Consider the following 576,716-nt stretch of genomic DNA (forward strand, 5'->3'; position numbering starts at 1 on the left):
TATGAAGGAGCACACATGGATATAAATTTATCTTTATCTGGGGTCTACATTCCTTCTTCCAATATTTACATCAGCTTTTATTTAAGCAGAAAAGGACATGTAGAATAGAGGATGTCAACTTACAACATTTTTTCTAAAATTACATTTAACATAAAACATGATCCTTCAGACTAATGTTACTTTAAAAGTCCTGTCTTAGATCAGTCCAAGTGATCCTAAAGATGACTAACTGTGGTGACACAATGCACAAAAGAGCCCAGACTTTCCCTCGTTTTATAGTCAGAGTTGACCACATCTATGATACTTACTTGGTGCAAACTGAAAGGTGTTTAGGTGTGTCTGTCCATTAAAAAGATAAAAAGGAAAACATAAAAACCCATTGCCAGCATAAAGAGTTTCACAGAAGAATTTACCCTCCAAAGAAGAATCTCAGATTCTCAGTCTTAGTTCATGGAGAGAACAAGAGAGAGCATGGGCCTAACACCAAAAATGCACAAGTTTTGTTTTGTACATACCATGTAGCCTGATTTACTTCTGGAATCCCACTATTATTCATGGCCTGTGGAATTAACTAGGACCTGGGTGGGGATACCACAGAACTGCTTTCAAGGTAAACAGAATAGTTATGAACTGTTTCACTTTTGACTGCATTTTGTGACCAGGAGTCATTCAAAAACACCAGCTCTTTTAGCACTGCTGATGGTTCAGGACAGAGATGCCACATGATCTCCATGTGTGCTTACATAAAACACCTTGGAGAACCTGGCAAGTGTTTAGTGTATATTATGGATGACAAGTCAGACACCACATCTGATTTCTTGGTTTGGAAAGTTTGGTTGGCACAGGGAAAACACACAAATCTCCCTGCAGCCTGCTCAGCCCTGCCAGCTCCTCCTCACATCTGAGATCACTGAGAGCACTCAACACCTCAGATACCACTTGGCTGATAAAGACACTGCTGCACTTAAGTCACTGAGGGAAGTGTTTTTAATCAGCTTGTACAGTCTTCAATAAAGCCTCAGACTGGGCTAACAGATACTGCAATTCATTAAAGCACCATTAAATGAAATTAAAATGCAACGCTAGGAAAGCTGACAATGTCTTACTGCAGCTTCTGTGGTGCAGTGCTCCAAACAGAACAGCTTTGTAAGCAATAAAAACATTTGACAGATTCTATCAGACAGTTGTTTATTACAGAGGTGAATGACCTTGGACTGACACAGAATGGGCAAAGGCACTACAGAAACAACCTCCTGTGAAAGAATATAGACAGAATAATCTTCCTTACCACCTTAAAAGAGTATGAGGAAGGTTATTTTCCTTGTCTTCATTGTATTCCCTGCTTATGTAAGTTTTCCTATATGTGTTTTCAAAAATTTTTTTGCTTTTTTACAGAAACATCAGATGCTATTGACCCAAGTCTTCTTGGAAACCATACCATTTTATAGTCTCTTTAGTCAGAGAACTTCTCCCACTAACAAATGTTTCCATGTGGAAAATTTTTGCCTGTGTTTTATCTTGATATGTATGCTTTTCATTTTGGCATTGATACTTAAAAAGAAAAGGAATTGTGTTTATGTGCAACTATTTGGTAAAAGCATCTAACTCTTTGGAGGAAAAAGCTTTTTTTCCTGAGCTACGTACTTGCTTCCTTTGCTTCTGTTTCAATACTAAGAGACCATTTGAAATTCATTTGCCACATCCAGTGTGGAAAAGTGAGAATATAAGCACACACTACCTATGCATACTAATACATAGTTAAAATGAGAGCAGAAAAATAAAGCAATCGAAATCAGAACCATTAGTGTCTGCATTGTTCCTCACAAACTTCAATATAAACCAGATCAGTGTTACACTTCCATAATGCTGCTGGGTAGAGAAGATTCTGACTATTTAGTTTTGCCTGGTGAGCATTTGTCAGCTGTCTTTCCTCCCAGAAGAAAATGTATAATCCAAACAAGCTATGAGAGAGATTTAAATCCACTTAGGAGCCAACTTAGTAGAGAAGTTAGAAGCACATCATTATTCTCTGTTTATATATATATATATATATATATATATATATATATATAATACCATCCAGTATAGCACAGGCTACCTGTTATGGGACAGGTGAGCACTGAGCTAGCATCTGGTCCAAAAGGAAGTCTGAGTCTGCAAGGTGAAAAATAAGCAACCTTGAATTATTTTATACCAAATCTCAAAACAAAAATGCTGGCAAAACAGGCACAGCCAAATGTGTCTTTGTTTAAATTCACAGTGGACAGCAAATGCAAAGAAACTCACTACAGAGACTGTCAAACTGGAAGATGGATCCCATCCAAAACACTTGTCACCATCCTCAACCACACCCATTAGCTCTTGGACAAGCTTGTTTAACCCTCATAAAAAATATCCCAAATTAAACCAAGTCCACCAGGCACTGCTAACAATATCTTATTTCATTTTTGTGCTGTAAACACATCAAACACCAGGCCAAAGTGATGTAGATACAACCTTGATTTGGCCAAGGCAGTCCCAAAATGTAGATATTGCATTCATAAGAGTCAGGACACAATTTCATCATGCCTTACACCAGAACAGAGATGTTTCTATCCCCAGGTTCAGTGTGTGTCTGACAATTCATACCCAACACGACAGAATGGAAAAAAAACTTATGGAATTCAGCACTTACACCAGGTCACAGCTTAGGGAAGTGTTTTTCCTCCTCCAGCAGGAGTTTCTAGAGGAACACCTTTCTGGCTTTGTCACATATAATGCCAGGGAACAAGCCCTGGTCAGATGACAATCCACAAGAAGCAGGGCCCACACATATCTAGCAAAATGGTCTCTAGTGAATAGACTGCTTCCAAGCCATCAGAAAATTAATCCAGCTGCAGCAGCCCACAGTTCCCATGGGCAATTTATCCTGCTCCCAGGTCATAATTCAAAATATCTGACTCTAGACAGAACAAATTAGCCTATCTTAACCTGGTGCTGTCACACCTAATTGCTTCTGGTCTTGTAGCTCAGGCAGCTCTGTGCTACACCAATCTCAGTTAGAATAGCTCAAATAGCAAAGAATATTTTTGGATTGTACAGACAAGCTAGCATGGGTCAGAGTATCTTCTAAGTTACTCCAGATGACGCTGCCCTTTCACTCTCAAAATGTGACCACCAAGGAATTCCAAGTGCAGGAGCTACAAAATTCATCCCACAAGGCCTGCCTCACCTCAGGGCTGCAGAAAGAGAGGTCATAGCATTTTCTGTCTTGGCTCTCCATCACGAGGAGATCACTCTTTACATGGCTGACCCGATTAGCAGCACTACATGTCACACCACATCATGAGACTAAGCAGAGCTGGGGATTTTTCCCCACCCAATATACCCAGCCAGAGCTCAGTAAAAACTCATCCTGTGATCTTACTTCCAATGAGTTTATGAGCAGGTAAAAAACAAGAAGCTGTTTTACTTCAGCTGGCAGGATTCCCCCCATACCTGGAGGGATTGGAGTGTTGTCACTCATCAGCTAAGCAGACACAACAGTGACAATAAATTTGGTGTTTGGGGAAACAGCTGATAATCTTTAAAGAGACTAATGAAACTCAAATAAGGTTTCAAATGTATCCAAAACCATTATTTTCTTTACAGACAAATTTAGGTGAGGAGATCATATAATATGTAGCTTATTACTCAGCTCTTTATATATAGCTCTGACTTTTCTAGAGATGACTTGAAAACTCTGCCAGCTGTACTTGACCTCCAAATAAAGGATTAATCTTGCTATGCAAAATGTGGCTTGCATAGAAGCAAAAAGAGGAATAACCTCCACCCAAAAAAAAAATCTGAAGCTAAAAAAAAGCAATTAAAAATGCAAATATGGCAAGAAGTGAATTATTAGAAGATTACTAAAAATCCATTACATTGCACCGTGGTTGTAACTAAGTTTAGCATAATTACACCATGTCTGGAACCTGCAGAGATTTATGGATACACTTGACTTAGGAGTCTCCTTGAAGCTTTAGCTCCTTTCTGCACAAAGTCATTCCCTGAGGTAAATCTTCATAGGCACAAATTCCAAGAACACAGGACTCACAAACTGTGTCTTGCCAGGGCATAATGCTAAAACAGTGACATGCAAGTTGTGAATGACATTCCAACAGGAAAGTCAGTGAAAGTGTGACTCCATCCCCAGAACTTTGTCCATAATGCTACTAAGCAACACGAATTTGCAGGCACTTTACTGCTGCAATTACAGTGATCTCTCAGATAAAATTGGTACAGCTTCAGTCTGCAGTCTAGAGTAATTTCTGAACCCTGTAATTAGTTTTATCAGAAGAAAGGCTCAGACTATTTCATTTCACATAGAGTAAATACACAGTTAATTTATAGTGGTTTCCATGTTCTCTACATTTTCTGATATAAAATTAAACACATGATTGCTTTTTCCCCTCTCTTTTTGATATTTTAAGCAGCAGATGCCAGTTCAAGAAGTCTCAATATCCTAAAGAACTGAGCACCATAAAGCCAATCAGCCTGTTTATTTTGGAAACTTCTTACTGATAAGAATTGTACATAGAAGGAATAAAACATTATAGCCATCCAGGGTGGCACTGTGCCATCTGGCAAGTTCATAGTGTACATCTTGCATTAATTAAACACTACAAACATTTTTAATGAGTCTCTAAGGAAACTTCATTACTCTTTAAATCAACGATAATTCACCTCACGTGAAGTACCTCTAATCTACCCTTAGTTTCTAGTGTATACAATTCAAGAAGTTCTTATGAAAATCCATTTTTGGCAAATAATTGAAGGTATTTTCATGCCTTCTCTAAGCAACCTTGTAAAAATTTGAAGATACACAAAACTTCTCATGCACTTGACAGTTCAGAAAAACTCATTATCAACATGATAACACAGAATAGCACATTAAACTATGGCAGGTCTCTCATTGCAGTGTAACATACATGGTTAAGAGGCTGTATTATCAAGTAAGACTTGATCATGCACATCTGAAATCAACAGCAGTTTTGCCTCTGTTCCCTTGGGACTGAACCAAGAGCTAATTACTACAGGCAATGTCTTTAGAACTGTTAAATGCTAATCAGCTCTCAATAACAAAAATAATAAGGAATTGCTACAGACTGAGTTTGAAGCTTTGGTTAAGATTTAACTCTCATGTCCTTTTGAGCACTTGTATCCTCTAAAAATCTGGATGCCTATTGATAGATCTAAATTCAGATAATGGACGTCTTTGAAATTCTATTTCAAGGAGTACAGCAAAATCTATTACAACCTAGTAACATTTCATTCTTAAAGTACAACTTACTTAGGAAATTTAACACCATAGACAGACACATTTAACACCATAGACAGACACAACTGCAAGTCCTTTTAAAGACTTCATTAATTTCCTAAGATTGATAATTGCACCACACCATCCACTGCAGTCTGCTGCTTCTTTAAAAGAATGGCGTATTTAGCATAGTTATTAATAAAAACTCACAGCAAGAAGCATTTAGTTCCTTAAAAGTGTCTAGGTGTTGTAGCTGAAGAACTTGCAGCTAAATCATTTGTTACAAAACTATTACAACAGATTTCAGCCTGTCTCTTTTGATTGTTTGTGTCTTTTGGGAGAATGCAGAAGATTCACTCCCCCTTCTTTCCCTGCAGCTTTAATGAGCCAGGCATGACAGCATTTCATCTTACACAGCATCCTCTCAGATCCATCTATTTCTCTATCACAAATTTTATTACTGTCTGCTTTTGTTACATAATCATTCCTACAGGCATTTTCATAACCTGTTACCTGTTGGATACAAACGGCATGAATTCTCAAAAAAATCCTCAAAACTGCTTCTCTACACTCTACCCTCCATATTCATCCCATAGTTCAGAGTACTAAAGTATACCTCCAGCCCTTCAGAGATCCTGGCATTCTTTTCTGTACAGCTTACAGGTCTAGAGTTCCCAAGCTACTGCAGTTTACTTATGATGTCTCTGAATGGAGGAATAAAGACTGATTTTCCTGACAGAAGTGAGTGCTGCTGAAAGGTTGTCTATTAACTTTCTCTGGCAGTACTGCAAAGAGCCTCTTTCTGGGACACAAGAAGAAAGAATTCACGACACATTTTTAAGAAGATGGCAATTTGTGTAACTGCAAGAAAATATTTTCCCTATTAAAAAGAGAAACCCTTATTTTAAATACATACATATTTTTGCATACATATATATGTGCAAATAGATGACATATTCGAAAAATGCCTCTTTGCAGTATTAATGTCTCTGTAAGGGGATAAACTATTTTAAAGGCAGTGCAAAAAGGAGAATACGATGATGAAATATTTGTTAAAAGTAAGAGGAACAACAAATAGAATACAGCCTTGTCCAGGGGTGATCTCTCGACAAGCCACCAGGGCGAGCTCTCTCCCAGCAAATCCAGCCCCAGCCCTGCAGCTCCGATCCTTCCTTCTGCCCACGCTTTCAGGCAGGGGAGGGAAAAAAACAAACACGCTATTTAAATCTTAATGTCTTCTCTTCGAAACCTTTTATACCTTTAGGCTTCTGTTCTGGAGCAAAACGAGTGCCCAGTGGGCAGAAATGGTATTGGCCACAGAAATGTTTTGCTGCAGGTGCAGATTTCTAGTGATACTGAAACTTACAGAGGTTTCAGTATTTGAAGACTCAGAGTTTTATGATGATCAAAACATGGTTGTTTTATCTGTACTAAGATTTTTCTAGACCAAATTCTTCACCTTTTCCCTTAGTGATATGTTTCTTAAAATCCATTCTCTTCTGTGAATTCCTCTGTTATAAAGATCTAGAGCATTAAACTTCAAGGAACACCTTGCAAATTTAAAAAATATTTGATGAGGGGGACACACCACAGTTACAGACTTTTCAACAGTGCCAGCTGCAGTGCAGTCAGCAGTCTCCAGAGGAATGGGATAAAGACAACTAAAAGCCAAATAATACCTGAACAACAAACACTTCCCTCCAAACTTCAAACAATGGTATTTTAATCCTGCTTGTATGTAGTTACTGTTAAATTTTCTAATATTTGGATAATCAGCTTGAAAAGCTAGCTAATGGCAGCATTTTTTTTTTGTTTGTTTCATACTCACTCTCAGTCCCAGATATTGCAGAACATCTTATGTAAGTGGCTGTGTCTTCAGTTTGTGCTGTACACACAGTATTTAGTCTCTGATGTAGACACTGCAGAGGAAGGGAATACAAACTCTCAATGTATTGTTTTAAAACATATCACTGCAGTTTAAATTATAGAGAATGCAGATAAGTAGTTCTTCACATTTCCAATGCATTGTCATGTAAGAAAGACAGGACTCAATTTGGTGGTACAAAATTCAGACTGAATTAATTATTCCCACATAAAATCACTTACATGTCCTTTTCAAATACAGTATGACAGTAAATAGCTAGTTAGCAACGACACAAATTAAAGCATTTAAATTATCCATGAACAAAAATGTAACTTGCATTAGTTAAAGATTTCAGTGTAACTGTGTATTAAGAGAGGTGATATTCTGCAATTGCAAACTCACTGTTAAGTTTTATGGCTTCCTTATGTTTGCACCTATGCAAATATCTTTGCCATATGTAATTTACACCCCAGGTTCATCTCACCACCATGAAAACCAGGATATCAGCTTCTCTTTGCCATAAACTCCTGCTCTTTACCATGCTCTTGTCTGGTTCAGCCGGGACCTGATATAAGCTGATTTAACCACCAAGTATTTTGCTGGGCCTGAGAGTTAAATCAGCTCAGGAAAGAGTCTGACAGAGCCAAAGCAGGACAGTGAAAGGAGGGCTGACTGTCTCTCTCTCTCTCTCTCTCAGATGGAGCCCAGGAAGATTAACTAGCTAATTTAGCTGGTTAAGTCAAATAGCCACAGCCAGGTCTTATGAACTCCTCTCAGTTTATCTCCACAGCTATTTCTGTCAAGGTTATACTTCTTGCTAGTTGCATGTTTGAGTTGGAATCACGTGGGCTGTTCAGAGAGGTGACTTCCACACGGGCATGTGGATGACCTGATAAAGTTGCATTCAGAGCACTGAGAGGGGCTTGCTCTGTTTGCATGGAAGGAGACACTGCCTGGATTCTACTTCTCTAATCACCACATGCCCTTGAATTTTTAGTTAACAGAACACACAGTGCTAAAACAGACTATTTCAATGGTTATGCACATGATTATCAAAGTATATCTAACTGCTTTATACAACTCTGTAATGCAGCTGAATTGCTGAAGAATTATCACCACTTGACAGTTACACCTTCCCTTTGGTATGAATGCCTGAAAAGTGATACTCACACTTCTTTTGAATGGCAGCAGTAGCTAGTGCAACTAAGAACTTAAATGCTCCCTTAAGTTTTTGAAGCAGAAATTAAGGTGAAGTTTTCTTCAATTTACAATCTCCTCATGAAGAGAATGAATTTTCTTTCTGAGAGTGTTAATACTCAGCTGCCTCATTCTTGCCTATCAGTTTTGTCCTGGGTAATCCAAATGGGCATTCATGAAAGCAAACAGTGTAATCTGCATCAAGCAATCAATGCTGCTAAACTCATTACAGTTCTTACTAGTCTGGGCTTTAAATTCAACAACAGATGAACACAGATTTATCAGGTTTTGTATTTTCTTCAAAAGCAACATTCTATATTGTATAATCATAGGGGCACAGTAACCAATAAAATTTGAATGCCACAAAAAATCTAAATTCTCTGTTGGCTTAGCACAGTCAATAACAGAATTGATTTGCATTCTTACTATTCCAGTTACCAAAGTTCAAAATCATTGCCACAAAGCATTACATTTTCCTGCTGCCAGCAAAAGGACTGCTAAAACAGAAAGGTCAGAAAATTCTTCTAATGCAAGAATTCTACAAGACAGAGATAACTACTCTGTTTATCTCTGTGTCCCTCAAATCCCTATTCACAGTCATAAAGCAACATATCTCACTCTGGGAATCATGCAGGCACAATTATGAAATCAAATCCTGAACTTCTTGTAGGTAAGTCTTAGAAAAATAGATAAACATTCTGTGCTTAGACTCCTGAATAATGAAATTGTATTTGCAAATAAGTAAGACTACTCTTTGGAAAATAATTCTGTGAGTTCACACAAGTTTCCACAAAAACCTGACAGATCTCTTTTTACTTACAACCCTAACCTCTCATACATATTTTTCACCATCATTCTCACACACGTGTTGGAAGAGTAACTTTTATTTCTCCTATAACTTGTGATCCGTAAGGAACAGCAATTAAAACTGCATAACATACAGAAAAGCTTCATGATTCTTTTAAAATAAGTTGCAATTGAATTTTGCCTTTTTGTCCTGGTATTGCCTGGGGTAGAGTTCATTTTCTTCACAGTAGCTGGCACAGGGCTCTGGTTTGAATTCGTGGTGGGAGCAGTGATGATAACTCAGGGATGTTTTCATACTTTCTGAGTAGTGCTTACACAGAGTCAAGGCTTTTTCTGCCTCTCACACCATCCCACCATCAAGGAGGTTGGAGGTGCACAAGAAGCTGGGAGGGGACACAGCCAGGACAGCTGACCCCACTGACCCGAGGGACATTCCACATCATATGGTGTCATGGTCAGAGTATAGAGCTGGGGGAAGAAGGAGGAAGGGGAGGATGTTGGGAGTTTGTCTTCCCAAGTCACTGTTACATGAGCTGCAGCCCTGCTGTCCTGGGGATGGATGAACACCATGGGAAACAGTGAATTAATTCCTTGCTTTGCTTTGCTTGTGTGCATGGATTTTGCTTACCTATTAAACTGTCTTTTTCTCAGCCCACGAGTTTTCTCACTTTTACACTCCTGGTTCTCTGCCGCAGCCCAAGGGGAGCAGTGAGGAAGCAGCTGCACAGGGCTTTGTTGCCAGCTGGGGTTAAACCATGATGTTCCATTAAGAAGAACCCAAAGATAACCATTCTTTACTGCAATACAGATGCTCCTTTCTAGTTCCATAAACATTAATTATCAGTAGGACAAAAAGGTACAACACTCAGTTTTAAAGTAAAAAAAAAATTTTAAAAAATTATCTGGCCCGCTGTATAAATAAAGATTATAAACATATTTTTGCCAAGACCTTCAGCTCCTGATAGACTAAGCTCTGTGTTTGTGAAGTTGCAAACACAGTGAGAGGTTTTATTTTTGGCACTGAACATCGCAGATCAATACCTTTCAAATACATTCCTCTCCAAGTACAAAGTCCATTAAATCACTGCTTGCCAGTTTGTTTTTTTGTATTTGGTGGGTTTTTTCCCCCAGTCTAGCGTCAAAAATGTGTAAGACGAAACAGGTGACGGGCACACGAAAGCCTGGGCAGGCATTTCAGGATGGTGGAGGGGTTATAAGTTATTTCAAGCAGCATATTAACACGAGCTTTGAGCAGCGCGGCACTGCAGAAGTCGCAGAGGCTGCATTTCGTGTCCCAAGCTGCAAGCCCCGCCAGTGTCACGGGCAAAGCACGGCAAGGTGCCATCGCTGTCCCTGTTAGCCCCGCAGCTGCCCTCACGCCGGCCCTGCCCGCCAGGGTGGCACTGCGGGGACAGGGCAGTGTCCCCTCACACCGGAGGAACTGCTGGAGCCGCCGCTGCCCGGGAAAGGGAGGGCTGCGGGTGCATAGGCACAGCCCCGAGGGCAGGCTGGGGATGCTAACGAGCTCCCGGGAGGATGCTCGCCCTGAGGCGCGCTGCAAACCGGAGAACAGGGAGAGCCGCCAGCCACCCGGCTTGATATTTATCCTCCACCAGCACGGAGAGTCCCCAGCGATGCCCGGCTGACGGCAGCCGGTTTCTCTCAGGGCGGTGCGAGGCACTAGACAGGCCGAGAGGCCGGAGAGCCGAGGCCCGGGGCACAAGGACCAGGGCCGTGAGGCCGTGAGGGGCACCCCGCCATGGCGGCCCCGCGCAGCTCCCGCACCGCGCCGGCAGGGGGCGCCACGAGACCGCGCGAACTACAGCTCCCGGCATGCAGCGCGCGGCGAAGGCGCATGCGCCCATGAGCGCTCCGGCCCCACTCGGTGGGGCAGACGGCGGGACTCGCCAGCGCCGCCCTTCCCCTGCCGGCGGCTACGGCGGCCCGGATCTGGCCCTGCTGCCGCCGCTCGGCCTCGTTGGTTATTGCCCTAATCATGACTTTTCGCTCCTCTTGGCACCCGGGGCGACCGGAAGTGCCCGTTGCCATAGCACCCCGTCTCCCCTGGGAGCGTCCCGGGTGTCCCCGGAAGCGGTCGGAGCTGCGGTTCCGCGCGGAGATGGTCCCTGCCACCCCGGCGGCCGCGCCCCACGTGGTGCCGCCGTTGAACGCCGCGGATCATTCATTGCAGCGCCGCGCGGGGCCGCGCTGGCCACACCCCTCCGCGCACACCATTGGCCGAGCGCCGCACCGCGCCGCCAATCGGCGCCGGCCACGCTCCGACCGCAGGAAACCGCACATGGAAAGTCGCGATTGGCGGCGACAGCTGCAGGCCCCGCCTGTCTAGGGTCTCCATTGGCTGCGTGTTTGGCGTGGTGCGCTGCTATTGGCCGGCGTGGCGCAGCGCCCCCCACCCTGGGGTAGATAAGGCGGAGGGGGAGGGCCGCGGCCGCTCCAGCGGGATCAGCGGCGGCGCGGGACGGGCTCGGGTGCACGGGGCGGCGGCGCCGGGGGCTCTTCAATTGTCAGCGCGGCCGCCATGAAGCCGGTGTGGGGGCTCGCTCTAGCGTGTGTGCTGCTCCTGGCCGGTGAGTGCCCGCGGGCTTCTAGAAGGTTCTGGCGGAGGGGTGTTGGGGTCCCGGCCAACAGGCCCCCCCACCCGCCTTCCCCCGCCGTGTGCTGGGCTGAGGGGACGGAGGGGCGGTGGTGTGTCGGCCGGGAGCTCTCCGTGTGCCCCGCGGGGAGGGGAAGCGGCGCTGGGCTCCCCGCCTGCCCTGCCCGGGCCTGGCCTGGCCTCTCCGGGGGGAGGGGGCCGCGCGGCTCATGCGCCGTCAGGGCGGAGGGTGGGAGCTGGGAGGAGGCCTCCCCTTGCCCAGCTCCGGGTCTCCGCTTGGGATCAGCTTGGGATCAGCTCCTCTGGGAGGGGGCGGAGGAGTGGAGGGGCTGAGCTGTGCCTAAAGCCGTGGGGAGGAATAAGCGGAGAAGTTGGGCGGTGTAGGGATGGACTCAGAGCGTTGGTTCTGTTTTGTCAGTGTCGGTCAGAGCCGATGAGGTGGATGTAGACGGGACCGTGGAAGATGACTTGGGCAAAAGCAGAGAAGGGTCTCGAACGGATGATGAAGTTGTCCAGAGGTTGGTACCTCGGGCGCCCTGGCTTTGGGAGGGTCAGTTTGAGAATCAGTGGGTGCCTTAGGCCTTAGAAGTAGAGAAAGAATGCTATTCAAAAGAGAGATCTAGTCAGCAGGGAGAAATAAAATATTTCTGGAAAAGATTGTTTTCTCCTCAATAGAAACAGGCTTGAGAACTTGGATTTGGGAAAGTTGAACTTGTTTTTGTTGATTATCAATAACTGTTAATTGGGATTTACTCGTTAATTGGGGTTTACTCCTAAATGGTGTCAGTGTCTCAGTTTAATGTCCAGGCATGAAATAGCTCTATGCCTGTGCACCACATGCTGAGGATTGCAGTGGCTTTAACATACCTCTATTATTCCCTGATATTTTTATGAACAAAGTCTCACTTGTGGGCATGAATTTTCCCTGAAGTTTTGGATCAAGGTTATTCAGTTGAAGATGGCTGCTCTTGCACTTGACTCATTTGATCATTTAGTTTAGTGCTGCATTGGTGATTAATGTTATTGCCGTTGCTTTGTGATAAAATTAATGATGCTGATTGTGGACAAGACTCCTTGATAGGCTTTTCATTGTCCTAACAGAGAGGAAGAAGCTATCCAACTAGATGGCCTAAATGCATCCCAGATCAAAGAAATCAGAGAAAAATCTGAGAAGTTTGCATTTCAAGCAGAAGTGAACAGAATGATGAAGCTAATTATCAATTCTTTATATAAAAATAAAGAGGTTAGTGCCTTTATTTCCAGATCATGTTAGAAATTTGGGGGGAGCGTGTGTGTGTCTCTTCTGGCATTTCTGACTACTGGTTTCTATTTCAGATTTTCCTGCGGGAACTTATTTCAAATGCTTCAGATGCTTTAGATAAGATACGGTTGATATCATTAACTGATGAAAATGCTCTTGCTGGCAATGAGGAACTTACAGTCAAAATCAAGGTAAGAAGGATTAGATACAAACATTTCTTTCAGAGACGTAGTAGAGGAAGGTAAAACAACATAATTAAATGTTAAGTGCATCATTAAATCTCAATTTTCGGTTTAACAGTAATGCAAATACAAACTAGCACCACATGAGGACCCTTGCAATTGACTTTATCAGCGACTACTCTTCTTGTAATGGTCAAAACACGTTTCTGGTTTTATGAAGAGTAACTGAAGTATTGGAATACTTAAAAACAAGATCTTCCTCATTTCTGTAGTTACTGCAAATTCAATTTATTGTAGCCAGGCATGTTTGAATTTGAATAGCTACTATGTACCACTTTTCTTTGGCATCTGTTAAAATTCAAAATGAAGTCAAACTTTTTTTCTTTTTTTTTTCTTTTTAGTGTGATAAAGAGAAGAACATGCTTCATGTCACAGATACGGGTATTGGCATGACAAAGGAGGAATTAGTTAAAAACCTGGGTACCATTGCAAAGTCTGGTACAAGTGAATTCTTAAACAAGATGACTGAAATGCAGGATGACAGCCAGTCAACATCTGAGTTAATTGGCCAGTTTGGTGTTGGCTTTTATTCTGCTTTCTTAGTAGCAGACAGAGTTATTGTCACATCAAAACACAACAATGATACTCAACACATTTGGGAGTCAGATTCAAATGAATTCTCTGTGATCGATGACCCAAGAGGGAACACCTTAGGACGTGGCACTACCATAACGTGAGTATTAAGTTTCTTCAGTCCTAAAATAGGAAAGGTTGTGTGGGTACACTTTGCTTATTAGAATACATGAGTGCCTTTAGCTTTGTGACTGATACAATTCTTGTAAAACAGTTCTATTCAATTTAATAGAAACATGCGAAATACAAACCACCTCCAAAAAGAAATGTAGTTCACTTCATGTTCTGTTAGACAAGTTAACAAAACCATGAATGTTTTGAAAACTGTCAGCAAGTAATTCCAGACAGTTCAGCTGCCCGCAGGCTCATTCAGTTCCTCAACACAATTCTGGCCTGGCAGAACCTATGCTGGGACTGTAGAGCTTTGTCTTGGAAACTGACTGCTGTTTATGTACCAGTGAGGCTGGTCTGATGTGAATTTCAAACCAGAGGTAGTTTGACAGTCTTATTTTCATTGCCTTCATGAGCAGATAAATGTATTTGGTCTGGGTTTGGAGGATGTGTTTCTGGAGGAGGCAGTTAGTGTTAAAAAAGTTGATCTTGGTGCTCTAGTTTGAAGTAAAGCCTGTGAGGGTGCATCAAGATCCTGATAAGTATAAAAATTTTTTTGTGTTTTCATTTCAACTTTTGAATATTGTGTTCTGCCTCATCCAGTCAAAACAACTGCTTGTTGAGTAAGAATTATATTTTTTAAGATATACTTGGAGCTGAACTAAAAAGAGCTCACTTGCATAAATCAGAATTGCTAGAGCTGCAACAAAAATCAGAGATTGTTCTGTGTTGGGACCCACAAGGATCATCAAGTCCAACTCTTGAATGGCCCATATGTGGATTGACCTCCAGTCTTGGTTATTAGCACCATGCTCTGGTTCAAATGGTCAATCTTAGTGGCATAAGAAATGTATCTTCTGCTATAAAACTGCCAATGTACTTTTCCAGCACTTTAAAGGTTTGCTTCTTTTTAATTTTATTTAGCCTTGTCTTGAAGGAGGAAGCATCTGATTACCTTGAGCTGGACACTGTTAAAAATCTAGTGAAGAAATACTCCCAGTTCATAAACTTCCCCATCTATGTGTGGAGCAGCAAGGTAAGTGCATTTAACTGAGCAGTGCAGAGTATAAGCTTTGCTTATGACAGCTGTCTGGCCAGATCTTTCATGAAGGCTGAGGTCCTGCCATAGAGCTGCTACTTCTCTAAATTCTAAAATTCTTCCATTCCTGACTCTTTAGGCTTTGGTTTTACTAGTCATTTTTTCTCCAAATGCTAGTCTGTTACTAAAATCACAAACTGTAAAGGAACGTGGTTTTACTCTGACTCAAAGTAGTTTATCAAAGGAAAAACCCTGCTAATCACTAAGAGTCTTTGTTCCACTGGCTTTGGTAGAAGGAAGCTTTGTTAAGCTCTCAAGCAGAGCCATCTTTCTGAAAACAGGGCAGTGTAGTAGATTTTAGGCCAGTTCTGATGTTTTCTTGGCAAAGCACCAACTTAAAATCCACCAAGTCTCTGATTAGCATCATGTGTAAAGTACTGAAAAACTTAAATTTGAGTATGGTGATGTCCCAGTGTATTGAAGGAAAGCATGTATTAATCAAAAATGCAACTGGAAAAATACTACCTATAGAGAAGTTTGCAAAAGACAAATAGCAGAAGTCAGGCTAGTGCTGTGAGAAATTAAGCTGTTTGAGAGAATACTAAAACATACCTGATAGGAAGTCAAGGTGCTCAAATCCCCACCATCAGTTGTCTCTTTAGACAGAGACTGTTGAAGAACCCATTGAAGAGGAGGAAGCAAAGGAGAAAGAAGAAGAAACAGATGATGAAGCAGCAGTTGAAGAAGAGGAGGAAGAAAAGAAACCAAAAACTAAGAAGGTAAGCTTTGTTAGACTTGGGGTCCTGTAATTCATGGACTTCAGATGGATAGCAGCTTTCCTAGGTAGTCTTGCAGAGGTGCATTTCGGTACTGTGTGCTTCCAAGAAGGAAATCCTTTTAAAGTAAGATGTCTTATGAGGAAAGAAGATTGTAATTGAAACAGATAAGGTAGAAGTCAGACAGATGATTGGCAGTAGCCTCGTGAGGCTTGTGGTCACAGCTAATTATAAGTACTTGCATGAACTGCTTGCAATGGTAGCGGAATTCTGTAATCTGACACTGTTGACGAGTTTAAATTTCATATAATCTCCTAGGGAGATTTTTCCAGAGTGGCATTAGAACAGAAATACTGATGCTCGGTGAATGTCTTAAATGTATATAGAACACACTACAGTTTAGACTGAAGGTTTGTTCCCATGTGTTGCCCTAATGCGTAAACTTAAAATGAGAATGTCCAGGCCATTGCATAATTTTGTAAATTAGAAAGAGCATATTTGGTATTTTTGCATGCTATTTTGTGTCTTGGCTTCAGTGGCGTGCCTTTAATTGACCTAACCTGAAGTAAAGAATGAGTCTTTCATAGTATGGTGTTTATTTAGGTCGAGAAGACTGTCTGGGATTGGGAGCTCATGAATGACATAAAACCAATCTGGCAGAGACCATCTAAAGAAGTTGAAGAAGATGAATACAAAGCTTTTTACAAAACCTTTTCCAAGGTAAGCTCTGGGACTCAAGAGGATTCCAAAGCAAGAGGTTTGCTACAGTATCTCTTGCTATGTAAATAAAACTGAATGCTTATAGGATGGGCTACTTCTTAATTTCTGTCAATAGATGGAATTGCAGAGAGCCTGGAAGGTACAGCATCTGTCAGGAGTTACTTTTTTCCAGAGAGAAGGTGCTGCCACCCAAGTGTTGACATAGTCTAGGTTCGGGAAGTACCGTGTTCCAACTCATGTGGAGCTTACTGATGTGTTTAAATGGTGACAGGGAAGTTTGTATTTAGTCTGAGGGTTGTGGTGCTTGTTGCACTTGGTGGGAGAGAGAGAGAGAAACAAAGTTTTATAGAAGTGTTGTCTTTGTATCAGTACAGTGTAATGTGTTACTCGAGAGTCTCTTAACTCCATTGGTTGTTGTGCTGTTGGTAACTCTGTAGTGATTGGTGTGTTAAAAACTAGCAAAACTTGGCAGGTCTCCAGGAAGGTTCCTTAAGGTTATTTTTACATTAGTAACTCAGCTCTTTTAACTCAAACTTTTGTCTCCATATTAGAATGTAGCAAAGCATGGCTACATGGATTAGTTGTAAAATAATTGCAGTTATTTGCCAAAGTCATGTTACTATTGTAAATGTATTAACTCACTGATACTTTCCCCATGTCAATTAAAAGCATTTTCTCTTCACAGGAACATGATGACCCCATGGCATACATCCACTTCACTGCTGAAGGAGAAGTAACTTTCAAATCCATCTTGTTTGTTCCTAATTCTGCTCCACGTGGACTGTTTGATGAATATGGATCTAAAAAAAGTGATTTCATTAAGGTAGGACAGGAAAGCATGTGGGTATGGCTTTGTGGAAAAGAAAAAAAAAAAACCCTGAAGTAACTTGGCTCTCCTCTTGCAATTTCAGCTGTACGTTCGAAGAGTGTTCATCACTGATGACTTCCATGACATGATGCCCAAATATCTTAACTTTGTTAAGGGAGTTGTAAGTATTATATATTTACTTATGTTTGTTAGGGTGGTTTTTTATGTTGAAATACTGTCAGATATACTTAAAATTTTCTTCCTCAATTAGGTGGATTCTGATGATCTTCCATTGAATGTATCCCGTGAAACTCTTCAGCAGCATAAATTGTTAAAGGTAAGCTAATTGGTTTTAAATTTCTTCATTGTAAGCACATGACAGCAGCAAGGTTTAGAAGGCTTAATAGCTTGATGAGTTTTTTGTTGCATGACTCTGAAGTTAATGTAAAGGAAACTGAGGTATTGCTGTGTCCCTATTAGCTCTGTCTCCTTCAGATCAGGGACATAAATATGGAATTTCTTTGCAGCAAGGTTGAACTGAGAGCTCTTCCAAATACTTAGTGTTATAACTCAGTACTACTGCTTTTTTTTAGGTGATCAGAAAGAAACTTGTTCGCAAAACTCTGGATATGATCAAGAAAATTGCAGAGGAAAAATACAATGACACATTCTGGAAAGAGTTTGGTACTAATGTGAAGCTTGGTGTTATTGAGGATCACTCCAACCGTACACGACTCGCTAAACTTCTTCGCTTCCAGTCTTCTCATCATGAAAGTAACCTCACAAGCCTTGATCAGTATGTGGAAAGAATGAAAGAGAAGCAAGATAAAATCTACTTCATGGCAGGTTCCAGCAGAAAGGAGGTATGTAAGAGTGAAAGAGAGAAGGGATATACAGTGTACTATAGCTTGTAGTTTCAGTACCATAAACATTGTGAGTTGCATGTTTAGTGTTAATGTGGAGACTTCATGATTATGTTACTGCTGTAATTCAGCTTTTCTTGTACCTGTATTTGTCAGATGGTTTACAGATTTGGGTAGCTGCTGATACCAATGCAATTAAACTGACATCTTAAATGTTTTCATCCTAGGCTGAGTCCTCACCATTTGTTGAGCGTCTGCTGAAAAAGGGCTATGAAGTGATCTATCTGACTGAACCTGTAGATGAATACTGCATTCAGGCTTTGCCAGAGTTTGATGGCAAGAGGTTCCAGAATGTAGCAAAAGAAGGAGTTAAGTTTGACGAAAGTGAGAAGTCTAAAGAGAGTCGGGAAGCCTTGGAGAAGGAATTTGAACCACTCTTAAACTGGATGAAAGACAAAGCTCTAAAAGACAAGGTAAAATACTGTGTTTATTTGTAATTTTTTCTCATTGTATTTGCTACAATATACCTTGCAGATTATTTGAGGGCAGGCTTGATAGTAGCTTCTCTGTCTTCATGGGTAAACCTTTGTGGATAATACCTTTAATCAGGAAGATAATGAATTAGAATGTCATCTTTGACATCTTTCAGAAATTCTTGAATTGGCAGGGAAGTTCAGAGTTATTTACTTTGTTCCCTGTATAAGCTATTAGCTCTGTGAAAAAACATTAAGGTGGTCTTGGTTTTTTTCCCTGCAGATTGAAAAAGCTGTGCTATCTCAACGTTTAACCCAGTCTCCATGTGCTCTTGTGGCTAGTCAGTATGGATGGTCTGGTAACATGGAAAGAATCATGAAGGCTCAAGCTTACCAAACTGGGAAGGATATCTCCACAAAGTAAGCTTCCAGTTCTGTAGCAAGAGACATGAAATGCTGTTGATGGCCTACCTTGCCTGGTGTGCCCATAACAAGCTTCCATCTGGTTCAGATGATCCTGGGTGTTTTTAAGGTCATTTACAACCAAGTTAGTCTCCATTGTAGCCTTGCATTGTCATTTCCAAGCTAAATATATAAAACTGCCTGGTGAGCAAGACTCATCGGTGGGATTTGGTATCTGTCATTTGTTGAAGATGAACTTAGTAACTTGAATGCTTTTTTATAGCTGCAGGAGTATTGCTGGAGGGTGGGGGGCAGATACACTTGTTACTGTGACTGCAACCAGTGTATGTGGATTTAAAGATGTCACTGGATCTTGTACTTTGAAACTTAGTGCTGTTATTTCTCTTCTCAGTTACTATGCCAGCCAAAAGAAAACATTTGAAATCAACCCCAGGCATCCACTGATCAAGGACATGCTGAGGCGAGTCAAGGTAAATTAATAACACTAGTGAAACATTGACTTACTTGGCTGCATACAACCTGCTTTAACAGGTCTGCTTTAATTTTCTTGTGTTCTTCCATGTTAGGAAAATGAAGATGACAAAACTGTTTCAGATCTTGCAGTGGTATTGTTTGAAACTGCAACTCTGAGATCAGGATACATGTTGCCAGACACTAAGGAATATGGAGACAGAATAGAAAGGATGCTTCGTTTGAGTTTAAACATTGACCTGGATGCACAGGTTAGTTTGTCTTCCACTTGGGGCTAATAACTGACTTACTGTTGCTCCATCTTACAAAGTGCAGCTGCTTGATTCACTTGCATAAAATAAAAATGTATCCAGCTTCCTACACTGAAGTGGGCCACCAGAAGTCCAGCCATGAGTCTGTACTTAATACTCATGTTCTCCCTTCTTCACTCTTCTGTGTAGTTGCTTGAGATTCTGCTATTTCATCGTGCTTCTCAAGTATTGTCCTGTCCTTAATTAAGAGTGGTTCTACAGGAATAAATAGTGCACACAGGCCTTTGACCCCTATCTCTCAAACAGAGAAGTTCCTAAGTGGGTATAAATAATACAGGTTCTGATAATGCTGTGAAAGAACTTCTGCTGGCTATTTTGTTGGATTGGATCAGTGCTAGACAGATCTTACTTTCTCCTTGAGGTAGTTTGTGCCAAATGTTAGGAACTGATAGTGAATACTTCCATAGCCTGTGTTTAGCTAGTGCACAACTAGCTAAACTACCTAAACAAGTAAAGTACATTGCTTGTGACCTTTGTGCACAGGTGGAGGAGGAACCTGAAGAGCCTGAAGATGCAGCTGAGGAGGCAGAGCAGGATGAAGAGGAAGTGGATGCTGATGCTGAGGACAGTGAAACACAGAAGGTAGAGTCTCAAGTTTGATGCTTTCTTGCTAAAATTTATGTGCAGTTTTGTCTGTGGGTACTGCCTGGCAATAATTTGTTCACTTTGCCTTTTATGAAACTAGATTTTAGTGTGAGGTGTTCCAGGTTTTTCTTGGAGGGGAAAAAAACTGCAGCACAAATTCATTATTAAAGTATATTGTGAAAAGATGGCACTTAGATATGTTCAAAGCTGGAGCTAAACAACTTTAGAGATTGTAAGAGTGCCCTGTGGCAACAAAATGGCAGTAAATCCTCTAGTGAAGATATTCCCACAGTGTGGTATTTCCACAGCTTGTGGGCAAAAACATGAATAAATCAGCAAGAGCATAGTTTTAAATGCTTACAGTATAGGCTTGGAACAACACTACAGACCTGCAGGATGATATCCTGTGACTAGTGCAAATACAGAACTTACAGCAATGTAATTTCCTACTGTTAAATGTCAGATTAGGTAAGAATAAATTTGAGGAACAGTATTTATTGTACTATACCTACCTATTTTTGATGCCATCACTGTTATATTTGCACAGCAGTATAACCTGCAGTGACAGTAATATAAATCCCTGTTCTTCTGGGACAGTTCTTGTAACCTTTTTTCACTTTCAAAAAGTAATATTTTGATTCTCTTTTTGTCTTCCCAGGAATCCACAGATGTGAAAGATGAACTGTAAACTGCACTCAACTACTGTCCTGAATTGGGGGGTTAAGAGGGAATGTGAATTAGATTGTTTTGTTTTTTTCCACTGTAAAATGTTGAGGGATGGTATGGGGTTTTAAGGGTAAAGGAGGTTTTTTAAGTTCACTTTTCTAAAAACATTCCTCATGAATGTAAATTTGTATTATTTAACTGACTTGGTGTAAAATCTTGTCATGTACAAAATAAAATGTTCCCAAACACCACCAACTCTAAATTTATACATCGCAAGCTCCTCTTGTGGGCTGGCACAAAGAAATTAAGTTATGGTCCTGTGTGTTCAGGTCCTTTGTGCTCACAGGCTGTTTCTTGGCAGTCCTTGGGCCTTTCTGTGCTGGCACAGCCACACCTACTTGTGTAGCATCTGCCTGGGGCTGGGATTTATGTTTACAAACTTGCTGTGCTGCTTAGCCAAAATACACCTGGTGTCTCAGAGCTGTACTGAACTGGCTCATTGAAATAAGGACTCAAGTTAGGTATCTCCTGCAAGCTTAAGATGAGATAGGGTGGTTACAAATGGCATTGGAAGTGAAGCCCTGCCAGCTTGTGCTGGACTCTGTCACTTGGGTCCATAGAAGAGGCAGCAGAAGCTTTACAGATGAGGAAGAAAAAACATTTCCTTTCACTTAATATGTGGCTAACTCCTACCAGAATTGTCTTACTGCCTGTAAGCTTGCACTGTCCTCCATGGCACTTAGAAACCCTACCTTTGACTTGTGTAGCTACATACAGCCATTCTGTTTTCTACAGGTTTTTTTTTAAGGTGGAAGTCCTTTTCACATATTCTTAATGCTGTTACTCCTAAATGTTTTTACTCTTGTTTTAGGTCACTTTAGTATGGCAAAGCACTGTAGATACTTAATGTGACTAAAGCTAAATCTGGTTACGTGTAGACATGTTGAACTTCTATTTGTTATGTTAACTTTATGTAGTGGTTGGATGAAGCACTAAATTTTCTCTCTAGTGCCTCTACTTTAAAATATCTTCACAGACTTGGTAGAAAGTGTTTACAGTAAGGGTTCAGGGGTTTTTTTTTTGCCTTGTTCTTCATCTGTGGAAGAACAACAGCAGTGGTGCTTCTGCACAGTGATTCAACTTCAGAACCAATCTCTTCTGTTTTGTTAACAGAACTTCTGTGAAGTTACAAGTTTCTGCAGTCTGAAGCAAAATAAAGCTTGCTTATTAGGTCAGGGCAGTAAACACTGACCTGAAGAACTTGCTTTCCATTTGCTAGGCTTCTAGATTGCCCCAAATATGCCATGTATCAGTGTGGTTATGGTGTTAGGTTTTAGAGAGATGGTTTTATGGAAGCATGCTGCTTGAGATGTCAAGGAAAGGGAAGCTTAGTTGGGAGGGTTCTGGTTTCTGCTCACTGCAGTGGTATCCTGGAGAAGAGCCTTTTGTTCCTGGCCCAGGCTCAGTGCTCTAGCCCAAGTGTCAGCAGCTGGCACTGGCAGCTTCAGTAGCAGCCTTTGGCAGTAAGTTATTAACAGGCAGGTGCACCATTCCTTGGGGAATCTTCCACTTACTAGAGCAGTGCAACTTTTGTGCTCTGTAGCAATCAACCTCCCAAAGTATCACTTTTAGTGATACACTCAGTGATACACATACTCAGCACTGTATCGTTACTACCCACACCTCTATTTGACCTCTGAGTAGCAAAGGTCCCTCATAGCTCCTGTTTGGTTGTGATTCTGCCTAACAAACCAAAGGGGAATATTGGAAGTGCAGGGTGGCCTCCTCCAGTATTCTTAATCTGTAAATTACCTGTAGATTTAACCAACGTTTGTTCTGTTGTATAGCTGAAGTTTTCATTGCTGTGATTGGTTTGAGGGTTATAAAACTGACTTAATTTCAGAAATAATAAAGAGCACACTTGAGAGTCATGCTTTGTGCTTCTTCATATCAGCTGAGGGTATCATGTGCAACATAGCTGTGGTCCAGCTGCTTTCTTACACCCTGGAGTGACAAATGTTTGCTATTAATAAGCACAAAATGCACTTAAAAGTTTACCAAATTTTTGTCAGCTCTGAAGCAAAATGGTGTCAGTGCTGGAAGTGTCTCCCAGTCAGCAGTGTTTCTTTCAGTGCTGCAGTTATGCTGATTCTGGTGCTGTCACCTCTGCTGTTAAAATGTGGTGTATTGTCAGTTTTGCTCTTCCTAGACAGGCACTAATGAGGACATTTTCCTCAGTGCCAGAAAAGGCTGAGCTCCCTGTTGCTCACTTTCCAGAGGCAGCAGGATACACTTAGAAATCCAGGCTTAATTAGTAGAAACTTCCCTCTGCAGCCTTTATATCTGAAAAACCTTTAGAAAGTGGGGAGAAATACGTCTTTCATGTCAGAAATCAACAACATAAGAGGTTACAGTCTGACAAAGTGTGAGTAACAGTGCAAGGGCTGGTGAATTCTGGCTTGTTAAAGGGATCATCAAAAAACTGCTCTTCCTGCCCCAGACAGAACAGGAACAAAATACTGCTGAACTGTCCTATTTTCTCTTCAATAAACTTTACTTGTGCTGAGGTGGAAGGTTGCCAGTCTCAGCTTTGTTTAGGTGCAGTGAAGGAAAAAGTTTTCACTAGAAATGGACCTATTAAGATGTTCTCATTGATAGATTTCGTTTGGGCTTAACATCTGTGTTTCACTACAGCCTTTCTATCAATGCCTGCTGCCCTTAATAAAAGGTGTGCCTGGGAGAGAGGATGTGATCTTGTTATATTAGTGCACACAAGAGATGGAGAGGAGCTCATCCCACCAACAGCTGTAAAACAACTATAAACCTTTCCTCCTAGGAAAACCACTCCAGCTCATGCAGGCATAAATAAAATAATAGCTTCATAGCTGGAATTGCTGTAAATGTAGCACTTGCAGTGATCATTTCTGGATCTCTCTGTTCTTCCAAGACTTCCAAGTACTTTGGCAGTGGGAATTAGGGAGCTTTTTTGTTTCCTTACTGGGTAATCTGTCAGACTGTGTTTTTTATGAGTTCTCACCAAGTTTAACTAAGTGAGAAGTGAGGATGAAGCCTGCACTTTGTCCTGGCATCCTCAAGGAAAAGCAACCCCCAACCTTCACAAGCTCCATTGTGTACCATTCAAAACTGGGTCGTCGAGCCATCTTTGCAGGATGTTGACTCTGCATCTTTAAGTCCCTGGGGTGAGAGTTTTGTGGTGATTCTGTTTCTAGACTGAAAGGTAAGCCTGCATTTTTTATTTCAGAGTTTTGCATATTTACAGCTATCAAAAGCAGCCATATGCAGATGAAGATGCCCAAATGGAGCACAAACATAGGATTTCAGTATAATCTGTACATATTTGCTCCATTTTAACTCAGATCACCAAGCTGCAAGATTCCAGCCTTACAGAGGGCCAAAGCAGATCTCCTGTCACTGATATATCTTTGTCATGGTTTGACCCCTTGTTCTGAAAGATATTTACAATGTAATAGAGATTTAAGAACTCACAAGCATTTTGGCACAAAACTGATTGAACTTTTACCAACAGCATTCACTGTATGTTTATTTTTAATGCTGCCTGCAACTCTGCCTAAAGGAAAGCCAAAAAGCAAAGGAGCACAGTATTTTACATACATATTTCAGCAACTTAAACAGTTGAATAAATATTTTATCAGTTCTAGTTTTCACAACGAAAATAAACTCTGGTCACTGTTGTGAAGTCTGAACTTCGCTTGATCTTTCTTTTAGACCCAACAGTTCTGTTTTCAGTTCTCCAGGCTTAGGAGGTATTTCAGGTATGCTCTGTTAAAAACAGAGAAGGATGTCAGTGTTGTGGCAGAGGAAAAACTAAGCTCCTGAAACATTAAATGAGCTTACAGAGTAAGAGCATGACAGCTAAACTGTGATTTTACCACCTTCTTTTCCAAGCAGATTATAATTTCTACATGCAAAACACTTTAAGAATTATTACCTTTTTGCAATTTGACTTAAACTAGCAAAATACAATTTGAAAAAAAAAAAGCCAAGATGAAAGGAAGAATGGACAGATTGTTTTAAAGGAGCAAAGCTTCTTTTTGCCATTAAAGTGAGTTTGGTAGAGATATTCTAGCACTGTTGAAGTTTCCACACATACTCTTGGTGGCAGAAGAAAAGGTTTCACTGCCTCTACCTTCCTGATTTAGAAATTAAGCACTGAAATTGGAGATGAAATTTTAAAAAGGTACCAGATAACATGACATTTCAAGAACTGCACCTCCTCAAAATTTGTGTAACTTTAGAGGTATAGATAATTTGATCATTCAGAATAAATATGTCCATTTACCTGTAATGAAGACCACTGTAGAGACTACTAAAATATGTACATTCTAATGTATGTATCCATGGTTTAAGCCTCATTCCTTGAATTTTGATCTGACAGCTCAAGCATGTTAAGTTTTTTAAACTTATTTCCTATTTGAAAATAGCACAGAGAATTAAAAAACCCAAGAAGTGTACACAAGCAGGAGGATGAGAGAAAGCTTCCAAGTCAGGTCTCCAAGAGGCTAAAGCAACCATTATTATCCCTAGTAGATGGTTTCATTTAGAGCTTAGTTCTGTGACTGGAATTTTGACAGCCTTGTCTGTCGTCATATCTAATGTTAACTTTTGGTTGTCTTCATTTCTGTTACTGGAGGAAACAAAGTCCATATAAATCTAGTTCAGCTCCTTCTCGCCGCTTTTGCACACTTTTCAAAACCCAGCTTCCCACAGCAGAGACCCCTTCTGGCCACATGGTACCATGTCGCCAGAGTGGAGGCGATTCCCCAGAGATGACACAGAATCAGATTTTTTTGCGTTGAAAGGGAGCTCTGGAGATCATCCAGTCCAAGCCTCCTGCCAAGCAAAGTCACCTAGAGCAAGTCACACAGGAATGTGTACAGATGGGTTTGAAATGTGTCCAGAGAGGGAGAATCCATGACCTCTCCGGGCAGCTGTTCCAGTGCTCTGCCACCCTCAGTGGGAAGTTCTTCCCCATATTAAGGTGAAACTTCTTATGTTTTAGGCCTTTGCTCTTCATCCTGTCTCTGGGCATCACTGAAAAGAGTAGCACCATGCTCGTGGCACCCACTTTTGAGGTATTTATAAGCATTAATGAGATCCTTTCTCAGTCGCCTCCTCTCAGACACTCCAGACCCTGCATCATCTTTGTGACCTCCCACTGGAGCCGCTCCAGTACCTCCTTGCTTTTCCTGTACTGAGGAGGCCAGAAGCGGATCCAGCGAAGCCCTGGCTGCCCGGGCAGTGCCTCTGCAGAGGCTGATCTCTGTCCAGCGCCAGGCCACACACCTTCCCGAGGCACAGCCCCTCCACCCCGCACCACACGCTACCGGCCACCGGGGCGCTCCGAGCACTTACAAGGTCAGGCCTGTAGTACCTGTGCACCACCTCGGCCCCCGCGAACATGGCCAGCATGCTGGCCGCCAGCGCCCGCAGGTAGGTGGGCCAGGGCACGCCGGCGGGCATGGCTGCGGGGGCGGGCCCTGTGCACGGACCGCGCCGGACGTGCGTCATCCCCGCCGCCGCCGCCGTCAGGACGGGGAAGCGAAGGAGGAAGAGAGTGCCGAGGCCCGCCCTCGGCCGGGAGTATCGCGGCAGGCGGGGTGAGTCGCGACACGGCGCCGGCAGCCCGGCCGGGGCTCGGCCGCCCCTCAGCCCCTCAGCGCCGGCCGCCCCGCCCTCCGCCCCCATTGGCCGGCGCGGTCACGTGAGCGCGGGCCCGGGGGCTGCGGGCTGCCGGGGCGACCAGCGCGGCGACAGCGGCAGCGGCAGGGACAGCCCGGCGGTGCGCCCGGCATGGAGGGCCCGGAGCTGGGCAGGTACCGGCTCGGGCCGGGAGGGGGGATCGCCTGTCGTCCTGCTCCTCCTTCCCCGCGGCGCACGGCCGGCGGAGCCGGGGCCGGGCTGTGGCGGCCGCCTCCCCCGCTTCCCCGGGCACAAAGGGGGACTCGGGCCTGCCGGGCTCTGGGGCTCCCAGGCCCCTGAGGCTCCCAGCCCGGGGTGGGAACACGGCGGCCTTGGGCAGCGAGGGGCGCGATGGTGTCCCTGACAATTATTTAGTGCCTGGTTTTGTTCCGGTGAACAGATCTCTTTCTCTACCTTTTTGTTTTTCTTTCCTTCGTTTTTAGCATGAACCGGAGGGGGGTGGGGAGGAACAAATCGCTAGCTTTTCCTTGTGATACTGAAAATGCTCATTTAAATGTTCTGTAATATATGTACGTCAGCAACAAAAAAAAAAGTGCTTTTCTGAGCCCACGCAAGAGAGTTGACCTAAAATACACAGGAAACCTAGAGGTAGGGGTAAAACTTCACTTTCGTCTCATTAGCAAGTGATTAGAGGACTCGGTTGTGGCATGGTGGAAATTTTTTCTCTGTTTAAAGGGAATTTTATTCCCTTTACTAGAAGGAGACTTTATATACACATCAAATAAGAAGGCCTGTATTGCAGAAAGAACCTGGTCTTAGGTTAGATGCTTTCCCGTTTTTCTGACTCACTCTGTTCTTCTGGTCTGTATGATTAAGCTTTTATTACATTATGGACTGGATTCTGCATGTCTCAGTTTCTCATGAGTTTCTCAATACAAATCTGAAAATCTACTGTTCACCAAGTCTTTTCTATGTATTTGTATGGCAGCAGAATCTGTGGAGAAGAAGGTGTGTGTGTAGGTAGAAGAGAGTGACAGTATGAAGCAGAAATGGGTGTGAGGGCTGTGTATGACTAATAAATGTGTGGAGGGAGAGAGCTGTCTGTGGAAAAATGTCTTCATGCATAGAAGGAGACTGGATCTCTGCATGTGTGAACACTTCTATGTAGAATAAGGGAATATTTGTGTTGGGATCCAGTGTGTGATAACTGGACAACATCTGCCACACACTTTGTTAAAGCTGTTTAATGATAGTAACAAATGCTGTGTGTATTCTTCATGCTTTATAGCCCAGAATGATTCATCCATTCTGTGTCTTACCAGATCAAGCAACTGACACAACATTAAAAAAATCTAAAATTTGGGAAACTTCTAGAAGTCCAGAAAACTTTAACTCAACACAAATTGTTGGTCTGTTTGATAGACAGTTTGCTTTGGAAATGTGTGCTACTTTTTTTGGTAGTGTTTTTCAAAAAAAATTAAAAAAAAAAAGAAAAAAGAGAGAGAGAGAAAAACTCTATTTTCCCTTGCAAATGCTCTGTTAATTCCACATCCCAGCAATCACAAGAGAATTGTTAATGCTGGGGTTAACTGATACCAGCTAAGCAGCCAGACTGCTTTGATGGTGTGGATAATTTACTGCCTTGTTGACAGTCATCAGAGAATATAAGTGCAGTACATGCCAGCCTTGATGAAATTTGGTGTTCACATTCTGTTTAGTACATCAGTAAGTTTCTAAATTGTAGCTAAATTCTGTCTCTTTTTCTCCCTCTCTAAGGTACTACGCATATCTTCAGCAAGCTCAAGCATTTTACTCGTTTCCATTCCATCAGATGATGACTGCAGTGCCCAACATGGAAATGATGACTGAGCAGCCAACTCTAGAGGGCATTCCAGAGCCAAACATTGCTCAGGAGCCTCCAAAAGGTAGCCTGGCTAGGCTGTGCTAGTGAGCTGGAGTGTGAGTGATTGGTTGGGAAAAAGATATTCTCTTAAACTGCTTTCTTAGACCTACTGAATTTCCTTTTCTTGATGCTCTTTGCAGAAATATTGATTAATTGTTTTCTTTTAGAAACTTTTCTTAACAATTAAAAGGACAAGAAGTAAACTTATGTGGATGTATGCACATTGTTCAGTCTCACACAATTATCTTGTTCCAAGAAAAGCAGGATTATGTTTCAATAGGTGAATGCATTGTTTTAGCTGATGTCATGGGTTTTAATATTATATTAGAGAAGGCGGTTTTTTAAATTTCTGACTTCAAAATACTTTTTTTTTTTTTACTTTCTGCAAGAGAAGTGCAGTATAATACTGTTTATTTGAAATATTTTTGTTTAAATAGTTGCTTAGTTTGTTGTTGCAATCACAGGTAGGGAACTGGTTACATATACTAAGAATTGTTTGGTTTAGTTTGGCTTATTTAAACAAATACAAACTGCTGGAAAATGACAGTGTTGTAGGGCTCAACATTATTAATGAACTGAGGGAGAGATAAAGAGGAATCTCTGGGTGGTCATGTCACAGCCAGTGCCTGTGCTGCTTGAATCTCTAAAGTTTTAAGAGCCAGAAGATGGGGAAGCTTCAGGTGTGTTGTCATTAGAAATGTACAAAAAAAATATTTGTTGTGTGTTTCAGAAGTTAAAAAAGGAGGAAGGAAAAGAAAAGCCAAAGCAACTGAGCCAAAGCAACCTAAAAAGCCTGCTGCTAAAAAAGAAAAACCAGCCAAGTCAAAAGGCAAACAAGAAAAGATCACAGATACTTTTAAAGTCAAAAGAAAAGTGGACCGTTTTAATGGTGTATCCGAAGCTGAGCTTCTGACCAAGACTTTGCCTGATATTCTGACCTTTGATCTGGACATTGTAATAGTGAGTAACTGAGAGTTACAAGATTAGGTAGAAAAGTCTTGTATTTACTTGTTATGATTTACATTCTTTCTGCTTACTCATCTATATTGCTTATATGGCAAGATCTTGCAAGATAAAATATATGAACTATTTCCTGTGTGTAAGGCTGTTGCATTTTCTGTTAAAAGCTGTAGTAACTTAGTCCTAATTTCTGAGAAATCTAAGGCTCACATTTAATACATGGCTGTGAGAGACCATAACTCAGTGCTTTATTTCCTGTAAGCTCTGCACACTCTGAGCTGCTCTTTTGACATTGCACACCTAAATGGAGCACTGCTGTAAAAATGTCAGGTTTTTTAATAATGATGGAAGGTGCCACTAACACCTTTTATTTGCATTTTGTTTATTAACAGTAACTTAGAGATAATTGAATTAGCATCCTTACTGTAACTTGATTAAATTCTTGACTAGCAAGCCATGTTGTCATTGTTAAAATGGACTGGTATCTTTGTAGATTGGCATAAACCCTGGCCTGATGGCAGCTTACAAAGGACATCATTACCCTGGACCTGGAAACCATTTTTGTATGTTTTTGTTCTCATTTCTTCTTTTAGCATTTGCAGAACTTTGTTAGAACTTGTGGCATTTTAATTAAACTAGCTTGGTCTTTGTTTTTCTCCTGGATTTTGGTTTGTTGGGTTTTTTTAATTCAGAGTGTCCTTATTTTTTATGTCCTTAATGTGAATGCAAGATGTCAGCAGGTTCTGTTAGAGAGGCTGAGTGCAAGGGGAAGCAATGGCAAGATTGTAAAAGAAAGCTGACACATTGTATTTGCCATGCTCTTTCCTCCAAAATCCATATTGATCACTGCTTAAGTGAATCACAAAATATAAAGCTCTGTACTGAGCTTTTAGAATAAAAGACTTTTCCAGGATCATGATGAGGAATTTCTGTTCACTAGGGTTCTTCTGTCCTCTTTGAGGAGGTAAAGGGATATTGGCTGTTTTAAACTTTTCTGGCTAGGGCAGCAGTCTGTCCAAATTAACTGATACTTTGTTAAAATAGATTCTTCCTTTAGCATTCCAGTACTGCAGTAGTTGAGTGGGTTTTTTTTAGTTCTGTTTTCTTTTCCTTGGAAAAAGGCAAATGCATATCTGTCTTCCAACTTCACAGGGAAGTGTCTGTTCATGTCTGGTCTAAGTAAAGAACAGCTGAACCACATGGATGATCACACCTTGCCACATAAATATGGGATTGGATTTACAAACATGGTTGAAAGGACAACACCTGGAAGCAAAGACCTCACCAGGTAGGGCAACATGGGGGAATATCAGGCTTGTTAATGAATTAATAGCTGTGATTACAATTTTGAGTACTTTGTTTTTTAGCAAAGAGATTCGGGAAGGAGGGCGAATTCTGATGGAGAAGCTACAAAAGTATAAACCTCGTATAGCAGTTTTCAATGGAAAATGTGAGAACTTTTAAATGAATTTTTTTTTCTCTCAGTAGTTTTTTCCCCCCCATCCCCCACTTACCCTATCTTTTCATTTTAGGTATTTATGAAATTTTTAGTAAAGAAGTTTTTGGAATTAAAGTTAAGAACTTGGAATTTGGGCTGCAGCCACACAAAGTGCCAGATACAGAAACTGTGAGTATTCAAACTGAGAAACAAAACCAGGGCACTTCATTTTGATTATTTAAAAACTAGTGAAATCTCAGGACTTGCACACACTTAGGATAATACCAATTTGACCAAAGTACAAGAGGTGTGAAAGGCTTTTACTTAAATAGAGAAAGGGGGATTTTGCAATTTTTAGACACATCTTTCGTGCAGCTTCTTCAGATTTTCAGACTTTATTTGGGAAATGATGAGTTATGGTTAGTAGGTTGGTGCATTCTCTAAGTACTATGTAGATTACAAATAACACATGCATGCTTTTATGATAACTTTCATCTGATCCCCTGTGTCCAATTCCCTGGGTATTTGTATTACTGAATTTTCATACTGACCATGACCATGCAGTGCCACAGTGGGGGAGAGAGAACAGCAAGTCCATCCTTGTGCCACTGCATGTGACCCTTCAGCATTCCTGGATCTGGGCATGCCCAAGCTCTTCCATCAGACTAGATCTCCTTAAGATGATCTGCAGTCTGAACTTAAATTGGATTAAGATAAAACAAACAATTTGATCAACAGTGCATTAGTCACAGACATCTAGTGCTGGAAAATATCTCAAGAGACCAGCTACGTATCATTAGAAATTGGTTTGTTTAACATGTCCTTATAAACAGGTTGAAGCAAAGGCAATTATGCTACTTGCCAAGGTAGCTTATTCTAAAGCTTCATTACCTTGTCAGTTCAAAAGTTTGGATTGTTTTTCTTATTTCTGTCCTCAATTACTAGTGCTGCAACTTCCAGCTGCCTTTCTCTAGAGGGGGAGGTGTTGCCATTAGAGCCTGAAGAACTGTTGGATAAAGTGCTTGCTCCTTGAGTAGCTCTTAAGGACTTCTGCAGTAGATGTATTTGTAAGAAAGAAAGATAAATAATCCCCTTTACGGTTACTTGTTCATAAATACTGCATGGTAAGAAAAGTATTGAGTAGTTTGTTTTTCCTGAACAAACTTGATATCTTTAGTTAGGGCTCTTGGCAGAGATAAAACACTGAAGTTGGCTCCAGCCATGCTAACTACAGTTTCACAGCCTGGTGTACATGATGCAGATGCACTTGGCCAAGCAGCTAATTAGCCAGTGCTGCCTCCCTCACTGCTCTGGGCTCTTTGCATGCTGTCACATACTCCCCTGTGCCCTGGCTCAGGGCTCTGCTTGCTCAGGGAGCTCTGGAGTGTCATCCACTCTCTTGTAACACACATAGGTACTGCTTCTCCTGCAGCACATAAATAACTGGTGAAAGTTGTGCTCGCTTGTAGCAGCTGACAATCAGCACCTCTCTTCAGGGCAAGACAGATGGCTGGCCAAGAAAAATGAAAGACTCCTTTTAGCCTCTTCCACAACCACTTGTGGCATTAGTTGAAGCTTGTACAAATGGTTAAAACAGTGAGCTTAACTGTTAAGTTGTTCCAAATGCAATAAGTATTGACTTATAGCTCAGGGAGCAGTAATGCTGTTTTTCTTGCTCTTTGTCTCAAGCTCTGCTATGTTATGCCATCGTCCAGTGCCAGATGTGCTCAGTTCCCTCGGGCACAAGATAAAGTTCATTATTACATAAAGCTGAAGGACTTAAGGGATCAACTGAAAGGCATTGCACCCAACACGGAGGTGCAGGAGGTGCAGTACACGTTTGACTTGCAACTTGCACAAGGTATTGTGGTTATTTGGTTAACACTTCATTAAAATGTAATGTAGTGTAAAATACAGCTAGTGGTTTCGCTAGCAGAAGGAAATAAAGAATTTAATCAGAGGGAGGGGAGATGTGTGTCATCTTCTTGAAACTGTGTGGTGTAGAATTACAGATTGCACTCTCTTTAGCACCGCCTAAATTACCTTAGGGGAGCAGGGATTATCTTGCAAAATTTGTGGCAGTTTTTCAAGTGTGTTCTGATAAAAGTGCTCTTTGATAATTTTTATTCTAAATATTAATGCTTGAGGTCTTCTCTTTCTGCAGAGGATGCTAAAAAGATGGCTGTCAAAGAAGAAAAGTATGACCCAGGCTATGAAGCAGCATATGGAGGAGCTTACTGTGACCGTGCACCATATGACACTGAGCAGTGCAGCTTCTCTTCAAATGGAACTGGTAAAGTGCTTGGGGCATTCAGTCTGCAGCCATTGCTGGGGAGCAAAGACCCCATGGTGTCAACTGCTTTTAAAAATGCTGTGATTTTTGTTTGTCCAGCAGGAAGCAATCCACAGTACTGCGAAGGGTCGTCCTTCGGTGAAGTTCCTAATGGACAATGGATGACACAGTCCTTTGCAGAGCAGATTCCAGAGTTCAGTGCTGCTGTGACACAGGAAGAGGAGGGAAGCAGCGTGTAGGAGCTGTTCCTTCTCAGCTATGCACACATGCTGCAGTTTTAATGCAGTGCTCAAGATTGGTACCTCGGTTCTCCAACTGAAGCATTTGAATAGTATTTTATCTCCCCTAGTTATTTTATTATAGTCCAAAGTAAGTGTGTGGTAGGCTGAAATCAATGAACTAGATAATTTTAAGGAACTGTCCAAACTTTTTAAAAAAAGGTTAGCCCTTTTTTGTATATGAGTTTTATATTTAATGTATACCATTTCTTGCAGTTTTTGACAAATTGCTTTCTCATTTGTGAAGATTTCTTTGGGGCGTTAATTTTATTCCATAAATGGTAACGTGGTAGTAACAGCAGCAGTATACTTTTTACTGATGCCTCAGTACTCAGATATCTCATAATACTTTTATATCCAGAGGGGAAAATGGAAAATGTACCCTTATCTTATGTGAAGCAGTGTTTTTAATCATGCACAGTTAAGGAAATTGTGCTTTTTAAGCCTGCCTTTTACTGTCCTAAAAAGTGTAGGAAGTTGTGTTCTGCAGCTGTGAGTGCTGTCTTCTGGGTGAGATGAGAGCTCTGTCTGTTCAGTGAGTGGACCATGTTCAGGATGAAGGCAGTGAAGACATCAGCTCAAGTCACAACACTGGGGAGGAAAGTTCATGTCACACAGGACAGGGCCTAAATATTCTAGCTGAGCTGTCTTAGGATGAAGTTTCCCTACCACTCCATCTCTTTCCCCCTCAAATTCCAATCTAAGGAACTGGAATTCCTTTAAAAAAAAAAAAAAAGGGCAAAAACAAACAGTGGTTTGTTGGACCCACCAAAAGTGGTAGGTCTTGAATTCTGTGGCATTTAAACTCCATTATTTGCACAGTTAGTCCCTTCACCTGACCTTTAGCAGGAGATAACCCCTTTGAACATGACAGAGAATTGAGAAACTAAATTTTCTTTAAAAATCATGTGCAGCTACATCATTCACATCATGTACAATTAGCAAAGGGTGAAAAATATTTGTAATTTAGTAGTTTTTAACATTAAGTTCTCTTCAATCTGTAGGACTTCAGAGGGTGTTCCCTTTACTCCTCTTAAAAGTGAAATACTTAGCTGAATATAAGGGCACCTGTTCCATGAATAAGAAGTTGTCTGTAGAAACTTTAGGTCTCTTCTGAAGAACTTGCCTAAATGATACACATTTTTGGCTAATATTAATACTGAGAAAGAAATGAGATTCCATGCTGGTGCCTAACTCATCTTCTTTCTCTCTTTTAACATGTGAGGAAAAGATGAAGTAAAAGCAATAAGCTGATCAAAACACTAAAGTTTTGGTGATCTTATGACAACTGGTGCTTCACATACTTGAAAACAGATACAAACAGTATCTCCACACTCCATGCTGGTCAGATATTCCTGTACCAGGGTGCTTTATCCTCTCTTCACAGCCCGTGGCAGTTGTCAGTTGTGTGTAACTGGTTAGAGTAGGTGCTAATCCTGCTGTAACAACTCTTACTGAGATCACACACTGTCACCCTGTTGTGAGGCAGGCATGATGTTTACAGTTTCTTCCCAAATTATGTGGCTTAATTCTGAGCATTTTAAATCAAGAGAGTGGTGCATTATGAATCTGATTGTTATTATTAGCTGCAGCATAAAGCTGTTCCACGTATTCTCAGAAAGGTATAGGACTTGTCTTGTCTGTTATTTAAAGTGTACTGTATCATGTATTGCTGTTTACATGGATGTTTTCCTGCAGGTGCTCAAAGTATCTTGCATCAGGGATTTGTTACAATTCACTTTTATTTTCAGCAAAATTTAAAGCATGAACTTAGCGGTGCTGAGTATGTAGCACAGTAGGATGTAACTCCTGAAAGGCTATCCTGTTTGATTGGAAGGGAAGGGTCTCTTCCTTAATGGAGACACCCACTTGGTTATCTGGGTATAAAATACAGTTAGGTGTACAATGACCATTCCACTAAATACAGCAATTATGTGTGTCCTCCCTCAGAACTGGTGCTCTTTTTGTTACAGTAATACAGAAATTCTCAATCTGTCTTAAATCTATCAATGTTTCACAATAAAACCAGGAATTGTACTGCAGTGTGTTGGAATGTGTTTTTTCATCTTGCTCAGTGCACTACAGAAATGCCGCAAAAGAGTCACCACACAACAGATCTGAGTAACATGTGCCCAAGTTTTCATTTCAGGCTGTTTAATGTGGGCTAGATAACTAAACACTTCTTGCACATAATCCTGCAGCTATCTACTGTGTAGATTTTTCTACCAAAAGACATTGGACTCTTACTTAGACAGACCTTAAATTAAAGCACACTATGTAGCACTGAATTTCTCCTCTCTAAGAGTTTAATGAAAATACTTCATTGTCATGTAAACTTGTTTCCTCACCTTACATTAAAGTCAAGATAATCTGAACTCTGTACTGGTCACACCAGCCTCCCTCTCCTGCCATAAGCACACAAAACTGATGGTCAGTTTTTCATATATTTAACAAATACTTTTTTCTAAAATCAATTAATCATACAACATGGTGCACCTCACACTATTAAATGCATCCCATACACTACGTTTTGCAGCATTTAAGTGATTTCAGTATCAGCTATCAGGACGAGTTAATTTGAACTTCCCTGAAGGGTCAGGAATAAACCAGTTTTCCCAGAGATCAGTGTGGACACTGGGATAGTCCCAAGGTTTGTATCTCCCATTCCAGTGAAGCAATTTAGCTTCTTGTAGAAATTGCTCTGAGTAGCGAGCATCAGGACTCCAACCTGCAGGGGTAGATTAAAAAGAAAGTATTTGAAAAATGCAGTTTTTAATAATGGAAGACACTATAGAGTTAGTTAAATTCAGGTGACTTTTTTCAGAAGTCTGATTAGTATGGTTTCATGTTAATTTACCAGTTATATGACAGAATAGCTTATTTCAACTACTCTGAAAAAAGAGCTCCATGTTGCATCAGCAAAAAATCTCAGCAAGTTTCCTCTCCCAGAGTTTCCTCTTTCAACACTTTAAACATCTTATCACAGCTGGAATTAAAAACAAAATCTATTCATTTTACCACACCACCTAAGCCATTATGTTTTTCCTAGGATAATTCACCACTCCCAGATGAAAGGTGACTACATCCTCCAGAATGTTGGCAACAAACACTGCCAGGCCTCCCACTTTCTCCCACTGCTCCTAGAAAAAGACTGATTTTTTTCAGTCTCTCACTATATGCAGATATTTCATATATCCTTTCCATGTAAGCAACACATGAGGTAAAGTCACATAAGGTCCTGCACTGGAATCTCACAAACTCACTTTAGTTTCAACTTGCAAACAGTGAGAAATTAAACTTACCAAGATGCCTTATGTGCCACATAGGATTAATAGAGGAATGTTTTCCATGGAATACAATCAGCATTGGAGAGGTTGCCACACCTCCCCCAAGGGTGCTGCTGTAGAGGTTTTCCCTGCAAAAGGAAAAATAATATGTTCAAAACCTCAAGGAATCTTCAGTACAAAAAGGCAGAAGATTAAGTATCTGGCAAAATTCAAAAGCATTTTTAATAGATCCAATGGGGAGGAAACTTGTGAATTAGCAAGAGATGCTGAGAGACTACAGAACAATAAAATCATAACCTCCCTCAAAACTGGGTTTCAACTGCTAGGCAATTTTTTCCACTACCTTTTAAAAATCTAGCTAAAAGGAGCATGAATGTGCTATTAAGGCATAAAATCAACTTTATAGATCAAATCTGCAGTAATATTAATGGAGGCTTTACTCTTAAAATCTCCTGAAGAGCACAGCAATAGTTTGTCAGGATGTTACATAAGCAGAGTAAGAGAAAGATATTTGGCTTCTCACTCATTCACACACTTCTCATTCATGTCCCTCCTCTGTTCGTTTCTGAAACTAACAAGTAATGGACACAGCACAATAGCACAAACTACTCCATGACAATTTTATCTTACTAAATTTAAATTTAATCCTTTGCAGAGAACGGAAATAAATGCCAAGTTTTCAAATAGAGGTTAACAGAGAACTAATTAAAAAAATGGTTATTGTTTCACTGTGTCATCACTTATTCATGGTCAACAACAAAAAGATATTGCATGTGACATTTCACTCAACTTGAGGGGAAAAAAGTGTTTTCTATTGGTATTCAAAAAAGGATAGTGTCCAATTACAGCTTGGCTGACGCTGCAACAGGAGAGTCCCCACTCAAATAAAGAAATTCTTCCTTCTTTAGCCAGCCTCAGGAAGGGAAAAATCATTCAGTGGCTTCATCCCAGGGTAAGCTGGTCACCCAAAATGAGAACCACATGTTCTCGGTGTCCCTCAGGATTAAGTGTGGTTTGTGATTAAACATAAGACCAAAATTCCAAGTGGCCATTTCCTGGTACAGAATGGGTCAGATTTAAACAGATGGAAATGCTGGAACATGAGTTACTTCATTTGACAGGATCTCAAAAGACTGCTTGGAGTTTAAAAAAAAAACCAACTGTAAGAGCTTTTAAACAGAAAGTAAAACTGTAAACCTAGTATTAAAGTGCAGAGCTAGATTTCTACACATACTCTACATTTCTTTGCATCCACTTTTCCAACTGCTTTGTAATCCGCTGATGTTTCCATTCAGTCATGTTAGCAACAATCACTCCAGGATTAAAGGAGCAGGTGCTCGGGCTGATGCCAAGATCTCTAATGGCTTGCTTTCTGTAGTCCAGGAATCCCATGTATGTGTTCTAAGAAATACAAAAGGCATGTTCATCTGCTGTGAATCTCTATAAAGATATGTGTAAATGCATCTCACTGTCACTGAGAGGGAGACTAAACATGCTCTCCCAAAGATGAGTTTCTAAATGGTGGTTACCTGTCATGAAGTCCTGTCATGAAGTCCACAGGCTGTTTCCAGATAATAAATTTACTTTTTGCAAAGCATTGTACAATGCAAGTCTGATAAGGCTTTTCCCTCACTACATTTGTCTTTTGATAGCCCAAACTAAATGATGCAGCATCACACTTGTACAGCTGTAATGCTAGAGGGATGCACTGACAATTCCGGAAAATTCAGCTCAGGAATTAGCCTCAGAACTTGTTTTCCTACGTTTGATTCCCAATACAAATATCACACATTCTGTCTTCATTAAATGTTCTATAAATGCTCATGATCTACTGATAGTGAAATACCAAATGTAATTTAATTGAATGCAAAAATCAATAGAGGTTCAAATTATTACAGGAAATTACTCTGCATAGCATTACAGAATTGCTACAAGAAGTTCTTAATTACCTGTACAACTGTTACAAAGATATCAAAATATATATCTATCTATATATATAAATATATATAGATATACAAAACTTTCCCTTTGGGGAAAACATATAAAATCATCTTACACTTATGGGTAAACACATTCATTATTAGAATTCCAGAATGACATCTTACCTGCATCCCTACACTTCTAATCATTTCATGTGTCGAAGGCAGATCACAATCATCTGAAAACGCCGCTGCATGCCCAGGAGCTAACTTAGTGTCATAGAGTTCCTGAATGTCACCTGGTTACAGAAAGGTCACAAGCATAAGACAACACTACTGTACTGCTACAGAGCTGTAGGGTGATGGGGGAGTGGTGGGCTCAGCTTGAGCTGTTTGTGAAACTGGAGTCTAAATGAAAACCTGGAACCTTTCAAAGGGTTAAATATTGTTGTCACCCATTGATAACAGACAGAACAACAAAACCAAAATGCCAAAACCAAAACCAACATTTTTTTCAGGATTTTAATATCTTTAACTACTCCCATTTGATTAGAAACTCTGAAATCTTTGATTGCAATTCTGCAAACTGCTTTGCAGAGCTGAAGGTGCTCAAAACCATATTTTGAGGGTTTGGAATTTTAATCCTCTTATTTGAGTAAATTCCTCTTGCTCCCAAAACAGCAGTTCTGGATAAGGAATTGATAGCATTTGTGGGAATTCAAATACTAGCAGGAAATGCATGTCACACTCTTAATAAATATTGCAGCATCTGAGTGAAATGCATGGTAACTTTCAGCAAGTGACCAGAATCAATTAATATGAAACCCACATACAATTTTTATAACAATTATTCAAAATATACACAGAAAAGTTCTTCCTCAAACTTTCATCTAAACAGACAGAATATTTGTAGTTTCCCTAAGTTCAACACTCCTAGCAGCTGCCTCAGTTTCTACCATATTTCATATTTCCAAATGGTTGTAAAAGCTGCAATAGCTTTGATTTTAATTCAGTTAGAAACTGCTTTTCAGACAACACCTTACCTTGAACAATGACATCATCATCCAAATATATTACTTTTTCATGCTTCTGGATAAGCAAAGGAAGATAAAATCGAACGAAGTTCAGCTATTAAATAGAAAGAAAAAGTAAAGACTAAATGGTAAAGTTGTTTAATGCAGTAGTCTCAGGCTTCTGTCTCCGTTAAGTCAGTTTGAATTTCTCTCTTCACTGAAAACTAATCGGTGATCATTTGCTTCCTCCCCCACAGCTTTCTCATCAGAATCTCAAATCCATTATTATTACTATTGTTGTTGTTATTGTTCATTCTGACCATTTTACCCACTCTTTCTTCAGAGTGGTCCTAACCATGTGCTCAGTGAAAAATAAAAATAGAGAAAGCATCCAGAACAGGTGCTCCAAGTATCCTCCTAGCTTTCAGCTATTTTCAGCTCAAGGGATTTTCTGATCTAGATGTGATCTATCTAAATATGAACTCCAATCCTAACTGAACCCCTGTACATTTTTACATCCACAAGACCTTTCAGCAAGGAATTCTAGAGATGTAATACTCATTGCATTAAAAGTGTGCAACATCTCTTGTTTATGCTCTCACTCTAATTTAATCACATGGCCATTGGTCCTTGCATTGGAAAGGATATATACACACAAATGGAACAGATCATGGAACAAATGGAACACAAATGGAGCATTTTAAAGCCCACAATAAGCATTAAAAAACTCAACAGTTTGTTATGTGGTGTTCATTGACTCACAGGCTGCAGTAGCTCAGGACGTGATGCATCTTGTCTGATTTTTCCTTTTAGTACCATAGGATTGAATTCCACAACCTTAAATTTAATTTCTTTCAGTTTAGAATTTTCAATCCATTTTCTGTGATAAAAAGTAAAGAAGGAATAAAATAACTATCAATTGTGTGGCAAGTACTTCCAGTATCAAATTCTCAGACACTTAGGAGACTAATAAGAGACCTCAAAAGCTCACTTGATCTATTCCATCCCAACACAGAATCCCTTATGTCTATTGCACATAGACCTGTGCTAAACCTGTTCTTAAAACAACATTTTTTAAAATCCCCCACAAAAACCCCAACAAAACAAACACCCCACACCACTACCAAAACCAGAGACTCCATATGTAGCCCAAACAACCCATCTTTCCCCATTACTTCCAGTAAATTAAGTTTTCTTGCAATAGTTAAAGATCACTATTTCTCATCCTATCTACAGTGTTTTTAAAGCTGAGGTCAGTTTTCTCTCTTTCACCGTTTTATGTTCTTCCAGATGACTTCTGCATCATCTCCTAATTATGTTTTCTTTAGAACAATTTTTTTCATATTTTTGTCAGATTTCTTATTGCCACTGTTTATTTTCTCTCCTGACACAAATTGTGGGTACAAAGGCTACAGAAGGGAAGCAGCCAGAGGAGAGAATTGCTAAGAAATATTTTAATTTTCATTCACAACTTGGTCATCTTTAAGACAATGTTTGCAAATTTTAACACCAAAACATAGTGAACCAAAACGTCGTGAAATGACATTAATTGAAATATCACGATATCATTTCCTTTCATGAAATGAAGAATTCTCATTTCATGAAAGGAAATTAAATGAGAAATCAAGGAATGAAGTGAAATGAAAAGGAAGGACGTGAAATTAAATGAGGGAAAAATGAAAGAAAATTATGAAATGAAATAAATTAAAGGGAATGGAGTGAAATGAAGTGCATTGAAATGGGATGAAACTTCAAGAAATTACATTCATTGAAATCTCGAGATTTCAATTCCTTTCATGAAATGAAGAATTTTCATTTCATAAAACTAAGTGAAATGAGAAATCAAGGCATGAAGCAAAATGGAAAGAAAGGAAAGTCATTGCAATACTTTTTAGGATTCTTTTTATAACTTTAATACATCATCTTAGCTGAAGTTAGCTTTAAACAGCAAGTTTTCCTACTCTGAAGCTGAAGACCCAGCACCAGATGAGATGAGAGGTAAGTGCAGTGCCACAGACTGGGATTGTGACAAGCAGGCAGAATATCCTCACCTTACTACAGATTTTTCTGCAGCCTAGCTACAACAAGTTGAGGAGCACAGGTATGTTATGGCATGGCTTGGCTATGTCACACCCCTTTGCAAGAGTCAGTGCCTTGTGGAGGACAAAGTGGTCCTTTTTCCATCACATATAGAATCCTGGGGGTTGCTACCCATAGCACTACATGTCCCTGAAAATCCTCCAAAGTCTTATGCCTGTGCTAGGGGGAACAACATCATGGCTCTAACCACAGCCCAGAGCAGAGCAAGGCTGGTGGGTACCGAATATGAGGGATGGTTGTCTTCAGCCCAACGATGTAGAACACAACATTGGCCTCGGTGTTGCTGTAGATGCTGCTGATTGCTGCTACAGCTGCACCCATTCTGCCTGCAGCAGCACAGATCACCACTGGGATCTCTTCTTCCATCTCCTCAGGGCTCTCCAAATCCACTACGAGAAACAAACCCATTGTACATCAGAGCTGGGTCACAGGAAGGAGTATTTCCATAAGCAGTGGAATCATTTCACCACCACCCCATTTTTTCTTACCACATCCTATATACATCCTGATCTAGCAAGGCACACAGCTTGAACTGTTCCTAATCCAGAACTACTTGCAGGTTGACTGGACTATTGGATGCCTCCAAACAGAATAAATAAGAGAGTTCTTGGCATCTTCTACTCAGCAGCTTCTACTTCAGCCTGTCCTTCACATAGCTGCTTATTCATATGGAATCTGAAGAGGTTTGAATACCTTTGAAACTTCTGCTTCTCAGTTGTATTTAGGATAAATTGAACAATAGGTTCCAAAATTATCAAAGGAAAGAGGTAAGTCAAAGAGACAGGGCAATTGCATGAGCTCCACTTCTTTGGCAAGCTGGCTTGAAAGGAATAGTGCAAAAATTTGTACCAGCAGGAAGTTGCTAATGATATAAGGGAAAAAAACCTAAACTATACTGAATCAGGTCACATTCCTGCTAAAGAAGATTTTTATCCCTGATTAACACTGATTACCTTACAGGACTTAAACAGATATATTTACACTGGTTAAAACATAATAATTACAGTCATAACAATGCCAACGAAAATATACTGAAAATAAATTATTTATATCAAGACAAAATTTGTTTACCTTGGGAACAGTGAACAAGCTATGTGTGTAAACACTTAATACCAGTCCAACCATATTAACCCTAGCAGGTTTATGTCATTATAAAAATTCCAGCAAAAATTTCCGCTGTAAATGTTAAGATTTGATGGTCTATCTGAAATGAATAAGCAGGCCAAGAACATTCCCAAGGAGGAAAGTCGTGATCTGATCAAAGTTTATCACCACTTGACAACTCCACTCTGTTCAGCTCAAGGATATACTCCAGCATCCATCTACATCAGTGAGATCTGGATAAAAACTTAATCAGAATTACAACTCTTAGTCATTACTATCAATCTCCAATAATTTTATTAAAGTAATTCAGAAGCAAAAATGTTGTATCCCAGACCATATGCAACAGTGTGAGTAGCTCCTGTACTGCAGGACAAACAGGATTCAGTAAGGTGAAAAGTGCTGTTCAAGTTAAGACATAAGGAATATAAAACAGGAACACAAATGAAACAGAAGTGCAAGTCACTTACCTGTTTCATTTTTTAATGCCAATGGCACTTGGTGAACTTTGTTATACAGAATAGCACACACGGTTAAGACAAGAAGCAACAGTAAGATCTGGTTAACTGAAACAAGAGGAAGAATGTGTTAACAATCAGTTTAACAGCTAATTCCCAAGTATCTGATTAAAAATAAATCCAATTTGCAACCAGTACAGATGACAGAAGAAGTTGATAACCTGTATTTGTTGTGTTTTTCTCAAGTTATTTGATCAAGCTAAAAATTTTATGTAAACAGTAACTCTCCCTATCAAAGTAATTCCCAACTATCTGATTTTCATTATTAATTTGCTCACTAAATCATAACTCCCAGTATATATGGGTTTTCCCCATATATTCACATGTTTCTGAATTTTACCAGGAGCTTGGAACATTTTTTTCCTGGCTTGTCTGTTTACAGTCACTTAACAAGTTAATTATTTTTACACAGCCCTTCCATTCTGTCATGCTTCTCTGATAAAATTTCAAACACAGGAGGATTTTTAAATCTATTTCAATGTTCAGATCCTCAAGGTGTATTTGAGCAGAACTCTAAAAATTCTAGAAAAACAAACCCAGCATGCTACTGAAACAAGGAATATTTCAAAGTATTTGAAAATATTATTTCGACAGGGTAATTTAAATTAGTAAAATCAAAGCAAGGCAAAGACCTGACTGTGTATTCTGATTATAACTCCTAGAAGACTGTTTTGTACAAGTTGAAGTCATTGAACACAAACCAGGCCTGTGCAGGTGTTGGGACAATTCACCAATACAACAGGGAAAGAATACATTGCCCTCATAAACAGTTGCTTTGATGATGGGTGTTTTTTGTTTCAGACTACTTTGTTACTTTTGCACCACCATATAAGGTATTTAAGGGGTTCAAAAGATCAAAGGGAAAAGAGTTTTGAACTATTTTAATCAAAATGGCCCACTGGCCACAGCTGGGCATGAGACTAGATAGAAATTGGCAAACATATGTCACCAAACCTGCATTAATTTAAACCAGCTAAGGAAAAAGCCCACTGACTTCTGAGAAATTTTGGGCACATAAGTAAAGGCAAAAGTCCATTTTCAGTCATTGATCCTTACAGCTGATGAGAACCCCAAAATTCTTGGGGCCACACCTCAATTTTGAGTGTGAAGAGCATTAATGTGCAGAGCTCTGTAAAATTCAGCTTCAGTGCTCTGGGCACAATTCACATGGAAACAGCAGCTACTTGCAGTATTGGTGGGAAGTTTTGGAATCTCCAGTCTCATGCAGTAAAGCAGTGATTAATTTCAAATTAATGTGAATTACGGATGTACTTATCCGACAGAGTTAACAGGAAAAGACTTATTTGTATACTTAAAGTTAAGTATAATTTAGCAATACCAGAACTATAAATTTGTACACAACTGTGTCAACAGTTGTTTGAGAAAATGGATTTGACATTTCTGTTCTCTTTTAAAAAAATAGATCTTTCAAATGTTTTTAATCTCTCTTACTTTTCTTTAAAAGAGCCATGTGTCCTGTTGGATGAGAACTGTGATCTGTGGTAAAATAAAATAAAAAAATAACGAAAAGAAAAAGAAAAGGAGAGAAATATCATTAGTGCCAGAAGTGAATTCTAGTTAGTTGTATAAAGGACTAGATTTTGAGTTATCAAATTTTACTGCTGAACTGGTAAAAGTAAAATAGCACTTAATCTCTGTCAATACCTTTTTTTAAGCAACTAACTAATATTTTGGGCTAGAAATATTTCATATTTTAATTTAAGCAACTAACAGCTTGTAGAAAACATTTTTGTAAATCCCTATGTCAGTAGGTGACTTTTAGTACGTTTTAAAATCCTGTGGAAAGAAGTACTGAAACACCCACAAATGCAATTTATAAATACATTTAGCTCTGATTTCACCTCAAACATAATATCAAAAATACTAATCTCTTGCTGGAGGATGCATTTCCAAACATATGGAACGCTTACACCAGGGCAGTGTCTTCTAGACTTTTAAAAAAATTCAGAGCAATAGTGAAAATATTGTCTTACAGCCATATCCTTCCAGTGTGCATAATGTGGCTTTTATTTATGCACATTTTTTGTGATGCTGAAGGAAAGGATGTAGAATTCCCTAAAATTGTGCTTCTAGTCCAGGCCAGAGAGCAGCCATGACTTTATGCCTGAGAAGACAGAACATAATCTCTAAAGTACAGGATTATGAGAAATACAACATTCTCTTGAATTCTGGACCCAAAACTAGTGTTTATGAAAGAAAATACAACCACAAAACCAAAACAACAACAACCAACAGTAAAAAACAGCACCAGAATTAGGAGGGGAGAGAAAAATCCAACTGCGTGATCTAATTTTATTCTATGTAGGGATATAGGACAAAAAACAATTTTTCCTGTTTCCACACATACAGATATGGACACATTACAGCTCAGATAAAGATACAAGATGGGTTCTGTATACACATAGAAATGAAGTTTATTCCAGCCCCTTGAGAAGACAGACAAAACAGCAAGAATTCTTGAAACCTGAGTCACCAGCCTGACCACCTCTCATTGGTTAGTGCTCATGTTCAGGCAGCATCCTAAATTAGTTTCTGCTTTCACCAATGAGTTAAATGACAACAAAAAAATATTTTAAAAAAATCTAAGATGTGGTTTGTTTACAAACCACTTATATTCATATGTATTTAAGTCCCAACATAAGACTAAACTGCAGTGAGAAAGGAGTACTTTGGAAGTCCTTTCACATCTGCACTACTTATCTACATTCCAGCAGACCATTCTCTTCATATGGCATTAATTTACACAAAGGAAATCAAGCTTATCTGTTGGAAAAAACCGCAGCTGAGAAAGCCCTTCTCTCACGCATTACACACAAGCCTTGTCTTCTTTTGCATTTAAAAACTTTACTCATTTAGGTAAGCAGAGAGATAACAGAACCTGCTACGCTCTTGGAGTAATTTTCTAACCCCACTTCAGCTAATCATAATCTTCCACTGATTTCCAGAGAGCTGCCTACTGTCTTTGAATTAGCATTTGTAACAATAACCACAAACAGTCCTGGTGATCACTGCAAGATGAAAGCTGCACAGCCACAGCTTATGCTGTCTTCAGAAATTATTAAATCCACATCAACTGAACCATGTTTTAAACTTTAACATCCAAAGAGAGACTCTTACACAAGTCTGAGTTCTAGAACTACAGCATTCCTAAGCCTCTGAAACACCAGTTGATTACCTACTGATTTTTAAGGAAAGAGAGGTATATTTGTTCCCCTGCAAATATTTACTCATTTTTTACTGACTGTAGACATTATTTCCTGGAACCTGGCAGTCCCTAACTCAATTGCCAAACCCTGTAACAAAACGAGGGGCTGCAGAAGGGAAAGCTCAAAAACAGTGACATTACTGCTCAGATATTTCCTGCTTAATTAGTCTTTTTACCTCTTCAAAGCAGCAAATTCGGGACTCCTCTCTCCTGAAGCGCTGTGGAGCTATTTACTTGGATCCTAGATAGCCCACAGCTGTAAGCACTCTTGCCAAAGCGTCCTTGACCACCATCCTCCTTTGAATTCACCCACACAAGGGCTTTACAGGGCACAGTAACAGTTTTACGATTCAATTCCTTTTTCGGACTCTTCAAAGTTTACTTTGGAGTTGTGCTGGTTTTCTTTTCTTTCTCTGCTGCTGAGGAATAGCAAAGAGTCCAGACGCTGCACTGGAGGAATGAGAGCACACAAACCACTTCCAGATGTGCAGAATGATGATGCAGCCCCAGATCTGGCAAACTTGCCTCAGAGCTTCAGCTAGCAGATTGCAAACAAATCCCATAAGACAAAAAGTCTTAAGGGGGTGGGGGAAAGAGAAGGAAACAAACCCTTCCAGAAGCTGCTCCAACAGTCTAGCTGCAAGTTAGGTTTTTAGTCATTATTTATGGTAAATGTGAACAGGTAACTAGTGTGCAAGAGCCAGAATACAACATGCCAAAGTCTAACAGAAGGCCAAAGTTTTTCCAGTGTCTGTTGGCAGAGTTCTTGAGAGTAAAAGCTAAGGGAAACTTGCAAAAGTCTGCTCTGAACATGTATTTTGACTTGAATCATCTCATTTCCTAATCTTTGAGCATTTATTCCACAGGTTTGGTTTAGACTCAAAAGGATCTTAGATCAAGGTAACCAGCACATGGTGATACCTTGCCTTCTAAACTCTCCTGGAATGCTTTTGCAGTTTTCATGAGTACCGAAAGGAACAATAATAATAATCTTCAACACTATTTTTCATATTTTTATCATGAGGCAGTGCAACATTTATGAGCAGCAGCCAGTCAAGGTCTTAAAAATCTTGAGTTTTAAAGGAAGATTGCCTTTCCATTTGCAGGAGCCAAAAATGTGTGTTTTCAGCTGTTTGTCTCAACCATGCCCAAACTGTATTATCTGTGTCTGATTTTGTACAAGAATCCATCCTCTACTTGAACAAAAAAATAGACGAAGACTTATTCATACAGTTATATGCTTCACGCAGATGGCCACAACTATTAGTATTTTTCTGTGCTGTGGTGTTTAAGTTGCATTAAGCTCACATTTATCAGAATCCACCCATGTTTTTTTCTATGAGTGTGAATATTTCTACGTGGATGTGCACAGATCTGAGCAGCACACAGCCATATGAACCTGCAGAACTGGCTCCTACACCTGGCACAACCCCTGGGATTGCTGGCAATGCAGCAACACCTTCACAGAATCACAGAATCACGTTGGAAAAGGACTCGATGATTTCAGAGTCCAACTTATGAGCAAACACCACCCTGTCAACTATACCATGGCAATAAGTGCCACATCCAGGCTTTCCTTAACCACCTCCACCCCACCATTCCAATGTCTAATCACACTTTCTGTGAAGAATTTCCTCCTAATGTTCAACCTCAATTGTGCACCTCAGCATCACAATTTACTGTGCAGAGCTCAGCAATGAGAAGAGGCTTTTAGCACCTCTTTTAGCACCAGATACACCTTCTTTGGATTCCCCTCAGCCTCACGCGTTTATATCCTCTCACAAAACCTCCCTGACACAGGAAAGAGCACACTTTCCCCTCATACTTCTTTATATTCTCTCCCAAAACCTCCCTCAAGCAGGAAAGAGCAGCTTCTCTCCTGCAGAACGAATTCGCTCAGCTCACTCGCCGTTAGGTGTAGAACCGAAACCTCGCTTGCTAATCTCAACCTTCAGTATTTAAACGGCAACTCATTTCTTCCTCGCTGCACACCTCGCAGCCAGTTATAAAAAAAAAAAAGAAAAAAGCGCTACACGTCTGTGAGGCCTCGGAGACAGAGCGGTCCTCAGGCTGAGGAGCACCGCCACATCCGAGCAGCCCTCAGGCGGGGCGCGCTGCAGGCAGAGCTCCTCCAGAGAGCTCCTCCAGAGAGCTCCTCCACAGGGCTCCACCAGAGAGCTCTTCCACAGAGCTCCAGCCGGAGCACGGCCGAGCCCGGGGGCTCCGCAGGCGCGGAGGGGGCCGAGCCCAGCCGGGGCTGCGGCGGAGGCGGCCGCGGGGCGGGACACGGGCGGGACACGGACCCGCCGCCCTCACGTCAGCGCTCCCCCTTCCCCGGCGGGCTGCCCCGGCCGCGCGGTGCGTTGTGGGAGCGGCGCTGAGATGGCGGCGGCCGCCGCCGGGCTGAGCTGGAGGCGGGTGTCCTCCTTCACGGGGCCGGTGCCGCGCTCCCGCCACGGGCACCGCGCGGTCGCCATCCGAGAGCTGCTCATCATCTTCGGCGGCGGCAACGAGGGCATCGCCGACGAGCTGCACGTCTACAACACGGGTGCGCGGGGCGGGGCCGCGCCGCGGGGCGGGCGGGGCGGGGGGTACAGCGGCGGGGCCGTCCCGTCCCGTCCCGGCTGCGGCCGCCGGTGGCTCCGGGCTCCGCACGGCGCCGGGGATCCCTCGGGCCTCCCGCTGTGCCCGGCGCTGCCCGCGGGAGGCTCGGCTGAGGGGGCGGGCGGGCTGTGAGGAGCTGCCCGCAGCCGAAATGGCGGGGCGGGGAACGCGCCTGGGCCGGCGGTGTGCCCTGCGGTAGCGCTGGGGTGCTGCGGGTTCGTGGTCCTTTTTTGGGAAAAAGGGGAGATCTGCTGGTGTGTCTCCCGTCTGAGGTGCTTTCGGTGTGCGGAGGCTCTCTGCCCGGCAGGTCGCGGTGAATGGCGGCGGGCGGGATGAGTCCGGAGTGTCCAGATTCCCTCCTTGCCGCTGTCGGCTGAGCGCGCTGGAACGGGAATGTGTTTGGAAAAGTGGACGTGTTGGCATCGGGAGCCTTCCCAAACAGGAAGCGGCCCGAGACCGATTTTATTTGTGAAAGATTAGACGCATAAATAGTTGCTGTGAGGAATGCTGGATGAGGCTGGAAAACTTGCATGTGATTTCAGGGCTTGGGCCGAGACGGGAGAGTTCAGTGGCTGATCTGTGCTTCTCTGACAGCCAGTGTTGGCTGCCTGAGGTTTTTCCAGGTGGATTTTTCTCTGATAGCTTAGAGATCTTCTATGCTTAAATCACATTTTTGCGGGGAGAAGGAAAAAAAAATCTCTTAACCTTGCTGTTGCAACAAGTAATCCAAAGAAAGCTTAGCACAAGTTACGCTGTCAGAACAGAACTTCTGATGGGTGCCTTTTGAGTGAGTCTTACCATGACTTTGGCTTTTTTTCTGCCCACACTTTCTGCTTATGGTGTTTCCCCTTTGCAGCAGTGACAAAAAGGATCATGACTCAGTTGTTCCACTTTCTGGATGAGTGTTTGGCCCAAACTGACCTTTTTTTTCTCTGGGGTTTAAGCTGCAGGATTGTGACCTGGGCTGGCCCAGTGTGGGATGTCATCCCTGGCCCTTGCAATGCATGTGATGATTTTGGAGGAGCTGGCACACAGTGAGAGCATCTTCACCCCCTGCAGCAACATTCACTGGAAGCTTCTCATTTCATACTTCTCCTCGTCGTGCTCATAAAAACGTGTAGGAAAAAGAAGACATTGTCCCCTGTAATTCTGAAATTCCAGAACAGTTTAAACACTGCTGGATCAGACAGTCTCAGTTGCTTTTTCTTGACTCTGTGCCTCTCCTCTCCCACGTATCAGTGCAGCGCTCTGTGGATATTAAAATGGGTCCCAGAACAGTGTAATTAGTTTTTGAATAGGGCTATTAAGTCCAGGCACATTGCCATGCTGCTGTAGCTCTAATAATTCTGTTTCTAGGGCTAGCTCCTTCTGAGTTAGCATGGTTATCTCTTTTGTGTGGAACTGCACTTGTGTTCCTCATTAGCCTCTATTCTTGGCAAGTCTATTAAATTGCTGGGTGACCCTTCATGACTGACTTAGTTACAGTGACCTCATGGGCTCATTCATACACTGAGTAACATTGGTTTGATAGAGGTGCTTGCTTTTCTTTTTGTTAAAAAAATAATAATTCATTTAAAACGTTGTGTGAAGCAAATAGCCCATTCACAGTTATCTGCAGGTAAATGTTAATTCTTTAGAAAGCAGAGGAGTTTAAAAAAACACATTTTAAAGTTTGAAATTTTTTTTTTTTTCCTACTGTAGTGACAAATCAGTGGTTCCTTCCTGCTGTAAGGGGAGATATTCCTCCAGGCTGTGCAGCACATGGATTTGTTTGTGATGGTACCAGAATACTAGTTTTTGGAGGAATGGTTGAATATGGAAGATATAGCAATGATTTATATGAATTGCAGGTAGGAAATGTATGAATATGTTTTGATTTTTGGGACTACTCTATTTACTTTCTTATGAACAAACACATTTTATTTTACCAACTGCAGAGGAAAGTTAGATGAGTTTTGCTCTTCTTCAGAAAGATTTTCTCTGCCTTCAGAATCTAAAGTTTATTCTAAATAACTTTGAAACAGAGACTTCAATCTAGTCTAAATAAAGTATAAAATATTTTATATTTTATTTAGGTTAGCCCTTACACGTCCCTTTTAATATATGACCTAAGGAAAGCCCAACATTCCCTTAAAAATAATTCAGAACATGTACGAGTGCTAATATTATATTAATTCTATTTGTTATGACTGACTATACATGAAATTATTTCTGAATATATTTTTCTTGTCTTCAAGGCAAGTCGATGGCTCTGGAAAAAAGTGAAACCTCAAGCTCCTTCAAATGGATCACCACCCTGTCCTCGGCTTGGCCACAGCTTTTCTTTATATGGTAACAAGTGCTATTTATTTGGTGGCCTGGCAAATGAAAGTGAAGATTCAAATAATAACGTTCCCAGGTACGCTGATTTGTCTTTGACTTTAATGGCTCTAAAAACAAATGACTAGCTTTGAAAAGAAGCATTCTAGGCAGGCTGTCGTGCATACCAAGTACTCAGAGTTGGATTGTTTGTGCAGTGAAGGGGTTACATGTGAAGAAGCTTAAGTATTCCTTCTGCTAATCCCACAATATGGAACACTGACTGACAGCTCTGACACTTTTGTAGGGAAACCTGAGTGGGCTTTGGTATTTTTCCTAGTATTTTGGGGGATGTATTTAAGAATGGCTTGTTGTTAGAATTACCTCAATCAGTGAAGTCTCATGAGTCATCAGGTGATTCGTGATGGATGTTTCTTCTGTATTGCTGTGACAAACAGTTATGAATTCATCTGGAAATTTTTTACAATAGCAGCTGAAGTTGCCTCTATTGTCAGCAAACTGTGCTGTAATGCCGAAGTTTTATATCCACACTCACCTGCAGTTCAGAGCACTTATATCCACTGAGCCATAAACTGGCAATTTCAAGCTCAGTAAACAAGAGATAGCTGGTGTGAATGCCAAGATTCAAAGACCATTATCTAAAAATAACTTGCTGATAGAATCAGCAACAAATGGCTAATTATCTATTGGTCAGCCTGAAGACACAAGTAAACAAACAGCTTCTTCTCACATTTGTTGCCTTAGAGTTGCAGAAATTAATCTCTAACATCTCTTGTCATCATGTATTTCTCACAACTTTGCAGTTTATTGCAAGTGTCCATATGTAGCAATTTTTGCAAGGAATGTTGTTTAGCAATGTTGAATGTTGCTTTCATGTAATACAGTGTAGCAAATATGAGAGTGTGTTTTCTTAGAGGCAACAAGTTATAACTGTTAATTTTTTTTGTTTTAAATCCGTTTAAATCCAGATTTGGTACTGTCCACAATGCATCAAATGTTTTGAGAGTTTAAAACTCTACACCCTCCCAAGACAGAAGTCTGTAATACTTGGAAGTGGTCAGGGTTTAAAGCGCACTTGTCATCATGCTTATGAGTGAGTTTTTCATACTTTGACAATAATACCCTAGATATTTAAATGATTTCTATGAACTGGAGCTGCAACATGGGTCTGGTGTGGTCGGCTGGAGCATTCCTGTGACCAAAGGAATCTTGCCATCTCCCCGAGAATCTCACACTGCCATTGTGTACTGCAGAAAAGATGTGGGAAGCCCAAAGATGTATATTTTTGGAGGGATGTGTGGCTGTCGGCTTAATGATCTCTGGGAGCTTGACATAGGTGAGTTGGTTTGCTAGCAGAAGTCAGTGCTTGCTGGCTGAGGGGAAAAATTAGTCTGGAATGGTTAATGGCATGCTGTGGTGCACATATTATTGAGACTTACACCATAATGTTAACTTTTTGTAGTATTTGGAATTAAATAGATACAGCATTGTTTGCATATATTATCCTCACTGATTATGGGTACAGTGTGAGATGGTTGTCATAGTCTTTAAAGCACTCTAAAGAAACAAAGCTGAAAAACCATAATGAAACCATAACATGTTTTTGATAAAGAGTTAGTTTGTCAGTATCTCCTATGATTTTGTAGAAGTTATTGCACATTCTTTCTTAAAGTAGCTATCTTAAAAAGTTGAAATTTTATTTTGCTGAATGCTAGAGCTTTCTTCCCTCCTAAAATCCAGGTAGTGAAATATGTAATAACAAGATTTTTTTGAATATTTTATTCTCTTTGTTTTCTTTTTAGAAACCATGACCTGGTCAAGACCAGAAACCAAAGGGACAGTCCCACTGCCTCGCAGTCTCCATACGGCCAATGTAATAGGAAACAAGTATGTCTGTTGTTAAAAGCTCAACTCTAGAAAGGTACACCTAGTAGGAGAATGATGATGCTTATCCACTACTGCTCAGTATGACCATCAGCCCTGTAGTTTTCTGCTGCTATTTCAGTACCACTGTTAACTTTAGGGTATCAAACTGTCAGTGTTTCCATCCAGCAGCACCATCTGCCCAACCCACCAGCAGTTTTCTGGGCTTCTTAGAGCACCTTTGTGCATCCTGAGGCAACCTCAGCTCTGTCAGGAGTGAGTCTGAGTACCTCTGTGTGAGACAGAGATGAGCTGGCTGTGCAAAGAAACCTCTCAAAGAGTAAAACTAGTTCCAGGCAAAACTATTCCCCACTTTTTCTGTAGTCTGTCCCTCATTGCTCTGCTTCTTGCCAATATGGTTTGTTTTGGCATGTGGCATTGGTAAAATGGATTTTTAAACATGGGTTTCGGTCCATTTTGTATCAATTTACAAGCTGGCATGAGGAGAAAGAGGCAAGCGGGTAAAGAAATATGAAAACTTTACTCTGACCCAACAGCTTAGCTTTCTATTATTTACTTAAAATGTTGGTAGTTTGTAGCCTGCATTATATTTTTAAATTTTAATATATTAGTTAGATGTCAGTCATCTTATTTTAGCATGACTTATTGAGGGGTCTGCAGTAAAGGATTGTAGAAATTCTGTTGTACACATATGATGTTTGGAGAGTATTAGCAGTTTGATGGTTTACTAAACATTACAGTATCAACTTCTGTTTCTAGGACGTTGTTTGAGGAGTTTCTGGAATTTTTTGTTGGTTGGTTTTCAATCAGTTAATTTACTCAAAAATTTCAGAAGGTAGATGTCTGCAACAGTACTTCATAAAGAGAGTAGATACAAATAAAATTTGCTGTGAACCAAAACTGTAAAACACTGAGAATTTTCTGTTTTGTCCTGGTTTGAGAGAGCACATGCAGCAGATCTGGATGTTAATTGGCTTTTCTTATCTTTTTCCCTCTTCCCTCTTTTCCTGTATTTCAGAATGTATGTTTTTGGTGGATGGGTTCCACAGTCAGCAGGAGGTGAAATTTCTGCTCCTGATGGTGAATGGAAATGCACTGGTTCATTTTGTTACCTTAATTTGGGTTAGTGTTTCTGCCTCTCTGGGAGTGGGCATTTTGAATTCTTGATGCTTAACAGAGTAACTATTTTGAAGACCCTGAGAAAAGTTTAGGATACATAGTTGTAATCCTGACTGACTAAAGAAGTTGACAGTTTTTTGCACCTCACTTGAAAAGTAATATTTTATTTATTATTTTTCTTTGAAGATTCAGCAGGTTTGCTTCTGCAAATCTTTGTTAATATGACTTTAATACTAAAGTAATGTAAATACTTACTCATTTATAGAAGATCACAAGAGACAGATCGTGAAATAAGGTTTTTCTAAGCATGGTAGTACTATTCCCTGAATCCTCAACTTCTGATCTACTTACCTGAGAAAGATAATCAGAGGTCAGAAAATTTGTCCTGTATTAATTGACTTTATCTTGTACACTAATTGGAAAATTACCTTCTCTTTGTAATATTTCAATTTTAAATGCAGTTGTCTATGAAAACAGAGGTGATTTTTTTTTTCTGAGCAGTTAAGTGTGTTAACAGCTTTATTTCTTGTTTTGGAAAAACATCCAGAAACTAAATGCTTTGAGTTTCATTTACTAGATACCACAGAATGGATAGGTCTGATCTCAGATTGCCAGGAGGACAAAAGTAACTTGTTACCAGGGCCAAGAGCAGGACACTGTGCTGTAGCTGTTGGCACTCGTCTGTATATCTGGAGTGGTAGAGATGGTTACAGAAAAGCTTGGAACAATCAAGTTTGCTGCAAAGATCTTTGGTACCTTGATACTGGTGAGTCAGAAATAAATAAGAGACTTGTGCTATGTTTTGTGTTTCATTAACATATGGAAAGCTTGCATGGTTGATGATCAGAACATTAAAGCTGTAGAAAACTTGAAGTTTATTTACAGTTTAAAGATTGTTTTAAAATCATGCTTCACTGCTGTTGTGTAAAGGATACAGCTATTACTTAAAGGGAAAAAATTAGGAAGGCTTGTTTAAAGCCTCTGAAAGAACTTTGTGGATAAATTCTGCACTGCATGCCATAGTCAGTTGATACAACATGCTAAAGTCTGTTTTGCCTAAACTCAGGATTCCTGGCTTCTGTTTTTAGTGATCTTTTCTGCTACTACTTATTCTTTTTTACCAAACCCCTCCTTCTCTTGGGATCATGACTGCTGCTTCTTCCTCATCTGTTGGACTGCAAAAAGATACTTTTGAATCTGACAAGGGACCAAATTGTTGCTGAGAATGAAGGGAATTCTGGAGCACTAATCACTCATTAATAGCTTTTAGGGAAGTACAAGGATCTTTTATCACTGTTATCTCTGCAATGATATAGCAACAACCCAAGGACCTAGTGGCAGCAGAAGAGGCATTAAAAACAAAACGTCAAAACTGGAGCATTTTTGGGCACTTTAAAAAGACACTTTGTAATTCTCTGACTTGACTTGCCACCTTTGGCAGTGGTTTCTTGTTGAATCTGATACACATTGTACATCAGTGAAAAAGGAGCTACTGATTGTACTTGCAATATGCAGAATTTAATAAACTGGTAAGGGAGGGCAATTTCTAACATGCCATCTGTGTTTTATTGGTTTATGTAGAGAGACCTCTAGCACCATCACAGGTACAGCTGATTAGAGCTACAACCAACTCTTTTCAACTGAAGTGGGATGAGGTACCTACAGTTGAAGGATATCTTCTTCAATTACATGCTGACCCACCAGTGCCACCAGTGGCTGGAGCTCCTGGTACTGGCAGTCCTGAGACATCAGTGCTGAGCTCACAAGGTAGTGAACTGAACAGATCACATCACACTAATGTTTGTGCACAGGCAGGCTAGAGGGTTGCATAAGTAACAAATGAATTTGTTCTTTAAAGAACCATTCTGTGAGAGAGGGACCATGGTTCTTTGGTTATTCCCCAAATGCCTGCATCATAATTATGGAAAACTCCCCTTTCACTTGTTTCTGTTGGTTTTGGCCAGCTGTCTGAATTATAAAGGTATTTGTAGAATGCTGGGCACAATTTGGGAAAGGAAACAGTGAGGAAGGGATTTTATCTGACTGGCGGTACAGTTTAATTTCAGACTTACACCAAAGTTTTCCTTCAGGCAACTTTGGTCTCCCTCTTCCTTACTGAAATGGGTTTCAACCATCCTAATATTAAGTTTTACATAACTGATGGGAATTTGCCTTTTTTTTTTAACCTGCAAGGTGGCTCTTCTCTACATCAAAGTTCACAATCATTGCCTAGTGTCCCTTATCCAGAAATGAAGGTGGATCATCCCAGCCAAACAAATAATCTCATTCCTAATAATGTAAGTGGAAACTCAAAAATTCATAAGTGTCAAAGCAGTGTATGAAGGTAGTGAACTGACAGAACACTTTCTGAATTTTAAAACTCCTTGCATACTTTTTAGGTCTTAGAAAAAAAAAACCCAAATGAAGCAAAATGACACCTGCTGAAGTAGTTGTGTCTGTTTTCTTACACACTTTTTATTTTTATGATTGACAGACATTCTTTCAAGTCCTCTTCTTGTTAATGCACAAAGGAATTGCAACTGTATTTTCTTCCAAAATGCTAGCTGGCAGCCTGACACCATTAGGAATACTATTCACCCTCAAAATGTTGGTGACATTAATGAGGGAAGCAAAAAGAATATGACATATTCCCTCTTTGTTAGTCTAGTTTAGTTTTATGCTACTCTGCTTACTTGTAGGTTCCTACAGCAGGTTAAATCCAATTATTATTTGTCTGGTTGTGCAGCTGTACATGTTCCACTGTTTTGTCAATTTAACAGAAAGAGAGAGGACAAGCTCTGGCTAAAGGATCCCATTTTTAGCACTTTGAACCTTTTCTTAATTGTGTAAAGTCTTAGATCTGTTTGGGATCCATAGTGTCTTCCTGGAGAAAACACATGTAGAAATACTATAAATTTCACTGAGTAGAAATATCTCAAGTACATGTCAGGAAAACAAAGGTTGAAAGCCTCTGTAATTGTGAGTTTCCCCATCCCCTAAAGTCCCCCCAGCAGAATAAATGTGCACAGCAATGACCTTCCATGTAATGATAAAATTTAGTGTGTGTCAGGGACACTTCCAAGTCAACTCAGTGCTTGAGTCTTTGTTTTATAGTGGCTAAGGTTAGGTGGGTTGAGGGGTTGATTTCTTGTTCTAATTTAACGTCCTAGGGGGAATTGTTGGAGGAGTTTAGTTTGTTGTTTATGAACAAACATTGTCATGTCATGTTTGCAACTGAAATCTCTGAACTTTGCAGTTTAATATTAACCAATGTGTTGTTTTGGTTAGGTCCAAGTTTCCCTTTCATCCAGCTCAAAAGTAGAAGGAAAAGAAAAGGTTGCAGCACCTGAAAACAAAGTTACACAAGAGACTTCGAAAAACCATGCAGATGCTGCAGGATTCAAAGAATCAAATGCCCCTTCTCTTTTGCCTGTTTGTACTTCAAGTAAGATGACTATAGAAAAAAATTAACTAAAAAGTGAGAGTTAAAATTCATCTCAAAAACATAAGATTTTCTGTCTTGTAATTTTAAATTATTTTAGAGTCCTTTGTAGTTTAAAAAACCCAACTTGTGTTAGTTAATGCTGAATGTATTTTTAGAAGATACAAGGAAAATTGAAATCTTAAGTTTTTGAGGTGTTGCAAGGCACAGGAAATTCTCAATATAGTCATTATTGTGATGGCAGATGTTACTCTTTAAGCATAAACAGCCATTTTTAGCATCAAATGAAAAGAGATAAATAACATTTTACAACATTATGATGACAGTGCCTCCAAACTCTGACACTGCATCTGTCTGTTAACAGTGAAAAGCTGTTGGCTGCTGTAAAATTTCAGGCAGTGTAGAGAAAAGCATGTTTCTCTCTGTAGAAGAAATAAAAGATGACAAGGCTCTGATTTAGGCATTTCACTGAAGTGCCTGAAGTTCTGTGTAGTGAATCCAGGCTTAATCACCTGATTTGTTTATATTTGGCTTCAGTATATTTTATAGGTAGTCAGATTTTTATTTTCTTCTCAGCGTAATTTAATTAGATGTGGAAATTTTGGTTCTTACTGCTAAGTGAGAAACAGACTTCTACAGGGGTTAATCTTAAATTGATTGTTACAAATCTGTGATACTGATTTGTGGGAGTGCTTTAGTTTAGTGGGTTTTTTTCCCCAAATTAATTTTTTGTGACCAAATACATAAAAACCAGCAAGCTTAAAATAACTGTTTTCATACATCTGTTTATGACTGTGCAGACAGACTTCTGTTAAGTTATATACCTAAAGAAAGCATTAGCAATCCATATAATCAGATCTGTTCTAATTTAATTCTGAGCCAAACTCAGGCTTTGTATAAAACTAAATCCCATTATATCAAGTTGAGATTTGTTGTGTTATCAACATTGAATTCTGGTTAATATTTCTTTTTTTTTTTTTAAGGTGCTCAGACATCAGCAAATGTAGGTGAATTACATGACTTGGACAAACAAAGTGTAAATCCTGATGCTTCTGTATCCAGTACTGTCTCCAGCACACAAACTATGGTAACCCAGCAGGCTGTTAAAACTGAATCATCAAGTACAAATGGGGCAGTTGTTAAAGATGAAACTTCACTAACAGCATTCAATTCAAAATCTGAAGGTTTGAAATGTGTTTCACATACTGTATTTTGAGCCATATATATCTAAGGCCATCAGAGTTCCTCTAGTGTAGTGGGATTCCTGTCTTGAGTGGTACCTGGGATGTGGATAGGGCTTTGGGCATTGAACACTTTGTGCAGCCTGGATGATCTCTGCTAGGATTTATCCATCTTTTAAAATCAGGAGTTCCTTCTATACATTTGTAAATCACTGTGTTTCCTATATGTGCAAAGTCCCTTAAAATCTTCATTTATGCAGAGGTCCATTTTCTAAACATCAATGGTAGCTTGTTTTGGTGCCTATTGCACATTTGCTTTCATTCAATTATTGTCTATTTAGTCAGCAAAAGACTAAAATAGTGACCTTTAATGGTTTTGATTTTGAGCAACTGACCTCTGTAATAAATATGGCCAGTTAATGTGGCCAGCTCACTGCTAGTCAAACATGCTGACCTCTTCATGGTCTGCTGGAAATATCCCAAATAAGCAGCAATGCAGAAAATAAACAAATGGGTAGTTTTTCAAGTTTTGTTTTTGACAAATATCAACAGGCTGTGCTTGTTATGGTTTTGACTGTGAACTAAAGAACTGTATTCTCATATTGATGTTGTGTGTAGTGTGTAATTTTTACCAAAGTATTGTATTTTAGAAACAAAACCCAGAAACACAAGCATAGAACACTAATATTCCCTTGTGTTACTCATGTGCTGAATCTCTTCCTTTTAAGATTTCATTTTAAACTTTATGAATGCTCTGTTCCCATTTGTTAAGATTGTTTACAGATTTACTGCTTATGTTCAGAATTCAGACTCTATTGATGTCAGAAACAATGCAATCAAATTAAGATTTCACACTTAGACTATTCATACAATGTCCCCAGTATGTGCCTCAGTCTGGTATTTAGATTATTTGTTCGCAATTATTTTATATCAATTTCGTAATCCTGTCACTTTTTAGGATTTTCTGAGTCCTGCCTTCTGTTTGTATTATCTGTAGCAGCCTCCAATGCCAGACTCTCAGAATTGTTCTGTGAATATGGCAGAAGCCAAAATTAGTTTGTGTTATAAATAGAACTGCATGCAAAAGGAGTCTGAGATGTTCTTGTGCAACAAATCCTTGTAAATGGCTATTGAGGTCAACTGTCATACTCTGGGTTTTGTGTTAAATTTTTTCTATTGCTTACATTTTTTAAATTTGCCTTTTTGTTTTTAGCTGCTGAAAATGCTCATGTCACACCTTCAACAAGGGTCAATACTGGACAGACAAATGATTCACACTCCTCTGTAAGTCTGAAAAAGTATTATCAAATTGCTCTGCCTGTTGTTCTGTTGATTAGTTCTGAGGGCTCTTCTGTTTTCATATAATTATATTTCTGAAAGAAAAGCAATGTGTATTTTGAGCTTGAAGTGAATAATATAGGGGTAAACATTTCTGTTGTAAAACTAATTGCATTGTGTGGGTTTGATGTGAGTCTGAGTAGCAGTTGTGTAGTTGGGAGGAGATCCAAGTACGTGTTTCAGCTGTTAAATCCTTTTTATCAACTGGCACAGTGGAATGGTCTCTCTGCTGCATGATGTGCAAATGTAAGAAGTTATTCTGTATGCACAACTGAATTTAAAATGAAGTGTGTATTAGATCAGACTAGTGTTAGCTGCTGATTCTATAGATTTGAAACGTAACTTAACTGACATCTTGATGTTTTTCCCTAGAGGAGATGGGGACTGACTATGCAAGCTGTAAATACTGCCTGAAAAAGTAAATGCTTCCTATTTCACCTGCTTACAACTTAAAACACAAACCCAAGGTGCCACTGTTGCCACCAAAAGCGAGGAGCTAAGGATGGGGAGAAGCAGCTGCTGCCAGAGGGTTGGGGTTCTTTTGCCAAGAGCAGCTGCAGCTCCTGCCCATTTCCATGCTAGCAGATCCTGGCCTGTCTGTGCTGGGCACACTGCCTGGGCAAGTGCCCTCCCTGGTGCCTGGAGAGCAGCAAGAAAGCCCCTCTGTGTTTCTGGGTCAGTCAGGAGCAGAGTGCACTCCCTCCATGCCCACTGCCCCACAGCCCAGCAGAGAGCTGTTCTCAGCTGCAGGGAGTCCTGCAGTGCCTGGCAAAGAGCATGTGTGGGGCTGAAGGACAGCTGAACCCCAGGGGTGAAACCCCCTCCTTGGGAAACTTCTTGACCTCTGAGAGCAATTAACTCACAACTACAAGCTGCTACAGACACCTAGTTCTACAGCTTTAAACTTCTTCCCCTCCCTGTTTAGAATATCAGATGTGACATCCCTGCTGTTGCTTTTTAAATGTCTAAGTAAACGTGTAAGAACCAGTTGGTTTTGCACACTATTTTAATAATACATGCATAAGAAAGTAACTCTGGTATAAAAAGGGGTTGTCTTGTACATAATCTAGAGGCTTAACATTTTTTTCCATGGCTTTGGAGTATGGATAATCTACATGATGTGTTCTTCAAATGCTAGAGAGCTCCCCAGAGGCCAGCACCAAAAGCCAGGGATCGCCGCTGGTATGATGTGGGGATTTTTAAGAACAACAGTGCTGTGGTGAGCCAGTTCTACTTGCTGCCAGAGGAAACACTGAACTTCAACAGCAAGGTAGCTGCTGGTTCTTCTCTGACATAACTTGCACATGCCTCTTTCAGAATCTGTTGCTTATATAGTTGGCAACAAAATGTGGAATTTTCTGATACTGTAGCAGAATCTGCTTTTGTAGCAGAATTTGCATTTTATGACCAGTAATTCCTCGTGTATTTTTCTCACCTCTTTTTACTATTTCCTAAACTGAATTAATTTTCTTTTGTTGTTTAGGTATGATAATACAAAATATCTTCTTTTGCTGTTGCTAATTCTTTTGTTGCCTTAGAAAACAATTTTAAACTTACTAAACTTTCAAGCCGTAAAAATTCTTCAAAACTGAAAATCCCACAATTTCTTAACATACTGTTTCGTTCCAGCATTGAAATATTTCAGTTTCTTCTGTGTTCCCAGAATTTTTGCATAAAAATTGTTCAAGATACTATTAAGACGTAGGCTAGGCTGTTTAAAAAGACTAGATCTTGAACTGTAGTTGCTTTTGTTTTAGATCTTTCTAACAATGTTTTATACATGTAAGTTGATACATGAAAGCTATTTCTGTGAAACTTGCAAAAGTGTAACAATTTTGATAGTGGAAGTGTAAATTAGTGATGTCCTAGTGAACTAGAAACAAAAATTGTCTTCTTGAGACAGAAACAAAGTAGCAGAAACTTTTCTTTGAAAGCACTTCATTATAAATATTGTAGGTCTTTAGTTTTAAAGACCACAGTACCTTTTGCAGTGTTTACACTGATTGTGGTTCTTACACATAATGCAGAAGGAAAATAGTTCCATTGTAAATATCAGTGATGCATCAATGCATATTTGAACCATGGAAGTTTGGCAGCACATAATGTGTCAGAAAGCTATTTGTTACTAACTTACAGTGCTTTTCTTTAAAATCCTTTGGATTACCTGCTCATGGAGCTGCAGCTCCTAACTTTAGGAATAACTGATTTTGAAATAAAAGTATTTTTAGGACAGAAGGTTATGTTAACTGAATCATAACTTAGGTAGTTGTAAATGCTACGTTGTTTTTACTTTCCTGAGTAAAAATAACCATGAGGTGTAGCTTAATTTAAATGACTGAAAAAATGGGATACTTTTTGGTCTAGAGATGTAGTCTCAGATTGCATCTTAGATCAGCTGTTTTGAGGTGAGATAGTGCCTCAGGGAATTTCATAAATTCTGATTTAAGTATAGCAGTATTAAATAGATTTTCAGTTTCAGTTAAACTTAATTAATCTCAGTTTATCACTGCCCACCTTATATTTTTTAGGCTAATTGTGTTTAGCATATTTTAAAAATTAACACAAATATTGCTTTATTTTCAGAAGGAAGGTGGAGATGTACCAGACTACAGATTACTTAAGAAACAGGATCTGTTTCCAGGCACAGTGTACAGGTTCAGAGTTGCTGCAATTAATGGCTGTGGTGTTGGGCCTTTCAGTAAAATCAGTGAATTCAAGACATGCATTCCAGGTTTTCCTGGAGCTCCTTCAACAGTCAAAATCACCAAGGTGAGAAATGTAGATAATTCTAGTTCTGATGTATAGAATTCTGGTCACCAGCATGATCTCAGAACTAATGGTAATACCTGGTTTCTTGTTGGGGTTATTTTTAATTTAAAATTGTCATATAAAGTAGTGTCAAATGCTTACTTGGTTAACTCTGCTCAATATAATATTCTTTAAGAAGTTTGCTAAAAAGAATTATTTTTAGACTTAATAATCATGCTACTAGATATACATTTAATCATTTGATAGTTTCACCATGATTTCTCTTCTTATATCCTTAAATCTATAGGGGCTTACCATGTTTCTTGAAAAAAAAAGTCAAAAGACAAATCCTTATCTCTAGTGGTAATAATAGGTTAGAATGTTCAGATAATCTTTGGAATTTGGGTTTTTTTAATTTTTATATTGTTTATATATTTATGGATAGCTACACACTATCATATTCTTCTCTTTTCCTTCAGAGTGTGGACTGTATCCATCTTTCTTGGGAGCCTCCTGCTTCACCCTCTGGGAACATTTTAGAATATTCTGCCTACTTAGCCATCCGTTCCACCCAGCTCCAAGAAAATCCAAGCCAGCTGGTATTTATGAGGATATACTGTGGTCTCAAAACCTCCTGTATAGTGACTGCTGCCCAGCTCTCCAACGCCCACGTGGATTACAGCTCCCGACCTGCCATTGTCTTCAGGATTTCGGCCAAGAACGAGCGAGGCTATGGCCCAGCCACACAGGTCCGGTGGCTGCAAGGTAAAGTCACTGTCACACAGCACTGGGCTGGGGCTGGAGCTGAGCATTGAGGCTCCAGAGCCAGCACAGCACTGCAAGTGGAGTTGTTGAAGTGTTGTTTTGGTCCTTATGGGGGGTTTATGCGATTCTGGTTGGTGGTTCTGATTTCCCTAGGATTCGCTTCAAAAAATTTAATTTTTCAATTTAATAAGAAGTGATCCAATTACATGCATCATGTACATTACATACAGTGTAATCAGGGTTTTTTTCAGTCTTTTCATCCTCCTAAATAGAAAAAAAGGTCCATTAGGTGATGTAAGGTGCATTTTTGTGATGCATATACACTTTAAAGTCCGTATTACAGGCAGAAGAGGTTTTCTCATCTTGTTCCTGGGCTTGAATTTGTACAGGTTCATGATAATTTGGGGATGGGAATGGATCCACTGAAAATAAAGTTTAGTTTTAGCCTGGTCAGTTCTGGCTCACCTTCCAAGTAAGCCAATCCAGGGTCTCAAAACATGAAGTTTTGCCAGCTTCTCATCCCACTCCTTCCCCTTTCTGGCTTAGCTTTGTTGTGAGCTGGCATTGCTCAGCAGGAGGAAGGTTGGGAAGGGTGGAGTGCCAACCCCCTGGGCAGCAGGGGACTCTGGTGTGGGGTTAGCTGACCTCCCTTGCTGGGCTGGGATCCACCTGTTGACTGCACCAGCACTGCTCAGTTTTTAATAAGTGCTTTTCCAAGATGGGGAGTAACAATGAAGCAGTTTTCTTCTATGATGTTCAGTATTCCAGTGCTGTTTGAACCCTTCAACTGGCAAAGGTTTTGACCATGATTATCCCAGAGCTCTGAAACAGCACTGATTTGAAAGTGTCTGACTGTGTACACCATGTGAAATTCTGAAACATTTAACAATGTCTCCTTCTTTTTGCAGATATGAAAACATCAGGCTCCAAGTAGAAACAACATAATAGATCTCAAGTTTCGAATGTAGTGTTTAATGTAACTCTTGTACTATTTGTAAATGCTCCAAATACTTTATTTTTGCATTGTTTTTATCTTAAAAATATATAACCTTTTTTACGTTTGACACATCAGCGTTATACAGCCTTGCTCAGGTATGAGTATCATATAGAAAATATATCAGAGGTGGTGGGGTGGAGGATCACACTCTATCCAGCAGCTCTTTTTGGTAGTGATAGTTCAAATGTAAAGAACACACAGTTTCAAATTGAAAATGAATAAAACAATTGGCACAAGCAGTAGTTTTTGAGGTAGAGTCCCCATGATTGCTTCAGATCTTGCATAGATTTGGTAAATTGGTGAAAACAGCAAATTCTGTTTGGTTTTGGTTCCCTATACCACATTCATCATTGTGGTGCCTGAGTACAAGGCAAAAATTTCCAGTTATTATATAGTAACTTAAAATGTATAAATATTTTAATATATACTTTTTTTGTAAAGAAATGAGTTTTTCTACTATTTGTAACAAATATCTTAATCTTAAAAGATATCCCCTGAAAATTTAAAAGGAAAAAGATAAACTTACCATTGCTCTTATTACAAAAAACGTAAATTCCTTGTAAATGCACTACTATTACTTAGAATTATCCTTTTGTAGTTGTACAAATCTTAAACTTGTAAATACCAATGTTTACAAGAGACCTTTCTGGTCTTCTATTAAAACTTCCATGAGATTCATTCTCTTTTTTTTTTTTTTTTTTTAATCCATATGCTTTGCTTTTAGCATATGCTTGCTTTTTGCACTAATAATAACTTACCTCATTCCTGTGTTAGTAATCACTTGTGTTGCTTCCATAATGTTTCTGTAAAACTTCAATCTGAAAATTTTAACCAAAGTTTAGAATACATGGTAAGCAATTTTGCACATATTATATGGCAACTTTTGACATATTTATTCCAGTTAATCTTCTTAAGTGCTTGTTTGCTTTACCAATATATTCTACCAATCAAGTTCAGTATCTCCCTTTTACTATGCATCATTTTACATTAACTAGCTAGCTGATAAAATCAACAAGCATTACTGCTGGGAATAGGTTGATCCATTCCTATGCTAAAAGAAAAAAAAATTTGTTCACAGTAGTGAAATAAAGGTAAACATTTTAAATGCTATTTATGTATCTATATATAAAACTATGTTTACCAAAGTGTAGAGGAAAATGGCTGAGTTGGACAAGGTCACTAGGTGAATAGATTGAGGCACCTAAATAAGATTTATTTTAAAATAAAATCTAAATTATTTACTGTGCAATGAAGTTTATACTTTGCACTTTAATTTTACCCCAAATGCCAAAAGATTATACATCAAGATAGAATTTCTTGCCTCTTCCAGTTAAATTTGTCTTAAGAGCATTTGTAAATATATAAACTAAAATCAATGATGTGCCTGGTTTGGTGGGAGAAGTATCACTAAAGTAGAGATTTAGCAGCTCAAGTATCCCAGAGCAGATTTAATAGCCAAGTTTGGCTACCCTGAGAATCAGGGTTCTAACAAAGTGCTGATACAGCCTTAATTATCACAATGCATCACCTGCTACAATAGCATCCAGAAAGTGCTGGGGACCAGAAATGGCTATAATAGTGTTCATTGTGGCACAGGAGTAACACACGTGGTTTGACTCCAGAGAGAAATCATGTGTTTGTGACAATGACAGATATCCCAGATTCACTTTAAACAGTGTTTATAGTATGAATGTATAGGACTTTTCCTGAAGTTAACTGGCTTTAAGATATTTGTGTTTTAATGGTCCATTTTGTCAGGTAGGATCTCACTACCAATACTGTCTGATAACTAAAGTACCATAACACATGAACTGTCAACTAGAAGAATAGAACTTGGTTTTTCTTATTAGTACTGTGAAAGAAGCCTTTAGAGAAAACACTTGTGGCTTTGATTTTGTTGGTTGATAGCCGTGATTGTAGAGTTGTTATTTAAGAATAAAACCTGTTGGGTATGTCTGGGTGGAGTTTTTTTGCACTTGGTTTCACATGCTTTGCACAATTTCTTTTTCAGTGGGTATGTCACGACTACCAAAGGGTAAAACTGTGGCGTTTCAATGAAAGTATAATTTCCTTGTTGGTGTGCTTTCTTCAGCTGACTTGACATAAGATGTCACTTTCTCTTTTTTGTCCAAGTTGGGTGACGTTCAATAGTGAATCATATGCAACTCTTCAGTTGCTCACAGTTTTACTTTAAACTGAAATTGTGGTACACACTGTAAAATACATTTTGTGGTCTGTTTTTAGAACTGTATTTATAATGTCTAAATCCCACCTGTTTGCCTATCAACTAGATATCAGGCAAATACTGATTGTTCGATTTTAAAGTTTAGAAGACTGTTGACACCAGCTCTTTGAGAATCTGTGTTATCCATTTATTTCAGATACTGCTAAAGGACATGTAACAGAAGCTGAAATCGATCAGATTACACTTATCCATATTGTAGAAATGTCTAGGTTTACTGAACTCCTTAGGGAGGTTGTGACTGTGTAAGTATAGGACAGTCTGTTCTGGCAGACACTGCTACAGCTTCATCTTCAGAATGTTCTTGTGAAAGTGGAAATGGAGTGAACAATAACCTACACTTTGTGTTTTCAAAGTAATTATAGCAATATCCTTTGAATGTAGTTTGGAGTAGAGCACATGATCATGCCATAAACTCTGAAGATATAATAAGTATTACTGTTGTTATCTGATATTTCAGGATAGCGAATTTGACGTGAACTTAGTCTTACAGCCTGTTACTTAATGACCTCTACAAGGAAACTGACATTTTGTACGATACAAGTTGATTAGTCTTATTTTGAAGCATTGTTTGTTCTTTGTAATAAAGTGGTTGTCCTATCAAACACGTTGTAAACACTGAAGTGTGTCTGTTTTTTCAGAGGTGTACATTTACAAACCTGGAATTTCCATTTTTTCAGAGTTTGTACCTTTACAAACTTGGAACTGCTGATACAAAGAAGAGAGTGAGTAAATTTGTGGAGTTGGGGAAGAGGGTTTAATGAAAAGAATGTAATAACACCATTACTCTCATAAATAATGTCTCCTAAGTTAATTCTTGGTTACCTCGTGAGCTCTTTCCATAGCTGAGGCTCTCCAATATCCCTGCCCCACCTCCTGCAGATGCTGTGCACTCACATTATTCTGCCCCTTTCCATGCCTTTGTGCCTTGCAGGCTGTGACCTCTGAACTGAGATTTGGACATTATTTCTCCTGTCCATCCAGGGGTCATGTCGCTGCTGCTGAGAATGAGTGACAAAGTGTTTGGTGTTGCTTCATTGCAGTTTGCTAAAAAGCTCTGTGAGCACTTAGGTGCTTAGAAGGCTCCTAGAAAGGATTTGAATTGTGTTCATATCCAGTTCTGCTCAAAATGACACCATCCTGGGGCAACTTGCTAAACTTTCATGGCAGCTGAGTGTGGGGAGCTCTTGTGGGGATAAGCAATATGTGTTGGCAGAAACAGAGGAGCAACTGAAAGGTCTACTGGATTTTTTCTAGACCTCCTTAAGAGATTTCACACAAGAAACTGCTAAAAGTTGTGTGCTCCAAATTGGTCCCTTCCTTGTGTTCCTAGATATTGTAATAACTTGTTGTCTTGTTGTTTGTGATGCTTGCATTAGTGGAAAACAAATGGGAAAACCTAAAAAATCAGTGAAGAATCCCCTCATGCTGTTTTGTTTCTGTTAATAAGATTATCAGAGTAGGAGTAGTTATTTTCTCTTGAAGGCAAATTTGAACTTGCTGAATGAATTTATCTTAAAAACAACTCAGACTTATTTATATTTTCTTTATAGCATTAGCTGGTCCCTAGTGTATTTTTATATTTCCAGTTAGCTAAACATGAGGGCTTTTATTCTGTGGCTTCCAGCTCTGACACCAAAGCATTTCCAGATTCCCAGGACAGGGGTGGAGCACTGACTGCTGCACTGTGTGGGCAATGAGTGTGTTCCTCCTCCTGTTAATAGCAGTGAAATCTTCATTTTGGGGTGTTTGCAATTGATCTGCAAGTGGAGATCCCTTTTATTAGAATTTCCAGTAGTTAGCTGAAACTCCATCGTTATGTGCCTCATGCTAGGTGGTGAAAAAATGGCATTGATGAACATGGTAAGTTAAAACTTGCTCTGTTCCCTAAATCTTTCAAAAGCCTGAAGTGCTTAATAGTACTTGTTGGACTTACAGCCCTGAGGGGAACAACAAAAATATCTCCCAAACTGAGGCTGGGCGTAGTTTGCTGTCATTGTCTTTTTGAGGGATTCTTGCCTCTCACAAGCATCTGCTTTTAATATCTGACGTGATTGTTAAGTTGGTACAGCAGCTCCTTAAAATGAAAGCTTAGGCTTGGATGTGGTGTCTTCAAAGAGAAAAAGAGACAAAGCATTTCACTGTGTCCTAGTGTTCGTGGAGTTATTTCTGCATCTGTTGAAATGATAAAATACTGTTATCCACACATGGAAATGATCAATATACAGTTATTTCTAAGTGATTCTTATACGAGGCACACTGGGTATATGCCATTTTAGAAGGTTCAAAACCTTTTAGAAAGTTCTAAACGTTGGTTTTGTTTACATCCTGAGGTTTTTTTTGTTTCCACTCATTTAAATGTTTATTTCCAGGGATTCTTAACTGCCTTTTAGAGTGACCATCACTCTTGCATGCAGTGCCAGAAATTCTCGTTTAACAAAAAGTTATTAGGTACAAGCAGGATCTTGTACCATTGAGCAGTATTAACAAATATCCCAAACTTTTCTTTTTAGTAACAGTTTTCTAATTATTTCTTCATTGTACCTTGCCTGAGTTGGGAAGTAACCTTTATATGTTGACTTTAAATGCTGCCTGCTGCAGAAGAAAAGTGTTTGGAGTCTGGGAGCAACTCTCTGAAATTACTGTGCTGCAAAAGAAGACCTGAAATATCCATCTAACAGTCTGAGGTTTCAGCTACTTACATTACAGCCATCTGAAGCAACATGGGAGTTGTCAAGCCAGACAGCACCAAATGGCCAGTTATTGTCAATATTTCTTTTTCTGGTGTGTACAGAACTTGATCCCACTGCCTCTGCTCCAGAGAGATTTTGGATGAGTTTCAGCTGCTTGGCTTGTAAAACGTGGCTGTTGCTTGTGGTTTTGGATAGAGTGAGACTTGTCCTCTGCTGCAGCACTCCCCAGGCTCCACAGTCTCCATGTTCCCATCCCACAGTGATGGAGCCTGTGCTTCCTTGGAGCACAAATGCTCTCCAGCTGGCTGGAGGTGAGATTTTGAATCCTTTCCCTTCTCCCTCCGTGCTTGGCTTTTCCTGGCAGTTGCTCTAGGCATCTCCCTGTTCACCAGGCTGCTTTTCCCAGGATGTTTCACTACACATGGAGCTCAGCTGTCTATGGGTTTGGATGTCCTGGCTGGGGCCAAGGAGGAGCTGGACACTGCAGAAACAAACTTGCAATTCAGCATCCTTTATCTGTGCCATGCTGCTCTGGACAGCCATGGGACAGGAGCTCTGCTGGGGTCAACTGTGACTTCCCCCAGGGTGCAGAGAGAAGTAAAAGTAATATATTCTGCTCCTAATGTCCTGTTGCAAAGGTTTTAGCTGCAGCTGTATTTGGAGTGGTACAGCACTCACACCTGAACTGAGGTGGATTTATTTGCTGTGCATGGTTTTATTTGCTGTGTGTGCTGCTGCACAGGCTGGGTAAGAAATCAGCCCAAAGGATGCTGCTCTGACCAGCAGATTTAAACCCTCAATAGCTTTCTTTCACTCAAAAGCAAATCAGGTGCCATTGCTCTGATAAATGGATCCTCTGGCCCAGTGTGCTGCAGTAAAATATTCCAGGAAATTTGCCTGGAAGATTTTTTAGGGTAGCTGATTCCCTCTGAGTGCTGTGCGCTGCGTCACCCCTGGCTCTGCCTCCACAGCTATCCCTGGAGAATTGGATTTAATAAACTCAGTGCAGCTGGCACCAATTTGGAGATTATTGTGCATAGCAGCAAACTGCCCTCCCTCCCTAGAGCATGTGGCCTTGGATGTCACTGCAAGCTGAACTGGCAGTTTCCAGGGAGCTTCCCATTAAACTTTTACATGCTGAGGGTCAGAGGTGACATTGCACTCCATTACCATGCCAATTTCACAGATCAATAGGTAAACGGATCAATTTTTGGTTGCTCAAATGTATTTTTCAGCCTTTGAAAGGGCGAAAGTGTGAATTATTTTGCCAGAACAGCATATTTGATTTCCAAAGAGGAGAAAGTGGTTGGTATTTTCAACTAGGTACATGTCCTACAGTGTCCCACAGCCAAAAGGCTTCCTCCCACCACTGCTGTTTAACCATTAGAGTTGACATTATCAATGTTTAACTTCCCCTAGCACTGCTTGAGCCCTATATAAAATAGTTTTTTAATAGCATTACTCATCTTAGAATCTATATACAGGTTTGGGGTTTTTTTTCATCTACAGACACAAGAAAATTCACTTGAAATTTAAGTGAAAAACTTCCTTCTTCTACTTGGTACAAATCAAACCCCCAAAAAGCCAAGCCTGCCCCATTTGATAATACAGTGATTTAAAAACAAGTTGTCTTAGTGCTGTAAATATAACTGAAGCAGCAAGTCTCCATGACTTAAGTGCAACATTAATCACACTCAGAGCTCTGCAAAATCAGGAATATTATAGCTGTAAGCAAGGCTGCTGCCACCTCCTATCATGACAGCAAGGTGCTGAGGAAAACACAAACCCTTGGCTCTCCCCTTGCTGGGCACTGAGCAATCTCTGGGCTGTGCAGTTGCCCAAATGCCTCCTCTCCTGCCACAGGCAAGGGAGAAATCACCTAGCCATGCTTACACTGTGTTCATGAGCATCATCCTCAACCTCTGCAACAGGGATCATCCTACATCCTTCACAGATCCAGAGTGCAGGTCAAGGAAGCTCTTTGAAGAATAGCCCACAGCATTCAGGCTGATTTTTACCTACAGGCACATAAGGGTCAGTGGGTATTTGGGATGTATCATCTCATGGCAGAACTCCATCTGTGTTCTGCCTACACCATCCAGCCATGTATTTTAGCATTCAGCAGAGATCAGAAGAGAGGAATAAATACAATAGTTAACAATGCATGTGTACATCAACAAGACTGGTAAAGGCAGAGCCTCAGCTCCCATTAATGCCTGTAATGCAAATGGGATGTAGAACACCATCTAAATTAGCTTTTCTCAGAACTGCACTTTGACTAGAGATAACAGTTTCCGTGCTTTCAAAGACACCAAAAGCATTCTAAAGAAATATCTGAAGGATCAAGTTACACAGAAATTAATAAAAATAAATTTCTGTGGTAAAACTTGCTTGTGCCATGAAGAGGCACCTAAAAAACAGTCACTGTTCTTGGAAAAAGATCTTTGAACATCACTGCTATTTCCACCAGCCTTTCTGCAAGTCTTAGCATAGGCTGCCACAGCTGGCTGGAGCTCAAGCTGTTTGGGGCAATCTCAGTTCAAACAAAACATTCAGAAGACCAAAGACGGCAGTTCTGTAGAAACAGATGAGATGTAGCAGGAATGGTTATTCTTGGTTTGGGTCTCAGCTACTTGTAAATTTTGAATACATAGAAAGAGCAAAATGAGAACACAGATCAGTTGTTAAACAAAAATAAAGAGTACAGTGGTTGTGCTACTGCTGATATAAATTAGGCAAGTATTTCTTCAGACCATTTGTTTTATTTGATGTACCATGGCTACAGTACCCTGCAAACTTTTGGTAGGAGAATGGGTTCAGAGAGACATGGAACAAAGTTTTGAACTGTTACTTTTACTCTGTAGAATAAGCAAGTTGATTGCAATTTTCTTTTTTTGTCCCTAGCCCTCAGAGGGTGACAGAGGGAAGAAAAAAAAAAGAAAAACAAAGTATCAGCTTCATTGCTCATATGATGGTGTATAAACCACAAACATAAAACACTTCAACACAAACTCACAGGAGAGAGGGCAGACTGAAAAATGTTTCAAGCAAGTGTGTGGAATCACCTCAAGCTCCTTCCTCTACATCAAAATGCCAAATCTCTCCTAGCTTCTCCTTCTGATATCCCAGCTTTTTTCCACTGCAAATCTGGGAACCTCAAGAACAGGCTATGCTGGCCTGAAATAAATGCAATACAAACAGAAGGGGCTCGTGTAGGGATTGTGTTATTCATTTTTGCATTTAATGAAAAACTCCAGTTGTTCAGTCATAGCTGCTGAAGAACGACAGGCTGCCACAAACCCCAGAACATCCCTCCAGACCACCCCAGAACACACTGGATCCCCTCCAGAGGCTCTGCCAGCAGGATGCTGACTGGGAAGAAACACTGCTTAAATCTGCACATACAGATTTAGCTAAAGAACTGCCTAGTTCAGGCTTCTGGGATATCTTGGGTTAAGCTAATTTCCCAATATTGAACTGTTACTTTTTTTTGTTTTGGTAAGAAAAGACAAAAACCAGCAAGAAATTATATGGCAACAGTTTCAAGGTGTGGTTTGCTTAAATTAATAACAGGTACGTGGAAAGATAATTAATATATTACATTTCAGTCCACTGCAAACAGTAAAAATACCAAAGGTCCCAAAATTCAGTCTGAGTAAGACACATGACTAAAATCCCCACCCCTACCCTAACAGTCTAAGACATGGCAACAAAATTCCCCACCCCATTATTAAAGAAACAGCAATGTTACCAAGAACAGCTCACTAAATATACAGAACTACATTACCTAGGTAGAGTTTATTGCAAAACCAGGAAAGAGACAGCAAACCTGAAGTGTGTCTTCCATTTCACATTTGTATCACTTGTTCAGCTTTCAGCCACTCACACATTCACTCACTCACACACACACAGCACTCAGCCTGAACACAGAAAGTCACTACCACTTTTGAGTTCCCACAGGCTCACAAGAAACGTTAAAACATTTCAGTAAAAAGTTAAAATGAGATCTTTTTACCACAAGGACTATAAAATCCACCCCCCCCCTTACCCTTGGATTTCTAAGTTTGGGGTTCTAAAAGCCATACATAAAAAGGAAGAGTTATTTCAACAACAGAAAGACTACCTTAAAAGTATCAAAAGTAAGTCTAAGGAGAGTTAATACAACTGAAAAAAACAAATAAAAGAAAACCTGCATCGCACAGTCAGTGCTTTCATTAACACTGTTGATAAGCTCTAAACCTCTAAATGTAGTAGAGCATTCATTGGTTTTGATTAACCTTTAATTCAGAAGTTACATTAGAAAAAACAGTTGTAGCAATTCTTTTGAGCTGCTAGTTTCATGAGGAAAAAGTCCCTTTCAAAATTTCAATAAATAAGCTGACATGTAAAGTTAGTTGAGGTTGTCATGCAAGACAAGTTACATAACCAAGACTAACTCAATCTTTATAATAAAGGCAACTGGCATTCAAAAATGAACTTTACCCTTACAATTTTATTCAAAGGGTAAACATGAATTAACCCAGCTGTTTACCTGAATTACAAAAGTAACATGATTCAATATGAAAATAAGAAACTGTCTACAAATCTCTGACAGTAATAAATTGCAATATACAATGCATACAGGAGTTATACAGAGCAACAAACTCTTGTACAAAACAAAAATACTTTAATACCTTTAAAATCCAATTATTTCTTTAAAATCATCATGAAAAAGATTTGAGTCAGAACTCACACCTCAATTAGTCAAGCTTCTGGTAGCTACATTACAGCTATTTAATATACAAAGAGATAAATCTCTTCACCAGTCATTAAAACTGCCTCTTCGTTAGAGTTGCACAGGTTTTCCGTCTCACGTTCCCAGATGGAAAGTTTTCTTCAAAATCATGAGAACTGAATTTGTTGAACACCAGAGATCTAGAGAAAGAAAATGCATGCTTACATTCCAGTGCACCTTTTCTGAAACAGCTGAGCAGTCCACAGCAAGCAGCCAGGAACTCTCAGTGTTGGAGTGGCACAACAACCACCATCACAGGATTAAATAAAATGAATTCTCATTTTTCAGAACAGAGCAGCTGAACTAGTGATTGGACTTTAGCAGCAGAAGGGAGAGTAGGGGATTGGAGACAGTACCTGTTGATATGATGTTGTGTAGACCATAACATTCTGCTGTTGGCCATCTGTGGTTATTAAGCCTGCTGGCAACTGGTTAGCTGAAAGAAAGAGCATTTAAAAAAAGTTAGGAATTGCTTGACCCATAAAGCCTTGTTTGATGTGTCTATCACCCTTAAATCAATTTTATTGGGGTTCACTCCAGCACTACAGAGCCATTAATCTGCAGACAGTTACATCCACATGGTATAGACACACTGGTTACCAAGTGTTACAAGTGAACAAGTTTATTCCCATTCAGAAGAAACACTTAAAATCCAACTGCATTTTGCTCTGGGACTAAGACTGCACTTGTTCTTGCCCTGTATGTCTGAAGCAATGCCCACAGCTGTACACAGCCAAATGCAGTGGAGCTCATCAACCTGACCATTGAAAATGCCATCTCCAGTGCTCAATATCCCAAGGAACCTGGAGAATTCAGTTGGCTTTGTTTAAACACAAAGGTAGCACTTGAACACACCCATGGTGGGAGGAACGCAATGAAATCATTGCACTGCTTATAAACTGGGATCCATCAGGAACTCCAGAATATGGAAGCCCCATGGAAAGCAGCAGAGATGAGCAGGAGCAGGCAGTGACAAAAAAAAGGCACTGCCAGAGCCTGACATTGCACTGGTTGGCTTCAGCATGTCCTTCAGGGTACACAAGAGCTCTGATTTCACAGAGAAAAGAGGAGGCCAACAAAAGGAGTAAAAAATACTTCTGAGTTACAGAGAGAAAACACAAGGAGTGATGCTCCAAGGTAAACCTTTACAATAACATGTTCAGCTCTGACATTCAGAGTAGCTGCTTTACAAAGCAAAGTAGCAAAACTCCTCGAGTAAAAGTGCTGATGCCTGAAGGAAGTGCTGTTTTTATAAAAGCTGTAGTAATAACACCATAAATTAAAAGGAATTACTTACTAAATGCTTCTTCTGTGAGCTCCTCACTTAGACCGTCTCCAGTTGTAACTGTTCCCCCAATTCCCTTTTCTCCTTTCATTGCCTAAAAAGAGAGAGCACAAAAAAAGCAAAAATAAAAAAAGGTTAAGATTTTTCCAAAGCCCCAGGAGCTCTACCCAGGTTTGAAACTTGCAGAAGAGTCACAGTGCAACAGCTGGATCTTGAAATCCAAGGCCTGTAAAACTCTATGGGATTTGAGAATGTGCATATTACATGAGTGTTTTTCATCTTAGCCACATTCCTGAAACAAAAACTTGGCAAACTAGGACTGCATGGTTCTAAGAAAGGCTTTTCACCTTCTGCAGAAAGTCAAAAATCTGTGGTAATCCAGAAGGAGTGGGTAAGAGCATTTACAAGAAATCACAGACTCTCAACGACCAAGAATGTGCAACATTTGCTTACCAACCACACACGAGCACCATCCCCATACAGCTAAGAGCTGACATTTAAAACCAAGACATGGAATTTCTTCTCCCACACCAAGGACTGCAGCCAGAAAGGATATCAGCACAGAAAGCCAAAGCCCCTAGTCATCTGCATGCAGTTTACAAGTATGAAGTTTGATGCTCTGTGCTATTGCATAAGAACATCTAGGAAAATAATGAGCATAAAAAAGATTCTCTGCAACTGCTTGCTGCAGACAAAATATTCTGTTACAAAACACAAATATTTCACTCTGAAGACACCCTTTCTGGAATGGAGATTTAAAACTGATGAGTAAAGCTATTCAACCCATCCATGCAATTAAAACCCAATCCAACTACTCTGCTACCACAGCATTTATAATCTGCAAAAATGGTCAATTAAGAACGAAAGTAGCACAGACCCAGACTTATTCAGTAGCACTGGAACCAGTCAGGCAGTACTTGCATTTTTAATAAAAGCCCATGCAGCACTATCACAGCATGTGCAGCTGCTACACAGAACTGGAAAAAGACAGCACACAGCACTATCCAACTTTATATTACACCTCCTCTTAGTCAATTATCAAGCAAATGACCTTCTGGGAAGGGGTAGCTCTAAGTGCTGTCAGCAAACCAAATATCATTAGAGAGTCTGACCTAAAAAAATCTTAGGTTTGCAAAACAAAGAAACTCTGAAGAGCATCCTTATCTACTGCACTGCCAATTTAGGCAGGGGGAGGCAGACCAGAACAAAAAACCCAAGAAGAAGCAACTTCCTATTTGAAAAAGCCTAAATTGCTGAAAGGAAAGAAGTCACTTTCTGCCAGAGAAGGGATAAATTAAACTGTTTGGATACCTAACATGAACTATGTATCAAAAGCCAACTGAGGGACAGGCTAAAGAAATAATTTTAAAAAACCTCATTGAAGCAGATAGTTTTCTATGTGAATCATTATTCCAACATGAGCAGAACATTTTTTCCTTTTGCAGATCTGAAGTCCAGACAAACAGCAGGCATTAGGCCAGTGCCTCAGAGGATGCAGTCAGTACAGTTTTATTGACTGAACCCAAAGATCGAATTAAACATTCTTAATAGGCATCTTTAAAGAACAGAGCAATTTACTACCAGCAATATATTAGGGAATTTATTCCTTTGAAAGCTTTAACTACTCTGAATCAGCAAGTCTAATCAAAATGCTTACTTCCTCCTTTTTCTCTTGACATCCTCTGGAATGCTTTTAAACATTACATTACTCCCTGACCAAGAGCTGTGAGATACTGTGCAGGTTACCCAGGATATGAGCACAGCCAGGTTAAATAAATGAGGAATTACCCATATATACCAACCTCTCTGAATTTTTGGAGATATAACTTCAAAGGTTCAACATAGCTGTCAAACCCCAAGGTAGACATGGCAAAGAGAATATCCTCTCCATTGATGGTCTTTCTTTTCTCTTGGTGACACCTCTCACTTGCTTCTGATGTTATAAAGCTGATGAATTCACTTACACACTCTTGTACACATTCCTTTGCGTCCTTAGCAATCTAGTAAGGAAAAAGAATCATAAAATCACTAATTAAGACACAAGATTTTTAAAAAACTTACCACAAAACCCCAAAGAATACACCAGATAATAAAGGAAACATCCCAAAACCCAGTGATAATGTCCATTTAGGCAACACCTGTACAGGGAACCACTGGATGTCCTCACTGCTCTATGTTAGACCAGCTGCAACATGATTTTACCCATGTTTTACTATTTCAAGCAGCACAGCCAACTGCCAGGATCTCCTGAAATCCTAAATAAATTCTGTACAAGCTTTTAAACACAGATGAATCTCAGTACTTCTTGCTTTGCTTACCTGTGTCTCTTCAAACCTGTTCATTACAATGCCATAGCCACTTCCATCTTCTTTTTAAGAGACCCAGCAGTTCCAATCCCACTGCAGCACATTCCCACAAATTCAGCAATAACAAGTATTTTTATCCTGCCCAGACTCAAGGACTAGAATATATGCCTAGCAGCAAGCCTTTCTAATGCTTCAGTATTCTGGTATAAATTTTCCAAATGAGAATTCAAATGAAGAAACATATGCCCCTGGCAAGAATGAAGGAAGTAAATTTGATTATAGTTTTCAGCTGGACAAAAGTAATTTACCTGACTTAAAATTACAGCAAGCATTACTCATGATTACTTGGGAAGCTGACAGGAGTCAACAAAAGTATTATAATAATTAAGGTTCTTATTCTTCACATGAGGAGAACCAAAAAAAAATGAAGCAGTAACTGTGTGCAGCATCTTCACTAGTTCCTCTGATATTTTCAGACACGTAGGGTGAGATTTTCAGGAGAAGTCATCAGCCAGAAGCTTCCCTTGCAGGTTTTCACAAGAAAAAAAATCCTGACTTTTCAAGAGAGCTCTACATCCCATATGCTAAATTCTTGAGAAAAATCTCATCTTGATCACTAAAAATTTATGACAATATGGACTAGGGTAGAGCTTTTCACAGCAAAGTTATAAATGTAACACCCAGCTCTCCAGAAAGCCATGAACACTATGAAAATACAAGCAGATGCAAGTAAATTATGTCTTGTCTCTATTTAGAGTTATGTCAAAAAAAAAAAAAAAAAAAAAAGAGAGATCAATTTTAGCTGTTTTAGGTAGAGGAAATGTTACTGTGGCTGGAATTGTATTGAAATACAATTAGAGAAACTGCAGGTCACAGGAGCCCTGCAAAGGTTTAAGATAAACAGGTAGAATGATGAAACACTTATACAATCACCAGCTCAGCAGAATGGATTAAAAAGTCTATTCTTAGAAGTAAGAAATAAATAAGGCTTTCAATATCTGGCCTTATCTGCTCCGTGGTATAAAGCAGACTTCTCAGGTCACTTTGGCATCTGGAAATGTGAATATTTAGGAGATGGCAGGTTAACCATTCTCTTTCCTTCAGGATGAGAACTGGATTTCTATTTCAGCCAAAATGATTCACTTATTCCAAATTTTATGCACTCAATGAAAGCAGACTAAATCTCTCAAGAGAATTGAACAGGAAATATTCTTAGTGATACAGGATTGTCATCAAATCTGATCCTTTATGACAGTTTCAGAGAACACATCTTAAAAAAAGGAAGCTCTTGAAACCCCTATGAAGAATAGTTCTGGATGCTCTAATTACAGTGGTTACTAAAAGCTTTCAGAAATCAAAAAAAATGGACTTGGTCTCACAGAAAGCTAAAAAAAATGGACTTGGTCTCAATCACCTCCTGGTCCCCTTTTTTTTTTTTCCCTTTCTTTTATAATGCTTTTCTCCAATAAACCAGCATCATTTTGGAAAAATATGTCAGCTCAAGTTCACTGAGAGGAAGGAATAAAACTCATTAACACACTTTCTTTACCAGTCAAGGGTATTACCTTTCCTGTTTGGGGTATGGCATTTTTCATTATCCTTGCCACATTTGCAATTGGAAGGTATATATCTTGTTCTCTAAAACTCTCTTTTGAGCCATTTGTGTCTTCGTGATCATTCATGCTGTCCTCTGTGTCTAATGAAAGGAAGAAAAGTTAACAGAAATTGTATTTGACAGGCAGCAGGCAATAATTAAGTCAGTTTAAAATCTTACACTGAAGGATGAAGACCTTTTAAAGCACAGTGTGTTAACATCATAGAAATAATTTAAAAAAAAGATGCAACATCAGGGTACCCCTTTAAAGATAGTATCTTTATCACATTATGCACAGAAGTGTACATGGCTGCTGATCACCAAGCATTCTTAATGTCATGTCAAAATACAAACTGTTTCCCAGAATGTCAATTTTTTTGTCATCCCCTCAAGGTCTTGATGCCAACATTGAAAAATCCAACCTCCCCCCTTCAGACTGCAGAAAAAATGCTTTATACAGCGAGGCATTACAAAAACAATTGCAAATTCTTAGCCTGAGAGAAGATAGCAGAGAACTGTACAAGAACTGGAAGAAAAAAATATATACACACACACACAGAGAAATAGCTGTATTTAGTCTCTCATTTCTTACCATCGTGAGGCTGTATCACATAGTGACTGCCACCAATGTAATCTCCAGCAATTCCTAACTGAGAAGCATCTGTTGTGGAGTTATCACCATCCATCTACAACCAGAAGAAGGAAACCTCTCAGATGTGATTGTTACCTCTTCAAGTGAAGCTATTACTGAAACTCAGCACAGTAATCAAACTATGAGATCAATTTATACAAAGCATAAATATTTTGTTATTGGAGAACAGCATTCCCACTGTCACACCTAAGTTTTATTCACAGTCGAAATTGTTCAACTGTTTTGTGAGGCTTCCCAAAAAACTCAGCCAGAGTCACAGGCCATGCAGAGAATCATTTGGTTCATGTACCACATAGATAGCAACCTTGTGTTGTCCCCTTGAGAGTCTGACCAGAACATGCAAGGTGTCTCTGAACAACCCCCAAATCCTACACCAGCCCCCTGCTCACTGATTGCTCTGCCTGTTAATTACTACCCAGAGTGCATCCTTCACTCACCTCTAACTCTATGTTGGTTTGTCAAGCCCACTGACAAACTTCTAGACCTCAGGAGCAGCTCTGCATCCTCATCCTCCCTGAGACACCAGTTACTCCTGTGTGCTTGCTGAGTCGTGTTTTCCTTTCCCTGGTCCCACCCTGCCTCACTCTCTGGCCATCCTGAAATGCCCCTCTCCCTATGTTCTGATGTGGTGGCCAACAAGACTTCTTGAGGCTTTGGAGATGGGGTCACAGTTTAATAGGTAATGTGAATGCCAGGAGAAAAAGAGAAGCCAAAAGAGCCTGTACTTCCCTGCTTCTCACTGACAAGCTCCACACAGCCCCTGGGGAGGCAGAGCCCAGCTGAATTCCCTCACTGACCCCATACCTCCTGTGTGGGGACCTTGGTGTCTTTGAAGGGTGAGACCACGCAGCTCACTTTTTTACACAACCATTAGCCTGAAGAGGGAGGGAAGGAGGGAGAAGCAATGTTGTGCTATTTTTATACTCACACAGAAATATGAGCATTTAACCTCTCACTAATCTGCACTTTGCTTGTGGCCACAGGGCTGAGGTTCACTTTGAAACTTTCAGGCAACATCTGGTGTTACACTCAGCACAGATGCACAGGTAACACAAGCACTGCTCACGTTCAGCAACAGCTGGATGGAGCCTGAGGAGCTGCTCAAGAGAAGAAGACTCTTCCACCTCTTCTTCATTGTACAGAATCTCACACACACACACTTTTATAAACCTCAGGTGCCTTTTGATTGGCTTTTGTAAAACAGCTTCACTTCTTACACAGCAGCTCTGTGTAACATGTTGTAGGCATTACCCTTCCATGTGCCAACTTTCACATGAATTCACTTTGTCTGCATTTTGCAGATTCTTTGTTGGGAGATTTAACTTTGCTTTTCAATCTCCCAAAGGGGTCTGCAGTTTGCTTACTCAGCTTACTGTAATAACAATGTAAGGATATCACAATCCTGCACGTCATGATCACCAAAACTGACATCATACATCTTTAAGAGAATTGTGCCTCTCTCTTCCTTCTGCACTTTGAAACAATTAAAATTGCAGTCTGGTAATTCCCAAAAGCTACCCCCAAAATAAAAGTTACAGTTTTCTGGTAGTTTTGTTCTCAATTCCAGCTCTCTGATCCCTACTAGAATTCAATTCAGGATCTCAACAATCTTTACTCAGCCCTAGTACTATTTTAAATACCTTGATCTTTCTTTCCATCTCTTTTTCAATCTTCTGTGAAACATTTCTTCTAACATATTTCCTTCCTCCAGGGTTGCAATATTCTTCAAATTTCTGCCATGATGTTATAATTCACTTGTTTCTGCTCACTCCTCCTGCAGGCTACTCTATCTGAATCTTTATTGCCAAGACCCAGCAACACTATTTAAGAAATCATCTTGCTTTCATTAGCCCAGCTTGCCTTCAAAAGATAATTCCTGCTTGAATCTCATTCAAACCTCTGCTGCATCTACAGACAGTTTTGGTCTTATTAGACTAATGTCAAGGTAATACTTTTGCTTCTACTCTTTTCTGTGTGCACTGTGTGCACATCTACTCACAGGATGTATTATTTCACCATTAGTGGGAATTTGTGCAGATGTTTATCAACACTGTGAAAGTAACTAAAATAGTGATTAGCAAAACTGACAGGAAAAGGCAACAGAAAAAGGCAGATCTGACTCAGACAAAGAAAACAGACACAGATAGCCTAATATCAACTGAAAGTACTTCTGTTGGTATTACTTGAAGAAAGATTTTTAGCTGCCAGGACAGCCGTGGGACAGGAAATTAGGGACAGCACTAACACCCTTCTGCAAAATGCTTAGCATAACCAGGTCCTGATCCAGGCCCACAGGAAAATTCATGTTGGAAGTGGCTGTGGGAGGTCTCTACTCCAACCCCTGCTAAAAGCAGGGTCAGCTCCTAGCTCAGAGCAGAGCACTCAGGGCTTTCTCCAGCCACATCTTAGAGGCCACCACAGACAGATTCTCCCTCCACAGCTTGGCTGGCCTCATGGTGAGGAACAGAGTGGATCTCAGCACACTACTTCAACCCAAGGAAGTTGATGGAAGAACTTCAGCCAGATTTGTCATTCAATTCAAGTCTAGATCCAGGCATCTGAATATAGCAACTGTAATTAATATGCCATCCAGTCACCCTACTAGTATTTCTTTGAGACTGACAGATGACAAACATGACCTTGCAGGAAAATGTGGCCACTGCTGTGTCATCTCATAAGGAAGTTACACACTCATGCACTACAGTGTTCATTTCAGATGTTCAAAACTCCAGTCAATCACCATATTATCTGATTGCCAAGCTCAGTACAAATTCTGTCATACAACAGTGCTGAGAAAATGAGAAAATGCTGTTCTCAATATACTGTTGCTAATTAATCCCCCTCCTTTAAACAAACTAACAAAAACCCCAAACAACCAATAAAACCCCCCCAAAACCATGACACAAAGTAAATTTTGTGTCCCTGAAGCTGCTCTGGAAAGGCAGCAGTCCAAAGTAGCATACAAACAACACCTTGCCTACACTAACTGCAGTCACTGGGAGACTAAGAAGGACAACATGGTCCTTATGCTGGCACGTTTACTAGGAAGACCTACAACTTTGGATGGAAGTAGATCCTAGAACAGGCAAAACCCTGGGAGATCTAATCCTAAAAGGTTCAGATGGCCAAAACTCTCCTCTCAGATCTTGCTTTAGACCCCTGAGCTGTTACAACTTCCTTTAAAGAGAAATAGCCATGTGCAGAATACAAACCACATCTGCATGGCAGTTTCAGCATGGAAACACTGCAATGCCTTTTCAAACAAGAGCATCTCCTACCTCTGTGTGGCTACCAAACTGCACGAAGGAGAGCTTCCAACCCCTTGGTGCTCCAGCAGCAGGAACTGTGCACAACTGCAAGAAGCAATTACTACTGGTTGTACATTATCCTCAGCCTCCAGTGCTAGGAAGACACTGAAGTTCCTCCATGCAGACACATGGATTGAATCAAGACTGAGAGCAAAGCATATCAGAAGTGACATGTCAGTCTCTAAAATGACCATGCCACTATCTGATTTTATCAGCAAGCAGGGAGAGTCAACAAGTACAGGATACATACATTCAGCACTACACTGCAAAAAACAGTTGAATACAGAGCAGCAGCAAAATGTTTTCTGTTAGTGGTTTTCTGTTTGGTTTTTTCATCTCTAATAAAAAAGAATATTAATAGGGATATACAACTTAATTGAAGCATGGAAATTAACTGAAGAAATATGTTAAAAGAGAAACATTTCAAGGGCATCAAAGAAAGTTCAGGATAAGATGTAAGTAAATTAACATACAGGTTTACACTGACATCTGGTATAAATATTCTGGAGGATACTTTAAAAAATTTGCTCCTGTCAGCTGCCCTCAACTCAGACTGTTCCTATAACATGTCTGTACTAAACTAATAAAACATCAGTATCTCAAAGTAAATCTTGCATCCTGTTTAATCTTATGAGCTCTCTTAAGAGTGCAGTCAGTATCAGTGGCTCAGCTAAGTGATAACCAAAGAAGAATGCAAGCCCAGTCCTGCTAGCACTGAAGAGAAGGGACTAGAGCTTAGGTCAGTATAAAAGGAAAAACAAAGAAAAAAAATCAAAGAAACAAGATTTTTGTCTTCAGAACGGGGAAGTTATCTGGCAATGATTTGTAAAACTGCCCTCTTGAAGGGAAACCAAAGGCCCCTTGTGATCGAAATACTTCATGTGGTATTTACCCACCCTGTCTCCCAAAATTGCTACCCTACAAGAGGGACAGTAGAAAATTACATGCAATGAACTGAAGCACTTGGCACACATTCCATGCAGTTGTCTCTGCCAAAGAAGCAGGACAGAAACACTAACTAAAGCTGGAGGTAGTAACCACATCAGTCATTGTGGATTTGTTTTGCCACACCTTATCATGAGAGATGTAAAGCTGGGAAGAAGTGCATAACAGCAGAGACAAAAAGTTTTATTTGAACTTTCTGCACCCTCTCCTGTTAAAGATTTTTCAGTTGAAAATACAACTTTGATTTCCTTTTAATTTTCAATGACTTGTGAGGATCCTAATTTCCCACTGAATTCTCACCTGCAGCAAGAAATACCAACCGGTGAATGCATTCACAGGACATTGTTCCAGCAGATACACATGAAGCTAAACTCCTCAGCACACAGCTAGAACAAAACCAGATGCTGCACTCTCTCTCCAACTCAGGCTTCTCCAATCCCTAACATTCAGTGTTTTCCCCCCCAGCACAATAACACTGGGAGAAGCAGCCTGATGCTGAGAGGAGCAGACAGTGTCACCAAGGCTCATCAGCATCTGGGCTGTCCCAGGATCCCTCCCCTGGACCACGGGGAGGAAACCTTTCCCTAGAAAACCCAAACAGGGCACTGCCACCTTTCCACTTTCCCCCTCCATGCAACAGCCTATCAACTTTATGTCTCATCACACCAACCCCACTGACCACCACCCCCTGCACATGGATCCAGCTGTGCTAGAGCAGCTGGTGCCTCCTTCCAGACTGGCTAACATCCACAAGCACAGATAGCTCCATATAGATGGATGGACTCACAACCCATGTATTTTCACATCAGGTAGGAGTGGATAAATGACAGAGCAAACAGGAGAAAGCGAGTTTCTATGCATTCTCTTTTTTGGCAGTAGAAGAGAGAAGCTGCAGAGGAAAATAAACAAGATGAACTGAGGGACAGAGGCAGTTTTGTTGCTTTTGCAGAAGCTGGAAGAGGGCAGCAGTGCTGAACACACTGCACCAGCACCTACTTCCTTCAGTAACCTGACTGAAATCCCTGTATTTCCTTTCAAAATCAAGTTTTTTCTAGAATTTTTCATTAAAAACTAAGATTATCTGTTTATTCAAGCAGCAATCCATAAATCTTTTAAAATAAAAGTTTTATAACATTTTAAGTTGGTGATATTTTCCCTTCACTGAATAGTAACTTGAGATAGTAACTCAAGTATGCCAAGCAGCTTTTTCCTGTCAAGCAACAGGACAAGTAAGAGTTTTACAAAGCTAGTTCAGACCTGACCAATATTTTCAGCCAAAACTGTTGAATTTGCTGACACTTGCTTTTATTCTACCAATGTTATTTATGCCAATTGTTTAGTATGCATATATATAGTCACATTTTGCACTTTTTACAAGCATACTGCCACTAAACATCAATTTCTAAATACTGTGCTTCTTTAAAAAACTGTTGCAAAACTCAGTACTAATAGTCAAGTTTCTTTCTAAGCAAAATTTTAAAGGTGGAGCAACATGAGATTTGCATTTTAAGGCACTAAAGGAAGAGCCCTGCAAACCTCTTTTAAATGTTGTCAAAACAAGCTACCATACTTTCAAAGTTTCAATGTTTAAAGTTTCATATCTTGACATTATCTTAAACATTCTTTCTCATTTAATTTCTGAACATTGCCTCCCTTCATGTAATTATTACCACAAATAAGAGTTAAGCTTTGAACTGCTGTAACTATCAAATACTGAAGTCTAAAGAGTAATACCCAGAGTTCCTAACTTCTCTCAGCAGAATGCCATAGCTGTAAATGCCAGCAGCCAAGACCATATTTAATCACCTGCTCAATGCAGAGTGCAAAAGCAACTCACACAGGCCTTGTAATGATTCAGATTGAGCCATCTCGGGTGTCCTAGAGAATTACAGATGGATCCTGCCTTTACATTGTAACTGTCATGCCACAGGCCACATAAGCAAAGAAAAGAAGAAAGCAACCACTAGCTTATTGTTTAGGAACACTATGCTAATGATTATATATAACCACCATTGCTCCATTCCTGCAAGCCAACTAAAGCCTGACTCTGAATACTGCCCAAAGTGGCTCCTGCCACTTTCCTTTTTGCCCTTTTGCCAGAGCTTCTTTTGAGAAAGTGGCAATTTTTTTTTAATTGACAGTAACTGCCATCTATCAAGATGCCAAAGAAAGATTACTACAGAGTCCATGCATGGGCAGAAATTGAGATTTCTGTGTTCCTCTTTGCCCAGAAATGTTCGGATCATTGTTATTAATAATTCTGCCCTCCCAAAAGCAAGCCAAGCACACTAGGTAGCTTTTATACGACAGTTCTTTTCAGAGAAAAATCTTTTTGGTTAAGCCTCAAAGAAATTGGCAAAGCTAGAATTTGATTTTCTACAAATTAGCTGCTGCTGTATTGCAGAACATATATTATAGCTGCAGAAACATTATTAGAACACATAAATCTTTTTGTTTGTTTTCCTCTATGATTGTCTGTGAATAAAACTAGACAGTACTCCTCAGGATCACCAACCACATAATTTCTGGAGGCACAACAGTGGCTAGCACCAACAGGTCTGCCAAAGAACACCTGTCACAGCCAGAAGAGTTGTGTGGACATCGCTAATGGCACGGTCCTGTCCCTCTCCCATCTGCCATGTGTGTCACAGGACAAGTACTGATGCCACCCAGCTGTGTCTGTGCCAAAGCGAGCCGATCGATCCCATTGCCCGATTCCATGCCCTTCAATGATGCAAACACAGCCAGCACAGGGGCACCAGGGGGACCTTCCTATTCACACCAACAGCCTCCAAGCCTTGCTGGCACCCAGCTCACATCGGTCCGAGAGGTAACTCGGCTACCGTGACCCCTTGTTTACAAATGGAACAAGACGACAAGTCCTCAGTTAATCAGCAACTTTATTGTCGGTCACCCTGGCTGTGATTTCCGCGCTGGCCGCACCTGCCCGCGGCCGGCCGGGAGCCCCAGCAGCCCACCGCGGCCTCGCACTGCCGCCCGCACGGCCAGCCGGCCACTGGCACCGCATCCCGCGGCCTCGCCCTACGCTCCTCAGCCCTGCAAAATACCGCCAAACCTTCCAGGAAATTTCAGTCCCGACAACGGCGCGGGGGGGACCGGGAGGAAGGACCGGGAGGGAGGACCGGGAGGGAGGACCGGGCCGCTGTGGCCCCGCTGGCCAGCTCCCGGCCCGGGCAGGGCCCGTGGGCGTGGTGGGGGTCGCGGCCCCTGGCTCCCGCGGCGAGGGGAGGGGGCTCGGCCCGGCGGACACAAAAGAGCGCGGAGCCCCTCGGCCCGGCGCGGCCGCCACAAAGCCGCGGCCCCGGGGCACGGCGAGCGCGGAGATGGCTGGGCAGGGATGGCGGGAGGCCGAGCGCCCCGCCGGTGCCCGCCGCCGCTCAGCGGGCGGTGCGGGGAGCCGGCCGGCCCGGGGCAGCTCCGCCTGCCGCCCCCACCCCCGCCTAGGCCGCAAAATGGAGCCGGAGCGGGGAGGGCCCCGCGGAGAGAGCGGGACACCGGCGGGGGCAGCCGCCCCGCCGCCCCTGCCGACACCCGCCGCCGCTCGCCTCCCTCCCTCCCTGCCCGCCCGCTCCGCTCCCCTTCCCGCCCGCCCACCCCGCTCGGCTCCCCGGCCGCGCGGCCCCCGCGGCTCCGGCCGCACAAAGCGACGCGCGGCCGGTGCGGGGCCCGGGGCGGCAGCCCCGCACTTCCTGGTGCCCGCGGCGGCGGCGCGGCGGCAGCGCCGGGGCCCGGGGAGGGAGACGGACATTTCATTCGAGCCTGCAGTGGAACCGGTTACCAATCATTGGCCGGAGCCAGGCACAAACCTCCAGTGCGGCCCTGGTTGGCTCCCTCCGCAAATCGGCTGTTTGGTTGGACGGAAAATGGCTGCGAAGGAACCAGTCCCAGCGCGGAGCCCCGCTTCCCGCAGCCGGGCTGCCCTCCCTCCGCGCCGCCTCCCCGGCACTCGCGCCGGCTCTTCCCTCAGCGCGCGCCCTCCCGCCGGGCCGGCCCTGCCCGCCTCCTTTATGGAGCGGCCGGGGGGCGCCGAGCCCGCCCTCCCCTCACCGCGCCGGCCGGGCCGGGCACTGCGGCCGCTCAGGGCTGCCTGAGGGCCCCGCCGCCACCCAGGGCTGGCCCGCGGCAGGGATCGGTCCTGCAGGGCTGCTGCTGCTGCTGCTGGGGGCTGTGTAGCGGGGCCTGTGACCTGGCGCGGCTGTCCCTGGGGCCTCGGTGTCGCAGAATCCCAGGATGGGTCATCTGGGCCAGCCTCCCTGCTTGAGCAGGGCCATCCTAGAGCGCATGGAGCAGGGCTGCATCCGGCGGGTCCGGAATATCTCCGGTGAGGGAGACTCCACACGCTCTCTGGGCAGCCTGCTCCAGTGCGTGGTCACTCGCACAGTAAAGCTCTTCCTCGTGTTCAGGTGGAGATTCCTGTGCATCAGTTTCTGCCTGTTGCCTCTTGTCCTGGTGCTTGGGACCACCAAAAAAAGCCTGGCTCCATCCTCTGACACTCTCCCTCCAGATACTGATAGACATTGGTGACATCCCCTCTCAGTCATCGCTTCTCAAGGCTGAACAGGCCCAACTCCTCCAGCCTTTCCTCGTGGATGAGATACTCCAGTCTCCCAGTCATCCTCGTTGCCTTGTGAGGAAACCCTGGGAGATGTGGCTGGGGGAGAGTGCCCAGCTGTGTCCCACTGACCTTGTCCCTGTCCTCACCCCACCCTTGCCTCAGCAGCCTATTGTCAGCAAGGCAGGCACCATTATTATCAAGGTTCCTCAGCTTTATTCTGACCTGTCCTACACCTGGATCAAGATTCACCAGCTGAGAGGAGAACAGGTTACATCCCCCAACAACCTCCTGCATTTTGCAGTCTAAGAAAGAAGAGGCTGATTATTCGCCCCAATCGAGCCCAGAGACACTTCAGAGACCAAGTTAGAGAAGTGGGTATTTGCTTTATTCGATGCACCGGGTGTGTGGGAATTGTTCCCACCAAACACACACACCTCAGTACCCCCAAAGGCACAGTGTTATAGGTAAAATTCATGAATATTCATTACATTCTTCAGGATAGGAGTGGTTATACAAATCATTTCTCGGAAGTCATTAATATCATTAGCATGTGCACCAGGCATTCTCTGTATGTCGTGGTGGTCTTTGGAGGCCCCCAAAGCCCCCTGCAGGGTGAAGGTCCTTCATGGGATGATTCAGCACTTTCTGTGCTGGTTTCAAATGCATGCTTGTACTTCTTAGCTGATAAGCCATCAGGCCAGAGCTGTTAGCTACATTCACTCCACAATTTGAATTTGAATTAGAGTTCAGCCTTCAGCCCTGGACAGGCACCGTGCTGGTGGAAGGGGCAAAAGCTCAAATAGATTTAGGTTTTCTATTTGAACACTCCTTTCTCACTGATGAAGAGGAGGAGTTCAATGAAGGAGGAGGATGGCTCATGGGACCCAGGTCCAACCAACCATTTGGTGGAACTGAATCTTGGGTGAGGGGATCTGTGCATTTGTATTACCCCTTCCCTCTAAAAAAGTGACTTTTCTCTGCAAACTAGAAAGGATCATTTCCCTTGGGGATACAGGGCCTAAGGAGAACATTTTTCTTCCACTTTTAGGCTTTGTTCTGAAGAAATACGGGCTGCTGAGTGGAGAAATTAGTTGGACTGACTTCTCCACTGAGATTTATAAGCTTTTCTTATGAAGAATTTATATGAAACACTTCATAATCCATCAGTCCTTCCATTCACTGGATCAGAAAGAGGAATTCTTTTCTAGGTGAAGGCAGCCAAAGATATTCCACACATCTGCCACCAACACGTGTGTGTGCAATCCCCACAATGGAGGTAATAAGAATATTTTTGTTTTGTGCAATTCTTAATAACCTGTAGTAATTCTTCATTATTCGAGGGTCATAAGTATTTTAACTAAACTAGTATGAAACTCATGTTTCACAATAGCTTCTGCTAGCATCCTCCTCTGGTTAATATCTGATAAATACAGTACACTCCTCTCCTAGCTCTCTTCTGGTATTGGGATTTACACAGAGCAAAATTCAATGAACCTTACACATTTCCATACAGTTTCACATAACAGCATTAGTTTCATGTGTTTCAATATATCATAAAGATTTAGATTCACTCAAAATGTCCATGTATTTGGATTGTTTGGGGTTTAAACTGAAGCATCAAATGAGAAGAATTTTGCATGGTTATAGGTTTTTACTGCAAATGCTACATGCAGCTCAATCCTGCCTCATGGGTACTATGAGCAGTAATTAGTAATTTTTTTTTGAATGCCCAGAAGATGTCAAGTAATGCAAGAATATTCACTAAGTTTGGGACCTTAGGGGATGCATTTTCCCCTTTATCTATTTTATAGCTTGTGTTCATTAAGTACAATACCATGACAATGTATTATTAATCTTGCTGTGACTCCTAAGATCTTTGGGAGAATTCTGTCATGTCAGCCCAGAATTTCACAAGTGAGTAGAAAGATGAGCACTGACCAGTGTGCAGGTTCTTTAGGACACAGAGCAGACAATGCCATTTTTTTAAGCTGCTAGCTGGTGTTTTGAATCTCCTTGAAAACACAGCCCTCAAATCTTTCTACTGCATTTTTTTCAAACTTGAAATGAAAATATTGTCTCTCCCGTGGTGTTTTCGCTGGTATTTATCAATGTTGTGTTGATGGAAAAACTACTTATCCACTTTTAGTCAGCACTTTTCTTTAGGACTGCATAGCGGGAACAAGTGTTCACTGTTACTGGTGACAGAACAGCATCAGTGGTTAAACTTGTCAGCCAGTTGGAGCCAGGGAACCCAAGCCAGCATTTACATACATTTTGTTTTGTGTTCCTCCATTAGTAACAATTTCTGTCACACATTTATCACTCAGTCTTCAATTGGTTTGTTATTTTATTCCTATGCTAAGTATATTCTCTAGCTCCATATTTTGTGAGGCTGTGATCTATTTCCTGAGGTTGTCATTTTGTGTCTGAATTTTTCAGGGAGGAAATAAAAATCTTCAGATATCTTCTGTTCTCTTTACTAAGTGTTAGCTAAGGTGAGCAAGTATGTGTCTTCAGAGCAGAACAGATGTATCAGCTTGTTTCCAGAATGTTCCTTACTTGTGCTGCAGACTCTGCCATTTGGAAAAATATGTGTTTGAAATAAGAAATTACAATTTTTGTAGAAATAGCACTGGATGTAGGGTGGGTGGATTGTTCATCTAACATTCTCCAGAGTTCTCAAAACTGTGAAATTCATAGTCTAACAGACTGAGAATAGGTCTGTCATCAAACTATGAACTCTGTGGTGTTTCAGGAGTTGATACTCATTCAAGTGACAAGTGAAACCATTTCCTGAAGGCTTCTTGAGACCAAGCTGCTGTGTGCAAATCCCCAAGGAGAGCTGAACTCATTTTTGAGCCTTTTCCTCACTACTGCTCAACTGCCTTTCCTCCACAGGATGCACAGAAATGTAGTATGCTGGGACATATTCCACTAAGTAAATTTGATTAAAATTGACCAATGTTTCAAAATTTATTGGAAGAGCTAAGACAGATAGGCTGTACCCAATGCCTAAGTCTCGTTCCTTTAGGGAAAAGGAAAACCAGCTTACTGTTTTCACCAGTGGAATGGGTAGTCAAGCAAATAGATGCAAAGATATAGCTTGAAGTTTAGCTGTGCTAGTTAATCTCAGCCCAGTGGGGTTAAATGTGGCTGGCAGCAATCCCTTTGAAATGTAGCTGGAACAGAACTGACTTGTAATCAGGTAATTTATATGTTGAGACATGTCTAAAACATCAAGTATAGACATTCCACACGAGCAATAGGAACTTCAAAGTACACATGCAAGACAGAACCACTTGAAGGACTAGAAGAGATCTTGGCAGAAGCTTCTAACTTGTTCATGAGTAATACAGCAACAGGTGGAGGTGAAACTATAACAGCATCTCCTCTGCTTTGTTTTCAGGAAAGGAATTGACACAATTTTGGGATGCAATCTGAGAAAATCTCGCTTTGCAACTGTGCTGTTACAACCTCCTGGATAAAACCATTAGCACTGGTTTTTCTAAGCACAGGAGAGGAAAAAATCAATGCTCATTTTAAATAGCAAAGGTTGAAGTCATTTAGCTTTTTTAAACCTTATGACAAGTAATATAAAGTATAAAATGGAAGAGCTAAATAGCTCTGGTAAAACTTTAATTTTTCATAACTAAATTTATCACACGTTTGCAAGGGTCATTCACAAGGGTTTTTTTTGCTATCCTCAGCATTCAGCTGCATTCTATGGTTATGTTTTGGATTTTCTCCCTATTATCAGATACATGTGGGATTGAAATTTCTCAGTAGCACAAGTATGGTGAAAGATGTCTTATTTAATTCTACAGTGCAAGAGGACAAGCAGCTGCTTAATGGCTCTGCAGTGAAATCCTACATCTCCCAGGGGTGGGCAAGCTGGGTTCCATTACAGCTCTGTTTTGGGTACTGCAGAGGGAGCACAGAAGGCAGATCAAATGAAGATGGGAAGTGAGGAAATGTGGACTTTTGCCCAGTCCAGTTCTGATGACAAAGTTTCAGTTATGAAAGCCCTGAGGCTGTCAGCACTCACATAGTGGAATTACAGAGCAGGAGCTCTGGAGAGCTGCAGGACTAAATTTTTCTCTGTAGTGTGCAAATTTACTTTCATAAAGCCCATGTTTTCACATTGTGTCCATGTGGTTGAATTGCACAACTATAATAGGTTTGATCACTTGGTTTTGCTTGGTATGTGCCATGATTTAACCCCAGCTAGCAAGTTCCACACAGTTGTTCTCTCAGTCCCCCTCACCTCAGCCTGAAAGAGAATCCAAACAAAAAAGTAAATGTCATGGATTGAGATAAGAACAATTTAATGATTTAAATATAATACTGTGATACTGCTAGTAGTGGTGGTAAAGAAAAGGAGAGAGAAGAATAAAACTCAAGAGAAACAAGTGATGCACAACACAGTTGCTCACCACCCGCTAACTGATGACCAGCCTGACCCCAAGCAGTCATCATCAGCTCCTGGACAACAATATTGATTATCCCTTTGGCAAGCTCAGATCAGCTCTCCTGGCTATGTGCTTCCCTAGCTTCTTGTGCTCCTGCTCACTGGCACAGCTTGGGAAGACGAAAAGTCCTTGGTTTAAACACAACTTAGCAACAACTAAAACATCAATATATTATCAACATTATTCTCGTGCTAAATCCAAAACAAAGCACTATGCCAGCTACTAGAGAGAAAATAAACTCAATCTCAGCCAAACGCAGCGTGAATGGAATTCCGGACTTTCCTAGAAGTATCAGAGGTTTCCAGAAGTGGTGGCATTTGTCAGTATTTGTAGTTTCCTTCCTGTAGATATGGGACCCTAAGCTGCACTGATCCAAAGGCCTGTGTACATTGCCATTCAGTCAGCAGCATGAGGAAAATAAAACTGTTCTCATAGAATCTGTCACCCAGGGAGGATCTTAGCTGTGCCCCTGAATGTCTCTGATGTACCAACTGATGCTGTTGCTTTTGCAGTGTAGGCAGAGACATTGAGGTCCTCTGTCAATTTAAACATGAGAGCTGAAATGCTTTTCTCTTGAATTTGTCCAGACTAAGGACTAGAGATAGGGTCACTCTTCAGAAGTGCTTTTCTTCAGAAGGATGAGTTAGCACCTGGACATGCCTGTCTTTCTTTGTTGGCTACAAAAGGAGCTTAGATCCAGAGCTTATACAAGAGGCCAAACTTCAAGGTGAGATCTCAAGGTAAGAAAATGAATCTAAGCTTGCAAAAATGACCTGTGGTGTTTCAATTACATTAATATTCTGAAAATGCAAGGAGTGTGTCAGCTTTAATAACAGTAGTATTTAGGTGATTTTGCATTTAGCATGAAGAATTCCATACTTAGGAGAAGGTGGTACTGTGGGCTCTTCATCTATTGAAACAGCCTTCCTCCCAGTTAATATATAGAAGGAATATTTAGAAATTTTCATGGGAACAGAAGTTCTAATATTATTTTAATGATCCTTGTTATAATAGTCAACAGGGAGCTGGAAATCAATTCTCTCAGCAACAGCTGAAGGACTGGTCCCATTAATGCACCATTTAGATAACCATAGTTCTGTCACAGGGTTCTTCAGCAGCAATCCTGCACCAAATACATTTGCTATAAAATACCCAAAACATAGCCCCATACTAGCCACTGTGAGGAAAATTAACTATACCCCAATCAAACCCAGCACATTTTTAATGAGATTTCAAGACAGATTAAAACACCTTACATTTTGTATTTATAAAGAACCTTATCAGTTAATACGTTAATGTAATTACTATTTCTATTAGTCCTTCAAGTATTTTATAGAACTTTTACATATTAATTTAATTTATCACAGCTGATCTCTTAACACCAACACTGGAAGCTTATGCAGTCATCCTGGAGCACATGGCACACATTTGTGTCCAGACAGTTCTGGAATATTTCCAGTGAGGGAGACTCCACAGTTTCTCTGGGCAACCTGATCCAGTGCCTGGTCACTCACATGGTAAAGAAGTTCTTCCTCAAGTTCAGACAGAATTTCCTCTGCATCAGTTTCTGTCTGTAGCCTCTTTTCCTGTTGCTTGGCACTATGTAAAGCAGACCAAACCCATGCTTTGGTACCAAACTGAAATAGGGTTTCAATCTCCTGAAGACTGCTCTCTTACGCATGTCCTTACTACTTGAAAAGGACAGCATGAAGATTGTTTATGAGGATGACAGCAGTAGAAATTGAAAGATCAAATGTTTTCTAAACAGAGAGGAAGATACAGTCTCTCTTTCAAAGAGTCTAAATAGTGAGAGAAGGGCAAAAACTGACAAACTTGTATGTCACATATGGACAAGGCATAAGATCACATTATTAATAACTGGAATATACTGCATTTTTACATCCTCTTCCTTCTGCTTTTCATTCTTCTTGTCATCATATTCTGCTTATATTACAGGGGTTCAACACTGACCTCATGTTTGCATGCAGTTCCATCAAATAAGAATACATTAAAAGATAAATTGATGTACTCAACTTTTCTTCAGCCTCATTAAAAGTGTAATTTCTAGGCAAAATTTTAATAGAAAGAGGGCAGGTGCTTTTTGGATCTGCCCAGAAAAAAGTTTTAACTTTTGGAATACCATGAGAGGAAACAAAAGACCTCTGTGGAGAAGCACATCACAAACAGATAAAACTGGAGGGAGGATGTAAGAGTAAGACTCTTATCTGAAAAGATAATAAGAGTAATTCAGCCAAAAAGGAAGAGTTCAATAGGATCTTGGAGTTGATGGCAACTTGTGATTCAGGAGAGAGCATGAAGCCTGGGGAAAAAAAGTAAAGGAATTATCTTTTAAGAAGCCAAGATCTGAAGTAGTCTTACTAAAATAAGAGTTAAGGAACAGAAATCCTCCAGCTGTTCTTTGAGTGGCCTGAGGGTGGTGTTTGTGAGAAGGTTGTAAGAACTGGTGTAAGAGGTGATGTGGGAACACTGTAGGAAGAAACAACAGATTGGGAGGAGTGGGGTAAAGAAGGTAAAAATGCATGCTAGTCTTTGGGTGCAGCACCAAGATTCAGTGAGACTCCTTGATTGTAAGTGACCCTGAATAATTCTGATTTGTGGATGCACTGGTTTTAAGAAACATCTCAAATATAGAACTTAATTGTTTCCATTACTTCAGTGGATCTTTGCCACAGCAATATAAGACCTCTTTCTTAATGAAAGGAAATGTGATTAGAACATAATTGCAAAAGAATAAGCAAAATGAAACACCATGAGTGAGTAACAGGACTCCAAGGTGGTTTTCTAAATTTGATTTTTCTCAATTTGGCTGAATTGCCAGCTGGTAGTCCTCATTTAATGAAAATATTGAGATGGGGTTCGGTGGAATAGAGTTACTTCCCTAAGCTTGTTCAGCAAATTATTTTAATAACTGTATTTCTGAAGCCATAATAATCCCTGAATGCCTGCAACAATTATTATCCTCATTATTGTAATCATTTTTGCTGTTATAGATATTGAAGACATAATTTCTAAAATCAGAGTGGTCATTCTCATAAGTTCAGAGACTTTTTTCTACTTAACAGTCTTAAGTTTAGGTTGTGTTTTCTGTGTTTGAAAGCCTAGCTGACACCGGAGGTATCTCCGCAGAGTAAAAGAGTAATACAGGAATACAAACAGGCATTGCTGAAATCCTCTGAGAAAAAAGCTGGGAATGGGGAGGCAATGCCTCTTAAACATCAAGACTCAAAGTTATTATCCTGTTTTCTTCCCTTTCTTTTCATCCTTTGTTGTTGCTCATTATTACTTTTGTGGCAGAGTATTGACATAGGTGTGATATTTACATTTTACACTGGGGGACGCTTAGGGATTATGAAGGGCAACAGAGCAACCCAAGGTGATCGAAGGGCTTTGGTGGTGCCTGACATCCAGCCAGGGTCAACCCACGGAGAGAGTGAAGGAAGCTAAAATTGACCGACGGTAACAGCAGACATTCGTGTGCAGGTTTGGCGGTAGTTTAAAGGGTTACGGCTTTCATCTTGCCCTGTCTGGCTTCTCAGCGGACTCCAGCAGTCCTTGGCAGACGTTTCTCTTGCCACATGTTTGTGCGGAAGGCACCGCGATGGGAGCACAGCTGTCAGGTCACGCTGGCAAGTAACGCCGCCAGCCCGGCCGGGAGCGGTGCGCTCAGCCTTACGCAGTCAGTGTCTTTTCTCTATATGTATTTCTCAGCACGAGCCATTAGTCGTGAGGGGAAACCCACCCCCAAAACACCTCCTGAACGTCTCGCAAGCCCCGCACAGCCCGCGAGAGGGAGGGCTGGCTCGGGAGCATGGCCTGGGCCCTGCCGGGCCGGGTCCGCCTGTCGCCATCGCTACCGGGCCGCGCCGGGGCGTCGAGGGAGGCGGGAGGGGCCGCGGCCGCCAGGGGGCGCCGCCGGGGCGGGGGGATGCGCGGCCGCGGAGCTGCGCGGTGAGCCTGGCCCGTCCTGTCCCGTCCTGTCCCCTCAGTCATACCTGTCCCGTCCCAACCCGTCCCGTCCCGTCCCGTCCCGTCCGAGCCGCGCCATGGGCAGCTCCCTGCGGAAGAGCCAGGCGGTGCGGCAGGCGCCCCCGGAGCGGCGGCGGCGCCCGGCAGGTAGGCAGCAGGCACCTGCCTGGCAGCGCTTCGCACCTGGCGGGCTCGGAGCGCGGGAGGGCGGCCTGAGGGAGCCGAGCTGTGCCGGTGAAACACCCGGGAAGGCGGGCTTGGGCTTCCTCCCTTGCTGCCGGCGGGGCACCGCGCTGCGGAGCGGCTTTGCTGTGCCTTCAGCAGGGTGAGCTCGGGCTGCCCGCCGGTGCTGGGTGCCTGTCCCCAAACACGGCCCTGCCGCCGGCTGTCCCCTGAGGGACTCTGTGGGGCAGGCTGTGCACATCACCCGCTCACGGCAGCGCTGGCTGGGGGACCCGGCCCTGGGGCGTGACACAGTGTGGCCTGAGGGGTGTCTGTGCTGGGGAGGGAACACGATTTGGAGTTAGGTGGGTGTTGAATGGCTCTGTGGTCCGTGGAGATGATTTCTGCCTACCAGGATTGAGGCATTTTCCCACAACAGAGTGGGGAGATTTGTGTTTCAGCACTGTACCTCGGCAGAGTCAGACCTTCAGCCCGAGATCTTGGGCACAGCCTTACCTGTGCTCTCACCAGGTCTATAAAACCTGATGAAAGAAGATAAATAATGGACTCAAAGTAATGAACGCCTGAAAATGACCCTATGCTTACCTCTGGCGCTGAGCAGCAGTTCTGCCCAAATGAAAAGGCACTCTCAGGATGTAGTACTTTGAGCATTTACTGCTGTAGGAGTGTTTTCAGCTCTGCCAAATCCTTGGGAGAGGGGACTGTTTTTAAAGATGCTCTTATAAACGCAATAATTTGAAGACATTGACACAAAACCACCTTGGGAGCTTTAGGGTGTTATATAATATTTGAAGTCCTATTATGCAGGATGGAAATCGTCAGAACCTTGGCAAACAAAAAATAAAAATGCCTGTGCAGTAAGAATTTGCATAAGGCACAGCAGGAGCTGGCAAATACAAAGATGAGGTTTATAACAGTTAAAACTTTTGAAATTGGCTTATTGCTATGGTTCCATATTGCTTACTATCTTTTCAATTATACCAATATAAAATCCTCTGGTTTGAGCACTGGAAGCACTGGATGTTCCTTGATCTTAAGAGGAAGGACTGGGGGGGAAAAAAAAGAAAACTCTTAAACCTCTGTCTAGGGAGTCCAGTTGTCCTCTTGCTTTCAGGGACACAGACCTGTCACCTATTCCCTTACCTAATGCTGCCACTACCATGTTGTGATTTAGAAGTAGCTAACTTAGTTTTAAATCAGGTTCTGAGACCTGTGCAGGTGTGGTAGCACAGAACATGGCACAGAGTGAGCTGATTTGGATATATACCCAAACCTGGTTCCTCTGGCCAACAATACATCTGCTGGCATAAACTCAGAAATGAAAGCTGTGTCTTAACGAGCTTTTTCAGCCTTGTGAAGATGACTCATTTAGGCTAAATGACTTAAAAGAACATGTTATTTGGGCTTTGGTTTATATGCTCTACTGTATCTTTGGTTTTTCAATTTAAGAAATTACTACTCCCTGTTGCCTATTCTACAGCTCTGGCAGCATCTTAAAGTAATTCTCCAGGAAGGTTGGTTTAAACTGTGAGACAAAGTTTATATTTCAGCATCAAGGCAGCTTTGCTTCTGGGATAGTTGCATATGAGTAAATTATTATCTGAAATTCAATGTCGATTTCCCAAAGGAACCCATCAAAGTTTTTAGTGTCCATCAAGGACAGGCGGTGCGGGGAGCTGTGGATGCTGTTGAAAAGCTTAAATACAAGATTAAAACAAAATAAATTACAGAAATGTGAATGGAGATACAAATTTACTTTAAAGCAGAAACATTATTCAAATAAGCTAGTTACTCATTGTTTAACTGACTCTAAAACACAAACAATCTAAAATGAACCCCTTTCTGTAGTTGATCATACCAGGTAGTAGAGTTTTAATATCGACATACATCCCTTGGACAAAGTGTATTTAAGCTTATTTGTGGAGTAGGAGAAAGAAATTGGGCTGTTGATAGCTGTAATAATTTTTTTTTTCTGGAATTTTCCCACCCTTCCCTTAATAAAAAATTAAGTTATTAATTCACTGTAAGATCTAAAAACGTTTAAAAAAACCAAACAGTAGCAAGCTGGCAATAAGTAAAACTGGCAAGAAAAATGGTACCTAGCACAGGAAAATGTAAAAATGTTATGATCAGTTTCTTATATGTACTTTGCATTACAAAGCTCTTAAATACGTTCTCTTGTCCTTAGCATGTGCTCTCAAAAATGTTATTCTCAATCTTCAAATAGCATTCAGTTTACTTCAACAACTGCATTTTGCACGTGCAGTGTTTAGACATTTTGGGAGTGTAAAGGTATGAAAATTGGAAGTAGCTCAGAAGAGAGTGCTTTTTGTGATTTTTTTTTCTGTTAATTAATATCCACAGTTTGTTTTCTGTATTATAGACAGGCATTTTACTGCAGAAATTATTAGTAATAAAAGTCAAATCTGTACAATAAGGGACTAAACTTACACATGTCAGAATTAAGATAGCATGGACTGCAGCTTTTGGTTTATAAAACATATTGTTTGTTTCTATGGGACTCTACCATATTATAATATCAAGTACTGTTTTTTTTCATCCCAGACCATCATAGTTGAATATTATGAGTGGCTGTGTTTTAGTTTGGTTTGACTTTGATGTACATTGGAGCTGCTCAGCTTCTTTCAGCACTGGGCACTCAGGACACAGCTCACACTCACCAGTGGGTCTGGAAAGCAGCCTGAGAATGAAATTTGGGTTGAATTCTACAAAGTGAGTTAACAAAGTTTTAACATAATTGTTCCTCATTTTTAGTGCTAATATGAGAACCTCTGAAAGCAGCATAACTGTGCAATAGAATAACAGGGGATCCACTTTGGTGGTCCTAGTGCTGTGCTGGAGTACAAACACCAATGGTGATTAAATTGTGTTGACATTTACATGTGGTGAGTGTCTGAGTAATGAGGCCCCAAATATTTTTACTTTTGCAGTATTTCCTGGAAATGTGTTGACCATATAATTTACATGTTTGCTGCTCAGGTGGCAATAACAGATGTGTCATAGCACTCTGTGCAGAAAAGCAGAGTGGATCAAATCCTGGATGTGGCTTAATGGATGCCCATGTATTTCCTTAACCCTTGGTAATAATTATGCCATCCTTTGGATTTTTGCTCTGAACAGAAATGGTGTTTGGCCCTCAACAGTGTATGGTATTCATCTTCCTTTTCCAGTCCTTTTTTATGGTTTCTCTGTTTTCAAAACTTTGGAGATAAAACTCCACGGTTTTTTCCTGTCTGAAGGTTTTTCCTCGATTAAGCCCATTTCAGTCACCCTTTGGTAGGGTATCTTGTTATTGTTTTAATTGTGCTTGTAGGAAACAAACCAAATACCAGATAAAATTGTGCAGTGTTGTTTTCTTAGTATACTGAATTGGTAACTTATTTCCCCTTTTCTTTACCACTGATATCTCCTGAGAATGTTTTGTCTACCATGCCTCCCCTGTTTTTGAGATCTGCTTTTTTAATACCTGCCTGTTGTAATCCAGCTGCCTTCCAGTTTGTAGCTCAATTCATGTATTTCCTGTAATTTTTTCCCATTGCTTGTTAATTTTTTACCTCATTCATACTTTTAAGTAATTTCCTTTTTTGAATGTGCTGTCACATTGTAGGTCTTCCTTGCAGAGCTATCCCTAACTTGCCCGGTTATATCTGATGCCCTCTCTTTTTCCTTATCTTAGGTTTGGTTTTTACCTTCTGTTTTTCTTCCAAAAAGTTCACAGCTGTTGCTTTCCTTAGCACATTGCCTTTCCTGTAGATACTCTTTGTGCTTTGTAATACTGAGTATGTAATGGGATTCATTTATGGCAAACCCTATGAAATTGTGTGACCCCTCTTAATTTTTGGCTGTTACAACCCTATGTGACCCAGCACTGTCATTTGCATAAAAGAGGTACAAATGCAAAGACAGGAAGTAAATAAAGCATGCAAATACTTTTATTTCCATAGGAAATAACAGTGGCTTAGTCTAGTGCAGTCCTAGCTTTTCTTAAGAATCTACTAATGAACTGGTTTTACCAAGTGAACTGAGATATCATCTCATTTTATCTTCTGTTCTAGCAAAGTTGCCTGTTTTGCCTGTTGAGTCAGATGCTCAGGGAAGAAAATGCTGTTTGACATGGTCACCTCACCTGTGTCCTGGCACTGCATCCCCAGTATGCTGGGAAGGAAGATAACTTCCTTATCTCCCGCGCTGTTTGCACAGCCTGACACAAAGCAAGCACTTCTCGGTAGTTCTGGCTCCCAGGTGTGATGTATTTGTTGTTTTGCACTCATCCTTCCCAACTGTTTCCAGCCAGACCTTTGTCAGGGCGTTGTGCCAGGGCCGTGTGCATGGGGTTGGTTTGTTGGATCCCTTTGATGGCAGGAGAGGTTGGAGAGCAGGGAGTGACCTGTTAGGCTGTGCTGCTTCCCTCACCTCACAGAAATGCTGTGTCATTGTTTGCTGGGCTGCGACAAGCAGGATTAAATTGTTCCGCTCAAGTCCTTTTGTCTTTCAAAGACAAGAAACTTTGATTACTCCCGATTAAAATAAGTGGGTTTTTTCCTCATCTCTTAAAAAAGCCCCACTTGGGGGAAAAAAATCACAGGTTTCTGAGCCAAGTTCCCAAGTACTTTCCTGGGTGTTGTCTTTGCCTTAAACTTCATGCTCTTACTGGGAGATTACCTGCAAAGAGCTTGTTTTCCTACAACCATGTTCAATTTTAATACTGGGTTGTTTGACAAAAGAATCTGATCTTGTGCGAGTTGTTTTCCACCATTTTTTATGTTCTCTATGACTCAAATGCAAGCCTGATTACAAAGAAATGTGTGGGAATGAATAAATGGCTTTAGTTGTGGTGGAAACAATAAAGGCATGGCCCGTGGCAGTAAGGACTAATGAATGGCAGCAGCACCAGGAGATCCTGTTCCATCCCTGCTGAGTGCTGTTTTACCTCTCTGGCCTCAGGTGCCACACTTATTCAAGTGAGGCCAGTGATGCTTCCTCCTTGTGTCTGAGAGTTGTTTATTTACTGACCAGGGGAAGAAAAAGGCAGCATGAGAGTATTAATCACAGTTTCTGGGAAGCACAGGTTTGTGTTGGCCGCAGGAATTTCCAAGAAGAAAAGTCAGGAAGCTTGGCTTTTTCAGGTCACCCCAAATAAAGGGTGAGCTGGTATGGATGGCACTGTGAGCATGATACACTTACAGGTAGTTATACCAGAACTCAGCTTCCTTTCTTTTGATTTGGATTTGACAAAGCAATATACTAATACAGGTGAATCCAAAAGCAACAGTGACTTTTGAAGGAAATAGGCAAAAATCTCTGTTAAATTACTGGTATTGTAAGATGGTATTTTCCATAAAGATTGCATATAAATCGTTATATGAGATATTGTAGCTTTTACCACAGTTCCAGAGGCAAAGAAGTTTTATGTTAAGTTTTTCATAACCTACTTAATTTAGTTCACAATGAAATAAAATGGAAGGTGAAGGTGGTCAAAGATACATAATTTGAGATTGACTGCCTTTTGTTGAGGAAGGGAGAATCTGAAATCTGCTTTTGTTAAATTTGTACAGCTTGTTCTGTTAAAGCCAACAGAGTTTGTATTGTAGATATTCTAGAAATACTTGAGGTCAGCATGTGATGTTACACTCACAGAAAACATCCCCATTAGTGCTAATTAGAGCAACCTCACTGATTCCTGTATGGTTTACTGTAAACAATTACATAAGAAATGAGGAATGCTGGAGACTTTCAAGGGCAAGTACCCTCTGTCTGATACTACTGAGGAGCTTCTGTGGGTGAGAGCATTACTAGGAAAGTGTGTGAGAAAGCCCAAGTCTTGTTGGAGTGGGATTTAAACTTCTATAATTATTATGGCAGAAACATGTCTTATAGGACTTCTTACAGCAAACCAAGGAGTACAATGATGTCCCTGTTGAAATCTGTAAAGTAAAATATTTTTTTCGTAAAGCGGTTGGACTTTGTGGTAGCTGTATGAGTACTTAGAACAGCAAAAGGAAACAAATGCCTGGAAGGAGGAATTACTTCTTTTGCTAGGAACTAGAAGCTGAGACCAGTTTCAGAACCTCTATTTTCAGACTAAGAGGATGAGACAGGTTGTAAGTTTGAGTGGCTGATTGTTAGAGAAGGAGGTGTTTGAGTGTTGAGTTTCTTGCCCTAGGCTCTTCTTGGACACAAAGGTGGTGGTTTGCAGCCCTCCAAACACAGTGCTGACCTATCTTGAGTAGAAAGCAGATTGGAGGATGTTGTTGAGTCAGTCCCCAGATGTAAATTGGAAAATTAAGCTGAAAGAGTGACTTTTGTCACTTAATGCTTTTGTTTGAGTGGGAACTTTTCCACTGTGAATAGAGAGCTTTGATTCAGGCAATCAGATGGATGTCAGTTAAAATTTTGTCTTTCATTTGATCTAACGTTCATCATTCCTCTCTCATTATTTCTTCTTTGGTTTGTCTTGGTTTTGTAATTCCTGTCCTGCTATGCAGAGTTTAGATTAACAGTTCTCAGTAGACTTTTACTGTCCTTTGAGAATACCATGCTAAGGGGCTTTCTGCCAGTTTCTGCCCTTTTCATATAGTAATTGCATTTGTTTGGCTGAGAATGATGTGTGGGTTTTTTTGCCTCTGGCTTAGAGAATGCAACACTTACCTTGGAAAGTTCCCAGAAGAAAGTTTGTATCTATAAGTTTTGGCACTCTTGGAATTTACTTTAAATGCTTTTTATACTCAAATAGTTGTGGTAGAAACAAAGAATTTATATTTTCATGAAAGAAATAGATGTTTTGGAGTAATACTATGTACTACAGTCAGGACTACACTAACAGAAATCTGACAAATTAGAGCCCTTGCTTCAGCTATTTGCAAAGTTCAGTTATTCCACATTATGCCTTGAGGTTGATCCCTTATTTCAAGCGATCCCTTATTTAAATGGAGGTTTTAAGGTCTTAGGTATTAAAAGGGCATTAACAAGAATACAATTAAAATTGAAGGCTTTTGCAACAACACACTGGATAAATATAAGCAGTAACATAGTTTGGAGAACTTCTGATTTCTTAGGAAAATGCACTTTACTCTTCTGTTTGTCAAGTCTTAAAGCTCGGTGGGTTTTGGACTTGAGAGCCCAGCTGGCATCTCAGCCCCACTCACTCCTCCCTGGTGGGATGGGCAGAAAATTGCAAGAGTGAAAGTGAGAGAACTCATGGCTGGGACAAAGACAGCTTAATAGGTAAAGCAAATGATGCCATGCCAGCAAAGCTGCAGCCTTCCAGTTCCTCTCAGTTGTGTCAGTTCAGCAAGGCAGCCTCTCAGTGTGCATGTGTGATATGATCCAGGTGGAGGTGTCTATTTTAAAGGCTTGGGGTTTTTGCCTGGTAATCTGAATGATGTAATGGCTCTGTTGTCGTCACTACCAAGTGTTTGAGTTTGTGCAATAGAAGGAAAACCTGAAAATTTCCCTGCCTAAAAAGCTCACTTGGACAGAAGGTAAACATTCATTGTCATATGAAATAGCCTGTACTTCCCCAATGCCAGAAGAGAGGGCTCTAAAGCAAGTTACATGCTTGCTTAGAAACATTACAAATTTAAAGGTGTCTTCTGAACTCCTGGAGTATAGACAACTATTTTTTAAATTATAGTTTGTCAAAAATGTGAAGTTCCTTCTTGTTGGTAATGTTAATCTGTGTAATACAGAAAATCTACATAAATCAATGGACACTTTTGCCTTGAAGTGCCACTTCTAGACCTTCAAAGTGAGTTGTTGAAGGGCAAGTGTTTTCCATGGGTGCCCATGTCCTGCCTCTGCAGCTGGTGGGATCCCTGGATCTTTTTTGCAGGGTGAGGCAATTCTTATCCTGGAGCAGTTCTGCTTACAAAGCTGGTCTGTGTTCTTGGGTTGGGCTGGTACTGTTCCCACCTGATCAAAGCCTTTTAAAGCCAATTGTGCCTTTTTTCCACCGCAGAAGTTACGCAACCAACAGTCAAAAGTTCAGAGGCCTCGGTGCCAGGGAGGACTTTGGTTTGTGAGGAAGCTCACTCCCAATAAGGAAGGATATGGATTAAAAATACCATAGTTGTTTCACTGTATTATCTCTGCTCAAGAAGCAAGGCTAAAAAGCTGGGGATTTTTTTTGGTTTAACAAGGGCTGAGAAAAACTGGTAGTTTTGTCATTATTAGCAAGAGGTGCTGCTGTGTCCTCTTATTCTCTACTGGTCTGGGAATGCCTTTCTCCCGTGGTACCACCACAGGATGGTTTCCTGAGCTGGCTGAGCTTGTTAGACTGGTAGGAAACTGTCCACAACTTTTCTTCTCCTGGGTTAGTTTTCTCCAAGGCTAATGAGTTGATTTAGCTCATGCACGGGTCTGATGTCTGCCAGAACTGGTTCCAAGTATGCAGACAGCAAGAAAGAAAAAAAACACAGTGTGGCGGAAGAGAATAGATTTGTCCCCATTTTTAGTATTGATTGGTTAGATCAATTCACCCCATGTCAAGGAGCACTCAGCAGGTCCTAGAGAAGGTGCCACTCAACAGCCACCACCTCCTAGACTGGGATTAACAACACCAAAAGATGGTGGCAGTGCAGGGCAAGAGCCTCACTGGGCTTTCCTGCAGTGCTGTGAGTTGCTACAGGCTTGCTGAAGTAATGCAGATCTGTACCAGGCAAAGTCATCCTCATGACCCTGTCTCTGAGGGTTCTCCAGAGCAGATCCATGGCTCAGCTTCTCTTTAGCAGTCTCACTCTGCTGATTCATTCTGGAAAGTATTGATTATTCACCAGGACTGTGGGTTAGTGCAATCGCTGTTAATGGATGGATTTTTATGGAGAGCAAGCTGGTGACACACAGAGCACTTTCTGCTTTGTCATCCTGCTTCTGGCAAGTTGCCCAAACCAGCAAGGGAGAGGCCCCCAGCAGCAGAGCCAGCCAACATCCAAACCCTTTCAAGTCTCTGCCAGGGGCTGTGGTTGCCTTTGGGTTTTGAGGCTATTGCTAAAACTTGGCACCTCTGGCACAGATCTACCTGAAAATAATTAGAGCTATTCATATTAATTCCTGTGTTGTCTAATGACTAGATTTTTACCTCACTGAAGACACAAGTTTAGGTGAACATTCCTGAGATTGTTCAAACTTGCAGGAATAAAATACTCCATCAGTTGCTTCAAGTACACACAGGACTGTAGCTTTAATATAATATAATGAAGCAAAAAATTGTCTTTTGTGAAGGTTGTGAAATGATCCTTTGTGAAGGCTGCTCAAAACCTGTGTTCTTGCTTTTCTTTTTTTACATGGGTATGTTCCCCAACTAGAATAGGAAAAGTATTATCTATCACTAATAGTACTGTTAACTGTTGCATAACAATTCTGAACTTTAAACCCCTTAACCACCATCACCAAAATACTCTTCCCTATACCTTTGTGAGATAAAGGAATTTTAACACCAAGTTTCAGAGAAGAAGTCAAAGATGACAAGATTACAGACCAGTTTTCAATGACTGCCTTTTTTCATTTGTGTGTGTGTGAATGCTTTTCAGGTTTGTGGGCTCAGTGCCCAAGGGTTGTATACATAGCATTCAGCATGGCTGTTTCTCTAAATACAGGCACATGTCAGGGTTTGCTAATTAATGCTGGTTGTGCACTGCAAAGTATGTATGTGATTAAGTACAAACAACTGTGTACTGACCCATTTATTGGAAATTAAGCATAACATAATTTAGAGTTATGTGGAGGAAGGCAGAGATGATAATGGATTCCAATCAACTGCTAAATTTCCCACTTTTTTCTTTTTAGATGTCACATCAAATAAAGTTTCACTGTGTGTAAATATGTTTTGTTTTTTTCTTTTCACTAATATGCTTTAACTTTTATATTGGAGATACATATATACACCCATGTGTATATATGTGTATATATGTGTGTGTGTATATATGTGTGCATACATATATATCCACGTGTGTGTGTGTGTGTGTGTGTATACAAAGATCAGCTATGACCAGTGGGAAAACTAATCTTTTCAAGTGTTTTGAATACATTTATCAATATATGGAACTAAAGAAGTTTCTGCAAAACTAATTGCAGGAGAAAACTAAAAAAATTAATTCAGTTTTAAAAGTATGAGATTTTAAATGTCACTTTCTGGGCAAGAAAGCTAAAAATCATCACTTTCCTTTAAGACTGAAGCTTCAGGCTTATCCAGGGGAAATATTTCCTTACTTTGATCCAAGCATATTGTTAGATCGGCAAAAAGTTCAGAAATCTCGGCCAGCTCTCGCATGGGATTTTATTCAACAGGAAAATATCGCAAGTCATCCTAACGTTGCAAATGAGTCACAAGTCGCCTTAGGAAACACTGCCCTGGGACAGACATGCCACAGATGAGGAAGCGATGAAGCCGCCAGGCCACTCCCCCAGACAGTTTCTCTCGAGGAGCACAGCCTTCATAAAGGATTCCTCTCCCGACACTTGGTGATTTTATCCTTTATTTCACAGGGGGAGCCCCGAAGCTGCGAGAAGGGCAGCGCGAAGCAGCGGCAGAAACTTCCCAGCCAGTTGTTTCTGTACGGGAGAAGCAAATAGGAGATGATGAGAGAACTTTAAAGGTAGGGGGAGATATATTTTAAACTCTGTAATTCAGTTTTGATGTTGAACAATAATCAGAATGTAGACTTTCTTGTAAAATTGTAGCTCATGGGTGAAGAGTGCAGGAGATCTGTTCTCAGGATGGGATCATGATCATGAACAAGTTGCCCAGAAAATGGGATGCAGAGCTTGTCAAGAGCCTGGCTGCTTTGGAAAAGGGTTCTAGGAGGAAGTGATGAAGGTTGTAATCTACTTTGTCTAATCTGAATTTTTCATATGTTTTCATAAACAGTTATTGTGAAGAAAAAATGAAAAACGAACGAAACAGTAGGGAATAAAAACTGGTTTCTTAATCCGTGTGAAAACATAAAGCATTTTTCTTAAAAGGAGGGAAAAAAGTAGCATGATATAAATAGTGATCTAAGCAAATCAGTAGCTGGTGTGGTTTCTCTATATGCATCATGAAGATATGCTTCTTGGTAGCTGGGTCTGATGACTGTGGGGGAGTTAATCTGCCCTTGTGCTTCACACCATCCTCTTGGCACTAAGCAAACAAGGTGTGCTTTGGGAAAGAATGGCACCCTTCCTCTCATTTTACATCTCTAAATACAAATGAAGTGAAGCTGCATATCATAGTACAATATATGCCCCTTTGCTCTGATTGCAGTAGGAAGTTTGATCCTGGCTAATGGTTGTGTTAGAAAAATAGAAAAAAGGGAACCAAGCACAAAGTAGATTCAGTGGCAGGGGTGGATATTGGAGTGGTGGAGGAGGAGGACAAAAAGAAGTAGAATGAGGTATTTTTTGATGTCTCCACAGCAGCCACAGGGCTTTTCTAAGTTTTGTTTCTACTATTAACATGCTGCCTGGGGTTATGAAATACTACTACAATCCAACCTTCTGCAGGCAGATGCACAGCCGGAATTTCTGCTGCCACTGCTGTGTAATCTGTCCATGGGATGGATAGGGGATTTTTGTCAGTGGGATGGCTGCTCTGGCAGCAGTCAGTAGGGTAGACATAGTTATAGAGAGGGACTAATTAGACCTCAGAGGAAGGCGACAGAGGGGGAATAACCTCAGAGGAAGGCAACAGTAGAATAGGTTGAGCACAAAGGGCTGTTTAATGCAAAACAAAATTAAGATGAAAAGACAAGGGAAACTTCTTTGGGCTCTTTTCTTTCCTTTGATTTGCCACAACTATTCCAGTAGTACTGAATCAAGTCCTACCAAGTTAGGCAGACAGAAACACATATTTGTAAAGTGGCAGAGTATGGATTTCTTAATTTATGGGTTTGTTCTTAAAAGCTTTTCATTACTTTAGTTAATGTTCACTGATTTACATCAGCTAAGGAATCTTATTTTTCCTCACTTCAGATCTTGTCCTGCAATTTGAGAGGCATTAAGAATATTGCCACAACTCCAAAAGGTTGAAGGTCTGAAGTCCTCGTAAATTGGAGTTTTACCATTTTAAAAAGTGTATATGAAGACAATACCATGTTCTTTAAGGCCTAAGCTGTCAAAATCCATTTTAGGACTAATGGGTAGTTTTTCTGTGGTAGTAGTTGGGATAAAAAAAAAATCTTTTGTGAAACCATAGTGGTCACACTTGATCCATTTGATGCCAAAGTTACACTAAACCAAAGCAATGATAAACATTGACATATTACAAAAATGCAGTTTTCAGAAATGGTTCTCTTCATTCAGTTCTGTTCAATCTGTTGATAAGGCTAGTAATTATTGTGGATTAGTACAGTGTTGCATAGGCTGGTTGTATTTTCCTATAAATATATGCAGGAGGAGGGGAAAAACACTAATTAGGAAAGTCCAGGGCAGATGAAAAGAATAGAATAAATTAATGGAATGCTTGTGTCAGCAGCATCCTGGAGTACAGTATGAGGAGGCACTGGAGTTGCATTTTTGTGGAGGACAAAGCTCTGCAAGGATGCCCAGTGCTCCAATGAACAGGAAAATCTAGAGTTCAGTATCTGACAGGTATAGAGCTATTCACGGATGGATTAAGAAGATGAAATTTAAAGCTAATTAAAAGCAGAGCTCAGAAAATTCAGATGCAATTATGTTCCCTTATCACAATATTTGCTAATGAAAATATGAATTTTTGAAGACTGTGGGTAATGTTCCAATATTTCCTATTACTTTCTGCTTTCTCTGTTCAGGAACATAAGGAAGAAGACAATCCTGAGAAAACAATGGAAATGAATGGACTTACACCAGTGCCACATTCCTATGACTATGATCTCATTGTCATTGGTGGAGGCTCAGGTGGTCTGGCAGCTGCCAAGGTATGAGGGGGAAAATACAGAATTCTACTTTCCTTTTAATTAGGTGGGTGACATCCTCTGTGTCTTGGATTTGGGTATCTTTAACACTGTAGGGGCACAGAATTTCTGCCTGATCAGTGAAATTTCTTTTGAGGTTAGTGCCAATTGCACAATATTCTTTTCTCTGTATTCTGAAGAAGGAGAACAAGGTATACTCCTTAATATTCCTTAATAGTCCTTACTACCATGAAACTTGGTCCCTGCTAATGAGAAATGATGCTGTTGGAAAACAGCAGGTAGATATCTTAATAGTGTTTATTAGTAGTTGAATTTAAACTCAATTCATAAATGAAAAGATTTTCAAAACTATTCAAAATTAACATCAGGAGGTATCTATTTCTTTGTGAAAGACCTGTCTTTTCAGACATTTCTTGAAAAAGGGGGAGTCAGTGATTTTTGAGCTTATATAGTTGCATAAATGAAGATTTTGCCTATATTTAAGCAGAGTTATGGTCTCACCCTTCATTTCTAGGGTCTGGTATTTCCTGCCTGTAGCCAGATAAATTATGGGGTTTGGTTAGGATAATACTATTAGAAGCATAACTGGAATTAATGAAAAGAGTCCATGGTGGTATAAAATATACCAGCTATTACAGTTGTCGTTATCCCAAATATTTTAAACTTGCCAAAATTTAATATAAGCCAGTAGCTCTCCTTTACCTCAGTAGTCAGGCAAGACTGACAGTTGTGTCTCTTCTGTCTGTGTTAGGATTAACAATTTAGAAGTGAATTGAGTATTCCTATAAATAAAACTACTTTGTTGCTCAAGACCTGGAGGTGGATTATTCCTCCAGTCAGGGGGCATTTCTTTTGTTCTCGAGGAGTAGAGGAGGTCATGGTGGAGTGAAAGAAAATAATGAGAAAATATTTTAGCATAGCACTTGATTCACACTGAACCCTGGTCTCTTAGAAGTACTTCTGTTCTAATGGAAATGTGCAGGGCTGAGTGATGGATTGTAGGTCCAGTGTCTTTTTTTGGTTTTTTACTGCTTTCCTATCAACAGGGGCACTGTTGTCATGGTGTAGGACTGAGGATTGCAGGTAAGATCTACAAAAATTCTGAGAACCACAAAGAGAAGCAAACACTGGTTTTCAGAGGATGGAGATGCTCTGGGACAGGAGAGAGTAACAAGAGGAAAACAGAGTTTGCAGTAATGCAAAGAGTTTGCAGTAACAAGAAGCCAGCTGGTAAATTTTCCATAAGGAGACAAATGGCTTTGTTCTATACAGGTGCTACGTTGTGAAGCTACAGCAGTGATGTTTCTTGCATCATTTTTCAGTTGTAGGACAGAAAAGGTGTGCAATGGAAGGATAAACTGCCTTGTTCCTTCAGCTCAGTGGATAAAGTGTATTGATTCTTAGTGTTCTCAACTGATTGTTGAGTAGAGCAGGAGACTATAGATCAATAAAGTCAACATCACTGTCAGTAAATGTGTGTATTTCAAATCAGTTTCACATGGTTGAAGTGAAGTTGTTTTACACACATCAACCTCTGAATTTTACTCAGTTTGTTCAATGTTTTTTGATGAATCAACTAACAGTGCTTTAAAAAAACCCAAGCCAAAACAGAAGAAACCCCCAGCTACACAGCTCTCATATGAAGTTCTACATATCTATGCTCAGGTTTAGAGCAGCTTAACTAAACTGGTTAAATGTGTGCTCTTCACTTTGACACATGCAGCTTTGTGTACACATCTTGCTCTCTACACTGTGCTCAGAGCTTGCTGCTTTGGAGGTTTATCTCCACAGTGAGAGCTAACCCTGCCAGGCTCTCTTGGTACAGCAGATTCAGCTCAGTGCCAAGCCCCTGCTCTCAGTTCACACAGAGCAGCTCCAGCCCTAAGCAGCCTTGCTGTGCTCCTGCAGCTCTGCACTGAGCCCTGTAAGGTTTGAGAGCCTACAGGGCAGGTTTGTGGCTGTGGGCAAATCCCTCAGCAGGAGTGGTTGTATCTGTGTGTGATCTCTGCTGAGGTGGCAATGCCGTGCTGGGCTGTGTCATGTGAGTGTGTAGCTGAGTGGAGCTTGGGAATCCATGCATTCTACTCAGCTAGCCCTGGTAAAGCTCTTTGGAGCAGTGTTTAAGAGCTGTCATTATAAAGGAGCTTTAATGACATGTCTCAGTTCAGTCCCTAAGTGCCTTTCTGAAGAACTTTCTCAGAGGTGCTGCTGATGGATAGAAATTAGCTTCTTGGTTCAGCCTAGATCTTTATTGGAAGTGGAAATCCAGCACAGGAGTAGTTTCCAAAGGTGTCTATAGCCTGCATTATTTGAAGTATGATTTGCATTTTACATGAAGTAAACCACATTTAAAATTGGAATTCTGATTGTCAGCTATTTGGATTAACAAGTATTACTGGTAGCAGAATGCTAAAGGCTGTCCAGTTCCTCCCACACCAAACCCATGGCCTTAGAGTAATATCATGTGCCTATAGTTGTTATTGCTTACATGTCTAAGAACTCATCATATGATGCCAGCATAGTTCTGGCTACTCCAAGTAGCAAAGTCATTTTACTTCATCTCATGGGAGGAATCTGTCATTGTTGTTTCTCAGCTTCACAGAGCTTCCCTAAGTAATTTTCCATGGTGGCAGTTACCACTGTTGATTTTTGCCTTTTTCTTAAAAAGCATGATGGGAGCAATGAAATCAGTGTATAGTTCTCAGTATCATCATTTACAGGCATTAATTGTAGATTTCCTAATGAAACTTCTTAGGGGAAATATAGAACCATAGAGTCGTTAAGGTTGTCATGCTTGTGACTGCTTATGTCATTGTCTAATGTGGTTTCAAACAAATGTTGGAGAAACCATCTTTGAAGGGAAATCTGGGTTAATTAGGAATTTATTAAGTATGTTAAAAGTAAATGGGCATGTTGGGAAATAGTCTGGACAAACTGACAGGATGGAGGAGTGAAGAGGAGGTTGGACTCAGAGTCTCCTGTGTAGCAGCTGGTGCCATGCTGTTGTGTAGCAGGATGAATGCCTTTTTTTCCTTCCTTTCATCTTCTTTTTCCTACTGAATGCACAGATGATTTCAGAAGATTAATGACTGTCTGTCTGTTCCCTTGCAAATCATTCATTGTTACTTAATTAAAAGTCACAAAGCTTTTCAGCAATGCATGATGTTATCGTCTACTCCAAATTTAACCCCTAATATTTAGATATGTGTCTTATTTAATTTGTTTTGCAGGAGGCTGCCAAATATGGAAAGAAAGTGATGGTGCTGGACTTTGTCACACCTACACCTCAGGGAAGCTCATGGGGTAAATTTCTCTTCACTGCAACCCTGATATAAAGGAGGTTTACTCAGAGACTCATTCTCATGTTTGAAATCTGCCACACTGATCTGAAAACCACATTCTGTTCCTTTCTCTCAGGTCTTGGAGGAACATGTGTAAACGTGGGCTGTATACCTAAAAAATTGATGCACCAGGCAGCTTTACTGGGACAAGCCTTGCAAGATTCACGCAAATTTGGATGGCAGTTTACAGAAGATGGTAAGGAAGGACACTTTTTTCAGTTTTGTCGTTTGCACTGAAAATCCTGAGGTGGTTCTCCTACTCAGTTGCTTGTTGAACTGAAGCATGTGCTGGCTTTAACAATGTGAGGCAACTTCAGGGAGATTATCCTTAAATTGAAGCATTTTTCAAGTCTAAAGCCATGGGTCTTATTGCCTCCATGTCTGATTTCTTAACAGCTTCTGATCATGTTAGTAATTGATGAGACTGTTGTGTGAATAAAAGCAGTAAGATACTCCTCCATTTCTGAATGTTCCACAACATTTAATGGAATATCCCAAAATACTGCCTGACAGAAACTTCTTATTGCTTCAAGCAAGGATTTCTTTTCCCTAAGTGTGTCGCTACCATGTAAAAAGACAGATTTTATTTTTTATGGCATGGTTATAGGATTATGATTTATTTAGGCTGTAATCCTGTAGTGGAGAGCATGCAGAGGCAACTCTCAGAGATTGTCTTCATTTGTTTACCAATGTCACCTGCTCACAGTATCTGTCAATATAAACTTGTCAATAATGCATTAGGTCTTAATTTTCAATGTTTTAAGTCATACCTGTTGACCTCTCATGTTGTCTGTGCTCATGTAATTGTTTGAATTTCAGTAGATTTACCCTGAAATAAAACAAACAAAAGAAGACAAACCAATAAGACCAGGTCATGAAAAGAATCTGTTTTAGAATACAAGTTTCACCATGGAAAAAGAAAACCTCAGAGTAAAAGATGAACCTTTCTCTTTTGTTTCTGACAGTCCAACACAACTGGATGACGATGACAGAATCTGTTCAGAATTACATTGGTTCACTGAACTGGGGCTATCGGGTTACCCTGAGGGACACGAAGGTCACGTATGAGAATGCATATGGAGAATTCGTTGGGCCACACACAATTAAGGTACTCCAGAGCCATTGTTTGCTGTGTCTTCCTGCAGTGCTTTCTGAATGGTTTTCAAATAGAATAATTTTTCCCAGGTAAAACACTCACTTTTCACTAACACTTTGTCTGCAGGCAACAAACAAAAAAGGAGTTGAGAAGCTGTACACGGCTGAGAGATTTATCATTGCCACTGGTGAACGACCACGTTACCTGGGTGTACCTGGAGACAAGGAGCACTGCATTAGCAGGTAAAAGCTGGGAAAAATATAAATTACACACATTCCTCATGTGTGAATGATTCCCCATACTGAGGAGCACAGTCTGCTTGGAAGAAACCTCTGTACTCAGATATCAGGGAAAGTGCGAAGAGCATAGCTGGTGACATTATGAAGTTGGTAGAAATCTGTCTTCATGCATTGGGGCAGTCTTGAAACTCAGCACAATTTTTTTTTCCAGCTACTCAGGGAAGATAACCTTTGAAAAAACTGGTTTCAAGTGTCTGGTTAATTGCTAAGGCCAAGCAGGAATGTTATATGAAGATAAAATGTGGTTTTGTATCACAGTAACTTTTAAGTTACTTGATGTAGAAACAGAGGTTGGAATTACAGGCTGGCAAACATATAGCAATGAAATAAGTAAGTGGCATAATCCCTCTGAAACCAAAACACCATGTGGTATGTTTCCTTTCTAATAAGTAGCAATGAAATTAAAGATAACAGATAATACAGCCTGTGAAGTGGTGATTTAAAGTAACTTCAAGGTGGAGGAGTCAGGAATTCCAGAGTTACATACTATCACATTGAGGCTGTCTGTGTAACCTTCACTGAGTTCCTTGGGATATAGGAGCTATGCTACAGCCTTTAATTGCATTTGATTTCACCACCCTGACAAAAGGACACTTATTTTAGATTTAAACCTTTGGAGAATTGTAGTGCCAAACTCTAAGTGTCTGCTGAGTAAGTGTGGTGCCTCCATGAGTCCTGGCTTTGTAGAAAACCCCTGGTTTTATAGCCTAGGTCCAAAGTGTGGTAGAACTGATGCAGCTTGATGAAGCAGTTGAAAGAAATGAAAAGCAGGCAAAGGAGCATGTTTTCCATAATTTTGTACTTCTATCTTTGCCTGCTGCTGTGTTTTGCATTCATGTGGTTTGTTGTCTGTGTATATCTGACACTGTGTATAATGCTCTAGCAGAAGGATAAGTCTTCAAAGTGATGATGGTGTTTTTCTCTTAAAGCTGAACCCCTTCCTCTTTTCGTTCTCAGGAGCTAAAATTTGCAGCAAAATATTCAAAGCAAGATTCAGAGGGGGAAAAAAAAGTACCTACATTTTTTAACAATTGTCCTAAATATCTGTTAGAAAACCCTCCACATTTTTGTGGCGCGTCAGAGTTTTCATGGTCCTTTTTTTTTTTTTTTTTGGTATGTGTACTCCTAAATATAACTTTTTAATCTGTCAGATATTGATCTTGTATTCTAGATAAGCTTCTAAAAAAATTCAGCAAGTTTTCTTTTAGTGAGCAGGAAAAGGAATAAAGTTCTATTCTTACAGAAAAAAATAGATAAATATAAAGCACAAGGCAATCTTCTGACTGCCTCTAACTTTCTTTTCCTTTTTTCCTCCTTTTTCATTTTTTTTTTTCCAGTGATGATCTTTTCTCTCTGTCTTACTGCCCAGGGAAAACCCTGGTGGTTGGAGCTTCCTATGTTGCCTTGGAATGTGCAGGATTTCTTGCAGGCCTTGGATTAGATGTCACTGTAATGGTGAGATCCATTCTCTTAAGAGGATTTGACCAGGATATGGCAAACAAAATTGGAGAATATATGAAAGAACATGGAGTCAGCTTCATTAGGGAGTTTGTGCCAATCAAGGTAAGCTCAAAGTGACTAAATTTGATTGGGATATACCCATCATAGTGTTTTAAGATGTAAATTATTTTAATGACTACAAAGCTGAACTTGCATTACTGTATCTGCTGTAATATAGAATGGGTTTATTTTTGTTTTAAACTAAGTCCATGAATCTTAATAAATTGAAAGGTATAATTTAATCTTAGTATTAAAATTCTGTGAGATTACAAAATCAATTGTTCTTATCAGAATTAGCTGGGTTATTATATGTTACACTGAAAATGTTACACCTGCTTATCCTGGTTCTGCAAATGTTGAATATACTTAAATTCAGCAGTTGTCCTGAAATCTGTGAAACTTCTTGCAGGCCCATAATTAAGCAGATTCATAATTTCCTCTAAGATCAGGGTTCAGTGCATCACAAGAAGTCACATTTTTCATTGCCAGTTTTCAAATTCTCAGCCAGCAAATACTGGATTTATATGCCAAGGATTAGTGGACTATCCAGAAAAGTAAATGGGCTTTAGAAGTATCCATCTGTATCCTTTACTTGGCAGAGTCCTTAAATATTTGCTCAATTTTTGTTGAATTCAGTAGAAGTGCTTGTGCAGCTAGATACATACATGTATAGGCACGTGGATAGGCACGTTCAGGTTAAATTTAAATCAGATTAGAAGTTCTGCAGCTTTTCTAATATTAAGTTGCCCTATCAAAGACTTCAGAGGGGGCTAACAGTATTTTCCTTTATGGTTTTTTTCCACAATGGTCCTTAATTATTTTGAAATAGCAAATCACATTAAGCAATTTTAATTTGGTGTTAAACCAGCATGTTACCATGTTTAACACTTTGGGGATTAAAACATTAAATTCAGTGAAGACTGTTCATTTCCACTCTTAGCACTGTCAAGAGCAGCTTTAAAAATGTTCTTGCCAGTTCCCACTGTGGGTCTGAGCATGTCCTCCAGAATGAGAGCTGCTGTGAGAAGTCAAAATGGCTTTTTCAAGGAACTTCGTTTTTATGCACGTTTTTGTTGCATAAATCCCATGCTGTATGAAAAGTAGGGATGATTGTCTATCTTCTGTTTCAGACACAGCTTTCTGTAAGCTCTAGTGGGGGATGAGAAAGAAGGAAGCTGTTTTTACAAGCAGATCATTTCAACTAAATGGCAAGCAGGCTCCTCCAGAGCCTCCAGGCTCCTCCTGTGATGAGCAGTCCATTGCCAGAGTCACAAAATGCACTTCTGTGTATTTTACACTGTTCCTTCACTATATGTCTTTGATTTGAATGAGGATAAAATATATGGCCCTTTTTCTAGTTGAGAATATCCTTCAACCTAAGTTGCTGGATAGGCTTTTAGCAGGTTTTCTCATCTCTTTTGTGTTTGAAGTTATGTATGTTGCACTTATTAAAACCCTTGGTTGAGGTGTTTGAAGGAAAAAGAGGAATTATTATAAATAATGCTGCCTTTGAACAGGAGCAGTTTAGCACAGTGATCCTTTAAGGTTGGTAGGAGGGCACAAAAAGTTGGCTTTTTTATATTAAAAAAAAGAGGTCAGGAATAAAAACTTGGTCACAAACTTTACTTTGCTGCCTCTAAATACTGAACATGAAGTAGGAATAATGGTGTTGTTGAAAAGTACCTTTTTCTCTGTAGGATGAGCACTAAAATTTCCCAGAATTATGTGAAGTGTTGACACTTCCATGTCTCATGTATGCACTGCTAAGGGCTCTCAATGGCAGTGGCTTCCCATGAGTGGAAGAAACGATGGCAGCAGTTGGAGAGAATGTCTGATGGTGTTTCCAGGCCTTTTAAGAGTTTCTTTCCCACTCATCTCCTCTGTCCCCAGTGGGTACAACAGGTCGTGTGGTGGGCTTGGGCAGGAACTTAGCCATCAGCCCACTCTTATAAACAGAAATGAGGTTTTGTTGTGTTGGTCATAAGAATAAATGCAGGGACATAAAATACTAAAATATGCAAGTAGAAATGTAAAGAATCTTTAGAATAAATGCTTAATTTTAGGTCATGGTTAAAACACTCTCAATGATATGTGGTGGGAAAAATATGCATTTGTATATTTTTATTTGAAACTAAACTTTTTTTTCTTTTTTACCCCATGCAATCTCCAAAATGGTGTAGATTGAGAAGGTTCAGGAAGGAACTCCTGGAATTCTGAAAGTTACAGCCAAGTCCACAACGGGGAACCAGCTAATTGAAGGGGAATACAATACTGTGAGTCCTGTCTGTATGCATGAAGAATGTGAAATAGCCTTTCACTTAATATTGAGATTTTGGAGGGTATTTTTATCCACACTTCAGATTTTTAAAAATTATTTTAGTCATTACGATATGCTAATCACACACAATAAGCAGATAATTAATCTGGAAAAAAAAAAGTCCCAAGTCATTATACCTTGCCAAATCAGTTTGCATGCTTTTGAAACCTGGTTCTTAGCTTAGGGATGTAGATGAGCTTGGTCATGTGGAATCAATTGCAGGATTTTTTTCCCAGTGGGCTATTTGTAATAAATTATAAGTAATGATTTATAATAGCTTTCATAGTAATTAAGGCATGTTTTGTAGTTAGCACAAAGCAATGGTCTGTTCAGGAGTTAAACAAATGGGTGAGATGTCATCTCAAGACCTGTTGGTGACACATCTTCACAAAAACAACTAATGCCCCATGGCAGGTCTGTCAGGAAACTTCATTACAGACTTAAAACAGTAAAATTGCAGTGTGCAGGTATGGCATTGTATGCTTGATTGACTGTTTCCATCACACCTCACCCCACCCATTTTCATAGGCCTTGATGCTAAAAGGACAAAAAAAAGGCTGTGGATAGAATATTTGGAACTATACAGAATGCATAAAGACAGGTTTTTGCCAGCCTGGGACTTCAGACTGCAAATCCTGTGTGCCACTGACCTCATTTACCTGTACAGTGCATCAGTCATCCCCTAACAAGGACATGTCTCAGTGCATCTGGGAGCCAGCAGTGTGAGACACCTTAACAATGGCAGCAGAGCACAGGATTTTAATACATACACCATAATAATGAAAGCTTTTTAGCAAGGAAGGCAATACCATCCATTCATTAAGGAAACTTCTTATTTTTTGTTGCTACATCTTCCACTGAAATGCTGTCACTCCTCATAGAAACTGTGACCTGTAGGTGCTGCATTTTAAGACCTTCAGCTCTGAAGATTAGGTGTGTTTGGTTATCTGCAAGACTTGAAAGAGATCTCAGGATTCCTTCAGGAGAGTTCTTAGCTGTTATATGAGAAGCATTATATAGTTACCTGGGCAGTTTTCCAATTTGTCCAAATTGTAGCAATTTTCCTTGTAGGAGCAAAAGTTGGAACTTGGTTTGCTAGTTAAGGTAGCAGAGTTGATAGGATGAGTAAGAATTCGGCCTGGTCTGAACAAATGTTCAAACAAATAATATTCAAAAAATAATGTTCTTAGATAGTGAGTTGGCTGAGAGCCTATATAAGTAAATTATATTTCTGATTTTAAAATACTATTTTATGGTATTTTTATTTGCTTAAGAGAGCCCTTTCCTTATGGAGCATTTTGAGGTCACCTGCTCTGGTAAGGGTATGGGATAACACTTTGATATAAAACTGGAATTAAATAAAAAGTTCATTTAGAATGTTTATTAAGAATAAATATTTGTTTAGAACATTCTTGAGGTATTTTTCTAGGGAAAGCTATTTGACTGCTTTTAATCTTAGGTTTAAAACCTGATATTGTTAGTTCATGGTGCAGCTTGTCTTAAACTCTGTGAATGTACAATGGGTAACAAATATTTTCATCTTACTGTGACCAAGCCTTGGATACTGATCTCTAGTATATATTGAAGATAATAGCCAAAGGAAAATACACTTTTGAGGTTTTAAAAATTAGTAATGTGCATTGCTGTTTTGCAGGTGTTGCTAGCAATTGGACGAGATCCATGCACGAGAAAAATTGGTTTGGACAAAGTTGGAGTGAAGATCAATGAAAAGTAAGGACAGATTTCTGAGTGCCACTCACTGCTGAGCTTGTGTCGTGTACTGCTACAATTCTAGTGGAGCAGAGACATAAAAAAAAAAATTTGGATGAAAAATTTTGCAGGAAAAATTTGTCTCCTGATTGTATACACTGAGATGGGACACTATGTAGCAGATAGCAGTGTTTTCTCCCACAGTACTGCCACATTTGCTTTTTTTGTTGCTGAAATGTCAATTTCTAATTCCTGGCAGAAAAAAGTGTTCCACTCATTCCAGGTTCACTGGTCTGTCTTATCTTCTTCCAGTTGCAGGATTTCTAGGATCTGTCAGCTGTTCCTTGTACTCTCTTTGTCTTGTCTCCTTGCTTTTATCACCTCTTGGGGCAGAAATCTGCCTGTTTGTTCATACAGGCTTTTAGAGCAGTGAGTTTTGTTCATGTTTTAATGTAAATGCCACTATATGTTATTTTGAAAGATAAGGTTCAAGTAGCATTCTTTGAACTCACAGGTGAAGTTCTTGATGTGTTTTAGGTTTTGGAGGAATTTATTTCTTGTCTTGAAGCAACCCTTGGAAACAATCTGTGTCTCCTGTAGAAGAGTATTGGATGTTTAATGTAGTGAGGTTGTTGCACCAGGGAGTGGAGCTATCAGTAACATTTTTGATATTGGTAACTGAAGCATCTTCTAGGCAAGTGGGTCCTCAAAGATCTTCCCTTTGAAGAAAAGACAAGGGACCATGAACTTGACCAGTGCAGAGTTTTTATACATGAATGCAGTAATTGATGTTATCAAAGGGAGCAGTTCTGATAATCCAAATAAGTGGAAATTTTGGTCCACGCAAAATGCACAGACCCATGTTGGTTATTAGAAGAGTACACATCTTTCTGATGTCAGGACACATATTACTAGCTAAGTAGAATGAACTATAAAATGATTAACATAAACTGTATAATTGTTAACAAGTGCAAAATTGAGGAAGTTGAATTTTTAATATGGGAATTGCCACAGGTCTCTCTAGTTACTGTGTGACTGTTTCTGTGTCTGTCTGATTAGGTTTCCCTGTTACATGTTTCCTGTGGTGATTACTGCACATTCTCATTTATTGATGAAGTAGGAAATATTAATAATTAAAAACTTCCATTAGCTCAGTGCACTTTCAGCTAAAATGCTTGCTGGCTGTCCCATAGGTAAGGTGTGTAAGAGCCTGACCTGTCTCTGTGTAGGAGCCTGAAGGATAAGTTTCTATAAACAGCTTCAGCCACTGGACTGAAATTTCAGTAGTGGAAAAATTGTTTTGTCCTACAAGTGGAGTGGGAAGATGTCTCTTCCTATCATTCCTGAAAGTTGCCAGGACACAGCTCAGCTGGTGGAGGAGGGTGTTTCAGGAGAGGGTTTATGCCTCACCTCAGTAATTCAGGAGACGGATCACAACTCCTCAGGCTGCTTCCTCATCCAGTGTGTGAATTCCTGTCATTTTGGTCCAATTTGCCCTACTTTATAATCCTGCTCAGGACTGTGAGGTTATGAATATGAATTCTTTCCCTCATACTTCACACACAAGTCTTTCTCTTAAACCTAAGGGGCCTAACTCCTGCAAGCTTATTTACACCTCCAGTCTTCACCAGCAGAACACTTAGATCTTTTTTCTTGTTAATTCCAATTGCAGAACAGGAAAAATCCCTGTCAATGATGAGGAGCAGACAAACGTGCCCTACATCTATGCCATTGGAGATATCCTGCAGGACAAGCTGGAACTCACACCTGTGGCAATCCAAGCAGGAAGGCTGTTAGTTCGGAGGCTTTATGCTGGGGCAACCACAAAGGTAAGGAATCCATTGCCACAAAACACTGGCACTGCTCTGCTTCTAGGTGCACAGTGCAAGTCTGCTTGTTTATGGAAAACTCAGTAGAATTTTAAGGATTAGCTTTGATGATCATTTTAATTCTCCCCTGGCAAAGATATTACTGCAGATGTGTTCTGCTAATTTTGTAGGATGAAATTAATACCTTATGGATTAAGCAGTAGTTTCTTTTTTTTTCCTATTAAGAGGGTTTATTTTTCTCTCAGAGTATAATGATAATGAAATTAACAGAGATCAATCATTTAACTTGTTTTTAATTCTACTGCCTTCCCTAAAAGTCAGTAATCTTTCCCATCCTGTTGAGTGCTTTAATACCAATTCAAAGACAGTTTATGAAACCTACCTTCAGATCCTAAATAGAGTGTAATAGGAGTTTGTGATGCTCTTAATTTTCAATGCTATTTCCACTAATTTTATTCACTTCTCATCTGTATGTTTTCAAGGCAATACACATTCCTAATCATAACTGAATATGGACACAAAGGAAAATCAGATGTACCAATAACTCAGCACATATTTTTACCTGAATAGCTGAATTAATGGATTCAGTGTTTATGTTTCACACTAGTGCAGTTCTGGGCTTCAGCCAGGTTATGGCTGTTCAAATGGGAGTAATATGGGTACTCATTTATACCTTGTGTTTAAACCAGGAGGAGAGTGCCTTTAAAGAGCTGCTGTACTGATGTGGGTGCTTGTCTCACCTTCATAACCATATGGCATGACCATAAAGGCTTTTCTCTTTCAGAGCCTGCTGTATTCATAGCCAGTTCAACTATCAGCCAGATTTAGGGCTTGATTGAGTTGTTTTATTTTACGTTGGCAGGTATTGCAGGAACAGAATCCTGAATCGGTGTGCATAATGCTGAATTAGCCAGGCAAGGTTTAAGAAACTGTAGCAGAAGCCAGATTTTTTTTATTCCTGCAATGCAATGGATATGTCTTAATTTACATTTTATGCCAGATAAGTCTCTCCAGGTACAAAAATCCTTATGCTGCCAAAGGAGGCATCATCTTATTCAGTGAATCCAAGAAATGAGTAACTATTTAATGGGAGTGGCTTACATTGCCTTTGTAACAAATCTGGAAAAGGCGATTGAAATGTAATGAGGCGTCATGGATAGGTGGGGAAGGAATACTAATCAGCGTCTGAGTTGATCCCCAGTCACAAAGGAAATTAATTAGAGTTGAAATAAGCAGAAAATAAAATTGCTAGAAATGAAATAGAGCTGACCAGCATGCTAAGCTGCTATGGCAGAATGACTCATTTGGTGGATATGGGAAGAGCAGTGGATGTTTGTTTATTTTGAGTCTAGTAAAGGTTTTTGGCTCTGTCTCTCATAACATTGTCACAGCCAAATGGATGCATTGCAGGCTGGGTCAGTGGGCAGTGAGGTGGGCTGAAAACCAGGGCTGTGAGCAGCAGGACAAAGACCTGCTGAAGGCTGGACATAGCTCCAGTGCTGTTTAACATCTCAGCTAATGGATCTGGATGGTGAGAACAAGTGCACCCTCAAAAAGTTTGGAAATGATACAAAACTGGGAGAAGTGGCAAGTTTTTGCTGTCCACCCAGTTGGGTGTACTTCATGTCTTTGGTTCTTTGGCATCACCTAGGCCACAGCTGATGAAAAATGAGTTTTGAATGTAGTGGTGCCTTTGCAGCATCCCCAGCTAAAAATAGCATGCTTTGTAGAAGTGGTTGAACAGGCTACTTTTTATCTCCAGTTGGACCTGTGATCTGGTGCATTTTTAAAATGGAGCATTGAATTTCCTTTTCCATTTAATCTGTGCATATTAACGTTAGTGCAGCTTTAAAATGTCTTTTTGTTCTTGTTCTAATTAACACCTCTGGAGTGGACAAACACAAAACTGTACCTTAATTTAAGACAATTTACAAAAGCAAAAGAGCTTTCAGAATTGTGAATAATTGAGCTTTTCTTCGTGTATTTCAGCCTGCTGTGTGCTGGTTTTATTACTGATGTTGTGTGGGTTTTTTGTTTTGTTTTGAATGCCATACAGTGTGACTATGTGAATGTTCCAACTACTGTATTTACTCCTTTGGAGTATGGAGCCTGTGGGTACTCTGAAGAGACCGCAGTGGAGAAGTTTGGGGAGGACAACATTGAGGTAAATGCCTTAATTTCATCTGGGTTTTAGTTTTCCAATTTGTAATTTAAAATAATGTTAAGAATCAAAACAGCATTTTGTGCTCTGATGTAAGGGCAGGAGGTGAGTAGGTACATTTTTTGTCTTCCTTGGCTGTTATAAAAATAATCCTCAATTCCAATAGCTCTAATTGCAGATATGTTCTATTTTTGGCAAACAGGGGCTTAAAGGTGGAATATTTGAAAAAAAGAGAGAGAAAGGGTTTCTTTGTGTCTGCAAATATTTCAGGATAAATTTAACACATTGGGTATGTGCTGGAAGCAATACACTGGTTTTAATGTCAAAGTGGAGCTTTTGTACCTACAGCATGGCAAATTCCTTGCCATAGTGATTTTTACTTTATAAAGCCAAATGTTATGCTCATTCTTCCTGTTTACTTTGAGTGTACAAAGAAGCATGTGCTTAATTTTACTCAAGTGAGTAATTCCTTTTCATTCCCTGCAATTGCTGGTCAGGAGTGAAATTAGACATATATAAACACTTAGTGCCTGAGTCTGTTCTTCCAAAATACTGTACTGACCACACTACTAGAAAGTATCAGTGGAGGAGATCTCACAATAAACTGAACTTTTATGCCCTGCAAATATCACCTGAGGAGCATTATCTGCAGAAAAAACCAGATAAGTGGTAGCTCATTAAGCTGAGAACTTGTCTTCCTCTTAGCTGACATTTTCTTAATTTGACTGTGGAGAAAAATAAGTAAATACAACTCAAAATGGCAGTGTGTAAAATACTGTTAATCTGACCACAGGGCAAAGGCTTAAATGCTTTTCTGCCCACAAAGTTTGTATATACCCAGCCAAAGTTTTGTTATTGAGTGAAATTCTTGATGTTATATGTGAAACACTGACCTCTTTATTGTGTCACCTTACTGGCTGTTTTTGCAAGCCTCAGTAAGATCCTTGAGTCGCTTGGGATTTTGTAATTTAATAAGAGCATGGTGAGCTGCATCCTGGAAGTGTAATATTCTTATGGCTTCTCACTTTTAATTATTGGATGACATTAGTACTTGTTTTGTAGAGACTTCTGTCTTTGGCATTCATCAAGGGAAAAGAGTATCATCATGATTTCAGATATTCTAAATGCTATGTACATAGCTCATTACTTGGGATAATCTGACAGCTTTTGGAACATCATGCTCTCTGCTTGGAAATTATACAACTCTTTTTTAACCTGTGTTTTGTTTCCAGGTGTACCACAGTCATTTCTGGCCACTGGAGTGGACTGTGCCATCCAGAGACAACAACAAATGCTATGCAAAGATAATTTGCAATATTCAAGATAATGTAAGTGCATCTTTCTTTCTGTATGTTTATCATAGGGACTGTTGATGATATAACAGCTATAAATAGGTTATTTTAAAAAAATTAAAATTAATTTAAATTTGCCTACCTTTGGAAATGTAATAAATATTTATAGTGATACAATACTTCAGTGTTTACAAGACCAACTCCCAGTAAAATACAAAATTCTACCATTGCTGTTGGTATATGGTACTTCTTCCGTATACATAAAATAAGAAGCAGAGATCTTTAAGATCGTTGATTAAGTTTGAGAGGTGAGCAAATCAATGCATGTAAAAGTGGTTAGAAGTTATATTGGTTTATTCTCTCCTTCCCAAATGTGGACATTGTTTTCTGGGAGATTCTTCTGTCTGAAATTGAGGTCTCTCAGAAATCATCACAACCTGTAACCTCTCCAAACTCACATGTGTCCATAAAACTCTCGAGCTTGTTCTAACAGGATAATGTATCCTCCCTGCACAAATCTCATTTAGGGTGATAATACCAGGATTATCCTTGGACTAGGATGGAATTTCCTGGCAATGGAAATGTGCAGTACCTGCTGAAGCAAAAGCAAAACTAGTAATTAGTTAAAAGAATTGGTGTGCCCATCTCAGAATGATCATCAACTGTTTAATAAAATTTATTTCATTTTAATAATATAAATTATTATGAAGAGTAATATGCTATTAAAATGTATTCCTGTTAAAGAAGGTGACACAGCTATCTGTCCTAAAAAAACCCCCAAATCTTACTTTACCTACCTTCATTTTTCCTTAGATACAGATTTATCTTCCTGCAGTCTAAGCATCATGTCACCATTCTGTAAAATTTGCAAACCTGTCAGATTTTGCCCATTTCCTCTTTCTGGAGGAGTTTGCAGTAGTGTGGAAGGTATCTTAGAACCCCTGACTATGTTCTAGTCCAAAATTAATTGAGAAAATGCAAAGGTTTAATGGTGATTTGAAGTGTTTCATTAATTTGTTTTCTCTTCTTGTCCTGAAAATTTGAAACACGTTTAAACATCTAGGTGTAGTGTTAAAAGTTACCCTGGAAAAAAAAATTGTTCAGTAACTAAACTCTCATTACCTTGATTTCATTACTATGGTTTTATTTTGACATATGCCCATATTTTTAAAGGAAAATAAAGATAATTCCATTTTAGTTATTATTCAATTATAGCTTTTCTTATTTAAATAAATTTTGTGGCAAATCTCAGTCCTCAGACTTACTGAAAGAATAATAACCTTTCAGTTATACATAGTATCCACTACACCAAATATGTGATATTTAGCAGGAAGAGCAGATAACTCTTGATACTCTACATCTATTCTCACCAAAATCTGATGAATTCCCTGAAGATCACTAAAGCCCACATCAGCTGACACGTGCTAAATTTTCACATTTCTCTCTTTAAGAAAAGCAGATCAGGTCAGTAGAACTTGTTCTGCTGAATGTTTTCTGAGGATGAATGTGCAGTGTGGTATTTTGCAATTGAATAGGAGTAGAGATGGAAGAAGTGTGACTATTACCCTCCTTATTACTGGGTGGGTTTTTGCCAGTCTCTAAGTATATTATCTCCCAGTGAAATCCAACAAGTAGTTGAAAATTTTGCTATAATACACTTCTTGCCACGTCTGGTTGGCCACAACTTCAGCTTGTGGTCCTTTCCTGTGAGCAGCTATCAAACTGAAAATTCTTCAGCAGATACAGACCATGGAGCCACCCACCACAGGCCCTCCTACTGAAAACCTTCTTGCAGGGTGCTCACCTTTACTTAGGCAAGGATTCTGTTGCAATGAGTGGAATAACTTACCTGAATAAAAATTAATTGTGTTTATGATTTGGGCACACATGATGGAGCACAGACCACGGGGTGTGTTAAATTTGTATGCTCTTGATGTCCTCCTGTACAAAACTTTGTAAGGAAGCTGACTCCTGAGTTCCTAGTTGAGTCTTTGGAGAGAGAGAACAAAATTACACCATCTGTTGGTGCTAATGATAGTTCACATTTTAGTGGTTACATTAATTTGTGATATGTTTTGTGAGGTGATTAAAATATATACTCTGAGTAAGAAAACCTTACATGTTGTCTAAAGAGAACTGAATTCACGACTGTGCTTGCATTTGATTATCTTTGGCATTTAGGAGAGAGTCATTGGTTTCCATGTCCTTGGTCCAAATGCTGGAGAAGTCACCCAAGGGTTTGCAGCTGCTATGAAATGTGGGTTGACAAAAGAACAGCTGGATAGCACTGTAGGAATTCATCCTGTCTGTGCAGAGGTTTGTATATGATATCACCTCCCTCACAGCCCAGCTTTCATTGCATTCTGGGGTAAGGTGGTGGAAATCTGAATAACAGAGCTCTATTAAAGAGGTCCAGATTTGTGGGGAATTAGGGGGAGGAAAGGACAGGAAATTATCTGGTTTTAATATTTAGAATTCTAACATTTAGGCTTAGTCTGGGATATTTAATTTTTCTTTTTGTGTGTTCATTTATGAAAAGTTCAACTCTCCAGTTCTCTCTCTGTTGGGGAGTATTTCTCCAACTCAAGATTATGAAGGCTTCAAATACTGTTTCTGCTAAAGTGGTTGTCAAAACTAGATTAGTATAGTCAAAATAAGCTTACAAACTGGTGCTGGGGAAGGGAACCAACTACATGGCAATTTTTCTATTAAACTCTCTCCTCTTAAAGATCTTCTCTTTATTCTATAGGCCTTCAGTTCATGAAGCCACACAAACATTTCTTCTGTTTATCTTGTTGTTCCTCTTTAACAAAGAGCTCAATTTTCCCTAACAGGTGTGGGACAGCTGCTCCCAGATGTAAATCAGAGATTTACATCAGAGATTGATTTCAGTAGCATTAGGACCAGCTTATGTTAGCTGAGGATCCCTGAAAGCTCATTTCTGACCTGTGTAAATCTTTGTTCAGAATCTCTGGTTGTGTAAGATATCAAGTATTCCAAGGGTGCACCAGGATGCTGCTCTGCAGAAATGACATCCACCTCTCCTCTTTCCCATTTTCAAGGTGGTTTAGTAAAAGCCATGTAATAAGAACTGCATTAATGGAATGGACCTCCAGCAATCTGAATCATCTTCAAAGCATCCCCAATATAGATTCTGTTCTTTGTAGCATCATCTAATGGTGTTCTTGGAGGCCCTGGAGAGGGGTAGCAGGTCCTTGTCTCACCAGGGCCATGTGGAGGGGGATCTCTGAGGGAGGCATTAAACCTGGGAACTCAAGTGGGCTATTAGCATATGCAGTGTGAAGAGAGGATGAGAGTCATAATTTATTCTGGACATCTGAGCTGCTAAAATTGAAACTGAATAGAATGATGATTAGACATAATTCAGGGAGGTAATTTCAGATAATCATATTTGTTTGAGTGGGGGAGGAAGAAATTGGCTCAAGAGAAATAAGCTATTTAAAAGCTCCAGGGAACAGCGATCATTTTTAGTGACAGTCTTCAAAAGGGTTTTTTATGCTTTTGCTTAATTTAATCTCTTGAGCAGTAAACAAAAATCAAAGTGCAAGATGGCACTCTTTGATTAGAAAAATGCTTAAAAACTGTTTGGAATTAGTGAGGAAAGAGCATATTGGGTGAATAGAATGATGGATAATATCTGTTATTTTTGCTACATCTCTGTAAAAGTTAAGGAAAATGAAGTGTGATTTGAACAGGAAAGGGGCAGTGTTACAGGGTCAAATACTGACATCTTCACTGGCACTAGGACTAATTAATTGCTAAGTCTCCTGTAAAACATGATATTATTTCACTTGAAAAGACCTTAAAACTGAGGGTCTCATTCTCACTGCTTACAAATGAGAGCCAGATTTCACTTCTCTTCTTGGAGCAGCATTTTATTCTGCAGAAAACGTGAGTTCAGGATGGAATTTTTTGCAAGGTGAAGTCCAAATAACTGCAAGCACAGAACTGGAAGGACATCAGCCCTACAGAGAATTACATCTCAGCCTCTATTTAGCCGTGCTGCCTGAAATTCGGGGGGTACAATTGAGTATCTGGGATGGAGAGAAATTGTCTTCTGAAAGGTGGGGTGATTCTTCCAGGTAGCAAATGATGGCTTTCCAGCCATTGGATCTAAGGTTTTGTCTTAAATAATGAACAAATTCTGACCAAAAATTCATGTTTCCAATAATTATCAAATTACTCCAGCTGGCTTACTGGAGAGCAGTGGTCCCCTCCCACACCTGGAGCTTGCAGTCTGGCCAGGAGGAAAGCAGTTAAATTTTGTGCTTTTTAGTCTTGGTCTTTTGAAGTGAAATAATAAATGAAGACTCCCATCTGTTGTCAGGCTGTGGATCAGAAATAAAGAGTTCAAACCCCTTTCTCAAGACATACACTATATTTTAAATACATCACTGTTCTTCTGGCATATATATTAGGCATGCATTTGTCTTCCTGATTTGTGTATAATGCTTTATGTGCATATAGAAAGTGGAAGAGGTTTATCATTTATTGATGTTGTTCTCTGAAGAGCTGCTAGCAGCCTTAATGCAGCAAAGCTTCTACTTAGAGAAATATAGGTCTTTCTGATCCCCATTATCTTTAGATTTCAGTGTTATTTGCGTAGCTGAAATGTGTATGTACTTTTTTCTATGCTAAGTTCATTCTTCCTGAGAGATGGCTTTGATGATAGCTAATTATTGGAACTTTGAAGCATTTGGATTGCAGAGGTTTTCATTTCCTTTATTCCTTTCTATATTATATGTATGCAAAACTACACAATTATTTGCATAGTAAAGTATTAGTATTAGTATTAAACAAGTTTTTGTAGAATTTTTCTTCCCAAATTTTCATATCTGTTAATTTTACAATAATTATTTTTTGAATATGTTGTTTTCTTTAATGTGACTTGAAAGCAGTAAAGATTGGAATTTTTCAAACTAGTTTTACAAAGTGTTTTTACAACTATTGTCAAGAGGACACAGATCCCAAAAATAATACCTGCATCAGCAATCAGTTCCACATTTCTATAATGTCTAGAAAGGCACAAAGGCAAAATTCTCTCCAAATGCCCAGACCTGAGTTAACATCACTTTCCCAAACAAAGAAGTTTTCTTTGAGCCATAAAGACACTTATTCATTAGGTATACTGGAGGTTATTATTGCTAAGTTTGTTCCCACTGTAAAAATTTAGGAGCATTAGGACAAGAGGTGGTATAAAACCATGTGACTTCCTTAATTCTTTCTTTTCCACTGCAAAAGGAAGTGCATAAGGTAAATGAAAAGAACAAAAGTTATTTGTAGCCATGTGTGCTGTTTAGTGGCAAGGATTTTAAATGTATGATTTTCATTATTATTTTCTCACTTTAAGAAATGGCTGCTATTTTGAGCATCATGACCAAGTTAATCTTCCAGAAAAAAAAGAAAAATTAATTTTAGCCATACTAAGACTCTTCTTTTCTCTTTCTCTCAAGGTGTTCACCACCCTGTCTGTGACTAAGCGTTCTGGTGAGAGCACCACTGTGAGTGGCTGCTGAGGTTAAAGAGCCCCATTCTTGCTACTGCCAGAGACTGACTTTCATCAGTGTCTGACTCCTGCAATTCAGAAGGAAGGTTTTGGGAGAAGTCAGCCCTGGACACCTGCAGAAATGTGTAGAGCTTAACCTGGACTTTCCATCGTCCTGAGGAGAAGAGCTCTGTGGGAGTTGGTCACTTGTGGTGATTGGCTGGCAATTAGCAATGCAATGGGAATCTTGGCTGTCGAGTTAGTGATTAGCAGGGCATGTAAGAAATGCCTTCATGAAGTCATAGCCCAAAGCCTGCATTGTCTGGTGGGCAGTGATGGAAGAACTGCTAGCACAGCTGGACAACAACTGTTCTGATTTGGCTTTATTCCTCTCTAGTTTCTTTCTGGAACATTCCTTGCTAGTTCTTCCCAGAACAAAGAACTTCCCAACTCAGAAAAATCCCAAGTTCAGGTTACTGAATCAGATAAAACAGCTCCTGTGTGCTGGGTTATGACACACCAAGTGCAAGGTCTCCTCATGAGCATGCACTTTACCAGCTCACATGCCTATGGAGGGGAAGTTCTACTTGTTTGTTCATGAGGAAGAAAATAGCCTTGAAAAATATTTAGTACCAGCTAAAATAACTTATTTCTTGCCTTCCAAACTGATTCTGTTGTAAATTTTTATTTAGAGAGCCTTATTTGTGAAAACATTCTTCTCAGTGAGAAAGGAACATAATTTATTAAGGCCTTTTGATACAGAAAGTTGTTGGGTTTCTTCCCTGAAAGGAACAACTGTGCTTTAAACACAGATGTGAATATCTTTCTTGAAGCTTGTGTGATTATAATGAGTCCGGTTTGGAGCTGACAGAATTCCAGTGTTGAATGAATTATACTTCCAAGAACTCTGTGTAATTTTATTAAATTTGAGTAAATTTCTTTCTTTCAAGGGGAGCTGTCATGAGCTGCACTGTTTCAGGTCTAAACTGGCCACTTTGCACACAAAATGTTGAGATTTCCCTGAGATTAGTGAGCTCACAGAATCAAAAAAAAATACTCAACCAAACAACACCCCCCCAAAACAACTAAACAAACAAACCAAACCAGCCAAACTCCAAAAACCAATAGTGAAAAATCTCTTATGCAGATAGGATCCAGAAGTTGTATTTAGTTCCATGTGTGGTATGTTTTATATTTAATTAAGAAAACATACTTTTAAAACAGAGGTTTCCATGGAAAATACCAGATTCTTGAATATTGAATATTCATTGATATTATCCCCTGCATTGGATAAGCTGCATACATACTTGTCAAAAATGGCAAAAATGTCTCTTTGTAATGGAAATGAATATGTTTTTTGTATCTGTTTTTCCATTTCCCTCTGTTTTAGCAGAAAGTTTTGGATTACTTTTATTAAGTGGTTCTTGGGAGTTCAGTAATGTGGAATGAACTAGGGGTGAATTGCCCAGCCCTGTGGGCAGAATGCCTTATGCCTAAATTCCTACCTGGTAACAAATTCTTGTATTTCTACTGAGATTTCTAAAATAGTGTTGTAAGTTATTTTTATAAACCCATACATAACAGAAGGATTTTTAAACGTGTTTTGTATGGTATTTAGAATGGTCTGTGATGTTATTTTTCTGGCCAGTTTAATAAATAAATTGAATATTTGCACAAGCAGATGCTCCTTTTGATGCCTCTTCCAAGCAGACACCAGGTGACAGCAAGGTGACTGTTTTTCCAAGGGCCAGAAGAGGGCACCGTGATAAACCCAGCTCAATTTGCCTTTGTCTCTTGGATTTTGAAGGTAGATATTTCTCTGAAAAACGGTTTCAGGCTGTTTCATGTGCATTTGTTTTGCATGTTAAACATTTGAGAAGGACTTACTTCAAACCCAGGAGTGCAGAATCCTGAGCTGCATGTTTCAGCACATGGATAGCAGCATTTTCAAGCAGGTCTGTAAGAAATTCAGGTCCTGGAAATCAGTGTCCTTTATTTCCTGGAAGGAATAAGACCCGTATGAACTTGGCTTTGCAAAGCTGGACCTTCATGTATCTATTCTTAAGGATCATGTTATCATTAATGATGCATATTTCTACACTGGTTGCTTACAATTCAGTAGTTGTTGAGTTTAATTACTTCTGGTTTTACTTTAAATTTAAAATGGTGGGAATTTTTTTGGTAGGGCTTTTTCTATCACTTCTCCATAAGGAAAACATTCTCAGGTGTGTATTTATGTCATCTGTGGATGATGATAGAGGTATATAGTGTATTATCACATAAGGATTTATTAAATATCAAAGCTAAGTATTCCATGGTTTTAACAAATTAAGCATACTTTGGGTAATGCATGCTTTGGAAGCACATACTAGAAAATTAATTAAGCTCAACAGCATTTATGTTCAGCTCTAATTTATGGCTGAGTCTTTCACACAAGACTTGATAGATACCTTCCAGGTCAGAATAGGGTACAAATGTTTGTGGTAAATGTCCTGTTCTGTTGTGCAGAATTTGACTTTACACATACGATTTCTTTTTCTTTCAATTGTCCTTTTTATCTCTTTTCTAGAAGCTAGAAATCTTCCTAGTTACAGACTTGTCTTAGGGACTTCTCCCACAGCATTTTTACATCTTAAACCCATGAAATAAGCTGGCACCAAGTGGAGTATATATCAGGACAGAGAGGGAAGGCTTTCCTTTCCCCTAGCAAACCTCCACGACTGGCCTTGCTCAGCACCACAGTGACTCCTGACCTGCCCCTCATGCTGGCTGACAATCAGGTACCAACAAGGGATGCTTTTCTGCCAAGGAGGCCATGCTGTGGCCAGAGCCCTGGAGAGAGCTCATTCCCTGCTGCAGCTGGCCATCATGAGCCCAAAGAAATGTCCATCCCCTTCTTTAGACTGTAACAGAACCCTACTTACTGACAAATCTGCAGCTAAACCCCAGATTCTTCTTTCCTCTGTATATCCTTGTCTCAGCAAGCAATTCTTCCCTTGACAACAGGTTTTACCCTAGGTTAGACACAGAGTAAATTGAGCTCTGCCTTTTTGCTTGCTTTCAAAAATAAATGGTAACACATTTAGCCTGAAGATCTGCTTTCCCTTTTAATGTAAATTGACCACCCACAGCCAGGAGTGTGTGTGTGCCACACAGTGTGATGTGAGGTAGGCAAAAGTGGTGACTTGCTTTTGGGTTTGGCCCAGAGCAGCTTTTCCCACTCTGGAGCTCATGCACCATTACATGTATTTATGTCTATATATACATGGACTGTGGGATGGGGCAACTCAAGGTCTCTGCAGGCAAATTTTCCCTTGGGTAACACTTTGGGAAGAAGGAAGGGAGGAAGGGAGGAGGAGAGATGCAGAGGGGGAAACTACATGATAGGCACATGAGGTGCCTGGTGGATCCAACACCACCAGTATATCTGAAAATAAAAGCTCATGACTTGTTTTCATTTCCTCTGGGATGTGAGCCCACAATAGTGCTGTGTGTGGCAGAGGGATGGCAGGTCAGCACCATGGTGGTGGTGCAAGGGGGGATGCAGAAAGACCACACCACCCTTAGTTATGTTTTTCTTGGCTCTGCAAGCACCATTTCTTCCTTAGTTGGACAGCTGCTAAAAATAACCATGCTAAATTAATGGCTTATATTCGCATTAAACTGTTAAGCTTGCATTGGTCACTCCAACGGGGCATGCCAAAAGTGCTGCTTGTTGCACATTTGAAGCTTACATCCTCCAGGTTTCTTTTTGGTAGTTGAAGTTGGATTGCTAATCCTGATTGTGCAAGCATTTGTTTTCTCTTAGTGCAGGGTCAGCTACAATCCAGGAGAGGTAGAAAGGAGTCCATGTCCGAGATGAATAGCCTCCCTGAGGGCTTCAACCGTGGACTTCTGGGTTATTTCTGGAGGACATTTGGTGAGCAGAACCTGTCCCAGGGCTGAGACAGGTGAAGGCAGCATGTCAAGGCTATTTTTACAGACAACCTCCCCTCCTGAGCACTCTGAGCAGCTCTTACTGCACAGCCAGAAGAGGAAGTGAAGCCATGATGCTGCTAACCCCTTTAAAGGTGTTATTTTAATGACTCTGACAGGTGGGTATATCAGCCTGTGTTTATTTCTCTGCTATCTGAGGTCCAATGTTAAAAGAAAACAAAGGAAAATGCATAGGAGCCCCAGCTCTGTGCTCAGACAGCTCCTGGGCTCAGTTTAATGCCTGGTGCCAATTAAAGCTCAGTGGTTAAATACTCGGTGGGGAGTATGTCAGGGTGTGTGCATGTGTGCCTTTCAATTTAGGAAGATAAAAATGAAAAATGTGTGTCAAAGCAAGAGTTAGGCCCTGACTAGGCTGAGGACATGTGCATGAACCATCAGCTGTGTATGCTGTGAAGGATCTTTGAAGGTAAAGTCATGGTGGAAATCAAAGCAGCCTGAAAACAAAAGCGGTGGGGAAGTTGCCATAAAGCACCTTAAAGCAGTGCCTTTGTTTTAGACATGCTGCCTCCTACAAATTAGACAGAAGAGAAGCAATGCACTCTGCAAATGTGAGATGCTACTGATTTTCTTAGAACGAGAGGAATGGTACCAACACCTATTTAAATGTTGCAGAGCTTTAACACTCTGAGTTGATACATTTTTGCTTTTGCTTTAATCTGCTTCTTTCTTCCACCTTTTTTCTTTACTGCTTTTTTGTTGTTTCAGACTTGTCTTGTGGAGCTCTCCTTGCACGTGTTTTTAGCAGTCCTAAAATCATCAGACTTGTGGGAAAGGCAAACAAGGAGCAAGGATTCACCATTTCTCACCATCCAAGAGCTGTGACTGAAGCAGCCAAGGAAAGTTGGGGTTTTCTGCATTACACATGACAAAGTGCAAGTCACTGTCATGGTATGTTATAATCTCAAAATACACTCAGGTTGAAAAAGAGCTGATAGAGTTGTAACACTGCTCCAATATGTGAATCCTCCTGTGTGCATCTGCTGTGGACTCTCCCATGTGTCTGCCCTGCTTGATGACACCAAACCCTGTGGACACAGAAGGATTATAATAATTGTTTCTGGAAGGTGATTTGAACTGGAGACTGCAAGCTCAGTTACCTTCTGAGCTCACTTTCAACATACTTTTATGGAGAAAGGACCTCTCCCCAGCTGGCCCTGCATTTGTCTACTATTCAGTCTGGTAGGTTTTCTTTTCAGACCTTCTCCCCTTCTTTCCTGAAAGAGAATAAACCCCACCAAAACAAACGAAAAAATTAAATCTGTTAAGGAACAGAACATAGAAATCATCAATGAGGAGCTGTGTTCTGCCCTCTTTTCCCCTCCCCAGGGATGATGTCTGAGGTCTGAAATGGCTCACCAAGCAACCAGGTGAGCAGTAGAGGAAGTGATGAAATTAGAGGAGAGTAGGGTCAGCCCTTTTGGTGGCAGAACTCATCTAACACAACAATTAAGCCCATCTCACCTCCAGCAAGGGCAAAATTCACTGCGTAATGCCTGTGAAGTGGAACTTCCTTTTTAAACTTGACTGGTGATTTTCCAGTACATCTCCAGGTAATTTTAGTTTTAAGGAAGATTTACAGAAGATCTGAACTGAAGATCTTTCAGTTCACAGTGGTTTGCAAGCAAGCTATTTGGCTTGCACACTCTTACTTTTTGCAGCTCCAGGATAGTGTGGGTGAACTCTGCAGAGCCAGAATGACTGACCACAGCACAGTGGGCCCGTAGTTGGTTTGTTTGAAAACTCTTCCACACCAGTTCCTTGTCTCCACAAGGCATGAATCTCTAAATCTGTTCTAAAATTAAAACCAAGCAGGAAATCTCTGCTGCTTGCCACTAAGGCCCCATTTGTAATCAGCACATCTATTGTAGAGCAAATGTTCTGTGCTGCAGGACAGGCTGCAGGGCAGACAATCACAGCAGCAACTCAGCCACTGCAGAAACTCTGGGGGCATTGCAGATTTGGGGAGAGTTGTCAGAAATTCCAACAGCTTGTTTACTTGTGACTTCTTCTCATACTCACTGTTGAGCCTAAAATTCCACTGCAGAAAGCAGACTTTTGGTAGCATTTGGCCTTTTCCTTGCAGTGGGTGGAAGTGAGGAGATTTGTGGATTAATGCTCAGGGGGATAGAGGCAGAGTGAGATGTATCTTGCCCTTGAAGATCTTTGTTATTACATTTTAAAGAAAATTTTATCTGAATTTTACATGATGTGGGAGTTTGGCACAGAGATCCAGCTTTATCTACCTGATCCATGCTCATTCCTAATCACCAAACATGATATCAAAAACTCAGTTTCATTTTGTAGGATGTCATACCAAGACTGGGGAATTTTCTACAAAACTGCTTTTTTCTCCAATGTCACCAGTGGTATAAAACTTAGACAGTTGGGAGAGGATTTCTCTCACACTGAGGTGAGTCAGAAATAAAATCCATTTAAATTCCATCCATAATGCACATTTTTGTATTACTTTTGTTACAATTCCAGTGTCAGCCAAGACCCAAGCTGTCTTGGCACACTATAGTACCAGTAGTACAAATTTCTGGGTCATCCTGTTCTTTCTGCACCATTTGGAAACTGCAGATGCAAGTGCCTAGGAGACATGAGATGTTTTCCTGGTGTCTTTCCACAGATTATAGCAGAAGCCATCACTACAACTTAAGGTAAAAATCTATGTTTTAAATGGCTAAAATCATGAAGAAACAAATCCCTTTCTAGGGGATGTGAAGCCTTGACAGAACTGACTGCTCTGGACTGTGATATAATGATCCATATTTCTGTGGAGGAGGTTTCTGTGCCTTGAGTGGAGATGAGCCATCTTCATGGATCAGTTACTTAATCCTATTAATATAAATTGAGAATTTTTGTTGTGATGGCACCAATCTTATTCCAGCTGGCATTAAAAGCTGTCACTCTGGTGGGCAGACAAGTCAAGTTAGGAATAGCTACAGGAATTGATTTACCTCTCATGTAAGGCAAAACTATATGTCACAACAGAGGATCACACAGAAATACTCCTGAATTCCCTCCCTCCCTCTCAGCCTGGGCAGAATGTTCAGCCAGAGTGTCTATTCCATGCTGCCACCCAAGCCTCAGGCTCTAAAGCCAACTCCAGCATCTCCCCCTAGTACTTCCCTGTGCTGAGTTCCTTCAGAGCACAGGCAGGTTGGAAGAAGAAGGCTGCAGATAGGAAATCCTCATCCTCAGTCAGTGATTTCATTCCAGCAGCATCAGATTAAGGATCTGACCCAGTTCTGCCCTACTATCAGTACCCAAGGCTGACACTATACTGATTTCTTCCAGACTTTCTTTCAAAGTTTGTCCTTGCAGGATTTTTAGTCTGTTGTTGCTGGTAAGAAACAATCTTTTTTTAATGGACTGTAAAGACATAAAACAGTCTAAGCTCATATGACTCGTTAATTAAAGTCACAGTCAACAAGCGTAAAATTGGACACAGCCACCCAAAAATGGTGAGTGTGCCAGCCTGTGCAATTCAACTTGCATTCTAAATCTCATCTATTAATAGCCAGCTTGTTTACAAAAAACAGACCAGTAGAGCAGTTTATAACTTTAATAAAAAATTACAGGAACTTTTTTTTTAAACTTTTTCTTACTTTTTTCTTAGCAAGTTACTCTAGGAGCACCTCAAAGCTGACATTATTAGCTTGCCTGAAACCTGCTGAAAACCACCCACAGTACCTGACTCTGGGGTATTTTTTTTAATGGTGTTTCCTGGAAGAAAACACCCATTTAGTCCAAGTCCAGAGCATTGTTGGTTATGAAGTTTGGCATACAGAGGAAGTGTTCCGGGAGTAAATAGACATTGGCTAAGAGTGTCCCATGGGCAGCATCCTCCTTGTCCTCCAGCCACAATGTGGAATTAGAGGTTCCTTGGCTTTTGCATGTGGAATTAAAACTTGGTTGCAAGAGAATTCTCTTTGAGTGTTAACTTTGCATAATGGAATCTTGTTTTCTGGAGGATATATTTGTATCTGCTATAAACAATGCTGCTTTCTGAAAAGACAAAAAATAGCATTACTACTCCAAAGTGGAAAATGACATTATTATTCGCAGTGGAAAATGTCATTGCTGTGCTGATAGCTGTTGACAGGTCCTTGTCGTGGTTGTGTGCTGTGATGTGCTAATTATTCTGAAGTTCAATAAGATGGCATTTTGTGTTTTCATTTCAACTGTAAAACCACAGTATTTGTGACATGTTGACAAGTGCGTGTTTAATTGCTCTGTGGATATCTTCCAAGCTCATGTGTTTCCAGCTTACTTTGGGAAGAAAGGTGTGTAATTAGCTCTCAGGCTGCAGGGTAGGTTGCTCATTACTGTGTTTTCATTTCCTGTGCAGCGATAAATCCAGAATGGTGACAAATGTAAAAACCCACCTTTGATGCTGAATGCTGCCTCAACTGGAATGCAAAGGTGGAGAGCCCTGGCTGATTTTGCAAATAAGGATCATGATCCATGCATGGCAAGAGCTTCTTTTCTTTCTCAACTTCTCTCTGCCTCACTTCCCTTCACAGCTCTAGAACCTAAAGGAAATGATCCAAATGAGTCAGACATTAAAAATGTCACCACATATCTTGGGGACAGGCTTTGGCATTCACATTGCTCCAGATTATACCTGTTATCTTTCTTGCTTTTTCCTTTGGGACTGTGTTGTTTTGTGTCCTCAGTGTCAGGGCCATGAGAAAAAAGCTAAACATTAGAACTGCTCCAGTCCAGCTCAAAGGAAATTAATTGGGCTGTAATTGGGCTCCAAGTAAATGAACTGGGCTTACAGATGTAACTGGAAATAGAGTCGAGTTGTCTCCAAGTGCAAGGTTGCATTTCCCAGAACTCAAGGGGTTCTGGGTCTAAACACCACAGCTGTTGACTCTTCAGGTGCAAAATGCACATCCGTAATTAGATTATAAATTTAGTCCCCTGTAGGTGATCAGGACAGATGTTTTCTCCATGGTAGATGAGCTCCTGGTCTGCAGCCTGGATTCAGTGACTCTGGAACTGCCTTGTGGTCCTGTCTCTTATGGACCTGCCCATGGTCAGGAGGCAATTGACAGAAAACTGAATCAAGATGAAAGTTATTTACAGTTTTCACTGGTGATGAAAGTTGCCATGTCAGATCCCAGCGAGGAGAACTTTGAATAAACCTGTTAACCAGGATGAGATTTAGGAGAAAAAGGCATGAATATTACTAACCTTTCTTCCCTTGCAAGGATGATCTTCAGTTGCTCCTCATACCTGGAAGAAGATGGTGATGGTCTTTGGGTGCACATATGCATTAGGTTTGCATTAATCAGGTTTTACTACAGGCAATTGTACAGAAATTCTGATTGTAGTACTTGGTTTTGTTTTGGTTTGGGTTTTTCTTTTTTTCAAATACATACACAAATATCTTTCCTCAGTTAGAAAATAGTGTAAGTTAAGTTAATTGTTTGTTTGCTGCTTGGTTAGCAGATCCCCTACCCAGATCCAGGAGTATTTGGGCTCAAAGACACATGAGAGCAGCCTGAAAGTTACCACTGTGCAACCTGGTTTGGTTTTGTCCTTTCAGAAACTGTCTAGATTGGAAGCATCTTTGTCTCTTGCAAAGTGATTCATATTGTTGATAACCTACATGACGGGGAGAAATGATGAGCAGGTGGTAAATATTCTTGTGGCATTTCCTACTTGACATGGAAGAACCAAGCAGGTGGTTGGAACTCATGGAACTTCCTTCTGCTCTCCTTCCCTTGCTGTCATCCCCTCCTGGCTTGGCTTGGGGCTCTCTGTGTTCCACCTGCCTGTCCCTCACCTTAGGACATCATTGTGCTCCATCAAAAGCAGAGTTTAAACATATCTCGAAATATTTGAAAGGGAGACTGATTGGCTATGGCTGTGTGAAGGTGGCTGCAGAAACTTGCCTTGTATTTCTTGTGTGGTGCACAGTGATAGAGCACCAACAATTTAATGGTAATTTTAATGTTGAAGTGCAGTCCTGCCTCATTAATTCTTGCTATATTTAGAATTCAGAATAGCCAAATTGTTTGAAGGATCAGTCAATCAAGCTGTTCTCTTCTCCCTGTTCCCCTTTAACCTTATAATTCCATGCCTTCCCTTAGCTAAACCTCTTATGCTCCAAGCAAGCTGGGAAGCAAAGCAGGGGCTCAACTGAAAGGGACAAACTTTGAGCCTAAATTTCAGTGTGCTTTCCCTGTAACTTGAGCTGGGGGAGGAAAGGATCTGCTATTCGAGTTACAAGCTTATGCAACACCTCAATAAGCTTGCCAGGATCCTCCAGCAAAGAATGTGCAGCCATGTTTTAATATTTATAGCCTATATAAAAGTACAGGGGAAATTATTTAATTAGAAACACAGAAGAGGAGAAATAGGACATATTTCTCCTGTTCCTTTCTTTGCTTGGGCAAGGACCAGCCACTGTGGTGTGAGAGAGAGATCCTCATCTGCGCCTTCTGCTTTTCTTTTGAAATGACCATAAAGTTATTCTGCTCTTCTGCCTTCTAATGCCATTTCTTTAAAAATTTATTTTCTCCTCACAACACTAAGTCAAGTGGTTTTGATAGGCAGCCTCTTACTCTGGTACTTGAGGGAAAATGCATCCATTTGTTTTAATACACTGATGTACTGGCAGCGATCACATTATGGATATACAAGCTATTCCCTGCATTGTGACAATTTTTGAGTATAATAGCTAGTGAAATGAGTGTCTTGCAGTAGTATTAAGAAACATGAAAATAATTACCACTGCAACTGCCACAACTCTCATGAGGCACGTTCAGTTTAATGTTTTTAGCTTGTTTGAAACTATTTTACAGACTTACTTCCCTATATTGTTCATTTGCCTGTACTTATTAGGCAAACAAGACAGCAACTCTTGCTCTCTGCACACAAGAATGACATTTCCCTTCTCTCCAGGTTGATGGAAGGGAGCCAGTCCAGGAGCTGTGAACTTTTGCATATCTTAATTTCACATTAATTTCTATACCTATAAGCCTGCAGATATCCAGTGTTGCTCTTCTGAAGCAGCACAGTGCACAGAAACAGACACGAAGAGATGCCCAAATTTCCATGCACACACACAGGCAAATGAGAAGAAAATATTGCTGCTGTGTCAGAGCACTCAGGGGGAGCTGCTGCACTCTGGAGATGGTGGGACAACAGGAATAGATAAATGGAAGTTTGTGTAGCTACAGCTTGTGCTTTACCTGTTCTGCATATGAATGGAAAGCTTGAGTCCCTGCATTTACCATTTTGGCACTCTTCCTGCATTTAAATATTGCTTTGTCGAGCCTTTCAGCTTTCTAAAATACAGCAACTGCTCTTCTCCAAATGGCTGAGGAATCCAGGGCAGAAATGCCTCTCACAACCCGTTTTTGTGTCAGTGTTTGAGGCTGCGCTGGCACAAGCACTGATAAATATTTGCTCTTCCAGGAGCAGACTGAGTGGTTATGGTCATTCCCCTGTCCTGGCTGGAGTGTTTAAGGAGGAGTCAGTGAAGGAGAAGTCAATCTGGCATTTCTGGTTACAGCCTGACTTGGCCACCTTTGTGTTGTGAGGATTCAGCAGCCCAGGGATGCAGTGGATGCTCCCCAGCCCCAAAAACCATCCAATGTGCAAGCCGGCTCTCTCAAAAAACTGAAGGTACACACATTGCCAATATTCTAAATTGATTGTGGGTTTTATTGAAAGGGAAATATAACCTATACAGTTAGTCCTTGGCTTATGTATAGTTCAATGGAGATATTTCTGATGTTCCAAATCTGGCATATTTGCATTATATTCTTCCCCATAAATAATTGTTCTGTAGAAGCTCAGGGTAGTTACAGATGTATCCTCACAAGATTTACAGTGTTTCCCTACAGAGGGTTAGGAGACCTCACATATTTGTAGTAAAAGCTGTAATATTTTCCTTCCTCGTAAATATTTAAATTGTTTGCTTAATGGATGCATCAGCTTACTTTTATCTATATTCTGTTAACTCAGGCTTAACGAGAAAGGTCCTCATTGACTGAGGTCTGGAAAACAACATTTACTATGCAAAGTAATTTGAAGTCCATCCTTGCTTTATCAAGAAGCATGTTCAAACTGCTTAAGGGGTCTGGGAGATAACCCAGCTGTATCACCCCATGCAAATATTGAAGCAGAAAGGTAAACTCAGTAGTGGTTATGGTTTGTAGGCAGCTGTAAAATTGAGAGTTTGCAGCTGGATCCTTCTCTCCTAAGTCCTTGCAATACAGCCTGAAATGCTTTCTTCAGAAAAATTGCCAGTGGCAAAGCCCAGTCATAGCTGCAGTTGAGACTGTGGAATAATGGGAGGTGCCTAGAAAAAGTTATTGAGACCCAGAGTTCTCAGCTGTGAAATCCAAGCATGGTCAGTACTTGGGTGAAAGAAATGCAGTTAAGCATGAGCCTAAACATGGGCTTTGTCTGAGGGTCATCCAGCTGTTGTCAGTGAACCAACACCAGAGAGTTTTTACAGTAGCTGCATTAACTAGGAGCTGGCTGTTGCAATGTCACTTTTTCCAGTCCCATTTTTCAGTAAAAATCTCAGCTGCACTTATACTAGAAAGGCAATGTAACATGTTTGGTAGTGATACGAGGCCTGATTTTAATTTATTTTTTCAGCTTTCATAACTTCTTTAGTCAAAAATGAAACAAAGATGTGATTATTAGGATACAAGATTCTGTTCATAGAAGTAATTTGTTTCTCTACACACAACAAATAGCAGGTATGTGAGGATGAGCCAGCCCAGAGCTCAATCAGGGGATATAGTTACAAAGACACTGGGTTTTGGCTCAGATTTCTGAAAAGGTTCAAACCTTTCTTTCTTTCTGAGGGGGTTCAAACCAAGTGATAATGGTTTTATCAATCAGGTTAAAACATGGGTTATTGTTAATGAAGGTAGCTGGGGTCCTTTCAGCCACACCAGGACCTGATGTACCTAGTCAGAATTACTGACACAAAAACTTGTACTTCAGGTAAGGATTCAAATCCTCTCGCTCAGGCATCTAAAAATGTGCTTCTAATCAAAGTCAGCCATCAAGCTCCCTTCTGCAGTTGATGCAAAGAGAGAAAGGATGATACAGACACCAGCAAAGGACGATTCTTCCCACTTTCCTTAAACAGATATCTTAAAAGGGACTGGTGGATGAGGTGCCTTCCCTTGTTCTGCTGATGCAGCTATAGGCAGCTTGGAATCTGAGCCAAATACAGGCTGAGTTTGATAGAAAGCTCAGCTCTAGCACTGAGCAATCTTTGGGCTGTCTGTCTCAGGCTGAGCACTGCCCAGGCTCTCGAGGCAGATGACACTTGTGCTGATCTTGTACAAAGTCACTGTTGCTCAGTATTGCACACTGAGTGCCTCGAGCATCACCTCAGAAGGAGCTGCCCCATCAGGGAGGGTCAGTGGCACATCCATGTCTGCATATTCAACCTCATCCAGGATGCTCAGAAGTGACAGTGAGGAAGATCATGTACCTGTCCCTGGTGCAGGACCTGGGGAGCTAGCTTGTGTCTTTTGTTTTCTCTTGGTTTTTATTTACTTTATTCTCATCTTCCCACCCTGCACACTTGACTGATGTTGAATACAGCCCATCCCTTGGGGATTGTAACTTCCATTTTCAGCAGGGAAATGGTCCTGCAATCATAAAAAATTGATGGCTGTCTGAAGCAGCAGTTAATCTTGCTTGAGAACTGCATCATTAACCTACAGCACAACGTACACATTACAGACACATTTATAAATGGGAGAGAGTGTCGAATTCAGTTTCTAATTTCCTTCTTGTGGAGGCTCATAAAACTCACAGGGAAAACACAGCCTCTGACATGTTGCCATGGCAGACCTCTACTCTTCTGCAGCTCCTTTCAGAAGAAGGATTGCTCTCCGTGCTCATGTCAGTGGAGTAGGACAGAAGAGAAACCTTTTTGCTGGTTTTTTTTCCAGGTGGGTGACTTTGGTATCTCTGAAGTGATGCCAGACATGGTGAGAAATGTACCATCACCACAGGCAGCAGCCCAGAGCTGGGTGCAGGCAGCCTGTGAGGCTCAGGGCTGTGAAGAGCTGGCAACTGAGGCATGGAATGCCCAGCATGGTGAGCTTGGATCACCAGATATCTTGAGTGGACCTGGACACCCAGGAAAATACTGTTTCTCATCCTCCCAAGTTTCTGAGATGCTAATCAGCTGGAATGTTGAATGTCCTGCCTGACCCTCTCAGGCCTCACAGAAGGCATTTGCCAACTCTACCATCTCAGTGAAATAACTTTGTGAGTTACACCCACGATGTGACCTGAAACACACAGGTCACCTCTTGTCCTGCCCTCTTAATATGTCCACTCACTACAGTAATCCTGCACAGGGATATACAGAAGGACCAGGTGCTCTGTGCAAGTCAGGAAGGTCTGCTCCACGTGGTTTTCCCAGCTCAAGACAGATCTATTTACCCATGATTGTAATTGTCATCCCTGTCTTGATGCCTCACTTCTTCACCTGTGAGAAAAGAGCCACAGTTTTTCTGCTGTTCATCTTTTTGTTCAGGTTAAACAAATGTTATCGTTTTTACTTTATGTAGACCTTATGTTAAGCTGACAAAAAATGAACTTAGACTAATTTGCTGTAGTCAATAATGCAGACCTGCTTTCTGTTATAAACTGGAAAACTTCTGTCAGGAGTTTTGAGTTGGGGCTTTTTATGAGCAACAGATAAACAAGATTTTTTCAGCGTATTTCAAGTGGATTACATCAGCTTTTAGAGAAAATCACTATTTCACACATCCAAGTTCTTAGGTGTGTTCAGTCCATTTCAGTAATTCAGTGGCTGAGACATGGCTAAATATGTTTAGCTATGAATTCTCTCTGAGATGACTCTATATTTTTGAAAGGGACCAGAAGGTCACAGCTAGCAATCTGGTTCTTGGTTACTTCTAAATGAAATGGAGTTAGAGTTGCTCAAGAGGAATCTTGCAACTCAGAGATAAAAGTGGAAAATATTCCAGTCTGTGGAAAAGATGGGTTTTGTTACAGCTGGGTACCTTAAGCAGTACAATTTGTTTTATTCTGCCTGTTTTTCAGAGACAATGCCATTGGCTGGAACTGTGAAGAGTGAAAGGAGTAGCTGAAAGCTTACTGTCAACAAACATCTTGTTAATCTGTGTGCATGCAGCATTTCCATATCACCTCAGAGATGTTTCCTGGCAAGATGCAATCTGCTTGCTGTTCTCCTGATTTGAAAACGATGGCAACAGCACTCCACTTGTGCTGTGGCCTTACATGCTTTTAAAACTCATAGGTGAGTGGACAAAAAAAAAAAAAAATGTTTCCAGGGGCTGTTGAGAGCTTGTAATTGAATGTCTTATTTCTCAAGCATACTTCTAAAATTTCCATCCCTCCTTGTACACTCACTATGGAAATTAATTTGGTACAGAAAGGTTATTCTTGGCAAAACAGAGATTTGTCTTTGGGACATTTCATAGTGCAACCAGTCACTAAAACCAGACTTTGCTGTCCCAGCAGCATATCTGTAAACAACTGGCAGTGAATAGAGATCTTAGAAATATCCCTCTTCCTAGTTTTTATTTTTTGTTTAGAAAACAAACAAACTGGAAAGATTTCTTTGCTCAGGAAAGGAGAGGACTGAAAGTTCTAGTGACTGCTGAGCTTAGCACCAGTGGGCAACTCATGAATTACATTCAGTTCTACTAATGCCCTGTGTACCTGATGTACAGAAGCCTGCTACTCAGCTGGCCACTCCTAAGCTGTAGGATAAATGTATTTTCCTTACATTCCCAGCTTGCCCTCTTTAATCACTGACATGTGTGTCTTAAGGGACTTACATGTTAAAGAATCCTGCAAGGCTGTGCCTGCCAGCAAACAGAAGGGAGGACATTCTGAACCCCAGATTTAGCCACGAGTCCTCACAAGCTCTGAGTGTTGCATTCAGGGTTTGGCTGAATTCAATTTGTTAGTCATGGAGGTCATGGGACATTTCCCCTTTGAAGAAAACTGATTACAGTTCTATATAAGCATCAGAAATGCACTCAGACCCTCACAGGTGAATGTCAGAGCTGTGCTGGGAAGGCACGTGGACCTTCACATGAGCAAAAGGAAAGACCCTGAGTGCTGTGGGTTTTCCCCCATTCATCTCTTCTTTCCAAGCAGCTGAGGACATCTGAAACTGGGCTTAACTCCTGCATTTAACAGGCTTTGTGCTCTACATCTGTGTCAGTTGTTATCAGAGATTGACATCCCAAGGAAACTCAGAGGTTCTTGTCCTCTAGCAGCTTCTGTTGCCCTGAGGTTTACTCTGTCACCAGCACAGCTTATCATCTCCACAGGGATTGGTCTAACGTTTTTGGGCTCACTGTTTCCCTCTGCACCCATTCTCCACATCCTAAATATCACAAGGAGATTAATTCCTCTTTCATGTTGACATAGATCCTGCCATCTTTCAGCAGCAGTACAAAATCTCCACAGTCCAATCTTGCTAGAAGCCCTGTCCTGGTCAGATCTATGATAAATGGCAAGTTAGAGGGTCCTGACTGTCCAGCCTGGATATTCTCCCCAGAGAGTGAATAAATTTGCTCTTGGCAAGAGGGGCTTCTGTGTTGCAGACAAATATCTGCTAGAAACGAAACTGGGGCCAGGCCAAAAATAACTGCTGGAGGTTTAAGAGAGGATGTCAGGATTTTGCCCTATGAACCTTAACAAGAAAAAAAATACTCTTATTTTGCCCTAGATGGAAGCTTATTTTTCCTGTTACAAATTAAATAACAATGACAGAATTCTGACCTTTCCCACTCCAAAATCTAATCCCAAAGAAGCAGAGCTACTGGAAATCTAATTTTGCCTTCAAGGCTGATTAATTATTTGATCATGCAAGTGTTGGCCAGCCAAACAGTTTACCTTCCTTGCATGGCTGCTGTTCCAGTAAAGAATGTCGCCTCAGAGAATAGTCAGTTTAGAGTTTAAACTGAGGAGCTGTAGAGAATTTCACACATTAAAACTGGATTCACTCCCACACCTGTTTATTTAGCAAAAGTAGGCCATCACTACTGGCCACACCACATACATGCATTTATTTCTGTCCCAGGAGCTGTGCTCAGACATCTGGAAATACTTGCCCCTGAATGATAGTGAGGCACTGGGATACACCATCCAGGAAGACGGTATTATCTTCAGTGCTGGAAAAGTCTTTAAGAAACATCTAGAAAGCTGTCAGTCAAGCATGGCATATACCAAGTTCATCCCTGCAAGGATCAGATCCTTTCTGGCTCTCCATTTGTGAATTCTATGTACAAAAAAATCCTAGAGCAGTGTGGGCATGCTGACTGTGGCATGAGCATTTGTGTTGAAGCCTCTCTGCATATAAAAAACTCTCCAACTTTTCAGAATAACCCTCTTTGTAACTTGTCACATCCCTCTCAATGGCATTTCTCCATTTCTGCTGAGACAAGGGCTCATCTGTAGTTCTCAGCAGAAGTAGTCTATGTTATAAATGCCTCCTTTCTCCCTGCCAACAGGTAAAGGTGGGAACAGCAAACTGGTTAAGAAAGGCATTTTGTTCGAAGTGTGTTTCTCAGTGTGACAACGTGGTTTGGAGAATATTCCTTTTATGAAGAGAGCTTTCTCTCAAAGGGGAGTATCTGCCAGAGGGAATAAAATACTCTGGTGTGGACTTCTCCCACACTCCTTTCTGTGTCCAGAAGCTCCTCTTCGTGTGGCTTCCCCTGGGCTGCTGCCCAGCTCCATGCCCTGTTTTGGGGCAATAACTCTGTTCTTTATTTCCATCTCCATGGCCCTGTTTTGGGGCAATAACCTCATTCTTCATCTCCATCTCCGTGCCCTGTTTTGAGGCAATAGCCCCTGTTTTTATGTCCAGCTCCTGGCCCTGTTTTGGGGCAATAACCCCGTTTTTCATCTCCATCTCCGTGCCCTGTTTTGGGGCAGTAATCCCGTTTTTATGTTCATCTCCTTGGCCCTGTTTTGGGGCAATAGCCCCGGTTTTTATGTTCATCTCCTTGGCCCTGTTTTGGGGCAATAGCCCCGGTTTTCATGTCCAGCTCCGTGCCCTGTTTTGGGGCAATAGCCCCGGTTTTTATGTCCAGCTCCGAGCCCTGTTTTGGGGCAATAACCCCATTTTTATGTCCCCGAGGCCATGCTGTGCCCTCCAGCACCGCCAGGTGGCGCCGCGGCCCCAGCGCTCCCGGCTCCGGGAATGATTTGCTTTTTGGGTTTTTTAAAATACTATTGAACTGCCTATGCAAGAAGGTGCTAGGGAAAAAAAATTTTAAAAAGACAGTTAATACCTTTTCTTTATACTGAATTATAGGTTTATTAATTTTATCTAAACACATGTGCTTTCTTTTGGTGCTAGAAAAATCTTAACTTCCATGTAATCTTAGGAACTGTTGCAGTGTTTCACAAAGAGCTATATTTTAACATATACAAAAATAATTATACCTTAATTTTTGGGGAAGGTGGTTAGTTGGCTTTTATTTTCTATCACACTAGCAAGCACAAAGGATGTGTTTCTCCAAATTTTCACTGACATCTTCTTTGTATGCATCACATCAATGCATGTTTGTGACATGTTGTCTTTTTCACCCTTGTTACTGGTGACAAAAAGGACATTGCCATAAACTTAACCACACTATTGAATATTTGTGCAGGCCACGTGTCACTGTCTCTGTGCCCCTCTACACCTCCAAGGACAGGAAATGCTGCTGTCCCCTTTGGGGCTTGGCAGTGGGAGCAACTTGGGATTGACTCACCTCCCACTTCTCAGGGCATCAAAATTCAGTTTTGTCTGTGCCTTGATCTGTTCCTGTTTCGCCATCATAACAAAGAAAGAGGAAATTGTAGTTTAGCAAAAGGCCACCCAGTTAGCTGGAATCCTGGGCCTCCCTACTGGGAGCATGGAGGGGAATTCCAGTCCCAGCAGATGAAGCTCTATGTAGGCTAGAGGGGAAAAAAATAACTTAATTTTCAGGCCTGTGTCCCTATTTTCTATTCCTAAGAGACCTAAGGGACTCTGTTTTTCATTGTGGTTTTCATTATATGTAGGACTGGCCCTGGGATCTCACAAAAATCCCGTGCCTTAAGGCTATAAAAACACCAGCTCTCTATCCTCGGTGGGAATCTCTGCAGTAAGATGGATTTTGCAGCTGAAGTTCATCACTGAGTGGCATTCAGAACTCCCCACACCCAGCTTGTGAATGTCTATCTGCTCGAGGGTAGAAGACAGAAGCTGCTCACTTGGTCATGAAGGGTGAAATAAAGGGGCAACACAGGTCTCCTTACCTTCTCCAGATCTACCACAGCATCCTCCCAGGCTGCAGGAGCATTGCTGCCCTTCAGCTCTCCCTCTCCTCTCTGGTGGGGGAGAAGGGCAATCCCTTCTGTCCCAGGGTGCTTTCATGAGGGAAATGCTGGCTGCAGCAGCTGCTGCTCTGGGAGCTGCTGTGGCTGCTTGCCCTAGGCTGGGCAGGCTGCCTTGGTGTCAGGAATGTGCTGAGATGGTCCCTTGTGAGGAATCCAGGACTAAAGCTGTCTGGAGTGTTGTGTGCATCAATCTGTGGATGGCATTCAGGAGAAAAAAGGGGATTAACCAGTCATACACAGTGTCCAGAAATGCTGGGCTAAGCGCCAGTTTCTTAATCACCATCTTTTACCTAGAACTGTTACCTAATCATCACCTTTTACCTAGAACGGTTACCTAATCATTATCTTTTACCTACAACTGTTACCTAATAATTATCTTTTACCTGGAACTCTGCATCCATTACTGCCCCATGGTCACCTGCACACTGCAAACCCACTGGGACAGGTGCTGCTTTTTCATTCAGGGTGCGTCTGGTACAAGATTCTGGGGTGGCCTTTCTTACTGATTGGAGATCTGTAATGAATCATGGCTAATTAACAATGATGGGCACCAATTACAAAAGCAGAGGGTGCAGAACACCGCCAGATAACATGTTGGAGAGTAAGAGAGACAGACCACAAAGGACTTTTAAGCTGCTACTGGTGGTGGGTGATACTGAAACAGTGCAAGGAGGGAGGTGACTGCTCCTGTAGGAGAAACAGATATGGTTAACACAAGCAAGATCATTGGGATGGAAACATTGAAATTCTGAATTCTGGCTTGCTCTCCCACTTTTAGTCAGACCAGAAGTCTTCCCTCCTTCCTGAAACAATTGCCCTTTGTAGCAATACCCATTTTATCTGTACTTTGGGGGTAAAGCAGCTGAGGCACAGAAGATGAAGCACTGGCCCTACACAGCATCTGAGTAGATGTAGAAGAAGAACAGAAGCCTGCAGGTGACAGTGCTAGAAATACCACTCTACTTTTCTTCTCTGGGGGAGAAAATACAGTACCTGGAGGGCATGATGGTAACACATCACTCTGTGTGAAGAATAGTGCTGGTCCAGGGTTGAAGGTCCTCCCAGTGTGTACTGAACATAAATAATTTGCCTGCGAGTCAAGTAGAGAAACAAAGAACTGCACCAGCTCACCTTTGAAAAATTGCCTTTATTAGACCAGTCTTGCTAAAATTGCTGGGAGTAACAGATTCTAAAATTGAGCTACTGAATTAGTCTCAAATGGAAACTGTGACAGCCAGCCTTAAAGTGGAGAAAATTGGATTTAAGAATTGCACCTTGGGCATAGCAGGATGTCTAGGAAGTTGCTGTGCTGTAGCTGATGAACTCATATGGAGCATGGATTTCATGCTGGTGAATGGCAATGTAGTAAATGTTCTACAGAAACATTACAAACCCAGGCTGGCGAAAATCCCTTTAAAGAGGTGACCCAGGTGGGAAAACGCTTTGTAGACAAGTAATCTGCTGTGAGCAAACTGCAGCCCTGGAGGATTACAGTCACTCTCACAGCCCTGTGTGGTTTGTTCCCAGCTCAGGAGGAAGGAGGAAGGAAATGGCCTTTGAAACAGTGGTGAGAGTGGAATGGGAAGGACTTTTGCATAATTTCAGCTGTGCAGCAGCATTTCCAGGGTCAGGTCTGGGTGATAAGGGCTCTTGAAGGAATGCATCTCTGGTAAATCAGGAATGATTTATGGCAATGATAACAGCTATGCCCTTAGAGTGTGGCAGGTTCTGGCTCCAGGGGGACAGACAAGGAAAAGGTGAAGGTAGGTGGAGACAGTTTTGAAAGGGGCTGAATACTTAAGTTAGGTCTGAAAGGTTTTCTGGAGAAGACAGTAAGGCTTATTAAGGTCCTTCTAATATCAGCTTGCTTCATTCCCTCAAAGGGAAAAAATCCATTACCAGTACCCAACTCACAAATGATGGTTTCCAGTCTTGAAGAACCCACTTCTGTAAGTATTTTACATGGAAGAAGAATCTCTTTGAGAAATACTTGAGAGCACCTTTGCCTGTTGGGATGCAAAGGGGTGTAAGCATTCATAGTATTAGCACCTAAAAGGCATTAAGGCAAAACTCCATAACAAACCAAAACCAAATAAACCCTCCCCATATCCATTCTACAAAACAGGATGTTTTTCCACTGGATTTTCCCACTGATATGCTCTATAAAGAAATGCAGCAGTTTTGTGGTATTAAACTAAAGGTTGTTGCAGGTTTCTCAGAGACCCATACTGCAGCTCTCTATCTGCCTACAAGTTTCTGTATTAATATCAGGATCTCTTCTAGAATGCAGTAGTCATTCTTAGCAGTAGCTATCAGGATATTCCTCAAAATAATCAAATGAGCTCAGCTTGGTGGGTTTTTTTAATTCTGGAATAAAAATTCATCATTTCAGCATTTTGTAGTTACTCTGTGTTAAAGAGTTTACATTCATTGGCAAGTGCTGAGCAGAATCCTGGGTTAGCTGACAGTTTTAGTGAAGATTTTCTCTGCACCTTGGGTGATTTAACTTAATCCATCTCCCTGTCTCAGCTCCTTATCAGCAAGATGGAGGTGATAACACCACCCAGTAGGGGTGACATGGGGATAGAGGTAATCAGGAGATTGTGCAGGCATTAGTGTACTAACAACCACAAAATACCTGAGATTTCTTATCTAAATATGAAGGTTAATTGCACTCTTGAGAGGTAGCTCGCTTGCATTCCTTTTAGCTGACAAAAGGGAGCTTCAGCCAGTTCCAGACCACTCATCAAGGATGCAGTTGTACATTATTGGGCTCCTTTTCAGCTGCAAAACCATTTCCATGGACACAGCACGTGGGGATGGAATGCTCTCCGAATCGCCAAGGGTCAGATTTCCAACAGAGCCACACACTCTAAATGGAGATTTGACATTTTCTAAGGGGTTCATCTCCCATTGAGAACAAGAAGAGACTCTGGGAGCTTAAGCGCTTTTGTAAGAAAAATCTGGCCTCTGTGCAGGAGCTGAGCTTTCTTAAGACTGAGAAAAAATGGATGAAGGGTGTGTGAAATCAAACCATAAATGAGCTCGGAGCAGCAGTGCCCTGTGACCTGGCTGGCAAATGGAATAGCGTGAGTGTAATGTGCACACGGATGGTGAGAGAGAGAATTATCACAGAACTGATGAGGCACCTGGATCAGAGTTTCAAAAGGTTAATACTCTTGTCAGAAGACAGAAGTTGGTCTCTACTGGCAGCAATAGCTCTTCAAAGCTCCTCTGACTATTTGTTTTACCAAAGCTTTATGCATCAGTATTGTGCTTTTTAGCCACACATGTGGCCTTGAAGTCTTAATCCTGTTCTGACTAGGGTCAAATTCAAAGGCTTTTCCCTGCCCCATACCATTAAGCTTCTGATATGACTTTTATTGCGAGGCAGTGAGGCATTGTACTGATTCCTGGGTATAAAAATGCACAGCTACATTCTCCTATTGTGAGAGGCATCCTGCTCTGTTCACACACACTGGACACCCTGCAGAAGTTTTTTACTTTTGGTTGGATTGAAGAGCTTTGAAAGGATCCAAATGATGAGGTTTTTTTCCCCTGCTTTTTTGCTCCTGTTCTGAAGCAGTCTGTCACAGATGTGTTGGACCAGCAGCACACATCCAAGTGCAGATGTATTTCCTTTGTAGCACCCTTGCCTTGGAGCTCTGCATGCTAGAAAAGGACAGATCCAACTCCCTTCTTCTGGATGGCCTTCTGCAGAGGGAGCCAGCCTGGACCAGTTGGAATGAGTGTGGTGTATTATGCCTTCTATCAGACAATGGGTGCCTGGATCTGTTTCTGTAGGAATTCTGTAGGTTTTGCATGGACTTTGCCCTCAGTTTCTCTCAGTTCTGCATGGATCCTCGCTCCAGACGCTGCTGAGTTTTAAGGCTATGTAGTTTTCAGGGGAATGTTTGCCATTCCCTGTGCTGTCAGGCTTCCTTCCAGCTCTGTGTCTTGCCCTGAAATTCTGACATTCTGGGCTGTATGGAGGAGTGTGAACCATGAATCTGTTCCAAGGTTAATGGTAGGTGACCTCCCAAACACCTTCCTTGAGGGGATGAATTTTGTTCAACAGTGCTGATGGCTGTCCCTTTTATGTGGTGAACACCTTAGCATCAGCCACAGAGTCCCTTTTCTCCTCACATCTTACACCTGTGTGCAACTCCACCCTGCACTGTGCTCCTCAGTGTCCATTTCACAGGCAATGCCAGGGATCAGAAACCAAGCTGTGGAGAGAAGCTGCATTCTCTCTGTGCTGCAGGCAATCCAGCAGCATCTGAGGGCACTGGAACTGTGGGTTCACTTCTTGCTCTCTGAGGTCAGCATGGTGGGTTTTCTTAATTCTGGAATACAAATTCATAATTTTGGCATTTTGTAGTTACTCTGTGTTAAAGAGTTTACATCCATTGGCAAGTGCTGAGCAGAATCCTGGGTTAGCTGGCAGTTTTAGTGAAGATCTTCACCAAAATCAGGTACCAGCCAGGTATCAGCTCCAGGTATAACCCTTGCTTGGGGCTGGCAGATCCAGCTCAATGTGCTTTTGGGGATTCTGTCTTCACTTCTCTCCCTTTGTAGCTGACAGGCTTTAAACTGAAATGGGTGACATTAAACTGACACTTATTTGCCTTCTGTCTAGGGTAACTGGTAGATGAATATTTTGGTTGAGAATGTATTTTATGCTAAATACAATATTTTGCAAGACTTGAAAATATAGAAGGGTTTAAATGTTTTGCTTCCCAGGTTTTATGTGCAATAAAATGATGACTGGTATCAAATAGGTGTAATTTAATTTTTATGTGACTGTTTCTCCCTCTCCAATTCTCAAATAAAATGCTCAGCACCTTTTTAAAAGCCCACCTGCACTAAGAGGCTGCTTTTTGTTGGCCTCCTGAGCACCAGTTTTAATTTGCTAACAGGAAAATATCTTTTGAAGGAGGATTATACAAGCTAAGAGATGTTTTTAGAACAGGAGAGAGAAAGCAAAATTGCAGGCAGTGAACTCCTGGAAACAGACTGAAGCATAGGATAAATAAGTGCAGCCTTAATCATGCATCCTCTTCTGCAATGTGTGTCCAAACTGTTTAAATTCTGCCCATTTTGTTGCTGCACAGGGAGGTCCTTCAGCCAGACCATCCTGCTGCTAGGAAGATTCCTCTGTGGAGTTAAAACATTGAATTCCTTGCACAGATTTTCTCCTGAGAAGCTTCTGGCGTTCAGCTGTGGCAGCACTGTGTTACTTGTAAGTCACCTGTTTTTCTAACGTGAAGATTTGCTGAATTGAGTGTATTTCTTTGCTCTTTGAACAGTAAAACCCTGGAAGCCATCTTCTTTATTCTCATAGGATATATACCCACACAACTCTTACCAAAACAAATATGGTTTCAAATAGTTAAGGATTGCTGAACTGAGCTTCTAGTGTACTGCAAATAAAAAAAACAAACAAACCCACAAAAAACCCCCTTCCTTACTTTTTTGTTGCTGTTTAAATGGCTCAAGAATACCATCTGCTTCTGAAACAGCTCATGTATTTCTGCTTCTGGAACAGCTCATGTATTTTTGGATTTGGTTACAAACTGACCACAGCATTGCAAACAGCACTCATCTGTGGAGATATCTGTTTTTATACACAGCAGGAGACTGGCAAGAGAGATGAGTCTAATCAGTGCTTTAGAAGTCAGACAGGAATGGTATGACTCCAACTGGCACAGCCATGTGCTTGTAATTTCACTTCACTACCACTTAATTTGCATAAAATAGGGAAAATTTTAAATGGATGTTACCGCAATGGGAACATCCAGTGAATCCCTTGTTTCTGGCAAAAGAATCTAAGTCCATCTGAGGTGACTTCACTTTAGCCTTCTGTGATTCACATGGGATGTAGAATTACAGCATTTGTTCTTGAGCAGAATTATGGATGAGGCCCAAGACTACCTGACAGCTCAGTTATTTCTTCCTGATGCATTTCATTAATAGCCCCTGCACCTCTCACCTCTATGAAATTGGCAGCTATGAGGTGCCTGTAAGAGGCTAATTGCCTCCAGAGTCAATTGTCCTGGAGCCAATTGTTAATCTCCTGGTGTTAATTGCCAAAAGCAGGGGAAATCGGAGCAGGCAGGGGGCACAGGAGCTGCGTGCATCTTAGAGCCATGCAGCAAAATGCAGGTGTTGAGCTCTGCTCCATGGCACCACGGCAGAACTCAGTGAGTTGGAAACTTAATAAGGCACTGGCTGAGTGGAAATCATGCATTTTTGCTGCATTTTTCATTCACCACCTTCAGATTGCTGCTCTATAAGGGAGCTATAAAGCAGGTGAGGTGGAATCTGGGCCCTGAGGAGGTCAAATAAAAAGTACCAAGGATGTGACTGGGGTGCCTCTGCTACCTGAATTTGAGATAACAGTAGCAGTGATGTGATAGGTTGGGAAAGAAAAAGAATGGAAGTCGTATAGTTTAGTTCTCTGTTTTGCTATGGCTTTTCAATTTGATATTTCCAGGGAGAACAGTGAATTTAATCCTAGAGCTGAATGAATCTCTGAAACTCTTCTAGTAAGTTCAGTTGAGTTGATCCCATCTCCATAAATAAATGTCTATAGTGTGTTTGACTTGTGCTTTTTTATCTGGTTTTCTCACATTAAATAATAGAGCACCTTCCTGAACAAGAGAGAAAACTTACTTTGTGGATAAGCTAGGATGCATAAACAACTATAAAGTTATGCAGACTGCAGTGTGAGTCAAAAATCTAAGCAAGATATGTTTGATAAGATGCCTATTATACACATGATCTGTTGAAAAAAAACCTGCTCAGCTCTTTTTTCAGTCTGTCAGACTGGTGACTTCTGAGCATCCCAGTTTACAGCTTCTGTCTAGACTATGGTTTGACCTTTTGTTCCTGGTGTCAGATGGTGACTTTCAAGAGCTCAAGTCTGCTGCCGTTGGGCAGTGATGGAGTTGTGTATTCTGCTAACCTGAGCAGCTGGAACATCTGTTGGGGGAATAAAACCATCAGTTGTTTGTCTGGATGTTTGAGTGATCAGAGACTTTGGCTGTGGGGCTTTGTCAGATAAATGCTTTATCTCTCAGTTTACAGTATAATTCTTCTAAATAAGTACAGATTAGTTTAGATCCTTTTAGATTTTTTTAATCCTTTTATTTTTTTCACCTGCACCTGGAGGAGAAGAAAGCAGAAATCTTCTGTGGCTACTGTGTATTTTGCAAATTAGTAACAACAATTATTAAGTTAGCTTACAAATTCCAGTCTAGAAACTGCCTGTGTAACTCAAGGGACTGAGAAACATTTGGAAAAAAAAAACCCTGAAGATTTTTTGGATGCTGGTGAGACAAGTGGGAAAATTTAATTAAAAAAAAGAAAAAGAAGGAGGTAATATTACCCCACTGATAGTGTTATGGTTAGAGAGCAGCATAACAGTAACAGATTTGAAGAGCACCTCTGTTTTGAGTTGGTTTTCATGTTGACTGCAAGCTGCACTTTGAACACACCAGGTAGATATGCTGAAGAGCCACCTACAAAGCTCTACCCTTCAGCATAGTTCTTTCTCTGTCATATACTGCACTAAGGTGTATAGGAGCTGTGAAGGGGAGAGGAAATCAGCTTTGTGACCTAGTTTTATACACAAATTAGAAGACCTAATTTGAGGCACAATCATTTCATCAGGTGTGTGTCGCAACTTAAGCTGGCAGGATGATTGGGTCCCTCGAGAGAGAATTTAGTTTTGATTTATTTTTCCCTGCCCTAACTGCAAAGCTACTTGATATTTGCTTAAATACCTGTGGATTTGGCACCTGCAGCTAGCATTGTGACAGAGAGAGGTGGTTACAAAAATTAACATAAATGTATAAATAAAGTAATGAAAAGAACAACTGCAAAGACAAAGCTAAAGGCAGGGATTGCCACTGAAGGAGGACTTCAGGAGCACTCTCTGGCTTTGGTGCTGGAAGAAACCTGACGTTGGCCTTCAAAGGGAGGAGCTCTGCAGGGAAGCAGCCTGAAGAACACCAGAAGCACTGCTGCTGCTGCTGAGAGCTTCTGGAGGAAGGGATGGTGTGGTTCTCCAGCCTCCAGCCTGGGATTTGTGCCAGGGGCACAGAACGCTACTGTTCGGTTCTGTAAAGCCTCAAATCGCATTTCAGTAAAAGTTGTGTTAATGTGTATCCAAGCTGTGCACACACTGCTGAAATCCACTTCTCTAAAGTGCTTTCTGGTCATGGTTTATATTCTCCTTAGAATGAATCACAGATGTTTTGTTGTTTGGGGCTTTTTTCCCCCTAATCCCATCAGTTACATGGTGGGCGAACACGCAGTGGTTTGAACTAGGTCTGTTTAATTTTTTACTTCACAAACTGGTGGTAATACAGGAAAGGGAGGGGAATAAAGGTTTACAGTCCAAACACACAAAGGATGATCATATCTACTTCCTCAGTGTATTGGACTTATGTGTCCAGGTTTTAGTGGGGTGAGGACTGTGAGAAGAGACCAGGGGTTGACCCCATGTCAGATACAGCTGGCTCTAAAATAGACCCAAAGCTGAGCCCCTGCATGAAGCTGGTGCCACCTCGATGGAAATGTGTTTAAGAAAGGGTAAAACATGCTGTGTAGCAGTTGGGAGAGAGAGGAATGAGGGAAAAAAAAAAAAACCTAGCAGAAGAACAGCCCTGCAGGCACGAAGGTCAATGAAAAAGGAGAGGGAGGAGGTGCTCCAAGCACTGGAGCAGAGGTTACCTGCAGCCAGGAGAAGGCTGGGGCGAGGCAGGTTGTCCCTGCAGCTCATGGAGGATCACATCAGGGCAGATATCCACCCTGCAGCCTGTTCCAGACCCATTCTGAAGCGGGAGAACAGTGTGGGGAGAAAGGACAGGCAGGGAGGAACTGTTATATGGACTGACCACTAACCCCGTTCCTCATCCCTCTGTGCTGCTTGGGGGAGAGGGAGGTAGAAGAGTCAGGAGATTGAGCTGGGAGAAATGGGATTTGGGGCAAATGTGAGGTGATTTTTTTTTGTATTTTTGTTGGGGTTTGGGGTTTTTGTTTGTTTGGTTTTGTGGTTTTTTGTTTTGGTTTTTAGCTCTGGCTTTGTTTCTCACCAAGCTAGCCTATTTCTAATAGGCTATAAATGAAATAAACCTTAGTCTTGTTTGCTTCTTATACTAATTGGGAACTGATTTCCACGTTTTCATCTCAGCTCAGGGCCTTTTCCACCTTGCTTTCCTCCCCTGTTCTGCTGAGGAGGGGGAATAACTGCAGCTGGGTGGAGCTCTGGCAGCTGGCAGGTGAACTCACCCTGTGGCCACAAGAAAGCTGATTTCATAAATGACAAACACAAAGGTAATAAAAGTCTCTAGTCTTGGTGAGAATGAACAGTTAGCACCATGCAGAGACACAAACTTTCCTGACAACACAGTGGGCTCTCCATCCTGCACTGGTTGATGTCCTCTGAGAAAATCTCACTGTCCCCAGTAATGCCACAGGCTGGCTCAGTTGTATGGCACCATTTGCAGAAAGGGCATTCTGTCAGAAATAGTAGATCAGTTTGCTTTTCAATAGCTTGAGTTTGAAGTTCTGTGATTCAAATGGCATCTCTACCAGTAGTTGGTATTGATGAAGGGATTTCAAGTTGTTTTTGTGTCATTGGAAAAGGATGGTTTGCAGTCTCATTGACAGAAAACTTCTTTCTTAAGGTTAGCTGTAGGTTTTTAGGGGAAAAAAGTGTGCCTTTTGCGATGCATTTGCAACGTTATTTGATTTTGAGACCAGTGAAAATGGAACTAATGCAGATTTGAAAGTCATGAGTCATAAACTTCTGCAGTCCAAACTATGCATATGCATTCTCTGTTTGTTTTATTTAAATACTGACTACAAGAGAATAATGAGGCACCACAGAGCCTCCAGAAAACAGTTCTGTTTTGTGGTGGGGGCTTTTTTATGATGAATCACATGGAGCAAATGGTCGTTCTTCTTCCTGTGCAGGGCTGGACAGACAGCTTAATGGTATTTGTTCCTCATCAGCCTCTGACAGATGTTATAGAATCAATATGGATATGTTATCCTAGCTCATCTCCAGGAAGAGATAAGCTGTGATAGAATTATGGCTCATGTTTCATAAATCAGATCTGAAACCATACGAGAATGGATCAAGAAAATGTACTGTAGCTGCTGCTGTTGCTCTGGAAGACATTGTTAACTTTCTGTTCTGAAGAAAGGGGACATAAATATCCCTTTTTGCCTTCTAAACTGCAAAAGGAAGACCTATCCAATTACCAGAACTGGGTAACCTTCCTAATTGGGCTAATTCTTCTTAATATAATTAAACTAGTGGTAAGCTCAAACTTTTCCTCTTACTTTCATCAAGACATACTTGATTCATTTCAGCCATGGTTTCCCATAGCCAGCTATCAACAGGGTTTATAGATTCTCTGTTCTCCTCTGCAAACACTTCAAAGCACAGTTAGAATTGTAACTCCAGTGTTACAATAAGTAACATAAGAATAGTTCATAAGAATAAGGAGCCACAGCAGAGGGCAAAGGTAAGGAGTAACTCATTACACAGATGTGATACTCGTGGAGTGATGAATGTGTGAAGTGACTTGGAAAAATCTCTTTGCAGGTTGGATAATGTTATTTCAACAGCTGCTGTGTGATTTATTATCTCTGTTCCCTCTCCTGTAATATCACCTAGACATCCTTTAAATAGAAAGAGTCCCTGAAGTCACACCTTTTAATTGAGAAGGGATGGTGAAAGAAAAAAAAAAAAAAAAGCATTTAATTAGCTCCAGAAAATGCTTTTCTTTTAGCTGTGTTTCTAAACTCCTTCTCATAATCCCATAGTGCTTTTCAGCTAAGCACCTCATAGCACTTCTCAAGCCTAAGGTCACTGTAGTGTAGACTGAGAAAAATCCTACTTGTAACTACGAATTGCTGCCTCTCCTCTGCAGTATGCTGATTTTCAGTGCTGCAGTTGTCCTTTGGGCACAAAACCCACCTTGTTTTCAGCCTTGGATCTCTTTTTAACATCCATAATTCTGCTGGCTTCGGTGGATTTTTTTTCTCCTGGTGCAAATGTCGAAGGAATGAGACACAGGAAAAGCATAACAACATAAGAGGTATGTAACTTTCCACTTAAGGCTGTTGACTTGCTGTTGATTTTGGAAATTTTTCAACATGTGTAAGTCCTAAAGACTTTAAGCACACAATTAAATCAAATATGTTCGTAACTTGAACACGCAGTAGTTACACATGTAAACTATAATGAAAAATTGCATAGAACTCATTTCACTACTGAAAAATAACAAAGAGTTTCTCCAGCATCTGTTGACTTAAAAATGGTATTCTGAACAAGTTCCAGGTATCAAAAGAAGATATGTGTTTTCTTCAGTTTTAGCATAAAAAGAAAAAAAAGAAAAAAAAAGAGAATTTCTAACAATCATCAGGAACTAAAATCTTGTATGAAAGTATGGAATTTTGAGTTAGGGTTAACACTTTTATTGAGAAACATTTTATAAAGAAAAATGTTTATATTTATACATGGATTTTTTTTTCTTTTTGGAGAAAAAAATCTAGGAAAAGAGAGGACATATTATTGACCTAAAACAACCTTTACTGAAATTAAAATGGTTGAGTACAATGAAAAATGAGGATTCCAATTCTGACTGCAAGGTAAGTGAGAAGAAAACAGGACACAAGCTGCACACTATAGCACAGAAAATATGAGATTTGGCAGCACTTCCTTAAAAAAACCAAAATTTAGAAGGCTTGGTTGGAATTTGTTTCACCTAACTGTACAATGTAGGTATGTTTAGCAAAGCTAGACATCCAGGAGATTTTCAGTCAATGGACACTTTCAGGACATGATCAAACTCATTGCACTTTAGATGTTTAAACCAAGGGAATTTAATTGTGCCATATAAATGTGTTTTCTTTTCTGTGGACTAACCATGTATTGACATTGGACCAGTTGGAGACCAGCTGGGTAGATTGTAAAAGTTGGTGTGATGATCTACTCTAGAAGAGACAATGGTTTTGAAAGAAACATTTTACAGAAAATACCAGCAATTTCTTGACACAATCAGAAATAACTAGAGACTGTGTCAGAAAAGCCAAACAATCATGTTAAAGCTCTTCTAAAATCCCAAACACAGGAGATGATTTTGGGTTTTATTAAAAAAACACAATTTTGACAATCTGAGTAACTGGTTTCCTTTTCCTTTTTGCATGGGGTAGATATTTTCCTTGTTCCCCATCCCTCCAATAATTATTTATTCTATGATTCTCTTCACGTCTTCTGCAAAGATATTTTTTCTTCTTTTTAAAAAATCTATATGTTTTCTCTAATTCAGCTGGATTTTGCCCCTCTAAGTAACATGTAAGGCACTCCAACTCTTGGAGACAAATCAGTTTGCTCCTAAAAGTATCTTGCTTGAACTTTAGCTGGGAAAGTGCCACAGGGTGAATGGAGGGAGCATGGCAATGTTTTGTAAAGTCCATGCACTTTGTGCTGCTCTGGTGCTGTGTCTGCTCACCACATCCTGCCTGCCTGGCTACTGGGTTTCATTCTGACACCCTTGTGCCTAATGAGCAGCAGAGCAGGATGCCAGCAATATGTTCTGGGGAGCATGAGTAATCCCTGGTGTCTGAGAATAGAATTGGGATGAGCAACCCTGTGAAAAGCCAGTAATTCCTCTTCTTTCAGCCTCTCTCTGCTCTGACTCACACTTCAGATGATGCCCTAAGGTCAGCTGATGAAGAGATCTGAATTTCAGTGCAACTTAAGGGTGCACTGCCACTACTGGGGGAAGTACTTGTCCATTTAAAAGTCCTTTTAGCTCAGGAAACTAACTCAACGAGGGGATTCTGCTTGTCTTGCAGCTGCTTTGGCCCTCACCATTGTTAAGTTTTACTCAAATATTTCATTTCATAAAATGGTCCTTCACTAGCAATGGGGAAAACTGCACAGGCAGTATACATAGGGTGAAAAACAAAGAGAGCTGAACTTCATTGGAACTTGGCAAATATTTTAGTGTCTGCTTTGCCCAAGAATTTGTGTTGGCTGCTCTGGTTGGAGCTGCAGTGACAGGGTGCCTTGGAATTTTTCCTGGATTTGACTTTCAGGAAGGAGGGTGTTCCCCAAATAAAGCCATTTGCATTGCAGGACAAAAGCCAAGCTCTACCTAATAAATGTCCCAGGCAAACACCAGTCTTTTGGCAGACTTGATCACTGCTACCTGTTGCTGGGCAAACTGGTGTTTCCTCTGAAGCCAGTGATGTCCTGGACAGTGCTGGACTACTGGATTTGATCCACTACAGCTGTTAGTCACAGTGGGCAGAGGTGCAAACATCCATCACCTCTAGAAATTGCATCCTTCAAAGCAAAACTTTAAAAATTGCTTCTCTGCTTATCTCCTCCAAGTCTTTTTACTAAGAATGTCACAATTCATATCATAGCAGTCTTGCATCAACCATAGATTTTGCCTGCAGGTCCTATTTTAATCTTGAAACACATCATATATTGCTTCTCCTGATTGCTTCACAGGTCCATGGGGGTTCTTACTTGGAGGGGAAAAGAAGGGGGAAGGCATCTGCTTAGGTCCAGAAGGGATTGTCTTTCAGTTTTCTATGGAGATGGCTTCCTGTAGGTGGGTGGCCTTTTATTCATGCAGCCAGTGAGTTGCTGACTGAGAAATCTGTGCAGGGAAATGAGCTTTGTCCTAATTCCACTGCAATCAGCTGGGTCAGGGAGATTCTCACATGCTTTTTTAAAATGAGTTCTGAATCAGTATTTTAAAAGATGTTGCCATACATTAACAGAATAACATTGCCCAACACCTTTTGACTGACAGGCAATGCTAGGCTGAGGTAGGGAGGCTGCCTGACCATTAACATGGGTATTTATTTGACTACCTGCCTTCAGACAGCACATTTGAGGGCAGCTTGCCAAATGAAAAGTCCACTGAGTGGCTGGAATCATTAAAGCAATGTGCTTTACCTTGGGGGACAAAGCCCAAGGCCTGGTCCCTTTATGGCATGGCTGCTTTAGCAGAGAAAGTTAAAAACTATCCCCACAGACTGTTACCAGAAGACATGTCCAGAAGATTTGGTCATCCACCTGACTTCACCCTATGGTGGTGAAGAGTTGTGATGGGATTGGAGGTTAAACAAAGTGTGAAATTTGCTGTTTCTCTTTTAGATCTGAAGGCAGCTTTCATGCCTATAGCTTGTGCATATTTCTTCAATAACATTAGACATTCTGTAAAAATTTCACCTTCTGTTTTTAAGAGGATGAAGCTTATCAGTATAAAACAAACCAACTTTTTTTCTGAGTTTCTTTCCTTAGAGAGGAAAAGTTGCACAGACACTGTATGTCTCTCACAGATACCTCTATTTTCTAATGGTTTTCTGTTTAACCTTTCAGCATGCTCTTCAATATTAGCCTGCTTGTCATTTTTTTGATAAATTGCACCCTGAGTTTACTACACGCTGTATTTATGTCTGTGCTATTTTTCAACTGCAGTTTTGCTATTTTTAGAGCTTTATCAATAAATAGTGATGTGGGCGGTTGTGTTTGGTTAGGGGTTTTTTTTGTGTGAGGCTTTTTTATTCTACAAAATAATCCACAAAACACTGTCTGGACTTCTTTTGATGTCACTGGCATCTGGTTCTTAATCTCTGAAGTCTTTCTTTCCAGACTGTCTCTTGGACGATGGGACTATTTTTATTCAGAGATACTGAACGCTGGTTATTATCATGGGAACAGTAGGTGATCACACCCACAGTGCTATCCAGACTCCCTGCTGCTCTGGAGCTGCTGAAATTTTCACTCAGAGAGAGGCAGACTTTAGAAGAAGTGCCTGAACTGCTCATGTACCTATTCTATAATTTGGCACCCACCTGGAGAGACAACTGTGTTTCCTTATGTTGCCTCAGTTATGCTCCTTTCTGTAGGAAAACCAAAAACCTGCTGTCTCAATCTCTCAAAAATAGGCTGCTGCATTGCATTGTCCTGACTCACCAGGAAGGCTGTCATGGTTGGAAATTTGCAGAGATGCTGTAAGCATTTGGGTGGATGTTGAGTTTATAATTGCCAATGTTCATAATGATGCTATTGCTTTATAATGTTCTTTTAAAAGTAAATGGCAACACAGCTGGTGATTTTCTTCTTACTCCCCATCATCCCATTAGAGGACGATGCTCTCCAAAAAAAAAAAAAAAAAAATAAAGCAACTATTGTGAAGCCTCACTGAAAAACTGTCCACCTTCTCTAACAGCATAAAGCATTTCTCTGCTTGTGTCACTTGGCTGAGTATTGAGTTCTAGGCTTTTGCCCTCATCCCTCGATGTCTTATCCAGATTCCTGGAGACAGTCCAGTCCTTTCTGTTAAAATACTGCAGTTGCTGCTGTGCTGCAGCATATGTATTGACAGGGGAGGCCGAAATGCCAGGCTCTGCTTCTCGTTGACTTTTGCTGACTGCCTTAATGATCAGCCACTTTGATGCATTACATATAAATACCTCTCTTTGTCTAGTGCTTTTCATAGAGTACCTTTTTGTTATGTTTGCAGCTTGAATTTAGAAGGGAAAAATAAATTTAAAGCTTCCTTTACATTAGGAAGACTAGAAAATGGTCAATGTAGATTAAAACTGCTGAAGGAAAAAAATGGAGAGAATCTATAGAAAGTAAGCAAAATACTGTGTGAAACCTTCCTTAATGATCAATGGAATTTATTTCTAATAAAAGGAACTTTAGGCCAGACCTAAATAATCTACTCTGATACAAATGACTAACTAATTACTGGTTTATCCTTGAGGTAAAATCTTTGGCTTTTGCAAAGTGGAAATGGAAAACTGATGACTTTCCATGTTTCTGTCACAATTACCCAGGAAGGAACACTCATACCTTCTGGGTTTGTTGGCTGGGTTTTGTTTGCTTGTTTGTTTTGTTTGGAGCTGTTTGTTTGTTTGGGGGTTTTGGCTCTTTTTTTTTGGTGGGGGGAGTTGATGGAAGTGGAGCAGTTTCTTTAGCTTAAAATATGTTTTACTCCACTCGCTTCCCAGCTTTGGATTCAGACTGTTTAAGGCAATTTTTCATTTTCCCCTCCCCCTCAACCCATCAGAAGAACCGACAGAAGCGGGAGGGGAAAAAATTCCTTTTAGACATGAAGACGGTACCAGCATTAGTATAATGATTTTCACTTTGGCAAAAAGAAAACTAACAGCAAAGTGTCATTTGGGTGCATCAGGAGAACAAACACAGCAGTTTCCACCGCGCAGAGACAAACGGTATGTTGTCACGAAGACATTTCCATTCAGCGCTGTACTTTCACCACCTGTGCAGCTCAGAGCAAGAGGACAGTCCCAGGTTGGGAGCTGGGCTGTGTGGTTCGCGTTGGGAAGCCTCGCTCGGCTCTCAGCCCAGCCGCAGCTCCTGCAGCCCCCGCTCCCCAGCCGTCCCAGAGCCGACACACGCTTGGACAGCAGGAGCCTTTTGTTCTGGAGCTCGCAGCTCCTCTGCATTCCTCCCACGTACGGTCTCGTGTCTCACCGCCTGCTGCTGCTCCCCGCTACCCAAAGGTGATCTACCTTCGGCGGGCCGGCCGCGGGGCAAGGAGCTCTTGTTTCCCACCGACAAATGAGTAGGGTTAGTGAATTCAGAGAACTTATAAGCGTGGCGCTTACAGACAAAAGAGCCCCCTTTCACTTGTGTCAGGGCAGCGGCAGGGCTCGCAGCTCCGAGCGCCCGGAGTTGGTGTTCACCGGGATGGAATGAACAGCTCCCGGCCGGGACAGCGCCACACCGCCACAGCACCGGCACGGTCTGGTGTGACCAACCTCCGGAGCGGGGCAAGACTGCAAGGAGGCACTAGTGTTAGCGGAGTGACAGGCAGCACACGAGAGCTGAGAGGAGAATTTCTCTCCCCAACGCGGCACGGGGCAGAGCCAGGCGGGGGCCGATGCTCCTGCCCGCCGGCGGCTGCCGGACCCCGAGGCCCTGCAGAGGGCGAGAGTGACCCAGACGGGTCAAGTTCACGGGCAGAGGGGCCGCTCGGACGGCAGCCGCCGGACGCCCGGGGGTGGCCGGAGCGCCAGGGGCCGGAGCGCGTCCCCGCGGCCCCTCAGGGCCGCCCGGCTCGTCCCCGCCTGCGGCCGGGCGGGACCATCTCTCCCCGTGGCGAGGGGGGGGCGCGCTCCGCCCCGGCTCCCCGCCCGGCCCGCCTCCCCCCCGCGCGCGCAGAGCGCCCCTCCGCCTGGCGCGCGGCGTGGTCACGCCCAGCGCAGGCATTAACGCCCCCCGGCGCGGGGCGCGGGCGGCCGCGCATCTCCGGCGGCTCGGTGCGCTGAGGGGCGGGCGCGGAGCGGCTCCCAGCGCCAGCCCTGCGCTCCGCCGCCCCGCTCTGCGCCGCCGGACAACGCCATGAAGCCGGCGGTGCTGGAAGTAATGAGGATGAACCGGGTGTGCAGGATGGTCCTGGTCACTTCCGTGGGCTCATTCATCCTCGTCATCTTCTATTTCCAAAGTATGTTGCACCCAGGTAGGGCACCGGCACCGCAACCGCACCGGCATCCCCGGCAGCACCGGCCCCGCTGAGGGCAGCGCCCGCCCCGCTCCCCGCCGGCGCAGGTGGCGCCCCGGGAGCCCTGATGGCTCTCGGTTCCCTGCTCCCGGCTCTCGGTTCCCTGCTCCCGGCTCTCGGTTCCCGGCTCTCTCTCGGCTCTCTCTCGGCTCCCGGCGCCGCTGCGGCAGGCTCGGGGCTCGGCGGCGGCGGGCGCAGCAAGGTCGCCTCGTCCCCCGCAGAAAACTTCCCGCGGGAGGGAGGAAAGTTGGTTTATTTAAGAATTTTATGTTCCGCTTTACGTCGTGCGGTTGGTGAAGGGGGACGGGAGGCGAGAGCGGCTGGCGAGCGAGCCGTGGCGGAGCGGCGCCGGGAGCTGCGCGGTCCCCGCGGTCCCTCAGTGCCGGCGGCGGGACCCTCCCGTCCCCTCTGCCAGCCGGGGCCGCGGGCTCTCGTGTGCCCAGCTGCGCGTGTTCCGAGGTGTCAGGGCACCCCGCCCGAGCAAGGGCACCCGCCACCGCCGGCGGCAGCTCCGCGCCGGCTCGCCCGAGCTGTCCGGAGCGGCGGGGCGGCTGCCCGGCACGGCCCTGCTTGTCCCGGTGCTCGGGTGGAGCCGCTGGCTGGGCACGAGTGTCCGCAGGGCTGCCGAGCGCCGGGCAAGGCTGCGGGGATCGCCTCGGATCCCAGGTACCTAATGCGACTTCAGCCTTTCAGTTTCCCTCCTGCTAGGGATGGAGCTGTACCGGGAGCAGCAGTGCTGGCTCCCAGGGAAGTCCCACGTAGATCAGCTGCTGATTCACACACACAAAGGTGGGATTGGGCAGTGGAAACTTCATGCCGTGTCAGCTGTGTGCACAGACCCGTCGCGGATGCTTTGCGCAGCTTGGTGAAATCTGTCCAGCATGGCAAAAACAAATAATTTCGAACTGTCTGTCTCACTTTTTCCCCTTTCTGCCTGAGAAATGACGTGGAAATTGCACTTGCAGTGTGTTTTTGGAAGGATCTGACAGCTGAGCAGAGGAGCGAGGCTGGTAAGAGGAACTGATCCTCTTGGAGGGCCAGCAGCTGTAGCTGCCACACTGGCCACACTCCTGGGCAGCCAAATACTCCCAGCCATACCTGTTATTATCTGCTGCCAGTTCCCAAGTGTCCTGGCTATGGGCATGTAGCTGTAGCTGATAAGGGAATTGCAGTCCAGTAAAAAGAAAAAGGATGTATTCAGATGGACTCTTTCTTTCCCTGCTTGTGGCTCCCATAGTTGCTATATGTGTATGTGGCACTTAGAGACGTAGCTTAGTGGTGGACTTGGCAGTGCTGGCTTAGTGATTGGATTCAGTCTTAGAGGTCTTTTCCAACCTGAATGATTCTACGAGAAATTATTTTTCCTGAAAGTTTTTGGAGAGTTTTTCGTCAAATGGTAGAGGCTTGGTGCACTGATAGAATTAGGAATCTGTAGATTTGCTGTTCTGTGGTGAAGCCGAGTCCTGTTTGGTGTTTTTCTATCAGCTGCCTGCTCCTCCGGAGTTGGTATAATTTGCTTGATGAATGTGTTCTTGTATGGTGCCCATCTGTGTTAATACCTGCCAACTTCTTGGAAAAATTAGCATATTTTTTTCTTTCCTGCTGTGTCTGCCCTATGCTTACTGGTTTCACAAGGAGTGCTCAGTCCTTAGCAGACCTGGAGAAGGCTAAATTTCTTCAAGGCACCATGCAGAACTGTTGGTTCTAACACAGCTTCACCAATTTAGTAGAAGTGTGATATTTTAACTGGTGGAGTTCCACAGATAATATAGTTTGGAGGACATATTCAGAAAATTTGGCCAAGACTTATTATTTCCCCTTGTTTCAGAGGAATTATACTGCTGGAACACAAAGTCAGCATGCAGTAGGTGAGAGAGTAGGCTAAATATTCTTCTGTGAATTTTTGAGTGTAGAAAAAATCGCCTTTTAAGAATTTTCTCTATGCTCTATAGTAACTGTTGGAGATTATGGCTTTATATTCATTGTATTGTGAGGCTATAAATAGGTTGAGATTTTAGTACAGTTCAAAGGATTTAGCATAAACTCTGAGGAGAGAATGCGGTGCTGTGAAATCACCAGGAGGATAATGTGCACCCATTTTCTGTGTGACACATATTTAGGTTGCTAGTGTGAGTGGAGTGGATCTGAAAATAAGTAGATCACAACCTTTAATGTGTATTTTTGATCATGACTGATTCTGCTTTTTTTGGGTTTTTTGCGGGCTGTTTCCATAGTGGAAGCTGCTGGGAAGCTTCAAGCCCTACTTTAGTCCAGCACAGTGCCCTGTTTGGGTCACACATGGTTTGCAAGGCTGGGACAGCTGCTCTCCCAGGTATCTGTTATGCCATTGGATGTGTTGCCATCCTGGCAGTGTGAGTGATCGATGAATGTAGAGTTCTTGAAGGGTCAGGAAAGAGGGAGGTGGTAGAGCTGTCAATGTGATGAACATTGGGTAGCAGCTCATTTTTAGGAGTTAAATCTTTATTGTAAGATATGTTCATAACCCTTCTTGTGTGTCAGAATTCACTGCAGACAGACCCTGGGCAGAGCGTGGGTCAGGACTGGAGGTATTATGAGCTTTCAAAATCTTGGCTAATGCCCTTTTTGTTGTTGGAGGTGTTCTAAATTTGAGCTGGTCCCCACTGAAGCACGTCTTCAAACAGCTGCAGGAGGGAGCTGTCTCTCATCTCTGGCTTGCCAGTCTCACTGTTAGTGGTAGCTTACCATGCTCTTTAGCAGAGGCACTTTGTAATCAGAATTGGATGAAAAATTCCCACCCAAACCTTTTGGAGAGAAAATATGGTTTCCAGATAAGCCCTCAGCAAGAAGTGTCAGCTCCTTGCTGTCGTTTTCTTGACCCTCAGAGTTCTCTTGGTGAATTTCAGGAGGCTACTTCCAAAGCTTTCTCACCAGTTTTAGGTGTGAGAAAGCCAAAGTGGAAGATGCTAGACAGCCACCAAATGATGAGTCCAACCCTCTTGGGGTTAAGATAAATCTTTATCCGTTAGATGAGGATTTTTTAGTTTAGAAGGTTTGAATGTGAAAGTCTTGCTTAGAAATGTGAGAGACAAATTTCTGCTGATAGCTTTTTGTTTTCTTTGGGATAAAAAAAAAAAGAAAACTGCATAGTTAACAGAAGACTTTCTTAAAAACAAACAAGCGAAAAACCCAAACAACATGAACACACCCAATGCCTGAGGCTGGGAAGATGAGCTTAGCCTTATCTTTGGAAAAGAATATGATGTGTGTCCCTTGTGCTGTATCTCAAATACTAACAAATTCATATTGGAAGGAAATCAGGTGCTTTTTACTCTTCTTTTTTTTTTTCATTTTTTGACTGTGTACCCATTCTTTGTCGGGGAGCCAGCTGTAAATGTGCTGTTTGGTTATTGCACCTTTGCATTGTGTGAGTTTTGTCAGAGATTGCCTGTGAGCTTGGGAACAAACCCTCCAAGGCAGGTTCTCCAGCCAGCTGGTGGGGGAAGGTGAATGGTGCTGCTTCTTAGTGCTCAGGACCACTGTAAAGAAAACTTTGGAGATGATCCTGCCTGTTGTGGCTTATCTGGGGCTAAGTTTGTTCCCGAGGGAAGAAATGGTAGTGGGAACTTGGATGTTTTCCTATTGCCTGTCTAGCCTTTTCTGGAAAAAAACCCATGCTGCAGTGTTTGCTCTAGCTGGAGATACAGCAATATTCAGCTGATTTTCCCTGTCTCTTTTGCTCGAAATATTTTTCCCCTTCACTCTCCTGCCATGTGCTATCTAGATAACTGAGTGCAAGCTGATTATTGCTTCATGCTCCTGGAACTTCTGTCTGTGTGAAATAGGTCAGTCTTGGGGTTTTACATGACAGCCCACCATAGTTTTATCTGCTGCATTTCCTGTGAAATCAGTTTGCTCACTAGGCTTTAGCCTGCCTGCACTTTCCCAGATGTGTTTGCTTTGTTCTGGAGGCTTCCCAGCTGCAGTGAGTGGGGACTGAGAGTCAGGGACTGAGTCAGGAGCTGCTCTGCCAGCCTGGGGGTCACACTGCTGGGGTGTTAGCATCCCTCAAGATGTAAAATTCCTCACAGAGGCAGAATGATTTATACTATCTTTGTTACCTCAGACAGGTTTATGAAACTAACTTATTCTAAACCTGATTCCCTTCCCACCCCTCCTTCCCACATCTTTTTGCTCTATTTTTGATCTCCTGTTTTAGACTTGTCCTGCTCTCCTGTGGATGCTAGCAAATGTTGGATCTCAGAGGTCAGACTTGCCTCCTGCCCATGATTATCTCAGTTAAATATGCAGCACTGTATGACTGATAGCTGATGTCTACCTTTGCTCAAATATCAGAACAACTCAGACCACATGAGATTTTTTTCCCTCATGTCTGAAAACAAGCTCACCATTGGTTTTGATGGAAGATTCTGTTTGAAAATCAATGCAGCAGTCTCCCATCTTGCAATTGATCCTCGCTTTCTCCCTTGCTTACAAAGGAGAATGAGATCTGCAGGGCAGTTGGGTGTGTGGCATTCCTTTGATGGACCCTGTATACTGCTTTTAAATTATTCTCTTTGGGATGCAGAGAAGTGGAGTTCATTTGACAGCCTCAAGAAACTGGCCCTCGTTTAATTGCATGCAATGAAGTCCACCCCCCAGAAACCCTGCCGTGTGCTCTATCTGTTTGTTGGTGTCCCAAGAAGCTTTTTGGAGATTTCCGTGGAACTGTCAGCAGTGTGAGCAAACTCACTCTGGTCACTCCTCTCAAAGGTACTGTAGTCTGGAACTGCCTTAAGTTGAGAGTTAAACTGCTCTTTGTATTTTGTAGAAGTCTTCCTGGTTAGTGAATATTAAACTTATTAGAAGAGCAACTTTTTTTATTGCAGTACAAATGAGTGTAGCTTTTTGCAACAACTGCTTGCTGAACTTAAGAAATAAAAATCTGCCTCGGAATGTGTTCAAGCAAAAATTACCTAGGTAATTACAGTCACAGTGATGTCTTATTACATTTTAACTTGTCAGGATATTTATTACTCCACAGTTACATTTTCTAGCCTGTAGGTTTTTATAAGCTTTTATTTTTGTTAATACTGTGTATCAATATTGGGAAAGTATGTGCTAACTTTCAGAGCACTGACACTCTATTCATGGCTGTAAAAGTGTCATGACTTAGCTAAAGTAACTTTTTCAGAGATAAAGTCAGTGTATATGGAAAAGTTGTTTTGAACTTAGCAAAATAATATATAGAGAAAATGCACAGTGCTTTTTATGAATAAATTTGCACAATTGTTTGGGTGCAACTCGTATCTCAATTTTATTTCATATTCAGAAATATGAGCATATTTCTGAATTCTAAAATTGTTTCCATTACTTTTCAGAAGTGACAGGTAGTTTATCTTGTACTGTACCATGCAATTAACTCTAAAAGTGGTTCAGACAATTGGAAGAAATTAGATTCATGTTACTTTTTCCAAAGCCAGCACTAGTGCATTTTGTTTGACTCTGTTGCCAGATGTACTACATCAAATCCTGCCTGACAAAGCTGCTGCAGTTGTCCTTGTGTGAATGTCATTCCAGCACAGTTTTTTTCCTCCCAAGCCTTTTGGGCTGATGCATATGTATTATGTATCTCTGAGTTGATCCTGAGGGAGTTAAGGACTGGGATGGGGGACACAATGATTTGAATCTGATGGTTTTTCTTTCTGATTGTTCTGATTGTGCTGTTCAAAGCCAGCGTTTGAGTTCTGTATGTGACTTGTCTAAGTGTCAACAGACATTAAATGAAGCATTAGATGCATGGGTGAAGGGCCCAGTTGAAATCAGTGAAAAGAGAAGGACTTTTCCCCTTCACATTAAAGGACTGAAATGAAGTTCAGGAATGATGTACTTGTGTTGACCTGGTGTGCCCAGGATAAGGATGATGAGATGTCTGTGGTGTGTTACTTAGATTCAGCAGCCACCTGCTATCTTACAAGGATAACATTTCAAATCACATTCACGTTTTGTTGGATGTTCCTGCTCCCTGTGTAGCCCATTCATGTAGGATCTTTGTGGTATTTGTTCTTACAGTTGCAATTCAAACTGATTTCAGTTAATTCCTCATTATTTGTGTTTCAGTATCCAGGTTATAGATAGTGTCTTGTTATGGGCAGAATGCTTGCATGTGACAAAGTGGTGTTTCTGGCACAAGCCTCATGCTCTTAGCTAGAAGATGAGACCACCAGAGACTACTGCGAACCAGTGAAAGAATTCAGTTCCTAATTATCTCTGCTTAATGCCACCAGACATAGGAATTTTCTTGGATTTCAGTTTTGTGAATGTAATCAGCAGAGGATGCAGTGTGTTCCCCCTTCATAAAATTGTTTGACACGTGAAACTAAAGTTCCATGGATAAATCAAAATTTTTCCTGCCTATACCCTTGGACCCTTGGTTGCTTCTCTTGTGTAATATTCTCATCCCCTACATTTTATTAAATGCTGATCAATGAATGTGGTTTGTTTTCTTGCCCTCTCCACATGCTCCTTCATAAGGAGCTAGCTGTTGGTGAGATTGTCTGGAGTAGATCCATTCCCTTCTGTCAAACTGAAATTGCAGTTTTCCATATGAATGGCCTGTGTTAGATCTCAGCTCCCTCCTCACTGTCCTCTCGGGCTGTCTCACCACATGTAGCATCACCAGGAAGTTCCTACCTTATGCATTTAACATTTAAATACCCAGGGTTTTGAAATTATTTAAAAATAGCAATGCTTTTTTTGGGTTGCTTTTTACACTGTGCCCAGTGTTGGCGATGAAAGCAGATGACAGCTTTCCTTTTGGCCACATTAATTTTACACATTAGAGATGAGGTCCTGAATGAGGCATTAACATTTAGGTTACAAGCATCAGAAGGGAATGCTATTTAAAAGAAATAAAATTAGATGGCTGCCACTGGAACATTTGAAGGAAAATGTTCATTAGAGCACACTGACTGACATTGAGGCTAGATTTGGAAACTTAGTATTTCATGTTTTTTCCCCTGAGAAATTTGAATCAGTGGATTAAAAAAGCTGAGTATGAGCACTTATAAAATGCTGACTGGAAAAAAAAATGGCAATGCACACAAATGTGTGTGAATATGCTCATGCACTCACCCATCTTCCCACCCCTACAGAATCTGTAGTTGGTGGCCCAGGTAATCCAAATGCATTGATTTCTGAAGTGCAAACCCTTTTCTCCTAACAAGGCTGCTCTAAGGAGTATGAAGTTCTTTGCTATTAAAAGAAGCCCCAGAAGTGCCAAGGACTCCTCATAGGTGCCTTTGTTATTTTACCAATTGGAATGAACAGTAAGTGTGGTTTATCATTTCTGTTATTCCTTCTCAACTTACACGTTCGGAAACATCCAGCTTGAGAGATGTAATGGTTTTATGAATTCTTTCTAGGCTGCAGAAAAGCAAGAATTTTTACAGTTTATCAGTGAATCAGTTTGACCAGTAAGAGTAGCCCTTTCAAGGTAGCCTTCATCTCGTTTGTGCCAGGCTGTAGACACTGAGGGATGACTTTGCTCCCTCACTATCAATCACTGCTGCGACAGCTTCACACTCCTATGAAAAAACGTAAAAGAAAGTGCTGGGGGAAATGGAAAATACAAACAATGCAATCGAGCAGAATTTCTCACAGCACTGTGATTCCGGGGGTTTGGGAGATGCTAACTCCATCCAGCAAATGCCATGGAGGTAGGTGGACTGACTGCAGCTCCAGGTGTGAAATGCTCACATGGTGCTCTCCTTAGTCACTCAGGAGCAGAAGATTGTGTCCTTTTATGTTATTTGGCTGAGTGGTGGCAGACGATAGTTTTTAATTGCAGAGTCCACGTATAAAACCTTCAAGGAATAAAAGGCTTTGTTGGGTTTCAATCCACACTTCTCAAACACATTGTACTCTGTAAAAAGAAGAGAACTGTGGTGGTGATGCTTTGTTGTTGTTTGGGGTTTTGTTTGGTTGTTGTTTTTGTTTCTTTTTTTCCCCCTTTTCTTCTGTTTTTCTTTTATTTTTAAGACCTGGACCTTCACGATATATTTTGTAGATGGCAAAAAAGGTGAAAAGGTAGGCTTGAAGACCCTTAGAGTAATGCCTTCTGAATTCATTTAGCAAATGACATTGTAGCTAATAATTTTTATGCTTTTTTGGTTGATAAATGGTTGTATAAAGGAATCAAAAACTTTTAAATGGATAGCTCATAGGGATTTTTGAATTAGGCAAGGTAGACATATAATTAATAAGGTGACTATAATTGGATCTCATGGATGATCTTTACTGTAATACCTTGTCTTAAAACAAAGAGCTTTAGGTAGTTAAAATCCTTTTAAGGACTATTTGCATTATAGTGCTTTAAAGCTGATTGGTATGCAGGCAGAACAGAAATGTCTGTATTATCTGAAGTGACCTGACATGGAATAGCACAATCTGCACCCACACTGGTGGTACCAGGAGCCAAATATGTCCTTCTAGTAATCTGTATTTTTACAGCCTCTGTTGGAAGTGGGAGCAGAGAATTTATAGTAACTGAGGAGGAGGGCATTAGCACTTTTTAAACACTTGGTGATTAATAAAATGTGTCAGTTGGGGTCATAAATACAAAACTGATAAAGCCTGCCTTGATTATGTATTTTGGTCTTGATTAACTTCTAAAATACATTTGAGTTTCCAGATGGTGATAAGCGTTTTATCTTTAGAATTAAGCACATGCATGTGAATTATGAAGTTGATTTCATAATTATGAAGTTACTTCACGTAATTATGAAGTTGCAGTAACTGCTAATCAGGTGGGGCAATACCCCAGAGAATGATGGACTGCAGGGGTGAGTGTGGATTTTTCTTTTTTTTTTTTTTTAAGAGTACACTGAGTGGTTTGAATTTACCTGATGGACTGGAGGAGACTGTGCTCACTTTTCAGTTGATTTTAGTGAGTGCTGGGTCAGGTCTGCTGTGCTAGAGCAGAGGATTTTGGGCACAAAGGGCACACATCCCCCTTGGAGGTGGAAATATAGGATTGCAGGCTTGGCTGGAGCCCTCAGCTGTTTCTCCCCTGTAAATCTGGGTCAGTTCCATTGACTAGGTTAGATCAATTCTGGATCAAAGGTACTGTAATGAGAAGCAGAATTTGTCCTTCTGTGTCTTCCTACAGAGCAATATACAGTAGAATAACTGCTTTGCTTGTCTGTTTTCCCACTTTCTTGTCATTTTTACAGTCAAGTGAATGGAATTTTTCTCCTGTAGAGACACTTGAAGTATTGAGAGAGGTGCTGCCTATCTTCAATAGCTTCAGTAGAAATTACATTGACAGACAAGCTATATGTAACCATTAGCATGCAGATCATCAACAGGATTGAAGTCTTCTTGTCCTGCTGTAGAGCTTCTCTACTCATGCAGAAAAGGCTATTAATATTTCTGGTGCAACAGCAAAAATGTAATTGCATTAAAGAAAAAACTGGGGAAAAGTTGGGGCTTCTGGAGCTATTAACTATTTTGAGATAAAACACTTTCGAGATACTAAATTAGCTGAAATGGATGATATAAGACAGGCGTGGTTTAATTAAAATTGTCTTCATATTTGGCTGTCTTGATCCAGCTTGTGCTTTTTTGGGTGGTTTGGGGTTTTTTTCTTCTTTTTCTCTTTTTCCTCCCCCCAGAACCCATCAGTGTTTCCAGTGAGTCTTTCCCCATTCTCTGCCTGTTTCCTGAACACTTCTTAAAAACTTCCAGAGTGGAGAGAGGAGAATGTTTTGCAGATGATGCCAGGAGAGTTTGCACAACAAAAATATACATGGAGCTATTGTATCTGAATGATTAGCAGTGCGTGAAGTTCATACATCAGTATCATGTCAGTGCCTTACAGCCCCATCCATCTCCAGAACACTGCAGCCAGCATGGTCACACATTGCTGTGAGAACTCTTTGTGCAACCAGAAATGTCTCATTCCCCACAGTGTGCTTGGGCACCAAGGGAAACAGGCCATAATTCTTGGATGTCCAAACTAGCTGGAGTTTTTTCCCACTGCTAGTCTTTACAGAGGCTTTCCCCCCCTTCATTTTAGGGGTTTTTTTTGGTGCTCTTCAGGTCTTTTGCTTGTTCCTGCGTTCACTGGGATGTGACCAAAAGATTTATTTTATGCTCCCTTTCCAGCTGTGAGGGGATCTGTTGTCATCAGGCTGTACCTCAGCCACTCTTACCTTGCCAGAATGGTTTATGCCTGCTGTACTTTTTCAGCATTCTGTGAGCCTGGAAACTACTGACTGTCAAGCCACGAGTGTTGTATATTGTTTAATGGTGAGTCTGTGCTTTCCTGCTGTCTGTTGCAGTTGAAGTCTTTCTCTGGGAACAAGTTAGGAGCAGCATTTCTGGAAATCTTTGAGAATTTGGGTCCAAGTCTACTTCTGGGGCAGAAATACTTAATTTAATCCTGTACAAAGTGTTGCCTCCACGAGACCACGGGCTGTGCCCCAGGGCATCCAAGTCCTGATGCCTAGTTACAGATGTGCTCTGTTTGCTTGTACTGCAGAGCAGAGGCATAAACAGCCCTTGCTTCTAATTTTTCACTGTGTTTTGCCTTTATGTTCAGGTTTCTAAAATTTACATTGTCCCTGCCCTTTGCTCATTCTTCTCTCATTGCAGTTTTAAAGTCCAAGTCAGGAACGTAACATCACCTGTCTCTGTGAGGGGCTCGAGCTGCTGGTTGATACTTTCCCAAATCCTTCCCTTTTAGACCTCCATCCTTTCTGTGGTGCCTGTGGGACAATGCTGATGTTCATTCCTTGAAAAAGAAAACCCTGGTATAGCATTTCATTAATGTGTTTGCCACTGCTCAGAGCAGCCCCAGATTTAAATCTAGCATCTTTTTCAGTTCCTGTGAAAGTCTGGGGCATTGGATGTGATGCTTCATGCAGTGCATAGTGGGGAAATGGGAGCTACTTAACGTGTTTGAAAGGGTATTTTTACCTCAGTCTTGGAAACATAAAAAACTTCCCATCTATCTTGCTGAACATGTGTGACTATTTCCCACAAGTGCACAGGACTAAGAGCTGCAGTGAGGCATTTTTGACTTCTTGTCATCACTGCAAGGCATCCAGAAATGCTTTTCTTCCTCCTTTTCCCTCCCCTGCTGACCTGTAAGTTTCCGTGTCTCCCTCAGAGTCAAACAAGCATAGTAAGAAATATATCTGTGTCTGAAGTTCTGGTGTTTGTTTGCTTCTTGCTCATCTGTCAGATCAATTTTACATTGAATTATGAAAAGTGTTGCTCTGTCACAAGTTGTGGCTGGTAGTGGATTGCTTGCACACTACATCTGTTCAAATGCTCAGGAGAGGGACCACTTTAAAACTTCATTTATAGCCTAAAAATACACGTGGTGTCTTTTTTACCCATTAAATTCCTTGCTGGAAATAGCAGGGTTCTGTCATGTTTGTCACGTTTTCTAGCTGTAGGCAGTTTTAGGCACAACACAGTTATGTAGCAAACTGGAAAAACGTAAACCCATCTTCAAGTGGGAATGGTGCTTTGGCCACATCAAACCCTGCACACATGGAAATTACAGGAGCTGGGTTTTGAGCAGACAACCAGTGTTTACATGCTTAATTTATGTAATAGCCCTTTCAGCTCCCATCTGTTCCCTTGCCCCTTGGCAAATGGGTTTGCAGTTTTCTAACATGTGAAAACGCTGTCAAGTTCGGGGAATAAGACTCGGATTTTATTTAATTGCTTCTTTCTTTGTCTGTTATAAGCTGGTCCTTAGGGAGAAGAGGTTGACCCCAGGAAGGAGGGAAGCTTTGTCTTCCCAGGCTGCCAATATTCTGTGAGTACAACCTTGGCTCTCAGACCTTCCCACTTTTGGATGCTAAATGTGAGGATGCTTTCAGGGCAGAAAGGAAAGCATCACAGAGGAGGAACGATCCCTACTAGGGGAATCTTATTTTATCAGGGATATTTATTCAAAGGAAAACCAGTTCCTTTTTGCTAAATAGATACACAGAGCCTGGCATGTGTTCCCAGAGAGGCAGGACTGGTTCTCCAAGTGTGTGATTCCTAGCAGAGCTGGCTGGTGGTTGCAAGAACGCTGAAGGTCATGGCTTTTGTTGCTTCCTTTTCTCCAGCCTGCTGGCCCTTTTGTCTCGCTCTGGTGGTGCTGGCATGCCAACCACACCATGCTGGGCCATTCCTCACGGGTGATGTTGGTGTTCCTCTCGAGCTGGAACTGGTGGTGAAGCAGGCAAAACCTGATCAAAGCACATGTCTAATTGGATTTCTAGATCTTGTTTTAAAAGTATGGGATTTTCAAACGCTCCCATTAGTGGGCATTAGTACTGAGGAGAAATATGTCACCAGGTAGGGTTTTTTTGAGTCAGAATTTCAGTATAATTAAAAAGAGATTATTGAATTTAATGTCGTTAAAAGAAATGCTTTCAGGAAATAAAGAACACCACTGGAACAGGTGTTCATGTGAGCCATTGCCTGCAGCTTGATGTTAAGGCAAGAGAAGCATTTTTTTGTAAGTATGGAAAAAGGGAGCTGCTGCTCACTGGGGCTTCTTACTCTTTGCTCAGCAGAAGGTTTGCTTGGAGGGAGGGAATTGTACTTCTGCAGGAGTGAGCAGAAGAAACATATGTGGGTTCAGCTCAGAAGTGTCAGCCTATCTAGCAACAGATTCTGCAGTTTGTATTGGAATAATAAACTGATAAGTAAAATTTTAATTATTAATTTGCATTTTGATCCTTTTGCCATGTATCCTGATTAATTTGCGAATGAATATTCCTTTACAGTGCTTTTCATTCTGACAGTCACCACCTTAGGGCTGGGTTATCAGTGCTAACACATACTTCAAATTAACTTGGGAGGTAGCAGTGAGAGCAGTTTATCTTCAGTGGTAAGGACAAGTTCCCCTAATTCTCAGTCATATGTCACTCAATTCCACTCTGACAGGAATATATTAATCTCTTCTTATGAGCAATTTAATATGCCACTTTCTACTGCTAAGGATTGCATTTTTATGATGCATTATTGATTAATATTGTTGGGGTTTGTGTTTTACCACTGGTTATTCTTAGCTGTATTTCTACTTTGTACTTGGCTGCTTTTCCCGTTCCTGAAATATGTTATTCAGGGGTTAATGCCTCTAAAGGAGGAAGATATTTCCACCTGTGATCAGGACTGGGAAGCACAAGTAATTATTTGACAGAGTGGGAAAGAATGCTTAGAAGCCACAGGAGAGTTTCCTAGGACTTTTCTAGTGAGCCTGGCCAGTGGATTTGTTTTGTATTTTTATTTTGATCTTTCCAGCATTGCTGTAGAGCTCCAGTGGCATAAGCAGTCCTGCTGCTTGGCTTTGCCAGGGACTATTCCAGTGCTGGCAGCTATGGAGGTTGCTAGCTCTCCTTGAAGGGAGGCAAGAAGACAAAACAGATACATCACTGATGTGTAAAACAAATGCATCTTGTTTTATCGTCATATATCATCAGCAAGAAAGAAAAAAATCTGATTTATGTTAGTCTGACAGAGACAGATTTCATGGCATCAAAGAGCTCAGTCTTGAGCTTGGGCTTCTAGTGAAGCCAAACTGTAACTGGAGCTTAAATGGAAAGTTTGCCGAGTGATCTGGCTGTAAAAAGTTAGATCTTGGCAAAGAAAATTTAAATTTATGTCAATTTATACAATGTTAATCTCTGCAGAAAAGATCTTAATTGCCAGACTGTCAATTTGGGTCATGTTTGAAATTGATTCAGAGATTGGTCCTTGATAGCTTTGGATCTGTTTCCAAAGCTGACTTGTGAGTTGGGATTGAGGATCAAAGCCTAAATGTCACTATGTTTCAAGTTTGAGTGTCAGACTGAGGCACCTTGTTTTAAAGGGAGGTTTTGTTGCATACTGTAACTTCAAGTGAAAAATCCACCATTGTACTGAAAATCTTCAGTCTTTGAGGCTTAAAAGGCTTATTGAAGATGAAGGTGAAACTGCTTGTGTACTTGTAAGCATTATAAGAGGAGACCTCAGTAAAAATAAAAAAGTGCAGGTGGCATGGAGAATTCTGGCAAAAGAGAATTACTGCTATGGAGTTAGAAAGATGGATGTTTGAAGTTGTAGCATTGGTGAGCAGAGATGTGCAGCCCTCACTCAGGGAGAGAGGCTGGGCAGGATTTGGAAGCTTTCAGAGGACAGCAGCTTTGGTGGGAGATAGTCACTAGCAGCTGCTGCTGCATCCATGTGTAGAATTAAAGTACTTACAGCTAAGAGTGATGAAAAGCCAATCCAGGGAATGTTTTCAGAAACATTTCATAAACAGACATGCCTGTAGCTGTAAGTTACACCTTAAATCACCCTTACAGACTCTGCTTTCAAAAGCAAGTCACTGGCACAGCTGAAGTGGAGGAAAACACTCATCCATAGAATCTTCCTGCCTTTCCTCACCTGTGTAAGGAACTCCAGTGGGACAGCAGGGAGGTGAGGCTGAACAGCACAGGACTGTCAGGTGATCACAGGTGGAGAAATGCTATGAAAAGAGTCAAGGCTAAAACAATGGTGTGTGCATTTCAAGAGGGAGTCTGTTCATTTGCTTGAACCCTTGCTGTGTTTCTCCCATCAGTTAGCTGTATGTCATTGGATGTGTGTCACCTGCACACATTTGTCTCCCTTCTATTTTACTTTCTATTTTCCCTTTCCAGTGAGTCTGGAGTGGACTGTAACAGAGCCAGTTAAAGATCAGTCTAGGGAAGAGGCACGTCTGTTTAGAAATTGCAAAGAATGAAACATTTGGCAATAATGGATGTGTCTTTGGCAGGATCCAAAGCGCTCAGAAAGCGTTTTTGTCTTCATTAGTGATTCAAATTTTATGGTCGCTGTATTTTGGAAGCATTCTGGGCAAGGATGAGATGATGTAATTACATAAATCCAAGATTTCTTACTTTGTTTTATAAAGAACTTACGAAGCTTTGAATGTGGCTTGGGTGCTGAAAATGTTCTGGTTCTAGGTCACCTCTACAACTCCCTTGGGCACAGAGAGCACTGAAAGCCAAGAGGATCTGTGTTGGTCTAAGCTGCTTTAGGGTCTGCTGTCAAGCAGAGGCATCCTGGGAATGCTCTGTGATGTGGACACAGAGGAGATGACAAAGGTTTTCTTCTATTTTTATTTAATTTTTTTATTCCAAGCTCAGTGTAAGCTCTCTGACCTCCAACATGCTCCGAACAACAGTTTTTGGTGGTCCTAGGAGAACTTTATTTTGTTTCAAGCTGTCTCTGGTGGCTTTGAACAAGCCCCAGAGTCTTAATTAAACATTTTTGATCATGCATGACTCTGCAGCAAGTCAAGTCCTTTGCCTTTGGTGTTTTGTTTTATTTAATCACTGGACTATTCCTCTGAATAGAACACTGCAGCACTCCCATATTAGAGCTCCATTGAAAATTATTTTAACTGACCTTTTCCTGTCTTTATTCAGCTTTTCAGTGACCTATTCATTCCTTTCCTTTTCACTTTCTCCTGCTGCAAAATTGCTTGTTTTCAAAGTTTACTTGCTTAAGGAAGTTGAAACTGTGAGTTCTGTCTTCTTTACCCAATTGAGATGAAATTGTGTCCCTCAGATGGCTCCCAGTGAAGCAGAGAAAATAAATTTGTGACTCTCCATTTTTCAGAAGGAGCCCATGGCACTGAGCTGTGGGGATTGGTGTCCCCTGTGCCTTGTGAAGCTGTTCTACTTGGCCAATGGGGTCAGCCAAAGTGACTTTATATCCTGCTGGCTGTGCCATTTCCCTTCAGCACCTTTAATTGCTGTCTTCACTGAACAATTTAATAGTTTCTTGCTTTCATAGCTACTTTGTGTAAGAAAAATTCAGTGAAATGAGAGGAAAAAAATTTAAAAGCTCTTTTTTGTGTGTGTATGAGAAATTGTGATAAACTATTTGAGAACAAGCCAAAAGAAAAGTTTCTCATTATTTTCTCACTGAACTACAACATTCTTTTTCATAGCATGGTTTTGCAGGATCATTATCAGCTGGCTGACCTACAGCATCTGAAATTACCAGTTCTCCATGGGAAAGTTCAAAGTGCCTGGCAGCTCAGTTCTGGGCTCTGCCTTCTGCTTTCCCACTTAGTGCCATGAGTCTGATTTGATAGTACTTTTCAGACCCCACAGCTGAGATGGGACCTCAACCCATCATCTCAGAATACAGAGAATTTAATATGTAAAATATTTACAAAATGCTAATGAGTTCTTAGACTGCTAAAGTGTATTATTTATTTAATACAAAATCTGTCCTTCTGAGGTGCCAACCAGCCTTCCTCTCCAGGGACCCCTATTTACTCATCTAGCTATATATAAATATATATATATATATCTTAAAGATCACCTGCTGAGTCAGCCTGGTCCATGCTGAGCACTTCTCACTTTATTTGCATCCTTTGCTTGTAAGTTGTGCTGCCTGGTAGAGCTGTGGTTATATTAGGATCTCGACACAGTGGGAAATCTGTGAGCAAAGTGAGACCTAATTTGAATCCTGATTTGAATCCTGAATTCAGAAGTCCTCTGTAAGACAACCACTTAAGTGCAAGATGCCTCCTGCATGTTTAGTTGCAGAATGGGAAAGAAGTTGTGCATGAAATAGTAGAGTAGCATTTTCCTGGTGTTGGAACCTTCTCAGCACTGCCTGATGAGAGGCCCAGGAGGGGTAAAAATAGTAGTTTAAACTGCTGAATGCTCCCAGGATTACTGGGTGATGCTGGAAAAGTTTGCCTTCATCAATACTTTTTACACTTCTATGCAGTGCCACCATGTGAATTTGGTTGAGTTTGTTACTAAGGAGCTTGGAACCTTCTAATCTGATGTGAAATAAATGGTACTGAATGATGCTGAGATGAACTAGAATGCAGTCCATGTTAATTTTATCAGTGACTTGTGCATGGGAATTCTATATCTAATTCAAGGGAGCACCACTGAAATAGATTTGGCATGTGCTGTTTGTTGGCTGAGGGGATGCAGGGCTTTAATGTTAATTTGTGACAATGGGGATGAAGTATTGGTTGGCAAATGTGGGTGTTCAGTTCATAAACATGTTTTTTCAACGTGCTGTGCTTTTCCTGCTGCATCTCATGCTTCATGCAATGAAGTTTGGGAGGTTATTTGAACACAGGTTAGTGCTAATGGGCTGCAAGCTTAATTCATGTTGCCCAAATACAACAGGGACATTTCCTCTTCTGTCCTTTCCCTACTTCTACTCCTGGGTATGTGATCACAGTAACAAATTTTCAGTCATCCTTTTTATCCCTTAAGTTTCTATTATATGATTTTTTTTTTTAAATTTTGATGTTATTTGGTAATATCTGAGTTCAGTTGACAAATAGTTAAAACAATGTGGGATCTACAGCCTATAATGTCTCCTATCACAGGGAAAAGCCACGTGGTAAAAAACTGATTCACCACAGAACCTTTGGAGACTTGGGGTGAAAAGCACAACCTTTGGCTGTGTGAGCTCAGCAAATTAAGTGGCTGAGATAAAGTCATGTAGGTGAAGAGCAAGGTGAGTTCAAAGGTTTGTCAATCAGCTATGCACCCTGAAAGCTCTGAATGGTTAAAAAAACCCCAAACCAACCCTCCTCGTGTTAGGCTTTGCAGTCTGTAATAAAGCACATGACAGATTTCATCAGGGTTTGCTGTAGAACACCAGAAGGGCAATGAAACACCAGTAATAATTAACATCTTCAAGGCTGAATTTCAATGTGAAGCACACGCCATTAAAATGAATGAATGCTTGAGGGAATGCCCTGTTTGTCAAGCAAAGGCTCATTCTTTCAGATCTGCTGTATATCTCTTGGTAAATAGATAGCAGATGGCTAGGTGAATCAATGCCCTGATAGCAGCATGTGAAAGAGGTTTAAATTCCGATTTTTAAAGATAATTCATTGACCAGTATTTTAATAAAGACCAAAATGTAGTGAAGCATAACAAACAAGGCTACTTTCCCCCCCTCCCCTTAGGTAATTATTAATGACTTCCCCAACAGTTCCCAACTCATCTATTGCATTGGATGGCAAGAAACAAAGAAGGAATTTGAGTCACATACCTGAGACCTGAGTGGGGTGGGAGGTCACCTGGCTTTGTGTCCAGTTTTCAATTAGTGGCAGGGAATTGTTTGCAGAAGTCAAGTACTCAGCCACGGCTCAAACAAAGGTAGTTCTTCACTTAGTCCAAAACTTGCATGTGTTGTTTGCACTGAGAGAGGAGTGGAGTCCCAAAATACCACACTTCATGTACACCTATATAAAATTTTGGACTTTGCACAGTTTAGAGGGGAGGATTGTTTCCAAAGCTTGGCATCTTGGCTGCAACAAGAACCTTCTGCACCAACCTTCTCAGGTCTAAAGCACGGAGTAAAGCAGCTGTACTGGGACTCCTTTAAGGGTCCCCAAGCTTAGATCATCACAAGAATGACAGCTGACTCCATAATATCCTTGTTTGAAATGCAAAGAGCTCCTTGCTGTAAAGTGCCCAGGTCTTTCCTTCAGTGTTAGCTGCTGGTGCTTCACTCTGGTGAGAGCAGAGTGCTGTTTGCAACTATATTGACAAGAGTGACACAAGGGAGACCTGATTAGTTTTAAAAAGGATGGACTAATACCTGTACTTCATGTATGAATAAATTAGAATGACCAGAAGGGTTTTTGCAAAGAAAGAAAAAAAAAACCCACATGCCAAACCTTTAAATATTTATAAAAACTGTCTTAAAACATGGCTACCTGCAGAAGTAAGAAACAATGGTATACTGAACATGGCTCCCTAGAATAACTAACCTGAGTCATATCTTCAAGGAAAAAGCACTACTCGTTGGTAGATGCTACTTCTGTGGAAGTTTTTTGGAGCAGGAACCACCATCTCTTCCTGCCTTGAGGCCATTTGAGGCAGTGCTTCTCTGCCTCGTGGCTGGGACTTGTACAAGCAGGTAATTACCTTCTGAGTGTGTTTCTCTGTGTTACCTTGACCTTGCAGCTCTCTGATCTATGCAATAGAAAAAAACCTTGTTCTTTAAAGCCGGTGGCAATTCTCACTATCTGTATGTAGCAATAACAGAAGACTCTGCTTAGTGTCACTGTTGTGCCAAAATAAGGCACAACAAGAATGATAGAACTTGGAAAAGGTCAGGCTTGTGAATCCATGGCAAATAGTAGTTAAAGCTTGATGTGGTTTGTCTTCTTTCCATAGTTGCTGTTTCTCGTTCATTTTTTGCTAGAAATTTAGACCAAGTGTGCCTTTAAGCATGGAACTGCAAATTTCTTGTGTTTTGAACAAAGTATTGCTGGTTACTTTTGGTTGTGGGAGCACATGGCTTTGAAACACTTCACCAAAGTGAAATTAATTTGAAAAACTCCAGGTGAAGAGTTGCTCTGTAAAGACAGAGACAGCCTAATTATCTTCCATTATTTTTTGTCAGGCTGTTAGGTTGCAGTGATGGGTGCTACTTGTTTCTCATTAGGAACTAGCAAAGTGTTCCTAACTTAGCATCTCCAAGTATTTCAGCCCTTCCAATGAAAACTCAGATTTCTTCCATCAAGATTTCAAATTCATGATTGCTTTTCACATTTAACTTGACTCCTGCATGATTTCCCTTGTGGGCTCAGGAAGCTGGGAGCTGGTTTGGGTTTCCAGGCTGCAGTGAGAGGTGATGGCAAGGTCTGGCCTCCCTTGCTGACTGCAGAGGGGTTTGTCATTTATCATCACAAGGCTAGAGCAGCTAAGCAGACTGACTCATCCCCTTGCTAGTGACTCACTGTATGCCTTCTCTTTCCTGGCTGGAAAAATAACTCCTTTGTTTCTAACGGGAATGCAAAGTGAGAGTCAGACCAGAGATACCACTTTGTATCGGTGAAAGGCAGACATACATTTAGAAGTATTTTTATTACAGGAGTCTTGGTACCCTAGGAAATGTGTGCTCATGTGGTTTGAGGCAAGGACTGAGTCAAAATGTGTATTGTTTCAGCTGTTGGGATGGGAAGGATGCCCCAGCACAGAAACTAAGCAGCTTGGTCTCGACTGCATTGGGTTCAGTGCAGAGTCAGACAGGGAATACATCTCCCCTGATTCATCTCTGCTCCTGTATGCCATCAGCCATCACTCCTCTGGGGTATTTCCATCAAGTTTGTCATTTCTCCTATGCAGTGTGCCAGCAGAAGTGGATTTTTTCTTCTGATGGTCAGAAGAACCTTCCTGTGTCAGTTCTTTTCTGTTTGCTTAGTTGTTTTAGTTAAAGGACAAGACTTTTTCATAGGATCTCCTATACTAGTCCTCTACTTCATTTATCTAGATCTGCCTCCACTGATTTTTCAGTGTGACATTGCAGCTGCAGCCTCCTCTCCTCTGTGCTCAAATGTTGTATTCTCATGAAATGTGGACCTGATTCACCTGTGTCGTACTGTGCATTGACACAGAGGCCTCCAACAGGCTTCATGAAGTTGAATTTTGTGTCAAAGCAATTAACACTGTCCTATATCTTCACAGAAGTTTTCTCTCCTGATTTGAAATTCAATTTTCCCATGTATTTTTGTCTATTATCTGAAACTTCCAGAACCACACCCCAGCTGTCTCTCTCTGGAAGAGCTGCTGCATTCCTTTTGAATTTTCTCTCTCAGATAAACTCCCTGGCTCCTATATAGCATGTCCATAGCTAGCCCATGGCTGGCTGGGGAGCTGAGAGGGTGGGCTGGGAGCAGGCAGCTGACAGGAGCCACTGCAGTTACACAGACCAATTTTAAAGTAGTTTAGCTTTTGAGCAGAAATAGATGAATAATTTTGTGGGAGGAGGGTGCTAAGAGTTCAGTTCTTTCACAATAAATCTGTTTCTTTCAGATAGCTCTAAAATAAAATCTTCTGCTATTCCTGCTGACTCTGCAGTCAGATCTGCATATATTAGCTCCTCCTACTTCCAGCTTACTAAATTCTTTTTTATTGAATACTGACACTGAGGCAACAGTGAATGGTAGAAACTTACTCCACTGGAATTCCCAGTGTGTGTTAACTTAAATGTGGAAAAAGTGACATTGAGTGGCACCTGGCATGTCAACAGCAGCTTGGCAGGGCTAAGGCTCTGTGAGCATCACTGGGGCTTGTGGGTTGTGTGATGATGGATGTAAACATCATTTCTGAGCCTTCTGCTTGCTGTTGCTGTAATTCGTGTTTGTCCCAGTGACTCTGGGATGGCATTGCTATTGCTAATCTTCATTTTCAACTCATTGATGGTGTTTTATACCAGCATTGCCATGGGTAGGGCTAGCTTGGGGAAGATGCAACCATGTCTGGTATTCCAGCTTTACACTCATGGTGTCCCAGGGAAGGAGGAATGGTGTGGACAGCTCTTTTCTGGGCAGAGTATCCTGTGCTGAGTCTTGTTTTCCATGGCCACTCATGAAGTCATCAGGGCAGTTCTGCATCTGAGCACAAGGAGTGTGAGGGAAACCTTGTCTGGCATCTATCTGGGGAGGCATTTTGGGAGGCAGAACAACATACCCTAAATATTTTACTGAAGAGCAGTGAGTATTTTAAACAGGAATGAATAATACCAGTGCTGCCCATGTTCTCTTCAGCCAGTCAAGACAGCAGATCCAGACTTTTCTGTTTCATCCAAACCACTGTGGTGAAGAATTGTAAGAAGGCTGGATTCGTGTTCTGAAGGATGATGTGTTCTGATCAGGAACTGAAACAAAACTCTGTCTGAACCATAACAACATTTTGTCAAGACACTTTTCCTGGCCTGACATTGCATTGCAGGGCTTTAGTATTGAGACTGAAGTGCCTCAAACTGTGCTTCAGCTCCTCTGTAACCTGAACAGCCCTTCTCCACACATACACGACCTTCAAAAGTCCAAGTGTCTGTGGAATAAAGACAGATGACTCTCAGCTGCAATAGCTTTTTTTGTTTGCTTTGCCTAAATTGAATTGTCTTGCAATCAATAGCTGATTTATTTGAGGTTCACACTGTGTTGTTGACTTATTGACACTTTTCTAAGTGCACAGTTTATTAAACATTAGAGTAGTCCTCACAGAATCTGCTGGTTTAAGTTTTGAATTTTCTTGCATTAAAACTTCCTTTCTTTTCCAAAACTTTTCAGAAAGTTGCTAACAGCCTTCAACCCACAAAATTTATATAAAGAAGTTTTTGTTGACTCTGAATTTGTTAAACCTACATTAGTGTGAGATGTTACTTGCTTCTGAGACAGTTCTTGTAAATTTGGTTTAAAATGTTGTTCAGAAACACGAGACAAGACTCTCTTCAACTTGCAAAAAGATGATTCGAGATACTCATTTCTCTTCTAGTGAATGATTGTCAGAGATTGCTTAGAGTTCATCTAAGGAACCTTTCCCAAGTAGCAAGTATGGAAATGTGACATATGAAGGAAACATTTTTTTTTAAGAAGGGTTTAGGCATTCATTCTTTATTTCAGGATTTCAGCACCAGGATTTGAGGTTCTCTTCTTTTTTGTTTCCTTCCCTTTTCCAAATGTTCGGATTTGATGTTGGTAGCTAAATAGGGACTAGACCATTGAAAAATTCCATTATTCATGGGACCTCATTTCAATGAGGTTTTTTTGTTAATCTGTGTTCCTAAAGCAGCTGCCCCAAATTCTGCTTCTTGACACTTTTCTTCTTCTAAATGGGCCTAGGGGGTTTCAGAAAATGTTAACATATTCTGATCTTGATAAGTAGCATTTACTGTCTTGTTGCGACGAGCTGGGAGAGCTGAAGAATAGCAAAACAAGCATGGTCCTTTCAGATAGCATCAGTGGTAAAAAGTTGAGGATAACTCTTAGATATCCTGGTTCATGGGTGTGTATTGTAACTGTTGAGGAAAAGCATACACTTACCAGGCACTGAAGTAAAAAGTTCATATTATTTTTTTCTAATCACTGCATCTATCTTGCAGACCCCCAGAATATGAAAATGTTGACATATTGGGCAATCCTTTCCAATCAGCCCCATGAGAGACCACATGAACATGTAGGGTAGAAGCAGGAGATAAAATCCTAGTTAATAAAAGCTAGAATTCGCATGTTATCTGGGTTTTCTGCATGTACATTGGGTTTGGTTCTCCAGTTGCTGCTCAGCCCAGAAGGAAGCCAAGTGCCTGAATGCTGTGCTGTGTCCCTTATTCTGCCTCCAGGGCAAGCAATCCTGTGAGGAACTGACAGAGATGCTGCTTTAATTTAATCAATTTTATATTCATTTGTCAGTCTCTGCTTATGGTGTAGATGGAGGAAGGGGGAAAATGATGTTACATCTAAGACCAAACCATGTTGTATCATTTCTTTCTCACAAGCAAGGCTTGCAGCACAGTCCATGGGGTGGGAAGCCTGAGTCACCTTCCAAATTGATGGCTCTGCATGGCTGGCAGATGTGGAGTGAGGAACATCTGGGCTGTGCAGGGGCTGCTGGCACCAGCTCAGCTCACCAGCCCCAGGGTGGTGGCAGCAGGGCTGTCACTGAGAGCAGCTGGCTCAGGGAGGAGGGGAGCTGGAGCTCCAGGCAGGATCCACTCATCTGCCAGTGATGCAGATGCAAGATTTCTCTGCTGCTGCTGCAGTCTGAATCCATCCATGCTGGGAGGAAGGAGGAGGGGGAAAGACTGTGTTTAGTTCACCCAGCCACAGGTATGGAGCAGAGGAGAGAAGACAAATGAAAGGGCAGAATTTCTTCCTAAAATCTAATCTAAACTCACTCTCCTTCAGTTTAAAGCCATTGCCCCTTGTCCCATCACTACATGTCCTTGTGAAAAATCCCTCTCCAGCTCGCTTGCAGGTCCCCTTTAGGTACTGGAAAGTGCTGTAAGTTCTCACTGGAGAACTTTGTCACTCTTCTGGTTTTGTACTGCTAGCTTACAGCACTGAGCTCTCCTGCAAGGCTCACATGGATATCTTAATTTAAAAAAAAAAAAAATCTGCTGTACTGTGTATAAATACATCTAGAAGTAATTTAAGGAACTTGGAAAGCTGCTGATCTCTATGAGGGTATTTGCTGTTTCAAAGAGATCGCTGCTACTTATGGCAAGACATCTGTTATCTGAGCAGCCCTGCACGGCACTGAACAATAGACTTGTTCTTTGGCAAGTCTTTATGGTCACCAGCATCCCAGAATAGCTCATGGAAGGTCTGCACTCAGTGGATGTTGATGTGAGCAGCAGGTGTGTACTTTAATTCTCTGTCATACAGAGTCCAAGACCTTAACTGGTACAGTTTCTAACTCAGGACTAGTCAGATTGTAGTCAAATCCTGGTACACCATTGGAGAATTAACTTTTTTGTCCTTTCTATTCAGATTTATAAAAAAGCCTCCTGGAGCAGCAGAATGCACTCACCCAACACCAGCACCATCATGGGGAAGGTTGCTGATGCAGCTATGGATTTGTGCCTCTTAATATCCTTCTTTCATCTCACCCATCAGCATCCCCTCCATGCAATGCTGAATTTCTGCTTTATAATGAGGGCTAAGACACATGGCAACCTTTTCCTTGTGGGGAACATTGGTAGTCTCTCTCCTCTGCTGCTTATGATCCTGAGACTCCAGGAACTAGAAGACTTGGAGATTCCTGTGTCATGTTTGGTTCAAAGTTGCTCTAAAGTTACCAGGAATTGAAACATGCATAGCTAGGGCTATGTCTGCACAGAAATAATGTCTCATGGTCAGCGCAGAAGAAACTCATAGCTTAGAAGGGTTTCTTTTTCCAGTGCTTATCTCCACAGTTGGTATGAATTGGAAATTTCTGCCCCACAGGAAAAATTGATCTTTGAGAGGAAAAACCTGAGACTGCTTCAATGCAAACTGCAAGTCAGAGGCTTGGAGCACTGAATTGTTTTCCCTGATGCTGCTGATTTCTTTGCAGGTATCCTCTGTGTGTCTGGAGGCTCTAAGGCCTGGGGCTTTGAGTCCAGGCTGGGTGTGCACAGGGAGGAAAGAACCATGTGCTGTTTGAAACCTAGTATCTGTGATTTTCTAATTCCCTCAGAACTGATTTAGTTAGGTTTCTGGAGAAGGAAAAATCATGTGATAACATGCCCAGCACTAAGAGCAATAGAAATACCATACCTGGAGTCTTTTCTAGAGACTGGTGAGGTGCCTGGAAAACACCAGAGCTGAGGATATTCTCGTTTAGGAACAAATCATCTGGGGAGAGAGCCAGAAATAGGGATGAAGCTTCAGTTCATTTGAGCTGATGTCATTTGTGATCAGGCTTTCAATAGCAAATCTGCTGTAGAACAGGCAAGATGCTGTACAGATGGTCTAGGGGAATGGACAAATAGAAGAAGTGAAAACTAACATAAACTGACAACTATTTTCTTGTGCCTGCAGTTTGGAAGAGTATATCCTATTTGAGAGTGGACTTGCTTCTGAGCACATTTTCCCTAGTAAATGGAATATTTTACAGCTCAAATCTGGTCTAGACAGTTTAGCCACAAAATTTTAACATTCTTTTGAGATCATTAAAAAAAAAGTTCCAGCCACATTTGAACAAATGGCTTTTCATTGAGTGCTCACCCTCACTTTAGCCATAGGATTGAAACTAAAAGGTTCTTTTTCTCCCTGGTGATGTGGCTGCCAAGGAGGAAAAGAATTGTCCTGTGGATTAAATGTGGGGGAACAGGAGGAGATATTTTGTTTTTGATAGCTGTGTGTTTTTTAATTCTCAACTCAGCAAGGAGCTGCAGGAGTTCAGGTTATTTCTCCCTTTGCTTAGGGGCAGAATTTGCCCTCCTGAGTTCCTGTATAAATCTCCAGTAGTTCCAGTTGCCTCAGCATTGAAACTGGTTTAGAAGTGCCTGTCCCGGAGCAGGTGTGGGATAAAGACTGCCTGTCTCAATTTCAGTAATTGTATGTCTCAGTCCTTAGTAAAGGTGAGAATGAAAACATGGAAATTGAGTTAAAAAACATCAGCACACCACCAAAGATAACCCCAAGCAAACAAAACCCCCTGCCTGTTAGCCTTATGTACTTTTTAATACCTGTAGTGAGATGCTTGGTGTGACTGAAAATAAGATTCCATTTAAGTGCTTGCAAAATTGGAGCTTAGAAAAGGGTGCAGCCCTTAGAAACCAAGAATATGAAGTTAAATTTGATTCCTTATCTTCCCAGCCTCTGTTCTCTATAGTGGAATTTGCAGCAAGGACTGCAAGACAGGGCCTGTCTTTGCCCTGAACAATAAATCCTGCTTGAACACTCTTCAGTGTCAGGCCTTAAAAGAAGAAAAAAAAAGGGAAAAAAACCCTGTCCCATCCTGTCTGATATACATAGAAGTTCCAAAGATAGTTTTAAGATGAAAGGTTAGTCTGTATAGGGTTTTACAGTATTTTTTTGTTCATTCAGTTTCCATGGACATTATGAAAACCATTCTTAAAAAAGAAAAAAACCACAAAACCAACCACACTGCTATATTTTTACTGTGGGGTTTAAAAAAAAATTTATTCAGAAAGTTGTTCCATATTGTTCAGGTGCAGATCCTGATAAAACCACATTAAGTTAGGCACCTGCTGCAAGCTGGTTCAGTGCATGCTGCTGATAGCACTTCCTTCCCCATCACTGCTGGGGAGTTATTGCTGTCATTATCAAGAGCAGCAGCAGGGACCCACTGGTCTTCAAAATTAGGCTGCTTTTACTTGACAAAGTAAAGAAATAGATGCTGGAAGAGCCAGCTGGTATTGAAGTCCTGTAGTGTGCAGTGGGTATTTGTATGTTTGGCAGTGCAGCGATCTGAGAGTTTTTAAAACATTCTCAGAGTTTTTGCTGTTGTTGCTGTCACTGTGCAAAGCAAAGCTGGAGAGGATTTGTTCCTGCTGCAGTTAGCACTTGGATTTCTCTGGGAGGTTTTAGTGGATCTGTAGCTGAGGCATGGTCTCTAAAGAGTATAATAAATATTCTTCACATAAAGAATCAAAATAAGAAAGATGGGGATAAACTTTTTAGCAAGGCCTGTAGTGGTTGGACAGAGGGCAATGGTTTTAAACTCAAAAAAGCTTGGTTTAGATTAGCTACAAGGAAGAAGTTTTTTGCAGTGTGGGTGATGAAACACCAGCACAGGTTGCTTGGGGAGGTGGTGGATGCTCATTCCTGGCAACATTCAAGTCAGGCTGGACAGAGCTCTGAGGATCCTGATCTGGCTGAAGATGTCACTGGTCATTGCAGGGAAGTTAGATAACCTTTAAAAGGTCCTTTCCAACCCCCAAACCATTTTATGATGTTATGAGTGACACTTGGGACTTGTGCACCTGTGCACTTAGGCCCTTTTTTCTATTTCAGTAGTGATGAAATCCTTCTGTTCCTGTGCAAGCATTTGTTTTGTTTCCAAGTTTTGTGGACACAGTGGTGGGCATCAGCCAGGTTCCTTGGCCAGGGAAACATTTCCCAGCCACTAATCAAAGACTGGGTATGGATATCTCCAAACTCAGCAGAAGGAAACGCAGCAGTTCAATGTGAAGTGACAAGAGAACTTGTGCACAATGAGTGAACAAGAGGGGAAAATCCACTTAGAACATTTGTTGCTCTGGAGATTATGCAGAGAATGTGGTATCCCCTGGTCATACAGAGTTAAGGGATGGGCAGCCTGCCCTGAAAAGATACCAGTGAATATACCAGAATATCCTTTTAAGGAGGCAGGTGGGAAGAAATACACACAACGTGTGAAAATTCCCATCTTTTGTGGGGCTCAAAGGCTTTGCTATCTGACAGAAATTGGGCCCAAATTCATGAACTCAGGGCAGGATCCCTGTGTGGGGCCAGAGCTGTGGGGCAGGCAGGTCAGATGGTCACTGTGCTCCACCTTCCCAGGTTATGCCTTATCTGCAGGAGCTTTCCCAGTGACTGACAGCTCCTCACAGTGCTTCTCACTGCCAGCAGAAAAACCCTGCTGTGTCCCCACCGACTGCTGCAGCACCAGGTGAGGGCTGTGCTGTTTTTATTTTGGGAGCTGCACGTCTCTGGAGGGCAATGGGTTCCCTTGGTGCTTCATACAGGTAATAAATAACTGCTGGTGATGAAAGGATTGCTTTGTTGTAACTGTCATTGTCGGAAAATTGGTCACAAGAAGGTAATGTACTCTTTAATATTTTACTAGTTTGCTAATTAACAAATTAACTTTCATTTTTACTAATTAACAGTGTTACTTTCATCCTGAAACTGTCTTTAAAAAAAATTCTTTCTTGTCTGGAACAAAATTTTCAAAACCAGTGTTGATGCTCAAAGTAGGGGAAAGTGAAGAGCTTATATGAAATGTTCTGACTATATCATTGGCTTTGCTTCACACATCAAAGCAATTCATCTTAAGGAGAAAAAAAAAAGGGAAAAGATAATTAGGAAAGCATGCAAAGTACAAGAGAAGCATTGTTTAATTAAGAACAAGATTCTCAGACCACTCTGTGTGGGGAATTAACTTCAGAGAATTTAGGAAAACATGTTTTTAAAATGAGAACTTAAACTAAACATATTGGCTTCTTCACAAAAAAAGAAAACCTTGGATTGTAGGGTATATAACTGCCTCCACAAGGAGAACATCTCTGTTCCTGGGGGGAACCTCTACTTCCTGTGGTTCCATGTTAGTCACCAAAACTCAGCCAGGAGGGGAAAAAAGGGTATTTTTAACAGTGAAGCAGTGGAACTGATTATCAGTGATGTGATAAATCCTCAGTTGCTTGCAGTGTTTATTTAAACTGGATGGGATTCTATAGGATATGATCCATGTTACATGAAAGTTGTTGAGCAAAGACAGCTGTGGTGAAAGTGGAGGCTTGTTTTACATAGAAGATCAAACCCAATAACCATCAACCCATTTTCCTTTTGCTGGAAACAGAGATCTGTCAAAAACTGGGCAAAGGCTGCAGCCTGTGTTTGTTTCTTGATTGAAGCTTCCAGGGACTATGTAAGACCTCTGTGATTTGGTTCTATTTTTGTTCCATAGCTGAAAGCCAAATGAGATTTTATGGGTTTGCAAAGCTTGTGGGTTCTTGGCTACTTCTGTTCTATTTGACACTAAAGGAGAAAGACTCTGAGTCGTCTGTTTGAAATGTTTTTAGCAATGAGATCACTGTAAAGCTGAGAGCAACCAGGTTATTATTCATTAAAATCACATGGAAAAACTTCCAGCTTCTGTGGAGTGAGCTGTGGTCAGAGTCACAGATGGAGAACACATTTGTACCACATCTTTTTAATTTATTCTCCATTTCCAGGAGTCCCAGTATTAATTAGCAAGTGTCTTGGGAGGTTTGTATCACAAGGCTGGAGGACGAGTGACCTTGTCCCTGTGGCTTCAATGTGAATTTGAGCTGCAGTTCTGTTGTGTTCCCTAATGAGATCTGGATTGCCCAGGTCCTCAAAGTGGAGCAGCTGTTCCTCCTCAAAATCAGTGAGTGGCAACTGCCACTGCCTGGGAAGGGCTGAGCTTTCATCTTTCCCTCCATCAGCTGCTTTCCATGCTGAGAAATGCTTCAGAACCCCTGCAGGACACCCAGGCTGTGCACTGGGCTGCTCTCCCCAGAGCTCCTCATATTCTCCAGCAAACCAGCTCCTGGTTCTGTGCTCGAGCTTCTGGTTGAAGTTACTGCAGGAACAATTACCTGGAAATCAGTCTCCTGCTGTCCCACAACCCATGGAGAATTTCTCTTTGCAAGATTTAACTGTAATGTTGTGCTTCCCATTAAAACAAGGATACTGTCCTTTGATGCCACTTGCATGATTTACACTATCAGTTCTGCAGAACTGCACTAATTCCTTTTATAAACAGGCAAGGTAATAGCTGTGGGAATTTTAGGAATAAACAAGTGTCGTGTGAAGATGAAATTATTTTAACTCCCTGGGGCAGATAAAATAGTTTCATGTGGGACATTAATATTTATTGGGATTGGTAGTGATAGAATTGATTTTGGTGACTAATCCTTGCAGCTTTGTAACCATTACAGGTATAATTTGCTGGCTGTGTAAACACATGATATCAGTGTGTACACAAAATGATAACCCAGTTAGATAAAAACACCCAGCTGTTCCAATGCTTTTGCTGTTTATTCAGTGCACAGTTCTGTCCATTTTGCTGTTGCAGAGCAGTTACCAAAATGCCCCAATCTTACTCCAGTGGAATTATTTAGAAAAAAATGTCTGTGACCTTTAACAGCAGCAAAATCTGTTCCAGTGCTAACACTTTCAAGTAACCTTTCTCAGGATAGTGTACTATGGTTACATTTTGTCTGTCCTGACATTTAGTGGAACTTTCATCTCACCTTTTGAATCTACTATTTATTAAAAAAAAAAGGGGCAGGGCAAAAACTGTGCCTGAAATTTTGAATTTAATTGTTTCAATGGATTTATTTTTTGCATAATGATGCCATGAAGATGGAGGAAGAAATACAAAATTGGAGCCTTTTAATACATTCTTTTCAAGCAAAGGTTCATATTCCTGATCATCCACTTACTCATAAGTTTAGTATGTCTAGTATCTTAGCCTTGTTGATGTGTAGGATCTACAGTTTTTACCAATGAACTTTAAGTTAAGGAAGTTTTACCAGTTTAATTCCATTGTATATTTCTTTCATGTATTTATGTTTCAACTTTTAATTAGTCTAAATTAACCTAATGCAACTGATTTATGGTCTATATTACATCCACGTTATTTAAAATGTTTACCTCAGACACCTCTAATATATCTATTAGCTTTTTCATAAAGGTGGATGTTTAGTGATTTCAGCACATGAGCCCTCTTGCAAAATAATTGGAAATATTCTTCTGAGTCCTCTAGACCTTTTCAAAACTCACCCAAATTATTATAAATTTCATAGACAGACATGGTATATTGGAATAGCTGCCTTGTTCAGGGAGGCTGGAGAGCTGCTCAGGAAAAAAGGTCCCCTGGAGAATATTTATTCTGGTGCAGTAGCCAAATGTTAGGGAGAATAATTTTAAAATCAAGTTCACCCACCAGAGAGTTTTTCTGTGGTTTTAACCAAAAACTGTGTTTTTCATTTACTTACTAATTTCAGCCCAGAAAGACAAGTTTGATTGTTGCTATGTGCAGGAGGCATTGCTGAGCCAAAAACCAGAATATATGTAATGAAATGCACCCTGCTCTTGTGTGTCCTCTGGTTCCTCTGGTGGGTTCACAGCTCAATTTCTGGCAGCAGCAGCTGGAATGGAAAACTTCTCCCTTTTTCTTGTCCCTGTTGCCCTTCAGCTCTTTGGGGCAGTGGGTGTGCAGAATTCAGGCTGAAGGCCATGCACACACGTTACAGAATAAAGGAAATGTGGAATGAATTGGTGACCTAAGAGGTCACTCAATTTTTTTTGTTTACACACTTTTTTCTCCCCTTTGTGCACTGTATAATAAAATAGTGCCTGGAGAACAGGAGGCTTGGAGGGAAATTTGGCTGAGATGAAAACTGGATTGTAACAACAGCGATTTTGTTTTTCTTCAACCTTATCTTGACAGGGTGGTTTCTGAGTATTAAATTTCCAGAGATTGCATATAGAGTTGTACATATGTTCCCCATTAACTGGAAAGGTAAAGCTTTTCCAACCAAGTTCTGTGCAATCTGCCACAGGTTTTGTTGGATTTAGAGGTCCCAGGAAGTAGGTGACAGATTCCTGAGTGCTGCCTGCTGGCACCTTTGTCTGCTGGCTGATGACATGGTGTCTCTCCACGTCAGGGGTTTTCTTTGCAGTTAAAATTGTTTCACTGTTTTTCCTACTATAAATTTTATGTTCTTTGAAAACAAAACCAAGGTACTGCTTTTTAAGGATGCAGATTACATGGGTGTTGAAAGTCTGATACTTCATAATCCTGTTCTCTTTTATTGACTGGATCCCTGCTCAGATGATACCTCTTACAAGTGTTAGATCAGAGGATATGCTGAATTAGAAGGGACTCAGAAGGATCGAGTCCAGCTCCTGACCCTGCACAGGACACCCCAAGAGTCACACCATGTGCCTGAGAGCATTGCAAAAATGCTTCTTGAACTCAGACAGGCTTGGTGATGTGACCACTGCCCTGGGAAGCCTCTACCACCCTCTGGGTGAAAAACCTTTTCCTTTGGGTTTCACCCCCTGCATGGTGAAGCCGTGTGGCCACAAAGCATCTGGGATTTCAAGCCCACCTAGTGAAGCAGGCTCCAACATGCAGACTGTTCAGAAAGGATTATCAGGGAAGTTTTGCTGGTTTTGGAATCCTCTGAGATCCCTTCAACTGGCTTTTACAAAAGCTGACATTTTGTCTCCCTTTTGTCTCGACATGCCATTGGGTGCAGATATAGGTGCATTAAAACTCACAGAATGTTTCTGAACATGAATGTTATTGAAGGCTCTTAGCATGGAATCCCTTCAGTAGCTCTAGGGCTTGTATAACACCACAGCCTAAATTTAAAGAAGTGCCAGGGAGGCATCATCTTTGACAGCCCCTCAAGAGCTTAATGCTGTTTGTTTGCTGCTTGTCTGAGTGAACAACTACAAGCATCACTGGACCCTGTAAATACAAAGATAGGTGCAGTGTTTATTGCTTTTAATCTGCTTTCTCTGGAAATTACAGTTTTTCTTTCAAACATTCTAGTGAGGTGCTGGTGGAACCAAAGGAGTTGTTTGGGGTGTTGTAAAGAGGGAGTGGTCTCAGCAAGCCAGGGAGGATAAACTGGATCAAAGGCATTAAAGATCTCTCTCTGTGTATTTAGTTCATGTTAGTCTAGTGGAGAAAACCACAGTGACTGCCTGATCACTTGTAGGTGACAGTTCAGGGTACCTTTTTATAACCTGTTTACTCACTGTGATCTTGAGAGCAGAATTGCTTGGGGCTCCTTGCTGATGTGAGTTTTCCCTTCCTTATCTCTCATTAATCTCTGAGAAACAACATTTTCCTTCAAACTAGCTGGTTCTCCTTCCTAGTGCTGCCTCATGGTCCTTTTTTCCCTGGTGATCCCTTCAGCAGGACACTGTAAATGCCACGGTGCTCAGGGTGTCACCTTGTACTGGACATTTCTCCTGTGCTACTCTGCCCCTCACCCAGGGTACTACAGGGGCAGTGGCTAAGGAAAGGTATAAATAACCAGGGTGTAAGATTCAAAACAACTCTGAACGGAAATACAGGAGAGAAAAGCATAGAGAAAAGCCAGTCTGGGTGGCTTGATTACACTGATTTTTGATTACACTGCTCCAAGTGTGTCTCAGCCCTCATGGATGTACACAGTCCATTTATTGGCAGAGACTATTCAGTCACAATAAAATGGCTTTGTGCCTTATCTCCTGAGAGCCCCTTATCGACTGAAATCTTCACTGCCATCTCTGTGGCCTTGCTTTGGTGGAGCACATGGGTAGGTGAGTCAGGCTGAGTGTGTTTGTTACCCAGCTGGAGACAATGGGGTCAGAGATGGGCAAAGACATGAGTGGAACAGGATGTATTTATCAGTAATGAAATGGGAAAAGCATTTACACCCACAGAGAGGAACAGAGCCTTTTAGGAGCTCTAGGGAAGATGGTGGTGATGTCTGGTCTGGTGTTAGTGAGGAATTTGATGAGTTTTACAGACACACTAATTAGTGCTGTGAAAAATACCCCTCTGAATATATATATATATATATAAATACCCTCTCCAGTGGCAGCTCCTGGCAGAGGTAACAAGGTGAACTCCTGGCACTGTGGCACAGAGAAATATTCAATTCCCTCCTGCAGTGGCACTTAGTGAAGTATTTCAGCAATCAAAATTATTTTACTACATGCTGTGTACGAGGCATTTGCCAATGTTTTATGTAGAAGGAAGGTATTTGGGCATTTCCTTCAGGATGGCAAGATTTGTACGAGCTGGATTTGATAAGGATAGCCTTTTAGGTGACACAGAAAAGTGATGTGAAAATTTCTTAATAATTCCTGCATTTCTAGAAAAAGGGATAGAAACCTTCTGAAGAAACTAAAGCAGAGAAACTGGAAAGATTTGTCACAAGAAAATGGCTGTGATAATGAAGATGCTTGTTATTTTGCCATATTGGAAGAAGAAAGAGAAAAATCTGCTCACAATTTTGTTTAACGTTGTGTTTGTTTCCATAGTACTCCTAATGTCAAAAAAATATGGGCATATTTAAGACCATAAAACATGTACATTTTGAACAAAAACAAGACAACAGAACACTGCTGGAATATGTTGAATAAGCACTCAATTATCTGAAGTGGGTCTTGTGAATGTTTTTCAATTTCCTTATTTTTGTGGTGTTGAGGAAATTTGCCTTTCGGTTTACGTGGCTAATTCCGTGATTTCCTATGGAAACATCTTCTGTGGATTTCCCTGTCCTTTCCAGCTGTCACAACTCCTGCTCTGTGCCCCAGTTAGGAGCTGTAGGAAGTTGTCTCTTTCCAGACAACTGCCAGGTAACTTTGCTGCCTGACAAAGGCAGCAGCAGAATAAACTTCTTTCAAGAGTACAGATTAATTATAAATTTTAGGAAGTGCCTTTTCTTTTTAACAAAAATTAGCTTACACTCGAGAAAGCAGTGTGTGCCAGTTGTTGGAGATTTTCTGCTTTCATGCTAAGCTGCAAGGATGTTTTGGGGGAATCTAAATCTCTTTTGTGATCTGTGTTTGGTGAGATAATTCTTTATCTGTCATGTGCTGTGTGCCTGTGCAGCATTTTATGAAAATACGGCTCTGAACCTACTTGAGAGAGCAGTTCTACTTGCCAGGCCACAGAATGGGTGACAGATAACAAAATAACAGCCTGAGCAACACCACCATTGTCTGAGAGACAGAACTGAAGCAATCAGGTGGGCACAGCTGGGGAAGCTTTGCTATCCAGGGGCTGTTTTGCCAGGGCAGCAATAGCTGGTGAGGAAGGAGATGTGGTATTTCTATTTGAGGAAAAGAGCATTATATATCAAAATTATTTTACTATGTGCATGAGATATTTGCCAGTGTTTTATGTAGAAAGGTTGAATTTCCTTCAGGATGGCAAGATTTGTAAGAGCTGGATTTGATAGGACAGGCTTTTAGGTAACACAGAAAAGGAAAAGGGATATAAAAGTTTCTTAATTCCTGCGTTTATAGAAGAAGGGATGGAAAATTTGTGAAGAAGCTAAAGCAGAGAAACTGGAAAGATTTGTCCCAGGAAAATGGCTGTGATAGTGAAGACACTTGTTATTTTGCCATACTGGAAGAAGAAAGAGAGTTGCTCTGCAGTGCAAGCATGCCTCAGTTGCCATCATTCAGCATCACAGCTAGGCACTGTACATGGTAATTGATGTCAAAGGAGGCTTTCCTGCTTTGGGGAAAGTGGCATCCACAATGTGCAACCAATCTTCTCCTGACACTGTCTATCTCCTTTAAAAGTCCAGGTGAAAAGTGACTTCCTTCTCTTTCCTTGAAAAAAAAAATATCACCTAGTGATTGCCATCTTTACTGACTGAAGGTTTTTATAACTGCCCTGATCTCCCCCAAAACAAGCAGGAAGAATAAACAGCTGGCCATGTGCCAGATGTGTTCCTTGCTATTCCTGCACTGGGCAGAAAGCAGACTGCCTTGGACTGTCTGCTACAAGGCAGAAAAATAATTTTTCTCAGATTAGCAGTGTCTGAAATGCAGAATCTCCAAATACATTCACATGCTTTGAGGGAGGGTGGTGGAGAGTAATTGCAAAGGCACTGCAAATTCCCCAGCTTGGTCAGCATGTCTTAAAAATTACTTTTCCTGGTAATGCTGTCTCTTAACCCAGGAATGCTGCCATGGAGGGACAGTGTGCACCAACAGGCACCTGCAGGAAAAAGCACCAGGCACTTTGGGTGTGGCTATTTATTTTCCAGAACAGCATCTTTTAAAGGGATCCTTCAGTTTTGAAAATCCAAGGTGCCCTCAGGTACCCTTGCAAATGGAGTCTGTAGCCCTACAACATATATGTAGTTTATTCAGGCAAAGTATTTTAGTTATAGAAAACCAACAATAACTCTCCTTTTTCTAACTAATAATTTCAGGAATTGCAGTTTTATGTCTCATCTTTCACCTCCAACAAGTATTTTAGCCAAGGGGGAAAAAAAAAAATCTTATTTTTCTTTTATTTGAACTATCTGGAGTTATTGACTCTTAAAATTTTATTCATCCAGTATCAAACCACAGTAAAAAGCCAGAACAAAGTGACTTTAGTATTCCAGCCTTCATGTTGTTGCAAAAATATCAAAGTCACAGGAAGGAGAGTATTCTAGTTATTTGTGTGATGTCCTCCTATCCCTGCAGCCTCTGTTGCTGCACTTCACAGCTGCAAAGAGCTGTCTTTGGAAAGTTTGGAAATTGCCGATTTTTGCAGAGAAGTAGCAAATCCCTCAAGTGAAAGTATGTTCAACCTCCTTTCCAAGCGATGTTTTCAAAATCATTATAATTCACCTAATTAACTAGCATATTCTTTTTATGCTTTTGTGTCAGCAAGTGCAGTATCCAAATTGGCAGGCATGTGGGAATAAAGTCAATTTTAATATTTCACCCAGAGGATAAAGTCAGCCTCAGAGTCTCATTGGGAAAGGTTGCTAAGATTGACTCTGTTTCGTGGACCACACAGCAATTTATTTCCTTACACTTTTCCTTCTGCCCCCCAAATTAAAATCTGTGCTGCAGAAATGCAGCAAGCACAGTAAACAATAATGACTCCTGCTTCCTTTCACCCCAAAAGTAAGGTTAACAGAGCCTGGGAAATTGCTTGAACCAGATGGTGAAGGTTAAATTGCAGAAGCATGTACAAAGTGATGAGAAAATCTTTTTTGAGAAATTAAATCCTTTCTGTGTAATGTCTTCCCTTTCCCTGAGCAAACAGTGGCTGTGTGTCCTGCAGCTGTACTTTCAAATCCCAGCCATGGTCTGATCTTAACCATTTCCTCAAAACTTGAGTATCCCTCATTTTAAAGACAAAGCCAGTGGGAAATAAAAGTAGTTGAGTGTGTGCCTGTTAACTCCTGTGTTATTCCTCCCATTTAGCATGCCCTCAGTGCTGCTTTGCTTCTTTGAGAAAAAGAAAATGCACACAGAAGCAAGTAAAAAAGTGATTATTTTGGCTTTTCTCGGCATTTAACTGGCTCTGTAATAAATAATTATAGTTTTCTCCAATACACTCATATCATCTTTACATTGTATTAAGTGGCAAGACAATCAATACATCATTTTATGTCAGACCTAAGCAAAACATGAAGTTAATGAAGTTTACATCCTTGCCAGATAGCCGTCAAGGATTAGTGTTTGTATTTAAGCAGTGTAATGAATTGGTGTCTTATAGAACTGATTAGTTTGTAACAATTTGCTGCAGTTTAAGCAGCCCTTTAAAATGGATGGACATGGTTAACAGTTCTTTATATACATAAGCAGAAGAAACATAACAGAAGTTTACATTTGTTATTATTTATCACTGTAAGGTATGTATTTTTTAAATGGATGCATTGTGTATTCTGAAAATGGTGATTTTTTCCAGAGGATTTACACCACCTCCCCTCCTCTTCCCCTGCATGTGGAGATGGTTGATGGATATTTCACACAGCTCCACCCAAAGCACAACAATGTCAGTTATTACTGTAAGTGGGACAGAGAGGCTAAGCCTTGGTGGCATTCAGGCCAGGGTTTAATCTGTTAATAGACTCCACAGAATCCCTGGCTGAGCTGACCATCAGTGTTCACCTTGCTCTCCTGATGAAAGCATCCTGCTGAGCACCTGCAGAGAGCAGGAGGGACTGCCAGTGCTCCCTCTCCTCTGCACTGGGTGGTCAGAGGCTGCAGGGAGACAAACAGCTCCTGTCCTAGGTGCAGGTGGTGCAGATCCCTGTGGGGTGCCAGGCCTCCAGATCTGGGGTGTCTGCTTTTTGGCTAACAGGTTTCCTGTGTGTGCAAAGAGGGTTCCCAAAAACCAGGGGGCAGGCAGGGATACTCAACCACACTGGCTGGAAATGGTTTGGGTTTTTTTGTTTTTTAAGTTTCACACAGAAGCCCTCTGCCTCCCTTCCTAGTGTTACTCACATTGGATGATGAGGTTGGTGTTGGAAAGGTCAGAAGTACAAAGGAGCTTGACTGGAGGAGGATGAAAAGATGGAGAGAACTGAACTAACGTGCCATCTCTGGAAGCTGTAAAGGAAAGGAGCTGAGCTTCTGAAGTGTGATGAGGGTGTGAAGTCTGGGGTGTGTAGGGAATTTACAGGTTACAAACAATTCCCAAAATTAGCTAACTTCCCCAGTCAGCAGGGGCCCAACCCCAAAGGAATTGCAAACCTTGGAATTACATGATTGAACAAAACATCATCACTGGGGGATGCTCTGTGTCCAGCAGTGCAGGAGGGTTTGAAAACCTGGTTTTGCTCTTCTCTTATTGGAACTACATCAGAAATGGACTTTACATGGCCTAATTCTGGGTGTGGCTAGATAGGATTTATTACTAAGAATCTGCGTCTATTATCATTGGCAATTGAGGGAAAGAAAACAAAAGTTTTCACTGTACTTCTGCCATTGAGGCTGGAAAAGCAATTTCCATTTTAGTCAGTGTCCAAGCATGAAAAGATTAAGCTGTTTCCTTAATTATCATGTTATTTCTCATAGGTAAAATACTGTCATATTTTTAAAATTAGGTTTCTTCGAGGATGCTGGTCAGACCAAGGCTGCACCCCAGCCAGGTGCCAATGCCTGCAGGGTGTGAGCTGTGCTCAGGTTCTGCAAGGATTCCTCTCATCTGCGAAGAATGATCTGAGAAAGTTAACATCACGGTAAATAAAGCTGACCTGGAGGCTGGAAATAACTTGCATTTTCAAAACTGAAGCCTCCCTTGAAAAGAAGCTGTTCTGGAAAATAAATATCCACAGCTGGAAGAGGCAGTTTAGCTAGAAACTAGGAAGTAGTTTTGTGATAAGCAGAGTAGAGAGTCAGTGTGAGCACAGAGTGACTTCTTGAGTTGTTAAGTAACATTATTGGAGGTGGGTAGTCTAGGATCAGGGCTGGCACAGCCTGATTGGAGAGAGATCTGGACAGAGCTCTTTGAAAGAGACTTGCATAAATGAATGTATCAGCAAGAGCTTGTAATGAATTAGTATGGGTATGGTGTGCACAGTGTTTTTATCCTAGAAGAAGAAGAAGAGATCTCTTGATTAAAAGAAGAAAAAAATTCCATTTTTCAGTCTGACCAGGTCTGTCAAAGTGAAATTTAATAGTATAAAAGAAATTGCCTGAAGTTCAAAATTGCAAGAGAAATGGTCTACTATTGTTCCTTTCAGTGACTTCCCATGTGGAATACGTAAAGCTTACGTTGGTTATGGTAATGATTCCATCACCACTGGAAGACCATGGTGGGTGTTAGGACTTAATTTTCTCTTTTGTATTCAGCCAAGCACCAGATGTTTAATTGGACACTTTCTGTAGAAATGTAAATGGGGCCACAGCAAGCTGTGAGGTACTTCGGTGCATTAATTATCTTCTATGGCAAATTTTCTATTCCTGTTCCAAGTTTTGCCCTTGTTAATATATTCTTGTGTAGGATTCTTGCCCTGAATTACTGCATGGAGATGATATGAGTCTGCATCTCCCACTTGATTTTTACCTTCTCAGCTTTTTTTCAAAGGTCATTTTGATGGCTAAAGCTTTCTCCTTTATTTCTCCTCTAGCCTCTGCCCTGCTCTATGCTATCAGGTTCCCCAGACTGCTTCTGGCTTTGTCCTCCAGCAACATCACTCCATCTGTATCCTCTTTTCATCAGTGAATCCAGCCTGTGCTTCCCTCCAGTGTTTTGTCCCAACACGTCTTGTCATTCCTCCCCAATGTCAGCTGCTTTTTGTCATGTTTCTTTTTACTTCTGGCTGCACTCAGTGCTTGTGATCCAGCTGGTCTGGGAGCATTTGCCCTTTCTTTGATCCCTGTGTGTTCCCAGGAAGTGTCCTTTCCTTACCTACCTTTGCTGTGTGGGATCTCCATTCCTGTCCTTGTTTTGCTGCCTAAAGGATTGTTCACCACTCAGCACAGCCCTGGCTCCCAGCTGGAGCTGCAGCTTGACGCATCAGTGAGATTAGAGGTTTTCCTCTCTCCTCTTTTCCCTGCCTGCCCTTGACCTTCCTTAGTTCTGGCAGTAAGTCCAGAAAGGGATCTCTTGTGTCCCCTCTGCCTTTATCAGACTCCTCTTGGTAGTAGTTGAAGCTAAAATCTGGATTTGCAACCTGCAGTATTTTAATTGTCATAATTGATGATTTTTTTAAAATAAAACCACTGTAGACTATTTCTTTTGTCAGTACTTTGCATTTCTTGTGATCCAGTTTTCAGTGTTGAATTCCTTATGTTCAGTTCATGTGCTAAGGGCAGAGTGCTGTATTCTTTCCATTTCACAGCTTGTGCTATTCCTGTGTCAGGCTTTAACAAGGTAAATTAAATTGGAAAAATAAAATGTTTTAATCCAGGTCGTTTTTTTGGTTCAGTTTTAGAAGATTGGCAAGTAATTTTAAAGTTCCATTTTTTTGTGCTGTCACTTGTTTTATTTTTATTACATAGAGAAAGAAATGTCAGTATTTTTCTAGTTATGCCCTGAATCAGGAGAGGAGACAGAACTCCACCCATTGAACATGTTTTTAAATATATCCTAGTTTAAAGCTGTAGTCAGTTCAGTTTAGATTTTCTGCATGTCCCAGCTGGGTTCCACAGGCTGCAGGAGAACGTGCTGCTAAAAAAAATTAAATTAATATTTCTCACTTTGTTTTTCCACATAAGTTTGGATGGAATTAGTCCAAGATTCAGATTTTCTATATATTCTTTTGAATTGTAAGGATGCCTTTAATCCCATCTACATAAAAATGGTTGTGTATGGCCTCTGCCTAGCTCGGGTTTGACACGATGAAGTTAATGTGGCTCATATTAAATCCAACTCCAGTGACATCACTCTCATTTTCTTCGAGTCTTGGATCAAGACTCCATGTGGGAACAATCCCCAACCCTTCCCTGGTGTGATGGAAGTGCCTTGTGGCTCACTCTCAGTCCCATGGCCAGAGCTGCCTGTGCTGTGGGCTGCAGCCTCCAGATCCTCCCTGTTCACCCCAAAACCCCAAACCAGGTGCTTCTGCAGGGCTTTCCTGTGCTGGCAGCTCCCCTGTGCTTCCCAAATACCATCCCAGCACACCCCACTCCTTGCTCCATGGATTTGCCTGCTCAGTGTTTTCCCTGAGCAGCTGCAAGGTCTCTCTCAGCACAGAGGGTTTTGCTCTAATGCTTTCAGCATTCCCTTGGACATGTGCAGCCTTATTGATTTACACTTGCTCTGATGCTCTGTCCTGTTAAAAATATGATTTATATCATCCACGTGTGGCTGAGTTATCTAGGGAAGCTGTAGTTAGACGTTTTACAACACATCCCTCTGAGGCTTTACTTCTGTCAGGTTTTTGGTGCTATTTGGGGGTCTTTGTGCTATTTTCAGTGGCTTTTCATTTACTGTGGGGATCCTGTTTTGGAAATAACCAGATGTTTCAGCAGTTTGTGGGATTTAAAAAAAAAATTGTATTATCTTTTTTTGTATCATACGCCTTCCCTGCAATTGTGGTTTCATAGTCTTTCAAATAAATTATATATGGACTTATATAAGTTACGTTTTTAGAAAAGGACACATTTTGTCTGCTGTCTGTAGCACATTATTATCCTATATTAGTAATAATGAGTCAGTAACCATTTTGATGGAATCTGTGTGACTAATATTTAACTTAAAATAGCTCAATATTTTTTGTTTTGTTTTAAACATTCTGTTCTTATATGATGACTGTTTCATTTTTTCAGTTTTTGCTTTGTCCAGAAAACTTAAGCACAATGACTGCTTGCTTCCAGTAATGAAAGGTAACTGTAGGAGTGGAGGCAGCAGGCAGTGGTTGCTATTATTTTAAGCAGCATGTAGTTCTTTCTGTTAGATCTGAGAAAAGCACATTTTTGTTTTTGCCTGGGCAAGTAGAAACCTAAGTCAGTATTTTCAGTTTTATCAGGGGCAGTCATTGGGTTTTTAAATAGGAACCAAAGTTTAGGGTGTTACTGGTTTATTTGCAATTGTTGTTTGGGACCAAATCTCAGTTGCTTTAGATTCATGGAGTGTTGTCAAAGTCAATGGATTTGCTGAGATTTGTATCAGCTGTAGACATGGCTGTTTCTTTTGATAGCACTGGAAATCATTACAAAGAACAAGGCAAAAGCTTTGTCCTTTTTTGTTCCTTTTCCCCATCACTTCTCTTTCCTCCATTGGGAAGAAGCCTCTGTTGGCTGCCAGTCCTGTTTGGTGCACACTGGGTGATCTCAGAGGGTTCCTCACACCCCACAGAGACACTTTAATCACTGCCAGGGTGATACTTCGTTGCTCTGTTTAATGAGCTGTTCAGGAGAGACTCAGCAAAGGAGCTGGTGGAAGAGTCAGGCACAGATTAGTCACTCAAGCTTTGCTCAATAATGGTTGATTAAATAAACCTTTGTTATCCATCAGCTTGCTGACCCAACACCTCCTTTTCTCCTCACCTCGTGGGGCAATGTGTAACTTAGACTGAAATTCAGTGAGAAGGGCAAAGGAGTGCAAACCCACCAGGACTTACTACTTGTGTAAGCTCATGTGTTGGTGGGGCTGGAAAAGACATGAATTAGGGCAGGTTTAGAGGTTATTTCCATGGCAGGCTCATTCAATAGACACATGGAACCAACACTGCTATGATAAATACTGCTCCTCGTGGTAACACTTGGATATCTGTATTTTATCAATGTGACATCAATCTCTCTATCCCTGATACATGAGTCTGTAGGGTGGACAAGAGGATTAAAAGTTAGTGCATGTTTAAATGCAATATTAAAACTCTTGAAAAGAATTGCTTTACCCAGGCTTATTGTCCTAAAACTGGCCCTCTGAGAAGTTCTGTCAGTGTGGCTGAAAAGGAGCCTAGTGTGGCTATTCAAGCTTCCTTGATAAAGATACATCCCTTGTCTCTGCTTAATTCTTCTCACACACATTACTGATGTACTGGGCATGGCCATAGTGCTCACAGCATTTTGATAGCTGGGATTTCAGTGAAGTTCAAGGAACAAACACAACTTTCTCTTTAAATCCCAGAACATGGCAGTTGACATCCTGTGGCAGTGCTTTTCACCTTGCCTGTCTCTCTTTGCAGCGAGCCCACTGACCCACGGAGCAGTGTGTAGGTACTGCTGGCAGTAATTTATCCTGTCACACACCCAGTGAGGAATTCATCATCAGAAATGCAGACTCTTGCACGTTGGTGAAGTGTCAGTTTGACAGAATTGCTCAGAATTACTGACAGCTGGCGTCCTTCCAACAGACCAGTAGTTGCTTAGCAGTGAAAAATGGCAGAAGATGGACAAGTCTATGGGAACAAGAAAATCTCTACAGCACAGAAGTGGTGCTAATGTGATATAATTCATAACTGGTTGCTGTTACAAAGAGTCACCTTCAAGCATTTGAGTCTATTCTTCTTTCTTCTCTGACGAGTGATTTACTTTATGACAGGTAGCTCAGCAAATCTATCTAACTGAAATAAGATGCTTTCTTACCTCTTTTGGTCTTTGTCCACCTTCTTTTGCCCATATTTTGAGAGCAGAATGGAGCTGACTAGACTAAATGCATTTTACAAATACTTCTGTCAGGTTACAGAAGAGCAGTTATTAAACATTAATTTCTAGTGAGGCTGAAGTGGGATTTTAAATATTTAAAGGAGTAATTTATGTAAAGGGAATTCTTACCACTTCCTAAAATGATGATTTCTCATAATTTCGTTTTGGATATCCACAGTCAATTAATCTAAAATTTCTGTTGCTCTAGTCTTGCTCCCTTCACATTAGCTCTTTCTATTAAAATGTGTTCCCAATACATGCCAGCAGGCCTGTATTTTAAGCTAATTATGATTGTCATCCTTATCATACTTGATTACTTTTTCCCAAGGACAGAAATTGTTGGGCAAGTGGCATGGGGGTGGAAATTGGAGCCCAGAGCCATCAAATGTAACGATGACAGAACTGGGACGCATTACCTGATCACTAAAATGACTCAGACCACATGCAGATGAATTGTTTCCCTTGTTAATTCATGCAAACATGGCCTGGAGGTTAAAGGAATTGATCTTGAGATCAGGAGGTCTCTGCTTTATTTCCAGCTCTGTCACTGGTTTGTTTTCTGACCTTCAGCAAGTCATGACTGTATCAATATTCCTGCATTGATTTTCAACTCATATGCATGGTGTGAAGGGAGGGCTTCAGTGTGCTGATGAATTTGGGCTGAAGTTTTACCCCCAAGGTCACACAAGACAATTGTGAGTGAACCAAAAGGAGAAGCCAGAAGTAAACTCCAATGGGAGGTGTCAGCTGTGGGGCACCTTTGCTTCCTGGGCAAGAATTTTGGCCCAAGACTTCAGCCTTGCCCACGGACTTTGAGAAGTGCATCTCCAAATGTAAGAACAAGGCACAAATTATATGATGATGATGATGATGATGATGTGAAGGAAAAGTATGATGGGATTAGGCACTTCTCAAGTTGGATTGGTTAACTCTGGCTAAATAAATAAGAGCTGTTCTTTAGGAATGTTAAATGGAGACAAATAATAATCATAGAGTCATAGAATATCTGAGTTGGTGTGTGGTGGTTTTTTTTTTCCCAGTAGGCAATCTAAAGTCTGAGTATTTTGTTCTGAAGCTGTTCTCGAATGCTCTGTTTCAGGCATGGTATGTTTCATCACAAGCTGTGTTCTTTTGTTTTTCAATAGCTGCTATTTTGCAGTTGAGTAACTCAAAAATTCTTTGGGCCAAGAGAAAAGTCATTGAAGTCACTCGTAGTGGGGGAAAGGAAGGTGAGAGGCAGCTGGTGCTGAGTGATATGAGTGGTTGCTTGGAGTATAAATCTGAGAAAGACAATAGATTTGCTGCTCTTGCTGCTTCCTGAAAAGAGTCACAGTGTTTACTTCATGATGGAACTCAGATTTTACACATTGAAGATTATTCCTGTCTAGCAATTACTAGTTTACTTCTATCTTCCATATAGATGTAATTCTTAATCTTCTTCCCTATTGACATTGTTAGCTATTTTCTGGGTCTTCCCCAATGATTTTTTGGCCCAGCCCCATCCTGTTGCTATAAGGAGAGTATTTTTCTCCCCCTTGCTGAGAGCAGAGTGGTTGAGGTTGGCTTGTGGCCGTGCTCTTCCCACTCCAGAGCTCTCCATCACTCTCTGCTCTCCTCTGGAAGGGCTCTGCAGTGGGCAGTGCCAGTGGGAGGCAGCTGGGTGTCTGTGTGCCCCAATCCCTGCTCCCACTGCCCAGGGCTGTGCTTGGGACCCTGGCAAGGAGCCACAGAGCTTCTGTGTTTGCCTTCCTTCAGCTGGGTGCTTCTCCCTGCAGAGCACGGGCAGCAGGAGAGGCAGGTGATCTGTAAAGCACTGTGCTTTTATTTTTATCCCGTGTAGCCAAGGCATTGGTTGTGTAACTCAAAAGAACAACCTAATAATAAACCCGTGCTTGCATTCAGAATTCAGGCTGGGTGTCCCTGCTGTGCAGTCGCTTCTTGCTGCTGCTCTCTTTTGAAGAGGTTTGGGCAGACAAGGGTTGGTCATGCCTTTGGCTCCAGTTGAAAATGTGGTGCCAGCTCATATTTTAGGAAACAGCCATAATTTGGGAAGGCTGTCGTGTGCAGCACTGGATTGTGGAATTTGTATTTTTAAGAACCTTCTGGGTGTGACTCTGTGAATTCAGTACTGCTGGTGCCTGTGCAGTGACAGGAGTCAAATTATAGAATTGGGTAAGAAAGTGTACAAATCTTTCCTGTAATGGCTGTCATTGAAAAGAGAAAGATTGTAGAATATGGCTAGGCTTTTTTAAGAAACTTGCCTTTTCTCTTTTTAAACGTTTTAAATTTCTTTTTATTTGTGCCAAATTGGCATAGCTTTTTATAAGTCTTTTCTCTTTGTCACTTTCCTCACATTTTTTGAGGAGAAAGGCCATGGGAAGAGGAATGGGGTGATTTAGGGAGGAAGAAATGTTTGCTCGTGCTGTGCTCTGCACTTCTCCAGTCAAACAGTAATGCTGGTTGCTGTGATGCCATATCTGTTAGGAACAAATTGCAGTATTAGTGCCCATTGGGGGTGGCCTGCAGTTCATCCTGCTCATCTCTCAGTGTGATTTGGGGAGGAAGATGTCTTTAAGTGCTTGTTTGAGGTGCTAGCCCAGAGACAGGGGTTTTACCGAGTGACAAGTGGTGGGGCTGGCTGTCACCCTGTGCGTGTTTAGCCTGGCACCTGGCCTTGATGACTGCTTTTAATGGCTGCTTTTTGCTGGGAAGCTGAAAACCTTCCTTCAGCTTTTATCATTTTCATCTCACATATTGCACTTGATGTGGCCAGTGAAAGACCTTTTGTGTTTCAGACATTCTCTCCCCTTTGTAATCCTGACCTAAGCTTTGTTGTGAGGAGGAGAAGTGGCATTGCTGGGAGGGAGCTGCTGGGAAGGAGATTGCAGGGCTTGTGTGATTGGTGTGACCATGTTGTGTCTGGATGGTGGGGAAGAAAAATGCTGCTTGGGTTTGGAAAAAACGTTTTGGTCACTTGTTTCTCAGTATTAAAGACTATCTGAGTATCTTAATCTCGAGTTTAAAGGGAGGGAAGAAGCCTGTGTTTTGTTTTGTCTGCGGTGAGCAAACAGATGTTGTTTGAAAAACATTGGAGAAAGGAAATGAAGTCTTGTGGTTTCTTCCTTCAGTGTTGTCCTGGCAATAAAAATCCATGATGGAACTTGCAGACTTTTTGATTAGACAAATAGCATTGGGAAACCCCTGGTGCTGGAAACCTCAGTAATGTGTACAGCTTAAGTCTGTCTTTTGGCTGTACAAAGGGCTGACAGGTGGAGAGAAACCCTCAATATTTGGTTGGGGCTTGCTGTGCTCGTGTTTCACTTCTCCTTTTCTCTCCCTGCACTGTGTGTTTTATTTGGGGTTGGCTTAAGGGTAGGGATGGCTTGACCACCAGCTGTTTTTTTGGGGAAAGCAATTTGGGATGAGCTTCAACCTGCCCTGAGCACCATCCCAAGGGTGTCCTGAAGATTCAGCCTCCTCATGGCAACGAGGAAGCTTCTCTGAGGCTTCTTTACATACATAAATTATAGCACATATTATTTCTAAGACCTTGAACTTTAGCCTAAGACAGTTTATTTGAATTTCAGTACTTGCTAGCATTGCTGTTTATAAGGGCATGGAGTGACAGGACATGGGGAAATGGCTCTAAGCTGAAAGAAAGTAGATTTAATATAATTTCTTCCTTAAATACAGGGAAGAAGTACTTAGCTGTGAGGGTGGTGAGGCACTGGAACAGGTTGCCCAGAGAAGCTTTGTGTGTCCCATTCATGAAATATTCAAGATCAGGTTAAATGGAGCTTTGAGCAGCCTGGTCTAGTGGAAAGTGGCTGATGGAGGGTGCAGGCTGTAGGGCAGTTGTCCTCTCCTAGAAGGGGAATAGCATAATTGCAAGAGAAACAGTGAGATTGTCTTAACATGGTGAGCAGAGCGTACTGCAAACCACCCTGTGTTTTAATTCCCTCACAGGGTAAGTGGGACACAAATGAACATCTGCAGAGCATGGAATTAATGCTAATCTAAATGAAATCTCTTGTTACCTTCACCCTGCACTCTTTACTTATATTGCAATTATCTTGGGGTCATCAGAAGCTCTTATTTTTTAGTTTCACTCATATCCTTATCTACACCCTTTGCACCCCGCATTATTTTGTGGGCAATGTAAAACAATAACAAAAAAGAAAGGGAGCTAAGTTCTTGAGCAGCAAAATTAGTTGGTGCTAGTGGTTTGAATTTGGTTTTTTAAAAGTGTGCGTGTTCAGCTCTCCCTTGAAATTAGCACCCATTTTGTGGTAGCCAAAACCACAATACTGCAAATGCAGTTTCTGCAAGGTTAATGCCAGTGGGGTTATCAACTTGTAGTGTTCTCATTTTCTTTTCTATCTGGGATTCCCATCACAAGAAAGCATTCATAGCTGAGGTAGAGGTAATAGACAGTCTTAATTTCTAAGGCCATTTATATTTACCTTAATTTTTTTTTCCAGCACTGATTTTAGCTGAAGCTCAGCATTGACAGGAAGAGTAAAATTCTCATTCATAAAGTAGCATGAAACTCCTTTCCATACTCACAGCCTTTAATTGTCTGAGGGGATGACTGCTCTTTACTTCAACATTTAGGATAGAGAACTGGAAGTGAACATGTAGGAAGGAAAGGAAAAGCTACTGTTTGTTGACAAATGGGAAACCTCTTGTCTGGTTGTGCCTTTGTGTGACAATGCTGCTGCCTCAAACTCTGTCATCTTTCTTAACTGCTCTAACTGCAGGGAAAACAAAGCCCCCAGTAAAAACTATAAATAAGACCAGTCTTGCCTCCTCGCCTTCCTGCATTGTAGCTCTCAGCCTTGTAATTTGCCTGCCTCTCAAGCCTCTCAAGCTCATTATTTTGGGTTTCAGCTGATGCAGAGCCCCTGGGTGGATGGGAACTCTGGGGAGCAGAATGTGTAGAGTAAGCACTGAGCTGGGAGTGGGCACTGAGTTGAGGGAAAAAGGTAAAAACATGGCAAAAGGCTGCCAGGCTCAGGGATGGGAGTAAAACCTACAAACCTGGAGGGACACGTGGGAGAGGCTGGTTTGTGTTTCCTCTTGAACAGCTGAAGCCAAGTCTCCATGCCTTCAGCACCTCTTCTTCCCACCACTCCTTCCCACCTCCTCTGCTTTCCTTACTCTGGGTTGAGCAGGATCCACATTCCTGGCATGGTGGTTGGGGAGTAAATTAGGATTTTTCTTGGCTTGTTGCTTTGGGGTGTGGTGGGAGGGAGCTGGATTGTGGTGGAAGACTAGAAAAGGTGAGGCAAGAGAAATGGTTGGCAGGAAAACAGCCTAAAAAATTGGTGGAGGTGTGTAGGGGAAGCAGTGGCAGAGTGCCAAAGAGAATGGTTTGGTGAGGGGAGAAGAGGAAAAGGTCAGAGAGGAATAAAGAGAGGATAAAGATTTCAGAAGAATGGAATAGGTTTTGACAGGAAAATATTATGTCAAGAGCTCGATTAAATAGAGTAGTTGAAAAGCTGTGTGTTCTGTAAAAAAAAGGTTATTAAATAAGAGACTGCTATTAGATGAAAAATTCACATTGCCATTTTCTGTGAATATTACTTAAGCTTTCAGCCTGGGAGCTCTGTAATGAAATAGATAGGAGCAAAATATAGAGAATGGAAAGGAGAAACCAAAATTAACTTCTATTTCATTGTTGGATTTGAACAGTAGAACATAATGCAGCATGGTACAACTTTGGAAAACTAATTACAAAATGAAAAAAACCCCAGCATCTGGTGGTGGGTTAACCACTGGTTTGCTGTGTCAACATCAATAATACAAGTATATATTCACTCAGCTCTGGGTGTAATCTAGTCGCTCAGATCATACCTGCATGAGTAGCTCCATGTAAGCACACAAGTGGTGTCCTTCCCAGCTGAATCAAATGATTTCACTGCTCTGCCTGCTGAGGACTCAAGCAGTCAATCTCAGTAAATGTTCCTTTCACCTTTCACAGTTCAGGTGCAATTCCCAGCCACGCAGAAGGACAGAGATCTGGTTGAGTTCATGGAGCTGAGATGATTTATCTCAGCTTGGAAAGGGATAATATGTGACAACCCCTTATTGTAAATTTGAAGTCAGATCAGCTTTTTTTTTTCACTTGTTATGTTCTGTTATTTAACACAGCTTTTACATATACTCCTTGGTAAAGGCTGATTAATATTTGATGAAGACAAATGGAGTTTTCAGAATAAAGCATAAGAATTGCCCCAAAAGCAGCAGCCATCTGAGATGAGAGTGATCAGGAGGGAACAATCTGCCATTCAACTCTGTGGCTTGAGAAAGCATCACTTAGACTGTAATTTTTATTCTGCTCTATATTTTTAAGCTGCAAGTGTAAAGTACTTTCAATTAAAATGCAGTTTCGATGTTTCAGCTTTCGAGAACTTGTGATAAAATTAACCCATGCAGAGTTGAGAGCAAAGCAAGACTGCAGTACATCACAGAAGCCTTCTCTGCAGCCTTGGAAGGTTAAAGACAGACAATGAGCCTAAATATCTTTTAATTATCTATTAAAAATAAATGTTTTAAAATTAATTCCTCCAGCTGATGACCTTCTTTGTTTTAATGATTAAGTGTTTGAATGTCAGAATTATTCCTATACAGGTGATATGGTAATGAACAACCCAAAAGTTAAATTGGCAAGTGAATGCATTTCAATCTGGCACACATAATACTCTTTTAAAAAATGTTTAATTTAAAAATGTTTAATTTAAAAAATGTTTAACAGTTTGTAAAAATAGCTGTAACTGGGAAATCATCACTAAGCAGATACATTTCCCATGGGATCCCTGGGGGACCAGATTTTGGGCAGATGCTTGTTAAATGTTCTAATTTATCATCCAGAACGAAACATATTCATTTATTGATCAAATTTACAGAGGATGCAAAAGTTAGGGCAGTGGTAAATGGAGAGGAAAAGAACTGCAAATCATTAATGCAGAGGTGTGAACACTCAGTGACTTGGGTGGCAGCCCAGTTTTAGTCATTTAGTAGCAGTGAATGCACAGAGGAATATAAAATTTAGGTGATGCTCACTTAGTAGAGAACCCTCTTTTGTTGGAAGTGGTTTTGGGAAGGATTTGAGAGTGTTGGTTCACCAGCTGGGCTGCCTGCCCCACAGCAGAGCACCTGAGTGTGGAGGACAAGGTGTATTTTCTATTCCTGGCAAATTTAGAAACAAGATGAGTTGCCTTTCCGAAAGATGAACTATGGCTTAGTTGGGAATTATTTTGGGAAAATCTTGTAAAAAGGGTGCTTTGCATTTTTTCCTCTTCTGCTCTCTCTATCCCTCTCTGCATGAGACATCCCAAGTGCAAGAAGCAGCATTTATTCCCTATGGAAGAACACTGAGTCCATGGCTCTGACAAGCAGTTTTGTTGACTGTCTCCTTTAGAATGATACTGTCAGAGAGATCCTGGATTTTAGATTCTTACTGGTCCCCAGCTGCAACACTAGCAGAGTTTCTCAGTGCACTTGGCAGGCTATTAGTAGCTGAAACAAAAGCTTGTAATTTTGCATATTAATGATGAAATACTATTAATACCAGTAGAGGTCACATAGGTATCTGGTATTCTGGAGCCTAGCAAACTACATGTTGAAGTGCATTCAATGCTCTCATTGGATGTAAAAATCACTGAAAAATAATTTCTCATTCACTCTTTTTTTTTCTTCTGGGAGGAGCCTTCAGGAGGTGGAGTTGGAGTGCTTGGCTCATCCACTTGTGTATGTGTGAGGCATGGCTGCATTTCCTCACTGGAGACAGAGTCCATCAAAAGGTTTTAATTAAACTCATTGAAATGATGGGGGCAATGGAGGAGACAGATGAGGGGAGCAGAACTGCTGAAAGATAAGCAGGCACTGAGACCTCGTGCATTCACCATGCTGAATGGTTTTCTTGTGTTTTGAGAATTTCTGCTTAAAGACAGATCCAGAGTGCTCAGTGCCTCACCCTGTGCTGCCTGTAAAGCTGGGCTCTATAATGGAAATACAGATTATGCTAATTGAGATGCAGTTTTATAGTGCTAATGTGTATTTTACTCTTCTGTGTGGTGAAGTGCAGTCTGGGTCTGAGGCAGCTGACAATGTCCCATTCATATGTAAAACGTCGTGAAGGATCTGCGGTTTGGGATATTTCAGAACTGCCGCATGAGGGAATTTGTACATCTGGAAGCAATATTATCCATGTTCACTGGTTGCTAACGGGGAGAGGAAGGTGTGAAAGCAGCTCCCAGCCTCCTGCATGGATGTGAGGATGCTGCTGGAAGGAGGCAGGAGAGGTGGAGAACTGCCATGGTGTGAGGAGCAGGATGTGGGGCCAGCACTGCTCTACAGAGCTGGACCTGTCCTGATCCCAGTCAGCTGAGGCACGAAACAGCTGCTGGAAAAGTAAAAGATCTTGCAAAGAAGCCCATTGCATCTCTGTGCCTTGGGATTACTTGGAGTTTAGGAGTATTAAACAGAATAAACTCTTGGAATAAGACAGTAAGCCCAGCTGTGTATTAATTACTAGTTGGGACAGATTTCAAATCGCAGAATCAGGCCTTTGCTGTCTGAGATACTTTTTTCCTTTTAATATCAGCATTTGGCCTCCACATTGCCAAGGAAGTAGCATCCTTAATTTGTGAGAGCTCATCTGCTTATCCAGCGAGCTGCAGTCATAATCCTCTTAGCCATAATGAATGACTGCTCTGGAAGCGATTACTGCAGGATTTCATACTTTCTTTTCTGCTTATCAAATTCTTTAGTGCTTCTTTTTTGTAAAGAAAATTGTTGTTCATAAATCACAGTAAAGTATCAGGAGGATGTGACTGCACTAAAAATACCAGGGGGCACTGCTTCAGAGGTGGTAAATCTTGGTCCATCTGGATATGTTGTGAGGACAGGAATGACCTGTGTGCCTCATTTTTTGTTTGTCAGGTCAGGTGTGCATATTTGTGTGTGCACTGCTTCTGCCTCGAGTTCAGAGACCACAGCTTTGAGCCTTTTCATTGCTCCAGGTTAAAAAGGCTGCTGCTGCTCTATTTTCTGTTCTGCTTGGCTTGTGAGAAGACTTGCTGTGCGCTTCAGTATATCCATTGCAAATATGATTTTGTGTTTCATCTTCTGTGCACATCTGTTGAAGAATAGCAAAGAAACAGTGGCTCAAATAGACTGCAGCTGCAGCAGCCGTCGTTTTCATTTTGACTGTGATTCAAGATAAATGCTTTTGAAATTACAGCTTTCTAAAGAAACCTTCCTCCTTTAAAGGTTTTTCTCTCACACCCTCTTTTTTTTTTTTTTCCTTTGTGAGCCCATAAATCATTTTTGTTAAGCAGACTGGTACTAACAGTGCGATGGAAGTCGTGGGAAATGTGGAAAAAGAAATCCAGCTTCTTATTTTTTTAGGACAATGCAAATGTACAGCTTTTTTTTCCCCTGGACCTACATTTACACAGTTTTCTTTTGAACTTACATCAGAGAGATGGGATATAGCCAACTATCTACAAGCTTGAAAACTAGGCTGATAAGAAGAACAGAGCAGAGCATTTAGCTCTTTGCTGTGAAGACAACCCAGCAGCAGAGCTGCCTGTTGATGTTGTTACAGTGACTATTTAAAAATTAGAGGAAGGAATGTTTAGAAACCTGTGAGCCTCATTAGAAACCTTCCTACCTCCCCAGATTATTGTAGTCTCATTTTGCAAAACATGTGGCTGACTTGTAGTGGGAAAGTAAAAAAAAGTGTGATGTCCAGAAAGAGTTTTTCTTTGCATTTGATATACTGGATCCATAGTGTCCCTTCAAAGAAATTCATGATGCACATGTTTGTTTGTGAAATACATGTATTTAAAATCACAATTCCTAAGCTTCTAACTTCATTTGTACAAACGTCATTTGTGGAAAGTTGCATTAGAGATGGAAAAAAGGGAGCAATACAATTCATAAGTTGATGTGGATGGGAAAAATATTTTTATTTATTTATTTATGAACACTTAGAAGTAGTTCATTGAGAAAAGAAACATACTTTTTTGATCAATGTTTTGTGACATCTGGCTTTGCTAATTGATGATATAAATGACAGCATTCTCAGAGGTGAGCAGACAGCTGAGGTGGTCAGTGATCCATCCAGAATGGACCTGTGAAATACTGTGATGCCCCCAGATCTGCATTTCATGCCAGAGAAAACAAGGTTGTATCAGAAAAGTTCTGACCAAGTCTAATGCAGTTTGTAGTTTGCACCCACAAAAACTTGCTGCATTAAAAGAAGCCTGTGCATTCCAGAGATAAACAAAACAGAGCTCTCCTCATGGGAGAAGGAAAGCCTGTGGAAAAGTCTCTTGATTTAGGCTTGTGGATAATTTCTTGAGACTTCTAAAGAAATGCTGTATAGATTAACATTTTTAAAAACTGACTGGAAAAAAGTTTCTCATTGTTCATTAACAGGAAAGAGGATGTGTTAATTTATGCCACATGCAATGTCCGTAGGGTGACCAAGGATCTGAGTCTCTGCATAATTTCACCCAAGGATATTAACTTCCCCACTGTGCCCAATTAAATCCATCCCCATGCTAATCTGAGAACAAACAGGATAAAATACAAATTTATTTCTGGAAAACTGTCTAAAGCAAAAAGGAATTAAATATCTCTCTATTCTTTGGAGGGCATTTACAACTTTTGTAATTAGCGATTAGAGCTAAGAAACAAATGGTGAGATTCATTTCCTTAGTCTGCCAGGATTTATTTCCTGGAACCTCAACCATTTAGGGTTGCTGGTCAGGGGAAAGGAGAGGAGCTACCTCCAGAGCCATATGGGGTGACATCTCTGCAGCTCTGGCTCTCTGTGAATTGTAGGAGCTTGAATGAGTAGCTTATAGAAAACTCACTTCCTAACAAGAACTCAGTCTGTGGCTAATTGGTTTTGTGGAAGTTTTTAAGGTCTTTGTCTCTACTTTTCTGGCCTGTGAACTGGGGACTGTTGCTTTGCTCATCCCTGGCCCCATAATTTGCAGCTTTCCTGCTCTTCTCAGCCGTAAGCATTTCACTAAGGTGTGATCTCTTCCTTATTTTTTATACTTTGCTTTTGTTGTATCCATTTTTGTTTCTCAGGCTAAGCAAGCCCTTGTTTTTGTAGCTGCTGTCTGGTGTAGGGCAAAATCTGGTTCTCCATTAATATAAAGAAGAATTACCACATTCTCTACATTTAAGACTTTGGCATTCTTACATACAATACCTAATCTGATTTTTACTTTCTAAAAATAGACCTCTCAAGCTCCAGGGAAGAAAGCTGCAGTGTTGCCCTAAGAAATCAAAAGAGGCCAGACAAGAGCTTAGTCATAAATCCTTGTACCTGTGGTCTCCAGCTGAAGGACCAATAATTTAGTCTAAAATCCTGAGCTGAATGCAGCAAAGCACAAGGCCCCAGATGTCACAAGATGTTGCTATCAATCCCTTGATCTTTGTGAACCCCTGCTGAAGGATTAGTGTTCATAAATCATTGCCTGGAGAGATGTCCCAAAGTCTCCTTGCTCAGGCTGTGCAGCCAGGGCTGGGTGACAGCATTTGCATTCACTCTTCATGGCCGTGGTTGCTGATTAAAAATTAACCCTTTTATACCATCTGGTGTCCTTAGCCTGATTAGTCTGTAGAAGGGAGCATAGGAATTTTAATGACATTTGAAACGAGGTGGACTTTTGTCGTTGAGTTTCCTATTTTGCCTGTGGTTTAAATTTTGCTGAAGTCTCGCAGAGCAGATTGCTGTAAATTATTATGGAAGGCTCGTTTTCCTGAAGCAGAACAAGCTGGTTACTAATGACAAGCTTGTTCAGCATGATTTCAGCAAACTTTCTTAAAGCTATGTGGACAGGATGTTCCAAAGACAAACCCTGGGAAAAGGCTACTTCCTTGGGTCACTTACTTCACCTCTGCCCTGAATGTTATCATGCTTCAAGAACACCGGGTGTGCAAAATGTTATTGGATTGAACCTTGCTAGGTTTGGATTTGAATCTGACCAGTCTGCCTTGATCATAATTCCTGCTGGTACAGACAGAGCATGGTTTCGTAATATCATTTACAGAAGGATGTTCACAATTGGGCTGTGGATGTCTCACTGTGGTTAAATTGTCTAGTAAAGTATTTAAATGTGTATTCTGATGCTTTATCCTATGTGACAAATAGAAGTAATTTTCAGTGGTACTTCGGGGTTGTAGCAGAAGTCTCTGCAAAAAAAACTGTGTCCAGATCTTCAGCTGAAGACTATCTCAGCTAAATAATAAATGAATCATTATACTCAATAATAATAAATAATGATACTGAATTTTCAGTGTGGGTATAATTATTTATTTTTGCTTCGATTTAAAAATTCAGGAAGTTGGAAGGCAGTAGCTTGTGTAAACATGGCTAGAGATGGCAAAGACATCAGAAACCATTTTGATGCTCCTATCTTGCCAGGAACCAGGCGGTACTGATTCTTCTGTCTTGGTTGGGTAGGGAATGTTTAGGTGAATGATCAGAACTCAGAGCACAAATGAAGAGCAATCAGACCAAAAAGAGGAATAAATTGGACTTTTTTCCTTTCAAATAAGAGCAGGATCTGATCTTCAGCCTGAGTCTCACCATACTGCTGCCAGTGCATACTTTCTCCTCCTCAGTGAAACAGCTTGTATCCCAATAGGAAGAATGAATTATGTATGTCAGCTTTAAGCAATGCTGTATTAGGGAATTTTGTCTTTGTACTTTAGACCACAGTAATGAAAAGTTAAATATTAATATGTCCTCAGAACTTTTCTCAAATATTTGTAATATGAGACTGTTAATTTAAGAGGCAGTGAACAGAGGCAAATTTTTTACATTTGGTTTTTGTTAGCATGCCAGTAATTAGAATAGTCCAAGAGATGTAAATTAAATGTTACCAAGTAGGGAAGCAGTTGCTAAATAGCAGCTGGGGAACTTTTAATATCCACAAGTCTTGGAAACTGGAGCTTCTGACATCTCTGAGATTGTAGAATGGCAGTGATGGAGATGCTGCTGAATGCATGCATACATTGGAAATATCACCTGTTTGTTTCTCACAGTCCAGCGGCAGAAGTGGCAATTGTTTTGTGTGTCTCCTCTGAAAGAATCTCCTCTGTGACTTGATCACATACAAAATTGTGAGAAATGGTTTGATTTGTCCTTCTGACACTTTGTGAGAAGGTCACCTTCATGGTTTTCAGTCCCCAAAAATCTTGGTTCCCATGATTTCTGTCCTACCCCCTTTCACTTTGGGTAGGCAATCCCAGTGTTCACATACCTTTTAAAGCCAGTCATCTCCCAGTAGAAGTGCTGCTATCTCCCCTTCCTCAGTTTTTCTGTAGCTCCTGATAGGTAGAGGCAGAAATTGTCTTGATGTGACTTATATTCAGTGTTTTTCTCTGGAGATCTCCCATTCTGGACAGGGTTTTTGTAGGTTAGCAAGTGCATTAGAAATGCCTCTGCCAAGGAGAGGTGGCAGATTAAGCCTGGTTCCCACATTTCCATGGGAATGATCTTCAGTGCTCTTGTGCTCAGTGCACTGTCATTCACAGCTCAAATTCCTGCTCTTGCTACTGGTGGGTCTGCATGGAATTTTCTGGAAGTTGAAGCTGTTCAGGGATGCTTCCTTTCCAAGATTATTTAAGGCCTACACATGTAGTTTCCTTCTCTCCATGTATATACACACAGCAGATTATTGTGTTGATAAGCAGGGCTGTTTATCTTTCTCTGAGAAACTGAAATTTGGTGCCTAGATAGCATCCTCTACAAACTTCCTTATTAGATTAATCACTAGTGGTTCCACATATTTTAGCAAGGTGGGCCAAAATTGTATTTTGGACAAACCATTCCTGGGGATGGAGCAAAGGTCTTGTCCTAACAAGCTAACAATTCACCCAGTTGCTCACACTCCTGGATAAATTCAGGGAATTCACATTTTTGCTGCACTTGCAGTATTAACACTACTCTTTAATCATTAGAGGCACTGAATGCTGCTGATCTTAAGGGTCTTTTACAACCTAAACAATTCTGTGTTTCTTTGTCAGCTGTTTCACACTGTCAGTGTGTGTGAAAGTGATCTTTTGATCAGTTCTTGGAGCCATGCATGTGCAGTACTTATCATTAGATTATAATTAACTGTAATTATGTATGGAGATCAGCCCAAGCCCTAAAATGGAGCTTTGGATATTTACTATGCTAATAAGAAGATTTGGTGAGGATAAAGGGCTTGATTTTTTAATTTTCACTTCCACAATAGTGTGACAGATCCTTAGTGGAGGTGTTGTTAAAATTAGTAGAGCTGCAGTCACCCTGCATTCTTCAGTCTTTCTTACTGCAGACTGCTATAGGGAAGGTTCAGGTCCAAAAGGTTTTGTCATTTTCAATACAATGAAAATATATTGCCCCAGAGAAGCTGAGACAGTAGAAAACAGGCTGCAGGAGCCCAGAGAGGTGAGTTTGCCCACAGACGTGCCAGCAAGTGTTCTGAACTATATAAAAACATCCCTGGTAGCAATTCACTTGAGGGAAGTTGTACAAACAGTGCAGGTGGGATTTCTGCTGAGGAAAGGGAGCATTCATCTTTATTTTGATGCTGCATTTCAATTCCAGGCACGAGTACTCTCCAGGTGTGCACAGATGTGCTGTGTTCAGTTGTGTCAGGTTGCTATGCTAACCCCACAGTCTCACTCTAAAGGCTTTATTGAAAAAACAAACCAATTAAGTAATATTGGAAATGATAAAATTGGTTGAATCACCTCTATGATTAAGGCTCTACATTAGCATTTAGCTTTTGCTGGGGAGATGGTTGCTTTGTTTATTGTCTGTTTACATCTGGAAACAAATCTTTCATGTTGTGTAAATAATTTAATCTTTATTGCTGTTACTGCTGCATATAAAATGCTGCTGTGCTGATACCTGCTGGCTAAGTGAAGCAGGAAGGGATGGATACATTTATGCATGGTACTATTCACTGTATTTAATGGGAATGAAAAGTGAAATAAGAGTTAGGGAACACCACACCAGAGTTATTATTCTTCTTAATTTTAGGACAAAGCTTCAGTGTTGCAGGACCTTAGTTAATCACTTTCTAATGGCCTGGATACACTGAAATACTCCCCTCTCCCTTTCCCCCTGCTGAGGTGTTTTAATTGCTTTGCCCTCGAGTAGAAGGCTTCATTTTGGAAAGATTTCTTTATTGAGGAGGGGGCTGCAAAATAATCTTGAAAGCTTCTCTGGACACAGTTCCTGGCACAGGATATGGAGGAGGATGACAGATGGGGACAAGGTGGACAGGAGCTCTGTAGTTAGAATGGCTGCTGGATTTCTCACATCCTCACTTCAGTATTTTCTTCCAAAAATCACTTCCAGGCTCTGGAAACTGACATTACTCACATGAAATACCTTTAAAGTTTTAACTTTTTAACACACATTCCAAGTTATATTTTAAAAAGGCGCATTAGCACAAAAATGGAGGAACCCCAATCTTTGTCAGCATGACTGAAAATGCTCAGAATTTAATCAGGTGTTTAAATGTATCAGTTAAAATTATCGCCTCCACTAACATCACTGTCCTAATTGTGACGAAAATTGAAGCCAGTTTGTTTACTGAGTGTGTCTGACTCCTGACAAGACCCATGGAATCTGTCTGCTCAGGGAAAAAGCGAGCCAGCATGTTATTAGATAATTATCTCCTATTGAAAAATAGCCACGAAGTGAGTGAAGGAATCAATTATGTTTCCAGATTGGACTGTATGCAGTTTGCTGTGGTTTATATTACTTGATGTATCAATTATGATTGCATATTAGGCCTCAGTATTAAAACATTACTGGACTGCATCCTCCTTCTTGGCTTGCAGCCCACAATATCATGTCTGCAAGTGGTGTAACTCATTGCTGTGGGACACTTCAACAGCTTCTGGTTACAAAACATGGCAAGAGATGGTAAAAGCATGCCTGACTCTGCTTAACATGATGTTCCCAGCAGGAACATCTCTCTTCTTTGCTTTTTCTTTCTTGGTTGTGTCTCAATTAAACCTTGATGAGACAAATCTTCCCTCATTGTGATGCCTGATGTGGGTGTCTGACAGCCTGATACTCCTTCCCTAGTTCTCAGGGCAAGTTGGGGGCAGAAGAGAGTTAGCAGAGGGTGCTTCTAATGTGACATTAGAATCACAGCAAGCTTTTGTTTTTATCCTGACTGTGGAAGGTGATTGGAGCTGAATGGCTTCTTACAGAGTTTTATGGCCACAAAGGTCTAACTTGAAGCTGATGATCTCTATCCTTGCTGGGGCTCGGGTCAGCACCTCTCCTGAAACATTTTTTGTCATCCAAAGTGTTGCAGTGAACTAGCTCCTTGATCAGACCTTTGGCAAAGCTTTTGGTTTGAAAACCTGCTGGTCTTCGATGGGGATAACACAGCCCTTGTTGGTTCGTGGATCAGTCAATTTTCCAGTTGCAATATGTAGAGCAAATTAGTTTGTGGTAAGAAGGGCAGCAATGTTTGACTATGTGTGTCATGAACTGGTGAGTATCTGTTCTAGGAGAAACAGAAGAGTTAGGCCAAAAGCTTTAAATTAATGCATTTTAATATGAGGTTCCTGTGTACATCTGTGTTTAGGCTGAGAGAGCTCAAACATTGCCTCTCAGAGGTGCTGATTATAGAAATCCATCTCACTCCTCCCTGATGATCAGAGAAGCAGGTATCTGGCACTGCTGAAAATTGTGTTGCTTTGGTGTCCACACTTGAATTTTTGTGTACCCAAACCGAGAGTTGTTGCGTAGCAGCTTTTATGAGAGAGCTTTTATTTTTAGTAATTTCCACAGTAGATAAAGGGTTTAGCTCTTGGACAATTGCTAGGGAAAGGAAAATCAGGAGTTAAGTGACAACACTGTCTAGAGTCCTATGATCTGTCAGAAAATCTTTTCTTGCTGTGGCTATTGCAGTTGCTTACTGCTAACCAGTGTTGCTAACCTGTAGTAATTTCAATTTCCCCTTGCAGTAATGCGCAGAAATCCATTCGGGATGGACATTTGTTGTCGGAAAGGATCCAGAAGCCCACTCCAGGAACTGTATAATCCCACCCAGGTGAGTGTCTTGTGGCTAGAATTAAGCTTCCCAATCCAGCATACAAATGCAGTCTTTTTTGAAGAGATTTTGGTCTGGTTTTCTCATTTACATGCAGCAGCTGCTTTTGTGGAGAACTGATCCTGGAAGCTGCAGGGTTTAGTTATAACATTCTACAGTTCCAGCTAAGGGCCTGATTTTTAAAGGCTTTTAGTTGTCTTCATGACATGGGCTCCTCCAAAATCTTTTCTTAGGTACCCAAAAGCCTTACTTAAAAGGGTTTACTTTTTAGATCTAGCTAGAAGCCAAGGCATTGTATTGACTCAGAGTGGAGGGGTAAGAGAATGTGGTATGATCTGCATGAGACAAGGAGTGCAGTAAGACCATAAATTGCAATAATTATACATTAATATAATATATATGACTTAAAGGTAGCCAGCTACCTTTGCTGTCCTGGTCCATGGCTTGTATGGAGTCTAGACAAACCCTGTAGCTCATGTTCTCCCTTACACTGTGTGTTATTCAACACCTGACTGTCTTGATGGGAGCTTCAGATAACCTCAGTTATTGCTCCTCTTCTGACAAGCAGTATAGGAACACTACCTGAAATTCATGCTCCTGTTTGCTCCTCTAGATCAATTTATTCCCTACATGTGGGCTGAATTGGCACATTCAGGAGAAGCATTTCCTGTTGGCAGCTGAGAGGAAGTGCTGCCATTGAGAGAAAATGCCAGCTGACTATTAAACATATTTATTAAAGTTTAACAACTGCCTATTATATATTTATCCATCAATGAATACATTGAGTTTTACTAAATTGGCTATTAGGGAAAGTGACTATCCCAGTAAATCTAACTTGTTAGATTTAACAAGGCAGTAAATGTTTTAAATACTATTTGATTATGAAGAGACTCACTATATAGTGTGCAAAACGAAGTCTGAGGGATTTAAAGTATTTACATAAAGAATTGACAGCAACCCAAAGATATGTGATATCTGTTATGTAGGGCAGTAAAGCTCCACTTGCTCGTTAGTGTTGTTTTTATGAACACAGGCTGACTTTCTAATTCAATTTGAATTCTGTGCATGGCTGGGAACATAAGTTTGTCATACTGTTATACCAATCTTTATTGACTATTATGGGAGTCAGCATTGCATCAATGGAAAGTGCATGCAGAAGCCCTGAAGAGGAGCAATCCACTGCTGCAAAGGAAAACTGTTGGCATTTGCAGGTTAAATTTAAAGCCTCTTTGCAGATGCTCAAGAGGAGCAGGTAAGGGAGAAGAGACTGGCTGGGTAATTAGTCTCTCTGGGGTCTGTTCTGTGTCAGTCAAAACCTTTTTGCCCTTTAACATCATTAAAGGCCAACCCATAAGAAAGAAACATCCCCATCCACTGAAGGGCCATAATCCCAGAGCCCTTGCAAGCTTGGACAACTGAAAAGATTCCCTGAGTTTCCTGGAGCAGAGGACATGGCTGGCAGCTCCTCCCTTTCCATGTACCCTGACCAGGCACACCATTAGCATCCCTTTCCAGGCTCACCAGTGAGCCAGAAAGTCGAGGTTTGAGGAAGTGCAGCAGTTCTGGCAGCTGATGTTGAACTGAAGAGATGATGTTTTTTATACAGAAGTGTTTCCATCAGCTTGCTGATAACTGTCTTTATCAAGCTTTTAATTTTTGTTTCTTTCTTTGTTCTTAGTTGGTGTTTGATTTTTTTTGGAAAGGGCTTCATGTGCTGCCCTCAGTAGCAGAGGGACAGACAGATGAGTGTATGCAAACTAGGAAAAGAGTAACAAAACAAAAGGCAGTGAGTAGGGGCTGCCAGAGAAAACAACAGACTGCAGATGACACCTAGAATGTTTCATCAAATACATGGTTCGTCTTTTTTTCCCCATTTTTGCCCAAAGAGATGTCTGTCTCGCCTTTCTTTAGGTGGCAGACTGGAGAATGATGTGCATTCTGGCAGGAATTCTTGTTCCTCAAGAGTTCAAATGGAAAGAGAAAGGGGATTCAAACACACAACAAGTAGCAAAAGAGAGAATCTAGATGTAACTGAATGCAGATGAAGGAGGAATGTGACATAAGCTTGCATTTTATCTTGGGTGGATTTTGTGGGGTTTTTGGTTTTTTTTTTTTTGCACATGAAACCCCAGGAATTTAAGAATGTGGCTAAACAAATACTTGCAAGACTTATTCTTAGAAGACAACATATACAACTATGTCTTGTAATTTACATGTAAATTACATATGCAGCCCAGTGCTCCAAGAATAACAGATAATTGAGGGTCAGCCCATGAGCTGGAGTCACCAGAAGTTCAGAATTGGGTAACATTACTCACACTTTTGTGGTTAACATTGATCTGCTTGGTGCAATGAACATGCTGCTGAATTACAAGAAGTTGCAAACCAAAATAGACCAAATGTTGTAGGGATGGGAAATAAGGAGGAATGGGAAATTGCATCCTTAAGGTTAGATTTTGTTTTCTAGTTGTCAAGACTAACATTTAATTCTCATTAAATACAAGTAGCACCATTGCTTAGTCTAACTGTCCAGACTTCTGAGAGGAACAAGAGGAACACAGAAGAAATAAAGTTCTGTATCCATCAGGATCCAAATCCAAGGATGTTTTGTTTCAGTTTCCAGATTGACATTGCCTAACCTTAATTCATGAATCAACCTGACTGTTTTGCTAAAGGTCACACTGTTTGCCATGTTACTTGCCTTTGCAAACATCTCTTTTTGTCGAGGAGAGGTATTTCTGGGTGTCTGCTTTAGGTGTAGCTGGAGCCAGGTCTAGTGATTTGCTAAAACTGGTGAGTCAGAGCTGCAGACCATGTGTTAATACAAAACTGACAGGGCAAGGCAGAATTTTCTCCTTGTTTTACTCGATCAAAAGACGAGCACACAAGGTCTTAAATCAACCATGGTTGTTATTCTATTATAACCTCAGATTATCATTATTTTGTTATGTGTTATTTTGTAATAACACATACCATGTGTTGTGATAATTGTATTGGACTGGTTTGGTGCAGACATTCCAAAATGACCCATTTCTTTTATTACTTCTATTTTTTTTCCCTCCTCTCCTTCCCACGAGCAGAAGGGAATTAAGTGAACTGTTGCCTTGCAGACACGGTTTGTACATCCTCAGTCGCCTCAGGCCACAAATGCTGCTTTTTGGGAGCTGCCCTGTGATTATCTGTGGCTTAGACTGCCTGGATAACAAATGTCAACCTACCAAATACCAACCTAGTTCAGGCCACATCACTCACCTGGGTTGTAGTTTCTTACCTTCAGTTGATTTCCACTCCCTAGGATGGCTCTGGGCAGCTGTTCTGCTTCCTGGGCAGAGGTCTGTGGTGATGTTTGTGGTCTGAGCTCTGTGCACTCATCATCCACAGCACTTTGCATCAAAGGTTCCAATGCTTCACACCTGGTGTTTCTGCCCTTGGGGAGCCTGAGGCACTGAGCACTGTGCAGTTTGTGTCAGTTTGTGCTTTGGCTTCTCACACTCAGAAACACAAGGTCATTGAGGAGGATGAAAGGTCCAATTCACTTGTCTGCAGCAGCAAGTGACCAGACTACAAGAGAGATAAAGAACTCAGGATGCTATTCCAGAGCACAGCAGCCATGAGCTTCCTGAGCCACGGTTGTGTTCTTATCAGCTGTATCATGCAAGAAAACCTTAGACAACACACAGTTACTCTATCAGTCAAAAAGGGGAGAAAAAACGTAGATCTTGCCAATTCCAAAGTTACTTGCCAATTCCAGGAAGACAAGTAAATTACAGCATCACTGTACACCAGTGCTATCCATTATTTTTTCTGCAGTTTTCACGTGGATATGTTCTGGAATTCAGAATTTCTTCCTTGAGACAGCCATATAGCTATCCTGGGAAGTGAACTTTCAATGTGAGGAACATTGCAGTTTATCTGAAGAGCAGTATGTTAGAATTTATCGATGCTTTGCAACTGAGAAGAACAGCCATAAATATGTGTTTTTGTCCTTATCGTGGGCAAGAAGTGGCCTAAAAGTTCCACCAGTGCTGAAAACATATGTTGTGTGATTGATGCTGCTCTTTGTAGGCAAATCTGTGCAGGTGATAACAGCACGGTGAGTACAGCTCATAATCACAGTATTTGATTGATCATAGATTAAAAACCCCCTAATGGGAAAGGTGCAGAATGGAGACATAAGGAAGAGCAGTCAGTGTGCAATGCCAGACTTTGGGTAGCTACTTCTGTTGGTAAATAACAACTTCATGTGCAATTAGCCTTGTTTGCAGCAGCAAAATGCCTGCTGATGAAAGAGGAGATAATTGATTTACTCCATGGATGACTTCTTATGCAGAGACATTACTTACTGTCGTGCTTGGAAGTCATAAAACAGCAGCTGGCCTGGGATGAAATATTACATTAACCTTAGCAGAAAAACTGCACTAGTGAGAATGCTTTGTTATTAATTACTGATTACAAATGATAAGAGCCAGTTTTAGATGCTGAGGAAATGACTTGGGGAGGGGAAGGTTTCGGGTATGGTGTGCTTCGTAGATCATTCATTGTGACATGATGGATACCTTTGTAAGTCAAGAGGAATTAATCAGACAAGTATGTACAGTAACTACCAGCACTCAAGGCTAGAATTATCCCCAGGACATGCTTGTTCAAGTTCCTGCAGAGCATTGGGATGGATTTTTGGGCACCTGTGTTTAATAAAAGACTTGTTACCTGCATTAAGTGAAAAAAAAAATACAGTCTCACTCAAAGTAGCTCAGATTTCCCAGAGAGAAAAAGAAGCAGCACCTCTTTTTATATTCTCCATTCCTTGATTTGTACTTTATAATTTCGAGAGCGTTTTGAGTTTTACTATAAAAGATTTCTGGAGGCATAGAAGTATAAGAGGAAATGTTTAATAATACAAGAGACATGGCCAAAACCAAAAGGGTTGTATGTGTTGGAACCATCCCTGTGTTCATGAGGCAATGGCAAAATGTGGGGGGTGGAATGAAAACAAAATTTTATTTCCTTCACGGTATGGTTGTATTGGAGGGAGGAGTGGCTTTGTATTCTAGGTTTTCCAGCACGCTGTCAGTGTAGATGTTTTTATCCATTTAAACCTTGGGAGAAAAGTGAAATCTAATCTGTTGAAAATTGATGGCAAAACTCCTAAACTCTAACTCTGAGTTAAGAGATGTGATCCAGGGGATCAGAAAGGAGCTATCCTTGTGAATTTTTACCTGTCTTTTCACCATTCCACACATTCTATTGTGCAAGAAAATGCTGCAGGTCTTGTGCTGAAAAGATTTCCTTCTTTTTTTCCACCCCTGGTAGTGACATAATAAATATAGCCAAACCAAAGAGAGTTGGAAAATTTACAGTGCACTCAAATTGATGTGTATTTCTGGTGCCTGGTAAATCCAGGAAGGAGTGGAAGGAGTGTTCCTTTCTTTTCAATCTTAAATCACATCTGAACAGTATTCTGAGTGTTGTCCAGCACGGAGCTAAAAGCAAAACATTACATCCAAGTTTTAGAGGAACAGTAAAAAATCACAACATCCCCACAGTCAGATTGCCTGGCTGCACAGCAAATTAGCAACCTCTGTAGCTATCAAATTCGTGCCCTAATATAAATCTTTTCTCCCTCTAAATGTGGGCTGTGTCTTAGATCATTTCAGACAAGCATCTGGGGATTAGTGAGAGGAAGTGAATATTAATTCAATTAGAGGGCAGAATATGAATGTACAAGCTGGCGTGGGGAATTGACATCAGGAGCTGAAGTAACAAAGACATCTCTATAGCTGGGAGAGGACAATTTCAGCTATTCCAGTCAGGCTTGGCTTTTGCCTTGCATATATTTTACTTATGAAATAGTAGTTGAAGGAGTTATATTTACATAGCAATATAGTTAGTGTCATATTTTTGTGAACTCTAAGCGTGGATGTCAATAGATGGATGGAAGATCTGGAGAGCAGATGCATAGTGGCAGCTTTCAGTTCATTTTGATACATTAAATATTCATAATAAGCTCAGCTGAAGGAGAAAAGAAATGTTTAGTTGAACTGGTGGGGAGAAGCTGAAATCACTGGTACTTCTCCAAAAGTGTCATTTGAATTGAATGAGGGTTCCTGTGGGGAAGGTGAGATAGGCAATATTAGGCACTGGTTTCTTTCTGTAAGGACTCATTGTGCCAGTGACATCTCTCTATAAAGTAATAGCCAAAAATCACTATGCTGAGCACAGGAGAGGCTTTTTTGGGCTTTTTTTCCTCCCATAGCTTTGGACTTATAAAAACATGTCTCTGGACTCTGGCAGGAGCTCAGGGGTTCAGCCTCGTGGGGCTCAGTGACTGTGCAGAGGATCTCACTGCAGGGGTAGGAGTGATCCTGCTGCTTTCTTCAGCTGTTTTGGTCTTCTTTCCTTCGTGTAAACTTGGCTTAATAAACTGTTGCTGGATTTGCAGCTGTGTGCAGGAGGGTGAGGTTGTCTCCTTGCCAAGACCTACTTCTGTCCTTTCCATTCCTTCCTGCCATTTCCTCCAGTCCTGAAATCTCCTTCTCAGCCTCAGTCCTTCTCAGACTTCAGATCTGCTCAGTCTCCATCTCCCATCTCCCATCTCCCATTCCTACCTTGTATCTTACAAAAAGGAGTGTATTTTTCTACATGAGTTACTGTGCAGATTTGTGGTCATGGCTTTGTCAGGGAGCAGTGGAGCCACACTGTGAAGCAATGAGTAGGAGACACTTCTCCCTCTGAAAATTACACTCTCATTTATTTGTTTATTTTAGACAACTAGTGCAAAAAACCCCATAAACAAGCAGGTAAAAGAAAAAAATCTATCTGTTTGCTGGTAAAAATAACATGAAAGTGTGTCAACAAAGTAATTGTTGACAGGTCTTGTGTTTATTAAAATGGAAGGAGTTAGAAAACAGTGCAAGACCTGCTTTTCCACCTGCAACAACATCTAAAGAGGTCATGGGACACTGACATGTAAATGCATTGAGAAATTCGTTTTCAAAAGGGATGTAACAGATCTCTCCCTGCTCCTGCTTACAATCCCTGAACCACACAGCCACTGATACATCACAGGAAGATTGGTGGAGTCTTCAAGCATCACCTGCATGCCTTGCAGGGAGTATCATGTGCTGGACCTCTTTGAGACACCCACTTCAATTTTCACTTGGGCTGTTAAGTGAGTTACTATATAAAATATTGACGCTGAAGGAAGAAAACTGCCTTTTTACCCAAGTGTAAATGATCTTGAAACAAAATACGTGGGATAAAAGAATGATTTCTTAGGCGGGTTTAATGAATAATTGATTTTTGCTTCTGATGACATTATCAGTGTAATTAAATCTGTGGCTAAAGGAGTAAGACAGAAGGTATCATCCACTAAGACACTGAATCTCTTTATCCCACCACTGGCAAAGTGCTCTCATCTGTTATTAAAGGCTCTCCTGCAGTCGTGCAGGTTCAAGATCTGTCTTGTCACCAGCAAGTCGGTCTTGTGTAAGTAGCAACATGATAAAAATCTGTGTTCAATCTGTTTTCCACATCCAAAAATAACCTAAATAAGCTTCCTTCCCTGCTAAACCCACTCCTGCCTTTGGAAGCTGTGCATTGAAATGATTTTGGCTTTGTGCAGGGTATGTGGATATTGGTGTGTGTTTCCAGTTGATCTAAGGATGGTCACTGACCTGGGTCACTCCCCAAGCCCCACCAGGTGGTTGCTGTTGTGATTTCTTTTATTCTGTTGAAAGTATGTTGAAAAACCAGAGGGTTCTGAGGAATAAGAACAGGAGATAGGAAAGTAGTCTGAATGCAGCTGGGCTTGGCCAGTGTGTATATCTTCAGAAGACATGCTTATATGGGACTGTGGGTTCTGTCTTGGAGGAATGGGGCATGGAGGGGAATTGCAGAGGCCAGGCAAGGATAAACTAAAGGCAAGGGCTCAATCTGCAGCTGCAGGCACTGAAAGTAAACCATTAATTTAAAAATTGAGAATTATCTATCTATTACACTTATCAGCTTCTGTTGCTTTGTTTTGCAAAATTAATTCTGAAAAGCAGTTTTTGGCTTTCCTCTAAGTGACATCTCCTGGACACCATAGTGGTCTCCTGGAATAACTCACTCCCTTGTGAATCCTCACTGTCACACACATCAGCCTGGATCCCTGATGCAGTGAAGGGCTGGAGTGTGTTCCACTGCAACGCTGCAAGTCCACATGGGATGAGAAATCTAAATTCTGTGCGGTGGGTCAGCGTGTAGGTGATGAAATGTGTGATGTGTTTTGAAAGCCAGCAGAGATCTTTTTGCAGATGTCAGAGCAGCCTGTTGTATCACACATAGAGGAGTCTCATTCTGTGGCTACTGAAGTCAGCAGAAGGACTCCCCCATGGCTTAGCTTGCCTTGGGGACAAATCCTTTCCTTTCAGAGACTCAGGGAAATGCTCCACTCCCATTGCTAGCAGCTCTGATTGTGTTAGAAATACTACACTGAGCAACTGTTCCTGGAGAACTCCCTTGTGCTCAGTGTAGTATTTCTGACACAGCTCAGAGGCTGCAGCTGGGAGTGGGGCTCCTGAGTCTCTGAGAGGACTGTCCCCAGACAAGCTAAACTCTGTCACTCTGCTGACTCAGTAGCCGAGATGGAACCCGTTGCTGGAGTTGCTCTGATCTGCAAGATCTCTGCTGGCTCCAACACATCACATTTCATCTACACACTGACCCTACCTAACTGCTGACCATTCTCATCCCATGGGCTGCAACACCTTGTGGAATTACACTCCAACATGACGTGTAGGTGATGAAATGTGTGATGTGTTTTGAAAGCCAGCAGAGATCTTTTTGCAGATGTCAGAGCAGCCTGTTGTATCACACATAGAGGAGTCTCATTCTGTGGCTACTGAAGTCAGCAGAAGGACTCCCCCATGGCTTAGCTTGCCTTGGGGACAAATCCTTTCCTTTCAGAGACTCAGGGAAATGCTCCACTCCCATTGCTAGCAGCTCTGATTGTGTTAGAAATACTACACTGAGCAACTGTTCCTGGAGAACTCCCTTGTGCTCAGTGATACTCAATGCTTTCCTTCCATCCCCATCTCAGTGATGACACAGTAATCAGCACCACATCAGAGGCAGCAGCAGAGGCCTGGCAGAGCTCAGCTCTCTTTCCTGCTGTGCTGCAGGATGTTCAGCAGTGCCTGAGCTGCTTTGCACACTCAGCACACCAAACAGTCATACTAGAATTCAGCCATTATTGGTTTTTGTCACCAGATCTTTATGTCTCTGATGCACTAGCAATGCCTGTAACAGTCATGCCTGCTTATCTGTTTCTCAGGGGCATATTGGGGGTATAATTATTGTCTGCATAGTGTTTGGATCATAAAAAATGACAAGTGTAATTACTGGTTACAAGTTAAATTGTGCATCTACCAAAACTACACAGCTGCCATGTGATGTATCTCTTAAATTCCTCACTTACTTGAAGGCAAGCCAAGTATTTGCTCCTTTCTTTAATGATCTAAGTCAAAATGTAGCAGTTTGATTTTCCTGACATATATCTTTCTCACCACAGCCTCCACTGATATACACTGGGTCTGAAATCTAAATGACTTCAGGGAGAAGCAGTGTTTGCATGGAGGCCTTTATAGACCAAGGGCAAACTGCTTTCTCCTGCACAAATATGAGCATGAGTGTGTGCATGGCCCAGCTGCTGCTGAGTCTATGAATTAGGGATGTGCTCAGCCCTGCCAACAGATTTAGTACCAGGCTTGAAAAGGGATGGTTTTGTATGCCCAGTGCTTCATTATGCATACAAAATACGTATTAGTAAACCTGCATTTTGATTCCCCAAGATATATTTGCATGACTGGCTGTAGATGGCTTTTCTGTACTCCAGCTGCCGAGCTTTGAGCTGAAACAACTATTTCTCAATGGGAAGAGTAATTGTTTCAGCTCAGAATTAAGTGGCTAATCATTAGGAATTCAATTGGCATGAAATGCACAACATTAATCACAATGCACTAACGTGTCGATGATGGGGATGTAGGGTGTTTGCTCCACTGAAATTCCCTAATTGATATATCTGGTTTTTGTTGGAAAGTATTAATGTGGGCTCTGTTGTTAACCAGGATATGGGAGTGTCAGACCTGGAGGGGTTTTTTAGAGACTGCCCTGCTGCTCAGGACACAGCAGTGAGGGGCTGAAACCCTTAGAAAGGTACTTTTTTTTTTTTTCCTTCTGAAATATGATATTAAATTTGACACCAAAGATGTATCTTGAATAAAGTACTGTTCATATTCCATATATTCCATACCCAACTGGCATACAGGCTGTAGAGGACCTTTACATCTGAGTCCCAACACCAGAGAGCCCAGAGTTCTGCACCTGGGGCTGTTTCTGCACATTCTTGCTATTGTCTGTGTTACCCCAAAATGTTTTTGATCTCTGCTCTGGAACTACTGAAAGTATGACACTGAAACTCCTGAAAATGTGATACTATAACATAACAAATGTTGATGAATATTAAACTGGATAACATCTGGCTTATTCTAAATAACTTCAGATTAAACGTTGGTATTTCCCAGTATCGTGGAAAATCCCTTCTTGCTACCCAGCAGTTACTGCATGTCTGAAAGAAAATTATTCCTTGTGTTCATTTGCTTTGCAGCCATAGGAACTCCCATGTTGAGAATTTAAAAAGTCTCCTATGTTTAATGCCCGAGGGCACAAATGTAACCTGTTCAAATATCATTCTTCAATTATCCTTTGAATCATCTGCCTTCCAACTCTTCTCAGATTCTGTAAAATACCCTTCTGACTACCTATCAAAAAAATAGTACATCTGTTCTTTCAGTTCATTTCCCTAAACTGTAATCAAGCACTGTCTGTGCAGTAAAAATGAAAAGGAATGTCTATCTGGAACAGCATTCTTCACTTTTATTATTGGAAAATGCATTAATATTCCCTTATCAAACATATCCATTTAACAAATCATTCCGTTTCCTTCCATGTTCAGCTATTTTTAAAATAAAAAAAGTACAGAAACCCATTCTTTCTTGATCATAAAGGCCAAGCTTGATTTATTTCTTATGTTGTAATTTCATGAAACCTAAAAATAGATTATGGTAAGTAGCCTATTGACCTCTCTTCTGTTGAAACATAGCTAAGAGATTATAGGTCCTTACCATATCTGGTCTAAGTTGCCATTTACATTAAGGCAGTGTAGCACAGAGTGTTTAAGTAAATTATATTTAGGCATAGGATAAAAACTTGTGTGTCTTAGGTTGAAGTCTATTTCCAGCCTGGTTACTGCAGTACAAAAGTGTGTGATTCATTCAGGTTTCTGGCAGTTCAGTATCAGGACAGCACTCAGGCACTTTAGAAAGTGCTTCCTTTTCTGCCTTCACTCAGAAGAAAAGAAACAGAGGGAGCACTTCACCTCCTCAACTTGGAGGCTTATTCTTTTTTTCCCATTTGCTGTGGAGGCTTTGTGAAGTTCCTTGAGTGGGGAAGGAGTGCAGCCCAGGTGCAAACCTGGTTAGTCTGCCAGATGCAAACAGAGTTATTCTGCATCCTCTCTTCTCCCTTTCTGGTGGCACTCAGGAGCTGCTGCTGTGCTGCACCCAAGAGAGCCCCAGGGGGCCAGAGGATGTCCTTCAGTGATGGCCAAACACCATTCAAAAGCTGTGTTCCATGCCTGAGGTCTGTTCAGCTGAGGCAGAAGGGGAACATTTATTGGTTTTAAGATAATTAGCTAATTAGAGATAGTCACTTGGTTTCCCTGAAAGACAGAGGTACCATGGGTTTTCTGAGATTCCCAAGTGCCTAGGATGAAAATCTCACTCAGGGGCTCTAAAGGCAGTTAAACCATTCATTACCATCAACCTTGGTGGCACCCAGCAATGTTAAAAGCTGGGTTTGGGGCAATCAGCCCTAAATCAGCCTGGCTGCTCCCAGGGTGAAGGAGAGAGCAGCAGAGTCCTTCTGTTGGCATAGGAGATGCTTTGTCACATCAGTGCAGAAGCAAAGCACTCAGCTCCTGATCAGTCAGAGCTAGAAATACATTGAATTAAGTGAAGACAGCTCTCTGTTCATGTTCAAGGCAGTATTCAACTTCATGCAGTATTTGGCTCCATTTATGATCAGCCTTTGACTGTTCTTGCAAGTTCTGAAATCCTCAGGAAGACAGAAGGTCCATTAAGGCTCTCTGCTTCCCCAGGCTTGTGGCTAGCACACAATGTGCAGGCACTAGGACTCCCAAGCTGGTTTATTTAATCTTGAAACATCACATGTGTACTTATTTAATATGTCTGTAAAAAAAACAAAACAACAAAACCAATCACACAAAAAGCCAGCAGCATGGGAAAAATAAGATTGTGGTGAAATTAAGAGGTTATTTGACCTCTCGCATCTAGTAAAATTTAAAATCTGTGATTATTCAGTAGCTAAGGAAAATAAAGCCATGGCAGGGAAAAAAAAAGTCCTGCTGATATGCCCTTTTAGAACAGAGCTAACATCAATAATTCTTGCTCTGTGCATTAAGTTTTAATGTGTAGACAGGCACTCTGTGCATAGCAGGGTGTCTGTGGAGTCATCAGTGAGAGCTAATAAATGCCTGTCATATGAAGAATACATTACAGAGGGAGCCAAGTTAAGTGAATCATTTAGTTACCATTAGTCATTTTTCATTAATATTTTCAACTGTAGGATTATCCACTAAGCATTAGGTAGGATAGAGAGGATAATGCCTGTGATGTACTTTATCCTAAAAACAGAGATTTCTTCCCGAATTGTGTGGTGGTGGGGATCAGGATGAACATTTCAGCTGTGGTGTCTTTTTTATTTATTTAAGACTACAGGAACCCAGATGGGAAAGGAAATAGTTTCATCACATGGTTTGGCATTAACCAGGACTGGCCATTTACATTAATGGCAATTGAACAGTAATAACTGTGCTGGAAATGGAAATATCCATAAGCATGTTTAATTCTGGGTGTTAAAAATAGCACTGGAAAGGAATTTCCCCAATAGCAAATGCATTATTCCAGTGCTGTGTGTTCCATTCTGGGATATGCAGCTGCTCCTGGGATCCTGCTCAGCTGTGACCTTTGAAGCACAACCAGACTGGGGACAGAGGTGGGACAGAGCAGGGAACTGTCCAGGACCCTGCAGGTCCTGCTCTGGGCTCAGTTCTGGGCAGGATTCCCTTTTCTGGCACATCCTTCACTCGAGGGCTGGATGGGGTTCTGACAGTCTGTCAGCATGGAAGAGTTGCAGAATAAATGCATTTGATCTTACTTATGCTCATAAATTTTTCTCTAGGATAATGTGCTACTGCCACTTCACACTTTTTCCTTTTAATGGTTTTTTTTTTCCCATTACCGTCTGTTCTAAACTCCCAGCTTCTGATTTCTGAATGTAATAATGATGTGGTTGGGCATACATGGGAAGATACATCCTTCCCAAGATGCTGAGCAATTAACAGATAGAGTAAGGGATACACACTTGAGGTGTGATATAAAGGCTTGTTAGCATGGATTTAAGATTTCTCTCAAATTTGCATCATTCTCAACTTACATCAATAATGTTCCACTTGCAGAACAACTTCCAGTAGTTGCAGAGGCTCCAAGGAGATGGAAAAAAATTAAAATAAATTTTTTAAACTCTTGCAAATTACTTTGTACATCTTTTTCTCAGCTGTGACAAAATTAAAAGTGAAGTTTGATGGTTCAGTATCTCTGAAAGTTAGAAAGGGACATTGTAATTCTCTTTGGAAGAATGAGACACTGCCTTTTCAAGCATCAAAAGCTTTGGTCTCTGCTTTTGATGAGTTGTGAAATATCAGCTCCAAAACATGTAATTGTCTTGGAACTAAAATTTGCACAGATTCCAACTCAGGCTAATGTTGTCCAGTGGGAAATGAATTTGCACTGTAGAAGGAAATACATACAATTTTTATTTGTGGAGTAAATTACTCCTGCTACTATTATCTGTGTAAAGTGTCCCAAATTATTTTATTCTGTGTGTTCCAAAAGTAAATTGCTCATATGTATGGACACAATTTTTTTATTTTCTGAAGGATGTGGAGCTGTCAGGTGTGGATTTAACCACAAATCAGATATGTTGCAGTGTCTGTTGTGTCCATCCATCAGTGCTCATGGCAAGTGGGACTGCAGCCACAATGTTTGTTTCTGTGCACCACTGAATGACTGCTAAATTCTACAATTATTTCTGGTGCAGAAATAACCTTTGTCTGTACTGCTTGATTTTAGAGTGAGGTTCACAGAGTGACAATGAATACTCCCATCAGATGCTCTTGGTGGAAAGCAGGGATTAGGGCATGGCTGTAAATCTGGGGGGAGAGATAAATTAAAGAGATGCTATCAAGCAGTAGCCAATTTGCATATCAGATGAATCTCAGGAAAAGTGATTTGGACACATAAATATTCCACCTTTCTGGGCTCTGTCTGTATGCTGACTATCAGCACCAATTGCTCCTTTAATGAGTAGAATACTTCACTGTTTCACATTCTCCGGGGCTTAATTTTTGTCAGTGAACTGCTGATTCAGTCCTACCTCACCAAATAACTCAGCTGGGCAATAATTCAAGGCTAAAAATGTGAGCTGTAGCTGCCTGCTCTTTATCAAACAAGCAATTCCATGGAACAGTGCATCATTCCATCCAACAATGTTTAAATTCTTCTAATAGTATTTCAGAAAGTGATATCTCCTGGTTTTGCTGTTGTTCCTCAGTGGCTCCCAGCACTCTGGCTGTGGTTAGGTCACTGCCATGGCTCACTGTGATGGCATTTGCTGCAGGTTTGGAGGGGTCAGGGCTGGTGAGGAAATACTAATGTGTTTTTCTTGCTGCTGAGCTTATCGATGCTTTAACCAGACTGAATCATCCAGCTGGGTCTTGATCTGCTTTGTGTCCTTTCCCTCACCCTCATATTCTCACTGCCCTTGGAGTGAAATGGAGCTTCATTTTTCTGACTGTTTTCATTGCACGTGGCCAGAATTGTTCCAATTCTATGCTGAGGAAATAAAATATCTGGTTTGGTTGAAAATGTCACATTTTGCAGTGGACAATAATTTGCATTTTTCTGCAGATGTGTTTCGACAGCTCCGGGTGTTTGCTGTTAGTGCAGTGTTATAAATAAAGCAAAGGGTGTTTGTAACACATAGGGAGGAAAGGTTTTGATCTAGGAGACTGAAATAAATGAAGTTATTTCTGTCTTACTTAAGAGAGAATGAACAATACCAGTCTGCATTAAAGGTTTTACTGGAGTATTGCACAAGGTCCTTTGTATATCCCATTCCTACTTCATCTCTGTCTCATTTGTGCTTCTTCACATCATGTATAGAGAGCTGCAGGGATTGACATAAGATCTAGATTTTTGGCTTGGATGGATTTTGTCACCAAAAACCCCTTTAGGATCAGCACATCCTAAATTTGAAAGGCAGCTTTTGTCTTTGTCCAGCCCCATCTTTTGGTGGTGCTGATGTTACTCATGTGTTCAGGTAGCCAAGCCCACCCTTTGCTAGCCACTGAATTAAATGGTGTTTGGATGGGATTGTCACACTCTGGAGGTGCTGAGAGGAGTCTGTGCTTCCCCCATGTGCTCATTTTTGAAGCTGTGGTGCCAGGACAGAGGTGAAGGTGTGTTTTCTAGGATTGCTGTAAATAATGCTCCAGGCAGCCAGCACCGTGGAGAATTTCAAAGTGCAATTCTGACATCAAATAGCTGCTGCACAAAAACATTAAATATGCAGGTCCTGTAAGGGAAGAAACTTCTTGAGTTCCTTGTTTTAAAGCTCCACTTGGGATCTGAAAACTGGAAAAATGTTTCTCTTCTTTTTCTCTCTCCCATCCCTCCCAACCCCTCTTAAATATAATGAGAGGAAAAAAAAAAAAAAAGGTTTGATGGCCCAAATAAAACCCCCAGGGAGGCTGGTGCAGGTTCTAAAATTTCCAGTTTGGTCTATTTTTGCCCTCACTGCCAGTGTCTCAGAGGTGGAGTGCAATAGCTTGGCTCAACTCCTTGCCTTTGGTGTGTCAGTAATTGTCTGAGTCTGAAATACTCTCAACAGGGTTCTTTGATGGTGGAAAAGGAGAAATAGGGAGCAACTGGGTGGTTTTTATTAGGACTCATTCTGAAGGGTTGTTAACAGTGAAATCCTGCAGAAAGTCAGATGTTGGAGCTTGGGCTTTATTTTTAATCACTTGGCATTGTGTATAAATAAGCAGGTTTGGGAGGCAGAGTGGTGCTGTATTTGCATTAGTGCTTTTCAGAACTAAGGCATGTTTCAAAGGAAGAAAATTCTCATTTTTAGCTTCTGTGAAAGCCTCATGGTGGTTTCATGATTTGGTTGGATATGCAGTGATCACCATTAAAAAATTGAACACTTACTATCAATTCAAGGCTAGACCTGGAAGAACTCAGGATTCCTCTGAATTTGGAATATGTGATGCTTCTGCCAGTTGAGACAGTGTGGTCTGATAAGCAGTGATCTCTGTAGATAGCCATATAAATTAATATCTAAGCTCCTACAGAAAACATGTCCTTCCTAGATAATTCTGTATCTTTTGATAAAAGCCTTGAAAAACTCTGGCAGAATACCATTTCTCTTGCTTGGCTGTTTTTCCTTGTTATTGCAGACATCCTAGCAAACCCAAAATGGAAGTCCTAAAAATTGCATTATGCTGTCAACCCCTGTCACAGGAGTACAATAGTTGTTTTATCATTGGCAGCTGCTTCTGTAAGTAATGACTTCTAAACTGAACCTCTGCATTTGAGCTCTGTGCAGTAAGTCATATATTCTAAATCAGTTCAAAATGGAGCAGAGATGGGATTCCTGCCTCTTAACATGGGGCTAAGAAGGGATTAATAAACCCCCCCCAAAAAAAGAAGTCTATTATAGCCACTGCAATCATAAATAAGGTTTATATTTCTGTCTCCCCACCAAATGGTAAGGAACCTCTGGTACTTGTGTAATAATTTTCAGTCAGTAATTTTCAGTCTTGTATTGGGTAGAATTGCATTTACCAGGTGTTGATCCTGCTGTCTGCTTCCTGAGCTCTCTCTTTCAACCCTTTTTTGATGAGTTCACTGCCTGTGAGACACCTCTCCATCACTGCTGTTTAAAAATCCTGCGCTCACATTGCCAGGTTAGGAGCCTTGATGACATGTCCTGAGCTCTCTAGGTGCATGCAACAGATAAATATTGTGATATAAAGGAAGGCTGAAAGAAAGCCAACAGTGAAAGCTGTGCTGTCTTCTAACAACACAGAGCACATTTGAATGTACTTTTCAATACATCAAAGGCATCACCAGGGTGCTGCTCAGCTGTGAGGCTCTTCAGGCTGTATTGAGTGAGGCTCTCAGGCAGTGTTTGAAGGATTATTGCTCCCTCAGCATCACTCCTGGGCTCTGCTGCCTTCTGTGCTGCCCTGGCTCCATGCACTGCTGGGTGCCCAGACCTTCACTCAGCAGCATTCCCAGTCAAGTGTGAGCTTTAAGAGTGAACTTGAATAAATTGCCAAATTGAGAATTGTATGGGGAATGGTGCATTGCTAAATCTCGGTCCTTTTTACATAAGATATTAGCTGCAGTTGCCAACTGCCAATCTGACAGTGTGGGTGAATGTTGGAGAGGCAGTGATTAGGGAAACTGAACTGTGTGGTTGTTCTTCCTCTGCTCTCTTCATTATTCATAAATTCACTGTTAGCGTCTCTGTAGTTAATAATTCTCTATAGTTCTGAACAGCCTTCAATCAGAGGATCTCTAGTACTGTGTGAACATCAATGAATCAGCATCCTCTCACTTTTCTGTGGGCAAATTTAATCCTGGTTTAGTGTCTTGCCCAGTGTGCAAGTGTGCTCCATGCTGCCCTTGGAGCACTCAGCTTTCATTTTTTAAGATCATTACTCCAGTGTACTCAAAGCAGCCATCTAACCTTCACAGAACCAAAGACTGGTTTGGGCTGGAAGGACCTTAAAGATCATCTGGTTCCAACCCTCTGCCATGGGCAGGGACACCTCCACTAGAGCAGGTGCTTCTACCAACAGCACTTGTTTTTCAGGGTTGCATTCACAATCCTGGCAGAAAGAGAGTTACTGATATAACTACTGATGTAGTTTCCCTTCCTTGTCAGCCTGGGGATTGTAGCTAATGTTTCTCAACCTGAAGGACACAGCTTCAGGTCTGTGACTTAGAATCACACAGTACTTGGGGTTGGAAGAGACTTTTAAAGGTCATCTCATCCAGCCCCTCTGCCATCTCCAGCTAGGTCAGGGCGCAGAGCCCAGGACAGCCTGGCCATGAACACCTCCAGAAATGAGGAATGTATAGCCTTTCCAGGCAGCCTGTTCCAATGTTTCACCACCCTCACAGTAAAAAAAAAAACAACCAACTTCTTAATTATATCTAGCCTAAATCTGCCCTCTTTGAGTTTAAACCATTCTCTTGCCCAGTCACTCCACACCCATGTCAAAAGTCCCTCTCCAGCACTAGGATGCTAGTTTTTGGAGTTAAGGCATCTGAGATCTGATTTCCACTTGAATGGATGTTGATTATTTGTACAAAATTATACCACAGGCTGAACAGGCTGCAGCCATATTGCCTGATAGCTGAGGAGTGAGAATGAGTTAGTGTGCGAAACAGTACCATGGATTGTCCCACTTATTCTCACTGCCCTTGGAGTGAAATGGAACTTCATTTTTCTGACTGTTTTCATTCCCTTTCCACATGGCCAGAATTGTTCCAATTCCGTGCTGGGGAAATAAAATATCTGGTTTGGTTGAAAACGTCACATTTTGCACTGGGCAATAATTTGCATTTTTCTGCAGATGTGTTTCAACAGCTCTGGGTGTTTGCTATTAATGCAGTGTTATAAATAAAGCAAAGCGTGTTTGTAACACATAGAGAAGAAAGGTTTTGATCTAAGAGACTGAAATAAATGAAGTCTTACTTGAGAGAGAATGAACAAATTAGGCCAACTGAGTATCCTTAAATTCATAGAAACCTTCATCTGAATTTGCCTCCGGTCTCCTGATTTGATCAGTATGCTAGCAACCTTCCAAATGAAGTTATGTCTTATCTAATAAGCTTTCTAGGCTTATTAGGAGATGCTTAAGTTTTAAGATAAGATTTACAGCTAAGAAGGAGAAAACTCTAACCATTAGAAATCTCTCCAGCAGTGGGTAAGTTTCTGTAGCACTGAGCAGGCTGGGAGTTGGCAGGATTTGAAGTGGTCACAGTATTAAGTTTGCAAATAAGGATCATTGCTTAGTGAGAAGCTACAGGCACAGTTTTGGCTGTATAAAGGTTTAATTTTCAACTTGATCTTTAGAGGACTTTCACTTCTCCCTCCCATTTGATTTTCCCCATCAGCCTTTGCACAGTGCCCTTCAGTGGGATAGTTTCAACGCCACTCTGACACAAACCTACGCATGCTTTCATCAAGCAAGGTGTTTCTGATGACATGTTCATTGAAATCTATCCCCATTTGCCTGATCTTGATTGCACTCAGTTCACAAGGTGATGTGTTGCATGATTCATTAAATGCCTCATACAAGCTAGGTCTTTTCAAGATTGACAAAATAGGCATGGTGAAAATGTCAGTAATCTTGCCCAGAAATGCCAGTCATTTTCTTATCAGCACGCTGCCGTGCAGCTATTGTGTTTCAGCTTTTTTACTTTCTTCCTACTCAGCTTTCATAACATAAAAAGTTGCAGTGGTAGCTACAGGTAAGTCTGCTGTTTCCACCCAGCAAATTGGTGTCACAGAATCTTTTATTTCTCCTCTGCCTCTTGCTCCCTTTTTCGCTCTCTCAGTGCAGCAGAGCACTCGATGCCACTGGGTCAACAGGGTTTTGCATACAATGAGGTGGAAGAATGGGGCTGTTGAGGTAAAAATCTCTTTTGTAGTGCAGTGTGCTCTCTCAGTTTGCCCAGGGGCTGGGCTGGTACCTCTGCCTCAGGACTGCAGTGTTTACCAGCAGGATTCAACTCCTGGAGCAGTTTCAGTGCACATCACACTTTGCTGTCTCCTTAGCTGTTCTTTGTGTAAAAGGAAAATTCATTTGTCAGCATAACAGCTGAAGCAAAACGGATTTGTAACCTGTACAGTGTTCTGAAGGAAACAGCAATAACATTTAATGACAAACCTTAATGTAAATTGTACTTGTTCACTGGAGTCCTCCTTTTGAATCATCAGCTTTACATAAATCTGTTACTGAGATAAACATGCAGGTGGAATAACATGACTGTTAATAGGAGCTCCAAAGGTAGTAGATTTTTACAGCAAAAGTAGACAGTGCCTGGAGGGATATAATTCTTCCTGTTGTACATACATATTATTGCTCTTTAAAACACTGTCTATTCAAATGGAAACAGAGCTAGTCCTCCTTTGCATGGGCTCTGTAGGCTTCTTAAAGTCCATGGAAGCATTTCTGGGAAAGCAGAAGTGTATTTCTTGTGTTCTCTGCTTTTGTAGAAACTAGACTAATGTGGATTTGTCCAGAGGCAAGTACTAAAGGCAGCAATTTTTCCAGAAAGAGGACATTAAATATAGAGTGTGTTGGTGACACCTGTGGAGTTCAGTGTTGTATTATCTGCCATCACTACATGGCAGCCTGGAGGTTTAAGGAGGTGGAAACCTTTGACTACAAAGGAAATTTTGTGCTGCTGCATTTGTGTCCTGTTCACCCTGTAAATGCCTCCAGCAGCTCCAACAGCAAAGAGAGGAGACACATCTGCCAGGCTGGGGTGGCACAGGCACACCTTCTGTGCTCCCTTTGCCTCATTTACAGCCTGCCTTACCTTCCTGCTTTGTTAGGTTGGTGAGGGAAAAAAGGGATGCAGAAATACGTTTTGAGACTGGATGGATCTGGAGGATGGTGATACTTTCAATTATAAACCTAGGCATAGCTTTGGAGCTGGTGGGTTGCATGGAAAGGAAATTGGGGCTGAAAGCTCCTCACTCAGGCTGCAGCTGAAGACAGAGAAGCTGCACCTGGCTGAAGATGGGCAGAATAAATTGGTATTATTCAGGCTTGAAGTGCAGGGGGAGAAAAAGACAGCTAAGAAGAAAAAAACCCATTTTAGACAAGGCTCAGTGCAGCAGCTCATTGTAGCTGGAGTGCTTCACCTGCCACAGCCACACTCCAGGCTGCTCCAGGGGACTCCTGAGTCCCCATTTGTCAGGATTATGGATATCCTGTTTGGAAACACCATTACTGAGCTTCCTTCCCCTTTGGCTTGTTAGGAGTCTGCAGAAGCTCTTCCAAATGTGCTCTCCACACAGTCTCTAATTTGTTTGGTCTTTGTGCTGTCCAGATAGCATGCTGCATGGTTCCATTTGCCAAATCGTGATGAAATTGATAAAAACACCAGTATTGTGTTGGGAAAACAAATACTTTTTTCTTTTGGTGTCAGAAAAAATTATCCTTTGAAGTCAGGACCCCACTTTGTGTGTTTTCACTTAATCTACCTCTTAGTAAAGCTTAAAATAATATATAAATCTCTAGACAGCATTCAGCCTGTATAATGCCACTGTTCTCTTTTGCCCCATCCTGTTTCAATTTCTACTCTCCATCAACAGCAATCTTCATCTCCTCTACACCTGAAGAGAGAATAGAGAAAATTAGACCTCCCAGTCTAGCCTGTATGCATTAACCCTTCTTTAGCACAATCAATCCCTGTAAAATAAGGAAAATTACATTAGGCAAACACTGCCAGCTTATTCAAATGGATGATAAAAGTATTAAGAACAAAAATTCATATACTTAGCCAATTAAATAGTATTGAATGCTTCTATACATGACAGTTGATATAGAATTTGACCTCTGCTTTTATGTTAATATTTGCCTATCTCCTGCTGCTTCTGAGAAGATAAGTTCTTTCTTCTAGCTCTGTAATTGAATAGCATTATCTGTCCACCCAATTATAATAATTACTATTATTGTTAATATTATGCATGTACAATAGGGCTTAAAAGGTGCAAATTGGGTAAAAGTTGTGCTTAGTTAAGAAGAGCTGTGTTGCTCTAATGGACCACTGATAAAACTCTAGTTGACTGAGACAAGTGGTGTTGGAGGCAGCTTTGATATTTTAACTTTAAGTGCTCCTCAAAACTTTCTATTTGCATGAAATATTTAATGCAAGCCCACATGACTTTTGGTTTTGAATGACAGCTGTTTCCTTTTAATTTGGGCAAAGATATTGCAAAACCCAGAGGAATTTCTGTAATGAAGATTTAAAATCCCTCCTCTTTTCCCTCCCAGTGGGATAACAGTGGGATCTCCCAGTGAGGATAACAGTTACTGCCTCTCAGTGTTACTGTGCTAGAAAACTAGATGACAGCTGAGCTGTAGAAAATGTGTGATTTAGTCTAAAACATGGACTTGAAGAAAAGGGTTTTTTTGGGGGTTTCCAGTCACGCATTTAAACAGTTGTTTAGGAGCCTCCAAAGCTGAGATTTGCAGTCATTCCCTGGCTGCTGGCAGCCCCTGTGGGGTCTGACAGCCATCAGGATTCCATTTAGGGACTTCAGTGGGACCAAAATGCAGCAGGCTTGGCTTGCCCCCTGTCTTTGTCAAACCCCACATGTTACAGGAGTTAGCTGAAAACATAGCCTGTGTTTTTTGAGGATCTCATCTCATCTCATGAGCAGGTGAGGCAGATGAGAGGTTCCCATCCCTGTTTTACAGGTGGGGAAATGAAGCGTGGAGAGATTACATGGCTTGGTGGAGATCACAGGAGAAACCAAGGAGAGAATAACAATTGAATGGAGGTCTGGGGAAGGCTGTTCTTCGCCTTTAATTAGCCTGTCAGAAACATGCCATAGTTATCTTATACAGTGGATCAGTAATTACAAAAGCATACACAGCAGCCTGGCTTTGGAGGGCTGCCCAGACAGGAAAACAAAACTGTTTGCTGAGCAAGTAATGGGATTTGTATGAAGGCATAATAAATGAAATTTATTTGAAGGTAGCTTAGTAGATACACAGTGCAGAAAGGCAAGGTGTGCTCCACACAGTGAGAAAATGCAGTAGTTATCTTTCTGTTCAATTACAGTGTGGATATCCCTACTAACTTATTAACAAATCTTTTCGTGGTTTTCTGTGTCTGGAAACATAATGCCATATCTGGCAGTGGAGAAGAATTTAGCACCTCTCGTTCCTGTGTTCAGGCAGAAGTGGAGCTCAGTGCCTGTGGCTTTGCTGCACAGTGCTGTCCCCAGGGCCATGCTCATCTCACCCTTTTGAGGCAAAAAAAGAAGAAATAAATTAAAAAGCAAAGAACCTTGTAGCTTCTGGTAGGGAGAGTGATAAAACCTTGGACCAATACCTGCTCTTCTCAATGTACTAAGTACCTGAGTAGAGTCTCTTTCTGTTAACCCTCCAGAGGGGATTGCCTGGCTGCAGCTTTTGATTGGCAGCATTTTTTGGCACTCTGGACTTTGTAAAGATGATCCCTTAAAAGCTGAGAAAGACCAGCTGATGACTTTTTGATGTGTCTGTATGGCAAACAGTGACTATTTTGGTAGATTCAATAGCTGCCTGAATATTCTCTGTACTGATGATGGCTGAAGCTGTGCTGGCAGTGACAGACCTGTCCAGCTGGTCTGAGGGACACACTGAAGGGTGACTAGGAATTGGTCTGTCTTTGCTCTGTCCCTTGCCATGTCCCCAGGAAATCCTGCCACGAGGACAATGCCACAGGAACAAGGCTGAGCTCAGCACCCACCAGGGCTGGCCTTGGCTTTCCCACCTTCCAGCAGAGCCATGTTGCAGCTCTGCTCAGTGGAATCTAGAAAAACAGTCATGCTGGATTTCTTGACAGAGATGAGCCCTTTCTGAGCTGCAGGTAGATGTTGACTTTGGTGCAATCTGCTGAGGATTTTCAATAGCAGTTTCCTGAGAGCTCTCTGAAAGCCATTTTCCCATTCAGTGTCATTTCTATACATGACAGCAGCCTTTTCTGAAGGAACACCCTAAATTACTAGGAAAGTTGACTCATCTGTTGCTTTCCTGAAGAATAATCTTTAATTCATGATCTGTTGGCTGTGGGCTGGGTGCTACTTAGCCATGGATTTGAGAGGGAGTTTGGCTTCTTTAAAGGCTTCTGTATTAAGCCCACTGGGTTTAGTTGGATGTTTTTTGGAACATAAAAGCTTGGGAGGCTGATAAGGCACATGAGCTCTGTTATTAATAAATTATTTCTTTCAAGACATGCTTTTGTATGTGATGCAGTTATTAAAAAGAATAAAAAGACACTCTACAAGCTGCCCCACACCTCTTTCAAAGATTGCTAGGATTTTGCAAAATCAGACACTGAAAGGATTAAACAGTTAATATGCAACTGATGATCAGAAGCAGGGCTTGATTTAAAACCCCATCAATGTCAGTAGAAATAATTCTTGTCAACTTCAGGGGTGGACTTTAGATCCTAATGCAGGACAGTGTATGTGTTTGGAGTAACCAGACTGGACAGTCCAACCCAGTGATTGTCTGCTGGAGGTGCACTTGGAGAATATCTCAATTACTTGGGAGAAGGATGGATGTAAGGTGAAGGTCTGGATGAGAAGTTTTATTTTCTCTTAAAGCTCTCAAAGTATTCAAAAACTGTCTCTCTGGTTTGTACTGTCTAACTTCCTGGGCTGTTTGTTTTCCAGAAAATAATGTTGGGAAACTTTCATACAGAGGTCTTGTTTTGATGTGTTTTCTTCTTGCCAGACCTAGACCAACTTGTTATTGATAATATATTCCAGCAGCTTGGGAGACTGCACTGCAACAGGCTTTTCAGAACTTTTCATGTCATTAAGCCTCCATGAAAAATGACAAATTGGATTTAAAAAATCCATTTTTTCCAAATGCTTATGTTGTTGAATATTTAAAAAAAAATAAATCTGTTGCAGTGTGTCATAGTTAGGAATCTCCTAAAGTGAACAAAAATTAATTTTGCATGAATCTAACCAAAAATATTTTAATTATTTTCCTTCCTACTTTGACATCTGATTAGAACTCTGCAGGGGATAAAGACAACTCTCATGATCTCATCCTCTGTGGGATACCTCAGGAGGCAAAGGGAAGACAAGGGTGTCTGCAAATGAGCCCAAGTTGGAGTCTGTGCTCTGTAACCAAATCTCCTCTGTCTGGCTCGGGTGACTGCAGGGTGAATACCTGCATACAAAGCAGCTGGGAGCTTCAGACCTCAGTCCTAAACCTAGATTTGGATTCACTGAGTCATTCCCTTTCTGTTGTATTTATTGTTTGGACCTAAAGTACGCTGAGAGCCACCAGAGTCAAAGTTAGGGTTTTATGGTAATTGCAGGACCACCCCATGCCATCCCTGATAACACTGAAATGTTCAGTTCATGCCAAAGCCTAAAGGAGAAAGCACAGTCTCCTGGATGAAACCCCAAATTCCTCTTCAACCTGCACAGCCTAATGTGTGGAAAAATACCCTTTTTTATTGTGTCTGTGCTGAAATGTGCTGTTAAAACCAATTTCCCCAGAACCAGCACAGTTTGATGGTGATTTATGCACTGAAGCAGGTCTGGCATTTAGATCCCCCCTTGGTTCTTTATTATGCTGTTATCACTCAGGCCACCTCTACATTCAGGGAAAAATAGCTTTCTGACTGAAAATGCATTTGTGCAAAGGTATTTCTGTTTGCATTAGTAATGTTTAGGCTTTTGTTAAAAAAAAAAAAAAAGAGCCAACTAAAAATCCTCAGCCCAACACAGCAACCAGACAGAGCTGCATGTTTTCATGCATTCATGTTTTCAGCCCTGGAAGGGAAAATATATACAGCAAGTAAAGCCCAGCACTGTGATCTGTGCAGCAACTTCACATCTGGGTGATGGTGATAGTCCATCACAGAGCTGTCAGTTTGTTCTGTGCTGGAGATAAACCCATGGCTGAGATCATTCAGAACAGCTGTAATGTGTGTGAGGAAGAGAAAACTGAATTCTGACAACACAAATTTCAGGATGGAAGTATTTGCTAGTCCCCTGTCCTTTGGGATTTCTGCCTGGCAAAGGCCTTCTGTGAGGGATCTTCTGACTTCCCAGGATCAATATGAGTATTTGAATATTTCCATATAATTTGTTCCAAGGGGAATAAAGAGGATGTGAGAGAATGAAAAGAGACTGAGATTTCTGTTTTACTCAGAACAGGGTTTTTTCCCCCTCTCCATTAGTAAATTGAAAAACACCATCAGCTGGGGGGAATGTTTGATATGAAGCAGTAGTGAAGATGTCATTACAGCATTTTTCTTCTTCAGAGCTCTGCCCAGCAGGGCCCATAATCCCAGCACAGAGGGATGCTGGCTTCTTTGCTTTGCCATCTTACATCAACCACATTTTTAGGGATTTCCTTTCAGCACCTGGTTCACAATACACTGCAGAAAAATAGAGGTGAGATCCAGGTTTATGGTGAAACACCACCTGAAGGTGAGTCTCTGTTTTCTCCTCCTGAGAGGTCTCTAACATCAGTGAATGAGTGGCACAGACAGTGTATTGTGCACTGTCAGGGAATGAACTCCATAGTCAGGGAGTCTGTCTCCATCTCCTGCTACAATCAACTTTTTAAGGCTTTTTTTTTGGTTTTAAAGGCTCCATTCAGTGCTCCAGCACCTGCAGCTCACAGCACATCCCGAGCTCCTGGGGACAGCAGTGGCCAGTGATAAACACAGAGCTGATAAGGAAATATCTCATGAAAGTCCTTAGTGATGTGCTGATGGAGGAGAGCTATCCCTGGCATTCTTAAATAAAGAGTAGGTTTTTGTTACACAGGACCTCTCAGGGAGAGGAGGAATAGGAGTGTTTGGGATCGGATGCTCCCTTGACCTGGTATTGTTTGCTCAAGTTTGGAAACTTGGCAGCCTTGGGCTTTCATTAAATTTTGATTTTTGTGTGTTTAGAAAAGGCTACAGGAAGAGGTAGAGCAGTTTTGGCAGAGTTTTCATGCTGTTTATTAACTGCAAATTTTAATGCCTGCTTTATGTTTTCTGTAAGGTAGGAAAACTGAGTAGCTTTTCTTTGCCTCTAAGTCTTTTGCTTTCCATATCTTTTCAGGTTGTTCCCACTGAAGTGGTTTTTGCAAGCAAAAAGCAGCAGATAGAGAAGAATTTGAATGAGGTCACTCAGCTTTGCCTTCTCATTCATTCCTCTGGTTCCCTCACACTTTAATAGTCACAAGTGGGAACCTATTTTTGTTGAGCCCAATTATAATGAGATTTTTTTTAGAAATTCCTGCAGCTGGATGTTTACATTGGCACCAAGGTATGCTTAATGCATATTTTACAGGCCAAAGAGCTAATTTTGGGGATCTGCTAGCAGCATTTGAATGCCCCATTATAATGCCAGCATTTGTAAATTGAGGCTTTGAATAGGTTTGGTTTAAACTCTGAGGGAATGAGATGGTCTTTGGACCTGGCTGCAAGTTTAGCATCTAATACAAAGTCAGTGGAAAATCAATTCGTCTTTCCATTTCCCTTAATGGACTTTTGGATCAAACCCATGTTCTTAAAAGCACTTGGGTGCATGAATAGTGTCAGGTTTTTAGACAGGTTTTTAATTTGCAAGCCTGAGTAGTTGCTGGTTGGAACTCCAGGTATGCAGATAGGGACTTTTACTTCTGAGTGACTCCACCAGAGCCTGTGGCTGCTTGTATCCAAAAAATAGGGAAGCCTTGTTCTGCCTGGTCTAAAAATCAGATTTTTAATTTTTTTTTTAAAGTAGTTTATTAAAGAAGTGATACTTCAGAAATATTAGTGTCAAAAGACAGTTGACCCACCTCCTTCCTTAAGGAATACTGGAATCACTGCAGGCATAGAGCAACTGCTTTCAAACAAATGCTACAGCAGCTGAAAGAGTATGAGCAAAGCCCTGTAAAAAGAACAATGAGTTTCCCTGTGTTAAAAAAATTATATAAAGAAAAAAAAATCAGCACAAGCACTACTTATCTACATCATTATGCTATAGATCCTTCAAATGCAAATGGTTTATTACTTTGTCTGTACAATAAATTCACTGCAAAAACAACTCTTCGCATTCCTTATGCTTTTAACCTTGGCCTTGACTGCTGAAAATGTTCTTTATTTAATGCCTCAGTGTTCCTACTGCTTGGCAAGCTTCTGGTTCAGCACATAAGGGGGATTTGATTGAAAGGCTGTGCTGCAGTTAGGATCAAATCCTCAGTGTCCAATCACCCAGGGTGCAGCACAGCTCAGCGATGGAGCTGCTCAGGTTTGTGGGAGCTCAGGTTGGTTCTAACCAAAAGCAAATTGCATTTTTAGTCAGTGCAAATTGACACTAGCCTTTTCCTGCAGGTGCTTGGTTAATTTTTCCCTCCATGTGTGTGAAAGCCTCTGTGAGGATGCTGTGGAGCCTCTCAGAGCTGGGATCTGCCAGAAGGGGTGGGAGGGCAGCTCTGCACCCTGCATCTTGCACCTTCTGTACATGGATCAAGGCAAACACAACATAATAAGATTCTGCAAAATGTCATGGCAGTTTCAGTGTCCTCCATGGTGCATGCCCAAGCTGAAGCATCTGCCAAAAAATACTTTGTGAAAATTCTTCTGAGTTGGGGTTTTACATGAGAAATTGGTTGTTTTAAGTCCAGTCTGACTGCTCCTGGATATTTCATGGTGTTTTTTTCTCTATTTCTCACCCTCATTTGTGTCGCTGTTGAGCAGCTAACAGAGTAATGAAAGCACCAGTTCTCAGTGGCAAGAAGGAATGACCTTTATTGTTTTGATTTCATCACATATATAGAGTTCTCAAAAGTCACCCAGATTGGTCAGTCAGAAGCCTTCCCCCAGGCCTGATTGGCCAGGCCTGCACTGTCCAAGCTCTGGGACACTGTTCCAACAACATCCAAACTTTATCTTTATTTACAAAACACAAGAAGAGTTCCCATGGGAAAAACCTGTGCTAGCCACACATTTGTATGAGCTTTATGTCAGAAATCAGAAGTAATGAAACAAAGAGGAGCTAGAGATACTTGCATGAAGAAAGTCATGGCCATTTGAAGCTTCTTGCTTATTTTATATTTCCTTTTGTTGCATCAATTGTTTGCCTTGAGGCAGGAAAGGGAGGCAGGAAATTTGCATGAAGATGGAATTACTTCTACACTTTCCTCTTTGAATTTACATGGGCTACTCAATTTTTTACTGAGGCCTAAGGGGTAATTTCATCAAGGTCCACTTAGGCAGGAGAAAGCACATGAGATCAGCCTTGCAGCTCTGTGTGGCTTCAGTGCAAGAAAAAAACATCCATGCTTCCCTGCAGAGGACTTGCTTGTCTGGGACTTGGATGAGATTCTGGCAAAGTGTTCTGGCAAAATATCCCAAAGGAAGCCTAAGGAGGTTTTGGGAGTCCTCTCAGTCTTGCAATGATGAAATATTACTTGGGCTCCCTCCTGCAGTGCTTACATGCTTTTCCAAATTTGAGCTATAAGCGAATAATGCTTTGCTTATGTATAACCTGTATAGCAGGCATATATCTCATCCTTAATCATTCTTGTGTGTAAAGAGCTTTGGCATTATTTGGATGGAAAGTTCCAGCTGCAAAGAGTAATCCTTGCTCTTATCAGCAGAGTGTTTGCAAATCCTGTCAAACTCTTGGTTTAGGGTAGTTGAAAACTACCTCCTTGTCCTTGTTTGAAATCCAAAGAATCCAAGCACTTTTGAAAATGCATGCTGGACACAGAAATACTTATAAACTTCCAACTGGCTGCCCAAGTCTGTACAAAAATCTAGGAGTAGAATAAGGAATTTTATTGGTTTTTTCCCCATTCCATACTATGCATTAGCCTTTCTGTAACTGTACAGCCATGGGGAAGGAAAAAGCAAGCCCTCTGTAAACTGCTGTTTTAAAAGCAGTTTTTAAAATTACTTTTTACAATTACTCAGTTGCTTCTTTTCACGTTAGTAAAAATCTAACTTTGAGTATAAAGGACTCAGGGAAAGGTGCACAAGGGAGCTCCATGGCCAAATTACCTTGAAATTCTGTAGAAATTGGGTACTTGAACTCCCTCCAGTTGCTCTGAAAATCTCAGCCTTAGTCCCTCCATTGCAGTGGGGATTTCTTCAGTCTGGTGAAAAATTACTCCCTTTCAGAGCTAAGTAAATTGTAATGATTTAAATCCCATCTTTTACATGTGTTTGGGGGTAAGGGGGATGTTTGTTTATTTATTATAGAATACACTGGCTGACTGTCTGGCTCCCAGTGGCACAGAGCAATGCAATGAGAGACTCTATTCAAAGCCTGGATGGAGGCTGTGGGGAGCAGCCTGCACAGGGAAGCCTGCCCAGATTACACTTCTGTACCCCTTTTTTTTTTTTTTTTGCATATCTCTTTGATGAAATTTGTGACAATTACACACATTTTTGGTTTGATCTTATTGTTTTCTGCAGAGCAGAGATTGAGAACTTCACCATGAGTGAATATGGAGGACAAATGTGGGTATTAAAGAGCCACTCCATCCTTCATTTTGTCTTTTCCCTGAGCCAAACTGTATCTAGATCATTCAAGGAAAAAAAAATCCTGAATGAACACCATCAGCATCAGTCTTAAGTTACTTGATTTTTGCACATTTTTGCACCTTCCAGTAAAGGCTTTCTGTGGCCACCCTGTCATACATTATGTGACTAACTTGCACACCTTTATACAGTTTTTTTGGAAAAGCCACGTTTTGGTTAAGGGTATCCCCCAATTTTTTGTTAACAGCTGTTTAATCTTGCAGAAAGCTTTGGCTGTTGCTGCTGACAATTAAGACAGTGAATAAAAACCACTTTTGGAATGGGTTTTGGCTTACTCTGAGGTATTATGTCTGCAGAGAGAGGGGGAGCAGATCCTGCTGGCACAGCACCACTTGTAGACCATTGGCTCCTTCCTCCACTGTCGCTAGAATTTTTTCCTTCCCAAAATTACAAGAATCTCATTGCCACTTTTTTCTGACTTCCAGCAAAAATCAGGGGACATCCTCTTTGGGTAGAGAGAGCAGCTCTGAGGTTGGAGAAGCCTAAAGCTTGGAGGTTGGCTTGGCTTCTTCCTGCCCTCTCTCCCCCAGAGAGGGAACCTTTGCTCTTTTGAAACTCCCACCAAAGCCTCTTCGCTTCCTCTTCCATTTGAATGATTTATTTACAGAAATTGTCTTTTCAGAAGAAATCTGCAGGATGTGCCCTGAGCTCACCTATGTATTTTTAAAGAGCTTTTAGCTGATTCCTCTGGTGTGAATGATGAGATTGATTAGGGGAATAAAGACCTGTTAAAACAGAGAAGTAAGAGGTCATTCATTACCTTATACCACCCCACACTGCTTGGTTTCCAGCTATTAAGAATACATGAGATACAGGGCTGTTGGAAGGGGACACACAATCCTTACTTTCAGAGTAATGTAGACTCTATCCCATGTCATTTAACAGTGTCCCAAAAGTCAGGCTTATATTTTACAGGCTCACGCTTTGAAGTGTGATACTGTTAGCGCTCAGGATACGACAGGAATTAAATTTCAGCACTTGTTAAATTAGGAATCATTGTCTCCACTCCACTCAGTTTTGTGTAAGGAAAGAGCCAAGCAAGATTTTCACATTAGCCATCTGAGCTTGGTTGTGCCGTGCCTGTGGAGTGGTGGAACACGCTCAAGTTTCCCATTGCATTTCCACCTCCTTCTTGGATTTGTAGGTATTTATTCCCCGCTAAGGAAGTTTGAGGATTTCAGGGTAACCTGTTGGAAATGTGTGGGAATGTCTTTCAATAAGCAATCTGTGGCTGCTTTGGCTGAAGGTAAAATTTAGCATCCAGGCGAGGCTGCAGAGGAATAAAGACAGGCTTTCTGTGGCGCTGGGAGCTGGGGCTGGGAGGTGAGCGTGGAACAACACCGACAGTGTTCCCAGACACACGGCTGGAGTTTTCCACAGTGGCACAGGGAGTCAGGCGATCTGCAGAGGCAAGGCAAGCCTTGAAAGGAAAATTATGTGCGTGGAGAAAAAGAAAATAAGGCAAGGTAGTGATTCCCAAGCCAGCATCTTCGCTGTGTGCGTTCAGTCAGTCTCCAAGCAACCGGCAGCGTAATAAGGACACAATGAGTCAGAGTGAAGCTGTGCTGTTAATGCACCTTCAGACCGAGGGCTGGGTATGTGCAGTGTCTGGGAGCCCAATCTTAGCTTCCTTAGCCATGCTAATTGATCAAATGTGACGAGCTGGCCACTCTGCATGCTCAGTGTGGCTTCCTCAGCCACATCTCCAGCTGGAGTGAGTGCTGCTCATCATCCCCACTGCTGCCAGGCTTCCTTGCAGCTCTCCTCAAAGCCTACAGCTCATTTCCCAAGGACTCCTTCAGTTCTGCAGCTTTTCCAAAGCTTTGGAAGACTCAGAGTGTGTTAGTCTTGTGTAGATTTGCAGCTTGCCTGGGCTTTGAAAGGTGAAGGTGCACAGTGATGGTAATGACCTGTCTGGGAAAAGAGCCCCTGAGTTTCTGAGCACAGAGGGAGCACAGATAAGAGATGCCCAGTGTGGTTGGATTTATTGGCCTTGACATTAGCAGAACCTGTGCTTGGCAGAGGTGAGGCTGTGCTGAATGCCTGCTCTGGGTGCCAACACTGCCTCAGACAGCACAGCTTGGTGTTGGGACAGGGAAAGCACTCTGAGAGTTTCATCTATTTTCGGTGCGTCATTGGAACAGGCTCAGCGCAGATATCATAAAGGCACACTTTGTAGCACAGAGGAAACTACTGAAAGAGAATACTGTTGCAAAAAAAGCATGAAGGAAATTTCCACTGGGCGCAGAAACCCAGCTAGGTTCAGCCTGCAGACCAAACCTCCTTCAGATGAGATCAATATTGAGGTTTTCTTTCCTTTTTTTTTTTTTTTTCAATTAGAACACTTTGGAAGTGATTGATAAATGTAAGAAATCATAAAGGCATTACTTTGGGCCTGAAAAATGTTTAACAGGCACATCTGAAAGCGTTCAAGGCCAGGTTGGATGAGGAACCTGGAAGGTCTCTCTGCCCATGGCATGGGGCTTTGAATGAGAGGATCTTTCAAGGCACATTCCCAAAAGCTTCCTGGTAGAAAACCTTGAGATCCCAATCCCCTTGAGAGGGAATATGGGAATACTTTGACAAAACCTCAGGATTTTGGCGTGGGTGAAACCCAAGCCTGGTCTCTCTGTGGGACACACTGGTGTTGTTGTGCAGCTTTTGGTGAAAATTAATGGTGAAGTTCTTGCAGGGAATGCAGTGCTAGATGTCCTTCCAAAGAGAAATCACCCCTTCTCCTCAGGGGTTTGAGCTGCAATCTTGATTTAGACAATCTCTAGGTCTGTTCATCTCCATGATTGTGTTTTCACCCATCTGGCCAATATTTGTAATTTTCCTTTCTTGAATGATGCAAACCTTCTTTTGCCTCGTCTTGGGTGGCAGTAAAAAAAAAAAAGGTTTTTCTGGAAAATAAAAAAGCTTTTTGAGGAGAACAACAAAAAAGAAATTTAAGTATTAAAATAGAAAACTTACTTTAAAAGACCCAGCTGTGAGGTTGACTCAAAATAGATTTGTTAACCATACACTCTTGATCCAAACCAAAGATTACACTTTGTGGGTAAAAATTCACTTTTATTTTGTAAACTCTAGTACACATTCTTTTATGCTTCTGGGAAAAAAAATTCACTAATTTATTTAACTTTTCACTACTTTGTTTTGCCTCCCCCATTTTTTACATTTTAGTCTCCATGATCTATAAAAATAACCCTAATTCTGCTCTGCTCTGGATAAACCCATAGCTATTATAAACCAGAAGAAAAAGCCCCTTTCATATTGTTGCTATTGGATGTTTGTTTAATTTCAGTGGGGCTTTCTAAAAGTGTAACGCAAGTAGACTTTATTACTATTTGAGTCTTTAATTGCTGTAGTAATATTTTTTTACAGCTCCTTATTTTTACATTTAAGGGTCCCCAGACCCTTTGATTTATTGGCATTGGTGAATGATTGATAAATGATTGAGGTTACAGAGAAAAACTGAAGGCATTGTATGAAATGGAAGTGGTGCCAGAATGACTGTGCAGGACCCACCAGTGTATTTAATGTGATGCATACTGCACAGCTGCCACAAGCTGCAGCCAAAGCCATCACAAATATCAACTGTTCCCTGGAAAGAGACTAAAAAAAAAAGTAAAAACAATAAGAGTGGGGGGTTTTCCTGCTGAGCAGAAGTGTGGTGTGTTCTCTTGCAATCTAGCTTTTCATTTCAGTGTCTCAGGGTGTTTATTTCTGGAATATCATAACCACTAAAAAAAAAAAAAAAAAAGGTAATAGGAAGGGCTTTCACAGGCACCTAAAACAGTTAGAGACCTAATTTCTGTGATGTTTCAATGGGAGTTAGTAATTTTTCTCTCTCAAGCTCCTTTGGAATAGCAAACAAGGATTTCTGTTTCTTCCTCACTGCTTCCACTGCTATTAGTTGTTATTCTGCTTACACAAAAGGATTGGGGGGCTCAGGTACCTGGCAGATACTGTGTTTTTATATTATTTGTGTTTTTAGCCTAAATTCCAAACAGTTTGCACTTAGCAGAGTAAGAAGTGATGGGTATTTATTCCTGGGTGAATGCAGAAGACATTTTCTTGAACAAAACACTTCTGCTGATAACACTTTCTGTGTTAAGTCACCTCAGGTTGCTTTTTTTCCTTGACATCTTAAAATGCAGTGAAAATCTGGTTCTTTAGGAGGAGAAGTGTTGGAAATGGAATACTCAGCCACCATGAAAGCTGAACAATGAGCATTGATTGCTGCCCTTGGTTCGTTTCTAAATTCCTAACTTGTAAAGCTCCTGATGTTCTTCCGGATGTTCACACCTAGGTAGGCAGTGGCTGCTGGGCTGGGTGTGGATGCTCCTGCAGGGTCCAGCCGTGCCCAGTGCCTGATCCATGAGCAGATCTGCTCCAGGGAATGCTGACAGGGCAAGGAAAGCAGGACTACCTGCTCTGGCAGAGTCCCCTGCTGAAGGGAGTGAAGCGTGACACAGAGCTGCACCCTGACAGGCACCAGCTGACTTCAGCTGCGATCTGGAGCCAGCCCAGCCACGGCATATGTTAGCAATCAAAAAGTCATTAAAAATTCACATGGACAAGTTCCTCTCTTTGGGGCCTGTCTGTGAAACTGTGCACTGCAGCTGATGCAGTAGCTCAGTGTTCCTGGTAATCTCCCCTAATCCTGTGACTCTGCAGGAGATGGGAGAAGGGCATTTGCTCTGGTTGCATTTTTGTTTTCTTAATCTCAAGGGAATGATTTCCCTCCCCTCGGGCATGGCATGGATGTCTTTTGAAAGGTTTATCTCTGAACATCATCTTTCTTGGCATGCATTCTGCTGAAACTCAGCGTGGGGGAAAAGAAAAAGGAGTAATTAATTTTGTCCTATTTTAATCGTGTGGGCTAGTGCAGTCATCTGGTTTGCACTCTGATTTTGGTTGATAAATACAAAAATGATTCAAAGGGTTAATTTGTGAGCCCTGCTCCCACTCAGGATGCTACCATAGGAAATCCATAGGAAGCAGATCATCCATAGGCACCTTCAGAATGAAGTGAGGTGCACAGTAACATGCAGTGAGTTAGAAAACAAGTTTATTATGGGTTTATATGCACTCTGGCAATGAAAAATAATTTGATACTGAAAGAGCAACAAATTAGAGGCCATGGTAATTTGCTGTTGGCAACCACACTTGTAGTTGGGTGCAGTGAGATTGACAGGTCCTGCAGCCTTTCCGGGAATGTCACTGCCACTTGGAAGTGCCCTGGGCTTCACCCCCCTCTGTGGGAGGAGACATGAAATACTTCCCTTGCTCCTGCCCTTCTGTTCCAGACTGTGTCCCAAGTGCTTCCCAAGGGGTTGGGTTCTGTCTGGTGGTGTCCCATGACAAATCAGTAGAGATTCTCTCCTGGTTTCCTGCACAGCAGCTTTCACTGAAGGTGAAGATGGAACTGAATTTTATGCTGTCCTACTTACCAAAATTTCGGTGCCACCCTACTTTCTGTCACTGCTCCTTCAAAGGTGCAGACAGTCCGTGGAGGAAGGAGAGAAGTGGGAGGAGATGAGCAAGAAGTCCACTTTTATTGTATTCCAGGGAGAATTCCAGCCCTGAAGCCCTTGCTTAAGAAGCCAAATTCTTAGCAGCTTCCTTGTGGTGTGACAGTCTTTGGAAAAATGAAAATCATTAGGTAGTCAGACCTTGCTTAGAGTTGAGCTTTGGATAAATTAGCAACTCTTCGAGGCACAATTTTGTTAATCGCCAACAATTACATACTTTGTTTTTACATTAGACCAGCTGTGCTGGAAGTTCCTGTGCCTCTAGTGCATTTTCCATTTTTTAATGGGCTTGGTATTAAGCCTCAACAATCAGGAGCTTGTTTTTATGTTGGAAAAAGTTCTCTGTGTGATCTGTAAAATTAACCGGGTAATTTTAGCATTTTAGTTTTATTTGCGGAGTCGTGTTTGTTTGTTTGTTTATGAATCCCTTCTTCCCTCATTTTGGTTATTCAAGTACAGTCTTTTTTGACTTTGAGGTTCTTTTTACATGACAAACACTTACTTGATCTCAGAAAGAGATGCTTCTAGTTTGGATTAATACCAGTCTGAAAAACTTGGCTGCATACGTTTGGAATATTAAACAGCTTGATAAGGTGTGAAAATATGTTTTAATGTTTATTTGCAGATAGTTAAATGCAATGTAAACCAATTTCTGAGTTTATTTGCTTTTATGCATTCACTCTGGCAGGCAGGCTAACCTCACTTTTGGGATGTGACAAGGGCAAACACAGGACTGTGTAGATTAATGGGTGTGTTTGCCACAGCTGAACATGTGGTTCCTAAAGTTCAGGATGTGTAAAAATATGGAGTAAAAACACTGATGGCTTGTGCCAGGCAGACACTGCCTCTGAAGGGTGGGGCTCTGAAAATGCCTGTATGGCCTTTCTTTCCTTTCTTTTTCCTCTTTGGAAAGAAGAATTGGCACAAAAGGAAAGCACTCCTCTCCCCTGGATTGAAGAGAAGGTGTGCAGCAGCTGAAGGCACTGTGACTGGAAGGTACAGATTGCTCTCGGGAGAGCTGTGTGATATCAACTCAAAGGATCAATACTGGGCTCTGCAGGGGTGAGATGGGCAAAGAGGGCCAATGGAGTGACCAAGCAATGACCTGTGGTGTCCACATCACAAATGGAGGGCTGAGCTCCTCGTGTGCCAGAGCCACAGTGCCTGGATGAGCCTGGGGTGAGCAGATGGCCAGGTGCATCCCCTGCTTGTTGAGCTGTTCCTTGGACCTCAGCAAACCTCAGCTGAGTCTGGTCAGTATCTCTGTGCTCCAGGAGGTGTGAAAAGTGTGGTAATTCCTCAAAGTACCAGAGTCAGCAGATCCAGGAAAGGGCATCCTGAGGCTCTTCCAGCCTCGCTTGGCGATGGGAGGTTGATGGAGGATGGTGATGGTTGGACTGAGCAATTCTCTGGAGCTGTCACCAGCACAGAGGTGGTGACATTCACCAAGTGAGTTTGGATGGCACTTATCCCAGCCATGTGTGGTGCTGGCTGCCTCCTGTGCCAGCCTGCTGAGGACAGAGCTTGCTGGGGTTGGTATCTCCTGGTAATGGTGGGAGAGAGCACTGCCATGGTTCTGTCCTGCCTCCTTACTGTAGAAGCTCTTGAAAACCCCAAATACAAGCAGGAGTTAATTCCCTCTTGAGTGGGAGGCTGGCTTTTGCAACAGTGAGGCTTTGCTCCTCACCAGAATAACTCTTCTTTCTTTTTAATACCCGTTGCAGGAAGTTGGTGCTCTTTGAGTAATAAATTTATGGTTTTCTGAGACCCTCTATGAAATAAAACCTGCTGTGGATCTGGTCCAAAGCCCATTTGAGTGAATCACATGGATTCCCATGTATTTGTCAGTGTTTATGAATCAAGCCCTATAGCTTTCAGTATATTACAAGCAGAAAACTCTGTGTTACTATTTTTTGGTGAGTCACTTGCTCCTAGACAGCTCTTAACGGGGGAGCAGCACCTTCAGTCAGCACTCTTCCCCAAGGAATTACCTCTCTGCTCTTTCAGAAAAGCAACTTCTGTTCTTTGAGGCAGATTTTCATTTTTGTGATTTCCCTAGTTAACCATTCAGTGTTACACACATTAACCTCATTCTTTTTCCCCATTGTAGGCTCAGCCCCCATTTATCCAAAAAGCCAAGCAGCTCCACCCTGGACACCTGGGCCATGGCAAACCCTCACACCCCTTCCCAAACCCAGGCTGCTGCCATGCCTTTGCTGCCAGCTGCTGCCCAGGCTTGTTTGGCTCATATTTGCTAAGGCATTTCTCACTCCACTGATGGAACCTGAAGGTTGAGATCACCTCCTGTTTTTCCCGAGCAAACTGTTGGCAGATGAGGCTTCTGTCTCTTTTGCCGTCCAAAGGCATGACTATTGCTCTCTTAAGCTCTTAGTGCAGTCCCCAAGGGCCACATTTCCCAGCCATCATTGGCTCCCAAATAATTGAAAAAAAATAATGAGTTGTGTATTTTTAAAACAAAACACCTAAAGATGTGTTTGCTTTTATTTCCTCTTTCGTTTTTATGGTTCACATATCTATGTGGCTGCAAGCATCAGGGGATTGTCCTGCATTTCCCCACCTGGTGGATCTAGAGTATTTCTGTCACCTAGATTGGGATGGCACCTAGGTAGCCTCATCCCTTCTCCCAGAACATACTGGGATGGTGAATCTTGCTTTATAATGAAGCAGCTGATAGCAAGACATTCTCAGATCCTGGGGCTTCAAAATGCAGTCTGTCTTAGGAAAACCAAAATGAATTCAAAACAAATTTTCCAGAACTCTGAGAGCACATATGAATGGGCTCTTGAGAGAACAATCAGTCCTTTGTAAGTTGAATTCTTGGAGGTTCACTACTTTAGGGGCTGAATGATAACTAATGTATCTCTCATGCACAGTCTGATTTTACAAACCAGGCTGGTTAGAGTTTGGGGTTTTTTCCTTCTATTCTTATTTTGTCTGGATTATCTGCAGGAAAGAGTGACCATTTTAGAATGGATGTATGGATCTGCAAACATCAATTAAGTCAACAAAGCAGCACAAGTTATGCCCAAGATATTTCTTGCACAAGATGTGCAAGAACATCTACAACAGGTTAACTCATCCAGCCCTTGTCCCACAATTCTAGCAGAGCTAACAGAAGCCTCCACAGACTCAGGATGTGCAGCCTGAAGCTGTTTTGCAGTGGGACATTGGAGCATGACTGTTCTGCTGTAGGGCTCAGAGCCAAGCTCCTCAGAGCAGCCTTTGGCTGATTATTTGGATTGAAACAAATGACACATTGAGATTACCTCTCCCTGCTCCTGCAAGATTTCAGGCAGTGCTGCTTTTATTTTTGTTTGTTTGTTTATTCGTGAATTTAAAAGAGGAAGGTGTTTCAGGGCTTATGAAAAGCCAATACCCAGCAGGACTGAGAACATTCTGAAATGATGCTGGCAAGCACCAAGGCATTTCCTTCACCCCACTAAAGCACCCCAGGCTTTCCTGACAATAGCCCTATTCCCTCCTGTGCCCCCCCAGAGCACTGATTGAAAATTGCACCTCTGTGTTGATTTCTTGGTGTTGTTTTTCTTGAATATACAGCATGTATGTGGTTTAGTCTTTATTAGCCACCATTAAAAAGTAAATGAAACAAGCAACAACAAATGAAGCTTTTATTTCAAGCAGAGTTAGGTTAAACAAATGATCAGTCCTTAGCTGAAGGAGTCAATATAGTGGTTACAGAAAGCAGACCAGAAAACATTCAGAACTGCTTTAGAAAATTAAAAAAAACCCACCCTGAGACAGAAGGAAACAAAGAGTTATTCAACTGATTAAGTGATAGACGCCTGTGAAGGGGTCAAGGGGTGCAAGACCTTGTGAAGAACAGCATTTCATTTTCAATACATGTTCTTTGGAAGGAAGTTTATGCTGGAAAAATGAGGATATATTGCTGTGCCCATCAGCAGTGATGGTGCATAAAGAGCAGCAGTGTCTGAACACAATTCACAGGTAATGCTGTGGTTCCACTAGGAATTAACATCAAACTTTTGTGGGTTTTATACTGCAGAAGCACCCAGACTGCTAACAAACAATAGTTTAGTGGATGTTTGCAGCCCAAAACAGCACTCTGAAATGATACATAATAGTGCTATAATATTAATTAATTACTATAATATTGCTTTATAGCAATAAACTTCCAGAAGAACAAGCAGTGGCCATGGGAAGGCTGACAATGTGCAGAACCCAACCTTTCTGTCTTGATGTGCCCTCTCCTGCAAATGCAGGAAAAAACCCAAGTACCTAAAATGCATTTCTTTTTTTTTTTTAATACATGAATGATTTCAGACTTGCAAAGTGAAACTGTAGACTTTCCAGGGTGATGTGCAGCAAAAGCATATGTGATGAGTTTTCTTTAATTAAAATGTTGTTTTACATAGACCCATATCAAGTCAGTGATAAGTTGGTTTCAGTGTTTCACAGATTTTAGGGTTGGGAGGTGTCCTTTAACCCCAAATTTCTTCTCCAGTGGGGATTGCATGATAGGAGACTGAACTGAGTGTCATGCAGGCAGGAGAGGGGGAGCCCTGAGCTCATCCCTGCCATGGACTCTCTCCTTTCCTGCAGAGAAACAAATAGCCAAACCAATGACAACAAATTTTAACATTTTTAAGCTTCATAATGAACGGTTTGAACCGGTGTTTGACTTCCAACTGAAGTAGCTTTAAAGGATTTCTTTAACTAGTCAAAATTATATGCTAACAAGAAGAAAAACCACAGTGAGGGCTGGGGATGGAACAGCAAACCAAAATAGAGTGAAATCCAGCAAAGTGCATTTCACCTTGTGTTTAAGCTTGTAAATAGTAACATTGACTTCAGCTGAGCTGTTATCAGGGCAACCTCTGTCATCCTGATAGAGACACAAGAGATCCCAAAGGTAGATGTGCCTGATGTCAATTAATAAAAAGAACTTTATAAAATCTGCTCCAAAATGGAGTCAGAGCTGTGCAATAGATGTGTGTAAAAATTAGGGCAAAGTTCTGCCCCAAAACAAGTAATTAGCAATCCTTATAATTGCAAGGCACAGGTTACAATTCTTTAGAAGTTTTGATTTGCATTCTTCTGACCTTTTAAACAAATCTAAAAGAGGCCAGTGTATTTCCTTAGGTATGTCCCTACTTTCCTCTCTGAAGATTTCCATTTATAGTTTTTGAAATATTGGCAAGTGTGCAGAAGATGTAGGCTGTGCTATTGCAAAACCCAGCACATGTCAGCACCAAGCAATTGCCATACAGGAACCTTAAATTAGAATTATAACGGGCTTGGTAGTAGTTGAGCTGAATACTTGATTTCTTCAGCTGGTTGGCCATCCAACAAAATAGCAGAAAATGTATCTGAGGTGAACAAAAGAAAGGGATTTCCCAATTAAAGTTAAATCCAGAGTGAAGGGATTATGAATTATGGTTTTTGTTCTCAGCCCAAGGTGAATGATCTTTTGTGGTATAGAAAAATTATTTCTTGTGTATTAGTCTTCTTTCTCCTAGCAGTGACTTTAAAATGTTTTCATTGAATAAACATTTCAAATTCTTGCCCACTAAAACTATGCCCTTTTTGATGGAAATAGCTGGTGCAGTTTGTGGCCAGATTTGTTTGGCCTGAGGTGTATTTTGGAGGAAAAAGAATTGCTGCAAAGGAAATTTGCCCACCTGACTCACACTCCTACAAGTCCTTTCTGCTTCCCTGGATGCTAGTTACAAATTTCCACTTCACCTTGTTTTCTTTAGGGAGCAGATGGAGTGATTTAAGTTTTTTAAAAACTTTAGCATGGCAGCACATCCCCATCCCCAACACAAACACAAATAAGCTGGTGCTTTGAGGAGTTCTCATATTTGCAGGCTACAAATGAAGAAGGTAGCAGGATGTGCAGGGACATAATAGCAGCTCTCAGAAATGATAATTTCCAGAAGTGTTTATTTGTTACTCCTTCCACAACATGAGAGCTGAATGAGGGCATTCAATTTAATATGAAAATAAAACCTAACAATAGGTGCTCTTTGTGTGAAGGTGTGGCAGGTGAGAGAACTGTTTGGGAGCAGTGAAATCCTTGCTCACTTCTGTCACTTTGGCTAACTAGAAAAGCATTCTGGGAATGACTCAGCTGAACTAGGGGTGAAAAACAAATTAAATAATTGTAAAACAATGATTAGAACAATCAGTGCTCACCGTGGGGCTGTGGTTGGTCACACCTGATGCTGTTCCTATCTGCTCTGTGGTGTTGGTTAAACACATTTGTTGTGCCTCACAAGGATGGAAACTCAGAACAAACTAACAACTGTTCTTTTTGCAATAAAATGTCTTCTCCATACCATCAGCTCCAGCCTTGGAGAGAGCTGGGTCTTCAGCCTCCCTCCAGCTGTCCTCACTTCTCCCCCTTTCCCATCCCCAGCCTCTTTTTTCATGTGCTGAAGGTGTATTTGTTCTGCCTCTTGTCTTTACCAATGGTTTTTGGGGAAGGGAGGGAGGGAAGGAGGGAGGCAGGCTGGTATTTTGTTTTTAATTCCTGCAGGAGCTCAGCCCTCATTGATACTTGCCAGGTCTGAGCTGTAGCAGAGACACTTTGAGCTGAGTGCAGAAATGTCTGCGGGGGAAAAAAAAGGAGAGCTGGTTGGTTTTGCTTTAAAAATAAAATAAAGGTCCCACTAAAATTCACCCATGGGCCAAGGAACAAACATGATAAATTGCAGCCCAGAGGGTAATTCTTCTGGAAAGGTAAAATCATCTAAAAATAGCACCTTAGAATGAAAGTGCTTCATTGACAATAACTACAGTGTTGCTACGGTGATGCTGGAAAAAAATGATCGTTGTTACTTAGACTGCCACAGAACTGCTCCCCCGCCCTCCCATGGCATGAATCAACTGCTAGTATTAAAATCACAGACAAATTTTGTGTTATATTTCAATTTTTTTCCCTTGTCTGAATGCTTCTCTGTTCTAGTGCATGTCCCGCAGACAAATGAAACACCATCAGGGGAAGGCATTGAAATGAAATTTATTGGTCAGCTCAGTGTGATCTATCTATGTTTTATCTCAATTGCAACTCATGCTCTTTCTTTTATCAGAGCAGCTTGCCTCAAGAGCAGGGAGGCAGCAGTCAGAATGAGACCCAAAGGTAACAGCTTGATGGGACTGCTCACAGATTTTTTTTTTTTTTTTTTTGCCTGCAGCAAGCAGAAGACATAATGCTGATGAAATCCAGAGCCTTTTGTTTCAACAAGTTTCAAGTTAAACACCTCCCAGGGTACATACTATCCTGCTTTGTGAGGATTATGAGAGATGAGAAAGATGAAACTCCAAATTTCTTTTAAGAAAACATAGTTTGGCAACAGGGTTTCTTTTAGCATTCATACCAACAACAGAAGAGCTGGGTAATACCCTTTTGATATACTCAGCCCATTCAGGCCCAATTTGGGGGATTTGAAATGCAACACGACTTCAAAACATTTATGGCTCTGCAGAGACTATATTTGCAGGCAAGTAAAGCTCCACAATCTTTTGTGTGGCAGCTGAAACCCACTTAACCGTCTGCCTTAGGTGAAACTGGTAAATGGCTCTGTTTATACAGCAGCTGCATCTCAAATGCAATCCATACAGCTGGCGGCATACCAGTTGCAATGTAGATGATATTTTAATTTCCCCATCAACTGCTGTCTGTAATTTGTGAGGCTTTCCTTAGACAAATGAAGCAATATTAAATCACACAGGGGGTACTGTATGGTGCTTCCTGCCTTCCCTGAAGATCCTGGAGTGTGCCAGTTACACTGTGGACAATGTTGTATGAATGTGAAAGAAAAATAAATCCATGTGTTCTTGAAATTAGGTTTAATTTCTAGCTGCATATAGAGTCTCTGACTTTCTCCATGTTGATGTTGGGCTAGAGCCATCAGTATGCAGACAATCACTTCTGTATGGCACCAATCTTACCTAAGGAAGATGCAGTGTCAGAGTCAGCCTCATGGGCTCAAGAAATTATATAATTAGACTTTTAGGGGATTTGTAGCCCTCTGAAGGTAGGAATTAAGTTTAGTGAAGGGTAGTTTTCAGAGTGGTTGAGTGGCAGTGTGGGAGGATGGAGTGTTCGATGGCAAAGCAGGAGGTTTTATTCACAGCCCTTCTCTGGTTTTGCTTCAGGACAATTATTGAGCCAAACTGCATTGAATTCAGAGGAGTTGGAGGCATCTGAGACTTTGCAGTGTTACATAATCCTTTCAAACAGTGACTCAAACTCTGGCTTTGCTAGCTGGGAGGTTTAGTGCTCTCCTTTGTAGCTGGTATTCCAGCAGTGAGGAAGAACAGGAATGTACAAGAAAGTGAGGCTGGGTTTAGTTTTTCCTACTGCACAGGGGAGATAATGATGGGCTCTTTCACCATGTGGCACTGAGTGAAAGGATTCAATTCAGCAGAGCATTACAGAAACATAAAGAATTTTGTAATGCTTTCCTCCATGTGTTTATATATAGCACATTCCTTTTGTTCAGCTTTGCACAGAGTTCAGGTATGAAAGGCTGTGTTTAGAAGGTATTGTGATTCAGGTTTGAAGTGATGCTGATCCACAGTCACTGAAAATAATGAAAGGCTTCCTCTGACTTGAGCAAGGTTCAGTTTGGGGTTCCAAGGCAGGGAGCTCAGACACGAGACCTCCCTCATGCATCCTAATGCTCCAACACAGGTTGCTCCAGCTGCTGGCTCTGTCATGGAGAGCAGAATCTGCACTTTTGAATGTCATTTAACACAGTCCTGCTTTTCTGCCTGTGAATACATAGCAGGGAAACAGCTGTGCCAAGGAACAGCAAAATTTGGCAAGGCCACCAGGATGGAGTGCAGGAGATGGCAGTTGTGGTGTCCAGTCCAAGGACATGGTCTTCTCCTCCAAGGGGGTCTGAAATTCAGTGGGAGGATCCTGCTGGGCAGCTGCCAGGTGTCACAGAACCTCTCTGGGAGACAGCTTCTCCCAGGTCCTGCTGCTCTGTGCAGCTCTGATTTGGGAAGGGAGAAGCACATCTGTCATTCTCCTGTGCTGCACCTGCTTTGATTGCAGCCCTCTTTGTAACTGAGATAGAATTGGAGCAACAGCTTTGAGAACTGAAAAACAGCATTTCAAAGTGATGTTAATTCTTGAAGAGCTGAATATTTACACAAAGATATGCAGGTGTCTGCTGTGGTGGACCAAAGTATGTCCTCCATGTCCAAACAGGGCAGATTGTGAAATTGCAGGTGTGCTGACTGCACATCAAATAAAGGTCACAGTGGAAACTTTTTCAACTTGTTACTCATAATTGAAGGAACCAACTCTGTGAACAGGGGACAGGAAAAAAGGTTGTACAAGCCTTGTGGTTTTATTTAAATAAAGACATAGAAATCTATTATCAATTGCTAAAAATAGATAAATGATGATGGAAACTATCAAACTAATTTACACTAACCAGCTAATCCTTAACAACCTGATGCTATCGAACATGCTGTCCCTAACCTGTCTTGGTGATACCTAGTTTTTATTATTTGTTATTTTTATTTACCTACATTTTTTCCTAACTGGAAGCTTAGTTCCTGTTAGAGTTCTTGCTGGTGGGAGGTAACATTTACATGCTGGTAGAGTCCAATTTCTGGACCAGCTTTAGGTGAGGTTAATCCATCCTTCCCATTGTTCACAATTCATTTTACAGGGTCTGTCTTTTTGGTGTACAGGTAGTATAAGATAGTCTGCTACTTTTACACAGAGGCCACTGTTTTCATCTCCTGGAATTATCTTAATGGGTTACAGTTGCTGAATACTTTGCATCTGTGTGAAAATATGAAGAGATTCTACAAATAGGTCATCTGGCATTTCTGTTCTGGAGAAAGCACAGGCTTAATGAAGAGTAGTTGTCTAGGATGTGCTCATTTTACCTCTGGCAGAGCAGTTGGTCTGAATACATGCTGTGTAATGTTAGATCCCCTGGGGATCCTTCCAAGTATGTTAAACACCATCTACATATTTCCCCTCCTTCCCTTAATGACTCGCTGACTTTTATCAATGTATATCATTCCTTTCTCTTCTCCTTTGATGATAAGTGAGTTTGCTTAGCAAATGACTGCCCTATGATGGCCTCTTAGCTCTCCTTTCTGGGCTCAAAAACTAAACATTTGTTCAAAAATTTATAAAAGGTACTGTGGTGGTAGTTTGAAGCTTGAAAAGCTTTGCCTGTCCTTGGATGAATGCGTGTGAGAGAAAAATAACTCAGAGGGCACAATCTGTGATTGCCAGCAAGAAATAACCAACAAAGACCCTCTGTGAATCCAAACCACCAAAGAGTTAACTCTGGGCTTGCACAGTGGTACAGGCAGAGTATTTTTCTAAATAGCAATAGAGGCTGAAAACAGGTTCAGATACTTGAAGAGATGATAGGAAATGGCACGTGAAAGTAATTTCTCTGTGGAAGGCTAGCACATAATCTGCATCCTCTTTTAAGAGCATGAGAAGCCCTTTTTGCTAATTTTGCCTCTTCTGAGAGCTTTTCCCTCTTCTGTAGAGGTAGCAGTCTGTAGAGAAGCACCTGCATGTACATATAAGGTGTGCCTGCCACAGAGCTGTGTGCTCACCATGGAGTCCCAGTGCTTTTGGAGCAGACACCAAAGCCCTCATTGCCTGCAGTGGGCTGGGTCAGTACAGGCTCCACCAAAACACCTCCCCAGCCTGGCTTGAGAGGCACCCTGAGCTCTTCCAGCCACTGCTGGGCAGCACATGGGACAGGCCTGGTGGAGACAGCACCAGAGGCAAAGCAGGTGAAACTCCTTAAATAACGGATCTCAGCAAACCTCCAGTTCTGCATCTACATTATCATCCACCCTCTTTAGCTATCTCAAACAATGGCAGGCTGAGGGCAAGTGAGGGGCATGAGGCATGACCTAGCCCCCCACTGCCCTGAGATTGATGTGTTTCTGCCCTTGAAGGACCCTCCCAGGCCCTGTGTTTCTGATTCACTTCCTGCAGTAATTACCATGGCTGATGTTAAGGGTCTGTAATACCCAGTGCATAAATTGCTGTGGCAGACTCATTGCATTTTATATCCACAGGGATTAAACTAATCTGCTGTGTTATGCTGAGAACTCAGAAAGTAAGAGGAACCCTTTCATACATTACAGCCTCATTTAGCAGAGGTTATCTAAAAGTTGTTTCTGCATCTTGCTGGAGGCTCTTGTAAAACAGTGACCATGAAAACACTGGTCTGCAATATATTCATGTGACATGTGGTGCTTCCAGTGCTGTTAGTGGAGATCGAGGAATGAGTAAACAGATGTCCTTGGGAGTGATCTCAGCCTTGGCCTGAAAGGCAGTGACCTCTCACAGAGTGAGAGGTGGATATGTTAATTGCTGATCTTTTAACAGCTCCAGCCGCTGCTCTGGAGAAGTCCCAGGTGTGTGAAATATCATCCTTTTGTCTTGTGTTTCGGCAATTGAATTGGTGTAACAGAGAGCTGCCAGGGGGCTGCAGGCTGAGATTTTATCTTCTCTGCAGCATCAGCCCAGCTGATTCTTGAGTCCTTGACCACACACAAAACGTGCTCTCTTGGATGTAGTGGTGAGTAGGAGCTGTATTTCCACACCTGGAAATACATTCAGGTACACCTTTGCTTCCAGGTGCTTACTGGCCCTCTCTGCAGCACGGGTCTTGCAAGGACCATCATCCCCTTCTCAAGCAATGATCTTCTGCTCATACTGCTTCAGGATCTTTTGCTATTCATAGTGTGCCCAGAAATACAACCAGAACCTCACTCTGGTGACTGCCAAAGTGCTGCTTGGGGCAGCCCAGGAGATGAGGTGATTTTCCTCTACAAGGCTTTGCTGTGTGTGGTGCTGTGTGATGCACCCATGGGGATGTACTGCAGAGCAGTTTGGCTTTGATACCTCTTTGCTGTATACATGTCTTTTTCTAGCAGATTGCACCAACAGCACAGGCCATCTGCCCTCTTGGGCTGGGCTTTAGCTCTGAGTTTGGGGTCATCCCAATGTCACTGCTTCCAGCCTTCAGACTGTCTGCTCCACCAGTGAGAAACAGCTTTTCCCAGAATCTTTTTTGTTTGGTCAGTTTTGGTTTGTTTTGTTTTTTTGTTATTCTAGCTCAATGAAGCTGACCTTGTCTGAGGTTTTGAAGACCACAGATGCACAGTTCAGAGCCCTGGGCAAGAAGCAGTACAGTTAAATACCTGATCATTGAGCAGAACTGACAGTGAATAAACCCTGATCTCTCATGGCATTGTTTGTCTCCAGTTGATTTTATGCCAATCCCTGAAATTCCAGGAGATATAATGGTCTCCTGGTCTGCCAGAGGTGAACTTCATCTGGAAAGAGTCCCTTGAGCAGTAACTTATTCTTATTTCCTACAGTAAAGCTATATCTGGAAACATGTTGATCGTGATTCGACTGACAGGTCTGTGAGTCAGTTTTGTGAGTTCAGCTTTGGAAATAACTGTATTTAGTTCCAAGAATAAGAGCTCCATTGTTGCTCATGACCTGCTGTCCCCATTCCAGTAATTGACCAAAATACTCAGCATCCTGAAGATCATGCGTTTTTGAACCTAGATTATTGTTCTTGCAGAGAGAAAACCTCTTTGTATTCAGTAAGAATTCAGTGCATTTGCATACATTCATGTTGTAGAGTGCTTAAGGGGATTAGCAAAAAATCTTTTATCATGGGTAGCTGGCTAAAGGAAATAATTCTCCCTAATCTTTTAAATTTTCCCTATATTGACATTTCTCAAATCTTTTTTTCCCAAATAGTTTAATTTAGAACAATTTTCCTAACACATCTGAGGACGTCTGTTTTCTCTTCAGAGCCCCTCCTGTTGCCTTAACACAAATGCTCCCTTGACTCTTCTTTGTTCCATTGCTATTAAAAGCCATGGTCATCACTAACTTTAGGTTAAACAGGGCTGCATGCAAGAATGCAAGAAAAAAAGTCAGTCTCTCAGAACCTAGGAAAGAGTAGGATTAGAGCTGCCTGCTAACCTTAACACAGTCCCTCTGGGTGTTATAAAACAGACTTTGATTGTGCAGCTTTATGTGGCTCAGGGGCTTTTCTAACTTGAGCCAAACTAATGCACAGCTCGGGACAAAGCCAGAGTTGCATGTGCTTCAGATTTCCTTCTCTGGGCACCCAACATCCTTTGTTGGCATGTTTGGCTACTGTTCCACATGTGCAACCATTCAGTACCTTGCCCATGGTGTTCCCAGTAGCATCTAAGGGGAGGTTTTCCCTCAAAATGCATTTTCACAGGCATTAGACAGCAAATTGATGGTTGGACATGATGATCTGAGAGGTGTTTTCCAACCTGAATGATGCTATGGTTCTGTGAGGTGCAGAGAACAGCAAATGGCATTATAACTCCTTTCCTGTCTTCCCTGTAAGCAATATGGCCTGTAATGAAATCACAGTGCAAACCTAACATTTTGGGAGAGCTGCACCTTACAATCCCAGTAACTGAAGGACAACTCTGCATTTACCCATCCCTAGCATTATTTTTGAGGGCCTAGAAACAGCTTTTCTTTGCACAAGTTAAAGGAGGCAAGCTATCTACCCTGAAATCCCTCTGAAATGTCCTTTTGTTGGATTCTAGTGCATATGTGTCAGGAATGAAGATGCTTGGCCAGCCCAGGGTTTTGCTGTCACGCTGTGTGGGTGTGGAATGCTCCTGGTGTGGGGAGGATGTGGGCAGTGTGGCTGCTCTGAGCTGTGCCTCTCAGCAGATCCAGGCAGGGAATGGCAGTGTCCATGGCTAGCAGGATGTTTGGCACAGGAAAAGAGCTGGTCAAATGGTGCTGTCTTCTCCTTTAGCTCAGATCTGTCAGAAAACACTCAGTAAAATCCATGGATTACTGCCCAGGTGTGTGATTGCTGCACTGTCAGAGGATGCTGTTCTCTTTTGTTTGCAAATGTGGTTGTACATACCACAGGGCAGGAAAATCTGGTCCTCTGCACCACAGCCTGGAGTTGAAGCCACAGTGAGCCTGACCAAACTAGAATGTTTGTTTTGCTGATCTTTGGTTGACTTAGGCGATAATTTCGCTGACTTTGTCACCTCAAGCAAGTCCTTCTCAAACACATCAGCAGCCAGTTTCAAGGGAACTTCCTCAAGGACGGCAGATGCTTCCTAGATGAGTAATTCTCCATTCTCACTGCTTTGTTTGGGAAGATGGGAACTATGAATTTGTATCAGTGCAGCACTATTTCTTGGTTTCCATTTCCAGTTTGTAGCAACTCTGGATCACAAAACCTTTCTCACATACTTCCTAACCTTTCAAAGGGAGTAGCAATAGAGAATGGTGGTTGTCTGGCAGTAAAACTTTTTATCAAAAATCAAGTGGCACATATCACACGGCAAGATTCTCTGGAATCACACATTTGCCCTCAAAACGTGAGGATGATTGCACTCTCGTGTGTTGAGAAACCACAGCAGTGATGGAAAGAGATAATGATGATTTTGTAAGAGCCTCCAAGATTCTTAGCACGTAATGAGGATGGAGTAACTTTTTCTATTACTTTTTGTAACTATTTCTTATAAAAGCAGAAGGCACAGTTCTTCAAAGTGACAGAACAGCTGCTTGATTTTCACAACAGCTAAGCACAGGCTTAATGCTGAACGCATGCTTAAGTGCATAGCTCTGTCAAGATGATGAGCTAAGTTGGAGGCTGATATTTTCTCCAGAATGTATGTAAATTAGCAGCTCTGTAAGACGTGATGTCTGCAGCCACTGAGTAAATCAGCTGAATGCCACTTCATGGATGTGTGCTCTGAAGGAGACAGTGCCTGTAATGTCCATCCCTACAAACAGCTCCCTTCTCTTTCCTGAATGAAAGGAGAAGCTTATTCCGACTTACAGTGATGCCAGGAGAAGTGCTGAATGTCTGAAATGGGTCTGTGTTACTGGCTGTGTGTCTGATTTGCTTCTAAATCAGTTGTCATGGAAAGAACTTACCTTTATGAAAAGGACTAGATGAAAATATGCAATTGTGCTTTGTGAGTGCAATTGAAAATGAAGCCTAGAATAAGGAAGGACTCAGTGCAATGATCTGGATAAAATAGGTGTTTATTATTTAGTTGGGGGGTATGTGGGTAGTGGTGAAAGAGCTGGATGTATGGACTTGGTTTGTTCTGCTAAATAATAATTTACCAGCAAGGAGCAAAATTTGGCAGGATTTGTTGTTTCTGTGATAGTTTTTATTGCCAGAAGTCCAGTTTGATCAGGAACTTTATACACACACTACCCTACCAGACTGATTATGGTATATACATATTTCTTTTTAAGCTTTACCTAAGGAATTTCTGATTGTCTTGATATCTAAAGCGAGAAGAATTTCTCTGAAGCTGCAGAGCTGCTTTACTGCAGAGAAAATTCTGCTCCTGTCTCTGTAGGAAGAAGAAGCCCCTGGTGCTGGTCCAGGGAAGCTCAGATGGTGGGGTGGGAGGTTTGCACCATCTGATGCTGAGCTCAGCTCCTCAGGGCTGCTGGCAGGAGCTTTGGGAGGGGAGGAGGAACGCTGTGGGATCAGTGGCCATGGCTGAGCTGCTCCAGAGCTCGGCAGAAGGAACTGCTTATGCTCCACATGTCCCACCAGCCACCTGCTGGCACTGCAGCCACCAGCATTGGCCATGGCAACCTCGTGGCTGCAGGTGGAGGCTTCTCAGCAGGGCTCAGGGGGGTGGAAGTTCATGGGATCCAGGGTAATCCCATGATGCTGATCCCACGATGCTCCTCAGTGGAAGGATGAAGGATCCATTCCCCAGGAATAGAGATGGGTCAGGTGACAAGGATGGTGCTGTTAGTGTCCCATCCAGATGTGTGTGTGTGAGGGGAGTCATGCAAGCTGCACGAGAAATCTGATTCAGGTAATTTCATTACATCAGGCTGTTACCACAGTGTGAAACAGCCTCTCAACTAGCACGAAACAGGATTCTTTGGAAAGGTTTAGCATCTAAAGCCCAATATTACAATGGCATCCAAGTGAGTAAATGTAGGACTGTAGCTAGCATGAAGGCTTACCTGCACTGAACTAATTACAGGATCAATATTAAAACATGAATCACAGCTTTGTGTGATTTGTATCAAGAGTAACAGAAATAAATCAAGCAGCATGGTGTATTTAATTTTATAAATGCTGGGAAAATGCATACTATTCTCCATGTGAAGCAGCAGCAGGAATTGCCAGCATTTCGTAGGAGGAGAAAACTGAGACTGAGGATTAATGCTCCTTACCCAGAGCTGCAAAAGCATTTGGTCATAAGAGGCATTATTCTCAAATACTATTTTTTTTTCCTAGTCAAAATCCTGGTTTTCTCCTGAAATGTACATACCATCAGCCCATGCTGACCTTGCTAGGAGGCAGCCAGGGTGGGAGACTTTCCTTTCCTGCCAGCACCAGTGGGGTGCACTCCATCTTTGTGCCTGGCTGTAAACAGGGGTTGTGCCTCTAGGCTGTCAGTTCTGCTCATTTATTTATCTTTGTACTCACATGGTTTTCATTACTTTAGTTTCATTTGTCTTTAACTGTCTAGCATAACATAACATCTATATGATGGTGGTTTCTGCCACCTAGTCCATGGCAGAATCCCAGGTGGCACCTCCTGCTGGCAAACCCTACCCTGGGAGCTCCTCCTGCATGGGTTTTCCAGAAACCAGTGGGGAGGTGAAAAAAAAAATCTGATTTAATTTGTTTAACTTCTCACTGAGTTACGTGCTCCAGGCACCTTCAGCCTGAAGGACAGACTAGTAATACTAATGACACTGTTGGGGTCTCAGTTATCTGGTCCCCTCCAAGCAGGGCTGCTTGTTGGAAGGATTTTGCTCATGTATTTCTGGTCTTCTGTGCTTGTATCAAGCAGCTTCTAATTGCATAAACAAGAGTTGTGACACAGCAGTCACTGGCATTATTGGCTAAACAAGAGTTAGTTAAAAGGGGTGTAAGGTACTAATTTTTCAGACTGAAAAGGAAGGCTGTCCCTAAAGCAATGCTATTTTATCTAATGCCAGCTACCTGAAATGTACACAGAAAACATTGATTTTTCCATTGGAGGTTGTACTTCATTCACCTCATTTACCTAATTATTCTTAAAGGCAGATGTTTAATAAAATGACTTTGAATAATAAACCATCAGGGAGAGAGAACTGGGAGAGAACCTCTGTCCAGCTTCTGTGCCTCCTTTGTCATCATCCCTAGCACTGTGATTGGCACTCACTGGCAGCCTGGATTGTTCACATAAATGGTGCTGTTCTGCCTCCAGTGCCTCACCAGTTTGCCAGGAATGTCTCCCAACCTCCTCTTCCACCCACTTCCTCAGCTGCTGGAATACCTGGGCACAGCAGGGAAACCACTGGTGCATTCCTGGGCTTTGGGACATCCAGGTGGATCACAACCTAAATGATGCCTTAGGATTTTTAGCTTCTGTATTTTTTGGGTATCTGTGATTTTAGTGTATAACTCTGGACTCCATACAGGCTGCTAAAGCTGCTGCTCCCAGCATTTTAGACAAAACAATTGCTCTCAGTTGGAAAATCCAAGGACACGTGGCTGCCTCAGAGCCCCAAAATATGTAAACAGCAGTGAACTGGGGGAAGCAAACTTGTAGTAATTGACATCATCAGCTGAAGGTGTAATTGGAGGATTAAAGCTCAATATGTTAATGGACAGAACTTTTAAAATAAGAAAAACTTGTGATTCACTGTCCATTTGAGTGTAGCCTCTTGAGTCAGCTCTGTCTGCCCTAAATGCACCTAAAGGCCTTTAATAAATTAATCTGCTTTTTATTCTCCTAACTTTGGCTGGGCTCTGTTTTAGGTAAGCCCTGTTCAGGCATCAAAGGCAGCCTTCAACTTGAGTTATTGTGGGACTAAATTAATAATTTTTGGTACATGAGGAAGATTTATGTGGAGCCAGGCAATGTCTTTGAGCTCTTTCTCTGCACGTTCCATGGGCCAACCACACCACAGTCATCACTAATCCTAATGACTTCCCAAGATCACTGCCTGCATTATGCTTTGAGTGTTGCTTTAGGCAAATAACTCCACCGTACTGGAAAATCTAGTGCATTGGGATGCATTAGATTTATAAAGGTTTCAGTGAAAAGGTTAAATTGATGGGCAACATCAACTATTCTTCTTAGTGCGAACCAAAGGACCGAAAAGGCTTTTAAACTCAAAGTGTATCAGAGTATAAATCAAAACATTTTGCTTTTTGGAGCAGAGAGAGCAAAAAGCTTGGGATTTAACAGCAGGCAAAGAGAGTCAGTCTCTGCTCTCTGGCCCAGGGATGAGCTGCCAGGGCACAGATTGCATCCCTGCAGCTCAGCCACCTCACCTCCTGACCAGGACTGCTGTGTCCAGAGCATCCTGATGGTCCAGGGTGGGCAAACCCTGAGCCATGCCCAGGGGATGTCTGGGAGAGTGGCACTGCCACAGGGATGGATGTGGCAGACCAGTGCTCAGGTGCAGGCCTGAGTTTGGCCAACCTGATCACTTTACAGAGCAGCTTTGGACTTGGAACACTTTCAGCTGAAAAAGGCTGGCAAATGAATGCCCTTAATCAGGAAACTTCATGTGGTCTCAGTATTTAGCCCATTTTCCTATGACTGCACAGCATATGACATATCAGTGGTCAATAACCTTTCCACCACTTCCTTGGAAGAAAGAGCAGAGCAGGACAAACCTTTCCAATTACCCCAAATCTTGCTGTACTGTTGGGTCATTTTGATCTGAGGAACTCCATCCTGTCAGGCATCTGAGAGCCTGGGGATAATGACAAACAGATCAGCCAGGGGTGTTTGACGGGGCTGCTGAATCTATGAAACCTGTGGAGTCACAGGGACAAGAGGTGAAGCATAATGAAGGTCTGTTGTAATTACAGCACTCCAATATGGTGGTAATGGGCAGCCTTATAAATCTCTGTTAGAGTTAGGGTTTTCATTATGTTTTTAATGAAATCCTGATTAGCCTGTGCTAATTGACATGAACCCTGAGCAGACAGCAGCAAATGAAAACAATCTGGCTGCTGCCATGCCTTGGTTGTGTGCAGCCCTTGCTCACAGGCTGGAGGGATGCCAGGGATGGATGAGGTGGTGGCAATGTTACCGTATGTTTCATGGATTTCACTATTTAAGGTGCCTGCTATCTTTTCCCTTCCTTTTTCTTTTATTTCCAAATTATTTGAGTTCATTTCTTATACCTGCTTCAGCCACATTTTTGTTTGCTGACTTCTCTGGGCAAGCAGTGGCTTCAGGCAGCCAAGTAAAATAGACTTGTCCTCAAGTCAACTGCTGGTGAATAGATTTTGTATGTGGCTTGGTGGGTTTTTATGAGAGCTTTTCAAGCTCAGTTCCTGTTTGCTCTCTGCTTGCTTCCAGGAACAGGATTTTGTACAAGCTTAACATTTCTGTTTATAATCAGTACATTGTATTTATGGTATGTCTGTCACTGAAATGCAAGTACTAGATGAAATATTTTTATCTGAGGGTGGGTGTCTGACAGCTTTAGCAAGATTGACCTTTCAATTGGACTTCTAGTTCTTAGGATTGCCTGGCAATTAAGTGGTTCCTTTGATTTTAAATGAAGATTTTCATCCTAGGCACATAAGCCTAAGTTTCATCTTGAACCATCTTAACCTGACTTTCAGAAAGTCAGTTTAAAAGTCCAGAGCCAGCTGAAAATTAAGCTACTTTAATTTATATAAAGTTGATTTTTGATGGTTTGTTACCCACTTTAAAATATATAGGCCATCATCTCTTACAGTGTAAACACTGTGGAAAATGTCACATTTAATAAAAACTATGACCTCATTCTCGGCTTCATTTTAAATGAGTTTCATTATTTTACTCAATATATTATTTATTCATGTATTCAAATATATTTATTCAGTGAAGGCAGAGATATTTTGATTAATTCAAAGACTAAATGCTCTGTACTTCTCATGCAAATTGCTGCAGAAAAAAAAGAAAAAAAGGTAAAACTGTCTTTGTACTCCGAGGGCTAAATGCATCATCAGAATGTAATGAATGCTGTTTGTGCGCAGTCGAGTGAGGAGTCATGTTATCATGAATCTCTCTCCACGGCTTTTATTATTATAGCAAAAATAAAATTCAGCACATGGGTTATATATCTGTTCAGTGCTTATTTACAGACCCCATTTAGATGGGGAGTAAATGGTCAGATGAGCCTTGCCAGTTACTCAGGTGTCACGGGATGACTCCACTATTTCTTTGCTATTATTTCTATAATCCTACCAACTTTGCCTTTCTCAATTGAAATTTAGTATTTTAGAAGGAAAAAAAAAAAACCAAACCAGCCTGCAAAGCAAGAGAAGTGGGATTTTCAACAAGCACTCCCCATTATAATAATTCCTTCCCCACTGCAGTGGGGAGTTAATCTCATTGCCATGACTTCGGTGGGAGCAGAGCTCAGCCAGCACTCAGCACTGCTAACAGGCACTGCAGTGATGTGAGCAAAGCTTGCACAGCTTGACAGCATGTCCAGGCTGCAGGGATTGGAGCAGGGTAAGACTTGAAAGGGGCTTTGGACCAGGCCTGTTATTTTCTACTAAAATCACTTGTAGAATTTTCATAGACTTAATTTTGCTTATGAGAAGAGCCTGGTGAATTTTGTTACTTTTGGTTTTCATACATATTCAGGGCAATATGTGTATTTCCTTGAGCACAAGTCCTGTGAGAAACAGCTGAGGGAGCTGGGGTTGTTTAGCCTGGAGAAAAGGAAGCACATGGGAAATCTTCTTTTTCTCTACAAGTACCTGACAGGAGGTTGTAGCCAGGTGTGGGTCAATCTCTTCTCCCAGGCACAGGACAAGAAGAAATGGCCTCATGTTGTTCTAGGTGAGTTTTAGATTGGATATTGGGAAAAATGTCTTTATTGAAAGGCGTGTGAAGCATTGGAACAGAGTGCTTGGAGAAGTGGTGGAGTTGGCACCCTGAAGAGGTTTAAAAGATGTGACCAACCTCAGCGTGCCCAGCTGGTTCTGGGGATGTGGATGATGATGATGAGGGTGTAGAAACCATGGGATCTTCTCCAGCTCATCACAGTCAATGCAGGGTCAAGGTCTGGATGCCCAGGGGTCAAGAAATCTTATTTTGCATCATCTGGACCCTGCTGTTACCCTGGGTATTCTGTGGCTCTTTACAGGAAGGGAAATGCTGATATCACATTGCAGAGTGATTTTGTGATTCCCCATCTGGTGGGGCTCTGTGAGATGAAGATGGAATGATCCATATGGCCTGACTGACAGTGGCATGGGTCTAGCCTTTTCCTGAGCACCACCCAGAAAAGGGCCTTTCCAACCACAGGTCAAGAATTTCACTCTCAGGTTCGCTACCCTTCTTTGTCTCTCATGTTGTGTTTGGTCCCCAAGAGGATATTTCATTGACATTAACTGATCCTCTGTGTTATGGATCGGAAAGCAGAAATTTTGTGCTCAGATTGCCAGAGTGTGGGCATACAGAAAAATGTCAGCCCTGTGTAAATCACAGGTAGAAACAGGAATGTTTTTGTTCTGCTTCTCCATAGATCAGCCCTTAAGTACCAGGCTGAGGGCTCCCACATCCTTGCATGCACCAGCAGACAATATTCTGTCTTGTATCAATTGTGTACAATATGGAAATCGATGTGATTTTGTAATATGGAAATGTTCCTGTTCCTGTTACCTGTGATTAAGTCTCCCCAGTCACTTAGAGACAGCCTGCAGTTCATCTGAACCACGAAGCGTAAAGCAGCTAATCTTGTTGATCAAGGTGTAAATTAGAATATTGAAATAAGAACATTCCTCTTTCACTTAGAATATCTGTATTTCTCTGTTGCATTGACAAGGTTCTGCATTACTAGTTTTTAACATATGAAGCACAACAAGGCAGGAGCTGTTTGTGCATCTAATAATAGTTATGCTATATCAATAAGTTGAGGATATCCATCTGTCTGCTCAAGCCTGCCCTTCACATGGGATTTGCCCAAAATAAGAACTTGCTGTTCCAAAAATCTGGTTACAGAAATCTGAATGTTACTCAGGGCATGAAATACTGCCTTGGCATGAACCTCCCATTGCCTCCTGGTGTCTGCAGAGGCAGAAAAAATGATCTGCAAGGTTGGGAAAATGTCTTCAGGTCAGAATTTACCAACCTCAATGTCTCTATTATGTTCTCCAAAGCAAGAGATCTTAAAGCAAACAGCAGCAGCACAGAAAGCACCTGCAGAGCTCTGTCTGTCTGCTGATCCAGACATCAGATTCTTCTCATCTGTTTGCAGTTCTCACTCACATCACCGTGTAAACTTTCAGGGCCAGACTCATGCTTAGGATATCAAAATACTTGCCTTTGTCTTTCTTTTTTTAAAATTCCTTTCTGGGTGAAAACTTGGCTGTGAAACTTAACAATAAAACTTGTGGGTAGCTCTCCTGGTAATGTAAATCTCCCTCGTGTCAGTGGGTCATTTGCTGAGCCCTCGGCAGGGTGTGTTGCATCCTGCAAGAATTCTCATCACTTTCTCAGGTAGATATTTTTGTAACTACTGCACAATTTCTGTCATTTGAGACTGATGAAAGAGAGCAGCCCTGTAGAGGCATCAATTTTTGGAACATTTGTGGATTTTTTGGTTTGTGGGGGTTTTTTGACAAAAAACCTTTGTGCATTCCCTCATTATACAAAGTGGTGCTTTTCTCTGAAACTGCTGCTGATGCTCCACTCTAAGGCATTTGAAAGAAAACCTCTTACATCTGGCTTTATAATGGCAAGAACATTGCCATAAAGAGGCAAAGTTAATGTTACTTGATTATATTCCCACTGTTTCTCATTTTCTTTGCCTTTTAATTTGGGTCTGCTTTGTTTCTCCATTATTTTTACTACTTATTGGAACAACACTTACTGGTCTCAGCCAGCAATCAGCCCTTTGTGGTTCTGGACATTTCACACAGTGGAGGAAATTCTGAATTCCTTGAAGTCCCTGACAAGCTTGACATTCATTTTCCCAAGGCCCATGATCCAAGCCACAGTCTTGTTGCAGTGAAATGTGGACATGGTAAGAACTTGTGCTGTGCTTCATTCCAGCCTTGTCTATGGCACAATTTCCACTGAGCACTGAACTCAGTAAGAAAACTGAAGAATGTGATGCAGAAATGTTGGATGAGGAGTTGGGAAAGCTTTATTTTGATTGTCTTGTTACTTTGGCAGATTTACAGCTTGCAAAACCAGATGGGTTTGGGCTAATCATGTTCATGTTGGTGTTCACCTGTTCAGTGCAGGGCAGTGAAAGCACTGCTGAGTGCTCCTCTTTAATCTCTGAGTGAAGCACGTGTTTTCTCTATCTGCAGCTCTTGCTAAGTTAAATATACAAGATAGGTTGTTGTGAGTAATTGTAGTATAAATTGCCATTGTTTAAACTCAGACTTACAACAACTGAGCCTGGGAATAGTCAGTGTTTTCTCTGCTTTGTTGAGCCACAGAGGAACAATGCCTGATGACCAGAACTAGTTGAGTAGTTTCTTTGTTAGTTTTAATCACTTGCCATTTAAATGTCCAGAGGAGGCTCTGATTGACAAGTTCTTTCAAATTTCACACAAGGTTCAGGAAGGTCATGAATGCACAGGAAGCAGGGCCATTAGAAAAAGCAAAATCAGGGTGTCAGTGTGTGCATTTTAAAAATACATCTATAAATTTCTTACCCAAAGTTGTATTTGTTACTCTTCACAGTAGCTGTATAGCTGTGAGCTGCCTAGCACATGACTGTGGCATCCTTGAGCATAAAATTTTGTTGTGCAACTAACATCCAAAAGTGTTTCCTTGTGGTGCTAGAGAACCTTTTCAATCACCTCACCCCTGCCCAACCTGTCTGGTTCCAGATGCAGAGCTTTTTAAATCTCCATGAAGTGATAGATTCCATCCCTAGCTGCATCCCCACAATCTCACATACCCACATTCTGTTAATTGCATTAATTTGGCAGCAAACCTGTCAGATTGGCCAGTCCTGGGAAACCAGATGGTTAGAAATGCTCGAGGGTCTGTGAGTCACAAACCACCAGGTTTTCCAAAAACACATCCATGAGTTTGGCCCTTCCAGTGTGGCTGAGCTCTGTGGATTGTCACTGCCCAGCTCTGTGCCACCTGCAGCTCTCCAGGTGACCTTGGGCAGGTGAAGAGACCCAATGGCACCACAGGGAGAATTTGGCTCTTCTGGGGGATTCTTGAGTGCCTTGGCTCCTGGAAGGGACAGCCCAGAGCCCTTCTCCAGCTGCACATCTTGCTGGACAAGAGCACTCCTGAGCCAACACCATAAAAACTTGCCAGGAGTTGAGCACAGTCCATGGGTTTTCTATAAAAAACTAATTATAGACTTTATTGCTGAGTGCCAAATCCATTTTTCCCCCTTCTGGGAGCCATTCAATAAACTTTATGTTCTGAGGTAGAGCAAAACTGTCGTCATTTAATGCAGTGTTTTATGTGTCTTCCCTGCACTCTTAACACCTGATTGCAGCTAATAGCCCAGTGTGGATTTCCTTTTTCTTTCTGAATGATATTAACAGGTCTGAAATGCCCTGTGACTTGGCATTTCTCTCTAGACACTCACCATTTCTTCCCCAGGAAGAAGCCAGTATTTCCAGGAGCAGTTGCTTGTACAGATTTGTCAGACACAGGTTTGGGGGGTAAAAAAAAAGGAAACAAAGTTTAGCAGAATATCAAAAGAAATGCTTCTCAACAGAGAGGTGCACCAGGATTAAAAAATACTTTTTCCCCTAAAGCAAATGTCCTTCAAAACCAAAACTAGGTGGTGCATTGCACGTGGCACACTGTGCTGCTCCACAGCAGGGAGGGAAAACATCTTTTCTAGCTCGCAGCTCTCATGGGGGAAATTTTCAAAGGCTGTAAGAAGCTGCTGGTTCAGTAACTCCCATGTGCACTTTCACAAAGATTCATCTCCATCACACTGCAGGTAACACTCCCCAACACCCCCCAGCAGGATTTGGGGTGAACCTCATCCTCTACTGAGCAGAGAAGCCAGGAAACTTCTGGCAGGAACCCTTCAGTCCTGTAGGGTCTTTCTGTGCCATGGTGTGAGATTTGGGGTTTCTTTTGGGGGTGGTAGTGGTGTTGTGTATCTCTTAATAACATCAGAAATTCCCAAAGAGTTAAATTTTCAAAGCATTTGAAAATCAAGATGAAATTTTTATTAACTTCAATAGCTTTTGAATCAGCCCTATACGTGGGGCTTTTTGTTTTGACATTGCCTGAGACAGGGGGGAATTGGGTTTTTGATAGTACAGCACCAGATTGCAGGCTCTGCATCTTGCTTTTTTTTAATTCAGAACAACTGTGCTTTTATTAGATTTGTGTTATCTCTTATTTTACTACAGTCTTTTTTGCATTTCATAAATATTAATTCCCCAGACAGTCTCTTTTGTTTAGTAGTTTTAATCTATCACAGGCTTTTCTGTTTTCCTTTCCTCTCTCGTCCCAGAGAGATGTCATTTTCTGCCATCAAAAGCAAGAGTTTCTCCAAGGAAGCTCTTCAGCCCAGACATGCAGGAGCAGTATTTTTGCTACATGTAATTTTTGTTTTCTTCTCTGTGTTCCTTCCCCTTCACTTCTAACACCAGTGCCAGGCTCTGCTTTCATTTGCTTCCTTGGAAGTGCAATGCTTCCTTGCAATGCTTCAGAAATTTGTTAATCAGTATTGTATTTTCTCTTGGAAAATCACCCATGGACAGACATTTTAGACTATTTATTCCTCTCTGCACTGCTGTGGAGGTACCAGGCTGTGGGTTTGTCACTACTCAGAGTTTTTTTAACGGAATTGCTCAGACTGTTTGTTTTCCCTCGTGTTTCCCTTCACCTTCTCTGCTTCTAGTGTTTCTAGTTTTTAGTGCCAGTGAGTAAGGTGTGGTAGGCTGAAACAGGGGAGCAGAGTTGTAGTACTTTATTTAGGCTGTACCTACTAACCAGCTTCTTGATGCTGCTTCTCCAAATTGGATTGGTTTGGCTTAATATTGTTAATTACCTATTCCAGATAAACTGTTTGCTTCTCACCCTTCTCTTCTCTGCACTGAACCAGTATTTTAAAATTTGAAAAAATCTAAGAAATTTTGGAAAAGGACAATGTTTGGCTTGTGAAGATGGTAGAAGAAGGCAGCAACACTGGACTGGTTCTTTGTGGCTTGCTTCTCACATCTGGAAATCAGGGATGATGCTTTAAAGTTTGCAGATGAAAAGAATACCAGAGAAGTACTGAGTGTTATTTTTATCCCAGACCTCGATGTGCAGTAGCAGCTCCAGATGCAGCTTCAGGAGTTATCCATCCTGCCAGCACCTGCAGTTCATCTGAGCTTTCTTTGGGAATAAGCAGTTATTCCTATTGAATGTAATGTATTTGTTGCCTTCAGTCCCCAACAAGGCTAGTCAGAGCTAAAATATGCCCATGTTTAGTGGGCTCAGGTCTGCTGCACTGCCTCACCACAGGGAGCTGAGAGATCTCACAGCACTTCTAACAAGCTGTACTTTGGGGCTGCTGTTTGAAATTTACTGATCTCTGTTTATCCACACAAACTGAGTGGGGAGGAGAGGATGGGAAAAGCCCAGTCCTGTGTGCAGTGGGTGGAGATGGAACCAAAAATATTGCTAGACTGATGTGCAGGCTCTTCATAACTTATCTGGCTGTGCAGCATTTCAGGTTTGCTCAGTTAATCATGGCAAGTGTTTTCTTCTCCTGGAAACAGTCTGGCTGAACCAGCAGTTTGTCTCTGCTCAGGAGGTCCTGCTCTCTGCAGAGCTGCAGACAAGAGAACAGGAGTTGTAAAAAGCCAGACAGGAGCTGCTGTTGTGCCTCAGGTTTAAAGCAGCAGTGTGTGGTTGCTGCTTTAGCTCAGTCTCCTAAGGATATGAGTGTTTTGGAGCAGCCTTCTGCTCATCCCGTTTGCCACCCATGTCTTCCTTTGGAAATGTTTGTATCTCCCCCACCCTTCTCCCAGCCCTCCCATGGGTTTGAGAGTTCAGCTCGAGCTCCAGTGGTGTTGAGGGACAGCAAAAGGGCTGTGAAGTGCAGAGCAGGTGAGGAGAGAGGGAAGAGCAGTGAGAGGCACAAGTGGAAAAGAAGTTCAGGCAGAAGGAAGAGTTAAGGCTGACCTTAAAATAACTGGGATTACCTTAGACCATGAACCAGGGGCTGAGAGAGCACAGTGGTGATAATCAGGTGATTTCAGGGCTGTAACCACTTCTGAAGGGCACTGGGAAGAGCAGCTGAAGTTGTGGTGTTGCACTTGCATATGGGTAAAGAGAGGTGATGGAGAGCTGGAATAAGAGAGAGCCTGGGGGAGCAGAGCAAACTGAATTAAATTACAGTTTGTTCCTGGAAGCAGTGAATCCCACGTACTGCTTTCCCCTGTGAACAAAGCTGATTTTTAAACAAACAAAGCCAGAGATAAAGTTAGGTCATGAAGCAGGAAGCAAATGTCTCTAAAAACAGTAGGAGAAGTTGGGAAGAGGCTTTGTGAGACTTCCCTGCTCGTGCTAGCTGGGATTGACATCAGTTGGAAGATAGCCATGGGATGGATTGCAGGAATAAATGTGGAGTTGCAAACACCAGGTCAGAAGTGTTTCAGTATGCTCCTTACAAATGGGCCTTGGTGCAGTGACCTGCTCCAGCTAGGATCAACCTCCAGAAGGGATTTAGAAACAACAGGATAAGCAGACTTTCATGAAATCAGTTTTATATTTGAAATACAAAACAAATAGGGTTGAGAGCAGTTGGATGTCGTTGTTAATCCCTAGGTCAGCTGTGCTGATGTATCTCATAAAAGACAGGATACGTTCAAAGAGCAAAATCCACTGGTAATTACCAGCATGTTTGTGGGTGGCATTTGTGCCATGGCAGCACCCCCAGGAGGGGAAGGACACAGAGCACTTGGCAGCTCTCCCTGCCTTGGGAAGACAGATCCTTCAACAAAAACCTTTAACTCTTCATTCATGGATCCAGTGGGTGGAAGCTTCTGCAGAGAGAGTCTAAAATGACAGCTCTCTTAGCAAGAAACTGTAATTTAGGTTTACTTCTGTCAGGAATATCAGCTCTTCCTGAATTATGTGAACTTGTCACTTTTCCCTGCTCCTAATGTCACCTGGCAGCTCTGGAGAGGGACAGCCTCTCTTCAGTGATGCAGAGCAGCATCAGCTGCAGGTGTTTCTCAGGAGCCATCAGGCATCTCTGCTGTCTTGCCTGAAACCATCAGGGAGGTAGCAGCAGTTGAGGTGCTGACTGAGCACCAGGGGTGCTTCCACCCCATCCTACTGAGAAAGATCAGCAGCAAGTGTGTGTTTTCCCTCCTCTGTGCCACTGAATTCTTTCACTGAATTGCCACCTCAGAATTGACACATCAGAATGTGTCTGAGTGCTTCAGTACAGCCTGGGAGCAGTAGTGAGCTCTGGGCTGTGACCCACAGGAGTGTGTGTGCCATCTGGGTGCTTGGATGTGGGGTGGGATCCATGTGCACATATCCATATGTATGGATGGAGGGAGATGGAGCACTCCTGCCCAGCTTACTGGCATTATACATTAATTAAGGAGCAAATAAGCATCTTAAGGAAGTAAAAAGTCCTGGGAACAGCAACAGACAGGTAAGGGTGGGCAAGGAGAGTCAGTGGTAGCTGGGCTATTGCTGGCTGAGCTATCAGTTCCCCACGAGTGCATTCCCAAGGCTGCAAGGACAAAGAGCAGCACAGTGAGTGTGACCTGCCAGGCTCTGCACTTCACCTGAGCTCAGGAGGAGCTGCTCCTGTCAGCAGCACACAGCAGAGCTCAGCCTGTGCCACGCCAGGAGCCCTGTGGAGGTGGAACAGGCTGGCCCTGTGTGCAGGACAGAGCTGCCCTGTTCCCCAGGGCGTGGGATGGGGCACGTTCTGTGGGGCACATGGGCAATTTGCTTTTCCGTGGAGCACACAGGCATTTTGCCATGGGGCACACAGGAAATTTGCCTTTTCCATGGAGCACACAGGCTCTTTTCCATGGAGCACACAGGCTCTTTTCCATGGAGCACACGCTCCTGGCCCTGCAGCTCAATGCCCTGGCTCACTCCTGGCTGTCCCAGCGTGTCCCCTGGGGCTGTGGGTTGGCACCTCTCCACCTTGCCTGGCTGATCAGGAGATCTTCCCGATCTTTCCATGCCCTCCCCACTCAGCAAGGCCACCAGTGCCTGCCCTGGCAGCTCAGGGACAGCAGGGGTTTTGCATGCAGAGCAAGAGCTGGCTGGCAATTGAGTCCTGGAGCTCTTTTTCCTTCCGATCTTTGCTGGCATGCTCGGGCTGCAGGTGGGGTGAGGCGGATGGCAAGGGCAGGAGGGTGAGGAAGAGGGAGCCAGGCCTTTCAGCAGATAGAGAGGGAGCTGATGAGAGGCTGGCATGCATTCAGCATCTCTGAAAGGAGCAGAGAGCAAGGAGACAGCACTTGGCTGCAGCCTGAGAAGGATCCCAAAGGCCTGAGCTCAGAGGGGCCTTTTCTGCTCGTTTTCTTTGGGAAGTTTAAAAGAGAATGAGCATTTTAAAAAAAGATGAAGTGCATTTTCTTTCAGGCTGCAGTTGAGGTAACAGTTTGAAAAAAAAAATAGCTGCCATTTAAAGAAATACTAAGAATTTGTTCTTCTATTGTAAAGCAACATTTAGTATGCAGTCCCTAAATGGATCTGTTATTAGATGAGACAGAGAACGCTTAGAAATCACAGTAAACACAGCTGTAGAGATGAGGAAAATGAATAAGGCATCATGCTAATATTTGTACCTTCCAGTTGTCTTGAATAGCTGATGAAAGGGACTTTTAACATTGTCCTCATGTTCTGACATAAGAAGAATTAATGTAGCAAGTCAGATGCTTAAAAATGCAACCAAGTCACCCTAGGCTTGTCAGGATTTGAAGATTATTACCTTGGTGTATTTCCTGTTCTTTTATTGCTGTGCTGAGGGTGTAGAGGATCCCAGGGGGATTGGAAGTTTCCAGCAAGGGCCTGGTGGTTGAATCCACAGAATGGTGGGTGTTGTCTGTGCACAGGGGATGGAGCATGGTGGCATTGGGGAAGAGGTGTCCATGGCCAGCAGAGAGAGCAGCCTTGTGCCCAGTGCTCTTGGCTTCCCAGAGAAGCCTGGGGTGGAATCACTCGTGGTTGGCTACTGGCAGTGGGTTTGTTTGGTGCACAAAGACTGAGACAGCTGAGGGTTTGAACACAACCAGAAAATACCGGAAAAGCAAATCATTTCCTCTCCTGTGTCATGGTTCATCTTCTGTCTTTTGTCTTGGTCTCTCTTTGGGCCAAATCCTGACAGGATTACAGTGGGACTAAGGGACTAGTTTGGGACTGAGCATCCCTTGGGATTGGAGTCACTGGTGTTTATCTCAGTGAAGAATAAAACAGATCTGGGGAGCTATTGAGGAACCAGGTGTCCCATGTGAACCCAGAATCTTATTTTTGTGCTACATATTCTGCAGCAGCAAGGTTTCCTGGGAAGCCTGTTGTGATTAAGATTATAAATGAGTGCTAGCATTTTAGTATAAGAGGCTCTTTGTCTTTTCAAGCAGGGGGTCATCTAATTCCTTTTGTACAGCAGCAGAAAGGTGAAAAGTTTGAGGTTAACTGTGATTAAGGCTATGGAGAATGAGCAACCCTGGTTAGTCACCTGTGAGCATTAGTGAGCAGCACAACCCAATGTGACAGGAAAAGTTACCTTAGAACAGCAAAGCTTAGTCTGAGTAAAATACAGCCTTACCAAGGGGAAGTAAAATAAATTTGATGTTAATGTGTAATAGTTTAGTTGAGGAGAAGAAAATCATTATCCAAAGAATTTAGGTATTTTGCCAGTCTGTCTAAGGATGAATTCATCCAGAAGAGAGTCCTGTTGAGACAGGAGATGAAATCTGTTCGTGTTTCTGACACTGACCTGCTGGGAGGTGAGATTAGCTCTCCCTTCGCTGTCTCCTCTGGACTTTGGCACCATCCTTTTAGACAGAAGCAGAGCTTACTCAGGGTTACCCATGGCAGGCATCAGCACTCCTAATTCCAGCATCTCACCTTAAAAATACCAGCACAGCATTTCTCAGTGGAGCCTGAACCTGCACCCCTGACCCACAGGAGAGCACTCACCTGAGCTGCTCAGAGATTTTGGAGAGGACATCCCACAGTGTCCCATTCCTGTTCTGGGGAGCAGAGACTCAACACCTAATTGTGGGGTTCCCCTCTCCTCCAAGGGGTTGCTAAAGCCCAGGAATTATGTGTAAGGAAACCAGCTGTGCAGCAGCTCTCTCCTGTTTCTCCTGTTTGGATTTCAGAAGCTCTGGAGCAATATTGGTGTGTTGCACACTGAGTTAAGAATTGGAAACATATTCCCCTGATTTAGCATGGGACTGAGTAAATTGTATTCACTTAAAATTGCAGATGTCCTGCTGAGAAGAAAATAAGTGTTTCTGCTTGCCTGTGTGACACCTAAGCTGCAACCCAGGGGTAGAGGAGGAGGATTTGTGCTACTGAGAGATCCATAAATATTGGCTGCCTGGTCAGAGCTGCTGGGGGCAGCAGGGCACAAGTATCCCAGGCAACTCCAGGCATTCAGAGTCCAAGTTATTCCTTTCCTCCTCGTGGAATTTCTTATTTTTTTTTGTATTTACGTATCCACTCTGTCCTGTTTCCCACTCCACCCAGTTTATCTCACCCTTACAACCACAACTCCTTGCGACAGAGAAACAAATGTCAATTTTTCCATTGTCTCCTAGATGCCAGCTCTGTTAAAATGTAGTTTCTTATTCTGTTTTTCAAGGGCTACTCCCAGCTCCACCCTGGCTGACTCCATGCATCCCCAGCCCATTTCTCCTCCTGGTGCATCATTTGCACATGTCCATGGCTTTTGCTACCAAATTTTCAAGCCTTTCCTTGAAAATCCTATCTGCAGCTCCCACAGTAAGGATGGAATAGCAGAGTGCAGCAGCTACAGGTTGGCTTCAAGCTTCCCAACTCGTGTGCTTGTCCTCGAGTTTGGGTTGTTCTAGTTTGTTTCATCCATGCCCTGACTGTAACCTGGCAGTTGTGAGATAAAAAGTGGAAGCCTCATTGACCTTGAGGCAGCTTTGAGCAACCATTGATCATAACCTAGCAGTGAAACATCCCTGCCTGGGGCCTAGAAGGGTTAGAAAATCAGTGTTTGTGTCCCTGTGTATTACAGGTTCCACTCACAGGGCAGGAGAGCACAAACTCAGCTCCAGCCATCAGACATGTGCAGGTCTGGGTGTGTGTTGGGGGATGAAGGACAGAGAGTTTTCATTTTAAAATTAAATTCATAAGATAGCCAGACCTTTCAGCTTTTTAATGCAAACAGTGATTTATTGCTGCTCTTAAAGAGTGAGCCAGGAGCAAACAGATTCATCACAAGCTGTCCTTTGGTGTCAGAGTGGCTGTGGCAGCAGCACAGGGAGGTCAGGTCCTGGCACAGAGCCTCTGCAAAAAACAAAAGGATTGACCATCTCTTCCCCTTCTCCCCCTTCCTCTCTTTGGCTGTTGGAAAGACAGTGCAAAGTGCTCTTCATACATGCCACACCAAGCTCCAGACTCATCTTCTATAAATTAAATCCCAATAAACCCACCAACATGAAGATTGCTTTAGTGTTCCCAGCTCAAGGCTTCTCCAGCCTTCCTGACCATTTCTTACCTGTTGCATGTAATGCACTTTTACTCAGTCACTTCCATTTTGCCTGCCCTGTGTTTGGAATGTTCCCCCAGAGCTTCAGAACAGCCAAATGCACAGCAGCACTTCCTTCACCCTCAATATGGCCAAGCCAAAGGTCTTTCTGCCTGATCTTCCTGGGGACTTCCAACTTTTCCCTCTCCTAGTTCAGAGCAGACACTTTACAAGATGTATACAATTTATCTTACTGTCCCCAAACCCTGTGTTTGGTGTGAGTGCTGATACCAAATAGTTCCTAGCAGGGAGAAGGGGAATGACCAGGCTTCTGAAGATGTTTGGGATTATACAGGAGAGGGTGGCATTGGAAGGGAGCTGGCTCTTTTCTTCCTGAAACCTTACCTTGTTGTGTGACAGTTTTAGCCTGATTTAAAAGCTGGTTTTCATGTACAGCTGGTGCCGTTTGGTGTCAGTCTCTGAATTTTCAAGATTTTGCATCATTTAACTTCCCTGTGGTACTTTACTTTCTCTCCAGGATGAAAAGGCCAATATTTAATGACCTAGAAGCTTTCCCAGGAAAACATCAGCATCTGTGGCAGTGTGTGTCTGTTTTCAGATTTTGACTGGTTCAGCGTTGTTTTTTTGACTGTTTTACTCTCAAAAGCTTTGATCCTTCTTTTCATAGCCCTGGTGCATTCTCTGCAATGGGAACTGAAAATTGGGTGGTTATCTTGCTTTGCAATACAAAGAATTGTAAAAAAAAAAAGCATATTCAGCCTAATTTTCTCTGTAGGGCAATAAGTTCAATGCATGAAATGGAGGAAAGAAGACAGCTTTGTAATATTTCAAGAGTTTTCCTTCAGAAGATATAATTTGCTTCTAAAATGTTCTCGCTTAGTAAAAATGCTCCTGAGTTAATACTAGTTTTATCTTCTATTATCCAGCTGCTCTGTACAGACATTTCATAGCAAATTCATATTCTGGTTTGTCTGTCCACAAGTTGCCAGGGAAGATGTTAAGCATTTCCATCTCCAGTACACACAATGTACTTTTTCTGAACAAATATTAATGGAGTTTTGCTGTGCTTCTCATTTGAGTACTCAAACTTTTTGAAGAAGTCAAGTCAGAAATAATATGCTATGAAATGTGAAGAAAATTAAAGTATGAAAAGCTATTACTTTTAAAAAATTGTTGCAGTTCAGGTCAGTTTAACAAAATCCCTCCATTGATATGCAATTGTTCTTTTAGGTACAGTGTTTTGATTCACATAGCTACAATTGTCTGACTGCCATCTATAGAAATCTGTACAGAACAATAATTATTTGTGATGATTTGAGAAATGCTTATGCTTGGACTGTCAAGTATGAAAAATTGCTAGTTCCCTGTTATTGTCTAATGCTGAACATTTTTAAGAGTACAATCTAGACATATATATATATACACTAGTAGGGTAGTTGTGGATGCAAATTGTAAAAGCCAAGTCCTAAAATAGTCTAAACCACGTTTGGAACTTCAAGGCTCTCCATCAAGGTTGCAAGAGTCTTCTTCACACCTTCCATGTGAAAACAGGAGTGGAAATGTGTTTGCATGTAACCTCCTGCTCAAAAAAACCTCCCCACCCTTTTAGCATCTGGGAAAACAAAAGTAGTACTGAAAAAACAATTTGTATATTGAATAACAAACACCTCCTAGAACTCAGATGGTGTAATTGATGGGCTGGGGAAGGAGAGCTGATAATAACTGAGATTTCAGACAACTGAAAGACTCTCTCGATGTCACCAAAGCAGGACCATTAGTGCCACCTATAGTTAGTCTGTCTGACATTTCTCACTCTAAGACCTTTCATCCTGAGGATTTTGAGGCTGCTGCTCACACTCCTTCTGAACAAATACTGTTGAGAAGAATTTGGTGGAGATGAGCTCTGGTTTTAGCAGTGCTGGGTAGACCCAGCTGGGTTTCAGCTGGTTTTTAATTGAGGGGAACACCATAGCAACTTGCACAGTTCTAGCACAGGACACAAACCAAACCTCCAAACATGAAGGTGACTGAAGAATTAAAGGCAGATGCAAAATCTCATTAATGCAAAATGGAAGAGAAAAAGCAATTCAGCGAGGAATGGGACTGCAAACCCCATCCACAATATTTATCCTCTTTATTCCATTCTAATTAGGATAATTTTGCCCTTTCTGCCATGATCAAATGTCATTTTAGCAGTCCCAACATGGGCTGGTTGTGAGCCTGGTTACAGTAATACAGAACTAGCTGCAGGCAATGCAATAGAAATAAGCAAAACTCTGCCTGGTAAATGTGGTGGTTATTTCATTCCACAATAATTTTTATAGTGAGACAGAATTTAATTAATGAGCTTTTTGAGTGACACTTCAGTATTTCCATCCTTCTATTAAAAAGCTGCTTTCAGTGCAGGTACCTGTGAATTGGATTGATCTCTGCACCTAGTTTTCAGCACACTACTATATTCAGAAAAAAAATCAGAAATTCCCTGTGTTTAAATCTGTACTTGCTGCTTGGCCGTCAAGCTTGGAAAGGTCTTCAAAGATTACTTTATCCTGCTGTGCCTAAGTAACCAGAAGGAAATACCTCCCATCTCATTACTCTGGTTTACCTTGAGTAACCTTTGCCTGCAATGAGTTGATGATTGCCAGTTGGGCAGCAGATGCATTTCTGGTCAGGATATTCTCTGTGCTCTCCACAAAAAGCCCTCCTGCCCCATTCCCCGAGGAACAGGAGACATCCACATGAGCAGAGAGTGCTGGACTTTCCTCCCTTGTTAGTTTGGGACTGATGGAGATGAGAAGCTTCTGGGATCAGAGTGTCCCCAGACTACTTCTTCCTTTTTCCTCTTTTAAAGCCACTGAGCTCAGAAGTTTCCTGCTGCTCATGTCGTGTCACTGCTCAACCTGGTTGCTGCATCAGAGAAGGAAGGAAAGCTTTGATCTTGACATGCCCTCCTTCTCTGTCCCCCTTTACAACTTCTGCAGGAAAACAAAAACATGATTGAGTGCATCTGTGGTGTCAGTCCTTTCAGGGAAGATCAGCTGCTTTTATCAGATGTCTTCCCAAAATCTTTAATGCCCTGATGAAGTCCAAGTTGAAGTGCCAGAGGACAGACCTGAGCACTGACTTTCCTCATTAGCTGTGAGCAATTTTGCACTTTTTCCCTGGCCAGGTGAATATATACAATTATATATATAAAGTAGAAATTAATACCTCTAGTATACATAAAGTATGAACAAATGTACTTCCAGTCTCATTTAAACTTACTGTTTCTGCAGTTCCCCTGACCAGCTTCAGGAGTGAAAGCTTAAAAGCCTTGCAAAATGAAAAGGAACCATATTACCATCAGCTAACTCACTGTTAATGTAAAGTTTCAAAATACTAAATTGAAAAATGCTGTTATGATCACCTACCATGTAAACTGAAGTCAATAGGATAAAATAAAAATTAAGTTGAGCTTTCTTTTTCATACACAGCCCTTCATCCATCAGCCAAAGCAAATGCTGCTGTCATTGATGGGAACAGGACAATCCCCTTTTAGCATTGCCATGTAATCCACGTTCTGTGTGCCACCAGGCAGCCAGAGCACATCCAGAGCTGACCCTGGGGTGTTGCTGTGCACTCAGTAAATGTAGCTGACCACACTTGTATGCCATTTCTGCATATTTTCTTCCGTGTTAAAAAGAGCGAGAGGCAAGTACCACTTGAAAATGCACAAGTGTAATCTTTTAAATGAATTTAATGTAGTACAATCTCATTTGCAATTGCAAATAGTAAGGCTGCTTTTTTCCCCTTTACTTCAAATGCCTAAAAATCTCATTAATGTTAATGTATGGGGGAGAAGTGCTTAGCCCATTGATGGTGGAATGAAATCAGGAGCAAAGCAAAGCTCTACAAAGATTCATCTGCAGATTAGGGTCTGAATCAACCATTAGATTATCAAATCTGACCTTCTATCTACTACAGACCATAGAATCTCATCCACTTAATTCTGTATTTATCCTAAGAACAGCGCCAGAAAATCAAATACAGTGCATGAACATATTATAATGGAGCAATATATTCAGGCATTTCTCCTTTTTATACTCTAAAACCAGAGGCAAACAGCACTACTGTGCTATATGATTATTGATGAAAATCTTCATGAGGAGAGATTGCAGCTTTTTATCTGTCTGCAAAGGAGAATTTGTGTGTCTGTGTGTTTGCATAGGGTTTTGTTTAGTTCTTTGAAAATTATTCACTGGTAGCTCTAACCAGTATAGAGCTGGTTGAGAACCATTAGTTCTGTTTTGCTCTGAGGACATCATAAATGGAAACAGGGATTTTTAAGTTTTTTTTTTTTAATAGAAAAAGTAATTTTCTTGAAAAATCTGTGTGGTCCTTGACAACTGCTTTCTAAGATCTTATTTAGGAACTCCCTGCCAGTCAGTTTTCCTAGGAAGCACAAAGCACATTTCACATCTCTTTGAGTACAACATAAAACTGCCCTTGAAGTGCACCTGGGAGGTATCCAGGGGGTTACCACACACACACAGCAGACAAGCCAGGCTGTCTAAATGAGCTGCACTGGGCTACTGCTCATTTTAACCATTAGCCAGCATTTTACTGAGCAGAGGGACAACAGAGATGAGGAAATCTCAAACTTCCTTACCTATCAAATAGGAAGGTCAATACTTGCCTTAGTTCTTGTCTTTGAGGCTAAATTAATTATTGAGCATGAGGCTCTTTGAAATTCACAGGTAAATGGTGTTAGAGAAATGTAAATAACATTACTATAACCTTCCCACTGTTGCTTTGATGCAGTTCATTCTCAATATATAATACATTATTTGTAGCAGTGAGGATAGGGCTGCACAGCAAAACGCCATGCCATGCAGAGACACCTCTGAATAACCAAACCCAGCAGCCCTGCATGGGCATGGTCATAATATCTGAGTGAGTTTTCCTCTTGGAGAGTAGCAGGAATATCCATGGGCTTCATTTATTGTGGTCATAGCCATATAAACCATATTCAAGGTCATAGCCAAGAAATAAGCCATGACTATTAAACTCTCTACCATAAAAGATACCAGTGAGGAGAACACACACAGATTTCATTTTGTCAGATTTTCCAGCTCTGGGATCTTCCTGCCCAATCTCAGCAGCAAGAGGTCCAACACTGCTGTAGCCATGGGATGGACTGCAGAGTGCAGGAGAGGTTTGCTTTCCAGGCCTGAGAAAAGCAGTGCCCACATCTCAGAATAGGTTCTGTAAATACATTTACCACCATGCTGTGTGAGCTCCTTCATGTTGCCTTCAGAGCAAAGCTGTGGATGCTCTGTGAACATTTAATCAGTGTGTGTCAAGAAGTTTGGAGCCAAAAAGGGTTTATCTTCTAGAATAGTAACAGTTTTACTCAGCCATACAATGAACTATTCCATGCAGGGAAAATTCCATGCTTCTCCATGAACTTGTACAATAACCAAAAAGGCAATGAGATTTTGCTGAACTTGCACAATAACCAAAAAGGCAAACCCCCAACATTTGACCTCCTGCTGCCTGTGCTTCCCTTGCAGTTGTCCAGCACAGCAATCCTCCACCAGATCCGGCGGGACCAGGTGACAGACACGTGCCGAGCCACCAGCGTGTCCAGCAGGAAGCGCCGCGTGTTGACCCCCAACGACCTCAAGCACCTGGTGGTGGATGAGGACCACGAGATGATCTACTGCTACGTTCCCAAGGTGGCCTGCACAAACTGGAAGAGGGTGATGATGGTGTTGACGGGAAGAGGCAAGTACAGCGATCCCATGGAAATCCCGGCCAACGAGGCCCACGTGTCTTCGAACCTGAAGACGCTCAACCAGTACAGCATCCCAGAGATCAACCACCGCTTGAAAAACTACATGAAGTTCCTCTTTGTCCGCGAGCCTTTCGAGAGGCTGGTGTCAGCCTACAGGAACAAGTTCACCCAGAAGTACAACACCTCCTTCCACAAGCGCTACGGCACCAAAATCGTGCGGCGCCAGCGGAAAAACGCCACGCAGGAAGCTCTGCGGAAAGGCGACGACGTGAAATTCGAGGAGTTTGTGGCTTATCTCATCGACCCTCACACCCAAAGAGAGGAGCCCTTCAACGAGCACTGGCAGACTGTGTACTCCCTGTGCCACCCTTGCCACATCCACTACGACCTCATAGGGAAGTACGAAACGCTCGAAGAGGATTCCAATTACGTTCTCCAGCTGGCCGGAGTAGGAAACTTCCTGAAATTCCCCACCTATGCAAAGTCTACGAGAACTACTGATGAAATGACCACAGAGTTCTTCCAGAACATCAGCTCCTTGCACCAAACGCAGCTGTATGAAGTCTACAAACTTGATTTTTTAATGTTTAATTACTCAGTGCCAAGCTACCTGAAATTGGAATGAGGGATGGGTTGGGGGGAAAGAGGGGAGAGAAAGCCTGTTTTATTTAAGATTTTTATTTGTCATAATAAATATGGAGAATGGGTTATTTTGTAAATTAATATTTTCTTTTTTTTTTTTGAATGATGCTGCGAGCAGCACAGTCAAAATTATTTAAATCAACTGTAAGAAAGGACAGCTCTCTTTGCAGGGTAACGGGATTGTGACGATCTAGCTGTAGAAATGAATAATACTGCTACACTGTTTAAACAAATGTTCATTGTGTTCTGGTGAATTTCATTGATCTTGCATTCCTCCATATTCTAATTAATGTTATTTATACTTATTTAAAACATTGTCTCTTGGTAGGTTTCACTTCAGCAGCAGAGATAAGATAACATGTGGACAAAGAGTCTGGTTTTGTGCTTTCCTCAACTGAGCTTGTTCTGGGTAATAATATTCTTCCATTAGCCATGATGCAGGTAAATATGGGAATGGTTCTGGATAAACACTTTGAGAAGAGTGGTGAAAATAAGTTCTTTAGAAAGTGTTGTTGCACTTGATACTAGTACAAAATCTATCTTTCTAGGCCTGAAAAGGAAAATAAAGCAGATTTGGGTAGATTCATGATATATAAAACCCATGACTGAAAGAAATGTGAATGTATTCCTTAGGAAAAGAAACCATGAACCTTTTATAAGTCTTAATGAGTTTATGGAGAATATGACCAGTCCCATTGTCCCTTAGCTTGCAGTCTGCCAGCCCACATGAATTGGGGATGGTCCATCAGAAAAAATCAGCATTTGGAAAGTGACTGTAAGAGATTTTTGAATGCCCAAAGCAATTGGCATTGACTTAATTCATATCCAGGATGGGGCTGCAGGGAGCTCCATCCTCCTCAAGTCATGCCTCCCTAATCAATCTTAAGGTGGGCAACCAAAAGTGGCTCAAGAGACACCGGGCATGAGGTGTTGCTGTAAACAATCTGGGCATGTCATTTAAAAAGTCAAAAACTCATCCTCATATGGATTCTCTAAGCCTGCAAGGCAATCAAAAAGGTCTCATCTTCCCACATGCTGATTTCATGGCTTTTCCTAGGCAGAAGAAGAACCCTTCTTTTTCAGTTGCTGCCTACGTACCATTGAGAGGGATTTTATTAAGTTCCAGTGGGTTAGAAATTCTAAGTCAGCTCTAGTGTAAGACCATGACCTTCTTTCTTCAAGGGAATGTCTCAGTAGCAGTTGTTTTGTGTTTAACAGCTTTTGGGGTAAGCAAACAGTAATCTATACACAGCAGATAAACAATGAGAAATGGGATTGCAGTGGGGATCTGTTAGGCAGCTGGTGGGAGCAGAAGTTCAGGTTTCTCCAGGAGTTTGCCTCAGTTGGATGCAGGTGAGGTGTGCTGGGGAACGCTCTGGAGCCACCTCAGCTGATGGGCAAAAAGAGGCAGAGGCTAAACTGAGGCACTTGTGAAAATCTAAAATTGTTTCAAAGCTGATAGATGGTTAAAAATGGGGTTTTAAATTGCCTGTGTGTCAATCTTATGGTCCAAACAAGCCCTTTCAAAAATTACTGATGATTTAAATAAACTCAGCTGAAGGCAGAGCTGTTTTAACAGCATCAGAGCCAGATCCTGAAAAATGTCATATTGTACAATAGCCAATAATATCCACTGAATTATATTAGTTTCCAGGATGCAGATGTGATTAAAGAAGAGAAATAGTTTGCATTTGATTTGATAAAAATAAGTTGCTGAATAAATCTCATTGAAAAACAAATTAACATAATAAACAGTAGCTGAAGTCCTTTCACAATTGGATTTGGTCTTTAGGCATGACTTGGGACATTATTTTTTCTATCATACCATACAAATCTCTTTTCCATTCTGGAACAGCCACAGTTTTCATAACCCAGGCCCTGGTTTATAACCAGGTTTGCTGGTCCAGTGGCCAGCAAAGGGCTGGCTGTGTCTGACCACTCTGAATTCCTCATCCATTGCTGATTGCTGGCAGTTTTGTCTCATTTTGAGGGTGTGGAGCTCCTGCAAGTGCCCCTCACAGTGTGCCCTGGCTTTCTCATGTTCCTAGTTCAGTGTTTGTGTATTTAGTAAAAAAACAACTGTCTGAGGCAGATTCCCCTTCTCCCCCCACCAACACTTCCTACAAATGATTTGTGTGCTAGTTTGGTCTTGAATCCCACAGTGCTCATGTTTTCTTCTCAGTTAGCTGTTAATCCCTCCAACAGTGTGAGGTGGATTTTTTCATTTAAAACAAAACTTGCTTCTGAAAGTAAATATTTGAAAAACAGGGTGTGCTTCTCCCTTTCTTTCTGTACTTCTCCCTGGTATCATCACCACATTTTTATCTGTTCTGAAATACTCTCTGTAGTTTCACAGCTTTGGAGACACAAAACCTCTATATGGTCACTGTGATAGAAAAGCTTTAGGTGAAAAATGTTCAGGAGATCTGAGGGGTGACCATTGCTCCAGCTGGGATTTTTAGCAACACTTTTGGGTTCAATTACCCAAATTCTGGCTCCCCACAGAGGGCTGCTCCACAGGTGGATGCTCAGCACTGAGAAGGCTTTTATGTGGACTTCAGTGGGTGCTTTAAGTCACTTGCTTTTGAAAAACCTTGATCCCAAACTACTACAACCTGGCTATATATCTCTTTTGAGGGGCTGTGAATGCTGCAGCTCTGTGTTTAGAATGAACAGCTGAATGCTGGATATGGTCCTGTCCTGTGGAGTGAGCAGCAAGCCCTCAATAGCTCAGAGCAGGATGATAAATAATAAGAAATAGCCCTTTCTTCTGATCTATTGAGTGTGTTGACTGAGCCAAAAAATCTTTGTAGCCACACAGGAGGACCTTCAGGGCTGTTTGTCCTCGTGTGGGTGAGCTGGCAGCCACCACCTGCAGTGGGGCAGCTGGGGAAAGGGGTTGGCTTTACACCCTAACTCCTCACTGCAGCACTGAGCTGCAGCAAAATGTAAAATTCAGATGTGCCCCTGGGGCTGCAAGGGCCACCCTGGAAGCTGCTGCTGTAGAAGGGTGAGCATGAATTAGGTTGAGTAGTGATGAGCACAGAGAGAACCCCAGTGGGGAAATTCCTGCTCCCACCTCTGTGCACAGCCCCCCAGAGCTGCTGGAGCAGCTGATCCCCATCTCTGAGCTGTGATCCCCATCTCTGAGCTCTGATCCCCATCTCTGAGCTCTGATCCCCATCTCTGAGCTCTGATCCCCATCTCAGAGCAGCTGATCCCCATCTCTGAACAGTGATCCCTATCTCTGAGCTCTGATCCCCATCTCAGAGCTCTGATTCCCATCTCAGAGCAGCTGATCCCCATCTCAGAGCAGCAATCCCCATCTCAGAGCTCTGATCCCCATCTCTGAGCTGTGATCCTCCCATCCCTGGGCAGTGCCAGCGCTGAGCCCAGCAGTGCTGGCAGCTCCACATCTGGCACAACAGCCCCAGCTGGCTCATTCCCCAGATGGCCCCAAGCACCTTACCCTGGAGTGCAGGCTGGATTTGGCCCATCTGGACACAGGGGTGACTCCTGGGGTGAGATGTCCCCCAAACCTGGCTCAGCCTCTTCATAAACCATAAACATCCATCATCACAGGAATGTGCAAACTGCCTGAACCATGCGCTGTGTAGGACAAGTGAAATACATAATCCACGAGCAGAAGTGCTTTTAGAAGTAAGTTGACCCCAGATGTTTTAGGGTTTCACTGTAGTCTGCTGCACTTTTCAGGTACAAAAAGGGACTGTCCTTACTATTACTCTTGTTACAGAGAGTGTTATTTTCTTACATGCATGCACAATACAATGTGTACGAATAATTTAACATCAATGTGGGGTTGGATTTTTTTTTTTAACCTATTTGTATGCAGTAGAAGGCTTGTTGTAGAAAAGTATCTCCTCATACTTAAATATACTGTTAATAAAGAAAAAAAAGATAAATTATACATTGCCAACACAAGTGTGAACTGCTCATGAATCTTTCCTTAAAAAAGCCATTCAAGCCTGATTATTTTTCTAAGTAACTTCAATTAAATTGAAGAAAGAAAATCCCTCTCTGTGTGCTTTATTTATGGCTCATGCTTTTATGGTGGATTTCTCAGGGTGGGATTTTTGTCTGCATGGCTTTGCTTTCTCTCCTGCATTATTGTATATTGTAGGCAGGACAGACAGAAGACTCAAAACTGTCTATTACTGTGGGGCAGGAAAGTAATTCATCTAACAGCATCCTGGGTTTTAAAGACTTTCACATGCCCAGAAATATTGTCTCCCCTCAAGCAGGGGTGTTTTAGAGCCAGCCAGATGATGAAATTCCAGATGTCTGATATCCTCCAGGCCATGTCCTTGCCCACCTTCACATGAATTCTCTAGCAATGGCTTTGAGTTAAACATTTCCAGTCTTGTCCTTACTTTTCACTGAGGCCACATCTAGCCCCAAACTGAAAACTACCAAGACAAACTCAAGATCTCTTTGTATGTGATATGCTTTAGGTCACTGAACATCTTGGTATTCTATCTCTGGCATCTTAGCATCCCTCTTGGATTGGGGAAACCCCACAAGTGGATGCCATGTTCTGGGGACAGCCCCTCCAGTGACAAACAGACCATTGGATCTGCCAGCCCCACTCCCCACAAGGCAAACATTATTCACACTGAGAGCAAACAGGAAATAGAAAAACTGCTGAGCAGGTGTCACAGCTCACTGTAGGGCACTGGCCAAGCCTGTTCCTACCTCAAACACCCCACAACCTTGCACCCCAAAACCTAATTAATAGGAAGAGCTGCAGCATATCTGCCCAAATTCACAGTGTGGCTATGCAGCAGTAAGACAACAATCTTCACATTTCCAAACATTGGGGATTTGTTTTCTCTACAGTTTCAGTTGGAGAGGGAGATAATTAAGAAGGTCTTGATAAGGACTCAATCTAAGGAGTGATTAATTAACCTGGCTGGGGCCCTGTGCTGATTGCTCTGCCTCAGCAGCATGGCAGGGCAGGGCAAGGAATGCACACATCAGAGTGCTGCAGTTCTGTTCTGGCACTGCATGAGCCTCAGCACTGCCCTGAGAGAGCCAGGCAGCTGCACTGACACCTGTGTGCCCAAAGGGGAGCAGAAACAGGGGCCAGGAGAAAATCCCTGGCAGGGTGGGGTCAGTGGGCAGCCGGGGGAGCAAGGGGGAACCAGCAGGTGCAGAACTCAACCATGGAGGGAGGGAGGGAGGGAGCTGGGGGGCTTTACAAAATTGAAATCAAAAACTTCCATTTGGGGGGTAATGGGGTAGGAGATGGCCTCAGCACAGCTCTGGGGTGATCTCCTTCACTGTTTGTAAGATAGTGGAAAGAAAAGCCAATCCCTGGGACTGCCAGGAGACTGACAAAACTGGGTTTGCACCAGTGGAAGGAAGCTTGGGGATTTGTCCTTTTGGAAAGCCTCAATTTATCTAATAAATAATTGCAGATTTATGAAATCCCTTCTGTTGGTACCCACCAGCTGCCCCAGGGTAGCAGCTCTGGGGGATGTGCCAGTGGCAGCACTGAGATGTCCTCTGGCCCAAGGAAGTGAGCAAAGTCCAGTGGAGATGATGCAAAGTTAGAAGAAAGCCTTTTCCTGGGGTCACAACAGGTTCTCTGTGCAGACACCAACCCAGCCTGTGTTTGGGTGAAAATACATTGCATTGCATTCCACCCTAATTACAAAAGAATTAAAAATATGGGGAATGGGAGGGAAAAGAAAAAAAAAATTAAAGAAGTGAAGGCAGCAGCAGAGCAGAAACCAGAGATTATATTTGCCAGCCAGCAGCACCATGCCTTCCTCACTAGCTGTGTCACACATCACCACATACAAGGCTCCTGATGCCACACAAAAACATCTTGCTTTTCCAGTTGCACTTACAACTTTGCCAAAGATTGGAAATTTCAAAATTAATGAGAGTCTGGTTTTACTCCTCAGTGCGCTAAAAGACAACACATTCAAATGTCACCTCCCCAGATTGCATGCAAATGAGTTTTAAAAGGAAATCTGTGTTAAAAGAGAAAAATCAAGTTCATCTTCCCTGTTGGCATGACAAGAAGTCAGCTGCTTCCCCTATTATTGAAATGTCACTACTGGTGAGTTTGGGCCTCTGGACTCTGAGATTCAACTCAGAGTTTACTAAACTGTCAATAAAACACTGCCAGTGAAAAACTTCTGCTGGCGAAGTCAGAGGCATTTAGAGCCAAGAGTAATGACTTATTCGCAGAGGAAAATATATAAAAAATATTATCATTCAGTTAGGCATTGTTTAAAGTACATTCTGCCAATATTTTAATAACATAACTGATTTCCCCATTGACTGTCCCTATCTTTTTGAGTAAAGGCAGCCTGAGCTAACATTCCTTGAGGTGTTTAGGAGTTCACATCCTATCACCATGCAACAAATGGAAAGGTCTTGTTGGAAAATGAGACAGAGAGCTTGCAGTAAAATTATGTGGGCTTGAAAATCTCATATCAATCAGAGTTTTTAATTAAAAAACAAACAACCACCAAAGCTGTTTTCCTCAGTCAGAGAAAAAAATCAATCCAAAGTTTATGCCCTGGTTTCTATTTTTTTCACAAACACATAAAGCTGTCAATGTAACATACAGCTGAATAGTAAGAGTTTAACCATTAGGCTTTGGCTTATTCTAAAAACTAGAATTTTACTGTGACAATTCATGACTTTTTAGCAGCAAGAGGTCTCTGTGCTGTCAGCAGGTATTTGCAGCTCTACATCAAGTCAAAATCTGCAACCCACAGCAGCCCAAATTTCCCATAAAAGCTTATGCAAAGTCAGGGTTTAACCTTTACCTAAGCCTTCCTTAGGCTTAATTTAGTCAAACTTCCTTTAGCAGATAACTATTTCAGCTAAAACCGGTTTAATTTTATGTCTAAAGTGAGGGTTTTTTTAAAAAGTGATTGCACTATGAATGAAATCAATCACTGCATTGTTTACTCTTTTTTAAACTTCAAAGAAATTAATTTAGAAAGAAAGGTCAAATCAGAACAAGCAGCCACACTGTGGAAAGGCAAGCAGTGTTTGCAGAGGTGTCCAGGTAAATGCTGAGACCCCATTCAAGAAAAACAAAATATATTCCATTCAGGAATTACAGCTATTCATGATTTATTAAGAAATTTGCCTTCAGTTATATGGAAGGATATAACAACTTCACTAGTTTGAATTAATTTCACAAGGTAATTTTCTAGATAATCACAGAAATGTTCCTTCTCTGTGCAATATGATTTTACATGCTATAAGTATCATTACCAAAGCAGATGCTTTTAAAGCCTCCCTTTTTCACTTAGGAAAGTTTCAAAAATTAAATCCACAATTTCTTAATGAAAAAAGCCCTTGAAGTCAATGGTGCAAAGATTAGAAGGAGGCACAGCTGAGTGCAATTCAGGTAAGAAATTAACTCTGCATAACTGCAGAAAAGGATTGCAAATGGGAGGAAATTTAAGATGGAAAGTCTCCATTTGGGGAGTCTCCTTGTGAGACACTGAGAATTACATTAGAGCAAATGTTTGAGAACACAGTGGGGTGAACAATCTTGCTTTGCTCATTGCAGTGTGTTTCATAAAGCAGAACCTTTACCAGGGGTACTGGAAGCTGATTAAAACCCACAAATACAAAATAGTATTCCATGCTGGGAAATGCAGCCAGAGCAGAGCATTTGGCTCCATCCCAGTTCCTGAGCAAGGAGTTACAAACTTGGTTTGCAGCATCTGATTTTTTGTGGAGGTATGTTCTGATGTTACTCCAGAACCCTGGATATTGTAAGGTAATAAATAATTAGCTTTGTCAGCACTGAGAAAACAGAAACAAAAATGGAAAAAAGAAGGGCTTTGGATGATCTAAAGCTAACCATAGTAAGAGGACTCATTGGAAAGCAGTGGATAATTGCTTCTCAAGTATAAAACAAGTATTATTGCTCATAACTTTTGAAATACCACTTAGAATGTCAGACTTATTAAAATACTATTCTACTGTAGATGGGACACGGCAAAAATGTCATTAATCTGAACCAGGAGATGACTGAAAAAAGTTAGTAAACAGACAAAACCCTTTAAAGATCCTACTCATAATAAAACTTAAAGTGTAAATCTGAGAACTTAGCATTATTAAATCTTGAGGAACTGTTCAGAAGTCAGTGGATGTCTACCATATAATTCATTCAGGACCCTATCTCACTTGCAAAAAAAGCAGATTTAGAATTATTGAAGGAAAGCACTTCCTTGACCTCTCATGACTTCAAGCAACTCTTGAAGAGGAAACAATATCCCAAAAGAGCAAATTGAAGAATGCTAAGTAAAGGCAGAAGCATATTTCAAGTACAGCTTAGACTGAGAAATAAAAGCATAAAGAGAGGATATGATGAACCACCCTGCATGTTAAATAAACAACTAGCAGGACTTGGAAATCAAATTAATTTTTAGCTGCAGAGAAGATAAAGCCCATCCAGCCCTGCCAGTGCTGAATGACTCTGCTCTTGGGTACACATCCAGAATATGGCAATCTTGTATATTTAGTCAACATATCAGTTCTTAGCTTTAATTGTGAATTATTCATGTCTTGCTAATATTGGATTGCCCAGAGTATTCATGCACAGCATGCATGATGATCAAATTTTCACTGAATTTAACAGAAAGACTTTCCTGTAGGACTAGCAGAATGAGGCTTAAATGACAAAACACACTTAGTTCTTTATATATATTATATATATATCTTTGTATATGCTATATACAAAAAGCTGACTTTTTAACTTCAAATACATATGGGAAAATTAAAATCCAAAACACGGCTGAGCAACAGACTCATGTGGTTAGGAATGGACTAGAGAACACAATTAAAACAATGCATGGTGTCACAAAAAATTTAAGCCAGAAATAAAAGAAAAATCCTACTAAGAGACTTCCCAGCCCTTCCAGTCCTATTGGTACTATTTGTGAACATTACCTCACCTTTTTCAGAGAAGGTTATAATTCAATTACCATCTCCTGTTGCCATTTTCTGCCCCTCTAAAGAGACTATCTCATTTGCAATAGCAATTTAAGCATTACAATAATAATAATAAGGAATTTCAAACGCCTCATTTCACAGAGTACTTACACTACTGTTTCCTGACGCATTCTGAGCTATTCTTGGACTTAAGAGAGCTTTTTGTGATGCTCACAGCTGCAATGAAATAGCAAATACATTAAAAAGATGATAGGTCTTATTTTGAATTCTGATTTTGCAAACTCTCCTGCATTTGCAAAGCCTTAATCCTCATGCTGTTCAAATCTTTGTATGAAAAAAGTCTAATTGGGTTTGCAAATTGTAAAAAAGAGTGAAATTAATTTGCTGCTCCCCAGTTTCTCATCAGCATTCTAAAAATCCCAGTGAAATTAATATATTAAACATGGGAGTGGGAGATTATTTTTGCCAATTTAAACATCACAGATTAAGACAAGGTGTACAGTAATGCTATAAAAATCAAAATATTGATCTACATATGTTAAAAGAAGAATCCTCCCCTATGTGAAGCAGCATAATAAAGCTGAGGAACAATCCTGGCTATATAATTAGTCTAAAAAGAAGCTGAAATCATTCAGTAGCTCACTAGAATGATCATTTATACAGGAAAAGAAAACACCTGTGGTATGAAACACTGCTGACTCCAAATTTTAGAGCTGCATCTGGTTGTGCTTTACCAATGAGATTATCCTCTTTCATGCAAACTCAGAGCAACTGAGATGTCACAGAGTCCTTCAGAATGGAAAATCACACCCTTTCAAATAACCTGCCTGCACTCCTACTTACCTTAGAGGTATTTCTGAAGTAGGGGAAAAGGGCAGACTAAGAGTGGCCAAACCAGAGTTACTGAGGGGACAGAGAGGAACTTGTAAGGCAAAGCACCTGCAGCTCCTGCTCCTCAGGGTGAAAATGGAACAAGAATTTGCAGGAGGAGCTTTGAGATGACCTAGAGCTCAGATGAGGTGAGGGAGCTGATACAAGCAGGAGCAGAAAGTGCTCCAGGCTGAGAGGAAAGCAAAGAGATGTGAATCAGCCATAGCCCTAATTAGGCAGATTATAAAGGAAGGTTTGAAAGACTCTTCTGGCAGGTGGAGAGGAGGAAAAGACTTGATGAATTTTAATACCAAGAGTCATCATTTCATCTGCAAGATTATAAAATATGGCTGCTTTGATAACAAGAAACAACATCTCAGGGTGTCCCTTTCAATTGTGTGTTTTTAGCAGTACAAAAAGCACACAATTTGTCTCTGACAGAATTTCTGGTAATGTTTCTTACCCACATATTCAGTGAAGTAATTCACTGTTACTGGGCTGTGTTTAAAAAATCAAAGTAGGTAGAACACTGTGAAGAGGTTGACTTGACTAGAATTAAAATTGGTTGAGGGAGTCCAGCTTTTGAGTACTTGAAAAAATTCTCTGCTATCCAAACACTCTTTTGTCATCTCCCATATGATCCTCATGGCTGGAACACATGAAATGTGGGAAGAGCTTTTTGCCTCCACACCACCACATGACAGAGCAGCAGAGTTCACAAACCCTGTCAGTTCCTAAAATGCTCCTTTCACACAGGAATCAAACCCCTTTCCACATCACAGATTATTTACTCCTGGTTCTTCCAGATGTCAAGCTTTCCCTGTTTTATCAGTGTCATACTTCTTTCCTCACTCAAACTCCTCTTTAATCATATCTGAGAGAATTCTTTTTTTTTTTCTCACTTCCACCATTCCCTGAAGTATCTTTTTACACTTCTTCCCCAAGTCCTTTCAACATGAGTTATATTTTTCTTCCCTTCCTGAGAAACAAGTTTGGCTGTGCTTTTGATTCTTTTCTCCAAATAACTTCCTTCTGTTTGCTCTTGCTTCTCATCATGAATGCTGAGTGAAAATTTGCACCTTTTTCTTTCCCACAATATGGGTTTTGCTCTCTCAGCCATGCAATTGATTTTCCCTTTTTGAAACACCAAATTTTCCCATTCCACTTCTCCATCACTTATTGTTTCCAAGCCCAGATTATTCCAGTCTGTCAATATATTTCCCATTTTCAAATTTTACTGAATCTGACCCATGTAACATTTCTTCCCCAGTTTGGTGATCTAAACAATCACATTGCACCAAGAGTTGCTTATTTACTGGGAAAATATTTAGGATATTAATCACTAAGGATACTGCCAGGACAAAATCCTACAGCTCCCTCAAGCATTATATAAGCACAGATTGCAAGTATCTCAAGAAAATTTTAATTTTTAAGAAGCCTGCAATTCATTTAAAAATTACCTTAAAGTCCAGTAACTCTAATGAGTGCTTGAAATGTCAGTTTAGTTGATCCAGATGACAGTTCTAACAGAAATAAAAAATCTGCACCTACAGCTGTATCAAAAATAAATAACTGCGATTGAAAAAAATTGAGTTCCATCTCTTCCATTTGAAACAATTTAATATTTCCCGCAATGCTACATACAAGAAACGATTTTAAATAACATTAATACAAACTAAGAAAAGTCAGAGAACCTGAAGTCAGAAAGATTTCATCTTTCTCTCACATAATAAAAGACATAATACATATCATTCATTCAAACACCTATATTATAATAACTGTAAGAAAAGCCTTAAATAAAAAGGTTTAAATGAGGGAGCTAAAATTCAGGCATCTAAATCCACGTGTAGGCACTGAATAGCTGGTTTAATTTTTGAAGTTGCAAACACTTTGAACTTCCAAAGAGTTTAAGGTGACCAACACACACAGAAGTCCCATTAACACTTATCCATATGATCTACTCAGCTGAGTAGGTCCATCAAATCAAAAAGCACTTGTATGCATAAAGCACATGACTAATGTTTACAGGATTAAACCATATGCTGATAAATGGATTCAGTTGTTTCATTTAAATCTCATCATTTAAAATTTTCAATCATAACATTTAAAATATGATTTGTTTAATTAATTATGCCTTTAGGATGTATGCTGTCATCTTTAAAAACATATGCTGTGAGGAACTCCCAGGAGATTTTAAAACAGAGCAATTAAATTAGTACCTTTTTTACAAAGTAGCAACCAGAGTCCTCATGATCAATGTATTATTTGAAATATTCAGGTCTACAAATAGGAGAAGTCATTGAGAAGCCAGCATTTTCTTTATTGGCCATATTATTTCCACAGCCTGAATGCAGATCCCCTGATAGCAGGGATTTCTGCTCAGAAATTGATGGCATAGCTCTGGAATTCCAGAAGTTTATGTAACTTCCTAAGTGCCTAAAAAAGAAACTTCATCTTTTATGCTGCAAGTTTCAAGCAGGGATCAGTATATACAGTTAAATCAACACCTCTAAATACTTCATTAAAATCAGGATACTGGCCATCACAACACCATTAATATCAGTTAGTTAAACATCTTTTCAGCTGCTAAATGAACATACACTTTCCAACACGAGGAGTTTTAATCATTCAGCCATTATTATTGACCAGGTCAGTGTCACATTATTATTTGCTTTTACTATTTGCATTTTAATAAATTGCAACAGCAAAATAGTTAGGTTGCTCATTTTAGCACAAAGAAAACAGGCTCAGTCCTGCAGACACCTTTCAAGTGTCTCATTTTATAAACTATGATGGTCATACTCCTACACAGAAAATAAAGCCTGTGCCAAAATGAGTGGATCATTAACAGTCATTACTGGGATCAGGTCTGCGATGGTCAGAGAGCTACAGCACTGAAATTGCAAGGTGAGAATGTATCATCAACTCTTTAGGCAATGGCTATGAAATGAATTAAACTGAGGTCTACTCTCCTGTGGCAAAATGAAAAAATACACCCAATTTGTCCCTGGGAGGGAAAGCCAAGGCAAGGTTTTATCCTCTTTTTCACCACCACTCAATGGGCAATTAGATTGTTCTGGTTTGCAATACAGGTAAGGATCTGTTCTTTTAAAAGACCAGGTCTTTAAAAAATTGAAAACTTGATAAGGGATTGATCTGCCCTGCACTGTGCCTACTCAGATATCTTCAACTACCAGCAACTCACCTTGGTTTCAGAATAAAGGTCTCAAGTATCCTAGTTCCATCCAAGTTTTTAAAAGCAAAGCAAACTAAAATCATTAAGGCTGTTTTATGTCTGTGTCAGCTGGATTAACTTAGATGAAATGGGACAAACACTTTGAGGACCCTCAAGTGGAGTGATCTTGTCAATACTCCAGGAAAAGTCATTGCATCCATTGGGATAATTAGTCACCAACATCACCATCTCTGTCACCTATGAGCCACAGAAAATGAAAACCTACAGCTAATAAGGCAGTTCCAAGCAGATCTCCCAGTGCAGTGAGATAAGGGATAGAAAAGCTGTCAGGGTCTTTTCCTTTTTTCCAGAAGTGATGCACCATCCAGTCAGCAATCCATAACAGAGTAAACACCTGAACAACATCAAACAAACAAAACCTGTATTATTATCTCACAAGTGACATCAAAAAGAAGTCAGCAGCCAACATGATTGTCTCTATACTACGCAGAACTATTGTATACAACTGCTTTTGAAAATTATAAATAATTAGTATGAATAGATTTCCAACTAGAATTCCCCATAACCAGAAAGAGGGACACTTGGCCAACTTCTCTCAGTCAATCACATGCACAGCTGGGAGGAACATATTGAATTATTGACAGCATTCTTTACCCAGTCTTTGCCTGAAGACTTCTGAAAATGGCAAGAAAAAACCAAAAAGTTCCACCAAACATGCAACTGCACTTCTCCCATAACACATCATTCTGTACAGAGAGAGCATAAGGGATAATTTGAGATAATTCAGAACAGAATCATGTTGTCCCACAGGAATACATTCAACCCAGGCATAACTCCAGTTTCCACAGGTTTAGCACTGACTTGAAATCAGATGGGATATAAAGAGTAACAGATCAAATTAAGAGCAGTTTCATCTGGGTTGTATGAACTGCAAAAAATGGCCTAGAACCTTCTTTAATGCCTGAAATACCATCTTCAGCCCTTCTGTAACAAGGCACACCTGCAATATATATCATGAAATTGTCACTCCAGGCTGAATTTGACCCAAAGTAAAAGATTTAATTCCCAGCAGTGAATGTCTGAACATTTGAGAGGCTTGATCTTCATACCAAAGGTATGCATAATCATTAACCCAATTCTAAAAAAGAATCCTTTTTAAGTTGCACAGCTGTATGATAAGAGATTCTGCTTCAGTGGAATCGTGGGGTGTGGAATGGCACAAGATGAATGGAGAAAGGACCACTAACTGAGTTTCATTTCTTCTTGGATCTTCTAAGGAGCTGTTTAAGTTGAAATAAAAACTGTATTTTAGGTATTTTTAGTTAATCAGACCTTTAAGAAGGGTAAACGTCAGTCATTTACTACCATAATTCATTTTTAAAACTCTACTCTCTGCATTTAAAATAATGTAGATATCAAAATAATGCAGGATCAAAAGTAGTAAAAAGCACAATATTAATATTTTATTTAGTAAATAATAAATTACTGGCATCAAAAGCACGCTTATAAATGTATACATTCTTTCATTGAAATATTGATCAGATGGTTGCAAGACACTTCTCCACTATAAGTACAGCAGAATAAATGTCATTAAAAAATTGTCTTGAATAAGACTCTCAATTGATCCTTGCTTTGCAAAAATGGATGTTAAAATACAAGCCTGAATTTATAATTAAAAAAAAAAAAAAAAAAGAAAGGAGGAGTATTTGCTTAATGAAAAATGCATGGCTTATTTATATAAATGTATCTTCTGAAAAGGGAACTCTGTAGTCTAAGCTAATTATGCAAGTCCTAGGTGCGCTGACTGGAATCCAAACAAATATATTTAAAGCAGATGTTTTCTTTGGAAGACGATCAGATTCCTTGAGTCAGCTCCTTCTTCTCGCAGAGACAAGCAGAGTCCTGTTTATAACAGATCCTTCACACTGCCATCTCCTGCAGGATGTGCTGAGGACTCTGCAGAGCCCCACAGCAACAATGGTGCTGCATGGTCCAGCAGAAGGTGAGAGCATTCCTTCCAAGGAAAATATACACTGAATTTATAGAACACAAGCAATTAGACATAACACACACAGTCCAATTTCAGTGGCAGCACACGCTGCTGACTCTTAAAAATCGTGACATGAAAACCTTTCAGCTGTCTATGTACTTTCCACCCTGAAAGAACTGACTCAGACTACGGTGAAAAATGGGCAGTTTGGAAACTAAGCTTTTGTGAACCTTCCCAAAGAATTAGTTTTGCTGTATTAACCTGTATTAACAACAAATAATGCAAATTATAACAAGCCTGGATTCTGTAAGTCATAGGAAAAGGTTATAGCAGATTATGTGAACTGATGCTTGTCACAGTATGTGATGGCAATTGGAACTTGGTGCTTACAGAGAAGTTCTGAGACTGAAGTTCATCAGCCTTCACTCATTTTGGGGAAGAAATAATGCTCTCATCCATCATGCATTTGCATGGCTAGAAACTCACTAACATTTAAGAATTATAGGGCTCAGTCTTTGGAAATTGTTACTTATTTGCCCACATTTGTTTGTAATGCAAGACAGAATCAGCCTGACTACGTCTTCCAGAAGATTTTGCGTCTCATCACTGTTAAGAGAAAGCAGTCAAAGTCATCAATCAACCATTATGTGGGAAAAAATAAAAGAAAAAAAAAAAAGAACAGAAGCTACCCTACTATGAGATTGCTGAATTTTTGAAAGACTGTCTTGAATTCAAAGTGATAAGTGACTCACAGAGATCTGACAGATAAAAAAAAAGTCGTAGAAGAGACATTACTAGACAACACTTCACGTTTGGTGAGATTTCTTTATCAGTGACAGATTCTTCTGTCAGTAAATTGATGCAGATGGCACAGCAGTGCAAACACTGTGCACTTCTGCCCTGTGCTCATGCAATAAAGAAGAAAGCCTTCCTGCTTCCAACTAAAAACCAGCTGGTTTTGAGGGGAAAAATAAAGGGATGAACAACACAGAAAAGCCTAATAATACAGTACAAAAATTATCTGTTTCGCACAAAATGCTGTAGAAAATTGGTAAGAAAAGCTTGTAAATACAGGCAGCACTGTTCAAGATGTGAGCTGAAATTATTTAGTATAGAAATTATTTACATAGAGAGTTTTCTGCAACAAAAGGAGGTGACTGGCAGTGAAATGATGAAAGAGAGCTCGAGGAATTCTTCCAGCCTGAAGGATGAAATAACTTAAGGGTTTAAGAAAGGTAAAAAACTAAATATCATCTATCTATCTATCTATCTATCTATCTAAAAAGACCTGGCTAACAAAAGGGAGACACTCTATGGTCACTGATCAAGAAAAGCCCCAGAGACAGGATTGCAAAAATACAAGCAAAATTCCAGATGTTTCAATATTTTAAATGGAAAATCATGCTATATTACTACTATTATTATTATTATTATTACAGTGAAAAAAATCACAATCAGAATAGAGAAAAATGAAACTAAAGACATAATCAGACTTAGATTGCATTTCTGAAGTGATCCTTTGTCAAAACAAAGCTTCAGAGGACAAAAGCAGCACAATACAGCAATAAGAGTAGGAGGGAAGGGAAGAGCTTGAAAAACCCTAATGATGAAGAATGTAAAAATAAGGAATATAAGTACTTGTATTATTTTGTACAACAAAGGATGGAAATAGAGAGTAATTCTTGCTATTGAACTCTGATTCAAATTATGAATTTCAGATTGAAACTGAAACTCAACATGAATACTTAAATATGAGTTTTACTATTTTTAAAGTTCAAATCTTATGAAAGCAAGACTAGAAATGGGAACATTACACGCTACAAAGAAGCTTTTTTTCCTTTGTTATTGTGCACAAACTTTACTTTCATCCTTTCAAGGTCTTTAGATACAAATAACAAGGAAAAGTTAGCTAAGGAAAAGTTATTTTTGATCATTCAATGTAGTACATCTGCATTTTCTCACGGAATTAATTTCTTATGATTCCTGATATGGGAAAAGAATGAAACTCTGTAATTTAAAATAAAGATAAATAACTCCTTCCAAACATTCTTAACACTGTTTAGGCTCCCTATAGCCTAATTAATAAGTTGCAGAATGCTATAATATTTTTGTTTCTTTCATCTGCCATGTCCATATTTCATCGCTAGAAGCATGACAAATTCACTGTGATAAAAGTGTAATATTCAAATGAATAATATTTGTAAAGCAGCGTAAAATTGTTCATTTTTATATTAGTTTATACATTAGTTGCTGTGATTAGTGACTTCCAACACCAAGCTGGAAAATTCAAGTTTCAGTTATAAAATTTAATATGCTTTTTCAGACAGGCATTATCTGTCAGGCAAGATTTAGTAAGTTTAGTATGTAGAACAAAAACCTTTTAGCAGTTTATTCAGCATGCCTTGGACAGGATACCCTGGCCTGGTGCTAGTTCTGATGATTTCACCTTAAATTGTTTCCATATGAAGGTGCATTACAAAATTGTTGCATTCTGTCACTTTACACAGGAAACACAGATGTAAATAAACTGAAATAACCTCTTTTCAAATGCATTTTAAGTGTCCCTTACTCTCAAAATTGTATTGACTCAAAATTCACCTACAACTTCACTATGACAAAATTCCATAATTACTGCGTAAGAATATGAAATTCAAAGGTAATTTTATTTATTTTCTTTTTTAATTATGAGCAAAAAATCCCACTTAAGAATCTCTAAAGACTACTGTGTTCTGACTGTCATTCTCACCAGAGTTATGATTTAGGTCTTCTAGTAGTTTTGACCCTTCATTAAGTTAATTTCCAAATTATATATTCCATGTCTCCAATTTTGAAAGGCTTTTGGTGAAGTAGGAAGTGTAAAGTGCTTGATCCACACTGAACTTGCTGAGTTTCCATTGTCCACAGCCAGAAATCTGCAGTCAGTGAACTCTCAGAGTGGGGTTTACACACATTTTGCAAAAGACATTTTTTCTCTCAGGTAGCATATCTGCTGTGCATCACAACCAGGGGGGGAAAGTCACTATTTCCTCCAAACATGTGGAGATTTCCTTCCATGCCTGGCTGCAAAGAAACCACTGAACAGTGAGTTTTCTCTTGCTGCTGTTGCTGGAGTTGTAGCTAAGTGGTATTAACTAGGTAGCCAAGACAGCACAGCATCCATTGATGTGAGACTAAGACCTCACTGAAGTAAAAAACAGATTACCACTTCAACTGAAGTTGTTACTAAGTCAATTTAGTTATATTGATATCACTTTGTGGGAAGCAAATTTTTCTTTTTTTTTTTTTTATTTCAGTTTGAATCAAGTTTTTCTGATTATCATCTTGATTTCTCTGTAGCTTTGCCAGACACTCTGCTTTGACCGAAAGAGTCCTAATTTCAGGCAGTTTCTCAGTTTCTACCACAGCCAGCAGCATGGCTGGGAAGGAAGGAGCTGTTGATAGCCACAGTCAGACCTCAGTGAGTTTGGCAAGTCTGCTTGTCATGCTGCAGTGAGAAAGCACTGAGCATACAGAACTGGCCCAATCTGGACTGGAGTTTCCAGATTTCTTTGAATTATAGTCTCTTTAGCAGTTACACGCTCTATCTTTCGGAAATAACCTTTCCTGTTAGAAAAAGCAATATTTAAAATACACCAATATTTTGTCTATAAACACAACCTTCCTTTTTTTCTCTGCAATGTACAGTATATCCCACGAGTTATGTTTCCACATTAAAGAGGCCCAGGTCAACATTAGAATCCTCACACTGGTGAGAAATCCAAGATGTTTTTGATGTGAGCAGGAAGTCGTTTTGAGCACTGCTGAATTCTTGGTTTTCTATTGCCCCAAACAGCCCTGAAGCACTGCAAAGGTGACTTCACAGCCATACACATCTGGGTAAGAAGAATTTTGGAATTACTCATTTGCTTGGTAATAGCCCTGGGAATCTCCTATTGTTTGTTTACTCCCCAAGACTTTAACACAACTGTGTGTTCAGATTTGGTTAGGAGGTGTGAAAATTCCTCAGAGGGGGTTGGACTGGCTGGGTGAGAAGGTGCAGAACAGAGGATGCCTTTGAGCACTCTGAGCTCTGTGCCAGGACTGACAGCTTGGCCATTCCAGGGCTGCTCTCCTCCTGCTGCAGCCTGACGAGACAGGGGATGAAACACTGCACAGCCTCATACAGCTAAAGAGTATTTGTGCCTTTGTGAGGTCTGAGAGAAGGACTGTTTTCTAATTAATATTGGGAATTAATATTTCTGTGCAGAGGTAGCAAACAACAGTCAGACATAATTGTCTCTGTCTAGTGGTGTGTCAATTTGCTGCAAGTTAAATAAATATTCTGTCTATTATGATGTCAGGTTATGTAAGCCACTTTTTTTAAATTGCATGGGTCCCCCTTTCATAATCCACAGCACCCCTATTTATACTGTTAACCTTATTTGTCATTAATGGCATTTCAATGAAAAAAGTTAACAGCAATTTAAAAAACAAATGTGGAAGAAAAAAGCTCTATGTCTGCTTTATAGGTGAAAAATCAAGAAAATCAGGTATGGCCTTATGTACTGCAACAGAGATACATGACTGCAAAACTGAATACTCAGATCCTGAATTTATGAAAATGCAGCTTTTCACCTATGCACAGGCTGTTGCTGGGTCTGAATTGCAATGGCATTTGGAAGTCCTGCCATAATGCCTTAATCTGGTTTTCAGGTGAACTTCTGCATTTTTCCAGTCTTGCTGCTGAAGGAAAAGTATCCCTAAACATGTTACAATTGCAGCTCTGTGAGCAGGAGGACTGGATTTATGAATTCAGGTTGATTCCCACGGGAAATCTCTGAAGTTTAATACTGACTGAAATCTCTCTGCAGTCTTATACTAGCAGGGACTTTTGCCCCAACCCAGACAGAAGCAATGGAATAAAGGAATAGTATCATTTCCTCAGGAAAACACATTATTAAACAAGTGATAAGGCTGGAAACTAAGAATACTATCTAAGAGGAAAATGAAAAATAATTTATGTCTTTTAGTATGACACTCTCACTTGCAAAGGTTGGAACATTACCAGTTATGTTCTACCAGAAAGGTGTAAAATTCTCATATGAAATATTAAGGTTTTTTTTGAAACATCTCCTTGTTGAAATAGTAGTGTGATAAACAACGGGACAGTTCAGAACATTAAAAATTATGATTTTATTAAGGACTGACCTGTTGATAACGTTGTTTGTATTCTAAAACTAAATTGGTGATAGTTTTCAAAGTAGTATGTATATTTAAATTGTGGATATTTCAACTACACTTCCACCTCGTAACATGAACAGTCACTTTTTGCTTTTAAGGTGCAATGAAACATTATAGTTAATTCAGGCAGGTTATATCTAAAACAAGGGTGTGGTTTTCATAAAAAGCTGTAAGCTGTATGGAGGTGGAGATACAACTACAGAGCTGTGCTGAAAGCCTATATTAACCCAGACCTTCTTGTACATTCATGAGATTTCAGATCTCAGAAAAAACATTATTTCCTCAAAGAACTTGATTTTATACCAGCATTTGCCAGCTGTAGTCATTCTTACCTGTAGCAGAGCTGCAAACAAATACACTGCTATAAAGATGGGGGTTAAGGAAGTGTGTCCGCTTTTCATTAAGTGGATAGTGTACAGGAAAATCAGGTGTCCAGGGATCACCAAAAGAAGCAAAACTTGGGCTGATTTGTTATTTACTCCTACAATAAGAAAAAAAAAAAACAACACAAAATTTGGTTAAGCTCTTCAATTACTATATTTGATTTTTATTCATTTTGATATAAAAACACCTCCCATTTTTGGAATTCCGCAGCATTGACTACTGTGGATTATTTTCCGCTAAAGGCATTAATTTCCACTAGAAGATTCCTTGAGGAATTTCACTGTCTTCCAGAAAAGGTAAGCATAACCCTTCTGGAAAAGGGTGCAAACTGCCTTCATTCTATGCTCACATAATACCATCTACATGAAGGAATAAAGCTCAATATCTTAATAGACATAAATTATAAAATGTGAAAAACTCATGACTCATTGCCCTTTTTGGGTGTAGCCTCTCAACTAGGCTCTGTCTGCCCTAAATATACCTAAAGGCCTCTAATAAATTAATCTGCTTTTTATTCTCCTAACTCTGTCTAGCCTCTGTTTTAAGTATCACCCCCTTCTCTGCTCCTCTCACCCACTCCTCAGGGACTTCCTTGTGATTCTCACAGGCAAACAGCTGCAGGCAAAGCTGCCAAGCCTCAGCTGCCTTTGAAGAGCACACAGCCAGTTCAGTTCATTGCCATTTCTCCCTGCTGGAACAGAGTGGCAAACAGGTGAGACAGGAGCTGTAGCTGAGTGACACCTACCTGTCCCACTGTATGTCCTGCATGGGTAATAGCAGCCCTTGGCTTCCTCTGGCAGCTCTCCAGGAATGCTGTGTAAATGGAGGTAGGTAGAAATTCTGCTAGCTTGAATAGCTACTAGATTACCACCAATGCCTGAAATGCAGAAGGGAAAGAAGAAAAAATTTTCTGCTATTCTTTTTTCCTCTAATAGGCAATATTTTTGCACGTTTACCAACTTCCTCTATGTTTACCACAGTAGCTTACATACAAAAGTCAAAATGAAAAATATCTTGAGAATGTGTATTAGTTATAGAGAGGTTACCAAGCATTGGAATAAGTAAAAAAACCTTGGCCTACAGTTTGGTGTATCCCTGGATATTTGGAGATGAGTTTTGAATCACAGTAAGTGCAAAAAATTAAAAGCTTTCCAAAACATTCAATCTTTTGCTTTCTCATAGGTGAAATTCCCTTTTATCACTCCCTGCAGTGAAATGCAGTATTTGTATTTTCAGCAAAATTATTTTAAATTTCACTGGTCTGAGCCTCAATAACCTAATATTGTGGTATGATTTGAACTCACAGAAGATAGCCAGGTGTAGTGAAGTGTAAATTCCTCTAGAATCCATTCCTCCTGCTCAGGCTCATTCAGCCAACAATGTATGGTGGTGACAGCAGTGACACTGCATTTTAGTTCTGTCCATTCATCTACCTATTCTTTTTTCTAATCATTTTTGAGCCTTTGGGCCAATTTCAACCATGTGTGACACAAGGATAAACATGCTAACTACTTCCAAGTATGGTTAACCAATCTACCAAAGAGTGACTAAATAAACAAAGGGAAAGATCCAAACCCCTGCCCTCAGTGAGACAAAGACAGCAATATGAGTTACACAGCTAATGGCACAAGCATAGCAGGCCAGCTGGCCAGGCAGCACTGAGCTTGGAGCTAGCCATGATGCCTCCTGCTCAGCCAACAGCTCAGGGACACAGCAGAGGAGTGACAATGTGGTGGAAAGCAGAGGGAAAATGTTGAGGATGCTGTGAGCAGAGGGTATAGCAGGAACACGAGGCAACAGGGACCAGTGCAGGTTGGAAAGGCTGCCGGAAAACCTCAGGATACAAACGAGAGCAGAATCAGAGTTCATTGTTCTGCTGGCCACAGAATGACTCGTGTAAGGCTGTGCCTGCATGGAGTGAATCCCTTGGATATGTACAGAGAAACCCAGTTTGTTTGGTAACAGCAGCTACTGTGCATGTGCAGCTCCCATCTCAGATTGATCAGAGCCCTGCAAGAAACTCTAAACAGATAAAACTGCGTAGGCTGACAAGATGTCGATACACAAAGCTGATTACTTCTCAACATCTCCCAAATGTATAAAATGGTCACATGCTCAGGAGCTGCTCATACTGTTAAAACCTCTGGAGATGTATATGAGGACTGTTTCCATGAACATTTGATTAATCCAGACATTTTTTCTCACGAAAAACACTACTGCAGTCATCACAGCAAATACTCCATTTGCAAAGACTTCTATAGATTCTTTTTATTCTCACAAGAACTACAACACAGGGGAAAACAAATTATTTAAAAAGTAAAGTGAAAATACTCAGCTTTAACCACCACTGCTGTAACTGTTCATTAAAATGTTAACAGTTGCATGATGGGGCACACAAACAGTTGTGTAAGAACAGGCAAAGCAAATCACTGAGATGAAAGATTTTTAGAAATCCAGTTCAATGGAGAGAAATTAATAAGTCACAGAATACTGTGTTTTTCCCAAACACCTGTAATCAAGCTTGTGCAATGGGACTAAAATCAATTAATATCTACATAAGGGGAGAATGAGGCCAATATGATTCCCAAACTGATTTTTCTAGTAAATCTATCAAACGAGGGAAGGCAAGAAGATTTTCACTTTTGCACACTCCTGAGCACAATCCATAGCTCAAAATAGTCAGTTTTGCCAAATACTCTTTTTTGAAGTTCAACATCTGCACCATAAAAATGAAATAAAAAGGAAGCAAAAGAGTCCCAGTTTCAATGGTGACCAAAAGCTCTAAACTTTGGAATAATAATCTTATCTTTCAGAAAATGCAAGATGAATTTTTTCCTTGACATCTCTACCATCAACTTTAAAAAATCCTGTTTTAAAAAACTGAAACACTTACATTAGAAACCTAACTAGCTACATATTTATGTAGGTTTTTTTTTTCAACCATCTTCCATTTTAATTTGTGGCTTTTTTTTTTTTTTTAAATACTTATAAATGTTTGGGGAAAAACAGATGGAAAATATTAGCTTTCCCTAGATGGATGTTTTTTAAGAGAAGTCTTTATTGTATATGCAAACTATTACATTCCATGTTTGATTTGACTCATAAATAATTTATTTCCTATGACTAATAAAAAAATTGTTCCTTGACTGTCATGAAATGAAAATGGATATAATTGTGTTGTGAAAACTACATAATGATTACTGAAATCTTCTAAAAAATTTACAAGTAAGACTTAAAAGAAAGGTCACACACTACAAAAGTATATATGCAGATTTACATGTACAGGTTAGCAACTAAAAGGTAGTAAATCTATCACCCAATAATGCATCAGAAGTAAATAACAAAATCAAAATCCTCGTCCTTACTCATGCCAAAATAAAGACTGAATTATAAAGTTATCACACAACAGAGGTGCCTTCTGAGACTAACACACTCTTTCCAATTCAGGAAAATTGCTCTACTACCATCCAGGTACACTGATGGTTTCTCTTGTGATTTACAGAAGAAAATTTCAGATGCTCAACTCTCTGAGACAATGCTTATATTCTAATCAGTTGTGGGAAATTCAAAGAACAACTATGCTAGAAGAAATTAAAATATATAGCTATAAAAAAAATGTGTTTTATTTTTTTGAGGAGGAATGGTTTCTTGGTATGTTTTTCCATATTCTCTGAAACAATTTACAGTGAAAGCTCTCTGAAAAAAGTAAAATTCTGTCATTCAATTTACCCTACTAATATATAAAAGGGATGGTTTGGGGAATATATTGCATAAGCTTCATTTTCATCTCCCAGACAACTGGCATTCATTAAGTTTTGTATTAAATTTTCTCATATGTGTTTCTCATAGTCCTTGATACCTACTTATTCCCTCCAGATAGCAAACACTTTTAAAGTATGGACAGCCAAAGAGTAAGAAACACTAGAACATGTTTGTGTTACCTTTAAAGACTATTGCTTCAAACCACCTGCAAAGGAAAGCTTTTTGATATAAAGCATTTCCAATCTTCAGGTGTTTTGAGAATTAATTTGCGGAACTTTTGTTCTTCAGGATGCATAAAAATGGGGTAAAGTCTACTGACATGTTGGTTATTCCCCAGTAACTCTGAAATGCAAATAGTTAGGAGATATCTCACAACATTTTGTATAAGCATGCAAGGAAAATGGAGAGAAAAGTGGCTCTATCTGGTAAGTGCACCTGAGCCCATTTCTGTTGCACATTCAGAAGCATATAATCGTTTCAGATATTATCTTTTTTTCTGCACAAAAGGAACTTGGTTACTCGCAAATTGCAAATCCTGAGCCAAATTCAATGCGCTGTGATGCCGTAAGAGGATTTGCAAATTTTAACTATCTCATTCATGGGAAAACACAACAATCAACTTGAGTTTCTAGCTGAAGCACAGCCACACTTGGGCTCAGTTATTTTATTCAGAACTTCAGTACATCAAAGAGACATCTAAATCTCAAGTAGTCTGCAAGTACCACAATGCCTGAAACAACAAAACAATTTCTTTCTTTTCAAAAGGCAGAGATGCAATTTAACCCAGCCAACCACAGAATTTAAAATAATTATGCATCTCAAGAAATGTGTTTAACAGTGGGAAAATGGAAAAAACCAGTTGTGAAATATGTCTGGCCACCAGCTGTAAAGCTGACTATAAATGCCTTTCTGCTTAAAAACTATTTTAATATTTTGGGCAAATATTTGTAGTTATTGTTAATAGGGGTGGGAACCTTTGAGGTTGGTCAAATTCCAGACCAGTACTTCTTGAACTAAAATATTTATAGCTCCATAGTGTAAGACATGATTCAAGTAACTTGTCTGACATCTAAGAATAAGCAAACTATCAAGGCAGGACTTGGTGAAACCTATTTAATGGTGCACAGGAAGCCTAACACCTGACCATTCTGCAGTGAATATTGTTGAAGATTCAACAAATGGCCCTGAATAAAAAACGACAGTTTGAAATTCTGGATAAATTTATACTGTCCTCAAATTTTGGCTGGACACGTTCCCAGTGGAACAGAATATTTCTTTCAGGTTTCCCTGCTGTTGTTTTCTTCCAGGTTTTCTGTGCCATAGAAGCAACAAACTTTCAGGTTAAAGAAAATAAACCAGGAAAACCCTCAGTTTCTTTTGCTACTTAGGCTTACAATGAGGATTCCAAGGCCAAGAAAGCACAGGTAGAGAAAACTTTTTGCAGCAGCAATATTTAAAAAGCCATCTGTTAAGTGACCTAACACACCTTTCATGTCAGTAAATGAGTGTCAACAGATGTGGTTTTTTTTAACTGAAGGACTTCCTAACCCCCAGTTTACTGCACTGCACTGACCAGCAATATCAAAAGGTGTCAGTGGAATTATGAAACCCAGGAGAGGCTAATCTAACAGCGACCAACAAAATTACCTACCTACAATTTCCTTTTCCAGGAGGTGTACCATAAAGCCCTGCATCCTCTGCACAGAACATATTTTCTCTCTATTTTCCATTAGAAATACCTCAATCCTTAGAATTCTGAGTCAAGCATGTCTCTTGCTGTCCTGGCCTCTGGAAAGACTTCTTCTCTCCCAGTTTTTTTTTCTGTCCCTCCTTTTTCACTGCTCCAGTGGCCTCAGCTTTCCCTCTCTTTCACCTACCTAACTCTTCAAACACCTTTTGACTGTCAGCTTTTTGCTAGTTCTTTCCCTATAAAGACAGTTCAAAAGAATGTATGGACATTGGCTTAATTCTTGTTTGGGTCCACCTGCCTAAAAAGCCAAAACCAATCCTCTTCTCTCAGGAAGCAAATCCAGGGGGTTACCAGAAAAGGACTACTATAAGAAAAGTAACAAGTGTAAATCAGAAAAAAAGATGAAGATCAACATGTCTGCCTTGCCTTTTAAGCATCTGGCAATCAAAATGGAAACACACAGAAGTTAGATGCAAGTACTTGCAATTTTGAATTAATACAAAGGTAAGGAACAGGCAAGGAAATATAATGGCTGCAGTGTAAAAATTAATTTACAGTCAGCAAGGAACACAAGTGGCAACATAGAAATGTTTCATGTTAAAGGTAAGAAGAAAGGAAATGTAGGATCTTGATGAGAAAGAAGAGCAAGCACCATGCTCTGCTGAAGACTGAAATACTCATTTCCTTTTGTCTGCTGCCCTCATAGAAATGGTGATATTGATCACAAATAGATATGTACTAGAGCCTGGGGGTTAAGTTAAATTTACTGCATCTAGAGAGCCAAATGACCAACCCATGAAGTATTAGTGATCATTTTTGGAAACTGATTATCTTGGAGGTGAGAGAATACCTGAGGGCTGGAATAGAGAAAACAGAAAATAGATCTTTAAAGCGAGTCTAAAAGGATGATACAGAGAATTTGTAAATCAGTGAAATTTATACTCACACATAAGAATTAGAATGAATTATTAAAAATTAAACATTTACTTAATTTAGTTAAAAAATTAAACTATTTCTAAGCATCCAGAAGATATGAAAGCTGTAAATCAAGGGCTAACCTGAATTTGCCAAGAGCACACTTCTGTCAAAGCCTCTAACTGAACACCTTGTGTAATGTTTGCAGCAACAGATCTAATTCTCAACCACAGTAAAGCTTATCAAAATCTTTTAGTGCTATTTTTACATTTCCATTAACAATGTCTGGAAAATTAATTATGTCAGGGTGATGTGCTTCACAACTAAAACTCAGTGACCATATCAACATCTTATTATCAAGGTGGAAAAGAGGTGGAAGTAACTCATTTAATTTATAGCTTAGAAAACAGAACAGAACATACTCATATGGAATTTGCAAAGGCCAGTTTAAGTCAAAACAGAATCACCTTGGTGACTGGAGGAATGGTTTTAATAACAATACATAAAAGTGCAAATTGATGTAAGAAATCAAATGGAAAAATACAAAAAGGGCAAAGAACAGCTAAGCAGCAATACAGTGGGAACAGATTTGGTGATTATAATTATTGCAAAGTACATAAATATCAATCCTGTGTACTGCAGTAGGAAAGAAAAGCATTTTCAAAGGGCACCAGACTAATAAGATACTAACTGTTCTTATAAAATTTGCCTGGTTCTTATCATTAGAAGATAGAACACTTAAGGAGCAAATTTTCACAAATTCATTCTCACTCATCTGTAAAATGCATACCAAGCATCAAAAACACACATTTTTCTTGAGAAATTAATTTTCTTGTCTGAAGCATGTTTGGTAGCTCTTATATCTATGTACATTACATGTCAATAGCAAATTATTGTTTGAAATTTTGTCTTTGGATGTTCAGAAAAACATCCTTTGACCTAAAATTTCATCTACGTTTTCCCCAGCCACAACCACTTCAATATAATATTTGACAACTTCATATTTCAATATACTCCTTCAACATTTACACTTTCAGTTTCTTAATGCATACTTGAGGTTTCTGCTTCTCACATCCTCTATCATATTTTAGTGGTTGTAGTAAAAACAGGAAGCACTTCTTAGGTGTTCAAATAAACAGCTGTTGACATCAGAATCAAAACTCGAAATTAACATACCAGATACTAATTAGCACAAGAGACATTTGCTGTAAGAGACAATTCTCAAAACAAGGTATATCAATTGCTACATAATAGTGAATAATCCTGGCAGAGTCTTACCATTAATTACTGGGGTATAAACAACAATTCCAACCAAGTTGGGGTCAGATACAGTTGTGTCCAGAATAAGGCCACCAATACTGAAAAACAAAATATAATATTTAGATTAAGGCAAGCAGGACCATTAATTAGTATTTAAAAACTTTTATAGCAATCTGACCCAGAACATCTTCAAGCCACAATTTTCATCTCATCTCTCCCCTGAGCCATTACCTCATTCTGAGCTATAAACTTAACATCACTATAGCTTTTTACTTATTAAAATTGATTTCTTGTACAACAAAGACCACACAATATCAGCCAATCACCCCATTTTCGAGATTCATAACTTTCACTGAATTAAATAATCTCTTAGATCAGTGCTAAAATCCTAAAGGTTAAATTTTAGAGGCTCCTTAAATATTTCTCTGAAGTACAATCAAGTAAGATATACAGGATGATAACCCAGATGTTTCCATGCAGCAGACAGACAGACAGACATACCTGCTGATGATCATGGCAGTGATGACAGGCTCCCACCCTGAATGGAGGACAGTTCTGGTAGCTGGGTGTTTGGCAGCTATGACAATCCCCATCGGAGTCAGAGCCAAAAAAAAGGCACCAACCAAAGGAGATACATAGTAATATGTCTCTAAAAAAAGAATAAAGAAAGAAACCAAACCTCTTTTACTTTCCAGGAATTCCTATGTGTTTTTCTTAAAGCAGAATTCTAAAATAAACTATGATTCATGTCATACAATTGAGGAATTTTAAGAGTTTTCATTACTATTACACCCGAAGTTTCAGCTACTGCACTGAACAACATGGTTAATATCTGCCATCTGTGATCATTGTCTTTCACCTTCTCAAGGCCAGAACATCCCTTCAAAAAAGGAATTTTGAAGAGGATTTTTGTAAAATGCTTTATGATAAAAAATACAGTAAGGATGTAGAATATAAAACATTATTTTGTAGCTGAAGAAGAATTTTAAAAAGAAACTGAATATAATGAAAATGCATTTTGTTTCTGTCCCGATTTTTAGCATCTGTACACTCCCTTCTTCCCAAAGCAGGTAATATGGAAATCTTTCCAGAAATAGCTTATCTAAAATGATGAAAGCACAATGTGCAACATTGAGACACTTAGATCAGGAGCTCAGTTGTTTCATAGCCAGTGAGTCTGAAAATTAACAGGCAATTCTGCTGCTTGCACCTATCCATGAGAATTCCACTCTATTTCATAGGAATACAACTGCAAACACTGGTGAGGATCATCATAAAGCTAAGATTGTAAAGCAAAAAGCTGCTTCCACAGAAAGAACACTATTTTTTTATGATTACTTGGTTTTTATAATCCCATCCTCCCAGAAGCTACTATGGTGATCCAATTCAACAGTGAGGTAAATAATGGAAAACTTACCCTAATGGCAAATATGTATGTACAAACTGTGCAAATATTCCACTTTTAAATATTTGTTTTATGAGAAGTGTGGTCATGCACCTAATGTTAAAATACATTTTGTTGAAACCTTCAAAATTTAGACAAGTCTTACAGCTAAATATATTTTAAATTAACAGGTTGAAACAGTTAATATAGATCACACAATCACTTTACCAAAGAGGAGTAGCTGGCATATAAAAAGTATTGTCACCCATGTGTTATGGCTTATTACAATGGCTGCAAATCCAAGCAATTACTGCTTTGATGTTACCTTAGTGGATCTCCTGACAAAATTGCTGTAGAATTTTTAGAAGTTACTACCCTTCTGCACTGAGTAACAACCTCTGCAGCAGAGCCAGCAGAGAACATAGTAAGTTATGTTTCCCTGGGCAAACTAAAAGTAGAAAGCTATTAGAATGAGAACAAGACAAAGCCCTAAAGAGAAGTAATTTTATCTAATTATTCTACAGTTTATTATCTCCCTCTTCCTTTGTGGAGCCTTTTTTTCCTCCTTTCACCTCTTTCTGTGGCCAGTGAGAACACTCAGCTTCAGTCTAACTCTTGGGAACAGTGTGGGACTTCTCTCTTTTTTTTTTTTTAAATCTGTGGGAGACTTGACTTGTAGACCATCTGACTATAACAATCTGAAGAGATTAACCTTGAGATGTGTCTTTAAAGAAAGGATAGACATCTTCCTCTTCATATTTAATTCACAGAAGAAGCAAATGCATTCTGCAATAGCTGGAGATTGAGAAGAGGACATAAACACCTTCTCTTTTAGGGCTCATTTCACTCCATTTTTGTTAGATTTATAGCAGGTAGCTTACATAGGAAAAGGAATCTTGCTCAAATAATATGGCCTCTAGTTAATTAGAGGTAAACTGGAAATAAACTACTTCAAAACAACTGTGGGAACCTGAAAACAATAATGTGAATCACACAATTTGTCTTCTCAGCCTGGATCCAACATATACAAGAGCTAAATGCACATTCTGTGAGAAAAATAGAAAGCTTGAAAGTTTTCAAATCACTCCTGACAAATGACAAGCATCACAGAGCTCCACATCTAATCTACTGGGAGTTCCTCGTGTTCTGCCGGAGCATTTCTCGTGTTCTGCCGGAGGAAAGTCCCAGTGACAGTCCTGGGGAGCCCTCTAGTGCTTTCCTCAGCTATTCAACAAAGATTCATAGACAGATCCTTTTAGGGACTTGTTAAGAACTGTCAACCCTTTACTAATTAAATCCCAGTGTTTGGTAACTTTGTCACTGTTTTTAAAGCGCTCAGATGAACCTTTAGGAAATTATATATATGATGGTGGCCAAACAAGATGTTTCATTAGGCCCAGCCTAAGAAAATATCCTACAGTTCTTCCCCCTGTCTGTCCAGGGTATGCCATAAAATACTGTATAAAACCAAAGGCTGTTCACCTCTGTTACAGACAGACACAATGCCTGTACACAAATAATTTCCACCTTTCCAGTCCTGTTGTCTGGAAACAACTCATCCCATGCAGAGAGCAGCCAGAAACTCAAACTTTTGTTTCAGACCATTTCATTATTTAGGTTAATAAATCACAGAGGCAAATAGTTAATTCTGAAGTTAGTTCAGAAGTGAATCCCACCACCCTACTACCCTATAAACTGCAGATTTCTCTTTAACATTCCCATTGGGCTTCTTATTTCACTGCAATAAGCACTTACCAAGGCAAGTGTACAGCCCCTGACTGATCCAGGCCAGTATGGCAAGGGTGATGAGATCTCCAAAACTTGCTGCTATAGGAGTGGCAACGTTGTCAGGATTAATCCCAGTCTTCTTTGATCCAACAATAACTCCAACCATTATCACTCCTAAATGCAACAAAGAAGAGTAACTATATCCACTGTAATTCCATAGAAAATTCCAAGACTAAAACAATTTCAAACTCAATGGATAAGAAGTCAGTGCTTTTTTTCCCAAGATGATTGTTCTTCTCACCCAACTGATGACTGTATTTTTAAGTTTTAGCCATTTTAAAAAATGGATTAATACATTTTTAAAAAACACCAAAAAAAATCAAGAACCATCTGTACAATAAACTACTTTGCTTATGACTAGAATTAGCACTAATGAAATTGTAAAGCAGCTATTTCCTGAAGAAAAAATTATGAAGTGTATTGTTTTCCAACCCTGGTAACTTCTGCTGACTGAAGTTTAAATCAGCATATGCTGAAAACAATGTAAGATTAAATACTTTGACATCTGATGTTGTGCAGGATTGTGAGGGAGTTAGCATCAAAGATCAAGAAGCTAAATCATAAATTAAAACCAAGACAGCATATAAAAAATGTTACTTGCTACACAGTTAAAAAAATTAATTAAACATGTTGATTTCTATTATGTCCTATAAACAGAAACACTAACTTTTGAAGAGTAATACCCAAGCTAAAATGCAAGTGGCTGGAAAATAAAATTAAAAATAAAATTCACATCGTCACTAACAGTCTTTGGCACAATGTGAGTAACTTCCCTCTCATCATATGTATACATATATATAAAAGAACTTCAACTGCCTGTGCTATCCTTTATGTTACATTATGTATGGTAGGCTACATTAGGAGTCACTTTCAGAGAAAATGCCTAAGGAGTTATACACCAGGAAATTGTCAAAAGAAAGAACTGGAATAGTCCTGTAGGATCACAGCATTTCAAAGGCACCTGTTTCATGTGTTGGAGGATGAAGCTTAGAAAGTAATTTCCTGTACTGGCCCATCACAAGGTAACAAAAGTTTCTCTTCACATCCAAATCGAGAAGTGTAAAAAATGCATTAGTATTCCCCTTAATTCTGCACAAGATCAAACTCAGTGGCTTTCTAGTCAATAAAAACTGTGTGTCCTCCTAATTCCATGTAAAACTTTAACCATTTTCTAACTTTCACATAAGTAAGCATATCAAAGCAGTGTAACAAGGAAGTTACCCATTTTACTTGACTTACTGCTCTTAAGACTACTGACTATGTATTTTCATTAAGAACATGTCACAAGTAGAGGTATTTTCCTCCTCCCCTTCACATCCATTAAGTACAATCTTTTGTGGTTAAATGTGTCCTGACAATTAGGAAGAGAATATTAAATTCATCATGCCATATTGCTCCAGACAGACACTGGCACTGTTTGTAGAGCTGGACTTGAACTTAGTCCAAACCCTTCAAATAATGAGCCAAATTGTTCACTTCAGACACAAAGCAGAGCACTAACTAACACACAAGCAGCATGGGCAACCTGGAACTTTGAACCCAGCTATGCTAACATCTGGGATCACTTGAGTTTAATTATAGGTAAGTTTTACCTGCTTAGTACTAAGAATCTATTTTGTACAAGAATGAATATAGAAAGCAGGCAGAAAAGTTCTCCATCATATTAGGTGAAATCTAAAAACCACACTTTTTTGTTTAGATATGCTCAGGAGATCATGCAGATCCAAAGCTTTCCAAAGACTGTGACAGGAGAGGAATGCAATATGTCCACCTCTATGGAAATTGCAAAATCTTATCCTCAGCTGGGTTTCAGATGGATTATACCCTACCAGATTTAAATTTTTAAAGGAATAGCTACATTCAGCATCCACAGAAAAATAAATAACTGAAAAAAGTAACACACACACCCCCCTTTACCTTGTAGAAGAGAAGCTATGAAGGCAGTTGCTACACTGCTAGAACACAGAAGGACTGAGTGATCAAAGCTGTATTTGCCCTCTGGAATCCACCCCAATATAACTGCTGCCACTGCTGCCAGAAAACCAACTACTGTTGCCTGAACCTGGAAAAGAAAAACAATTCTTAAAAGAAATGACAGACTTAGGAAGACTACAGAATCATTTTCTGTTAGCTTTTCTTCCTATCTTCATTTACATTCCAGGGATAACAGGAGCATGCTCATCCATTTTGTAGAGAGGGTGACAACTTTGGGTGATTAAGAAGAAAAATCTTAGGCCAGCAGAAAAGGCTTCACCAGCATTTTACAGACTGGAGAGCAGCAAAAGTAAAATTAAGGAGAGGAGCTCAAGATTTATGAGAAGCCAATGCCCAAAGAAGCTTCCAAACCACTTAAAGTAGTGAAATCACAACATAAATATTTCACCTATTTTTTGAACATGTATTATAACTTATGAACAAGAAAGAGTTCTCAATCTTGCCTTGAAAAACATGCACTCCTTTCCTCAAAGGACCCAGCTACTTAAAATACTGTTTATTATCCAAAAGCTCTGTCACATACTTCCTTTAAACATTGAATCCAATGCAAATACAATACTAGAAACATTTGAAAGGTCAAATTTAAAATATTTTGCCAAATGAAATTTTTCCCTAATCATCCTCAGATCCTTTCTCAGAAAAAATCATAAACTAAATACCCTTGGTACAGTCACAAACAATACCTTATCTCTTCTTCTAATAAATAGAAGCTCATATTGCTTTAGAGAAGATCCAGTGTAGTAGAGCTAATTTCCTATTAACACTGTTCATCTCCATACTTACCAACGTTTGTGATTTAACTTTTTCAAAAATTTCACTCACTCACAAGAATTAATCCAATAAACCTATTATATTTACCTGCTTTAAGGCCAAATTGCCAATTATTAGGTTCCATTTCTCAATGGGAGAATCCATTTTTCCAATATTTACCTATCAAAATTAGAAAAGAAATTCAGACATTTGGGTTTAGAATGGTATCATTTGAAAACACCTACAGACAGCTAATAAAACAAAACATTTTTATTAAAAACAAGCTGTATTTTTTAGAAGTCAAACATTTTAAATCATACTTACAGTATCTTTCCAAAGCTAAATGGGATGCAGTTTTACATAGTAATTTGTTTAACATCAGCTTACTTTGCACCTGACATTCCAGGAATGTCCAAACACCACCAATAATTAGATCACTGTCTGGAAGATCCCTTTAGACTGAACTTGTTTCTATGGTGCTTAAATTCAGAAAATAAAAATGATAAAATCTAATACTGTTTAGCATTCTAACTTTTCATTCATGCAGTACAGCTAGAGACTTCTGGTGCTATAAATGATGTAAATCCAGTATTAAGGTAGTAGCTGAAAGATAGCAAATAAGTTCTTCTAAGAAATTTTAAAGTACATACATTCTCTTTTATAATGTGTTTCCTACTTTTGGGTTTTTGTGAGTTAGAGGACAAGATCTAGTGAACAATACAAACCACTGCAGTATGGCTGTGTTTAAAATAACTTCCTTTTTCAGATAACAGAACCAGTTTTTACATGTTGAGCATAAATTTTAGTGAGTTTTCCCATATAACACTAATTTATAAGATAACATACTTCTCAAAACACAGAAAGACTTCATGCATATATTTTTCACCTTTTGATAATTTCTTTTCAGTAGATTTCAATTCTATTTCTTTTCCATTTTGTTTCATTTTGTGATAGTAGTGACTTGCAAGGAACAAAGTATTAAAAGAAATGCTAATTTAAAAACTTAGAAACATAAAAAGACACTTTATCTCAATCACACCACAAATATTTTATGATGTTCAAACAACAGTCAAAGCTCTGCAAATACATCCATTAAGTCTAAACAGTACAGCAACGTTTCAGGAACTGCTGATAAGAATCTCCTTTGCATCCTTCCTGAATGTATACGGTAAATGAACAAAATGGCAGGCTGTGGAGAGTTTCACTTTTTCTCTCCTTAGAAAAAGTTTTGGAAAGGTATCCCAAAAATCCCTGTTAAAAAAATTAATCTTGCAAAATGCTTAATCCAGACTAAAGGTGAGCTACTGCCAAATGCTGCAGCTCTTCCTCCCCCTACTGTCACCTACACTTTCACATTTTCTTTCTTGAATCAGATCCAACTCCATGAGTGAGTTCATGGCAACATAAACTTGCTGGTTTGATGGAAAACACTTTTTTCAGGGAGTGAAAAGGAGTTATCTGCCATAAAATGATCTGATCCGTCACATGCAACCATGGAACTGCACAAGTGCTCTCAGGGTTTGGGAGGGAGAAAGAGCAGAACCACTCCTTGCAGCTGCAGATTTCCATAAACTCAGATCAATTTTTTTGTGATACAGAAAACAGAAATAGATGAACCTAAACCTAAATAGATGAACCTAAATAGATGAACCTTGTGAAGTAGATGGACCTAAACAAAAGGTTTGTGAAGTCATACTGCTAATGCCTAACCCTGATAGCACACAGTGTGAACAAGAATCTGCACAAGTTTACAGCAATGACTAAATAAGTGGTGTTTTGGTGTTGCTGGAGGGTCATTTTTTGGGGTGTTTTGTTGTTGTTGCTCTTTAAAAATGAAAAAGCAACAGAGAGAAAAGACAGCAGTGGGAACTGAGACAATGAGAATGACCCAAGGAACAGAACAAAGCTGAAGAACTGAAGGACACCAAACACAAGATAAATACTGTGCCTGAGTGGGCAGTTGACCTAAGTGCACCTCACACAGTTCTGCCAGCACTGCAGTGGGCAGAGGGAGAAGGGAGAACTCCAGAAGCACCTTTTTGCTCTTTGTTGTCTGCATTCTACATATGAAGTAACTTCTAGTGGGATAAAAATTAGTGTTTTAAAAACATTAGGCTGTTCAGATTGCCAGTGTGTGGAGAGTTTGCACTAAAACCAAACTGAAGTACAAGCCATGCCCTGAGGCAGATGAAAAACTGTCTTGAGACAGATTTAGTGAATTAACTGATTCTGAAGTGGATACGAAATTATGAGTGATCAGTAAGAAGCAGCTAAAGGAGAAATCTGGGCAGCAAGATGAATGAAAGCAACCAGACAACACTTGAAACCAAACATACTACAGGTAAAAAACTTCCTAAGACACTATTTTTGGCTGACCACATAATTAACAATGAAGTGAAGATAATTAGTTTACAGCCCCAAGAGCACAGGCATGTCTGCAAATTCAGATGCAATTATAAGCTAAGTGAGTAAACAGGGTATGAATTAACTGTAATACTGAAGTCATGTTAGAAATTTCCTCCTCAAAAGGCAAAGCTGGGCACAGTCTTGCATTTACTTAAAGACAGCTGTCTGCTGGGGAGCCAGGCAGTGCAAATATAGGCTAGAGAGGGTAAGATTAATCAGAAAACTGGCTTTCAAATAACTGTTTAGATACACTCTGAATTCATTTTCTCCTTCTGTTCTCACTTAAGAGGATGACAGGACCAAAGGTTGGATGGTTAAAGCGAGTAGTGGTCAATGAAATCAATGTGAAGAATGCAAAAGTCAGAATTACCTCATTCAGAGAGAACTGGCATGTGATTGCAGGTCTAGCAGTAAGCCATCACCTGAAAGTAGCTACATGTAACAGGGGCAGAAAAAGGGTGTGTGTGACCCTTTCCCAAATGTCTCCTGAGAGCTGCTCCCAAATGGGATGGCACTGGTGAGGATGGGGAATTCACCCACTGATTGACCCAGAAATATTCTGGAGCTGAGATCTGGCGAAGGTCATAAACTCAACTGAGACTAAGAATTAAAGATCACATTAACTGAAGAAGAAGTGGTGAAGTGTATTCTGACCTTCTTTCTTTATTTTAAGCCTTCAGTAAGGCACTGGCAGATCTTGGACTTGGTGTATTTTTCACTAGGCAATACAAGCATTTTCAATTCTCAGGCCACAAACTGTGCCAGTCAGAAACATGTTAAGCAACAGGTCAAAAAAAAAAAAAAGTAAAGTAAAAGGCAAAAGCATTCATGCCTGACAGTAAGGGCAGTAAGGTTTAAACACAAAATACTGTTAAGAAACAGTAAGAATACTCAGAAAAATAAGAGCAATAAAATCAAACAGAAAACAAGATTGAATAGCTAAGGAAGACATTGAAAAAGATACAACAGAGCATGTCAATTCCTATGTATGAAAGTAATCAATTTCTGTACTGGGCATGACACAAGCAAACCTTCCCAGGACTGCCAGGGCTGTGCCCATCACAGTGTGCATCCAGGCAACAATTCAATCTAATGTGGCAATGACATTTATTAATGACAGAACACTGGGAGACCTTGTCAATACAAAACATTGTAACACCATAAAAAAACTGAATGGCCTTGAGGGTTACAGCAACAAAAACAGATACAATTCAACAGCAGAAATGCAAGGTCATGCACTTAGGGACTAATAATATTTCTGCCAGAAGATGGGAGTGACAGCTGGAAATGAACAAAAGCATAAATAATAGGACACAATCACTGATCACAAAGTGACTGAGAGATCTAAACCTGACCCTTCTAGGCAAGTAAGTACATAAAACCCTAGAAAGCTCCAAGAGCATTATTGTACAAGGACATAGTAAAATCTCATCTGGAGTAATGTACACCTTTGACCAGACATGTACTAGAAAAATTCCTTCAAGCAGGAACAGATGGAGAGTGGGAGCCTTGCTGGAGAGAGAAGCACTGCATTAGGCAGTGTCTTAGAGATACCCAGGGCAGCTCTCAGAAATAGTCTAGCTACAGTATTAGACTGATCTAATCACTAGTTATTCACACACACACAAAAGATATACAGAAAGGCCATCTGGCTTACTTAGACTAGAAAAATGAAGAGAAGGAACATCCCCTGAAACGTGAAAAAGAGCTACAACAAACACATGAGAAAGAGCACACAGAAAAAAACTATTTATGCTACATTATGGTGTTGACACACATTAAAAATAAGGAGACACAAAAAAAACCAAAACCACCTCACCACAACAAAAATAAATAAATTTATTTAGTCAGAAAGCTAAAAAAAAGAGCTTCTTGCAGTTTGATCAACAAAGGTCTGGAATAGCAATGTTACCAATGCTTTATTTTGGTGCCACACAAATGATCTTTAGAAAAATGTGGTTAAAACATAAAGATTTTATTAGCCTATTCAAAATCCCTCAAGACCAAAGATATCTTTCAACATTACAGAATACACATGAAAATCTCAAAAATCTACTTTATCTGTTCTGCATGATGACTCTGAAGAGACTTAAGAAGTGAGTTTTGATGTGTGGACACAAGGGTCACCTTTTTAACTCTGCCAACTCAATAACAGATTTAAACTGCCCCATAACAGCCAGATGAATTCATAAACACAAAACACTTGTGTCCCAAAGATTTGTTTTCTTTTTTATATTTTAAGCACGTATCTGAAGAGTGAAGAGGAAGAGAAAGTTACTTACAGCAGTTGACAGCCTGGATGCCAAGGTCATTTCCAAATTTCCTTTGAGACCAAGAAGTGCAGGAACCAAGATAAAAACTTCAGTGACATTCTTGAACACATCCCAGTGCTATACAAAGATACAGTGGGAAACATTTAACCGAAAAAGTCTCTTTAGACCATCCACAAAGTATTCAAAAAATTCTGTAAACCACAACTTAACCCTCTAAAAAAAATCTTTTTATAATAGTCCTAAAAGTCTGAAGTCAGAACTGTTACCTATTTAGATAAAATAGATTTATGACTGCATAGTACTACTTCAAAGATGAGAAGACTATAAGCAAGAGATACAAAAGTTGGACTTAAACATAGTTAAAAAAAGATGTCATTAATTTGAATTATTTGTTTTTCATGACTTCAAAACAGTACCAGATACTACGACTGCTCTTGAATTCTGCTCTTAATTTTCAATAATATTTTCATCTTTTCCCTTCCAGCTGTGTGGAAACCTCACATAAAACCACCAAGGAATTAATGGTCATAAGAACAGAGCCTGTAAGTTAAAAAAACCCTGTCTTTATTCTTTTACCTCTAAGTGTGAAATTTACAAGAGAACAGTTTTCCAAAATCCAGATTTTTTTAAAGAAAACTCCTAATTTTTTGTGCACCACATTCTCAGCACTGAAATGCTGTGCTACTTTGTATGTCTCCTCACCCCATACATTTAATTTGTAATCATTTACCAACTTTAACTAAACTAAAAAAACCTGTAAATTGTCCTTTTATTCAGGGATTTTCAACCATTTAAATTATTACTCTAATTAAAATAAAAGGATTCAATTAAAGCATCCGTACAAAGAACAAATTAGAAAGATGCACATGAACAAAGCAATTGGTATAAAACAGCTTAAGGAAGCAGTGAAGTTTGTCTGTCAGATTTTATTTTCCTTTTTCTTTAGGTAATGAAGTATCTTTCCACTGCAGCTGATTGAAGTCCAAGCTCCCTTTAGCCTCTCAAGACTATGAGTGACAAAGATTGTCACTTCTTGCTCCTATTTTAATTAACTTTGCAAACTCTTTAAGTGTAGCTAAAGAAATGAAACCTAAAGCTGAATGAACCTAAACCCAACAAGAGGAGGGAAAATTCCGCAGAGATTAATTTCAGTATTGTATTTCTGTTCAAATACTGTGGTTATTTCAAACCTTTTTAATAAGAAGTTCATAGCAGCAGAACCACACACAGACCTAATTACATCTCAATATTGCAAACATCTACAATGTCACACGTTAACCCCACAGACCTCACAGATTATCTGTTAAAGTCTTCCAAAGCAAATACCAACCTGTACAATATCCAAAACCATGCCAGCAGAAACAGTTCCAAATCCTGCCAGCAAGAAAGGTACAAGTATCTGCAGTGCCATAATGCTACTCGATTCTTTGGGTTGTTTTCTACTTCCTTCCACGATGACATCTTCATTGCTGTCACTGGACAGAGTGTCATCCTGCAGCATGGCATCTGTTTCTGAAGTGTCCATTCCATCACAGTAGCTATAACTGGTAAAATCATCATATTTAGGGCTACAGCTCGATGGGCTGTGTCCATTGCTGCCATGAAAGCTTGGTTCTGAGAAGTGATGGTACTCTGTGTGTTGCTCAGACCTGACATTAAAGTTGTGTCCTGCTGGCTGCAATCCATCTTGCCAGACACCATTCACCTTTTTGTGCCTTTCCTCTTGGTTTATTTGGTAAACAACAGGAACCATACTTAAAAGCAGCCTCAAAAATTTATCAGACTGAATTGTATTCAGATTTATGGTCCAGTTTACAAAGCCTTCTCTGTCATGGGCTTTGTTATTTGTTTTGGAGATGGTAGATCTGCCTTTACAGTTAGTCATAGTGCTACAGAAGTACAGGTGGAAAAGCACTTAGTTCTTCAGATGTCAGCCAAGAAATCCTGCAGGTGAGTCAGCAAGTGCCACACTTACAAGTGGACCAAAATGTTCCTTTTTTGCAAGCAAAGGTGTTTTTTCATTGCTCTCAGATCTTCAACAATTCCAGAAGCAAGACTGGATCTGCAAAAAAGTAGAAAGTAAACATTTAAATTTTAATATATTTTAACTCTACAGAATACAGGAGATATCGGTTTAAATTTTCAGATCACAATTCTTTTTCTGTTTACTGTGATTTAAGGTGAAGTTGTTTCTGCTTGGACATTTCCATCATGGTAGGAAATTAAACAACAATATACTGACAGTCTCAAGTCATTTCGCATTCTTCCATCAGAAGCCATTTTACCTTCCTTTAATTTTCATGTTGGGATAATAATTGTAGTAATTTACTAAAGGAACAGTCTTAATTTGACTTGAAGCTTTGCTGACTTTGGTATTTATTATTAGACTCCATAAACACAAGTAAATGATTGGCATAAACAGAGAAACAAAGGTCACACCAGTATGATGTAGATAACACAATTCCACAAGGTCATGACTTTGTATCTATGAACATATATTTTTACAGACTGCAAGAAATTAAAATATTTTAGAGTTGGAGGACTTTTTACCTGCAATTTCTAAGGAAATCAGGCTCCTAAGATCATATTTTTTATGCTATGATTCTTATACTTTCCTTCCCAATGTTTCAATGCTTTTAAGCCACCCAGTAGTTCCAGAGTAATTTCAGATAGACTTTACAGTGAGTGGAGATGTCAAAGCTTTTAGTAACTAGCAACCTGGTAAGAGACCAAGTTTGTGCCTTTGCTGTAAGGCATCTTCAAGCATTAGCAAGGATAACTCACTGCTACATGGCCAGAGCAAGTCAAATTCAAAATTCCTGCTGCTCACAGAACTACTGGATTTGGGTTTTTTGAGTGAAGACATGACTCAGAAGCAGCATGATGATTTTCCCTCTACCCCTTGCTTTATCCAAGGGAGCTCTGACCGAGAAATAAGTATTTTTAAAATGACAATGAACTTTATGGCTTGATTTAGAAAGAAGTCAAGTTTTGCAAGAAGCAATCTTTTTGCCACAAGACCAACAGAGGAATTTAAGTAACCAAAATTCCTGCAATATCTTTTGCTGCTCTGTAATAGACTGTGCTACGTTGAACCTTTTAGTTTAAGTGCATAAAAAACTCCCAGGCCTCAATTCTGGTTTCCATACACTCTAATTAGGAACAACAAAACAACTTTTTGCTGCCATTCCAGAGGAGCTCTGACCACAGGTCAAAATGGTGCTCTGTTAAGGGCTACAGAAAGACAGGACAAGAAGAAACTGAAGGATTTCATTTCACTCACAGGAAAATGCACTGAGAAAATTTTCTGACAGCTTTAACAAGGCAGAGTCTGGCTGTCATTGCAGTTTCTCCCATATGTCCTCCAGTCACATCGTCAGAGTGCTAGACCTGTGACTCATGGAAATTATTCATTGCTCTGGAACCCTGGCCAAAAATATTTGGGCTAATTATCCATGTTTTTTGAACATATGGATTGTTCTCCTTTAAAGCATTTGTATTTTTAAGAAACAAATCCATGGTAAGATTGTGGTTTCATTTAATATCAGAAAGTATTATCAAATAGAAATGATACTTAAAAGGGAAAAAAAGGGGAACAGAAAAATGATTTGGTCAAGTTCCAAATGGAGGAAGAGGCTAGTGTGGATGGCTAACAGTTGAAATAGGACAAAGCAGTTTGGATGACAGCCATTGATGTTTTTCCTACCACAAAGACGCAGAATGACAAAAAGTGAACTTAATGATTAATGCTGGAAAATGAGAATTTAAGAAGATAAACTGAAAAATATAGAACCATAAACTTGTTTAGATTGGAAAAGTATAGTGTTGTATATACAGTGAAGAGTAATTGCTCCTTCAGAGCATACTGAGAGAAGATAACTACGAATCCTTCTGAATGTAACTATTCATTTCTAAAAACCCATTCCAACAAAAATAATTCTCTAAACGTCATCTGATTGAATATTTTCATCCTAAGTTACAGGATGTTAATATTGCCATCTTTTCAGGTTGTTTTTTGGGGGTTTTTTTGTACCTACAAGATGCAGCAAACCATCTAAAGAACAACAAGAACTTCCCAAGAAGCTTTATCACTGACAAGAAAAATGCCTGTGTTCTTGTGTTGTCTAGAAAAGATATGGGAGCTAAAGAAGCAAGTGCTGCTCAAGTAATTCATATGAAGAAAAGGCAGTTAAAATCTCAAAAGTCTCTTTCCCAGTCTCTGTAGGAAGAGGAGATAAGTGATTCTGGTTCCCTGACATATAATCTGGAGGTTACAGAAAAAGATGAAGTACTGAAAAAAAAAAAAGAGAGACAGACAAAGATCCTTTGAGAAGTCAGGAAAGCCTCAAATTCATCATATCTGGCATATTATATATGAAATGAAAGGGCACTTTGTCTCTACAGGCAAAATAATGAGCTATGCCCAAACTATGAAAATAACAATTCCTTCTTCCTTATTGTTTCCTAAGTACCTACTTAGTTTCTAATAGTTTGAATAGTTTCTTCTTTTCCTTCATAAATTTTATACCACATAACAATTACTCCGGACTTCCCACCTCTCTCAGTCCTGCAGGCATACACAAACATAGACAAACAGTTCTGTAAATACAAATCAATAGGAAATGCAGCCATACCCTGCCATCCACTGAAGATGTCTGATGGAAAATGAGACACTTGCCCATCCAACAGAGACAAACCAATTTTGCCCAGAAAAATTAATACAACTGATGCACACAGCAATTTAGAAAATACACATGGAGACAGTATATACCATCTGGAAAATGGGCAGGCAGAAATAAATGCTGTAGAAAATTGGACCACAAGCTGGGAGGGATGTGGATTTTTGGAAATGCAAAGCTTTTGCATAATCAAATGCAATGATTAGAAAAATCTCAGATACTTCAGCTATAAAACTGAACACCTGTTCATTATCACATTTTTCCATCCCTTAACCTTTGATTGGCTTGATTCATCTGAGAAAGACGAAGATGACAGAAAGAATGTAACTGTTCAGGAAGTTCAAAGAATTATTGCCCAGTGAATTGTCACCATTGTTTTAGACCCACCTATAATGCAGTTTCAAAAGCATGGGAAAGAAGATGTTTCTTCTATAGTTTCCCTTGGTTTAAATAACATCTAGTGTTAGCAGGATTAGGCAACCAGACTCTACAGCTAAATTTGATCAGAGAGAGATTGGACTGCCAACAATTCATTTAAAGCATGAACACAATAAATCACCATGACCTTTTAAGACCCTTTAAAAAAAGAGGAAGGAGGAAGAATCAAGCATGAAATTTCTGTAGAGTCAACATTATGACAGGCTAAAACAAATACTTATCAAAGTCTAGGTCTAGGGAAATTTCTGATTTCTTTCAGAGCTTGGCTTTGTTACAAAACCAAAAGATAATACCTATCTAAATAACTCGGAGGGCTTTCACAGGACCCAAAGCTAATCACACCACAGTCAAAACCTATTTTTTCTAAAAGTTGCCAACATTTTTTTACAGGTGTCCTTTTAAAGCAATAATGATCTCTACACTTCACTTCTAGGTAGTCCACAATAGAATACAATTGTGTAAACATGCCTGTCTGAGAAATGCCTCTCAGGACAAGAACAAGCCTTGGAAACAGGAAAGTAATACGAAACGCTAACGAAACACTGAACTTCAGTACTTTGCCATAATAAGCAAATATGAAGCTGGATTATTTTCTGGCTTGAAAGACTCTTTTTGTGTCTTCAGAGATGAAGCCAGACTCTTCTCACAGAGAGGATGAGAGGCAGCAGGCACAAACTGAAGCACTGGAAATGGTATTTGAACATAAGAAAAGCTGGGGAATTTTACCATGACAGTGGCTGAACACTGGTTCAAACAGGTTCTGGAGACTCCAAACTTGGTGATATTTGAAACCAACCTGAACACAGCCCCAAGCAACCTGTTCTTCTTGGCCCTACACTGAGCAGAGGTGGCTGACTAGAATATCTCCTGAGATTCCTTCTGACCTCAATGATTCTGAGATTCTGCAAGGTTGGAAATGTGAGGGTTTAGGGGCCTTCTTTAAGTTCAGAACACAAGTGATACAGGGATCTGCATGGTTTCCTCTCCACTGCTGTGCTGTGTATACATACAAGTGTGAGTATCACACTACAGTCTTACCACAGCCGTGGCTAATCATTGACGTTGCTGTAGTGGACATATCAGCAGAAAGGGAAAGCTACATCATATCACCTCAGCATTATAGAATTATCATAACCATTAACTGAATTATCATTAACCATTCCACAGAATCCGGAAACCAATGTGGTACGTTGAGCTAAGTTTATTTCTACCAGATACTGAGTGTTGAGTGTTAAAGACTGCTGAAAATGAGCAAATGTTGCATGCAAGGCAGACATAAGAACTTTACACACCATTTTGAAGTATTATGCAGTAAACTGGTTAACACTGTTTCTTGTATGGCAGTTGCTGGTTAAATTAGCAGCAAAAGAGTCAAATAACAAGGGGAAAAAACAGATTAAAGAACCTCCAGATGCCTTCTTGACAGTAAGACACTGAAAGACCTGCCAGCCTCAGGCTCAGTTTGCAGACAAGTTTGAGACTGCTGCATTCCACTTCCTGAACACGGCAGCTTTCGATTTGGGCCCCAAGGAAGAGGCAAGCAGCTGTGAGAAAAAGATTTGGTTTGACTCTGCACTTTTAAGGCAACTCCTTTAGAAGAGACCAAAACAGAGTCAGAAACACAGCTCCAAGGCTGTGAAATGTGGCTGGTTGTAAAATCACCCAAATGGAATGCCAGCATGAAAAATACCAGGTAAATCACATCCTGCAGCCCATCAAAAGCAGGTAGGGAAGTATGAAATGTAAGAGATAATGCAGTCCACTAGATTAAGTAACCTGTAAGTACTCACCAGGATGAATCCTACCTACTCTTTGGGATCCTGATTACAGGTTTCTACTGTCATCACCAGGGAGAGATGAATTACTTATCAACTCAGGCACTAGATACAGACTTCACATTGTTTTTTGTGGATAATATCATACAGGTATTTGAAAAGAAAATGATACTCTGGTATTTTTCCTTCTAAAGTGTCTACCAGTCATACTGCAGTATTCATGGATCCAGTTTCACAATCTCTTTGGGGCAGTAGATGTTGGGAATGCTGCCAAAACAGGTCTTCCCACCTGCTCTCATCTTTTTACCCACATTACTGAACTGGTAAAGTGAGGATAACTAGGCATGTCTACTAAACATTGCTAGGACTCTTCCTAAAGACTAAACAATTATTTTATTTTACATGATCCACTTATTGTAGTGTGGTCTATAACCTAGGTTCAAAAGTGAATGAAGAAGACACACAACTATATCCCGGACAATGGGCTGGGGGAAGCAGAAGTTGTAACATTCATTGAAACTAAAGAAATAGACAGTTGCAACCTGAACTTCACTGAGAATTAATGAGAGAGTAGAAGGTAAAGTAGAATAAATGACAAAAAGCACCTATGTTTTGGCAGAAAAGTACAGACAGAGAATAAATGTAGCATCACACGTTAATTACAATGCTTGTAAACGAAAAAGAGGTGATGGTTAAAGTCTGTACATGTGCTGTTCAGGTAGAGGTTCCACACGTCTAGCACTCCATCTGAGATGACAGTCTGGCACATTTTTCTGGGTGCAAAGGTGGGCACAGCACTGCCTGCACATACGGATGTAGAGAGAGCCAAGGAATAGGGGCTACTGGGAATGTTGGGCAGGTCCTGTGCACGCACAGAGAAAGCAAAGAAAAGGCTCATTGTCCAGGCTACCTGGAGCAGTGCATAATTAGGCGCACATGATGAAACGCGCTGCGGGGCTCGGAGGAGCGCGGGGCAGCGGGTTGCCCAAACGGCGGGCAGCATCCGCGCTCCGGCCGCAGGACAGCGGAGCCCGGCCGGACCGGGGGCGGAGGAGGGCGGGAGGCAGTGTCGGGGCCCGCAGCACGGGGAAGGCGAGCCCCGCGGCACCGCGGAACGCCGGCCGGGGCGGGGAACGGACGGCCCCGAGTGCCCCCCGGCCCCGGGCAGCCCGGCAGCGGGGCGCGCAGCGCGGCGCTCGGGGATCTCCGCCGCTCGCCAGCAAACTTTCCCGCCCGCCCGTCCCCCGCCCCGGGCTGCAGGTCCCCGGCCCGCCCGGCCCCTCTCGCCTCGCCCGGCTCCCCGCGCCGCCCCTCGGGCCGCGCCCTCCGCTCACCTGGGCGAGAGCGCTGCGGGCAGGGCTGCGGGGTCGCGCTCCATCGCTGCGGCGGGCAGGGAGCAGCCCGGCGGCGGTGACAGCTCCGCGCTAGGTGAGCGCCGCCACTGAGCAGGCGCGGAAGCGGGCGGCCCCCGCGATGATGTGGCCCGTGATGCGCACAGCCGCCGCCGCCACCGGCCGCCCCGAGCCGCCGCCGGGCGGGGGAGGAGCCGAGCGCCGCCGGTGGGATGGATGGAACCGGGCGGGACGGGGCGCTGTGCCCGCGGCCGCTCCCAGCCCGGCCCCGGGGCCAGCCCCCGCTGCCTGACACTCGCCGCCCGCCCCGGGGACCCGCCGGCGTCCCCTTCCCGCTGTGCCCTCCCGGGCCCTGGGCGGTGGCGGAGCAAAGCTGCACCCTCTCCTCGCTGCCTCCGCAAGGCACTGCCCAGCCCTTTGTTCCCCCGGCTGCGGGGCACTGGGGCTCCGGGGCGCTCCCCGGGCAGGGCCGGCGGTGGCGATGCCTTTGCTTCCACCCGCAGGAGCTTTCCTGGCCGCGTAGCACAAGAGTCGCTGTTTTGTACTGGCACCATTGCCAGCTGCCAGCACATTGTCGCTCTTTCCTGCCAGTTGGCTAAAAGCAGCTTCCTCAGGAATCCAATTTCTTTAAGTGTTTGGGTCAGTTGGAACATCCTTGCTCTTGCCCGGCTGGGCTGTACACCCTGCGCACAACGTGTAACTCTTGAGAGTTACTCCCTGACATCAGCTGCCTCTGTTTAACTAAGTACAGAGCCAAGGCCCTGCTGGATTCCTGTTCTGAGAAACACTTTATATTAATACATTAAAACAGCGAAGCCAGCTAAATTGGTGCATTTATTATCATTACTAGGACTATTCCTCAACTGTTGCTTGACACTTTGAAGTAGTGAGGATGCCTTAACTGGAAGGGGAAAGGGAATAAAGGAAGAAAGAGGATAAAAAGAGAAGATTTAATGATGATGACAGCAGCCAAGCCTACAGCATCCCTTTTCCTGTCTACAGAGAGGAAAAGAGACAGCATGGGCAGGTCACCAAGTGTCTGCCATAAACTGGAGCTAGCTGCAGTGAGGATGAGCAGAATAGCAGAAACTTAAGCACAGGGAAATGTATTTGCAGGACTGGGGCCAAAACAATCTGCACCACAAGAGTGAAACACACAGCATCAGCTTGAACACTCAGATCAATATCACCTCAAATGAATGAAGCAGCCCAAACCTCGGAGCTATTAATTCGGCTGTCTCGAGCCTGAATTTATTGGGAATTTGGGCTCCTGTTACTGTTGCTTCCCTACCCTAGAAGGAGCCATATATATCCATGCCGTGTGTGCGCTGAGGTGTTACACAGTGTGGATACTTAGTTGGGCCACCTTGCGAATCAGATAAAGATCACATCTGCCTCTGTTGCCAACAGGTTAGACTGTAAATCTGAGCTTTGGGAATAACACCTGAGGGTGCTGTTTCTGGCTTTTCTAATTGCTTGTCTGCTGATCTTGGGCAATCACTTCATCACTCCCTGCTACAGGTTCCTTGACAGCATTATGCCCCACCCTCCACAGAAATCACATAATACCATGGATTAAATACATTATTTGAGGTTCACACACTGTCGTTTTGTGTTGTCCACAAATTCAGAAAAACTCACTTTTGAGGCCCAAGGCAAAAATCTCAGCCCTCATGATTTTTCAGTCGTTAAAGCTAGCAATGGGATTTTTCTGGGAAATGGAAAATCTGGAGCACGGTTGGGTAGAAAGGGGCAAACCAGGTAAAAACTCAGTGGAATGCACCTGGTACTGTGGGTGAGCTGGAGAAGTGGCAGAGGACACTTGTTTGGGCCAATCTGTCAGGAAAACAGCAGGGTGGTCTCTTTCTTGAGGCCTTGCAGGAGGTTAGCTTCTTTTTCATGTTAATTCCAAGATACTGGGATCTGGGTGGTTGGTTGTTTGGTTTTTTTCCTGTGTTCTTTGCAGTGAGGGCCTCTAAACATCCCTTACCTGATTACTATTCTTCTCATTTTCATCTTGGACTTCCCATCTTGTTTCTTATGAACCATTCCATTTTCTTTTTGCAGTTTTCAGATTTTCTAGTGTATAAACAGATAAGGACAGAAACTGCAGAACAAATCCTGAATAACAGGTTGGCCAATGTCAACTGAACTTGGTTGTGTAAGTTTCTTTTCCAAAAGATGACTAAAACTCCCTCAGGCTCTGATATTTCATTTTAAGTTCATTAGTCAAATTCTGAAAATGAAAATGGGAGAGTTTTCAGAGACAAGGAGCTACTGGCCAGTGTTCAGGTGGCATTAGCTGCTGGCAGCTTGGTTCCACATGCTCATGGCTCTTCCAGGTGAGGGGATGGACTTTTTGTGCCAAATCACAGAATCAGTCAGGTTGGAAGGGACCATAGTGGATCATCTGATCCAACCTCCCTGCTTCAGCAGGGCTGTCCCTGAGCACTTTGCACAGAATTGTGTCCAGACAGATCTTGAATATTTCCAGTGAGGGAGACTCCACACCCTCTCTGGGCAGCCTGTTCCAGTGCATGGTCACCTGCACAATAAAGTTCTGCCTCATGTTCAGGTGGAGCTTCCTGTGCATCAGTTTCTGCCTGTTGCCTCTTGTCCTGTTGCTTGGCAGCATTGGGAGAAGCCTGGCTCCATCCTCTTGTCCCCCTCCCTTTACACACTAATGTCCACTGACGAGGTCTCTCAGTGAGCTCTTCTCGAGGTTGAGCAGCCCAGCTCCCTCAGCCTTTCCTCCTAAAAGAGGTGCTTCATTTCCCTAATCATGGCTGTTACCTCTGCCGGCCCTGCTGCAGGAGCTCCGTGTCCCTCCTGTGCTGAGGAGCCCAGAGCTGGTCACAGCCCAGAGATGTGCCTCCCAGGGCTGAGCAGAGGGGCAGGATCGCTCCCTGCTGGCACTGCTCTTCCCAGTGCCCTCAGGACACCACTGACCTCCTTGTCCCCAGCACTCCCTGCTGCCTCACGGACAGCCTGATGTCCCCCGGGACCCCCAGCTCCTTCTCCGCAGGGCTGCTTCCCAGCAGCTCGGCCCCCATCCTGCCCGGCTATCCCTCCCCAGGCGCACTGCCCTTGCTGAATTCAGAAGGTCTAAACCGCTCCACGCCCATCTCCGCGGTGCGCAGTCCCCAGGGGCAGCGCTGTCCCTCACGCCGCCGCGCTCCTCCCGCCCGCCAGGGGGCGCGCTCCGCCCCGCCCCGCCGCCGGGCGCGCTGGCCGCTCCACTTCCGGTGCGGAGGCGCATGGCGGGGTCTGGCGGCGCGGCGGGGCCGGGAGCCTCCCGGGAGCTGCTGGACGTGGGGCGCCGCGCAGGTCAGGCGGGCACCGGGAGCGGGGCTAGGCTCGGGCAGGGCAGGGCAGGCTGCTCGAGGGACGGGGCTCGTCAGGCCCGCCGGGCTGCTGGCGATCCGTTCGTGCTTTCACCCCTCGTGTATTGCAGAGCTGCTTTCGGGGCAGGGCTGTGGGAATGCGGAGTTAGTAAGGGGGGAAATCCATTTAGACTGCCGTCAGTCGTAACGGCGTTTTTATGAGACGAAAGGAAAGCAAGCTGAAAAGACAGAACGCTCCGCTTTAATGAACGATCCGGGGCGGAGGCTCATGAGGTTTAACGCGGATAATCCTGCCGAGTTCCCACACGGTTTGGGTTTTGGGCGCTGCTGCTGCCCTCAGGTAGCGGGGATTGTTGGCCCTGATCGCCACAGGCACAGAGCAGGGGGGATGTCAGTCAGTGCCGCTGGCACTCCGCTCTTCTGTGCGTTATAACTCTCACTTAACCAACCTTTGGCTCAAAAACAGCTTAAAGAACTTTAGCTTGAACTTAAGGAACGATCTTAATAGGTGACCTGCCAGGTGAGACTTGTGGCCCTTGTGGCCCGGTATTTCTTCGAAGAGCAGCAAAAGCAGATGACAAGTACAGAGAATTTGTCAGCTTAAGCACTGCAATGCTTATTTTGTTTGTTTGCAGGGCTGGAAGACATTTTGCTGATTAACTCAAAATGTAGCAGCAAGAAGGGCACGACTTTACAGACGGTTAGGATGCCGAGGAGCAGTGGTGAGTAAGGAAGAGCTTGTCGCTAGAACTGTGCCAAGTAGTAGGTGACATTTGTGACAACTTTAGCTTCAGTGCTTTCCTTGCATGAAGGGAGAAGCTCTTGTGTTCAGTTTCTCCAGGTGGTAGGTTCTCCATTACAGTTCCATGTCCTACTGGTGAGTCACGTAATTGCTGCTGCTAAATTAGATTTTGCAATGCTAAGCATTACAGCTCTAAGTGTTAGGGACAGATTGTTCTTTCCCAGGATGGATTTGTTGCTTGGGCTCCTTATCTCTTTTTAGAAATAATTTCTCACTATTTTATATTTGTTGTATAAAAGCATTCAATTTTTAAAGGAATCCTGTCAAATTATTTTTTGTTTTGTGGCTGAGCTGAAATTTTAAAAGATTGTTAAATCAAATTCTTTATTGGATAAAAATCTCTACAAAGGTGACAGTTTCAAAGGTAGATTATACCTGATAGACTTTTGTGGAGCTCCCTTGGAATAGTACCTCTTCTCAAAGAAAGAAAACTAGTGTTTGGCTCATCTGCATGTGTGGAGCAGTTTATTTGAAGAAACTCTGGAGGTGAAGATACTGTCTTCCTCCATGGAAGAGAAATGAGTGATTCTCCTATAAACATTGATTACTTCAAAATTCTTGTGAAGTCCCACTGAGCTGCAGAGGATAAGGGCTTTATACTTCAAACTGGAGCTTCCATCTCTCTTCTACCATCTGAATTTCAGAGTTTCTTCTGTTAATTTTGTTGACCTTTCATTAGTCTATCATGGCATCTGCTACAGCTAATTTTTCCATCTTCTTTGAGGCCTTCACTCTATAATTAATTATTGTAGATGGTTGGACATGGAATCTGTTTAAAGGCTCATATTTCTGAGGTATAAATGTGAAAACTAATGGGCATGTTTTTGAATATATATATATATATATGTGATAATTGTTTCTTTTCAGTTTTGGACCGAGTACAGAGCTTCTTACCACAGATGGCCCAGGCAAATGATGAGCTCAAAAGAAAAATGGGAACAGCACCAGCTCATGAGTTTGATATTGAACATCTAAACAGTGAAACAGAAAAAGTTATAGAAATGGTAAATACGTTTTGTACTTTACGACATAAATTCAGATGTGATTAAAATAACTGATGTTAGAATGGATAATAGGATAAAGTGAAGCCTTTACCATTTTCTGTGAAGTCTTTACCATGATCTGTGATCTGCTAATTCAAAACACAGATATAATAAAGATGCTTCTTTGGTTGAAATTTACATCTTGTTTTTCATACTTGCAGGGTTTAATCACTGGGGATAAAGTAGTTTAAGAACAGAGTAAGACATACTTTTAAATCAGCAACTCTGAATCAGAAGTCATAAATAATATTTTAAATGTCTCCTAGGTGATTTGGTTTAGAAACTGGACAATGTGAGGCCCAGTAAGGCATAGCAGAAGGCTTTAGTGTGAGAGTAATAACAGACTTTCAGCTCTGCTTTGTTGATATTTTTAGGACTGACTAGATCTTGGGTTTAGAAAAGTTGTTAGTGTTGTTGTGATCCTTTTTTGCTGGTATTTGTCTGTCTATTTACAGTCACAGAAATATTTTATTCTTGGTGCTAACTGAAGTGTTGCAGCCATGTGCTTATATAAGAAAATGTTATTGTGAAGGTGATACATGTGTATAACCCAGCCAAGTGCCTTCTGGCTGAGCAGACCTCAAAAATCATGGCTCTGTTTATGGATATATGAGGTCACTTCAAAAAACAACCTGGTGGTTTAAACTGCTTGCTGGTTTAGAGTAGTTGTAGTGTCCTGACTACTACTAGGTTATAAGATATGAACTATATTTATATATATTTATATATATTTATATATATTTATATATTTATATATATATATGTACATGTGTTTGTATATTTTTCATGACCCCTTACGCACTAAATTATTTCATTTGAATTTTTTACTGAAAAGCAGTTTTGATGCCTGCTGCTCATCAGTTTAAATACCTGATTCAGACAATCTGAGTTCAGCTGTTGACTCAGTTCTTTCTTGGACAACGATATAAATATGGCCTTAGATTTGCTACAGGCCAATATAAATTGCAATTTGAATATTTTGGAATCTCTTCCTGACACCATAATCCTAGGAAAACCCAAAAGTCTTTTTTATTGTGGTTGTGGTTTACTTATGATAGTAGGCTGTTTAATGTGTTTGCCTTATGTTTTACTCCAGTGATAGAAGTGCTGTAGTGTGTGTGTTTTTATATATATATATATATATATATATATATATATATCTAACATGTTAACCAAGATCTTTTTTTCCAGAATGTGGCTGTAGTTGAACTGAGTGATTCTGATACAGATGAAGAGTTGCTGACTTCAGAAGATGACTCGGATTCTGATGAAGATGACTCTGTGACTGATGAAGTGACAATAGACAACATTAAGTTCCCTAAACAGAAGGGAGAAAAGGGCAAAATAGAAATTTTGGACAGCAAAGCGAATGAGTAAATCCATTTTGTTTTCCTTTAAAAAAACCCCAAACCAACCAAATCATGTTTTCTCTCTTTGAAGAGTTGGCCCTTAAAGCCACCTTGTTCCCCAGTGTAGCATCTCTCAGGATCCTGTGAAATCCTATAGTTTATATAGTGGAGAATTCAGGATCCACTCATGACTGTGGGAGGCTGGGTTTCTGGAGAATTAAGTGTGATTTGATTCATCAAATAACAGGAAATTGACTTCATAGTAGATTACACTAAGAAAGCAGCTACACTAAAGGGCCCTTAAAGGTTAAAATTCTTGCTCTGTTCCTTTGTTGAAGAAAGACTTTTTTTAATAGGAAGATAGAATTTTTTTGCTTCAAAGGCAAGAAAGTTAACTAGGAAAAAAGCTTGTTTTTCTCTCCATGTCCTGTGAGGTGTTCTGTACACTATCTCCAATATTAAACATGAAGTACCTCAGAGGAATATCCACATTGCCTTCCTGAGAGTGACTGCTGAGCTCATTTCCAGCTCAGCCAGCCTGGCTAAGGCCAGCATGGCTGATGGGAGTTCAGCAGAGGATTTCTCACCCTGTGTGAGCTGCACTGAGCTCCACAGCAGCTCGGGAAGCTCTCAGGCTCAGGTGGGAAACACTTGTGGCTGTGGTGCAAACACCCTCCATCCTCAGATGGTCAGCTCTGCCTCTGGGGTGTTACAATTGCTTTAAGCTACACTTTTCATCCCCCACTTTCCCTGCCAATCTCCAGTTTGTTAACAACTGTCACTGACAGAAGGATAAAAAGGTGAATTTTCAGCTGGCCTGTGCTGCAGTTGGCTTGACACAATGCTGAAACCAGAATCAGTGAAAGTGTGTTTCATTCATACTTACCTCAGATTGGTCAAATACAATGGTTTGGGTTGTTGCATTTACTTCATAGATCAGTTTGCATTTCAGAAGTATCTGTCATGCTCCTGGATGTCATTGTTTCTTAAAGGAACTTTGTATTTTTTACACCATTAAAGTAAAATTTTCTGTACTGTATTTACTCAATTATTAAACTTAATGTCATGACTTGGAACCTGCAGTTATTTATAGAATTTATTTTGAATCCCGTATTTACAGTTCTAGTTTTAATAGCTGTTTCTGTAATATTTGTGGTAAGAAATAACAAGGATCCTGGTCTTTCTTTTACAATGTGGCTTAAATACAGGATGGAGACATGATTTACTGATTAAACTATGGAATATTATAGTGAAGGGGAAGAATGGGAATCAAATAATCTGACTGCTGCCTTTAGTGGCAACCCACAGATAGATGAAGCTTTGGGTGTTGTTGCACAGGCTTAGTTAAATAAGGTCTCAATCTACAGAGAATTTCTTCCAAACTGAAAAAATTTTGAAAGCCAGCATCTTACCTTGGTCATTTTACAAGGGATTTCCCTGCAGCTTAAAAACCCCCAGAAGTGTGAAATACAAAGTAATAATCATGCTGTATGAAAGAGTGATTTCAGACCATGTGCACAGACACAAAAAGTGATTTTAATCATTAATGTAACCCCCTTTCAAATTGCAGGCAGATCACACATTCCATATCAACAAAAAGGTAGAAAATATTTTCAGCAACTTTAGCTTGATATGCATAGTTTAACACCAATGTTGAACTCTGTATGTACTATACAAAGATCATAGTAAGTGCACTTTCTTGCATTGATTTACTTCTTATGGCACAAAGGTTTTCTGTACTGCTGAAAAATCACCAGAGCAGAGTGTTGAATTGCTACCATAAAACCTGAACTGGTTTATAGCAAAAATGGCATAATCAGGATATTTTAGTTCAATTTTAGAAGCCTAGTGACTAAGGATTTAAAATGATCATGTAAACATTATGTCACAGAAATAGGAAGTAGGCATAGGAGAACTCATTTTTCAGTTCTATTAAAAAAAAATAAACAGAATCATGTTCTTGGGGGATTTTTGGAGGGAGGATGGGGGGAAATTGTGCTACCAACAGTTGCTGCTGCATAATTTAAATAACTTCAGGGTTATTTCGAAAAGCCATTGTCTGTCAGTGAGACTAAAATTTGGACCTAATTTATAGAAACTTATCCATGGAAGGAGTGTTTTGTTTTGTTTGGTTGGTTGTAGCACTGCAGCCAGCATATCCTAGCCGTGGTATTGAGTGCTTCATGTAGTCATCAAGATCCAAACTCTGCTGGAAGTTCACTTCCCAAGTGAAGCTGTAACTTTAATATTCCACAGTGATAGCCTTGGTTCTGAGATATTCTTGAAGAGCTTCTTCACCTGTACAAGCACAATAATCACCTGTTAGAACAGCAGCTAAATGACAGAGTTTTGTCACACTGTAACTATTAAAAAATTGAAACACTAGCCAATATTTGAGTCCTTAAGGAATAATGGAAAGTAATTACCTTCCCAGTGTGATTTACAGAACTGGTTTGACAACAGGCCAGACGCAACAGATGTGGAGAGAAAAAGGAAGTGGAATTTAACAAGCAGCCCCCTGGTGGGAGTGAAGCAGCAGCAGTCTCTAGATGGCCACTGGGGGCCCATAGCTGAATTTATGAACTTGCCTTTCCCTCTATTAAAGTTTATAGGTAGAGAAGCTGTGTAAAAATCAGGAATCTTTTTTTTTTTCCATGATACCATCAGTCATTTTGGTATCAGAAAATGTCTGGAGATTCCAAAGGCAAGAATCTGTTGTGTCAATGAAATTTGATTTTCCTTTTTTCTTTGCCATGAGGCTTGATCTGTACAGACTTGTAAAGCTTCTTTGACAGAGTGGACCTCATTTTCTAAACAGTTGTTTTGAAAAGAAAATATTTTTTAATGCATCTTTTTCTGTGGCTGTTGGCAAATTTTGGTGACATTTTAAGGTATAAAAAGGTTTCCCATGCTCTTGCTTAAAGGAGAAGCTTAAATTAGCATTATTTCTGAGGGAAAGAAAAATTTGGCCAATGACAGCATTTTGTAGCCTCTGCACAGCTCTGAAGCAGCTGTAATTTGTCTGCTCTCAGAGCAGCTGGAGAGGAATATTCTGCACATTATAGCATTATTTAGCAGATATACAGGAAGGGCTGAAAGGAGGTATTGAGGTGGGAATATTTAGGGAAGGGAGAGAAATGGGATTTCTGTAACTGGAGGAATGTAGGAGATGCAGGAAATGCACCCATAACTCATGTTTTACTGGACACACTGCACATAGGCAAAGTGGTTCTTTCATTGATTAGGACTCTGAGGTGAGAAATGAGGGAAGTAGACAACAACTTACCTAAATCTTTCCCAAAGCCAGACAGCTTAAATCCACCAAATGGTGCTGCCACGTCAGTTTTGTTGTATGTGTTAATAAAAACTGTCCCAGCTTCTAGCTTTTCGCTGATGTAGAGAGCTTTGTTTATGTCTTTTGTGAAAACTCCTGAAGCTAAGCCATATTCTGTGGCATTTGCCCGTCTCAGTACTCCATCCACGTCCCTGTGGGGGAAAGAAATTATTTAATTGCAACTCAGTAAAATAAGTGTTAGCAACTTTCCACCTTCAGTGCCATTGAAGCAACTTTTCCCATGGCCTTTCCTCTCCAGTGAGCTTTTTTAAAGATAATTTATTATTAATGACAAATCTGTGTCTGACAGATCCACAGAAATTCACACCCTTGCTTCAAGGGTGCACTTCAAATGCTTCCCATTTCAGTGGTTAATATCTACTCTGAGAAATGCCACAGGAGATGTTTCTGTATGCATACAGCTTTGTTCAGCTACTGTACAACTTGGGAATTAGAACAATACAAAAATGCCTGTAAAGCAGAGCATGGCAGCAGATTATGAATCAGTTTGCTAAAATTTTGTCCAGCTTTACAAGCTAATGAAGAACAAAAGCTAAAATTCAAACTTCTATCAAGACAAAGCTTTTCAGGCCATTTCCCAAGTGCTATTTTTTATCTGCATCTCATCTCCATATAGCTTCAAAAATCAATAGTAGTTTAAAATTTTAAAAAATTCAATCCAGTCCCTTATGACCACAAAATCTATGGATGTGAAGGGTTATTATCTATGTGGCTGGTTCTTAACTTCACTTTTAAACTGCAGAAAATGGAAATACTTATATGAAGTTTCTATGTAGGGTTTTAATCTCATCTGTATGTAAAATAATTCTTATGCTCTGGAGTGAAAGATATTAGAAGTAGCAGTTTACAAAATATACAGAGGAATTTTCATTTGCAACAGTACTGTGTGAGTGTTACACCAACTCAACACTGCAGTCTTCTGTAACAGGAAAAATAAGCAATTTCACTGGGAAAAATACACATTTTGTAATTTGATCAGGCTGTTGCAATTACCACATAAACTTCAGTAAAACATTTCACTGAATACTATTAGGTATTCAGATTAGCCCAACAAGATTTAACAAAATATTGTGTAAGCTATCACTTCTTCACTCAGGATGAAAATGGGAAAATAAAGTTTCTAACAATCACCACAGGAGAACATACCCATTTTTAAATTTAGAGATCACCATCACAGGACCAAAGGATTCTTCCTGGGCAATATACATATGGTCTTCAACATCTGTGAATACAGTGGGTTCCATGAAGAAACCTAAAGAGAGAATAGAGCAACATTTGAGCACAGTGAAAGTGCTTACAGGTTTCCTGTAACCCAGGCCATCTCTGTCTGATACTTTGAGGTCAAACTAAGTTGCAAATTGAAATAGAAAATAGATACCAATGAAGTGTGAATGGAAATGCATGCATTTCAAGCGAAATGGCAGAAAAAAGGCTAAAATAATGGCCTGTATTGATCAGTGACAACACTGATACTGATCCCATGATATTGCAGTTCCACATAGAATAGCTGAGATGATCATGACAACTCTTGCATGAAATGTAAAAATCCCAAATACCTCTGGAAAGTATTTTACCTGGCCTACATACTTGTCTTCCTCCATACACTAAAGTGGCTCCTTCTTTAACTCCAGTTTCACAATATTGCAGCAGCTTTTCCAAATGTGCCTTGTGATTTTGCGGACCGTGATCCGTAGATCTGTCAAGTGGGTCACCAATTTTCATCTTTTTTATTTCTTCAACCTATGGGTTACCCAATTAAGATGAAGTTACATAACATAGCAAATAGCTGTTGAGAAGCAGCATTGTCTATCATAAGCTATAATGAGAAATTAAGCAATTGAAAAGAAGAAATACAAGTATCAGTAAAACTAGTGGATCTTTCTGCCACAGTAAAACATTTACTGAAAATTTAGTCCTTGAATATCTTACCACTTTTCTAACAAACTCATCATGAATTGATTCTTCCACGAACAGCCTGCCAGCTGCAATGCAGTTTTCTCCTTTGTTGAAATATACTGCTCCCATACCCTGATCAGGAAAAAAAATTAATATTTATATACATCCTTTTGTTCAGTCTCCCTTTATTTCTCTTCCCTTAGGTTGCATTCAGTGTTTGTGACCCTCAAAGTGTAATGCTCTGTTAAAAAGGATATCACCAACATCTTATTTATGAACTTTGAACAAAATATGGCTAGTAGGGAAGGTGAATTATTATGATTCATTGTGAACTAAAACCAATATGGCAATAAGGATCTCAAGGCTTTGTTTTATTGTAATTTCTACTATATATTTCTTGTACTACTGCCTTTTTGGTGCAGCATGAACAGGTAAATTGTGCTGGCATAAAGAAAGCTCCTGAAGAAAAGGAATCTGTTTTCTCACAGATCTCATGGTTTTTCATGCAAAGGATCCCTGGTATGTTTTTGGCAAGTCAAGAAGAATAAAATACTGTCAGGATGTACCACAAAGGCTTTGAATATCTTTTACTTCAAAGTAATATTACCATTTTTACAGCTCTGTCAAGTTCACAGTCACTGAATATTATCAATGGTGATTTACCACCGAGTTCAAGAGAAACTTTCTTCAGGTTAGCAGCTGCACTGTAAAAAACAAAAATAATCACATAAACACAATTTTCGATATTTTATTTCATTATTTCCTTTGAATCATAACTAGTGAAAATATATAAACCTCTATTGTCCAATAGTGACTTAGCAGAATTCTACATAGTGGCAAACAACCACATGCAGCTATGCTTTTTCATTACTGCACAATATATCCAGTCAGATACTTCAGAAGCAGACTGAGCAGGGTTTATTTATCAATATTTGCTGAGAGTACCTCTTCATGATCTGTTTGCCAGTTGGTGTTGAACCAGTGAATCCAACTTTGCGAACATCTGGGTGTTCAGACAGATGCTGTCCCACCAAGCCACCTGCCAGGGTGAGGAAAGCAGTGTAACTGGATGGGGAATGGGGAGATTTTACTGCTCCAGCAGCAGCACTGTAACACAGAAGGAGCTAACACCACAAATCAAATACAGTCTCACATCCTTATTTATGTTTGCAGCTTTATTCATATGACTGTGAAAAACCTGGATGCCATTAGTGTCTCTAGGTTCTCCCATCTGTCTGGACTAAAGAGCTTCTTAATATTCCACTGTAGGTGGAATAATCAAATTTGTAACCAAGCCTGCCCTATATAATTACTTTGTCAGTTTTCTTCCTTAGGGCAAGGAGGAAAATGGTGACATCAGGCAACACAGTGTGGACCATGACTACAGTGATGAATATTCATCTTACCAGCTTGCTCTAGGCCTCACAGCCATATTTAAATACTTTTGTTTAGTGATAAGATTAGGAGAAAAAAAAGAAGTTTTACAATGAAGTGAAACATGTTTCTCTGTAATACATTATTTTCCAGAGTGTTTATGTTATTTGTGTGAACTTGTATAGGGTGCAGGCTGACAGTTCTTACCACTAACTAAAGCCAGATTTTTCCAATTCTCTTCTGGAAACATGTGAAATTGCTGCATGAAAAGATGCAAGACTAGTACCCATGAACTAGTAACATATAATAGGTCTTCAAAAAGGTGAAGAAGTTCACCAGTTTTAGCATGACCTCTCCCAGAAAAATGATGAGTTGAAGTTTTACCTGAACCAGGCAGAATATTTATAACGCCCTTAGGAAATCCAGCTTTAGCTGAGAGTTCTGCAAACTTCAAGGAAGTCAGAGGTGTGACCTAAGCAGAAACATTAGATTAAGTCTTCTATTTTAATTAAATTCTTGATGATACCTTTTCCATTCAATACCTCTCAGTTTTGATACAATATTCATCTCCTCACAGCACTGACAAATTAAAAGTGATGACTTCTTGTGGAAAATAATTAATTCTTGAAAATGAGATGAGCACCAGAGCAGAACTGGAGTCAATCAGTACTTTGTCTCACCATGGCAGTTTGTGTCATTTCACATGAACTTTCAAACACATGACACAGTATCAAACTATGGGTGAAATCTGCTATATTGCCCAAATCATTTTGCCTGATCTGGGCCATCTGGGCCATCTGTATACTCCTTTTTGCTCTTACCTGAGCTGGTTTGAGTACGAGGGTGTTGCCTGCAGCCAAGCACGCTGCACTCTTCCATGCAAGCATCATCAGCGGGTAATTCCAGGGGATAATAATTGCACAGACACTTCAGGTGGGGAAAAACAGGGAGAGATTACATATTTGATGGCAGCTTTTCAATGGCTTTTCTACATGTCAAGGTTGCCACTGAAAAGAAAAAATTGATACTCACCCAATTGGCTCTTTCTTGGTGAATGTTAGATTATGGTTTGGCCGGGCCTGGTTAATTGGAATTGTAGCACCCTGAAAGGCAGAGGAGGGACAAATCTTCATACTGATTAAAAGTTTTTATTACAAATATATCTGCCATGGAAGTATGTTTTGGAAAGCTACAGAGTAGGCTTCAAAGCCAGAAGCATTTTGTCATCAGGAGAAGGGGCACAGATGCTTCTACTGACTGATTTTCTACTGTGGATATTGTAATCAACTCCTGATTGTCAGCTGGATGAAATAAAAGTATAGATAAAAAAAGTATGGGAGAACATAAAGTGAGGGCCTGATGAATCAAAAAAAAAAAAAGCCAGATGATATCCTTGATTGATCTTAAAGAAACTGGAGGAAATGCTCTTGAACATGCTGTGCCATCAAGCAAACTCACCAGCCTTAGTCAGGCTGCACCAAAGCACAAATCTCTGCTCTTACCTGCATGATGAGGACATTCTGTGCCATGAATAATCCAGAGCTGACTAAGCAAGTATATCCACTGTGACACCTCAGCTGATTTCTTAGATATTTCTTAGATATATTTCAGAGCCACATTCTAAATCCATATACTCCAGGTGGAGGTGGACTTTTTTTTGGTATTGATAGGGAGACCCATTCTAGGTAAAATTCTAATTTTGCTTTAGTTTTTCATTCCTCAATCACTTTTTCGTTTTACTACTTTTTGGCACTGCTTTGGAAGAATAACAACAAAAAAGAAGAGTAGAGAAGCACTGCCATTAATCAATTCCTTTTAATATTCACTTGCCTGAATTTTGTCACACCATCCAGCAAAGTATCTGAATGTTTGCACAGACATTCCAATGTGAGTCTTCAGAGCTAAAGTGTAGACAGCTCCTGAGTCGATGGATTCGATTGTTGCTAACTCTTCTTGATGTTCTTCCATCAGGTCTGCAAGCCTTTAATGAAAATGTTAAAAATCCACATCAAAGGGAAATGACATCTAACCAATGACAGCCCAAAATTATATTAGGTGTGGCAAAGAAGTATAATCAAAAGAGCATTCCCACTGAGTCTGGAGGTGGAGCACTGGAGCCACTGCTCCTTAGCATCAGTAAGGATTGAAATATTGCCTGTTAGACTGCAGTTGTCTTCTCATTTCTGAGGTGTAACACTGTGGTAAGTATTTCTAAATAGATAAAAACTATCAAAGTGTCTCAAAAACATCTACATATATTGATATCTCTACTTATGAGGCACCACTGTTAGTTTAGTGGTTCCCTATCCAGGTCTGTTTGCATCAATGGATTTTCACATTCAGTCATTTTTTCACATGCATTCATGTTTTCCTTCAGCTTCCTTTTGTGACTTGGTACTCAGACATATAACCAATGCCCCCACTTGATTTTAAGAGCTTAAAAAGTGCATTTGAGACCCTGTAAAGAGTATTCACAACTGGGTGTGAAACCTATTTTTCTGTTACGTAAATTCTGCAACGTTAAAGCATTTGCAGAGATGTGGTAAAATGCTCTTTAATACCTGTTTTAAACGTATCTTGGAGACCCAGCCGGAGGTCAGAGCATTGGCAGCATTGTGTAAAAGAATGGATATGGGCATGTCAGGGACAAAGAAGGTTCCATTTAAAGTGTGCTGAATATTTTCTATTAATGATTCTTTAAGACAAAGCAGCAGAGGTAGGAGCTTTAATGGCACACACATTCTCCTTGGTTCAGCACTCAAAATCTCCAGTTTGAACAGAGGCCAGAGAAAAAGGGGCCTTATTTCAATTAAGGTGGTCCAGAGAGAGCCTTCATTCATATTGGGAATGGTTTGCAACAGAAACACTCAGGTGTTTTATCCTAGAGAGGGAGCTCCCTAAGCAAAGCTCTAAATCCAGGGATAACCTATGCCATGCAGGGGGACTGTATTTTCCAAATACCTAACACAGCTATGCTTGCAAATCTTCCAAGTGTAAAACACAGCAGGAGTTCTCACACCTTAAAAGTTTCTCTTTAGGGCAGAGCTGACTTGGTCTCTCAAGCACTCTGCATTCCTGATACAAATTAAACCCAAGTTTGTGCATGCTTTGAATATATGCACACTTGTGAAAAGCTAAAGTGACCAGGTGTACTTAATGTTCAGTTCTGACTTGCCCATTTTCTCTTGTGATGACTTCTCAGCTCTAGGAGAGTCCTGCAGGCCTTTTTCCATGGCCTGGTCACATATTTTGTGAGATAAGCAGAATTTTTGGCTTCGCTTTCACTCATTTTTGCAAAGATGCCTGCAATGTCTTGTAAAACGTGGCATTTTTTCAGGAGTAGCTGCTCCTTTACTCATGTCCACTCATTCATTGGCATGTTTAGACCTGAAAAAGCAATGGAAGCTTTTCATTTAGCCCACAAAAGAGGCTTTGATGCTTCTAGTCACCTGAAGTTTGCAAGACAGAGCTTGGGAGAAGCATCATGCTGCACATGGACAATCTATAATACCCAGGGTTTTATTAGCTGCCTCCAGTATCACTCTCACACTATCTAGTCAGCATTACCATTTTTCTGAGATCACCTCTTGCCCTTCAAGAATCAGACCTCACCATTAAAATACCATTAATTCAACAAAACCTCTGCATGTCTTCTGTACCAATAGCAACACAGCCAAAAATAAGAACCAGGCATTAACTAACCACAGGGAGACAGATAAAAGAAGAGATAAAAGTGTCTCAGGTAAGTGTTGGATTCAGCTTGGAGAATTCCTGCATAGGACAATCCTTCCACAACAGACCATAACACATCTCCTACAGTGGATCTTAAGTCAGATAAGAATTATGCTTGGATATGATCCTGGAAAAATCTAATATCAGTTACAGTCTACTTCAAAATGAGTGGCAATGTAGCTACATGTTTAATGCATGGAGTGCACATGCAGGAAGGCTTAGCAAGGCCAAATCTCTGCCTGCCTAACCCAGGTAGACTCTCTTTAAAACTCAGCCTCATTTATACAGAAGGATGTGGGTTTACAAGGGAATGCTCAATTCTTGCAATGAAACTCATATAGATTAAATTATGGCGTCAATTATTTAAAATATAGTTTCCTCAAATTCTTTGTTTCCATTCATAAATATGAAAGAATGGTGGCAGTGAGAGACCACAAGGTTCTTCTCTGCCATAAGACAGGCTGGCCAGCTAAGACCTGAGGCTGGTGAACTGAAGTCAGTCAGGGGATGAAAAGATGGCTAGTCTGGACCTTCTGACAGTGGGATTGTGAATACCCATCACATTCAGAATGTGTGTGCAACCATTCTTCAGAGAAACAAACCAAGATCTGAGCAAATGAAACAAATGCAAGCTGTCTTGTTCATACCTGTACATGAGTCGTCCTCTTTCCCTTGCGTTCATCCTTCCCCATTCACCATTTTCAAATGCCTCCTTTGCTGCTGCCACTGCCTTGTCAACATCAGCCAGGGAGGCAGAAGAGACACTGGCTATTACCTGGGCAAAGGCAGACTGGGTTAGCTCAAAAAGAACACTGGCATGCAGAGTGTTACTCCTCCCTCCCAAACTGCTAGGCTGGCTATAAGCAAATAATTCATATCCTCAGTGTGGTGTTTGTCATGGGTGAGCCAGGCTGCAAAAAGTTCAGACACAGCTGGGGTGGCAGAATTTGGAGGGCACTGCAGGGACTCAGATTCCTCAAGCTTTCTTCTCCTTCAAAGCAAGATGCATTGTCCCATTGGATTTCACCTTCTCTTTCCATGTGGAAAACCAATGTGATACTACAAAAGCTGGAAGATTATATGCGGTATTGCAATCTAATATCTAAACATGCTAAAACATCTCCCACATTCCATTCCTGAGGAATGGAGCTTCTGTTATCATAAACCACCATAAACACACAGTATTTTATGATGATTGTGTTCTGTAGATACACACATTGTAAATCCTAATACAAAGTTGTTATGACTTTTATTCCGTTCTAAAATGAGTTTCAGGAAAAGTATCAGAGTCTGGCTTCTGATGATGTGAAATTTGTGTAATTGATTTCAACAGACTTTATTTACTCCAGAATTAAGTGGCAAATAGATGGACATCCTAATCACATCTCTTATTTATAATTCACAGTCATGATTTGCTCAGCCAAGAGTCAGTAGCTCAGGACTGAAGTGCAATTGGATGTATGTTCCTACTGAAAATCTATTTTTCTTACTGGGAATTTAAAGGGACATTTTAATGTCACATTTACCCTAAGATATCAGATTTTAAAACAAAGTAAAAGAAAAAAAGAAGTTGATTACTGACAGGAAATACACACAATGTCCTAAAATACTTCCTTAGCAAATCAATGTCAGCAATTTCTGTTTGCAAAGCTAAACAAGAATGAAACCGAGGTAAAATATACAATTGGGTATGGAAATTGATGTAATAATTGAAGTGGAAGTAGGTTATTTTTGCTTTGCTGCTCGACTGAAATGGAAAAAATGTAGACTACACAAGCTGTGGAGTAAATTGAAACTTAAAATTGTTTGTAGAGGTTGTTTAATATGTACTGTATTGTTCAAAAATTAGCAATATTCAGGTAATATTTTACATTTTTTAATGGTAAAAAATGAAATAAACTGGTATTTATAATGTTTAGAAGTTACTTACTGATCCATCTGCTGGATTTATAGTGTCATATGTTTTTCCATCATCAGCATTTATAAATTTCCCGTTTATGAAACATTGGTATGGCATATTCACAGTCATGTTGTTCACATTTTTTGAAACCTGGGTGAAATAAAAGCACAAATTCTTTTAAATTTATAATAACTAACATTGGTTAATGTTAGTCTAATAAAATGTCTTGTCTACCCTCCTCTAAAACCCAAGAAAGACTAAGCAAAAAATGTAAAATAAAAGGTCTTACATAATCGACGACTAACTCTTCTTCTTTGTCTTCTCCTCTGAGCTTTCTGACAGCCATTTGAATAAAGTCTGCAAACTTGGTGGCCATATATACATCTTCATTCTGTAGCTGAAGTCCACTGTGCTTCTGTTTGATCTCTTCTAGCATTCTAAAGATTTTGAAGAAAGAGTAAGTTTAAATATCAGTGAAAGAGTTCTTCAGACAATTAAATCATCAGCAGGTCAAAAGGGATCAAAACTGAGCCTTAATTTGTGTACATGTGAATATGGGTGTGTTTTGCTCTGACAAGGGAACAGAAGTTGCCCATTTTCCTGAGATCTGTTGGTTTAATTGCAGATGCCATGAAAAAGAAAATGGCAGCTCTGGAATACTCTCAGGTAAACTTTTGGAAATAAATGACAAATAAAAGATATTGATATACTGGTGGAAAATAGAGCTTGGGACTACTCTAACCAATATATGGAGGGTATTGAAATTCGTAAGCAATCAGCACAATGATCAGTTTATTTTAAAAGCCTTGAAAATATTTTTTTAAATATTATAGCCTGGAATATCTGACTAGCAAAAAGAAGGTAAACAAGGTGATCCAAACCATGAGAAACTCAGTGCCCTTGTAAGCATGGCTCAATTATTTTTGTGAAAGGCTTCTCCTTCTCTCTGGGGAATTCTTTGCTCAGGAAATCCCCTGCTCTGGAAATCCCTGTGGCTGCAGGCAGATGGATTTCAGCATCACCTTGCTCCCCCATGGGGCTGAAATTCCTAAGTTAAGGGGAATTTTCCTTCAGTGGAAAGAGCAGGATTACATCAATATCTCATAACTTTGGGAGAAGAACTGTACATGTTCCCAAAGGTAAGAAAGGGAATAATAAGATGGAGCACATAGGGAGATTACTTTTCTTGACACGACTTGATCAATCCTGATTTAAAGGCACTACAACAACTTTATTTTCATTTACTTTGGCTTCACAGTTTTGTCATTTTGAGTATTTTTACCTGACAACATGCATAGAGGATGCTCCAGATTTGAAGAAGTCTGTGGAATCCTCAATCACAGCAACATTGCTTAAAATTCCCTTCCAAATAGCCTAATAACACATAACAATAACAGAGGCAATAATGAATGATCCTCAATTGCAAGAAGTATTTATCAAACTTATTTTCTATTGTGTCTGTACCTACAACATACATTATTTCAAAGGTTTCTAAAACACAAAGTTATTTAAAGAGGGTCTAAAATAATCTAGAGACCTGATGTCAGACAAGAAAATTTTCAGCATAATTAGCTGATCAAAAGATAGTATTTTGTCCATGGTAATTTTACCTTATCAGGCAAGAAACCTGAATGCTACAATGCTAATAATTTTCAGGCCCATTTAAAAAGGATTATAATTCTCCAAATAATAACTCCCCATTGGATTATGGAATGCCTCATCAGTAGAGGCAAGGACAGCCTGCAGCATTTTGTGACTGGATTGGTGGCATTTCAGGCACCTGGGCAAAGCTGAGAAGTAGTTTCAGCTGCATGCATGAGATGAAGAAGTAAACAGTTAAATAACTGGTAATGTAATATTTCAATTAATTCTAATTAGGTTTTAGAGTTAGCAGGCAGTGTCACCAACTGATGAGTTTATATTTCTTTTCGTAATTTTCTCAGCCAGTCAATAGCTCCAGGCAGCATTTAGGTTGCTGGCAAGAAGGTTCAAGGTAATCTTGAAGCAGCAGCTTAAAATATTTGTACATCAAGCTGCCTGACCTGTGCCAAAAGTTAATAACCCTGCAGCAGAGCTAGCAGAAGGGAAGACAGCTATGATTCATTTGCTCTGGCACAAAACTTTGATGACAAATGTGGCTTTCAGCTCAGCCCCTGACACTCCAGAGGGATGGATTTCAGGAGACAGCAGAGAAGTTTCTCTCTGGCTGTGAGAGTTTTCTGCTCCAGCTGTTCTCTCCCCTCTGCCAGCCCTGTGTGTGTGGCTGTGGCAGAAGAGACATTGCACACAGAAAACTGCTGTCAGCAGGCTGATCTGAGACTCCCTGGAGCTTTTCCAACAGGACCATTCTGAGCACATCCCAGTGAGTAACACCACAGTGAAAAAAGGATTTCAAGAATTGTCCAAGTCTGCTAGTGTTGAAAAGCTCACTTCTGTGAGGTGAAGGTCTGTTTGTTTTTCCTCCCACCTTCATCATTCATAGATATTTACTATAACTGATCCTGCAATCACTGTTTTTGTATCACTTGTATTTGAATGGAAACTTTCCCACATACTTTGAGTACATTTTATCAAAAAACCTTGACTAAACAAAATATTTGCCTTGCCAAAAATAAGTATGTAATGCTTTTCTCTGAAGTAATATCCCACTAAAGCAGTTTATTCAATTACCCTAATATCTTCTGCCATCTTTTTCTCCTCTTCTGTAAGTTCCAGGGCAGTTGTTTCATCAGCAGAGAAGTACTTAGATGCAGGGATCATTTTTCCATCCTCAAACTGCAGATTTCTCACTAGTACCTGAAAAATGAGAGGATATTATTTTTAATTGTCTGGGAGATAGTTCATCTTTGGGTGAAGAGTTTTTAGGCATTAATAGGGTGACAGAAGTAGTGAAATAAATGGCTTGCAGGAAAGCTGATATGATGCAGGCAATTTAGCACAGGCCACTTGTACCTCTCTTTCAGATTCTCTCTTAGTAATACTCCATTTTACTCCATACTGGAAATGAATATGGATTGAGTGAAAAGCAAAGCATGAATAGCTTCTTTGTAGGATGGTAGAGGATCAATAAATTCCAAGCAAACTAGCTGTCTGTCATTAGCACCTGGATTTGTGTAGCTTGACAATTCCACCCTCCTTGCCCTTCTTGCTGAAGTTCTTGCATCCAGGATATGTTTGCCAGACTGAGCACTTACCATCTTCCCATCATTTCCAAAAACCACCAGACCATTCTTGGTTACAAGTCCAGGTCTTGAAGCACCTTTTATTGGCAGCTCTTGTCCAGCAGGGACTGAAGCATCAAGTAATGATGACCCATAGAAAGTAACCACCTAAAAAGAAATGTAATTAAAAGGGCACAGATTCTAAACATGCTGTAAAATGTTAACAATTTTATGATCCTGATTTGATGTTTCAATGTATAATAAATAAAATGTAATTACCTACACTTGGAAAACATGTCACAACATCTCTAGATCTTTACAACTCAGAACATGCAAAACTTTGCAAGTTGCCTAAACCTGCAAAGCAGCACAGCTGTAACAACATGCATGCTGCAACCAGTGCAGGAAAGGGAGCAGCTTTTGTCAGTGCTGGCCCAGAGTGAGAGGCCACTCACTCTATACAACTATACAGATTTATTTCTGCAAACTAGCTAGGCCCAGATCCCCTTAAAATAAAGCCCTCTGTATTTCAGTAGCTCACAGTGTTTCATTTTGCTCTCAAAACACTGTGATGTTGGCCACTGGACAGCATGGGCTGCATTAGACTGTCACACATATCTACTTCCCAAAATGACTGGAGCAGTTTGGTTCTACTCTTGGTACCTTTGTACTATGCCTCTTTTTTTTTTTTTTTTTTTTTTCCCAGATATTGTACTTCTCTTCCTTCAAAATAAATGAATCTGTGGTTAAAAATCTCTTAACTACTGTGCTTTGTATATTCCTTTAGGTGTGTGTTCTAGATATACAAAAAACATACAGTTATCAAATTAGAGCTACTCCATTTGTATTCACCTGTATGCAGGCATCTTTAATTTTACAACAAAAAAAGAGTGTATAGAGAAGAAAATTCTGCTTTTCAGAGCATACCTGGCCATTTATTGTTGTCCATGCTCCAGGCACTTTATCATGCCCTCGAATCCAATTGTGCAAAGCTGCTGCAGGTTGGTCCCAGGAGATCTAGGAAATCAAGACATGCCAGGATGCACAACCACACCTTCCCAACCACAAACAGGATCATTTAATGCAGTAGGGGTGCTTAAAATAATTCTCATATAGGAATTTAATTCATTTTTAATCTGTTGTGTGTTTATATGGCCTATATTAGGTTTTTCTTTTTTCCTAGTACCCGAAGGAAAGGTGCCAACACTTGCTTTTCCTAACACCAAGTCTAGTTCTGGTGGAGAATTTCATATGGTCTGTTGGCAAACAGAGAGAGTAATCTTGATTCAATGTTGTATTTACAGTATGGTGACATATTAAGAATCCACTGAAATTGCAGCTGCTTCTTAGCTGCTCGTGCATGATCCCAAATAGGACACTGAGTATCTAAATACATGTAACTGCTGAAAGGAAAAAGGAGCTTAACCTAGGACTCCATTATCTGTATCCTAGGAGGCATCCCAGGAAAAAGAGATGAGGAAACCACTCAGTTAAAATTCATGTTAACTTCATATTGCTGCCACTGTAATCTGAGTTAATAACTTTCTTAGTGCTATGCATCAGAAAAATGTTATTTCACCCTACCTCTGCATTTTCCTTTTTCTGGATCCCTTCATATGTTGCCCCTTCTTTAGGCTGAGGTATCCGAGGGGCTTTGCCATCAGCAATTAGATGTACAGCTTCCACCTAAGGGAAAAAGTAACAGATTTCATGTTAGCTTGGTTCACTTCTTTTTTCCTCAGTCATATTTGTGAATGACAGAAAAAGAATTTCTGCCATAAGGTGAATTGGTTTGGGTTTATTTTAAACCGAGGATTTTCAAACTCTAAGGAACCAGAGCTGCCCTGATTCTTTGACAAATGAAACAGCCTTCAGAATTTGAAGGGAGTATCTAGTCACCAAACTTAGAGCACCTGCCTGAATTCTCCAGGACAAAAATGTGGCTCAGTATGATTGCATTCAACTTTTACCTTTTTCTTTCTGCAAAACTTATTTTTCTGCATTTAAATGGAGAGAGAAAAAATTATCTAATGAACAATGGTGAGTATTTTTAATGCAGTTTCTTTTATTCACTTCAAAAAAAATAAAAAAAGGGCAAGCATAGAAAATCCAAAGCTAATCCACCAGGTCTCTGAGCTTGAAACACCATCCTGCCCTTTTCTCTTAAAAACCTCAATCCTAAATTTTTCTTCTAGATGAACTTGTAAAATATTTTGTCATGTAAAAACTCTTTAAAAATCTATGGAAAGAGCCATATTCCAAACAAATTCAACTTCTTGCCATCTGTGGAAACAGAATATGCTCTGCCTGCTGTCAGCAACAAACATTCTGAGGTCACATCCTCAGCTGTTGTGCAGCTGCACAGCTCCAGTGAAGTCTAGGATTTGGCTGAGTACCACAACCTCTATCTTTCCAAATGCATGCATCTTGCCTATATTTCCTTCACTTTCAACCTCTTTTCCTCTTAAAAAGATGGTATTTGGTGCAGCTAAACATACCATAGCCTTTATTCCTTCTGGGAAGAGAAACCTGTTGTATAGGTCATCCACAGTATCATTTTGGCCAACATCACATTCTCGCTGCAGAAGTATTGGTCCAGTGTCCAAACCATCATCAGCCCAAAAAATAGTAAATCCTGCTTTCTTATCTCCTTGGATTAAAGTCCTGGGCATAAAAAAAGACTTACAGTAAATACAGAAAAAATGAATGTAGTCAGAATATCGACTCATGTGTTACACATTCATTTTCTTCAGGAAGATAGAAAAGAAAATCCTAACAATCTTGGATTTACTCTCATTGCACACTTCAGGGACCCACAGTTTTGATACTGTTGATGTGTGGTTTCCACAAAGTGACATAAGAAATGCTGCAGCTCAACCCAGCCTGTCTCACATAGTTAATTATGATAATTATTTTAAAAGTATTAGCAGTGGTAAGACTCAGAGCCAACTATGTGCAACAGTTATGACAGAATTTTAAAGATGGCAGCATTGAACAGCATATTATCTTAATAATTCATGGGTTACTGTAATTAGCTAAGCCTCATGGCTCATCTGTAGGTCAAGGGAAGTACAGTTGTCACACAGCTGAAAAAGAATTAAACAGAGTGGAAAATGATGGATGTGCAACTGTTTAAGGAAAAGTCATTAAGGGAATTAAGGGTATCCAGCCAGATTCTCAGCTGCTCTGAATGAACATAGAAATGCTTACAATAGACCTATGTCGATTTACCTCAGTCTGGGATCTGCCTCTGGATCCAAAGGGAACTTCAGCCATCTAAAATTTTTCAGTTCTCCTCTGGCATGTGTCTCAGAAGGATGGAAAATCAGACTGAAGTGTGTTTAAGGGAGCAGCCAGAAATGGTGAGAAAAATATTTCCTGCATGATTTTAGCCATTTGTATGCTAACACCAATGCTATTTTAAGTAACACATCTCTCATGTAAGCATTCCCTTGGCAGTCCATGTTGTAACAGGATTGTCTGATATCTGGCTCATACACAGGAAAACTCATTATTAATTGTAAACACTGCAAACTACATTATTAAAACGAGTGAAGCACACATATGTGCTGAACAAAGGACAAACTCTGAAGACATCTGGGGAAGTTGGCAGGTATAACAGAAGTGAAAGCTTGCAGAAGTTTGGCTAGCCCATATCAGATCTCTCAAACATCTAAGCAGCATTTCTTCTGGTTTTTATTATGTAAAAAGTCCAAAAGAGCACTCTGGTGAGAAATGGATGTCCTCAGCATGGCGAAGAAGGTTTCATGGGCAGATGTCCTTGATGCTGAAGATAAGAACTACTGTGTGCTCCCTCCTCTGTCCACCAGCTCCCTCCACAAAGGGCTGCTGGGAACAAAGTGGCAGCAGCTGGAAAAGACTATGAAGGAAGTGAGTGAAGAACCTTCCATGCCCTAGGGCCCTTGTTTGGACCTGGTTACATTCAGCCAGGCCTAATTCCCAAAGGTTTTCTTGGTTCTTAAGATTAAGGGGGTTAAGGCTCTGATCAGCACCAGGGCTGGAGCCACAACATGTGAAAAGTAGTGATGACAGCAAAGGGTGAGAGGGTGAAATACAAGAACAGTCAGCCAAGACCAAATCCCAGTGTAGTTTAAAGGCCTCAGCACACTGGCCTTTACCTGGGAAGGGCAGGAGCAGATAAATTCCTTTTGCAGAAGGAATATGTAAAATAGAGCAAGATGTGGTGATGCATCACTGTGATACATTCCTGTTTCTGCAAACCTTCACCTCAAGAACTTCCTGAAAGAGTTTGTATTTACACCTTCCTGGGAAATACATCTTGATGAGCTTCTCCTTCATGAAAGCATCCTTGTAGAACTCTGGGTAGGAGGTTGCACATTTTAATAACAGACTGCATAGAGTAAAAACTCCCCCTTTATTTGGTAAAATCCTGCTACATTATCTCTTTGCTGGCTGCCCTCTAACTTTTGATTAAGAATGAGCAATCATTTCTTATTCACCTTTCCATGTCTTTCATGGCTCAATACAAAGCTAGCATGTATCCTTCCCAATGACCTCTTTTCCAGTCTGAAGAGTACATAATTTGTCTCCAGTCAAGTGAAAGCTGTCCTATACCCTTGACCTCTTTCTTAGCCTTTTCTGGAATTACCTGGTTCATGTTCTAACTGAGATGCAGACAGTATTTAAGATCAATGAATCACAGAATATTCTGAGTTGGAAGGGTCATCCAGTCCAAATCTTAAGTGAATGGATCCTTCCATTCACTTAATGTGTCTTTTCTGAATAACAACAATTAATTTTAATACTGCTTAAATATAGTCAGGGGGTTGGCCCCTTGTGTGCACTGTTTTATGTTTTTAACTTTGAATTTGACTTCTCATTTGCTTACTCTCACATTATCACATTTACCCATTTACACAGAAAGTGTATTCTTTGTTACAGATTGAAATCAGAGTCATGGATCTAAAGTTTCCTGGCTTTCTCTTTCAACTTTTTAAAAACTGGTATTGCTTTTGCTGTTTCCCAGTCACCGGCATCAACATAATCTTAAGAAACAGAAATGCTGCAGGTTGTTTCAAATCTGCAACCTCAAATTTGCTTAAGTCCCCTGGACCTGACAAAGAGGTTGTTACTCATTCATCAGTTTCCCTAAAATCTCTTCTACTCTGGGTTCAGCTCAAGAGAATTGTTTTGACTTATTCTACACAAAGAAGGACTGTAGGAAAGTAACACATTAAGCTCCTCCATCCTGAATACCAGTACAGACTTACTTCTATGGTACTCTCTTTGATAAATATCTTTCTTAGATAAAACACCTCTATCACGTACATACCTCCCCCCTTTAACATATTTGGAGGAATTGTGATCATTAAATTTTGTGCCTTCATAAAAGTTGACTCTTTATTTCTTTTCTTGACTGTCTTACTCTCATTTTCCACCAAGTTTATGCTCTTTTATTTTACACACTGGGACACAACTGAAACTTTTTGAAGGATTCCATTACCTCTCTAATAGTCTTCTTAACATCTCTGTTTAAGTATTTCAGCTTAGCACTTTTCTCAGGAAGGCTTAAAATTAACAAAACAAAACAAAATATGCTTTTGCTTTGAATCCATCACACTGTGGATTCAGATAATCACCATGCTGCCTGTAAGACCCTTTTAAAATTGTCTCGTCATATTTAGATAATTTCTTATTGAATTTAGACACTGTGATTATGCCACTTCTGTTGTCACAAGAATTCCAGATTTAAGCCTATTGTGGTCATTATTAAAGTGTAGTTCTTTAAGGATAACAATTTGGACCTAATTTGTGCATTGTTCTGAGGACAGTGAGAAAAGGTGTTATTCTTGTGGGTTCTCTTCTCTTCTCTTCTCTTCTCTTCTCTTCTCTTCTCTTCTCTTCTCTTCTCTTCTCTTCTCTTCTCTTCTCTCTTCTCCCTTCCACTCTGTGCTATCTTAGGCTCTGTATCAACCCCTACTGTGAGTATCTAATGTTTGTGGGGGATGAACCACAAGGGCAGTGTCCTGCTTGTGGAAACTCCAGATTGTCAATTTGTGGATGTGAGTGAAATATATTAATGTAGAGATCACACCACTGATCTTCCCAGAGTAACAGCTGGAAATAATAATCAATCTTAGGTATGAAGTGTAATTCATGTACCAAATACTCAGCTGCTCCAGAGGAGTTCCTCCAGAGCAGTTGTGAGTCAACAGGGCTGTGCCAGCATTTACAAAGAAATGGGTGCAGACCATTTACTAACATCCCAATGGGACAATCACATAATTCTGATGCACAGAACTCACCAGTTGATTGCAGAAGCTCCTCGGTGGCGTGGTAGGATGGATGGATGGTAAATAATAGAGCCATGTTTTGGGCAGTCAATAACATCCATGGGGATAAACTGTGTACAGAATGGAAGGACATTTAGCTCTGCTCCAACTGATTTGTAGGCTGCAACTACTTCCTGGATAGGTTTGCCTTTAGCTCTCCATCTGGGGAACTTAAAAACAGGAGTGCCGTCCTTCTCCGCTGCCAGAGCTGAGGGGCAAGAACAGCATTATTTTCTTTCATTTAGTGCTAAGAATTCAAACTGAAATCAGAGACATATCGCATGACAACTCAAGCAGATCAAGTGTGTGAGTACAGAGTGCTCTTTGATCTGTTCTGTATTTTTAAAAACCTTTGTGCTTCGATATATTTCATTCATTCTTTGATTCTCCTCTCTACAGTTTATGTCACTCCCAGCTTCAGTTCACTCTTGGCAAGCAAGTACCAATGAAAGCAGAAAAGAATGATGAATGTTATTGACTACTGAACAGTGACATCTTGTTTCTTGTCCACTCGTTACATTTGCCTGCAGCTGGTTTGGTTTAGCAGGACTTAATTCTCTGCTTCAGCGATGTGAATGTGGATATGTGAATATGACTACGAAAAACTAAGATTCACTTATGTCAGCAGCATTTTGTCATGTGGTGCAAATAACCACAGATGCTAGTGGACACGTCATTTCTTCAAAATTCTGTTTACTGATGCCTTCTGGATATGCTTTCATTTATTTGTGAAACACCCAAAATTAGGCACAAAGGTGAGGAAAAAAAATTCAGTAATTGCAGAGAGAATCTGAAGATGGTTGATAAATTCCATTGCACAACCATTTAATAACTTACCATGGAATGGGCTAGTAAAGTCAAACTTTTTATCTTTGAGTTTTAAGTGTAGTAGGAAAAAAAGAAAAACAAAAAGAGGTATGCAAAATGCACCTAATTGAATTTATATTTCTAATTTAATTTGTATTTCTAAACATGTGTTCATATTTTACTTTCTCTTTTCTGTTTATGAAATTGGATCTTGATCTTGACCTGAAGCATCTTTAACCTGTTGACTTAGGTCTTAAGTAAACACTTATTTAAATATCATTCCATACAAGTTAGTTTGTACTGAAGTTACTTTTAGAAACAAAGATAGTACCTGTCTGAGAGTAAAGAAACTTTAGAAAATATTCATTTGAGACTTAAGCTTTTGAGTCATCTGGAAGTAAAAAGAAATGAAGTTATCTAGTAATTTAATTTCTTTTTTTTTTTCCCCGATCAGGAGAGATTGGGCTAAACCAATCCTGTGGTTTTAGTTAAACTAAATATATGATTGAAAAATTGGAAGATTTACTTAGTTACAGTTGTTACTAAATAAACTGTACAAGAACAATGTATATAACATAAACAAGTCATGTTACATTGTGTATAATATTTATATATAATGTAATCCAGCGAGACCTGGATAGTCACATTTTCACTTTCTAAAATAATTGTTGTCTTCTCTAATTCTTCCAAAGTGTGATTAAATCTTTTAATAAGGTAGAGTTGAGAATTATATGCTAGTCTGGGAGCACCATAGCTCAGGTAAGCAAAATTTATGTTTGATTCTTCCCTCATGAGAGTTCTGTAAAAACATGTCAGGACCAGATAAAAAAAAAGCCAAACAACCAAAAGCAAAAGAGAATTGAAACAGCTCACGGAATGTAGTTTGAATTTCTAAAGGTACATTCCATTCTGGCACTTCCATTTGCTAATCATACTAACTCACGATCTCTGTGTCACTGAGAAAAAACACAAAGTTACAACTCAGATGGCTCAGAATTAGCCACTTTGTCCTGCTGTACTCAGAACCCTGTCAAAGTGGGTTCTGAGTACAAAGAGTACAATTCTGAGTAAGCAAAACTTTCTTTAGGAAGACTAGAAAATCCTTCTGCACCTCGACAATGGAAAAAGGGAGAGCAAAGCCTCCTCCAAGCTTTTGAATGTGTTTTCCACAGTCCAGGTGGAAGAGAAATAGGCTCTGCAGGTCCATGGCCACATGCAAGCTTGTCAAAAAGGGCAGAAAGCCAGGGATAAACAGTCCTGGCTCCACGCCTTCAGTGTCCCAGCCAGCTCAGTGAAGCAGGTGACAGACATTTGTGCTTGAGCACAGGTTCAGCAGATATTTGCTTTAAGATACAGATCTAGTTCAGGATGAACATTCAAACAAGACATCCAGAATTATTTTGTTTTCTCAATATCTTAATGTATAGCCCTGCGTGGTTAGAAACAACTTTTAAAATTGCTTTTTAAAGAACTGACCAACTGATGAGGTTAAACCGGTTCTGGGAGTTGTGTTTGTTTAAGCACAGTCCTTGTACTGGATTTACTGTAACAAAGGCAATATTTGCAAGTCATTCCCATGTAGATACAACCTTCTGGTGAAAGGGCAAGTTTGTTATGTATGCCTGTAAATTTAACATTTGGATGAAGGTTACACTTACCCAAAGGATCAGCTTGTCCATTCTTGTCAGGCACGGTGAATACACCCACAACTTTATGTCCCTCTTTTCTCAGCTTGTTATAAACTTCTTGTCCAAAAATACTTTGACCTATAAGGGCTAGCTTTAGCTTGTGTTGATAAGCCTGGTAAAAAAATTAAAGCAAAACATGTTCTAGGATGCAAAGAAAATATTTTTCCCTCTTGCTTACATTTCCCTCTTGCTCTTTATCAATATTAGGTTTGATTTAAAATGGGACAGTCTTTCTCACTAATCACCTTTGAAGGAATAATAATCAATTTTTTGAGACTAAAGGCAGGCAACATACAATGCAGAGAGACTATACTTCACATGAAAGTATCATCTGATTCTGTCACTGATGTTTATATGGCTTTTTAGAATTTTCATTAGACAGACCCACTGCTTCTTATAAGAGGCTCCATGATTTTGTCCATAGCCAGAAATGAAAATACAGTTTTTGAAATGTGTATATAACACAGTTTTTGAAATGTGTATATAAAACACTTTTCTAGGCCTAATTTACATGCCTGGAACATGCTCTCTAAATCCCTATAATTAAAGAGTGGTATATTATTTGTGGTTAACATGTATAGGCTAAAGAAGTCAAAGTTGCATTGTTCCTGCCAAGTTAAAGTGATGATCATCCATTTGATACTGCTACAGAAAATAAAGGTGCAAAAGGTGAGGTTCCCTTGCTGGACCTCCAGTGCCTGCTGCATTTGGATCCCAGCGCACTGGACATGGGATTTCAGCTTCTTCAGGCTGAGCAGGTGCAAGTAACCACCTCCACCTTATCTTAAATTTATGATATTTGGAATCACAACACTATCATGATATCAGAATATCAGCTAATGCCATGTTTTTCAAGGTATTTCCTCCTGAGGAAACGACTTTTTCCTTCTGAGTCCTTATGGATTTATGTGACAGTTCTGTTCCTCTCCCACCCTACCTCCAGCACCTCACCTCCAATACCTCCTTTATCCCAGAACTGCTATTCCTGTAGCTGCAAGAACTGGATTAGGGTACTGAAGCAGGCAGGCACTGACAAGAAAAATGTGGTATATTCTTAACTGGATCTATTCACTGTCTAATTCATAGCACTGCCATGAGTCCTAACACAGGTCAGTGGGGGAGCAGGAATGAGCATGGAAACATGGCAGAAGGGTGGAGCTCTCTCTATATGCACAATCTTTGCATTTTTAGTCAGCCTTTGGAAAACGAAAACTGGAAACCTTTGAAAAACAGATGGGATATCAGACCTGGTTATAAAGGAAATGTCTGCACAGAATAACCAGAAAACTTACCTTCCTCAAAGCTGAATCTGGTACAAACTATTCCTAGACTCAAACCATACAGATCCCTCCTCTTAGGAGGCCTGAATGAGAGGTAGGAAATAAATCCATATACTCCCCACCCTTATTCTTAACTTCATTTTTCACAACTGGACTTTGACTTCCATTTTTTCCTCATGACCCATGAGAGCAAACAAAGCACTGTATGAATGTCTCAAACACTGATGTTTGTTTTGCTTGTAAGTTGGCACTTGTATATTTTTCTCCAACCTCCTCTTCCCTTCCTTAGGGTGCTGGGACATGAGCATACTTTGACTGAGTGGGTTATTGACTGGATAACAAATGGTCTGCACTGCCCATCAGATCATATGACAAAGAGAAAAGTCCTGAAAAACAGGTTACTCAAATCCACTGCAATTCTTTTCACAGCTGACATATTATGGATGCATTTTACTGGTTTCAAGTTACATTTTAGTTGTGCAGCTGGCTTTAGAAAAGGGAGTTAGGAATTGGTAGATCCCATTACAGTTATATTGAAGTGTGCTTTTTATTTTTTGTATAAAATATAGGAAATAACTGTTTTTATCGGAGACAATATTTTCCCTCAGAATGAAACTGCATAGTAAAACTGTCCTGTATTGCAGCATTACTCAGCACTAGTGCCACTGCAGTAGAAACAAGCAGTAAGATGCAAAGGTGAACTTAACTCAGGCCCTTGCAAAATCAGACTGTTATAATTGGCTGGTAAAGGATGTCTGTGAGACTGGTGATGGTAATATTACTAACCAACACTGCACTGCTGGCAGCTTTACCACAAATAGTTCACTATTTTGTTCTTAATAAAGACAAGACCTTGTTCTGAATTACCATGAGCACAACTTATCCTTGAAATCCTTATCCAGCAAAGCCAAACAGATGCAGGTAGTGCTCATTATCAATGCTTTATGGTGGATGTCTTTACCTTTACAGCAGAGATGTTGCTGCATTACAGAAAACAACTATTGGATTTTCCCAAGTATTTTAACTATAGCAGGCAAATTGGAGAAAGATGAACCTGCTGGATGACTGAACATGCTTGGCATCATATGAAATCCTCTGATTTCTGTATTGTGCTCATTTACAGTGGTAGCCCAACTAGTATATTGAATAAACATTAAAGATAGTCCAGATGAGAGTTACTTATTCTAATTCTGTCCCTTCATTAACATCTCTCAATAAGAACACAAGAGTGGAAGAGATCTTAGCTAATGAATCTTCTCCTCTGCCATCACAATCAATCTTGTCATATGATTACTTTTATAAATCTACCCAACCTCCTTTTAAAAGTACTTTTAAAGCACTCACTGCTCCACTCTGCTTTTCTGATACTTTGACAACCTTCTTGTAATTTTAAGTCCAAATTTATCACCACTTTAAGAGTTAGTTTTTCACAAAGGGTTTATTCACAAAGTGTTAAGAACATATGCATCCTCTATTCCTAAACTTTCAGTTCATGTTCCCCTGTGAACAAATCTGATTCTCATATTACATGGAATGGCATACCAGTTCCAGTTCCAAATCGTGAGTGGCTGTAAATCAACAGACTTTCAGTGAAGCTACACATGTTAAATTTGTGCTAGTTGTGGAACTGAGTCAACAAATGCTGAGAAGCAAACACAGAACACAATCCTCAAATGAACAACAAATACACCCAAACTGAAACTGGCAAGACAGAAGATTGCAGAGTGGTTCAGTCCCATTTCTTCACTGTAGTGCACAAACCCATTAGCCTGGCAGTAAATCATCTCTGCTATCTCACACTTAGAGAAAATAACTCAAATGGGGACTGGTTTCAATTGCAAGATGGATTTGGTAACTGTGCTGTGACCAGTGATTCTGGAGTTCTCTCTCCACTGAATGGTACATAAGTATTTCATGACATCTGATGAGTCTGGCCGTGCATTAACATACACTGCCATCAGTAGAAAGCAAGAGACAAACCCACCAGGCAGCCATGCACAAGATTTCTACTGAGTAAAACCAAAAAGAGAAAGAAATCTGTGTGGAAGGGCTTGCATGATCAGACCACAACTTCAGTTCTTCCTTTTTTGTTTTATTTGAAAAGTTACCGTTGAACAACTGCATGAGATGTTATAGCCATTCCTATCTTCATTTGGAAGCTCTCCTTAAGCATTTTTATCTAAAATGAGTTAAACCTGCGGCAGTGGGAAATTCCTGTAGAAGAATTTAATGTGGACATACACCCAATTAAAATGGAAAGTTCTGTAAGGTGACACAGAAAAGAAAAACAGTTTGGTGTTTTCTGTCCTACAGAAATGGCACATTTTGGCCAGTTCTGCATTGCTAGCATTCACCATGAAACAAACTGTAGAAAGGAATTTTGTTAAAGAACGCCAAAACAATCTTGGTTTTCAATACTGTACTAGGTGGGTACCCCATCATCATCACTAACATACATGAAGATTAAATGTTTTATTGTTTCTGACAATGATGTTAAGAGAGTATTTCAGATTCCTTTTGCAGCTGCCTGGCTGACGATGAATGTGTAGCATGGATGAAAAACGCATGTGAAGGTTAATGGCCATGAACAATCAGAGTGCAACTCTGGCTGCACTTTTGTAAGATTACCCAATTCCTGCAAACAATGCAGTTCAGGTGGCTTAAGGAGATCCAGCCTTTCTTTTGTGACTAATCATAGAATAACATAGTTATTATGACAGTGCTGCCAAAATACAAGTATTTAGAAAGTTAGTGTTCATTCTACTGAAATTCTGCTGGTTTCGCTGTCTGAACTTTTAATTTCTTCTTTAGCACTTTATTTTGTTTATAATATAACACAGATTAACAGTAATTATGTTTCCTTAACTCAAGTCCTCATGATTTGAATGAAGAAAGTAAGATAAAGGTAGAAGCATAAAATTTGAGAACTCTTTGTACAAGCAGTCTTATCTTGAATGCTCAACATGTCTGGATCTTCATGTCTGTTTCACTGACTCAGTATGAAAGCACAGATTTAAGTTTAACTTGTGTATTTAAAATTCTGTCCATACGATCTGTTGATAATATATTGGAATTTATTTTCCAACACTCATTAAAAATTATGTAGTATTTTAGTGTTGGATTCCACTCTGGTTCTGTTTTTTCCCAAAGCACTTAATCAAAGCTAAAACTAATAAATAGAATTAAGCACTGCATAGATAGCAGCTTGACAAATGCTAGTAACTATCTTGTCAAGTTCTAATTCCTAGAAATGGAAGATAAGTCCAACAGCTTTTTTTCTCTAAGAAGAGTCTAAAGTTACAAAACCTCTCCACAGGAGAATATTTATTTCAGAGATAAAAATAATTTTCTGTTACTGCCTCTTTTGTGTGTGAATCTAGCCTTCGATTGGTTATCAGTTTTTAAGTAAATTTCCTGAAAATTAAAATTTAGTAACTGCTACTCTGAGTACAAATCTTACTGTCAAAAAGATTATAGAAATTTACCTAGTTTGTATAAGAACTCAGTGAATCTAAAAATATTTTAATTTTACATCTTTCAAAGATGATCACAGAATGATGCCTCTTTTGAAAAGCAGTACTGCAACTTTATTTCTCGTGACATTCCCCTACATGTGCTAAATTCCAATGCCTGCAAATAGAAACCTATAGTAGAGCCCCGCCCCCATCTACATACACATCCAGGGCAATGTGTTCCCACTCTTCATTCATTCCCTTTTTTTTTTTTTTTTGGCACTGCTGGTTGCATTTCCAAAAAGCTTGTGTTAAATCTCCTTATTCTAACGCTTTCCATGCAGATCCTTTGGGAGGATCGCCGTCCTCACACGAAATTGAGCAGCCAAACGAGACACAATGAACAAGCTCTAGGAAAGAAAAATCCCCCAGCCTCACTCAGCTTGCCAGACCTACACATCTGGTCAGCTTGGACTGGACAAGGCGTGCAGGGAGCGATCCCTTGCAGGAGTTCTGCAGCCTATATATGCAACAAGACATACAGAATGGCTTGAAACAAATGCGCAGAGCTGTAAAAGACTAAACCGTGGGGTGCCGAGGAATTTAGGCCATCAACTTCAACCCTGAGCAAGCCAGCATCCCGGAGCTATGAACTGGCCATGAGAAGGTCACAAACGGAGCAGGCCAAAGCGGGGGGGCTTCTCTCCGGCACTAGGAACAACCCTTCTAACTGAGAAGACAGCCTTCAGCTTCTCCCAGGGCAAACGCAGCATGAGGGAGGCAGCGAAAGGCTGCAGGCACATTGTTCCTGACACGCGACAGCGGGGCACTATCACGGCATCGCTGCTGCCTGCTCCCCGCAGCTGCCAGGCACATCCCTGCAGGATGCAGCGCGCAGATGATGGCTGCGATGCCGCTCGCCCAACAGCCGGGCAAGATGCAGCCTCTGCAGCCACAGCGAGCCCTTTCCCGACCTTCCCGCGCCCGTACGCGCTTTACCAAACCCTCGGCAAGAGACAATACTCATCACATCCCGGAAAATACCCGCTCCCGCCATGCCCCTCCTCGCTCGGCCCCCGGTTGCCCCCCGAGCGGTTCGCTCCCGGGCTCGGCAGGGCACGGCACGGCACGGTACGGCACGGCACGGTACGGCACGGCTCGGCGGGACCCGACTTCGCCGCCGGCCGCCCCGCGCTACTCACCGCGGCCGTGGTGCAGAAGGTCCGCAGCAGGCGGGGGGCTGTCCGCAGCATCTTGCGGCCGCCCGGCCAACAGCGAGCGGGCTCCGCGGAGCGCCTCGTCTGATGCAACCCGCGCCGATGTCGCTGGCGCCGGGCCAGAGCCTGCATCCGCGGCGGCGCAACCCCGCCCGGGCCCGCGGCCACCGCGGGGAGCGGAGCGGAGCCGAGCGGGGCCGCCCCGCACCTGCCGCCCGCTGGCGCCGGGGAACGGGGGGGCGCGGGGCCGAGCGGCTCGGCGGGGGCGGCGGGGAAGGGGCGGGGAGCCCGGCCAGCGCCTCTGCCCCCCGATCCCGGCCGCGGCGGCTGAGCCTCCCCGCGGGGACCGAGGGCAGCGAGCAGCGGGGCGGCATGAGGAGCTCCCGGCCCGCCAGCACGGCAGGCAGAACTACAGAATCCCTAGCTTTGGAAGGGTCCGGTGGGGATCATCCAGCCCAGCCGCCCTGCCAAGGCAGGGTCACCTAGAGCAGGTTAAACAGAAATGCGTCCAGGTGAGGTGGAATGTCTCCATAGAGGCAGACTCCTTGGGCAGCCTGCTCCACTACTCTGCCACCCTCAGTGGAAAGTTCTTCATGTTGAGGTGAAACTTCTTGTGTTTTAGTTTCCGGCCATTGCTCTTCATTGGTGGGCACCACCAAAAAGAGTCTGGCACCATCCTCTAGGCAGCCTCCTCTGGGGTATTTGTAGGCATTAATGAGATTCCCCTCTCAGCCTTCTCTAGACTAAACAGACCCAGTCCCAGAGCTCTTGTAAGAGAAATGCTCCAGAACCCTCATCATCTTTGTGGCTCTCACTGCATCCTCTCCAGTAACTCCTTGTCTTTTGTGTGGTCACAGCCACCCAGATGGCATTTTGCAGTCTGAGGTGTGTGCAGTGTCCCCAGCAGTGCCCCAGCCAGCTACAGCTTAGGGGGACAGAGCCCCTCACCTTCAGCTGTGCCCTCTCTACCGAGGCTGCTGGCGAGACATTCCCTTGAACCTTCTGTGGCAGTCAAAGGTCACGTAGATTATCAGCATTAATTTCTTTCATGCCAGTAATACAGTTAAAAAACGTTAATGACTTTCTGGAAATCCATATCACCACCACTGCCAAGTATTTTTAAAGCAGCTAACTCTACTTTTTTTTTTTTTTTTTTAATTTACCCCTTGAATTCTACTAATAAAAGTGTTTCAACTTCAGTATTATTCAGAAGCTACAACAAAATCTTCTTGTCAGAGGTGTGGAGAAGATCTTGAAAATACAAATCCAAGGTGCTAAAAAGACCAGAAAGCAAGTGAAAATGACCCCAAAAGGGAAGGAATAGCAAAAGCAAGAGTAGACAGAATGGCAGTAATGTAAGAATCATTGCTAAATAGGTCAGGTTTAAACCCCAGCAACATTTAAAAACTTGAGTGCGTAATAAACTGAAATACATGATGTTCTTGTCAAGAAAACAAGGAAGACAAAAATGAAAAAAATTTTCTGATGGCCAAGTTGTGAACTCAGTTAGAGAGGTCAGAGGCAATGCTTAAGCCAAAGTTATGACCTGCAGTCACCTTGCTACAGTTAAAAATACAGCAAAGTCTTACCTAACACATGCAAACGTTCATATCTCAATGAGACATTTTTATGCTTTCCTCAAAAGAACTGCAGTAGTAATCACCAGGGTTTAACTCCAAGGCCCTCACCCTCTTCCTCAGGGTGCTTCAAATGCTGAGCAGTACCTTAAGGACAAGGACTGCTGCAGTAGTGCTGCTCCCTCCCTGTGCAGAGCACACAGCAAGGAGAGGTGAATTATGCCAGTCCCAAAAGGAGTCAGGTTGGCACAGCACAATTCCCCCACAGAGTAATGTTACACAATACTTGCATTACAACTCTCATACCATAATTCATTCCCTGATTTAGTCCCGTGTAGCAAAACTATATCCTGCCCTTGATTCAAGGCTCTTAGCAGTCCCATAAGCATAGGTGGCACTTATGAGTGGAATCAACAGAAACTACAAAAACCTTTCAATTAAAATAAGCACTGCACTCCAGTTTTGCAAAGAAAATTCAACAAAGAAAAATCACTAGTCAGTTCCTGTAATTTCTTCTCTAGGGGGTGAAAAACCTACAGGAGTACTTGGCCACTTCAGTAAAAATTCTTCTCATGCTGGTGTCACATGGAGTGTGTGGTGATTTATTAGATTCTGGAATAATCAACCAAGGGAGTTAGTGACTTTCTTTGCTCTGAGATATTAAAAACTCAACAAGTAAAATTAATCAAAAATTTCTATTAACAAAGAGGGACATTTGTTTATACAAGTGGTTCCTTCTTTAGTATTTGTGGTACTGTGAGTTTAAAAAGAATGGTGTACAGTAATTCCAGATTTTCATAAAGAAAGTCAAAAGATTTTACTTTGTGGTTTGTTCTTGAAATAGTACATGTTCTATTGTTATTGGCTACTTCCATGGGTAAGCAGCCTCATATCTTCCCATTATCTTACAAAAAATCTACCAGACCTCATTGCTAAAGGCATTCCTTTAAAATACTCTCTGCTCAAATTGTACAATAAACCCATTAAAACTCACCATTTTGTTGGACTAAAATGCATCATTTAACTACTAGAGGAGCTGTTGGTCTGAATTGCCTGTTGTGAATATCTTTTTTTCCTTTTTGAATTGGCAATTTCTTTCAAAAAGATCAGGTCATGTTGTAGCAACACAAGGTTCATGCACAGCTCAGTTTGCAGCTGATCAAGCCCACTATCTGCTCAAATAAGAAGTATTGACAATCCTTACTAAAGGAATGATGCACTGCCTCTGACAGTAGGAGGAATGAATGTGTGTGTAGTGTTCTCATGACTTGATGGAAGCTGCACAAATTCCACACAACCGAGTGCTACATTAACTACTCTAACAGCTGACATCAACACAGTCCTAGAATGCAAAGTTTGGAACTGGATTAAAGCATTGCTGAAGTTCACAAAACTTCAAATCTTGGTTTGTGATCCAAAATCCTCTCCAGCTAGAACACTACACACTTGGCATTTAACCACTGACACACAAGCTTACGGCAAAATACCTGGTTTTCCTGGGGAAGCAATTTGTAGAACTTGTGGCTCCATTCCCTATACACACACAACACAGACAATACAACAATGCAAGTGTAAAGCACCAAGGTGTAATTAGTTGGCAAACCTTCATCTCCAAACACAATTCCTAACCTAGTGAGACAATAATAGACCTCCATTTACTTCACAGACTACTCAAGTGTTAGGTGACAAAAGGGAAAAATCACAAGAGAAGGTGTCTGTTGTCAGCAGAATTATTGGAATAAAGAAGAGCTGGGAAGGAAGAATTGGGCTTTACTTTAGATTTCACAGCAGTAAGAGAGTAGGGACATGAATGGGGATAAAGGTGTGCCAAAACACAGACAAGGAGAGTATCTGCATATTATCAGAGTGATGAATTCATACATATGGGTTTTAACAACCACTTAACAAATTTCCTATTTAGAATTTCAAGTGCAAATAGTTACAATCAAGATTCTTGGTATCCAGAAAATGATGAGGCTGATCTCTTTGACAGTGAGCAATAGGTCTTGTATGACATAGTAAACTCCAACATCAGTGTTAAACATTGTAACAGTTACAGTGCATTCCTCTGGGCTTTATGTTGTTGGAAAAAGTGACACAAAGTATGAGCACTGATTTTTGCACCCCAGTCAGAGAAGTACCTGGCAAATCATCAATTTCTTGATAATCTGGGAAAAAAATCCAAGCTCCATTGGCTACTATGTTTGGAGCACATTTTATACATTAAAGTTCCTTTTTTTTTTTTTCCTTCCAGTTCTGATCCTTTTTCTTAAAGCCAAAGTTTAGCTTTGGGGAAAAACCTACAATTATCCCTAGTAGGCTTTTCAGCATGGGCTTTTTTCTTTGTGTTACCAAATTTTCAAGAGTTAGTGCCGTTTTTAAATGGCAAAAACTGATAGGGGGATATGTTTACAAAAACTATTCAGCAGTTAAATGTGCTTGTTCAACAGCAAAAATGTACAAAATGTGTTTGTATGTGCAGAAATGTACAGAACAAATATAAGACCTAATGCAGCTGAATATTTTAAATCCTCGTTGATGTCTGTGAAAAAGAAGCTACTCAGTGTCTTTGAAGACATCATCAGGACTTGGCAAGATGATTAGGAAAGACTGTTCTGCACAGTGTGCACATACTGAAGTGCTTGGGAAACTGCTTGGAATCTTCCAGGATTTGCTTTCTTTTGAAAATCATGCCCTGGGACTCAGTAATCAACTAAATTAGCTCTGCACAGGCTTTTTGTTGTTGGAAATCAGCCTTGATGGGGCTTTTCATGATGATTAAAGATTTGGTCATAGTTCAGACTCAAATTCCTCAGGAGTACTTTAGAGTTCACCCAGTTTTAAAGACCGAGTAATTAAAAAAAATAAAGTAAGGCTTTGTATGGTTGTTCACTAAGTATGTTAATTGCATGACAAGTTTCAACTAAAATTTTATACAACAAAAACTTTCATGTTCTTCTGCTTGCTGAAGCAAGAATTTATAGGAAAGTTACTTTGTGTATTATCTCTGCAACATTTGTACTTAAAACTTCTATTATTTTAAATTTTTTTTTCATAGGGGGTCTTAACTAGACAACTATTTAAAACCTTGCACTTGACATTTCATTTTTTCAGACTAAACAAAAAGAGGCATATATTTGATGAGGAAAGGGAATTATTTTAAAAATTTAACAAGTAGGAAGAACCATCATGTGCAGATGCCTTACTCATATGGATAACTGGAGGTCTCTCAAATTCCATACAATAGAATAGAAACTACATCTGCAAAAGCTGTTGCTATCTTTGTGGAGTAGAGCTGCAAAGAGCAGATCTCAGATGGTAAATCCTTTCTGGGAATTCTGCCACAAAAACTTTGAGCAAGATCTTTATTTTATTTAAAATATTCAGAGCTAAGCATCAAGCATTCCTCAGACAAGGAACATATAGAATAGTTGGTTTTCTGCAGATACAGCAAGTCAAATTCTTTCTCCTGTAAGTAATTACAGTTCTAGTAATTACTAACTCTGTCAGTCTTGGTGGAGCTTTGCCTGTATACACAAGTAGCAATTTCTGCTCTGGGTGCCGATTTTTAATTTTTTTTTAATACAATAGCTTCTGTTTGGATTGTTAAAGTTTTCAATAAGCTTTTAAATATCAGAAAAATACCACTGAAAAATACCAGGCAACTGTATTGTCCAATGTAGACTATTTCCAATTGGGATTTCAAAGGAAAAAGGATTTTTAGTACCTCATGGAATCAAGCCCCTGTTGATTTATGAATCCATAGATACCTAACCATTTCACTCCATAAATAAAACAGCCATAGTACCATATCAATTCTGCTATATTTTGGACTTTATTTGCTCACCTACCCTTTCTAGTACTCAAGTGTAACAAGTAACTTCAGCTGGAACATATTTATGTTCACATTTCCCTCAGTTCCTGCGAAAGTCCATTATGAAATTTCATTTCATGGTCATCTTGGCCTGACCAAAAGAAATGATTGTTTTATCAACTATGTCTGTGTTCAGCAATAGTCAGCTTACAAATCACTGGATTAAACAAAGTCTAAAGACTTTTCTTACTACTCTATTGCATGAAGATTCTAACAGATATTTGAGCAATCTTAGCCATTCCTATGAGTTTGTACCACATAAAAGCTTCCTGGTACAAACGGAAGCTCTGTCACCCAACTTTCAGAGTTTATGTTTATAAAATGTCAGTAATTTCACATGAGTGAACAGCACAAAGCCATTCACTGATAAGACAGCCCAGCAAACTTATCGATCAAATCCGAGCCATTCTTGTGCCTGTGAGCTTCAAGATAAAGTCTAAATCAGATTTTCAGAGAAAACAGAAATTCTAGCAGGAGCTACAATTGACCCAAATAATTTCAGTGCAAGCAACAAAACACTGCCACCTAGGGAGCCAAAGGAAAGCCAATTATCAGTCATTTAAACGAGTGGACCATGAATTGCAGCCTAAATTTAACTGGTGTGCTTACTTGAGTATAATTGTGATTTTTTTCCCCCCAGTTATGATGCCTCCTCCTTCATTAAAAAAATGTAATATTTCAATGCATTTTCTTTTAAAATAATTTTCTTTTTCCATATTTAAAATAAGGGCTACATCACTGATGCTGTGGGGATCACAGTGCACTCTTTGGTGTGGCCATTGCACAGCCACCCAGTTGGATTACCTTGCATCCAGTTTTGATGATCTCACAACCTTGCAATAACCAACCCTGCAATATTTACTTTACAAATTCAGTTTAGATGTGAAGAATGAGGGCCCTGCAAATGCCAGTTCTGCAAGTTTCTACCTTTTACCATCCTGCAGAATTCAAGGACACCTTTTTCTGAGACAGAGAGCAAAAGGCCTGATGACTACTTTTAAAGCAGCCTGAATGCCTCTGCTCATGTGGAGTCCTCCACAGCTGAAAGAAACAGTGTTTGTTTCAAATAAAGTTTGTAAAGAAAACTTGTCTATTTTTTTTGTTTTTTTCAAAATTGGAAGGCATACATTTTGAATAAATGTCTAGCAGCCATACTGAGTTCAAGTAAAGCTGCATAGACAGCATAAAATCTTTAAAATCTAGCATAAGGTGTGTTTTCATTTTGTGTGATAATTATCATCTCCTCAGACACTTGTGTGCACTGCCAGTTGTCAATGTCCTGCACAATTAAACTTCTGGTTCCATTAAAACACAATGTGAACATCTTCCATTTGCATAAGAGCTAATGAGTGGAGAAGATGTATTGACATATTTACATAATGATTATTTGACAGCATTTTCCAAATCAGAGTTCTCTCCCTTAAGAGAAACAAAGCAAAACAAAACAAACAACTTATTCCAGACATTGTTGGTATCATTTCACACAAAGCTAAATTTGATGTCTTCTTGCCCAGGTTGGCCTCTTAGATTGCACTTTAAACACGAAAAACTCATCAACAAACATGATCTTTCAACCAAACAGATCTTTCTTTCATCCCTAGAAACTTTTAAATCAATAGATTCCACAGGATGGATTCCTTTTAATCATAAAACAATCAGAAAGTAGGTGCTATTTTCAGAACTGTTGCATTACCAAGTTAGCTTTTACAGACGGTTAGCTTTTATGCACTTACTGATCCATCTCTCATCCGAGTTGCTATTTTTGCTGCTCTTTCCCCACTGACATTGCTGATGCTCTGGTGATGCTGCTTTTGAAGCCATTTCCTTTTCTGCTGACGCTACAGATTCTGCTGAGGCAATGAAATCGCAGTGGTCACTGTTAATGGCCCTGAGTGACTTCTTCTCTCCCTATCCCAAGTACTTCTATTTTTATTCTGATATTACACCCGCAGGGCCCTGGGATAAAAGAGGAAAAGTGGCAGTAGGTAGGTAGGTAGGTAGGTACGTAGCTCCTGGCCCTTGTGAGCACAACGACAGTATGAGGATGAGATGGTTCAGCTGTCCCTGAGCTCCAGAGCCTCCCGGAGCCGGACAGTCCTGACATCGCCTCCTTCCTCAGCCCCAGCAAGGGAAGCGCTGCGGCGGCTGTCAGGACATCGCTTTTAGAGCGATTTAGAGCTTTCTCTCCTGCCAGCAGCCCGGCAGAGGTGGGGCAGCCGGTGCCAGAGGGGCTGGGCTGGGGTGCCGAGCCCCAGGGGAAAAGCAGAAAACCTCCCAAAGCCCCGCTGCCTCCGAGGCCGACCTTTCCTCAGCAGCACGACCGGCTCAAGCTGCCGAGGGTCGGAGGAAAGAGGGGAGGGAGAGAACTCCCTGCCCCGCCGCGGGCAGCGCCTCACACCCCGCACGGGCTGAAGCGCGGCGGGGCCTCCAGGCAGTCCCCCTCAGCTGAGGCACCCTGGCCGGCACAGACCCTCGAGCACGCCGGGGCTTCCCCACGCTCCCCCTCAGCTGTGGCAGGGCGGGAGGAGAGGAGGGGCGGCGGAGCGGCGCCAGCGCTGTCCCGCCTCCTCCCCCGAGCCCAGGCTCCCCCTCCGCCTCCATTTCCCGGCGTGCGGCGCGGGCGCGGGGCAGGAAGTCCCGTGCGCCTGAGTCAGGGGCGGCCGGGCTGCCGCTGCCGGGCTCGGCGGCGATGGCGCTGGAGACCCTCTCCCCGGACTGGGAGTTCGACCGCCTCGACGACGGCTCGCAGAGTGAGCGCCCGCGGAGGGCGGGCCGGGCGGGGCCGGGCCGGCGGGTGCGGCGGGAGCAGCCTCGGAGCGGGGGCAGGCGCGGGCTGGGCAGACCCTGCTCCCCCCGGACCAGACGCCGCATCCCCGCCGGGAACGGGAGGGAGGAAGGGAGGGAGGAGGAAGCAGCGGCGGGAGCTGAGCGAGGTGTCCCTCCCCGGCTCCCCTTGGCCCCTGCCCCGCGCCCTGCCGCCAGCCCGGCGCTGCTCCCCTGCGGCCAGGCCTGCGGGTGGGCGGCCGCTCTGCCCTGCTTGCCTCCCACCAGTCCCTCCGTAAAATCGGGGTTCTTCTGGGGTGCGGGCAGTGGCTTTTCCAGCCCTCCATCCTTTGCTCCCGCTGGGCTGTTGCCTCCGATGCCCCCCGTGTGGCAGGGAGGGCCAGGCTGCTGTGCCACCCTCTCTTTCCTCACACGAACCCAGCTTGTCGTGGGGACGATGGTTCTTCCCTTCCCGGTCATTTCTCGTGGCTCATCATTTTTGCAGTGGCTTCCTTGGTTATCCACAGAAGTCACATCAAGATCTGTTGCAAGCAGTTAGTTGTGCTCAGCTCTCATTGCTAAAGGCTCTCTGTCGCGGCAGTCGGGCGGTCACTTGCAGTTTCACCTTTAGAACGGAATTAAATAAGTCCTTGCGATGCTCCAGTCTCTAACCCAGGGTTCGTGTGCCCGTCAAAATCCACGTTTTACTCAGCCTGTGGAGGTGACCTAGTTTCTAAACAGGGAACTTATATGGTTGTCAGACTGTAATACACACTGTAAATTGAACGGTGCCAGATTAATTATACCAGGTGTTGCTGTGAAAATATGTCACTCATGGACCAACTGTTTCACATATAATGTTATCCCAAGGGATGATACTGTTGTGCCATATTCATTTAGTCTGGATTTCACTGGAAACTGAAGCTGTCCTGAGCAGAGGTTCTTGCCAGTGCTCTAGTTGTGGAAAGGAAAATGTAGCTTTTGCTCAAAATGCCAGATCTGCACTAGTTTGACCATGACATGAAGTGCAGTGCCAAGAAATTTACATGATTTAATATCCCCCATTACCACCATCTCAAGGGTGAACAGACAGGCTCATCTGCCATCCAGAGCAGCACACAGTGTTCTACAAAAAAGCCAAACAGTCCTGTGACTAGAAAAGCATTTTTTGTTCTTCTTGTCTACTTTAACTTTGTATCACTTACCTTTAGCAATTACAGCTTTCTCATTTGAGTATGTAAGATGTTAAGTAAATCTAGTTTGTTACATCTCTATCCTAGATATGTGTGGATGTGGCACTTGCAAATCCTGCCGGCAGTGAGTTCACTGAATGTTGATATTGCTGATTTTATGAAAGAAGTTAAGATTAAGTTGGGAGATCTGTCCTGCTGAGTTGATCTCTTGCACTGTTCCAACTATAGTGCTTTAGTTTTATTACCTGAGGAGAAACTAAATCAAACTTTATTGTATACAGATTGTACCTTATGAAGTATATATGCTGCTCTGAAGAAAAGGATGATATCTGCTTTCTATTATTTCATTTTCTTCATATGCATGAGTCAGTTTATTTAGGAAAAATGTTCTGCATCATAGAAAGCTTCCCTCCAAGTAATTTTTTATGAGTTCAACTCTGTCTGTCTCTGGGTAGCTAGGAGCTTCCACTCTCGTCTCACTAAGAAAATGAGAAATTATTCACATCTGTCTCTAATTTTTAGATGATCAGTACAAAGTGGCAAATTGATAGCTATCAATAATTAAGTATTTGAAAGTATTTAATGAGCTGTAATGTTGCTCAAATCCATCATTTGTCTGCTGGAAAGGTGACAGTCTCTGGATCTCTAGCAGAGGGCTGTTGTGAGGTTTTGTTTCAGAAATTCTCAGATGCTCAATGCTTTTGTTTCTTAGGGAACTGATTTGAACAGCAGTGCCAGTTTCCTACTCTTGTATGACTTTGAAGTTCTTCCTATAAAGCCCCATGACTGTCAGGTTTTTTGTTCTTAATTTGTCTTTTGTGTGGAGGGAGATGTGGTTGGAGAAATACCACAGTACACCTCTATAATGTTTCCCCTACTCCAGATTTTCTGGCAGTAAAGCACTGAAGCTGCCATGGTGGCTGGTTAAACTCCATCCAGCAGGGCTGTGCATCTGTCAGTGTTCTACTGGTTTTCTGCAGCAGAGCTTACAGAAGATGCACTGGAAAGAACCTGAAAGATGAGATGGATTTAATGGAATAGAATAATTCAATGATACAACTTGAGGGCTAGGCTTCAGTACCAGGAATGCTGCTGAGGGAGAGTGTTTTGTTCACTTGCTTCTTATCCTTCTACAAGAAATTCAGTCTCCTGATTTTGACAGTGCCTGTGCACTGTCTAGGCTGCAGGTGCTGGTAGAACCCAGTGGCACTAATGCCATTAATGTGGGAAGTGTGCTGTGCTCTGCAGTCTGTGTGCCTTTATGGTTGGCATTGCTGCTGCTTGCAAAGTACTCTCTTAAAATTAATTCAGGAATTCACTGCAGTCATTTTTCCTTCTCAGCCTCAACCTTCTTGTACATAGTCCTTTTCATCTTTTCCCTATCAATTTGTCTTCATTCATTCCTCCCTTTCTGCCTAGTGCAGTGTTTTAGATATTTTTCTGCAAAAAATGTGTCCATGATAGTTGATTCATCAGTGCTCTTCCACTGAAGTAGCCATCAGTCGCTATTTGGCTCAGTTGTTTGCAGTGAGGATGAGTGAGAGGCTGAACATGCAGAATAAAAGAATATATTATTTTTAACTTTTTAGGCCAGTCTACTTGCTGAAAAGGGCACATATAAAGCTATGTAAGAGTTGAATTCTTGTTTAAGAAAAGTTCAGTTGTTCAGCCGACCTGCATTCTCTAACTTTTTTTAGATAATCCTATTTGCAACAAACAGCAGAAGATCACAAGCAGTTAGATTTGTTATCTAATTATGGGGAAAACACTTCAATCTTCAAATGAAAAAAGGATTGTACTTTCTGGGTGTAGAAGCCTTGAACTGTAATCATTTACTCCATGGTTTGGATTATGCAGCTAAGTCAGTAATTGTGTATAATTTGGGAGGAGTGGGGAGCATCTTGGGAAGAAAAAAAAATCAGGATAGAGAGAATGAAAATTCTTTTTGGACCAATTGCCTTTAGATTTACTTTGCTAATTCAGACCACTTTTGCTGTTTGACCAGCTGAATGTTAGCCTTTGAACCTGTTTGTCCCTTTGAACCAACTTGCCCCTGACACTAACAGGACAGCTGTGAATTCCAATGCCTAGCAGAAGAAAAATTCTGCTTGAGGAGGGTGAATTGGAAAGTGGGAGGGAATTACTAAAAGCCATAAGCTTTCCATGTAATGCTCAAATAACTCACTGAGAGGTCGCAGGGAGATGTGGAAAGAGGATTGCTGGAAATTCAACTGCTACTCAGGCTGAAATGATTAACCCCATTGCCTCAGAGTTCTTACAAAAATGCACATATCCTGGTTCAGCTGATGGGTAGAGTCACCTGCTGTGTTACTATTTCTACAGTCGTTTCTTTGCTCTGCACCTTGTATGATTGTTAAGGTCTTAATTTAACAGTATATGTACCTTTAAAAAAATCTTCTGCATGCTGCTTAAATGTTTGATATTCTTTAAGTAGTATTTGAATTTCTTTTTAACCGACACTAAGTTATAGGATTGTTTTTAAACAAATAAGGACTTTGTATTAAAGCTGCATTTTATTAAAGAAAAAATGCCACAGCAAAATGAGGAATACAGGACTAAAGCCGAATAGTAACAGGTTAAATGTTTTTTAATAACATCTTTTGATATTGCAGTTTATTGAATTGTCCATAAAACTGTACAAATGTTATCAATTCTCAGAAATTCATGCTGAAGTGCAGTTGAAGAATTATGGAAAATTTCTCGAGGAATATACATCTCAGCTGAAGAGAATTGAAGATGCTTTGGATGACTCTATTGGAGATGTTTGGGACTTCAGTCTTGATCCCATTGCTTTAAAGGTCTTCATATATTTAATATACATTGCAACTGTTACTTTCCTAGTTTGTCCTTCCCTTTAAAACCTCAGAAGTAAAAGCTTGATGCATTTGTGCTCTTAAAATTTTAACTTGTGTTTGAGAAAGCTATCCAATACTATTTTAATTATTAAGCAACTAATAAACCAGTGCATGTCATAAGAGAAGGTGTTTTCATATGATTATTTTCTAGTCTTATGGATACTAGCAGAAGCTAAATGAATTTCTAATTCTTTGTGTATTGGGATGGCTGGTTTCAGCAAACTTCTTCCCTGGGACTGTTGGTGGTTTTATCTGGGGACTGGGTTTCCAGGAGAACTCCCTAGTAGTTGTAAAACTGAAGCAAACTGTGTGTGTATTTTTAGGTTTTGTTTTGACCTAATGGTCTTGGTAGAGTATTTGCTGTTCTCTTGGTCATAAGTTCTCTGTCCTTTGTGGAGCATTATTTTTCTCCTCTTCACTGAATTTGCAGACTTTTAAAAATTTGCAAAATTTTAATAATTTAAAAACACTTTTGTTGCCATATGAAACTTGTCTGTGCTGAAGATGCTCTCTCAAGCAATCATACGTCTGAATAATTTCAATAAATTATGTATAAGGCCACCACAGTACTGGATGTTTATGGACTAGTCAAACTCAGGCTGACTTAAGTACAAAATGTCAGTGCCTGCATACAGATGGATTTTCTGCTTCCTGTTTCTGGCATTTGGCATTATTAATTCATGTTTTAGTTTTCCTGAGCTGTTTTTTTCCTACATACACAATAATGACCATGCTTTTGCTTTTCAAGTTTTCTAAGTAAATTGTTTTAAATGCTGTGTAATATGCCTAGTTATTTGCCTGTCTGCCTAGAGTGAAGGGAAAGGTGTTTCCATGTAAAGGTGAAGAGCGAAGGTTTCCTGCAGTGCAGGTTGCCAGTAATGTGTAATTGTTGCTCTCTTATTACTGACCCTACTTGAGATTAAAGTTGAGGGAATACTTGCCTAGTTGGATAAATGTATTTTTGACCAGTTGAGAGCATTTTCTAAAGTTGCTCATTTGTTGTTTCTGTTTTGTTGTTTTGTTTTGTTTGTTTTTTATTTTAATTTTATTTTAATTTTAGCTTTTGCCATATGAACAGTCCTCCCTACTGGAGCTCATAAAGACGGAAAACAAGGTAAGCACTTTATGCTTAAAAGAAAAAAAAGTTGTTTTACCTCAAACTGAGCCCTCTAAATGTGAACTTGTTTGTAATCTGTGTGATTTTTTTCCCCCCTTTGAGTCTAGGTTCTAAACAAAGTTATAACTGTGTATGCTGCTCTTTGCTGTGAAATCAAGAAGTTAAAATATGAGGTAAATTCAGCTGACTTTTATTACTTTATATGAAAAGGTTTGCAGATTGGCAAGCTGATATATAGATTTATTTTTATCAGTAAAAAAACAATATATGTCTAAATTTTTGTAGCTTGATTACATGTATCATATTTATTAAAAAACAAATTTCTGCTTTTGTTGTTAGGCAGAAACTAAATTTTATAATGGCCTCTTGTTTTATGGAGAAGGAGGTAAGTAACTCCCTTTACTGTAAAGGTTTGTAGTTTTGCATTGTTGTTCAGGTTCTATTAAATGCAACTGTAACTGTAGTTTGATGATATGAATACATGTTTTCTTTGTGTCTTTAAGTGATGCACACCAAAAAGTGAACTCTGAGGTTATAGGGATATATGTTAGTGTCTTGTGGCTGTCCTGAGTTAGCTGCAGATGACAAGGTTTATCTGTAAATCCCTGCAGTGAGTATTGTTACATTAACAGGAGATGCTGTTGCAGCCATATTTACATGGGAAGTAGGGAGTGTGAGCTGCTGAGGTTGTATAAAATTTCTTACACACAGCTTGTCTCCTGTGGCGGCTAGTTTGCAAGGTATGGCATTGAAAACATGTTTTTCATATGTGAACACATCCTAAACCAACTTATTTCCTTTTGAGACTAGATTTTACATTGGTTGTAGTAAAACAATAAATCAGTGATTTCATTGTAGTGAAACAATGAAACCATTAATAAATAACCTGACCAAAGTCCTGCACTCTTTGCTTATGCAATTGGTTTTCCAAGACCAGCTGGAGTGTGTTGGTGTCACCTGTCCTTCCAGTGCAGGTAACTCACACTGCATGTTTAGACCATGACACAGGAAGGGCACAAGTAATTGTGAGTCACCTTAATTCACAAATCATGAGACCCTGTTTTAGGTAAAAGCTGATTTTTGTCTTAGAGTTAAACTGGTAGCTCCTGAATGACTGGCCTTAAGCTTCCACCTTAAAATGTGCTAGTGTGGGAATAAGCACAGATCTTGATCACAAAGAGTGAATATATTAATGAGTTGCTTCAGAGACCTATCACCCAACTTTATTTCAGTAATTTCAAAGAGAGGGAAAGCCTTTTCATGGGAGTATTGTAAAAGGGCATTCTTAGAGCTTTTCAAGAGACAAGAAAGTGTGACAGAAATATCAGGGAATGTGAAATCTTTGATCTCAGGACTGTTTATCATTCTTTTAAGTTCTATATAAGATGACTGTGGTGGTTAAGTAGCATAGAAAAGTGGGGGATTTGTTAGCTTGTTACGTGGGAGGTTTTTTGGTGTGGTATTTTTTCCCCCTTTTTTTCTTAGACTTGTGTGTCTTATCAGATGTGGTTTTAAATATTTTAAAGTCATATGCTGCCAGAATGATACTAGGAGGTCCCTCAGAATTCTCCATGTCTCTAGCATGAAAAAGTCAGACTGTAGCAGATGAATATTTGCAGCAGCAGTTTGTTCCTGATGGGTGTTGTGCAGGGAACACTTGGGAATGGCAGGAACTGGGAGCTCAGCCTTCTGAGGGTTAGGTAGGAATGCAGAAATCATGTTCTCTATTTCCATATCTCTGCTTGTAGCATTTGCTTTGATAACAGCAAGATGGCTTACATTAAACAACTGGCAAAGTTACTGGCTCAAGGATGGTTGAAATTTAAACAAATACTATGCTGGCTTTTTCCATCTGTGTAAAGAATTTTTTTTTCCCCATTTTGTCTTTGAAGTGGCTAGGATTAGTCTAGGAACTTTAGGTAGTTAGGGTTTTTTGGGGGCATTCATTAAAGCAATTAAAGGTCACATAAAAGGTGTAAAGGGGAAGAAATGCAATATTTAGTGTCTTGTCCCAGAGCTCCATGATAGAGAAGGATGGAGACTCCTTTAAACTCTGGCAGCTCTAAAAGAACATGTTTTATGAAGCAAGAACTGCATTTCTTAGGCAGGTAAACTTGTAACTGTAAATAGGCTTTTTTTGCTCAGAGTGGCCCAGAAGAAAAATCTCAAGTCTAGCATCTATCTGTTATCGCATTAAAAAGACAGTATTTTGTCAGGTGAGGTTCAAACTGCTCCAGATGACTGAAACAGTTTGGCATGGGTGATGTAATTATTGTATTTCTGTGTTCTGTATCATACAGATAATGCTGTGAAGCTTTGGTGGTAAGCTTGTTCTTTTGTGCAGGAAGATATGTAGGAAAAAGAAAATTAATTCCTTCTGGTTAATCGTGTAGTATATTCTTTCAGTAAAAAACATCTGAATGTTCCTTGCAAGATAAACACCTAGTATTTTCATGCAAATTTCTTAAATATGGAAACATTTATATGAAGTTACATAATACATATGCCTTTAAGGAATTTTGGGTTTTATCCATTATTTTCTTTCAGGTGAAGGAGACTTTTCCCAGCTTTGTATCTAATTTATAAACAACATAATTTTTAATGAAAAAGAAACTCCAAAAATAAATCCAATTTAGGAAAGCGAAATTAAGAGATTTTGATGCTCCTCGATGTACTAATAATATTGCAGTCTACTTGTATGACAAATAAATGGCTTGGAGAGCAAATTTCAATGTTAGTTTAACAGGTACAACCCAGGCTTTAGAAATGCTGACAAATGTTTCTCTTTTAAGCCACAGATTCCAGCATGGTGGAGGGAGATTGCCAAATACAGATGGGAAGATTTGTTTCTTTCTTGCAGGTAGAGTATGTTTGGATTGTTTGACAGCAATTACAATGTTAATTTTACTTGCAAAATGGATTTAACAGTCTGCCATGTCCTGTTTGCATTTTGCTGAAAGGCATAGCAGACATTTGATACGTTGCTATGTTTTGCCTGCAGACCTGTCACAACCAGCTCATGTATCACACATTGTTTGGGGATTTTTTTATACTTGTCTCTGGAAGTCTAATGAGAGAAGGAATTAGAATTTTCTTTTAAAGATTTCAGTAGGAGCAGATAAATCGAGGTTGCTTTCATTTGATGGTAAAGTTAAAGAGAGCTATTCTTATGGGTTTGGTTAGCAAGTTTTAGTGTTCATTGAACATTGGAAATGGGTTAATTGTTTTATACATGTGGGGTTTTTTAGCTGGTAGGTGAAAGCAAAATTAAAAAATGTACCTGAAAAAATTGCTTGTGCCTCCTTCAAACATTTTTGCAAGACCTCTTATTTCTTTTACAGTTTGGTTGTTCAGGATCCTTTGCATGAAAACAGGATCTGTTTTTCTTCTGAGGATTTCCTGTGCTCTTGGGTTTCAGTCTGTTGTGGAGTTTTTTTGTCCTTAATATAACCTACGTGACTGTCCTGTTCCCAAAAAATGCTTCTATTTTTACATATTGCTTATAATGTAATATCTGTGTTGAAGCAGAGAATATAGAGGAAGCTTCCAGAATGTTTAAACAAATTCTGGTTTAACAGGAGTTAAAATTCCTGTTCTTGCTGTATAGTAGCATGGCAGTAGTCATTTACTGAGTCCTGACAAGCTGAATTCTGTAAGAAGTTGTTTCTCAACTTCTTTTACCGTGCTGAAGTTCAGTGAATTGTCAGGATCTCTTGGGTTTTCTTCCCCATTTTCCAAGCTCTTTGTCATATCAACTTTGTTGGTTTTATCCTTCATTCTCTCTCTCTTTCCTAGCAAATGTTTGAGACACCACACAAAAATACAGCACTATTGCTTGTGAGCCCACTTTCTATGTATGCTGTGATGGATTAGGGATTGTTTAAAAACCTTGGAAGGAAGGGAAATGCAGGATGTTACCCCAAAGGGAGGGTTTGCTGTGCTAGCAGATGTGTTATTTAGGGTGAAGCTATGAGGAAAATGTTTTGCCTGTCAAGTTTGTTCTTTTTCAGCTGTTGTGTTCTCCTAAATCCCTTCAATAGTCTGGGTCCCTAGACTAGGAAATGCTGTTCTGGTCAATGTTATAAGCATATCCCCAGGGGTGGTGTGAAAATATGAAACTGACAAAAAGGGGAAAAGTTGCTTTCATAGAGCTCATGTCTATGTATTGGTTTATTGGCCCTTTTGAGCTTTCTAGATTAGCTAGATGCAGTAGCCTCAAATTTGCTAGGTCAAAACATTTAAAAAAAATATGATCAAAATAATGCTCTGAAACATTAGTTTAAAATTACAGTCTTGTCTGTGTTATGTTGCTGCTAGTATGCATGTGCTCTTAAATTGGACTCCTTTCCAGAAATTTTAAAATGGCAGCTGGTGCTGCCTCCCCAGGAAACATGATCTCAGCTGTCTATTAATCCATTCATCTGGAATCTGTTGGCTTATTTCAGCTGCATTTGCTAGAGCAGTACAAGTATAAGAAGTAATGTTTTGTGAAAACTGGTGACTAATAGAAGGCAGAAGCCCAAATAAGATCTATTTTTGATGGAGAAGGAGACAGAATTCAGCTGTTAGCCAGTCTCCTGGCAGGCTGGCTGTTCAGCCAGTGTGGGCTGTCTGTGTGCAGACTGGCTAGACTCATCACACTCTGACATTTCCCTGATGGGATTATAAGGTAAATTAATGAGCAGGTATTACTGCAGCTAAGGGAAACTCAGATCCATTTATCCTGTTGTTCAAGGAATGCTGTGGTAAAATCCATGATAGAAACTGGTCAGAGCTGGCACCTTCTTCCTCAGTTTTGTGTTACATAACTGAGCTGAAGTTCTGCCTTGGTCAGGCAAACCTCTCAAAGACATTGACTTAGTTTGTTCTAAGGCAGTATTGTGTGTTTTATCACTCTTACAGCACATACTGGCTTCTGTGGTAATTTCTAATTTGATCTTGGTTATTACCAGCATCCGGAGTGTGACTCTTCACTCTAGTGGGGAAAAAGCACAGCCTCTGCTACCCAGGGGTGTTGTCCCTGAAAGTACCTGGGCTACTTGCTGTCTTTGATAAATTGAACCAATTGTCAGAGTTGTACTGGAAGCTTGTGTTTGGTAGCTTCTTAGTTTAATCCCAGATCCTTTTTCAGGGCCGTTAGTAGGATATTTTCCATCCTGCTGTAGGTCTGTCCTCTGACTTGGATTAGGGATATAGTTAGAGCTTGGACTGCACATTCTGTAGTTCATATTCAGTGTTTTGGGTGTAATGACAACTTGTGTCTGAGGACATTCTATACATACATTATGCATTTGATTTTCTTGTGTTTCAGGAGCTGTCTTGCTTTGTTACCCGATGTTATGAAGTGGTGGTGAATGTAGTGCATCAGTTGGCTGTTCTATATACCAGCAACAAGTAATTATTCCCTAAAATGCTGTATTGTTATGTAGTTAAATGTTTAAAATATGAATGTTCTATTTAAGGCATGGTAATTTTTGGGATGTTGTTGTCTAGAGATATAGTGCTTTGCTGTGCAAGTTTGGGCTTCATAAATGGTTATGGAAGTGGTTTTATTTTCAGAGAAAATAGTGCTTGTATATAATGAGATGCAAGAATTTTATTGTTTGTCATTTTAGTCTTTATGTTTGAGAAATACTGTTAATTTTCCATCCTTGCTGTGTTTGAGAGGCTCTTCCTGTTGCTTGATACATAGCTTAAAAATCAGATCACTTCCACAGTCTATCTTAAAAATATTAATCTTGGCATATGTTCTCCACAGAACAATCATGATTTTAACACCTGAAATTTATCTTAGTAAGGGCTGTTTGGTTTAGCTCCTTTGAAATCTGTGAGGAGAGTTTAGTTCTGAATGGGATTGTTGGATTTAGCTTTGACTAACTGCAGTGCTCTTGATTTCTTCCCCACCCCCCAGTACAATGATAGCATCATTCTTGTGTTTTATTTGTTGCTTTTATTTTTGGCTCATACCACAGCACAAGGCAGACTTCCTGTGTGCTGCTGGATGTAGCTTGGATATGACTTGATTAAATACAAAGTGATTTTATTCTTTGGGTGTATCAAGGCTATTTGCTGTTAGCATAGCTGAATTGGGAATTGCTGACACACAGGTGCACTGGATACAGTTAGTGGTTTCATCCAGTCCCATGCTGTATCTTTAAAAATACAGTATTAAAATTGCTCAAAGCATACAGATTTCACATAGTAGATACTTTTAATCAGGTTTTGATGTTCTTTTGTTTCCCGAAGTTACTATGGTAATGAAGAAAAATGTACCCCAAGAAACGGAGGACACACCTTGGTACAGAATTGATACATGTGATCTGTTTTAAGGTTTAAAAAGGCATTAAAATATTTATTTTATTTACAGGAATGCACCTAAAATTATAGAGACATCTGGAGTTCATTTTCAGGTGGGAATGATTTGGAACTCTTTTGCTTATATTAATATATATATATAGGTCTTGATGATTAATCCTGACAAAAAACAGAAAGAAAGTGACTTTTGAGTACAACTTTCAATTTGGAATCTGCTTTCAAAGTTTTATTTTGTTAATCAGCTTTTTCTGGCCTTTATGTGGGAAGGCCTGGTATGTCCATGTCTGTCATATTCCAGCTTTTTTAGCAGCAAAGAGCTTGCAGTGCTCCCTTATTGCAATGTGTGCCTCTGCATATAAACAATTTTAAAAACTGTATTTTCAGTGTGAAGATAGATGAGTGAATTCAGTTTGTGTGCAGACACCACTTCAATATTCCTTGTGTCACTGCAAGTAATGCAAAACCTTTAAGCTGCCAAACCACAAAATCTCCCCTTTAACTCTCTAGCTGATCTCTTGTTGGCTGAAAATACATTGAAAGGAATTGAAATTTTATGTGCCACATATGACTGCAATAAATTTTCTAATACTACAGTCCTTTTCTTTCCCTTTTTTCCCTTCACAAACAGGCAATGTATGAGCATTTAGGGGAGTTGCTCACAGTCTTGATCACTCTGGATGAAATAATTGACAATCATGCCACGCTGAAAGATCACTGGACCATGTATAAGAGGTGTGTCTCTGATTTGAAAAATACTCCCACAGCCTAAAAGATAAAAGCCTGTGCATCTATCTGTGTTCCAACAAAGTCAGTGTGGGAACATGGATTTTGGTAGTGTTTCCAGAAATTGCAGTGAGGAGCAGGGCTGAACTCCCCATGTGTCCTTGTAAAGATACCAGTAAGTTTTTTAGGTACTGAATGTTACATTTTCAGGGCAGAGTAAGCATCCTGGCAAACAATGTAATAGTTGTGGGGGTTTAAAGTATATTCAGTAAGAAATGTGGTTGTGTATAGAACTGAGTTAAGACTGTCCCAAAATGATCATGGGGATGGGCATATGGATTTAAGAAAAGATGGTATCTCAAGGGAAAGCTGAAGAGTCAACAACTACAAATATAATAAATTAGTGGAATAATAATTGTTTCCTCGAAAATCTAAATAAATGGGAGTTACTCAAGTGCAGGTGGCTTTTACAGACCTACTGGATTATTGTGGGTAGTTTTGGGTTTTTGGTTTGTTTGGTTTTGGTGGTTGCTGCTAAGGGCAGGTGGAAATCAAAATCTATTATCAAAATAGTGCAGGATATGATAAAACTGTGAGCATGTTTTAAATGTGTTGTATGTGTGTTTTTTTCACCTACTCCTTACAGGCTGCTAAAATCTGTCCATCACAACCCTTCCAAGTTTGGGATTCAAGAAGATAAACTGAAGCCATTTGAAAAACTGCTGTTAAAACTGGAAAGCCAGTTACTTGATGGAATGATATTCCAGGTAATGAACTTAATATTCCCTGGTGTGATAGAGGAAGCTTACATGAAAGCAACACTCTTTTCAGAATGATTGGTTTGTTTGTTTGTATTTTGTTTTTGTTCCAGTTGCAGTGATGTGTGAATTTGGCTTTTGCATCTGTGCCTGGGAGAAAAAAGGCTCTGTTGTAAGATTCTTTCTTGCCCCTCTCATGTGCTTGAGCTGTGCCAAGCTTTGAATGGTAACAGTAAATGCTGACTGTTTTGCTGAACTAGAGAAACACAGACAACTTGGTGTTAGGACTGTGTGTTATCAGAATTCTGCTTTTGTCCACAAAATAGTGAGCAGGTTTACATAGCACAGGTCTTTATTTTAGCTGCAAATTAATTAATTTTATTTTAGCTGCTCATTAATCTTTAAAATACGGTGAGTGTGACATGGCATTCCTTGCACATGAGACAGGTTGCTGTCATTAGGGACCACTGTGGTGATAAATACCCCTGAAACATGCAGGGACACAGGTGGGTGAGAAGGATTTTATTACATTTTCAATACAGGAAACCTAAATGTGTTCATACAAGAAGACATCTCTTTTTAGAAAAGTGTATATTAGAGACATTGAAATAGGATGTTGTGGCATAATGAGCAGAGGATAATGTTGTTGAACCTGGTCAAAGCAGAGTCAGCTGCTCAGGTTGTTCTGTTGCAACTTAAACAGCATAGGGAAGAAGGACTTGTTCTGTAAAAGCCTTCAAAAGGGAAATTGTAGGTAAATAATTAAGCACCATTTGGCTTATTCTCTCAAAGGACATTGCTACCAGCTTATCCGGTTTTCATCTTATGTTTCCCTAATGCTGTATAAGTACAAAGACTTCATTATATGTTTGAGACATCACTAGGATTTGACTGGTATTCATTTAGGATGTTTCCCCTCCTGTCCTGCAAATGCCTCTTCCTAACAAAAATTCATTAGGAATATTAGCTGCAGTTCTATTAAAGACTTTTCTAGTATCTTTGGGAAGTATGAAGTGTGTCTCTATTTTTTGACTGTTGTGGGGTTTTGGGAGCTTTTTTAAACTGCCAGCAGTAGTGTGGGATTTTATGCTGCAAGGGCATGAACCACATCCTACAAGCAACTTATGTGATAATCTTGTTTAGTTAAAGGTTAGTTAGTAACATAATGTGATAATACAAATATGCATCTAGTTTCTTAGCACCAGCACATCAAATGGTTTCTTTAAAAATGCTCCTTCAGGGAAATGGGGAAATGAATAAAATCAGGCCATTGAATATCAAGTGCAAGAGTGTTTTAATATTTTCTGCTTTTATACTTAAAAATGTAAGCATATTTAAGAATCTGTGTGTTGTAGAAATTCAGGGCTTACTTTATGTTAGGCTTAAATCAGTGTGCTCTTCTAGTATTCTTGAAAATCAGTACTCTTTGGAGGTCTAAAACCCATGGCGTTATCCTAATATATTTATATTTCCCCTCCTTTTTCACTCAGGCCTGTATAGAGCAGCAGTTTGATTCTTTGAATGGTGGAGTGTCAGTGTCCAAGAACAGCACATTTGCTGAAGAGTTTGCTCACACTCTCCGAACAGCTTTCGCAAGCGTCGAAGCCAAACTTGGTAATTCAATCTCATGATTTTCCTGCCATTCACTGTTTCTAAAGTTGTTTATATTGTTTGGCTGGGAGTAAACTTCACAAAGGTGTATTTTTTCAGGTGAGCCTTCAGAAATTGACCAGAGAGATAAATATGTGGGCATCTGTGGCCTCTTTGTACTGCATTTTCAGATTTTTCGGACCGTAGACAAGAAATTTTACAAGTCTTTGTTGGATGTCTGTAAAAAGGTGAATGCTTTATTCTTTTGTCTTTCAGTAACAAAGTAGATAATTTTCTTAGCTGCATAGCATAGCACAGACTTGGGAAAAGAAAGAACACAAAAAAGTCTGAAAGCAGAGTTAAGAATTTTCTACTTTTTTTAACTCCCCCCTGCCATTTTCTTTTAAATATGGTCTAAAGCTTGTGCATTCCCATAGCAGCAAGGTAAAATAACTTGATATTTCTATTAAAATCTTTCTTCTCAAGATTAATATGGCACCAAAGACAAAAAATTGTGTTATGAGTACTCTGGTGCTGAATAAATGCTGTGAATTTTAACCTTGGCTATAAATGTTTGTTTTGGAATACTTCTAAGTGCAAAGTCAGCTTGGGCTTTTTCATATTGGATGGTATGAAGAAATTATTAAATTCTCTAATTTTGTTTAGAATCCCTGAGAGTGATAGTAACTTTGCCTGTGGTGTCCTTAGTAAACATCTAGGGAAACTTTTTTGACCATCAATGTAATACTGTGTAGAAAACAGTTACAAGGAAATAAACTGATCTGTGTTAATTATGTTTATTGCTACTTGGTAGTATTTCCCCCTAATTTTTTTTTTTTCTCTTCCCAGGTACCAGCCATTACATTAACAGCTAACATCATCTGGTTTGCTGACAACTTTCTCATTCAGAAGATTCCAGCTGCTGCCAAACTATTGGACAAGAAAAGTATTCATTCAGTTAAAACACAAAGGGAGAACTTTCTACAGCAGAGGGCACAGTCACTTACCAAGTATGCTTCCTAAATGCTGCCTCATGATGCCGTTTGGCAAATAGTTTCTGAGCACGTGGGTTTATTCATCCAGTGTAGTGTCATGGTGTGTGGTGTCTCTCAGTGGTGTTAGTCACTTGTTCCACTGCCCTGCAGCAATGTGAGTGTGAATGTGTGTGTTAGTGTTGCTGCAAAAAAGCTTTGCTCAAAACTAAGCTGCTTTTCATGTCATGCTCTCAGAAAAATGTATATTATTACACCAAAAGAGCAGTGTTCCTGGCAGTTCTAAATATTTGTTTCAGTTACTTCAGTTTCCATATTTTTAAATTCCCTTTTGTTTTTTAAACTAGTGTCTAGTAACCTGGGCTGCTTTGTTTTCTATTAGGGCTCACTGCTTTCTATGTGTTTATGGAGGTAAGTTGCTAGTAGGTTTATAGTGGAGCTTTCCTCTGCTTGGTGATGATACTTTCTTTGCAAGCCTTTCTTTCTTTGTGACTGTTTTTATTGCTTGTTTAATGGTGTTTGAAATTATCTGTATTTGAAAGAAGGCTCTGTTGTTTTGTGTTCTGCATGTAGTGTGCAGCTCACTTCCTTCTCAAATAAGCTTAAAGATGGAATATTTTTAGCTGTTAGTCTTGAGAATAAGTGTCCTGCATAGGAAGATAACAGGGCTAAGGTTTGTATGTTTCAGAACAAAACAAGGTGTTTTAGCATCAGTGTTGGACTTTTCTGTCTAGTGTTTAAAAGCTTTTTCTTATTGTTTTATATAGCCTTTTAATTTAAGGAAGTGTAATATGTGCACTGCTAAGAGGGCCATTTGTTCTCATGAAAAACAGTTGATTTTTGGCTCATTGTACAGGTATGACTGGCAGACTAATCTTTATCTATAGAGAATTAAAATGTAAATGAATGTAGGGTTCTGATACTTTTGGGAATGGGGAGTTGTTATTTTGGAGGCTGAAGGTTTAAAATATTTCCCTTACAAGTTTTTAAGTTTTGGAAATAGATAAGAAAAGAAAATACTCATAATCTTTCTTGAAGTGAGCAGCATTCTGTGTTTCCTTCCCCAGAGATATGCAATCATACTATGTTTTTGTGAGCTCTTGGATGACAAAAATGGAATCTATCTTGTCCAAGGAGCACCGCACGACAAAGTTCTCTGAAGATCTTTCCAACCGCTGCAATGTCTTCATCCAGGTGTGCAGTCTTTTCATGTGCTGATGAGCAAACTGATGGTTTGGTGCAAGTTGTTGAATGTAAAAAGAAATGACAGGAGTTCTGTGATCACTGCTGGGTTATTTCCCAGGGTGGGAATTCTTATAAAACTTTTAATGCCCAATGCTCTTCCAAGAAAATCTGTAAAAGGTCTTTTGATAAAGGCTGTGGGGAAAGGGAATCTGACTAAATATTCAGTGTCTAGAATTTTAGATTTTTCTCTTGACTTAGGAAATCAAGAAAGCTTAATTTTCTCTGTAGTGAGGATTTTGGGTTTCTTTCCTTTTGAGTGATGAGGTACTTAAGGTGGACTGAACCAGTGTCTAATTTAGTTTTATTTAGGACATACATACTCCCAGTAAAGGTTTTGTGTTGTTTCATTGTGCTTTGCCTAGTGATGGTACTTTGCAAGGATCTTACTACGTTCCAAGACAGCTGCTTTTCTTTTGGCCTACTAACAGCATGTAGTCTTAATGTAAGATGCACCTTATTTCTGAATTTATTTTTTGCTGGTTTTTATAAGTATCTATCTGCCTGACAGAAATTTGATGAGAATAGGTGAAAGAAGCATGATTCTGAATCTTCCTTAGCTAAAGACAGACATGTACCAGGATCTGTGGTTTTTACATTTGAATTAGTTGCAGCAGACTTAAAAATTTACTCCATCCTGAATTGAGTTTCCTACACCACTTGCTGTCTTTTCCTAGTCTCTTCTTTTTAATTGTTACCATTTTTTCTTTGAAATAAGTTTAATAATGTTTTTTTCATATTGTATGTAATCAACATTGTATTTAAAAGCTTAGCACATATTGGTGTTGTTTGTTGAGGGATGGACATTTCTATTTAGAAAGTGTAAAACTGTGTAAATGCTGTCAGTGTATTTATTCCACAGAATCTGGAATGTTTAGATTGGTTTCGTGATAGGATATTTTTTGGGGGGTTGGGAATTGTTTGATGGTTGGTTTACAATAGGTCAAATTATTAACCTTTGGGTCACTGATTATTTAACTCATTAACCTGTGCTTAATTGGAATGGCTTTAGAAGAGGTTAATCTGATGATCTAATGAGTCCTAGGCAGTTTCAGAGTGTCTGCTAATAAAAGGGTCTCATTCAGCTTTGGGATCCCAGGCTTGCTTACTTTACTGGACTGGTAGGCTCTCTGTTGTGCAGGGGGAAGAAAGGTTAGTTGTGTGTCATGTATGAAACAAAACAAGGGAGGACTTGTTTTACTGACATGTGGAAATATTAATTTTGAATTTTTCTTCCCCTCGTATTCATTTTATTTTTAGGGTTTTCTTTATGCATACAGTCTTAGCACCATCATTAAAACTACAATGAATCTTTACATGTCAATGCAAAAACCTATGACCAAAACCTCAGTAAAAGCCCTGTGCAGACTTGTGGAGCTTCTGAAGGTAGGTCACTGGATGAAGATTGTTCATTTCATGTAGGAATTACAGAGAACTTTGACCAAACACCCCATATTAAAAAAAAACTGAGATGGGAAATGTTTTTGCATGCATGGCTTCTTGTTTGAGAGTGGTTTGGTTAGAGAATAGATTTGGAAGGCTAGACTGGGTTGGTGTGTTTTTGTGGGTTTATTTTTCTTTTTTGTAACATCTAACTGGCTTCCTTAGAGGGTCCTTCCTGCACCCTCCCTCCAAGTATGTGTTTTGTTCCAAGCTGCTTTCCAGCTGGGTGATTCCTGGTATATACTGCTGTGTGGGGATTATTCTTCCCCAGATGTGACTTCACATTTCTCCTGGTATTTTTTCCAAGAGGAAGAAACTCTATTTCAGGATAACTTCAGAAAGCAGTGTTGAGCAAAAGTGAAAAAAAAAAAACCCAAAAACCAAAGCAAAACAATGAAACTTAGATCAGTCCTGAAGCTTTTAATGTTCCTGAATAGCTTGATTTTTTTGGTTTCTAAGGGTTAATCGTAACTGCTTTGTAACAGTACATTACAAAGTGGAAAGAGTCTGTATTTGCAGTTTGGATGAGCCACACAGCATAAAGCCAGAGTCCAAAGGCAGAAATTTTGGTAACTACATGACCTGTTGTGTCTTGGGATTGCCTTCAGGCAATAGAACATATGTTTTACCGGAGGAGCATGGTTGTGGCTGACTCTGTGACACACATCACTCAGCATCTGCAGTATCAGGCTCTTCACTCTATTTCTGTAGCCAAGGTATGTAATCCAGTTCTAATAATTCCTCTTCCTATCTAAGTATTTTAACAAATGTTAATTTTAATTTTTTGTATTTTTTCAATATCTGTAGAGCTTTTTCCTAAAAAGCTGTACAGCATAGTTACCTATTTTTTTGACCAAGAGCTGTTCCCCTCTTCCTCTAAACTGCTGCATCTCTTGTCATCTTCCTCTTGTGTTCCTTTTAGATTTTATTTCTAGTGATTTTTGCAAACTGACCTTTGCTCACCTCTTTCCTGATTCACATCCATAAAGCAATCTGTTGCAGGTTAAGCAAACAGGCTGTTATTTAAATCTTTGTCTTCTTGCAAAATAGCAGGACATGATGGCTTACAGGAGCCTGCTGTGGGCATAAATCCTCTGTTTCACTGTGGGATAAAATGGCTTGTTTTGCATATCAAGTCTTGAATTTTAGAATTCAGAGCAAATGGGAAAAAGAGACTTTAGTATACCTCTTCAGATTTATTACTGATTAGTTTTATTCTTTCATCACATTCAGTAGCAGAATTATAAAGCATGTGTGCTATTGTTACTGGTGCAGCTATTAAATTTCCTTTTTTATTTGGCTGTAATCTCAATTTATGTGTCTGGCACCTCTGTATTTTCTAGGGTAGGCAAAAAAAAAGTTGTACTTAGAGAAATAAAATTGTAGATGTATATATGTAGCAGGAGTAGCATGAACTGAAGAAGTTCCAAGCTTCAGAGTTACTAAGAAAAACCTAGCCTGTGTTCATGTTGGCTGCACATATTCCAAGTGTATAAATAGGTAATACCACTGAATTGAGAGTAAGTGAATGTGGATTCAGTTAGTTCTGTTCACAAAACATAATTTGTTTGCAGAAATGCTCGATTTATGATAAGTCCACAAACTTGGGGAAGAAATAATAAGCTATTGCCTTCAGGCTTAGGTAACTTCTCTCTGAATTTGTGTCTTTTTATGATCAAGAAAAGAGTAATTTCTGATAAAAAGTACAGTGAGCAACGCCTGGACGTCCTGTCAGCTTTGGTATTGGCTGAGAACACCCTGAATGGGCCAAGCACAAAACAGAGGAGACTGATTGTTTCCCTTGCACTGAGTGTGGGAACACAGATGGTGAGTGCCATGGTTGTTCCAGCCTTCCATTTGTTTGGTGTAGTGTCTTGTGAAAAAATAGCATCTTCTGATCTTGTGTTTATTTTCCTTCATGTTTTTAGAAAACATTTAAAGATGAAGAACTCATTCCTCTTCAGTTAGTTCTGAAAAAACTGGACTTGATCAGTGAACTTACAGAGAGGTAAGCAGTGGTAGCAGAATACAGAAGGCAGCACAGTGTGTCCGGGGGAGCTGGATCTTCACTGTGTGAATGGCAAAATCTGCTCTGGGCATGCTGGTGGTGATTTTTGCATGTTTTGTAGACCAGGGATGGACAGAAAGAATTCCAGACTTAAGACTGAAGCTCGCTTGCCTTTGGGCAAATCATATTTCACCTGACTGTTGCCCATTAGGTAATTAATTTCTCTGATTGCTTAGAAATTCTGTGGCTTTCTTGGATAACTTGGTTTTGTGATAAGCTAAAGTGTTCCCCTTAGCCCACATACAAAATTTATGAGTTAATACCAGTCTGACTGGGAGATTGGGCTGTTAGTTCACATGTGACACCATGTTTTACTGCTGCTGTAGCTTCAGTGCACAACTCCAGTTCACATCATGTTGGAAACCAGGTGACTGTTTGGGTTCTGTGCAGGTTTTATGGAGAGAGACAAACACCTTTAGTGGTTGACTCATGAGATAAAATCCTGGGATAAATGTAGACAAGTTCTATCAGGAGAGGCCTCTTTATCCTTTGACTCACAGGAGAAACTTAGAATATATGTTTGATCTCTAAGCTACTAATTGCATTTAATATGAAAATAGTTACTTCAGATTTTGCTGTAATGTAACTTTAAGTCTTTCACAGACTGAGTAAACCTTTTTTCCTAAAGCAGGTACCTTTTATTTTTAAATAGGCTAGTGGAAAAAAAAGAAGTAATTTCTTCTGAAGGTCAGTGCATCTGGAGCATTAAAGTAATGGTGTAAAACTTAGGCTTGAAATGCACTTGTCTTTAGTTTAAACAGACTGTGTTAGAAGAATGGTTTCCAAATCTGTGTCTAACAATTAATCTTTTATTCCAGAGTTCGAGCACAATGCGACTGTTGTTTCTTATACTGGCACCGAGCTGTGTTCCCCATCTATTTAGATGATGTGTATGAAAATGCAGTAGATTCTGCTAGACTGCATGTAAGTAATAATGTTACAGCTTACTAATTGTTGTGACAGATTCAGATGAAGAGAGGATAAGCCTTAGACTGAAGCTCTTAAAGGAAAAGCTCAGAAAGTAAACCCCTGGCTACTACTGAGTTTGACATTTATTTTCCTCAATCTGGAGGATATAAAAGCAGTCTTTGTTCTAAATCTGTTAGATTTCTTTAAAAAATCTCGGGTTGCTACTGTTAACTCTGTGTGTGTTTGTCTCTTTGTTCCTCTCTTCATTCTAATTTGAAATTAACACCTCCTAGACTTGACCATTAAAAGCCTTTTTTCCTCATTGTGGTTACAAATTTCTAAAGCAGGTATCACTGTTCAGTGATTCTGTGTTGGATAGCTGTCCTGTAGCTTTTTCCACCCCTCATCTCTTCTCCCCTGATTGAAATCCTGGGTACTTGCTGCAGATGTGAATCATGCTTTGGCATGATAATCCTGATAAAAATCTGTTCCAGGGATGTACAGTACTGAAATGAATAAAGTGCAAATAATTTCTGATGAAATAGCTAATAATTGGGATCTCCCAGTCAAAAGATCAGTAGCAAATAATACAAATAAATAAGGACAGGACACTTCAATAGGGTTTATGAAATCCATTTTTAATAAACATGAGAAGACTAGTGATACTGATTTTTGTTAACTTTGAACACTATTTGAGGCGCTGGTGACATATCTGTTAATCATAATTTTTTTGTAATAAGTATATGTTCAGTGCACTGCGGGACTGTGTACCTGCTATGATGCATGCAAGACACTTGGAGTCTCACGAGGTGCTTCTGGAATGCTATGACAAAGAAATCATGGAAGTGCTCACTGAGGTAATTTGTTGTGGTTGGGAATTAAACACACCACTGTGCTTGAAATATCTTCGTCTCAGGTTAGCATCTATTGTAGGAGATCTGATATGAGCTGTAGAAACAGCACAGAGAACTTTGGTGTGAAGTATTTTTTTAGATAAGAAATTGTTTGGTTTGGCTGACGATTTTGGTTATTTAAGACTCATTTTTAATGGTCTGTGTTGGCTAGGAAGATGAAAATACTCTTAACTTCTGTAAGGCAACAAAACCTGAGTTACATGTTTGACTGTGCAGACAGGAGTGCTTTTTGTCAGATTAGCTGCTGTTTGGATGAATGCCTAAAATAAATGCTATTGCTCTTAATATGCATACATGGCTTTTAGTAGTGAAGGGTCTGCAAATACAGATGGCTTCTTGACTGAATTATTACCTAGAATTGGGAGGTTTGACAAAGAAAATGCAAATTTGGATTTCCTGAGTCCTAGTTTTTAACCTTTGAACTACTCTTTTTATTTGACTAGTTCAAACATTGCATACTGTTCAGAAAATCAGCCCAGATTTCTCACTGCAAGACTCTTCCTCACTGAATTAGTCCTTCCTGTTTAGATAGATAGCCCTAAGCCTAGTTAACCTTAACATGAGAAGCGAGAATGCTTGGATGTAAGCTGTGTTAAACTCTGATATGGAAGTTCTAGTCATGTAAAAAATGGCATTAAGGAGTTAAACCTTTACTGTTTCTGAGCTGTGTAGCTTTTTCTTGCTATTGTGTACTAGAACAGGAACACAGGAAATCAGTGTCTTTCTGGATCCCAAGTATTTATTCCCTTTGACTTGTATAGCCCTACCAAAGCAGAGCTGTCTTCACCAGTTTAATCAGTCTTACCCATTTCTGTGGAGAGAAATGTTGATTCTGCTGACAGGGCATTGTAAATGGACACTGAACAGGACTTGTTTGTTTGTTTTCGTGTGTTTGTTTGGGGGTTTGATGGTTTTTTTTTTTTGTTTGTTTTTTTTAAACTTTCTTGAATAGCACTTGCTGGACAAATTATGTAAAGAGATAGAGAAGGACCTGCGCTTGTCAGTTCACACCCACCTGAAGCTGGATGACAGAAACCCCTTCAGAGTTGGCATGAAGGACTTGGCTCACTTCTTCTTCCTGAACCCAATCCGTTTTTTCAATCGATTCATTGACATAAAAGGTGAGGAGTTACACCTTGGCTTGATTCTGTTATTTTCATCTGTTATACTTTGGCTTTGTATATCTTTTCCCTTCTTCCCACACTTTCCTAACTAAATAGGTGGAATTATTTTAGCTCATCCTTCTGTGTGTTTACAGCTTATGTAACTCATTACTTGGACAAGACCTTCTACAACTTAACAACTGTAGCTCTTCACGACTGGGCCACCTACAGTGAGATGAGAAACTTGGCAACGCAGCGCTATGGTTTGAGCATGACTGAGGCACACCTTCCCAGCCAGACCCTGGAGCAGGTACAGTGCCCACAGGATGGGAGTAGAGTTCCTTCCATTCCACTGTCACAGGACTCATTAAAATTAAATCACCCAAGAGCAGAGAACTGTTTGGAAAACAGTTTAATTTCTGGTAATTTGTGAGGCAGGATCTTATCTTCCTTTGGAGATCACACTGGTATCAGTTAACATCATGTTGGACTTGTATTGTTCATTTTTTTAACATAATGAATAGAGTATGCAAAGTCAGAGAATGTTTTCCTGAAAATTCAGTCAGCAATTTAGCAAGCAATAGATCCAAACAACTGCTACAAGTCTGGAATGACCTTTGAGTCTGTTTCCCTGCTTTATTGCTGCTTTTCAGCAGGTTCTGCTTAGTGATCTAAGAGAAACTGCTTAGTGATCTTAGAGAAATTATTTCACAGGCTGGACATGGAGGACTTTGGGGACATCTCTGGATTATAGGAGAGTGATGTAGAGCCTCCTAAAAACTGCTAAACTTGGTGACATTCAGAATAAAGTTGTAGTATCATCAAGTTAATGTGAAGGTGTTCACTGTTTCAGGGTATACAGAATGCGTATTTCTGAAGACTTTGCTTCAAGAGTTTTAATGTTTTGAATATTTTTGGCAGTTTGCATCATTGCCTCTTTTGGGTTAATGCCTTGGTGAAAGCTCTTGCAAATACAGCCTTTTTTTCCTAATGTTCACCATGGCTGTGTCTTCCTAAGTTGAAAGAGAGCACAGAACTAAGAACTCCAGATGGTTTTTTTGGCACAGAAGTGCTGTAGATTGGTTTCTGTTTCCAGCTTTGGTTTTCTATTGGCCATATTTGGTCAGCACATTGTTACCAGGAATTAAACAATTTCACAACATTGGTTTCATAACATTTATTCTGGTATGAGCTTTACTTCAGGACAAAGACACCTCACACTTCATAACCTCCCAGCCTCAAAATCCTGACAAAATCCTCAACACAACTGGAAATAAGATATACAAATTAAGTAACATAATCTCAATGCACAATGATAATTAAGGGACTCTTCAGGGGAAAAAAGTGTAAACAGTTGTAAGATTTATATTGCAAATAGCAAACCTCAGTCTTCTAGGCAAGTTGGGCTAAACATTATTAAAAAGTAGCGAGTTGCTTATTTCTCTGTAGACATCTATATGTCTGTAGAAATCTCTAAGGTAAGATTCCATTTTTTAGAATCTGAAAACAGACAAATCTCAATTTTTAATTGTTTTTAATTTTTAATTCTGCCTTATGGAATAGGCTGGAGGATTCCTTACTTGCAGAGGAAGATGGAAAAAACAGGCAGAAGTGTAAATGTTAAAACGTGGGCTGAGCTGCTTTTTTTTTTTTCCTCTAAGCATTATCTTATAGACAATGAACAACAATTGTTGAGAGGTTCTTCATTTTGCTAAGAAAAACACTGCTTTCTAAAATACCTTCACATAACTGCAGAAATAGCATTTCTGCACCTTAGTGGTTAGATGTGTCAGTAGTTCTTGAGAAGTTTTCTCACAGTAATTCGCAATAAATAATTTTGTTTCAGGGTCTGGATGTTCTGGAAATCATGAGAAATATTCATGTTTTTGTATCCCGCTACCTCTACAATCTGAATAATCAGGTAAGGTACATCCCATCCTTTTCCAGGCATTTAGCTCCAATTTGAAAGGATTATGAAATGCAGGTGTAAGAGAAGCTCATACATTTATGGCAGGCTATAAAATAGTATTGCTGCTCTAGAAAAAGATCTTTGGGGATGCTGTGGCTTGGTCTTGGAGAATGCTGTGTAGGATATTTTGGATATGGTGTCCTACTAGCATCACTCCATGTCAGTTTTCCAGTGAAGCTAGAAGGCAGCAGGGATAATTGGCTGCTCTATAAGGACATACTATGTATGTGATTTTTGAGCTTGAAAAATGTGTATCTGAAAATGCATTATTGGAGAAATGAAGCAGTGAGTGACGTGGAGAGCATGGAGAGGGAACAAAGCTCTGGGATTTCTCACAGTGTGAGAATAAAGGTCCCAAAGGAAATACTTTTTCTCATAGCAAGTAACTCAGTAGTGGAATTGCTGTGGTATATGTGGGGTCAAAAGTACAAACAGGTGGCAAAAGAGTTTAGCCTGCTTACTGTAGGATATAATCTCAATAAATATGGGAGTCTTGTGTGCAACATCTGCCTCAGAATTGTTGAATCACAGCTGTGTAGAAATTGGAAGAATTTAGCAGATAAAGTTCATTGTATCCATCCTATATTTTCTTGGTTCTTTCCCTAATCACCACTTACCAGCTGCTCTCAGAAATAGGATATAGGCTATTTAGACCAATAATTTATCCCATAACCAGTTTTGGGTAATTAACTTTATTTTTCCCTCCCTTCCCCCAGATCTTCATTGAAAGAACAAGTAATAACAAACACTTGAACACCATCAATATTCGACACATCGCTAATTCCATTCGAACTCACGGAACAGGAATCATGAACACAACAGTGAGTATCTTTTGCACTCTTGTTGCATTATTTCTTTTTGATTGTGCACAAAAACCTCCCAACTCAAGCATCTCTCAACAGTATGTTTGGTTATGCAGTTTTAATAATGCAGTAATAATGTTCTGTGTGAATTAATAAAACAAATCAGTTCTTGGGTGAACTTGCCCAAAGGAACTTGCTGAAATATTGAACACTCTCTCATTATTTGCAAAGTGGAAATTATTAGAAAAATCAAGTTTTAATGATTTCTTTCACTTTTATTCTGAGATTGGGAACTTTCTCAAAAAATGCTGCCACTCACATTATTTTTTGGTGATGTAGATTTATTCACTTCTCATTGTGAGTAAAGTTATTTTTGTAGGCACAAGAAGTACTGAGATATGTAGGGTAGGAATGTGCTTCTGCCTTAGGAGAAAATGTTTTAGAAAAAATTGAGGAAGTGAAAAAGTTGTGTCAGGAGGTTATGCAGATTCTATAGACTGAGGAAGTTGATCATGTCTGCCTGTTTCAACCTGATGTTTGTATTGTTCCAAAAGGACAGTTACAGAATATTCCACACAGACTGATGGCTGTGTGGGGCATGTGGTTGACTGAAATATTGAACTTGTCCCTTGCTCCCTCTGCCTTTCCTGGAAGAGAGTAGGAGGAGAATGGTTTTTCATTTTCTACCTTTCAGGGTAATAGTTTTTCATTTTTCATTATTCTTTTAAAACAGTGAAATTGAAGTAAGTTGAGAACTTGCATTGGAAGTTACTCAGGCCTCTGGTGAAAAGAGGGTTAGATGTGTTTGGTACTTTGCTGACTTTCTTGATTTGACCTTTTTTTTTTTTTTTTTTCTTTTTGTCTTCTAGGTAAACTTCACTTACCAATTTTTGAGGAAAAAGTTTTACATTTTTAGCCAGTTCATGTATGATGAACATATCAAATCCAGACTTATCAAAGACATCAGATTCTTCAGGGAAGTTAAGGATCAAAATGATCACAAGGTTAGCAGTTTTTGAAGGCTCAAGAGAAATTTGCTAAAAGAAGTGCTACTTTCATGTGACTGAAGGTGCACCAAACCATAACACTCTAAATAAATACTATTTAAATATATATCCCCAGACAAAGGGACAACTTTTGTCCTGGCAAAATGTTACCAATGTCTGTGTTTAGGTGAGCTTTGTTTCATTCTGTCTGCTCTGTAAATATAGAGTTGGCTTCACATTCTCTCAGTGACTTGAAAGGGATGATTGGATGGAGTTGTAGCCTAATTGAGGCTCTAAACTCTTCTGCTCTAAATCATGGTTAACAGTTCTCAGTTTTGAATAATAAGCTTATTTGAATTGAATCCAAAATGAAGTGAGCATGTAGCACCCATTCCAGTATGTCAGGATTTGGGAATGAAGGTCTGATTTTCTGTGCTAGCAAATTTTTCTCAAAAATAGGAGAGACAATGTATTAAGTAAAATGGACTGCTAGCTTCTTTGCATGTCAAGTGCTTATTTGTTTTAGGAATTCTTTCTTGTTCACAGTAAAATTGCTATTTCACTTCACCTTGCAGAGGTGACTTAGTAAAATGACTTTCGTGAATTAATACAGCCAAGCAGGTGTATGATTTATTAAAAAATGAAGCTGCAAATGAGGGGTAAAATTACGTTACAAATAGAATTGTATTGATGTGATGAAAAAATAATTTTCCTAGAGGTAGTTAATTATTCTTACAAATGATTTTAAATTTTTTTTTCTAGTATCCCTTTGAAAGAGCAGATAAATTCAACCGTGGCATCAGAAAGCTTGGAATAACCCCAGATGGCCAGAGCTACCTTGACCAGTTCAGGCAACTCATAAGTCAAATTGGTATGAAATGTTATCTAATATGTTATAAATGTTATTAAATGGAAGAGGTCTTCATTTCTTAGTAACTGAGCTGGATTTAATTCCAGTCAGATGGAAAGTAGTTCACTTGTAGCCCATGCTGAACAAATGCATTCATCTAATTACACAGAAATGGCCTTTGCATGTCTCAGTCTAAAGTATAGTTACAGCTTGCATAGATTGCTGTTCCCTTTTCAATTCTTTGTTATGGAACTGACTTTTACCCACGTTGAGTGTATTTCCTGGTAAAAACCTATTACTGTTAAGTTCATGTATTTCAAAAAATGGCTTTATATCCAGCTGAAGTATCCTCGAGTGCTGCATGATGTGACAATGATATTTTCAGCCACTGATGCTGTAGATGTGCAGGTCTGATCTGAACTTGCAAGTGTTTAATGTGCCAAGTGGAAGAGTTTGTACAAAAGTGAACAAAACCTTGCTTGATGAAACATTTGTGTTTTATTTCTCTACACAGACTTTTGGTACAATTTAGCTTTTATAATTTGGCTTTCAGAGCCAAGTTCTTTGCCAGAACTACATGGCAACTTCAATTTACATTTCAGAGCCTATAGGAGCTATGAGTAGTGTATGTGTATTTAAGTAATTATAAATTGCTTCCATGTTTGTCTTGTTTTCAAAGGCAACGCTATGGGTTATGTACGAATGATCAGATCTGGAGGACTTCACTGCTGCAGTAGTGCCATCAGGTATTTCACAAATATTTCATTTTTCCCTTTGCTCTCTCTGTTCTTGCTGATATTCCACATGCCCTTATCTGTCCCCCAGAAATTTTGAAAAGTTCCATTTACATGCTTTCATTTAAGTGGAAATACTGAAGACAGTGCTGGGATTCAGCACTGTACAATCATGGACAGAAATCCCTAAAAATAAAACAAATTCTATGGAAAAACATGCAAAAGAGCTAATAGAATATACATGTAAGACATTAGTCCTTAAACCAGGAATTTGTGATGTTAAATAATTTCAAGGGTGCATTTAGGAAATACAATGCAAACCTTGAGGAATTTGGAAAACACATTCCTTTCATACTTTTTTCTGTATAGATTTTGTCTATGTTTATGAAAGGTCATTAAAACATAGTAATTTTTACATAATAAGAAATAGTTAGTTTTCTTGCAAATAGTAGTAAACTTAGAGTTACCAAGGGTATCAAGTGCTAGAGAGAGGAGATGGTAGCCCAGTAAAAACAGAAGTACAAATAATGATGTGTATATGTTTAGAAATGAGGTTAATAATGTCTGGATGAGAATGCTGTGACAGATATAATTGGAAGTAAGTGGTTCAAGCCCAGAAAATTAAATCAAGCAAAGTATAAATTAGGGTAGATATTTCAGTGAACACAGACAGTTGAGCATAATCCTAACAAACAGTAAGTTTTCAGGTTTGTTCCTGATCTGGAAGATATTGTTAACTTTGAAGAGCTGGTGAAAGAAGAAGGACTCTCAGAAGAAACACAAAAAGCAGCAAGGTACACTGACATGCTGCTTTTGAGGTCTGGGGCAGGCATGGGATGAGAGAATTGTCATTTTATAGTTATAAATGCACATAGTTATTTGTGTGTGTGTTTTGTATTTATAAATGCAGCTATTAGTTATGTGTGTGCATGTGTGTATTAAAAGTTTGGCTGCCTTTATGGAGAAATTTTTGCTTCAAAGCAAAGAAACTAGAAGTGGTTGTTTTGAAGATGTGAGGTAGCATTGATAATAAGACAGTCAGAACCTGGTTTCTTGGAGAAATCCTTGTTGTTTAAAGCTAAGAAGCTTTCCTCACTGTGTGCCTGAGCTCTGCTTCTACAATTTTCAGAGCCTCAGATAAAAAAGATGCAAGAATTGTATTCCTAGACCATTTTTTGAGAAAATTAAATCAAGAGTTCTCTTCCCAGCCCTGACAAAGGGCAAGAAGAGGGTTGTTATCCCAGGGTGGGTAGGCAAAGGGATTTGAGCAGAAGCAGGTAACCCAAGGTTTGTCCCCTGCAGGCAGCTGGACTCTGTGCTCAGTGACCTGACCAGGAACTTTGCAGAGGGAACAGAGTATTTCAAGATGCTGGTGGATGTCTTTGCTCCTGAGTTCCGCAGCCCAAAGAATATGCATCTGAGGAATTTCTACATCATTGTTCCCCCTCTGGTGAGTGTTTGCATTGCACCAGCACCTTAAAGTCTTCTCAGGTCAGGTTTGTGTTTAAATATTTTGTGTTAGATTGTGGCAGTCTGTGTGGGAATGCCCTGTGAAATTTGTGAGTCTCTCTGTGATTCCAAGACAGCCTTTCCTTCTTCCAGACCCTCAATTTTGTAGAGCATTCAATCAGCTGCAAGGAGAAATTGAATAAGAAGAACAAAAGTGGAGCAGCTTTCACTGATGATGGGTTTGCCATGGGTAAGTTTCAGCACACTCACTAGCCTTTGGGTAAGCCAACATAATGGATATTTGCAAGAAAAGTTTTGTTTATGCTTTGTCTGTTCCCATAATTAAAAATTCCATCATTTAATTGGATTTTTCTTTGCTTCAGCAAAATGGATTTGGGGGTTATGGTTGTGTTCAAAATTTCCTAAGCTGGAATAGCTGTGCATGGGAACAGACAGTTTTAACATATATTGGGGCTTCCAAATTTCTTTCAAAGTTTGTGGTTCTCATCCAGATGAGAAGGAATGCAAGTATGTGGAGAAGTTGTGATGTTTTTAAAAAATTTAAGCTTGTTCTTTATTGTGATTTTTCCTGATAGCTTTAACTGTAAGTTAATAACAATTTAAATTGTATTTGCATGGAATTATCAGTTTAGACTTTTAGAATGTCATTAAAGACATTCACAAAACGTTCTGCAAATTGCATGTTGACTTTAGTACGTGGTTTGTTAATGACTAGGTGTGGCTTACATTCTGAAGCTTTTGGATCAGTACCAGGAGTTTGATTCTCTGCACTGGTTCCAGTCTGTTAGAGAGAAGTATGTGAAGGAAATAAGAGCAGTAGCTAAGCAACAGAACGTGCAGTCCACTAACCAGGATGAGAAACTCCTACAAACGATGAACCTTACCCACAAGAGACTGGAAGTTTGTTTACAGGTACAGCACAGGCCTGGTCAGCTGTTCTGGTAACAATTTCTGTTCTGGTTTGGCTTCAGCACTTACAACAAATCATGTAACTGTGTTCTGATGGAGCTCATCGAGAGCCAAATCCAGAGCATTGTCTTGTATAAAGATATGAGGTGGATGATCCAAAGGGAACTCATCAGTTTTTGTGATATTTGAAGAGCTGGTTCACTGGAATTGTTTCCTGTGGAGTTTGAAATCTAATGCAACTACACCATAAATGCTTCAATAGGAGAGAATTGGTTAAACTTCTTATCACAAAGATTTCACAAAACACTGTGAACCCTCAGAGTTGCCTGTGTGTTAATTCTGAGCTAAATTGAATGATGCAGTAGCTGTCAAAAAGAGGAAAGGTGCTTTTGAATTTTGAAGCAGAGCAGCTCAGGTTTCATCTGTGCTGTGGTGCTTTTTCTCTCTTGACTGGAGAAACCTATGGGACAAATCTGTCACTGGCTATTTCTACAGCCCATAATTCCATTCTGTAATGTCTTACTGAAGTAGATGAAGCCCTGCATGCCCTCATGGCTCCCAGGAGTGCACTGAGTTTGCTCCTCTGTGTTAAAAACCACATCCCTGAACCTTGCTGACTCTGATCAAGCTTGTGGTTGTTGCTGCAACCCTCATTTTCAGCCTCAATAGATCAGTGACAGATCTATTCCAGTGATGCTGCTTTACTTGAGTTGCCTTTAATGTAAAGGCTGACATTTGCTTTGTAAAATGCATGTGACTAAGGTATGAATGGAGAAAGATTTTTCAAGAGCATTTAAATGATTTAGATACTGAAATTGAGGTGCTAGCCTAAGATGCTTCTGAAGAATCCCATTGATATCTGTCTAAAAATTAATTCTTGTGATACACTGATGCTCCTCTTTATCTTTTCCCTTAGGAATTTGAACTCCTTTATTTCTCACTAAGTAGTGCCAGAATTTTTTTCAGAGCAGATAAAACCGCAGCAGAAGAAAGCCAGGAAAAGAAAGAAAAAGAAGGTGAGTGAAAACTATATGCAGAACATTTTGGCTCATGAGATTGTGTGCCTTGATAGGGAAGATCCTTTTTGTTTATCCATGGCTGCTTTCTTGTTTGTGGGTTGATTGAGTATTCCAGAAAGAGGTTTTTGTCACAGCTGATTGAGACTCATCAAGAACAGCTCAGGAAGGCTTTCTTTGGAAAAGGTGAATTTCCAGCTGAGTTTCTGCGCTGTGGGGGAAAAAGCCAACACCACAAAAGACCCAACTGACCAAAAACAAAAAAAAAACTTGGGACAGGGAGAATTGCATACTTGCAGTAATATTAAATTCAGTAACTTCAGCACCATAGTTACCTCTTCAATTACCAATTTGACAATGATAGCTTTTCTGTGCAGCCTTAGCTGGTGTGAAATAAAATGGTTTTCACCTGTTGTACCAGCAGGTTTTCAACTTCCACAGGCTGATGATGCAGTTGCTATGTATAGTCAGATGTTTATGATATGCTTGGTCTCCCATTGAATTCTATAATCTTAATTTGTGGTATGATCTCCTCACCAGGTAATATGGTGTCTTTTACATTTATATTCCTGCTTGTATATTCTCCCTCATGAATTCTGAAAGGTTCTCTTGGGAAGATTCTTTCCAAAGAAATTAGAGCACTCCTAAGGATTAAGATATAGAAATGCAGTTCAGTCACAAATTACTTAGAAACTCAGGGAGCAGTGGATTAAAAACTGAACTGGTAAATAATTCTCCACTGTAGTTCTGACAAAGGCACAAGTGACCTGTGAGTTTACAGTCACTGCAGAAAAAGATTTGTTTTCTTCTGCACTAGAAAAACAGATGCTAAGATTTGGTGTTTTTTGCTTCAAATAGAGTGTTAAACATGATCCATGTATTTTTTTTTTTTTGTAGAAGAATCTGGTAAAGCAAGCAATGGAGATCTTCCCAACTCTACGCCTGCAGAGCCTGTTGTGAAATGACATGGCTGGTATGGGTGATGATTACTTACTCAAAGAACTCATGTCCTTGTCTTCATCAGTAACACTCTGTAGGGGTAAAAGCTCTAGATTTTATTTACTTGCTCTGTTAAATCCAAGAGGAAATGTACAGTATAATACTAGCATCCGGTGAGGCTAGGTCTGTGTTTGTCTTTTTTTCCTGTAAAAACTCCTATTTTTCAGGAGTTTGCATTATTTACAGCACTTTCTTTAGATTGAAAATAATTTAATAAAGTATTGACTTTGGAGGCAGTTACTTTAAAGTACAGATCTGCGGATAAAAATATTCTTATTAATTTCTAGATGCATTCTAGCATCTCTATCATAGCATTATAAAACCCCAAACTCATAGGTTATTGGTCCAGGATTTGATCTGGCATCTCTTCAACCAGAAAAAAAAAATTGAATCCAGATATTGGTTGTATCTGTTGAAAAAATAATTCATTGTGCAGTCCTGTTGCATTTACTGCAGTCACAGATTACACTGTGGGTGTGACAGTGTATGTTGTGCTGTATGGTAAATCTATCACACAAAATGGAAGTGCTTCTTACTGTTTGATTCCAAACCCCCTTATTATTACTATAAAGAGTATTTGTGCTGTGGGAACTTTTGATCCTGTCAGGCATTTATCTTCCCCTGTTTTTCCCCCTTATCAAAGAATGGGAAAACCAGAAAAGTTAACATAACAAATGACTTCTCATTTCATACCGAAGGTCTGATTTGCATCCACAGAAGTAAGGAAATCCAGAGCCAAGAGAGAACCACAATCAGCTCTTCCTTTCATGACCAGACACTGTGATTGGTGTCTGTAACTATTAAGTGATCTTACAGTTCATGAATATGTTGTGCCTAATTGCAAGTTTCAGCCTCAACTCTGTATTTCCTAGCCTTTGTAGGTCTGTTGTACCATGTGTTGTTCATACAGTCTTACATGCCTGATTAACAATAATTGCACTGCAGGCTCAGAAGCTGCTGAACACTGTGAGAACTCCATAGAACATCTGTCCCTGCCTGCAAGTAGAGGTTCTAGATCGTGCAAGAGTTACTCAGATTCCTAACTTAAGTAGCTAGACTTAGCTTAAAAGAAAACATCACTTTTATAAAAATACACAGGTGTGTTTAAATCTCCCAGAACTTAACACCCTTCTAGGTCTTACCAACCACAATAAACTACTCCAGTCAGTCCAACTGAGAGAACTACCCTTGGGGGCTTTTTTGGCACTCTTAACTGTATTTTTAGACCAAACTTGCTTTAATGCTTGTTTTAATGGTTCAGATTGTTCCACCCACCGTTGGGTCACTGGTTAAAACAATTCCTGATGTACTTCTGATTCACCCTTTCCTGCCAATCACTCCAACATTCAGACGGCAAGGATGAATGTTTTGTCACAACTGGAAAGACCAGACTGATGCTAAAGTTCCATTTGTTGGTTCTGAGAACATGATACAAGCTTCATGGACTGTTAAATCAGCTGGGCTCATTAAAGTTTTTCTTTTTAATTCATTCTAACTGCCCTAAAGAATGCTGCATTACTTGATTTATATTTTTGCTTTTTTACTTTGATACAGGGTTGTTTTTTTAATTTGTGTAGATTCTTTTTTGACCAAACTGTGCCCGCTCAGCAGCACTGCCGAGATCAGCATTCTTGCTGCTGCTTCCCATCCTGCTGTGCAAATCCTTCCACATTCCCATCTCAGCTGAAGGCAACTAAGTCCGTGGAGTGGAATGGCCAAGTGCTGCATGTCCTGCTTCCCCAGCAACAGCACAATCACACACAGATGGTGTTCCTTTCCCCCAGGATGGCCTTGCTAGGGAGCTGTGTGCAGTCAGACAGCCCACACTCACATCTGCACTTGTGTTTTCCCTTCTGGTTTTTTTTTTTTTTTTCTTTTGGAAAGAGATTATCTTGCTGAGGTAAGACTTTGCAGTTGAACAGAATGTGAACTGAGCACTGTCTTCATGTATGGTGGTTAACAAATCCACGTGGTTCTGGTGATGGAAATTCTAGAGGAGAGACATTGCCTATTTTTATAGCCGCCTGTTTAATCTGGGAGAACTGAATGTATACTCTATGTGGCAAAAATATATACATACACAAATATGTACAGTGATAATAGAGCTATTCTTGCTAATACAGGACTGTAGTTTGTATCTCCTTCTTTCTCTTTGCCATGTAGCAGCATAGACATGCAGAAAGACTTCTCTCATCTGAAATCAAAGGTCCCAGGTTTGGATGTCACATGTGACACTGAGTTGCATTAAATCCCTTTCTGTCCCCACAAGGAGATGGAAGGGGTGCAAAATTCATGCTGTGGTGCTACTACTTTTTCTGTTGCTTTTGGCATCCTGTTGCAGTTACAGGAACCAAATGGACCCTGACTGCTTGTCTGGAGATGAGACGATGGAGCTAAAACAAAAAATCCCCTAAATTAAACCAAACCAAACTTGCTCACTCAGAATTCCCAGGGGTGATAGAAGTGAGGATGATGAATTTGCTGCAGGGACAACAAACACATCTAGGGGGTTTTTCCTTCAGGACAGGGTTGGGTCAGGCATGGCCCCAGCAGCACCCAACTGCTGCAAGCTCCTGCTGCTGAAGGGCACATTCTGCAGCTCCTATGCAGTCTGGAACCAGAAGGAAATTTGAGTTGCATCAAACGTCCATCAACAGCTGTTTTCAGCTTCTCAGGTACAAAGGACCAAATGTAATACTTAATGTTTCCTAACTCATTGTACAAAAGGGTATTTTGTTACTCCAGTCTCTTTGGTTTGTGAGTAGAGAACATTATGTACATAAAACTGTGTTAATAAATGCAATTTTGAGAACCTCATTCTTAGTGTTTTCAGTAACACCAGTTCAGCAGGTGTTCATTTTTTAGTAAGACAGCTTCAGCTTTTATTTATGAAGAAGTTTTTGTGTCACTTACTAGCTGTTTTCTTCCATGGTACTTTTAAACATTCAATAATCAGTTAAATTTGTTCCCCACTGAACACTTCCAATCTGGGATCCTTATGGTAGTGTTGCACAGATTCTGTTTATGGAAGATCTAGTTTCCTAGTGATTGAGTAGAGTTAAATTGTTTGAGGAAATTCAGCCTTTTTTTCTAGATAACTTATCTTAATTAATATAAACTATGATATAGATTACATCCCTCCCCCAGTAACAGCTCTTTATTTTATCTATTTTGTTTGTTCTTGCAAAGTAATGTTGCTCATGTTTTCAGGAGAGGAAAAAAAAAGTCAACTTATTAGTCAAATATCTCTAATCTCAGGGAGGTATTATGAGACTTGTCAATACATTGTAGACTTGTAATCTAACATTTTATTGCTCAGTTTTTTTAAAACCAAAGGTTGCTGGTAGACTCAGCTGTTGCATGTCACCACAATGTTAAAAATACAGAGAATTCTTACTATAAAAGTACTTATTTGTCCTACTTTTACCATCTCTGGCAAGAAACCTAACCATAGAAAAACTGCACACAACTAACATGCCACATTCATTGCCTACTGCTGAGGTTTGCATGTCAGTGGTATTTAGAATAATAAATCAAGGAGGTCCATTATGTCCATTATTTAATTACAGAATGTGAGAGTGTGGTCCCCTGGAAGGTAAGAGTAGGCACTTAGATTTGTTTTGTAAGCTTATTCTAGATGCAATATAAAAATAGATTATATTAATAGGAAAAATTTAGTGTTTAACAAATTGTTTTGTAAATAGGCTAACACAAAAGGTAAATCTTGTTACACTGAAACTAGACTAAAAATAACTTCATCTGAAATAAAGTAGATAGTGCGTTTTTAGCCTTCATTCAGATGCACATCATCATGCAAACTATGAAAATTGACTATGGGAGGAAGTTTGAGGCCTGATATTTGTCAGAGGAGCTGAGAGCTCACAAATTTCAGTGGGATGAGAGGCTGCTGGCTCTGTGATGTAGGAAATGCCATGAACCCTGGGAGGCTGCTGGCTGTGCTCTCCTGCCAGACTCTGCTCAGGATTGTCAGCTTCCCTGCCACAGCTCTACCCTCCACATCCACCCTGCAGAATGCCTCCAGGGCCAAGTCCTGCTGTGCTTGCACTGGAAATGCAGAGAGCTCTGCTGCAGACTCCTGGTGCTCCAGCAGGACAGGAGAAGCTGCCTGGGCTGTGTGCAGCTGACTGAAAACCAGAGATGGTGCAAAACCACTGCTGCTGCTCCCACAGGCTGCAGGAAGGACAGGAGCTGCTATGCTTCTGATTCCTCCCCTCCTTCATGCATGGCTCCATCCTCTTCTGACACATCATTCAGCAGCATGAACTTCCCATCGTTTGTCAAGGGCACAGACTTCATCAGCTGAGCTAAAGCTTCTGGATCCTGAAAAAGAAGAGATGTCAGCAAGCTGCAGCAGCCTTGGAGGAACACATTTCCCAGTACTTCTTGCTAAGGTTTTGCAACTTTTTTTCTTTTTTAAACCTTTAGAATAAAGATTTGAAAGCTAAATAACACCTTTTGGTTAAGGAAAAACACCCCTTGGGTATAGAAGAAAAAAAAAAATTCAAGCCTTTATTTTGCTGTTCTTTAGTTACTGAAAAGCAAGGAGAAAGGTAACTAAATAATTTATTATATCCATACTTATTGGTTGTGACTAAAAGCTCATTCCCCATCTTGTTCTGAAATGTTAGCAAAATATACAGCAAATAAAAATGGATTAATGTCACATCTATACAGATAAAATGTATCTGCCAGGGACAGAGTAACTGCCATTCATTTTAAGTGGAAAACCACTGTGATTTTCACCCCTAGGGGAGGAAAGAATACAAGTTTCTAACAGTGAAACAGCAGTGTGTGTGATTTACACTTCATCCCAAAGAGCTGGTTTGGTTTTTTGAAAACTCTGCTCACAGCTTTTTTTCACACATGAACAACTGGATTTGTATAATTCTGAATTTGATTTGGGGTGGCACATTTTCTCTCAAATCATGTGAAAAACTGATTTTTGCTGTGTTAAATAATGTCTGCAAAACTTTGGCCTTAGGAAGAGTAGCAGTTCTTTTTTCTTATGCACACCAGAGGTACTGGGACAGTGCAGCCAAAAAGCAGAACCTGATGTCTCACAAAGATGTTGGGAATGAAACAAACTTACCTTCTGTGCCTCAATAATTTCTTTTCCCAAGCTAATGGCATAGCAAATCTACAAAGAAGAAATACATGTGAAGTTCAGTTTTGGTTTGGTTTTTGTTCCTTAATAAAGAAGCCACAGACCTGTTTTCTAAATAAGGTATTTTATTAAATATTATGCAAACCTTTTCCCCTTCTGTGTTGCTCTCAAAAACATAAGCACTCATGGATTCTTCTCCTGGAGTCTCACTGAGGTGGATCACAAAGCCAATCAGTCTCCTGTTCTCCTGATGGGCAGCAAACTGTGTCACAGTGCTGAGTTCAAACTGGAAAAGTAAAATAAATAATTTGTTTTAACCAGCTCAAGTTAGCTGGTTATATCAAGTTAATGTGACTGAGTTAGAAAAAGTTACTTACACTTGCTCTTGTGACTTGGGTTTGAGGATCTATTAACCTGCAATTACATGTTGGGGAAAAAAAAGAAAATTATTTTAGGGTGAAAACTATTTCAGAGTGATTCCTGGTAATTTCAAGGGGCTTTAAAACAGAAAGGCAATCACTCTGTTAGTTTTACAGGTGAGGAAACATGCACAAAACCAGATGTTTTAGCTGTGAGTGGAAAGGTTCAGCTCCAGACCCTGACAGGTACAGGTCAGAGCAGCTTTCTGAGTCACTTGGAAAGCATCCTGAGGCTAACAGAAAAGGCAGAGGGACATAAACACCCCAGCTAAAGGGAATGTCTGCTATCAGCATATTCTACAGTGACACTACTGACAAAGGACAGTGTGAGGAAAGAGAATCTTCCAATCCATCATTTTGCATCTTTTTTTTTTTGGTATCTTTACAGGGTCTTATAGCCCCACAGCATCCCTGAATTTTGATAGGACATTCTTACAGCTTAGTCTGGAGGATCATTTCTAGATACTACAGAATAAGAAAAGAGACATTTCTTTTTAGGTAAAGTGACTCTTGGGACCTTGCTCCCTCAAAGGGTGTCTGTCTTACAAAACAAGACCAACACTACCCAATTAATCACAACTTGCATGAAGAGCACAGAACATTGCCAAGCTGCAGTACCTCAGGTTCTTGCTGGTGACCATGAGGTGGGACTCGGTCATGCGGAAGATGTTGTGAATGGCTCGGGCAGCCAGCACTTGTCTCATGGCCTCATAAATCACCTCACAGCTCTCATCAGACTGAACAGCCATGGAGCCCAGAAACCGAACCACGAACATCTGCTGCAGGAGGGAATCTGCAAGAGAGAAAGCAGGACTTCCTTCAGTGTGCTGCTTCAGAAGTGTCAATGGAATTATTTGATTCACTTGGGAAATGCAGCAGTAAGCCTGAGGTTGGTGACTGTCATGAGTGGTGGCTCTCTGCCATGAGCCACACAGTGCCCTGACCCACTTTCAAACTGTGTGAACAGGCAGCAGTGTGGAGGTGGGGATGGAAATTATTGCAGTTGCCTGGAAGCTTTAAAAGTGTAACTGGTCCTTTCTGCTTTATTTGATTAGCCAGGAAAATTCCCTTGTCTGTTTTGCTATCAGGTGCACATGAACTGTGGTGCATTTATGACTCTGCACAAGCCTTGCCTTCCATAAACCTTGTGCATTCCTCCCTTTCTTCCATGTCCTTCTGACCTTCCATGCAACTGGGCCCAATAAGGTTTTCACCAAATCCTTCCCTGACTGTCACCACAAGGCTTATTGACAGCTAAGCAGCCACTGTGCAGCAAAGCCAGCACTTGATGGCTCCCCTGATGGCTGGTGGTGAGCAAGGCAGAGCAGGATGAGTGTGCCAGCAGCAGCTCCTGCTTTGGTTCTCAGGCTGTGACTTCCAGGCACAGGGGAAGAGCAGAACAGCCACAGGCAAGCCCTGCATGTGCTGCTACAGGAATGTCACTTTACTGTGGATCTGTTACTTCTCTGTGATGTCAGGGGCTTCTCTTAAGAGACTCTGGGTAGCTAAAATGACTAGTTTTATCTGGATGAAAGAAGCACTGACCTTCCTCCTCATCTTTGCTGCTGTCTTCAGATTCCCCAAAGGGGTTTGCACGCCTGTGAAATAAGAATTAAAACTTTAATGACAGATTTTGGTCATCACCACAAACAGATGCTGCAGTACTTCATCTCTCCTGCAATCACACTGTTACAGTGATGATCACTGTCTCTGGCCATACCTGCCACCTCTGTTCTGGTCCAGAAATTCCATGGCAGGCAGTACGATATCAAACTGAATTGGTGTTCCAGGAGCAATGAGTTGTGTGGAGTCTTGAATGCCAGCTGATTCACTGGGAATTATTTTGTCATTTTCTGTATTCTTTACAGTCTGGCTAAAGTGAAAATGGAAAAAAAAAATTACATTTCTCTCAATCAGTGACACCCTACCTTTGCTCTGGAAGGGAGACAAGATTATTCAAAAATCCAAAGCAGGACTGAACCACTATGCAGACACATAAGATATTCTCCTATTTACCTGTTACTGAGGACTCTAATTTTTTTTTACCTAATATTATTTAAAAGAAAAGTAAACATTGGTGTATTAAACCTGAATGCAGATACCTTGGAGTGTGGGCTGACTTTCAGCAATAGGTGGCCATTTATCTCCCTGCCCTGTCCATGTTCACAGCTGCATTTCCTGCAGACCTGGCTTTGTATCTCCAGGAATATGCTGGGATTGTCACTGAGTCCTAAGACCTCTCAACTCAATGCAATTGCACACAGTCCCTGCTCCATGCAAGGCAGAATGTTACCTTGGGTGCTGAACTTCGTGTTTTTTTCCCAAGCTGGTAATGGGAGTCACTGCTTGCAGGGCTGTCTGATTTAATTTGATTGCAGCTGCCTATGGAACCAAGACAGAACAGTTCTTTTAGACATTATCATGTGAAGAACAATGGGACAGCAAGTTGAAGGAAGGGACTGAAAAAAGGAAACAAACTCCCACCTCTGGATTGTCAGTGAGATAGATCTGTCTGGAGATGTTGTTGATGGCACATATCCACTGGAAGGAAAAAATGCAGTTGAAGTCATCAAGCTCACTTGTATATAAAAATAACATTAAGAAAATGTTTTTACCTCCTCATATTCTTTCTTGCTTTCTGCTTGAAGGGTTATGCCCCTAAAATATAAACACAGTGTGTAAGTGCTAACTGGACACCAGGACTGTTTGACTCCAGGGCTCACAATAACATCACCAAGCTTTGCATCTATTAACCATCAAAGGAACAAAAGCCATGAATAAGCTGCAGCTAAAAGACACCACATGTGCCATTCAGGCAGTTGTGGGGGAGGATTGGAAGAAACATGCTTTTAATTTGGAAACACCCTTCTGGAAACCCAGAAAAGCTTACTACTACAGCCAGCATGTTTTACAGGAAAGAGCATCTGAAGGGGTAGGTGTGACCTCAAACAAAACCTGGCTCATACGCTTTGCCTGTAGGAGTAGTGATCTGAAAGCAATATCTTCTGTCTTCACAGTCCACAGCCATGACAGAGCAGTTATCCAGGTCCTGAATCAATCCTCCAGCCACTGCTCCCCTTGGCTGGCACATCAAGTTGCCACCTTGAGTGAAGAAATAGAGTCTTTCCCAGGTTGTAGTCACCAGACCTGTTTTACTGATGAGAAGATGCAGTGATAAAGACTTGTTAGTATTTAGAAGAAGCTCCAAACAGGTATGAAACTGCAAACATATCCTGATGCTAATCAGAATTTTATGTTCACCCTGGCATTTTTTTTAATGATGGGGCTTTTAAGAAGAAAAAGCAGCACCTGTTCCTAGCAGAAACATCCTCAGTGAAAGCTGAAAAATTAAATAAACTCCAAACATCCAAGTTAAAAATGGTACCTTCTAGTTAAGGAATAACAGAATATTCAGTAACTGATGTGAAAGACTATGAGCAATTTCAGCACAAAGAATCATAATGAATAGAAGTATCTACTGCACATAATATCTCAGAGTCCTGCCTAGCTGCACAGTCCTGTTTTTATACTGTAATCCAGCTCTCAGAATACCATGAGAAATTAAAAACATGTCCACTCACAAAGAAGAAACTACTAGACAAACAAAATAATAAACTAATATTTAATCAATTAGATAAACAGGGTTATTATATGCCACCAATACACATACACATATGGAAGTTTATGGAAAATTTTATATGTAAAATCTGCAGAGGTAACTCTATGTATGATACACATTCTAAATTATGCACTTACATTGTCCATAAAGCTTTTTTTAATGTAAAAGAGGTCATTTATAAAAACATGTAATAATTACTAAATACAGCTGTTTATTTTTGTGAACACTATGTCTTCTTTAGCTCGAAGAACTGGGAACAATCTGAAACAAGCCTCATCAACTTCCAATTTTTAGTCACTTGAATGCAGGAAATTATTCCTTTCTAGGTGAATTCAACCAGAAGAAAACTTAAGTTTTCAGAAAAAGTAGTCTCAAATGCCTCTAATTTGGTTAAAGCTTCAAAAACACATTTCCAAAGATGACAGAGGTACTCAGGGGCTGAAAAGTAGAGTGATTCAGGAGCTTTAAACATCATTACCTGAGGAGTTTTTATTACCTAAGAAAAAAAATGTAGCAACTAAACAAACTAGAAGATAACAAGAATCTCCTTACTTTCTAAGATTAAGGTAGCCAGCCTTCTGGATGAGATTTCTATTGATGGCAGGTGAAGTTACATCTGAATCTGGGGTGTAAACAGATTCATTAACTGCAATTAAGTTCTGCTGGGATATTCTCATTTTTTCAGCTTCGGCATCCAGCTCTCCCTGTATGCTGGAAAAAAAAAACCCAACAACACAAAAAGAAATACAAAGCCATCATTAGCCATTTTATACCAGGATAGAGCTAACATCTGTAAGCCAAAATGAACAAAAACAGCAGCTGAGATTACCCTGGAAGGTAGTGCAAAGATGAAGTTTATTTTTCAAATAGACTTTATAGGAAATACTGCTTTGTAATACTGAAATGAGCACATGAGAAATGTTTAAGTGTTGAGAAAGAAGAGTTAAGTTTATTTTTTGAGAGACAGCTTCTAAAAGTAATTCTTCAATGAATTTACACTGCTGAACACATATAGACATTGCCCAAGTACAGTGGCACAGTTCAAAGCAGGCTGTACTATAGCATCTCTTGGCTTTCACAGAACTCTAATTCCTGCAAGTCTGTAACATTGGAATTCCTGCCTTGAGACCACCTAGTAACTGGTCATGGACTTCCAAGGGCAAGTTTTCCATGAATCCAGAACAATACAGGAACAAAATCTGTAGCTCAAGACTCACTTTAGCTTTAATTTTTTGTTTATAATGCTGTGTTCTGCTTTGGTGTGATTCAGGAGACATCCTTGGTGCAGGCTGGCTAAACTGAGCTCCTTTTAAATATATTGGTAAAAATCCAGTTTGCTGCAAGTGCTAAGTGTGAAGGGGTTTTGGAGTGTAAAATTTAACGCAGAAAGTATCTCTACAGATGCATGCTGTGTGTTCATAATCCTCCTGTAGGACACTTCAGTATAAAGGGGGAAACAGAACAGCCACTTCACTGGAGCAAGCAAGGAGAGAGCTCAAAGCTCTCATCATTTGCCACTGAAATACCTTCAGCATTTTTTTCTCAGCTCTACTGTCAGACAGTCTCTGGGAGCCACTGAATTTCCAGAGGTTCCCACAGATCCCCTGGCAGTTCCATCAGAACAATAAACCTGTCTTGTCTCCATCAGCCTCACTGAGTCCACGGTTCACCTGCAGACTTGTCTGATTGATGCACATCAATGCAAAGGGCATAATCAGAAAGTAACTAAAGGCCCATCATTTTGGAAATGTGATGTAAGTGATGCAATTATTAAAAAACAACCACTTGTTAGATAAACTACAGATAAAGGGGCTTAGGTCTCCATGTCAGCTGGAAGGACTAGGCAGTCTCTGGCTGGCCAGATGAAGAGCCAACTTGCAGCATGGTGTTAGTCTCTTTCATGTTACTTTATCTGAGGTTTCTCCACATCTTTAGAAAGTTCCTGTATCACCTCCAAAATGAGAGCAGCTGTGTGCATCTTGCCAGCTAGCCAAGTCACATGAGAGGCTGAGTTCCAGGCTGAGTAATAACATCAGATCTGAATTCAATTAGACCATAGTTTGCAAGCTAATGCCTTTCCACTCTATTGCTGAATGTCAGAATAAGAATTATTTAAATTCCATTTGTAAACAAAGTGGAACTGTGCTGTCATTTTTTACCCAAGTGTTACTCCAGTGAATCTTTTGATCTGTCATTATTGTTGCACCACAAAATGCTTTTGACAAAACTTCCCTGGTACCTTCATGGTTTCAATAGACTGTATTCCTAAGATGTGCTTCTCCCATCTCCACAGCAGAAAGAAGTGCTGACAATTCTGAAGTTAGATTTGTGGCAATTGTTACTGAGAATGATTTGCATTTGTGGCAATTGTTTACTGAGAATGTGTTAGTATTTTAACTCCTGTTCTCTAGGGTGAGGAGTTCTGTTTGCCTTGTGTAGCTACATCATCAAACACTTCAGGCCCTAAATCCTTACTTGTGAGGTTAATGGGTTATTGTTGTACAATATTATTACAGAAGACGCCGTAAATATAAATACCTCTAATTCAGAAAGCACTCTAGGTCTCTTATATTAATTCTGTTAATCCATTTCTAGCCCAAATTCTGTGCTTTTCTGTTCATGAAGACACACAGGGATGTAAGAAAGCATTTGAACACTTTACAGTATATAGTTTCTGACTATACTGTAAAATACTCCCTGCAGAGTACAGACAGCATTTTCTTTTCCATATACAAACTTCTCCTTTTACCTGCTGCTTTAACAAAATATGCCCAACAATGCAATGTAAGCATGGAAGGAATCTAATTAGAAAGAAAAAGAGGCACTGTGGTATGTGCTGAAGGTTAGAGCACTGCTCCTCCAGTGGAACAAAAAGCAAACAAAAGCACTGGGTTACCTTTGAACCATGTCTGAAACAGACGACAAAAAGCTGTCCATTCTTTTGGAAAACATCTCTGCTCCTTTCTTAAAGAAGTTGATCTGAAAAATACAAAAAAAAGGACGCTGAAGGTTCTCTTGGCTTTGGCAGACAAGTAACAGATTGTGGAGTGCTGACAGTGCTCCCATTATGACTGATACTTCTGGCAGCAGATCAGACACATGGGCAGAGCAGCTGGGCTGCCTTTCTTTGTGCTTCCCACTTTTGCAACTCCCCACCCTTTCACACACAGATAAGCTGCTGCCTGCTGACAGGTATGTTTCCAGTGAACTTGTTAAATGACTGAAAGGAGGGAACAGGTAGCTTCTCCCACACCAGCACTGAGCAGAACTGGGTCTCATGGTGTTGGGAGCTGCTGTGTGCAGTGCCACAATATCAAAGGGAAAGGGACACAAATCATCCATTAGATTTACTAGCCAAACCTGGGCTACCAACTCCAACATGAAAGTTTTCAAAGTGCTGCAGCACAGTCAGCCAGGAGAGTGTAGCTGTGCTTGCAGAAGCCTCCAGGGCAATTGGTTTTATCAACTACAGTTTTACCAGGGGTTTTGTTCTACTGAAGGAGCTAAAAAAAGGCTGCTAGGGCCAAAGTGCACATTTTGTGATAGGAGATTAATTCTCTTAGCTGGTATGGCTCAGCAGGCACACAGAGAAGCAAAGCCCTTGGTGTAGACTTGACCTTGTGTTACCTGCTGCAGGGCACACTGTCATCATTAGAGCCTACTGGCAACCCAGTGACACATGGATACACCTGGCATGTGTGTGCAATTCATTAGGTTAAAATATAAAAATAGTGATCTGCTCTGGGAAGAGATGTAAAAGCAAGTTCTTGGCTGTTAGGCAAGTTATTTCAGCCACTTGTGATTTCACTCCCTTTCTCTAACCTTGGGACCTAGGATTCCCAAAATTCAGATTTCTGCAATGATGTTATTGACCACAGGCTCCCTTTACAGACAAAGGAGAGAAAGAATGTCCTCCTAAACAATGATTCATCTATTCTATTTCTGAAGCCTGCTTAGGAGGGAAGAGCTCTAAATTCCACTGATGATAAACTGACACACCTAGGTTAGATGCTGATGCCAGTTTTCAGTCAAATGACCCCTGTGTATTAGCCACTGCTTCTTCCAAAAATTCCACATGGATTGCTCATTCATGGGACATGGGAAACTGGAGACACATGTTTTGAGTAATTAATAAATAGAATATATATTTGGGCTGAAGGGCAGTTCACAATACTTAAGCATCAACATCAACTGGCTTCTGGTTATTCAGTCATTCCCATGACAACCTGAGACTTCCCTGTATAAAGCACTGGGATAAGGCAGTTTTGCCAGATAAAGTACAGGGAAAGAAAGTTCTGTTTGGCTTCCAATAAGGGAAACCAATGCAGTTCTTTTACTCAGGATAATTACAGCAGAGAAGCAGTGTGAACTCCCATGGTGGGGAAAATGACTGAATCCTCATTTAATACCTATTTTAAGTGAGGCACATGGTCTGCAAAAGACAGGATGATGTAGGTGATGATGAGCCACACAACAATCTCAAACAGAGCACCACATCCATTTTTCCTCTTTTCATAGCCCAATTCTCATTTTCCAAACACTTTCTTTCTTTCATCAAAATCAAAGCACACAAGACCCTTAAAATGGGTGATAATGAGAATCAATGCTGTGATAATACTAGTTTGTTGATCCTCCTGATATCCTGCAGAGTCAGACTATCAGTCTAGACTTGAGAAATGCTCTATCAAATTGCTGGTAGCATAAAAACTAGAAAAAGGATTTTCCAGCCTTATGCTGAATCCTCTCTACTGTTCTGTCCCTGCAGCTCTGCAGAGCATGCTCTGTTCCCCATCATGCACACTCCTCATCAGTATGCTGAACGTTATGTGCCAGAAGGGAACTGCTACATAGGAGAGTTTGTGCAGACTGAGTAAACAGTGGGAGTAAATGCTACTGCACTGATAGATCAGCTGTGAAAAAACTAACCCTAGCCTGATTTTGCATAGAAGTGTATTGGATTTTCTTTTCATTACTGTCTTTCCTGAATATCTACACATTGGACTGTCTGCCACAAACAAAATCTGTTGTTAGAATTTAGGCAAGCTGAATGCAAATTATTTCCCCTCCAGCCTAGCTGTAATTTGTCAGTTCTCAAAATAAATCCAGAGCTACAATGTTTTAATTTTCCCAAAAACATGTCTAAGTGATAGAGACTCTTTACTGTCAATACCAGTCCTCGTGTATATCCTAGCATGGGTTCCATCATTGCTACTCTCTTCCTGTACTGCAGAGCATTCAGGGCACAGTAATATTGCAGGGATGAGAGGTGCTGCTTTCTTCTTGCATTTGCCACTTCTTTTGCCACTTCTGCCTTGAGCTGAATAAAAAATGATAAAGAGGTTGACAGAGTGTTATGGTGTATATGAATATATTCACTGATTATCTTCAAGCTATTTTTGAAGAACTCTCATTACAGAAATTCTCCAGGTTAAAATGAAGGATGAGAAACAAAGAAAGCAAATCCACAACCCAAAGCAAGTACTTCTAGCCCTTCTCTGTCAAGATACTTACGCATTTGTGGAGCCCCTGTGACTACTAACTACTAACTACATAACTGCCACCACTAAAAATCTGGATCAGATCTCTGTGCAAGAAATTTATTTGCAGGTGAGATCACAACCCAAGTACGCAAGTGTAGCATTCAGAGGCGAATAATTCACAGTATGCTGTATCACATTGTGTTCCATAAGGCATTTCCTTTCAAGGACCATCCTGTAGAACTGATTCACTCTCAGGACAGAGCCTGTCACACACTTTTTGACAAAGGGATGGATTTTAGAGTAGCAATCCAGTGAGGGAGGACTGTAGAGCAATCCCACCAAGAGAGTTAGGAGGGAGGAATGTAGAGCAATCCCACCAAGAGAGTTCTGTGCATTGTTAATGGAATTTCAGTCCCTACAGAGGAATTCACCAGGAAGGTACATGCAAAGGAATGGAATGCTTTAGGAACAGCAGACACAAGGCTTCATGGCAGCTCACAATAAATTGGACTCAGTGGCACTGCAGCATCACCTCAGCTGGCCAACAGTAGGCCTATACAGATCTATTTACAGTCACTTGGACTGCCTCTGTCTGAAAAGCTCCCATGGATCTGAAGGGCTCTAGCTGAGCACAATATTTGATCACTTGCCTAACTTGGAGAAAACAGGTGTAACTGCTGAGTTGATGTTTAAAAGCTTTGTGTCTGCTTGGAAACGAAGTCACAAGTATTTTTGAGCTACTGTGAATTTAAGCAATGAACTCTCCAAAGTTCACAATGAGCAATGATGCAGACAGAATGGCTGATGAAAATGTTTTATTTTCCCTTTGACATTTGTTACCTTTTCATTTTCTTTCCTTTTCGGTAACCTGCTATACTTTGCCATGGACACGTCATGTTCTGTAGACAAGGAATATTATTCTTTTTAGAAATGTGATGTGTGTGTGCACAGAATAAACATGTCTTCTGTGCTCTGAGAGCTGCACATGAACAGAAACAAACAAAAAAGGGACACATACCATTGCTAGCAAGGCCAAAGAGATCCTTCAAGGTGCTTACTTCTGGAAAAGAGAAATCAAATATTCCAACTAAAACCAGCTGTTAACAGTTTGTTCAATTGAGACCATTTAGGGCATATTTACTGCCCAAGTCACACCAGCCCTTTCACAGCAGAGATGTATAACATTGTGCCTGTCTTAAAAATGCTAAACCAGATCAGCTGCTAGAGAAATGAACAGACAGCAAATTAAGGGTGGAGTGCATTTATTTCATTGAGCAAATTGTCACTATGAAAAGGATGCCTTCTCTGTCAGTGTCATTTCTCCAGAGAAGCACATTTCACTATGTTCCACTATCATAAAAGATCAGCAGTTCTGAACAACTTCCTGACAGTGCTAAGGTGACACCGAGAAATTTAAGACCCAGAGATGAATGAACTAAAGCCTTTTTCCTGTATATGAATCTTCCTGCATGTGGAACCTTTTTTGCTAAGCTGCTCTGTGAAAAGAAATATGTACCTAACACACCTGCCTGCTGGCTATGATGATTCCAGTACAAACAGTGGCCATGAGGTTCTGATACAGGTAGAGAGAAAAAAGATTAAATAGGCAACTAAACAGGCAACTGAACTTCACAACGTTGGGCACAAGCTACTCTTAGTGTCACCACCAACATGTGCTGCAGCTGGCAAAAGTCTCTCAAAAAGCTACAAAGAAAGCTACAATCACAAGAACAGACATTATGCAACTGCGGAAATACCAAGAGGAAATTGTAGGATGTCATCATGGTCTCTGATTATTTTTAACACCCTACTCATTAATCAGTTTCACTCCACCTTTTTTTCCCCTAAAATGCTTCATTATGATTCAGACGCAGAAAGATGAAATTTTTCCACGTGTAGCTAATTTGTATCTAGAGGTTTCTACAGTATTCAGCATATAGATGTAACAAGATCAAATGTAAAAACAATAACTCAGGTAATCTGCCTTGCTGCCTTGCTGAATCCCTCTATGACATTCCAATGTGGCCAGGTCTCTACTAAAAACACTGTTCTACAGATTGAATCAGAAAAAAAAAAGGATGCTGTGATGGATAGAATTTAAAAAAATAAATTTGACATCTACGGAAGTTGAAGAAACTTTCGCTTTTTGTCATAAAGCAGCTGATAAGCTGCAGTCTTCATATGCATTTCCATATCTAGTTTTAATGAACAAGAGGGAAGAATCCATAAAGATGGAAACAGAATTACTAACTCTGAGGTCACATTAAAGAGGTGGGGAAATTTTTATACATCTTACCATTCACATCCTGCTTTATATTTGACAGTATATGACAAATAAGTTATTCATTAACATAGACACCTGAATGTCTTCACAATTTCAAATCAGATATTATAAGGAAATGAGCACTAAGCTTTAAAAAAAAAGAAAAGAAAGAAAGAAATGCTGCTCTAAAAACTCACATTTCTGTTGCATAAGTAGGTAAGAGTGTCCTTGACCTTGAATATGAACTTGTTTCTATTGAAGTTACATCAGATGTTTGCATTACTGCCTTGCTGTTTAAGTAATGGATTTCCAAATTTGTGAAGTCAGGTTACTTGGAACTACCCCTGCATGGTAAGGATTTAAACAGGACTGAGTCCTTAAAAAGGAGGGAATATACTATTCTCTGAAGTTAAAATATTCTTGGCTTGTGCTTGTCAAACAGCCTCAAACTTCTCAAATGGCATAAATTCCGTTTGCAAGCCAAATTCACTGCTAGATTTCCCTTCTGGCAATTATAACATCAATGACTTCAGTGAAATCATGCTGGTGAAAAAGCACAGTGACCCAGCAAAGAACAAAGCTGGGTATTTTTAAACTTGCACCATATGCTGCATAAAATGTTATGTGGTGAACTTGAACTGGTTTTGTCTCAGTAAAAGCATGCACTGTTGATGAAAGTCTGTAGCAGAGGAAAAATGTAACAGAAACTTTTCTGTGCATCATCAAAGAATAAATAAATATATGGCATTATGTCTCAGATAAGATGAAATAAACAAGAAGGAACACATTAGAAAAACTGAAACTTAGAATAAAATTTACCTGTGAGATCCTTTTCTCGGAATTGTATTATTGGGAGAACCATTGTATCTGCAAGCTGCTTAGCCAGTTCAGAATGAAGAATATTGAGCTGGAACATAGAACAGAGCAACGTTCTGAGACAGAATGTAAATAAAAAACCCAAAATACATAAAACACCAAAACACACACCAGCCATTTGTGCCCAGTGGATATAATGTACTTCAATGCTTAAAACACCCTTCTAAAGATACCTGAGACAGATGGGGATTTCTCCCTTAATGTTTCATTCCTGCCTGGTATTTCCCAAGGATCCAAGAACTTTTCAATTCCCATGTAATGGATTAGGGCAATTCACTTGATCATTAATTCTAATGCTTAACCCAACAGGATTGAAACTGTAATGATCCTTTATTAACCTGTTTTTGTTAAGTCTCCATGCCATGGAGTCCCAGCACCACAACTACAATGGCTTTCCATGAACAAGGGTTACCTCCTGGAGCACCAGGAGAGTGCCACACATGGGTGTGACATTCTGCCTTCTGCTCACAGTGTCCTGGAGACCTCCAGGCAGCCTTGTGCAGGTCAGGATGAAGTCAGGATTCCCCACCAGACAATACAAATCAGTGCTGATGGAACAGACAACTAAAACAGGCACAGGGGGTAGCTAACACACAGAGGAGGCTGAGGAATGGAGCAGGTTCTCCTGAGGGAAAATGTGACCAACTGAGTAGAGGCTTTCAGCTTTCTGTCCCCAAAGTGGCACCATTCTCTTGCACTTGGGAAGGAAAAAGTTCTTGTTTGGATTTATTGGAATTCACATAAGCAACTACAAGACTGGAAATAACAAATGCTCCTTTCAAGTATCCCGAGAACCTTTCCCCATTTTCCCATTTCTGTACCTTAGCCCCACATACTTGTAATTTTTGTAGTCTAATATTTAGCTTAATCTGGAGGTTTTGCAGAGTAGGGAGACCAAACATTCACAGTAGAAGGCCAAGAACTCTATACTATCTCAGAACTAGAGGCTCCAACCTTAAATGGAGCCTTTCCTCTGGAACATATTTTGTAAACTGGACTGTAATCTCATTTAAGACGAGTAATTAGAATAGGAAGACAATTACTTCATCTATTATGTTTCTTAGTGAGGGATTTTACGTAAATATACTAATTTGCAAAGTCCACAAAATTGTATACATGTTATACAGAGTGTGCTTCTTGGTGTGTTTTCACCTTTGATGAGCTGTACACCTAGGATCCTATTAAAACTGAAGAAAATACCCTTTTTCCCTTTTTAGTGCTGTGTCTGCTTCATATTTCTACCAGCTGAAAGGCAACAATAGCATGTGGGATGAAGCCACAGAAACAGCTCTAACCATTATCAAAGGGTGTTATCAAACTTCTTTATCCACAATCAAATGACTCTAAAACCCAAACACAATTGAGCCTTCAGTGGAAGGGTTAGAATCGAACAGACAGACCCAAAGAAAAACCACTAATATTCTATATTGGAAAAAGAGAATACTAACAATTCAAATTACCTCATCAACAACTTTTGAAAAATAATGCAGGGTGGATATCACTTCTTCATCTCCTTTACCTAAGGCGAAATGCTGGAAATAGAAACACACATTTGGTTCATAAATTAGTAAAGATGAATACAAAATACAACACAAAGCTAATGAACAGTTCTACAAAATGCAACATATTATAAAAATCAATGTAAAACCAGAAACTCATTAATACACATTATTTTACCCTGGTCTTCTTGTTTTAAATGAATGGGTTTTGGACAACACTTAATTCTTACTGTATTCATTTCAAAGTCATAGAACAGGAACAAACTGACTTGTATCTTCATAAATTTATAAACTCAGATTTTGTACCTCTTCAGGGTTTTTTTTTTTGTTGGTTGGTTCTTTTTTTTAAGATTCTCAGAAGTGACCCAACTCCATTGAACATCCTGGGGAAATTCACAACAGCCTTCACATGAAACCAAGTAAAGCAAATGCTCTGAGCACTTCCAGAAAACACACTATTTACAGACTTCTTCACAAGTGCTAAGGCAGAAAAGAAGTCAAAGTCACGTGCTGAACATACCTGCTTTTCATAGGCAAGGAGCTGCTTCGACAGCTGTTGTGTGGCAAGGCACATTTCATTCTACAAACAAAAATGACATGTTAGGAGAAATAATGAAAGGTCCCTAGCACTGCTGTTACTACTACTTTGTTACCAGCATCCTGAGTGACAAACGTTCAGCTGTGTGCAAACAGCAGGTCCCAAAATACCTGCAGAGATGTCCTGCTTGCAGCTAGGAGAGAGTTAATTTCTTCTCAGCAGCTGGTGCAGTGCTGTGTTTTGGATTCAGAATGAGAGTGGTGCTGATAACACACTGATGTTTTGGATTTTTGCAAAGCTGTGTGTATCCTAACTAAAGGATTTTTTTTTCCACCTTGTCTCATGCTCGGCCAGTGAGAAAACTGTGCAAAAGAAACTGGGAGGGAGCACATCCAAAAGGACCAAAAGGATATTCCACATCATGGAACATCATGCCCAGTTAATAAACTGGGGCAGGTTACCCAGAAGGGCCAGTCTGGATTGGGAAGGAGGGCTGGCATTGGTCAGTTGGTGTAGAGCAATTGCAGGCTGCATCACTTGGGTTTTTCCCCTCTTTTATTAACATTATCATTTACCATTATTACTGTATTTTACTTTATTTTCAATTGTTAAAATGCTTTTATCTCAACATTTAAGTTTTGCTTTGACTCTCCTCCCTCTTCCACAAGGGTGAGGGGAGAGAGGAAGGGTTGAGTGAGTGTCTGAATTTCCAGCTGGGCTCAAACCACAAGAATAGAGAAGCAGTAGTAAGAGGCATATACTTCAGATCTACAGTTTCAGCTTCACTACTTTGAGTAGAGCTAAGACTTGGGGTTTGGTTTTAGGCTTGTGTTTTCCCCATAACAAGGAAATAAGTAGAACAACCTCAAACATATAGGTTGCCATACCAGCATAAGAATGTTTCATATTGGTTAATCATCTTTCCCCAAAATCTACATCAATAAAGTGATTTAGATGTGCTTCTATAATGCATCCATGCTCAGGGAATGTAGCAATGGAATTACAGCACTTTGAGAGGATACAGGAGCACAAAGCAGCACATCTCTCTTCTCCTGGCTGCACCAGCCAGTGAAACTACACACATACTTCAGATGAGCTTAGGCAAGGCAAGGTTTGTAGAGAAGGTGTGTAATTTACTTGACAGCTGGAAAAACCAGACAAGCACTTGGATATATCAATCTTTAATCAATGTATTCCTAGCACTAGCATATCTACTGCTCTGTCCCTGATTTGTTAACAAGGACTTAAAAAGTAGAACAAAATAAAAAGGGGAAGGGGATAACTAGGATCTGTCTTAACCCTTATCGGATCCTTCTTTTCCTCAGTAATGCACAAAACTTTTAACTTTCAATTTAATTTTAAGCCTTAATATAAACTATTCTTGTCTCCAAGCATATAAGGCCATGGAGAGTTTGTTAACCTAGGAGAAATCTCTGAACTGCTTTAATAGAACCCTTTATACTAGGGCTGATACAGAAAACCACTAAAACTGGGACAGAGCTTGTGTGCTCTTGTATTGTCCCTTGTCATCCTGAGCAAGCAGAGCACAGCACAGTGAATTATCTGGGCCAGAGATTCTCAAACAGCCTTTGGTTTGGCCTGGTGCCACCTGTGCCGTACTTCACTGCAGCCTGGTGCTTCCGCAGCACCTTGCTGAGCCAGGAAGGAGAGTTCATGTGGGCAGCAGGGCTCAAACATTGTCAGTGTTGTGTCCCCAAGTGCTCAGGGCAGGAAAAAACCAAAAGCCAAAAGAAACCAGGCACAGCCTAGGTAACAGCAGCTGCATGTGAACAGAGGACAGGAAAAGCTGAACGAGGTCATTTTGACCATTTTGAAACACCACGGTGATACCACTGCCAGGTGGGAGGAGATGAGGCAGCAGAGACCTCCCAAGGTACAAACAAGAGTTCAGAGCTGAGCTCAGCTGGGCCCATGCTTGGATCAGGCACACCCCATGACTATTCTCACTTCACAGTCACGGATTAGCCTTATTTCTTGTCTCAGCCCAATTAGCAATAAGCATTACACTTTCACACAACAATAATGCCAATGATTCCTGTAAGATTTGCAGGTTGCTTTTGCAGATTACGTAGTTTTTAAAATGAAAAAGCTTTACACAAACACTTGGTATTTAGGTATTTCCCAAGCTAGAGGACAAAAAAGGATGTTTGGCCTCATAATAAAAAAACAAACCCTGTTAAGGCCTCAGGCATGGATAGGAATGAGCCTTAATTATTTGCCCCCAAGCAGTAGGAACACCAGTGAGACTTTGCCACCTTCAAAGTGGGAGCTAGCAAGCAATGAGTTTATGACAGGGAGGATAGGACTCCTTGTATGTATATAGATGACATTAAAAGGGTTTGTTTGTATGCATGTGGCAGGAAATTAAGATTGCAAAAAGAAGCAGAGGTTCTCAGACCTGGCATCATTTTCATAAGCACAACCTCAAAGATAGTCTTCTTGCAGTTCTTACTCAGCTCTTAGTCCTCACACAGCAAGTGTGATGCCACCTGTAAGTTGTACAGCTGGAGCAGGGTGAGAGAAATCTTTTCAGCTAAACTGAGTAGTAGAAACATGCATCATTTTCCCCTCTTCATTTCAATTTACTGACTCCTGCAAAGTCTGTGATCTGCTCTGAATCTGGAAAATACATGCTTCTGGCTAAAACTTGCTAACACTAGAAGAAGCTTCAGAATAGTGGGCTGTTAAACCAACAAACAAAACCCCAAACCAAACACACAAAACCTGACCCAAGTCATCAGTGTTAACCATCCCCAAAGCTTCTCCTCATCTGTGTGGGGCAGCTTGGAGATGGGCAATGTAAAGAGGTGTGTGGAATAAGCATCTTCCAGTGATCACCACTCCCCAGGAGTCCCCACTTTCCAGTAAGTGACAGGATAATGGGGGAATGCATAAAGCCCGAGGATCTCAAAGGGGTGTAAATTAACAACACCTTAGCAAGTATATAATCAGGTGACAACTCTTAACTATAGACCCCAAGCAGACATCCATAGCATGCTACTCCAGATACAGAACAAATTGATAGATATGCCTGACACAAAACTTACTTTGGGATTTTAGGCTGATTTGGGGACAACAGTTCTGTGCATTGCTCACAACCCACTGCTGCCAGCTGGTCACATTTTTCATTTATTGGCTCATTCTTTGTGTTAGAACACCACAAACAAACGTGTTACTCAATCTCTACCCATGTGGAAGTTAATCCTGAGTCCATCCTCCCTCCCAACACCTACCAGACTTAGTTCCCATCAGAGGTGCAAAATCATTCATTTTATTATTTGGGGGGAAAAATCCAAACAAAAAATCAAAACAAAACAGACACACACCCAAAAGCTGTAAACAAATCCAGTTTAACTAGCAAGTTGAAACACAGTCCATTGCATAAGGGACAAGAAGCAGGCAAAGTGCTCTGATGACCTAGTGGTAATACTGCATTGCTAAGCACACTAATCTGGGAAAGTTTGGTTTAATCCTCCTCCCATTTCTTCCTAATCAGCCTTTTCCCCTCCCCCTGCCCTGCTGCCATTCAGTTCCAAGACTTAGAAGTTATTTGCATTGCATCAGTTGACAGATCCACTAAATCCAGGCAAATTATTTTAACAGGTTTTAATCTATTTCCAAGGCATTTTCCCATGGAATACAGCAACACTGATTTCCTTTGTCCTGAAGTGACTGCAATTCAATACACCACAGCAAAAGAAAAACTACAATACAATCCTGACTCCACATCTCTTCCACATTACCTTGACATTTCAGAATTCATCATGCACTTATGGAGTGGGAGAGCTATCAAGGAGAGGATATATCAAGCAAAATGTCAATAAAATTCTGAACAGAATTGAAGCTGCCTAAGTGAAGGCAAACTTAACCAGTAGTGGGCCTTGCAAGCACATTGATTTGCACTAGATGGTTTTATTTAACAGGGAAAACATCTCTGCAGCATTACTGTAAAAAAAAGTGTACTGGAATGAAGAAAAGACCATCTGTAAGTAAGTATAATGAAATCAGTAGTGATTACACATGCACTGACTTTTTTTCCCTTTTTCTTTAACCTTGGCTGGCATGATAGCCCTAGGAATAGATTTCTGTAAGTCCAGTTCAAATGGATAAGGTAGTGGAAGTGGTGTCTTGAATCTAGCATTAATCTACCAGAAACTAAAAACAACTAGCCTAAAAAATATTGTTTTATTCTCAAGTTATTTCAATATCTCACCCTGCCTTCAAAAAAGTCGGTGGGAAAAAAACAGTCCAACTAATTTTCTGAGCTAGTGCCCAGAGCAAAGGCATGGCATTGATTCCTCCTTCTTCATTATAATTTTTATTCACTAAGCTGTTCATATGATCAGAAGAGATGGATTTTTCTATAACCTCTTTCTAATAAAATATCCATGCCATTAACAATTTCTCAGAGAGGCAGTCCATCTGTTCTTAGAGTCTCTGTATTTTTCCAAAATAAACTCTGAGGACTAATCTGCTAAAATCCAAAGATATTTCTGTAGACAGTTGTCTAACAGACTACAGATTTGAGGGCATGTAAAGGATTAAGTCGAGCTATAAATTAACTTCTAAAGACACAGAACTATTCCAGCATGTCCAATTCCAATCCCAATATAATGAAGCTTTCTGCAAAGTGACTTTCCTACACCAGCTACAGTTGACATTTTTAAAACTACAAGTAACTATCACATAGAACTGCTTCATATAAACAAGCAAGACACTAGTAAAAGTATTTATTCATGCACTCTGCATGTGCAGAATGACATGTAACAAATTTTGGCTTACATCTGGGCAAACTTAATGCCTCTTAAAAGAGGAAAAAGACACAGGTAGGTGGTTGAAGTAGAACACCCAGGAGGCAGTTGCAGCTTTTCCACCCCATCAGAGCTAGGAAATATATTTACTTTCAAAATCAGGCACAGCACAGAAAGAACTAGGTCTTGATACAACAGTCTGATGCAGCTCCATCTACATTTGCTTATCTTCCTACAAAACAGAATTATCCAGCAATCTAGTAAATGGCACAGTCCTACAGGCTTAGGTTTGCATGTTAAATGGCTTGGAAACATGAACCCAGGGCTGCAGGAAGCTAAGCCTCACCAGGGTGCTCAGGCTGCACAGCACTTCACCAGATCAGCCTAACATATGGCTTGCCCTGGTGCTGATTCACATTCTGTCCTCACAAACGGGAACAGTTCAGCAAAGCATCATCCAAGCACTTCAAGGAAGAGAAAACACCAGTCAGAGCTCTGCTGTGAAACACCAAAAGCAGCTACAATAGGATGGTTAGAAAGAATCTCTTGTGTGAATACAATTCCTGTCAGCAGGATATCCATATATTTATGCTGCCTCCAGATCCTGCTTAGCACAGTGTTAGCTTGCTTCCAGGCACAGTGACAACTCTGAATTTATAGCCAGCATTAAACCCAACTGCCTGCCTCTGTAAATACATTTAGTTCTCATGTGATAATGCTCTGCTTATCTCTGTCAGCAACATGTGGTGAATATGCCTCAGGAAGGTAAGAGGTATATGATGCAAACTTATGGACCAATAATACACACAGTATTTCACAGAAGTCTGTGCTGACAGCTGCAATTTATTGCAAATAGTTTGTCCCATTGTAACACTCTGGTGAAGCTTCTCTATGTAGAACTCAAAGTTTACAAAATGCTAACTTAACTTTTGCTCCTTCAAAACATCTTAGGAAAAGAAAAATGGTCTTATAATTTGAAAAGGTGATACAATAGTTCCCTTAGATGTGAATAGAAAACAAAAAAAACCCCCAACCTCTTATCAGTGCTTACTTGCTAATTAAACAAGAATTCTCAACACTTGGGGTAACGTATGCAACATAATAAATATGAAAATCCATGCATACCCTAGAGAGCCTGACAGCTAACTACTGAGTTACAGCCTACTGAAGGCAATACACAGGAAAATCAAACAAGCAGCACTGTTGAAAAATGCAGACATGAGGCATCATGGATTTCAGAGAGAAGTAACACTGTTATGAAGCACTACCTAAAATAGCTTGACAGATTCAAGCTGTCCTGACACCCTTGAAATGTGGTACCTATAAACCAAGACTATTCCATAATTGTCAAAAGTTTCTCTAAGAGTCTGGACATTAAAAGGCAGTGAGCCACAGAGATTGTTGCTGCTTTGCCTGTGTGACTCTGGAATCACAAGACTGCTCATGGAGATGCAGATGCTGAACAAAATTACACTTCACAATTCCCATGCTGTTCCCTCTCCAGATATATTGATAAAGACAACATGTGTTTCTTTTTACTCCTCTTCTGCCATCACTGCCCCTATATCTAGACAGGTTTGTCAGGACTCATGAGATGAAATCTCTTTAACAATGATAAAATACTACATCTTACTTTCCTCTCACCTGTTTAACTGTTTATCCCTTCTAAGAGTCAATAGAGACACAATAGTCTCCTCAGTTTCCTGAAGGCATTTTGTTTCAAGTGAAGATTCCCAGCTCAGCCATTTCTAGAGCATGATGGAGAACTGGAAATTATAGTAAAGCTTTGAAAACAATTTACTATGGCAGTGGTCAGGAAGGTAAAATGGGCACACTTTACTCATGTGCCACTACAAGAGCCTCAGCATTGTAACTTAAGCAAATTCAATTTTCTAACAGTCCTTGCTTGCTGCTGCATTATCTATTGCTCAGGTAATAAAACAGCCAGGCTGACAAACACAACACCCACAGAAATCAGCAGTAATGCCCCATGCAGCATCAGGCTTGCTTGCAAGAAGGACTACAGGAATAAACTCAATGAGGAAGATTTCCTGTATAAAATATATATCACTGCTGTGGTAACTACTTCAGGGTACCACAGCACAGCTGGGGGAACTACAGCAGGATGTATGATATGTACTCACACAGGTGTGGTTTATTTGATTAATACCAAAATGCTTCACTACACTTTACTGATTGCCAGATCAATCAAACCTCACTCCTCAAGTGCTACTTTTGGGTCCTGTGACTTCTCCAGCTGCAGCCCAGAGAGCAGAGCCACTGCTGCACATTCCTCCCTACACTAAGTCCTGCTTGAACACATGGAAGTCTGAAAAGATGTTTAAAAAGATTCCTGTTTTCCTAAGTGTTTTAAAAAATCTGGGCAAGTGTTTCTTTTTCATGCTCCTTTCAAATGCACTGATCCAAGTGCTTCAAGCAGCTGGAGCTGTCACTTTACAAATTTACTGTGGCTCTGCACACAGAGCAGTGTTTTGAGACAACTATATGCATATAGCCACATGGTTAATTAACAGCATGCAGTTGGCACTAATTGCTATTCCCATGAGATTTTGCACTGAATCCATTCAGAACCATTAACTATTGTTATTTCATCACAAGCTACAGTGGTTTGAATTACATACAAATTTGAGTTTTCATCACAAGAAACATCAAACTCATACTAAACTAGTTAAAAAAATCTTGAAAACATGGTTAAGACATCTGAGACATGTTAAAGCTCAGAACAAACTATGGAAGAAAACAGAATTAACAATTTTTTAAACTGTCATAACTGTTTTCAGGGGGCATAAAACCTGAATTTTCAATACTGGAGACTGGTAAAATCCACTGCTGCTTTGTCTGACTGCCATGACTGTGATCCCAGTGATTTTATGGACATTGCTTTAAAGTAGGTCAGTAACTGTAATTCCTATTTCACAGATATGGAAATCAGAGCAAGGAATGGCAATGACTTTGCAGAGAGAAAATTTGACTTTGCAGAGACAAAGTTTAACTCAGGAAAATAAAAAGGCAAATTCAGAAACTGGCTTCTCAGTACTCTCAGCTTTTTCAGGGTTGGTAACACTTCCTAATATGCTGCTATTGAGGCCCAGATAACACATCAACAAAAGTGCTTTTTCTCACAAGCTGTCATTAGGCAGCCAAGAAATATCACACAGATTTGTATTAACTGTCCAGTTATGTTTAGTTGGCAATTCAGCATTACTTTTCTATTTCTACATCTCAAAATTGCATCCAACTCCAAACACCTATTTCAAAGAATATATCCAATATTCACAAGTGACTGAATATTTGTATCAAACTAAAGCAGTGCTCAGGAAAGAAGTAGCCAAAAAATGCTGAAGTAGACTTAGTAGTACTGAAAAATACTGGTGGGTAAATGTACTGAGACAATGAGAAGAAAAAGGAAATGTCGTAATTGTGGGGAAACAGAAAAGGAGAAGGCTAAAAACCAAGATGAAGAGGCAAACAAAAGCAGATAATGCATTTATTTCTTGAATCACAGACCAGAGCAACCACTTCCTAAAATAACATCCTAAAAAGTCACCAGCAGGGGAAAGGGACATCCAGCCCACAAGCTGGGCACTTGAAAATCAGACCTGTCTCCTATTTCCTTCTTTCACCCATTTCAATCCTAGCCCATCTTTGGTGTCAGATTCCTTCCACCCAACATGCCCACACTCTCTGTTACTCTTAAAGCCCAGTGATGCTACCAAAACACCCATCTCTGACTTTCAGTGCTGATTTCCTGTCACCTCTCAAGCCCCCAGCCATGCCCTGCATCGTTTCCTATGTACCCAAGCTGTGCTGCAAACCTCTGCTTGCCCTGCATTTGCACAACATCCAGGACATGAAGATTCTGAAGCTCTCCAAAGCTGCCAGGTGTAGATCAAGATCAAGATCCTGGGCAAATGGTTCTTCCATGTCAAACTATCAGTCACCCAAATAGCAATCCCACCAAATGGACACTGGTGTAGAATTATAGCTGAGCTGATTTCTAATAATTTAAGGATCAGGCACTCTTCAGGGTAATTCAAAATATTCCTCCTCTCCTCATCCCTCTGTGTACTCTGATTTACTGGTTTAAGAATAGAAAAGCTGTTGCTTCTAGTGAGCTCAGGAATCTAACCTACAAAAATATTTGAAAAATTTCCATGAGACACTGTGTATGTCTTTAAAGACCCAGATAGAGTATTTTGAAACACCTAATTTTATACACATGGGAATCAGCTTCACTGAAAATCACTCAGCTTTACGGCAACATTTTCCAAAGCACTGGATATAATTTATCTTCCAGGTTTTACTTTCAAAGGGATTTAGTCATCTAGGTCATGTAAGCACTCTAGAAAATGTTATTTTTCCTGCTCCTGCTCATGGATTTTTCACACCAACTACTGCAGGCACTTGACTTTAGTACAACCCAAAGTGCACATTTGCTCTGTAATCAATGGGCATCGGCAGTTCCTTCCTAGAGGTGAATCACAGCATCCAAGTTAGGTGCCTAAAGTCAGTGTTAGACCTGGGAATTGTGTCTGCATCCAGGCAAAAAATTTTGTCAAGGCTGGCCTCCCAATAAGGTAAGGGCATACCACAATTTTACTGTGATTAATTGTTTGGAGACAGACAAAGAAAATAACTGGGGTTTTTTGCATCAATACGACTTTGCTGAGCATCAAGGCAGGAAGAGGTTGAGCTATCAGATGAAAAACACCCACAGCTCCCCTTAAACCACAAAAGGTAAACATACTTAGCAGCTTTCATGTAAAAAACAGCATCATAATAGCAATTTCTGATCTTCTACTCCACACTGAACAAAAGAAATAGAAATGAAAAATTACCTGAGCACCATAGACTCGTTGCATTGCCTGAAGCAACTGGTTTGTGTATTCTGTAAGGGTTCCTGCATCCTCTTCAAAGACACTGAGCAAAGAACGAGTCTTCAACAAAAGAAAAAAAGAGCAAACTGTTTTAGTCCTGAGTGGAAATATTAAGAGGAATCACAAACAACTATTAAGAGATGGTTATAAAAGGTAAAAATCATTCAAAAATAATAGGTCCTTGACTGTGCATGATTCTTTCTATTCAGAATCTCCAAACATGTAGAAATTAATTATAATGGATACGTAAACTAAGGCTCAAGGAGGCAAGCTGATAAAATGCTATGGCTAAATCCCAGCTCCCAGTCTCTCACTCCTACCAACAAACTGTCCTTCCAACCTAATTGGGAATGTAAAAAATCCTGAATATCTTCCTGCTGACGACAGTAATTCAAACCACGCTGAGGACTCAGGGTCAAACACCACTGCTTGCTCACTTTACTTCTGTAACATCAGACAGCATTGAAAGCACCCCTTTGCAGTGAGGTAATTTACACTCCATTATTCACTCTCCACTGTCTTGAGCAACTCTTAAGGGGCCACAGCCAAGGCAAGCTGATGTCACTGGACCAAACAAGTGAGTGTTCATCTCCAGCAGGCACACAAGGATACACCCACTTGGAGATACCCTGTACTTTCTCCATTCTGCTAACTCATCCTTGTCAGCAAACAGGAAGGGGAGGGAAGAACTTGTGTTATCTTAAAGACATGAATTCCCCAGGTTTGTTTCGGTGGAATCATCAGGAATGAAGAATTATGCTGCTGACACAGCTCCCGAGATGGGAAAGAAAAGACATTTCAGAATAATGCTGAGCTCCAGAATTTGCAAGACCTTCACAATAATTAAAGAAGAAAGACTGTCCCTTTAACAAAGTCATGATCCACACTTAGTCTTAACTTTGATAAATCCAATCTACTTGATGCTAACTGGAAATGTCTCTCCATCTGTACAGCTAATTTACATGACATTAATTAGCTCCATCTGCTTACAGGAGGGGCCTACATAAACTCCAGTACTTTCATAATCACATCAGTCCTGTAAAAAACCGATTGCATTTTTTATTCCCCTATTACAGTAATCTCTAATGTACCTGAAATATCCAGGTTTGAATCTGGGACATTTATTTTCAAAGTTTTAAGATACTCCATTATTTTAAAAAGCATTTTTCCAAGGCATCTCTTCTCTGCAAAACTCTCTGCCCAGAATTTCTTTGTCCTGAAAAACTCAACATCAGCATCCTTCAAGAATCCTGGCCTACAATTAACTATCATTTCACCTCTGCAGAGAAGTATCTAAGCCAGAAACTAGTGTTGCTCAACGGTTAAAATCCATCACCTGGGAATCAGCCTTTGGGTTCTCTGCAGTACCTTCTTACTCTGAGTAACTTCAAAAGCTCTCAACTGTTCACTCTGCTAACGTGCTCAGCTGCTACAGTATTTCCTACCTGAGGGATGCTGGCAGCTTTGGGAAACTAGTTTGAGATGTTAGCATGTAGGGGAATACGCATTGCAAGGTATTGTTTTCAAACAGAGAACATGAAAACCAGAGAATGGAGAGAAGTCCAAGTCAATGAAATGGATACCAAGAACTCAAATGTATAAAGGACATTCGTACAGAACTTCCCTGTACAGACAGCAGCATGATTTTGAGAGTTTTCCAACTTAAGATACTATTTCAGTAACTGAAAAAATACCGATTTTCAAAAATAACTGGTCTCAAATGTTTTATCTTTAATGATGTATTAAAACAAGCAAAATAATATCAACAAACTATCTTGTATCTATACAGTGCTCAGCTGCCTTGCTCTGTGTTACAGTGGCACATGAAAAGTACAGAGTATGAAGATGGTTACAAAATAAATCTGGGGAAAGCAAAAGTTACAAATCTTGACACAATGTTTACCAAGACAAATCTCAAGCCAAAACTAAAAGGTTATAAAGAAATTGCCTGAAGTAGGCTACAAATCACAAACTTCTGCATGCTGGAAAATAGAGGAATTCCAAATAGAGGAATGTCAGCTACATTCATAAATCTTACTGACTTTTTGCAGGTTCAGATTTTTCATTTGTCTAAATATGGCTTGAGGTAGAACTGCTCCGGGAACCAATAACAGAGTCTTGGCCTCTGTTATTAGCACATTGTTCAAAAATAATAAAAACAATAAATGATTCAGACAGTTTGGAAGTTATTCTTGGAAGCTTTTACATTTAAGAGTACCATTTTAAATCACTGCAACAAAATATGAGCATTGTGTGCATTTTCTTTGTTGCTGTTTTGACAAATTCTGGAATAGCAGCTAAGGCTGCTGAAATAAACCAGTAATCCAAATATTAAGCTAACATTTAGGAAGCCCCATTATTCACAACATTATCTCGGCTTCTGGAAAGATAGGAGAAAATTTTGTAGTTTCATGTAAGTATTTCCCTTGATTTTAGCATGACTGCTGACATAAATTTTTCTCTGTTTTGTAGCCAAACACTTCAGAATTACGACACTTCTTATGGCCTTTTTCAGCCAGTGTCTGGAGACAAATCAAGGCAAAAGTACTGTATTGATGGGGAGAGATAAATCAAGTTGCAGAAATCTGATGAAGAAATAATTTTGGCCTAATTCTCCCCTGTCTTTCATGTAAGTCACATACTTCACATAGTTTATTCAAAGTGAGGTTATACCCTCATTTCACCATCCCTTTGCATTGTTATTAATGTTACTATTCTGCACACAGCAGAAGAGAGCCAGGCATCTTCATACAAAAGCAAAGGATCCCATAAAATGCTATGCTGCATCTTCTGTGGAACAGAGACTGACTTTTTGCCTTCAATCTAAAGCTCTGCCTAGGGAAAAAAAATAAACCCATGAAAGACTGAAAAAACAAACTCCTGTTTCCTTGCATCAAAGAAATATTTTAGCAACAATGTGCCATTATAAAAACTGAACAATGTCCCTCCCTCCCAAAGTTGTAGAGCTTGAAGAAAAATCAATGACCCAATCAAGGCAAAACATCCTGCAAATACTCAGGTTGATGCCCTGGTATGCCAGTAATTGCAAAGGAGATGTTAAAAGCCTTCATTTCAGGACACAAGAAAGACGATGACCTCCAAATTCAATTCAGAACATTGTTCAGCTGCTTTCAGCCAGTGTTACATTTTTAATCATTGAAGGAAGTGTTGACTGAAGGGGTAAATTACTTCACTTATCCTGCGTGTCAAGTTCTTCAGCTTCAGGATGCAGTGGGGAGGCTAACACTAAAAATGCTATTAACTACCCATAATAAATCTAGCACATTTTGGTAAACTGTGGAACACAGAAAAGTTCAGGCTGCTAAGGAACTCTGCAGCTCACCTTGTCCAAACCCCTGCTCAAAGCAGGGCTGACTTTGATGTAACATCAGGTTACTCAACACTTTTTCCAGTTCAGTTATTTAAAATTCCCAAGGATGATTACATATAGGCTACATCAAAGAGATTATGGAAATCTCTCTTACTAGAATGGGATTCCATGACATTACAAAAAGTCAGGATAAGAAGAGGCAATTAAGATAAGACCCAAGGCTCATTAAGGCCTGACAGGTGCCCTTCCAATCTTTCCTTCAAAACATCTCAGGACATTGTCTCAGCCTCTGTAACACCTTGCAGCAATCTGCTCCACACCTTACCTATTCATTCCTCCTCCTGATCCACCAGCAGAGTTAGGATTACAACACAGGGCTAGCTGGGAGCCAGATCCATGCTGATCCACCCTGCACTCACCTCTTCTTTCCCTGCTTCACCAATTACTTCTGTATCTATCTCTCCTCAACGAAATTTCTCATTTCCCCATCCCTCAATGAAATTTCCACTCTTTCGCCCTCCCTTTACTTCTCTCTCCCACCCAGCCAGCCTCTGAACCCATAAGGACACGGCAAGTGGAGTTTCCACAGGGATCCCTGTGCAGCTGCGGCTCCAGGCAGCGGGACAAGAGGTGCTCTGCTGGGGCGAGAGGAGGAACAAGGGGCAGAGATCGCCTCTCCTAGCTCCGCAGACCCCTTCAGAAGGGTGTCACCTTCGGTGGAATCCGCCTGGCCTGTCCTCATGGCAGCTCCTGTAGCTGAGCTGCAGCCAGAGGAGGAGCAGGCACGCTGCCGGTGACACTCCTCCAGCCCGCTGTTGTCACCGCGGCCAGGTGACTCAGGGCGCACAGGTGTCCCTTTCCCTCCGGGGCAAGCCAGCGCACCCAGCCCTGCCCAGCTGTCCTTCCCAACACACCTCAGCTGCTCAGGGCAACCCCGAGCGCACACCCAGACGGGACGGTGCGAGGAAAGAGCCGCAGGAGTTTCTCTGAGGGGGATGAGGAGAACCGGCGCAGTGCCCCGGCCTGCCCACGCTGGGGGTCAGCCCTGTCCCCTGGAGACCGCAGGAGCAGACTCTGCCTCTTTCTCCCCCAGCGGGACCCCAGCCCTGTTCCCTGGGGACACCAGGAGCAGACTCTGCCTGTTTCTCCCCCAGCGGGACCCCAGCCCTGTTCCCTGGGGACACCAGGAGCAGACTCTGCCTCCTTCTCGCCCAGCGGGACCCCAGCCTTCCCCGTCTGCCCGCCCGCCTCAGCGCATCCCCGCTCCCCGCCGGCCGGGCTCGCCCTGACCCACTTCCCCGCCCTGTCCCCCACACCGCCCCGGCCCCTGTCCCCGTCACGGGACGCTGCTCCCCGGCCCCACGGCTGTCAGCCCCTACCGGCCCCCCGGGCTGTCCCCGGCAGCGGCCGCTACCTGCGGGCTGTCCTGCAGAGCCTCCTCCAAGAGGAGCTTGTCCACGGCGGGCATGTTGGTGGTGCGGCGCGGCGGAGCGCTGGCAGAGCGGGCTGCGCGGCGCTGGCACGCCCCGGCGGCGGGGCTCGGCAGCGTCCCTCCCTCCCTGTCTCTGTCCCGCGGAGGCGGCCGCGGCGCTCGGCAGGCACCGGGCACGGCCGGACGGCTCGGCTGGCGGGGCCGGGGCAGCTCACTCCGCCCAGTTCCCGTCGGCTGGAGGAAGCGAGTCACGACAGGGCCGGCGCGGGGAGCTTCCTGCCGCCATTAGCTCGGCCTCCCTCACGGAGGGTGCCGCGGCTGGGCAGGGCAGGGCAGGGCAGGGTGGCGGACGGAGGGTCCAGCGGGGGCTGTGCATCCCCCTCAGCCGAGAGAGGCTGCGAGGGTGTGATACAAACCGGGGGAGGATCGCACCGTCCAGCCGGAGCCTGTGGGCCCTGAGGAGCTCCAGCTGCGGGCGAGCCCTCGCCGTGCTCGCCTCAGGTGCCCGGCAGGGACACTTTGGGTCGGAGCAAGCGCTGGCTAGGATGGGCTTGCTAATCAGTGACCCTCCTCTGTGGGATCTGCGTTTGTTCTTGTCCAGGGACAGTTCTGCAGGTTGTCTCCAAGAAGCTGTGGGAGCTCGGGGTGCTGCAGGCAGGCAATCCCCTCACAGCCACAGCGCACAACACCATAACCCCACAACACTCGGGGGATTAGAACGGACGCTTTTTAAATTACTTGATGTATTTTAAACGGATGCATTTTAAATTATTAGTCCTTCATGTATTGTGCTGTGTTTTTATGAGTGTCTTAATGCTGTCTCTTAATTGTGTTGGATAACTTCAGCATTTGGGCATTAATTCGGATGCTTAGTTGAACAAAATATTTTCAGGGTAAGCACACTCTTGCTTGATCTGGGAGTGTTTAATTGTGTCCATGGTTTTGTAGCGTGGCCATTGCTTCTGGACGCCTTAGTTCTAGAGTTACAGATCTTGCAGGGAAGTTGCTCCATTCTTGTCAGCTGTAGCTTTTGTGGCTTCAGCATGCCTTGAGACAAAAATGGAGATACTCAAATCCAGAATCTCATTTAAGAAAAAAAACAGAACAAACAACAACCCACTTCTGAAGACTTTAGGAAGAATCCTGCCAATTAAAGGAATATGCAAACAAAAATATTGGCTCTAGGATGTTAGCATCTTCGAAGAAATTTACCAATCTTCAGATAACTCACAGTCCTCCCCTCTTTTAAAAGAAGAAAAATAATTTTAAAAGATGCAGCTTGAGTTGTAAAAGAGCTCCAAACATTAAGATTGGACAGCTTTTCGCATTTAAACCCCAGTGGATTTTTCCACTCCTGTCATTCTTAAGCAATAGCAAACATTTTACATGACAAGGTGATTGCTAATAAAGATTTATTTTTTTTCCGATTAAAAGACTTTCTGCAGATCGGCTGGGTGATTGTTTTCTTTAACTACGTATGAGAAAGACCAGTGAACCCTGCAATTTTGGCTAAGGTATTTCTGTGTGTGTGACATTGATTGGTATTGCTTCTGAAGCTCTGATGGGACCTTTAACCCAATGTGCCAAGCTGTAAGTGCTCCACCAGTCCTCCAGTTGGACTCTCTGTTCCAGGCTTTGACTAAGAACAGAGGACTCACAATTAGTCCCTTTCCCCGCCTGAATAAAGACACTGGACCATAATAAGAATCTCAGCTAATACCAAAAATACCAAGGATGACAGTATGTATTTACATAAAGAGGAAATAAAAATAGATACGGATTTATCATAATAAGGTTTCAGAGAATTTTGGAATGGTGAAAAGAGGTCAGAGGGGTTTTTTTCTACAGAATATGAAATAGGGCACTAGTTAGGCATTAGGCTTAAGAACCATGATCACATCTGAGCCAATTTTGTCAGTCTGTGTTAAGTCTTATTTTTCTTTCATCAGAGATTTCATTTCATCAGAGATTTTTATATGTTATTTGAAATTCATGGAGAACAACAAAAACCACGCTTCATCAGATTTTCTCTATCTGTTAAATTAGCTTCAGGGCATTTTTTAATATTTCCCAAATACTTTAGTTACAACTCTTGCATCTTTATTTCCCCCTCTAGTCTTGAAAGAGTTCTGCAACAGCTCTTACCCATTGGGTTGAAGTATTTCCTTCAGGAAAGCATCAAAGTGTTTGTGGTTTTATTTCACATCAGTGCAATAACCTGTCAGGTTTTGTCTTCTTCCTTTTGTTGGCATTGTTTAGTCTGAAGGTCAAGAGTGGAAGCCTGTTGTCATTCCAAACTTAAGGATAGCTATTTCCAGAACAGGTTCTACTAGTTTTATTTAAATAAAACAAAAAGCACTTTATTAACTTACTGAAGGGTGATGCTTTTTACTAGCTGTCATTCTTGGTTGCATCATTCCTTACACAGCTATAAACTTGGCAGATTATTTATTTATAGTGATCAAAATGTTTTCATCGAACTTTCCCAATACAGTCCAGGTGGTTTTGAATTTTAAAAAAAAATGCCTATTAGTAATTGAAATTAATTTCTTAGTCACTTGGTTTTATTGGGTCTCAAGAATTATTTTCCAGTTTTAGTAACTCCAAATACTATTTCTAAAAGAATGAAAATAACCCATAATACTACCTCCATACATTCCAACAATTTATTTAGTACCAGTATTATGAAAAAAAGTTATGTACCTTGTGCATGGGCAGACCTTTGGGTAGATATGTCTCATCCTTTGTCACAAGAAAAAGCTTTTTCTGGGTTTCCTGAGTTTCCATGTTCTATATCCAGATATTGAATGCCATATATTCAGCTACTACAAAAAGTCTTTCTAGTGAAAGGTACTCTTACAGCCATTGTGGGAATATTGTGCATATGGAAGGAGAATAGGGAAGCTGATAGACACAGGACCCAGGATCATTTGAATGCTCAATAGACCTGGCCCAGCAGTGGGAACTGAGCTGGAGATCAATTCCAGGAAGCAGTCCAATTAATTTGTATGTGTGTATTCTGAAATCTATGGATGATTTTTATTATGTTAAGAAAAAGGGCTCTTAGGGTGTGAAAACTTAGGAGAAAAAATCCAGAAGGGCTACAATTAAATTGATACATACTGCTTATAAAACTGGTAAGAAATCACAGCATCAAGTAAAATCAATAAATAATTGAGTGTTGAGTATGAAATAATTCATTACATAAACTAATTGTACTGTTTCTAAGAAAAGGTTATGTTTGCTTCCAGCAAAACCCTGAGAAAAAAATCTCATAGTTGAGAGAATGACCAATTTTAAAGGAAAAAAGAAGAAAGTTTGAATTCATCTGTAAGTTTGAGCTTCGTCTGCTAAACAAATCTCTTGGCAAAATGATATAAAATCTTCCAGTATTACTGTAGGCCCACAGAAACTGGTGCATCTTCAAACCTGAATTTGGGGTTTTACATGGGGCAGTCTTGTTCTTTCTGAGGATGGCCAGAAACATCCCTTGGTAAGCAGCCAGTCCAGTCTGCCTGTGCGACAGAAAGGACCAGACTGAAGGTCTCAGTGCCACACTGCCAGGTTTGCCCAAGTGTTTTCCCACCTAACTGCCCAGCACCAGCTCCAGGCTGGAAGCAGCAGTGCCAAGCCTGGATGCTGCTGTGCTGCAGTTAATAAGCCCTGCCAGCTTTAATTGGACTGTTTGGAAACAAGGCAGCTGTTGTGCATCCTTAGCCTAATTTATTTCCAAATTTGATAATCCACCCACTATTAATGGAGAGCTGGCTGTAATTATTTTATTCTGGTTAGACTAGTTACAGAGTAAGTCAGACTGCATTGTGTTTTCTTTCTCATATGTTCCATTATAACTTTAAAGAACATATTGCATTATGCTTCCTTTTTGGCTTCCTACCTTATACTTTACAAGAAATTTCTGAGCAGTGGTGTGGTAGTCACATGTTTGCTAAGTCAGCTGAGTCTATTTATGCATTTAACAAACTATCTCCTATTTTTCTTTGTGCTCAGTGACAAAGATTCTCAACCTACAGATGACTTTAGTGTAATAATTTACCATAAGTTGTGCAGCTTTGTATATATGTGTATATATATAGAGAGAGGATATGTTATATGATAGTGGCAATAAATTGCTTCAAATGAATACAAGTGAAAGATGTAAAAAGACTCTTAGTACTCTCACTACCAGAAGCATCCCACACCATTTTTTTAATAGTATCTGAATAAATTACTGGTTAAATTAATAATAGGGCATGTGATGTACAGGAGATATCTTGGACACATGGAAAAAGAGTATCTTGTGATTTTGTGTATGACCCATAACATAATATTGGGCTGAAATAAAATTCCACTGAAATTATTAATTGCAGTGTAACCAAGATGTCATGTTCTTTGTTTTAACGTAAAACACATGGCTTTGTTTATTTCCATTAAACACATTGGTAATATGCCAAAATGGATATGCACAGATGGACTGGCTAGTGGGATGGATCTAATTAAAACCTCATTGAAGGTGAAGGGTATAACTGCCATCTTTAATTTCATGTAATTTAAGGACAATTAAGTCCCCTCGTGTAACCAAGCACAGCAGCAGCCTCTTCCCAGATCCAGCATAAAAATATGGTTTCGAATGTTGGAGTCACTGATGCCAACAGCAGCCTGAGGTGTTGCCACCATCTCCTGCACACCTGCCTCTGCCCTACGTGGACTAGTCTGTGTTGCCATGATTTTTTTCTGGGGGTCTGTCTGATGGAGAGCATCTGATTTAACAGTTTGCACTTGCTTTGCAAGAAAGAGGAACAATGAGAGAATGGGTAACTCATTGGAGAATTATTGGAATATTTTAAGCTCGATTTTTTATGGTTTTGCGGTGCAAATGTCGATATACAGGCTCCGTCCTCTTTCTAGCTGTGGTTTTTGTGATGTGTGTTTCTCCCTAAACTTCTGCTTCAGGTGATGGTTCAATGGAGCTCAGGGCTATCTAAGGAATGGAGAAAAATCTTTGGGTGAAATACAAGAAGTGACAGGAAGAATAATACAGGTACTTCATCAAAGAAATGCACATCTGGTATGATTCTGTACATTAAAATAAGAGACATCTAATGCCTGACGTATGATTATGAAGTGCCAATAAATAACCTGTTAGGCATAAAGGCTACCAAAAGTCAGAATACCACATTCAAATGCAGGCTGGATCTGTAGAAAAGGCTGTCAATTTAGTGTCAGAGGGAACCTCCTTTTGTAGTCTTTACAACATCAGTACAAATATCAGAGACAAATGTGCTTAATGTTGTCACAGTGCCTAAAGCCAGCTCTTGGTCTAATTTTTTATCATGAGATCATGTGAACCAATCAGGCCCTGCACTTTTGTGTTTCCTTCCAAACAACACAACTGAAAAGTTCATCTTGTCTTTATCCTGATCACTCTCTTTGATTCACCTTGCCTTGCGTCTTTCCATGGCTGGTTAGGCTAAAAAGGTGAATGATAATATCTTAACATTTATATATAGCAGAACATACCTTAAGGCCTATTAGAAGTCGACAAAAGTCTACCAGCATGATTATATCCTTTTTGGTCTTCCTGTTTTCTGTTTGGACTCTCTTTGTTCTCCATACACAAAGGGGTCTGGGGCCATAATTGAGGCTACTGCATACCACAGAGACCCCAAACAATTCTCCTGCTTGCTTCCCCCTTGTAAGCAGTGCCTGTCTATGCTGCCCAGGGCAAAGGCAGAGCAGGATGTGGTGGTGCAATAGGATGTCAGTTTGTATTTTTAGAAGAAGCAGCAAGAAACCCAGAGGATGATACAGAAAGCAATTAGGAAACTCTAGGCAGCCCCAAAAGGGCTCTGATACCACAATCTGTTTGCTCCCTGCTGGGCAGTGACTCCTCCCAGCAGGCTGCCAAGGCAATGTCAGGAGCACAAGTACATGAGGAAATGCAGTCACACAAGGAAAATGCAGTGCTGCATTTCTGCCCAGGCAGCAGCTCTGGACACCCCCAGTCCAGCTCAGCAGGAAACCTCCCACGAGCTGTGTTCCTCTGCAGTGCTCAGATGCTTCCAGTGTCGCAAGATCAGATGTTTCCAATTTTCGTTCCTGTGGTGGCTACTTAGAAGTCCTTCTGCTGCCTGGAGAAAGCCAAATACTGGAAACCCTTTCCTGTCATATGACTGGACCTGCTGCTGCTGCAAATGAAGGGCTTGCCAGAAAGCTGGAATTCTGCAGCATGTGCATGGACACACTCCATCCAGCACAGCTGCTTTAGTAGGGGCCAGGGATGAGGGGAGCAGAGTGGAATCATTATGGGAGAGGTTGAAAACCACATATTGGCATTGCCTTTGTAGCTTTGGAGCTGTCAAGGTGTCTTTGCAGAGGTGTGCTGCTCTTACAGCACGGGTGAGAGCACAGCCCCAGGAGGTCACAGCAGGGCCCCACTGCTGCTGTTAGCACAATAATTCTTCCAGCTGGCAAACCTCTCTCAGTATTTTCCCAGGATAAAGGTCACTGTGAGCAAGGTACGAGCAAGGTGAACTATCTCACCAGGTTGTGGGCAGCTTTTGGGCTCTAAACCCACCATATGTGACTGCTCAAGCACCTGAACTTGTGCAGAATTTGCCTTGCAGCCCTTTTGCTGTCCATCCTGTGATTTGCCATGCAGGCAGGTGGTTTGTACCCCTGCAGCAATGCCATATGTTACCTGTGCACTTGACAGCCCAGCTCCAGTCCTGCAAACTTAGAAACTTGTGTTTAGCCTGTCAGATTCCTGGAGATTAATCAGGCATATAAATGTTGGCTGGATCAGTAAATACTTTCCCAGTTCTTTCAAATTCATTTATGGTAACACATTGCTTTTCTTTGTTTTTCTTTCACATTTTAAAACCAGAACATTCAGTTCAAGGGTCACATACAGTCATTATCTTTAAATACTCTATAAACGTAAGTGCTGACAAGATCCTAGGTCAGCAAGTATCTCAGTGAAAACCATGAAGCATGCAGACAGTATGTACCACATTCACAGTCAACAGGACCTAATAATATGCAGAGGTTTTTCTTAGAAGGGGCCAATGGTTTCTAATTAGTTTTCTACTTTCTCAAATCAAACCTGTATGAAATAGAAAAAAGAAAAAGCCCCAAACAGAAAAGAAGTGCCATATCTCTGAGGGTGAGAACATGAATACTAATGCAATGGAAAATGTTCTCATCCGTGTTTAAACCAACTGCATTGCTTTGGAAGAAATCTGTGACAAAAGAGAAGTTGCCAGAGTTTTTCATCCCTCCCTTGAACAGAACTGCTTGTGCATACAGAAATTCAGAGGTTTTGTAGATTTGATTTACACTGCGTTGTAGCATTGCCAAATGGAGCAGCGTTCAGTACTTTGAAAACTAAATCAAAAAAGAGTGGCTTCGTTTCAAATAAGTACAAATTAAGTACAAAGTGCTCTGCTCATTGTTAGGTTTGAGTCCAGATCTCTTTTTGTTTGTGCTGCTGTACCTTTGGGTTGGTGCTGCCAGCACCTGTGGTTTCCCCATGTCACATCCTTCTAGGGCAGGTTTGCTGTGAGGAGCTGTCAGCTCCCTGTCAGAGCTTCCTGAGGGACATGTGCTTCTATTTATGGGATGGGAGAGATTTGGGGCTGGTTGGAAAAGGACTGGTCCTTCTCATTGTGGGGAAAGGAGAAAAGCAAGTCCTAGAACCCTAAATGCTCACTGTCAGAAATCAAAGCATTAAATCTCCATGACAATTATTTTAAGCTAAGCTCATGGTTTTCACAGAATTCCATGCATTTTGGGAGCCTCAAGTAATGAATTTTGAAATGCAATGCAAATACTAGTAAATAAAATACCAGTGTTTTGGGAGTAATTCCAAGTATATATTAAGGAAAAGATGGTTTAGGTGTTCTGCCTCCATTTTGCTGCTAAACCTGGAATAAATAAAACTAGGAATTTCCAAACTATCCATTTCTATGTCTCTCTCTACCATTTGCCTCTACTTGTAGGTCCAGAAGCTGATTCTGTGTTTAACAAGGGTGAATTGCTTAATCTTTATTAATATAAATGAGAGGAGTTTGTCACCCTTACATAGGTGCTAAAAGGATTTCTCCTAGGAGAACATCATGTGAGGACATCATGTAACTGCTATTGATTGCTTACAGTTTGTTTTATTTCATGGGTGCAAATACTCTGCTCTTACAAATATTTGAAATTATGCATACAAGAGCCTTCTTTAGGTACTTAAAAACTGCTTAAAAATCTGTCAAAAACCAGATTCTGATTAAACTGTGTGTTAAAAGCAGTCATAACACAATATATGGTTGGTATTTGTGGGTGTCTTTTTTTTTAATGACATAACACACACTGCTTCCACATTTCTAATTGTGAGAACTTCTGTTTGCTGTATGCCTAGCATGACAGAAGTTTTCATTAATCAAAATTATTAGCATCCTCTTATATTAAACCCATATTTAGATAAAGAGGTGCTGTTTTGATGTCATTTTATCTTTTTTTAACCTGGCTGGTATTTGCTGAAGCAGAATTCTATTCTTTCAATAAAAAGGCACCTGCAAGTTATGAAAGTCCCACTCAGTGTGAATTATATCTAGCTACTGTAAAAATACTGGCAGATTTTAGGTTTCCAAAAGCTAAGGTATTAATTAAGCAGAGGTGGATAAATACACAGCTTTGATGAAGACATTTTTCATTGTGAGGATGTGTCTGCTGTTTCTATAGTCTGCAGGCACACTGCATACAAAAACAAGGCAGCGACTGTGCTGGTTGGCATCGTTACCAATATAGGGCAAAAGCAATTATTATGTGTGGAAAACTGTAATGGAAATTTATATCAACAGCAGAGGAAGAATTGACATCTGAAAAAGTGCATGAAAATAAAACATAATACAGCAGGGATATCATCTTCCCACTGTACTGCACAAATAAGAGCTATGTGTGCAGAAGGGGTTCTTGAAATAAAAGTGTGGGACTCCAAACAAGAGATGTGCCTTTCTTCCCCACAGTTCTGAGGCAAAGAGAGTTTCCTCTAATGGATCTACATCCAGTTGTCTTACACTAATTTGGGCTTTTCAAATGGATCAAGTGTGTGTTAGGCATCCCACAGCCTGAAGGGATGCAGTGCTGCACTGACATCTTCATGACAGCTCACTATAAAGGTCCTTTCCCTAGCATTTTGCCATTTTTTCCTCTTGTCATTTTGAGATCCTGTCTTTGAAAAGCTGATCTAGCTGCATCTTGCAAATTGATTTATAAAGTGAGAGACGGGAAAGAGATTAATCTTTCTGCATAGTATATGAAAATAAGAGAGTAAGATGTTTTTCTCCTCTGGAATAGAGCTTTGGGAGACTGTTTGTATCAGAGGTAGTAAAATGAAGCTTGAGTGATCTCAGAGGTAAGAAGCACTTTTAGTCATCACCTGTGTTTTTATACAACCTCTGATAGAAAAATCTAATACATCATATATATCAACCTTTTGGGCACAGAAAGGATTCCAGACTGTTTTTGAATATCCAATTTGAGCTTTTGGCCATTTGTTATTTTCAAGGGCACCTGAAAATAACTCTGAAAGAAAAACCTTTGCAGGGAGTGGGTAATAGCTGAGCTCAACAGCAAATTCTTCAGGTCTGTGTGCTAAAATCCAGACATTTTAGGAACATGTATAACTCTGATGTGAGCAGAGAAGCATTGAATTATGACTTATTTCTTCCCCATCAACTTACCTTTGAAAGCTTTCATCCTGAACTCCATTTCTACCTTGTGGATCAGCTGAGAATCATATGCCCCATAAGCTTTTTAAAACCAAGGAGTTTCATTACTGTAGATGATAATCACATTCAGAAAGAATTATTGCACAATTAATTGCTATATATTCTGTCAGACACTGGTGGCGGGGAGGGGGGAGAAATTTTTGTAAAGCTGGCATATTCACTTACAGAATATTTACTTTTCTTTGGCACTTATTTGCCTTCTGTTTAATGATATGATTTGGTTTCTCCCTGGCTGGCCAGCGGGTTCCTTGTTCATTGCTTACTAGATGTTTTAGGGGATATAATTGATTTTGTCTCAATTCATGTCTGATTTGGCCCAATAATGAGAATTTTATTAGTGATTTTCATGAGAGCAGGAGCCGATAGATAAATTAAAATCTTGGCTTAAGTTGAAAGAAAACCCTTGGTCTTGGCAAATACTCTTTTTTTGCTATAAAGTGAGGTGTCTAAATAATATTGTTTAATTCTGCTTCCATGGACCATTATAAACCTACACATTTTATAGTTTTATGGGGTTTTTTTAATAGAAGGAGTCATCATTTTCATTTAAAAGAAATATTCAAGTCAAATTTTCCACTGTCACTGCAAGGAGAAAGACAAATTGCTTTTCCTCTTAAGTTCTTGCAGTTTGATTTTGTTCCTCTCTGTGTTCCATGATAAATCATGCCATGTGGATCATTTCAGGGTAGATGGTGGCTGGCCTGTCTGTGTGCTGCTCATGATGCTGGTGAACTCAAGGTGAGGCAAGACCAGCTCAGGGCTCAGAGGAGTGTGGGGTTGGTGCTGAAAAGCTTCCATGGGGACTGTGGGGCTGCCAGGCAGCCAGGAAAAGGAAGAGAAGGACATTGAGAAAGTTCTTTATCACATTTTCTCCTTGCTAACAAGCAGTGCAAGGGGATACATTGCATGGATTACAGTAAGTGTGTGATGGGCAAAGCAGTTTGGCTGCTTCCTCCAGGCAGGGTCCTGCTCTGCTTCTCATCTGAGCTTGGTGGCAGAACCTCGTCTGTAGAATGGGGCTTCTGAATCCTTTCAGAGCAAATCTCTTTCAAAGTGTTTTAACTACCTATTGATCAGCTGCCAGGAAGTGGCAACTTGCTATCACTGCTGCTAACTAAGGATGAGGATAGGGAACATGGCATATTGATTCTTTGGTGTTTATTCCACTGTGAAGAACAAAAATCATAAATGGTGTGAGGTGGGGAATTGATTCTTCAGCGTTTATCCCGATACAAGGAACAAACCACCAGCAGCTGAAGTGGGCAGGAGCCAGGCTGGAAGCAAACAAAAGGAGGTTCTTCAATTCCCATGTGGCTGAGAAGTGAAAAGCAGGATGCTGTGAGTGCCAGGGTCTTGCATGGGTTCAGGGGTTGGAGGAGCAGGTTCACAGAGGAGAAATGTGTTAAGGGTTGCTAATTATATGGCAACACATCTGCCTCAGGCAGACTGTGACCTGCAAATTCTGGGAGATGGGAAAGTTTGGGAGGCACATTCCAAATGAGTTTCCTGTGTTCTTTCAGCTGCTGTCAGAGGCAGGATCCTGAACCAGGTAGATCCTTCCTTTGACCTGATACAGCTTTTTCTTTTTGTTCTTGTTAGGCACATCCATTTTATAAATAGCAATGCTATCTCCCTGCTTCCTACTTTGGCTTCTCTATTATCTCATCCATCAGCTATTTCTTGTGTTCCTGACTGCCAGCAAAGATGAACATTCATTATGTGTCCAGATGGTACCTTGCACAGTTGGGGTCAGACTGGTGTGACCAAGTGCTTTCACAATGTAGCCCTTATTAAGAAATAGTGTAGAAACATGGGGAGTTGTAGGTTTTATTCTTCTTGTTGGCCTCTGGGTTTTCTAATAATTGTCATTTGGCTTCTGTAACCCAAATCAAATTGGTTAACCTTTTTTGTTAATAATGATATGTTCCCAGCAATGTAGAGAGGTCTTCTCAATATCTCCCTTTGCCAGGTAGTGAGCAACTTCAAGGGCTGTGGAATCACAACAGCTTTTACTAATAAGTTCTTGATTTTTCCCCCTATTTATGTTAATATCAATAATTCACTATCTTGATGTGCTGGCCTTCAGTCATTGTTCAACTCTGACCACATATTTGCAGTGCAGCTCTTAAAGAGGGCAAGTTTGGTCTAAACTGAATTCCTGTTGTAGATTTGATTGGGAAAAAGTTTATCTCACGGTGCTAACTACTGATGAAGAACTAACAATTTTTTCAGGACATTTGCAGTTTTGAGAATATCTGTATCTAAAATAAACCGTTCAAAAGAAAATACCCAGAAGATGCTAATAAGCAGTGTGTTTTCTATAAAATAATAGAATATCCTGAGTTGGATGGGACCCACAAGGATCATCAAAGTCTAGCATAAGCTAGACTCTTGCATAAGCTGAGATCCAAGCCTTTGTAAGCAAATGTTTTGTTAGAAAGAAATCATAGATGAATAAGGTTTCTGTGTGGTAACTTACATAAAAAAGGATTTTGAAAAGTATAAAATATATAAAATATATTTATTGTGCAAATTAGGGGTGCTCCCTAATACCCAGAAGTAATGGGTTTTAAAGATCCTTTTCCATACCAGCTTGACAGACATATTGTTCGGATTTCAAATACTCAGACTAGCAAAAATGTCCAAAAAGGGAAAATTACTGGAACTTCAGATTTGGATAATCCCATCAATCAGCCTGTTTTCCCAGCTGGGTAAAATTTTTGTTGATTTTGGGAAAGAATAACACAAACCTTATTCACAACACCTTCTGGAATACTTACAGAAGTTCCCATCCAGACACCTCCCAGTCTTCCTCAGAGGAGATGAAGCACACAAGGTGTGTGATGCCAGACACCAAGAGTTTGCTGATGCAGGGAGCACATCCTCCTTTCCCTTCATGTCAAGTGTTCATTTAATTAACCTGCTTTGGTGGCTGTATTTTGCTACCAGCTATTCTCAGTAATGAAGTGAAATGCTCTGTTTGTGTAAAACACAAGTAAAGTTGAAACTAAAGCTTGTCTTCCCATTTGAAGTAGGAGGAAACTACAATAGAGCTGCCAAGAGAGAGGCTGACTCACTGCAATCCCAGACACTCTATAGAGGAATACATCACATTTCCTTTGTCATAGGTCTCCTGAAACTTCTGCTAATTCCAGTTTTGGACGGCTGTGCTGCAAATTTCTTGCTTTCCTGAACTTATTGCAACAGGGTTTGTGCACACAGGGCTTGGCTTGTGTGTGTTCTACACTGAATTTGTAAAATGAGAGCACTTTGAAGGGACATCATCTTTCTGGCATCCTTCATACTACTGCAGGTTTCTGAACCAGACCCAGATCTTCTCCTTGTGGCCAGGACAATGGCTTGGTGTCAAGGCATCTCCAGGGGGTTTTTTGCCTCCCAGCTACCTCTTCCAATATGTGAGGATATGGCTCAGTTTCTGTGCTCACCACAACTGCTCCCTTCAAGGTAAATTGCATATTAAAACTCACTCATAGATACCTCAAAATGTGGCAAGCCTATGGTCAGTGTGGGTTGCTGGGATTTTTTGTTTGTTTTTATGTTAGAAAAACACATGGGACCTTAAGCAGCATGGATTTCAGCCTTGCTTTCAGACCATCCTCTCTTCCTTCTTAACTCTGCCATTAAAAAAATCTCCTTGGGCTGATTCTTGGTGCTGAAAGCTTGGCCTGAGGGTTTATTTTTCTATATGTGGATTTCAGAAAACTGGCCATTGGAAAAAGGTGGTTTTGAACCTTGGTGAGATTTTTTTTTTTGTTTTCTGAAGAAAAATGCACATATTTGGGCTGGCTGTCTGCTTTAGGGGTGGTGGTGGTGAAGGATTGTGTTATATGCATAGTGATGCTCATACTGGTGTTTCTGTGACACACTTAAAACACCTTTCTGAGCCCTTAAACAAATTTGTTGGAGCAGTAGTATCTATCTGTCCAGAGCATTTGCAGTTGTATCTAGATGTATCGATTGGGTTTCAGCTTCCTGGTCATTTGGGGACAGAGGAAGGGTAATGAAGCCATCAAGGCTTTAAAGTATTTTCCTTCTCTGTGTGGAGGACAGGTTCTGGTTAACAGAAAGTCAAATTCTTTTTGGTAAACGATATGGTAAATATTGAATGAGAACGATTGCTTGAAGAATTTGTAAGCTTATCTTCCATGTTTCTCAGTGCTGCTGATATTACTTGGGGAAAGTGAATCTGTAGCTCTTCTCCACTCAATGGGTCTTCAGTTTCACCATCGTGTTTCTTGTAAGATGAGAAATACCCAAACCAATCAATAAAGATTTGCTGTCAATAGTGCCGGGATGTTATTGCTGGCAGATGCAGGGTTTGCAGCCCGGTGCTCCGGTGACACCGATGTTCCCCTCGGTCGGTGAGGATGTCCCGGAGCTGCCGTGAGCCAAGGAGCGTCTCCCCCGCCCGGGGAGCTCTGGGCTGGCTGCCCGCGGGCGCAGGTCGTTGGGAGTGCTGCGGGCTGGAGCCTGGGCTGAGCCATATCTCCGGCGGAGCAGCTCCAGCCCGGCCGGGCGAGGGGACAGCCCGGGGTGTGGCTTTCCTTGGGGACGAGCGGGGGGCGCGGTGCGGGGCCGGGGCTGGGGCCGGGCGGCGGCGCTCGGGGCCGGCGGTTTCCCGGGCGATGGGTGGGGAGAGGAGGAGGAGGAGGAGGAGGAAGAGGAGGAGGAGGAGGGGTCCCCGCGGCTTTATCTCCCACCCGGCTCCGCCCGCCGCCGGCCGTCTCCCGTGAGCGCAGCGCTCCGCTCCGCTCGGCAGCGGCGGGCGCAGCGCAGCGCAGCGCGGCCAGGGCAGGGCAGGGCAGGCAGCGCCCATGGGCTGCGGCAACTCCACGGCCGGCGGCGCGGGCGGGAGAGGTAGGGCGGGGCGAGCCGGGCCGGGCGAGCGGGGGGCGAGCATCCCCCGAGCTGGGGTAGCCCCGCTGCCGGGGCAGCCCTGGCGCTGGGCGCTGCGGGGCGGGGGGCGGCGGGCGGGCGGTGGTACAGCCCCGGCTGGGGGATGCCCGTCCGAGCCGCGCGGATCGCTGCCCAGCCTCTCGCCGGAGCATCCTCCTCTGCCCAGGCTGATCCGCTTGCTCAGGGAGAGAGGCTGATGTGGCCTGCCGCGGGCACCGGCGGCTCTCCGGTGCCCTGATGTCGCTGGAATCACCACCTCCGACAGGAGCTGCCCGAGGCAGGGCGAGCCCAGGCCGGGAGCTGGACGGCAGGATCCCGCCGGGGCTGTCAGCTCCATCCTCTTCGCTTCCCTATAAGGCCACGAATGCCACTTCTGAAATGAATTTGTGCCACCTCTTCTCCTTTGCTTGTTGGAGAAGTTGGAGGGTATTCCGTGATTGAGGTTTCACGCATGTTAATGTGTTCTGCTGGCTGGTACGTCCAGCTGGCTCCCTTATTTGTTCATTGCTATTTTCCAAAGAGATAAGATCTGGGAAGATGGTGCTGTTGTGCTCTTCCTCCCCCCAGCCCCCGCAGAAAGGGAAAGTACATGGAAACTGATAAGTGGACCTTCACCCTGTAATTATAATATGAGCATTTCTCAATCATTTTTCATCCCAGCTGCACTTGGCAAACATTGCCACCTGTTCCAGTGCCGTTATTAAGTCTTTCAGATGCACTTGGGAGCTTTCACCTCTTGAAAATACACAGCAAAATAATGGTTGGACCACTTAGAATGTCTGGGTCTCCATCTCTTGCTGTTTTGACTTGCTTTAACCAGAGCTTCAGTGGTGCCTTGGATGGTGCTAGTCCTGACTTTGGCCATGCCTGTGAGTGGGAATGATGCTGCCTTCTCTAGGGTGTACAAACGTGTGTATATCTGTGGGGTGTGCTGCTGGGTTACCTGTTGGACTCTGCGTTTCACAGCAGAGAATGGCTTTTCTGCCATTCCTTACTCGGTTCCTGTTCAATGATTATCAGTGAGGTTTTGGGTGCTATGTCTATCAGGAGCCTCTCCCATCCATAAAGAATGCACTCTGTGAATTTGCTTGAACATCCAGTTAGAGCTGTCCTGTTTGCAGACATGCATTCTCTCCCTCTGGTTGATTCCCACACTGCTGTGACTGGAAGTTCTCTCTGTGTGTGACCAGTCTGGCTTCATACCAGGGGGGTGATGCTTGTTCACATCCCATTTCTGTCTGCTGGGGAAAAGCACCAGTGCAAGCTTCAGAGAAGCTCAGATGAAAATGTTGAGTTGATTATTAGTCCATTTGTGGTATTTTCCAAATTAAAGTTGATCTGGCCATCAGATCATACTCTGTGGAACTTGTAGCAGGGCACAAATGGGCAAATGTCAGATAGACTAGCTCTGACAGCAGTATTATTTAGTGAATTATTTTGAACTCAAAGTTTGTTTAAATGTGTCCTGTTGCATTAGAGTAGTTGTCTTCAACAGGTTTTGGCTTGTAGATACATAAAGTATTTTCACTGAAGGTCTGACCCCTGAGATGTTTAAACTTACTTATACTGTTATATATAAGATATTTGAACTTGCATTTTTTGGTAACTTTTTGCATGCTCTGCAGAAATAGTCCACTGATCTCCAATGGCTTAGCACAGGTGAAAACCAGCAATGCCATGTAAAACACATCATTAGTATAATGGAATTATTAGTGTTGCACTGATTGACCTCTCCAAATCAAATGCAGCTCTGAAAGGTCCAATTCTCTTCTCACTTCCACCACTGTCAGTCAGGAATTACTCTGTGCAGCCTCTGGTCCTAAAATAACGAACAGCTGGTAATAAAGTAAGACGTCAGATGTCTACTATTTATTTACTTCATTTGACATTCCTTACAAAGTGTGTCTAATAAAAACAAATTTATTTTATAAAGGGGAAGGAGAAGACTTTCCATTTTTATTCTGAGTCCTCGAGCTTTTAAAGAAAGTGCAACTCACAGTTTTACCAAAAGATGTCAAGGCTGTGTAAATACAAATGAATTTTGTGGCATGCACAGCATGACTACATCTTTAATGCTAAAGTTATGACTATTCTGTAGTCAATAATGTCAAAGCTAGAGGTACATAACATGTAATTAACCTGTAACACTCTCTGTCATATCATATGACTAAGTATAATATTGGAGTGTACTTCACAGAATACATTAAATGTGTTACACCAATCCCCATTTTCTTACTCTGGAAAAATTTCTATTGTAGCCTAATTTGATTTTTCCTAAGCAGATGTATATATGGTGATAGTTCAGCTAATGATATTATCTTCTGGTGCATGGCTGGAATGACATCAGAGCTTTCAGCTCTGTGGTCTGTGAGATCTGAACTAATAGATGTGATCTAGAATAACATTTCAGGCTGTGCTGCAGTGCTCCAGAACACCAATATCACTCACAGCCTTCAAATGTTCTTTCCAGAGGATCAGACAGTGGCAAAAAGCTCATCAATTGAGAAATGGCAACTTCAGTCATTCAAGTAAACTGATAAATATATATCCTTCTTAAATTACCTAGCTATTTTATCTATTAACTATGGATTCTACTTTTTTTGTTTTATTTTTCAATTTGCCATTTTCCTTATGTTTTGTCATCTTGTTTTACATATCCTTCTTTCATGGTGTTTCCTGGAGTTTTAGAAGCTCTAAAATAACTCCTTTTTTTTTTTTTTAAATAATCTTTTAAAAATATGCTCTTAAACATTAATTTACTTTTTTTCCCCAAGTTAAAGCATTTCCCTTCATTCTAGTTGTACTTCACTCAAAATTTTAAACTACCTCCTCCTTTCCACATCTATTGTAGTAGCAATGACAGCACCTTAAATTATGGTACTCTTTGGAGGCTGTCAGTCTAGCCTTAATTTAAATATATATTTAATTATATAGAGAAGCTGTTAGTCTGTGGAAAGCTTCCAATCCAGTCAAGTTATGATGAAGGAGAACTTTCACACCAAGTTTTAACAGATTTATCAACTTCAAGTTTGGTGAAATACCCAGGAAATCATTGTGCCATTCTATTGATCACATCCAGTCTGGTACAGAACTACCTGGGGAGCTGAAGAAGTAATCAATTGGAAGCAAATTGATATAATTCTGTCCTCAGTTACAATGGGGTATAAACAGAATAAATTCCTTGATGTTAGAACATGCTTCCATATTGCTGAGTGTTGGAGCAAATCCGGAAGGAGGCTACAGTAGAAAACTCATTTGTAATCCCAACAGTTGTGTGTACATTTGTATAATTTTGAGGGGGTTTATTTGCTTTTTGTAACAATTTGAAGTATGTGCAAGAAAATATCATAGGACTTTATTAATTAAAAAAGTATTAGGAAAGTGGTTCTTAATCTGGTCTAAAGTCAGATACTGGCATTTTTATATCCATGTGTTTATTCATGTGAGTGGCTGCTTCTCATGCTTTTTATGTTTTCCTGAAGCTTTTGCCTCTCACCTTCACTCATGATGCATTTCTCAGCCCAGAGGAACATCATCTGTGGCTATTAATGTCTTCCAACCACCTTTTGCATCAGGCCTGCATTTCCTGAAATCCTGTGGTGCTGCCAAGAGAAGTTGCTCTGAAAGAGCAAAACCCGCTCTCACCAAATGCTTTGGGATATGTTCTTCTTGTTGATTTGTGACTCTTTAAATGCTCTGGTTTTTTCTGTTGGTTGGGTTTTTTGGGGTTTTTTTTTTGGTTGGTTGGTTTTGGTTTGGTTTTCAGTGGTTTTTTTTTTTGTTTGTTTGGTTTTGTTTTGGTTTTTTGGTTGGGTTTTTTTTGTTTGTTTATTTTGTTTTTTGGGGTTTTTTTTGAGGGATCAGAGCTCCACTGCTCTAGGCTGAATGTTTTTATTCTGTAATCACTGCAATGTGTGGCTGAATGGGCCATGTTTGTCTGCAGGCTGTGCTCTTTCTTCTGCACCTCTCAAATGCCAAAATGCACCCATGGCCCTACTGTGTGAGCAGAGCACTCATTCTGGACAATTCAGCCTGTTTTCTATGGCTGTGGCTTTGTGGCTACTCTTCAACCTGTTGCTGAGGTTAGGCAGATTTTGGAAACCAAGCAAAGAAGAGCTTATCAAGACAAGACTTGCAGTGCTGCCTTTTTTCAGACCAAGCTGATATAGTGGGGAAAAAATGGACGTGTTTATAAATATGTGAGGCTTTTCCCAAGTCATACATGCAAACCATCGTAGCTGGGAGAGCACTAAGCTCTGCTGCTGTGGAATGAGCTCTAGAGTGTTGGTGGATTGGTAGTAAACAAGATTCTTTGGCTGAACTTCTGGCAGAAGGAACTCGAGTAGCTATAAAATTGTGCTGCTCACTGACCATGCAAGAGTGAGACAAATATGTCAGTGAAGTAATGGGGTGAGGGTGAATGGATTGGACTTTACAAATAAACATGTCTGTATGGACTGGGCTGGTTTTGGGTTCCTTGATAAATCATATAAGGATTGTTCAGGCTTCCAAATGAACAAAACCTTATAAGTCTTTGAACAAAAGGGGGTTTTATGGTGCACTTAGCTAAAATGATGTTCATTTGCAAGCTCAGAACTCTTGCAGGGAGAAAAACTCCTTTCTTCACAGGAACTACTTTCAGATCTATAATCAGGTACCTTAGTGGTACTTGAGTGAATTTGAACCAAACACTTGTTTCACTTTTGCTAGTGAAAATGAGAAATAACCCCACTGAAATTAATGGAATCCCATCAGTAGAAGTGAGGATAAACTGGTTTGCTGTGCTTATCAAAAAAGTAGAAAACAATGTATTTCCTTTTATATGCATTTTTAAATTTATCATAAAAGTAAAAATGATCTCTTAAAAAGTGAAATTGTTTTTACCATCCTCCGTTCTCAATGTTTTGGTGTGAAATGCATTTCAAAACACTGCAGGGATTTTTCAGCAGTGGTGCCCTTGCTGATATTCCGAGGGAACAAGTGCAGCCATGTGTGAATATTGGTGACACATTCCCAAACACAGGTTCATGGCTCTGTCACTCTCCACAAAGCCCAGGCTGCTGGCTCTGAGTGACAGAGTGAAAATACGGTATTTATACCACAGTACCCTGAGGACAAGCATGGCACTGAGCATGGGTTTGGCACTGAAATGTGCCCCTGATTGACTGGAAATTGAGTGTCACCTCTGGGGAGGGTGGCAGTGCTGCAGGCACACAATTCTCACTCAGCCTAAGGTTTCACTTTGTGTATTAAACACTCTGTGCTTTTGCTGTACTTCCTGCAAGGAAGACACAATTTTCAGGTGGGGATCCTGTTAAGGTGCTGAGAGCTCAACTTAGAAAAGTCTTGGCAAAGGCTTCAAAAAGGACCATCAGCCTTTTTAGAGAAACTGCTTTTGATCACAGTGAGTTTTGACTGAGAAAATAGGAAACTCATGGCCCTGCTGCAGAACAGGCACAGCGAAGGAATAGCTTCTTGTGGAAAAAATTAAAAATCCTGCTAGCTCCTGCTAGGCTTTTCAAAACCCACAGTGTCTAAAGTGTTGCTGATGCCTGGGCTCTGTCTGACTGTCCAGGGGTTGCCCTGAAGGCTCCTGGCTGAGCAGACTCTGCATGAACTAACCTTGGTAGCCAAAAACATCTCCTCATCAGCAGAGACTGAGCTCTCACAGCAATGCCCACCTTCCACCTGGACACAATAATTTGAAAAGTTTACATGTAGTGGTTTATAGATGTGCCTGCAAAGCCAAAAAATCCCAGAAGAAGTAAAGTTTTAAAGGGAGGGCCTGAGCTTATTGTGACTGGAAATACTCCTCCAATTTGGTTAAGAGTTTCTGCTGACATGTCTGGCTGTACTGAGATTTTGCTGACTCTGGAAGCAAGACTAGCAGGAGAAATGTGTTCGGTTTTATGCAAGTCCAGTCTGTGTTGTTGCTGGGAAAAGGAGGGATGGTCAAGTCATAGGAAATGGGAATGATGTTATGTTCAGGAGTTAGCTGTAAAAGGTAAAATTCCTGCCATTCCAGCAATCCATTCAGGTAGGCAAGGCTGGAAAGCCTTGCAGGACTACTTCTTCCTCTTGTTTAAAATAAGAATGCAGAAGGCATATTCTTACACATCAAAGTGAGATGAAAGGTCTTTGCTATTTATGGATATTTTTCAGCAGCAGAAAAAATAAAAGTTTCCCGAGAAATGAAGTACCATGGGAGAAAAAGGAACAACTTACTTCCAAACTCAAAACATCTCTGGGATTGGCTACTGCAGTTTCTTCAGAGTGAGCTCAGATCACCTTTTCCAGCTAAATACTAAGAGGAAAGGAGAAGTGAGAGGTTTTTCTAAGGTCTGCCCTAGTTTCTTTAATTAATAGAAGGGATAATTTACTGGTTACTCAGCTGAATTATATACTAGCAAGGGCAACATAATATTAGTAACTCGGGAGGAACAAGAAAGAGTTTCTACTACTGTGAATGTTTCTCTCCCAGCAAGAAACATCTGAGTCACCAAAAAAAAAAAAAAAGCCAGTCACTTATACCAGGCAGCCAGGTGGCAGCTTTTGTCTCGTTGGTTTTTTGTTAGATGGCAAGATGAATTAAAGGGTGGTTGATCTCCTTAGATGTCTGGGGCTTTGGATGGATTGTGTCCCAATGTTTGTATTGGTTCTGTCTAGTTGTTTTATAAAACTTTGTTTATCTGGTAGGAGGAACAAGGCAGCATTTTACACACATAGTGCCAGCTATACAACTGCAGCAAATGGCAGAATAATCAGGCTTTTGGGAGTAACTGCATGGTGAGTTGTGGCAACTTTGGAGCAGACAAAACCACCAGAGGACTGAGCAGAGGGAAGCATGTAAAATTCAGAAATATATATTTTTTCTTATGATGCTCCCATCTTTGCATTGCTCCACAGCAGTGTGATTTTCACACACAGAGTCTGGCCCTGATCTAAGCATGATAGACTTGAAGGATAGTGTGGATAATCATTTAGGATAAACTCAACAATCATGAGAAATGTGTCCTCTGACAGCAGCAAATTTCTGTTGCTATTTCTGTGTTGTTTAGGACAGAAAGACAGAAAGACGATTACTGCACTGTTGGTTGGTTTAGAGGATTATGCCATTATCTGGTAAACATGTTTGTTGGTTTTTTTTTTTCCCTAGGTGCTACAGGGACTACTAAAGATGTGTAAGTACTTACTCTACTCTACTCTTTTAAACACATAACCCTGGACATATTTTCAGTCCTACTAGCCTTATGCTAGATTTAGTCACACATGATTCATCTGCCTCCTAACATGTAATCAGCACAACCAGATGTTTACTGTCTTTAGTGACAGCTTTCATCTCCACAAAACAACTCCTTGCCTTGTTTACTTTTCTGCAGATTTCTTTGCTTGTTATTTCTCGAACAGAAATTTCTTTTCTCTGCTTCTGTTGAGACAGTTGTCTGGCAGAGGTGGTTCTGTTCCTTCAGACTGCTTTCCCCCATCACTTGCCACTGCACCTTTTGCCAAAGGCCATGCAATTGTGTGAGTTCAGCACATGAATTTCCACCAGGCCCAGTGAGAGATTTAAAGAGTCATTGAGACAAATTTTCCCTCTGCATGGGAGCCACTAATCCCTCCAACTTCCTTTTCAAAGCACCCACCTTCTCTAGATGCTCTCTGCATTAAAGATAATATCTGTTAGCTTGGCACAGGGTGGCAGAGAGCAGCCCTACCCATCCTGTTTTTCTCTAAATGTGCAAGGGCATTTTTTATTTGCTGATCCAGAAATGGACAGGAACAGCTTTATTGAGCCATAAATTAATTTTTCTATCAAAGGAAACTGTAAAGAACTCCTCCCAAGCTCTTGCCTTCTTCTATTTCATGTAATTGGTGTTTGCCACTAGTGTTTGTGACCAAGGGACCTGGGGAAGATTATGTTATGCAAAGATGATGTTATGCAATAGGAACATTCCTCTGTTTTATTTACTTCACTCAGAATAACTGCTCTAATTAGATGGAGGAATCCTGGTGTAGCAATGAGGGCTGTCAAGTCAGACAAGTGGAGAGAAGAGCTTAACAACAGGCTTGTCTTTGCTGTTACAGAGACAGCTAAGAGCTGACAACAGGTGTCACTTGGCTGAGCAGCACTGCTGTCACAGATACTCTGTGTCACCTCTCTAGTCTCTTTTCTGGGTCTGCAGTGCCAGGCAATAATTCAATTACAGAAGGCAATCTTGTGAGGAACCTGTTCTTGATGCTGCCTGCAGCATCACTGCCCTCAGTAATCCCATATTTACAAACCCACTGGTTTAATGTACTTTAGGGCCTTTTTTATTGGTCAGTTTTGATGATTTAAGCACTGACTTAGAACTGCACCTTTCTCTTTGCTCATCAGTAGTTTTAAATTTCAAAATCTCACACACTGTTAAATAATAAATGTGGTAGGCATGTTTGTGTGCTTAAAGGAATGGGGATAACACCCATTTACCACAGTGCAGAGCTGTGTTTGTATGTGTGTGAGCATTTATAGAGCCAGGCTGCAGGAGTTCAAATGGGAACATCCTCCTCATTACTGTGAGTTCATCTGTCATGTTTCCAAATAGGATCGAGATAACTTAGAGAAAAATTAATTACCAGTGCAGTCTGCAGCAAAGTGCAAGGGTCAGTCCTGGAGCTATTACTCATTCAGATGAAGGGTGATGGAGCCAAAAAACCCATGTGAGTAACAGTGGGGTTGAACCTTCTCATCAGATGTTAGAATTGCAGATCTACTAACGAGGAATGGCAGGGATGTTAGATTAGAGCTTTCCCAAAAGCTCTAATCACTCATTCTAATATTTAACAGAAGATTTTTATGAAGGAAGTAAATTATCAGAAAAATTATTTTAGTTTCATAGAAATGAACAAAGCAGATTTATATTAACTAACGTTGCAACTTTTTACATTCATCAGCTAAAGCTTCTCTTTAAATAATCCACCTTTTTTTGCTGTCAAATTTCAGTCATACCAGTTCTGTTCCAGAAAAGCATTTAGGTGTGTCCATCCAGACATCACTGCTAACTGGAAAAGCTTAGCTGTAGGAGAGGCAAATTATATGCTAGAAAGCAATGCAGTGCCTGTGATATTCTGTGCATGGCTATGTCTGGGGGAAGGTTAGTTACAGTAGGAAGGAAAGGACCCAGCAGTTCAAGCCTCTTTCAAAATATTGAGACGAAATCCATCAAACACAAATGACAGGCCCTTGTTCCCAAGAAACACCAAGAAATCTGAGGAGCAGTTGTCTGTCACTTGTTCAAAGTTCAGTGAATCATTTCTGGTGGGACTGCTGAGCTCGGCTAGAAAGTCTGAATAATGCTGACCACAAACAGAACTATAAAAGCTGAGGTAAGAAAAATGTGGATGGAATGAATTAGTGTGAATGCCTGTCATTTGACATTTAAAATATGTGAGAAATGGCAGCTTCTTTTCCCATCAAATGGACACAGGCCTGATGGATGTAAAAGCTGACAGATGAACAAAGCATGCTTTTCAGACTTTGGGTGACAGGAAGCCTCTTGGGCCAGACAAAAACCTCACCAAGAGCAACACTTTTCCAGCTGAAAACAGAAAGCTGTTGTGAGGATTTGCTGTCCAATCTGCCTGCTGGCTCCAGAACTCCACCTGCACTACCTGCTGGAATCTGTGCTCTCAGTTCCTCTGCAGATGCCAACAGCAGCACAGCAGCACCTTGGGCTGTGAAGCTCCTTTTGCTCTCTATCCCTGCTGCAGAAAAGCATCTCCAGCCTGCTCTCCTGGAGCACTGCTGGACCCTGGACCCATGGCTGTGAGTCCAGGAGAAGAGGCAACTGCTGAAACCAAAGGAGATTCTCTCCAACCTCCACGTGGTTGTTGCTGCTGTGCCTTTGCTCCCCAGAGCCACCCGTGTTCCCCAGCCTGGGGACACAAGCAGCAGCTGCCCCAAGGGCTCAGCAGGCAATAAACATGGGAAATTAGGGACATTTCTCATGTTTATTGGGACCTTTACATGTTTAAAAGGTGCCATGACCTTTAAGGTCCCATGTTTAAAAGGTCTCATGGCCTTGAAAGGTTTATTAGACCTTCAAAAGGGGTTTGGAGCCACTATGTGTGAATATGTGTAGTAAATGACCTGGGGCAATGTTCCTTGGAAAGGAGCCCCCAGAAAGGGGTTTAAAATGGCTTCTTCCCTAAGTGCCATCACCAGAATTTTCCTTTCTTTTCTCTTTCTCTCTCACACTTCCATGTTCCTCCTGGCTCTGCTCACTCCCTCTTTTCTGGCAGGACTGCAACACTTTGCTCCCAATCATCACCCAGCCCAAGAGCTGTGGTTTGTACAATCCCAGATTGGTTTTTGCTGTTGTGCATTTGAAGAAAAAGGTGTTGCAAAATTGCTGCTTTGATTTGTAGCTAGTAAGAGGAAAGGAAGAAAGCAAAATGTTTAAAAACCCTCTTGTCTGCTTAATCATAGACCTGGATAATTTGTTTTGGTGAGAGAATTACAGTAATGGTCTGTGATGCCATATTACAAAACATTTCTGGAATAGAAGAAAATTGCCCTGTTTCCTAGTAGAATCTTTTTCTTTTCTTTTTTTTTTTTTTAAACATTGACATTAATTTCCTGTTGGACAATATTGATTATTATTCTTATGACTCCATTTTGGAGGCTTCAAGCTGTGCATGAAGTTGTCAGTGCTTTTAAAGGACTCTTTCCTCTGGACAATGGTTAATCTGGATTATAGAAAATGTTCCTAATTGTATGAGAAAATCAATCCTGTGACACATTCGGTTGGTTCAACAGAAATGACTATTTGTGATCTTTTGGCACCCAAAGTCCTTTTCTTAAACTAGAATTTTTTTCCCCCCTAAAAATCCATCCTCATTTCTACCCACTGATACCCACAGGCTTTCAATTTTCTTTAGGAGAAACTGTCCCACAGCAGGAAAGAGCAGGAAAAAATGTCTCTGCATCCTCTGGCTGTGTGTGTGAGGACTGTAAGATGACTTAGGTGACAATGTGGGGTCACAGGAGATGGGAAATGCCTTCTGAAATGGGTCTGGTTCCTCCAGGAAGGGATGGCAGGAGGTCCAGGGAGTGAGGAGTTATTGATCAGTCTTTCTTGAGTGGTCAGATGTAGACAAAGACAGCAGACAAGGATTGCTACGCCCTGCATAAATATAATTTAGCAAAATTGCAGAATAATAAGATTTACTCCAAACCTCTACTATTAAAAGGACCTGTGTGCCCTTATTGACTGTGGTGATGCAGAAAGGATAGCTGGTAATGTTCTGCACCTTAGAAAGAAGGCAGATGTAAGAAAATTTCCAAGTTGTAGCAATATTTTTAAGGCATTTGCTCCCCTCCCAGGAGGTTTAAGGGCATTTTCTTGTGCTGAAGACTGAATCTTTCTGTGAGCTCTCTGCTCTTCAGGCCAAAATCCCATTGACCTCAGGGCCCTGTGAGGGCATGGAGCCCCAAGGATTGAACAGCAGCACATCAGCCTTTTAGAATAAATCAATAAATGGGTTGCAGACCAAGCTAAAGTGCAGCTGCTGCCCCATCCATACCCAGCCATGGAAGTAAAGCTCAAAATCCAAATAGTTAATCAAAGGTGGGTGAGTGATTTGTGTGAAGACTGATGTTGGAACACAGACTGAGACTGCAGCTCAGGCACTGTACACTGAGGGAGTCAGAATAAATTCCTTCTCTTTATCTTTTTGTGTTCCATTTGCCTTCACATCAATGCTGGTGACTTTACCCCTGCTGCAGTTCAGCTCCACTGGACAGTATATCAGTGGGAGAAATCAAACCTCAGTTGAAGGAGAAGTAATTGCCAGTTTCTGTGGGATTCATAACAGCATTAGGTTTGTACACAACTGAATTCAGGAGCTGCAGTGCCTCATTTTGTACAGAGGTCCTGTGACAGCTTTTGGTGCAGCTGCTGTGAAAGTTTCTCTCTCTTCATCCTCCCTCACATGCCAGCACAGACAGTCCCTTTCAGCCCTCTTTTGGGGGAATAGCAGTCCAGGCTTGTTCCTGATATGTGCAGAACCTTTATGTTCCTTTTATGTGGGGAGCAGAGTGGGGACTCACTCAGGAAGAGTGTTAATTTACCTGTTTCTGCTCCCAAATCTAATTTCAGATGCCACCTGTGGGGGTCATAAAAAGTAAGCTGCATCTCTTCTCCATCCTTTCTTTCCTTTGTAAGTTAGATTGGAAAATTGTCATTTTTTAAATATCCTTGTGCTTTGTTGAATGGTGGATGACCTGAATTAATCTGGGCTCAGTAACATCCCCTTCTTCCCTTGCTCCTGAATTTCCCCAGATGGTCACAGAAACAACCTGCTAACATGTTTTTTCTCTTCTGATGTTGCAGAGCAGAAGAATCCATATCAGATGATGACAAAAGGAGGTAAGTGCTCTGCTCAGCCAGGGCAAAGCAACCAGCTTTGTTTGCAATGGGCTGCAGTGAGTTCTGCCACCAGTTCTGTGTCCTTCCTTCCCTCCTCCTCACTGCCACCAACCCCAACACAGCAGAGGGAAAACAAAAAGAGAGGAGGAAATCTCACACAGAGCCAAGGATTGATGAGTTCAGCCACCCTGTTATTGAGCTGGGGAGGTGGGTAGGTTGTGGAGCAAAGAGCACATTGTCCCCCAGCTGTAGGGGATGTGCTCCAGAAGGGCTGCTGCCTCTGCCTCCCCAGCAGCACTGCCCAGGAGATGCCCTCAGCACTTGTGGGAGATCTCTGCTGGGCTGCAAGTTGAAGGAAGTATGAATCTATCATCAGGCAGATTAGAAATTGGCTCAGAACGCCAGGAGCAGGAGGAGGTGTGATGAATTCAGCACCTAGCAGGGCAGAGCAGTGTCAAGGGAACCTCTGCAAGGAGCTCCAAGCACAGCAGAGGCTTTAAGGACCCAGTTTTTTACCTCCCTGCATCTGTCCTGCTCTTCTTACAGGCCTTTTGGAGCCAGAAAGTATCCTCTGCACATCCATGGAGGGTAGAGAGTTGGGCTGTGAACATACCTAAGAAAATTGTTCTCCTTTCTGCTAACAGTGTTCTCCAAGTGTGACCCTAAGCAGGGAGAAGCAGCTCCTGTTTATTAACGAGGTCAAAATGTTATTTAGTTGGTGTGCACTGTTTGCAGTGAGGTGCTTTGGTGGTCCAAGTGTCAAACATCAGTGTCAGACTAGCTCTGTCCTCACTGGGATATATTCAGCAACCAGAAGAAGCTGGGCAGGTGGAGTTTATTGTCACAAGATTCAGTGATAAATATCAGGAACTTGAGTGAAAAAAAAATAGCTCCTTTCACAGGGTTGGGACCCAATTAGGAGGAAGAGCTGGCCTCAAGGCTGTTTGGCTTGGCACCATACAAGCAAGCATGTGGCACTAAATGTGCACTTGTCCCTTGTCAGAGGGAAAAGGAGATACTCTGTGCAGAGATTCCATCTCTCTGCCCATCTGTGGGCTTTGTGATTCTGCTGTGTGATGCTGACACCATGCTGATTTTTTTCCTTTTTGTTTTATGTATCTTTTATGCATTCTCTGTATTCTCTGCACACATATTTGTAGCTTTGTAGCCTATTATTGTAGCTTAAGCTTCAGTATTTCCCTAGGCAGAAAGACAAAACGTTCCAAAAGCCTCCAAGCTGGGGGTTTGAAGCTCCTGTGCTGTCTTGCTTCTCCTCAGAAACCAAGCTTGAAACCAGCTTTTGGAGACATATTTTTTATAAACAAAGTTCAATCCCCATCTGAGGGGGGGAGAACCTAGAAGGTGCTACAACTAGGGGGATAACTTCACCTAGTGAGCTTCTTACTGGGGATTTGTGCCAGATACGCCAATTTGGAAAAAATCGATAAAAATTGCATCTTCGCCATTTTCCACCTGACCAACTGTGCACCAAAGGATCCTTATAACAGAAAAGCAACCCTGTGGCACCAATGCTATAGGGAGAAGTGTCCTAGCCCAGCTCTGATGTGCCTTTCCCTGTTCCCTGGCAGGAACTACGGCGGGGTGTACGTGGGGCTGCCGTCCGACGCTGCCATGGCTCCCAGCCAGACCAAAGCTGCACCCAAAGGTACTGCAGGGCTGGCCTTGCATTGCTGCTTCTTGGGGTTCATTTCACCCAGCAAGATTACTGCATTTCTGCTTCCCCCTGGGGTTCATTTCACCTAGCAGGATTACTGCAGGGCTGTGGTTGCATTTCTGCTGCTTCCTGGGGTTCATTTCACCCAGCAGGATGTACTGCATTTCTGCTTCTCCCTGGGGTTCATTTCACCCAGCAGGATTACTGCATTTCTGCTTCCTGGGGTTCATTTCACCCAGCAGGATTACTGCAGGGCTGTGCTTGCATTTCTGCTGCTTCCTGGGGTTCATTTCACCCAGCAGGATTACTGCAGGGCTGTGCTTGCATTTCTGCTTCTTGGAGTTCATTTCACCCAGCAGGATTACTGCAGGGCTGTGCTTGCATTTCTGCTTCTCCCTGAGGTTCATTTAATCCAGCAGGATGTACTGCATGGCTGTGGTTGCATTTCTGCTGCTTCCTGGGGTTCATTTCACCCAGCAGGATGCATGTTAAAAATCAATTATGATTTCAGACAGACTGGCTAGCCTTGAAGCCTCTTAAGGCAGTGAGGCTATTTATACTTGTCAGAGGGATTGTTCCCATTTATTTAAAACCTAACACACTTTTGCAGAAGGATCTGAGAGCAGACACTGACAGGGGAGGTACATGGTCCTCTGAACAGCTTCTCCACACTCTGAGTGCTCTGTGAATTGGCAGAAAACAAAACCCTGTTAGGACTAAGAGGCTGTGATAGAAGCACTTGCAGAGCCTCAGTGCTATTTTTAGTTTTGGAGGTATTTACTTGCATTGTGGTGAATTCCAGTAATAACAGTTAGTAAGTGCCTGCTTTCAGGTTTATTTCTGTTCTTACATGAAGCCAGCAGAAACTGTTTCTTTTCCAAGTTATGTTTTTGAACAGTGGGAAAAAGCATTAGTTTTATAGCCATTTAATAGGCAAGTCATAAACATGTAATTATGAAATAATGTAATATTCTTTTGATTTAACACAAAAAATGCTGCTGTCACATATGTACAGCACAGAGTTTAGTCACTGACTGGTGCTTCCAAATTTGCTGCAAAACAAGAAAATGAAAAACAGTAACACTATTAACCAAGATAAAAGTAGCTGGGTTTGGAACAGTACTAACTTTGTTGCTTTTTTTGTTTTGTTTTTTAAGAATTTTAACCATCTTTGTCTTTTGTTTTTTAATTAAGATTAGAAGGAAATAAAGACATCAAGATGCAAACAGCTGGAGGTACAGTATGTTTTGATTAACAATCTGTGTTTGGCATGTACTTGTTGAACAGAACCAAGGTAGCAATGCTCCCTGGGCATCTCTGAGTTGGTCTGGGAACCACCAAGCCACATCTCATAACTTCTAAAGGCTGGAGCAGGGACCAGTTCTCAGTGGGTGCAGCTGGAAATGAGACAGTGGTAAAGTCATCTTCCTGGTGAGAAGTGAGAAGCAAGGAAATTCTGTATTAATTCATTTGGCAGCAAATGAAAATCAAAAGTTGTTAGTGGTACTGAGACCCCCATGAGAGGTGAGCTACATCAGCAGTGCTTAGATCAGCATCTGCAGAGACAAAGCTTTTTCCAGGAGTGAAGATTTTGTGGTTAGAAAATATCTCCATTTTAGGGAGTTCCTTAGGGCCACAGTGTCTCACCCCCTAAGTAATGTATTAGAGCTTTCCTTCTGCTCTGGGAGTATCTGTGGGGGCTTTGTTTTCCACCAGCTAAAACAGGACCTTGAAGATTTAAAGGCTCTATTGCTGACTAAAGAGTTTTGGCTAACTAACTAAAAAAAAAGTCCTTTATAAGTTCATGTCTGCAGAAAAAAAATGAAACAAGCGAAGTTGCCCTTCAGTACTTGAACTAAATAAACATTGACAAATTTTGATAGGGAACTGTTTTGATGTCTAGCCAGCGGGTAACTGAAAATTACAAAGCTGCCAACAATTTCCATAAGAAGCCAAACCCTTTCCTAATTTAGGTGAAGAGCCAGACACAGTTTTTCCTGGTCCCAGTGCTGCATGCAGCCCTTGTAGAGCAGAACACATATAATAAATAAGTTTATTACTTGAGTGGTTAAAGCCCCAGGGACTTTTCTAGGGAGGGAGACCTTCAGTTGGTCTGCACAGCTCCTTGCAGTACCCTGGCTGAGATGTCTAAGCTAGAAATACCTCGACCAGGGCAAAGCTCAGGCACCACCTTGGGGTTGCAGCTTTCCATCTGTGCTTTATAAACACTCTGGGTTACTCAGGTCCTGAGCTAGGTGCTTTAGTGAATGCCTGAGGTTGGGGAGAATCAATCACTTGACATTTTTTGCTATTTAAAATAGCTGGAAGTGCACTTTGCCTTCACTCATGCACGATCAGAGCTTGGCTGCTGACTCAAGCCTTACACAGGTGAGCAGCTCTGAATCTCCAAAGGCTCCTCTGAGCCCCACGAGTTTCTGTGCTTGTGTGAATGCAGTTCATAGACTGCAAATCTCTCTAATAATTACCTTCTAATGACCACCTAGTTCTCTGGTTTATGTATAGAATGTTCCTGTATTGCTTTTCCAATGTTGCTTAACCAGCCTACCTAAATTTGTTCTTTTTCTTTTTTTTTTTTTTTAACAGTCTACTAAGACCAGTTGCCAGTGCTTTAGAGAGAGCTGTCTTTGTGCTGAAGATTTTGATATTTACACAGCCTTTGGAGAGCAAGAGAGATCAGAGCACCAAAAAATCCCAACTGTTGCAAGTTCCAACTACGGGTAAAGCCTAAAGTACAGCGTTGAGTCAGTTTCCTAGGAGAGTTGCCTTATGGAAACCTCCTGCTGTTCTCTGGTGAAAGATGGGATTAGGGAACTCGTGGTGGATGTTTCTGCACAAGAGCTAACTTTGATGATCTGCAACTTATTTCTCTGTGGCCATATTGCAGATCCCATCAGCTGTCAGCTACGCTTCGTATATTTTCTCCAACAATTTTTGATAGATTTTATATAGAAAACCATCACTACTGTCCACTCAATAGTTTCTATGGTAGGTTCCTGTAAATTAATTGTTATTTTACTTCAGAGTAATATATTTGACAAGTTTGCATCTTTTGGGGAATATTGAAAATTTTAATATTTTTGCTGTGAAAACTTAAGAATAGGATGAAACAAGCTTAAGACCATAAGGTTCTTTATAATTATTACTGTCACTTTTATACCATGAGACAAATATTAGTGTTTAATGTTCACCTTGTAAAAAGTTATTGCTCAAGGAAATTGATTTAAACAAGAGCAATGTACTTCATCATAGTGTTTATGTGTCTGTTTATATTTTTGTGCAGCTATATCTCTTTTATAAAGCATTACATGTAGACAAATACTAATGAAATTAACTATTATGTGTTCCATTCCATGTAATAATAATATGTTGTTATAAGCATAAGGATGAAATGATAGTATTTTCAGAGATTGTGGAACTAAACTGCAGTGTTGAATCCTCCTGACCTGTAGAGGATTTTTGAGCACTGTTAGAGTTTTGTATCCCTGACTCACCTGTAAGCAGCTCCAGCGTGGCAAATTGAAACAGAATGAGTATTATTATTATTTTAGCAAATTTTTGAGGTTTTAAAATTCATTAAGTTAATAGCAATTGTAAGTTTCACATGGAACATAAAAGAGATTGTACATTTACATATGGCTGAATGAATATTTAAATTATTAAAGCCTTTTGCATAATTCTTTAGTCAAACTCTTTTCAATGGGACTTGATCTGCCATACACTTTAAATAAACAAATAAACAAAAACCCCCAATCTGCACTATGTTAATATATTACTGTACCTTAATGACCATTTTTACAATTAAAAAAAAAAAGCAAACCAGAAAATGTGGACATGAAGAAATAAACCACTGTGAACCATGAAATTCCTGCTCTTTTCACTGATACCTCTTATGACCAACGAACTACCATTGACTAGGATTTCCAGTAACTTGCAGCTTTGACTTTTAAATAGTGGTTGTTTGATGTGAGGCTTGCAAAAAGAGACACTTAAAACTATTCCTTGCTTGTCCTCTTTTAATTATTTGTGACATTATTTATTGCTGTTCTCTAGAAATCTGCCACTTGGGTTCTCAGCGATTTCAGGCTCCTGAAGAGAAACATCTCATTCTTGACCATCGACCTCAAGCCAAGATGAAATGAGCTTGAAGACTAAGATGTGGTGTTGAAATATCTCTCAGAATGAATGAAAAGTGAATGAATGAATGAATGAATGTAGATTATATCTGCAGAGTGTTGTTCTTGCAAGCCAGGCTGGTGAGAACTCGAGTAGCAGAGTGATAACCATGCAGGCTCACTTCCCACAGCATGAGGGTACAGTTTCCACTTCACATGTTCCCCAAATGGCCTGAAAGGTTTGCAGAGCACAAGTTCATTTAGTACAAGACAATTAGGCCCATGCCTGACCTGACCATGGTTGTCTTTCCCAAAGAAAGGAAATAAAACAGTTGTTCTGGGATAGATACATCAGTGTTCAGCTGGTGCTCAAAAAGCCAACAACCAATGCCAGTAACCAACCCAGGGGTTTATCCACTTCTTCAGCTGCTGGGAAGAGAAATCAAAAAGGTGGACAGGGCTAAACTGGAACAGCACTTGTTCTGCAGCTGAGATGTGAACCCTGTGTGTGGGAGGAGGAGGCAGGAGGTGATTGCAGATGAACAGCTCCTCACCATTGGTGGTGGCAAATTGCAAAGGGTGCTTTTCTTGGTTACCATCATTGCTTGTTTATCCTGTGCAGAGCTGCAGAGAAGCTTGGAGCACTTTGCAGAATTGGTCTTTTAGTGTTTCATCCTCTGAATGTGTGGGAGGTACAGTGGTTTCTTAATATTTTTGTTCCTCTGCATCGTTTAATCTCAGAAGTTTGCTGACCAACTGACAAATGTTCAGCATCCCAGACTGAAGCCTGTAAAATAGACATACATTCATTTATGCTGTGTGGCCCTGTACCCATCTAACTAAGAGCTAGGGCCATGCCCTTGTCTTCAATTTGCAGACTCTTGTCTTTTGTTTTCCCAAGGATCCATAAATCTAGAAAGTGTGTGACAGGACACTGTATTCTGTCTTGGCCAAATTCCACTTAGCGAACTGATTTTCTGCTCATGAAAATTCCTCTATGGTGAGCAGCCTTTGTTAATAAAAGCACATGACATTCCATGGAGAAATGAGTGCATTTGCTCTTTCAAAACCTACAATCTATGGGTATTTCTGTTAGGAGGAGGAACAGAAAAGAAAGCCTCCATGCCAGCTGCCAGCTGTGCATCTGACAGCATCCTTGGAGAATATTTAGGCACTCAAATGATGGTCCAGTGTGAGAAATGAGAACAGAACACAAGGAGCCATTGAATGAGAGAGTTATTATTAAGGAATATACATTGGTTTTGTCAAAACATCTTGAATTACCATTTGTGAAGAATAAACATTTAAATGTTGGGGCTGTAGTACCATTTTCCTTGCAGTGGTTACTCTTTCTCCAGCCAGAGCTGAAGAGTCAGTGAAAATAGCTCAGCAAAGAGTGGATTTGGATTTTATAATCTCAGAATCTCTGATCTGAGATTCTTTGACAGCTCAGAAATTTTATGCTCAAATTCATGAATCTTGAAAAATTCTGGAGTAGGAAAGCATAGGATTGAAATTACAGTTTGTGACCAGCTGAAAAACACTCAAAATATCTTGGATTGCAACTTTTGGTCTCATGCAAACTCTTTTCCCCTCAAAGACAGCTTCTCTTTTGGATTGTGCTCATGAGACAGTGCATTTATTTTGCTGGAGCTTTGTTGTAAAGGCTCAACTTCTCAGTGTCTGGGTAGTCCAGACAGAAATATTATAATATTTTGCCCATATTTATGTGCCATACACATCCTGGTGTAGTTCAGAGGATGGGACAACTCCAAACCTCTGTGTTGCTCCAGGGTTAAATCTTGTCTCTAAGAAGGTTGCAGAAGACCTGGGAAAGCCAGAGTAAGCTCAGAACTTTGTTCCCAGAGGTTAAATCCTCTCCCAGCAAAGAGCCCACACCAGGCTGAAGCTGCAGAAAATCCTACAGGTGAATTCTGTCTCTAATGAGCACACAGTACTAATTTCCTTGTTTTCCTCCTGCATGTCTAGCAGAGGAGTCTCTGCTGCATGGCTCTCTGGCTGAAATGGCATCACTGCTGCCTGTCACCCACACAAGTCTAGCAATTCTCAATAATCCTGCTTCCCAAGCAGTTGGTGAGTCACTGCTGATCTGTTTTCTGCAGAGTAGACCTCTGTTTGGTTCCCATGGTGATCAGAAGTGACAATTATTGCAGGCTGCTACTACACTTTCTCAGCTGTGTGTAGCCATAGAAGAAGCTCTTACCTGGTTAAAGTCCCTTTGGTGTTTTGCAGTTCATCATCATTGCCTCCTATTGACAGCAATTTAAACACTTCAGGTGAATTGGCTTTGTGGAGAACATGCTGAAGGAAGGGGATTTGTGGAGTATTTTTGTTTTGCAATGTATTTAGAACAAGGTGAAGAGAATAACAGCTCTGTAAACTTTCCATGGAGCAATGGTGTGGCAGTATTGCAGGACATCTTTTGAGGCTGGGCTAAATGATTCAACATTTGTTTCAAGAACAATCAAGCACAGAACTTAGATTTATCATAATAGGAGCTACTTCATTTTAACCTGATGTGACAAGTTTTGCTGTAACTCCAGGGTTTTCAAACACAGAAGTATTTCCCAGACAGCAGAAATCTGTCACCTCTACTGTGGGACCTTCTGTATCTTGGTCACTATCTGGTCACTGTTAAAATACCTGTAGCTGCAGATAGGACTCAGCTTGTGAAACATCGTTCTGTGAAGTGCAGTGGAACTCTCATTGCAGTGAGAAAAGAACTAGAAAGATACCACAGGATGAAGCCTGGATAAAAAGGGGCTTTGTGTGCCAGAAAGGAGAAAACACGTAGGAGAATGAGGATTATTATGCAGTGAAGACAGATGTAGAAAGAGGTTAGGAACAGAAAATGACGCAAAAAAGGAAATACCTAAATTAAGTATTTGCTGCATTTCTCTGTGATTCTAATCTCTAGAAAATAGAGCAAGAAGCAGACAGCTGCCAAATTGTTTGGAGACTGAAGAGAAATGGGAATTGGCTTATCAGTTCATTCCAACCCCCAGATGTCTGAGACTGCAAACCTTTAAGGAAATAACGAGTCTGGTTTTTATTTGTTTAATGTCCAGTGTAATGAGCCCATGCACCTTAAAGGTCCTTTTGGGTGTTACCAGGATATAGAAATATCCTGCTGGCTCTTTCAAAACTTCTGCTGGTGTTTCCTTAATTTATGTCTCTCTGTGCAGGCTGAGAAAATACATGAGATGTAAAAATGATTAACAGGATTAGTGTAAGAATAGATTACAGAACATGCAAAAAGGAAGCTTAATCTGAAAAACAGCATAGAGTTAAAACTCAAGCTTTGGTTTAGTTATGCCATGTATTTTTGATTTCTGATATAACTAATGAGTCACCATGCAAGTGATTAGTTTGGGTCACAGCACATTATTGGTACTCTGGAATTATCCATCCACTAAAAGAATTTTGTTTCTGGTCTTTGATTCCTGTGTTACAGGAGATGGCAGCAATGCAAAATCCTAAATTCCACACTTCACCTTGTTGCCCACTTTCCATGTTGGCTGAATCTCAGTGTTGTCTGCAGGATGCTTGAGCTCCACGAAAGCTGAGCTCATTGGATTCTTACTGTGAGGTTTTGGTTCAGAATGACATGTTAATTAGAATATTTGATAACGGAATTAATATTTAATAACAGTTTCATGGGGGATGCCAGACTGTAGGAAAATGCAATGCTTTGTTGCAGTTAGGGAGATATTCAGACTCTGGAGACAGTCCACACTGTCACTATCAAACTTTACTTGCAGTATGCAAACATAAAACCACACACATGAATAAACAAAATCTGAGAGGTAATACACACCTTTAAGCTTATACCTAATATCATATTTATGGTTATTTATTACTGGAGTCTGACTGTAACTGTGAGCTGGGAATATTTACCTACAGCCAGGTTTGCATTCCCTGAATGACATTGCTGTGAGAAAGCCTTGGAAGGATTCCTTCTACGTGGTTTGAGCCTCACATGCTTTTGGGAAATCAACCCATAGATTTTCTCTAAAACTGAAAGATTTTAATCAGATCTTAAAGTATAAATAGTACCAACTCAATCAAACTCCAAGTATCTGGTTATTAAAAAAATGAACTTCACATTTTGAAGTCTCACATGAAACCAGTTGCCTGCTCCTTTTTCCTCTTTCAAATTGTGAGTTACCTTAATAAATAAATAATTAAATTCTTTTCGTTTTACAAAGGAACTGCTTCAGATCATCAGATAGAAACAAACCATTTTTGGCAGGGAATTAATTTGTAATAAGGAAACTGTGCCAGCCAGGAGAGACGGAGGTTTTATAAATTCCAAATTATTTTTAATAGGATGAATAATAGTTGGAGAATTTACCCAGCACTGTTAAAGAGCCTTTGTTTAAGACATCACTGCTTGTATAAGCATTGCTTCTTGAGAAACCCAAGATTTCCAGTGAAAAGAACCCTGAAAATCACTACTTGAAAAATAAGTTTTGATTTATGATAATATTTTCCCAAGAGCAGCATTACATTCTTCTCCTTGAATTTAAGAGGAAGCCAAATTCTCATCTGAGCCAATGAGTAAACAATCTACCTCTCCTTGCCTGCAAACAATCACAGACAATTCTCATTCTGAGGTACAAGATAAATGGTATTGACTAGCTCTATCATAGGAACATATAGGTTCATACACTTGAAATCAATCCAAATCTCTAGCAAATGACTGTAGATTAGACTAGATTTCATGCTTCCTCCTTTCAAGTGTTTTCATTAAAATGTGATACTTTTTTAAAATTATTGTTGGTTGAAATAATACCTGGCAAAAATACTTCTTCTGTGTTTGTTGCAAGACTGTGCAATTCATAATTGGCATAGTTCTTCCTAATTCTTCATAATAGGCAGTAGTTCTTGCACTATTCCTCATTTTTATCTAGAGTTCACTTTCTAGCATTAAAAAAAACCCCTCTGCCACAGACTAGTTTTTCCCAAAGGGCCAGTTGAGGTGAGCATTCCAAGTAGGTGCTGCTGGAGAAGATTTCATCCTGAACACTTCACTGCTCAGCTGTCCTTCCCAGCTTCACCTGAGGGAGGGAAAATGTTGTCTGATCCTTCTCCAGGAGGAGTATTTACTGCAGATATGGCTGTGTCACCTTGAGACTGGTACTGGCATGGTTTGAGGAGTCTTCATTATCCCTGAGGATATTGAAAGGGAAGATTTCAAGATTTTGTTTTGTCACCTCCTTGACATGGTTTAGCCCCATGCTGCCACTCACTCCCTCCTCCCCAGTGGGATGGGAAAGAGAATTGGAAAAGTGAGAAAACTCATGGGTTGGGATAAAGCAAAAGTTTCACACACAAGCAGAGCAAATAAGGAATTAATTCCCCACTTCCCATGGGCAGGCAGTGGTCAGCAATCCCCAGGACAGCAGGGCTGCAGCACATGGAACATGACTGGGGGAGACAAACACCATCACTCTGAAAGTCCTCCTCTTCATCCTTCTTCCTCCAGCTTTATATTCTGAGCTTCCTGTGCTGATGTGGAGTGTCCCTTGGGTCAGTGGGGTCAGCTGTCCTGGCTCTGTCCCCACCCAGCCCCTCAGCCCACTCGCTGAGAGGCAGAAAAGCTCCTGTGTAAGAACTGCTCAGCAATAGTGAAAATATCCCTGAGCTACTAACACTGTTTCCAGCACAAATCCACAAAACCACAGCCACACCTGAGCTACTCTGAAGAGAATAAACTCTTATCCCAGCCAACAGCAGCAAACCTTCTGATGTGCCTGTGGACAAGCAGCTTTTGGTTACAAAGCTGGAAGGTACAAAATGGTGGGGAATTGCCTCCATCCTATTTCATTTTGCGCAGTGATGTGCAAAACAAGAGCAGCATTTCTGCTAAATTAGTTGGATAGATGACTTGGCCACATTTCAGAGTCTCTTTGGAGTGCCTTGACACGATGATGGGAGGAGGAAGAACATGAGGAATCAGCATCACAAATCCGTATTAAACATCCCCAATGACAGCAGCATCCTGTGCTGCCACTGCAGTCTTGTGACAATGTCACCTGTGTGCCTCTCTAAGGGAAATGTTTCTGCACCCCTTGCTCTCCCAGCAGCAGAACCCAAGAAACTGCCCTGAGTTTCCTTTTTTGTGCCTCCTGAGCAAGGCCTGTGCTCAGAGCTGTGCTGGTGACAATCAAATTAATCACCATCCCCTCAGCAGCAGCACACTCTGGGCTCTCCCAGCAGCTCAGAGGCTCCTCCAGGCTGAATAAATCCTTGACCAAAGTAGGTCAGCAAACCATGCCTGGCCAAAGAAACAGCTTTGATCAGGGACAGCAAATTTCTCGCTGTTGCTCATAATAATTTTTTTTCAAATGGGATAATTTTCTTTCAAATGGTGAAGAGTCTTACAGACCTGGATGGCAATGCCAGCTCCCTGAAGCTTGGATAATCTGCCAGGACTTTACAGAAAAGGTGCTCTGATGGGAGAGAATCCCAAAGCAGGGGATTTAGGATTAAAAAAAAAAAACAACCAAAAAACCAACCAAAAATTCCCCCCAAACTCCCAAAAACAAAATCAAGAAAAATCCTTAAAAGAGTGTAAGGAATCTTTTTTTATGAACCTTGATACATCTCTACTGTTCTCATTTCTGAAACATTCAACAGCTTACTCCTTAACAGCTGACAGTGTCTGAAGCTTTGTTTTAATAATATCTATATTTGTAATTTTAGCAGCTAAAAACTTACCTTTTATCAAAACAATTATTTCAAATGTTAAAAAAGTTGCTCTATGTCTACTATCTTGATTCCCAAATTTATCCAAATTCCCAGATTTCCCAACTTAATTAATCAATCACTTCAAAGCTTGTGGTCATTACTTTTTCCCTTTAGGGTTTCATTTTAATAGACAGACTCAAGTGCTAGTATTAAAATGAGGGATTATGTAATTTTACAAAGTATTTTGCAATGAAAATGCTAACAGTGCTACTTTTCACTTTGGCACTGCCTGGGACAAAGTTATAGTTTGTGGACATAACTTAAAAATCAAATTATTTCAAATAACTTTTCTTCTAAAGGAGCTTTTAGGTCAAGTCTCAAAGATTAAATAGAGTATATAAAAGCATTGCCTCTGGGCTACTTCAGATTGTCCTCTAAGCCATAAAAATATGTCTCTGAGGTTTTTTCTATAATGACATTCATGCTGTTGTCCAGTGATTCATTAGAGCTCTGCTCTAGCCTCTCTGCAGATGTTGCTATTATTCTGCGATGAAAAAGGCAACCAGACATTTCTGGGCACTCTTAAAAAGGCTTAAAAGCAAAGATAGCTTCAAATAAATGTTTGTACCCTGCTGTGTTCTTACGACCTCCAATGCACTTTGGGCACTGCTAAACCATGAATAAGATATAAATAAGATCAAAAGATTCACTCTCTCATCTCAGAAAATTTGAAGAATATGAAAATTAAGCTCCTTGATATATTTGTATTGTGACACATTTTTTGACAATGTGATCAATGTTATTTTTATGCTACAACAGACTAACCTAATCAGATAGCTGTTGAAAACTATATTTTCTCTTGAAATTTTGCAAATGCTTGTTTATTTATTTTATAATTGTTTTTTCCTTGCTTTGGGACAATTTGTTGCCCAGGATTATGCTTTCCTTGCCTTGTTAGTCTTGACTGAATCTCTTAGGTGAAATCCTTCAAAAACTCAAAAACTTGAATACTCAAGTTTGATAATAAAAATGCAATTTTTAATGTCCTTTCTTATTTTTGGGCTACTGAAACCTGGTTCTTTGTCATCCAAAGATGGTGTCACTAACCAGGGCAACATCTCCTAAGGCTTGTCAGTTGCTGTCCAAAATGCAGAATGAAAATGCCAAGTCTTCAGATTGATGTATATCAAGTTATTTTGGTTTACCATGACTGGAATTTACTGGGAATTCAAATGCTGCTGGAATGGGTTAAAATAAACTTTAAGGGAACAAGAAGGGTCACACCCTTTCTGCTTTATGGAGATTAGTGTAGGTAGAGCAAGGGGTGAGAGACATTTGAAAAGAGCCCAGCAGCTGCCTTTAGGTTGATAGTCACTTTTTTGGGAATTTGATGTGCAAATGTAAAGTTTTCCTAACCACCCAGATGACAAACCTGTAAAAACAGTTAATCCCTCATTTATTCCCTCCATGTCTTTAATGTTATTTATATTGTTATTGTTATTATTACTTAAAAGTAACTACCTGGGGAAGAAAGCCCAAAGTACACAACTGCTATTTTTCAGCAGGTTCTGTGTTGGCAGCCTGCTTAGTTTTGATTTTTATTGTTTATCTGATTTCAGAGCTAAAAACAGACATGAGGGGCTGGGAATCAGAAACTCCAGCCTTCCTTATGCCACAGGCTTGTTAGTCTTGGCTGAATCCCTTAGGTGAAATCCTTCAAAAGCAGTTTTTAGACTCGAATGCTCGAGCAAAGGGCTTTTGTTTGAGCAATGTCTCGATAATCCTCCTCAGGGAAAGCTGAGTTTGTGCAGTGAGGTTCCCTGTGAGGCTCTCAGGACCACCATGGAGTGTAGGTGACATGGTGAGGAGCAAGCCATGGCCAGCAGGCAGCCCTGCAGCTCCCTCCCTGCCCTCTGCCTCCTCCCTGCTGCCCCAGAGAAGTCTCTCTGCCCCAGAACCACTGCCCAAAGTGTTGTACAGCAGCTGAAGAATGAGAGTTTGGCACCTTTTGTGTGTGATAAAGAAAGGTGAAGGAGCAGCGTTTGGAGGTGAGTGAGGTTTGGAGGTGAGCTGGAAAACAAGAGGGTGTTAAGGATGCAGATGAGTTGCCTTTTGTTGAAATGCTGGTCCCTGCACTTCTTCAGTGGATATCATCCTTTTTGAGATGGAGATGCAACCAGTATCTTGATTTCATGACAAATGCCAGAAAACATTACTCACGATAGGAAAACAGTTTTTTGTTCTGTCGTTTTTTCTCTTTAAAACCTCAGAACCTGTTATGCTTCCAGCAACAGCTTGGAAATGAGAAAATTCTTTCCTTCTTTTTTGCTTTTGTTTTTGTTTTTAAGTAGGAAAAGCAAATAAGCCCTGATTTCATTCCCTGTTAAAATGCAACAGTATGGATCCTCCTGTGAATTGTCAGTCATGTTTGCAGCTCTGCTGGGGACAGAGCAGCAGGCACAGCAAACCATGCCAGCTGACCCAAGCTCTGCACATGCTGAGGTGCTGACTGAGCCCATTTTTGGCTCGGGGGGATGTCTGTGTCTGTGCTTCTTTTAATTTGACCTCATTAATTCCAGCAGTGCCCACTCTGGGGTTGAGCAGCTGCCAGCACACCTGTACAGAGAGCCCTGGCAGCAGCTTGCGTGTTTTTTCCATGGATTTTAGCAAAAATCCAAACATCACACGGACCTCAAGGGAGCTTTTCACACAGGGATGATCTGACTGAGTAAACAAGGGTTTTTTCTCTCACTTGAAGCTGTCACTTTTCCCATATCAGATGTTCTTCCCGGAGGTTCCTCTGAGCTTCCCCAGCAGAGAGCAGCCTTGCTCCAGCCAGCTCTGCCTGCCCAGCCCAGCCCTGCAGAGCTCCCAGCTGCAGCAAACACAGCCTTTGGCTCCCAGCAGCTCAGGGGGACAAGAGTCACACACAATTACTGCAGCCAGAGGATTGCATGGCAGGAAAAACAGCCTTGGGTGAAAAGCTTTCGGTCTGTGTGCCAGGGAGGGGAAATGGAAAGCCACTTGCTGCAGGAGGTCAGAGCTGCTTTGATTCTAGGAGCTCTTTGGCATGAGGAAAATGAGAGTCCAGTGTGTCATTGCTTTCCAGGAGAAGATGTCAGACTTGTGCTCCTGCAAGCCCTGAGAGGTGCCAGAGGCAGAGCCTGAGGGGCTTGGGGCTGAGCAGGAGAGGGGACAGTCACCTGCAGGTGGAACTACCTGAGCCCTGCTGGGCTCTGGCCATGGCACTGCCATCCTCTGCTGTGCCCAGTTTGCTCTCTGCCAGCCTTGGGAAGCCTTGCAGAGCCTGTGGGGAGGCAGGAATGAGTCTGAACTGGACCTGGCTGGAGCTGCTGCTGATCCCACAGCTGTGAGCTGGCAAAGCTCCTTTTCCCAAGGGCCTGGTGAGGGATGTTCAGTGTACACCCAGTGTTCCCTTAGAGCCCAGGACTGCCTCTCCTCCAGGGGCTGCAGCGCCAGGCAGAGCTGTGGTTTTGCTGAGGAGAGCAGAGCAGGAGCTCTGGGTGTGCTGGGGCAGGGCTGCTCCTTGGGGCAGCTAACAGCATCAGAGGGCTCAGCCCCAGGGCTGGGTGTCACTGCTGTCCTGGGGCAGCATGGCCAGCCTGGGACAGACACCCCAGCCCCAGGAACAACCTCCACCAGGAGCAGCAGGACAGACCTGAGGGCACTGGTGGCTCTCAATGGCCCTGCCTGAGCTCACCTGGGCCCCCCAGCCACACCTGGGGCTTTGCAGCATGCTTAGATACCTTTGATTTTTTGCACTTCAGTAGGATGGATCCAATCAGGCAGATGGATAAACAAGGCCTTGTTTTGAAGAAGAGTGGATGAAATATGGTAACCCATCTGCAAGGCCCAGGCTGGGACAAAAATTGAATTTTCCCATATTTTGAAATGTGGACACTGCAGAACTTGTCTCACACACATGCAGCCCTACTGGGCTGGCTGGGAACAGAGTGAGTGCTGAACTGGTCCTGCTCTTGCTGTGCACACAAGTGGCCTCTTTCTCTGGGGGCAGAGCAGTTCAGGGGATGCCCAGTGTCCTCTGAGTTTGTGCTTCTGCCAGTCTTTGCTGTCTAACAAGATGTAAAACCTGCTTGGAACTTTCCCCATGTGGGACATCAGCAATGGCTGTATCCCATGGAGAATCTGCTCTCTGATGGAGGAAGGCTTCTGCTATGTCTTCAGAGGGACAACAGAGGGCAGGAGGATTAAGAAGGCCTTTCTCCCTCGTCTAACTTATATATTATATGATCCCCAATGAATGTCAGTCTTAAAAAGCACTTTTTATTTCCACTGCAATAAAGAAATGTGAAAATCAAATGCATTTTTTTCCACAGCAGTCTTGAGGGAAATAACCAAGGCTCTGTGCTCAGTGACTGAGCCTGTCCCAGCTAAGCTCCTGCACTCTTGAAAACCTCACTGAGATAATAGCTCCAGTGCCATGACAGTGAGCATTTCTCTGCTGACAGGCTGAACACTCCAGCAGTAGCTCAGCTGTAACTCCTGGAGTCAGGAATTGCTGCTGAGCTGCAGTGGCCATCCCCCAGGCTCTGTCCCTCCATCTTCCTGCCATCTGGCTGATGTTCTGTCCTCCTCCTGCCAACACTCTGACTGTAAGGATGGAGCACTTTCACTCTTCAAATAGCTCAGACCTGTTGCACAGCCCAGTAAAATTGCTGCAGCTATTTTTATGGATTTCGGTAGGCTTGGCTCTACATGAAACTTGGAAGAAACCTTGAGTAAACAAGCCAGGCTAATATCCCACAAGCTAATCATAACTGCCTGAACAACGAGATAAGATGTGAGATGGCAAGTGTGTAAAAAAAATCAACAACCATTATTTTTAAAAGGTTTATCTGAAATTATTTACACTGTCTTCTGTATGTGGGCTTTACAGTAAAACTCAATACATGTGACAAATTTCATTTCTGAGAGTCTGTTGCATCTCAGCTTTATGAATCTCTCTCTCTGTCCATTAAATTAGAATACACATGAAATAGCTGAGCAAACTCTCTAAAAGGCTGAACCTGGAGTAAAAATTTGTTCTTAAGGAGCTCCACAGCCCATGGAAGAAAATCCTGTGCTGCCACTTACTTCTGTCACATTTGGCTCCTACTCCAAGTTCTGTGCTAAAACTGTTCCATTTTTTCTTTTATCTCCTTGTGGGTTTGTGGTATTGTTTCTGCTGAAAGCAACAGTTAGGTTTCTGAAAAAAGACCACCTGAGAAATTAGAAAGGGTGAACCTTTGCTGGGAATGAATTGCCAGTGGAAGCTGTGCTTATGGCACCCGGGAAATGTCTATTAGCAGGGACTAATTAATGAGCCTAATTTGGTGCCACAAAGGGAGCCATGGCAGCTCTTTGTGCTCTGACACAACAGGAATGTTAATGAGCCCCAGAGGTGTTTGCATTTGGGTTCCAATCACTGTGTGCACATGCATGGCTCAGCCATGTGCAAACACCCAGCAGTGCTCAGCTCTGTGATCCTCCTGCCTGCCCTGGCTGTGGTGACAGATGGTGCTGCTCTGGAGTGTCAGTGACAGCACTGAGCATTAGTGACCTGTGCAGCACTGAGGGAGAGTTCATCATCCCTCTGGAAATACCTTGTTGATTGTGAACAACCTGCCAGGGCAGAGAATCCTGAGAGTTTGTTTTATGATGAGAGAAAAAAAAATTCCTGTCTTTAAGTATGAAGGCAGCAAGCCAATCCCTCTGGGATGTTAAAATTTTAGGGGCAAAGGGGACCCTGGATAGGGAGAGCTGAAGCTCCTGAGCCATTCCTGTGCTGGATCAGAGTCTCAGAACATTCTGCCTCACTTGAGGGCAGATGGCAAGCAGTTTGCTGAGCACAGAGCTGAGGGATGGAAGTGAGGTGATGCACTCTGAAAAAGCAGTGATGCACACACAGCTTGTCTTTCTCTTCTGGCAGCTCCCTGTGCAGCCAGGTCCTGCCTGTGTCACTGCATGAGCTCAGAGCTTCACTGCCTCGGGGAAACGACATGGGAATAGTTTGTTATTTATGTCATTTTAATATACACCTACAGCATTAAAATAAAGCTTACTAGCTTACAGGTTTTTGGCAATACTGTCCTTGAATTAATTAATACTGAGCTTGAATTTAAGAATTCCCTGCATCTGTTTTTACTTTTCAGTAAGATGTGGTAAAGCAGTGCCCTGCTGGAGCAGGACAGAAGTGGATTGCACACATGTCATGTTTCTGTGATTGCATAACCCAACACTGAACACAAGTAGATTCTGTTGTGCAAGGTGGTGAGATCTTCATCACTGGAGATACTCGTCGGTAAGGTCTGGGCTGAAAAAGAAATTCTTTATATCACAGTGGATATGTCATCTCCTAGCTAGCTGTCTCTCCTGCCAGAAGACCAAGCTGTCTGTCCATAAACATTTTCCAGTCAAAGAAGGTGAAAGTCTTGGGTGTCTGAGGCTCATTGATTTATTGCACTCTGCTGTTTCAGGTACTCAGCACTGGAGAAGAGCTGGAAGAACTTTTGTACAATCAGAAGCTGATAATTGTTTCTTATCCCCCCCAATCCTGTTAACTGTTCAAGGCATCATCTTCTCTAAACATCTGGAGCTTAAGGTAAACCTGTTATTGTTCCCCAGGCAGGAGAGAGCTTTCCAAAGGCTGACAGCTCAGCTCAGGGTGTGCTGGGCACAGCAGGACACACTGACCCCAGGCTGCCCATGGCCACCAAGGGAACTTTCCCCTCTCCCAAGGGCTGCCTGAGCCCTGCTGCTCCCTAACCTGAGCACAGCCTGCCAGGAAACAGCAAAGCAAGGGCAGCCCAAATCCTCCCTGCACAGCATGGCAGCTGCTCCATGCACACAGCCCAACTCCAGCCATCTCCAGAAGTTCTCAGCTGGGAGGGAATTCCTCCATCCATTTCTGCCCAGGCAGCTCGTTCAGCAGAGCTGTGAGGAGAAGCTGCTGGGATCACAGGAGCATCCCCTGGGCTCCCAGTGCCCCAGGCTGCTCTGGCAGAGCTCTGGGCATTGCAGCAGCTTCTCCTGCCCTGGAGATGACTTCATCCTCCCTTCCTGCAGGATGGAGACTGCCAGAAACACGGGGAGGAGAAGAAACCCTTGGAGAGTGAGTGAGGCTAAAAACCCCTCCGCATGCCTGGCTTCCTCCTCAGCATCCTGATTTTGCCTCCAGCTCTGTGTCAGGAGCTCCAGGCTCCTCTTGTCCCCTTGCAGTGATGGGTGCAGGCAAGGGGACACAGTGACAGCTCTGACACTCTGGCAAGAGAGACTCCCTGTGTCTGGGAAAGGAACAGGATATCCCTGCAATGGGAATAGATGGCAGTTTGACCTACACACCACTGAATGTCCATGGGATGGCCATGGAATCAGCTTCCCCCATTTCAGCTGGAACTTCTGCTCTTTGAGCTGCTCCCAATTTCCCAATCCACACTAGCAGGATAAAGGAGAGCTTTCTCTAAATACTTGCTCTATCAGCTTGCTGAGGTTCCTCATTATGATGGTTGTATAAACAGCTGAAAAATAGAAATTAATCTCTTCACAGCCACTCACAGCCACTCTGATTTTGACAGAAATGGGAAATCACAGCTAGAAAATCTAAATCCTGCCTTTGTTTTCTAAACTTCTGAACTACAGATTAATTGGACAGATGTCTGAGCCTCATTAATATTGTGATTGTCTTTCTGTGAATAATGAGCCTGATGATCACTGTGCTCCTTTGGGACAGGAGGCTTTAATAGTGCCCTCATTGCTATTAAAAATGAACACCACAGGAACTGTGGGTTTTTCACACGGTCATGAAAAATGCATTTGAAAGGGAATTTTGCCATCTTTCCAATTTTGTTAAAATACTGTAGAGAAAAAATAGGGAAATACTTAAATTCAGTTGCTAAGGGATTGACATAACTGGGAATGTTTTCAGCTTCTTTTACAGGCTTTGTTCAATGCAAAGCTTGTTCAACTTCCCAAGGAGCAGTGGCAGTGTGCCTTCTGCAGGGTGGCTGGAGCAGGAGAAATTCCTGAGGAATGGGGGCCACAGCCAGAATTAATGCACATGAGATCTGTTCAGGGAGTCTGTTTTGGTTTGGGACCAAGGCCAGTTCAATTAGTCTACTTGAAGTTCCCAGAAGATCTCAGGAGGACAAATAAAAGATGGCTGATGTAAGACTTGCAGGCTTTTCCCCATGTCAAGGTCCCAAGGCACAAACCCTGCTTTCCTGGCTCTCCCTTCTTCTCCACTCTCAGGGAAGGTGACAAGAATCATGTCAGGAATTCAAGGAGCAAGTCAGGGAATAAAAAAATCATCTCTCAGACCCAGTTAAATAGGTTTGTCTAATTTTTCATTCCAACCTAATCCCATGGGAATTTCCAGGCTAATACTGCCACTTCTACCACCCAAGTACTGACTCCTGTTCCTTTCTCCAGATTTGCCAAAATTCTCCCTCTGATGAAGTTTCCCCCATTGCTGTCCTGCAGAGGATTCCCTTAATATCTCCCATCCTTTTGCTGGCACTCTGCTCCAAAATGCACAATCCTGATTTCCTCAGCAGGGGTAGAATATCTCCTCTTATTAAAAATACCAAAAGACAAGCTTAGCCAGAGGTGTGTTTTATTTGACGTGAAGAGATGCAGGAGAAATGCTTCCCTGGGACAGCTTGTGTTTCAGCTGGGCTGCAAGGATTTGGCAAAGCTTTGCAATGTTCTGCTGGACTGTGGGCTTGAGATTTTGTTAACCCCTTTCACAAATGGCACTTTCCACTCCTTCCAAGTGCAGATGGATGGAAATTTCCAAGCCTTTTGTCTGGAGCTATGGCAGAGGCAAAGAGAAAGCCTGAGTCTTGTTTGATTAATCACAGGGGAATGGAGTGGAGAAGGATGATTAAAAGCTTCATTTCTAAACTTGGCTGCAGCAGCATTTTTCAAACATGCAGTGACCACCATGATGAGAAGTGTTCCTTCCCATCATCCTGCATGGGAATGACATTGACCTGTTGGAACAGCTCAGAATGGGAGCACCAAGATGATCCAAGGTCTGGAGCACCTTTCCAGTGAGGAAAGGCTGAGATATTTGGGATTGTCCTGCCTATGGAACACAAGGCTTCAGAGTAACCTTAGCATGGCATTTCAGTACTTGAAGAGAGCCAGCAAGAAAGATGGGGACAGACTTTCTTGCAGGGCCTGCTGTGACAGAACAAGGGGGAATAGTTTTAACCTAAATGAGGCTAGATTTAGGTTAGATACAGGGAAGAAGTTTTTTACCATGAGGGTTGCAAACCACTGGAACAGGGATGTCTTCACTGAAGGAGGAGAACAATGATCCCAGGACTCTTTGCTGCTCACATCTCAAGTGGCTGGGTGAGCCATGAGCTCCCTTACCCCAACTGGTGTTCACATGCAGCCTTTAGAGACTTTTATGGACATCATGGGACTTTCAGGCAGCAGACTTAACAATTAGACAGCATGATGAATGACAGGTTACTTATGGCTTCTGTACAATTTTCTTTCCCATGTAAACCAACTCAAAGTTAAGAATTGTTCTGAAATGCTTTGGAATCAAAAACTTCACCAGCTGATGAAGGTGCTGGCGATGAAGGGGGCTGGGTAAAGAAACTGTGAAAAGCTTGATGCACTGGATTGGAAGTTAAGAACAATAATCATGGGGCACCAGGTTCTGTCAGAAGGCTGATGTTATAGTTCCATAAAACTGTGGTTTTCAGGAAATTCCAGAGAAATTATCTGGGAAGGAGTTTGCAGTTATCTAGATACGAAGCAAGATCTACTGACATCAGGAACAACCTTTCCATCTCTTACAGGGCAGTTTTGAATCACGTCCTTGATGAAAGGGGAAGCCATGGAAGAAGGTGTGGCTAGCACAGGTCTTTCCCATGAGAACATCCTCCTGTGTTTTATAAACAAAGATAAAGTTTGGATGTTGTTAGAACAGTGTCTCGAGATTTGGACAGTTCAGGCCTGGCCAATCAGGCCTAGGGGGAGGTTTCTGACTGACCAATCTGGGCGACCTCTGAAAAGTCTATATATATTGAAATCAAAATAATAAACTTCTTCTTTCTTGTCACACTGAGAACCCGGGTCTTTTTCTCTGCTAGCAGCTCAACAGTGACAAGAAGGAGAGGTATTCTTTCAAGAATTTATTTTTTGGCTATCAGAAGGGGTATTCCTGGTTTTTGGTGTATTTCCTTCTGTTCCTCAGATCACATCATTTAATGCTGCTGCCAGTCTGAGTAGGATTTCCCCTTGGTACACCAGATTTAGCATGGCTTAACAGTATATATCACTTTTCCACACAGGAGCAGCTGCAGTTTCAGCAAGGAAGTTCCAAATATATGTTGTTTGGCCACATGTTTTGCAATGTGTTGCATATTCAATACATTTGAAGATTTGGACAGCAGGGCATCATCATGGAAAGGTCAGCCTTGTCCAGAAGAAAAGGTGACCCTAGTAACTGAAGCTGCACAAGATGTACTAAAACGTGTCCCTGTTCCCTCCATCAGCTCAGCTCACTTGCTGGGACACAGTTTGGCCTGAATTCTGTCTGTGGAGGCTGCACTGCCAGCACTGCTTTAGAGTTCTGCCATGCAAAGAATTATATCCTTCAAAAGCCTGCTTGTTCTTGCTTAGTCTGCTCCTCTGAAAGAAATTACCTTTTGACACAAGGCTTTTTATATAGGTGACATTAAATATGTGCCATAGGCTTGTGAGCAGAACAAGACAGAAGGGGATTGCCTTCCTTCTTCCTGCAGTGATACCTTCTCAAATCAGTCAGGGGCATTCACCAAGGAAGTCACCTCATCTTACTCTTCTATTAAAGTGCTTTAATAATATTCAAATGATTTTAAGGTAATACCAATGCAATAATTCAATTTGAATAACTCATTTCATTTTTATGGATAATTGCTGAGAACAGCTTGCTAGATGTTGAAGTCCTGTTTCCAGGTTTCACTAGTTCCACAGGATTTGCACTTTATTTGTCATCTGAGGAGGCTGATGTGGGTCAGATATCCCAGGCCTCCACCTTCCTTTGGAATGTGTTTCCTTCCACCTTCCTTGGAGAATGTTTATGGACAGACAGTTTGGTCTTCTGATGGCAGAGACAACCAGCTGGGAGATGTCACATCAACTATGGTACAAGGGATTTCTTTTTCAGGAGGACTCAGGAGTGATTGCAGTCATCCATGACCCTGCAATTCCAGCAACTTTCCACATGGCTTTGTAGTGAAACCAAATATTGCCTTCTATTTTCAGCAACAACATCAATGCATGGGGTTGTTTGTCATTTAATCCACTTTCCAGAAGGCTTTCCACAGAAGGGTTAGAGCTAGAAGGAAATGTCTCTGCAGTTCTTTATTCCACATCCTTGCAGGACAAGCATGTTTTTCCATGTTAGACCAGAGCCTAGAGATGATATCTCCAATAATGGTGATTTCAGCACCTTATTGAACAGACTCTGCTCATGTCCCATGTTGGGTTTGGGTTTTAAGTTATGCAATCAGAAATTTGCATTCACAAAGATGTGTACAAACCACCTTTCTCCTGCTCCAACCAGGGCACTGCTTTCACCACATCTCACTGAAAAGTAAAAATAAATGCACACAATTCTTAAATTCAAGCTCCTGCAGGACAGTATTTCCAAAGAACTGTAAGCTGGTAAGCTTTATGTTAATGCTGTAGGTGTAACTGTTAAAAGATCAATTCCATGTATGCCAACAGCCTTTTGGGCAGCCTTCCAGTCTGGCAACTTGAGGGGATCCATTTCAAAACAAAAAACAAAGGGAAATGTAGATGGCAGTTAAGGGCTTTGAAATAGAACCCATGCAGCAACCAACAGGTCAATGATCTGTGAGCTTTTTTTCCTGTTTTTACCTCTCAGCCCTTGCCAGCAAGGGAAAATTCATGAATCCAAAAAATTGGAGCAAAAGAAAGAAGTCCTACAGTTATATTCTAGGTGCAGCTAAAAAGCTTGAAAACCCTTATATTCTTGCCTGGAAAATGTGAAGAGAATTTGAAAGCAAAGGTATCACTTGATTGTGGCTATGGGATTTCTAATACTCAGACAGGGAAAGAGTCAATAGGACTGTGGCTGATTAACTGAGCCACATCAGTTAATGTATAAAAATATTTAAATCTTCCTTATCTTGACCCCAGCTGAGGTTGAGGTCTATCACTCAGGTCTATCCCTGTTCCCAAACCTGTGAACACTGAACAGCACAGATGGAAAACAGAGCCTCATCAGTGCTCCTTCCCTTCCTTTTGAGACACCCCATTGCTCAAGTTTGTTTGTCCAGGAATAAGAGAGGATTAGCAAAGGTACCAGTAAGAATTAGCAGATCAGCCACTCTCCAAGTAAAGAGAATCTGTAAGGAGGAAAGAGGCAATCGGTGAGTTATGTGCCTGGAAGCAAAAGTTTAGGGAAGGTTTTAAGGTTTAGTTTTATTCTAGCCCTCTCTTCCTCCCCCTTGACTCCAACTCTGGAAACATCACTCTACAGAAAAAAAAAAAAAAAAAAAAAAAAAAAAAAAAAATTGGCTGCCATTGGGCTATCTGCAATGCCAAACTTCACACCACATGTGCTTGTCTGAAATCTCACATACCTGATGTCCATAGAGGAACCAAGAGGATGTCCATTTCCTGTGGCTCACCAGATTCTGGGTGCTTTGTTTTCACTGCCCAGCTGCATTTCTTCAAGTTTGCCACCTTGTGGGAGTCACTCTGTCATCTCAGTTTGGGGAACATGGCTGTTGACACAGTGAGAGACCTTCAGGGAGACACCAGCAGCTTTTTAAAGGTTCTGCCAACAGCACTGAAGTGCCAACAGACAGTGCAAGTCCTTGCAAAGTGAGTTTCCCACGGACTGGTTATGAGTAAGAGTGTCCTGCTGAGACCTGAGCTGAGACACCAACAGCTCTCATCTCAGTGAGCTCTGTCCTGCACAGCTGAGCAGAGAGTTGCACTCTTTGGCTTGAGGATACACCCATGAGCTGCAGGGACCCAGCAGATGGAGCTGAGGTGGTGCCTTTCCTTGCACAGACCAGGTAAATCCATAATACTGTGCAATACAGAGCTGTGCACACAAACCAGCATGGGACTAGAGCTCTGGATTTGAGGTGTGGAAATCTCTGTGATCAGCCCAGCTGCTCTTGGGTTAACTCAGGCAGCTCTGGCCCAGAGGGCTCAGCTTTGCACTCCCACCCCTGGACAGCTCACACAAAACTACCTGCACCAGTTCTGCTCCTGGGGTGCTGCAATACAAACTCTCAGGATTCTCTGCCCTGGCAGGTTGTTCACAATCAACCAGGTATTTCCAGAGGGATGATGAACTCTCCCTCAGTGCTGCACAGGTCACTAATGCTCAGTGCTGTCACTGACACTCCAGAGCAGCACCATCTGTCACCACAGCCAGGGCAGGCAGGAGGATCACAGAGCTGAGCACTGCTGGGTGTTTGCACATGGCTGAGCCATGCATGTGCACACAGTGATTGGAACCCAAATGAAAACACCTCTGGGACTCATTAACATTCCTGTTGTGTCAGAGCACAAAGAGCTGCCATGGCTCCCTTTGTGGCACCAAATTAGGCTCATTAATTAGTCCCTGCTAATAGACATTTCCCGGGTGCCATAAGCACTGCTTCCACTGGCAATTCATTCCCAGCAAAGGTTCACCCTTTCTAATTGCTCAGGTGGTCTTTTTTCAGAAACCTAACTGTTGCTTTCAGCAGAAACAATAGCACAAACCCACAAGGAGATAAAAGAAAAAATACAACAGTTTTAGCACAGAATTTGGAGCAGGAGCCAAATGTGACAGAAGTCAGTGGCAGCACAGGATTGCCTTCCATGGGCTATGGAACTGCAGTAGTTCAAATTACAGAAGTCGTGGTGAAGGCCAATCCAGCTTGGAAAACAGGCAGTAAGAACTACAAGCATGACTGGACTCCACAAACACATGAGAATTATTCTATCGTCACCATCCCAAAAAAAATCCCCAAACTAAATTAGATTGCAATGATTCAGAAAATTTCTGGGCCTTTTAATCAAGCCTTAATTTAATATCAGCAAAATTGCATCACTCCCTGGCATACTGATGAATTAATTTCCTGAGGTTTTATGCTCCATGCTCTTTCCTGACTGTCAATCTCTCCCATTTACCATGCTGCAGGTTTTTGAAGACCTCTTCATACAAAATACCATATATATGTGATGAGGGAGCACCTTTTCTACTGAAAGAACATCACAACATTAGGCAGCAGTCAAGAAACTTTTTGAAAGCCAAGAATTTATTCCAAGTTATAACTGAAATGCAGGGAGGTCCCCCTTTCCCAGGGTTTTGGCATGTTATTTCCAGTCTGGTGTGCTCACATTATTTTGCAGATCAACACCAATGCAGGAACACTGCAGTCACTTCCTTCTCTGCCCGAGCAGCAGTCTGAGCTCTCCAGGAGTTTGAAATTAGCAAAGGAAGGCATAAGGCAACTTCTGCTCTCGGCAGCTGCCTTGCCTGTGAATGAAGCTGAGATGCCACGAGTTGAACTCTGAAATTTGGGGCTTTTTTAGTGTGAAGCCCATGTACACATGTAAAAACATATACCTGCTAAAGCAAGGCTGGGGTAGCTTGGATAACCTTGGATAAAGCTTTTAAAAAGAATGTTTCTTGATTTTTTTACACACTTTCTGTTTCACACCTGATCTGGATCTTTGAGCAGGATCCATTAGCCTTTGGAATATTAGTTTGGCTGATTTACCCAAGGTTTCTTCCAGTTTCATGTTGAGCAAGAGCAATGCTGCCAGGGCTAGAGCCAAACCTACCGAAATCCATAAAAATAGCTGCAACAATTCTACTGGGCTGTGCAACAGGTCTGAGCTATTTGAAGAGTGAAAGTGCTCCATCCTTACAGTCAGAGCGTTGGCAGGAGGAGGACAGCACATCAGCCAGATGGCAGGAAGATGGAGGGACAGAGCCTGGGGGATGGCCACTGCAGCTCAGCAGCAATTCCTGATTCCAGGAGTTACAGCTGAGCTGCTGCTGGAGTGTTCAGCCTGTCAGCAGAGAAATGCTCACTGTCATGGCACTGGAGCTATTATCTCAGTGAGGTTTTCAAGAGTGCAGGAGCTTAGCTGGGCCAGGCTCAGTCACTGAGCACAGAGCCTTGGTTATTTCCCTCAAGACTGCTGTGGAACAAACAAATTACATTTCCCCATGACTTTACAGAGGGAGAAAAACCCTAAAAGAGCCTCTAAAGGGCCCTGGGATGCCTTGTAGCCACTCTGCACAAATCACTGCAAAGAGCAGCTGGAATGGAGCCTGGCACTGGCAGCACAGCATCTGGAGATGTCTCTGAGGTGGTCAGGAAGGCTCTGCTGTGACACAGCTCTCCCTGCACTGAAACACACCTAGAGAGGCTCTGTGAGCATCCACTGCCCTCCACAGCTCTGAAACACACCAAGGCAGGTGACATTCTCTGCACTTAGTGTGTGCTGATGCTGAGACAATCCTTCTCCAGAATCCTTTTTTTATTCCTATGAAAACATCACCCCACAGAATTACATTCATGCTTTTCCTGCTTTGGAGTGTGGAATCTTCCTGGGGAATCCTCCCCCAGCTGGGCACAGCAGAGGATGGCAGTGCCATGGCCAGAGCCCAGCAGGGCTCAGGTAGTTCCACCTGCAGGTGACTGTCCCCTCTCCTGCTCAGCCCCAAGCCCCTCAGGCTCTGCCTCTGGCACCTCTCAGGGCTTGCAGGAGCACAAGTCTGACATCTTCTCCTGGAAAGCAATGACACACTGAACTCTCATTTTCCTCATGCCAAAGAGCTCCTAGAACCAAAGCAGCTCTGACCTCCTGCATCAAGTGGCTTTCCATTTCCCCTCCCTGGCACACAGACCGAAAGCTTTTCACCCAAGGCTGTTTTTCCTGCCATGCAATCCTCTGGCTGCAGTAATTGTGTGTGACTCTTGTCCCCCTGGGCTGCTGGGAGCCAAAGGCTGTGTTTGCTGCAGCTGGGAGCTCTGCAGGGCTGGGCTGGGCAGGCAGAGCTGGCTGGAGCAAGGCTGCTCTCTGCTGGGGAAGGGCTGGGCTGGGCTGAGAGCAGCATCTCTGGGCTGCCATGGACCCTGATGTTGTCCCATGCCAAGGAATGCTGTGTCTGAGCAGCACCAGGCACAGCATCCATACAAACACCCGTGCAGGGACAATCCCTGTCTAGCCACTGCAGGAAGAGAGCAAAAGCAGATTTCACCACGTAGAAATTGTCACCCTTTAACAAGCTCCTATGTGCTGCTGGTTTGCCTCCCTTCCATCGACACACCCAGAGACAAATGCTCCAAGCCTCCTTGCCTGTCTTGGGAGTTTTGTTTACTTGTTCTCTTTGTCTCCTCTTGGCTCCCAGCACAAGCAGGACCAAGTCTGTGGTCACCTTAAAGCAGAGTCCCAGGTGAGATGTGATCTGACAAAGGTTTGGTTTGAGTTGTAACTACAAAGATTTTGAATAACTGCTGTCTTCAAGGCATATCTGCGGGTTCAGTGATAAAATAATTCCAGAAAACCATGTGCAAACAGTTCAGGCAGGTGCAGTGGTGTGAAAACAACCTGTCTGTGGTGTTCTGACTGAGGTACCCTTTCTGTCTTCCCAATCTGTCTCAAGAGCAGGTTCTCTTCAGGGGGCTGGCAGAGGTCAGGGTTAGGTCTCAGGGGTTGTGGTCATGGCCAGGGTTTAGGCAGGGCCAGGTGCCATGGGACAGAGACCCTGCCTGGAGGTCAAGATCATGTGTGAGGTCAAAGGGCAGGTGTTTGGGTCAGGGAGCTCACTGGGCAGGAGCTAAAGGCCAAGGGTCAAGGATTATGGGTCTCTGGCAGTGGTTGTGCTTTGGTGTCTAAGGACATAGTGACAAAGGTCAGGGGCAGTGCAAAGCTAGCTGGTTGGGGACAATGGTAACAGTTTGGGGTCAGGTGTCAGACTGGGGTTGAAGGGTCAGGGGTTGGGGTCAGGGACACTGAGCAGTGTCAGGGCCAGGGGTCAGCATCAGAGCTCCTGAGCTCAGGTGTTGAGAGCAGGGCTCAGGGGTCACTGGTCAGCTCAGGGATCTGCTCCAGGGCCTGGGGTCAGGGTCAGTGTCCTGGAATAGGGTCAGGGGGGTTATGCCTTTGGGGAGGAGCTTAAAGCATCTTTCTGATGGGTTTTGTACAAACCATAGGCAATCAGAGCCAGACCTCTCCACTTTGACCAACACTTGCAGAATTTCCTAGCTTGGAAAAATGCTCAGAAGAAAGCTCAGCACCTGCTGAACTACATTTGAGAGACATCTAAACCCACAGTGAGACGAAGAGCCTAGCAGTTCATCCTGATTTCCACTTAAGTCAATGGAAAGACTCACAACATCTTCACTGAGAAATGGCAAGAGACTGAAGTATTTAAACATGGCCAGGGACTCTCAGCAGAAACCCTTGGCTTTGGAACAGACTGCTCTGGCATGTCACTGAGATGTCTCCTTTTGGATAGCCATCCCATGGTGCAGAGATCTCACCTCTCACACAGTGTGGGAGATCTGCTTACTCCTCTCTCCCTCTGCACATGACATTGTTCTTGCTGAGCTCAGAGCTTTAGGGACTCCCATGACTGCACTGAGCATTTGTGCCTTCACTGCTCCTGTTGTGTCCCTTGACCCTGACAGATGGGGATCCAGCTCCTTCCTGCCCTTCTCAGTGAGGCTCTGCAGCATTACAGGCTGATGGTGGGAAGGAACACTCTGGTGGTCACTGCCTTAGGAGGCAAAATTCACTGCATGTTTGAAAAATGCTGCTGCAGCCAAGTTTAGAAATGAAGCTTTTAATCATCTTTCTCCACTCCATTCCCCTGTGATTAATCAAACTAGACTCAGGCTTTCTCTTTGCCTCTGCCATAGCTCCAGACAAAAGGCTTGGAAATTTCCATCCATCTGCACTTGGAAGGAGTGGAAAGTGCCATTTGTGAAAGGGGTTAACAAAATCTCAAGCCCACAGTCCAGCAGAACATTGCAAAGCTTTGCCAAATCCTTGCAGCCCAGCTGAAACACAAGCTGTCCCAGGGAAGCATTTCTCCTGCATCTCTTCATGTCAAATAAAACACACCTCTGGCTAAGCTTGTCTTTTGGTATTTTTAATAAGAGAAGATATTCTACCCCTGCTGAGGAAATCAGGATTGTGCATTTTGGAGCAGAGTGCCAGCAAAAGGATGGGAGATATTAAGGGAATCCTCTGCAGGACAGCAATGGGGGAAACTTCATCAGAGGGAGAATTTTGGCAAATCTGGAGAAGGGAACAGGAGTCAGTACTTGGGTGGTAGAAGTGGCAGTATTAGCCTAGAAATTCCCATGGGATCAGGTTGGAATGAGAAATTAGACAAACCTATTTAACTGGGGCTGAGAGATGATTTTTTTTTTATTCCCTACTTACTCCTTGAATTCCTGACATGATTCTTGTCACCTTCCCTGAGAGTGGAGAAGACAGGAATGCCAGAAAGCAGGGTTTGTGCCTTGGGACCTTGACATGGGGAAAAGCCTGCAAGTCTTACATCAGCCATCTTTTATTTGTCCTCCTGAGATCTTCTGGGAACTTCAAGTAGACTAATTGAACTGGCCTTGGTCCCAAACCAAAACAGACTCCCTGAACAGATCTTGCATTAATTCTCTATTTCTCTCCCAGCCATGTCTCCTTTCCCTCGGTAAATTCCTGAACTGATCTTAAAGATAGACCTCCATTTTGTAATTGTTTTTTGAGTTCCCCCAGCTGTGAGATTTTACAGTAGAAATGGTCTCAGTGGTGCAAAGGAGATTAAAAGGCTACTGGATACAGACATGCTGCAGGTTGTGTCTGCCCAGAATGGGTGGAAAGAAGAGGATGGTGCAGGGAGATGTGGAAGGGCTGAAGAGGTGGGTTTGCATTCCCCAATCAGAATCATGGGTTCCATTCTGAAAAAAGGGCTGCTATGGAAAGGGGAAAGCTGTCCCAGTGTGGGATGGAAGTACAGTGTGTGGAGAGCAGCTGGAATACCTTCAGAGGTTAGACTGAAGCAGTGATTCTGCATGAAAGGCTATGGTTTGTTTTGCATCCTAAAAAGCCTCCTTGAAGATCTTCAAGTGGTCACCATTTCTGCCTTCTCCTCCTCTGGTTTTGGATCCACTGGATTCAAGGCACAAAGAAGCAGCAGCACCTCAAGCTGCAGTGCATGGGGTGTGCAAACTCTTGGTGCAGAGAGACCATTTGCCCAGCTGGACCTGAAAATCCACTCCACAAAGGCTGAGCCTCTTGACATGCACCTTAGGGGCAAAATGATGGCTCTTCCACAAAAAAAAGTGCCATGGGCCAGCAAGTCTCTCAGAGCTTTGGAAAGAAACCTTAGGGATTCCTGAGGCTGTGCCTAAATCTTGTGATTTTGCAAAGCCATTGGAGGAGCCAAATAACCACCAGGACATGGCAGTGCTCTGGCTGTTGCCCCCATTCCTCAGGAATTTCTCCTGCTCCAGCCACCCTGCAGAAGGCACACTGCCACTGCTCCTTGGGAAGTTGAACAAGCTTTGCAGTGAACAAAGCCTGTAAAAGAAGCTGAAAACATTCCCAGTTATGTCAATCCCTTAGCAACTGAATTTAAGTATTTCCCTATTTTTTCTCTACAGTATTTTAACAAAATTGGAAAGATGGCAAAATTCCCTTTCAAATGCATTTTTCATGACCGTGTGAAAAACCCACAGTTCCTGTGGTGTTCATTTTTAATAGCAATGAGGGCACTATTAAAGCCTCCTGTCCCAAAGGAGCACAGTGATCATCAGGCTCATTATTCACAGAAAGACAATCACAATATTAATGAGGCTCAGACATCTGTCCAATTAATCTGTAGTTCAGAAGTTTAGAAAACAAAGGCAGGATTTAGATTTTCTAGCTGTGATTTCCCATTTCTGTCAAAATCAGAGTGGCTGTGAGTGGCTGTGAAGAGATTAATTTCTATTTTTCAGCAGTTTATACAAGCATCATAATGAGGAACCTCAGCAAGCTGATAGAGCAGGTCTTTAGAGAAACTCTCCTTTATCCTGCCAGTGTGGATTGGGAAATTGGGAGCAGCTCAAAGAGCAGAAGTTCCAGCTGAAATGAGGGAAGCTGATTCCATGGCCATCCCATGGCCATTCAGTGGTGTGTAGGTCAAACTGCCATCTATTCCCATTGCAGGGATATCCTGTTCCTTTCCCAGACACAGGGAGTCTCTCTTGCCAGAGTGTCAGAGCTGTCACTGTGTCCCCTTGCCTGCACCCATCACTGCAAGGGGACAAGAGGAGCCTGGAGCTCCTGACACAGAGCTGGAGGCAAAATCAGGATGCTGAGGAGGAAGCCAGGCATGCTGAGGAGCTTTTAGCTTCTCTCACTCTCCAAGGGTTTCTTCTCCTCCCCGTGTTTCTGGCAGTCTCCATCCTGCAGGAAGGGAGGATGAAGTCATCTCCAGGGCAGGAGAAGCTGCTGCAATGCCCAGAGCTCTGCCAGAGCAGCCTGGGGCACTGGGAGCCCAGGGGATGCTCCTGTGATCCCAGCAGCTTCTCCTCACAGCTCTGCTGAACGAGCTGCCTGGGCAGAAATGGATGGAGGAATTCCCTCCCAGCTGAGCATTTCTGGAGATGGCTGGAGTTGGGCAGTGTGCATGGAGCAGCTGCCATGCTGTGCAGGGAGGATTTGGGCTGCCCTTGCTTTGCTGTTTCCTGGGCAGGCTGGGCTCGGGTTAGGGAGCAGCAGGGCTCAGGCAGCCCTTGGAGAGGGGAAAGTTCCCTTGGTGGCCATGGGCAGCCTGGGGTCAGTGTGTCCTGCTGTGCCCAGCACACCCTGAGCTGAGCTGTCAGCCTGTGGGCTTTGGAAAGCTCTCTTCTGCTGCCTGGGGAACAATAACAGGTTTGCTTTAAGCTCCAGATGTTTAGAGAAGACAGTGGCTTGAACAGTCAATGGGACTGGGGAGGATAAGAAACAATTATCAGCTTCTGATTGTGCAAAAGTTCTTCCAGCTCTTCTCCAGGGCTGAGTACCTGAAACAGCAGAGTGCAATAAATCAATGAGCCTCAGACACCCAAGACTTTCACCTTCTTTTACTGGAAAATGTTTATGGACAGACAGCTTGGTCTTCTGGCAGGAGAGACAGCTAGCTAGGAGATGGCATATCCACTATGGTTCACCAGTTAAAAATAAATTCATTCTCTTTCTTAGTTTTTAGGTGCTTTTGTACCCTGAGATCATCTGCTCTACTTCAACATGATTTACTGAAGAGAGTCACCATTTTTACACCTTTCCCAGCTCTCGAAACAGTTTTAACATAACTCTCCTGACAAGCCAAAAGGCATAAAGATAACTCCTGGCTTGCTGAGTTGTTGCCAGCAGTCAGTAGCCTTGCCTCAACTTGGCAGTCAACACAGTTGTTGCATTAACCTATTTTTTAGCACATGCCCAGCTCAAGTTTTACCCTGCTAATGGCATTAAAAGTTGCAGATTTCCTTACTTTTCTTCACTGAAATTGATTTTCAAAACACTCATTTCACAACCAGGGCAAGTGGATCCACTCCTGCTACTGATCCTATGATTCAAAATATTTTGCAGGATCTAGCTGTGCATAACTTTCCTCACTAGCTTAATGTATTTGAAATGAGAATTAGATAAGCCTACTTGTAGGTGGAGGCATTTTCAGGAAAACTCAAACCAGGACAGCAGTGTTTCTGCTATACTTTGAAATTTTTCAATATTTTGCTGCTGTAGTAAAAATGTTTGAGCAAAGATGATCCAAGGATATAAATCAGGTAAAGTTTGTAGGAATGGACATTATTAATTGGTATAAGAAAGGCTATTGCTACTCTCTGTAGACCTTGCTCTGTTGAAAGGCTTTCACTTCTGAGTTGTTCCCATACAAGCACCTCAGGCATAACCCAACCTCAAAAAGAAGCCTGTACAGCTATGGGGTGACACAGCAGAAAACTGCACTAATATCCCTCTGTGGTAAATCATGCTGTGTTCCACACCACCCTCCAAAGGATGATCTGTAACTGACTTTTTTCTGCTTTTTCTGTACCAAAAGGTTGAGGAAGTTGCCTTCAAGTGCCTAGAGCCCTAAGGAAAACCCTCCTAGTGAGAGCAGCTATTTTCAGTGTCAGGCACACAGATGGGACTTCATTCCAAGCATAACATGCTTTGTTTTCTCCATCCACATTATTTCATTTTAGCAAGAAGTCAGGCTTTTTATTTCCCACTCCTGTGACATCCTGGGTGACATCTCCGTGCCACACACCTCTGTGGTACAATGCAAAAGCTTTTTTTAAGAGTCCAAGTTCATCATTCACCTCAAGGATTTCCCTGTGTACAGGGAATTGTCAGCTAAGCACACCAGAGGAACTGTACAGCTCTGCTGCAAGAGAAATTTCTTGCTCCCTGCATGATTAAGGGTACAAGGGGTTTCATCATTTGGTCACTTGGCAGTCTGAGGATCAAAAGGGACAACAGAGTTTTCCAAGGACACCTTTTTCTCCTCCTTGGTCTGCACCCTACAGAAATAACCATGGAGCACAGCTCTTGAGGATTTGAAGAAGGGCTGTGCCCTTGTGCCACAGAGGGGCAGATCCACACAGAAAATGCTCTTGTGAAGCTTGTTCCCAGTGAGTTTTGCTATGTCTGCCTCCATCTGCGTCCTTCAGAGATCCTTGGACACTTAAAAACCGAGCTGCACCATGAGCTCCTAGGTGTCATCTATCTCACTAATCACTGTGATGAGGTGTCCTCGTCACAAACAACCCCACAGCTGCTTGTTTTCTCTCTGACCTTCCTGGACGTGTCCCCCAGTGCTCCAGGCTGATTCACTCGGGGCTGCAAACATGCAGGAATCATAGTGATTTATAGAGTGCTGCTGCCATTCTGGGACTGCTGGAAGTGACTAAGCAAGTCTGTTTTACAGAGGCAGGGAAGGGGAATAGGCTGCTGACCCTCGGGCAGTGAGTCATGACCTGTGCTTTTAGAGCTTCTGGCTTAAAATATCGCTGGAATGTACAAGGTTTTAGCAGGTATGTTAGAAGAGATAGGAGATAGGAACATGTTGGCAACAAGAAAAGCAAAGATTATCTCACCCTGGAAAGCACACTGAGAAGAGATAATGCAACTCCTACATGCACTGCATCTGCTTTTGCTTCTTGAACCTGTCTGTCTTCAGGGCTGCTGGTGCCCTGAGTGAGCTTTGGAACAGATTCCTTGATAAGGACATGAACACCAGAGCTCAAGGAGAAAGAAAAGGGAATATTAGGACACATGGCATTCTGGAAAGTTCAAATACTGAGGGGGAAAAACATTAAAATTCTGCTGTGATCGTACCGATAGCAAACTAGAGATGAGGGTTTTCTAGAATGGCAACAGCTATTCCTCAGTTGTATATGTCATCCTATACTTTGTCTGTGTCTAGCTTTGAACTCTGCAGGCCAGGGGAATTTCCAGTTTTAGGGACCTAATGGTTTCAGTGAAAACACATCCACCTTCTGCTGAGAGTGGAGAGTGGAGCAGATCTTCCCTGAACTGATGTGGAGACTGGAATCTGCATGGCACCTCTGTGGGGTAAATATATATCCAAGCAGCAATTAGCCCAAGTGCATGAAGAGGATCTTGTGAGGTTGGGGTTTGGCATTAAAGACTATGATGGATCTTTTTCTTGTTTTACCTTCTACATTCCTGTGTATTTCAGATGGGGAATCCAAGGGGAAAAAAATATCACAGGTGATCACAATTTCTCTGTGCTGGCAAAGAGAAAAAAATTGGTTCTTACAATCAAATGTAGTGGCCTTAAGCTGGCTTGATGTTGTGTCATGAAATTCCTTTGGACTTCCAGAGGCAGTAGTACAGTGACATTGATAGGAATTTGTATTTTTGGTTTTAGATTTTTGTATTGCCATCAGAGCAATTTGCTGGAAATAAGACAAAAGTCTGGACTGTGAAAGACTGAATTAATCTTCCTTCTCTTTACTTCTTGACAGACTGTAACATCCATATCCAATTATGGAGTGTTAAAGTGCTTCTGTAATTAGTTTGTAATTCGCTTTTGGGTTTCTAATGCCTTTGTTTTAAATTCTTTTCTGTCTCACAGAATTTGCAAGTCTGCCATAGTTCTCTAGGCATACCTAATAAGCAACTTTCAAAGAGCCATGAGAAATTCTGTGGAAATACACAGAAGGATACCATGAATAGTAATTGAATTAATATCAACAGACAGATGATGAGATTTTTTTTCTGCAATGGATCTTCTTTGCATAGCTTAGTGAGGATGTCTCCAGCAGTTTATTTCACATGACACCTCATTTTTTTGCCTCTTGCCAACTTAATGGAAGTTGGATTTTTCCACATATGAATGTATGGAAACTGAGCTGAGGTAAAAATGCACAAATTAACATTTATTCACGTTTCCCCAGCCATGAAGAAAAGCTCTGATTACTGTCTGTGCACAGAGATGCATTTAGAGTCATTCTTTCTTGAAATGGAGCATCTGCATGGTGAGAATGACCTAATTTGAAGCTCACCCAGATTGAGGAATGATTCCATCCACTAACACAGAGTTTAAACCAGCAGCCTCCACACTCTCTACTCTCCATTTCTCTGCTTTTTCTCTTTATGCATCTCTGGTGTCTGCAGAGCAACACTGATTGCCTTCCTGCTTAACTCCAGAGTTGGTTAACTGGGCAGAAAGTTGTGCTAAACAGGAACTCAAGTGACAGGATCTTTGAATTTTGAACTTAAAAATATTCATTTACAGTATTCATTCATCAGAAAAATCGCATCTCTGGAAGCCTAAGATCCCAGTAATTAACCCTAATGAGTTATACTTCTGATTATTTATTTTGGGTTTCTGGACCCAGCCACATTTAGCTGTATTTTATTAGAAATGCCATTAGTCAGAGGATCAGAAAACACATTTTCATGATGCATTTGATGCCCATGGTGAGCAGCAGAAATCTACCTCATTCCCTGTACATTTTTAGAAGATGACAGTTCAGGATCACAATGTGCAGTGGGCCAAACTGGTTATATTAAACATGTAGGAAAATAACATTAAGATGTATTTTTCAGCTACATGACAGCAAGAAATACCTTCAAAGCACCCTTCCTGGAGTTTCTGGTTTTATCAGGGTATTTGGTCTCTCTGGTTCAGTGCCTAGTAAAAATAGTCCAGCTTTAATAAAGCACAGATGTTGACATATTCACTCACCTTCATCATTGCATGGATGCATTTCATACTGAATTTCACCTCAGGAATTTTAGACTTTACAGATAAAAATCAAAAACACTTCTTGCTTCCCATTGGGATCATTGCTGTTTTCTCAGATCAAAGATGCCCCATCAACACAATGACTTGAGAAGGAAAGTTGTGATTTTTTTAATGTACTAATGGAAAGATTAATGTGGCTTAAGTATGGTAAGTTTAGCACCTCTGTCCTTAACCTTGTTTAGTGCTTATGCTCCTAGACCATATTTTTGCAATTCTTTCCTTAAATCCTTCTTTGTCCTTTGCTATCAGCAAGGGTAGTCATCTATAATAAAGTTAGGATTCAGTTTCAACATAATTAAATATATTTTCCTGCTGAATACATTCCAAGCATTCCTTGGAAATACTTCCTTTTTCATGTCGAGAAAGCCCAGTATGTTTAAATTTCAAACAGCACCATTAGTGTGCAATGCAGTACTTTATTTCTAATGAGACATCAGATCTGGAAATTCCTCAGCCAGTTCAAGGCAGGCAAAGGGGCAAGTGTTCAAAGCAGCAAGCTGGAGGTACAGCCTCAAAATCCATCTAATGGTTAGCAGATTTTGATACTTCAGTTTGAAGATTTATCCCTTTCATACTGAGCATACGCTGCAGACCATAATAGATCGTTAGCACTGATTAAAAATAAATCCCTTTCCAAAAGCTTACCTACCTTTAGAAGGAAGAATCATTTAGTGTGGTTGTTTTAATGGACAACTCTGTGTGGAATAGCTGGGAAGATAAAGAGAAATTATTCACTTCTGGAATTGTGAGAGATTTGGATGTTTTACTCTGTGTGGAATAGCTGGGAAGATAATGAGAAATTATCCACTTCTGGAATTGTGAGAGATTTGGATGTTTTACTCTCTGTTCTATTAATCCCTTGCAATCCCTATATACTAAATTAGAGGGAATCCCCATGAGACAGTGGAACAAAGGAATAAATATGTTCATGACTGAAGTGTGTGGATGTGGGAGTTCAACCAAAAGAATACAGCAGATACTGAGAATTCTTTTTCTGAAAGCAAATTTTAAAAGAAGTGTGTGTGTCTGTGTGCTTGTGTGTGCATGACAGAAGGAAAACTGCTGGAAAGAGTGTTCTGTTCTGTTCTACCTGTGCACAGAGTGGTTCTGCAGGAGGCCACAGCTGCAGCACTGATGCTATCACTACCATTGATCGCTGTAGCATATGACAGCTTTGCTTATTTTTATTCTTTATTGCTGTTTTTACAAAATTAGCAGGCTCCACTGACAATTTCTTGGCTTTTTACAAAACATGTTATGTTCTGCAGCTTTAGGTTTGTAATGCAAGAGACCACAGAGCCCCCTGTGCTCAGGAAACTTTACCATATGAACATGGAAATTTTCTTTCTCTCGTGCACATTTATCATGGAATAAAGGAACGAAGGATCCAGAGAGTCTTGAACAGATACAGATTCTTTTTTAGAAAGTGATTCTCTTCTTATTTGGCAATTTTGCTGATTAGGAGTAAATATCAGCAGTTTCACAACTAGCTGAGAATTGACTTTATGAAACTACAATTGAGAATGTATAATTAAACAGATTCTTCATAAGACACAATGCCACATATATATATATTCTCCATATATAAGAAGAAAGGTTGACCATAGTGCTAAATTCAAGACTCAAGTCTACCATCACTGTACCAGTGCTTGAACAATGCAATAGCCTTAAAATAAAGAGACAGATATTGTCATTTTCATACACTGTCTTGTGCTTCCTTTAATTTTTCTTTTGCAGGCTGAAATACAGAGTAAACTAAAACAAAGGACTCAGCCTTCAAACCATTGCTATGGAAGCGACTGACACAACCTCCTGTCAATGGAGTTCTTTGGGATCAGCCTGTAAGTGTGGTATTTTGTTTGTTTTACTTATTATCAGTTTTTCCTGCATGTCAGTGAGGTCCTACCACAGCTATGGCATTGCTTCAGCAGAAGCTAGAAAGCATTTGGACAGCATAGATTTAACAGCATGCAGTATTGGCTCCAAGTATATTCGAGTAGCAATAGTAATGACAAATAGTAAAGGCTGTTATCCAGGGTTTTAAGTTCAAATAAATTAAAAGAGTAATAAAAAAAAACAACAGAAGGGCTTCTCTATCTTCATGATTTTAGAAGATAGAGTTGTGAGTGCCCTTGGGAGGTTGCCTTGCTCATCTCTCCACCTGTGGCCTGATCAAGCTCTCAAAAACCTGTGCAGAAAAATCCTCCCCACTTTTTCTGGCAGGCAGTTCCAATGCTTTGCTACCTTTCCCTGAGAGAACCCATGCCAAGGGGCTGATGTGATTTTGTTGCTGCAGTTTAAGCCTGCAGCAGCTTGGTTTAGCATGCTTGGAAATGGAGACTGGGCTTATCTTATCCTTCCTGTCACACCACAGTCTTTCACATAGTTGAAGGCTGTTAACTCACAGTATTCTGTTCTGCCGCTCCTTTCCCACAGTATATGAATTATATTTAGATTAATGACTTTTGTTACTTTCCTGTGGACTCCAAAAGTTATCTGCATCTTCCTTTAAGTGTGGTGCCTAAAACTGGACAGAGATCCACCTGAGGCTTCCCAGTGCCAAGCAGAGTAGAATTCCATCCTGCACCTTGAATCAGAATAATGAGTTCAGATTTTTTAGTGTTCCTTGTAATTTATTTCTTTCATTATTTTGACAACTGAATAAAATAAAATCTGTGTCCTTTTTTTTTTTCCTCCTGAAGGAATAGGAAACTTCTAATGAACTGTTAAGGGTTCACATGCAAGAAAATTTAATAGTCATACTCTGTTCCCAGAAAAGTCTTTAGAAAATTAACTATTGTCTATAATGGGAACAAGATTTGGCCCCGAGTAGACATTAGTGCTTGATAAAACAAATTAGTTCCAAACTCTGTAATTAATTGAAGTGCACAGCAGTTTGCAGGTTCATGTCTAACCTTTTGTCTTATTCCCCAAGAAGAAATTGAAGTGGGATGTGATTATGTAGCTCACAATAGCATGCAAGCCTTGGAAGAGATGCCTTCCTTCTAGGAAAATTGGAACAGGTCTGTTTGAGAGCCAGTCTTTTCTGCTTTGCAAGGAAAATCCTAGCCTTGGATCTATAGGCTGTCCCTTGCAAAGGAGCTTAAATTTCCCTGACTGTGTAGTCCTTTGCTTTGATCATGTTCCATGTGTACAAGACAATCCAACCAATCTGTCATTTGTGACTTAAGCCTTGAGTGTTATAAATAAATGCTGTGCAACTGCTGGCTGAAGGACAAATCAGAACATTAGGACGATTAAGAGAAAGCAAAGCATCAGTCCAACTACAATAAAGCTAATATCATTCAGTCCCCTGTAATTTAAACCAGCTGTCAGCTAGTCCTGGCTTGTGATAGAACAGGCCAAATTCTTGGACTCTGAGTTATTCTTAGAAATATGCATGCAGGCATTGGCAACTGCTGCTGCAAATTGCCTGCTGCCAGTACCCTGTCAGTTATCTGTGCCAACAGATAGGAAAGCTATTGTTCTAACTCGTGAAAAAGAGCTTCAAGGTTTTAATTTCAAATTACTCAAAGTTTTCAGGGAGGTGGGAGCCAATGGATTTTCAGCTAAACCTCACACAAATGAGAAGTAATTTCATTAATGTTGTTCAATTCTCCCCAAGGGTGAAGAAGATTCTGCTCACTCCTTGTGATGAGCAGGGTGTGACCCAGCCTGGTGACATCGAGTGAGGGATGGGGGAAAAAGAGGGAATAGGATGAAGCTGAATGCCCCCAGAATGAAAGAGAAAAAAAATCAGTCAAAATAAGTAGTATCCTGCTTTTCATAAAAGTCATAATGCATGTTATTTTAAGTCTTGTCTGTTGAAATGTACACTCTCACCTATTTCATCTACCCTCTCTTGCAAAGATCCATGCAGCTACCGGCATTTCCTGTGTAATATCACTTAGGAAAGTGAAAACATAAGTGGAATTTTCAATAAAAATGTTGTTTGATATGAAGCTCAGTTATTTCCACATAGACCATGCATTTAGCCTCAAGAGCAGAACCATTGCCCTGTTGAAAATTTGTATTAGGGGTTGGAATTTATGAAGAATATGCTATTCTTCTGTTCATGGAAATGTGGGATTCACAGCTTTCTCTCTTCTCTTTACATTTCCCTTTCTATCCTGTTCCTTAATTGGATGTTCATACTTTCACATTTAGTGAATAATGTAGGTAATTTGGGAAAGAAGGATGGCAGAACATGTATCATCATGATGGTCACAGGACCTGTTGAAGTAACCCTCTGTACAGGAACATTGCAGCTTTTCTTGAATTTCACATGTATGACAGAATGGAAAACTGCACTGGCTGTTAAAAAAATAATTGCTATTGCATTTTGTGAGGAGTTCAGACCTCTTGCTTATGTTAAGAGATCCAAAACCTGCTCAGCCTTATCCTTTCAATAAACAGGAGAACACAACAGGCTCTTTAGGTGTGCAGCAGATGGAGTGAAGCTCAGTCCTGTCCAGGCTGTGACACCCAAGTGCACCCAAGTGGGAAATCTTTGCTCCAAAACTGTGGGTCTGCTGGAGTTTGTCCACCTTGCTGGCAGCCAGTGACTGATCTGTGGTTTCAGGGATGCATTTTACATGCCTAAGTCCTCCTTTGTTGCTATGTCTAAATGCCAAATGAGTTGTAATAGAATTTTTATGTCAAAGTAAATAAACAGATTAAAGAATTGATTTCAGTGTATCTAAAAGTTGGTGGTTTTTTCTCACAGGTTTGTAATTACTCCATGCTCTGATTGCTTTGGTGGTTTCTTTGCTCAGAGTTGATGAAAACCTTATCTTTTGTTTTCATCTGTTTTGATCAAGGTTTTATTATGAGCACCAGACTTGAACAAAACAACTCACTTGTTTAATTTCATCTGCTCTTGTCTTCTGATGCAAACATGTTGAGCAGCAGTGGTTCTGTAGAGTCAGAAGTGAGTTTGTAAGGTGTTGCACTGTCAGGCTGAGCAACAGAATCATCTTGTGGATGACTCAAAAGTTGGGTGCAAATCAATCTGTTGCTCCTGTTGTGCTCATTTATGGGGCTCCATCAAAGGCCTTTAGCTCCTCACAAATTGCGGTACAGCATAGCAGGAGACAAAAACCAGCTTATTTCTCACAAGGCAAGAATTATTCTGGATGTCCAGCTTGTGACTGAGCAAGATCTATTTGGAGGTGGAACAAATGTTAGCAGAAGTTGAATTATTTCTCTTTTATAATAGGAATATATTTTATAATTTTTAATAATAGGACTGACAATTAGTAAATGGCCATTTACACTGCTGCACTGGGGAGCCTTAGTGCTTCACAAGTGTCTGAAGTAAAACTCAGAGCACAAGGTGCATGTATGATGTTATAATATATATATTATTATATGTTATATATTATACTATCTATCTAATACACTATATATAATGAATATTTTATATATTACAACATATAATATATTTTGTATATATCTTTATACATACGTATATAATATATATATTCATATATTCAATTTTCTCCTATTTTGCAGATGGAAGAAGCTGGGGGTAGGGAAATGCTCCCACAGGAAGACTTTGGCAGAGCCAACTAATGAGCCCTGATTCATGGCCTGTGCTGTGGTTGCTTGATTACATTTTCCTTTTCTTCTCTCCTCGTTTGCCAGTGAATCATGGTGGTGGGTGACCCCAATTCATACTGCAGATGGTAACATTTAAATCCCATGGAAGTCTTGATCTAGTGAACCTTGCTTTGCAACCTCATCATATCTTTTTACAGACTTCCAACTGAAAAATAAGGAACTTCTGAGTAGAGTATCAGGATCTACTAGTTTTACAGTTTGAGCCTGGCTAAAAGGAAAAGCTGGGTTTAGATGCTGAGAGTGGGGTTTTTGTTAAATATTGTTGGTTTGTTTGTTTGGGCGTTCCCACCCCATGCTTGTTCTTCCTGCCTTTGTTTTATTTCTTCATTTTTCATATGGAAACCAGAATTATGTTTATCTTGTGCTCTGTCCATCTAGTGTTTTACACTGAGTTATCCAATGCATCTTAAAATCATTATCATTCAGCTAACAATCACCTTTAAGGATTTGCCTCTTTTTTTCTCAGCTATTGACAAAGTAACAGTGAACTCCATTTTAACTTCCAGCCTGGTGGATTCAGCACTACTGGTGACAATTACTCTTGTTGTCTTTTGGTTGGTTTTAGAATTATGAGGTAGACATGGTTAAAGGGGTAAAAGGGTTTTACTTCGGTATTTTAATAGGATTTCAGTTGAACAGTTTTTTAAAGGTGGAACATGCTGAGATGTATATTTATTGTATAAAATGCATACAATTTTATGGACTTTGAAAATTAGTATATTTGTTTAGAATTTTTAGTAAGAAAATTAATAAATTAAGTAATGTTTTCTTATTTTAAAGAAACTTTTTCTTTAACGAGGTTAGAGTTTAGTTCACAAAATATGTTTTAGAGAGGAAGTTTTAACTAATGTTAAAACTTAGAGTTTTGAGATACTATAGGGTTTTTATTGTGAATGTTTGGTTTTTCTGCCTTGCAGGACTTTAAAATTAAATTAGAATATTAGACTACAAAAATGACAAGTATGTAGGCTAAGGGTCTAAAGAATGTATAAAGGGCATAGAAAACATATAAAAGGGTATATAAAAAAAGGCAAAAATCATCAGACATCTCTCTCATTTATAATTACTAGATGAGAAATAGTTTTTTCATACCTGTGAGTACCAGGATGGTATTGGAGTTGGTTCAGACTGGATCTAAAGAACAAACAATGCTCACTACCCAGATGGGAGTGCATGGACATGAATTCACACTGTGGATACTCCCTGTGAACAGTGCAGCTACTTCATGTTCTTGCTGTCAAAACCCTGTGGGTTTCTTTGATAAAAGGTGACTATTTACTTTATAAAACCTATAAACCTATTGCCAAGACAAAACAAATGGTCAGCATGGAACATTTGTCTATGACTTAGCTGAAGAGAGCTCTTCCCCCACAAAATGGTTTTTTTAATTGAAATCTGCAAGCCTGATTGCAACACAACCACAGCGTGGAGCTAGTCCGTGGGAATGCTAATTTCCACCACCCTTCCAGCAAAGGTGGTGTTTTGTCCTTGCAGTCTTTCTGAGACTTGAGGAGAAGTTCTTATTTATTGGGCACCTAAAAGGCAAAATTACACATTGGCTGAACCAGAGCTGTGGGGCAAAGGAGGGTTTGAAAGGAGAAGGACCACCCTGGAATTACTGTTAATCAGGAAATGCCCTAAGATGAATTGAGCATCCATTCACTTCTCATTGTCTTTGTTAAATTTATAACCTGATGGAGAGAGCAGTGGACATTGGGACATTGACCTTCACATCTGCTTCTGAATGCAGAAGATGGGAAATATTGTGGGGAAAGGGATTTTCCAGGGAAACCTGTGGGCTGGGGACACAGCTTGTATGAAGCAGCACTTTTTGGGAAGAGAGCAGGAATCCTCTCTGCCCTGTTCCCTCGCAGCCAAGAATTTTAATCGCGACAGGCATGACTCAGATCAGACAGCAGACAAAACTCTCCAAAGGCCACGAGAGCATGGCAGGGGAAGAGGCTGCCCGGGGGTGCTGTGGAGTGCAGTCTGGAGGATTTCTGAGCTGTGAGACAGGCCTGTGTCAGCAGTGACAGCAGAGCTGATGCTGCCTGGGGCAGAGCGATGACCTCTCAAGGTCTGTGCAGCCCACGTGGCTGTGATGGAGAGAAAGGTTCAATCAATGATGAGGAGAGGATAGAGAGAGCTGACAGCAGAGGAAATGCATGATGAATGGTACCTTAGCTGGTTCCCTGTTTGCTCCAAGGCATTTCAGTACAGTGTGATTATACATTTCATTGTAGTGCTTTATTCAGCATCTATAGGTCTCTTTGTTTTAGGTAATTAAGAGAAAAAGTCACCTTCTTTATTTTTTCTGTAAGTTTTTGGGTGGTGTTTTACTTTCTATGCTAAACATCTCCCACTGCAGCTGATGTATCATTTATTTGGAAAATCTATTCCTGGAGGCTGTTAGCTGGGGGCTTACAGAGATGTACAGATTTGTAGCAGCTGATCAACGACACTGAAAACTCTAATAGTTTTTCTAATCTAAATAAATACCAGTAAAATTAATTTGAAGACATTCAGTTTATTTCTCTGAGGTTGTTAATAAACAAGAAAAAGACATCCAAAGAACAGGCTTTGCTCTGTAACTGTCCTTAAAACATCCCTGAAACACAGTGTGCTTGAGAAAGAGAAATCTCTTTCTTAAAAGAAATATTTTTCCAGCATTTGCAAGATGTCATAAACAGTTTTATGAAGAGAGAAAAATGGAACATCTGTGCCATTCATATTTATTTTCCCAACATAACTTACCAGAAAATAAAAGAGAAAGGGGGAGGGTTTATTTTGCAATTTCTGTGCAGCTGTTTGTATGACTGTCAAGGGCTGCCAAAAAGGAAACTAAAAGAAACAATCAAATAACTTTTGAGATTTAAACAAAATGGAGAAAAATAATTTAGAGAGGAGAAGCCAACAGTTGTTTTCTAACTTCTCATGTGATTTATCAGAGCGACTGCACAGTCCAGCTGAACTGTCTGCAGTGCTTTGCGATGGAGTGTGGAGAGAATTCTGAGCGAGGTCTCCAAAGGGATGGCTGGGTGACCTTGGACCTGCAGATTAATTTCTGATGTTCCCACATGAAAGAATTGTCAGCTCAGTGTTCCCCCTGCTCCCCGAGCCCTCACACCTGTGATAACTCTATTAGAGGGCTGTGGTGAGACAGTGCCCTCCTTGAAGATTCCTCAGCCTTTTGATGTTCCCTGAAAGGATTCACTGAATTATTCAGCAATGAGATCATCCAGGCAGAACTCATGTTGTGTTTGGCAGTTCTGTGTGCTGTCCATGGGAAAGTCCTGCTTTCACTGTGACCTAATTCCAACCTGATGGCTCTTCTGTCCCCTCCCAAGCTGTCCTGCTGAGGCCTCAAAGAAGTGAAGCTCTTGCTGTTAGCTTTATAGCAAACTGTGACCTTCAGGCTGGAGCTGAGCTCATCCCATCATCCCATGCCATGGAGCAGGATCTGAGCTCTTCTCCCTGGGCATGGGCAGGTGAGGAGCTGGGAATTCCACCCCAAGGGAGAAAAAGGAAGAAAAGGAAGGAAGGAAGGAAGGAAGGAAGGAAGGAAGGAAGGAAGGAAGGAAGGAAGGAAGGAAGGAAGGAAGGAAGGAAGGAAGGAAGGAAGGAAGGAAGGAAGGAAGGAAGGAAGGAAGGAAGGACGGAAGGAAGGAAGGAAGGAAGGAAGGAAGGAAGGAAGGAAGGAAGGAAGGAAGGAAGGAAGGAAGGAAGGAAGGAAGGAAGGAAGGAAGGAAGGTCTCCTCCAGCATCAGCTCTTTGCTGTGGCTGCACAGTGGGACCATAACACACACACTCAACAGCTTTATTTGACAAAGGACAGAAGCTGGAGCTGTATGACAAACCAGGCCTGAGTGGCATGTCTCTGACACATCTGTAACTTCACACCTATTTTCTTTCAAGGAAAGGACAAAGGCAGCATTTTCATGGGGTAGGAAATGGCTAATAGATGTATTCCTGCACCTTAAGCAATCTTGCCAACAGTTCAGGAGTTGATTTTGCACCCAATAACACAATAACATCCATGAAGTCTAAAACAGATAGTCTTTGGGGATGAATATTTATATCCTCTTGTATAAAAATAAATAATACAGAATAAAGAATAAATAAAGAAACAATAAATAAACACGCCTTGAGAAAGAAAACAGCACCTCCTCAGAGGCACACCAAGAAGAACATGGAGAGGTGCACAGTGCAGAGTCCAGACTTACAAAACCAGAGGTGGTAAGAAGTAGCAGCAAAAGAAACTTGCTTAGCCCAAGCTAGTGTAAGTTTTCAGGAACAGGGGAAGAATGAGGTGACAAGACTGGAAACTGAGAAGCCAAAGAGGGAGTGAGAGCCTTTCTGCTGTGACTGAAGAAAAGAGCTGTGGTGACATCAGTGACTAAAAAAATGCAATGGGCAGGAGGGGAGAAAGTGAGGTAACAGGAGTTATTTTAAATTACTCAGAAATGGCAGAAATTAGTGGAAATGTGCACACCAGATGCAGCTGTACTACAGAGAAACGCTCATGAAAATGACTTCTTGGGGCATTAAAACACCATTCAGTCCTCTAGCTGGCAACAACATCATGGATTCAGGCCTCTCCCCCAGGTAAGTGTCTGCCTGAACAGGCCTGATGAACTGTATTTTATTAGAAAATTCAGTGTTTCTGAGGCTGACATCCTGAGGGTGAGACTTTATATACTGAGCTTCACATAGTCCTTCTCCAGGGGCACAAGGGAGGCATGAAGTGGAAAGTAAAATTGAGACTGTTTTGCTGAATTCAGTGAAGAATTCCTGTTAAAAGTGAGGTTTATGAGAAACTTCTAGGGCCTTGTTTGTTTTTAGGCCAGAGGGTGGGTTACACAAGCAAAGAGCAGAAGCAGAGCTTTGTGGCTGCACTGCTGGCTGCTCTGTCCCTCCCTGGACACTGCCATGCCACTGACAGCCCCAGCTGTGCCACTTTGCCCTTTGTTTTCAGGAAATCTTCTGTGTAAAGAATCACATCAGGTCATGTTCTCTACAGATCTGCTGGTGCTTTGTCTCTCTGCATGGTAAACCTGCACGTTGAGACAAAAAGCCTTAAAGGGAATAGACAGTTTTCTTCTGGAAAAGCTTAAATAATAGGTGCCAGATGTTTCTGAGCGATTAAGGAAATTTCTGCTGCGTTGTAAGGACAGGAATAGTGTGAAGCATTTTACAGGACAAGGCAAACCAGCATCTCAGCCTTGTAGCTGGGGTTCCACCCCTCCTGGGGCTCAGGGAGCTCACAAAGACACCCCAAGGCTCCAGGCTCTGGGCAGTGGATATCTGCCCCAGGGCAAAATTTGGCTCCATTTCTCTGCCTTAAGACTGAAAGGCCAAGATGAAGATGATGCAAAGGAAGGTGAAGCCTCAAGCTGTGTTGACTGAAGCCCTGGGACTGATAGCCAAGGAAGTGTCTGATAGGAGTGGGAAGAATAAATAATCTAATCACAGCAAGGCTGGGATGTGCAAACCACACCCAGCTGCCAAAGCAGTGTTAGCCATTCATTCAGGTTTTTGCATAAAAAGATAATTTCCACTTGTGTTTTCTGAGCCCAAGTCTCACCAAGGCTGAGCATCATCAGAGTCCTGAGGGGGAACGTGTGTCACAGGCAGAGGACACAAGGTAAAAATTCAGCTTAAAATTCAACTTAATTTCTCTTAGGGTAGTTTGAAAAGAAGCCCAGCAAGAGATTTTAGTGAAGCATCCAGCCTTCGAGCTGCTTAGCTTTCAGAAATTACTGTGTGAGGAAGAGGGAGATTAGGTCCTGGCAGTCAGCCCTCAGCCTGACACAGAAATGGTGTTATCAGTGCTTGTAAGCAGGCTAATTGATCACTTGTTAACTGTGGCCCTGACCGCCAAGGTCTGGGAGGGACAAACTTGTTAAAACGCTGGCTGCTGTTTGATTTTTTAAATTTGGGTAGATAAAGCCAATTTGCCCATGACACGGGGTTTAACATTGGATTGTTCTGAGAAGCCTGCGGGATTATTGGTGACCTCCAGGGGTCAGACCATGGTCATTTTTTCCTGCCGTCTGACAGGGACAGACCTCATTAACAGGCAGCTTCTAGCAGGGTGTTAAATTAATGATGATATGGAGGCAGGAGTGCTAAATGCAAAAGGCATGCTGTCATTTCCTCGGATTTGTGTCTCCTCCACAATTTTCTTTCACCTGCACACGTGTTGCAGGATGTGCAGAGGATTTTTTAAAGTTGGGTTTGCACTCCTGTGCTGTCTCTTCGTGAGTTTAAGGAAGATTGACACTCAGGGGATTGCAATAACTGGTGGTTTTGCTCCTCTTCCCTCACTGCTTCTAATTATCTGAATTGTCAAGTTTGGGATCCTCCAGGCTGACAGAAGTGATGATGGGAGGGGAGAGGCTTAGCAGCTTAGCCACATTCAGCTCTCCAGGCACCATCAAATGTTGGGTTTGCTGTATCTTTTACATGTCATTGTTTGACCCAAAACAGTGGTCATTTAAGTTGAAAGCAGTGCCTTGAAAACAAACAGAAAATAAGAGCTGTAAACTGACCTAAATTCCTCCTCTTGACTCCTGGGTCATCCCACCAGCCTCCAGGTGCCATGGGCTGTTTACATTAGGCTTAAAAAATGAAGGTGAGAGCTTGCAGGGCTCTATCTGTGCATCTGCAGCAGTTTGACCCTGGCTGCAGCTCTGCTCCCCGGGTCAGAGAAAGTGCTTAGTAGCTCTGGTAGCTGTGCCTGTGTGACAAAGTGCCTGAAAAACAATAAAAGCTGGACAGGATTAGACTCAGATGGATCTTGTGACAGGAGAGGCAAAGTAGTTGTTGTCCTGCAGTCAGTTGTGGACAGAGTTTGATTTTTATGCTTGAAGAGGGAAGGTGAGAGGTGTGGGGCAGGGATGAATGTGCAGAAGTCTGTCCTGGTGAGAAGTGCACAATTTGGGGTCCTTCTCAGCTGCTGCTGGCTACACAGATATTATAAATATAAATTTCTGGGATACAACAGAAATGTCTCAGCCCTCTCAAAGCCTCATGGAGCCTAAATCAAGGAGGAAGGTAATTCACACAGTTACAGAAAGGGTAAAGGACTCACCTGTGGGGCAGGAAGAGAAGGAAAAGGCAAATCAGTAATCACAGAGGTAAGGGGAGAGAAAGGAGAGTGTAACTGTTGAGGACTGGGATATGGCAAGGAGGGAGGTGGAGGCAGGATAAGGACAGGAGGTGAGATGGAGAAAGAGCAGAGTATAGAAGAGATCAGGTTCAGGTGGAGCAGCAGCAGCACAGTCAGTGTCTGTGAACCTTGTTCTCTGCTGCAAGCTTATCCACCCAAGGAAAGGAGCCTGTGCAGCCCCACAGCAAGGGACAGCATCAGCAGCCTGGCTCACTGAAAGGTCACAGCTTCCACCTCCACATGGAACAGGCCTGGGAGGTTATCTGCACCATCCCTCTCGTGCTCTGGCTGGAATTCATTGGGATGCCTGGTTTTTGAGATAGTGTTTTAAAAGCTCTGCTAATTGCACACTAAGTATCCATTAGGGGAAAGCTGTGTTTGCTGAGCTGTGCTCTTTCAAATGAGTCAGTAATTACCAATCTGCTGCTCGTGGGGAGCCATTCTGATACAGTCTGTACCTACACAGTCATAGGGGTGCTGGTTGGGGTTTTTTGGGGGGTTTTATGTACTGTTAAAAAATTCTTGATTGTAAATCCAGGGCCATCTCCCAAAACACAAATGCTTTAAAGCTCCTTACAGGGTACAAGAGGGTTCACAAAAAATAATTATAAGCGGAATAAATAAGTGCACTCCCATCTGCCAGGCTGGTTGTGTGTATCATGTCTCTCACATCAGTACATAAACAGCCCTGCATGGGAACACAATCTCCTTTTCCAACAGGGAATTTCCCATCTGTGTCCTTGTAGTGCTCTTTCTGAGCAAGGACTGACAACAACAGTTGCTACCAAGCTTGGACACTTCGTTAAAGGCAGGTGTTTATGTTGCACCTTTTAAAAAGTAAAATGTTACAGCAATATATGGGGAAAAAGTCACAATTACTCTGTCAAACTTGTATACACTCTATGGACTATAGCAATGAACTAAGAACCAGGGTCCTGCCCCATGTCCCAGCTTGATCTCTTCTGTGCTGGTCCCAACAAAAACATGTGCCTCTGTCAGATGTAATAACAGCCTTTGCCTTCTAAACTTACTGGGTAATCCTTGCAGCAGCAAGACTGGATCTCTTGGGAACCCACAGTGAAGTTTTGCAGTGTCTCCTCTTTCCCCTGGATTGCCCAGCTGTGGAGAAAGCAGGGAGGAAGCACTGAGCTCACCCTTCTGAGGTCTGGAAATGGCCTGCCATGGGCTGAAGTGCAACTTTGGGGAACATCATCCCAGGAGAGGTGATAACCTATGCAAAAGTAAAGGTTGACCTGTGAGCAAATCTGTCACTGAATGTCAAATGTCTGGGGTAAGTCAATGTCAGGCCTTACAAAACCAATCAATCAAGAGTGTTTAATAAGGTATGCATGCTGGTAAGATACATGAAAGCTTCATTGGAACTTTCATCCAGGGCTGGCTTGGATGGGGTTTTGAGCACCTGGTCTAGTGGATGGAAGGTGTCCCTGCCTTCCAACACAAACCATCCTACAATTCTGTGAAACTGCAGATTGTCTCTTTAGCTCATCATCTTAAACCCAGACATCAAATGGACCAAAACCAGGGAGATGCAGACAAGCTCTAGTGACCAGGAGACATCCTACTCACTTACATGCCATTAAGAAATGCAGGTGGTAACTACAATGCTTGCTTTGGTGAATAGATGCTCATTATAGTCCATTATGTGATTTCTGTGTCTCGCTGGGCTTCATGACAACTGCTGGATATTTGAAGACTTTTGGAAAGCTCATAAATCACTGAGTGCTCTATTGTACTCATGAGTCAGCTTTTAACATTGTCCCCCCAGGCCCATCATTATGCCCTTGGAAAGACAGGTTCTTCCTTCCAAAGTCATGTACTTAACCTTTTGTTTAGCATGTCCAAACACTTCAGCATCATGGTGCTTTTACATTTTGGGAAGGGTTATTTATAGCTCTCCAAACTGGGCAAATCTCTCCCGGTCTGACAGCTAATATTTGTATTTATTTTCTTTAAGGAAACATGCTCACAACCAGCTGGATGATGTATGAACAGCAAAGCACCTTCTCTACATGTGGATAAAAGCCAAGCTCAGATCTGCTAGTACAATATTTTTTTTCTCTGGACAATCAGCTCAGTGTAACTACACATGTTGTTAAAATACCCCAGATATCAGAGTGAGCAGCAATAGACAGAAAATGAAAATATCTGTATGTGCCAAGGTGAGGGCTGAGGTTCAGGTGAGGAGACCACATTCTGCATCCTTACACAAATTTGCTGTGGGGCAATGAGGAAATCACCTCAGCACAGCCCTTCTCAATCCACCTTCCTCTTGCTTGAGCTTTCCTGAGCTCTGTCTCCTGCTGAGCACAAATGGCCCCTGCAGGTCTTGTGGGAATAAAACCACTGCCCTTCATCCTCCTGATACCAAATGATGAGATTTTAGGCAAAAGGAGGATGTGACAGGAGGCACAGGGAGGTGGTAAAGCTGTCAGCTCATTTTATCTTCTTGCTAGATGGCTGCAGAAACTGAGTCCTAGAACCACTGAAGTTGGAAAAGACCTTTAAGATCATTAAACCCAATGATTAGATGGCCAAGTCCACCACTGAACCTGAGCACCACATCTACAGAAATACCTCCAGGGACTCAGCCACTCAAGGTCTCAGTGTGGCAGAAGAAAGAACATTTCATTCTCTCTTGTATGTCCTTCATTTTATGGAGATAAAATTTTGATTCATACCCTACTGAAGGTATCCCAAGGGGGACATTTGCAGCCAACTTCACACAGGCCTCCTTCAAACTAATGATGGATTTCCTTGCAGAGAACAGTCTTCTGGTGCACTGAGGACAATTCTGCAGCCCTGCTTGGGGAGGAGTTTGGAAGGTTCTGCTGTCCTTGCTAGTCTGCTCCTCAGGGATGAGCTTAATGGGATGTTCAGGGATTAAAACATGAAAGGAGAGCTCCAAGTGAGACACTGATAGGAGCAGACAGCAGTCTGAAGGGGTGACAGAGAGGCAAGAGGTTAGTCAATGGAGCAGAGATTTAGAATTCCCATCAGGGTTAGGAGGATGTTACAATTTAAAATGAGGAATAATGTGGTGATGCAGCTGTCAGCTGAAACTAGTTCTGGTCCAGTGATCAGGACAGCTCTATCAGTGGATCTGTCTGGGTTCAAGGTAGGGAACTGCTGTAAGGGTGAGGATGGATTGGGATGTCTTGAGCAAGAATAGAGATAGAAGGAATCATCTGTGTGATGATATGTCTTCTCATCCAAAAAGTATCTTCTTGAGTCTGAGAGATTTTTCTGGCCAAAGTCATTGGCTCACTAGTGAAAACTTGGTAAAAACACTGGAAAACACTTATGGATCAAGGGAGAATGTGACTGGATCAAGAATAGCACCCATAAAGAAGAATGAGGGTTGCCTCTGGTGAAGTGACACGTGTAGGACTTTAATGAGGGCTTTTGGGGAGTCACACACCTCCTTGTTTCAGCTTCAGATGAGTTTATCACTGCAATTGCTCAGGGAAAACAGTTAGGCAGTTGAGCGAAATTTTCCTTGAATTATATATGAGACCACAGTAGAGATTCTTCTGTCTTCCCAATTTTTTCTGCTTTGTGGCATCCCAGCAGAGATCCTGGGATAAGCAGTTCCAGTAAGACAAATGTATCCCTGCCTTGCCATCAAGCAATTGGTATATGGCAGAATTGGGCTTTGCCCATTGGTTTCCTTAAGCGTTATGTGAGATTTCAGGTGGAATTTTAGATTTTGTCCTTGTGGTGATTTAGCCAATAAGTTGCAACTGGAGGGTCTTGCAGAGATGGAAAGAAGTGTGCTGTGAGCACAAAGCCGTCAGACTCCTGAGGCTTCCCTCTGCATTTCCCAGGTAAGACTGAAGGGGACAGTCTGTGTCTCCCTCAAAGCTGGCAGAGCTGAGATCTCACTCACCGGGAAGAAACAATCCTAAATCACTATCTTCATGTAAAAAAATCCCCACCCCACCTCATTTAGCTGTCCAAAGTTTTTACAATCCTCCTCGAGTGTGAGCTGCAAGAGCCAGTTCATGTCTATCTGTTGGTTAGTCAAAGGAACCAGGGTGTCTTTTAGAGATTCCATTGTCCTTCATTCCTGCATTTATTTCTCTTCCTCTGCAAAGCCCTGGAAGTGATGGATAACTTGTTGACTTCTGAACTTGAAGATAACTTTTTGAGGAAAAGCACGTGAAGGGGAGCAGACAAGATTTCCAAGCTCTTCTGCAATGGAGGTTAGCAGCAAACCATTAATTATGTGCAAAGGAATTAATAACAGATAGATAGGCTTTTTATTTTTTTCCAAACTGAGCTATTGATCTGAAATTAATAGCTCCTGCAGAATAATTGCAACCCACGTAACCAACGTGGATTTTACAGTCTTTGTACAAAGATATTTAAAAAGATTAGCACAGCTTTGGTAGGATATATTAGTATGCTGAGGTAACAAGGCTCGTTGGAAAGTTTTGGAAACTTCTTCCCAAGCCCCCATCAAATTACCTTCAAATTCTTACTGCTTAGAGAGCACATTAAGTGCACACCATGCATTGTAACAAAGCTTATTTAACTGCTTTGACTCACTCCAGCTTAGGGGGTGAGGGGAATTTACAGTCCCTTTTCAGCTACCACAGCACCAGGGCTGCCAGCATTCAGCCTGTCCTGTGTGGTTTTGTTTGGAAAGGCTGCTTGTGTGGAGTTTTGCTTCGATGCAAATGCTTGAGGCCTCAGTGCAGCAAAGTAATCAAGAATATGCTTGACTTTAAGTCCATGAATGATCTCTGAATCTGGGCCTTTGTACTCCAAACAAAACCCCTCAAATAAAGGAATAGCTTGAATGCCAGCAGCCCAGCTGTTTTTGAGCAACCCTCCAATAACAAACCCGAGAGCATTTGCATTGGTAGAAACAAAAGTTGGATAAGGAGGCTGATTCACTGTCTGGCTTCTGGAGACATTTTATAAATAGCTGCAAGAAAAACACAGGAGGTTCTTGTATTATTATTAGTTGATAAAACATGTTGACAGAACCCTTTTCAGGATTGTAACTTGGGGGCAGCGTGTCTTTTTGGACAGCAGACACATGGCAAACAATTTATTTGCTGAGGAAAGCCAGATGCTCTGTGTCCTTGGCAGGCGATTTGTAAGATTAGGGAAAATCAAGCTTGTGACTAGAGAGCGGCAAATAAGTGAAATAAATAAATAAATAAAGTGGTTGCACTGCCCACAAGAATCTCCTCTGTCCTCTTTGGCAGGACAGCTGGTTTTCAGCTCCTTCTCCCCTCGGTGTGTGAGTGATGAGGAAGAGCACTGAGGGGAGCAGTGCTTCTTGTTTGTCAGCCACTGTGCTGCTGCATGAGCGAGCTCAGAGCCTCTGGGGACTTTGCCTGCATGTCCCAGGCAAGATTTCTGGGCACAGGGATGGTGTGAGAGGGTGAAAGGCACACATGGCAGCAAATACAAGGGCCAGGAACATATGTGTTGAGCATCCTCCACCAAGCAGTTGCCCAGCCTGCCTTTGAAGCTGTTTTGCAGCAAGCAGACACCTCTGGCAAAGCCGTGATGGATAATAACCCAGAGAGCAAGGGGCAGAAAACAGGAAATACAGTCTGTGGCCAACATGTAGGGCTTGATCCATAGCTGATGTTGATCGGCATCATGCCATGGGAGAAGAGTCTTTGTATAGCCTGAGACCAGCTGAACACCAGAATTTCCAATAAAATAAAGTAGTTCTGTGAATAAACAAAATATTAGCGGAGGAAAAAACAGGCATGATAGAGTTTGTGTTGTTTATCCTTCACACAGCTGGTCTTCTCTTCATTTTTCTTCAGCAGATGTTTGTGCCTGCATAGCTTAGAGATCAAAATATTGTACAGCTTTCAAGCCATATCAGGGAGAAGAGTGCTGTAAAAGGAAGTGAGAGGACTCAAGGTAAAAGGCAAATTTCCCTCTGTCATGGGGCAGCTCAATTATACAAGTATTTCTTCCCTTTTGTGCTAGTACAGGTAGTAAGGAGAAGTGAATTACCTTAGTGTCATCACATGAAGGTTAACCCAAAATAATTTTATAGTTGTTTTTATTATTTAAATAACATGTAGGGGACCCTGAAATGTTTTTGATTTACACAAAGAATTCCCTGCCCTGCCCAGACAGCTAAAGCCAGTATGGACAAAAGAGAGAATGACACATGGACCATGCATTACATGGTGAGTTGCTCAATGCTGCCTAAATTTCCCTAAAGCACAGGAATTCAGAAAAAATAGTTCAGTGGCCATACCAATGTGATTTGAGCCTCTTTCTCAGGAAGCTCAGGCCCCCTCCACCTCCTCAAAGGAGAGATGTAATCTGACATTCCTGCTGTGTGTGGGTGGAGACCTCCCTGTACATCTCCTGCTCCGGCAGGGTCACAGTGTGACCTCTCCCAGCCTGAGGATGACAAGAGATGAGCAAAGGCAATGAGTGCTGTCAGTGTGTGGGAGGGAGAGGCTGGTGGCTGGAGCCCTTGGACAGGCCTTGCTTTTTTTGAAAGTTCTATTTTTAATGACTGTAATATTCTATTAATATTCGGGGGAGATATAATTAGGACATTGTTTCTATTTTGAGGTTGTTTTTGTCTGAGTATCGGTTTGGGCTGCAAATCAGCTCTTTGGCAAACTCCTGCTTTTGTGTTCTGAGGCAGCAGCTCTTGGCTGTACCTAAGGAGATTGGATTGACTGGACAGGCTCACCCCAGCAGCTCCAACAGGGCACTTGGTGGGATTTTGGTGAGCCTGACACCCTTTTGTCTGAGGCTCAAGTGTTTCCAGTTGCTGGAACCCAAGGCTAGGGATTACACATCAGATAAAAGAATACAAATAGTCAGATGTTGGGATTCTGAAGTGTGTTTAATGCAACACTTTAAAAAAAAATGTGTGTGCTGTTTGATAGTTTTCTCTGATTTGTCCAAGTCTAATCTGCTGTGGGCAGTGTTTTCTTTAACTGTCTCCCAATAAAACCACCCTGCATACTCACGCAGCAGACTATTTATTCCTGGGAATGGCTTGCATCACACATGAAAGAATTCAATAATGACACTTGGACGGGGTACTGTTATTTGTGGAGGGAAAGGTCGTGTTCTGTGCCTGCAGCAGCAGTGGGTGGCTGCAGCCTTGGGTAGCACAGTGCTGCCAGCAGAGAGAGGAGTGTGCCTGAGAGCCAGCAGAGTGCCTTTGCCATTGCTGCAGAGCTGGGGCATCACCCTCCTCAGCCCAGCTTTGTTATTTATATCCTCTGTAAACAAAACTCCTGCCTCCTCCTGATAAATAGTGAAGAAGCCAGAGCAAGCTCACATGAATGGGGAACTGAGTGAGTGTATCATGCTGTTGATATACATAGGTATCCCCACCTCTTCTGTTATGCAAGGCAGAAATTGGTGGCTGGATTTTGTTTTTATTTCTGGAAAGTGATCATTTTTAATCCCCAGCCTTTCTCCCTCCTCATCCAGCTCCCGTAGCACTTGCCAAGTTTTCCTTTCAGACGTTCTAGGAACCCTCCTGGCTGCAGGGAGCTGCAGGGCTGCCAGCCTGCTGTGCCTCTGCCCAGCTGGGAGCTTCTCTCTCCCCACCCTGCTCAGCTGGCTCTGCAAAGCAAAACAAGGATGTTGTTCTGCTCCTCCTGCCTCTGCATCCATTCATACCTGGAGTTTTCTCAAACCAGCACTGTGATTCCATTTCCTTGTGGCATGGGCCTCCAAAGTGGACTTCAGTCTTTTCATTTGACTATTCCATGCATGTAATTTGTAACGTAGGATATCTGACACAAATAACCTTGTGGAGACACACCATCTCTTTCTTCCTGGTTCGTTTTTAATCGGGTTTTTTTTAAGGAAATGAGCAAACACATCAAGGGAGATATCATACAATTTAACCTTTAGGAAAAGTTCAGGTAGGAAGAAGAAGAAAAGAGAGATTTCTTAAAAAAAGAAAAGAGAAAACGTATGCCCTTCTAGAAGTGCTGTATGAGTCAGTTGTGCTGTGTTGTGGACAGAACAGCAGGTCTTTTGGAAAAAAACAAATAGCCATGTGTTTACAAGGCATTGCCAAGCCTGGATTACATGTGGTAAATGGAGAAGGGTAGAGGATTTCAGTTTCACTCCCTGTGCTCCCTGCTGTCACTGCCAGTCGTGTTGGCAGAGCATTGCCACCGACAGGAAGGAGTCTGCTGGTCAGTCTTTTCTGGGTTGCAAACCCCTTTCCTTTGCATTTTGGAATTGACTGTCATGACTCCATTGGCTGTTTGGTGCTAACAGCAGCAAAAATTAAAGAACATATTTTGCTGCAGTAAGCATGGTAGCTACTGAATACTCAGGGAGAGGAGATTTTTTACAAAGTCAATCTAAGTGAAAATCAACTTCTGGGGGAGAATTGATTCTCCCAGTTATCATCTGTGGGGATGAAAAAATCCATGCTTGGTCTTGAGCTCTGAACTGACTTATGCATTTTTGTGTGTGTGTGTGGTCTAGACTCCTGTGCAATTCAGTCATAGCCTAGCCCTGATTTTCCCATTGTTTTACATTTAAGGCATGCTCAGAGCTTTCCAATCTTTTTGCCTTTCCTCAGCAATATTTGTAACTTGTCACCTAAAATATGATAAAGCTTTTAGAGCCAGTTTTCATCTCTCCTCCACTTCTAGGTGCCCTGATGGAGTACAGTGCTGCCATCACCTTATAAATCAGCTGTTTGAGAGGGGAGGGGAAAGGGACTGTGCAGATAACTCCTCTGAAAAACTTGAAATTATCTGTGCCTGAAGCAGCTGGGAAGACTGCTAGTGTGCAGTTTTGTGTAGGAGAAGCAGTGAAGGGTTACAAATATCCTTCCTCCTCTTCCCAAACACTTGCAGATGCAGAAATGACATCTTGGAGCTGTCATACATCCAACAGGGCTACTGAGCAGTGACAATTCCTCTGGAGTGTGGCAGCCCTTTGGAACCCCCAGGCAGGCTTGGGGAGCCCCTTTGGCTCAGCTTTCCAAGGTATCAACCCCCAGGTGGGAGCTGTGGGGCACAGTCTGCTCTGGCACACCATCCCCGTGCCCAGCTCCATGTGCTGCCCCACCTTTGAACTCCCATCCCATTATTCTCTTTATTTTCCCAGTGATTGAGTTAAGGGCGAGGATTTAAGCTAGTTGGTTTAAATTCAAGCCATATGAGACAGAAGTGATTTTCTTGGACAGGAAAAATAATCTTGGGGAGTTTATAGGACTTACAATTGCTCTGTATTTTCATGGAGTATGAACACAATTTGTCTCTCTGCTTCTCAACCTCGATGTCTTGTTGGATCTTATTGGATTAGCTTGTTGTTCTTGGAATTTCCATGTACTGGCATGGGCTCAGCAAGCCTTTTTTCACATTTGGTTAGCCTGGAGATTGCAGCCTTCCTTCCACAATGTGAAATTGCTCAGCCAGATGATTCCTGCTCATCTTTTTCTCCTAATTGTATTCGGCACATGTTTCTCCATCAATGTTCCAGTCCTTCTTGGACCCAGGCTGACCTAGGCTAAAATCCTGGACAAACCAAGCACAGCCATCCAGAGGAAGATGCTATTAACCCTCCTGCCATTTGATTGATGCTATTAACCCTCCTGTCACTTGATTGATGCTATTAACCCTCCTGTCACTTGATTTTGCAGGCAGCAGTTCCACAAAGAGCTGGACACTGGCAAATGAAGAACCTGCTGAAACCAAAACTAGTGTGGCAATGTGACTCCTTGGGATTTTTATGAAGAATCAAGAAGAAGCCTTTGAAGAACATTTCTGCTTTCCAGGTGTCATGGTGAAGAAACATCTGATCATCTTCCTAGAAAATTCCATATTCTTACATTGCATCCCTTGAGTGAAACACCAATCCTGCATGGCTGCAGCACTGTCCTCCCCTCCACCTGCACAACAGAGTGTCTGTAACCCTTTGCACAGAAGTCAGACCCTTCCAAAACCCAGACATTCATATTCCCATCAAAATCTGAGCAGTGGGGTTTTTCCATCAACAGTTTCAGGCCATCAGTCTCAGCTGTGAATGAAAAATTCATCAGGCAAAGGCTAAAGAAGTCACACCTGTCAGCCTGACACACTGTTTATCTCCAAGACTTTGCTTCAGAAAGTATAAACAGTAGAATATTTATTTTCCTTCCTGCCATCTATGAGGTTATTCAGCAATTTGAGTGTGCTCACGCACAGCTTTTATGAGCCAACCTCAATTGCACAGCAATGTGCCATAAAAACAAAGATTAGGCATTATTATCTAGGAACCAATTTTACATTTTTCTCCTCTGACTTGAACTGTTTAAAATATAGGGCACTATCTCATTTTGGCTGTACATAAATATCTCAGTTGTCAAACTGCCCTTACTCAACCAGCCAACTTTTCTTGGTGGTTGAAAATCATAGTGTTTAATTGTGTCAACTGAGGTGAAAAATGTTATTGGTTCACCACCTGGCTGCACCATATAGTTTAAAAAAATTAGGGCACAGAGTGGGGAATTTAAGGGACTGCAGAAATTTTTTACCCACTGAGGAATGAATATGATGCAAGGATGGAATGAAGAAAATAAACAGATTATTTGTTTCTTTATCCAGGTTCATTCTTGCTTTCTCCCTACTAGCTGACTGTGAATCTTCCAAAGAGCATGGATATAAATAGGCCCAAGGCATTAGGAAAAGGCTTCTGCCAGATTTCTGTAAGCTTTCAGTAAGTCTGTGACTGCACAGTCTTGAAATTGTTCAATAGTCACTGTCACCTACACGAGCAGAATTGACAAGTAAAAAGCATGATGGACCAACAAGAAATTCGCTTTTTCTGGCCTCAGTATTGACTGTAAATCTGGTGACCTCATCTGTCTTACTACTGAGAGCAAAGCTGTTCAGTGTAGAAATTCATAGCAAACTCCTTGGGTGCAAGAAAAAAAAAATCAAGTGTTAATTTTTAGCACCCACTGAATGCTCTCCATGCTGGACAAAATTTTTGGCAAGCAGTGTAAGCCATCTGCTCCCAGGAAAAGGTTCCAAGGAGGTGGTTTATGGCTCACAGCATTTGAAATCCCTTTTGTCTAATTCTTCATCAATGAAGCTGGGAGGGGAACACTGTCCTGGATCAATTATCATTTACAGATAATTGATTACCTTTTTTGCCATGCATATATAGTGTGATGGTGTTGTTATCAGGACAAAAGCTGCTGAGGATTTTCTGCCAGCTGAGCTACCTGAAATGCCTCTCCTTTGTCCCACACAGCTGTAACCAGATGTGCAGCATCTAGGAAATAGAAGAAAAGAGAGAAATAGACATATCCATTAGCCTCTTCTCCTGCACAGTGTGGGCTGTGAGGTTTTCACTCAGTAACTCACACTCTAAAGCAAATACTTGCCTTGAACAAATCAAAAAGCCTCTTTTATGTGGAAGGCAAATGGTGGGATAGATTGAACTAAGTGCAACCTGCATAAATATGTATATATCTGGATGAAATGCATCCATATCTTCACAGTCTCCTGTTTAGCTGGGAGCACTGCTTGCTCCTCAGGAAATTTTCCAATGAGGACCAAGGAGGAAGTTATCAGGATGCTAGGTGAGGAAGGAGAGCTGTGATAGGCAAACCTTTGGCCAAGGAAGGAGATTTAGGGAGCAAACACTGATTCCCAGCCTCTATCAAAATTTTGCAGTGAGGCTCAGCTGAGGATTTGGGGAGAGAGTGAGAACAAGAGGAATCCTTACAGCAAGGCTGCCTGGATGCACAGAGTTCACTGATCCCAGCCAAGCAGCCTCTGATCTGCTCACAGAAGGGTTTGCCGTGGCTGGAGTGTGCCAGCAGATAACTCAGTGAGGTGCAGGGGCAGAGCTACAGTTCCAGTTCTCTTATTTTGGAAAATTCAGGATTTACATTCCCCTGACCTCTTGTTGGTAAATTCTTCTTCACTTCCTGCCTGTGTCATGTGCTGTGTGCCAGCCCTGTGGAACAGAAATCTTGTTTTCCAGTCCTAAGGCAAGTTTTTCTGTGAAATAATAAGAAAAAAAGATTGCTCAGCTTTAGTTTCAGCATTCTGTGCTAGTAACAATTCTCTGAACTCTGGCATTCTGCTTGGTCAAAGAGCATTTCCTCCCCTCCCTTCTCCCTCCTTTCCTTCCTCCCTGCATCCCTCCCTGCATCCCCACTAGCCTCCTCTGAAATTAATAAACATAGGGTGTTTGTTGACTGGGTGGAGAAATTGCATTCAGATCACATCATGTCTGAGGCCTGGCAAGTCTTTGTGAGTCTGTTCTGCTCTTTGCTAAATGGAGCAGGGTGCCCTCCAGCCTAGCAGCAAATATCTTAGGGGGGAAAGAAAAATGCAAAGAAAGCTCCATATTTCTATTAATTAGAGGATCAGGTCAGTATGATTGCAGATCCTTGACCCTTCTCATTTTTTTGTTTTTATTTTTTTGGATAAGAGATTGTGGTCCTCATCATGGCAGAAAAATAAAGTCTGTGGTTGGAACCACATTACATAACACTCAGCAAAACCTGGCACTTCTACAGGGCATTAAAATGTGATAAATATGCCTGGGCCAGGAATTTTCTAGGGTCTGATGGGTATGCACATATCACCCAGCTCCCTTCTCAGAGAGAGATGGATGGATCTGAGCACAGATGGGCTCCCAGGCCAACAGACAGAAGCTGTAACAGCTCCAAAAATCTCTCTCTCAGCCAATGTGACAACTTGCAACCTTCTGCTTGTCCTGCAAGAGACCCTGAGCAGTTTCATGTGTCTGGGGTCTCTGCCCAGGCCTTGTCCCCTACAGTTTTTGTGGAGACAGCTCTGTGCTACTGCATTGGACCAAGTTTCTCTAAAATTCATCTGTCAGAGCTCCATCCTCAGCAGGCCTGACAGGTTATGTCTCACTAGATGCCTTGTTTGCTTCTTCTACCAAATGACACCATTTCCCTTGGGCTGCTATCAAAGGCCTCAGCAGCACATGCCTTCCTGTTTTTTATTTGTGTGTGTGTGTGTGTGGCTCTTCTAAACAGGGGCAGGAATTTCCTTTCCTGAGTCTAGACATCAGCCACTCACTATTTCTGTAGCTTGCTCACAGCCTGTCTGCTGCCCTGGGCACTCTGATTTTCCCCATGAGAGCAGCAAATTCACAGTGGGCTGAGACAGGAGGTTGTGTGGTACTCTGGGCCTGCAGCCTGGTTTTTGCTGGTGCTGTTTGAGCTGCACTGGCAATCCCTGTAAAGCACACCTGGCACCTTTTGGGGGTTGTTTCTCTGCTACAGGGTCTGTCCTGGAGTTGCCAGAGCATTTCTACCTCAGGAGGAAGGGAGATGGGTGATCCCAGCCCAGACTGGTGTGACTGTGACATGCTTGGCCAAATCCACCCTCTGGTCAAAAGCACCAGGCAGGTCATGGTGAAGCTCTTCCCAGGCTGGCATAGCTGTCCCCTTCCCTCTGAGTGGAATCCCCTCAGTGACACCCTGGGACTTTCTAATTTTCAGCTCCAGCAGCTCTAGGGCTGTGCTTGATGCAGCATGGTCCCAAATAAAACTCTTGGGATGCTTTCTGGGTTTGATACTCACAGGGTGTGAGCTGCTTCAGATGAATCTCACAGATTTCAGCGGTCTTTTGGAGCAAATTTAGCCTGGCAGTACTTTCCTGGGACTTGCTGAGAGCCACAGATGGAGCCTGGGTACACTGAGCAGTCGTTTTTTGGTAGCTTTTCTCGCTGGTTCCTGTTACATGAATTTACCAGGAAAAGAAATCCTTCTAGAAGAGTGACTACCAGAAGGATAAAAAAGCTGTTAGGATTTGTCTCAGTGTGCATCAAGCATGAGCAGCCAGCAGCTTCACTGCAGAGATTGTAAAGGAGAGGAGAAAAGATTGGTGAGGTGACTGAGCGCAAACTCCCACAAGACAAATTATTTATCTGCCTCCCTTTTTAGCCTGTGCCTGTCCATCTGCATGAGTGTCTGCTGCCTGTGTGTCATTCCTCCTCCCCTCAGAGACTTTTGAAGTGGTTGACTGATTTCAGCCAAAGCAGCTGAGGGATAAAGACCTCAGCATTGCTAAGGTTCTGGGATTTTCTGGGAAGCAGACATCTGATTTGGAGTGAGAGAGGGTGCAGGACTATCTGAATCCCTAGGACATTTTGTGGGATTACTGTGGGTCCACAGGCAGGCAGGATGGCAGAAAACCAGACTTTAGTGCTCCCAGTTTTCACAGATATTCTCATTTGTGCATTCCCAGGAGCCTGCTACAAACACAGGTTATATCACACTGCAGGATGGAAGAAAATAAATGTCTAGATGTGAATACAGTCGCTGCTGAAGTGCTCTAGCTTTGGCACAGCCACCCCTGTGAAAAATGCAAATATCCCTGCGAAACATCCTCCCTGGGAAGGTCACATCCCAATGACTGTGGGAACCTGTGGAGCCAAAGTGGACTTTTTGAGAAGTCTGTCTTTGGAATCCATTTTCCCACTAGAGGTTCTCAAGGGACATAAGGAAGTCAACAGAACTAAAGCCATAAGGAAGTTGACAGAAATAAGAATTCATTACCGTAAGCTTTCTTTTGTAACAGAGAATTTCCTGAGCTTCCAGGTGAAGTGGCATTTCCTGGGGAAATACACAGCCAAAGGCATATCCAGAGTGACACAAGCAGTGCTATCCAGGAAGCTCAGTGGTGAAAAATACATGCTTTTTAAGAGGGGAATAAGAGATTAAGCAGACAAGGAGTAAACATTACAGACTGGGTGAAGGATACTAAAGAGACCTCACTGTGCCTTGACCACAGCAGGACAGAAGGCTTGAAAGGTGAAAAATCAGAAAAATCCAAATTACAAATGTCCTAACCATGAAGGCAACGCATGTCTGGAATGGATCACCAAGGATGTGGTAAATTCTCCAGTGCTTGGAGTAAAAACTAAACAATACCCTGGAACTCCTGCAAGGTACAAGGCTTGATTCAGAGGTCAGAGAGTGAAATGCTGTGGTTCATGTTATGCAAGAAGCCAAACCAGATCATCAGTCTGCCTTGCTCTGCCCTTCAGAAATATGAACCATTGTTCTAGAAGAATTACCATGGGCCAAGAAACAGAATAATTAAATAACCACAATATTTTCAAGGGCACATATCAAACAGTGGACCTTTTTTGTTTCAAGCAGCAGCAGAAACTGGGGGAAGATCTTGGGGAGTAAGGAGGTTGCTTTGTTTTCCTATCTGGAAACTTGCCCACTGTATGACTTCGACCCCAGAGATAAAGTTGGTCTTCTGGAGGTTCATGAGCTCATTCACAGACAGCATTTATTGGAAGATTAGTGGAGTTTCAGTGTGGACTTATCCTAAAGTATTACTGGCTTCCAAAATGCATTCATCAGTCTTCAGGGCGCAGTAAGGCTTGGTCTTGCACAGAACAGATTTACACAAATGGCTTATTAACAAAATCAGGATTAGGGCCAAACAGATGTCAGTATGACTGATTAGCTCAAAATAAACACAGTTGGGAGATAAGAAATGGCTGTGTTTTTGCTTCATCTTCTTGTGGTTGTGGACGCAATAGATGATGGGAAATGACATGTTAGGTATGAGGTAAAGTGACTCATCCACTGCTGCAGCTCACAGAAGGCAAAGCTGAAGGATTCAGGAATTTTCAGTCCATGGGTATAAAATAAACAGTGGCCCTGATCCAGGAAATTCTGCCATGGACAGGAATCCCCCCAAGGTGTGCAGCTCTCCCTTTCTCAGGACTGTGCAGGTGTGGGTTTTTATTTTGGCAGCTGAAACTCCCCAAGCACTGAAATTACTATCATTTTCATCATGCCACGTGCATTAAAGTTCTGATAAGCACAAATATTAGAAATGAAGTAATAGTTGTCCTCTCGTGAGATCTTAAGTATTAATTGATTTGGCCAAATGTGGAATGCAAACATTTTTAATGGTTTCTCAGTGAGAGGAGGGATCTGTGTTACCCTGCTAGATCCACGTCCTGTGAAGTACCAAGAGATGTACAGAAATCTATCAAGTCTAGTGCTAGAGGTCAGAGAATTGCACTAAACCTACACTGGCCACATCCATCCATACATTGAAAACTGTCCATCTCTGCTTTTCAGAGAGCAAGCAAGTAAAACTTAAAGCATGGAGATGAAAATGGCAGAATTATTCTTTGGTGCTCCCTTTTGTACAAAATGTGACTGCTTGCTCAAACATGGAAGAAATTCCCCATTTTTTGAAGTTCTTAATGAAAAACTGGGATTTGCATTACAAAGTACTCTGCTTTGATAATGATACAGATCCATGGAAGCAATTTCTAGTAATTCCAACAATTACACTACGTTACCATTTTCTAAATGAAGTCTTTGGATTATTCAATTTGATTTTCAGCGCTAATTTTTCACGTCAATAATTGAAGAAGTCATTTGCCCAAAACTTTGATGAACAAACCATTGTAGTCAACCTAATAAAATCATTCCTCTTCCCATTGTGAAAGTGAAGCAGCTAGGGAGAAGGAAGAACTGTTTCTGATCAATTTGAAATTAAAATATTCTTGGTTAATACTTAAAATTTCTGCTACCAGTAGGCAAAGACACCAACACAGCAAAAGCTCTACACCTGGACTGCACTCAGAATTATTTAATTAGCCTTTCAAAACCCTGCCAGCATCACTTTGCTTCTTATTTTATTAATTTCCAGGCTGAAGATGAACTTAATTTATTTGCACTAGAGGAGCATTGTGAGAATAACATTCTCTCTTGTGCCTAGTGGTGTCATTCCTCATGTTATCCAGGCAAAGCCATGTGCAGTTGTAATTCTCCTCCTGCCCTGCCCTGATCTGTGCTCTGGCTCAGCTACTGACTAATCTCCAAAATCAAGGGTAAAGTTTTGTGTAGTTTTTGCCCCTCTCTGTCCTATTCTCTGCCCTTTTACCACAGTGTTTTCCCTCTCTGCTTTTAGTCAATGGCAAGAGTTAAGATAAAAGTTCATTAATTAGCATTCTCCCACTTCTTCTTCCCCCTGGGACCTCTAAACATTTCCATATCATACAGATGTTACTGAGAAGCATTTCTATCTAATCTAGGTTCCCAAAAATGCATGGGGTTGTTTTTACATATTTACACTGCTTTTTATGAAATAGTCTTTCCTCCGAGTCTGATCTTTGAGTTGGGGAAAATCTGCTTTCTTAGCAAGAATGCCACCAGTCTTGAGGGGATGGGAAGAGAGGATTTGGTAGGATTAGGCTGTAATTATCTCATCCCCTCTTAGATACCAAGCTGAAGTGTTTAATTTAAGCAACTTGTTGCTCTAAAGTCTTACCAGATCAAGAGGGACAAAACCAGAATATTCAACAGTTCAGTTCTTGCCTTGACCCAACACCATCATTTCAAAAAGTAGTAGTTTGGAATACACCTCCTTAGCCAGGTGTAACTGATGCAAATGGTGGGGTTTTGGTTTGGTTTGGTTTTGTTTTGTTTTGTTTTGTTTTTTTTCTCTCAGGGTTGGTGGAATTGTATCAGCTTTTGCAGCTCAGGCTCTGTCCTTGCCAACTTTGCTGTGAGTAAGATTGCTACTCCTCTCCATGTTTTTCTCCTCAGCCAGAGTGTTTTTGCTCCACTGATACTATTTTCCCTTCCACGTGTGGCATTCCACCCTATGATATTCCAAATTCCCAAGTGTCCCTGATCCTGACAAAAGCCTGTGGTTGATGGCTCTCCTTCAGGTGCCATGAGCAGATTTCATGACCAGATTTCACTCATTTCACAGAAAGTGCAGAGGCAATCAGCAGCTCTTGCTGAGCCTGTGAAGGTGTGAGGTTTTTTGGGTACAGTCAGGGCTAAGACTCAGTCCTGAGGTTCTCCTTCCCAGGATGCTGTCAGAGAGGAGATCAAAGTCACTAAGTGCAGGGCAGAAAAGAATGAAAAGCCCCTGAAAAGAATTTGTCACAACTTTGCAACCAGCAGTGGTAATGGGTTTTGGTCAGGGATTATCTCCACAGCTCTGTGAGTGAAGGCCAATTTTCCTTTCAAGGCACTGTATATTTAGTTATTTAATCAGGCTAAATTATTCCTTCTCTCCTCACCCACAGTTAGATCATGGCACAAAATTAAGCACAGCCTTTCATTCCACCTCTTCTTGCCTCTCTGTTTGACCTAGACTTTGGGGAGCCATTAAGTTGTCTGAGATATTGATTTAATAAGGGCTGGAGAATTAAAAAGGACAAAGAGACACCTGACTAATTGGCATTTCCAAGAGATTTTTTGCAGTCAGCCAATGGGGATTTTATAAGGTATGAAGTATTTGCTTTCACATAAATTTCTTCCACATTCTTTCTTGTGTTTGCTTGGTAAACCTTCTGGAATAAAGTTCACATCTTCTTCTTTGTAAGCTTTATACTTGGGAGGTAATTGAGTTGGCTCTTTGTTATGAGAGCATGTACTCATTTAATTGCACATGTGTGTCTGTGAACACACTATCCCTGCTTCTCTCCTAAATTTGATTTGGAATGAATCCCACCAAAGGCTGTTCTCCAGCATTAATGGATAAAATGTCTTTACCGAGGGGAAAAGTATTCACACACTAAATTTAATAAAGTTACGTTTAAAAGTTGTTTCTATGCAGGAACTCTCTTTGAAAATACACAGTTCTGAGAATAGTTCCTTTCTCCCCACTGTGATTCAAGTATCTTCTATTGATTTGATGATTTGTAGCCTTTTTTTTTTTGGAAATATATAAAATTGTGGCATAATAAGATAGCAACTGAGTGCCATGGCAGTAACACATTGACACTGTTGTCAGAATTACCTGTTAAGTCCTGCCCTGCCATGCTGAGCAGCAATGCAAAACTTCAGGAAGATAAGATCCTTATTATGGAAATAATCACTGTGGCAGTCTTTGTCCCATTTCTGGACTTAAGGTGCTGATTTTAGGGCAGTGATGCAAGCAAATTTTCACCTTCAACATGTTGTTCTCAGGAATAGCAGAGCAAAGTGCTGGGAGGTTGTTCTTACATATTTACACTGCTTTTTATGAAATGGTCATTCCTATTTTTTTATTATATTTCCTATTATAGGATTATTTTTTAGAATATAATTAATATTTCCTAAAATAGAAATAATTAATATTTCCTATATTAGCTAAGAAAGCAGATCTTCCCCAACTCAAAGATCAGACTCGGAGGACAGACTATTTCATAAAAAGCAGTGTAAATATGTAAAAACAACCCCATGCATTTGATCTGAGGCCCTGCAGGTTTGTCCCTCAGGCTGAGCAGTCCCATTACTCAAACCATGTTCAGCAGTAGAGATAAGGTAAACTGTACATTGCCATGTGTCAGTTTGATAGATGACTGTCCTGGGGGCTTTTTATCATTTTCCATTAATTTGGATTTTATTGTATGCCAAGACATAGCAACTTATTGTTATGAGCTGACAACCTGATCTTTTTATGCAATTTCTACTTAGCATTTGTTTAACACCAAGGCAGATAAAATTGCCAAGAGCTGAGTTCTGCTTGAAAAAGGACATTTAGATTAGGGTCAGCTGATTTCTTTGTCATTCCCTGGCTGTGAAAAAATGCACTGTTCTGTTTTCTGTCTTTCCTGGAGGATTTGGTGTCATTCAGTCAAAGACCAGTCTCTTCAAGAGCAGCAGATTTCCACATTTTTCTGTGTCCCAGGTCACCAATAAACTGGTTGCTAGTTAGAATTAATTAATTTAAAAATGGGAAAGTGGTATTTTCTGAAGAAAATGGGGAGCATCTTTTATTGTAGTCTGCTCCAACAAGAGCTGGGGTTATAACTATAGGTTAGGCCATAAGGAGAAAAATGTTTATTCATGTCTCTCTTTCAAGCTGCTAGGATTTATGTGCTAGACTAGTTCTGTATGGTCATAAAAAGGCTACTGCTGGGTATGAGCAAAGAAGCAATGGCACAGGTTTCTTTTTCCAAGGTTTATCCAGGTGGAGGCTATCAAAATTTTGCTTCGTAACTTTCAGCTTTGACAAAGAATTGGAGTTTCTGCAATATTTCAATACCTCTGACGTGTCTATTGGGTATGGAAGTGTTTTTGTTTTTTTTTTTTCCTCAGAAATAAACTGAAATCTGACATTTTCAGTCAAAGATGATACCTCGAAATGCTCAGGTGCTCTGAGTTGTATCACAAAAGGGGGTTTTTCCCCTCTGAATTATTTTCTATTAGCAGATTTCTGGTTTAATTTGATGATAAATTTTTGATATGCAGAACAAAGAGCAATATCAGCCAGCTGACCTGTACATGGACCTGGCTCAGTGTTGTGTCAGAAAGGAAATTAATTTGGGAACCACTGCCTTGCCTAGACAGAGCAAAAAAATAGAATTGTGATTTTATCCTCTGCCTGAGCAGCCCTGGGGCAGCACAGCCTCAGGACAGCAGCAGATGCAAGAGAGTTCTCCAGAACTCATCTCCAGGCTGCAGGAACTGGGTTTTTCTTTCTGCTGAACTCATTTTCATAGCTTGATAAAGCTGTTGATGCTCATCCTGTGTCAGCTGGCCACAGTTCTGTTCTGTCAGAGGCATCCAGAGAATGAGATTTGTTCTTCCCATCCACAGAGACTGCAGAAAGGCCAAGACAATCCAGACTGACAGTGTCTGCTTCATTACAGAGAATATCAGAGCTTCAGGCTCCTGAAACCCAACAGTTGTCATCCAGAGAGTTCTGAAGGTGGGCCAGGTGCTCAGTGAGGGCAAATCCTCAGTGCATCACTGATTTGGGCAGATGAATGCCAATTTACTCCAGTGAAAAATCTCAGTCTTGTTCAGTGCCATCAGCACCACCATGGAGATACAGGAAGGAATCAGAGGAAGGACAGTTCAGAACACAAAACATTGCAGAGGTTCTGCTTATCTCCAGTCAGTGCACACCTTGTAATTTAAGCAGTGCAAAGCCCAGAACAGAGCTGGGGAGCCAAGAGCTCCCTGATAACCACACCTCCAATAATAAATCTCAGCCATGGCACAAAGCTAAGCAGGGAAACAATTCCATCAGCCCCTGGGGCAGCTGAACAGCACCTCAGCTGTGCTGATTCACCCAGAGTGATGCACTCCACAGGGCTTTCACAGCCTGAACAGATGTTCCCCTAGCACAGGATGCTTTCCATCCTCGTGTTGCTCACGCTGGGTTTGTGTGCTGCAGATCAGACCCTCAGCTGCTGGAACCAGCCCTGGCTAGTCCCAGGCTGTCAGGACAAGGCTGATGCTCTCAGACCCTGTCTGCTGCTTCTGTCTGCAGCCTTGGCTCCCTGGCTGCTGGGGCCAGGCCAGCTGGAGCAGAGCCACAGCCCTGGGCTGCACGTGGCACTGTGTCTCCAGAACAGCTCTGCTGGAAGCCTTTCTAGGTGTCAGAAGCTTCTCCCCAGCTCCTGGTGATGGTGGGATGGCACAGCTCAGTCCAGGTGGCCTCGGTGGCCTTAGTGTGACCATGAAGTTTTTGTAAAGTTAATTATATCTGAATTGCTAGTTATAGCTTAAAGGGTGACATAAAGCTTTTGTTGCGAGATGTGTGACTCACATTTGTTCCTGAAAATGCAACTAATAGAAATGACAAGGAATTAATCCTTATAACGAAGTTGTTTCCCCATCACATTTATCATCCTACATCCCTCTGGTGTTGTCTCAAACTTCTACCACAGACTTGACTCACTGCAAGTCAGTGTAGCACCAGGGTTGGGACAGTGAGAAACTCCACCTTTGTAATATGTACAGCTGTTGCCATCTAACCATCTGCTAATTTTATTATTTTGGCTCTCCAATATCCAGTTTGATCATGCCCAGACAGTCTTTTGCCTCTGCAAGGAAAACATAGCCTTTTTTCTTTTTTTCTTTTTTTTTTTGTTTTTTACAGAAGAAAATTATAAGGGAGGGCAACAAAATTTCTGGGCAGATAATATTGCAATGGTTCATTGAATTTATCCTACATAATCACCAGCTTTCACTTTGTTCCATCTCACAGGAATGATTTTGTATTCTGATTTTGCAGCCTGATGTTTTCCCTCCACAGACACTGCGTTGGGTCATTACTGAGAGGTGGAAGGAGTAGAAGAGGATCACACAGTTTAACTAGTAATGCAAGTGTGAGACTACAATGCCAAGTTTGCTGAAATACTAATTCCTGAGTGAAATTACCACTGCAATATAATAAATAGCACTAATCTTTGCACAGATTTCTGTCCATTTAGGAGCAATGCCTTGTAAGTCAAAGGAACAGCAGTCTCTTCTTGCTTTGGACTGTGCTGTTTTTGGGATACTAGGGAGGTCTAGTCTGCTATACTAAAGAGAGTTAGGTCTGTTGGGTACATCTTACCCCTGTACAGAACATGTGGACAACTATAACCTTGTGGTAGTAGAAAGGTACAAATTCAGAACAAAATGTGAATGTTCTTAAACTTAGCAAAACATGCTGTAAGGTGTTTCTATGTGTGAAACCAAATGAAGAGCTACATGCTGAATCTTGGAAGGCAGCTGAAATGCAAGCTGAAGGCTCACCCCTGAGTTTCAGCATCAGGAGAAGAAGGAGATGCTATCTCTATCACACAGAAAAAAGCCAGGAATCTACATTGCAGTGACACTGTTAATAGTCAGAATTCAGTAGTGACTATCACACAGTGAGACATACTGGGATTTTCCCTGGTAGATATGGGGCTGGGAGGGTTTCAGAGAGGAATTAGTGGCACTCTTATCTCCTGGAGCACCATGAGCACTGCTGGCAGATGCTGCCTCAGCTGGCTGCAAATGCAAGCTGGCAGGGTCCTGTCAGGGCACTGATGTGCCAGCAGGGCTTTCCTTGTGAGGCCAAGGCTTTTGCTAATGAGATCAAGGCTTCAAGTTACTGTAGGATGAGCATTAGACCATTGACACTTTGCTTCTGCTTTGGCTGTTAACCCATAGGGAGGGAGCTGTGGGGGAAATTTCCTGCACACAATATCAGTGGAAAGTCTCTTTTTCCTCCTACTGCATTAGATTCCTTTCAGGCTTCTATGAATCCCAAAACTCAAAGGAAGGCTTGACCACAAGGACACATCTACTCTATACAGGAAGCCAAGGAAAGCCATTCATCATTTGGGATTTGCTGAAGTGTTTGTGAACTGAGCACTCCTGAACCAGAACAGAATTTCCAGAGAAACCTGAGCTCAGGTAAGTTTTCTTTTGTTGCTTTTATATGGAAATTTTTTTGCACCAGCATCCATTTTAAGTAAGTTCATGCTGCTCAACCTTTTAGTAAGTAGTCATGTCCTACAGAAAATGGAACCTCCTATTGTGCAATGATAGCAGTAAAGGAAGAAATTGATGGAATTTCCTTGAATCTCATCTCACTTGTTGACATGACTGTTCATATAAAATGTTCAGAAGGGATATTGGTCTTTATAAAATGCAGCCTTTTCCTGTGCTAGTTCTTGTATTCTCCTTTTGGTTTAAAGAAAAACATAAAACTTCTTTATTCGTTGGAGGAGAAAGTCAAAACCATCTTAGTCCAGGCAAGTGAATATTCTGGAGAACCAAAGTTTCCATGTTATTACAAGTAGATAAGCAATGTCTTTCTGCAGTGTGCAGCAGGACTCATATTCAACTTAAAATAATAGAACTAAGTCTCCTTAAAAGTTATTTTTAGCAGTGGATATTTAACAAGGTTCTTCTTACATAATTATACATCCAAGCTGTCCAACACTGACACATGCTGACACGTAGGAAATTATATAGTAGAGCCAGGGACCATCTTCCATTAAAAAGGAAAAATGAAGCAATTATAGCCACACATTCAGAGATTTTTACACCCAGGATAGCTTATGGCTGTCCTCTAGTCTGACCTCCTGTATGACACATCTGCAAATTTTATTGCAGCACCTCATGAATTTTCCTGTCCACAATCATGGACAATTTTAGCCTTTCTGTAACAACTGTGAGATAGACAATTCAGTTCATTGTATTCAATCCTTATGCCCTTCGTGGTTTAGAGAAAATATATGCCCCAAACTTGAATTTTGTCCAGCTTTGGCTTCTACCTAGTGGGTTTTATTATGCCTTTTACACTAGATATGACACCTACAGTTAAAAATTTCTTTCTCATAGTTGTAATAGTTACTCTACCATCTGGGTGCCTGTGAGCTGTGATCATATTACTTCTTAAACTTCTCTGGGATAAATCAGATTAAACTTCTTTAGTCTCAGTCTGATTTCCAGACCACAGATCATTCTTGTAGCTCTTTTCTGAATCCTTTCCAAATTTTGAATGTGTTTTGTAAAGTTTGGATGCCAGAACTGCATGTGGTATTTCAGCAATATTCTCACTAGAGCTATTCACTGACTCTTTCTAACTCCCCTGCTTATTTATCTAAGGATCAGAATTGCTCTGGAGGGTCATGTTCAGCTGATTATCTAATGTGACCGTGAAGTTTTTGCAAAGTTAATTATATCTGAATCGCTGGTTGTAGCTTAAAGTGTGACATAAAGCTTTTGTTGCGAGATGTATGACTCACATTTGGGTCTGAAAATGCAAGTGATAGAAACGACAGGGAATTAATCCTTGTAACAAAGTTGTTCCCCCATCACTTTTATCATCCTACATCCCTCTGGTGTTGTCTCAAACTTCTACCAGAGCTGTTTTGTTTTTGTCTGTGCTGTTGGTATGTGACAGGAGTAGCTGACACAAAGAATAGATGTCCCTCTAGACTCCAGATGGAACACCTCGCTGCAGGAGAGTGATTCTGCTGAAAATCCTCCTAGAAATACATTCATTAGACAGCTTTTAAGCCATTTAACACTAATGGATTGTTATGTGGGAGCGAGTTAAACACTTTATAAGATCTAAATATTTTTCCTTGTTGCATCTACTCCTGTCAGCCAAGCTGGCAATCTTCACCAAGACTGTAATCAAGTCCTGCAGGTTTACAAATGTTGTTATTAATGACTGCTGTTTAACATCATCACTAATTGCCAGTGGAGCAGTTAACTATCAAGTGAGACTCTAAATATATCATTCTGCTTCCTTCTGAGACCAAACCAGAAACATTTGTTGAGTACTCCTCCATTTCCCACATTATGAATGATAATTTTGTTTTTCTTTACTAGTATTGGATCCATCCCATACAATCCAAGACCTACTTTCCCACCTGAAAACGATGTTCCTCTGGAACTTGTTGAGAGAATGTATCTGTTTCAACTGTCCCATTGGCAGAAAACCTTCCTGGTTCTGTTAGGGAGTTGCAGGGAAGGAGAAAACGAGTCCTGCTCTGGAGATGCCTGATGTCAACTTCCCAGCTTTCTGCAGCTCTGCTGGGAGGCTGTGTGTGGGGTGAGGGCAGCAGACACACTTGTAGCTCAGCTCTCATGATGATTCTAGCACACTGGCTGGATCTGTGCCTTCCAAGGGTTTCCTTTCAGAGCAAAGCCCCCCAAGATGCTCCCCCAGAACTGGGAAGTGCTTCAGCCTCCCTCCCACGCCTGCCAGAGCTGATGGATCTGCCAGTGGCTAGGAGGTTTCCCTGGGAAGTGCATCCCCAGGTTCGAGTCCTTGCTCTGATTTGGAGAGGTTCCCTGGCTGCCAAGCTGCCCTGGCTGTTTCTCCTTCCACCAGTGAATACTTAATTGAAATCAGCTTCAAATCAGACTGAGCAAGAACTTGAATCTGCAGTTCCCTTTTATCTCCCGGGAACTTCCTAACCACTGTGCTGCATGCTCTCATTGTGTGCAGCTCAGTTCATGTGTGATTATTTACGTGGAGTGGAGAGATTCCAAGGAGATGGGGAAAGAAAGGAGAGAGAGTTAACTAAAGGAGTGTGGAGGGCAGGGAGAAAACCTGGCCATCCCTGGCCTTCTGCTGGGGGAGTACAAGTTGCCATCCCTCTCCTGTCTGGCAGCATTTGGGAGTTTGGTTTTCCCCTCTGGTGGGGAAAAGGTTTTCCCCAGGTTTTCCCCTCTGGAAGGGAATCACCAAGGCACTGCCCTATTTGTTTTTTGGCCTCCCATTCTCTTCCCTTTCCTTACATGAGAAAGTTTTGGAAATACAGTGGTTTTGTTCTGGTAAGTAATGAAAACAGATTTGAAAAACTTAAAATAAAATCCCTCTTTCTTATTTCTCCTGAATTGTGAAAATTCTTGTTTCATGGCTGGCCCCAAGTATCAAATCTGAGAGGCAGAACTTGCAGCAGAAGGACTGATGAAGTCAAACCTGACAAAACCTGGTTGTGCATTCCTTTCCTGTTGGTCAGCAGGCTCTTCTCTATAACAGATGAAGACTTTTTGGACTATGCTGGTGCTTAGGTTGAGGAATATTCGTTCATTCACCCCCTTCAGTGGTGCTGTGGAAACACAGCTCCTCTCACTGCAGCCCAGTCCTCAGGGACATTCAGCAGGGAGGTCACCATGGCTGACCTAGACTGTCCATCTTTGGGGACTCTTTTCCCTTCACAGTTATTGCCATGAATCTGGAATTGCTTTTGAATAAATGCTGGTATAATGCTCTGGGCACAGTAGGTGGTGTGTGTGATCCATGGTGCCAGGGGTGCTGTCACTGTGCAATCCATCTTCTCTGGTCCTGTCTCACATCCCCAAACATTCAGCATGGTGCAGGCTTTGCTGGAGACTCAGTTATTTTAGCAGCAGCCTAGAGGAATTGCCTTGTGAAATTCTAAATATCTCCATGCACCTTCAGCACAGTGAGTGAGGTATCCAGTGCAGAATAACTGGAAATCAACCCAAATCAAACAACTCCAACCTGGGGGCTGATGGTTTGGTTCCAGGCTTTGTTTTATTACAGAGGAAGAAGCAAATGAAATTTTCACTTTCGTGCTGAAGGCATCCTGTAGCCTGGCTAGTAGGAACCTTCAGTGCATGAATCAAAGCTTAGCTCAAGAAGCATGTTAGCTTTGCTTTTGAGTTTTAATGCTTATAGCTGCTTTTTGCAGCTTCAATTATGTCAGCCTTGATGTTTCTGAAAGTGTGGAAGTGCTGAGTCCAAAGCACTCCCATTAATGAGGAAGTGCTGGGAAGCACTGGGCTGATGCCAGTGTTGATCAGTGTTATTAAGCTAAGGAGTTCTTTGGCATGGCTGAGCTAAGGAAGGTCACACCAAATTTATCTCTCGTGGACAGTCGTTTAATTCATGGCTGCTGATTCACAGCTTTGTCTTGGACTGAAACTACCAACGTTCTTATCAACCAGCTAAGAAAAATTGATTTTTTTAGAAAGGTTTGACCGTATTTTCAAGCTGGGCCACTCATTTATCAGGAAGGTATCTTAGCAGCAGCCAGGGCCTTACTGACACATTACTGGTTTGCATCTCTCTGGACACACCACCTGGGGCTGGTGAGAGTTTAAATAGTGAGATTTATTTCTCTGAAGCCCTGCACAGATCAGTGCAGCACTGCAGCTGCTCTCTTGTACCAAGGGGTACCTGGTAGAGACTGAGTGCTCCCAGCTCTGCCTTTTCTCCATGTGGTGCTGCTGGGGAGATTTGGGATGCTGGGCAACTACAACAGTTCCTTGCTTTGCTTGTCCCCAGGTGGTGCACTGAGAGAAAGATGTTTCTCATGTATCTTTGGAGATTCCTCATCAGAAAAACCTAACAATATGAAAAGAAGTGGTTTCACCAGTTTAGCTTAATGTTAAATAAAAATTTTAAACATAAAAAGTTGCTGGCTTTCACTGTTGCTGGTGATTAATTTTTTTTCCCCTTGGATTGGGAGACATCTATTTATTTATTAGGGTTTCTATAAAGCAGCTGCAGTTTCTGGGTGACAGGAAACTTCCTGCTGCCTTTTGGATGCACCTCCATCATTGCCCACGTGTTTTCCAGCAGCCACAATGCTTTGTGGCAGGATGCAGTAGAGTATATTATTATTATTGCAATTCTGTAATGCAGCTCTGGTCACACATGCCTCTGGGGCAGAGGGAAGATCTCTGAGGTTTTTCTATTTGTGTTTTGAAGGTGGTACACTCCCTGATCTAACAGACTCTGCACGGCTCAGCCAGAAACACCCAAAAGAGAAATTAGGAATACCAGTTTCACCTACCACAGCTGACTGAACAACCATCTAAAGTGAGTCTTATTGGTCACTCCATGGACATGTCTAGCAAACCACTCTCACAAAAAGGCTCACTGAAACCTCAGGGATTTGTGTTTGTTTCCATCTCTCCCAGTGGTACATACCATTTGGCTGAAAAAGCTTGAAAACACAGTGGTTTTGGGTCTTCTTTGTCCTTAATCCATCCTCAGGTCCTTCCAGCCTGCCAGGAAGCTCCTGGGCAAGCAGGCTGTGTGTAGATGAGTGAGGAAAGGGTATCAACTTTATTGTTATTACTTTTGAGCAGAGATTTGTTTGGAAAGGGAGGAAGCCCAGTGCTCTGGGGAGAACAAAAGTGAGGTTTTGGTGAGGTGGTGTTTGCCACAATTACAGGGGAAGATTTTGGGGTTGGGTTCAGCTGTTGGGTGCAAATAAAGGCTAACTGCTGATTGCAGCAGAGTTGTGCCAGATGTGCAGCAGCCTAGGAGATGTGCAGTTTCTCTTACAGCCTTTTTATTCCTGTCCATGTTGCTGCTTTTTCTCTCCTTTCAGCTTTCTCCTGCTAATGTTTGTGATGAACAACCATCTGCTCCTTGTAACTGGAAGGGTATTACAAGCCCTTGTTGCCATTGTTGTGGTAAACCACTTCCTCCTCGTGTCCTTGCTTTGTGAAAACAGAATCAGCTCTGTTGGGCACCTGGAAATAGGATAACATCAAGTTTCTGCATCTGCAGGGTCTGTTGTGCCAGGTGCATTTCACCTGGCCTGGCACAGGGAACATTATCTCAGTCCCTAAAAGGCCTGGGGTGGAATGGAATGTCAAATTCCCATATATTGCAAACTCAAGCAGACTGCTGCAGTTTGCCCCAAGCTTGGATTGTGTGCTCACTTTGAAAATAAAAGCCAAAATTTTGCTTTGTGCAATTTGTCACACCACTCACACTGCAAATCACACAATAGAAACAGGGAATGGGCTGGGTTGGAAGGGAAATGAAGGATGATCCAGTTCCAGCTCCCCTGCCATGGACAGGGACACCTTCCACTGGACCAGGCTGCTCAAAACCCCATTCAGCCTGACCTTGGACACTCCCAGGAATGGACCATTCACTGGAGATCCTGATCCAGTGCTTGACAACCATTTTAGTGAGGAAATTTTTCCTAATATCCAAATGAAATCTCCCCCAGTATGAGTTGAGGCCATTTTCTCTCGTCCTGTACCTGTTACTTGGCAGAAGAGACTGAACCCCACCTCACCAAAACCTCCTGTCAGGCTCTTGTAGAGGAGCTGATGCTGGATGACTTTTGCCTTTCTTCTTTTATATATTTCTAGCCTTCCCAGTATTTTTGCCAACCCTTTTCCTCATCTAGAAAGACCAAAGCCATTGCAGAGCTCCAAGGCCCAGGGGGCTCAAGGCTCCTCTCCTATCTTGGTTCTTCCTGGGAACCAAGGCTGAGAACAAAATCTTCAACAGACATTGTCATCAAGTCCAACTAATAACAGGGGTGGGGGGCTCCAGAGAAGGGACTTGACTTGGGGGAATAGCATCACCACTTGTCCTCCAAATTGGTGCTTTTGATCAATTTCCTAAACCTATCAAACTGTATTCAGCCCTCTGGGGTTGGGCTTTTGTGGATATTCCAGAACTGCCCTGGAACTCCAATAAAGATCCACTTTTCTATCACCTCCTATACTAAAATTACCTTGAGTTTTATCTCTAGGCTGAAAAAGGCACCAGAGCCATGCTGTGGGAGCTCTGTGTTGACAACCAAACCAGCCAGCACACAAACCATCAGCAGAGCTCCTTTAGCACATCTGCTCTGCCCCTGCAGCTCTCCCAGAGCCCAGCAGCTCCCTGGCCCTTCAAAGCATGGCCACAACCCCAGACCAGGGTTTGCAGTGACACAGGGACACACCCTGCTGATTATATCCCCATTTTATTGATTGCTCAACAGAGCTTCCAAACATCCAACTGTCTTCTAAACACTCTTTAGGAGCAGTTTTGTGCTGCTCATGTAGTCCATAGATCGCAGCACAACAGCTGGGTTGCTAAGATAATAAATAATTTCAAATCCCAAAAAAACAAGTGACAGGGATGGACCAGCTCAAGGCTAGTCAAGACTCGAAGACCATTCAAGTGAAGCTAAAACACAACTGATTATAACTTACAGAATGTGGTTTGGAGGTAGCACTTAATTTAATGGCATGTGCTAATTGTTAGTCATGTTGATTTTACGATGAAGGCAACATTTCATTGATGCTCTAAAAGAGAAGGGTAAATAAAAGGCAAGCATAAAGCCCAATGTAGCAAGACTAATTCTGCAGAATGGATGCTTGCTTTTTCATTTTGCCAGTGGAAGTCTCTAAAATAAACAGAACAGCCAATTTAAAGCAGATGCATGGAACAACAATCAGGTTTCATCTCTGGTTTTAATCTTTTTTAAACCACACTGTTTGGTTCTCAGAGCTCAAAGGAACTGCAGACTGAATCAGAAGTTTGCTGTAAGTTAGCAGCTTGGAGGAAGCAGATTTGTGGCTGTATAACAGGGAGAGATGAAACAGCCCTGTTTAAATAACTAAATTATAGTAAAACATGCAAGAGATGGAATCTGGAGACAAATGAACATGCAGAGCTCCTGCCTGTGAGTTTGCTATCAGCTACAGCTTGGGGACAATGGAGCTAAGGAGCAAATGGCCAACTCAAGCACTGCTTCTTAAATGATGAAACAGGCAACTCACAGCTTTCATTGGTAGTTGCTATCCTGTGTGCCACCAAAAAATGAAAAGTGGAGTGGATCAATGCTGTGTGAGAACAGCTTGTTAGTGAGAAGCAGTATGATCCCATTTTTACTTCCCTTGGTGACTTTTGGAAGGCACTACATGACGAAGCAGCAAATACCAAAAAAGTCCTCCAGAAAGCCACATGGGTCTGATTTCCCATTTCCCTGCCCACTATGGCATCATTTACCTCAGAGGCTTTGCATAACTGTGTGTGACTGCCCACAGCTCCTGAGCTCGTGAGACTGAAGTCATTCCTCAAACAGCAGGCAGCTTTTAAAGGCTTGTTGGAGGGGGAGATGATGCTGGGCAGGAGAAAGACAAAGCAATGTTTTTCAGACAGGGGAGCAAATGCTGGGAATTCCCTGGGGACCATTTTTGTGTCATGGTTATAGCACTGCAGACGAGTTTCCAAAGCTGAGGTGAGGTGGTGCTTCTTGCCTGCCTGGCTCAGCCAAGCTGAGCAAAGCAGCCCTGCTCACCTGTGTGTGTTTGCACAGGGTTAGGACACTTGCTGAGAGCAGAAAAACCCCAAAATGGTGCTGGAGGAAAGTCTCACCAACTTCTTGGAACCTCAGCAGGGCTGTCTGCTTTGGTTTGGTTTTCTTTCATGTCGTTTGAAGGGATAATTCAGATATTTTCCCACTGGCAAATGTGAGCTCCAAAACCTTGAAGCCCAAACCACCCTTGGTCCCAGGGTGCATTGCAGGAGGGCTTCTTTCTTTGCCTTTTTTTTTCCCATTTGAGTTATTTAAGTGATTTAAGTGGCAGTAAAATCTTCAGGCATCCATGATGTGGAGCCTGATGAAGCACCAGCAGTGCTCAGTAAAGATATTTACCTTGTCATGTTCATTGAAGGCTCACATCCTGACCCAAAAGATTCTACTGATCTTTATTTTCTCCTTGGATTTACAGTTTCTGACTGTGAGATTGCAGGACAGCCTGATATTTGTTATAATTTCCAAATGGGGAGAGAGTACCTCCCTCCCCTTTTTGCTACTCACATACATGTAATTCATTTGTATTCACAGCCTCCCATTCTGATTTCCAACCTTTTTTTTTAAAACAGCCATCCTCCTCCCCCTTCTCCACTCCTTATGTGTAATTTCAGCATGCTTTGGTCTATTTCTGTATAAAAACACTCAAAAACAGCACAAGACATTATGAAACCACTTAAGCCTTCAGGCAAAAATTTAAAAAAAAAAATCCAAAACTGTTTATATCCACAAATGGTACCTATTTAAACAGTTTTTGCAACTATTGCTTCCTCTGGTAGCAAGTTTAATTTTAAAAAAATTTGAATTTAATTCCGAAAGGATAAATAGGACAGCAGATATTTACAGAAGAATTGGATTGTTTTGATGAAAAGAGCATTTTCTCCACAGCTCTCCAAATGGGATCTAAACAACATCTTACAAAAGACTAAAACACACTCTATCAGTCCAGCACAGAAATAATATAACCCCAAGCATTCTTGTAAAAACAAAACATTACTGATAAACAGAGTAAAGATAAAGCAGAGTAAAGATAAAACAAAGTAAAGATAAAGCAGAGTAAAGACTGCAGGGCCATTTTTCTCCTCTCTATTTCTGCTCTATCCTATTGAGCTCTTTGCAGCCCAATGAGAAGTCAGTGTTATGAAATGGATAGCTAAATTCTGCATCATATTCTTTTTAATGCATTAATTAACAAAATACATGTGCTTTGCTGCTAGAGAAGGATCTCCATCCCTAGGAAGCACAGAAGGCAGTGGGAAGTGTGGGATGATGAGCAAATTGTCCAACGCAGAGCTTGCAAGCTGCAGCTTCCCTTTGAAACAGGAGAAAATCCTGCAGAGCATGGCAGGGGGCAAAGAGCCATGAGGATGTTTGCACATGGTGATGGACATGATGACAGCCTTGGCAAATGAGAGGAGCTTCACCCCAAGTCCTGCTGAGAAACACCAGTAATTAGGGACTGCAGCATTCAGATCCTACAGGAATTCATGTCTCATCTTCTTTACAAGCAATTAATGCAACTAAGGACAAGTCTTGCTGGTTAGGTAAAATAGGAAGGAGAATAAAAGTCATCACAGCTTTCAAACCAATAGGGTCTAAATGCAGTTTGCACCTTTTCCTGGCTACAGCAGAATGCTGTAATTTACTGATGGAGCTCAGCCCCAGTATTTCAGTGACAAACTCAGCTTGCTGCCTGTTTTCCTTCTCCAGGAACTGAAGTATCAGGCTGATTAAACTATGAGAAAATATACAAGAGGTGTTTTATTTAGGCAGCTTTTCTATCAGGAGAGAAATAAATGGGAAAGAAAAACAGTAAAAAAAATCAGACAATTTACCATCACACAGTGATGAGCGTGACGATAAATAAAAGCAGTTTGACAGAAATTCAAACTCCCTTTTATCCCTGGTGATTTGGACCACTTGCAAAGCCTTTAGGCACCCATAAAGCCTGGCCTTGTCATTACCCCAATGCCTTTGACAGACAGAGGAGTGTCTTCATTGCAAAGGCATCTGACCATCTTACACTGGGGTTGATCCTTGCTGCACCTCCTGACATCATCCCAAATGCTTTAGTGATTACCAGCTGCTCTGCCGGGCAGTAAAGGAAGCTGATCAAAGCTCAGCTCCACAGCCATGTTGATGATATCTAATTTTTGTAGTGCTTGCCCCTAACCCAGCCCTGCATTCTCCTCCAGAATCAACACAGGCTGATGTGCCGCAGATCTGTGAAGGGAAATTATTATTTATTTTCCAAGGAACCAGCTTGCTCTGAACATATCTTTGTCCTGAGCACTAGAAGAAATAAGTGCTAAATATTGCATTGTGATGCTGTTTCTGCTGGAAGAGTCTTCACAGAGGGAGAGGAGAGGAGAGGAGAGGAGAGGAGAGGAGAGGAGAGGAGAGGAGAGGAGAGGAGAGGAGAGGAGAGGAGAGGAGAGGAGAGGAGAGCCTTGGCATTCTGTGCATTCCTTGTTTGCAGTCAGGTCAGCTCAAGGAGATAAAGTGCAATCGGCTGCTTGCTATCCATCATGGGAAATGAAGCCTGATAACTTCAGAGTCATGTTTAGCTTGTCATTCTTGGGCCATTACACTGAGTTAGGAGTGCTAGAAAAAGGGATTTATTTCCTTCTCTCTCTCTTACTCTAATAAGTCTCAGATTAATAATACTGCAGGCTTCAAAGTCTGTTTTGTTCACTGCTGCTGGCTGGGGAACAGGAGAAAACAAAGATCAGATTTGCAGTGATCTGGGCATTAAATCCCTTCAAAAAGTGTCTTTTGGCACCATGGTGAAAAGCTATTAACAACATTCCTGGATGACTGCAGAAAAATAACAAGTTTTTATAAATGGCTATAACATCTTGGATTAGCTACCTGACAAATAGGTGTTTTCAGTTGATTTAGGGCCCAGATCTCCTTGCTGCTAAGGCCTTTTTCCATTACTGCTTTACAGGAGCATAAAAGGGAACCAGGAGCTGGTTTGAATGTGAATCAGGTTTTCAGGATGCAGCCACCTTCTTGACAAACAGGGCAGTATGGATCAACCATGCCCAGGAATGGATGGGAGCCAGCAGCTGTGACATTTGATTGTATCTGAAAATATGGTGCATTTAAAAAATAAAAACAAAACAAATACCAAAAAAACCCACAAAAAGTAAAAAAATCTAAAGAAAAACTATTATAGGTAAAGCTGGAGACTCCAGCAATAAGTCTGTCTTGTCTCAGAGTAACAGCTATTTCTCAGGTGTATTTGAAGCATTTGAGCAGACTGATCTGCTAACCTCACCACCTCATCAGCAGAAAAGAACAGGAATATTTTTTCTTTTTTACCAAAACTGAGCAAGTTGCACAACAGTTGTCATCTTTAAAGGGACTGAGCACACTTCATCTCTTACTGAAATCAATGCAATTTACAGTTTATCAGTACTTTTGAGGATCAGACCTTGTATCTAACTCCCTTCCCAGAAGAGGACTGCTGGCTGCTTTTCCCAGATAAGTCAGGCA

General features: G+C 41.2%; 14 protein-coding genes and 1 long non-coding RNA gene across 32 annotated transcripts; 9 read left to right on the forward strand and 6 right to left on the reverse strand.

The window, feature by feature from the left end:
• Nucleotides 1-11,586: 11,586 nt before the first annotated feature.
• HSP90B1 (heat shock protein 90 beta family member 1) lies at nt 11,587-21,333 on the forward strand. Its single transcript, XM_085049637.1, has 18 exons — nt 11,587-11,734; nt 12,179-12,278; nt 12,862-13,003; nt 13,096-13,212; nt 13,605-13,936; nt 14,872-14,983; nt 15,649-15,765; nt 16,366-16,482; nt 17,168-17,305; nt 17,394-17,471; nt 17,562-17,627; nt 17,884-18,153; nt 18,381-18,626; nt 18,910-19,046; nt 19,441-19,519; nt 19,616-19,771; nt 20,315-20,413; nt 21,075-21,333. The coding sequence occupies exons 1-18, from the start codon at nt 11,686-11,688 to the stop codon at nt 21,102-21,104; spliced, it is 2,385 nt and encodes a 794-aa protein (XP_084905763.1). The 5' UTR covers nt 11,587-11,685; the 3' UTR covers nt 21,105-21,333.
• Nucleotides 21,334-22,172: 839 nt separating this feature from the next.
• UQCC6 (ubiquinol-cytochrome c reductase complex assembly factor 6) lies at nt 22,173-26,776 on the reverse strand. The gene is made up of 2 exons (XM_085049647.1): nt 26,477-26,776; nt 22,173-24,883 (listed from the first exon to the last, which is right to left on the reverse strand). The coding sequence occupies exons 1-2, from the start codon at nt 26,630-26,632 to the stop codon at nt 24,788-24,790; spliced, it is 252 nt and encodes an 83-aa protein (XP_084905773.1). The 5' UTR covers nt 26,633-26,776; the 3' UTR covers nt 22,173-24,787.
• Nucleotides 26,624-35,678, forward strand: TDG (thymine DNA glycosylase). 6 transcript variants are annotated; one of them, XM_085049644.1, is made up of 10 exons: nt 26,624-26,721; nt 28,541-28,689; nt 29,398-29,627; nt 30,121-30,190; nt 30,780-30,915; nt 30,995-31,077; nt 31,160-31,254; nt 32,755-32,926; nt 33,230-33,358; nt 33,458-35,678. In XM_085049644.1, exons 2-10 carry the CDS (start codon nt 28,596-28,598, stop codon nt 33,595-33,597), a joined length of 1,149 nt encoding a protein of 382 aa, XP_084905770.1. In that variant the 5' UTR covers nt 26,624-26,721; nt 28,541-28,595; the 3' UTR covers nt 33,598-35,678. The 6 variants fall into 6 exon arrangements, with proteins under 6 accessions (XP_084905770.1, XP_084905767.1, XP_084905768.1 ...); XM_085049641.1 differs by lacking the exon at nt 26,624-26,721 and adding an exon at nt 26,798-26,937; XM_085049642.1 differs by lacking the exon at nt 26,624-26,721 and adding an exon at nt 26,798-26,937 and having other exon boundaries at nt 33,461-35,678.
• Nucleotides 30,780-49,141, reverse strand: GLT8D2 (glycosyltransferase 8 domain containing 2). 2 transcript variants are annotated; one of them, XM_085049645.1, is made up of 10 exons: nt 46,977-49,141; nt 45,027-45,071; nt 43,527-43,622; nt 42,176-42,344; nt 40,618-40,735; nt 39,886-39,970; nt 39,029-39,141; nt 38,158-38,324; nt 36,939-37,051; nt 30,780-36,364 (listed from the first exon to the last, which is right to left on the reverse strand). In XM_085049645.1, exons 2-10 carry the CDS (start codon nt 45,043-45,045, stop codon nt 36,192-36,194), a joined length of 1,053 nt encoding a protein of 350 aa, XP_084905771.1. In that variant the 5' UTR covers nt 45,046-45,071; nt 46,977-49,141; the 3' UTR covers nt 30,780-36,191. The 2 variants fall into 2 exon arrangements, with proteins under 2 accessions (XP_084905771.1, XP_084905772.1); XM_085049646.1 differs by lacking the exons at nt 45,027-45,071; nt 46,977-49,141 and adding an exon at nt 42,444-42,630.
• A 3-nt stretch (nt 49,142-49,144) lies between these two features.
• HCFC2 (host cell factor C2) lies at nt 49,145-68,044 on the forward strand. 3 transcript variants are annotated; one of them, XM_085049634.1, is made up of 16 exons: nt 49,145-49,348; nt 51,106-51,254; nt 51,642-51,802; nt 52,851-53,059; nt 53,526-53,610; nt 54,626-54,729; nt 55,304-55,492; nt 56,308-56,493; nt 56,920-57,023; nt 58,015-58,171; nt 59,152-59,352; nt 60,563-60,633; nt 61,826-61,957; nt 63,271-63,456; nt 63,915-64,200; nt 65,109-68,044. In XM_085049634.1, the coding sequence occupies exons 1-16, from the start codon at nt 49,183-49,185 to the stop codon at nt 65,132-65,134; spliced, it is 2,412 nt and encodes an 803-aa protein (XP_084905760.1). In that variant the 5' UTR covers nt 49,145-49,182; the 3' UTR covers nt 65,135-68,044. The 3 variants fall into 3 exon arrangements, with proteins under 3 accessions (XP_084905760.1, XP_084905761.1, XP_084905762.1); XM_085049635.1 differs by having other exon boundaries at nt 63,274-63,456; XM_085049636.1 differs by lacking the exon at nt 49,145-49,348 and adding an exon at nt 49,422-49,676.
• A 5,867-nt stretch (nt 68,045-73,911) lies between these two features.
• On the reverse strand, nt 73,912-88,982 carry NFYB (nuclear transcription factor Y subunit beta). 2 transcript variants are annotated; one of them, XM_085049648.1, is made up of 7 exons: nt 88,824-88,982; nt 80,684-80,777; nt 80,063-80,193; nt 77,994-78,191; nt 76,204-76,285; nt 75,263-75,342; nt 73,912-75,046 (listed from the first exon to the last, which is right to left on the reverse strand). In XM_085049648.1, the coding sequence occupies exons 2-7, from the start codon at nt 80,775-80,777 to the stop codon at nt 75,014-75,016; spliced, it is 618 nt and encodes a 205-aa protein (XP_084905774.1). In that variant the 5' UTR covers nt 88,824-88,982; the 3' UTR covers nt 73,912-75,013. The 2 variants fall into 2 exon arrangements, with proteins under 2 accessions (XP_084905774.1, XP_084905775.1); XM_085049649.1 differs by having other exon boundaries at nt 88,796-88,936.
• A 5,508-nt stretch (nt 88,983-94,490) lies between these two features.
• TXNRD1 (thioredoxin reductase 1) lies at nt 94,491-133,829 on the forward strand. 3 transcript variants are annotated; one of them, XM_085049652.1, is made up of 15 exons: nt 94,491-94,781; nt 108,715-108,824; nt 110,979-111,104; nt 114,332-114,404; nt 114,519-114,638; nt 115,408-115,550; nt 115,665-115,780; nt 117,175-117,400; nt 119,518-119,610; nt 121,309-121,385; nt 123,037-123,193; nt 125,250-125,357; nt 126,587-126,682; nt 128,828-128,962; nt 132,121-133,829. In XM_085049652.1, exons 3-15 carry the CDS (start codon nt 111,012-111,014, stop codon nt 132,187-132,189), a joined length of 1,506 nt encoding a protein of 501 aa, XP_084905778.1. In that variant the 5' UTR covers nt 94,491-94,781; nt 108,715-108,824; nt 110,979-111,011; the 3' UTR covers nt 132,190-133,829. The 3 variants fall into 3 exon arrangements, with proteins under 3 accessions (XP_084905778.1, XP_084905776.1, XP_084905777.1); XM_085049650.1 differs by lacking the exon at nt 94,491-94,781 and adding an exon at nt 96,515-96,629; XM_085049651.1 differs by lacking the exon at nt 94,491-94,781 and adding an exon at nt 98,049-98,175.
• Nucleotides 133,830-136,369: 2,540 nt separating this feature from the next.
• LOC146442854 (uncharacterized) lies at nt 136,370-156,978 on the forward strand. 2 transcript variants are annotated; one of them, XR_014849476.1, is made up of 3 exons: nt 136,370-137,327; nt 147,225-147,441; nt 156,647-156,978. It is a non-coding gene; the product is annotated as an uncharacterized LOC146442854 (long non-coding RNA). The 2 variants fall into 2 exon arrangements; XR_014849475.1 differs by lacking the exon at nt 136,370-137,327 and adding an exon at nt 143,599-143,795.
• An 11,818-nt stretch (nt 156,979-168,796) lies between these two features.
• Nucleotides 168,797-308,988, forward strand: CHST11 (carbohydrate sulfotransferase 11). Of its 2 annotated transcripts, none has more exons than XM_085049655.1 (3): nt 168,797-169,069; nt 229,677-229,762; nt 304,092-308,988. In XM_085049655.1, the coding sequence occupies exons 1-3, from the start codon at nt 168,952-168,954 to the stop codon at nt 304,938-304,940; spliced, it is 1,053 nt and encodes a 350-aa protein (XP_084905781.1). In that variant the 5' UTR covers nt 168,797-168,951; the 3' UTR covers nt 304,941-308,988. The 2 variants fall into 2 exon arrangements, with proteins under 2 accessions (XP_084905781.1, XP_084905782.1); XM_085049656.1 differs by having other exon boundaries at nt 168,798-169,054.
• A 7,396-nt stretch (nt 308,989-316,384) lies between these two features.
• Nucleotides 316,385-352,183, reverse strand: SLC41A2 (solute carrier family 41 member 2). Its single transcript, XM_085049654.1, has 11 exons — nt 352,022-352,183; nt 345,126-345,857; nt 343,805-343,912; nt 339,225-339,296; nt 338,289-338,433; nt 336,339-336,485; nt 333,701-333,848; nt 333,218-333,297; nt 326,318-326,449; nt 325,521-325,669; nt 316,385-318,372 (listed from the first exon to the last, which is right to left on the reverse strand). Exons 2-11 carry the CDS (start codon nt 345,678-345,680, stop codon nt 318,187-318,189), a joined length of 1,722 nt encoding a protein of 573 aa, XP_084905780.1. The 5' UTR covers nt 345,681-345,857; nt 352,022-352,183; the 3' UTR covers nt 316,385-318,186.
• Nucleotides 352,184-355,263: 3,080 nt separating this feature from the next.
• NOPCHAP1 (NOP protein chaperone 1) lies at nt 355,264-359,653 on the forward strand. Its single transcript, XM_085049660.1, has 4 exons — nt 355,264-355,366; nt 356,019-356,105; nt 357,053-357,189; nt 358,420-359,653. The coding sequence occupies exons 1-4, from the start codon at nt 355,297-355,299 to the stop codon at nt 358,603-358,605; spliced, it is 480 nt and encodes a 159-aa protein (XP_084905786.1). The 5' UTR covers nt 355,264-355,296; the 3' UTR covers nt 358,606-359,653.
• Nucleotides 359,654-360,079: 426 nt separating this feature from the next.
• Nucleotides 360,080-396,408, reverse strand: ALDH1L2 (aldehyde dehydrogenase 1 family member L2). 3 transcript variants are annotated; one of them, XM_085049658.1, is made up of 23 exons: nt 395,938-396,408; nt 382,775-382,916; nt 380,283-380,517; nt 376,494-376,659; nt 375,580-375,681; nt 374,923-375,012; nt 374,029-374,163; nt 373,505-373,630; nt 372,117-372,208; nt 371,124-371,271; nt 370,865-370,984; nt 369,582-369,709; nt 367,033-367,183; nt 366,235-366,305; nt 366,024-366,129; nt 365,587-365,674; nt 364,774-364,867; nt 364,436-364,532; nt 363,862-363,960; nt 363,507-363,672; nt 363,079-363,184; nt 361,864-362,063; nt 360,080-360,875 (listed from the first exon to the last, which is right to left on the reverse strand). In XM_085049658.1, the coding sequence occupies exons 1-23, from the start codon at nt 395,950-395,952 to the stop codon at nt 360,820-360,822; spliced, it is 2,733 nt and encodes a 910-aa protein (XP_084905784.1). In that variant the 5' UTR covers nt 395,953-396,408; the 3' UTR covers nt 360,080-360,819. The 3 variants fall into 3 exon arrangements, with proteins under 3 accessions (XP_084905784.1, XP_084905783.1, XP_084905785.1); XM_085049657.1 differs by lacking the exon at nt 395,938-396,408 and adding an exon at nt 388,739-388,957; XM_085049659.1 differs by lacking the exon at nt 395,938-396,408 and adding an exon at nt 388,739-388,878 and having other exon boundaries at nt 380,283-380,380.
• Nucleotides 396,409-396,796: 388 nt separating this feature from the next.
• WASHC4 (WASH complex subunit 4) lies at nt 396,797-432,763 on the forward strand. Of its 2 annotated transcripts, XM_085049662.1 has the most exons (34): nt 396,797-396,954; nt 400,840-400,979; nt 402,097-402,150; nt 402,261-402,326; nt 402,493-402,538; nt 404,946-405,013; nt 407,465-407,547; nt 408,521-408,563; nt 409,097-409,200; nt 409,838-409,958; nt 411,440-411,563; nt 411,660-411,787; nt 412,389-412,549; nt 413,599-413,725; nt 415,034-415,159; nt 415,825-415,932; nt 416,897-417,043; nt 417,145-417,224; nt 418,103-418,208; nt 418,934-419,050; nt 420,060-420,228; nt 420,366-420,520; nt 422,057-422,131; nt 422,896-423,000; nt 423,852-423,986; nt 424,731-424,839; nt 425,498-425,564; nt 426,260-426,346; nt 426,855-427,002; nt 427,155-427,251; nt 427,738-427,934; nt 428,848-428,947; nt 429,845-429,920; nt 430,645-432,763. In XM_085049662.1, the coding sequence occupies exons 1-33, from the start codon at nt 396,894-396,896 to the stop codon at nt 429,910-429,912; spliced, it is 3,522 nt and encodes a 1,173-aa protein (XP_084905788.1). In that variant the 5' UTR covers nt 396,797-396,893; the 3' UTR covers nt 429,913-429,920; nt 430,645-432,763. The 2 variants fall into 2 exon arrangements, with proteins under 2 accessions (XP_084905788.1, XP_084905787.1); XM_085049661.1 differs by having other exon boundaries at nt 429,845-432,763.
• A 468-nt stretch (nt 432,764-433,231) lies between these two features.
• APPL2 (adaptor protein, phosphotyrosine interacting with PH domain and leucine zipper 2) lies at nt 433,232-464,395 on the reverse strand. The gene is made up of 21 exons (XM_085049663.1): nt 464,181-464,395; nt 459,397-459,495; nt 449,748-449,807; nt 449,189-449,260; nt 447,672-447,759; nt 445,608-445,649; nt 445,430-445,488; nt 444,280-444,426; nt 442,006-442,088; nt 439,662-439,820; nt 438,457-438,645; nt 438,106-438,148; nt 437,975-438,031; nt 437,784-437,872; nt 437,211-437,363; nt 437,036-437,088; nt 436,109-436,283; nt 435,449-435,485; nt 435,217-435,357; nt 435,057-435,104; nt 433,232-434,287 (listed from the first exon to the last, which is right to left on the reverse strand). Exons 1-21 carry the CDS (start codon nt 464,232-464,234, stop codon nt 434,159-434,161), a joined length of 1,977 nt encoding a protein of 658 aa, XP_084905789.1. The 5' UTR covers nt 464,235-464,395; the 3' UTR covers nt 433,232-434,158.
• A 14,280-nt stretch (nt 464,396-478,675) lies between these two features.
• On the forward strand, nt 478,676-498,155 carry C1ABH12orf75 (chromosome 1Ab C12orf75 homolog). 2 transcript variants are annotated; one of them, XR_014849477.1, is made up of 7 exons: nt 478,676-478,852; nt 486,048-486,072; nt 491,266-491,301; nt 492,891-492,967; nt 494,176-494,211; nt 495,581-495,982; nt 497,048-498,155. XR_014849477.1 is itself a non-coding variant. In XM_085049665.1 (6 exons), exons 1-6 carry the CDS (start codon nt 478,810-478,812, stop codon nt 495,586-495,588), a joined length of 225 nt encoding a protein of 74 aa, XP_084905791.1. In that variant the 5' UTR covers nt 478,676-478,809; the 3' UTR covers nt 495,589-496,678. The 2 variants fall into 2 exon arrangements, 1 of the variants encoding a protein (XP_084905791.1); XM_085049665.1 differs by lacking the exon at nt 497,048-498,155 and having other exon boundaries at nt 495,581-496,678.
• The last annotated feature ends 78,561 nt before the right edge of the window (nt 498,156-576,716 follow it).

The sequence above is a fragment of the Lichenostomus cassidix genome, chromosome 1Ab (assembly GCF_008360975.1).
Source record: "Lichenostomus cassidix isolate B80296 chromosome 1Ab, HeHo_3.0, whole genome shotgun sequence".
In the NCBI taxonomy this organism is placed as follows: domain Eukaryota; kingdom Metazoa; phylum Chordata; class Aves; order Passeriformes; family Meliphagidae; genus Lichenostomus; species Lichenostomus cassidix.

Coding starts and splice junctions, on each gene's coding strand:
- HSP90B1 (XM_085049637.1), top strand. CDS start 11,686: ATGAAGCCGGTGTGGGGGCTCGCTCTAGCGTGTGTGCTGCTCCTGGCC. Junction 18,627..18,909: donor ACAAAGCTCTAAAAGACAAG/GTAAAATACTGT, acceptor TTTTCCCTGCAG/ATTGAAAAAGCTGTGCTATC. Junction 19,520..19,615: donor ACATGCTGAGGCGAGTCAAG/GTAAATTAATAA, acceptor CTTCCATGTTAG/GAAAATGAAGATGACAAAAC.
- UQCC6 (XM_085049647.1), bottom strand. CDS start 26,632: ATGACGCACGTCCGGCGCGGTCCGTGCACAGGGCCCGCCCCCGCAGCC. Junction 24,884..26,476: donor GGTACTACAGGCCTGACCTT/GTAAGTGCTCGG, acceptor TGTTTTTAACAG/AGCATACCTGAAATACCTCC.
- TDG (XM_085049638.1), top strand. CDS start 27,654: ATGGACTGGATTCTGCATGTCTCAGTTTCTCATGAGTTTCTCAATACA. Junction 31,078..31,159: donor AGCAGTTTTCAATGGAAAAT/GTGAGAACTTTT, acceptor TTTTCATTTTAG/GTATTTATGAAATTTTTAGT. Junction 32,927..33,229: donor TGACTTGCAACTTGCACAAG/GTATTGTGGTTA, acceptor CTCTTTCTGCAG/AGGATGCTAAAAAGATGGCT.
- GLT8D2 (XM_085049645.1), bottom strand. Junction 39,142..39,885: donor TGATGATGTCATTGTTCAAG/GTAAGGTGTTGT, acceptor TTCTGTAACCAG/GTGACATTCAGGAACTCTAT. Junction 36,365..36,938: donor GTGGCACATAAGGCATCTTG/GTAAGTTTAATT, acceptor CTACCCCTGCAG/GTTGGAGTCCTGATGCTCGC.
- HCFC2 (XM_085049634.1), top strand. CDS start 49,183: ATGGCGGCGGCCGCCGCCGGGCTGAGCTGGAGGCGGGTGTCCTCCTTC. Junction 58,172..59,151: donor TTTGCCTGTTTGTACTTCAA/GTAAGATGACTA, acceptor TTTTTTTTTAAG/GTGCTCAGACATCAGCAAAT. Junction 59,353..60,562: donor ATTCAATTCAAAATCTGAAG/GTTTGAAATGTG, acceptor TTTTGTTTTTAG/CTGCTGAAAATGCTCATGTC.
- NFYB (XM_085049648.1), bottom strand. CDS start 80,777: ATGGATGGTGATAACTCCACAACAGATGCTTCTCAGTTAGGAATTGCT. Junction 78,192..80,062: donor CCATACCCCAAACAGGAAAG/GTAATACCCTTG, acceptor TTTCCTTACTAG/ATTGCTAAGGACGCAAAGGA. Junction 76,286..77,993: donor ATCTCCAAAAATTCAGAGAG/GTTGGTATATAT, acceptor CTCTCTTTTTAG/GCAATGAAAGGAGAAAAGGG.
- CHST11 (XM_085049655.1), top strand. CDS start 168,952: ATGAAGCCGGCGGTGCTGGAAGTAATGAGGATGAACCGGGTGTGCAGG. Junction 169,070..229,676: donor CCAAAGTATGTTGCACCCAG/GTAGGGCACCGG, acceptor TTCCCCTTGCAG/TAATGCGCAGAAATCCATTC. Junction 229,763..304,091: donor AACTGTATAATCCCACCCAG/GTGAGTGTCTTG, acceptor CTTCCCTTGCAG/TTGTCCAGCACAGCAATCCT.
- SLC41A2 (XM_085049654.1), bottom strand. CDS start 345,680: ATGACTAACTGTAAAGGCAGATCTACCATCTCCAAAACAAATAACAAA. Junction 343,913..345,125: donor TGGTTTTGGATATTGTACAG/GTTGGTATTTGC, acceptor ATCTTTGTATAG/CACTGGGATGTGTTCAAGAA. Junction 333,849..336,338: donor GGGGCTGTACACTTGCCTTG/GTAAGTGCTTAT, acceptor TTCTTTTTTTAG/AGACATATTACTATGTATCT.
- NOPCHAP1 (XM_085049660.1), top strand. CDS start 355,297: ATGGCGGGGTCTGGCGGCGCGGCGGGGCCGGGAGCCTCCCGGGAGCTG. Junction 356,106..357,052: donor TAGGATGCCGAGGAGCAGTG/GTGAGTAAGGAA, acceptor GTTTCTTTTCAG/TTTTGGACCGAGTACAGAGC. Junction 357,190..358,419: donor CAGAAAAAGTTATAGAAATG/GTAAATACGTTT, acceptor CTTTTTTTCCAG/AATGTGGCTGTAGTTGAACT.
- ALDH1L2 (XM_085049657.1), bottom strand. CDS start 388,885: ATGCAGGCTCTGGCCCGGCGCCAGCGACATCGGCGCGGGTTGCATCAG. Junction 374,164..374,922: donor GGACAACAATAAATGGCCAG/GTATGCTCTGAA, acceptor ATTTCTTTTTAG/GTGGTTACTTTCTATGGGTC. Junction 366,130..366,234: donor ACCAAGAAAGAGCCAATTGG/GTGAGTATCAAT, acceptor CCCCACCTGAAG/TGTCTGTGCAATTATTATCC.
- WASHC4 (XM_085049661.1), top strand. CDS start 396,894: ATGGCGCTGGAGACCCTCTCCCCGGACTGGGAGTTCGACCGCCTCGAC. Junction 420,521..422,056: donor CCAGCCAGACCCTGGAGCAG/GTACAGTGCCCA, acceptor ATTTTGTTTCAG/GGTCTGGATGTTCTGGAAAT. Junction 428,948..429,844: donor GGAAAAGAAAGAAAAAGAAG/GTGAGTGAAAAC, acceptor TTTTTTTTGTAG/AAGAATCTGGTAAAGCAAGC.
- APPL2 (XM_085049663.1), bottom strand. CDS start 464,234: ATGCCCGCCGTGGACAAGCTCCTCTTGGAGGAGGCTCTGCAGGACAGC. Junction 437,089..437,210: donor GACCAGAACAGAGGTGGCAG/GTATGGCCAGAG, acceptor CTTATTTCACAG/GCGTGCAAACCCCTTTGGGG. Junction 435,105..435,216: donor GCAACACAGAAGGGGAAAAG/GTTTGCATAATA, acceptor TCTTCTTTGTAG/ATTTGCTATGCCATTAGCTT.
- C1ABH12orf75 (XM_085049665.1), top strand. CDS start 478,810: ATGGGCTGCGGCAACTCCACGGCCGGCGGCGCGGGCGGGAGAG. Junction 486,073..491,265: donor ACAGGGACTACTAAAGATGT/GTAAGTACTTAC, acceptor CTGATGTTGCAG/AGCAGAAGAATCCATATCAG. Junction 492,968..494,175: donor GACCAAAGCTGCACCCAAAG/GTACTGCAGGGC, acceptor AATTAAGATTAG/AAGGAAATAAAGACATCAAG.